General features: G+C 35.1%; 1 protein-coding gene and 1 pseudogene across 4 annotated transcripts; one reads left to right on the top strand and one right to left on the bottom strand.

The window, feature by feature from the left end:
• Positions 1-136,423: 136,423 nt before the first annotated feature.
• On the bottom strand, positions 136,424-560,090 carry LUZP2 (leucine zipper protein 2). Of its 4 annotated transcripts, none has more exons than XM_032488380.1 (12): positions 560,010-560,090; positions 330,413-330,530; positions 326,882-326,952; positions 321,178-321,259; positions 312,648-312,710; positions 224,789-224,851; positions 220,158-220,220; positions 185,425-185,499; positions 177,173-177,340; positions 157,750-157,842; positions 140,295-140,387; positions 136,424-139,532 (listed from the first exon to the last, which is right to left on the bottom strand). In XM_032488380.1, the coding sequence occupies exons 4-12, from the start codon at positions 321,250-321,252 to the stop codon at positions 139,428-139,430; spliced, it is 798 nt and encodes a 265-aa protein (XP_032344271.1). In that variant the 5' UTR covers positions 321,253-321,259; positions 326,882-326,952; positions 330,413-330,530; positions 560,010-560,090; the 3' UTR covers positions 136,424-139,427. The 4 variants fall into 4 exon arrangements, with proteins under 4 accessions (XP_032344271.1, XP_032344269.1, XP_014423600.2 ...); XM_032488378.1 differs by lacking the exon at positions 560,010-560,090 and adding an exon at positions 490,580-491,189; XM_014568114.2 differs by lacking the exon at positions 560,010-560,090 and adding an exon at positions 490,580-490,791 and having other exon boundaries at positions 330,413-330,526.
• LOC116666772 lies at positions 236,639-236,766 on the top strand (annotated as a pseudogene).
• Positions 560,091-576,716: the final 16,626 nt, after the last annotated feature.

Genomic DNA, 576,716 nt, shown 5'->3' with positions numbered 1-576,716 from the left:
CCTATCACTGTGAGCTCTTCTTTACCAGAATCTGCCTGGGGCATGAGAGACACGTTTTCAAAGGTATTTTCTGCCTCTCATCTCCTGGATGATATTCATGACCCAGTGCAGTCTTAGAACCACATGTTTACTCTGGGATTCATGAAATCCCTCTATGAATTGTCCAGGAGGATTTTGTGAGTCTAACTTTGTCAAGCCCCTGAATTTTAGAAGCGAAGTATTTTCAAAGTTGCTCAGTCTAAGATGTCAATTCTTTTGAACTTTCTCCTTCTCTCTCTCTCCGTCTCCAGAACTCTATTTCCAATATTTGGAGATTTATTACTTCTAAAGCATTTATTGCTGTCTTTACACATTAATTTTTTGAGCGCCTACTATATACCAAGCACTCTTGCAGGCACTGAGACTACACATTTGAGCAAACCAGATTATTTTCTTGCTCAAATGAAGCTAATATTATGTCAATGAAAAGTTTATCTAGATATCAAATGTGAATTTTTTCTAAGGAATAAATTATCACTTCTTATTTATGGTAAATTTTAAAAAGTTGACTTTCACATACATAAAAGTTAAGATGGGTACAAGCAGAGAACTAAATAAAAAACAAATAATGTGCAATGGGACAAACCTAATTTATATGTGATATTCTTATATTATCAAGAGCTTCAAAAACCTTTCTCCTTTATAGTACCAATGAGAAAGTGCAGAGGTAACATACTAAAAATAAAATCCTTGATGTTACCTCAAACCTTGTATTAAAATGCTGCATTAATAATTTAGATCATGTGTTTACCTTTACACCTAGATGTTATATTTATAGAATGTTTATATTAAGAAATCCTTATATTTCAGCATGAACATTGTGAAAACTATAGCCTTAAAATTTTATTTTTCTGCCTTCTCAATGTCCTTTATTCTACCTTTAGTATAAAAGGTAATTTTAGTAAATAATCCTTTGTTCATTGCTTTGTCAACTGCTCTAAAAGTATTGCTGTCAGGTACAAGGATATGATGCAATCATTATAACTTTTCATAATGTTATCTTATCCCTTTAAAAATAAAGAGCAGAAATCTATTTTCAACATTAAGCTGTAGTTAGGTCAGATCTATTGTTCAGGTAGATACCAGTTAAATTTGGCAATCTTCTCATGTTTCTTTCTGCTACCCAAAATAATCCTTTTGTTTATCTTTACACACTTCTGCTTCCAGCATTCTACTAGGGAAAAATCTTGAGGGCAGAAATGTCCATTTACCTCAGTTGTGTCTACTGGATTGTGTGTTTTATCTTGATGCTTAATCCTTGGATAATATGCTCAATGGAAAATTAGAATGGAAACTATTTGGGGACTCAAAAAAAGCATTGTGAATGACTAAGTGCCCAGTAAACCAATGCAGTTCTAATAGGATGACAATGATTCAATGGAGAATGAAGAAAAGATCCAGAATCTAGGGAAAACATCTTAAATTTCTGAAAAGGAATAAAAGTGATCCAACATTTACCAAGTCCCTGTTCCATATCTTTCATTGCCTTGTGCAATGAAAATATTTAATTGAATTGCACTTGTCTCCCCTAAAACAAACAAACAACAACAACAACAACAACAAAAAACCCAAAACACAACTCTGCAGAGTTTATTTGATTTTTATTTTTTAAAGTGCAGAAACTGAGATCAAGATAAAACATAATTCATCCAATGTCACCCAGCAAGGGATTACACACTGGGCTGGAATTTGAAACAAGGTGTTCTGACTCCAAAAGGAGCTTATTTGCTTTCCTCTTCTACTTCACTGAAAGCTGAGTGGCAGTGCCTCATCTCTGAAAGTTCAAACTGAGGAAGATTCTTCTAGAAAGCTGAGTTTAGAAAGGCTTGATTATACTTTGGTCATCATACATTTGAAAACATTAAGCTACAAACACAGTATTGTTTATTGAATAGTGTTATAATAGTTCCTAGAATATAAAAATGTAATGGTTCCTGATATATATAATGCTATATGTTCACTACATTCTTATAACAGTATAACAGTATAATATTGTTCCTAGGAAAAAATTACATATATAGGTCATTAATCCCAAAACATACCAGTACTACAAGACAGCATGTGAGGTGTTATCTCTGTTGGATCTATGAGAGACCAAAGCTCAGTGAGATGAAATGTTTTACCCAAAGCCACACAGCTGATGACTGGAAAAGACAGGTTCTGGAAGCAGCTCTTGGCAGGAAGGCACTCTCTGCAGGAGGCCTCTGTGGTCTTGTCACTTTGGCAGAGCTACACTGACCTTACACCAGGCACCCCCGTGCTCTACTCACCTCTGGCCCAAGCACACCTCTCAGATCTTTTGATCACAAAATAGCTTGCCTAACCTGTCGGTTCTTTCCATAGATCAAAGAAGTACAAAATAAAGATAAATAATTAACAGATGACCAGATCTCTTCCCCAGCCTTCCCTTCTGTAAGCTTGGGAACAAACTGTATAAACAAGAGTGTATCTAAGGAAAGATCACAGAAGCTGATAAGCCTGCATGCAGTAGGGGATGGCAATGACTCTGACCTCCTATCTCAACAGTTAACTCAGATTACTTCCCTTTTTCCCTTTAAAAATTTTCATGGCCAACCAGAATCTTTGGAGACGGTTTTTGAGGGACACTGAATCCGTCATCTCTCCAGATTGCCATTTAATTCTGATTAAAATCAACTTCCTTTCTACCAACATTTGCCTCTCTCTTGAGTATTGATTTTCAAGCAACAAGCAGCTATACCTGAGTTTGATGACATTTCTCTGCATTGTATCCTACTGACTTTTTCGAAGTGGTTTGCAGGTACAGTCAGCCCTCCATATTAGCAGGTTCCGCATTTGCAGATTCAACCAATAGTCAAAAATATTTAAAAATATTTTGAAAATATTAGAAAAAAATCCAGGAAGTTCCCAAGAGCAAAAAATTAAATTTACTGCACACTGGCAACTACTTACATAGCATCTGCATTATATGTACAGTTATTTGTATAACCTTTACATTGTGTTAGGTATTATAAGTAATCTAGAGATGATTTTAAATATATGGGAGGATGTGCCTAAGTTATATGCAAACACTATGCCATTTTATATAAGGGTCTTGAGCATCCACAGATTTTGATACTAATTCCCCTTGGATACCAGGGGATGACTGTTCCCCTAAGGATGCAGAAGAAGTAGCCTGGGCACAGACCTACTACAGTGCACAGGCATCTGCACTCCCTCCCACTGTATGATGCTCTGTCAGGGTGTTTTCACACAAGTGTTTTAACTTTAAAAAATCAGGGCCTTGCAGTTTACACGTGGAATGTGAAACATGTGAACAGCAACTTACATTTATTAGGGAAAAAATGAATTTCAGACATAATTAAAAGACACTGAACTTTGGAATCATAAAGATCTGTGTTTAAATACCAGTTCAACTAGCTACTCACTAGCTAAACAATCCTGAACAAGTTACTTGTCCTCTCTTAACTTTAGTTTCCACATGTATAACATAAAAGAGAATATTGCTCAGCAATAAAAATAGAACAAGTCACTGATACATGAAAAAACATCAGTGTGTCTCAAAAACATTATGCAGAGTGAACGATAACTTTAGAATATGCTAAATTAATCTATGATGAAAATCATAACAGTTGTTGCATCTGGCTGACATTAGAAGAAATAGAAACTGACTTGGAAAGGACACAAATGACTTTTTGGGGATGATGGTGATGTTCAGTATCTTGAAACTTACCAAAGTATATTTGCTTTTCAAAACTCATCAAATGGTATAATTAAGATTTGTATGTTTCACTAATTTTACTTCCACCAAAAAAATGTATAAATATATTGAACTCTGATTAATGATATTCAGGCTGAAGTGTCTGGGGGTAAAATATACTAAGTTTATAACTAGGGATCAAATAAATCCAAAATACAATGAATAAATAAAGTGCATCATCAAATAAGACAGATAGCAGAATGGAGAGAGAAATGCTTGGAAGGATATGTATGTTAAAGCAAACATACTGTCAGTGAAAAATTAATCAGTTGATCTAAGAAAGAAATTGAAAATGTTATTCAAGCCAAATTTGAGGGTTATAACCCAGGAAGAGCATCTCAGGAAGCCCAGAGAACTATTCTGCCTGTTAGAATTCAAGGCACAGTTACATAAATTTTTGAGGACAGCGGACTATACGTTAAATGACGTATTATTGACAGTTCACACCATCCAGATCTAAGCATGATCGTGGCCCCTTACAAGACCAAGAAGGAATGTTGTTATCTTTAAGGAGTTGTCCTGTTCACATCAGGAGAATGTTGCTCTTTATGGTCGAGCAGGTATTTCTGCCGATGGGGCAGTTTGGTTGATGCCTAGTGCAGATACACAATGTGGGGAGAGAGAAAGCCAAAGGGCAGAAAAGTTTTTATGTCTTAAGTTTTCTTGTCTTCCCATAAAATGTGGATTTTATTTCACAATAGCGAAATATATATTGTAGATTATATGTGGTGTTAGTTATGTTGGCTGGAAAAAGAATGCACAACCTAAAAGTTGAGAATTACATTTTATTTGGCAGACTTTCTGAGGACTTCAAGCCTGGAAGGCAGCTTCTAAGATAGCTCTGAGGCACTGCTCAGAAGAGGTAAGGGAGGAGCCAGGATATGTAGGAATTTTTGTAACAAAGGCCAGGTAGTTGGAATGTCAAAAGATTACTGTTAATTAAAGAAAACCAAACATCTCAAGTTAATGAATGTAGCAGTTTTCTATGTATGGGAAGGTACAAGAGTCTGCACTCATTGAAATCATTCTTTTTTGATATACACCTTAGCCATGTAGGGCCAGTATGCTGTGCCTTCCCACCTTGAGTCCTCTGGGTTGCACCGCTGGGGGTGGCTGCAGTGGCTGAGGGCTTGACAGCAGGCAGCCCTTTTTTCTCCATCCTGAGTTTCTTCTGTCAGGGGCGACTGTAGTGGCTTAAAGGCTGCGTCATTGTTTGTTTACTGATATGGCAGACAACAGTTTTCATTAACAGTTCTTTCAAATTTTCCGTAAGTTTAAAAGTTCTTGTAATAAATGTTGGCAGGTAAACAGAGTGGTAAAAACATTAGGATAAAAGATATATTTCAAGGCATCCAGTAACCCATATATTTGGTTGACATGAAGTCCTTCCAGAAGAACTCTATTTATAATGCTGTGAATATTTTGTCCTCCAGCATTAGTTTGAATTAGAATCTCAAAGACAAGTACACTTGACCCTTGACAACACGGGGACTGTAGAGCGGAAAAACCCATGCATAGCTTAATAGTCAGCTTTCCATATCTGTGACTCTACATTCATGGATTCAACCAACTGCAGAGCATAATTGAAAAAAATACTGCACAAATAAGTGGACCCTCAAAGTTCAAACCCATGCTGTTCAAGGGTCAAATGTGTAGCGTTAGTTTTCTGGGTTAATAAAGGAAACATCAGTGCCCTTTGGGTTCAAGGGTTTAAGATTGTATTGTAAAGCCTGACAGTTTTTTTTCCTTTTTGTAATGCAAATATTTGGCTTAAGTTTTGATTGCTAAAGCATCCATTTCAAAGAAGCATTCACCCCAAGGGGTCTATTTCCATAAACGCTTTGCCAAGTCACAGAACTAGCTAAACAGCCAGCTTCCTCCCCACCCTGAGGCTCCTTTGTTTTAGAGATCTTGGTTGATTTTGATAGCTGACCATTTAAGCCATTCATTTTCTTTTCTGCCCCCATACTTTAAATTTATGTTTTGAATTCACCAGTAAAGAGTGAGTGAGCCCAGGGGAAACCATAAGCACCTACCCTTGACCCCAATAAAAACAGAGCTCAAGGTTCTCCTTTAATCTCTGATCTCTGTCTCTCTGCCTCTCACTTTCTATGACCTCGCTGTGCAGACCCAAGTATGCTGTGTAATTTCTAGGTCTTATAAATAATAAACCTCTTTTCTCCCTCAAAGTTTCCTGACGGCTATCGCTAAAGGGTGCCTTGAAATCATAGTAAGAACCATAGGGCTGGTCCGACTACAACACCAGTTATTGATAGAATAAAAAGTTAATAAACAGAAACCTCAGTACAGCTGGGAGACCAGAAAGGGGGGCTCTCACTTCCTGTGAAAATAGTAGAGCCCAACAGGAAGAAGAAAAACCCTTCCTGGCAAGGACCCAGCCAGTGAAAAGCCATGGACTCTGTTTACTATAGCCTTCCTGTTGCCGAAGAAAGATGGGCCCCGTCCCTGAGGAGCCAAATAACATAGAAGCAGGGTCTTGGAGTTTAGAAGAAAAGAGGCAGCTTTATTGCTTTGCCAGGCAAAGGGGACTGACAGCAGGGCTAGTGCCTTCAACACTGTGAACCCGTCTTAGGACTGGGGCTTAGAGATTATGCAGTGAATAAATTGGGGCATAAAAGATGATATTAATCAACAGGAGTCTCTGGTGAAGCTTCCTCCTAAATCCCGGCATGTCTGTTCAGCATGATGGGACCGTCCAGTGGTCTGAAGGGTCATCAGCCCGCGACCTTCGTTATCTGATCAAACTCATCAGGCGCCAGGAGGGACTTCAGAGGGTCTGGTCATTCTCCTGAGAGCAATGTCCTGTGTGTGACTCCCTTCCTGGGGTAGTAACTCAGAATCCAAACGTGACTGTAAATTCCAATTGGCGTAGTAAGGTAAAACAAACAGGGAAATCAATAACTTTAACTTTAACAGTGGGCCTGGGGCTGGGAGCGGCCTCTGATCAGTCAGGTTTGCTAATCGTTCTAAAAGCAAGCAGTCAGCATAGAGCCAAGAATTGCTTAGCCTGAGCGTGGCCATTGCATTTTTTCTCCTTCACTCCCAACTACACATATCCCCCTATAAAAGTGTTCTCCTTCCCTTGCTGTGCAGGAACTTGCACATGGCCCCCATCGTGGGAGACCCCAAATTGCAATTCTCGGCTGATCCCAGATAAACTCATCTTTGCTGAAGAAGTATCTGGCGGTCTATTTCTTTTAGGTCAACAATAGACTGAGACTGGATGAATCTGGTCTTATGAAAACAGAAACCCTTGATATACTGCACAGGAGAACAAGGCTCTTCATTTTGCATATTTAAACAGATATGTCAAAAATATTCAAGGATACGTGGCACTTCCTATGCAGAAGAAAAGCTACACAAGGTAACACTTTAGAATATTTTAGGATTTTCTTTGTCTGGCAGGAACTCAGTATTTAAAACTAAGACTGGTATTGCTGTCTTTTAGTTTAAACATTACAGAACGTCCAGGACACAGTTTTCTCATTCAAGGGAAATTCAGTTCAGACATTTAGTCTGTGTTTCCAAGGGATTATTCATTCTGACCTACAAAGAGAAGACAAAACCAGCTCCATTCTCACTTTAGAATTATACACAGTGTAAGACTCAGAAAAATCTTTAGGATCAATCTAGTTCATTGCTTTTCAAATTGTTTTCCTTGGACCCCAAAACATGTATTAAGGGGCTCCAAGTCTGGCCTAGGGAATTGTGGTCCCATTTCAATCAGAGGAACTTCTCTTTTATCTGTTCTCTTTGAAAAGATTCTATTTGAAACACAGGTACTGCTGCAGGAAAAATGCATGCCTGGAAAACTATTCACATAACAACTTCATTCAACGGATTGGGAAACTGAGGGTTATTGAAGCTAGATTAAATGGCAAGAGCAAAACAGCTGGTTAGTATCAGAACTAAAATTGGATGTCCTTCTCCTGTCCTTTAATTCAATGCTCTACCACTGATACTTCCCATTGTAGCATTGCACTTTTGTTGTTGTGTTTTTACTGGAGAACATCATATCCTCTGATCACTGAAGATAATTAAGCTTCTCCATTAAACACACACACACACACACACACACACACACACACACAAGCAAAAACATTGAAGTTAATTGTTAATAATTCAGTGTCTATTTTAAGCAGTGCTGTAATTCTCAAAGTTGGAATGCATTAGAATCACCAGAAAAAAACTGTATTAAAATCTTGTAGTCCTGGGCTCCCATATCCTGAGGTTCTGATGGGGTTGTGCCAGGGAAGAGCTTAGGAATCTGTGTGTTGTGTATGCAGTTTAGTATATGGGATCCTCAGTTATATTTTGAGGCAATTGATTCTTAAGAAATGTACTTTCAATGGTTTTAAAAATTATGGATTATTCAGCTAAGACCTAAATACTCAGACTCTTTAAAATGAGACCCAAGACTTGTGTTTTAAAAATTCTAAGGAAGCAAAATAGACAAGCAAACAAACAAAACTAATCTCTGGAGTTCTGGTTTGGCAATCAATGTTAGTTGACAGCATTGTGTACCTGTTGCCGAAAAACCGGCCTCTTTACTCTGATAGCCAAATTGAGACCCAGAGGCATGGTTTGGGGGACATTAGAAAAGAACAGCTTTACTGCTTTGGGAGGCAAAGGGGAGTCACCAGGCTAATGCCTTAGAGACCGTAAATCCATCTTGGGGTTGGTGTCCTGAGGTTTTATAGAAAAACTAGACAGAACAGGAAGATGACAGCAACCAGGGCATTTTCTAGGGTGCCTGTAGGCTGTCAGGAGGATAGGCTATTCTGGGTAAAGAATGTATAGGGAGTGGAGAGTGTAATGCAAAGGTTGGGGGCTGTTTAGCAAGAAAGCAGTTGAGCAAGTGAAGCAGAGATGGAGGTTTGTTAGAGAAAAGAGAAAAACAAGTTGCAAAAATTTTAAGTCAGAATGAATCAGCAAACAGCTCTACCATCAAGGAAACCATTTTGCTAGTTTCCTACTTTTTAGACAAAGAATAAATTTGTGAGGTATTCACAGGACAGAGAAACTTAGGCTCTGGGTGCTTAATTGGAAAGGAATTTAAGCAAAATTCGGGCTTGGATAGTAAATTAGTAAAGAAGTAACCAATGTTTATATAAGGTTCTCTGCCCTGAATTCCCTGTCTCTGATGATGAGTGTTCTACTTCTTGGTACACAGAGGGCGCCATTCACATGAGAGATTTATTTCCTGCTTTCAGAGAGAGAGAGAGAGATATGAGGATCAAAGAATGCCTCTTGCATTGGCTGTTCCTTAAGTAATTTTAATACAATTTAGTTGATATGTCATTGAGGTGTATTTTGGGGTGGCCTGCCCAGGGCCCCAACAATATTAACCCTTGATTTTAGCACATTAATTAAGCAAATGGGTATGACATTCCCCACTTGTAAAATTAGACTTTTTAGCAATACTCATGTCGTAGGAGTCTTGGGAGAATTAATTGAAATAACCTATGTAAAGTGTTAGAACAGTGTCTGGCACTTGGTGAGTGTCTGCAAATACTAGCTGTTAACTGCTACTGTATGGCACTTGGTACCTTGAACTAAAGGCGTTGGTCTACATCTGTGTTGCTAACTGAATAGCAACTTTTTAAAGAAAGGAAGTGTGCTTGAGTGTAAGTGGAAAGAGCACCCAGAGCAGTAACTCATGTGTAGTTGTTAGTCAGTGTCAACTAGATTTGATGGAAAGACAAAACTTACTTTCTACATTCTAGGGCAGTGCTTTATAGTCCAGAATTAACCAGTGATATGAGGAGTGAAGCATAAGGAGAAGGTTTTTTCTACAGGAGTCTTTCTAGGACCTATGCCACATAGACTGCTTTTCTGTCCAAGACTAGAAGAGTTTGCAAATCCCATATTTTGTACATACTTTATTAATATAGTGTGTTAGTTTGCTAGGGTTGCTGTAACAATGCACCATAAACAGAAATCTCTTATCTCACAGTTCTGGAGGGAGAGGTCAAAAATCAAGCTGTCAGCAGAGCTGGTTTCTTCTGAGGCCTGTGAGGAGCCATCTGTTTCACACCTCTCCCCTAGCTCCTGATGGGTGTTGGCAATCTCTGGTACTCCTCAGCTGGTAGGGGCATTCCCTGCATCTGTCTGCATCTTCACGTGGCATTCTTCCTGTAATATCTGTGTGTCTGTGTCCAAATTTCCCCATTTCATAAGGGCACCAGTCACATTGGATTAGAGCCCACTCTAATGACCTTGTTTTAACTAATCATATCTGCAACAATGCAATTTCCAAAACAAGTTACATTTTGGAGTTTAGGACTCCACTTATGAATTCTGGGGGGAGGACACAACCTACAACACAGGATGGAAATTTTAACACAGGATGTCCTCTGTAAATAATTCTCTGTTCATATAGTGTTACATTTGAAAAACACATCAAATCCCAAGGCCATTTTACCCAAGGTTCATTGAAATTTCTCAGATTTAGAACAACACACCAATTTACCTGATACATTTTCTTCTGAATCTTTCATATTTTCATAATAGCTTGAGTCTGCTCTGTGCTTTTATAGGAAGACTTAATGGACACATTTGAGTCTCCAGGAATTCTGCACAAGTATAATGAGAATACATATTAAGGTGTAAGGAGAATATTTATTTTCACAAAGTGGCATGAGTTTAATATAAATTCTGCAGAATGATGAGGCCAAGGAAATTATTAAATTGCTATCACATAACACGTGAAGATAAAAGTTGACTCACAATATTTACTCAGGCAGCAGAAACATTTTCGTTAAAGTTGAATTAAATAAGAGAAAGTACATTGAAAGTACGTAAACCTTGATTTTGACATCTGGTGTCCCTTAGGGACACAATACAGAACTGAAGAGCATTAGATCAAAGTACATTGCAGAACTCTAAATAATTTCCAGTGAATACATATCTCAGTAGACATATACTCTGCAGCTTTGATATGACCTATCTGTATGCAGTCTTTTTTTTCCTTGTAAACACCAACCTTAATGAGTCTCTGAAAACAGTTCCACTGTGAAAGACAAAGGTGATTTGGTTGAAGATTTGAGCAATTATATTGTATTTGTCTCCTGCCCTTTTATAATACTCACAGGGATAGTCACAAAGATGAGAATTACTGTCATTCTATAAAATTTAAGGTGAGTATTAATCATCCCCATTTTACAAATAAAGACATGGAGGCAGAAAGAAATTATGTAAGTTCCTTAAACACATGTATTTAATGAGTGACAAGGCCAAAACTTGGACTTCTGAATACATTTACATAACTACTAAACTATACTGTTTTTACTTGTACCAGGAGTTAATTTATTTAATTCCATTTTTTAATCTTAAACTGATAATTCAACTGGTGCATAAACGCTAGCTTAAAAGGAAAAATAAAAGCTCATCCTGACATTTTAACCATGAACAATCAGGGGAGCTCAACAATAAGTCAACAAACGTTTACTGAACATTTGCTTTGTGCCAGGCCCTCTGCTACCCCTGGAGTTACAGCTGTGAATGAGACAGACAGTAGTTGGGCTCTCAGCTGCATCTGGCCTCAAGCAGGGAGAGGAGCATTAGAAAGAAAACAAAGCAAAAATATTAAAAATTAGCTTTATTGGTAAAAAAGAAAGTAAAAGAGATATGACACAAAGTGCCTTGGCAGAAAGATTGCTCTAAATGGAGTGGTTGAAGGCTCTCCTTGAAAAGGTGGTATCTGGAGTGAAACTTTAGTTGTAAACCTTTGGTCATGAGAGACACCTAGGGGAAGAGTGCAGTGAGGAAAACAAAGAGGTAACTTGCTTGGTGTTTGTAACAATTATTAGAGAACTCTGCATTACACCCGAGTCTCAGGATCAATTGCAGGAGACTTTTTGGTTGAGGACACAGGTTATTTGTGCCTGTTCCTCTGATACCATTACACAACTTGTAACAAGCATAATGGTAGGTCACTGGCTTGTGGTTCCGTATTAATTAAGTTTGGGGCTCTTAGGGCTCTAAGACAGTAGAGGCCAAACTCTTCTTGAAAACCAACTAAATGATTTCTAAGTAATCAGTAGAGGGTGACCTTTTTTATGTAAACATGTTTTGGATTATTTTTTTTCGCACCTATAGAGCAGTGTGTTATCACAGATAGCTACACAGTCTCTTTATGCATGTATGAACATATAAAATAGTTTTACATTAAGTAAATTGACATCTGTACTCTTAATCTTCCATTTCCTGTTCTACTTACTCTTTTTCTGATAACACTTATCGCTTTCTAACATACAATATAATTTGCATATTTGACCATTATTGTTTATGGATTGCCACCCTTTACAGAATATGAGTGCTACAGTGCAGAAATTATCTTGTTTTGTTCAGAAGAGTCCAGTAAAGTGCTTGATACATGACAGGTACTTTATAGATATTGAATAAGTGAACAAATTAAAGAATAAATGAATTAAAATGATGTTTAGAGACTGACTACAAATTAAAAATTTTGTATGCAGTATATATATATGTGTGTGTGTATATATATTTGGCAGGACAATGGAAGGGGTGAATATTTTAAAGAGTTTCCTAAGGTTGAACCAGGTCATCTCTTAGGCTCTCTTAAGCCTTAACAATCTATGATTCTGTGTCACAACTGTTTAGTTTAACATCCTGTGAACACACTAAATATATACATTCATATAAATATAAACATATATAATACTCCAAATATTTTGTTAAATAATTGTTTAGTTTTGCATTAAAATATTATTTTTTTCTCTTCATGAATCTCTAAAATGTGTACAGGCAAAACGAATGAGCTTTACATTGTTGGTAGCAATTTCTTCTTTGAGATTTTTAAAATCCTTTGCGAGTTTAGACTCCAAAAGAAACAGTTTAATTGAGTTGAATCCATTTGACTTGTGAATGTGCAAATACATACTAAGACACCAAACATGTAATTTTATGAAAGGCAGGTCCTGTAAAGGAAGCAGTCCATAGTATGTTTAAATTTGGAAAAGTTAGTTTACAAGGTTTATGTCCAATCCATGCAACTATCCATATAAAACAAGACACTTCTTGCCCTCCCATAAAAAAAAAAACACAGGATAAATTTTACTCATTTTAAAATTAAAACTATCCCTACTAGTATCTGAAATTCACAAACACTTTGTTTATACTTAACAGATTTTCTAAGATGAACCCATGTGCTAAAGTATTAACTATTTAGTGCAGCATAGAAATAGGGACTGAAATCTAAACTTCAGTTTATGTCTTGGGCATGTTATTTTTCCCTTTCTCAATTTTTGTATTTACAAAGATAACAAATGTATGTTAAATAACTTTTATACCATACTTTATCCCTCAGAATAAACTTTACCTCTAGAATCACACGTTACCATATATATATAGATAACTTTCAATGACTCATGATATTTCAAAAGGAAAAAATATTCATAATTGAGGACAGATTTGAGAAAACTCCTTTCTAAAATAAGAATTTAGTTAAGATTTATTTATCATGATTATGGCCAGCCTTATTTATAGAGAAATTTTGACAAAATAAAATATTTTTTTTAAATCCTGTTGATATGGCAAGTGAAAGTAAAAGATACAACTGTGACCTAATTTATGAAAGCATATACGAGTATCATTATTAACATAAAAACATGCATGTTTATCTCAAACTGTGGTCAGATCTTAATTATCCAAAATAACATAAGGAAGGACCTAACATATATTGAAGTGTACCCTAGTTCATTCTAATGTACAGATTTTATGGCAGGTAGAAATTTTACATAGGGCATTCCATTTAATCCTCAAGATATCTAGTAAAGTTAGTACAAATACTTGAATTTCTTTAGTGACAGGATTGAGATTCAGAGAAAATGAACAAATTGCCCATAGCTACAAAGTGAGGAACGTGGGATGCAGATCATTTTTTTGTTGTTTTGTTTTGGTTTTTTTCAAATCAAGTTTTGATTGACTCATAGTGATTAATCCTACAGGCATTCCCCATTTGGTGTTGTGAGGGGTGACAGGCTTGCCAGGAGAGAAGGAAGAGAGCGTTTTTGGTTAAATAAAAATTTTGATTGAGCATCTTTGACTAAAAATGTCTTTTTTCTACAAACTTATAAATCTTTTGAAAACATCTGTGTCCCTGTTTCTGACTCAATAGTGTTCACCAAGTAACTCAATGTGATAAAAATAATATTTATTTGATGGCTGAGGGAAGCCTGAAGTGACACTTTGAGACTATAAAATCGCATGTGTTAGCATGAGAAACGGCTATAGTATTTCTGTATAAAGTGATTTTATTTTGTTTATATGTTTAGACTACTTAGAGACAAACAAGCAAACTTATTCTGCCAGAAATGACCATGGGCAATCTTAATCATTTTAAGGCAAAATGATTTTTATACTAGTTTCTTGGTTTCAGTACCAAAAAACAAACAGGTAATGGATTTAAAAAATGGTATTACAACATAGTGGTTAAAAGCATGGATTCTGGAGCTAAATTCTCTGAATTTTAACACTCGATAATCCACTTAGTAGCTACATAATTTTAGGCAATTTAATATTCCTCTCAATTTCCCCATCTGTAAAATGGAGTTAACAATAGTACCCACTTCCTGGTATTTTGTTGAGGATTAAATAAATGAAAGAAGGCTTGATGTAGAAACATAACCTGGATTTTTGTTATCAGTATGCAGACCCGAAGGAAGGTGGATAATGTATTTCTGTAATTCCAGACAAGCCCCTCTGTTCTCTGCTTCTGAGGTCCTTCACCTGCGGGAAAAAAAAAAAAAAAAAAAAAAAAGAACAGTGGGCTGGAATCCTCTCTTGGAGAAATGAGCAGATTCTCTCTCAACCAAAGACTTTCAGGGCCCTGGTTCTTGTGCATTCAAAGAGCTCTCGGCCAATATTGGAATTGAATAAAATACACACACACACACACACACACATATATACATATATATAATACATAGAATGTTTAATAAAAATATAGACACTACTGCGGTATTTTAGAAACTTTGGGAAAACAACACATAAGAAAACGTGTCCTGATATCAAAGACAAGTATTCATATCTGAAAAAAACCCACTGAGGCTGTGAAAACTACTATAATTATCAAATTATCTTCTCTAATAGATAGAAAATGTGTTTTGCAGGATGTAGGGAGTGGTGAGGCATGTTCTTCAAGCTATTTTATTTCATTCCAGCCAGAGTATAAAGCATACCTAGGAATGTTTTGGCTTACTCAGAAAAGTCAGTTCTCAAATAAGAATAAGTCAGCATTATTTGAGACCTTGTTTTTCCCATTCTCTATAAAACTGAATGCTTATTACTCAAAAAGGCTGGCCACAATGACCCTTTTGTGAAATGTCTTTGCCAGAACAGAAAATTCCTTTTCCTAAAGATACCAGTGGAGCTATATGCTATTAGTGATGGATGTATGGCAGATGCTCTGCAGAAAGAAATAACATCCATGCCCAGATGATGGGGGAAGATGGCATCAGGCAAGATTAAACAGGTTTCCTTACTGAAAGTTATCAGTTAAAAAAAAAGGATACTATGAATTCATCTACAAAACAGAAAGACTCTCAGACTTAGTAAACTATCTTATGGTTATCGGGGAAAGGGGGTGGCAAGGGATAAATTTGGGAGTTTGAGATTTACAAATGCTAGCCAATATATATAAAAATAGGTGTAAAAAAAGTTTCTTCTGTATAGCACAAAGAACTATGTTCAATATCTTGTAATAACCTCTAACGGGAAAAAAATATGTAAATGAATATATGCATGTATAAGCATAACTCGGATAATTTGCTGTACACCAGAGATTCACACATTATAACTGACTGTGCTTCAATTTAAAAAATTAAAAATAAAGAAAGTTTATCAGTATCTTAGACACATGCACAACAACTATAATATACAGTGTGTTCCGTATTTATGAGATATGTCTCATAGATGTGATTACATTATGAAAAATGATTATAGTAAAAATCCATTTGGCTTTTCTGGAGACTGCCCAATGTGGATTGGAGTTCTGCTTCTGTCTCTTATAACCTTGGGCAAATTACTCAGCACTCTGAACCTCTATTTTCTCATCTATAAAGAAGAGATGTGGATATATACCTCACAGTCCTGTGTCATCATTTTCTTTTATGTCTCATATGCAAGTGACTCATAAAAATATTGTTAACATTCAGGACAGGCTAATAGAAGACACACTATGAACCTCACTAAATAACCACTGCTCCTGAATACATAGTCTAAAATGAACTTTAGGTCCACTTATTATGTGGATTTTTTTCAGTAGTGGAGACTGCAAGACCTGAAGTTGGTTGAATCGGTAGATGCTGTATTTCAGATATGGAGGACCTGCATATACAAAGGACTGGCTATAAGTTATAAGTGGATTTTCAACTGTGTGGAAGGTTGGCACCCCTAATGCCCCATGTTGTTCAAGGGTCAACTGTACTTTAGAAATTCACTTACTTAAATGTACTGGTTTACGCACACTGAAAATTTCACTGTCACATTAGAAATAGAATGAGTTTGTATCATTCACAATATAACATTTGTAAAATTGGATCAGCCTTGATCAAGTCAAGGATTAAGTAGTAACCTATAGATCATACTGAGTAACGAACAGAATCATCTTATCTCAGTGACACACAGTGGTATTAAAATGTAAATCTACTTTCTCTGAAATAAATCACCCTCATTACTATTGGTTGAATATCAGCCATGTTCCATATCCCTGTGAACAATCAGACCTGACAAATCAGTATTGTCCCTTCCACCTTAGGTTAAAGAAGCTGAAGAATTAGTACTATAAACTAAAAATAAAATAAAATAAAATAAAAATTTCCAAGAGCCACTGAGAATTTCATAGAAAATTGCAGATTTTGAAAAAGGGATACATTTGACCTTTATACACCACTTAAAATTAGCTACTGGTCTACCTGCGTATCTCAAGGCATCCTCTCTGATACTGTCTGATTGTGATTGTGGTGGTTTTCGTGAACAGAACCATGTTTCTGCTTTCTCTGATTAACTAGAAAGCCATTTACAGTAAAGTAGCACCCTGGATGAGACCCTATTAAAATAGAATGTACGTACCCCTGGGAGTTCTGTGATTGAGAAGTATGAGCACAATGGCTGCACTTACAGAGCATTTATTCCCTGGGGACTTTTCAAATGACTAGAAGTCTGAATGTCATTAAAGGGCAACGTCAGATAGGTTATAGGTGCCGTTTGTAAAGGTAATTACAAATAGGTAATTGCATTTGAAGGTAATGAACTCCTTAAATGGTCAGTTCAACTGATGAGGTCTTTTCACTTTGGACCCCAAAGAGGACTTTGGCTTAAATTCATCTATCTTGAGGAGCATTGCAAAGCTATTTTCTTGTCATAGACATTTCACACCTGACTTCAAAGTCAGCTTGTGACCTTGTCAGTACTATAACGACTACACTAGAAAGTAGGAAAGAATTGACTATGGACAATAAAACTGAAGTTATTCTTCTGTTAAAATAAAGCAGGAAGAGAGATCTGTGCACAAAATTAGATAATTTTGTGCTAATTGTTGAGGAGATACTGATATAGCTAATTTTATTAATACTTTTACAATTACTGCTACTAGCAGTGAACCACTTATGTGTGGCTAGTACTTCACAGTGTATTAAGCAAATTTTAATAAATCAATGAACTTAATGTTTACAACAACCTTCTGAAAACAAACTTATTCCTATTATACATTTAAAACTTTAACTTTAATTTATGGCTTATCAGTTTATTAATTTTATTAACTATATGCTTCAGTCTCTATAGAATACATCCAAACTGGATCATCATGAGAGTTAAATGAATTAGAACTATGGTTGGCATGAAGTAATTGCTTAGTAAATATTTGTTATCATTTAGTATTTTACTATTATTTGTAAGGCTAAGAAAAAATAAAAATAACTGGAAGGCTTTTTTTTTTAATTTAAGGTGCTAAGTAGAGATATATGGATTCAAACACCATTTTAACACTTAGTTTAGAATTTAAAATTAAGACATATTTCTAAATCATATATATTAAGCCATAAGTACAGAAGTGCCCATTTATTTTCCTAGAAACTTTCTTTATTTTTTTCAAAAATGGTAATTAAGAAGCTTTTAAAAATAACTAACAACTAAAGGTATGGAGAAAACCCTCAGCTCATTACTAGAGAATGATTTACTTCATAGCTCTTACTTCACTTTTAAAATCAAACCTTACGTAAGTTTGAACAGTCATGTAAAATGCTCCTTTTCTGTATGTTTTTTCAACTACTCAACTCCCAGCTGAAGATTTTATTCCATGTCATGCCAATTAATGCGAAAATCATGGTGTAACTATTTCTTAAAGGAGAGTAAATTATTTACTAACCTTGAGTTATATGGTTTTGATTGAGAATACTGTGATCAATTCGTCTGTCTACAGATTTCACAAATCTGTGAAGGAGTTTTTTATAGCAAAAGTATAAAACGTATGTTAATTTGTCAAAAACGATTTATGCTGATGACATTTATGCATTTCCATATCTTCACTTTAACATGGGACAGTTTTCCATGTTAACATGAAGTAGGATTCCCCTTGCCACCAAACAGAGGATTAATTTGAACTGATTGATGTAGCAAAACTAAAGTGCATAAAAGTGCTTACTTGGAATATAAAACAGGTTAGATATTAAGACATTATTTTGGGTTGATGTTGTAAGTACTAAAAAAAGTGATCCCAGTGATTCAGTTACTAACTTTTATCATCTGTATTGAAGGATTTTGATAATAATAGTACCTATTCATTAATTTATTATAAGGATTAAATAAGATGATATATATAAAGCAACTAAAAAAAAATTCACATAGTAGGTACTTGAAATTTTTGGTCATCATTGTGGTTAAAAGTGTCATCATCAAGTAGAACAAATTTTTTAGCATCATTCAATGCTAAAATATCATTCAATATATGTATTATATATATATATAATGAATTTATTTCAGTTTACCAGAGGATGTAGAATTCTAAACATATATGGATTTCATAATATAGCCTCAAAATATAGAAAGCAAATAGGGACAGAATTAAACAAAACAATTCAAAAATCCATCACAAAAGTAATTTTAATGTTTCTGACTTACTATAAAGAACAGAAAAAATAGAATAAGTAAGGTTATAGGATATTTGAGAAAAAACTTATTAATAAAACTAACTCAATGGTATAGAGATAATAAATCCAATATAATAGATTTCATATATTAAATTGAAACATTCATGGAACAGTTCATGGAACTGTTCATGGAACAGTTATATATGAGTTGACCATCTATTAAGGTAAAGAAATTCTGCATCCATTTTGAAGAAGTATAATTATACAAAGCTCATTTTCTTAAGTCAATAAAAATAACAATTTTTAAAATGATAAAAAAGATAATTAGATAAACAAACACATGATTAAATTTTAAAATTGTTCGAACAACTTACGATTCAAATAAATTGCAGTGAAAATAAAATAAAAACTAGGTGAAACTGAAAACGCTAAATGCTATATATTAGTCTATGCTAGTTTTCCTCTGAATTATAGGAAAGACTATTTCTGAATTCAGCTATTCATTTATTTCAGGAAAGTTCTCTATTTTATCTTGAAATTCTTTCATTTTATCCTTATTTGTTTTTTCTGTTTCAATCATTCTGTTCTCTGTTCAATGACTCACTTATGGTACTGTAATACAACTTTCTATCACCTATACTTCATATCTATCATTTAATAAATATTTAATGTAAACTATATTTTCATTCCATTTTGCAAGAATATTCCCTAGGGCTCCGACTAGCTGTTCATAATGATACGTTCCCCAATTTCTTCTGCCTCCAACGTGACTTTCATGCTCATTATGCCTTTGTTGTTCTCTTCCAGTTATTTTCTCATGTCTTCTACCTCACTTTTCTTCTGTCTCATGAATAAATGTACTTACTTTCCTCTATTATGACAGGAATATTTCTCCATACTCACTAAGAGCTACAAGGCCATAATTTTCAACAATTGTTGCACAATTACTCTCGTGTGATTATTGTATATTCCTCATTTGCCTTTTCATTCTCTATCAGATTCTATTTCTTCTTTATTTCCTCTTTAGTGTCGTCAGAGAACACATTATTGCTCCTACCTGGTTATTACTTATACTTAAGGAGCTTTATTTTTCTTGTTATTTGTTATTTTCTGTTATTTGTTAAAGGATGTTTTTAATGAGTCATCAAGGAAATAACCTGTCTCATCATTAGTCCTGGATTTTCATCATTATCTCTGAACCTATTTTAAGCAGCATTTTGCTTTATGGATATATGATCATTACAGACTAGCAGAAATTTGCTCTGTTCATCAAGGAAACCCTCCTGTTCACTTGGCTCTCTGCTTCTGGGCTGCTCCTCTTAACAAGGGACAGTGTTCCCACTCCTGGGGCAACTCCTCTTTCCAGATTGTGGTTTTGGATTTTGCCTGCTTTCCAATTTCATCTAAAATATTGTTTCAATTTTTGTTTTCAATTGATATTATAACAAAGTTCATGGCTGAATTCACTTACACATCAACTTAATGAGGTCCCATTCTCCTGCATTTGACTCTGCAATACAAAATGCTGGCATATTTTTCTCCATGAACTTTTCACTGTGGTTCAAAAAAAAATTGCGCACATTTTAAGAGACTGCTCATGTGAATGTACTGGAATTTTCCACAACATGTGGGTGTTGAAATAATACACTTTCAGCTGTTAGTATTTGCTGGAAACCTGTTTAAGAAACAGATATGTTACATTATAAAACTGTTTCCTAAGGTTGAGTTTTTGGCTCCATTATACAGTAAGGAGAGCCAGTATATGACCTTATTGACCTGGATCCAACCCTTGGGTAGAAACAGACCTTAAAAATTATAAAACCATCTCTAAAATTCATGATATCTCATCTGCTTTCTGTGTTTATATTAACATAATTAATACCTGTTATTTAAAATATTGTCATTTACTTTAAGAATATATGTCCTTCACTATAATAGTAAAAATAACATCTATGTTTGTTTCTGTCTTATATTCTGTTAACAGTATATTAAACTTTCCAAACTGTTCACTTTTAAAGATAAATAAAACAGAGGAAGTAAAATTATCTCCTGCAGATCATCAAGTTTTTGCATTCAAAATGTTGATTTTATCAAATAATACATTATTTTTCTTAAGAATAAATGGTCCAGCAAATGGTTACTGTTTTCTTATTGAAGTATAGTTGATGTACAATATTGTATTAGTTTCAGGTGTATAGTAAAGTGATTTGAAGGTAAATATATATATATATATCTATATATATGTTTTCAGATTCTTTTCCATTATAGGTTATTGAATATAGTTCCCTGCGCTATACAGTAAATTCTTATTTATCTATTTTATACATGGTAGTGTGTATCTGTTAATCCCATACTCTTAATTTATTCCTCTCTTTCTTCCCCTTTGATAACCATAGGTTTGTTTTCTGTCTGTGAATCTGTTTCTGTTTTGTGAATAAGTTCATTTATATTATTTTTTAGATTCCACATATAAGTAATATCATATAATATTTGTAATTCTCTATCTGACTTAATTCATTTAGTATAATAATCTTTATGTCCATCCACGTTGCTACAAATGGCAATATTACATTCTTTTTTATAGCTGAATAATATTCCATTGTGTGTGTGTGTGTGTGTGTGTGTGTGTAGTAGTGTGTATATATATATATACTGCATTTTCTTTATTCATTCATCTGTTGATGGACACTTAGGCTGCTTCCATGTCTTGGCTATTGTGAATAGTGCTCCTATAAACATTGGGATGCATGTGTCTTTTCAAATTAAGAGTTTTTGTCTTTTTTGGATATATACTCAGGAGTGGGATTGCTGCATTGTGGTGACCAAATATTCTTAAAGAAAAGAACGTTGAAGAATTACAAAAGGGCAGAGAATAAATAGCAATAAGCTCAGAACCCTAATGACACATGGCACAAGTGAGTCCAATCGTTACTGCTCCATTCATTCCTGAGTTTTATCTTATTCTTCCTGCTTACCCAGTTGCAAAGTATTTAATTCTTATGAACTTCATTTTGCCTAATAGCAAAGTATGCACAGTCATAGAATTGTGGTGAGGATTCAATATGAAAATGCCTGTAAAACATCCAGTGTAGTGGTTATTATACAGGAATGGCTCAAAAGATAATAAATAAGCATAACAACAGCAAACACAGTATCAATGACAAGAAACAGAAAGGAGGACAACAAGCAAGAGGAGGAGGAATATGATTTTACCTACTCTGCATTGCATAGTGAACTCCTATTTTAATTTTAATACTCTATCCTTTGTGACATACTCATCCAGTACATTGGACAGAGGCAATCTTCACTCTGAAAGAGCTGATCTCTTCTTCATATTTCCTACGCATTTTATTGTTTATTGATGTTTTTTAAAATTTACGTTATCCTATGATTTTTTTATACATCTTTGTTTTCTCCAATAGGTTGAATTACAGGAGGACTGAAAATCTGCATTAATGTTTGGTCTCTAATACTTAGCACTTGCCTATTGCATTTAATGCTCAGAAAGTTTAGGTATGTTCCCTTCTCCTGATGAGTTTTCATTTGATTAAAAAGAAATTTGCCACTAACCCAATAATTATCAAGGAAAGTGCCATTGAATCAGACCAGTGTATGACCTTAGATCTGGAATATATTAAATGTCATGTTAGAGTTTCACTCAATTCTACCTACATTTTGTCAAAGACTAAGAACAATTATGGAATAACTGGGAACGAAAGTATGACAAGGACTTGACTTAAGAAATGTGAAATATTCTTCACCTTCCAGGGCCCACCTCTACATTACACCCCTGCCTTTCAAGTTCAGTTATAGTTCCCTGTCTCCTTGCCTTTTACCAAGATCACATAATTTTGAAGTCAGGAGCAGCCTTCATTCTGGACACTCTCCTCATATTTCTCTCTCAACACCCTTTATCTTTGTGAAATGTGTTCTGGCACACCAGTTAAAATCACTAATAACTCACATTTGTATAGCACTTTCCAGTTTATATATATATATAATGTTTATAATCTTACATATGCTACTTTATTTGATTTTTAATCAGATTGAAATATATATCAGCTATTATCATCAGCCATCCATATCTAATGGAAAAAGAAAAAAACATCTCAGAGATATAAAAAAAAAAAGCCACACATCATAAAGAAGTAGATCTAGACCAAGAGCATCTGGTCTTCTAGCACCGGATTTTATTTTTGTTTATAAATACCAGTTACTCTAGCCTATATTTCCATGGCAACTTTTACATGTGGCATAGCAATTAGGTTGCTTTGTGTTGTTGTATTGTTCAGTCATTCTTATGTTAAATGAATGTGTATATCTTTAACTTATAAACAGCATGAGGAAAAACATATGTTGTTTCTATCACAGTTGGTTGACTTAAAACTGTTGACTTCTTTTCAACAGAGCATTTTCATGCTCAACATCAGTTAGTATGAGAGTCACACTGTAAGTCTTTTGAAATTGGAAGATTAAATGTCATGTACAAGACACTGACTGCCCTACAATCAACTGGGAAAAAAAAACTTTTAAAAAAACACTTATGTAACAACTATAGGCATTTATGGTTAACTGCATATAAATATTGTGATGGGAGTTTAGAAAAGAGGAACTACGGTGGGCTGAAATATCCGAAACTGTAGAGATTGAGCTGGATGCAAAGATGATTAGAAAAGAATGGGAAGGAAGTTTTGTTTTGATTCAGGAACAATGAAATGATTGATATGTGTTTTTGGACAGAAAAGACAGTTTCCCCTGGTGAGTAATATTCAAAGAAGATAATGTTAGGATTTCCGTGAAAAAAAAATTATAGAAGAACCTAATTGTGGCGATGTCTGAACACCTGTTCAGAAGTTTGAGATGTAACAGAGTTCTACTGGCACATTTTTCATTTCCACTATATCAGTGGAATTTCTTTCTGTCCATTTATTACATCTCTTCTGTTTCATAAAAAAATTTTCACCACAAAATTCATCTCCATCTGGAGTCTAAACATATTCGAGTCTTTTGTAGCTTAAAAAAACAAAGCGAAATAAATACAAATCCTTGATAGCACCACTTGGATATCATGAAGCATCTCAGATTCAGCTGACTCAACATATGAATGCAGTTTTCTATCCCATCTTGTCGAACCTCTTTTCCTACAGTGTTCATTTTTTAAAGTCAGTTTTACTAAAACAAACAGTTGGTCAAACTAGAAAGTTGAGCATCATCTTTGGAAGCTTTCTCTCCCTCAACAACTTCTACTCCATTCCACACGGAACCTTCTTTCATCTACCAAACATTTATCAAATCTGTCCACTTTTCCCCATGTTTGCTACTAGCACATTTGCACTAACTTCATCATTTCTTACCTGACTTCTTGGTATAATCTGTTGATACTTTGCATACATTTTTTTCTTTATCCAGTCTATTTGCCACATTGCTAGTAGAGTGATAGTTTAAAATACCAACCTTATTTTGATTTCGCCTTACTCTTGCGTCCGTGATTTACCTATTTATTCCTCCTTTGCTAAGAACACTAATTTATACTTACTTATCCCATTTGCCAAGCAAACTCCTATTTATAATTCAAGACTAATTTTATTTGTGATTTCTTCAGGCGAACAAATTCTACTCTCTTAACCCCATGACTAATACTCATCACTTGTTCAGGGCCTGTCCTGTTTGGCTGTGTAATGTGACAATAATATCATTGGATCCCAGTGTCTGTACAGCTAGGGTTTATTCCTCACTTCACACATCCATTGTGGCTTGAGGGAGTTGATAGTAAAGATCTTTTCCAGAAGACAAGTTAGAGACCCTGCAGTGGTGCAGACTCTACCATCTTAAGGCTGCAAAATCGGTAACAAAAAGTCCCTTAGGTCATCTTGGCAGGAAAAATAAGAATCTGTAGAATGCTTTAAGCTAATTCTTGCCTAGCAGTACATGGTAAACACTTCTCTTTTGACCTATATCCTTGGCCAGAACTAGTCAAATATTTGGCCTAACTTCAAAAATCAACTGGGCAGTGCAGTCTTCCTGGTTGCCAGGAAGGGGAAGACCTGGGTATTGTTGTGCAATATCCAACTTTCCTTTCTTCTCTATTAGACGGTAAACTACACAAGAGCAGTGACCAGGCTTATTTTTCTCACTATTCTACCTGGGACAGTGCAATGTATCATCATAGGTTAAATGGTGAACATATATTGGACAAATAAACAGTGTAATGCTTCAGTAAACAGAATTGACTCTTGGTTCCAAGCATCAAGTCTGTAAATTACAATCTGAGTGACCTTGACCGGATAGATTAAGCTCTCTTTGCTTCAGCTGTTATCTGTAAAATGGAGATCATATAGATGCATACCCATCAGAGTTCTTACAGTGATACTGTGTTTAAGTATCTGGGTTATTACAGGCCTGTGTGCGTTAACCATTGTCACTATTTTCATTTTTTTAAATTGAAACACAAATCATTAGCGTACAAATAAATATGTATTCAAAATATAAAATTATCCAAGTAACTAATACGCAGATTATTATGCTATTTACTACTTTGAAACGATAATTTACATAGAGTATTAGAACTGGTACAAGCCTATTGTGTTGCATATTAGGACACTAAAAACAAAGGAAGCGAATTGGTATTTCAGTGTTCACCCTACAAGTTAGTGGCAATGCCCAAACAAATATCTAAATCCCTTTTCTCTTATTTATCCTCAGTCTTCCTTTTTGGCAAGTCAGAAAGTCAAGGAATTCTTCATCTCTTGCTTTTTGTTCACTTGTGGCTTGAGATATTTTACCTACTTTTTGTTTGATCCACAAATCTAAACAATTTTAATGCAAATTATTAAAATGGTGAAGAAAAGCAGTATAATTCTGAGATACAATTATAAGTACAACAGTCTAGTTATTGATAACTATGATATTGAAATTTAAGTTTATGTTCACTTTTAACTTGTGGTCATCGTCTTTGTATCTTTACTCTGAGCATTAAGGCACATGCAATCATCTTGGAAATAGATTTTGTCTACTTTTCAGAGCCTGAAAATTCCAAGGCTCTGAAAAGTAGTTTTCATTAGTTTGTTTGTTTTCTTTGTGAAAGAGTTTTGTGATACTTGATTTAGCAAAATAGTAATCTAGTGTCTCATACTGAGCATGCCCTACCTCTAAACCAAACTTAAAACAAAAATGTTATCATCAAATATTGGTCTTCATTAATAGCTTTTTATATTGTACACAATAAGGTGACACTCATAACTTTCAAGTTTTAAAATAGACAAAGCATACTAATAGATAAACAGCTCAGTGAAAACTGTTTTGATTATTCTCTTGATAAGACAATTTATATTCTCCATCTTATGCACTAATCAGTGCCCTTCAAGAAACCCAGCACCCAAGCTGTTTTACTAAGAGTGATTATGTGAAAAGGAAGAACAGGCAGCACTTTTAAATCATCATTTTCATTTTACTTTTATATTACACCCCGTGGACAATTCAGAAACAAACCCAAGTTAGCTAATACAATTCGGAAGCTCCAATTGTGACTTTAGAAGTTTTTAAAATATTAGAGTCATAAGACCATAAAACCAGCAAAAAAACAATCAAAAAAACAGAAAGAAAAACTGGCCAAACCTTCTTTTCAGGTATGCCATAATATTTGCTTTGTTAATCTCTTAACCTCAGTCAGAAGTGGTATAAGATAAGTTTTCATGGTGATATTCAAGCTGAACACAGAAAGAAAAAAAAAGGAAAAATGTATTGAAGACAACTTCAATGTCTCTCAAAATATTTTCTTTCTTTTTTTCAAAAAAAAAAAAATACAAAGGAATCAAGATTAAAAGCAGATGACACAAATAGAAATCAACAGTTCACTTTTTGTCTTTGATCATGCTTCTTGGGTACATGGTTTGGTAAATTTGAACCAAAGCCACACTACCTTAATTTGTGACTATACAAAAACCTGACATAATTTTGCAGTTTTTATTAGTGTGTTTGAGATATTTTTTAAAACTGAAATAAGTGGCAAGATATGCTAATGGAACAAAATGCCTAAGGTAGTGCTTGCTTAGTGGTGCTCTACAGAAACCAGAAAAGTCCACTGAATAATCCCTGACAGATAAAAATCCATGCAAAGGTTTTGGGGAGGAGATTTGCATGCCAAGGAAGTAGTGAGTGCCAGAGCCTAAGGCAGAGCTCATTTTGATATGCATTAGAAGGGAAAAGAAGGCCAACGGGGCTGAACTCAGAAGCAAGTGGAGGAGGTGTCAGGAGATGAGAGTTGGCAGATGGGCAAGGGCCATATCACTGAGGATCTTGTAGGCCAAAGTAAGGAATGAGATTACATTTCAAGTGCAATTGGAAACCATTGTAAGATGTAAAAAATGCATGACACGAACAGTTTACATCACTCAGACAGTCATGAGGAAGAAAAGCAATTCTAAAACCTGAGTTGTGTCCTCATAAATAATACAAATAATAAGTAAATTAAATAACTGAATTTTGCCCTCAATAAACATAATTACACATGAGAAATGTTTAGGATAAAATGTTAAAAAGACTTCATTCTAGTCTGCTTAAATACATTCGTTGGTTCTATTATGGGCCAAGCAGACTGCCTATTTCAGAATGATGGCAGATATTAGCTACACACCTGTATATGGGACAAAGATAGGTTTATTGTTTACAGGGAGAACACTAGCTCAGCAGGTAGTGAATTGAGGTGGAAAGGAAAGATCTGAATTTATTGAAAATTTGAAATTTGGTTTAGAGCAGACCTTTCAAAATAGGGGTTTGTGGTATGATCTGGAGGGGTGAAATGTGAGGGGTTGAGGGTGGAGTAGAGCTGGATTAAGGTTGGCAGAGAATCATGATATTAAAAAAAAAAAATGTTACTCTAGGCAAAGAGCAGCAGTAAACAAACCTGTAATTGCACCAGTTGGTTTAAATACTTGTTGCAGAGAAGCAGAACTCATGCTATGGGGAGCCAGGGGGGCTCTCAGTGAAACAGGGTTAAGAATGATTTATTATATAATTTGGGTTTATGCCAGGTGATTTAGGGGTGTGTCCAAGGAAGAATGGCTTTGCACTAGATTGGATGTTTTCAGGAAGTGGACAGGGGTAATAGCATGATTGAGTATCTCAATAATCTTATCTAAGAAGAGAGAAGACTAGATTGAAGTTAAAATTGTCACTGATAAAAAAACAGCAGTTACTCATTTTCGATGAAAAAGGGAAATATATGGTTGTTTGATTTTTTTGTTTTTGTTTTTTTGTTTGTTTTTTTTTGGAAAATGTCTGTGTTTTGTCTCTTTACAGACTCATTGCAAATTGGTCCTATTGTGTCCTGACCCATCACGGTCACAGATGGCCTTGTCTGAAATAGATATTCTGTGAGGTTGCTTCTGTTCAGTAGAACAACACCAAGGTCAAGCTGGTAGTACCAGGACAGACCCTGGATCTGTTAGGGACGTCTTTTCTGTTTCTCAACAGATTAGGATTGGTGGAAACATCAAAGTGTTGGTTTTGAGGTGCTGGTTTCAGAAGAGCCTTAAGTCAAACTCTATCTTGTAAGGCTCTTAATTGAAAAATTGATGGATCTTTTTTAGGATCCATTTTAATTTGGGGGAAATTTCTATATTGAGCAATAAAGACAGTTACCTGGGCAAAAGTGTTCTGGAATTGTAAAGTTAGGGTAATAAAGACAATGGAAGAGTAAAATCACTCTGATTTATACACTATGCTGTATGAGGAAAGTTGGGAGGAAGAGGTACCTACTTTTTATCTTTACTGTTCAGTGACCAATACATCATAAATATGGAAACAAACATCTGTGCAACTACCTTGTAAATTTTTTTTATTATTTTACAAATGTGAAAACTAAATCTAGACTAAATTATATGTGGTTGGTAATGTGTTGGGAGGGTTGAGCGGAGTGGCACGTAATGGCCAGAGTGTTTCTCTAAAATACTCCATGCCTCTGAGACCCTGGAAATGCTATAGTGCCCAGAAACCTTTATTATTTAAGTTTATTTTTAAACAACGTTTGATGGTAATAAAAATCAAACTTTAACTATTTCTTTTGAGAAGAGAAGTAATAAATGGAAGACAAAGTGAAATAATTAGCCTTTATCTTTTGTCTCAAGTACATTTTCTCAGAAGCAAGCTGCCAGAATTGGTATCTGGGGTTTATAATCTAAGTTTCTTATTTAGCAGAAAGCAATACAAATATTCACAGGGTTTAAACAAAACAAAAATCTTTTTTTTTTTGAACAAAAATCTCCAGCCAAGTCAACTTTTGGGTAAAATTGCAGATATTGGAAATTATTAGGTCCTTTGCTTAACAGCCAGGCATATTTAATATGTTGGTAGAGCAATGATTCCTCTGAATTTTCTGAGGAATTTTCTGAAATAAGTATTCTTCTTTTGAGAGTGATTGAAGGGGAATAAATTATAAAGTGAATTGATTAAAAGGCATAATGGAAATTAAATTGTTTAAACCTCAATGTTCAAAGTAATAAAAATTTGGGACTCTGATCACTGGTATTTATTAGTGTAAGATAATAGAAAAACCCCTAAACAGTAAACTTGTGCTATAGACTAAATTGTGTTCCCCCAGATTAATTAATATGCTCAAGTTCTAACCTCTAATGTGACTATATTTGTAGATAGAGCTTTTAGGAGGTAATTAAAGTTAAATGAGATCATAAAGGTAGAATCCTCATCCAACATGACTGGGCGCCTTATTGGAAGAGGAAGAGAGAGCAAAATCTCTCTTTCTCTCCACCCCCCCCCCCCCAAGAAAGGCCATGTGAGCACACAGCAAGAAAAAACTACCTGCAAGCCAGGAAGAGAGGCTCCACCAGGAACCAGCCTACTGGATCTTGATCTGGGACTTAGCGTCTGGAGCTATAAGAAAGTAAATCTCTGTTGTTTATGCCGCCCAGCCTGTGATATTTTGTTGTGGCAGCCTGAGCTGACTAATACAGAAGTTTTAGGGATTAAATTCCTGGTACCACTATCTTTACCTTATGCTTGAATTTGGGCAAGTTACTTCATCTCTTTGGGTTTAGTTTCCAACAGTAAAATGCAAATAATAATGCTTTATTGTGTTTTTGTGAGAATCAAATAAGGTTGTATAGTTCCTGGGACATGGTGAATGTTTAACAGCTTTCATTAACAAGGTTAACCAGGTTACAAACAGTGAATAATGTCTTAGGTGCACAAGATATAGGTGTCAAACAAACAAAAAATGGCTCATGCTGTGATGAAGTTAATTGGATTCTGTATTTTTCAGTGAAAAGATCTAATCTTGCTAACATATCTTTTTTCAGTTTTCATACATAGTTTAGTGTACCCAGTGTTCAATCAATACCTGCTCAATTAAAGAAAAAAAATTTTCTTCTCCATTGTTAAGATGCTTCCTATATACTACTGATGCATTTTCATTAAGTGCAGTATAAGAAATAAATACCACAATGCTAAACAGATGTCCTCATTTTAAAGAGTAACATAAAATCCTTGTTAATAATTTAACCTGCTTTTGTATACTAGATTTTCCTCAGCATTATTAAAGGGTTCACATTTCCTGCCTTGCATTCTACTGAAGAATGTAATGCTATTTTTTTTTGAATAACCAACATTTATTTGGGATAATAAGGAACTACAGTTGACCCTTGAGCATCTTTGAACAACATGGGGGTTAGGGATGCTAACCCTTCTAGTCAGAAATCCAGAGTATAACTTCACAGTTGGACTCCCGTATCCTTGGTGCTCATTCTCAGTGGATTCAACCAACTACCGATCATGTATTACTTTAGTATGTATTTATTTTAAACATCTGCATATAAGTGGACTCAGGCAGTTCAAACCCACACTGTTCAAGGGCCAATTGCATAAAGTTAATCACTCTGAAAAAGTAATCTTTATCAAGCAGCTTCTTTAGAGAAATACTTTTCACAACCTACAATAGGAAATAGTCCATTGTGAATCTAAAGGAGATATTGATTGCATTTTTCAAATATTTTGGCCACTGAAATTATCTTTTAAAAACATATTTTCCTGAAAATAGTGCTTTGTGGTAAAAGACTGCAATAATAATGCAGGAAACCACCAATAGGGGATTTCAGGGAAAAAAAACTGACTAACTCCAGCTGATCATGAAAACTTTTGCCGTTACCGTTGGGTAACTACTCTGTAAAGTGTTTATCTATATTTTCCCTATGATGAATTAATATCTGCTCCATAGGATCACCAGAAATGTATCTGGATTTGACTCTTCATATAATTAAGATAGCTTTAATTAGCAACATGTTATTTAAAAATCTATTTGAAATATAAAAAGTAAATGTATATGAAATTCATAATATTTAATATGCAAACAACTATGACTAGACATGTGAGAAAATATAACAATAGCCAAGAGAAAAATAAATAAAAATATGTCCGATGACTGATGTGATGGAATTTGCTGCAAGGGTGTTAAAATATAAGTAACAATATCCTCAGAGATATCATGAAAAAGTAGAAAAAATAAGAGATAAATAAAATATATACACATACATATAGAACCCTAAAGCTGACAAATATAATTTCTCAAATAATCATTAACTGCATGAACTTAGCAGTGGAACAGTTATGACAGAAGACATAGTCAGTGATATCAAGATATAGTAATAAAAACTATCTAAATTTAATCATAAAAGACTATAAAAGTGAAAAAAAGAGAGAGAGAGAACCACATGACCTGTGGAAAAATATCAAACAACCTAACAACCTAATACACAAATTTTTGCAGTTTTAAAAGGGGAAGGAATATCACTATAGATAATAGAGACACTACAAAGACTGTAGGGAATGTTATGACAAATCTGACAAATTAAATAAAGTGGAAAAAATACTTTTTATTTTTTAAACTGAAGTATAGCTGATTTACAATGTTGTGTCAGTCTCTGGTGTGCTGCATAGAGATTCAGTTACACATACACATTTTTTAAAATATTCTTTCTCATTATAGGTTATTATAAGAGAGTGAATATAGTTCCCTATGCTATACAGTGGGAAAAAAATTCCTGAATTAGAGAAATTCCAAAACTATTAAAAAGAAGAAATAGAACATCTAAATTGACATATATCTACAATACACACTGAATTTATAATTTAAAACTTTCTCATAAAGCAAATTTCAGACTGAAATGACTTCAGTGGTAAATTTGTGAAATGTTTTACAAAGAAAGTATATAATTATTATATTCTTTCAGAAAATAGAGTGGGTTGAATAATTCCCACCTCATTTTATGTGGTTATCATTACATTAATACAAAAACTGAACAAAGGCATTAGAAGAAAAGAACACGAAAATTATAGGCTAAATAGTTCTTTAAAACCTTTGGCAAATTGAATCTAGAAATATTTAAAAAGGATAGTATAGCATGACCTGAAATGCAATGTTATTTTAACATTCAAAAAGCAATTAATGGAATTTATCGTATTAACAGATAAAAGGATAAAAACAATAAGACCCTCTTGATAGACACAGAAAGAGCATTTGATAAAATTTAATACTAATTCATGAAAAAGAATCAGCAAATTCTGGATGAATATAAACTCCTTCAACCTGAGAATAGACATCTAAAAATAAATAAATAAATAACCAAATTTCCAATGAGATGAGTAAATCTAGAAAGTTTCTCTCATAATGTATTTTAAAATAATTAAATTTGGCTTCCTACCCTGTTAAATATAGGGAGAAAAATAAATGAAATGCACTAGGATTGAAACAAAATAAAAGTCAAACTAAAGATTGTTTGGTTTAAGTTGCAGAGGACTTGCTCTTGTTTGAATAGTCTAAAGAATTCACAGAAAAGCTATTCATCCTTCTGTATATATATATATATATTTAGCCAAGTCACAGAATACAAAGTCAATATAAAAACAAAATAATAAATAAGTAAACTTTAGCTGTAATTTCAAATGCTAGCAATGATCAATCAATAAATTAAAATTATTATTTAAAATAGTATCAAATACTAAGTAAATGGAGAAATGCATCACATTCTTGGATTTGAGACACAAAGTTTTAATAATATCAGTTCACTCCAAAATAAACTGTAGGTGTAATGATTTTTCAACCAAAACCCACACATGGGACCAAGACTTATTTGCAGGGGTGTGTGGAGGGAGGGTAGTTGAGGAAGGGGACCAATTGGCAAACTGATTTAAAAAATTAAATGGAAATGCAAAGAAACTAGAATAGCTAAAACAATTTTGAATAAGAAGAATGATGTTGGAGGATTACAATATTTGATTTTAAGAACTGTTAAAAGGCAACAGTTTTCACAATAGTGGTATTTGAATAATGATAGAAATATAGACCAGTGGAACAGAACAAAAGCAAGTAAAAATCCTGAACATTTTGTTTGTTAAGTTCAATTGATTTTAAACAATAAACCATGATAATGAGAAAATAATTCATTCCCCCAAAGGATGTTGACACCATTAGATAGCCATATTGGAAAAATACCTTAATTGTGATTCTTAACTCGCACTACATGTAAATATGAATTTGAACTTAATAACAGACCTAAATTTCAAAATAAAACTATTAAACATTCAGAAGTAGGTCAAGATTTCTTAGATAGGACACAAGAAGCAATACCATAGAGAAAACACAACAAAAATATGACTTTAAAAATGCTTTCTGTTCTTTGATAGACACAATTATTAAATGAAGCGGTAAGTCAAAGATTTGGAGAAATTGTATGAAAATGTGTATCTGTAAGGACTTACCTCCAGAGTACATAAAGAACTAGCCCAGCTCAATAAAAGGACAAAGACAAACAAATATTAGGCAAAATATTTTCATAAAATATGTGAGTGTCTAATAAACACATAAAAATCACCAATAGTAGTCATCAGGAAAATACATACTAATCTCATGATACGGTATCTCTTAACACTCAAATCTCATTCATTTCTGGAAGAAATGTCAAATTGTACAATCACTTTATAGAACAGTTTTGCAGTTTCCTAGAAAGTTAAACACACACTTTCCACATAACCCTTTATTTCATTCTAGGTGTTTCTGCAAAATAAGTTAATATATGTGTCCACATAAAGACTTCAAAAAGTTACCACAGTTGTATTCATAATAGATAAAATCTGACAAAACCTGGTATTTATGCAAATGTCCATCAAAAGATACATGAAAAATAAATCAGGTTATGTCCATAAATTGGATGGTATTATTCTGCAATAAAATCAATGAATCTCAAAAATGCTGTGCTGATTGAATAAAGGCCAATTACAGTGGAGTACATTCATTATGAATTTATTTATATGAAAATTTAAAATAGGCAAACTTGAAAGTAGTTCACTTCTGGATGGAGGTAGGCAATGAAATGATTTGAGTTATGTGCAAGGGAATATTTTAAGGTGGTAGAATATTTTATATTCACATTGTTTTAATGTTTGTTGAGTATATATATTTGATCAAATTCATCCAGCTGTAAGGTTAGCAGACATTTCATCATGTCCAAAACATCTGTAATATACTTGCTCTGTAAGACATTGGGTCCATACCAACATATTCTTGAAATTTGGCCGTATCCAAAACATCCGGGTGCATATTTGGTCCATGTCAAATGGTTTTGGATGGCACCAAATATCAAGGACATTTTGGCATGGACCAGATGTCTCCATGGATATTTTGGTACCAAGTATAACCAAATATCAAGGACCTTTCAGTGTGGACAAATGTCTTATGGACAGAATGTGTTCTGGATGTTTCAGATAGGACCAAATGTACTGCCAGGATTTAGACTACCCTGATTGCTCTATGGCAGGCCAGGTAGGCTTTTTGTACCACATGTATTTTAGAAATACATGACATAATTTCCTGTGTTTTCCCGCTGGTGCCTCTTGTTGGTTTTTAACACTTACACACCAAGTAACCTGCAAGCGCAGGTACGTAAAATATCTGCAGGCTTGGTCCCTGCTTTGGAAGGAGTTATATAACCCTAGCTTTTTGATCAGAATATGCTTTGTTTCATCAGAGAGCAACCTCCTTGAAAGGGCTGTTTTAAGTTATTTTGGTCTAGAAATGTTTGGTAAAGATGTGTTGATGATTTTCTTTCAGTTTTAACCTTATGTTGAAGTGAGAGTTCTGTTGACTGCACATGGTCTAACACTGTTAGAAAAGAACTTGGTAAAAATTTTGCAAGCTGCAAAATGAAGGTCTGTCAAGCTCATTCCATTGTAGTACACCCATTAATGGTAAGAATTTGTTAAGAAATGAAAAAAAAATCAGAAGAAAATGCAAAACACTAGCCGTAAATTGAACAAATCCTGATAAACTAGGAAAATGGCCACTTGTAATATAAGCCTTAGATTTTGTTTCAAAGTGGATCTTTTCACATAACACCATGGTTTTTTTCTGAAACAGTTTTCACACTTTTCTTAAGCAACACTTTCAGGACAGACTCATAGTTAACCGTAAAAATTGATCTCTAGATCAGAAGTTACTGTGTCAAGTTTCAGTCTCAAATTTGAAAGCATCTTGTGTGACCCACAGCCTATCATTTGTCTACTCTGAACCTCATTTCCCTCCTTTGGAAAAGAAGCATAAAGTCACCATTGCTTTTGAGAAATGTGAAATTTACAAATTGTTTTGCTCTTTACATCCATTAACAAAAAATTGATTCACCTGTAATTTGAACATTATGAAATCTATTATCCATTTTTATTTTACTTAAAAATAGTTATTGTGGGTGGCACTCTGTTAAGGTAATTGGACATTTATAGAATACTCAAAGATACTAAAAACACCCATGCACACAGGGGATGCATAGTCCTGTAATTCAGGGTTTCTGCTTGCTGAGTTTCTCAAAATAGTTTTCAGAAATTAATTTGTGAAAAGCAATTCTACACACAGTGGGTGTTTATATTTCCAATAAAAACATTTAAGTTAGCCAGTTTATAACAAGTTTCAATCGAACATAAGGGAGAAGTTATTTATTTGGATGCACCAGTCCTGTAAAGCATTTACGTTAGGTTTCCAGTTCATCTCCCAGGAAAAATATAGTTTGTTTATCAATCTACATCTGCATTTCTTAAATTTCACAAATGTTTTCTTAAATCAAATGAGCTCATTCAATAAAGGAGAAAGGAAAATTTGTTGTTTCTAAAATTGAGTTTTAGTGACAAGTCGTCAGATATTGATAAGAATGTCATAGGACTGTGCCATGATTCTCTTTGAGAACAATTAAAAAGGTCCATGAAATATAATTATAAGGACCAAAGTGGAAGAAAACACTAGGTTTATACAAAGTAGGGCAAGATTCCCAGGTTCCAAGAGAGTAAATTAGAGCAAACTCTCAATTCCATCTTAGGAAGAGCCTTGGAGTATTGAATCAGACCCGAGGTTCATAAGGTTATAGAGAAATATGAAATTCTCAGACTCAAAATTTGCACATGAGTTTTTAGACGAAGTTTTCATATTGCACAGTTTGGTAGAGTTAATAATATAGATAAAAGCATATTATCAAAAACAAACAGTGCCTTGATTTGATTTTAATGGCATGAAGATGAGATCCTTGCAAAATTACAGAATGTGCTTAATGGAGATCTTTCACTGACCTGGGGTGTTATGGTAATGGCTTGCTGCAGAGATAAAAGCATAATTTGCCTAGCTCCCAATTCAAAAAGGTGAAATAAGGAGCACAGCAAGATGGAAATAGTGGGCACTCTGAAACCATTCAAATTTCTTTGGCTTAATATCCTGACTCACAGTGAGATGTGTGCCTCCAGGGAATGTGACCTTCTCAATTCAGGTTTTTAAGATGTAAAAATGGGAAGAACGTTACCTCCTTTCAGAAATGTTTTGAAGAGTAAATGAGATAGAATACTCGAAGCACATAGGATAGCATTCATTCATTCATTCAATACATGCAAATAGTCCACTATTTTCCAGGTGTATCTCTAGGTAGAGGTTAGACATTGGTTATTAAACCAAACGTCCTTGAGTGTGTATTCCAGTAAAGAAAATGATCATGAGAGAAATATAATTGACCATGAACACTGCAAAGCTTACAGCTTTTACAAGTTGAAAATCCATGTATCTTTATAGTTGACCCTCAGTATCCCTGGTTCTGCATCCATGAATTCAGCCCACCGTGAATCGTGTAGTACTGTGATACGGCTTACTGAAAAACATCCACCCATAACTGGACCCATGCAGTTCAAGCCTGTGGTGTTCAAGGGTCAACTGTATACAGTGAAACACCAGTAGTGACTAGCCCTTTAAAGAAGAACGAAACTGGATAAGCAGATAGTATATGAAAGGGAGTCAAAGGACTCTAAGGAGGCATTTTCTGAGGAGAGACTTTAAGGAAGTGAAGTGCCGAGCACCTAGGGGAAGAGGCCTCCCTCCCAGCAAAGCCTATGGAAAGACAGTGTGTTGGAAATGCGTGAGGGTCAGTGGGCCTGGAATGGACTGAGCAAGGAGAAGGTCACATGCAGCCATTGTACATGAATTTTTGATTTTTTGTACAAATTTGTTGGGAGAGGAATTAGTTTGAATTAGAGGAATGAAGTCACATAATCTGATTTCTGTATTAAACGACCGTTATGATTACCGTGTGGAAATCAGCCTTACCACTAAGAGTAGGAGCAGGGAGACTAGGTAGCAGGTTAATGCAGGTCAGTAGTGGAGGTGAAAAATAATGGTGGGTTAGACATAATGTTAGCAATGGTTGTGAGGAGATGGATTCAGTAAGGTGGTATATTCTGAGACTGTAGTTGACAAGATGTGCTAATGGAATCACTATAGAGTGTGAATAAAAACCAAAAAGCATCAAGAATGATTTCAGGTTTATAGCAGTTATCATTTTGGAGTGTTTACTATATGCTAGCACAGTAATTCAGAGAGATGAATGTAATTATGATTAGCATTATGGAGGGAAGTTTTCAGAGCCCATGCACTTACCCTCTATAATAGACTGCTTTTTAGCAAAACTAACATTACAATCGAGTAAGCAGCATGCTTTAAAGTATGATAAAAATAGTAATAATACATTCTGATACTTGCATATGGCAGCTTTGTACAATTTAAAGTTCATGAAAAGCACTGATATTCTTAAATGTTTAATCTGTTCTCTCCTAAAAAAAAAAAACATAATTTTTGCTGGGCTAAAAGAAATTATTGAGAAAGATATTATTGATGTATATTTTTCTAATGGGCATTTTTGAGCCAGGGCTAAAATAAAGACTATTTATTAACTATTTCTAATCATTTAAAAAGTAGATGTGCCTGCAATTTATTATTAACATTTCTTCAAATGACTGATACATTTTTTTTACCTATTCATTAGCACATATCTCAATAACTGCAAATAGACACATCCTAGCAGTTACTTTGGTCAAAGACAAAAATGCTAAGTGCATTTACTGAAGAGTGCTCACTTGGCAGGGAGGGTATAGCTTAAGTGGTTGAGTGCATGCTTAGTAGTGCATGAGGTCCTAGGTTCAATCCCTAGTACCTCTTCTAAAAAAAAAATAAACAAACCCAGTTACCTCTCCCCCAAAGTAAATTAAAGTTTTTTTTTATTTTTTAAAAATTACAAAAAATACTCACTCTTCCACTGTGTATTCTTCAATTTGCCTTTTATTAATTCAAATTAGTTCAAATCAGTTAATGTAATTCTATAGCTGTTTTACTTTTTCAAACATTTATGGATTTAATAAGTATACCTAAATATTTCCATTATTAGTAAAACATACTATTTACTGTGTACCCAGCATACAATGTACTAAATTAAATGATTGACATATGTTCAATCATTTATGGCACATATTGAATCAATTTATTTTCATACCAGTGCTATAAAACAGACATTGTTTATTCCCATTACCTAGTGGAAACTGTAAAGATTAGAAGATTAGGAAATTCACCTAAGATTATAGGGTTAATAAATGTCAGTGCTGTTGAATTCTAAAACCCATGCTCTTAACCCATAAACTTTACTGATCCCCAAAGAGTCCCCATAGAGTTTGCAAGAAATGTGTGAATAAATATAGAAACTGTTAAGTAATTTCTAGTACTTTGTATATAACTTGAACACTGATGATATTGCTTATTAATATACTTACAGATCTTATTTATATATGCATGCATGCTAATATATACACTTATTGAATTTTAATATACTAAAAACATTATTTCTGAAGCTCAGGCTGTTGATGCCTCAGTCAGGATGCTCCCGCAAAGTGTCAGTGTTCTGGATAATTTTGAATTGAATTATAGTTGATTTACAATGTTGTGTTAGTTTACAGGTGTACAGCAAAGTGATTCAGGGGTGTGTGTGTGTGTGTGTGTGTGTGTGTGTGTGTGTATACAGGATTCTTTTTTGTTATAGATTATTACAAGATACTGAATTCAGTTTCCTGTGCTATACAATAGGTCCTTGTTGTTTGTCTATTATAAAATTATATTCGGAGTGTGTATCTGTTAATCTCAGACTCCTAATTTACCCTGCCTTTCCCATTTGGTAACTGAAAGTTTGTTTTCTAAGGGTCAGTTTTCTGTGTTACCTTGAGCAAGTGCTGGACCCTCGTTCTTTCTCAAAATATTTATTCAAAACTAAAATAAAGATTTCTAAGTACAAAGGTAACTTGGAATATAAAAGAATGTACATTTTTCAGTTTTTTAATTTCTCAACAGCATGGCTAGTCCTCAACTTGGTTTCTAGTAAAGCCAAAGGCCGTCGGTGTCCCATAGTGATGTTCTATACCAAGCAGCCTTACCGTTCCAAGGTCTTTTCTCTGCACTGTGGACAATAAGAAATCAATTCTGTTTCTAATTCAAGAAATGAGCAGTTAAGTAGAACTGGTGATAGGCTAGAATGTGAGTCCCTCTGCAGAGCATTTACCTCCAAGCTCTCTCCCTCCACACTATATGGATAGAACACTGTCTCACAAGCCCACACACTGATCATCATCAGAATCATACACGTAGAGGCCCTTATACTCATTTAAGAGATATGAGAAATGAGCTCACAGGCCAACGTGAGAAACAGTGTGTCTGAATAGATGAAATCTGGGTTTCTGGAACAAGGTTAAAATTGGGACTGTACCATTCTTGGGTGTGACCTAGGAAGCCCATATGCTCTCTGCCTCTCAGTTTTCCCAATGGCAAAACGAGGATAACAGTACTACCAACCTCAAAGTTTTTCTTAATGAGGATTACATAATATGAGATATAAAAACCCATATTATAGAATTCTGCAAATGGCGGATTCTCAATGTTAGCTTTTTTTGTTTAAGCAAATTATCCTAAATTCAATAGGTGGTAAAACTACATCTTAAACTTAAGCCATCTTACTCTGTAAAGTTTTTTTTGGCTCTGTACCACAGGTGCCACACAAATCACATACAGTGTTTGTTTTCCAGCCTTAATCATTATTTTGTATGAGGAAAACTTTACTGTTACAGGGATTAAGAGACATTCTACGATGCCTCCACTTTGTAAATTGTACTGTACTGGCTGAGTGCTGGGACCTTGGCTGGAGTGAAGTTGTCAGGATTACAGTCTGGTTCTGTAATGGGCAAGTAACAACATTTTAACTTACGTGTGCCTAGGTTTTCTCATTCAGAAAATAGGGACAAATATCTAAAATATTTCTTTTGAAAGGTAAATGAATATGTGTGTAAAAAAATATATATATGAATTATATATGCCTAGATAAATTGATATGTATATATTATGCATATGGATATATATATGTATGTCTGTGAGCATATTCACATATGGAACACTCTCATGGTATGAATTTTATATTTGTGTAACATATTCAAATACAAGATTCATACTATGATTCACACATGGAATCCAACCTCACTTCCTGAATAATATAATCTAGTCAAAATTTTCGCATTTTTGATGTTCATTGTATCTGTTTAGACCTCAGGTCACTTTCTATTTTGGAATGTGCCTACCCTGTTCTTTTGTTCTGTTTTTGAATATGTTTGGGGTAGAGTATGGATATAAGTTTCTTTCAAGATCTTATTTAAGAACTGAGCTTTTCTAGTACACCAGTGAGCTATCTAAACAGACATCTCAATGATGAATCATAAAACTTCAAGAAGAATTTTAAAATTCAAGAGCACATATCTTTAGTATTATCTTTTTATAAAAGTCTTGACTGTCTAGAGTAATTAACTATTTAATTACTCTAAGTGTGGCTGGGATTTCATATTCTAATAAAATACAACTTCTGGTGATGTTTTTGAATTTTAGAATCAGAATTCACTGCTTGCTTTCCCATACATTTTCCTAAGTAATCCTGATGACAACAATGTGAAGTATTATCTCTATATTGCAGATGTAGAAACTAAGGTATGTGGTAAATCATGTAACTATGTCTTAAATGATTATGTGGAAAATCAATCTTACGTTTTTGTAAGTTGGTATAGCACTTTTTTTCCTAGGCTAGAATTGATTCCATATTCATATAATTGTCAATTTTGAAAACTCCTAATTCCTTTATTCTTTGCAAATCTACCATAAATTCCTCAACAATGACGTCACCTCATGTTGATTAAATCTCTTAATCAGTGTGAGACTCAAGTTTATATTTCATAATCAGGTATTATTGCTCCTGGGTAGTGTTTTCTGATTAGATCATAAACTCTTGACAAAAGGATTGAGATTATATTAGTGTTTTTACCCTCAGCGTACAGACTGATGTTGGTGATAGAATAGTTACTGTGCAAGTCTGTCACGAGTGAATTAAAATCTCCAGGATTGGAAAGACAGAGGTTTCAGAGTCTCGCTGACTTGTGTTTAGATCTGATTTTTGCTACTGCTTATCTGAGTGACTTCTCATTTTCTAGCTGTGTGACTCTGAGCAGTGTTACTGAGCCTCAATTTGTTCATCTATAAAATGTGACTAATAATCCTCTTCTACCACGGTCATTACAGGAATTAAATAAAATAACAAATTTAAGTCACCTGCCAGCAGCATTCCTGACTTACAGAAGACACGCAAAAGTTGTTAGTCCTTCCAATCCCATCATCTTTCTACCTTTTAGAAGAAATTTAACTCACTTTGCATGTTATCTCTTTCCATGGAAAAAAAATTATGTCTAAATCAGTATTTCATAAATTAAACCATTAATGCTCTGGGTTTTAGAATCAGGTTATTCAATATTTTAAAAATAAATATGCCTTTCACCCTTGTAAGTGAATTTTGCTCTTTTGCTCTATTTTATTTTCAATAACTTTTAGAGTTTTAACTCTGCCCTTCTCATTTAAATAATCTTTAAAAGATTTTGCCATAGCATTCATCCAATTATATAAAACACATAAGAAAAATATGAGTGAGTCTGTATAAATGTTGCCATCTAGTAATCATAGACCTATAGTATATAAGATGGATAGCCTCTGACAGCTTTCTAAGTGATAACATAAAACTCTTAAATCTAGGTCATTAGCAAACTGGATAGTGAATAACAGAGAGTCATGAGTTATTCAGAAACTTGGGGTGCATGATAAAAGAGAGAACTGAGGCTGTTTGGGCAGGAGATACAGTATATAGCTATTTGTTTTCTACCTATAAATTATGCCAGCAGTCTCCTTTTAAAAATCAAATTTAATCACACTAACACTATGCTTTCAAAAGATTTTAGTATTTCAGTGTTTACACGTATTGCCATAGGTTATGAATATGGAAGTCAGAAATACTTGATTTGAATAAAATCCCTGATTCTTATAGAGATGAGCATATGAAACGAGGTAGGATACCATAGCACTTTTCTCAGTTTTGTTGTTTATAAAATCAAGATAACATTAGTTTCTCATGTACCCATCACCCAGTTAAAAACAAAACAGAACAATAACAACAACAAAAACAACAGACCTCCACCTTTTGTACTTTATTTATAATATAACCTTTATAAGGAATCCAGTCACCTCATCCTACTTCAAAGTCTCATTTATTGACTTCCTTAGCTCATGATCCCTCATCTTCTGTCTTTTTCCTTAGCCTCTTAGACTGGATGCTTAAAAATGCTTTTGTGATATTGTTTTAGTTATTGCTGGAAATAGTGATTTGAACTTATTCCACCTGATTCCTTTTGATCTGGGTAAAAAACTAGCAGACTCTTGTTAACCAGTCTTGGATTATCAGATTTCCCTAGCTCCTAAGAAATGGACAAGTTAATAAGATATTGAAGTTGAGAGGCTGAGTCACAGCTGTTTTCAAATATTTGAAATTAATAAGGTAGAAGAGGATTTACATCCTATAAAGTTTCACAGGGCTCATCTCAGACAAGAAAGATATAAATTGTAATGCTCAAGGCTGAATAGACATGAGCCATGAGCATAACTCTATACTCCTTTGTTCTTTCCTTTCCGGCTCAATTAATACCAACAGCATCTTTAACATATACTTTAAAACAGTGGATTGATTTCTCTTAGCACTCAGTTTTCCTTTGCCAGCTTAAAAGTTTCTTTGTAAAAATTTAGAAAATAATTTGTAGTTATCATGTTTGACTCATTGGAGTTTTATATTTTTCTTATACTGACTGTAACAAACAAAAGACTGTAAATCTCAAGGCAAACATATCTCTGTTTTTATGAAGGGAAACCTGCAACTCACTGTGATAGAAAAGAGTCTTTTACAAAAAGCAGATTCTGCTCCTCCTCCTCTTCTTGCTCTTTGTATAAAATGGAAATGATCTGTTAAAGTAGGTTTTCTCAAGGTCTGCTGCCTTCATTCAAAATCTTACCACTACTTACTCAAATTATTATTTTTATATTTCTGTTTTTACCTTAATTAATGTATTATTATATGTCCAGTTTCATGATATGTTTTTTGCTTTTTGTTTTTAAGATTCAGGAATTTAAAAATATGTTTAAATGATTTAAAAGGCCCTAAAAATGTCTCATTATCCTAATTTCAGAATCAACTGTCAAACATTTTGATATATTTGCTTTCAACTTTGTTTATTTTTATCTTCATTTAAAAATATTATTAGAGTAATATATGAATGCAATAACTTTCTTTAAAAAAAAAATAGATCATGACAAAAAGCTGACTTTGACTTTTACTGGCCTAGTATCATTTCTTAACTTAGGACTTCTCAGAGGCAAAGTAGGTTATCCAAAACCTTTAGCTGGAATAAAGCTCTCATCAGCTTGCATCCTTTATTTCCCAGAAGATTCTCAGTTTTATGAATTGTACTATGATCGCATAGGCCTAAATCCCTCTAATATTCTAAAAACTTGCATTTCCATCACTTAACACACTTCCTTCTGGACAATTAAACTTTCTTTCTTTGTTCCCCAAATCCTGCTCAATTTATGTCCCTAAGCCTCTGAGATGTCCTGTTAGATTGTTTTAGGCAGAGATGATTCTTTCAGGATCACTTTGTAATTCTTTCTCTGTTATAGAAATTTTCCCAGTGTTCTGAAGCTATTATTTTTTGTGTTGTTTCCTCTGCTAGAATTTGAAAACCTCAAGAGCAGAGGCTTTTCCATGTTCATGTTTGTTGCTCCTAAATTCAATATGACATTGGACCTTAGTTGGATCTCAATACATTTAATTGTATAAGAAGTAGATAGAATGGGGGTAATGAATGCCCAAAGGATAAGGGATGAGGTCAGCAAGAATTTCAACTTGATGTTTATTAACTTATGAGATATTTTTAGATAAAATTGCAGGGAGTAGAGATTAAAAAGTGACAAATGTTTTTACAAGTTTCCTTCAGTGTTTGTCTAATGATTTCCTGATGTAAAATATTTTTTTAAGAGACCAGATTAAGTTTTTAGCACAAGGAAAATGTTCTATTAAAAAAAATTAGATTTTAGGATTTAGGAAGGTACCTGTTCAACTTTTGAAACTCAGTATTTGTCCTCACAGGAACAGAAATATCACAAGTGAATTGTTTATATCTGTCAATGATTTGGCAATTGATAGCTCTAAAATAATTCCTTGAAACCCTGATAAAATTATGCAAAAAGTATTTTTGTTTTTTGTTTTATGTAGTTGCAACTGAATCTTTTAATTTTCTTAAAGTGCACATAAGTGCAATGTATTGATAGGCAATCGCTGTTTAATATACACATAGAATTAATCTGGAAAACTTGCAAGAAATCATGTTTCTGGAATTATATTGATTTGGTATTGGGAAATGATTTCAGTGATTAATAATTGTACAGTAATTCAGTTATTTAAAGACGATTGATGTCAATCCAATAAAAGGAGATGGTCTTAGTTATTTTTTGTTCCTAGGTCTTTAGAATTAATTAACCTATGCTCAGAGATCAATTAGACAAAGATTAAAGGAAAGGAATCAGTTGATAAAAAAATAAACAAAGCTGAGTAACAGGAATTTGTTTTGGCATATACGTATATGGTTGTGTGGAAATACTGATTGATGACTTTTTTGATAGACAGAAACCATCTCATCAATAGCAAAGTTGCCCTATAGGACACCAGCTGACCAGCAGTCTGGGTCTTAATCTCAATCAAACCAGAAGTTTTTCTTGAAGAGTTATATGGTAGTTTTACTTCTCAGAGCTTCAGCACATTAAATGACAAAAGTAATTTTATTGAACTTGCCCATTTTGATTAAAAGATCTTCAGCATTTCAATGTGTGTTACAGCCTCGCCAGTTACAATCTCACTGGATTTAGACTGATCTAGAAGACAAAGCACATGCCAAAATGTCTAATCCAGATAAGAGAAATCTGATGAAATGAGTCCCAAAGATAGAATGGCTTGGTGTTTCTTAAATGGCAGTATTAATCAAGAAGAAAATCTATTAAATTGAATGAGATAAAGGTAACACTGTGTATCTGTCAGTTTTTCAGTGCAACAAACAAAAGCAAAAATCTCAGGACCTACATTATGCATTTATTTTCTGCTCATGAATCTCTGAGCTGAAATGTGATTGAGACTGTGGGTCTGTGTCAGGCTGCAGGTTGAATTTGGGTCTTTTTTCAGTATGTCTCACACCAGGGACCTGGCCAAAAGCAACGAAGGCACTTTTTTTTTTTTTTTTTTTTTCCTCCTGGCAGATTAGAACACAAATGCTAAGCACACTTTGGGTCCCTGTTTTTGGCAGTTCCACTAACATTTCCAGGCTGAAAGCAAGTCACATGACCAAGGCCAACATCAATGACCTGAGGAAGTAAATTCTGCCTGTAATGAGAGAAGAAAATGAATAAATATTTGTTGATCAGTAGTGAAATTATTGCATGTATTTAGTAAACAAACACAATATGGTAAACTAGCTTTTTCAATGCCAGTTTATAAAAAACTTAAACCCAAACACTAGCTCACCTGCCTTCCCTGAGACTGTCTTCATGGGAAAAATTTTAAGAGTAGAGTTAGTAAGGCGAGAGAGATTGCTAAAGAATCACTAAAGTGAAACTTCTTCTGATGTCACAAATGCATCTGGCCACTCTGAATCATTTGTACTATAAATTGTTTATTATTAATATTATTTCTATTCTATTATTAATATTATTACTGGTGCTTCTGTGTAGAAAACCTCTAGATGTATCCAAATATTCAATATTTACTTTCAGAATAATAGAAACTTAAATTATTTTACAGGGACACAACATATCAGAATAAAGACTGCATTTCCCAACTTCCCTTGCAGATAGGTTAAGTGCCAAGTTCTTGTCAATGAGATGTAAGCAGAAAAGATATGTGAAAGTTTCCAGAAATTTCAAAATTCAGCAGATATGTACAAGGCAGAACTATCACATGAAAAAGCGAGGGCCCCTGAGGACTTTGTAGAGGAAAGCCCTCAGCAACATAGCATGTGAATTTTACCTGAGAAGAAATCAAACTTACCATCGCTAACCTAGTTGCCAAATGTCAGGACCAGACCTGACTCCTAACGTTTTCATTCTCTCCTCTCTACTTTTCTTATCATGGACTAGGAAAAATGTGCAGTTATTCTAAAATTTGCAAAACTTTAAAAATTTTCCTGCCCACTTACGGCCTTCAGCACGTACAGACTGTGGCTACAACCGCACTACAAATTTTAACATGTGAATATTGATGTCTGTTGCTGGCCTCCCGTTAACAGTGACTTCATTAGAATACCAATTTCTAGCTACTAACTACAAAGTAATTTATGAGCAATAAAATCAGCTAAAATTCCATGTTCAGGAAGCATTCACTTTTTTCAAAGCAGTTTATCTTGTATTAAAACAATTGTGATATACATATCAAAAACATGTGTAATAGGATCATGTCAGCCTTTGAATGTGTTCTATGTAAATTTTTCTTAAAAGGGAAAAAAAGGCTCTTTTTTCAATATTCTATTTTCATGGAGTAAAATCATGGGAATGCATTGGATAATATTTGTTCTGACAAATGTTTAATTGCCACACTCCTCATGGTCTATATTTAATGGAAATAAGAAAAATATTTATATGCTGTGGCTCCATAAACTCAAATACCATAGTTTCCTACAAATATTATAACACTCTTTGCTGACTACCTTTTTCACTTGGTTAACTCTAACTCACCTTTCAGTCTCAGTCTTAATGTCCTTTCCTCTGAATTTCCCAAATTTAGATTATATGGTTCTGCTGTTGGCTCTTGTGGCCCACTGTATGGCTCTCAGTAAGGCATGCATTTTATTCTCCTATAATAGTCTGTTCCACCTTCTGAGTTTTGTAAGAGTAGAAACTGTTTATCTGTTTATAATGAATGACATATAATAGGTGTATAACAATATTACTTTGTAGAATAAATAAATAAATAAAACACTATACCAGAAAAAGCTAACTCTGAAAAAAAGAAAAACTTTACATACATGATTTAAAAAAAAAAACTATTGGGGAAGGTTTTATCTCCATTTCACACATAAGGTAATGGAAGTTTAGAGAGATTAAGTAACCTGCCCAAGTTATTGTAATATGTAGCTACAGACATAACCTCTATTTTATATCAATAAACATTGTTTTTCTCTGTCACCATGAATGACTCCCTCTAAATTCTATGTCTGCTTTTCTTTATCTGATGTATTTTTTAGATTTTAGACCTTTGTTGATCTTTTTTCTCCTTCTGACAAATCTATGTCCCAACTTCAACCATCATGTTTCTTTCATGCCCAGTTCTGCCCATCTTTTGATTGTTAGTCTTTCCTGTTCAACTTTATGGTGGAAATTTCAATTTAGGTGTCTCACATCATCTCAGGCATCATTTAAAATAAATAAAGTCTATAAAGTCTATTTTTATATGATGTAGAAATATGAACATGATAAAAGGCCAGGTTCTCTTTACTCATTCAACTTGGAGACTATCAGTCAAAAGTAAAAAACTTATCTTCAAGTCATGTGGAACCTCTTCCACTGCCAAATATGGTTGAGATCCTACTAGATCAACACATGATAATTATAAACTATAGAAAGAATACATAGAGCAGAGAGCAGAAAGCACTGAAGAACAATGAGAGGTAGGCAGGTTCTGGTGGTGACTAAGTAACACTAAGGAGAGTTACTGGAAATAAGTTTCCATTTTTGTAGCTTATAGCATCAGGATGGGGATACTGGAGAAAAAAAGTAATAATTCTTTTTGGCCAGTTAATGGGATTCTAAGTCACAATCCCAGTTGCTAGAAAGGGGAGGGGGGCAATCTCAGAAAGAGAAAATGAACTGGAGAGGGATCCCTCAGATTCTGTATGCCCATGTCTGTGACTTATGGCAGAAAAGTGTGTGCATGGAGGTGATATTTGAAGAGAAAGAAATACAATTATGGAATAAGCCATGTGATTCTCCAAAAGAACAGCATTCCACTTGAATAAAATTGACTTGAGAGAAGACTGGACTTTACTTGAGTTTCAGAAAGAGGAAAAGAGTAGCACAGAGAAGAGACAGTCAAGTCTTTAGTGTAAAAGGAAATCATTGGACGATTTTGAACAAGGCTAGAACATAATTTGATTTATATTTCACACATCTAGCTGAAGTTTAAAATGTTTAGCATAGAAGGTCAAACACTGAAACAGGAAGAATTTTAAGATTCTGTTCTAGTAATCCAGGCTGTAGGCTAAGAGACTCTTGAAAGCAGTGATAACTTATTGAATTCAGGATACACTCTTAAACCTCTAGAATATAAACATAATTTAAGAATGTGATGCAGTAAATAACTTCAATGGAGACATCACCTAATAGTGCTATGATAGTTCACCTATTTAAATTGCATTCAAATCTAAAATCAGCTTCCTCTCTGGCACTGATTAACTCTAAAGTGCCATCGTGGGAGGTATTCAATAAATATTAATTTCTGAATGTTGTTTTCTTTGTACAAGCAGCCAGCTTGCCTGATCAGACTAACAGAAATTCAAATCCCTGCTTGTGTTGCTAGCCCTGTAATTTTGGGCAAATTAAATAACACTCCTTTCCCAATCCTCTCATGTGTAAAAATGGGAAAATATTGTATACCTTAGTCATCGTCCTAAGCGTTAATTGGAGCATGTATTTGAAACTATGGACATAGTCTCTGGCACTTAGCAGAAATTCAGCAAATAGATGACTGATTATATTCAGTCATTCAATACTAACAGAATTGCCATTGAATGTTTATTACATGAAAAAAATCCAAGACTGTAATATAAAACCTTTTGTGAAAGAAATTGGTCTTGATGTACTCAGTGGTCAGATTATTTTCCGAGAAATTGACAGAATGACTAGAACAAGAAAATACCATGCCATGAAGATAAAACAAAAGAAAATCTTCATTTCTTTAATTTTGCATTATTTTTCTTAAAGAGAGACTCTAAAATAAGATCTAAACTACACAAAAACTAGGATTCCATAATAAACACTTTAAACAAATTCTCTCCTCTAAAAAGCGTTTATCCTTATTTTGATTCTTTCAAGAATATTATGTGAAATTTGACTCAGATGCATTTGAGGCAGTACTGAAAGAGATGTGATAAGTCTCAGGACATATTAGAGCCTCAAGCTAGAAGCTGGTGAAGTGAGGATGATTTGGTTCCAGGTGGCAAGGGAGACACTCAGAGCAGTAGCACACAGCGAGAGTTGGGAAAGCCGATGACCATACTGCATTAAGGATTAATTAATGAATTGAGCTAAAACATAGTAACAATTTCCCACATTCTTTTTATTTTATTTTACCCCCACCAGGCTGAAGGGTCAATAAAAATTATAACTCAGAAATTCATGAAATGTAAAAGCAGATATAGGTCATGATTATAATTGAAAAGAAATTTGAGAGGAAAAAAGAATCTTAGTGCTTCTAGCCAACTGATTATTACTTTTTTAAACAAGTGAGAAATGTAGGGAATCTTTATATTTGGATTACTATTAAACATAAAGAGTACTATTGGAGGTCAGCCAGCTGAGGCAAAAGTTGTCTTCAAAGAAATCCATAAATGTTCTTTTTGTTGTTGTCATGGTAGTCATCCTCAACTACAAAGTTTATCTAATTCTTAAAGAATATAACTAAATATATAATCTCGAGGTTAACACAGACCATAAAGCTTATGAAGCATATTGACTATAGAAAGTGTATCATTTTCCTAAATTATGTTTGCCTCAGAAAGTTAAATTTGTATTCTTAAGCTGAAATAATTTTTCTAGATTACCCAAACTTAATGTAAAATTTCATGTTTGAATAAGCAGCAGCAGCAGTGTAAATCATATAGAATATTATAAATGTTACAAGGCAAAACTTTAGGTGGACTAGGAGGAAGATATTGGTGGAAACATGTAGTCTTAAGGAGAACTGGATCCTGATTTACAGTCTCCCTTGAAATTATTTGCAAAATTCTAAATGCTTTTTATGAACAAAAATCCTAATGATTTTCATCAGACCTGTAATGGTGTCTCTCTAGTTCCTCAGATCAAGAACCATTGTTATGGAGGCCATTCCACTGTCTTAGAGTGGTGGCTGTGATAGCCCTGGTAGTGGTGGTGAAGGTGGTGAAGGTGCTATGAACTAGTGATTCTCAAACTTCTCTAAAGCAGAACCATCAGAAGTACCTGCTCAGCATGTAAATGAATAACCCTGCATCAAAACTTCTGATTCACTGTGTTTGAGTTGGGAACTAGTATTTCATGTGCTTTTATTTTAAGAAATGAGTGGTTTTCTAACAGCTAGTGTGTAAGAACAATAGGTATAGATAATTTTCAAGAACTCCAGCTTTGAGCCTTGTTTGATGTTAAGCATGTTTCAACAGATTTATTAGATATTCTCTTTGAGCATTGTGCAATTGCTTATAAAATATTCACGTGCAGTCTCACTAGGGACCATTTTCTTGGTAGTCCTAAATTTGAAAGAGAAATAATTAAACAATGAATTCATCATTGCCATTTTAAAAAAAATATTTCATCGTACTGTAACTTGTTTCAGTCAGTCCCTTTCAGGAGTAAATAATACAGTTGTAATATCTAAAAATTAATTTGACATAATCATGAAGAGCAAGAAAAGTTCATTCACTTTTTTTTTTTTTACAGATTCTGTAAGCTAAAATATTGCTAGCAAAGGAGATTTTTTTTAATTAAAAAAAATATTAGAACTCCTTTGTATTGTTATTCTATGCTATAATTTGGTATGTTGCATTGATAAATCTGGTGTTTTCCTAAGAGAATTAAAATAATTTTAATAGTACTTGTTTCTAAGATTTACAGTAGAAAAAAATCTTAAAGACATGGAAGGAATTTAAGCAAACTAATTCTTATTCCTTATTATTTTGATTTACTATTTACAAGCTATGTAACCATTCTAAGTTACAAATTGTTTCCAAATCTGTAAATGAATATAATAATATCAATAACAATATCATGAAGTTGTAATGAGGATCAGATATGAAAATAAATATGAAGCTTTCAAAACATTGCATGACACATAATATTTAATGAATGTTTTGATTAGTTTATATTTGTGTGAAATGGCTTTTGGCACTGGGACAAAAAGATACCATCAAATTTCAATTATTTCTACAAAAGGCAGAAGGATTGAATGGAAAGAATATTGACATGATGTAAAAGTCAAAACACCAGTGAGTCTGAGAAGTAGGACTTCTTTTTACCAGCTGTGTGATGTGCTCTTCCACATCAGAAAACAAACATAATAATACCTGAACTGCTACCCTGTCTCATTAAAGTACTCTGAGGTTTATATCAGTAAAGTACTGAGGCAAGCTTTCGTGTGTTTCCAGGGTTCCCACTTAGCTAATAGGCTTGTTAACTGGAATAAGCATCTGCCAGGACTGGAAATTCACCAGTCAGGACAGGAGAATCAGGGGGAGGCTGGTGGGAAGGGACAGACTGGGAGTTCAAAATTTGTAGATACTGACAGGCATATGTAGAATAGATAAACAAGATCATACTGTATGGCATAGGGAAATATATACAAGATCTTGTGGTAGCTCACAGTGAAAAAAAATGTGACAATGAATATATGTATGTTCATGTATAACTGAAAATTTGTGCTCTACACTGGAATTTGACACAACATTGTAAAATGAGTATAACTCAAAAAAAATGTTAAAAAAAAAAAAGACAGGGGAATCAAAGTGAGATGTTAGTAGGTTTCATTGAAAAAGCACCATATGGTCAAGCTGAAGTAGAATTTGGAAGTAAGGTCGATCTAAGACAGTATGTGTAGTTTGGGTGTGTTGAATTGCTGAGGGAGGATATAGTAGGAAGAGGCAAGAGGGAAATCTATGCCTGGTTTCTAGCTTCAAATTAATTCTGGAATTCATTTATGAATTTTAAAATTCCAGAAATCTAAAATGGATTTTTTAAAATTTATACTAAAATAAAATATTATGTCCTGATTATTCATAATGAATATCATTTTTAGCAATAGTGTATAATACAAATAAGCTGCTTATAAATTGCTCATATTATGGAACTCTTACATTCTCTTGTTTTTGCAACTTCTGTTAAAATCAATTCCAGTAGATAATACAGAGTAATTTATGGCAATTACTGTAAGCTAGATTCAAGAAAATGACAAATTTCTTTAGTGGCCTATCAAATTTATGTTCCTGGAAAAGGTTTCTAACATTCGTGCCCACTGTCATCTTGTGAAATTATATTTTCATGGCAAAGACTCTCTAGACCGTAAGTTCTAACAAATGATCACTTTGCACATCTCACAGCATCATAAGGCACAGGGGTGCTCAGAGCACTGGGTAACTGGCAAGATTTGCACAGTGTCTTTGTTTATAGCAAGCAAAATACAATGTGATTTCTCTGAGACTATTACTAAAGATCTAATTTCATACTATTTCCTTGTCATTTTACGTTTCATATTATTTTAAAACTTAGAACTCTATCAATAATGATTGCTGCTTACCTAAGTCACAGGAAATAGTATGTTTATATAAAATCAGGTACCTTGCAATTTGGAACAGATAGAGTGAGCCTAACAGTTGTTCTGTTAGATAGAATGCATTGACCCCTAAGTTGGGCCCATGAAACACTGCAGGATTTTCAATTAGCTGGTTTGGCTACTATGACAATTAAATAAAACACATTCATATGCACAATATTTTATGGCTTATAAAAATATAAGCATAAGCTATCTCTACTATCTTACAAATTTATTGTGGATGTATTTTCAGAGGAAAGCAGTTTATCGGATAATTTTTACCTGCCTTCAATGTAAACAGTAAATCCTAGAAGTGTAGTTGAGCCCTGAACTGAATGTCCTCCACCTGCTTCTTCATAAACCTTCTACCTTTTTCTGCTCTTCTTAGCACCTGGGGTGGACTAACATTCATCACTCCTAGGCTTCTGGCTTCTGTTTGTCTTGAACAACGGAGAGGAACAACAGTAGATGGGACAGAGAGAAGCTAACTAGGTCAGGGGATGCATTTCCACGGTTTCCTCCCCTGTAGAATTTTCTCAGGAAGCTGCATTTCTGTGATCAAAGACTGCCCACTAGTATCTGCATCCCCACCACCTTAACTTTCTATAAAAATAGAGGTTGGAAAAAATTTTCCAGTTAATATTCAGAATTTATTTTAGTAATGATGTTGGTCTTTAAAGCACAGTTATCTCTTCTGTTTTCCAGAAAGCCAACTAAAAAAATCTATCTATAGACTATCTTAGACCCATCACATGCAACACATATTAAAAATTACGAAGAAATATACTTTGCTTAGGTTTATGAGAAATCCTACAGATTAAAGACTAAAACAGGAGTAGAGGATATAAACTTATCCAGTATTTATTTCTCACAAATGAAATAATTGTGCATAATTATGGAGACTTATTCCAAAAAGATATGTGCCTGATGGATGTCAAAGTTGGAGCAACTGACATACTGGAATTATTTTTTTTCAAATTCAGCAGCCCCTTGATTTTAACATCAAGGTTACCATTTTTGCACCTATATTGGAAGGTATGTCAGATTAAATCCATAAAGGTTGTTCAGTATCACATTGTTAGGAACAAAACACCATTAGCAAATTCAAAACAGTGCTTTGTTGATGAGAATTTAATAACAGAATCAACAATTAAATCTTCCCAGGTTTTGGCCTTCATCATCAGTGTTCACAATATCCAGAAACTTATTTGCATAATATTCCTCAGGTTGAACATATACAAAAAACGATTATATTTAAAGGTCTTTGATTTTAGGTATAAAAAATTGCAGATGGTTAAAATAGAATGCTAATACTCTCCTTTGTTTATCTGTACGTTTGGTATTATAACTTTCCATCAAGGATGGAGTAGACAATATAAAAACAGTTTGGATCACGATGATGTCCTGATCATCAGCATAAAATGCACTCATTCTCACCTCCATGCTTTTGCCTCTGCTGAGTTTTTCCATCTGAAACATCCTTCCTACCTCATCCACCTATTCAGAACAAGTTTGTATAACATAATTTGGTACAAGATTGGTTGAGACATGTTGTTTATTGAACAACAAAAGGTTATATAACCCAATTTAGTGTTTGATTTGTCTTGTACTAATTTATCATCACTTTAGGAATCAATAGTATAATACTCAATTGAAATGTCAAACCTAAATTTATTGAGACCATCAATACTGTCCATTATTTCTTTCACGCTCATTACTCTCAGTACCACTCGGGCCCTTTCATTCAGTGCTATAAACAGCAACACTAATGGAAAAAAATCTGCTCTAAATCAGAAAACATGTGGAAGACACCTAGCAGGGTGGCTAGTATGTAGTAGCTATAGCCAGTCAATGCATGCATTTATGCTAAATGCTTTGTGATGCTTCAAATTGAATTATAAATCGGGTCTCCGGAAACTTTTTATGGTGTTGGGGCCCAAAATAGGCTGCCCCAAAATGTATGTTAATGGCATATTGATTTTAAATTAAAGTTACCTAAGAAATGGCTAATGCAAGAGGGAAACTCTGACCCTCCCTTCTGTCTTCCTAAAAGCAGGAAATAAATCTCTCATGTGAAGGGTGCACACTCCCTGTATCTGAGGGGTAGAAGGGCACACTTACTACCAGGGATTGGGACTTTGGCCCAAGAAGCATATATGAACAAGTCTTGTTACTTTAATTGACTGCCTCAAGCCCAAATTCTCTTTAGATTCTTCACTAACTCAGTTAGTGAGACTAAGTTTCTTTGTCCTGTCAATTCCTCACAAGTGTATTGTTTCTTTTTCTGAAAAAGTATACAAACTGCCTGCTTTGGCCACTTCTTAGGTCCCATTTCTATGAGACCTCCATGTGCAGGGATTAATCTTTCTGCTTTAAAAATAAATAAAATCTATTTCACTTAGCATAATATCCTCCAGGTTCATCATCCATATTGTCACAGATGACAGGACCTCCTTTTTAAATGCTAAATAGTATTCCATTGTATGTATGTCTAGGCCACATTTTCTTTAACTATTCCTAAATCAGTGGACATTTGGGTTGTTTCTGTATCTTAGCTATCATTCAGTGAAAATGGGAGTACAGATATCTTTCAAGATACTGATTTCATTTTTTTTGGATATATATCCAGAAGTGATATTGTAGAATAATATCACAGTTCTATTTTTAACTTTTTGAGGAATCTCCATACTGTTTTCCACAGTGCTGCCACCATTTTAAATTCACACTAACAGTGCAGGAGGTTTCTAATTTCTCTACATCCTCATGATTTGTTAATCATTCTGCTAGTGAAATAAGCCAGACACAGAAAAACAAATACTGCATGGTATCATTTCTATGCACAATCCAGAATAATCAAACTCATAGTCGAAGAGAGTAGAATAGTGGTTGTCAGGGTCTGAGGGCAATGGGAAATAGAAAGATGTTGGTAAAAGGGTATAAACTTTCAGTTATGCAAGATGAATAAGCCTGGAAATCAAATGTATGGTAGGGTGACTGTAATTTACAAAACTCTACTATATACTTGAAATTTGCCAAGTGGGCAGATCTTAGGTGTCCTCACAATCCACACAGATTTGTTTAAAAAGATAGAAAAATATACAGTAACTATGTGAGGTGATAGATATGTTGATTAGCTTGATTGTGGTGATCATTTCACAATGTGTATGTATAACAAGACGTCAACTTGTACAGTTTAAATATATACACCTTTTATTTGTCAGTTCTATAGATAATGCAGAACTACTTGTAGTTTTGAGAAATGGAGGGCGATCAAAATATCTATGTTAGGAAGATTAATTTGACAGCTCTATGTAGGGATAACTTCAGTGGAGGTGAGAGTAAAGTGAGAAAGTCATTCAGGTGATTAGCTCTGTAGTTCAGGACCGTGAATTGCATGCACCATAACTTTCACAGTGACTGTGGGAGACAGTGAGGAGGGAAAAGCTATAGGAGATGGTGTGAAGAGTGGAATGACAGCACTTGTTTGCCCACTGAGTGCAGCACTGTTGATTAATATTCTAGGTTTCTGGACACGGCTATAAGGTGTCTGGACTCTCTTGGCAAGAACCTTGGGGAAACACTAGAATGCCAGCCTGGCTGACTGACTCTGAGTTTAGGTCCCAAATGTTAGAGGTTGACTAGATGGGCTCACTCAGAGTCCCCCTGGGTAAAGAAAGAACAAAACAAACAAACAAAACACAAAGGTGAAAAAGACAAGGACAGGGTGAAAACCAGACAGGCCAAATCTGGCAAGAAGTCTGAAGAATAAATAAAAGTTTTTTTTAAAAAGAGAAACCAAAGCAAATTGGGATCTTGGTGGAGACTGTATGATAGATGAGCAGCTAAGGCAAGTACAAGGGCCACAGGCCCCCAATTTTTCTTCCTGTAGCAATCTGGGGTATCAAACAGAAGAATTTAATCCTCCTGGTTACATGCTTTGGCTGACATGCAATAAGGACACACAGCTCAAATAGAAAAGCAAGTGTAAGCCTTTAGATGGAGGAGGTGATAACTTAGTTGGTAGATTGTAAGATACCTACTAAGTCGTGTTTACCAGTGGCTTGGTTTCTATAGGTTAAAAATATCACACAGAAGTAGGGACTTTCTTTAGCTTCTTCCTCCTTCCATGTATTTGGATTGATGGATACAGGCAACTGATTGATTGATTTTCTGACACAGGCAATTCCCTCTACATGACAAGAAGGATAGTCATCTTGTCTGGCTTTATCTTTTCTTTGCCTGACATCTTTGAAGTAGGATCAGTGAATTTGCCCTTGGAAGATTCCAGTAGGAGAAGAAATGCTGCTATTTTTCTATCTTCCTAGCATTCTTGTTCCACTGACTGTGGAATGATTGAAATGGTAAATTGACCTCAGGACTACTCTCTGAGCAGGTCAGACTGGCTAAGGCATCTTCCCTCTCTCCTCTTATCACTGAGTTGAAAACTCTAACTTCTCAAGGCTCATAAAAAATGTGGCCAGCAAGATTTTAACGTCTGAATTTATTTTAGAGCTGTGAACTAGGCCCTTAGAACATTAGGAAACTCAAGGTTGTATTACCAAAGGATTCTATATTTTGAGTCTCAGATCCTGTCTAAGTAATATTAAAATGGAACAGTCCATACAGCTGGCCGGCAACCACACTACATTTTTCCAGTCATTGACTCTTTCCTTCTTCTACCTAAGTGTTTCAGATAATCTGCTTTCTCCTGAAATCTGTTGTCAAAACCAAGTTCGTATGCCCAGCGCACAGTGAGACCAAACAAACCTAACGTCGCCGTTTGGAACAGAGAAAGGTTTATCGCAGGGGTCAAGCACAGATGTCCAGTAGCTCGTGCTCAAAAGATTCAAACTCCCAGACAGGCTTCAGATAAGAAGTTTTTATCAGCAAAATTTGAGGGGAGGGCTTCATGGTGTGGAGCTCTCTTCTGATTGGTTGGTAGTGAAGTAACAAGGTGATGTTCCAGGAATCTCAGTCATCAGCCTTCTGGTTCCAACCGGTTTGGGGTCCAAGTGCTTGTGCTCAGCCTGAAGTTACCACCTGGGTGGGAGCCTTAGTTCCTGTAGAAGGACTCTGAGATGTGTATCACATTGTTATGCACATCGCCCCCAGCCCTAACCTGAGGAGGAACCAGGCCCAGACCCCATGCCACACTATTGTTTCTTTCTGTTTTCCCTCACCCTCCTAATTAGTAACTGTTTGAATCTGCCCTTCAGAACTCAGGGAAGGTCAAGGAGGCTGGAAACCTTATTCCTCCAACAAGAAACTGGAGACAAGGAGAGGCTTTTGTGCTTGGAAGGGTCCCACAGGGTCCTACTGGGTTTCAAGACTCTCTTTTCTCTGATACTCTTTAATCTTGAAGGGAACAGGTGTTGGACAAAAAAGGGAATAACATTTTGGATACTGAGGTCAATCATTAACTAGGCAGAGGAACTCAGTCTTAGGGGCACTCGGTTTCAAACCTACAACACACCCTTCTTTATCCTCATTCTAGGACTTGTTTTTTCACTAATAAGAAAAAGCAATCAGAAAAGAACTCCAAGTTCTTACCATGCATTTCCCCATTGACTTGCACTAGTTCTGCCTACTGTCCTGCTGTGACAGTGAATGATCAGTGCTGTTGGTGAGGTCAGTCCCTCCACTCATGCCCTAGACCCACTCCCTCATCCCCAAGCCCTACTAAAGGGCTTGTTTCCCCCTCTCCTCTCTCTCTCCTGCATCAAGTTTATGCTTTCTCTTTGGTCTGTCTCAATAGCATAAACAAAGCTGTTTAATTTCCATCCAAAACAAAACAAATCAAACCAACCCCACCCTCATCATTATTTCTTTCCTTTTTAATATGTCTGCCCCCAAAAGTTGTCTGTATCTGTTATAGATTGAACACTTTACTCTAATGAACACTTCTCATTCTCTTTTGCTGATTTGTCTTTATATTTTGGGTTTTCACAAATGACATTTCCTAGGACTTTTAAGAATTCTCTTTTTAACCAGTGCGTACTATGTTAGTATATTATACAATCTCATATTTTTTAAAGGCAGCTGTATTTAATATCTATTGATCTAGGTATCATCTATTGAGTAAACTCTAGACACATATATCCAGATGATTACTCATTACCTTAATTTACTGTCTGATAGTCCTCTCAAACTTCATATATTTGACACTGAACTCATCTTCCCTTTAAACCTGCTTCACATTCAGTCTCATCATTTCTGTAACAATCCCTTTCTTCCAATTAATACTTGGAATTATTTTTAACTTCTCACTTTCTCTTAATTGCCATATCCAATCCATCAAAAAATTTTGTTTTCTGTGTTACCAAAATACATCAAGAGTAAGACTAGTGAGCATTTCCCTTCCCTCCACTGAACTATCCCGTTCAAGGTGCTTTTGTCTTTCTCTGTATTACTACAGAGCAGCCGTCTAACTGTTCTCATTGCTCCTCCATTGTCCCATTTGGTTTATTCTTGACAGAGCAGCCTGTGGGTCCCTTAAATCATAAATCAGAATTACGTATTTCCATTTTATTCAAAATAAAGTCCAAAATCTTAAGTACCTACAGAATCTGTCTCCAGTTAACACCCAGAAGTTCTATTATTTTTCTTCAATGATCATGAGTGACACAGACTTCTTGCTGTTCCTCATGTCAAGTCCTTGCAATTTTCTCCACCAAGGGCTCTCTTCCCCCCAAATAGTGACTTGCATTGCTCAAGCCTTCAGGCTTTACTCAAATGTCACCTTATTATTTAAGCCATTCTTGAGTACTCTATTTAAAATCCATCTTCTCTCTTCAAAACTATTACAGTTTCCTGATTTATTATTATCCATAACACATATCTTTATTGAACACACTGCAGTTCATATGTAATTTGTTTCTTTTTCTTTTTATTGTTTTATTTCACTTCTCTAGAATCTTGTATTGTCATTATCTGAGACTCAGTAAGTAAAACAGAGTCACAAGCCACACCCAGACCTACAGAACCAATATCCACATTTAACAAGATCCCTCGTTGATTCATGTACATGTTAAAGTTCGAAGAGTACTGCTCTAGAGATCTCATGAGATATCAGATATTGATCTATTTCTTTGAGAGCCTGGCATATAGAAGGTGCTCAATAAATATTCACTAAGTGAAAGAGTAAATGAATTCCAGTTTTAATAGCATCTCACAATTACTGACTCTCACACTCACCCCTACCAGGAAGGATGGACAATGAGGATGGGAAATGATGAAACCGAGTGATCTAAGAGTATGAGGATGGGAAATGATGAAACCGAGTGATCTAAGAGTATCAGGAGAATTAGTAGATCTTGAGTGCCATTGATTTTGATGTAGGACATGTTCTTGGGCGGTGGATTGAAAACAAAAATCCCCAGTGCAGCTTTTCAAGTCAATGTCGTACCCCTTTACATTCACTCCCATTTATTTCTCTGTGAAATATTAAAAATTGCAGAACACAGAAGCACTTGAGCTGGGAAAGTTATTAAAATAAATAAGAGAAATAAAGAATTTTGTGTTGAAACCTCTAAACTCGAAAGCAGCTCACCTGCAGAAGGCAAATTTTGATCTGAGCCTTGGGAAGCGTTTATTACTTTACATGCTCAGAGCTGAACCTAATTATCTCATAAATAACCAAGCATGAACACACAAGCAATGATCCTCTCAGGCCAAAACTGAAGTAGTTAAAACTGATTAAACGGAAATGAAAAAATGTACCCATGGGCTTGTTTTTCAAAGGTGCAAACTCTCCTTTTTTGTTTCAATTAGTGATATTTTTATTTTTTATAAAATATATTGTATCCATGATTCCTGCTAACTTGGGCCTGTTGATAATTTGCACACATTTTTTTTTTCCTGAAGACTCTGTAAGGTCTAATGTGGATCAGAATAGATATTCCAATGATTATTGCCTCTTGTACTTTTAATGAATAAATAGCCCCATCTCCCAGTTTGGGTCATCATTTGTGCTGCAAAATAGATGGTTGTAATTGGCACCACTACACAGATACACTAAATTTTTTTCAAGATTTTGTTACCACTATTAAAAAATGATATCTCTTAAGATTTTGGGCTTATTCTCATTTATAAGAATTTAAGTAATGCTGGCAGAAAATAAATGAAGTATACATTACTATGTCCAAAGTTTTCAATATGTTAATTGAAACATTTGTAACTGTATTTTGGTTGGTGTTTGTGTCATCTAGAACACCAATATAGTTTGAAAAGGAATAAAACATAATAAAGAAAAATATAACTCTTGTATATTAGCAAAGAGAAATTCAAGAAAATAAAAAAAGGATTAACAAAGACAAAGTATTAATTTTTTAAAAATAATTGACAGAGAATCACTGAGGGAGAACCCAGTATTTTGAATAGTAAACAGAATTGTTAACCTGCCTGGACTAGCTTAAGATGTTATAAATTGAAAATGTAGTCTGCACTACATATTTTGTAATTTGGAGAAATTTCTAACCAACTGGGGCCTCCTCTGTTTCCTCTTATCTAAAATAAAATATATAAAATATACAGTCTGTGCCATAAAAACATCACTCATTTGATGTTATTGAAGAGAAGAGATGAAATATATAAAAATTCTGTGCAGAACTAGATAGGCTAGATTTCTATAAGGTTTCAACATAGGGCTGGGGGCAGAAGAAACATGGCAAAATAATTTTCTCAGCAATTTTTACTCATCTTCCTCAAATTACCCGAGATTACAGCTTATTGACAGCACAGAAAAATATAATTTGAAGGGAGATAGCATGGTGATAATTTATTTCATCTTTTTTATTACACAGATTAGAAAAATTAAGCACAGATATGTACAATGTTTGCTCAGAGTGGCATGGCTACAAAGTACCAAAATTGTGATGTTTAGTTTTATGCATCAACTTGACTGGGCCATGAGAGACCCAAATAGTTGGTCCGACATTATTCTGGGTCTATCTGTGAGGTATTTTTTCGTGAGACTATCATTTAAATTAGTAGCTTGAGTAAAGTAGATTATCTTTTATACTGTGAGGGGGCCTCATCCAATCCGCTGCAGTCCTGAGTAGAACACAAAGGCTGCCTCTCCCCCTAGTAAGAGAGAATTCCTCCTGCATGATTGCCTTTAACTTGGACATCAGCTTCTTTTCCTGCTTCTGACTCAGGCTGAAAGATTGGCTCTTCATAGATCTCAAGCCCGCTGGCCTTGAGGCTAGAACTGCATCATTGGCTCTCCTGGGTGTCCGGCTTGCTGGCTCACCCTGCAGGTCTTGCAACTCATCAGCCTCCTTAATCAAATGAGACAATTTTTATGATAAACCTGATATATCCATGCTATTGGTTCTGTTTCTCTGGAGAATCAGAATATTACAGAAACCAAGACAGAGCCCAGGACTTTCAATTTTTAGAGTTATTTTGTTTATTATCCCACCATCCCACTTCCTGCCAGCAGTTCATGCTGAGAAACTACCAGGCAGACAGCTCACTGTTTCACCATAAGAACCATATGACAGATTGACCTTAGAAAGAACCTGATGGACCTATTTGTTCCAGCAAATGTCCAGCTTCAGAAAACCCAGGGTCCCTAATGTTGAACAATCTTTCCTTTTTTGGAATTCTCAAACCACTCCCTTGTTTTCTTGTGGCCGACTGAGGGCTGCCTATGTTCCTGAACACAGTTGGAACATCTCCCCTGCTTTGAACACAATTTAATAGAACAATTTTATGTTCAAATCTGTGTTGAACCATCAATTTTCAAAATATTTTTTCTACCTTATATTGTTGCTATCTTCTGGGACTCAAATTACATATATGTTAAGAGTATTTGACATTGGAAATCAATCTTAGATGATGCTCTTTTAACTTATTTTTGTGCACAAATTTTTCTTTTTGTTTTGATTTGAAAGTTTTTCTTTGAACTTTCTTCAAAGATCCTTTTCTTTGTTATCACTGCTGAATACATTCTCTTTTACCCCATGCCTAGCAGAATACCAGGAGCATAAAAAGCATGAATGAGTGAATGGTGGGAAGGAAAAATGAATTTAAAACAACTTGAAAGAAGACAGTAAATTTTATTTCGTTATCATGGGAGGTTTTCAAACTCCTCTCCAGTCAGATCTCACAGATGATTCATGCTGATATTATATGTGTGTGTGTGTGTGTGTGTGTGTATGTATATGTATATGTGTGTGTGTGTGTGTCTGTGTGTGTGTGTGTGTGTATATGTGTGTGTGTGTGTGTGTATAATTTTTACTGTTAGGTATTTTGTATCTTTCTCTGGGTTTCTCTCACTAGGTGCTGCAGTCATGAACTATGGTTGCACTCACCACGCCCCGAGATATATTAGTCTTTCAATATAATCCAATTGAATGTAATTCAATTACATATTATACTTTTCTACCAAAGAGTGATATTTTTAAAAATCTCTATTTCTTATTATTAATAATGTAAATGCAATTTAATAAAAACACAATAGAGAAAATTCAAATTATCATGCTTGTGAAACCAGACATCATATTTTCTAAAAATATCTATAATGGATTCAAGTTCAGTAAATCTGAAAATGTGAAATTATGGATGCACATTCCACACCTCCCCTCCCCCTCCCCTTCCCAGCATGCCTTGGGCTGTCTTTTTGTGTTTTAGCTTATTAAAGGCTCTGAGAAATCTATAAGAAGCTTGTTTGATGCCATTTAAGCCACAATTTTCCAAATTTATTTAAACATTGAATGTCTTTCTGCTAGAATATCTATTATTCCCTCTTAGTAATGTATTTTTTAAAGCCACACTACTTGATGTGTGAGTTGGGACCTGTAGCATAGCCATCGCCTGGAAGCTAGTTAGAAATGCACATCACAGGTCCTACTCCAGGTCTCCTATATCAGGATCTTAGTTTTTAATAAGATCTCCAGTTGAGAAGCACTGCTGATTTACTACATGGCTTCCAAAATACCAATTACTACCAACCATTGCTTATGTTAACTTTGTGTTTTGATGCTCAGCCCAACCATTGAGCTAGATGACTTGTAAAACTTTTAATCTGTTCCCAAAGGCTGCAAGGCAGCAATTTATACTCTGACCTTAAACGGTTTTTTATTCATAGAGGAGAAAGGAAATGTAGTTTCTAAGCTTCTTAAATCTCCAAAATCTATGCACATCTAAATACTTCTCTACCTTAAGGCATATTCTGTAATTCTGATTTTTGAATTGACCTTAAAATTATTTCTGCATTTCTTATTTATCTTATCTTCTTGGAAAACAATATAAAGAAGCAAGAGTTTCAGTGAATCCATTTCTTCAGTGAGCATCGTAGGGAAGACATTCACCTTTGGGCATAGCATCAAAGAGATTTTCATGCCCAGTACCCCGTGTCAGCTGCCATACCTCCATCCTCAGTGGCTGAGGTGGGTCCTTGCTGCAACATTTCTGTGGTTCCGTTTAAGAGTTTTCCATGATTGCATAACTCATAGCCCTGAACCTTGACCTCTCAGAAATACAGTAAGCTACCTGACATCTTCTAAGAAAATCTTTTAATGATTAAACTAGTTTATGTGGCACCTGTTGTTTGCAAATTGAAAATCTGACTGATTCAAAAGTCAACATCTTTCCTCACTATTTAAAAAGTCAGCTAAATTTCCTCCATAAGTGAGGTACATAATAGCTTTGTGTATTAAAAGAACAGATTAGAACAGTGCTAGGCATGCAGTAGATGATGGATAAGTAAATAGGGATTGATTGAAATTTACATTGCTAGATTACTAACTCTTTATAAAGATTGTCTTCTGAGAATAATGTAAAATTTCCCTACCAAGTTATCAAGATCTATAATGGATTTAAGAATGTTTGGTAAGGTGTTTTATCCTCCAAACTCTTCTTTTTTTGTTTCATCAAGTTACCTTTATACCCTCAACAGCAATAAATAGTCTAGTCTAATAAGAGACTGTGCAGAGTGCTCTCTCTGACAGTTCATTTCTAATTTGCTACCTACGCAGGAGTTTATGTCACAGCCATGGCACGTCGGTGAACTGATGCAATTTTACTATTCAACTGTCCTATTTGTTTTTCAAGAAAGGAAAAACAAAGCATTGTCTCTTTCAAATGCCTATGAACAGCTCATAAAAAAATGCATGTGAAATTGCAGATCAGCTAAGCAGCATCCACGTGGAGATACCAAACTTTAAGTTTCAGAGTCTGAGAACAAATGAAGAGTAGTATGTTTGGTTCAATATATTTGAAGTTTCAGGACAAAAAATTCATAGATGTCACATTCTTTTGGTTGGTGGATAGCTATTGCCAGGTGGACAATTTGAGGCCAGCAGGGAAAGATGACAGTGCACCACATACACAGTATGACATTTTAGATCCTTTCTCCATCCTTCTCTACCTTCTCGTTTTATGGAGTGTGACTTTATGAAATGTATCACTTGGGGTTCCTTGAACTTACCTTCTGTTTAGGTTTTAGCTGGTAGGAGACTACAGCAAGCGATTAGAAGGCAGGAAAGAAGAGAGAGAGGCATTTATGTCCCTGGTGCTGTCCTTTCTGGGCCCTGGGTTTGCAGTGGTTGGTCTTTACCGAGGGCCACAGCTTCTGATGGCCATTCCTCATCTTCATTTAGATTCCTCACAAGGTTCTGCCAATGGCTCCTTCACATCCACCTTTTCCTTTTAGACCTAGTGGCGGCAGCTACCACTCTTCCCTGTTAGCTCCACAGTGCATCAGCATTGTTCTTAGATTATCTATGCCTGTTAGTAACTTTATAAATAGTCTCTTCATTACATTCTACTCATGTTTTTTGATTGTGCATCTGTTTTTCTGCTGGGATCCTATGCATCTTATTTTCTGCTGGAAACAACATAGTAATTGGTACCAGGAATTGACCTGGGAAAACAGATCCTAAAAATTAGATTCTGGGATTGTTTTGTTCATATATTTAATGAGCTCATGTGTATCTTTTTTAATAGATTAATTAAGTTTTTGGTAATGCATGGCTTGTAGTAGCGTTGTGATTACTCACATTTTCCCTGGGGATGGATGGGAAGTAAAGTGAGTAGAAAATAAGAAAAGTGAGCTGGAAATTCGAGTGTCTGTGGCACCTGGTCACTATATGACAATGGTGATAATGGAAAAATGTAGCTATAGGCAAAAATAGAAAATGCATACAAAAGAAAGGATAAAGTAGGAAGGAAATTACTGCCCAACTTAAGGCACAAGAGGAATATCAGAAAATCTCTACAGCAGTATTTTGTTTGTTTGTTTTTAATTATTTGCTTCATGAAGGTACAGAGAAGACATGACCTGTCAGTCCTCAGGCCTGAATGTAAGTGTTTTAGGATTGCAGAAGCAATCAAATTCTCAGAATTGCCAGATCCCATATTAAAAGTGCAGAGGTGGTGGGGAAGGAGCTGGATTCCGAGAAATAAAATGGGACATTTGGGCAAATACAGACAAAGCTGAACCTTCTTTGTGAAAAGAGACATATTTCTATTACCCCTAATTATCACCAAGCCCTTAATGAGAGCTGGATCTGACATAGCTCAGATCAGAAAGGGAAGGCCTTTTCTATCAGGAGCTAGGCTAATAATGAAAGAGTTACAGGACTTTAACCATTTGAATATTAAAGAGATTTGGGAACACATACAGGGATGAATTCTAAGGGTGCTGGAACAAAGAAGACAAAAAGTTTTAAAAAGCAGAAGGGAAAACAAATCAAAACAATTGGATGAGGCTGAAACTACCAGCATGACATACTTCCCTTAGATTTAGTTAGATGGTTCAGCCACTTGCAAATGCCTTCAAAGTCTTTATTTATACCTCATCACTGAGATAAAGGCGGCTTGATAGAATGGTAGAATGGCCTTCTAAAATCTCTGTTAAATACCTACTTGGAGAAAACACTATACAAGTTAGGGTCCCTGTCCAATGAAATGTGTGCTACATGCCTTAAATATGTAGGCAGTATATAGCCTAGACTTTCCTGTAGCTATTCTACACACGTCAAGAAGTTAAGAAGTGGAGAGAGTGGCCACCGTTCACCTAATAATTCACTTAAGGAATTTTGCTTCTTCTTCTTTAAGGTTTGAGCTTGGTGAGTTTGGACAACCTAGTACTCTAAGTAGGAATACTTCCACCAGATGAGATAATCATGGCCATGTGATATTTTACATACATGCTGCTAACCCAAGTTGCATAAAAAGAGTCAATCTGCTGTTCTGAATGATTGGTCCTGACTATAAAACAAAATAGAATGTTGTGAGACTGCAAGGACTGAATCTAGAAACCAGCAGATTCAGCAGGTGTATTTTTTGTGCATTTTTGCCTTGTACCTATGGCTTCCAACTTTCTATAACTGCAGTGAATGCAATATTTCGTATATTCCTGAACGAATTTAAACAAATGAGGACTTTGATTCTTAATCTCTGCATGCTAACATATTACAATTAATTAAATATGCATGTATAAAATTATGTCAAACCTATGAACTATGTAAGATAAAATTTCTAAAATAGAACTTGTAGCTCAACCAAAAGAATAATGAAAACATTGTTCTGTATCCTGGAAATATCATTCACTGAGTTAGTCAATCTAGAAATCTTGATTTCTTTCTTTCCCTCTCTCCCCACATCCATTTCATCAGTGGTACTCATTGCTTCTGTCTTGAAAACATATTCCAAATCCAGTCACTTCTTATCACCATTAGATTCACCAGCCTTTACTATCAACTGTCACTTAAGTCTATTTGTCACACTATATAAAGAGCAATGCTTTAATTACTGAAGTCATATTACGCCAACCTCCTGCTCTCTTCATTCAAAGTCCATGCAAGGCCCGGTGTGATCAGACTGCTGCCTCTTTCTCTGGCCTCATATTCTATCAATCTTTTTGCTCATTCTGGTCTGGCCACACTGGTCTTCTTGCAATTCCTAGAACATCTCAAAATCATTTCCAACACAGAGCCTTGGCCTAAAAGATTGGCTCTAGGCTTTTGCACAACTTTGTTCCTTAACATTATTCTAATAATGTTCAAATTTCACTTATGCCCTATGTAAAATACAAACACTTTCCTCATCGCACTCCAATCTGTTTTGCTACTTTATTTACTAGTGTATATCACTCTCTGAAGCATAACAGGTTTTTATATATTTTCTCCTTTCTTTTTCCACCTTCCTCATCAAAATATAAGCTTTGTGAATTCAAGAAGTTTGTCTTGTCCACTTCTGTATCTCCAGCAGTTAGGACAGTGGCTGGCAATTATAGATGCTCAATGTTGCTCTCAGAGATAATTTACTTTCTTTTTGGCTTGACAGGCATTAGAAACTTTAAGGCTTTTCTTTAGTCTCTGTTTCTTTGGTTAAGGCATTAAATCCTCTCTGAATCTATTTTCTCCTCTGTAAAAATGGGAATAATTAATCTTCCTTTGATATCTGTGTTGATACATGTGACAGTGAATGAATAATGAGAGTTCTACTTTGTATTTTTTAGCTTTCTCAATGTTATCTACAAATATGTTGTCCTATCATTAAACCGCAACATTCATAGTCTGAGAGCTTTTATCCAATTCACTTCCCTAAGTAACCAAAGTTACTTTCACCATGGGCACCAAGTAAATTTTAGGGCAAGTATGAATGTTATTAAAATTTTAAATCACCTGTTAATATTGGAAGTATTCAGTGTTACAAATAAAGCATGCTTTCCTCCACAGTGCATCTCAGTTTGGTACTTTCATTTTTGCCTAATCTGTATTAAAGCAATTTGTTAGGAAACAAGATTATATTTCTCACAGTGAATAGTTAATATTCTATTATTATTGGACTATTTGATGATACAAAGATTACCACTGAGTATCAAGAATAAAATAACTGGGGATTTAATCACCTTCTGAAACTAATTATATAACCTTGTCTTAGGTAACTATCATTGTGATTGCATTGTGTATGCAAATAACAGAATTGATTAAGAAATGCTATAAAGTTAACCCTGTTTTATAATATATGCAATTTGTAATCAGTAAAAATTAAATGATAATTTAGTATAGTTAAGAAAGGAGTTAGATATAATGTAAAGAACCAAGTTTTTTTTTTTTTTTTTTTTTAGTTTATAACTCTGCACTCAAATCCTGGCAGCCTCACTGACCATGATAATGGTTGGAGGGATACTGAAGAACATCTGAGATAATATTGCAAGAGAGCTTAATACAAGTTTTGGCACAATAAATGGCAGGCACTGTCTTTCATTATTGAGGCTGAATATAGTAAAGCAGATGACTTTTAAAAACTAAAAGGCCATTGCTAGATGATTTGGCATTTGCAATGACTGATTCTTCTAGAACCTGCATATAAATATGTTGCTTAAAATAACAGCATTAGAAATTTCTTCTTCATTCTACTTTTTTGCTAGAAATGCTTCTGGGGATTTTTATTATCCGGAAAATATAAACATGTGGAAAGAGAAAGATAAATATAGATAAATTTTCCTTGATGGTATAAATACTTGTCTTAAATTGTTTTAGGAAATATTTATTTTTCCTATGAGTTAAAACCTAATATTTTGGATATGGTCAAAAAGAAAACCAGGAAATTTCCTGTGTTGGCTAGTTTTAGATATTGCATTCTTGCCTGGGCCATAGGTGCCCAGGTCTTTGGTCAAACATTATTCTGAGTGTTTTTGTGAAGGTGTTTTTAGATGAGTTAACATTTAAATCTGTAGACTGAGTAAATGAGATCGCCCTCCCCGATGTGAGTGGACCTCATCCAATCTACTGAAGGCCTGAATAGAACGTAAAGGCTGACCCGAACCACTGTAAGAGAGGAGTCTGTCTGATAGTCTTCAAAATGAGACATTGGTTTTACTGCCTTTGGAGTCAAACTGGAACATTGGCTCTCCTGATTCTCAGGCCTTTGGACTCAGATTGGAACTAAACCACTGTTTGTCCTGGGTCATCTGCAGCTTGTGAACTCAACCCGGCAGACCTTGGGGCTTTCCAGCCTCTTTAATGGTGTTAGGCACTTCCTTTAATCAATCAATCTCTGTCGGTCTCTCTTTCTCTCTTTCTGTACACACATACATATACATCTATACATACATACAAATGTAGTGTATATTATATCTTGTATGTATATCTTATTGTGTATATTGTATCCTTCCTGCATATCCCAAAGACACACACATTCTGCCCTGCTGGTTCTGTTTCTTTGGAGAACCTTGTATATATTTATCTACTTAGAAAAATGAAATAATTGTTACTTTACTTTCTGAGAACTGAGACCACCATCATCAATATGCAGGTAATAATAATAGCTATAATAAACTGCTTAGAACACCTATTACTAATGTTCAATATACAGCCTGATATGAATGATCTCTTTCAGTCTCCATGAGAATCAGATTAGGAGGCCATAACAACCTGCATGATAAAGATGAGGAGCTGTACAATGATTATTTTAGGACACTCTGTCAGTAAGAAGGTTGATCTGTATTAACGTTGCCTTACTTCCACAAAAATGAAAACAAATGAACAAAAAAATCCCCTACTTTTTCTAATGTGAACCTTCTCTTCAAGGCCTCTAGATTCTTAACGGTAATTTAGATGTAAATAGTACTTATTAATCCATCTGTCATTAGATTAAAGGCCTTATCAGTTCTCCCTGGTCACATCATTCCCATGGGTTTCCAAGAACACAGGCATTTCTTTTTGACTACATGGATCTGAGTTTTGAAGAAGTTGGTCATCTCTAGAAATACAAATATAATTAATCTGGACTATGCTATCACCACTCTTTACCTGGAACTTCTGCCATATATTCCATGATACTCTTTGCTATGAAATGTCTTTCTTTGAAGCCTATATTCTATGCTATAGAGTATTTTATATCCTGTATTCTTATACTGAGTACATTGAAATTTAGTCTCAATTTATAGCATTCTTGATTTCAATAAAATAAAAGGGAATTAAGTTATGATTTTTCCATGACTCCTTTAGTTATTCCTTAGTAAATCAGGATCAGAAACCACTGTCGGGTCTTCCTGATGTAAAAGCTAGGAGTGTTATGCTTTTCTTTGATCATGCAGGAGTGATTTTCTTTTCATTCTGCCTTCTTAATTTATAAAATGCCACTACTTTATCACCTTTTCCAATGTGAAAACACACTGAAGTGGACATACATCAGTGCTTTTCTTTCTTTGAAACATTTTCTTTTTTTCTTTTTTTTTCATACACACACAAAACCCTTTTCTGAGGTGTCTTGTTGCCATAGGATGCACTTATTACAGTGAAGAGGAGTAATAACCTGTGATATTTACTGCTTACAGATTTCAGAGCAGTTTTACCAGATTATCTCATGCAATTCCTTCACATGTGGTAAGTCCTGTACTCGTGTGAAGGTTCAACAAATGTTTACTGGGGACATAATATGTCTGCCATTAAAGATCTCAAGTTAGTAAGGAAGATAGAGGGGGAAAGTCGTTAAAGTCTTGTGATGAATGCTGTTAGAACTGAGTTCCTTAGCAGCACATAGGAGTGGCTTCTTATCCAGCTATAAGTAGGAAAAGCAAAGGATTCTTTGAAGATGTTATATATGGATTGGAACTCAAATTGTGACTAGTTTTACTTAGAAGAAGTTGCAGGGAAAATATGTAAGGCATGGGCAGACCCATGGCAAAGGATGGATGTGGGGAGGCATGCATGATAGCAGGATAGCTAGGAAAAGAGGGCAGACTCTGGGGTCAGAAACGACAGGTGCATAAACACGATGGCTTCTTACTATTTGTGCAAACGTGCACCTCATCTGTAAAGTGGGGACTGCAGTAGAAGGTACTTTCTAGGACTGTTACAAGTATTTAATGAGTCAATATGTGGAAAACACTTAGAAATAACCTGGCGCATAGTAAGCATTCAGTAAAGGTCATTATCATGTCAGGAGTAAGAGCAGAAGTTTCAGTAGTGCAGAAACATGAAACTCCCAGCAGGGCAGATTTTTTCCACTCCGATCTACACATAAAGAAACTGGCAAAAAGTGATGTACAATGTTTAAGCAGTCCTTTCTCTTTTTGACATATATTATTGCTTTCAGTCCTTGTTTTATTAAAACATAACACAGTAAGTTTCTTTGCATCATAATTTCCTAAGAGGAAACCAGGGCTAAACAGTACTGAGTTGCAAATAGTCACTTGTAAATGCAATGCCTGTCTTCTCTCTAGAGCTGTTTGGCTGTGAGAAAAAGAGCAGTTCAGTTTTGGTTCAGATCTTCTGCTCCAGCACTTTCAGGCTTCTTTAGAGAGATTTGAGCATTATTAGAAATGCTATTAGAATTATTCTAAATTATTAGAAACACTAGTTGCACACTCCAGACATCCTACCACTTTACGGGAGGATTTCCAAATAAGGACCTTCAGAGATGGGGCTCAGCTTCATGAGTCCCACGTTCTCATTTACAAATGGGTGCTGCCTGACAAGTGGGATTTCAACATGACCTAGAAAGCTCCCCCTTGTTGCAGTTCTGTCATTGAGAGAATATCACCTTTAAATCAAAATAGGTGTTATTTTATGCTTTACCAATTTATCTAATCCTGTTCTGTTTCCATGCATAATATAATTTAATTTTGTGGTAAGTCCCACACTCCCAGAATAATTGGAATTGGATTGGATACATTTAAATATTGAACCCTCCAGTTTATTACATCAATGTAAGTGGGTGGAAAAAGCATTAATGCTAAATTTTTGAGAATATCGCAAAATAACCAGAACCGTGCTAACCATAGTGGAGACTGTGAACTAGGTATACCATTTAGCTTTAGTTTTTTGAGTATGATTTAGGGTGGTTTTTTTTGTTCATTTTTTCAAATGGCTCTCGCCTTTTTCCTTCCATTATTCAAAAGAGGTATGAAGAAAAATGAACGCTTAAGGTATAAATGCGTGGTAAGTTCTGTCAAGACAGTTGCACAGGAAAGATACAGAGCAACTATCCCAATTAATGTCCCCAACATCACTGTTGTGTCAGTGCCATCTGCAATGACTTGGTTTCAGAGTTTATGATAGTGTGCTGGAAATGCTTTGGTCTGAATCACTGTTATAGTCACATTTATGTTACTATTTCTGGAATTATTCATTTAATGTCTGTGTTTTCCAACTAAACTAAATACCATGAGGTTAGGAATTAAAGTAGTCGGATTTATCTACCTATCCTCAGCATTTCTTAGGTGCATGTCTCATAACTGGACAATAAGCATTTGTTGGCTGAATGAATGATTAAATAAGTGAATGAATTTATTCAGCCTCTCTTAAACAGCTCTCAGTCCCCCGGCTTTAGGAATGTGGGTATATAGCCATTGCTTAAGTTTGTTTCACTCAACTTCCTTTATTTTTTTTTCAAAGTGTCTTACAAAACCGTCTACCTACGAAATCCTGCCATTCACACCCACTTAACTCAATTTTCTTTTGTTGTTGTTGTTGTTTCCTATGCATTTTTTTTCTTCCTATTCTTTCTAAGTCTACTTAAATTGTGTGGAAGCAAGACAGATAAAATAATGAGCACAATCTATTCTGGAATGTATTACATAGATAAAGTACTCCAGAAGGGCTTACACAAGTGAGATACGTTATTATTTAGAAATTTTCCTGTGATAGTTGTAGTTCAGGGTTGCAGCTCAAGGGATGGACTATGAATTGTAATAACCCTTATCCTCCTCTTAAGATGTATTCATTTAAGTACTGTTGTGAGCACAAAGTATATCCACCTCCCCATCTTTGAATTGTAAACCAAGTGAGTCACTGGGCATTGTGGTGAACCCAAGTCGAATTCTTCATTGTTGACTGAAAACAAAGGGCACAGATGTTTTAACTGCACAGACAATAAGGTTTTGGGACATAAAAGCCAAGAGAACAGAGTCATTATTCAAAAACACAATGTGGTAGATAGTATCAAAGTTTAAAAACAGTTCTGCCAAGTAAGATTTGTTGGCTGGAGAAGGTAAGGGTCACAGTTTCTCTCCCAGATTTTCTCTTGTGCTGGAAGATGAGACATCTAGGACTGCCAAAGATATTTCCAAACCTTCTGTGAATAAATCTGCCTTCTTCAGAGGGAAAATGATGCAATTAACATTGTATCTATTCAGTGCCTAACATGTATTCCACATAGACAATTTCTATACTTGAGAGTGAGAATGATATAGTTATAACTAATCCAAACACAAGGCATAAAGTTGCTATTTGTTCCCACACTAAGATTAAAATCAGGTTTAACCATCCTGTGATTTATGCTAATTGCTTATGTTAGAGTACACCTCATCTCTTATCTTTCTTTGAAAAGAAACTCGTGCTGGGTTTGCTACAATATTGATTTCATGTTATTAATTCCCAATATCCAACCTGATTTCCCTCCCACCCTGAGATATAGATGAAAGTGATCCATCTCTAACTAAATAAACAGGTGAATTAGGACTTGATAGATGTTGCTTATCCTTCTGAGAGTTTCAACTGGGCAAAATCCACCATTTTGTTATTAATGGAAACGAATTACAGAAGCATCCTTATCATCTCTACTCCTTCTTATCACCGTAAATCTTCCACTGTAAATCTTCCACAAGCTTTTTCTTAGCTCATTTCTTAACATTAATTGCTTTACTATTTATGGACAAACCACTGTATCATTCATTATCCAGAGTTTTTCCTTGAATTTCTACAGGAACATTTCTGTTATTATTGGTATGTTCCTACTCTGGGTTTGGAGATGCAGCTGGCCTGACAGAATGATGAATCCTTCAGGCCCTGAAATGGGGCTCATGTACTTGCCTGGACAGCCTAATTTGTTTTCCTTTTATTTGCATACAAAGAGACAAAGAAAAAGGAATTTTTCTTCACATTTTTTGAATTCTCCTGAGGCTGTTTCTGATGAAATGATCGAGAGCAACTTGAAGGACCCGTTATCTTTTAATATTCATTCTCTTCTTATTCCATTCTCCGTGGTTAATAGCGTAAAGCAGAGATATTGTAGTCAAACCCCCAGACCAACCCTTGGCTAATACCTGAAGGTAATGGCCCTGTTAAGAGCAAAGCCCTCAGGGAAGTGAGGGAGTTCTCTGTGTGCATAGTCAAGCGAAGGCTTTACAGGCGGTGGAAGCCTGGAAGGGGTTTCTGCCTCCTATGCTCAAACCTCATTGTGGAACTTTAACCCTGTGCTCTAAAATGGTCAAAGCGCTGTCTTTAATGGAGGAGAAGAGAACTGAACAGATTATTAGAGATGGCTCTAGTTGTGTAAGGAATCCCTGATGATAATGTTCCCCCGCAAGGTTGCTCTAAGGCATCACCTTCACGTGGATTTGAGAGCTCTTCTTCTGTTTGGAAATATTGCCAGTGTTATTTCCTTCCTGTAATCATAATTACTTTATTATCCTGATGGCATATATCCCAAATCTATACATTACATTTTCAAAATTTAGGGCAGTGTGAGATGTTACTTCTCATATGAACCTAGTCTCCCATTTATTCCCTTATTAGCTCTGTAATTTATCGTATCTGGAAAACTGTAGCAGTTGGCCATGAGAATCTGGTGAGAATGGTTCACTGTTTGCACATGACAGCAGCTGTTAGGATGCTGTACACAGGGGCACTAGGCTATGAAGGTGGAGGCAATCAATGACGTAAAGATAGATGAACCAGACAAAGACCCACCTTCTTTGATTGTCAACTGATTTTTATCTCTGGAATCTTCCAAACCCAAAGACTCTTTATTCTTAGTGTTGTGAATATTTGTAATAAATTGGTTTAATATGAGTCTTTTTACCATTTTTCAAAGTGGAAAATTGGTGGAGAGCTTTGAACTTAAATGAACAAATTCAGTCCTGGAAAAGCCCTTTATTTATTCAACAAGTACTTTTAGTGGTTATTATATATCAGGCTTCCTTTCAGGTACTGGGAATAAAATAGCAAACAAAGAAAAGCTGTTAAAAAGGCATAAAAAGAATAGTTTCTTATATTATTTCCCTTATTTTCCCTGTAACTTATTTCCTCTCCATTTTCTTTTTTACCTGTCCAGATACACATGAGAATCAGAAGTTAGTGCTTGGATTAATTTCCTTTAAAAAAATCCAACTATTTTATTATTAAATTTCTGAGTGATGTCTTTAACATTACCTTCTAACTGCTGTTGATTTTATATTTATGTTTTCATTAATAACATCTAAATAATGCCTTACTTTGGATATTCCTCTTAATTGTGTTGATAATTTTTCATTAATTTACACAAGTATAATTTGTTATTTCCCTTTAATGATATGAATTACAGTGCTATGTTTTGTTTTGGTAAGAGAAAATCTTGCTAAATTTTTTTTCTCAAGTTTTTTTTTTTCCTCTCTTTTTTATTTTTGCTTTATGTAGCACATTAGTGTGAGAAGCTGTCCTAAAATACCTCATTAAATTTTATACATATATGAAAATTATTGAGGTTGTCAGGGAGATAGAAATTTTCTTCTGTCCTTCTAAGTTCTTCTTTTAGATAGGGAAACAACAAAGCTTCTTCCTGAGTCTTTAGGGCCTTAAAAAATAATCAGCCTCATGCCAGACACACAGTTTGGGGTGGCAAATTTTACTCCCCTGCAAGGTAGTAACATACATAAAATAAAATGCACAGATATTAAATACACTTCCCATTATGTTTTATATTTGTAGACACTCATAGAACTGCCATCCACATCAATATATGTAACATCTACAGGATCCTACATGCTTCCTCTCAAATATACCCTAAAAATATAGCCACTCTACTCTTTTCTGTTTTGTAATTTCATTTAAATGAAATCAAACAGCATTTATATTTTTGTCTCTGATTTATCTTGCTTATCACTATGTGAAATTAGTCTATATTTTTAAAGAGTATTTTTGTGAATTACATGGTTGTGTATGAATATATCACAAGCTTCTTTTTAACTGTTTGTGACCAATTGGTCTGTTTGCCAGTTATTACCATACACACACACACACACATAGATACATATGCATATATACACACACATACATATACAAACACACACACATATATATATATATATATAAGCTTAATCAGATATGCATTTTGGAGTGGAATTTGGGGTCTTAGTACAGACAGATAACTGTATTTGCAGATAAGACCAGCAATACATGAGTTTTTTTACCTTTAGCTGCATCAGTGGGTGAATAGTGGTATATCTTTGTGACTTTATCTTTGTCCATTTTAGTTTTATTTGGAGGGGGAAGGTAATTAGGTTTATTTATATACTTTTTTCATGGAGGTACTGGGGATTGAACCCAGGGCCTCCTATATGTGAAGCATGCCCTCTAAACTGAGCTTTGCCTTCCCCACCTATCCTTGTGGTCTTAGATTGTGTATTTCTGATGATTAAATGATGATGTTACTGCAGCTTTTCATGTGCTTATTGACAATCTGGATATTCTATTTAGTGATGTTTGATGAAGATCTTTGTCTTTTATTCCATGGGATTATCTCACTCTTTCTTACTGATTTATAGCAGGTGCCCTCTAAAGACTAAAATCCTTTCCGAGATACCATGTCAGGGCCTGGCTGCTAGCTCCAGATTTATTTCTTAGTATATGATCTTGGACAGGTTATATAAAATTTCTAATTCTCAGTTTTCTTATGTTTAAAACAAAGTCAGAAGACCAGTGATTCCTTTTGTATAATTTTTTTTTGTTAGAATTAGAACCAAATTAAGGTAATGCATATATAAGTGTTTAGAAAGATATAAAGTACTCTAAAATTATAAGTGGTTGCTCTCAATAAAGGGTATCACAAAATATTTTTACGTAAATTTTAAAATGTGTGACATTATTTCAAGGCTTGCAACTCTCACCCAAAGAAAATAAGAAAAAAGTCAATGAAAGGTGGACTAAAGAATATACTCTGAGCTTTACTGAAATTTCAGCATCCAGTGTTTACATACTGATGAAAGGACGTGTATTTTTTCACATAGCTTGTTTCTTGATACAGAGACGGGTGAAAGGCAGTCAGTCGAGGTGGTAAGTCATATGAATGTGTTGGGTTTCAAAAGATGATTATGCAGGATTTGCTTGCTCCACTGCTAAAATTATGCATTAAGTGTGAAACCCAAGCCTTTGCAGTGTGGCTTCTTATGATGCTGTTTGAGCACAAACTTTTATTAAATCACTTTAAGTTGGTGTACTGTAAACTCTGGCAGTGGGTTGTTTTTTTTGTTTTTTTTTTTTTTTTTTTGTAATGTAAGTGCCTGACTTAGCTTTGGTTGCAAAGGCATCCACTTCAAAGAGGCATGGACTTTACGGATGTCTTATGTTTTAAATTCACTAATGAGAAGTGAGCCCACAAATCCCTGGCCCCCACCCTTGACCCCAGTAAAAGCAGGCTCCTAGGCCCACTTGAAACTCTTTCTCTCTGCCTATGACTTCACCGAGGCTCCCGATGTGCCATGCAATTTCCAGGGTCTGTAAGTAATAAATTTTTTTTTTCCAAAGTATCCTGATGGTTATTGCTAAAGGGCACCTTGCAATCATAAAAGAACCACAAGGGCTGACCCAGCCATGACACTGGTTAATTAATAGGCTGAGATCTGCAGAAAACATTTGGGAAGTTGCATGTTCACATCCTGAATATTTTTAAAGCCTAAAAAATTAAAATAAGCAGGACCACACTATTCTTGTATAAAAGTACAATAGGATTGTTGACCTAAAACAAACAGACTGACAGATAGTTTTCCATCAAAGATGGGTTTATTGGGGATCAACAAAGAATTACAATTTGGGGTCTGCAACCGTGGGGAGCCACATGCAAGTTCCTGCTCAGCAAGGGAAGCAGAAAACTTTTATGAGGGGAAAAAGCAAGTGGGGAGGGCTGTAGTAAACAGAGTCCCTGCCTTTTTATTGGCTGGGTCCTTGCCAGGAAAGAACAGGAGTCTTTCTTTTATGATGGGCTCTACTATTGTTGCAGGATGTGAGGGCTCCTCCTGCTAGTCTCCCAACTCTTTTTAATTGAGGTTTCAGTTTATTAATTTTTCTAGGGTATTCAAGACCCAAAGTGTATAGTTTCTGACCACTGTGCAAGCCGTTAGCAGCCCAGTAACTAGTTGAAAGTGCTAGAAAAAATCAGTATTTTATATTTAGCATTAAATTAAATTTAACTCCTAACTTACATCTAAACCTCTTTTCATTAAATCCCTAACAAAACAGAAGTTATTTATTACATCATTACATTTTACACCTAAAACTAATATAACATTGTATCTTAATTATATCTCAATTTTTAAAAAAAAAGATTGTACATTTTATTCTGAGAGTAATGGAAATCCACTGAGGGATTTAAACTAGAAACTCCAAGATATTATTTACCCTTTATAAATATTTCTGTGGCTGCTGCATTTAAAATATAGTTTACTGTAAGGTAATTTGATAGTGTCTATCCTGATAATTTAACAAATTTCAATCCACAGAGATACCCATAGAGATAATTCTCCTTCCATATATTTAACCTAAAGAAACAACAGAAATGCAATTTATTAAAGATTACTGCAGATATCTTCCTCCAGTGATTAATTATGAAATCCAGAGGAAATCAAAACATGTTTTAATAAAGGATTATTAAAGCTATAACACATTCAAAGTGCTATATTCTGTACTAATTAAAAAGGGTTTTTAAGGAACACTTAAGCAGAATGGGAAATTTTTCATGAGTATTACCGAGTGGATTCAGATCATAGTACTATATATGTATGTGACAAGTTCATTTTCTGAGTACTTTTATGTGAGGGTATACACACACAAGTATATATATCAGTCTATCAGTCTGTCAGTCTCTACATATGTTTAGCCATGGTTTAACCTCCAAAAGACTATCTTATTGCTAATACTAATTTTTCCAAATTTTGTCAGTGTCATTAGCCAGCCTAGGTATACTTGCATCGTCAAAGTCAATTAAACATATATGCAACTATCCAGAAAACACAGACAAATGGTGAGAGCAAATAAGGTATCTTGGACACTGAACATATAACTGCTAAAGTACCACCATCAAAAATAGAAGTAAATAAATAAATAAATAGATAAATAGATAATAAATGAATAGAAAGTACAACATTGAAGAGCTACTTTCCTCTGTGGGGCCGAGTTTCGTTTCTTTTCTTTTCTTTTCTTTTCTTTTCTTTTCTTTTCTTTTCTTTTCTTTTCTTTTCTTTTCTTTTCTTTTCATCTGAGAGGACAACTGAATTCACATAATATCAGTCTCTCCATTTTACCTCAGAAATCATCACAAGCAAAAAAAAAAAAATTTCCAGGACAAACCCACTTACTCGTATTAAGAACTTTTTTTTTTTTTCAAACTATACAACATTGCATTAAGGTGCTGTTTTAACAGGCCTGGTGACAGAAGGAACACCCCTCTGTTAGATGGATGGCAAAAATAGCACAGGAGGAGATGGTCCTGAAGTCACAAGTAGCATGAGTCAGCCTCAGATGCAGGGTTCAAACTTTACAGAGGGTGTTTTATCTGCCAAAATAGGAGACATGATGGTGGGGAAATTCTGCACTCCTTCAGAACCTTTCTTTAGCATTTATCCATTGCTTTCTAGTATAAGCAAGAGCAAGAGGGTGTTTAATTATGGCCAAATAAAAATTCTACTGCAGTCTATTCCTAGGAACCTCTAACTCAGGCAAGCGATTTTCGAATTCCCATACTAGTGTTAATTACTTTAACTATCACTATCTAGAAAAACAGTTGAAAATAAAAATGAATGCTTATAATTTCCTAAACAACTCAGGATCTCTCATCAGCCTCTCATGCCATATTTCCATATTCTGTTTCTTTTTATACGTCCTACCCTTGTTTTGCTTGTTTCTTGATTTATGTTTCCTGTAAACAGTGCAATCAACTATACTTTAAGGCCAACTTCTGTGTTATTTACATTGTGTAGTTCAGAAGAATTATAGTCTGTCTTTTAAAAACATGGTTTCAAGGGGAAGGTTACCTGTTTATATCCTTGACTTTGCCTTCCAAATGCTCATTTATCATACTTTTTCCCTTTAATTCTATTTTGCCATGAGTCATTTCAAATTCAGTCGATAAGGCAGCTTTAGGCAAAGAGCATCTGGCATCTTTGAAGCTGTAAACATGATCTAAAGAGTTTTGTCCTCCAACTGTCCCAGTCATCTATCGAATATCATTCACTCTGACATATTGTGTCATTCATACTAATGGATGTAACAGCATTGCAAATGGAAATGCCAAATAAAACTTTTTTTTCTTCTAGCATTGCAAGCAATTTGGAACTACCAAAAGATGAAAATACCTGAATGTAAACTTCCATATTTGAGAGTGTAATTTTTTTAAGTTAAATGAATACAAAGAGACAATTGATACAAAGAGGAAGGCAAGAGTAAACATACACATGGAAAAGTGTTCACCCTTGGGAAGCATAAAAGTTCATGAAAGTAACCCTGAATTACTATTTTACACCAGCAAAGTTATTAGAAAAATCAATTAAAACACATTTCTAACAAAGTTTTAGAAAATTAAGGCATATCGTATCATTAGTATTCAAATTGGTACTTCTTTAAAATATCGAGATAAAAAGTCACAATAATTATAAAGGCATACATATGTAAATACCTGGTGATCTGACCCCATCAATTTATTCTGAAGTTATAGCTCAGCAAATACAATGTGCTATGCTACAAAAAGATGCTTATTAATGAAATATCTATCATTAAAGAAAACAAGCTGGATGTAATTAAAATGCAAAATCATATTGAAATAGAATGTTAGCACCACAGATGTTCACCTGGTCATTAAATGTATATTTATTACAAAGACTAAAGAGAACCATGAAGGGGATAGACTTTTGTAATGTTACATAAAATCATAAAATATATTTATATGATTATCATGTGTGTGTACATACATGTTTTCCCAAAGCAAATGCATAGTGAGAACCAAAAAAAAAAGTAAAGAGATATTTATAAAAGATTTTGGTTTAATATAGCGATGCTATACACAATGCGTGTTATGTTCTGGACTTTGGGAGGGGGTAGGAACATGACTGTCCCTCATCTATATTTTTAGCTCGTAAATATAAGATACAGGGCCTTATTTCATAAGACCACAAACTGAGCTTGATAATGTCCCAAGTCAAAACCATTTAGGACTTCAGCAAGTGTTTTAAATGAACCATTTACATGTTTAACGCTATCCATCTTTTTCTTCTAGGATAGGGTAATCAATAATCTTGATTTGCCTGAGAGAATTTTCTTTTTTTGGCAGTGAAATTCCCAAGTGTTAGGAAAAGCTTCAGTCCTGGGCAAACCAGGATGAGCTGGTCACCCTAAATTCTTTCCTCTTGCTGGAATTCCACTCCTGCCCTCTGTGTTGCAGATTCTCTAACCTGTCTTGAAGAGTAACCAGGTCTTAGTATCCATCTGCAAATGCTTTTAGCCTCCATCTTTGCCCGTATGTTGCTATTAAGTAGAGGTAGCGTTTGTCTCATTAGGTGTTTGGGAACCCTTGGATGGGAGTAGGATGCTAGTGGAGATGGTGGAGTTTGAGAGATAAGCGTCAAGTTGGGGGAAAAAAGAGTCCTTCACTCTGGCTGTGTCCAGTTTTTGTCTAAAACAAAGTAGCTCTTATATCTCAAGGATTTATTTCCTAAACCCCTCCCTGGTCCCACTTCAAGTATACAGGAGGAGCACATCAAGTGTATGGAAGAAAGTTGTACTCTATTCCAGTAAATTCATATACTGACCTTATTGTTCTAAGAGAGCATCTACCCTGTAGTAGCTGATTTTTTTCACACATTTTATCTTCACTTACAGCTAGAGACAGGCCAAACGATAGTGTAAGGTCAAAGGCTAGCTGGTCACTCTTTTAAACGTTTAAATCATAGAACCATATTATTTTACCTTTGTAGATAATAATCATTACTAGTTAAATTCACTTCATATTTTAGGGCACATGAGTACATTTCAAATATCATCATTATGAATTCCTTCTTTATCATGTAAACATGTATGGCATTTTTAAACTAATTTGATGATTAATTACTTCCCCTCTCCCACCCCACCCCTGCTTCCTTTCTTCCCCAGTCACATCTGAAACTTCACCTGACATCTCGTGCTACTTTTAAATCAGAGTAGGGGGCTAGGGGTAAAATATGGAGAAGACGGATCTATGGTTTTCATGAAGTCATGCCTTTCCCCCCAAAGCCAGTCTTGCAAATATCAGATACTTTCCATGCTGTTTTGAGCCTCTCGGGTTACATTTTATGAATACACTCTAGTTAATCAGGTTCCCTAATGCCCAGGAATGTAGCACGTTAAGAGAATGTGCATTCATTGTAATTCTCAGCCTATACACCAATTCTATCATGATACCATTTATCCATACACAATTAAATCAAATTGAATGTAGAAATGAGAAAAAAGTAAACCAAATCCCTTTTAGAAAACAGCCTCATTTTTTTTCTCTTCCTCCTTGAAGATGAACTTTAAAATTTTCTTCCCCAATAATCAGTTTGTATTGGCTTTCTTAAAATGTCCATCATCATCAAACTTAAAAGCATGGATATAAGTTTTTATGAATAAATGTTGAATCATTTCTAAGTATGTGATAAATGGATCATCTTCTAGGCAGTTCATACCTACAAACTGTATCTCTCTCTTTCTACTTCCTCTCCTCTCTTCTCCTCCTCCTCTCTCTCTCTTTCTATTGTCTGTCTGTGTGTCTGTCTCCCTCTCAAAGAGAAAATTCAATATCCAAGTGCAGTGCTCATATTAGCTCATACTTGGGGGAAAAATGCTCTCCCTCTGCATATTCTTTATGCCTCTGTATTTTTTATAGGGGTTCTAAGGGTTTGATTTGGCTTAAAAGTTACAGCAGGTGGATTCAAATCCCAGAAATTTATCATCAGCTGAATGACTCTATAGCTTCTTTTTTTTTTTTTTAGATTTCTAACTGGCTTAATCTGCAGGGTTAACAATATTACTTAGATGAATTTACGCATACTTTAGCCATCCAGCTCAATGCTGTGGAAGGCATCCTGAGTACATCTCCAAGGATGCAACAGCATCCTTTCTCTCAGTTTTCCCCCGGGGGAAGTACACTGGCAGCCATTACTGTGTCCTCTACTTCACTGGATGGCAGTTGAACAGATGGACAAACCTTTAAGAAATTTGAATCAGAGATTCAGAAATGTCCTTTGACTAGAACTGAGAAAATGTAACCTGAGTGTTTTAAATATAGAGAAACAGAAAAAAAAACTCCGTAATGAAGGACTGCATAAAAGGGGTCTCTCAATGAGAAATGCAGAGTAGGGGAAGGGAGATAGCCACGCCTGTTATCTGACTCCTTTCCAATTTGAGATGTTAGTACTCGGTAAATCCAACTCTGCTAAGACTCAGAAGTATCTTAGTATCCCTCTAAGAGATTTCTCTTTTTATTTAAGTAGTTCAAGTATTTTTCTAGAACCTGCGATCCAAACACTATGAAACGTGACAAATGTCCAGGTACAGGGAGTACACGATAAATGTCAGTAAAACTGCCATCTGGTCGCACAAATAATTGGCTTCTTTTTTTCAGAAAAATATTTTGAAAGAAAACATAGAACAGTTTTTCACTGTTATTCCAGAAGTTGAAAAGAACTATATATGGAGTGGAGAAGCTAAAACCCAATATTCGTAACTGAAATTATTACTGTATCTGACTGTGACGAACTTCCAATAGTGATGATGACTGTTTCCCTTCTGCCTTCCCAACATGGCATGAGCTCCTGTCTGCCAGCTGCCATGTGGAAATGTGCATGGAAAGTGGTCCAAGAAAATGTGGTTTTCAGCATAATAGGTTGATACAATGACTACACCGCACAACAGTCATTTGTTATAAATTAATAAAGGACAAAATCAACACTGTGAGAAGGTCAAGAAAGATCAGTCAGTTGTGATTAAAAACTTCCAGTCTATGTTCACACAGGAATTTCTTTACTCGCATATCAGTGAGAGAAACTGCGAAGGGAAGCAGTGTTTACTGAACACAGCAGTAGTAGGAAATTTACACATTGTCTCCTTTAAACATTCCCAAACACATGTAATCAGTTTTCATAATCCTCTTTTCAGATATGTGGAAACTGAGGCTCGCAGCAATGTATGCATTTTATTTCATATTCGCTTGCAGAAATAGGCACTGAATGTGCCATTGCAAGGTTAGATAGTCAAGGCAAGATTTAAATATTTGAAATTCACATCATTAGCTGTCTAAAATCCCTTTGCCCCAAAAGGCAATAATAGCTATAAAATTGTTGTAAACATAGCTCACTATGTAATTCAGTGACCTAATATAGAACCAGCATATAATTAACCACCAGGGGCCTCAGGCTCTTACCTTCTGACAAAATAGTACTCAGATTATAGACTCAGACACATTTGAATTTGTAACCTGTTTCTGACATAGACAAGCTGTGTGACTTTTGATAAATTACTTTAACCTCTATAAAGCTGTATTTGTTTGCCTATAAAATAGGGAAAATGAATATATATATATATATATATATATGTATATATATATATAAAACTCACAGATTTGTTGTGAGAATTAAAATGAGAGGCTAATAATCAGACTACTCACATCAAATATTAACATATAGCAACAAATAAATTCCAATTATTATTATTATAATGAGCAAGGTTGATATATATACACACATAACATACCCATGCATAACATGAAATATGTAACATGATAAAATTATATATATATATGTACACATATATATCCTTTATTTAACTTAGACTTGGAAAAAAGCTCAGAGGTAAGGTTAATGCTCAAATGCAGTAACCATATGAAGTTACTTTTCTGAGATAACAACTCCCTGTGCATTTTGTTTATTTTCTGTTTTATAAGTCCTACTGAATATGACTTTCTGTAAGTTTCCTCAACCCTTTTAGTGGGAAGATTCCACTCAAATTTTCAGTAGGGAAACATTGCCTAAACCATTACTATTTCTTAAGTACATTGTTACTTTTAGTATGTTGGAGAAACTATTTTGAAGTTAAAATATTTTCTGTCTCCATAATTCTCTAAACTACATAAAATCCAATTAATTATTTTTCATAAACACAAGAACAATTTTTTCACAAATTCCTCATTTAGCTGCTTTTAATATTATTTCACCTGGTTTCCTAGATGTCATCCAGGGAAACTGACCAAATCAAAATATATTCGGGACTGCCAAGACCCTCCCTTTGAACAAGTGTAACTAACTGTGGAATGATCCACAGCGATGTGAGGATTTCTTTTCATTAAAGTTAATATCAGACAGTATCTAGCAATCTGGCTTACTTTACTATAATCCAAAGAAATTTTTGTCTGAAGTTTTCTAGTAAATTGTGCAGAGACTCTTTGTCTTAATGATGCAAGAGGATGGAAAACCTAGTCATAAAATATCACGGCTGAAATACAAAATCATTGTGCCTAATAGAGTATTGATTGAAGTGAGTAGAAATATGGAAAAACAGTTGGAAGTATTCCTGGGACATCTGAAAATCTAAGTAACATTCCATCTGAGATTTTAGCAAAGCATGCAGGCAGTTCTCTTAAGAGTTGCCGTCACTTCATTTCAAGCTGTTCCTAGGAAATAAAAATGCTGCCATATGATATGCAAAAGAGAGCTCCTGGAAACAGAAGTTCGCCTCGGCTTAGCAGCACAAAGAGGGTACCAAATGGTACTTTGGGCAATGTCAGCCTTTTAGTTTTCCTTTGTTTTGTTTTGTTTATTTTCCCTGCAATTCATGAATTCAAGCTTTTGCTTCTGCTTCCAATCCTTTGACTACACATTAAACAGCTCTTCTCTTTGATCATAAGTTTCTACAGAGCTGTTTTTTTCATATGTCAAATTTGTTAACAGAGGCTGCTCTATGATATTATATTAAAGATTAATTGAGCAAGAATTTATTATGTAAGAGTCCTTAGTCATCAATCAATACATGATCACAATCGTTATTTAATTTGAATCACTTTAAAAATGTTTTAACCCCTAATTCTAGAGTTACTGCTTTTCTACTACTGGCTCCCTAGAAATTTAGATCAGGCCTGGAAACAAACTTAGAATTCAGTTAAAAAAAAAAAAGAAGAAGAAGAAGAGCTAATAATAATGTAGTTTTCTGGGGAGAGGGAAGCCTGGGGATCTGAGTGGCGAGAGAGGTGAGGAGGGCTGGTTTGTCTGGGATGTGCAGATGTGGGAGTCCCGGGGTAGGAAGAAGGGTTGGGGTAGGAGAATAAGCAAGGTGGAGCTCTGTGAGTTATCGATCAGTTATCGGCCCTCAGGACTGGCAGGATACACTCTCCCAGAACTCTCTACCTTCCCAGCTTCTAGTGCTCAGTGCCAAGAGGTGAGACTTGGATGCTGTGAAATATTTAGATTTCAGGAAGCGGTGAAAAATAAGTTTTTGTAAATAAAAAGTGGATCTTTCTTCCAAAAAGAATTATTTTTCTGTGCTCTCCTATACCATAGTTGGTAACAATTTTGTGGTGTCTGTAATTCTTACATTTTAGAGTAGGATGGAATGTTAGACATACTTCTTTATAGGTTAAAAGATTAAATAATTTCTCTAAAGCATGTAAAAGAAAGAAATCAATAGAAACAGAGACATAATTTATGATAGAATAAATAGAAAATGATATTAAAACAGTTAATATAATTATAATCAATATGTTCAAGAAGGTAGGAGAAAGCTTGAGTATGATTAAGAAAAACAGGGAAGGTATTTTTAAAAAACTCAATCCTCATTAAATTTTTAGAGAATGTATGAGTTTTTAAAAATATACATTGAATATAATGATAATACATTAGACACTGAAGAATAAAAGATTTTTAATGCATCTGAAGAAATAGCAACAAAATACTTAAAATTTTTAAACGGGACATTAGGGCTTTTATAACCACAAGCAAAACTGTCCTACTGCTGTAGGATACTTTTAAGCAGCCTGGTAAACATAAAATGAGAGTCTCCAAAATAGAAAAGAGAGAAAGGAGATAGAAGAAAATGTTTTAAGAAATATCGGTTGAAAAATTTTCCCCCAAAATTGATTAACACTTATAAATACTCAGATCATAGTTCACAGCAATATCAATTAAAATCTCAGCAGGTTTAGATTCAGAAATTCACCCGCTGATTATAAAATACATGGTGAAATGCAAAGGACCTATAATAAGACAACTTTTAAAAAATAAAATTTTAGAGGAATAACATTACTGTTTTTAAAACTTGTGATAAAATAGTAATAGCATTTATGAAATAAGAATGTTAAGATATAAGCCAGATGGAGAAACACAAATACCTCATGGTACCACTTAGATGGGGAAATCTAAAAACAAAAACATAAACTCCAACTAGTAGAAACAGAGCGTAGAAGAGTGAGTCCTAGGGACAGGGGGTAGGGAAATAGGGAAAGCTTGGTAAAGGGTACAAACTTTCAGTTATAAGATGACTAAGTTCTGAGGATCTACTGTATAGCATGGTGATTACAGTTCATCATACTGTGTGGTGTACTTGAAATTTGCTGTGTTCCCAATCATCCTCCCCAAAAAAAGGAGAGAGAAAGAAAAAGGAACTATGTGAGGTGATGGATGTGTTAATTAACTTGAAATTAACTTGATTATTGGAATCATTTAAATACATATATATTTAAAAGAGAGAGACATAAGAGAGAATTGAAATGCATATAATTGTTTTGATCATTTAACGTTTTTACTTTCATGATAAAAAAAAATTATCTCTGCACAGGTGGTGTAGAACAAGAATTGTGAGTAGCTTAAAAAAACCTCGGCATAATCTGAAAGAAGAATCCAGCCCAGATGCAAAACAGAGGCTGTTCTCTTTATAACCTTGCTGAAAGCAGATTTGGAACCCTACTGCACAGATTTCCATATAAGATAGATAAGTAGGAAATAGATGCCACTTAACAGTAACTTTTTGAGTCAGCTTGACTATTTCCCAGAAGGAGATCATAAATAATTATAAATTATGATTAAATTGAAATAAACTCCTAATTATAAGAGGCAAATTAACTATGATATGGTCCGTGTCCAAGTACTGGTTAAAACTGCCAATGAACTGGCTCTTTGTAACTAGGCTACTCCTGTGTGTTTTGGGGGAGAGAGGCATAGGTTGAACAGTATAATGTGATGCCTGGTACATAGTAGGCATTCAAGAAATGGTATCTATGGAAACCATATTCATTGCTCATTTTAAGAAGTTGGAAATACAAGTTTTCACATCTGCATCTTATTTCCTTCCTGTCACTCGTAATTCTCCAGCTCCTAGTTTTATATTTAAAAGTGTATTCACCTATTTTACTGAATATACTACTTTTAAACAATCTCACTTTTTTAGTATATGAAATAAAAGTATAGAAAATATATATACTAAAAAGTATTGTTAGAAGGGTGATAGCCTAAGATTAAATTATTTGAATATTTAAGAAAGGAAAACTATTTAAAAATCACATACTACCACATAAAAGCCCAAAAAGAACAGTAAGAACATGGGAAAAAAGTCTTAATGGAAAAGGATAGGGGTAAAAAATAAATGTATATCTTCTCCAAACTTTTAGACACATCGTCTCAAACAGAGCAAGTTTTTCAGTGGTTGCATCAGTAGAGCTCACTTAAGCTCAAACAAAAATCAGAGATCTACACAGATTCAAGATAAAAATGGTTTCTGAGGCCATGCAGTCCATTTTTTATGGTTTGAATATGATGTTCTACTTGCTTCACGATATATTTGCCCGTCTGTTTTTAAATGTCAAATACTACAAACAGGCAACTTATCATTCAACACAATCAGCAATCAACCAGGTCTCAATTTCACTAGGGCTTGCCCTTTGAAGAATCCATATAAATGTACTGCATAATAATGTACATTTCTGATCCCCAAAATGAGTGAAAGATGCTGCTCATGTAAATGTCCAGGTGCCTTCATTGAAAAAAGCAAAAATTTTATCCAGGTTTTTTAGAATGTTTGAATATTTACTGAGAAAAATAAGTTTACTTTTGAAACAAGTTTAAATTAGAAAAATTGAATTTAGAGAGAAAAACTATGCACATTTCTATCATTTCTAATATGTCCTTTCAAATCTTAATAAAGATGTCTCTAAATTCTGCTGGAAGGTGAAGACTGGGCCCTTAATAAATATCTTCTTATTCCAAAAACATTCTAAAAATGGACACAGTCATTCTGCTACAAGATGGTCCACACACCATATACACTCTGAGATTCCTTTCTCAATCCTCTGTACTAAACATATAATTTGTTCCTCTACTTTAGTTCAATACATATAATGAATAAGAAGGAATTTCTGAGTCACCTTGTCTCAGGTCTTTCTCTTAGGGTATCATATCCTCAGTAAAACTACATACTACCAATAAGATAAATTTTTGTTAGTTAGAAACCTGTTTAGCTGTAAGTAACAGAGTACTTAACTAACAACTATTTAAACAAATATAGGTTTATTTTTCTCACCAGGAATCTTTGCAATTGTTGATTCAGCTGCTCTGTGTTGCCAGCAGGCATACAACCTCTTTCATTGTTTCTTCTCCGTCATCTGAATTGAACTGGAGTTTGTCCTCATTTTTGTTCTTTCGTAGCCACAAGATGGCTGCTGGCAGCTACAGATTTCACATCAGTCTGCAAGACACTAGCTATGGCTCTGCCCTCTTACCAAAAACAAACAAACAAAACCCCAATAAACCAAACCAAACCAAAATAAAACAAAAAACTTTTGAAGACTCCAATTGACTCCTGTTGGCAGATTTTCAGTTAGACATCATTGTCCAGAATTTAGTTATATGGCCAACCCTAACTGCAGGAGAGCATGGTTGTTGAAAGTAGCTTAGGACATTATCTTTCCATCACATAGGAAGCTGACATGTAGGGGAGGTGAACAGTGTGTAGGTTTCCAACCGGATCTCAACACAATAGTATTTTATTCTGCAGGGTTATTGTGATAATTATATGAGAATGTGTATTTTTCTGTCACAAACTGTGTTTTCAGTGATTCTTAGTGCCATGATATTAGCTATAGTTGTTTACCTGCCTTAATCGATCATATTATGTTTCACTTAGTTCATTTATGCATATTTGGATACCTCACACTATTTGGAACAATGAAGATGAAAGACATATCTTGACAATCATAGCTTTTACATATAAACTTTTTTTTTCTCTCTTTTCTTTTCTGTTTTTTTAACTTGTAGTAATCATCACTTTGTATGAATCATTAACACTCGCTGTAAAATTTATAATTAGACTGTAAACTTTGTGGGACTTAGCACTATAGGTATCCCTGTCTCAGTTAATTCTAAATTATCAGTGTTCTTTCTGTTTAAAAAAAAAAAAAGGCAAAAGAATTGGCCAAGTATGTCTCAAGATCTTGCAAAAATTTACACTTCACATCACATAAGCAAAAGATTATTTGCTTAACTAGATTCCCCAACATTCTACCAGCTTTTTCTTTAGGAAGACAAAACCTCTAGTTTCTTCCTGGCTCATAGAAAATTCACTGATTTATTCCCTTTTTCAAAGAGGTTTTTTCGATATTCTCTCTCTGATCCTTAAAGAAAAGAACATTTTTGTGATGCAGAAGGGGAGGAATTAAATACAAGTAAAAATTGACATTTTTATTGGCTATATGCTAGATAACTAAAAGCTATAATTTTAACATTTATAACTAAGAATAAATCAAAGTAAAAGATATTTTCAAAGACATAATATTCTTGCAATCAGATTTGGAGAATGAAATGGACTTATGAATGAAAGAAACTGCAGAATAGGTCAAGTCATAATATAGCACACACCTAATAGTCAGAGCCCTTCCAAGAATTCTGAGTGCCATAAATGTTGCACCAATGGCCATGGAGACCTCTGTTTTTCATCAGAAAATTAGTAACAATTGTTAGAAGACTTCTAAACTCCCTTTTCTTTTTAATCTGGGATATTTATGGCTTTGTAAACTATAAGGATGTAGATCTTTATTTATTGCATGGCAGAACATAGGAACTCAATAAAAAAAAAACTATTGAATGTATTAATAAAATTCAAATGTGGAATAATCTAAAACTGAGAGGAAAAACTTCTAGAAGACTATACAACTTACTTTTTAGGTCTTGAATTATCTACACTCAAACAATATGCCAAAGTTCTTGGTATGCTGTTGCTTGTAAACTTGTCCATCTCTGGGAATTCTTTGAAACTTATTTAAAGATACAAATATATCAACATCCAGAGAACACAATTTACATATTTACTCTTCTCTAAGCTTAGGTAATCACCAGGAATCATGATAAATCTAGGTAAGACTCTGGTACACACAAAAGACAATTAATAAATGCAAACTAGTGAGCTGATAGCAAACAATATAAAGGTAGAAACTCAATGCAAAGAGGCTCAAATTTCCTGTCTTAAAAAAAAGTGACCTTCATGTGTATCAATTCAGAATAATTACATATTAAGAGAAGACATGAGATTTTGGATAATTACTAAGTAAGAGGTTCTCACCCTTGGTTCTGACCATTGAATTCACTTAGATTGAACCCAAACACCTGCTACTCCATGGAATGTTTAAAACTTGTGTCAAATCTCTGAAAAATAGACATCTAGCCTCTGTGCTTGAAATTTAATGATGGTCAAAACTTTTATTATTAAAAAGTCTAAATCTGTACATTTCAGGCAATACTTATTGCAGTCCAGGGCCTAAATGCCACAGAAAGCAAATCCAGTAAGTAACCCAATGACCTAATGCTCTCTGAGAATTTTACACATCTCATTCTACCTCCCTAGATATTTCTTTCTCATTGGAGAACTGAAGAATTTAATGAACCTGCTCTTAAATTCCCTTAGTTCCATGATGTGTGATCTATGAAAAATGAAAAATGAAAACTGAGAAACAACTTTTGACTCAGGAGACTGTGAGTCATATTGACCTATAAAGTTCACATTTTTAACAACATTTATTAGCAAAGATTTTAACACTGGCATTTGTAGACCTCTTAATCTCTGGAACAAAGCTTCAGATATGACTCACATAGTTATATTTGACTCCAAAGTAAGTACTTTCTATATTTGTTCAACTTAATTTTAATTAATCATTAATTATCACCAACAACCTGGGTAAGAGCTCAGTCAGTACAGAGACAATTCATAAATACCAATTAGCAAACTAGCAATATTTATCAGAGATGTTAGGAGTTTGCTATTGAAAAGAGATTCCAAATTCCCCATGAACTTTAAAATCCAGGGCCACTGGATTTTACAGATTAACTGAGTTACAGAATCCTATCATTGTAAGGAACTTTAGTTACTATCTAATCCACCACTTGCCATGACATGCCTAATACTGCTTCTAATCCCTCTGACCAAGGCTTTCCTCAGCCTTTAAGTAAGCACCCAACTTCTTTACTACAGTGATTAAATATTCACAAAAACACGGGTGGAAATAGGCTGTTTGGCAAAGTTCAGATAAAGGGGTAATCAAGAGTAGTGGTTCTGAGAGTGGTAGAACAAGGGAAGATTTTAATTAAATCTTCATAGAGGTGCGGATTTAAACTCATACCACACACTTAGTTTATCTCTATTTGAGAGAAAAGAAAACTTACAAATTCTTCATACTGTCAAAGAATTACTTTCAATTATCAATGTTCATTAAAATATATATATAATGCATAAAACATTTCTGATGATTCAGTGTGTGGAATGGGATGACAAAAGATCATTTCACCTACTGACAGTAGTTTGATGTCCATAGAAAAATAAATTTTTAAATTAAAATGAATCCTCAAAAGCACTGAAAAAGATGCTATTTAAAATTGCATTTTTATTAAGGAAATATTTTACAAATATTAAAGAAAAACCACTTATAGATACTTCGTGAACAGTAAGTGATCTAGTATCCCCCAAATACATTTATACAGACAGAAAGCCTTCATTATTTTGAGAATTACACAGAATCACACAGTTAAATGGGAACTTAAAATATTATATACCAAATCATCAATTAAAGCAGTTATTATAGCGACTAAAAATATTGAGTATAGTATTCATGGACTTTGTATTTAGCCTAAAATCTGAAGCAGACTTTTTCCCTACTGATTGGCTTCTGGGTCTTTATTAGAGTAATGGTTAGGAAAAAATTAAAAGAGGAGATAGAGAGAAAGGGAAAGTGATCATGGGGATAAGAAATAGTGCAAGACGTATTTGCTGAAAACTGTCAGAATGGTTGATATAATGCAGGAATCCACAGGATAAAGAAACCCAATGCTAATTATGAATAAAAACAAATCCAACATACAATCCATTAGAACATATCATTGTGATAATTCAGTAAACACATTACAAAGAAAAAATCCTTAAAATCAGTCAGAAAATAAATACAGACTATCAAATAAGCAACAAGTAGAGTTGTGCATGACTTTGGAACATAATCAGTAGAGTCCAAATATAGTCTAATTGTATTTTTACAATGCTGAAATAAAGTATCTACCAACCCAGAATTTTATTCTTATAGCAAATGTCCTTCAAGAACAAAATACAGTTTTAGAAAACCAAAAAATTCAGAGCTTTGCAATCAGCAAAACTGTATCAAGGGAGATACTAAATAATATTCTTCCAGTCAGGGAATATGATTTCAGTTGCAAGTTCAGAGATATAGAACAGAAAATGACAACAGTGAGAGCATAAACTTCAGGTAGTCACTAAACAAAATAGTAAATAAGGTATATAACATCCAAACAAATACAGAGAAAATACTTTTTAACATAGTCAATTACCAAGAATGCAAGTAAAGGTAGAAAGATAGGAAAAATAGAAAACACATAGTAAGATGGTAGATTTAAGCCCCAGTGTATCAGTGATTAAGTTTAGTTAAATCATCTAAATTCTCCAATTCTGAACAGATTAAAAAATACCATATGGATTTTAAAAAGATACAGCCATTTAAAATATAAAGAAAAAGGCTGAGAGAGAAATGATAAAAAATTGCATACCATACAAATGTTAAAAATATGTATGTATATATCATATGTAATATACATGTATGTATTATATATAACATGATATATATGATAAAGTAGATCGTCATACAGAAATCATTACTAGAGATAAAAAGAACATTTTATAATATTTAAAATATCAAATTCACAAGGAATATATAAAAATAAAACAATCCTAAATGAGTATCCATAAATTTGTAACTCTTTTGCCAGAGCTGCCCCAGGTCTTTGCTCAAAACCCGCCAACCCGCATCTGTAGCAGGAGTTAACATAAATCTTATAAGTTAAAATGTCCAGAGATAAAAAAGGAAGCTACAAACAAAAAACCAGATGAAATCAGCTGAGACCAAGATGGCAAGGAATCTGACCTCTTACAGACCCTGAGTTTCATTATATGTTGATTTTACTGCATTAGCATATTAAATGACACACCTACCAGTGGCCCTGACCAGACATTAAGAACCAAAATAAGATAAAAAGAAAAAGCTCCACTCCTTCCTTGGTAGACTAATGCATATACCTTCCCATCATTAACCTCACTCCTATCCTTGTCTTTCCTGAGAAGTTGATCTGTGAGCTAAGTTCTTGCTTCTCCATTCTTTAGCCACTGAATAAAGTTTGTATGGCATCTCACTTTGGTATCATTTTTCAGCTGCTTGAACTTAAATGGAAAAAGAACACTTCTCAGCTGAGTCAGAGAGCCTGGCCAGGTGATTTAATTTGGTAACAAATCCAAATGCAAATGTGCCAGATTTTTATATTTGAGAACAGAGAATGCTGAGTCATACCTGGCTATCATTCCCGTACTTCCTGCAATTACTATCTCCCTGACATTGATGGATCTCATTTTTGTTGGTTTGTTTCTTATCTGTGAAATGGGTCCTTATCTCATTAGAATATCATAATAATTAAATACAACATGTCAAAAATCTAATTTGTGCATTAGGAAGTAAACATTTCATAGCAGGAAACAGATTTTTTAAAACTGAAAATGTAAGCAGTGTTTTCAAGGTTGATATTGGAGCTAGATCAAGACTTAGAAGACCAGGAGCTAGACTGTTGTCTTGGCTTTGCCATTGACTTGACTGGCTGGAACATAAAAATACCACACTGGGTCAGTTTATCTGCTCAAGGAGCCTCAGGCTCCTCATTGTTAATTTGATGCTTAAATGTCTGAACCATTACCTTCTATCACTGCCTCCTTGCTGCTACCTCCCACTGAAACTGCAATAAAGATAAAATGAGGTCATCCCAGTACATAAAGTTATGCTTTGCTTTTACTTGCCTTAAAAGAAGGCATCCTGTTTCCTGCTGCAGCTAGTGATTCCCCAGGAAACCTATTCAGGATACATCATGTGAGGCAAGATACACCCATATTGTGGGGTTCCCATATCAGCCCTTCAAACTCATTGTTTCTCTAGCCAGAATAACTTCCTGCTGATTAATTACTTTATTACTACTAGGATTGACTTTTCTGAGTTATTTTCACTTGACTCTATGATAAAGGCAGAAAATAAACACCTGCCAAGACCTCTCTCTCTAGAGACTTTTTTCCCCCTATTTTTGGAGGTTCAAAATTTTCCTCAATCAATGTCAATTATACTTGAGTCATATTTAAGTATTTTATTATGTCAGTGCTCTTGACAAGTTATCTAGAAATTCCTTCCATTCAAGCATGGCTTTCCTCATTCAAATCTCAGTGAAACACACTTTTTTCTTATTTACAGGTTAATACTTCAGAGAAGTGAAAGAATAAAATCTGGTCAGAATAATTAGAAGATATTTCTCCCAATCTTTAAAGCTTTGTTTGCTTCTTAATGCATATCATCACAGTGCTGCATCACTGAAATGAATTTTGAATATGTTAACATTCTTTGCATGTTAATTAAAGCTTAATTCATGATAATAGAGAGTAACAATTATTTCCTTTAGGAAGATAGTGGACTGGACAAAGACACTTTTATCTTTGTATAAATTCTATATATACATATATACACTATTTTAAATTATCTTTAAATGAAGATTTTGAATACATTTAAGTCTTAAAAGCATTAATACAAAACAATGAATGCATCTGTGTGCATGTGGTCTTTTGTTGTGATCCTGCTTCAAAGTCAGTCATAGCTGCAGCAGTCAAAGCTGATTAATTACTGAGTCCAGGAGGCCACAGGGCTTTAAGGTGACTGTCAGACCCTGGGATATTTTGAGATAGCCTCAATAATATAATGAATAAAATTTGCATATTTTCTGTAACCTGTTAATAAAATTACAAAGAAATTAGCCTCTGGTATTCTCAAACACATGAAAGCAAATTCAGTTTTAATTTGAATTCCAGAATGCTTCATAGCCACACCAAAAAATAGAGCATTTTCTTGCTCTAATAAAAAAATACTAAGTATTTCCATGGATAAAAATAATATGAGTAATATTCATGTAGTAAACATCTGTGTTAGACATTCCTGAAGGAGGCTTACTCATTTTTCATTCTTACATTTGCCTCAGCCCATGGCCATATCACCGTCAAATCTAGATTTGTATTAGTATTAGTAAGCATATTATTCATTGATTTGAACATATATAAGACAATTGTTCAACTGTTTAAATTATTATGTTGTCAAATCTGAAGTAGTTAGATATTGAGGATCTTGAAAAAGTAACCTGTGCTTTCAGTATACATGGCAGTGAGTCAAACTTCTTAGTTGCATACGGCTTTGGCAACTGGATGAAAATTATGGATCCTCTCTTGTGAATATATGTGCATTCTCTCCCTGGAAGAAAAAGTAGTAGCAATATACACACATACTATCACATAAGCCGGTACATACACTATCTGCATGAAATATCTTGGTATTTCCTGATCCCCTAAGATCCAACCATGCCCCGAGTTTAACAACTTCTCATACAGGAAGAGATTTATGTCTCTATTTCTTTTAGCAGAAGGCTAGACATCCAGTTTATTTAAAAGAAATAGCAATCTGTTGTAATTTGTGTTCGCCAGAAGCTGACAATGAGCCGACGATGGTATGCTAAGGTGCTTACTAGTTGCTTATTCCACAAGAGTGTGGAAGCAAGATCAAACAGAAGTCCAACTGTGATGCATAATCAGTCAAGTCTTGGCCTATCCACAAAAGGACCTCTGCAGTGAATATTGCTTGTTAGGGTTGTCCTGAGACAGACGAAATAGCTGGGACTTTATGCCTCCGTCTCTTCCAATCACTGCGTGCAAGGTGCCCTGAGAAGTGCCTGATGTCTAGTGAAGTGCATGCCCCTGAGGAGCTGGTGCCTAGATACTGTCTGCTCACTATACTCCCCACTGTTGGACAACAGTCACTTTCTTGAAGAGGAATGTGGTCATTCTACTCCTCATGCCATTGGGATCCATTTTCCTCTGTACATCTGACAGCTGATTTTCCAGGATTCTAGTGGGCCTCTCTTCCTGAGGGAAAACAGAAAAGTTACAGAAAGTACTATTATACCTGTGACTAGAGTCGTTCTCAGTGCTTCGATCGACACTTACCTTTTCCTTCCTCTCCTCTCTACTCTAGGTCACTCTCACATTTACCACCTTTTCAGTTCCTTATCCTCAAGGGATCTAAATCCCTGTCCACCATCCTTCCCAGCCTACGATGGCTGCACCTCTTTATTTACAGTCAAAATGAGATGTAGAAGGTACTAAGAGGCAGCCAAGTGAATCAGCTGGGTCCCACATGTATTCCTGTTTTCTTCTGTTGTGAAATTACAACCCCATCCCATCCTGCTTATCAAGATCAATTACTCTTGCTAAGAAATGTTTCTTCTTCTTGCCTGCTAGTCCTTTGATACAGATGCCCAGGTAAGAGCCATAACTTATAATTTGAGATAACACATTGTAACCTCTAGAAAAAATTGTTCTCTCATTAGGAAATTGGAACTGCTTGCATTAGGAAAGCAGGGCTGCAGGGACGGGAAGCACAATGTTCCCAAAAGGTTCGTTGGGAATTATAGAACGTAGGGCACTGCTTCCTACACCTGTTGATTTCAGGATCCATATAGTCTGTCTATTGGACTAAATGTCTTTAATATACTGTATATATGCATCTTGTGAAATGTCAACCCATTCTTCTAAAGTACTGCCTCTGAGCTGGTGGCTTGACTATGACTTCAATAGTCTATTGCAATAGTCTGTCAGGTCAGCTGATTTGAATTTTCTCTGTCTGAAGAGAAATTTGAAGTTTCTCTTACTTCACTTGTATGATCATCTCTAGGTCCATCTGTGTTGCTGCAAATGGGACTATTTTATTCTTTTTTTATGGTTGAGAAATATTCCATTGTATATACATCCCATAGCTTCTTTATCCAGTCATCTGTCAATGGACATTTACGTAGCTTCCATGTCTTGGCTATTGTAAATGTGCTATTAGGAACATTGGGGTGCATGTATCTTTTTGAACTGGAGTTTTCTCTGGGTATATGGCCAGGATTGGGATTGCTGGATCATATGGTAGCTTTATTTTTAGTTTTTTAAAGAATATCTGTACTGATTTCCATGTTGGTTGCACCAAATTACATTCTCATTAACAGTGTAGGAGGGTTTCCTCTTCTCCACACCCTCTCCAGCATTTATCATTTGTAGACTTTTACATTTTGGCCATTCTGACCAGTGTGAGGTAATACCCCCATTGTAGTTTTGATTTGCATTTCTCTGATAATTAGCAATACTGAGCATCTTTTCACAAGCACCCTGTGAAGTAAAATGCTATTTTTCCTCAATCTGTAAATGAACAAACTGAAGTTCAGATAGGGTTAAGGGAGAGAAAATCAACTTTGCTTGATACACAGAAGATCCAATTTGGATACAAGATAGCTTAGAAAAGTTTGCTTTTTTTTTTTCCTTAGCTTTATTTCCTAGATCTAGGTTCACATATGGAGACAGCAGCTATTCCCGCCCCTGCCCCACCCCAGTACATGACAGGCAAAGTATCCAGAGGAAATCCCTAAATATACAGAATAAGCTAATGAACAGAAGAGCTATCAAAGCTGTTACACGCATGTCTGCAGACTCTTCCAAGGTCCATTACCCTCCAGGCAGACTTGGGCATTGCTTCTCATCACCTCCGTATCATTAATTTATAAGCCATGAGGAACAGTAAAAAGATGACTTCCAGCAAAAACAAGCAGAAGGAAGAAATTGAACAGAAATTATTTATATGTTAGAATAATTTTAAGAAATTGTATAACTACTGACAGTGATGTTAATTAAAAAGAAACAAGGAAAAAGAGATTTCAGATTCATCTGTTAATCTGCACAATTTTGTGTCCACAAAGTTATGGAATATAAGCTATCCAGCCCGCTGCCTGAAAGCTGTCTTTTAAAACAAAATATTAGCTCCAGTTAGAGTCTACTCTGGGCTAGGAATTCTATTGCTGCTTTAAATTTTCAAATGCCCTGTTAAGTAAATGCGGTTTTTCCCCAGTCTGTAAATGAACAAACTGAAGCTCAGATGAGGTTAAAGGAGAAAAACAGTTATGCATTTATTTATTCAGCATATAATTTTGAGCATTTACTGAGTGCCATGCACCAGAATAAGTTCTGAGAATAAACTTGTGGACAAAACACATAAGCAAGCATGCAAAGGCATGTGTGTGGTGATGGTGGTGGGGCATACAATGAATGAAGTAAGTAGGCAAAATTTAGTATTTTGGTGATGTTAAGAGCTATGAAAAAGAGATGTGTAAGAAAATAAAGGTGGGAGGTGTGAGGGTGGTTAGGGTAGTGGGTAGTAGGCATTATTTGAAGATGGCTTTTGAGTGAGAGAATGAAGGAAAATGTGAGAGAAAGAGTAATAGAAAAAAATTAAAACATAATAAAGTCAGTTCATGTAGTACCCTTTAGGCCATTATGCTATTATAGTGATTTTATTTCTCAAATAAAATTAGTTGATTGTTGAATGAAAATTATATATTTTTAAATAAAGCCATATTTATTCTGGCCAGAAAAAAAAAATAACATGGATGAGAGATAGATAGACAAGTAGACAGAGAGATAGATATAGAGATAGAGACAGTAGCATGAGAAAGTAAATCATATGTTAGATGTGCATGATAATAGCAGAACATGTCACCCTTTTTAAAAAGGCTTTAAATCAAAGAAATAGCAAACTTATAACTTGGAAAAATCATGTGTTAAAATTGAGATGATGTACTCAGTCTAACGTGGTAAATTCGTGGGAAAATTGCTTCAAATAAGATTGCAGAAAATTGTGTGTAGCAATGCATGATCACCCTTTTTAAGAGTTCCATGTTGGAGTCCAAAGAATTAATTTGATGATAAAAAAATGGAAGAAAATGGAGACATTCCCAGCACTGCTACAGACTCTCAGGGTAATGTAATGAGTCTATGGTTAATGTAATGTCCCCACTTTCCCAAGTAAAGGCAATATAATTTTTAGGTTGCATAAATAGAGAAAGAATGTACAGAATGTGGGACATGGCACTCTTGCCTAACTGTGCATTGATCACTGGAGTACTGCACTTCAAACTGAAAGATCACACTTTGATTCCAAATCATCAAGGTGGAGGTCATACAGAGCATCCAACATGGCTGGGGAAATAATTATGCTGTAATGTGAGGCCTGACTAAAGGAACTGGAGATGAGAAGAATAAGGAAATAGAGCAAGTGATATGCTTAATTATGCCTTTTAATTAAGGCTGTCCTGAAAGAGGAAAAAATCTTATCTTAACTGGACCTAGAAGAATTTGGGCTAATTGAACGTAAGTAACAAAGAAGCAGATTTTTGCCTTAATATAACCAAGATCTTTATAATCACCAGAGTTACCCAGTATTGAAGTAGGGTAGCAGAGGTATCGATTACCTAGTAACTGAAGATGTTAGATCTGGATAACCATTTGGAAGAAATAATGTTAAGCAGAGGTTCTCAAACTAATATGTGCATGCATCACCTGGGGATCTTGTTTAAAAGAATATTCTGAAAATGTATGTGAGGGTAGGAGTGTGGTTTTACATTCCTAACAAGCTTCTAGGTGACACCCGTGCTTCTGGTCCATTGCTCGCACTTTGAGTAGCAAGCTTGTAGAGCAATTAAATGCACTTCTTTGAGCTTGAAACAGGCAATCTAAAATTTTTTTTTAGTCCTGAAACTTTATTAGGCATTGTTGTGCTATAAACAAAGCTGCTGTTTGGCTAGGAATTACCTCCTTCATCCTGACAAAAGCAGAAAATCTTTTGAGGAGTCAGCCAGGGAAAGGGAATCACCTTGTCTAAAGAGAAGAAGATCCCAAATGCAGTCTGTTAACACACATGCTACCTAAGTTCTACTCCTATATTGATGTTTATGACAAAAAAAATGGGTTAATATAGGTCTTTTTTCTGTAGGCTTTTAGTGATACTCTTTCATTTTAGGTTAGTCCTCCACTGTCTTCTTTAATATTGTTGGAAGTAAAAACTTTCACTGAGATATTTCCATTAGAGACATGCTAAATGGCTATATAGATTTCAGCCAATTGCACATGGCAGCTAAAATGCTCAAATATTCTTAACATCCAAAGTCTTTAGTTGGGATTTTTTTTTTTTCCCTTTTATGGCTCAGCTATAATAAGGCTAATTAAAGCTTTGGTCACTTGGCTATGGATGGCACATGACTTATATAAATCTTCTAAACAAGAGTGTCTAAGCATAATTTCTTCCTTTAAACATGGAAGAGTCTGAACATTACTTAGTTTGACCATAATTAAACCTTTCAGTTTCCTCAAAGAAGTGAATGAGTGTTTTCTCTCTACATGATTGATTTTGGTTATTTATTTCAACTTCACATAAGGAACATCAAGGAATAAAGAGTAAACACTTTGAAATAGTTTTCAAAATCTGTCATAGAAGAGACATAACAACCAATTATTCTTCCTTTCTCTATTCTAAGGCTTCAAACAATAGTGAGGAAAACGTTTTTATTTCTATAGTACAGTTTTCAAACGTGAGTGCTATTACCCAAGCTAAGAATTCCAGTTATCTCCAAAGAAAAAAATCTGTACCATCTTTTCCAGAAAACTAAAAGGAGAAACTTTTTAAAAATCTAAGAAAGGTTCTAATTCTGACAGAGGTTTCCAGAATGTCTAGTAATCAATAGCAAAAAGATAAAGTACATTAATTGGCTTCCACTGAATTACATATGAATTATGATAAACTGGAGTCAGGAACTAAGCTTCAGGCTTTATGCTCAGGCTAGTGGAAACCATTCTACAGTTTTTGGAGTGATAAGGAGGATATTTGACTTGGGAGAACTCAGATGACAGTTAAACTTGATTCACTTTGTTGTGGAAAATAAAACCATATTTCCTCTGGGTTCAGATGTCAATCTAGGAACACACAATCCTTATAAATAAATAAGGTTGCATTATCGCATCTCTTCTTTGCTTCGGAAGGAGACTGTCATAAAACAATTGTAGAAGATCAGTTACGGAGCAGGCTTGTGAATCAGAAGCACACAATAGTCTCTCTCAAATGGATTCTGAATCAAAAGAGATTTAAGCATTTATAGCCAGGAAAATGTTTCTTACAGAAACAAATGGAAAAAAGGTATTTTGAAAAATAAGTAACATTATCTTTCTACCATAAATTACAAATATACTTATTTGTAGATTAAAATATATAATTATGTATTTATATATTATATAATGTATATATTTATACACATATACATGTGTGTACACGTGTGTATGTGTGTATCTACTACATATGTACATACACACCTACCTATAAGCACACATTCGATATGTTTATATGTATGTGTACATGTGTATGTGTATATACATATGTGTTTGCATATACATATCACTGTGTTCGCACATATTTATGTACATATGTGTATATGTGTCTATATATGATGATAGCAAAAATTTTAATTTGAAAATTTTAACTAAAAAATTCAAGAAACAGAATGTAACGATCAGGCAAATGCCAAGTACCAGATGACACCAGAATCACTTGGAGAAACACAACCCATGTTTTAGAATTATTTGTACTGAGAGCAAAGATAAGAATGACACACTGAAACATCAGTTTTATTCTAAAGTCTCCACTTTAAAAAAAATGTTATCTAGAAAATATTTCAGATTCAGCATTAACTTGTAAGTAATATGCTTTGCTGAAGACAATATCCATTGTACAGTGTCTCTTTCTACTGCGTAAGACCAACTAAAGAGGAAACTGTTATCAAAAGGGTGATACCCAGGAGGCAGAACTGTCCCTTGTGCTCAATGGTAATAGCAAATCCTTCTGTGACGCCGCCCTTGAGAACAGCTATACATTTCTTGACTTGGTATTAGTAACAAATACAGATCTATACTGAAGATCTTCAGAAATAGGAATTTTAGAATATTCTTTATTATAAAATATAGGCTGATTCCAATTTCATGTGACTTTTTTCTGCTACTTTTTTACTCTCCTCAAAGTATACAGAATTGTCACAAATGATACTAATGAGATGAGAGTACATGGTTTGTTAACTATATAGGCTTTTGCAATTTTTATGCTATCAGATCTATTTGTCTTTTATAAGGTTTGTGTCTCTTTTTGGAATACCCTCTTTGCCTCAAGACTACATTGTTGTATCCATTATTTTATAAGAACCTTTTAATTTTAGATATTTGATTAATGCACTATGTGTTTGCATTTTTGATGTAAAAAGTTAGTTTAATTCTAAATGCATTTAATATAACTATCATTGTATTACAGTTAATTCTCACTCATTATCCTCAGGCACAGAGATTAAGCTCTTTTTCTTGTTAACTCTCATTTTTAATTCTTACGATATTTTTATGCACTTGGACTTAGTATTTAGAATATCTTCATGTTTTTAAGAAATGTATATTTTGGAAACTCTAGCTTTGGGTGGTGTTTTGTTTTGCTTGTTTTCTGTTTGTTTTTTCCTGTGCAGCATCCATTTCATCTCTCTCCAGTGAGAGCATCTACAGCACATTGATTTTCTTCTAAGCATCTGCTTTCCCTGCCCTAGCCCACTGTTGTACCTGGTTGTGTTGTTTCTCTCAAAGACTCTAGCCTTCCCTTTACTTAAATATAGATATGTCATAATCCATGCATTCTTCAACCTAGGAATTTAAACTTTCAATGGTGAAATAAATTGAAACTGAGAGATCAGATACATTCCACCTGCCACACCCTGAAGATGTTTTCACTGGTTATGTCTTTCTAGATTTCTGAACCTGTTCTGAAATTGACTCTTTCTGATGCCAGAATCTTCAGTATTTCCTCTGATTGTTGAACTGCCCTCATCTCATTTCCTTCCAAGAAACCCCCTCTTCTCACAGGCGTGTAAGGTATGTAAGCTCTTTGTGAATTGGTGATCATGTTTTTAGTTCTGTTTTAGTCTTGATTTTTTTTCACAATAAGCGTGATTGAGATGCCTATTTATCCCCTAAAAAACTTTTTATGCTTTGTCTCAATAATGGAAATCTGAATGTTTAACTAGTCATATGGCCTCACATGTAGAGTCATATGACCTTAAGTTTTAGTCAGTAGAATTTAAGTATCACTAGTATGTGCTTAACAGGAAGGTATTAAAGGCTAAATTTCATTCCTCCAAAATTTATATTTCGAAGTCCTTACCCTTAGTATCTCAGAATGTAACCATATTTGAAGATAAGGTCTTTGAAGAGGTCATTAAGATAAAATTGAGGTCCTTAGAGTGGGCTGTAATTCAATATGATTAGTGCCCTTTTAAGAAGATATTAGCACACAGAAAAACTGTCTGAAGACAAAGGAAACTGATGGCCATCTACAGGCGGAGAAGAGAAACCTCTGAGTGAAACCAATCCTGCCAACACCTTGATCTTGGACTTCTAACCTTGCAACTGTAAGAAAATTAATTTCTATTGTTTAAGCCACTCAGTTTGTAATGCTTTGTTATGATAGCCCTAAAATGCTAATACAGAAGAAGTGTGTCCTTCTTTGTGACTTTTTTTTTGCTGAAACGTGGGAACAGTGGCTAGAACTTGCCTGGACCTCTTGAACCAAAAGATGGTAGCTGCACATTGTTATGGGTGATTAATTCAGTTGGTCTGCTTTTCTGCTCTCCTGCACCTTCAGTGCAATTCCCAAAGTTATGTCCTTGTTTTATGCACCCTTCTTTTGACACTTACTATGACATATTTTTTGAATGAAATGCTCTCTCTCTTTCTTTCTTTCTCCCTGGGGTTGCTGCTGATCCTTTAGTATTTTCATTCACTACTCTTTACTTGGTCAAAACAAAAGATGCTTGTATCAGATTAAGATGTGATAAGAAAACTAAAGAACATGATTTGCCCAATGAACAAATTGGAAAGTCACCATATTTATCTTCCGATTGTCAAAGATTTTTGTTTCAGCATAACTGGGACTCATGATCCAGCAGGGGACTTATGATCTTATCTATGCTGTGAGATTACTGGCAGCCATGTAAGGAATGTAAAAAAGTAGCTATTGTTCAGCTTGAGAACTTTCATCATCTCTCTGCAAAATAATGATCCTGAAACACCATGTGTATATAGGTTTCACAATTCTCTCGAAATGAGGGAAATACTTTAATATTGGGGGTATAGGCTTATGTGATTGATATTAATAACATTAATGTGTATCGATGTTTGACAGATGCTTTATGTGTTATGCGTATTACCTCAAGTAATTATCACAACAACCTTAAGGTGGGTGTATGATCATCCTCGTTTTACATATAAGAGAAATGAGGACAGAAGGTAAGTTGTCTAAGCTTTCATGGGCTCATAAGAGAAGGAATCAGGATTTGGACCAAAGCCATCTGGCTCTAGAATTACGACTCACTGACAGGAAGTATTTAATCCTACTTTTCTTTGTACACTAATTGAATTTCTCACCTAACTTCATGAAGCTGTAATACACAGGCAGTCTTGAAAAGCTGGCATTGCTGGACTGTCCAGTAGAGTGGAAGCAAGATGAGAAATGACTTCCTGATTACTGTCTATGTGATATTGTTATTTAGAGGAATTCTAATATGAGGGACATACTAGTTAGGACATTTTTTAATAGAAACCAGGGCAAGTTAGTTTACACATACCAGAGGAGTTCTTTGGGGGAAAAAAAAGTTTTACATGGAAGTTATGAAAGAAATGAAGCTAGAATGAAAATGGAGTTAATGACTAAATATTAAATTTTGGGAATATTTCTTTTTCTCTCTTTTCCACATCTCACAGCAAATCAGTTTTAGATCTATTTTGCTCACTCCAGGACTGATGGATTCATTTTGCTTATCTTGTCCACGGGGCAGACCAGGATGGCTCCCAGCTCCTGGGTTTGCAGTTCACCTTGAGAAGGACACAACTCTCTTTTGGTGCTAATTCTAGTCTCCCAGAAACTAGAGTGTGATTGGCTTTAACTAAGTGTATACACCTGGTCCAATCAGCTATAGTCAGAAGAGACTTTATGAAGTAACATTATGCCTATAGGAGGTGATTCTGATAAATCAGGAATTTATATATTTGCAGACTAGTGGGTATTACTGGATTAGCAGGCACCGTTACAGCCAGACCCGTCTTCAATGCAGAGACTATTTTGTAGTAAGGATCAGACAGCTATGTCATATCGATGTTATTAAAGAAAAATCTAGTCTGTCATTTTTAATATTATATACTAATTATCCCTCCTAAAATCTTGCCAGCAGTGATCAATTATTCATTAAAACTCTGAGACAGTTATTGTTCCAAATATCTCATTGGTAATCTAAGAAGAACATATTCACATTGGAGGTGTGCTGGATTTTACTAATGTCGACTTGGTTAGGATGGAAATTCCATTTCCCAGAATGACTACCCTATATCCATATATGTTCCCAGGTTGGAGTTGATCAAAAGAGAAACACTCATGAGATGCGAAGGATATAAACAAAGCAGTGATCGTTAATCTCAAGTTTTCACCTTCAGATATGATGATAGGCAGTTGCAGGGGATCCAGAAGGTCTTAGTTTGCCTTTTCTTTTTTCTACTCATGTCCTCCTCATCTTCCTGATTGTTTGCTTTGCTGATGAACAGTGGACCTCATTCTAGCACCAGACACTTTTGCAGACCCACAGAAATGATAGTTGACCAGTTAAAATCCTCCCATAGACCAATCTAAAGGATACCATTCATGGTCCCATTTCAGTGTCTGAATATGCTTAGCTCTTCAGATCTCCTGGCAGGCTCCAATGTGTCCATCCAAGCCAGTGCTTAAGGAAGTCAGGTTAATTACCCTTTTTCTGAATCCCCGTATCCCTTTTCCAGTGCTTTTAAAAATGATTTGTAAGGTCTAATTTCTATAAATAAATTCCTTACTACAAATTAGAGAGTCTGAGTTCAGTGCATTTGCTCAAGCATCTGGGAGTCAGCTTAGCTGGTTGCCTACAACGTAGACCCAAATGTGACTTGTGGCTGATGAAATTGGGATGCCAGAACTTGTTCGCTATGCTGTAAAGTTGTGCCTTTCAAAGTGATAGCATTAGACACGTTTTGTTATTAAAATTAATATTATACCACAGTATTATAAGTGATCAATGTATTAAAATAAATAATTAGAAGTGAATAAATATCATAAAAACTGAATAAATGATTAAGTTTGGATAAATATGGTAACAATTATTGCAAAAATAAAATTAAGGCATCAAAACAAACTGCACTTAGACTAGCACTTCATAGAGCTCTGTCACAAAAGGAAACTAGAGGGTTGCTTTTACTGAAAGAAACATTTAATAACATTGTTCTCAATATAAACACATAAATTGTATACTTATAGTAGTACATTTTATTACTATCTTAATTTTACATTAGGAAACAAAACAGTTTACTATTAATAATAAACTAAATGTTAAAAGAAAAAAGACAAAAATTAAAATTAAGGTTAATTAGAATTAAATAGAATTAAAGTTTGATTTTATGGTTGTTCTAACCATAGTATAAAAGTGCTCAATAGCCAGATGTAAGTAGCGGTTGCCATATTAGCTAACACAGATGTAGACTGTCCTCATGAGTGCAGGAATTTCTGTTGGGCAGTCCTGCTCTAGACGAAAGTATTCAAAGGCACATTGGAACTGGAATGATGGAGTGGATATATTATGTGACATCTGCTTATACAACCCCTAACTTTGTCTCTTAGTGGAGGATAATTCCTTAACCAAGCCTTTAAAGCACACATTGGGAAGTGGAAAACCAGCACCCTAAATGAGTTCTGCAATGGCTAGTTCTACAGGCCAGGAGTGATACTGCTGACATTGAAAGAATTAGCAGAATTCAATGGCAATGATAAATACTGGAGTTGTAGGCAGAATGGGGCTTGTACTTAACTGCCAGAGACACATTGTGTAGTGGGCAATAGAAACTTTTAAAAAGATCTTTGATTCTGGCTAATTTATCATGGTGTCCTTGGAACTGAAGTAGTTGGTGAGCCTATTAGATTTTTACTCAAAGTTTCGAAGACTGGTAAACACAAGTCCTATTTCAAATGATCAGACTAGAGACATTCGGCTCCCATATCATTTTATAGGCTTGAACCATTTGACATTCATAATCCTTAGAAAGAAAGGGAGGATGAGTACCCTTGAGGAAGAAGTGCTGTCCAGCCAAAAATGGTATTCTATAAATCTTCTTCCCCCAGTGAATCTTCATTGTCTATCAGGGCGGCTGTGCTTTGGGGAAGAGCAAATAACCAGTTTTCACAGATTACCAGGCATTGACTTTCAACTAACACTAATTCCTGAAATCAAAAATGCCACTGTGATCCACCAGCCAGTGCAGGGTGTTACAGGAGTCACATAATTAATGGAGCTGCCTTAGGATCATTGCATAGTGGATATAGTGGGACCTCAAGCCCATGTAATAGTTTGTTTTTTTTTTTTTTCAATTCCAATGTGCATAGTTGGAACAGATATACCTAGCAATTAGCAGAAACCCCACTTTGGTTACCTGACCTGTGCAATAAGGGCTACTATGGTGGAAAAGAATATATGAAAGCCCCTAGATTTGTCGCTAAGTACCAAAACAGCAAACCAAAAGCAATGCTGCCTTCCTAGAAAGAATGGAGTTTAATTTCACCATTAGTAACTTGAATTATGCAGTGTTGGTGATTCCAATCACATTCCAATTCCACTTGCTTATTTTCCCGTGCCAAAGACAAATGTATCTTGGAGAAAGACTGGATTATTATAAACTTAATCGGGTGGTAACTTCAATTTCAACTGCTGCTCCAGATGTAATTTCTTTGCTGGAGCAAATCAACACTTCCGAGCACAAAAAGTCAAGTATTGATGTAGTGAATGCTTTTTTTCTCTGCCTGTAAGGACACCAGAGACAGTTTGCATAGAACCAGACGATCCAATAACACAGCTTCATTCTCTTACCCGGATCTATATCAATTATATCATAAACTAAGCCACAGAGCCATTGATCCCTTTTCTATCCCATGTGTCATGTGTATTCATTATAGTTGATGATGTCATGCAGATTGCAATTGATGAGCGAAGAGGAATAACTATCCTAAATAACTTTATAAGGCATGTGAACTCAAGAGTAGGAAATAAATATAGAGAAGGTCAATGGCCTTTCACATCCATAAAGTTTATACATATAGATATAATTGTATCATTATATGTTTGTTATATTATAGGTATATCTCTTCTAAGGTGAAGGGCAGCATAATACTTCATGAGTCTCTTTATATTTTGGAGGACTGTATGCCCTTTTTGGGCACATTATTCCAGCCCATTTACCAAGAATCCCAAAAGTTGCCACTTCTAAGAGGGACTAAAAGCAAGAAAAGTCTTACTATTAATGAGTTTTGGCTGCTGTATAAGCTACTCTGCTACATGGGCCACATGGACTCCGGAGAGAATGATAATTTCTGAAGTCTGTAGATTGAATAGGAATGCTGTCTCGAGTCTTTGGTGGGCCCCTCTGTGGTGATCATAGCACAGGGCTCTAGGATTTTGGAGCAGTTGCATTCCATTCTCTCTATATAACTATTCTGTGGAAAAGCAGTTTCTGACTTATGTGGTCTTAGGAAAGGTGGAAAGTTTTCCACGGTCTATTAAATTATCATGTGACCTGACCTCCCTACCCAGGGACGTGTGATCTCTCAAGGTGTAGTGTCCATCTGGTGGACGGGGCTGTATTTCAGGTCAGGCTCAAGCAGATTCTATGTGCGTCAGCAGCTGGCTCCACTTCTGTGGTGGCTCCTCCTGCTATATTAGATCTTCTTTCATAATTGGTCCCTATAGCACCTATATTTCTTCCCCATTTTCAGTCATAGTTATTGGTAGTCTAACCTAATTATCAATCACGTATGAACGATAACTGTGAAGAGCACTTACACAAGGCTTGTGAGAGATTTCCAGAGGAAGCAAACGGCACCCACCTTGCATTTATAAAGAATGATACAATTTAAAAGCTAAGAATATACAAACACATACATGTCCCTTTACACAGAACGGGTGTTTCAAAATAGTCAGTGTATTTGTATTGTTCTGCTTCCAGCAAAACACTCACCCAAAGTCCTCCCTTCTTGTAGTGTCTGTCTTTCCCATCAGCTTCCAAAATTGTCTAGTCTACGTTATTCAGTAAAGACTAGTGTAATATGAATCAAGTCTTATATTGTAGAAATGAATACACACACACAAGAAACATCTGAAACATAATAGGGCTTGAGATACAAAATATGACAGATAACACATGACATACAATCTGTTTATAAAAACAAAAGCTGTTGTTCTATCCATTGTGTGAAAATATGGTATCTAACATTTTTGTTCAAGATGGGAAAATCTATAAACAAAGATAAGCAGTGTGCACCATCTTGTGGATGGATTTTCCATTGACCCACTAGGTTGCACCTCCAATGCCCACATTTTGAACAAATGGTCAGGCTGTCTCTACTGAGAAGTAAACTATATCCTGGACCTTACTTACCATCTATCTGTCACCCAAGTGTAAGCTCGCAGGCCCCAGGTTTTCAGAGTTCCCTTCTCTAGTTAGAGGTGTAGCCAATCTGACAAAGCTGTCTGGGATAGAGGATGTAGGCATTTTCTTCAGAGCAATCGTGGCTGGGTTACTGAGATCCTGGAGTGCATTTCAAGCAACAAGAACTTCAGACCCGTGATACAGAGTGAATCAATGCAGCTGTAAGTTTGATTACAGTTTGGGGTGAAAGATGCTGAGATGAGAGTCTGGAGTAATGATATGGTATCATAGAAGTATAAGGTCAAGTAAACAGGGGGGTCAGAATTTTGCAGCCACATAAGTCTCCCAAACACATGCATTGTTATTAAAGTGGGTACAAGAAGCTCAAGTAAATGATTTTGCTTAAAGACTCCAATAATACAGGCCTCCCTTGGTGTGAAGAGAATGCCTAGGAGTATTACCTAACTTCCTGTATTTAATAGCTTCTCATCATAAAACTAGCCCATTTCACCCAACCTTCGGTCCTTCAGTTTAGGTAATAGTCTCATTATTCCCACTCGACCAGCAAGGAAGTTAAGGCACAGAGAATCCACCTAACTTGCACAGATTGCAATCTGAATAAAGCCTTGGAATGTGGATTCAAATGCAAAAAAAAAGCCAACTCCAAAGCACGTGCACTTAACCACTCTACTAGTTCATGCTTCACTGTGTTTTTGTGATTTAAATTGTTTAAGATCAATAATACTTTTTCTTTTCCCATTAGATAGTACAAGGCTGACAAAGGTTCCTGGATGATGAAAAGAGTAATAAGTGATGAAAAATAGAGAACTTAGAGGCCATAGAAGAGATAGATGGAATGGAATTAATTGCTCCCCCAAATCAGATAGAGTTAAGAGTTTAAAGGATATGTGATTGACCCTGTTTCTTAATAGAGAAATATTATGATACAATAGAGGATTGTCCTCCACACAGATCTGGGTTGAAGTCATATGTATATTTAAATAGTTTGATAACTTGGACATCCAGTAATTATTTTAAAATTATGTATTTTTATTGAGATAAAATACACATAACATAAACCTAGTGACTCTTGGGAAACATTTTTCTCATTTGCAAGATGAAAACAAAACCACCTACCTTGCCTAATTAAAATCTAGATAAGATGTATGATAAATTCAATGATTTCAATAAGTGACAATTCCTTTTCAATTTTTTTCAAGAATGTGTTAATGGAAATAACTATATAAACAAATATCACAAGCTGTCTCAACATAAGCTCGTGGCTTTTTTTATACTCAAAGAAGATGCTAATAGAGACAAAAGAAACTATACAAAGCTGTCACATGTCTAAGTTCTACTGTTTTAAAGTACAGGGGCTGGTAGATGAGACAGTGTTGACCTGAACATCAATTACAAAGTAACAGAGGTAATAATCACTTTAACTCAGTCAGTCATTGGAAGATCATGAACTCAAACCTTTATTTATACAAATGAGGACACTGAAATCCAGCGAGGCTGGGGGATTGCCTGCTGTCTCACAGCTAGTTAGCAACAGAGGCAGGATTTGAATAGCAATATCTGGGAATGCATGCGGTGTGATTTTTTTTAAACTAAATACACAAAGTATACACCAGATGATAATGTATTTGAAATAAAAGCAATAGCAAAAAAAGTAAGAGGGCTAACAAATACTCTAACTGTATAAAACAGGAATAAAGCAAAAATCAAACTTTTTCATGTGTGGAAATATTTTGAATGGAAAATTAGCTACATAATCTCCGGGATATTATTTGCCTCATAATTGGGGTCATTTTTATTCATAAATGTGCTCTGCGTGGCTAACACTCTTTATACAGACACATCATTATCATCATCATCCTCATCCTTATCATAGTAATAAAGTTATTTCAACAAAATTAACCCAATACACTGATAAGCAAAGACAATCTGTGTCCATGTATTTACTCAGGGAAAAAAAAGAAAGAGAGGGATAGTTGTGAATTTTACTGAATTATTCACAACTCCAAAAATGTACCATGTGTTTCTTACCTGAGCCTTGGTACATAGTTTCCATTGCCACTTGCTCTTGTTTGAATGAGTGGTTCACAGCACAGGATTCCTACTTGATCTACCACAGATGCTTTAAAGTTACTTCCCCCCCATAGTTTTCCTCACTCCTAACTCACAATGAACACTTGAATTTCAGGAGCCTTATCAATTAGTCTTGTCTCCCTACAGCTACTTGCTAGCACAATGCCTAGAACTAGTAGATAAGGAAAATCTTTTCTAACTGAAAAGTGATTTTTGTATAAGCCCAGATACATATTGTCAATAAAATAATTTAGTTTTAGGGGAAAATTGAATGTGTTAGTGTTGGTTTCATCGAAAGTCAACTTCATGATTACTAAACTGATAACAAAAGTTTCTTGTCACTCTACAAAACTAACATGAACTGTAAACTATTATGAAAGAATTAAGTCTCAGAATAGGCAAGTGATTAGGTTCAGAATAGAAGTCCCAAAAGAACCGGTGAACAAATCTGTTTAAGTGTGCAAACTACAAACTCCTACACACACACATGTATATATAATATGTATGTGTATATATTTATAATTACATAAAGTGACAAAATTATCTATCAAATGCACATATATATTTCATTTACATTGCCTCACTTATCTAGAAAATATTTGTAGCTCCATAAATTACCTGAAATAGATATCAAATCCAGAAGGAAAAAAATATCTTCAGAAGAGTTATGAGAGCTCTGCATTAAAATTCATACTTTACTTATAGAAAAATGTATTAACACTCTTCAAGCAAAAGCTATGTAACCTGTTTTTAGAAGTAATTCTAAAACATATGGCCCAGGAAAGATTAAAGTGAAGGCAATTATACTATTAATGCCAAGAAGTGAAAACTGATTGTGGCAGATAAAACAGAACCTTAATGTGAGAGAAGTAAAGAGAAAGACAGAGACAGAGATAAAGTAATTGAAAAAAGGAAGGAAGAAAGGAAGGAAGGGTGGGATGGACGGAGCAAAGAAAAGAAGGAGAAAAGGAAGGGAAAAAGAAAAGGAATCAGCAGAATAAGACCTCAAATGAAAAGAAGTAAAGAATTTGGGCCATGTAGGGAACAGCAAATAATGCTGGTGTAGGGGAGGAGACACTTTCCCTGGACCCGCCTAGGGTTAGTATTTGGGGGCCTGTGAATTAAACTGACAAGGGACAAATTAATAGGAGAAAAGGCATGCAAATTTATTGATTTTTAATTTTACATGCACAGGGGCATCACAGAAAGAACTGAGTTCCAGAAGGAGCAGTGAGGTTTGAGAGCATATGTAACATCTTAAGAAGGGAAAGAAAGAGGGAGAAAGGCCACTTACAAAAGAGTAAATGGAATTTAGGAAAGATAAATGAATCCTCAGGAGAACAGGTGGGAAGGTGTGATGTTTGTGTCCATGTTTGTCTGGGTGTTTTGCCGCCTTCTCTCCTCTCCTGTGGTAAAAGACAGTCTTCCTTAGGGAATGAAACTCTAGGGGAGGGGATTTAGGACAACTGACGTCTTTTGGGGAAGGATCTGTTTTTACATAGATAAGGAAACTTCTGAGAAAGCTTATTCCTGCATTTTTTGATTATCAGATGTCTCCAGGTCAAAATAAGTTTATGCCATTGTGGCAAATTCTGGACCCCTTCATTTGGCAGCTCAGTGATTCCTGTGAGCGTTATTGTTTGTTGTAGAATATATTGAAGTTCATGAAGGGCCTATGTCAAGTAATCAAGAAAGAATTTTATTAATGTGTTTTGCTTGGAAAGATGAGGTATACAGTTTCAATTAAAGAGGAATTTTCAAAACCAAAGTGATCAAATGTTTTGGTGATTAAACATTTAAGATGAAATTACTATCTAATAATATCTGGATACTAACATAGTGGCAAGCAAAAGCACATTATGTGTTTTCACCGAATTTGTTATTTATTGCTCATTTGTCAGTGAAAGTATTTAATGTAAGTATAATCCTATTATATATTCTATAACACATAAAAGCCCTCAAATATTGTATATTTAATGATACACATACTCATCTAAAATAAAAGAAAAAAGGCTGTGTGTAATTTATATGAGTGTATCCATTCATTAAACCTGAATTTTTCTGGTTGACAAATAAACTAAGCATGACTACTAACCTATTGAAACTTTCCTGTAAGTGACATAAATGACAAACTCAAAATCCACCAATCTTCTCAGGCAGTGAAGTGGAAGCTAAAGCCAGATGAAATAGCTCCTTTGTCTTGTTTGTAAGTGTTTATGCCACACTTTCAAGCTTGTTAAAAACCAGAAACATCTTTGAGAACAAGCAGATGTTTTAACTTCTGCTAGAAATTGCTTGTTCTGATATATTGTCATTTTCTTCAGCTGCCTTCCTTTTATCTTTGAACAAATAATTAACCTGTATATTCTAAAGCTGTGCAGAGTAGCAAGTAAGAATTCAACAATGGAGTTCTGAATTGATGACCAGTAGGACTCTAATAGGAGTATTATTTAGAATATACTCATTTTACATTACAAGTTCACCCTTATCAAAGTCTAGTGTTGGCCCTGCATCCATCCGCAATTTTGTGTTTCCTGTTTAACTCCTAAGAGAGTCATAGATCTCTGAATGTTTCATATTTCAGTCTCAGGAAAAAGAAAATACTTCACAGTTTTCATGCTCCACAAATTCCTTTACTAAATACCCAGAGGATTTGCTGCTTTATTTGAACCTGGATGTTCACCTTGTATGATCACTATATTCATTAATTCATCATGAAAGTAGAATTGTACGGTATCACTTTTTAAGTCACAGCAGTGATCAATGAGGAGAGAATGGGAGATATTTCTATCTTAAATGTCTAGAAAGATACAGTAACTATAATTGTTCTTTCACCACCTGGAATCGAGCTGTTACATTCACTCAGTGAACCTTTTTGGGCATGTCCCCTGTGTTAATTTCTGTGTTGAGCCCTGGACAGGATAATAACAGAATGGACAGGATAATAATACCCTTGCCCTCCCAGAGCTTGCAGTACAAAGGGAACTGACAAAAATTTAGATGTTATACAAGTCACCAGCCAACTCAGCAGCTATGGTGTGGTCTCTAATGAAGAAAAGAGAGTCATAAGATTATACAATAAAGTTTCCATTTTGGGACAGTCTTACAGGAGAAAGTCAAATTTAAGGTAAGACATAGGATTAATTAGTTGGGGAAAATGTTGCCGACAGAGAAAAAAGTCTTATGTTTAAGCTCTGGGGTGAGAAAATCTTGAGAGGATTAGGGATCCAGAATTAAAATTGGATCACAGAGAGTGAAGCGAGGGAAGTCGGTAGCAGAAGAAATGGTAAAGATTTTGGCCTTTCGAAGGAAAGCGCTTGGAGAGCACCGAGAGGATTTAATCAGAGTCTTGGTGTTAAACGTGGACAGAAGGAAGACAGCAGTGGGGACAGTGAGATAAGCTAGTGGGCTCTCCCTTCATCTATAGTGAGAAGATGATTTCTTTGCCTTTAGGCCATAGCAGAGATAAATAAACACATTCAAGACATAAGTACAACTGTAACTACTAGGTTATGATCACTGACTGGATAGTGTGATGAGAATGTAAGAAGTAAAAACAGTATCAAAGACGATTCCCGGGTTTCTAGCTTGAGCAAATGAGTGGAGGATGATGATGTGAAAAACACATTTTTAAACCTATGAGAGATAGTGCAAATAATTAAATTGCCAACTCAGACTCAGAAGAATTAAAGCTCTTAGAGCAATATTTATTCTAACTTAAAAGATACAACTAATTGAGGGGACAGGTGAAGCAGAGAAGGTATGGAATATTAACACTGTTTATACCTTATTTCCTGGCAATTAATATTTGTTGGCTTATTTAACAAAAGAAGGCTCTGTGTGTGTGTCTCACATAAAAAGGAAAATGTTTTGGTTATGAAATAATAAAATATGCCCATCTTACTCTGATATTTAAATAGCATGCATGGCCCCGATTCCAGGACTTTGTTTTTGTTTTTATTTTTTGGTTTGTTTTTATAGCTATAACCAATCCTAGATGAACCATATATAGCCTGCTAAAAATGTTCCATATATGTGGAAGGACACCATTTGTGTCTTTGCCAAGAAATCTTCCATGTGCATATTTAAGAGGAATTGACCAGGTGATGTTTCCTTTCTTTATATCCCCCAAAATGAAGACAGTTAGTGGCAGGCCTGCTAATGCTTTTTCAGCTGCTGTGTATAACAACTTTCAAAAGAATCTCTGTTACTGCTTTCTTAAAGAGAATATACTGGAAAAATTGAACTTTGCTACAGCATTAAAATTTTTTATAATATGCTTTCAGGCACTATCATTAATTGCTGCAATAACCCTTTGCAAAATGTAATATCATCATTTTACAGAAGAGGACTCTGACACCCAGGGAGGTTAAGTAACTTATGCAAAGGGATTAAACTGTAGAGATGGTTCTTAAATCCGTTTCCCACTCCAAAGTCAATATTCTTTTCTCCATATTATATTTCCTCCATGCTAGTTTGTAAATTGTACATTTAAACCCTAACTAAGAACATGTAAATGTAATAGTATATTTATCCGGAGATTGATTTAGAGACATTTGAAAGAAAAACATCTTAATTGCCTAGTTTTATTTTAGTTGCCATTTCAAAAATTAAGAACCTGTGATTTATTTGTGCACTGAAGGGCTTATTCACAATTATTTTCAACTTGCATGAAACCAGTGATAAATTTAGAACTCATTATATGAATTAGTGAAAAAGATGAGAAAATACGTAAATGGAATCTCATGTGCTAAGGACTATATTATAATGCTTTTTGCTAATTGTGTCATTGCAAATTCTCATGCAAAATATCTCTTAATTTTTCCATATATCATCTGAAGTTCTTACAAAGAGGCTTTTGCCTATTTGTTTTTAAGAATAAATAATAAATGTATCAGGAAGTAAAAATTCAAATACAAAGAATTCCACAGTAAAGTTTCCAGTCACCAAATTTCCAACCTGTGTGTGTGTGTGTGTGTTGTGTGTGTGTGTGTGTGTGTGTCTGTGGTTGGGGGGGGATTTCTCACCATCAACAAACAATTTTCTGTCACAAGCTGAGTTCCTTACAATTCAATTCAATTATGACATTATCTACCCCGAGATAGAATCAGATCCTTCTATGTTAAGGACTTACCTTGCAAGAATGTCCGTCCCCAACACACACACTTCAGAATCCAGTCACAAGTCCAAGCTGTCATCTGGGCTTCTGATAACATTCTGCTTACAAGATTTACCAGTTTATTATGCAAGGATATCACTCAGGAACAACCAGATAGAAGAGATGCTTAGGGCAAGGCATGGGGTATTGATTGGGGAGGAAAAATTTTTCCTCTGCTCTTCTAGATTTTTTGGCTGGTCTAATAATCAAATCAATATAAGACAGATTAACAGGAGAAGAATACATTTAATTACGTACAAAAGGGAACACCACCACGAAGACGATGAGGCTCAAGGACAAGTCAGCCAACTGAGACTTACATCCCATTCTGAGCTAAGGAATGAGAGAGGAGCCTGGTTTCAAAGGGAAGAGGGTAATTCACAGGATGGTAAGAACAGATGTTTGGTAATTAGATGTTTGCCCTGATGTACAGATAAGTCATTCAGGTAAAAAAAAAAAAAAAAAAAATTCTGGTAATAGCTCTCTTCCTGGGTCAAGCTCCCTATCTATCTAAATTATTTTAGGTAGTTAAGAGAGAGGTAAAAGTTTTTCTTTCATTTGCTAGGTCTTGATTGCTTTCACCTCAAAATACTTCTCATGCCAAAGGGACATTTGGGGATGGTAAATTCTGCTTTCCTTCAGGGGAAAGGGCACAGAGCTTCCTTGCCCTCTCTGTGAACACCACTCTCCCAAATCTCCGTATGTCTACCAAGCTGGAAGGTCTCCAAACCCATCCTTTTGGGTTTTTAAGGAAGCTTCATTACATAGGTGTAACTGATTAATTTATCAGCCGTCGGCAATTGGTTCCAACCTTCTAATTATGTAATTCATTCTCCTGGCAACCAGCCCCATCCTTAACTGTGGTCCAAAAGTCATCTCCTTATTATAACCAAAAGCACCTTTAATGCTGTCAATACTTAGGAAACGCCAAGAGATTTAGGAGCTCTGTGCCTGAAACAAAGACAATGACCAAATCTATATATTCCTTATTGTAAATGGCAATATTACACACAGTTTTTTGTAATTCTTTTCTCTAAGCCAGCTTTTAGATTAATGTAATCATCAGTGACTTTATGGAAGAAAGAGGAATCACTGAGGAATCAACAAGTTTTCTGAAAGACAGATTTTGTGTAGTGTTTGAATTTGTACCAAGAGTCTGCGGGATTCAAATGATGCTTAAATCAGTTGTCCCAGGGCCTCCCAGGAACAGGTTAACAGCTCCATTTTTCTTAGTCAAGGCCTCTCACACAGATTTCAAACTAAAGAAGTCTTTTCAGGATAGATCCCCTTTATAGAAGAAGGCAAAGACTTTCTTCTACTCCCTGTACTGCACATACGGAATATCCCATGGCAGTCCTCCCTAGAAAACAGACACACACACACACACACACACTCCTCCCTCTCCAGCGGTGTTTGTGCGGGTGAGCACGTCTACTTTCACTATATGAACAAGGATCAGTTTGCAAGGTCAGTTCCCAGAGACGCATCTTTGTTTTGTGTTCCGTGGACTATACTCAGTTTATGCAGCAGTTAGACATTTCCTTCGGCTTTGTCCTCGCACCTCAAACTTCTGGCATTGACAATGGGAAGATGTTAGCACTTTTCCAGTTAATTATATTTTACCCCTCAAAAATATAATTAAGATAGCAAACTAAAGTGACCGTAAGTGGCACTAGTAATTATTAAGTAAGAAGCCAACAAATCAAGGAAAGAAAAGCAAGAACAAACTAACTAAACACCACTCTAGCCATAAACTACCAGTAAATGGCATGTGTACAGATTATTGTCTTATTTCCAGTTTGACAGGTGCTCCCTGTGATACCGTTCAGGACACACTACTTCAAAATACCGCTTTTTTGGCATATTGAAATTTCAAGCTAAAGAAATTTGAGAAATGGTATATGAAGGAAGGACCTTCTGACCTTCCCAAGAGGCAGGTCATAAGAGCTAGGAAGGATTGTCTGGTAGTCCCCTGAAGTAGTCATTAAAGCTTCACGTGAGAGGTGACCTTCCTATATCTGAAGGGAAGGAGCATTCCTATCTCTGAAGATGAAGTGATACAGAGAAGAGTCTGATAAATAAGCCCCTCTAGGTAAGTCTGCCCCAGTTCACTGCACTTCACTCACACCCTTTGTTCTATCACATTTTCCTATGACTTTCTACTCCTCATCAAACTCTCATAAAAACATTCAGGTTTAATTGGGTCTTTGGGTCTTCATCACCTTATGAAGATTCCTGTGGCACATAAAACTTACATTAAGTAAATTTGTGTGCTTTTCTCTTGTTACTCTTTCTTCTGTTCCAAGGATCCCAGTAAAGAATTTAAAAGCGTTGCAGGAAAAGATAGTTTTTCCTCCCTTACAGTTTCTGGTGCCCATGAAGAGATGGCCAGGACAGCCCATTCACTCTGGACCCTGCAGACAGGGTCCTGGAGAAACCAGCAGGAGGCTGAGAAGGGTACAGATTCTTACCAAGGTCAGCTCTCTTGGCTCTTTGCCTTTAGTGCTCAGAGAGGGAGAGGTAAGAATGCTGTCACTTCCTTTTAAGTTTAAATTAGAAGCAGAAAAATATTTGTAGAAGTAGAAAAATATTTGTAAAAATTAATTCTTTAGGTTGTGACTCTAGTTATGCTTCAGGGTACCCACTGGTTACTGATTTTTTTTCCCCCCTCCTAGGGACAACTATTACTTTCTTGTCTGTTTTGTATCCTGAAAGCTTGGCTTGGCTTTCTGCCTCTCAGGGCAGGCAGGTTGTCACTTCTGTTCAGGAGGTCAGCTGTCAGGTTGGGATCCCCAAGAATATGGTCAGACAAAAATTTGGGGTGTACCCCAATAGTAGCTGGCATCCTACCAATCGTTGCCAGCTCTCAAGGAAGATTTTCTAAGTCTGTCTGTCTTCACGTTACCTTTGGAAGTGATTTTGGATCTCAGGAGGATTGCTTTCTTTTGTACCCTCTTTGGGGAAGCCTCTTGCATCAGGTGTCAAAAATAAAAGGTTTATTGGTTTTGTTTTTGAGTCACTTGATAGGTATACCTTGGTTTAAAAACAAACAAAAAAAAAGTTCAGCGCTGCCAGGAATATTTACTGTTTGTCTTAAAACCGGATAACAAGATTTTTGAAAGGATATAGGTACGTATATATTTTTTGAAGAGTTCTAGGGTCAGAAATTGGCCTAATTGGAAGCTGATATTTAGAGACTAACAGGAGCTATTTTTTTTTTTTTAAAGAATCTCTGTTCTCTCTATTTAATTCTGCTCTTTCAATGGGAAATTCTCGTTTAACTAAAACCTCTTTCTCAAACCCTGTTGACTACATGTTCTGACAATTCTATCTACTTGTTGGCATGATTTCCCCGAGGGTGATTTTGAACTTCATCACCTTCTTTGGGAAACTGAAGGTTTCCCCAAACTGTCTGATCTAAGATCTCTTCCTTCTCACTGCTTCTCTTCCTTCTCTCTTTTGGCACCTTAGATCTTTTTAGTTCCCTTGAATCCTTTGATATGTCCTCCCTTGCAATTCCTCCCTCCTCCGTCCCTCGGTCTATCCCTGCCAGACCTTTTCCTTCCTCCTTCAGCCCCTTGGCTCCCAGTCACTTGAACTGCAGGCCCCTTACCCTCCATCAGGGGGTTTTAAGAAACCTCCAAACAAAACTGCCTGGAACTGAAAAGGAAAAAGGCTAATTCAAAATAGGCTAGACATTTTATTTACTTAAACAGCTTTGGAGACCTCCAGACAGCCGCTAGATGTCTCTTTGATTCCTTGCCTAAAAGATAGTCTACAGCCTCCATAGATGACATATCAAGGCAAAAGAGAATCTTAAAAGCCTCTCTGTCAATATCGGTAAAAAGCATTAGCCCTTATATTGAGGAAGTAATCTTAACTTGTCCCACTGGCCGTCCCACTGGCCGAGAACACAATTCAGATAACAGGGTAAAGTGGCTATAAGCCAGTGAGTTCACATTACTATGTCTTAGTGACTCAGTTTTTGTTCTTTAAGTGAGAACCCTAAGATCTCTGCATCTGGCTGTATGTTTGTGTGTGTGTGTCTCTCTCTGTATATGTTACAGATGTGGTATTTTTCTATCTGCAGATGGTATTACCAAGTTAATTTATAAAATCCATTAAAGGAGTTTTATTTAATTGGCTAAAAGATAAATAAACACTTACATAAGTTACTTCTAAAATGCTCAGATAATAGAAACTACTCCCATTTAAAAAAAAATTTCACATGATCCGGGATACTTTGTGATTAAAGCTAGGTTTTAAAATTGTCAGTAAAATAAAAACAAGTATGCCTTCAAATCAAGTATAATGAAGACAGAAATTTTTTTTTAATTTTTTCTACTCAGGTCTACTAATCAAGATGTTGAAGATTATCAAACTACAAATCCAATTTGAAAGCAAAGTGTACAATAAAAATAAATTGTGAAGAGCTACATGATTAATTTTTTAGGTTCTTTGCTTCTGTGATATTTTTGGATACTTGCCCAATTTGTCAACAAGAAAAGTAACTTAAGATGATGACTAGCTTTGTTTAATGTCACATTAAATTTTCATGAGTAATTCCAGCATAATTTTAAAGGACAAGTGAATTAATAGATGTAAGTGGGATAATAGTTTGAGCTTTTTGACAATAATTATGTTTTATAATATGTCTACTTAAAAGTCATATCAAAAATCTTTTGGATAACTTGAAACCTTAAAGCTATACTAAATTAATTTAAATGATGAATATTAATTGAATATCTAGATAATTTCCAAATATGATAAAATACTGAAACATTAATATTGGAATATGAATTTAAGTTTATTTTTTAGTACAGAGGAACCAAAGATATTTTGGCCTATTAATAATATGTTCTGCAGTTCAAAATTGCATGCTTCCTAGTTTTCACTGAAAATTTAGGTCACTGAGGATTTAAAAAGGTAATCAACATATGCAAATGAAAACAGTAGAAGCCATAAGGATGAAGGAAAAATCTCTGTATGTTAAGTATACAAGGAAAGTAGAGTGTGTTTTTGGTAAGAAAAGGTATAAAGTATGAAAATGCATTTTTGTTAAGGGAAATGGAGAGTAATTTTGTCCTAGTTTAGAGATTATTTACAGGTTGTTTCAGGGGGAAAGGGGAGAATAAAAGAAAAAAACTAAATGGAGAGAATTTTGTTTTGTTTGGTCAAGTGGCTAAGACTGAGTGGATTTATTTATAATTTTTAAAAATTATTTTCAGTATTAATACACTGATGCAAGACTACAATTTAGTTTTATTTCTCTGTTAAAATGACATGGTTCTCTTGGATTGATATCTTCTAAAAAAGAGGTAATAAAAGATTTTTCTTTACCTTTTGAGTAATCTGTCTAGAAAACAAATATTCTGCATTTTATCGAAGTAATTTTCTGGGTTCCCTGTTGTCATTATCAGGTTTTTAATTACTTAAGACCACTGGGTCCTTTCAATATTAAAAGACCTAAGGTTTGTTAACTTTACAGTTCAGAACCCTAGAACCAGCACCTTAGCCAAATGATCAAAGATAACGTGATCTGTAATCAGGTATACTAACATTATGTGTTTCTTACTGTGATCAACTAACAAGGCCACGTGGTATGATTCCTGTGGTATTTTTGCAAAATGTACATGAGGAAACAATATACAGACATAATTGAGGGATATTCTAAGAAATAACAGACTAGTACTTTCAAAAAATGTCATAGTCATGATAAACAAAGAAGATGGAAAATCTTTACTTGATAGAAAGAGACTAGAGACAGAATACTCTGTTCAAGATGTGGGACTCTGGATTGGATCCTGGACAGGAAAAATAATGTCAGGAGTCCAAAATGTGGTAAAATTTGATTAAGTCTGTAAAAGACTTAATAGTATTATATTAATGTTAATTTTCTGGTTTTGACATTTATTCCATGGTTAATTAAAATGTAATTTTAGGGAAGCTGAGTCAAGGGGAAACAAGTCTTTTGTAATATTTTTGCAACTTTTTGGTAAGTTTGAATTATTTTGAAAAGAAAAATTATTTGTCATTTTGAGGGACTTTCTAGTTTTTAGGGATTAATAATATCATACAAACACATTTATAATATATACTATTAATTCAAGCTATGAATTCAAACATTAATAGACATGCACATGTGCATATATTTACAGAAAGACACAGACAAAAAGCAAAGGACTGCAAGTGCTTCATTTTTGAACAAATTTTAAAAATTAACAAAAGGTATTTTTAAAGTGTTAGAATTTATTACACAATTCAGTATTTGTCTACTTAGTTATTATTTCCGTGTGTGTCTTTCAAAAAATCATTAGCACATATGCTGCTATAGTGAAATTATCTATCTCTCTTTTTCCATCTCTTTCCAGCTAAGGTCATTTCAAAAATCTTAAGTAAGTCGTCTAACTTACATCAAGTACTTCTTCCCGATTTCAAGAGAGTTTCCAGGGATTATGTTATTTACTCTCAGGGAAGAATTAGAAGAAATCTACTGAAAATTAAGAAAGCCTAATAAACCACCAATGTATCGCTTATAGTAAGGACTCTGATGTCTTCATTAGATAAGTATAGGTTATTTCAGATTATATAAGGAGTCATTTCCACAAATGTTTGGTAAGAAAATCATTCTATTTTGTTCGCAACGGCAGTACCTGTTAAACGTTACGTTTGCTAAATACAAATATTTTGTTGGTGACGTAATTATTAATGGTCTGCGGTGTGTGTAGATGACAGAGCCACTGGGCAAATCGATTCTTTACAAGATTTTCATATTCTTTAAGAACAATTGACATATGAAACTTATTTAAGATGAATTAGCTGGCACCCACAGTGGCCTCCTAAGGAGTAATAAAATTAAGCTTAAAAACTCTAGTTAGATCATTAAAATAGAAAATTCTTTTGTGCTCCAAAGAAAGCTGGATATGATGTTTACAAGGAGAAACTGCTTGGGCTAAGTGTAAGAAGCACAGTCTTAAAATCTTTTCTAATAAACAAGAGGGCTTTTAGCCAGAGGGCAAACTACTTGCTTCCAGCAATAAATTAGGTTGTCTTAATAGTCACAGCATTCCAGGGCCGGAAGCAAATGTGTATGTCATCTCGTCCAGTTGCTTGCTTTTGTAGGTAAGAAATTACCTTAGAGAGGTTAACTAATTTGCCCAGCTAGGCATCAGAAATTTTGGACTGTCATATCACACAAAATAATAACACTTCTAGTTATAGTGATGCTTTATAATAATGCTTTTCAAACATTTTCGGTGTACCCTTATCCACACTTCCTCAGTGGGTATTTAATCTGTGTGGCTTGGGTCAGATCTCATTCTACATGTTTTAAATAACTGGTATAAAAGTGAGGTTTGAAACTAGAGGTAGCAAATGTTAACTATGCTATTTTTGATTTACAAAAATGAAAAAAGGCCTAAAGCTGAGAGAGGTACAATCTTTTTATTCATAAAGAATAGCAGTGAGATTAACTTTCAGCATTGACCTTCTTAATACTCTTGTATTAAAGGGCTCTGTGCTATTAGAGGAGGTGCATTTATAAAATTCCAAATGCTAGTCTCTGCCTAAACTGGTTGAAACCTTTTAATCTGCACATTAATATCAAAACATATTTTTAAGCATCTGTTGTGCCCAGAATTGTGCTAATTGCCAAAGTTATAACAGAAAGCAATTTAAACAGGGTCCCTGCTCTCTTAGAGTATACAGCCTAGTAGATGATCATAAAATAACAGAAGGCTGCTGCACCATAGTTTTATTTATGATCTGGTATGTAAAGTACATTGTACTATGTAGTGTATAGGAAGGGTGCTGGATTAGTCAACTCTTTCTAAAATAATGATGTATATAGTAAGCCACCATAAAACTCTGTGGCTTGATTTCTATTTCTATTTATGATGAAATGGCTGATTTCGGAGTAGTCCTCCCATCATAGGTACTCACAAAGCTGTATTCAAAAGATTAGGCAATGTTTTCAAGAAACTGCACAATAAAACCAAACCCTGATAAGATCCAAGGGGAAACCAAATGTGGGAGTTGAATCCTTTGAAGATAGAGGGACTTTGGTACCATTCTGGATTTTCAGAAATGTTTCCTAATAGAAAAAAAATCAAGAATGCACAGTTGAAGGTGATCATCCAGCAAGGAAACTGCATATTATGATAAAAAAAAAACCAACCCTCTTCTGAGGAAGGAAATAGATTCCAATGTCTCTACAATATAAATCAACAATGCCCAGGGGGCAATTTTGTAAAAAGCCAATTATGAAGAAATAACAAATACAGAACATTGGCTTCCACCATAAACAACTGAAATAATTAGACAAAATATATGAAATGTCCATTTTTAAACAGGCCAATAGGCAGTATTGAACTAAACAAATGAGATCACCTCTATTATTGCTTGTTCTGTATGGAGACACTTTATGGTTCAAGGGGAGGTTGATGAAAGACGAGTTGAACACGGCAGTCCTGATGAAGTAAGGAGACCAGTATCAGAGTTCAAAGGAGATAGGATTTATACAGAACAATACCAGGGAGGAGAAAGCTACAGGCAGAAACAGCTGCAAACTTCTTCACAGATGTCCCCTTCAGTTTAGGCTGTGAAGACGGACTGAATGTGCCACTCCAGAACATGCCACTGTGGCTTGAGGATTGTTTTTATCTAAAGGCTTTTGAAAACAAGAATTTTTTCCCATCAAATTTGAAAAGTTTTATACCGTTATTTCTTCAAATGTTATTTCTTCCCCTTTACCACTCTCCTTTCCTTCTGGAGATGCCGTGGTATCTATTGGCACACTTGATGTTGTCCCACATATCCTTGAGACTGTAGGTTAGGGGATGTTTTAGTAAGAGGATCTGTAGGTGTCGAGGTCCCAGGTAGAAGCAGTGTGGAGTAATCAAGGAGCAGCCAGGAGCACAGCATATCTGGAGCTCAGTGAGTAAAGAAGGAGATGACAGGAGAGCAGGGCAAGAACCAGAGATGTGTTCTTTGCTGCCGAGGGCACTGACCTCTACTTGGTTTAATGCTTTCCTCTCACTGTCACCATCGATGATTTTTGAACAATGACTGCACATTTTCACTCTGCATTTGATCCTCCCTGCATATTATGAAGGAAAAGGCAGGAACTGGAACTCAAAGAACCCATACACTGAATTTTATTTTAAGTGAGATGGCCAGCCATTGAAGTGTATTAAGTGTATTAAGCAAGGGAGAATTGTGTTCTGGTTTGTAGAGAGGCAAAGTGGTTAAGAATATCAACTCTGAAGTCAAACTGCCTGGCTTCAAACCCAACTAGGTATGTGATTTTGGATGATTTACTGAAATTCTCTGTGATTCAGCATCCTTAGATATAAAATGAAAAAAAAAAAGTAACATTTCACTGGTTGTGGTGAGATTGTGTTCAATATGCATATGATGTGGTTAGAAGAATTATGGGTTCATTCTAAGAACTGTGTGTTTGCTATTGTGATTAGTGGCACTAGCAGGATTTTTGCAGTATGTGATGTAAGTGTGTTGCCAGCCGTTTTGCTGGAGAGCAATGAGAAAAGCAGTGAGTGTCAGGGGATGTGGTCAAATCTGAAATCGCCAGAGGCCGGATCTTGTAGGGCTTTGTGGTTCTTGGTGAGAAGTTTGGACTTTAAGTCATGAAAAAGTTGCAGAGTGAAATGTTCTCATTTGCATTTTATTCCCTTACTTCTATCTCTTTATTGAAGATTTAGACTCTTATCTTGACTCAAAGGCAACTCAAAATAAATAAATAAATAAATAAATTTTGGGATTCTTGCTGCTTCTTGAGGGAGACAAAATAGCAACTTAACTGAATTCTGGGCCAACCACATTCTCTAATCTTTTCTGAAGACATGGAAGGGTCTGAGGCCAACATTATAATATATTCGAGAAATGGTCCAAGTTCAGGTTCCTTAATGACCTACTTACCAGCAAACTTGTTGAAAATATTCACATTGTTGTAATAAGCCCTTTTACAATCATCAGTAATGACCAATGTATTACTTCACTGACAATGGCGGAGGCAAACTTCTAGCTCCTAAAATCTGTTTTTCTCTCTAACCTTGCTACAGTTTTTGCTTCTCCACCACAGGACATTGGAAGGTCCCTGAGATACCTAAAATCCATTGCCAAATACAAAAATCCTTTTCCTCCTAAACACGGACATAAAATCACAGTTAAAAAGAACTCACAATTATGTAAAATTAGTGAAACCAGTAGCTTCCAAAAGGGGCTATGGAGGAAGATCCCATTAAAGTCTTCCTACATGGCAGTCAATTAGATAATTGTGGTTAGAACAATTATTATTCTACTGATAATAATAACAGCCATCAGTAACCGCATTCCACATTTTAATACATCCAAACAAGAAGATCAGGCAAAGCCATTGCCCTGCCAACTTGGTCACATTGTCTGGCAGGATTATTTCTGCTTAAGAAGTAGACCAGAAATGGGGAGACAGGCAACTCTGCTTCACTACTGGCTGATAGCTGTAGTGTTTGGAAGATGGACAAATTTTCTGTCATGAAGAGCTTGTAAGTGCACTGCAAGGAAAACCTTAGAACTGCGGAAGTTTGTATAACTGGGTAGACATCATATAGCAGGAAACTGGGACAGCACTGGGGTGTAAAAAATAGTAATTATATAGGTAGCTTGTCATATACACTGCAGTGGTTTACATTTTAATTTGCATAGGTTCATCTTGAATACAACAACAGCGACAAAAAACAGAGTCATCAGCTCCAGAACAAGGAAATCTGTTTCAGTGGTTCTAGAGTATACCCAGGAATCTCTCGGTAATGCTGTCCTGAGGTTAGAAGCAGGAGATGTATCATGTGCTGGGTCGGCATGACAACACTGACTTCCCCTGCTCTGGGATTCTGCTTCCATGTGCTCCAGGCAAGTCAACTTAAGTTTTCAGTTGATCACATGCATAATCTGAGAAGCTGATCTACTAAGAAAATTTACTTTTCTGGATAAAAATTACCCATCTCTGTGTCAAATTATCTCATCATCCCATTTCGGAAAAGCTGTGATTATTCTTTTTAGAGTCAAACTTGTGATTTGTGTTCATTTTTCATTAAGTAACTCTATCAGGGATTTCAGGGAACTTCAGATGGGAGAGAATAGGCTCCAGTGCTCTCAGGTTTGTAGAACAACAGTGCCCAAACCACCCTCCTCTTGTTCTAAGAGACTTACCCAAGGCCAACAGGCTGGTTTTCCTCCAAGAGAAAGAGTCATGATCCGGACCAAAGATTGTTTTTTTCCAGCTTTCAGAGTGAGTCTCATCTCACCTCAATGAGAAGGAACCATTAAAGCCATCTGAGAAAGTGCATTTTACATTTATTTATTCAATCTGTGTCTATTGAGCACCTAATTGTGCCAGACTCAGGGGACAGGGCAGTGAAGAAAACAGACAAAGCCCCACTCTCCAGATCACATTTTAGAAGTAGGAGACTGAGGAAGGAAATATAGATGCAGATGTAATGTATTGTCATTTAGTGATGCATTTTATGCAGAGAAGACAGACAAGGTGAGGGAGTGGACGGTGACGACAGCAGAGTGGAAGGGATGGGGTACCAGCTTAGGTAGGAGCATCAAGGATAATCCTTCTCATATGGTGAGATTTAAATAGAGAGTGGGACTGAATGAGCTAAATAAATATTTAGAGAAAAAACATCCCAGTCAGAGGCACCTGCAGGTCCTAAGACACTGGACAGGAGTTTCTTAGCAAGTTCAAGGCACAGCAAAGAGGCCAGTATGAATAGAGTCAGGTGAGCCATGGGGAAGTGGTGGGAAACGAGGCCAAGACAGGGAGGCCCAGCAGTTGTGGCTCTAGTTGGGCATGATGGGGTAATGTTTGTTTTTTTTTTTTTAATATAATTCTCAGTGATCTTGGAAATGATTGGATGGTTTTAAAGAGAGGAATGTCATGATTAACTTTTTTTTAAAAAAACCAATATGGACACTATATCGTGAATAGATTGTAGGGGAAAGGATGACACAGGATGACAATTTAGAGAACTGTTAAAAATAAAAACTTGATATTTAATGAGTTGTTAGTTATAAGAATTCCAAACTTTTCAAGGAGCTTTTAGGTCCACAGAGACCTTATCTCATTTACTCCCTCAAAAGAAATTTCAGGGCCCATCAGGAAGGAGTCTGTTCACATACTTTCCTTTAATAAATGGAGAATGGGGGAGGAGGGAATAAAGACGTCCACTAGGCTTTGAAGCTTTGAAGTGGGGATGAGGAAAGACTGAAAAGGAAATTTGATGCTTCTATTTCCCAGAAGAGAATAAAAATCTAATTTCAAAAAAGTAATGAATGTGTGTAGAATCATTTCTACCATAAAATCTGAAATGAGACTTGGTTTTGATAAATGTTTTATTGGTATTTTAAAGGCCCCAGGAAAACTACAGCTGGGCCTATGCACGGTGAAAACTGGAAAAGCAAAAGACAACCTGGAGTGCATGTATTTTTCTTCTTTTCCTATAAAAATATCATTGATGCATGTAAACATTTTTATTCATATACCAACTCATTTAATTTTTGAAAAGAACTGTCCAACATCCCCTTAGATTATAGCCTACGGAACATCTTACTGAAATTTATTATGGTTGCAAGTCAGGATAAATAAACTTCTCATTTCCCCCCAAATGTTATGCATTACCAATTAAGATAAATAATAAAAAACAATCTGGAAAATAATGTATACAAGAAGGGTAAAGGACATAATTAGATTCTTATAAAATTCTTAGGAAACAAACAGAATCTTTTAATTAGTATTTTTGATTCTCAACAAGAGACAGAAATTAGATGTTTTTAGGAGAAAAAGTCTTTGATGATACTGTGCAAATAAATGGAAAGACATTTCATGACCCTGCCCAGGGATTTTAAAAGGATGGTCATATTTTGACTCATCCAATGTCTTAAGAAATACGAGTTCAACATGGCATCATCTGGACAAATCCACTCTTTTTCTTCAGATAACCAAATGAGGAGAGTTTCTTTTTAAGCAAGACAAATACTTTCTGTTTTACACACACACACACACACACACACACACACACACACACACACACACACACACACGGAAATATACTGTGCATATGTCCAATTCTAAATGCCTCACGATTTTCCTACTGGACATTTGTGAATATATTTATGTATATATGGATACCTTTGAGATAGAAGTAGTTAACTTAAATAGTCACTGTTTGTCCTATTTCTAGAACCTCATTTAGTATTTAAAGGAAGTAGCTATTATCATCATGAGGTATGCCGTCTTACTATTCCCAATTTACTGCTGAAGATATTGAAACACAGAGAGGTTAGCTAGTTGCCTGAGGTTACACAGTTAAGAAGCTGAACAAGGAATGTAATGCAGGCAGTCTGACTCCAAGTCTTTACTCACACTCACGCTGTAGCACTTCTAGTGTTGTTATGTGTACACTTCCAAAGGCTTAGCTATATGCAGGCAATGAGTAAGCTTTGGGAATCTGACCTGGAAGTAGTATACTTCAAGTCACAAAATTGAGACCCAAACTCGGGAAAGCTTCTGAGGATTTCGTAAAATAATCTACCACCACCACCGTGCCTGCCCTAACCCATGGCCTAAGCAAAGCACACAGGTCCTTCTTCACAGAAGAGAACGCTGAGTTTGCATTGTTTATTAATCTCTAAGAGAATAACCGGAGATATTAAAATCTATGATGTGTTAAAGGACAATAATTATCTGTCAGGTCACCTGGTGAAGCAAGGAGTTTCTAGAAACTGTGATGTATGAATCAATTAGACAAATCTACCTTCAAATTATCTGAGAAAAGAAAATTATTCAAAGCGTCCCAGATCTTGAGTAAAAGCCAGTTAACCTTGGCAGTTGTATCATGGAGTCCATTAGTATTTCATTCTGCAAGTAAGAGCCATACACTTAGTAATGTTTTAACACATAGAGAACAGACAAAGCACCAATGCATCACTTTATTTAGAGAGAGAGAGAAAGGAAAAAAAAGACAACCCTAAGCAAAGTATTTCCTCAATAAACAGACACTGGTTTTAAAAAGAGTAGTGATTTCAAAGCAACCCATAGCAGGGAACTTCTACACCAGGTTCCTGCCATAAGAACATTTTTTCCTGAAGATTTGAGATACATGAAACACCTCCCTTTCCTTGAGCCTATGATTTCATTCTTATTTCTCTAAGTGTAGTGTCTCTCTGCTCTAGTATAGTCAGAGCATGTAGTATAATTACTTACCTCACTTTCCCCAAGTAAAAAACAATTTGGTTACTATAAGGAGATTGGTAAGTTCCTCTGAGGCCCCATACATACAAAATCATGCTGAAAGAAATTCCCCTCTTTTGAACATCTGGTGAGTAACTCCAAATGTAATTCCCTACACTAGGTGTAACTGTAGACAAATGAAAAGACATAAACAGGTGCGTGGGGCAGGCCTCTCTCGGTATTTGATGGATGGAGATTGTCCACATCAAATGCCTGCTCTGAGATGCGAATTTGGTGTGTCCATTTGCACAGCCAAGATCAGCACAGTGTGTTCCCTGCAACTGCACTGGACATTCACTTAACTATACATACAGTTATCTACTGTGCTTTTAGAATTCTTGTGTTAAAAAAAAACAAACATGAAACATGTAAGTAAAAATAGAATCAGGATAGCAAAAAAGGTATTCAACCGATATATGCATATTTTGCTGAATTAATATCCATGAATACATGAGCCCGGCATGTACATGCACGCATACAAATGTAAACATGAGAGTATTCATATACTAAGTGTATGCACCCACAAATTAGAATGTTCATAAATGCCAGGAAGCACAGATGTAGGAGAGACACTACTACAGGGAATGCCTACAACAAGCAGATGCAGACAGGAGCACGTACAAGTGCATATAGTGCATGCACATGTGTATGAGGAGATGCAGGGGCAGTTATTAGGTTTCAGTTAATGATGATACATCCATGGATAAAACACATGCATCCTAGAAATATTTAAAATTGATTTGTGAACTCCAATACCAAAGAACATTAAGTGATAATACCCACAAATATGGTGATAATGAAAGGAGAAATAGAAAGTGAGATTGACATTGCAGAGGAAAAAGATCTGCCCTAAATTTCCATTTCTTTTAACTAGTTTATGTCTCCATTATGGGATGAAAGAGGGTATTTTTCCAGGGTTTATATTTTAACCCATGTTTTAATCTCTTTAATTATGACTCAGTGGATTAAAAAGTGAGAAGGTATTTACTTTTTCAAGGATCACAGAGTTCATTTCATCAATGTGATACTATCTAATTTACTTTTTCGCACATACCTACCCGGTCCGTGGTTCTGCTGATTCAGAGAAAGCTTATTCTCTATCTCACTCACACTTTCCCAAAGTTGCAAACATTAATTGGGCTAATATGCATTCAAGTATCTACATATTCACTGTGTAACAATTCAGTTAACATTTTTCTACCTCAGTTTCCTCATCTGTGCAAAAAGGATAACTGCAATGTGTATTAACTAATCCTGAGAATACTTAATAATTAAAGCATTTTAAACAGTGGCTGGTACCTATTAAGTACAATATTCATGTTCATAATTACTACTACTTTTGTTTACTGTTGGATCCTCAAAAAAAAAAAGTGGAATGGCAGGCACATTTGAGAATCTCAAAGAATATTTATCGAGTGACTGAATGGCTGACTGAATGAGCAGATGGAGAGAATGGACCACTGAGATTATGTTATTCAGATACGTTATTGTCAAATCACATTAGACTCAGACTCCCTTTCTCCACTAAAAGTGTATGCAGAGTGTGTAAGCCTGACAAATAAATTAGGTAAAAGAATAGATATGCTCGTAGTGAGGGTCTGTGGAGTCCAGAGCCCCATCCTCCAGATTTTAAGTTAGATACTCAGCAGCCCTTGGCTTATGTCTGCTAAGAAACGAGGGCTTAGCAGAATGGAGAGGAAAATCTTAGTCCAATTCCTTAAAATCCAAGAGGTTAGAAACTAATACTAAATCAAGTGACCTGTACAAGTTCAGGTGAATGTCCAAGCTGGGTTCCAGTTGCAGACACATACATGCCCTGCGGGTTATATCTATGACATTGAGCTGCATTCCAAAATTCCTCCAGGGGTGCCCTGTCTGCTCTGCTTAAAGCCAAAGCCATAGGCCCATAGATAAACCTTTCAGAGAAAAAGGCCAAGGAAATATAGCCTAAAATCAAAACAAACAAAAACCCAAACTAATATATGATATTTATTCTTTTTCCCTAAAAGACTTAAGTCTTACGATTTTCCTGTTATGATATCCTATTTTCATACTAGAATATGCCACCTTGTTGCTTCCTTTACTTCTTCCTTTGCTGCTTCAATATTTGAGCACCTTCTATGGGGCAGCTAGTTCTCAGCAGTTGAGACTCTTGTGAACAAAAAGGCAAAAATCTCTGCCAACATGGAACACTACTTTAAAAAAAATGAAATTAAAATAAAGGTTTTCTGGGACACTGGCAATGAAAGATTGAAGAAATTTCCAGGATGACATTTTAAATAAGTTCTTAAGTTATGAAACACAGAGGAAGCACTATTTTAAAAGTTAATACGTGTTTTTCAACTGGTTTATGGAGGATCATACACATTGTAGTCTTGGTAACAAACCTTTATTGAGCAAAAATAGGCCATCTTTCAGTCTCTTTTATCCTTCACCACTTGACCATCAATATTATGTCGTGTAATTCAGATGAACAGATAGTTTGGGGACATTTAAGACTGTACACAGGACTAAGAAAACGTCCTCCAAGTAAACAGTGTATGTTTTCATTACCCTCTAGGTTTGACCAGCTCACCCTACTCTCCAGTGTCAGTAATAATGTCCGCCTCTGCTGCAAGTGGTGCTAAGTACAGTGCCTGAGCTATAGAAAGAAAAGATTCCATTAGAGCAAAGTTCACAAATATTGTTTTAATCCAGCTATCCACACTGTCGATCTAAAACAGTAAATGTCTCCTTCACAAATGACTGTCTTAGACTTCTAATCCAGTATATTTTATGAAACAGAAATGCCTTTCAAATAGCACTTCAATGCTAAATATATGACTAAAGAATGAAAAAGGAAAAAAAAATGTTAGCCATCGCGTATATTCAGTATTCAGAGATTTGAGATCACACAGAAAACCAAACCCAGATGTGTCAAAACCCAGTTTTTCACTTTTCATCTGAGAATGTTGGCATGGGATAGACACAGTCAGCTTTCATTTAGTTCTTATACATTTTAGGCACTAGTTTAATTTACACAGTTAATGCATATAAAAGGAAACACGAAATCCAAAACCAATTCCCAACTGAGAATGTGTATGTAGCATTGATTAGTATTTCAAAATAACTAGAGAGAAATAAATTGTTAGTTCTAATAGTACCTATATTAAAATAAGGTATTCCAATGGAGAGTATGTTTGTTTCTCAGTAGTGATCAATTCACATTCTGCAAAGCATATGTAATTCTTCACTGCTTACCATTACAAGAACATGATAGAATCGTACCATTTATATTCAATATCTAGGTTAGTGTATTTTTCCACATGAGGACAATTAGGCTATGAATGTTAACTCCTCAAAAAACAACATCTATTTATTTATATAGATGCTAATTTAAAGAAATAATGAGAAATGGCCCCTCCCTCATGGACAAAAGCCACACATGTAAGTAAAGCATATAAACCTCTCTGATGCTATTTTAAAGCAATTAAAGGATTGGCAGAAATGAAAATGCATTTGTTAAAGTCAAGTCATAGTACGTACTAAAATAAAATTTGTGGTGAATAGTTAAAAGGAACACCCAAAATATTTCTTAAAAATATTTGTAAAGCTTTTCTACTACAAATTCTTTTTATTTTTAAACAAATAAATGCGACGACTATCTCATAGTAAACTCTGCAGGATGCATAATGCTATTGATCATTGAAGAAAAAAATTATGTATTATACTCATTCAAAGCCCATTTGATCATGCCAACAATTAAGAGAAGCAAATTGATCACACTGTCATGTAGTAGAATCGGAATTTAGAGCATAGAAGAAATAATTTACAGACGGAGCTGTTCAAATTTGATTAAGACAAATTCTCTTTTATCATGTTATACTCTTAAAAAATTTGGAAAATACCATCTTCTCATTTTATTATTTCCAAAGATTCCTCAAAACATATTTTGTAAGGTAAAATGGTGATTAACTTTCCATTGGATCCATACAGTCTAGGAAGGAAGTTGGAGCCACAGGTGGAGGTTGGAAAGTAAACCTAAATTTAAATTACCTGCTTCCCTTTCATAAACATTTAGGGATGCTTAGGGTTTCTGGGTTCAGTAGGGAAATAGGACTTGGGAAGCTAGCGGTATTTCATCTCATAGAATTAAATGAGTTTTAGAGCTGAGGAGGAGTCAGCAGGAACTTCAGACCTTGATGTTTTCTTCTGTCCTGGTCATTTCACCTGAAAACTCTATAAATCATCTATAAAACTGGTTCTCTTTCTTTCTCAGGTAGCCTGCAGTCTGAAAAATACTGATAAAATGACACTGAATTACTCAGCAAGTACAATCGCTGTGTGACCAAATCATGATATTACTTTAACTGTTAATGATATTTGGCATTTCTCCAGATCACTAAATTTCTTTGTCTGTCATCGTGATCAAAGTTGAGCCATTACATACCAGAATTTAAGTTCATCTATCGATTATAGATTTCATTTTATATAGATACATAACACAGCTTGTCAGGTAACTGTGCTTCAAATATATTGTGACTTGACAGATCCATTCCATAAAACCAGTGGTTTTATATGCTCCCTGAAAAATGGGTCTAACCAGCAGAAGTGAATATATTTGGTGTAGACAACCTAACAGGATCATTTAACTATTAATTTTAGTCTGTAAGTTTGATGCTATATCCATCCTATCAATCAGTGTCAGTTTCTCTTGCTTGTGAGCTATGTTCAGATTATTCAAGAGTGAATTTATTTGATCCTATGTAGAGTCCCAACTTCAAAGATTCTCACAGCCATTGATTTGTTTTAATAATTCATTTGTTTTCAAAATATACAAATTGGGGTTCATTGATACTACCTGGCTGTTATACTTTCATCAAGTCCTCATTTTTAAATGTGTATTATCTGCTTGCATATTTGTATTTTGGAGCCCTCTTCCCAACCCCCATTCCGTTACTCAATTTCATACCAAATATCACACTGAGCATTTCAAACAACCACAGGGGCTGTGTCTATAGAATGCCAAAACATATAAGCAACTGCGTCAGAAGTTTAGTCCTCCATCCTTGATGTGTTGTCTACATCATACAAAACACATTCAGTGAATCCTGTTAACTGACCAAATCCCTGACAGAATTGCCTTGACATTATTTAGACATGGGTCTAAATAATAATGAGACCAGCAATGAACACCCTCAAATAAACAATATGCTCGGGTCAGCACAGATTCCAATACTGAGGACAGTGGCTCCAGTTAATCAGCGTGGACCAAGATCTTCATGATGTGGTTTTAATTTGGATACTAAGAATGCTGAGGAGCCACCATCTTTTATCATCCTCAGTTGATTTCAAAAACTAGATCACAGAAGTACTAGATACCCAAATGAACCGGAAGAATTAAATGTTACACTGCATTTGAGTTCAGAAAAGACCAATTTATACTGGGCAATTTACTGATGACAATGACTATTTATGACTGTGGATATCCACTTTAATTAGGTTATTGCTTAAGGATCATAATCGGCCTGGAATCTTTTGGAAAATTTGTAGACTACTTTAAAAAGTTACATAAAATTGTGAAAAAGTTGCATGCTTTAAAAACTTAGTATTTCCATCAAGCTTGTGGTCTAAAAAGAGTATGAAGACGATAGCAAACGGATGTTTTTAACGCAGTTTCTTGGTATTTACAGTAATTTTTTTTCTCTAGTCGCCTTCCCCTCAGTGCTGCTCCGTTGTTTTTCCAGGTTATTTCCCTCTTCACATTCAGGACAAGGAGGCACTGCCATGTCCTGTCAAACAATACAGAAAAGATAATTCAGGGAGTCAAAATTGAAATGTTTAACGTAAAAATTAGATCCTAACAGAATAACTCATATATCTCAACAAGCATCTTACAGAAAACCAAGGCTAGACAAAATTACGTATAAATATGTTAATAATACTGCTGCTTCATGAAGTCACATAAAATATTCTCTACAAATGGCAAGATATTTAAAAAACTCTTTTGAGATAACTTTGGCCAAACCATTCAACTCTGATTAATCTAACCCCCAAATTGAAAAAAAAATGTTAAGTAAAACGATTCCTGATGATTGGTACGCTGCGATCTTTTTGGTCAAATATGGAACAGACCAAAGGGAAGTTCAGAATTAAGCTCCTGAGTTACACTTCCTTGCTGTTTGTTTTTGTGGGGGATACGTACTTCTTTCTACCTTTCCCAAGACATATTTTTTAAACTTTTTTTTTTTGGTCCTATAAAGAATACATGTGTATTTTTTTGTTCTCTGTTGATTTTTGTTTTGTTTCTTGGTTGCCAGGGAGGGGTGGGACACCTCCCTCGCCCTTGTTCTTCCAGGACCTTAGCTAATCAAATCAAAAGCTTAGCAGCAGACACAGTGGTCGTGGAAAGGTCCAGAGGAAAAAGGGGAGAGACATATCTTGTATTAGCCAATACAACATCCCTGCTTCAGCGAGAGCAAGAGAGAAACTCATGAAACTCAATGACGTCAAGAAGTTCTTTCTGACATAATCAAAACAAACAAGCAAAATACCTGTGGGACAGGTTCTGATTGTGCAGTGTCATTGCCTGGGGGTGGGGGATTTCCTTCCAGCTTCATTGAACAGGCTGTGTTCTCCTGTAAAAGCTGCAATTGAAAACAGGTCAATGATATTAAATGAAACGAAGGGAAGGAACAGAAAATCACCCTTGAATTCTTCCCATTGATAAAGTTCCTTCATTTTGAGACAAGCTGAAAGGTCAAGCTAGGGATGAGATCGTCACAACATGAGTGAGATCCGAGGGCGAGAAGACGCGTTCACATTTCATTTGGGGATCTCAGTGGCGCTTATGACAGTCGGCTACTACAACATGTTCAGTTCCAATGGAAAGTTCTTTCTTTGCAAAAAAAAATTTTTTTTAAAGTAAAGCATTACAAAACTACTCTATTCTACATCCATGATGTGTCTAGACTCTCAGATTTAAATATGTCCATGGTCTGTATGCCAGCAGGAACACCAATATTGCGACAGTAAACAATTTAAACAACATGGGTCATTGTGAACAATTACTAAACAGAACCACAATTAAATAGAGTCAGGAGACCCAAAGGGAGAGGTCTCACACTCTGCAACAGTAGCTGAGCCCAATGAGAAGAAGAAAGATTCCTCTTCTGTCCTGGCAACAGCTCAGCCCATGAAAAGCCATGGACTCTTTGTTTACTACAATCCTCCCAACGTCCTTTCCCCCTCTAGAAAAGAGTTCTCCCTCCTTTGTCCTGCGGGGATTTGCACCTTGCTCACCATGGTTGCAGATCCCAAATTGCAATTCTCTGCTGACCCCAAATAAACCCATCATTGCTGAAGAAATGTCCCTCAGCCTGTTTTGTTTTAGGTCAACATCATCAATCTGTCTAGCAAAAACTCTTCCAACAACTTAAAAGATTATTTTTCTGGGAATAAGATCCTATATTTTATTAACTAGGAAATCTCATCTTACTAATGAGCCTCAATAGTCTTGAAGAAGGTGAATTACTGGCAGCATATTCCAGTTGGCCTTCATTTTCATTTTAACCAAGGTTAAATATCGAATTCTCCCTCCCTCCCTTTCTTTCTTTTTCCTTTGTCTGCCTCTCTTCCCTTTTCCGTTCCTTACTGCCTCTCATTCTCCCTTCATCCCTTCCTTTTCTTCATCCTTTTTACTTTAAACACATTTTAAAGTAACTATAAAAATTGTTCAGTGTGAGAATATGTACCTTTTGTAGTGATTTTTTCCCTAGTAATTTCCCTGTATAAAACATACACAACTGGGAGTTTAATAGTTCAAGGCCACTGTGTAACTCTAACCTTGAATAAGTCAGTTTCTTTCCTTGGGGTCAAACAAGGAGGACCTTGAAGCTGGCTTTGAACTCTAGGAGTGGATGGTACCTCAAGAAGTTGTATAGGAGATTTAACCGACTACAACTCAGCTTTGAGAGCAAAGTTCTTTTACACGTTCCTCATTCTCACACTGTGTGGCACTTAACTGAACACTCACCATGTTACTTTGCCCTTCTGTGTCTGTGTGTGTGCTCCCCCCTACCACCTTCATAAAGGTCTCTCTTCACTGTGAGATCCTGAAAACCAGCTACGTGTTCCCTTCCTAGCATTAGATAGGCTGGTCACACTTTCCCACTCTAAAGGTATGATGCATTAAAAACATTAGCACTTAATGTTTTTAGATGTATGTGCATGTCTGGCTCCTCAATATACTGTAAGTTGCTTGAAGATAGAGGCTACATTTATCAGCCTAAGATTCCAGCTAGGTGCCTATTAGGTAGCAAGTGGTCAATATGTAAACAGTGCATAAATAATAAATGAGTAAAACGTTGGCTATGAAAATATTTCATTTTTTAGAATTTTCATAAATGCTTGCATTTTTCATATGATGACTTTTAGGTATATTTGATAGAAGCTCCAAAATGGTTGCATATAGCCCCTTCTTCTAAATAAGCCAACAGTATAGTGGAAAAGTAAGACTGTAGCTATGATAATGGAAATCAGGAGTCAAAACCTTGACTGCCTTATCCCAGAGAATTTTAGGTAGTTACACAGAGGAATCTTCAACACTACCTAAGAATTTTTTCCTTTTATGTTGTATGGGTATGAGTTAGACACAGACACTAAAATTTCCCTGGAATATTATAATTATTCTGTTTTTACTGTAACAATACAACAGACCTTTGTTTTTGTTATACTTGCATTCAGCCTTGGAAAAAAATAGCTAAAATAATTGTATGAAATCAAGCTCAAAATGCAGAAAGTAACCTGCAAAGTGTGAGTTTTTCTGAAAGTATATTTTAGACTAACAAAGTTCATATAAGTCATACAAGTTTAGGGAAAACTTTTACTTGAACATTAAACAGTGGTATTTAAAGTAGTTTTTCCCAGAGCCTTTAACACACAATGTCTTAAAGTTTTGGTCTTGAATGATCTGCCTACATAGGGTGATAAAAAATAATACCCCTGGGTGATAACTCTATCCTATGAATATAGGACTTACCTTTTTAATCAGCAATCCAGCAATTCAAGTGCACAGTGAAATTTGAAATCCAGTTTTTCATAATGCACAAATGCATTACAAATCTCTTAGGAGATATGATACAACCATTTTCCAAATCTATTTGACCTCAGAACCTTTTTTGTATGTCGAGTATTACTTGAGGTCACTGTCATGAGAAAAATACCATAAGATTTGCAGTGGACTATGATCTTTCCTTAATGCAAGCACAGCCAGCTATTTGAGAGAAGTCTTTGATCATCTGAACAATGAAAACTTATTAAATTTCAACATTAAAGAAAATATTACGTGTCTGGAAGACAGCTCCAACCTTTTTTTGATAGTTTGATCTTATAATGAACACTACCTTTAAGTTTATTTTTCTCTGCGCCTCACAGGCATTATGGAAACCTCATGAGATGGGATTCGTGAAATTCCTAGTGTTTCCCAGAAAGGCAACAGATACAAGGGCAGCGACTTGCCAGCATCACGCCTTAATCAACTTCATAGCCACTGATAAGCAGGCATTCGCTTGGCGAGAATATAAAGGAGAAGTTTCTTTGAGGAATTCTCTTCACTCCTGCAAACATCCCAGATTGCCAAAAATTCCAGAGAACTGTAGTTAAGGAAGGCAAAAAGACTCTGACCCATGGAGAATGTGAGAACTATTTTTTTAAGCCATTAAGTTCATGACAATTTATAATTGAAAACTAGGACAGATACGATTACAGAAGACCTGTAGGTCTTATGTGAGCCTAACACATCTTATTATTGTGTAGCTTTATCTTTGTTTTGATGATTTAACAACAAATAAGGTACTGGCTCCACACATTTTGAAAATAGAAAGTGATTAAGTTGTAAATAAAAATTTAAAAATAGTTGTGTGAACACAATGTATTCAGAAAGAGAGAGATGATTTTTTTAATGGAATAATAACAGATGGTCTCTTTTTCAATTCCTCTTTCGCCTTGACCTCTTTGTAGCTGTTAGTAGTGCTGGATCTTTCATTGTCCTAAAAGTCCCTCTATGTTTGATAGCTTCCTTCCCTTAATGTTTTATTACCTGATGGCTTCAGTGTTTGCTAGCTCTTCTCCCTCAATGTTTTTTTTTAATCTAATGTCTTTAGTTCTCATTCATCTCGGTCCCTAAACCAGTGTACTCTGATTTGGATCCACACAACTTGTTGGGTGTATAAACAATACTATTAGAATAACAAGGGAAAAATAATAAAACTTCTGTTAATACTTATACATTAATCTAAAGAAATAAACAGTTTAATCTGTATTTCTGGAATTAACATAAGGATCGACGCTGGTGCACTAATTCAACCAGATGGCCACGTGTCTAGAAATGTGCTTGACAAAACACAGGAGCTCACAGTCTAGAGGAATATGCAATATCCCTTGGTCACTCATTCACTGTGGGCATTTGAGACATTGCAATTTGCCTGTGCCCAAATTAGATTATGATTTATACAATCTCATTTTAACTAAATACATGTTTTAAGAAAAAGTTTCCTGCCCAGAAACTATGAATTGAGACAATATATATAATGCAACCAAACCGTAAAACTAACATTTTTTTCGTAACTCTTTTAACAGCTATACATCATAATGAATAACATGTAAGTGATAAAATAATGACTGAATTTAATAAGTCAACTAAATGGAATGAAACCCCCAAAATATTAAAATATAGACTTACACACCCTATCATTACCTAATTTTTTTTCTTTGCCCATTTCTTTCAAAATTTCTATTACTTTTAATTTATATGATATATTAGTTCAGGTGTGTGAACTAGGTACAATTAAGTACATTATATATTCTGGGATAATATGTGCAGATGTTTCAATGATAAGAATTCAACATAACAGTTTCTTCACGAGGTAACTTTCTGAAGCACGTACTGTACTGCATGCTAGGCGCTGTGCTCTGTGATTTACATGGGTAATCGCATTTATTTCTCAATATCACTCCATGAGGTAAATACTATTATTATATCCAGGGATGGCTTGTGGAATCTGAAATATGGAAAAGTGAAAACACTATTAGTTAATTAATTAAGGCACTACAATTTATGAGGTGTCTGTTATGTGACAGATGCTGAAATGGACTTGACTGTATCTTCATGTGTTTCAGTCCTTATTACAATACTCAGATATTTCCATCTTTACACATGAGCACAAGGAGATCAACAGTTATGTAATGTTCTCAAGGTCATCAAGTTATTGTCGCTGCAATTAAAATCCATGTCCATCTTGCTGCAAATCTGAGATCCCTCCAAGAGTCCATGTTACCTTTTTCTTACCTCATTATTTAACTATTTGCTATCTTATATTTCAACTGTCATCATATTTTTGCAGTTTTAGCTAACAGCACAATTTTAATAATGACATAATATAACATTTCTCATACTATGCTTTTGCAATATTCTATGAAGATAACTTAGAAAGTAGTAGGTACTTATTGGGGCCTGATGAATCAGTGATATGTTATCCAAAAAAGAAGTAAATAAACAAAGACTCTTTGTTTATTATGGTGACAAGGGATTTTTTCATGAAGCAGGTGAGAGAGGGCCCAATTCTTGAATAATGGATAGCTTTCTGAAGCAGAGTGATGAGGCAGAGAAGTAAAAGTGGACATCAAAGGTAATAGCGGTGAGGTCAGCTGAGAAAAGAACCACTGAGAAGTGACCAGAGTAGGGTCAGTTTATAAAAGAACTTACAGACCACGCAGTGATGTTCATACTCAGTTTAGCAGTTACAATTATATTGTAAATATCCTGCAGTAATGTGTCTACTTTTCTAAGAAAGCTTACAAGTTAATACTTCCTCTATGCTGGAATCTAAAGACATTCATGATTCTAAAATGATCATTCCATACAACACTTGCTCAAAAACATCATCAGTAGAACCACCTCCCTTCAGTGAAAGGTCTGGAACCCAAGCCAGCTTCACAAGCACTCCCCTCTCACTTGCACTTTCTGGAAATCACCACGACTTGTCAAGGCAACTCCCTTTCCTCTCACTAGGCTTACAGAAAATTGAAACTTTGCTAAATTTTTCAGATACTAGATTAAAGTACTCAAATATTTGGAGTTGGAATTTCAGAACTTATTTCATGAGTTCATTACTAAATTATGCAACGGAAGGAACAAGTTTTTTTTCAAATGATTCACCGTCTCTTCATGCTTGAAACTTACATGCTACATGTCATCAAAGCATGCTTAACTTCCATCACAAGCAAGAAACGCTAAAGTTTGATCACTTTAATGGTCTTATATCTCACCTCAAGTGGTAGTAAATCTTGACACTTTTTCCTTTCTGTACATTGACCAGAATCTATGAAAAACAGCAACAACTAAAACAATACCTTGAATTGCTATACATATTTTCAATTTATGTCTTTGTTTGAGGATCATGTTGGCTTGTGAAAACCAAATATGCAGTCAGTTCTTCCATAGGTAAGACTATGAACCACTTTTCAGGAAAACAATTCAGTATGTTAAGCTTTAATCCTTTCAGAGATCATAGGGTTTATCTGTTTATTTCCTTTCTAGATTACTGACTTAAACTAACCAACTCTCTGGCCTTTCTCAATCCATCTGCAGCTCAGCCTCCAGAAATGTCTTCCTAACATATATTCCAACATGTTAACTCACTACATAACAATTAATCAATCAAGACTCACCAGAAAACTATCACTCCCTCACAAATCTAATATTTCTCATTGCTTATAAAGTACACACTTACTCAAATAGCACATGAGGTCAATCATAATACAGCCACATGTATAGTCCCTTCTCCTAATACTCCCAACCCCTTACTGAATGTAATAGCCACAGCATTTTACTTTTTTCTTTTTCAGATTTTACAAGCATGTTCACATTTCCTAACTGTTGCTCACGCTTCTTTGATGATCATGATACATTACTCATGTTGCAAACTTCCAGCTATCATTTAATGAGCATTTCAAATTATAAATCCATGAGAATCACATGGATCTTGTGGTATTAAAAGCTCTACGCATCCTTTCTATCCCCCCATGTTCCATGTATCTCCTTCCCACAGAGAGCATCATTACACATTGCTAAACTGAGTCAAATTATGTCACTTTTCCAAATAGCCTTTTCCTTATACATGACTAACAGGAAGAGTAGGGAGATTTTCTAGGACTCAAAGGAAAGAAAGAAGATCCCTGAGAAGCAAAATGCCACCTAAATTGAAACACATTCTAAACCTGCTTCCTTGGTAGTCCCATTTGAACAAATGTTCACTTGAAACCTGGAAGCCTTTTATGGTTAGTACAGAAATGCAGGTTCTGCCAAATTTTCCATGCTGGCCCTTACCCTGTTTGTGCCAGGCATGATAAGTGAAGAGGAAGGGAAAGGAGACCGAGGAGATGTACGCGATGAGGGACTTGGAGACTCCCTCCGACAGGTGAGACGTGGTATCTGAGCATGGCTATTAGATTCACCTTGATGAACCACCGCAAAGGCTCATGTGACAAACCACTGGGCATTAAAAGGATGAATCTCTGGGGTCACTTACTTAGATTCATAGAGTTTCTTTTTACTCTGACTGTTAAAGGTACACACAATAACAGAACTTTCTGTCCCACTGACATTTTCTTTGCCTCATTCTCCAACACAACTTGCAATGATTATTGACTTTTCATTCTTTTAAGTCTTCCTGGTACAACCTGGAATTGGGTTATAAATCTTAAAGAAAGACAAAAAGTGCTATTTTACATAAAATATATTATAACTAAGAAGAATAAGGTAGTGCTTAAACCTGTGGGCTGAGAAGTCTGTCTTGAATCAATATTCAAATTCATAAATCTACAATTAACTAACTTTGTGGTCTTGGGTAAGTTTCTAGCAGGGAGCACAACCTGATCTATAAATTATGAAATGGGAGGAGCCACAAATGTATCTTTTTTAAAGTGATTACACGCAGTCTCTCACATACACACCTTCACCACCACCACCAGAATAACCAGTTTGTCTCCGGGCTTTGGGCAACAAACTGCCATCTGACAAAATGTTATCTTATGGCCATAAAAGTAGGCAAAGTAACAACAAACCTAGTTGAGACAAGCCCTTTTCATTATTTACTTCTGTTCATGGAAAGCAATACATAATCTCACCATGGTGAGACAGACGTTAATACTGGGCTACCCTTAATAATTATCAGGATTCCCATCTTAGTGTGAAGGTAACACACAAAGGAGTCTTGCACAAGTGAAGCTGAGTCCCAACTCCATCTCCCACTACCTGATAATGAACACTGAGGTTCCTGGACGTGGGTATTTGCAGAAAAATAAAGGTGAACACAAATAACAAATTTTGACATTAGAACAAATAAATCAATAAACCAGACATACTGCTATATGTCAACAATATTTCAGAAAAGAAATAACATTTTAATACTCAAAATATATAAAGGATCCAATGTCAAAAGAAATTATTCTTGAGAGGCAGAGAGAAATTGATTCATGGAAAATCCACTAATGTTTTGTTACTTGACTATTCAATGTCAATTTTCTACTGTTGAAAATTTCATGACAGGCCAGTATTCATTGGTGGAATGGTGTTTGGGAAATACCAATTTGACCTAACTTTCCCCTCAGTTGTAAAGTGGGGCTTACATTAACAATTTTGACATCATGTGAAAGGAAATAATGTAGGTAACTCGGTTAGATGAATGGAGTGAAGAGCCCATCCCAGGTTAGAATTCCTTTAGTTCTTACTTGCTGTATAAATTTGGGAAAGTTACTTCATCTTAATGGGGTTCTGATTCCTTATCTGTAAGGTAGGAATAATCCCTCTCTGACAGGTTTTTAGAAGAGTTAGTTTAAATAAAATATATATAATGGAGCATTATGGAGTAAAGCAAATAAAAGGAGAACTGTGCATATATTAAATGCTCAATTAAGTTTACTTTTTTATCCTTTCTTTGTCATCCTCAGCTTTTCTTCCTCAATCAGATGTAGCCATTTTGTCAACAAATATTTGGATCAGAATAGAAACACTGATATTCAGCTACTTTAATTTTACAACTCTGGCGTCAACATAATGACTCTGGTCATTGGAAAATTTTGACACTGCCAAGAAATGTGTTGCTATTGTTGCTCCTTTCTTGTTTACAATTTGAAAGGGCAGGAAAAGTCTCATTAACCAACCACTCATCCTTCTTGAGTAATGTCAACCTTGGAGAACACCTTTTATCCTTTCTGGTTTTTGGTTTGTTTTTGTTTTCATTTTTCTCCTCAAGGCAGAATCATCAGATCAGTCCAGCCAATTTAACTTAAGGACTCACATGCTGCAGAAGATTTTCATCATGATACATGTCCATCTTTGGCTTCAAAGCAAATATCCCATTTAGAAATGATAGAAATAAATTTGTTTATTTAGAATCACCTTTTTAAAAGGGCACTGTTAGCAAAATTACTCCATAATATTGCTGCCTCGGCATCCATTTTTTGTGGATAAGCGGCCTTCAAGGGCCTGGAACTGACACTTGCCCCTAGTCCCATCCTCCAGTGCATTCCCTAGGTGACAGCCCGCAGAGTCACAAGGAAGTGGAAGTTCCTGATATAACTTCTCCAATAGCCCTGGTGATAAAGTCTCACCTGCTTCCCAGCTCCTTCTCCTTGCAAGCCCCTCAGATAAGAACCCCCCTGGAGTTTACTAAAGCTCTGTATTGCTCTTTTTGGTTTGAACTGACCAATCCAGCTTAGCCTGGAATCCCAAGCACTCCCCAGCTGTTTGCTTTCTTCCTTGACCCCCCCCCCTCCCCGCAATGACCCAATGTTTGCCTCATATCTCCTCTAGGACCTGTGAGTAGTAAACTTCTCTATTTCACTTTCCCTTAGCTTGTGGTTTTCTTGAAACTTGGAGCACCACTGTCAGCTAGGGCCTTACTTAATAAATGTTAATTTAATAAAAATCACAACAGGCACTATGACAGAATGAAAAATCACTGGAAAGCCTACAAAAGAATGGTCTCTTTTGCATTTTGTTTATTTTAAACTACAACTCCATTCCTTCTCTTAGAAATAAAAAACAGTAATACTTTAAGAATTAAAGCTGATGGAATGATTTATGAGAGATTCATTTAAAGTCTTCCTTGAGTTTGTATTGCTCATTCTGCTGATTACTATAACTTTGTTAATGGTATTGAACACTTGGTTCTACTTCACAAGAGAGGTTAGTTTTATCTCTTATGACCTTTCTCTAAAACATTAAAAGAACTCAGAATAATTAATGCAAATCCATAACTGGGCAACCTGAAATTCTACCAACAAAAAATATCTTTGATAGGTAAAAAGTACAACTCATTCTTCACATTTAATTAATATCTGGGACAAGCTGGAGGCTAAAAACAAGCATGATCTGCAGAATGTTATAAAGGAGAAAAAAAATGGAGTTAGGTACTAAGTTACTTAGAAACATAAATGCATTTTGGCTAAATTTTTTCTGATGTCACTTTTGTGTATAAAATGTTTTTTTTTTAATATTTATTAAAAATGGTATTTCAGTACTGTTTTAATATTAAAAAGATCAGAAATTGGAAAGGAAGAAGTTCAACGATTGATAATGTAATGCTGAATACGGTGATCGCTCTGAATCAGTTAGTGCAGGAATGGTAGGCTGGGAGGGAAGCAGAGACTAACACCAATGTTCCCTAATCAGGCTCCTCTAGATAAGTCACCTTCCCTTCTTGAAGCTTAATTCTTCATCCTTCATATGAAATAGTTAAAATTTTGAAAAATGAAGCCCTGTCTAACTTCATAATTTTAGATATTTTGGAAAAATATTTATAAGGGTCTGTTGAGATGAGCATTCACTTTGTGCTGAAGGAAATACCATTATTTTTATAGTCTCTGTCTTCAAATTGCTTATTATCTAATGCAAAATGAGAACCTTATACAATTAATCAATATGCAAGATGGACTGTGATACAGGATGAAAAACATGTGTAAACCAAGCACTTCGGGGACCCAGAGGGGAAAGCCATTATGTCTCAGGGAAGGTAGGAGGGGTCAAAGAGTTATTAACTAGATTAGGTTTTGTATTTGCACATCACTCTTTGGCCAATTTACTTATAATAAATATTACCATGCTCACTGGGTTATCTTTATTTACCAGATTAAATAAGCTAACCATTATTCTTATGGTTTCTATATGATTTCTGGTAAGAAATCATAATTAAGTTCACAGGTTTGCATGCTTTAAATTAAGTTGTTATAGGAGGGTAAACATGGAAATTTATGTCTAACGTGAAAAGCAGAAAATTGTTCGAAAGACCATAGGAAACTATCTCCCCTTCCCACACAATCTGGAGGCGTGCCTATTCCTGCTTAAAAAATATCAGAGCAGCACCATGAAGAATGCCTTGTATGAAGTGCCAACCTCTTCAGATGGCGGGATGGATTGTAGCCCAGAGTGGCAATGGTATACGGTCTCTCAGCCCAATTACAGCAGGGCATGAGTTGCCTACAAAATTTTGTTAAACAAGTGTCTGCCAGCGACTCATCAGGGCATCAAATGTTGCACAATGAATATTGGATATGATTGCAAACCAGGATTTCTAAAAGCTCTGCCAAAATTGTTTTAACATGAAAACGCTAGCATAATTTTCTATTTGCAGATCTAGGATTTATTTCCTGCATATTTTCTCCTCTCACTTCCCTGGACAACGCTTTGCTATTGGATGAACTCCCTTGGATCAGGGACTTGCAAGCAGGGGTAATGGCAAGGACCGGGATGAGGAGTCCTAACAGGGCTAAACAAAAGCCTTTGCTGCCTTTCATTTTTCTCAGCACGTTAAGAAAAATTCAGTGTGTTCTACCGAGAGGAGTCAGAAAAATTGTAAAACAAACATTTACATTGAGTAGGAAGCCCTAATCCCTATGTGAAAATTAAAATAAGATGCTCAGTGTCTAATTCTTGATATGCTATTAAACAATATGAGGCACATTTGCAAACTGCAGGCAAATGGGATGAAGCAGCTACTTGCTTTGCCTTCTCCCTGTGATTCCAATATTATCATTTAAGCAAAGCTGCTTTCCAAGGAATTTAAACATCCCTAAAACTGATAGTCCAATATGATGTTAAGCTTTCAGTGATCCATTTCAAGTTTTCTAAATCTACTAAAAAAAGGGCCAAGAAATCCAGAGACCATTTTCCTAAGTGACCCTGGCTGGCTTGCATAAGGCAGAAAGTAGAACGAATCCACAAAGATACCTAAGACTATGCATCGTCTCTAATTCCAAGTTTGGGACCTTGTCCATAGAAGATATTGAGACCTTGAATATGAAAATTGCAGAGCACCTTTTTAGACTGAACTAATAATGACACCTATGATATAACTGAACACTGTGTGTTTAGTATCTATGACATATAATCATCATGATAAACCTGCAAGAAATCGACATTAAAGTTTCTCAAAACATTTAACAGGAAATACTGACAGAAGAAAACCTAGGTGAGTTTGTTCAAAGAGCACACATTCCTGGGCTGTGCCCCAGATCTACTTAGTAATCTGTGGGAGTGGAGCCTTACTACAAGCAGTTTTACAGGTTGATCTGATGATTACTAGGCATGTAAAAGTTTGAAAACCATTGATCTACATTGTATAGAAAAGAGATCTGAATAATAAAATCACTTGTCCAGGTGACCTGTACGGAAACAGCAAAGTGGTGATTTCTAGGTTTTCTCTACTATGTTATTTAGTCTCAGGTGTGACCAACAGGAATCAAAGTGCATCACCTTGGCTATTTATTTACTAAGAGATCGCATGTGCTCCCATCAGCAGTCAGTGAGGATGCTGATGATCTTAGAACCCTGGACCAGAAAGAGATACTCTTCTAGTTCTTTCCCTCTAATGCTTCATTTCCTAACTACATCCTAGAACGCATTTCAGTTTTTCATTATTCAATCATATAATATACTGTATCTTCCAGCAACTAATTCTATTTTCAGATACTTTTCATTAAGAGTTTACTTTTATATTTGACTGACACAGTCTCTCTCTAAAGCTGTTTCCACCAGTTGCTTCTGGTTGTGCCCTGGAGAGGAAGAGTGAATAAGACTACTCTCGATTTTAAATTACAGTTCTTAAGGTTGCTTTGGTCACCTTTTAAGTTTTCTCTTTTGAGAAACTAATTATCATGCTTAAAATATGTATTGAGGGTTTAAATGAGAGGCACAGTTTTTCATAAAGTGGTGGAAAGCAGTAATTATTGAGGGCCCGGTATATGCCAATATTATATTAGATTTTAGATTTTAAGCTAGGCTGTTTTATTGGATCTTTTTTATCAAGCCATATAAGGTAAGGGACACATATCCTTTTTAAGAGGTGGAAAATGGACCTCAAAGGGGTTAAATGTTCATTGTTATGCATTAGGTAACTGGTTGAAACAAATAAAACTAATCAACATTACATTCTGACTTTCCTCCTCAGTTTTTCACCTCAAGCTTTAGTAAACACACTCCTTGCCACTGTTGAACTTAGAAGTTTCATTTCTAGAATGAAACACACTTTATTAGTCTAGACTGATAAGCAATATTATATAAAAATGTATCTCCCTTATTCTGCATGTAGCATCATAATAACTTGATCAACATAGCAACTTCATGGATTTGTTTTGCAAATCTCATCACAGTTTGACTCACAGCTCACAGCTATTTAAAATTCTTTAATCTGATATGAGATAAAGATACAAAAATTAATTGAATTTCTATACACTAGCAATTAACAGCCTGGAAATAAAATTAAGAAAACAACTCCATTCACAATAACATCAAAAATAATAAAATACTAGAGTAAAGAAATAAAAAGAAGTATAAGGCTTGTACACTGAAAATCTATAAAACACTGGGAAATTTTATAAGATGTAAGTAAGTGGAGAGAGAATCCATGTCTGTGGACTGGAAGTGTCAGTATTATTAAGAGGACAATTTTCTGAAAGTTCATGTGTAGATAAAGTATCTGTCAAAATTCCAACAGGCTTTTTAATTGTAATTGATAACCTAACATTAGCAAGGAAATAGAAAGGATTCAGAATAGCCAAGGCAATCTTGAAAAGGAACAACAAAGTAAGAGGACTTTAACTTCCCGATTTCGAAACTTAGTATAAAGCTACATTAATGAAGATAGTGTGGCACAGTTATAAGGATAGACGCAGAGATCAGTGAAGCAACTGAAAGTTAAGAAATAAATTCATACTTGTAGTCAATTATTTTTGACAAAGGCGCCAGGGGAATTCATTAGGGAAAGTACATTCTTTGCAACAGGTTGTTGTAAAAGGCTGGGACAACTGAGTATCAGCATGCCAATAAGGAAAATAGAGCCTTACTTCACACCATGCACAAAAATTAACTCAAAATGGGTCACAGATTTACACGTAAGAAATAAAACTATAACCATTTTGTAAGAAAATGTAGGAGAAGTATCTTTATATTCTTGGATTGTGTAAAGATTTTTTTTAGATAAATCAAAAGCATGAGCAATAAAAGTAAAAAAAAAAAAGGTACATGCCCCAGCTCAAAGAGAGAGAATTTGTACTTCTTCCATCTTTTTGTTCTATTTGGGCCTTCAAGGGACTACATGATACCCGTCACATTGCTGAGGGCAGATCTTATCTTAGTCTACTGATTCAAATGCTAATCTCTTCTGGAAACACCTTGTCAGACATACCCAGAAATAATGTTTTACCAGCTCTCTAGGCATCCCTTAGCTCAGTCATTTTGATGCATAAAATTAATCATCACAAGTCCACCTCTTGTCAACTTGGCACATAAAGGCATCTCTTTTAACCATACTCAGTCTCCAAATACGAAGGCCATATGTCTGCTTAATGTGATATAATTATCCTTTCTATAAGAGAAACTGTACTAATCCCTTTTCCAGAAGAGGAGGTAAATCTATTTTTTTTCTTTATAAAATTATGTTTTGATATTTTTTTTGGACCTTCAGTTAAAACCATCCAAATTGGAACTTGAGTCTCCAGCTTGTTAGAATCAAATTGAAGGTATTTTCACATTGCTGTATTGAAATGGAAGCAATGCATTTCATAATATTTAACACAAATCAGAATATTCTGGATGAATTTAGACAAGCTGAGTAACAGTAAGTCCCATAGATCCAAAGATCCTCCCACTTTTTCCTGTAAAGTGGAAGAAGCCAGCAGAATTCATCTCCTACAAGTGGGGAATCTTGGAAAGAAACTATAGAGCCGTCCATGCTTAAGATCAATTATACTCTGGGCACTATAGCTTCGGGTGATGATGGTCCACAGCTCTTTTATGGAAAATTTAGCAGTGGATGAGATTACACATCAGCTTCCTGGTCAGTTTCAGACTTCTACATCAATCCTGGTCTTATATATGGTTATATAATCAACAAAGGGTTCTGGGATGGTTCCCTCCCACCTCCTACCCATTATCAAAAGTCATGTCACAGTCTTCCATCAGTATCATTATAGAGTCTTATTTAGGCACTGTCCTCTTTAAAATGCAAGTATGACAGAGTGTGAGAAGCAGAAATACTATTACTGAACAACATACTAAAGGGATTATGTCTTATCTAAATCAATGTTTTTCAAATTAAGGCTCACAGACATCTGCCTCAGAATCACTGGGGTTGGGAAGAGTGTTGCCAGGTCCACAACAAAAAAATACAGGTAACCCTTAGTCCGATTTATCTAGAATTTATTAAAGAATTTCTCAAAAATCTTAATTTTTAAAGGCCCCTCAGATGATTTTAATAATCATGTACATGTAAAATATATTGTTAGTAAAACTGGCCTGCATATTAGAATCACCTGGAGAAATTAGAGGGATAAATACAGCTAATGTCTAGCCTCCACGTCCCAAGACGCTGAGCCTATTTTTCTGATCTTGGTCCTGGTCATCAGTATTTTATGAAAACTCTCCACGTGATACTATAGTGAGGACAGGGCTAAGAGCTCCTCATCTGTAATTGGAAATCTGATGTTCACACCAGCCCCACTAGTTCCCGCTGCTCGCACTGGGCTTGTTTTACTCCTTTATATGACTCTCTTGGCCTTTAAACGGAACTGAGCCTGCAGCCACGAATACTGAACAGGCTCCGCACTAGAACGTGTATCTTCTTGGAAGCAGAGACTACAGGCTAACGTCCGCAGGACGGAGGTCAGGTCAGAGGGAGAGCATTCATGCCGGCACAAGTGGTGGCAGCTTTTTGCAGGGACCCAGACCGGGACCTCCCCCAGGGTGGTGGCTACTTATGGGACTTACTGGAGGGAGAGGAGCTACTAGTGACAAGGAGGGACATCAAAGGTAGAAAGAGAATGGAACAAACAACAAAAAAACTATGGTTTTGAGCAGGCCTTGCTCTTGACAAGAAAAACAGACCAGAATGTTGCTTTGGGGAATCTTAGGAAAACACACAGAACTTTTCACGTTTGCCTTCGATGGGAACATTTGTTTGTTTCTTAAGCTTGGTGAAGTCCCAGTTCTTTGTCCTTTCAGATGTCTTGGCCACCTCATATATGAATGATTTGCTCAAGGCACTGATACACCAGCACAAGGGCAGGAAAAAGACAACTGGATGAATAATCCTAATCCAAGGGCACAGAGCAGGACCTTTAAGGATCAAACCTGAGCATTACCCATAATGGTGCAGGCCAGAAGCTTCCAAGATTATTTATTTGTTATTTTTTCATTGAGAGGTAATTGACATGTAACATTGTATTAGTTTTATGTGTATAACCTAATGATTTATGGTTATACAGTTATACACTGTAAAACAATTTTTTCATAGTTTTAAGAAACTATATCAAGAAACAAGAGCACTTTTCTTAAAATTAACCCATGGTCTTATCACTTAATTGGACACAAACTTTTGAAAACCTTAAATATATCCCTAATTCACACCAAACTCCTTTGCGTGGGAATCCAGTGCCCCTCCTACTTAAACCCAAATTATCTCCTTAGGCATGGATCCCACCACTTTCTGTACTCTATTCTCCACTCCTGTTATTCTGATGTTTTCTTGTCTCTTTAAGATTTGCTCACACTGTCAGAGACCTATCTATTCTTCAAATTATAGCAAACAATGTTCCTTCTTGCCCCAAACCTTTTTGATTTCTTCCTCCCTTGGAAATAAATTGCAGGATATTTTATTTCTACTTCTCATTACCCTTACTATATTCTAAATTGTATGGTATTGGTACATGTTTCAATATACAAAGATGTGAAGGCAAATTGTTGAAAAAGTTATATTTCTAAGTTCACTTTGGCAGCCAAAAGAGGAAAAAGAGATCAACTTGGTTAACTTATGTTTCTGTTCTGCTCCATTTCCTTTGCTATCACCCAATTTCTTTCCAATCATGAGTAGTTTCACCAGACGCTTTCCATTTTGTCAGGTAGATTAAAGCCTAACTTTGAATCGAAATAACAACCTTTGTCAATTGCTGTTTCTCAAGTCCAGACATGATGAATCTGTAACTGTGCCAAAGTTCCAGAATCAAATTTGCATTACACTTATTACAACTGAAAAAAAGCAGCGAGCACTATCATCTGAAGGGTAAAAACCTCCATTTCTCTATAATGCTGGGTTTATTTGCTTTATGGGGAGAATACTATTGAATCACACTCTTTGTTTGGGGTTCTGTTTGTTTGTGTTTGTTTTTAATATTTTATCAGCTTTCTGTTATGTGATTGTGGGAACGACCCCCTTACCTCTCTGACAACTCAAGTTCATAGTCCTCCTAATCGTCTGATTACATCTCCTAATAGAGCAATTCTACCTGCCACATCCAAAGAACATCTGCTTTTTCAAATTTAAAAGTACAATGTTTAGATAGTAGGTATTACATATAAATAGAAAGCTTCGTGGTAGCATGAACTAGGGTTGTTAAAATGCTTATGTCCTTGTTTTCACGCTGAATGTTGATAAAAATATTTTAAATTAATCTTACAATTTGAGAATTGCACTCAAGGATCTTCGGATTCTCCTCCTTTGTTGTCTCAACTTGAGAGCCCTCGTGGCTTTCAGTAGTGATTTGTTGAGGCTTGAAAGAGAGAGAGAACATTTAAAAAGGGATAGAGAAATAGGTGTAACAATGAGATCCTAGGACTACTGTAAAATAAGATATGATGGCAGCATCATATTCAAAGAAAAAGAATAAAGTGAAAATTTGTATATATTAGCAACGTTAAAAATTGTAACTTAAATATTTTTAACTATGAAATTAAATAAAATAATTTCTATTCAGTTTTGTGTTAGTGATGTCCAGTGGGACTGTTTTCCCACTGGAAATATTTATTTCTTTTTTAAAAGTAAACAATTTTTAAATTTGCATTCTTTTTTATTGAAGTATAGTCAGTTAATATGGAAATATGTATTTTTTGCATAATAAGCTTTTATTTTGGGGCTCTTGGTTCCTCAAAAAGCAGGAATCCTATCTTTTCTCTTTATTTTAGCCCCCCCATATATATGGGAAATAATAAGTACACACCTGGTTTTGTTAATAAGAAGTAAGATGTTTTCTAACATCTCACTGTAATTTACAAAGAGAGCTATATTCACTCTACTACTTCACTAACTAAGTGGTTTTGTCTGGAAACACAAAATATTATTCTAAAATTCATCTTTTCAGGAATGCTAAATTTAAGAAAAGACACTTTTTAAGGTTCTGGCCAGGAAAGAGTATGCCATAGTAATATATGTAAGTATCCCTACAGGTTGTCTAAGACTATCCGCCCAACCGTGTGCTTCTCGGACAGAGCTGATTTGAATATGCCATTACATCAGTCTGTGGGGGCGCTATTGTAGGATGAACAAAAACTAAACTAGAGAACACTCGTGTGTTTGGATATGAAACTTGGATCTCAGTGGATCACAGGAGAGGAAGAAAAGATGATTCCAGCCACTAGGAACGGGGAAGCCTAGGATGTGGTCTCGTCAAAGTATTCAAACCCACTCCAGTTTTCTCTGTGCTACTTTCTACAAAGCACTGGCCTGGTTTTCTACAAGCCGTTACATTCCTTAGAAGGGGAACATTCTTACGAAAATAATACTTTTATAAAAATAAAGCCAATGATACTTAATGAAAATAATGGAATACTAAATTTAAGAAAAATTAAGAAAGCTTATAGCATTATCAGAGAAATAATAGAAAATAAAGCACCTTGGGTGACTAAAACAGCTCCTACATTGTCACCCAAATCCTGGGCTTTTGAATTATAGATTGAAAATAAACTGTGTTTCTTAAGAAAAATAAACCAAAACCAGATTGACTACTGTATTAGGCTATATGGTGCATGATGATGGCCCCTCTCAAATATATGGAATGTCCAGCAAAAAAAAGTGAATATTATATAGTAAAATATATGATAAGATTAAAGATCTTGGGAAGAGAAAATCACTTTGTGTGTTAGTCAGCTCAGGCTGCCATAACAAAATAACACGGACTGGGTGGCTTAAGCAGCAAAGAATTTATTTTTCACTAAATCCTGAGGCTAAAAATTCCTAGATTAAGGTCCAGCAGGGTTTGGTTTTTGGTGAGTGTCCTAAAAAGATAGAGGCAGAGGGAGATTTCACACAGATACACAGAAGAGAAGACAATGTGAAGACAGAGACAGAGACAGAGACAGGGATGATATGGCCACAAGCCCAGGAATGTTCATGTAGACACCAGAAGCTGAAAAAGGCAAGGAACAAATTTCCCTTAAAACCTCAGAGAGAGTGTGATCGGGCCAGGTTTCAGACATCTGAGAGACTTAAATTTTGTTATTTTAAGTCACCATGTTTTTTGTAATTTGTTTCAATAACCACAGGACACTAAACAACTACTCCGTCTAGTAATTTAGAAATGTACTAGAGACCAATTTTCCTAACACTTGAGTATATTCAATTATTCTCTCCAAGGAAAAACAATTTAACATTTCATCAATAGAACATCCAATTCTCTCTTTTGTCTTTTCTGACGAAAAGTCCCAAAGCATAAACCTTTAGAATAATACTGAGAATCCATCTTAAACATGAAAACCTCTATTAAAGAAACTGTTTTGTCAATGAATAAGTCTAGAATCCCAGTAGTATACTGTCAAATAAACCTTCAGAATAAATGACATCTTACTCATTTCCATGTTCTGTTGGAGAAGGTATAGGACACATATCACATATGTGTTTTTTCTCTAATTGTGATTTTTATATTTATATGGTTTGTGCATATTTTTAAAATACAACATGAGTAAATTGGAATAGGTGGTGTAGAAAGTTCTTTCCTTAGAAGTGGAAAGATCCAGAAGAATAATCAGGGATGGTGAAGGTGGCTAACATAGAAAAATAGCTTTGATTCTGGGCTTACAACTAGTATCCTCATGGTGAAGATAAATATAAATGAAAAGATATATATATGTATTATACACTTAATTTATATATATTATAATGCAACATTTATATATTTAAATATATATTTATATATTATTTAATATTTTTTATATAATAGATATTATTATATATAAGTAAATATAGTCACTTAATATATTTTAGCTGATTGGTAGGTACTGTTAAATGCAACATTTGATTTAATTATTTAAAGTAGAATGAGATGAATTTTATTTCTAACCAAGACTGAACAACAATGATCAGATTTACTCTCCCACCCAATACAATTTAAAAAATTAGAAGAAAAAAATAAACAATGGAATTAAGGAAACTGACAAAAGACAATGAGGGACAGTGGTTTATTAGAGACAGGACACAAATGAGGTGCACAAAGCCTGTGCCACTGGAAACTACAGACCAGGAGAAGGGTGGCAAAGAGCCAAAACAATGGGAAATTATAAGCAGCAAAGAGCCATTTTGGGAGGGATGATTTCTGCCAAAGCCCACACACGCAGCGCACTCTGTGGAGATCAAACCATGGGCCATATCTCCCTTGCAGTAAGGACCATGGAGATAAATGAAGTGACTGAAATTGCTATCTTCTTTTGTTGACTTAATTTAATTTCCAAGAGTCTTGACCAGTAAATGAGATCATGAACTTTTTAAAGGCACGAACAATGACTCTTGCATCCCTTTAACTTCTCACAACTAGCTTCTAGGCTAACTAAAAGAAGATGATTGACGTTATTTAAAAGAATAGAAAAAAATTTTTTTGTAACTTTCTAAAAGTAACCTTTAAAGCACGGTTACTTAAAATGATGTCCATTGATATTTAAATTAGAGTCCATTGCTTTTATAAAATTATTAAAGAGTCTGCAAAATCCCAAAAGATTAAGGACACCTGATTTAAAGCATATCCGTTCATAAAAAAGTATTTTTGCCACAATCATTGTACACACTCTCTCTCTTTTCAAGCTAATAAAAGGTATGTCATTCATTTATTCAAAAGCTACTTCTTGGGTGATCATGATGTGGCCAGAATATGGGAGATTACTAAACAGATGTGGTTCTTTTGCTAATACTCAGTGTGGTGGAAGAACTGCATGTCAAACAGGTACTTCGTGAAACTTTAATTAAATACAATTTAGATAATGACTGGTAAAGAAAATATTAGATTGCTTTGAGAGAACAGCACACAATAGGATGAGCTGACCCATCTGGAGGGTCAGGTCAGTTTTCCTAAAGACGTGGTTTTATAAATGAGACCTGAAGGGTGGGCGGTGTTTGCCCAGGTGAAGAGACCTGGGAGAGCCTTCCAGATGAGGGAGCAGAATGGGTACTGGACTGGGGAGGAAGGACATTTCTAACTTTAAGGGACCAAAAGAAAGCCATATGCCTGGGGAAAGGTGAAAAGTAGTGAAACATCCAGTTAGAGTGTAAGGCATGGCTGTTTCAGTGTCTGTCTATCTCCCAACTTTGATTTTTAGCTCTACCCTCAAGTCACCCACATTACGTACGGTTCCAGCTTCCCTCCCCACCTCCACCTCTCACAGATTCCCTCTATTCCCCTATATTGCATCCTCCAAAACACTAGCAGAGCAGTGTAAGAAAAGACAACACTGAAACAGATCGTGCTGATCTTCTGTTGGCTCCTTTCTATGTTCAGGTTAATATGAAAGTTTCTGGGTCTGGAAACAAGCTCCTTCAAAACCTGCTCTTTAACCCTTTAATTTCTTTCTATACCTGCCCAGTTTCCCCCTCCCCCTGCCCCGAGTGTGTGTCTCTCTCCCTCTCTTCTTTTTCTTCCTCACATGTGTATGTGCGCACACACAGACACATACACAGACAGTGTTCTCATGTCTTCCATTATTCACAACAGTTCCTCCCAACTCTGCCCCCCTGCCTTGGCTATTTCTTCTATTTTTCCCCAAATCTTTTTTTTTTTTTTTTTTGATAAATTTCCACTTATTTTTGAAAACATAGTTTGAATACAGCCTGCACTAAAGATTCTTCCCAAAATCTCTCATGAAAGATAAAAAATTTTCTTTACCCTCTGTCCTTCTATGAGTGTTTTTTTTTTAATGGATATATTTTAGTTTTGATTTTTGATGTGTTTAACTATCCTTCTCCTTTACTATACTGAAGACTCCGTATCAGTTAGAAATCAGTTAGTTGCAAGTTATATAATCCCCAACCAAAAATAGCTTAAACTATAAGGGTTTTTTTAAATCTCACATAAGAAATCCCAAAGTAGAGGAGTTCTAGAGTTGGGTAATTCTATAATTTAATAACGTCACCAGGATCCAGTAGTTTTTTTGCCTTTCTGCTCTGCTGTTTTCAGAATGCCTCCATATGATTATAAGAGCAGTTTTAATTTAATAACTTTCCAAGTTATTTTTTGGCTATACACTACCCCCTGCCTATTACATATTTTATCTATTGTAGACAATAGGAGTCCAATCAATAGAATAATTTTAAAGTACTAAATTAGACCCTGAGAGAAATTATTTGTTCCTAGGGCCCTAAAACATAGAGATACACAAGGCTTCAAAAACTCTTAAGTATTCATATTCCTAAGAGATAATGTTTGTGCTAGAATAGCAGAAAAGAAACAGTGTTTGCAGGTGATTAAATGTGGAATCGAAACTGAAGCATTCGATAATTGCTGAATCCATTCACTGATATATATACACCATGGCCAGGAAAATAACTCTACAGAGATGAGAGAAAGTAAGATGTGATTAGTGAAACATAAAAGGTGCATAGTGCTGCAACAAGGAGTGATTCTTCTCATCAGAAAGAATGGAGTTTTGTCCTAAAACCTCATACTCAGCTTGAGAAAATGGAGTGTTTGAAAATAGGTTGAGTGTAGCTGGTTTTACTGGAGGAAAATATAGTCAATTAAAAATGGGGAGATGAATGGTCATATTTTATTAGGAAATCACAATTGAAAAAAATGTTCTTCCTTGGACATTTCTTTTTAAAAATGAGTAGTCATACTAGAGTATATGGTATTAAACAAAGAAAATGTCCTCTTAATAAAGATCTTTTGTTGCTGTTGCCCCATTCTGTGCCCATCATTGCAAGGTTGCTGTTGAACAATTCCCATCTTTATACAGAAAGATGTTAGGTTTCAGAAACACACACTGGATTTTCAAAAGGGTCTGGAGCCTGGATCGCATGCTTGCTGTAGTTCACAGATGGTTGTTAACACAGGTGGAACCTGCAGATCCCCTCAAATATGATGAGAATTTAAATAATATTGTACAGCATTGCATTCCAGGATGTGAAGCTCTGAGGTCATTTTTAAAAAGGCAAAGTGTGTGACACCAAATTAAAAAAGTACCATTCTGCTCACATTTCTTCTTCTGACAGTGGCCTTAAGAGACCTCAGAAATCAGGCCACCATAATGACAGCTTCAAAAGTATGCCTGATACAAATTTAAGTTTAATAACTTATTAGATAACCAGTCATTCAGCAAACAATCATGTATCATCAACTCTATGGGTGAGGGGAAGGCGTGAATGAGGAAGGAAGCGGGACATAGAGATAAACAAATGGTATCTCTGTCTTTACAGAATCTTTCATTATGGTGGAGTATAAAACAGAGGTTTACCTAAATGTCGCTTGTATGTTGATTAGAATGGAAAAAATAGGGAAAAAATCAGAAATAAGAAGAAACATGAATCACAGTGTATATCTACAAAGAAAAGATATATTAAATAATTCAAATAAAATTTGCAATGGATTTTAAAGAAATGCATTATATCACTCATAAAATGTTAACCAACTGTGTAACCTTCTGTGAACAACTTAGTATCTCTGTTCTTCAGTTTACTCATGTGGAAAATGAGGCTAAATTCTATATGATGGTGGCTACATGTCATAATACTATTGTCAAAACACAGAATTTACAATTCCAAAATCAAACCCAAATGTAAACTACAGAGTTTGGGTCATTATGATGTGTCAATGCACGTCCATCAGCTGTAGCAGATGTACCACTCTGGTGAGGGATGTTAACAGTGGAGGAGGCTACGTGTGTTGGGGGAGGGGGTGATGTGTAGGAACTCTGTGTCCTTTCTACGTTTACTTTCTGGGAATCTAAAACTGCTCTGAAAAGCAAAGTCTATTTAAAACTTAAGAAATAAATAAATAATGACAATATTTAATTGTAACTTTAGACCTAAAATGAATATTCATGAGTCCATACTGGTATAAATAAATGATTGAATCTATAAATAGTTGGGGAAGAAGATTCAAATGTTTCTTACAGAAGAATTCTCAATAATATATTAGATATTCTCTTCTTCAGTAGGAGGACTCACTATACCAAGTGAAATGTCAGATAGACAAAGACAAATACCGTATGATCTCTTTTATATGTGGAATCTAAAAAAAGAAACCAAACCAAATCAAAACCAAACCAAGCAAGCTTACAGATACAGAGAACAGACTAGTTGTTGCCAGTAGAAGGGGGTGGGGTGGGGGGGAGAAATGGGTAAAGAGAGTTAATTGCATGGTAACTAGATTTATTTTGCTGATCATTTTGTAATCACTAGATTACTGTGAAATACACAAGTCAAATGATTATGTTGTATACCTGAAACTAATATAATGTTGCATACCAATTTTACCTCAATTAATTAAAAATAAACTAAAAAAAACTCAGTTGCCAATGACTTCGTTTTGAGACCTAGGATGGGTTCTAGTCTCCACGAGCCTTAGTTTTCTCACTTAGAACCTCAGGATACCGTTAGTACCACCTCACAACGTTCCTCTTGATTTTAGCTGAGAAGACTTGTGCAAAACCCTTAGCAATCACAGAGCGAGTGCTTTATAAAATTTTTGCTGTGATAACATAAGAAGCAGTGCATATTTAAATGTGCCATCCTTTTTGTTAGAGTATCTCTAAGGTTCTAAGCAATGTACTTTTGAGAGGGTGGTTTGGTGCACTGGACTTGACATAAGAACCCTGGGTTCAAGTTTTAAGTTCCCTTTTGAGTAAAACAGTTACAGGTACAATCTGCTTCATTTATTGTAATGATCTAATAAAACATCTTATAGCAAGCAATGTCCATAAAGAACTACGCACGTTAAATTCATCACCATCATCATTATTATTGAGCAGTTGGAACCATAAATTGTAAATGCAATTAGCAATAGCATGCAATAGCAATAGCCTACAAGAGGGAAAAGTTTGCTCTTAGGGTATAATTGATGGGAATAACTTCCTAGGTTAGGCAGCTGCGGACACCCAGGAAACATTCATAAAGAGGAGATCAAAGAGTACCACGCATACCACAGGGAAGCCCAACACCAGCACTCTAGGGGATTCAGAAACACTGTGTATGATTCCCCCAAACCCTGAGTATCAGTGTGCTCCATACAGCGATGAAGAGCAAGGCTGCTACCTCTCATTGTCTTTGAAACATTTAAATCTAACTCACAGGGCACACTGAAGGTGGGTCAAGGTGACGAATAATTCTCTGGGTCTTTCATCAGTTCTGGCACAAAGAATACAGTCACTTTCAGTAAATATAAAGCTATTTTTATAGTAACGTCCTATTGCTTTTGGAAGTTCTTTTGTGGAAATAGTTTTGATGAACACTCAAATTATTCTCTTACTGTTAAACTCCGTGTAGAATTTTATGATGAAAACTTCCCCAGAGATGGACACAACAGTATCTTAATTAGAACAAATAAGTCTGAAAATAATAATATTTAGTGTAGCCTTATAAAAACCTTTTGAAGAAAATGGTATTATTATCCCTATGTTTCGGTGAGGAGTTGGTTAAAGACGTTGCGTTTGTTATCCAGCTGATTAGTAATTAGCAGAGGACAAATTCATCCCGAGGCAGTTCGCCTTTAGAGTCTATGCTCTTAAACACTAGATATACCGCGTACCGTGTATCAGGCTATACATTTAGCATTTTAGTTTGTCAGGCATGTTGTTTTATATTGTTAATCTATTTCACAAAGGAATAATCACAATCTTTGGTTCAATTTCTCAACATTTCACACGAACATTAAATAACTGGCAGAAGCCAGGATTTACGATTGGTCTGTTGAATTCCAAAATCTATACTCTCACACCTCATTCTTAGCACTGGATCTCTGACATTCAGTGGCAGATTCCAACACGGGTTTCCAGGGCAGCGATGTTAAAGAGAGAAGCCAGAAAACTCAGGGGGCCCACCTACAGCAGCTTGTTAATGCCCCAAAAGGACCATGATGGGAAGAAGCATAAGCCTACGACTGAGAAGTAATTTTTAGCTTCTCCCCACATGGGCTATGATGCTATTTAGACAGAGCAGATTAGAACCTAGTCCTGTCTTTCAGAACTTAGTTTTGGTACAGTGGAGAGTAAATCATACGTAAGTTTAATCCTGTAGTATGTTTCTATTTACAAATTTAAATTGGCTTAAATATACTTAAATTTACTAACTTTCTTTTGAATTTATTTTTAATTTTACTCCATATATTTCCACATAAGGATTACTTTTATATCGTACACTCTGCTTGAAGCAGCGTTTTATTTCACTGGTTCTCTTGTTTCCTAACTTCATCTCTCTTAACAAAGTCCTGATCCAGCCACTGAGATTGGAAAACAAAGCAGGATACTTAACAGGAGTCCTCTGGAGGGAATTTAGAAATTGGTGTTAGCGTGCATGTGGCAGAAGGCAGATAAGGTTTTGCAAGGCATTTGTCTAGAGGGACGAGGGGCTTCTTCGGAGTCAGTAAGGACTTAATGTTCACTGATAAAATACAGGTCATGTGTGTATTGCCTTTCTGACCTCCCCTCCATCTGCAACCAAATTTATCCATGCCTTCATTCACCTTTATCAACTTGTCTCCCCTCTCGGAGGCTGGTATGTCCCTACTCCTCTCCACACCCAGCTCTTCACTTTGTGATCATATTCACATTCTTGGATACTTCTCTGGAATTTTGTCTTCATTACCGTTCTGCATTGTTCCCTTTCTCCCCCTTCATCCTAAGAACTCCTTCCATGCATTTTTCCACTCTCTCCCTCCTTACAGCTAATTTCCTTAAAAGAATCCTCTAGTCTTCTCACCTTCACTTCCTCACAAATTCCTGCCAATTTTATGTCCTCTGCATTTCTCAAATCCACCCCTCCTCTCCTTTCCTACTGCCACTGTCTCATTTTCTCTTACCAAGAATATACTATTGTTCTCTTAACAATTTTGTTTGCTTCTATTATCTTGTTGTCCTAGTCTTTCTCTCTATGTCACTATTGGAATTATCTTCTTAAAACTGTAATCTCATCAGGTTTCCCTTGTTAAAAAAAAAAAACAATTTGGTAGATCCCCAGTCACTGCAAGATATAAACATAAATGAAAATAAATAATTTTGGAGAAGAAAAAAAAAGTACTATCAACTTAAAATATTCATAGCAAGTTGATTTAATTCTGTTTAGATATCCTTTTCTTTTGCAAGTGTTATAAGAAAATATCTCTTGCAGATGGAGTATTTAGGATTAAGAATTTTTACTGCAGCTAAAGAGAGAAAAGAAAAGTTGAACGAGAATTTCTAGTGTCAAAGACTAAAATGTCTCTTGGATTTTGATATTCAACGTAGGGGTATCAGAGTCTGACTTGTTTATGAATAGCAAAGTGGTAATTAGAAGCTAATCTAACACATCTTTAAAATAACTTGTTCTTTGTTACATCAGAGGGACCACAAAAGTCATTACTATTTGATGAGAGCCCAAGAAATTCTAATGAAAATATAGGAAGAGCAAATGGAACTAGTCATCCGTTTTTTTTCACTATCCTGTCCCACCTCGGACTCTAGCACCTTGGGCAGTGGCAGCAGCGGAGCAGCCAGGCAGCCCAGCTCGCGGAGTCTCTGGGTGCACCCTGGCCTCAGGCACTGCAGGCACCCTCAACGCGCCAGTTTGCCCAAGACAAAAGTCAGCTCCTTCAAAGGGGGCGGTGATTGAGGAGTCCAAGAGGAGAGTGGCAAGCTTATCAAGTAAACCTGCTCCTGCAAAAGTGTACTAAAGAAGCCAAAAGAGACAGCAGGAAAGGATAAATCTTCAGAGGGAAAAAAAAAGCAAACAAAAGGGAAAAGAGACCAAAGTGGCTAACCAAGGCACTATAAGATTCACCTCGAGTAAACAGAGAAACTAAAAAGGAAGCGAGTCCAGTCCCTGAAGCAGCTGGCAAGAAAGAAGCCAAGTCTGATTAATACCATATATATCATGTCTCATCATTGGTCCCTGTCTCCCTTCTTGTATAATCCAGAGAAATATTTTCATCAACTGTTTTGTAAATGTAAGATTTTTAATAGTTTTAGAAACATGTTTAAGAAGGAGGGACTCCCAGCTCATCTCATTTTTTAGTGTAAATGCTTTTTTTCTTAAGAGATGAAATCATTTGCTGGTGGTTCATTTTCTCAGTACAACAAGAAAACAGTGGGATATTGAATATGGGAGGTTTTGATTGTCTTGGGTGTCAGTTTAGCATTCCACAGGATGGGGAGTTCTTTTTATATTCTAGAACACCCTTAATAGTCAAGGGCAATCTGGAGTCATAGTTGTACATTTAGTATATCTTGAACATTTTAAATTACTTCTCTTTTCATGTTGTTTTTTTAGTAGAACTGTTTCCTAAAGAAAACCACTCCTTGATCTTGGATCCTCCTGTCAGAATTTCATGTACTCTGTCATATCTTTGGTGACAGTAGTCCAGTTCCCTAGTAGCTTTGTCAATGTGCTGTGAAAGATTGAAAATTTGAGTATGTAGTGTATATGATATTAAATTGTGAGTTAGGGATACTTTATGATGTAACAGCTTCTCAACATTGAAGATATTGATACATGATTTACTCTTAAGAAAAATCTGTCTCCAAATTCCAGGCTGAAAAGTCAGTGGAATAACTGTTTCAAAAAGAATCACAACTACATGCCTTCTGAAATTTCGGTGCATACATTAGGAGTTGTGTACAAACTGAAATCTCGGTGTGTTGATCCTCAAAACAACCAGTAAAATCTCAGTTGTGAAAGAAAAAAAAAATGAAGATGGAAACTGGTGGTCATCTTTTACATAAAAGGAATTCACTAGTGTTTTCTCTGAATTTCAGTATGCCTTCCTAGACTCACGTAATTAACATTTCCACCAAAAATGTTTTGTTCCTATTTCACTTTAATTTCAGGAAGATTAAATTCATTATAGCCTCATTTTGCTAACAAATGTCTTTAAAAGAAGTTCCTAAGGATATTTAATCCATTTCTATAAGTAATATTCTTATTATCCATGTATCAAAGATGAAGAATAAATGAAAGTTTATGAGAATTTGGTTTCCAGGGTACAAATCTGCACACCAGTCAGAAAAGGGAAACATCAAAGGGTCCTCGTTGCTTCAGTTTTTATATTTACCAGGTTAATTATATATATTATACTTTGTAGTGTTAGTTTAAAATATTTATGTCCATATATAACATGTATATTCATAAAGTAACATGTAAAATATGATATAATTTTAACTTAACTTCCCTGCCACATATATGTCATATCTGCTGGGAAGTAATTAAATATTTAAGCCATTATGACCTCCTAGGACCCAAAATGAAACCCAAACAAAATTCCTTAGATATAATGTTTTATTTCATAAAAATGTTTTGGACTCATGTATTCATTTTTATCCTCACAATAACCCTGGATGTACAAAGATACAGAGTATATTTTGTAGCATAGAGAGAATGCCAGTAGTTGGTTGATGTTAAGGATAACTAAACGGTTAGTTAAAGACAGACAGCTGATACAACAACAGATCTGTCCAAAACTGGTCTAGTTGAGAAGTCTTTTCTAGAAGCAGGAAAGTTGGGAAAAGACCAGGCGTACATCTTAGATCCCTTTCCTATTCCTAGAGTAATGGCCTTAGTAGTTCCCAGCTTTGGCTGTAAATAGGAATAATCTGGGAGCTCTGAATAATCCCAAAGCTAGCCTGAACTTCTGCTGGACTGTATGAGAATTCTAAAGTGTTGACATCAGGTGTGAGAGAAGTTCCCAATGATTAAAAATAACGCAGTTTAGTTTGACACCTTTTGGTCTATGATGATTCCAGGTGCACTGTTTTGAGAGTTCTTGAAAATTACTTTGCAGTAGATTTTTTGGCAAGGAAAAAAAGAGAGAGAGAAATACAAATCCACCTTGCTTTAAACCTCAGGGCACCAAGCAGAATGCAATTTTCGCTTGGATGCCTTTCAGCTCCTGAATAGGACCACTGTTGCCTGCTGCCCTAAAATGACTTTGGCATTTCTACCAAACAGGAAAAAAAAATTAACAAATCATCCTTGTCCAATTAAGTAGATACCACAGTTGTGACCTTTACCAATGTCAACTTCACCTAAATCCAAGGCAGCGAGTTGCATGCAAAGAAAAACAAAGACAGGCAAGATGATAACTGTCTGGGGTGGGAATGAAATAATGGGTTTTCATAACACAATTTCTACATTTTTATCTACACTGCTCTTCTGAATTGCTTCTCGTTGCTGCTGTCTTTTGATTTTCTCCTTTCTTTATGGTGCTTACTGTTGTGATCACTGACATTAAATGTGTTGTGACGATTCATCCATACTTTAATGCTAAAAATAACTGTAGTTGTACTTATTTGAATAAATGTATTGTATTCTCACAACTGAACAATAAAACAAGATAGTTTTTGTTTTAAAGTAATATCCTACCAAAAAAACCTTTAAATCTTCTCAAAGTGTTATCCTCGTTTCCAGATACTTATAGTAATTATTTCATGCATTTATTGAATGATTCTCAGTATCAGATATGCTACATATGCTAAATGCTGTATGTTAATTTTCTTATTTAATCTTCACACCAACTCTGTGAGGTTGCCGGTGCTTACTGTCATCATTTTAAACATTAAGATTAGTCTAAAAGAAGCTGAGTAGTTGATCAAGATTTCAAAATTAGGAAGTTGTAGAAAAAATACTTTTACTTAATCTGACGAGTGAATCTTATCCCCCTCTTTAAAAAAAATTTTTTTCCTTGCATTTATGTCCTTTACACATGATTTCTTGGTTGTAAAAGAAAAACACAGCCTAATTACATATGCAGAAGTCCTCCTGGGACCTCAAGAGTCTTGGCAGGAACACTCGGGACAGACACACCAGCCTTTTCTGTTTTTATAGGACTCTGCTCTGATGTGGTGGACTGGTGAGTCTCAGACTAGGAAAGAGATGACTGTGATTGGGAGGGGACAACAACCCAGCTGTCTCCCTGAGGCACAAAACCTTGGCTCTTGTCCCGGCAGAGGGACCAAGGCTGGGAGGAGCAGAGACCCCGCCTGCTAAGCTCTGGTTCCTCTGCATCCTGTCTTGCAGAGAAATCAGCCCTGCAGGAAGAGGAGAGAGGAAGGGAGGAACCTGGGACCTGGCTTTGTCCAGCATTTTTCTCATTTTTTTGAATCCTCTCAGAAATGCTAAGCAATAGGAAAAATCACACTCATGTAGAATGAATCCTAGCTCTTAAATCCCTGTCATGCAGCTGTGAGTACCAAAAGCATTACTGTATTACTCATTCATATTTTTCACCTTAAAGTGTAAACCTCTCAGTAACGTTTCCTGTTCTTCCTCCTACGTTTGTATAATTTCTAAGTTATATAAAGCCACACTTAATATTTTATAATAAAATGGATATAATTAAATAAAACATTACAATAGATATTTACAAATTATTAGTTTTCCAGAATGTGCCATTCATTGAACAAGATTTTCTGATAATTATTTTGCCTTTTCTGGGCACTTACTATGCACCAGCTCTACCACACAAACAGTAGAAGATAGAAATAAGTTAGTATCGAGAACATATTATTTGTATATTACCTATGATGCCCAGTAGGCTTGTCTTAAAGGCTTAACACATACACACGGGCACACACACGCAAACAGGCCCTAATCAGGAGCATGCTATTCACTAACTCTGGGGTTAAGAGGACTCCAATTTGTAGTGCTTGCCAATTTCTATGGTATAAATACTGCCAATTTCAATCTACCAAGGTGATAGCACTGAACCTGAAGTTGGAAAGAGGTGTTGGCAGCACACCATTGTATCTTATTTCCACTATAGATCCAACAGACAGACCTTCAAGACCAGGGATAATCGCATAATATAGCAGTTTTGATATTTACCACACTTGCTTTTAGTATGATTTACTTAATTGTAAATGTATGTAATTAATATTTAATAATGACTATGTTTAAAAGCTGACTAGTACAAATTATGAAAATTTAACAGTCAGCTTTTATAGGCAGGTATGAGTGGTCTCCAGCAGACCACTGGAGTATCCACCATTCTAAATGCACACAATGAGACATGCATTTTTTTTTTTTTTTGGTACTGGTAAAATGGGCATGGAAAAATCATGGCTCTCAGCTCAAATGTATAATGAAGAGTACCTCACAAAAGATAAGGGGAAGGGGTGCTCTTTTACCCCCTAATAAACATCCCATCTATTAGGCTGTACATAAAACTATACTCAAGTTATTTCTCTTGTCTGGTGTCCTTTGTGACCCTCATATCATTTCATTTTACTTTGTCTCATCAGGTAACTTAATCTATTTCCAACATGTAATTGCTCTCCACGGTGATGATGCCAAATCCTTTATCTTCACTCAGATGTCTTCCCTCAGTTTCAGATTCAAATGTATAGACACCTGTTGGATATGGACACTTGACTGTATGAAAGACATCTAACATGGAAGAGTTCTAACACTGAGCATGTTGAAAAACAAACCAATTTGGTTTCTTCCTTAAAAGCTCTTCTTGTCTTTCGTATCACAGATAGTAAATGCAAGCACTGTGTGTTATTCTTGACTTTCTTTCCTCATGTATCCCAGTTAATTGCTAGGTCTTTGCAGTTCTATGTCTCAATTATATCTGGAACCTCATTTCCATTTATCCACCATAGATCAGGTCATTATCATCTGCCTGGATCAGTGAAATAGACTGTCACTGGTTTGTTTCTACCCTTGTTGAGTCATTTTATGCAAAATGAAAATCAGATCTCCTAGCTTATATCTTTGCTGTTTACCTCCCTGTTGGAACAATATTTTCTACATAATAAAATACATAATCTTATAACAAAAACATCATCTCATGTATTTGGTTCCAAATATCTCCTTAGTCTTTATCTTCAAATCAAAGCTGTTTGGAAAATGGAATTCTAAATACAAAAAAAAAAAAAAAAAAAAAAGTCCCGATCTACTACACACCCCTTGCATATTTTTCTTGTTTTCTCTTAATAGAAAATTAGGCTGAAATTTCTAAGAGGTCAAGGTTGTGTCAGTTCTAATTTGCATCTCTTGCTGAACATAGTCTTGACATATAGATGGAAAAAATTTAGTTAAATACTAGGCACTTAATAAGCACTCAATAATATATATTTTCTAACTTATAAGGAAAATGTCCAACAAGAAGCGAGGCACTGATATGGACTGAATGCGTGTGTCCTCCAAAATTCATATGTTGAAATCCTAACCTCCAATGTAATGATAGCAGAAGATGGGACCTTCTGGAGGCAATTAGATTTAGATTAAGTCATGAAGGTTGGGACCCTCATGGTGGGATTAGTGCCTTTATAAAGAAGACAAAGAACGACAGACACCAACCCCTTTCTCCATGAAAACACACCTAGAGAAGACCATATGAGCACACAGCTGGAAGGCAGCTATTTACAGTCCAGAAAGAGGGCCCTCAAGAACTGCAACAGGCAGCACCTTCATCTTGCGCTTCAAAGCCCCCAGAACTGTGAGAAATGAATGTCTGTGGCTTAAGTCACCTCATCCATCCACATTTGGGTAGAACAGGCCAAGCTGACTATAACAGAAATACAGCAAGTGTCATTTCAAATGCATTCTCTAGAAACATTGCTCTGGACACTTAATAATGTAGAGCAAATCAGTGAGCTAAGCGTAGCCACTCCCTTAAGGAAAAAGGAGTAACGCGGCCATCACTGTATTCAGGCTAGGACCAAGAGCCACGAGGAGTGAACTCTGTGCTATCAGAACACTCAGAAGAAAAACAAACAACTAACTGGGAGGACAGGAAAAAATTCACTCCAATCAGAGGGAAGCAGGCATAACATCTATGGAGACTGCAACGAAAGAAAGGAGGCTGAAAAACCTGACTGAGATTCCTCAGCAGAAACTTAGGCCGTAGGAGTAAAAGAGTGTAGCAGGCATCCTCCAGAATTTTTTTAAAAAAGGAAGGGTTATCAGTATGTAAATTAGTTTTTAAGTTGTCGCCAATGAATTCTTATAATATCAAATTCTCCATCTAATGAAATCTGTGGTTTTTACTAACTCCACAATGAATACATGTGTGTGCATGTTTGTATATACATATATATATGTATTCATGTATACACATATACAAAGACATGCATGGTGCAATAAAAAATTATCAGTATCATCCAATCTTCTGGAAGAAAAAAATAAAAATTAAATAACACTTTGGGGGCTGTTTTGCTTTTTTCTAGATGTGGGTTGAAAAATTGCTTACTTGGAAGTATTTCACAGATTTTAGGAAAAAACCATTCACATGCCCTTCAAAGAGTTGAAGGATTAAAAAAATAGGAGATAAGAATAGTTATATATCACTTATCATGGAAAATAAGAAAAATTATGATTTGTAACGCTTTGAGATATGCACCAAGGAAACTGAGGCACAGAGAGTTAAGTGACGCGAAGGTCTCACAGTTCCCAGTCGGGCACATCATATTACAGTGGCTATAATTAGCCAACTCTGAAGACTTAGCAGTTAAATATTCTCATTTAAAAGTTACTTTATTTGTATTTAGAGAAAAATTATTCCATGACTGAACAGTTTGCCTCTCCTACACACACATACTCCGTATCACATTATATTTTTCAGGATTTTTAAAATATTATCTGTAAGGTGCCTGCATAGAGATTCAAGCCCCAAATACACATACAATACAATTTCCACCGCTATTGAAAAGATAAAGAATATGGACAAAATTTAAATGCCAAACAAGCTTTTAATGCTAATCTGTAAAATAGAATGCTCTGTAGTACATAGACATAGATTTATTGAACTTTATCTTAAATAATTGGATTTTTCTGCTTTGAAAAATGAGCAACCTTCAAACCATGCACATCTAAATGCTATGTTTTTCTGTGATAAACCAAGAGAGATAATAAGTATTTATTATTTACTTCAATGACAGGACTTACATTTATTAACGGTAAATCAGTTAAAGTAACAATCAGTAAGTCCCTCTATACATTCAGGGTCATAAAGAGCCCAGTTTTAATAATTGGCTTAAATAAATGTATTCTGAGTTAGAGACAAGTGTTAACATGCGTATAAAATTACAAAGCTGCTTTGCCCAGAGTCACTGGACTTACTAAGGCTGAACTTTTGCTCCTCCCTTAGACTAACATGAAGTAGAGGCAGCATGTGGCTTCCTCGTAGGTGGGAGAGACTGTGTGGGTAGCTGTGCATTTAACCAATGGCCAGGTTCAATAAATTTACCCAGGATTTTTCCTAAATATAAAAAAATACATTTTTATGCAACTTTATTCCGTGAGTCTGATTACGTTAAAAAAAATATAGTAGACATAGAGTTTGCAGAAGAGGGACAGAAAAATATAAAGGAGAAAAATACTGGCCTAAAATTGTTGAGATCCTTCAGTGCATAATAAGAACAAAGAGAATAATATAAAATGGAAACATGTATTTTAAAATAATTTTTACAGAGAAACTTGAGATGATACAGATTTATCTGTGTTGTCCAGAAATCTGTGCCTAGTTACAGATCAGATCATTAGATTTATTTTGCTTTACTCAATTTTGACTCTATTCTTAAAATAGCATTTGCCTAATCTAAAATTTGTCCACAACCTCTTTCATCCCAATATAAGGAATCCCAGAAACAAGCAGTAAGAAAGCCCCAGATATTTGTAACAGCGGTTCTCAGGGGTTTTTTGCCCACTCCACCTTAACCCTATCAAAGATTTTTCTTTTTGAAGTTGGACTGGTATCTATAACACTTCCTTTAACTTTTGTTGTTGTGGGAAGGTAATTAGGTTTGTTTGTTTTTGTTTTAATGGAAGTAGTGGGGAGTGAACCCAGGACCTCATGTGTGCTAGGCACACACCCTACCACTTGAGGTATACCCTCCCTGCTGTAACACTTACCTTGAAAGCAGGTGAACCTAGGACAAGTGCTAAGAGAGCCTGTACTTTCAGATATACTGTCTCAAATTAAACTCCTTTCTTTAATAACTATTTCTGATTATTGATATTTACTTAAATGCAGAGCCTGCAAATTGAAGGTTTTTTTGTTTTTTTGTTTTTTTTTTGAGGTGGGTTGAGGGAAGGTTCTGATGACTGAAATGCCCCTTTGTCCTGTCTAGATTAGGGTGGTGGTAGGGATTTGGAGGAAGGTTTGCTTGTCAGTTGGTCTCAAAATCCCCTAAGGAGCTCTTAAAATTAATGATGACTGGAGCCCAACCAGAAAGGATTTGTTTTCACAGGTGTGAGGTGAGTCCCAAGTATCAAGATTTTTTTTTTTTTTTACAAGCATCTCAAGTGATTCCAATGTGCAGGCAGTGTTGAGAATTATGGACTTAATTTTCAAAAAATGTATCCATTTTTGTAAGGATTATGGTTACACCCTGGGAGAAAGTATTTTCCATATTAAACCTCTGGTATATATACTGGAATGTAATACAAGATATTTCTTTTAACTAATTGTTAAATGAAGATAATAACGATGATGATCCTGCCTAAGAAACAGCTGGGCCTCTACTAAAGAAAACTTGTTTTCCACCATTCTCCAAGTGACTATGGAGACTTGACAAACTGGGCGTCTATCTCCCATTGACTTCCTGATTTTTCAGTGAATGTGATATCTTACTTGGCACTTTGATGATCTCACAGAATGAACTACAAAGAGAGTATCTTACTTGATTTTAACTTTTCAAAGCACAAATAAAGTGTACCGTGCTTTCTGGCCTTCCATCTGCAATCCTAGTGTCAACTGGCCTGGGTGGAAGTGACGTCAGAGTTGGATTTGGCTTGAAGAGATTCAAATGGGGAGGAGGCTGATTATGGAAAACAGCTGACAGGCAGAGCTGCACGGTCTCCTTCATTGCTTTCAGCTGTGACTCCTAAAATGAAACAGAGAGATCACAATTTCTACATCCGGTTCCCATTGTCAATTACCTGGTTAGATTTCCCCTTCCCCCTAGGCTACACTCACTCCCCACACAGACACATATTAGTTTCCAAATGTAATTTCCTGACACAAATTCCATTATGATGTGCCGTTTAACGTACACTCAGTCTGTTTTTTGGGGAGCTAAAACAGTTCATGATATATTTTTGAACACTGAAATTCAGAGACATGACTTACATTTTCCCCTTGACTTGACATGATTTCAATAATGATAGTTTGCTGGCAGAGAAATATACTCTAAGGTCACTATACAGTAGAAAATGTCCTTCTCAGAAACCTGCCATCTTTCTACTGGCATCATCTCCTTAATTAAAAATCACTCCTATTGCCATACAGGCCCCTATGTTTCTCAGATTAGCCTATCCCTCCACTCTGTTTCCGATAAAATTCTTATTTCCTCTGGGTCTTGTTAAGTCGTTAACACATAGAGTTAATACGATGTGATTGTAAGTGATAATATTAACGTTTTGTTCTATTAGCATAGGATATTACAATATTCTAAGCACCTTCACGTGCAAGAAATATAACTTTATGCTTTCAAACATCTGTTATTATTATTACTATTTTACTATGAAGAAAAGAAAGCTTAAGGTCTTCAGACTGTTTTTTCTTTAGGTTTACATCACAAAGCAAGCTGAACTATTGTAGACAACTATCTCTAACTCCCATTTCACTCCCGGCTCCCAGTGCTAAAATATTGTTAATTGCTGATAAGGTTTAAAAAAATGATATAAAGTTGAGTACGAAGGACAGACATCCCCAGGTGACAAAATGAAGAGAGACATACAACTTTGGGGAAATTTCATGGCAACTTGAGTAATTTGGGGTGTGGATATAGGACCTAATAAAATAATGACACATAAACATCCACCTCGAGGTATGAAATGTGGCTTCTGGGGCGAGAGGGATGCAGAAAGATTGGCTGCTGGGGCCATATCCCCAGGCACATGTGGAGTTTACCCTTTCAGTGAACCCATGGGTCAATCAAGCAGCAGTCTGTTGTCTGCCTGTCAAAGTAGTACACTCCCAACAAAATTACTGCCTTTTATGTACTACGTCAGCAATATACCCACATACAGCATCCTCTCCTATTTCCTGGCTCCTATAAAGCCCTTGCGGTCAATTTCTTGAGGGTAATGACTGAGTTAGAGCCTTCTCAGTGCCTTCCTCTGTGTTTTCTCCTCCTATGTGAGTATAAGATTTATCTTTAAGATGAGAATGTCTGTTGCTGAAATAGCAGTTTAAGCGATCTCTCTCTTCGGTCATGTCAAGAAATTTTTAAAAAATGACAGCAGTAAGAGTGGCAACTGGAAGTATATAAGAATAGGACAGACACATGTTTTCTTCTCATTAATCTTGCCCTGTCAAGTTGTCTAAGATAAAATAAAAACCTGGTAAGAACTACAATGGAGAAGCTTTGTTAACTGGACAGGCAGGGGCTAACACTGAATGTTGACTTGTTACTCAAAACGGTCCCTCTTGTTTCCTTGCCTGAGTCCCTAGATTCTGGCCTTTTCCCCACCTCATTACTTTCTGTGATCCTGTTTGTTTCATTCACGTAATCTATCACACATTTTAATTTATATGTATATACACGTGTATAAGTTGCCTATTTTGTTCAGAACTGTGTATCCAGCACTCAACACAAACCCTGACACAAGAATAGAGACATGACAAAAAAGGTTTTTGAATAAATGAATTGAAAACTTAGGTGAAAATGTTGTTTCTGTTTTGTCAGGGAAGAAAACTGACAAAGCACATCAATAAAAAGAAATGGAGTTAACAGCTCAGATTTCTCTTGCTAGTGATTCTTTGTTACAATCTTGGAGGCTTTCCCTTCACCCGCTTTCACTCACTACAGAATAAAAGATCGTGGCGTTGGGTGCTGTGTCAGACGTGAACTAGTCCAAGTAATGCTGAACAATTTAAGTATGCTTTATGTTTCTCATATTACAGTTAGATCATGGAAATAGAGCTAATGTGGCAAGGTCATGCAGGCCTTGGCCAGGACTCAAAGCTACTGTGGCTTTGAAATGTAGATTCTCAATGCTCAGATAATGCAGAAAGTAATGAAGGTTATTTTATTCACTGTACCCATATCATGGCTCCTTTTAACAGAGTTTATATCTCAAACTTGGATCTATAACAGGCATAAAGTATATCTTGTAGTAATATACAAATTCCTGAGTAATGGTTGAACTCAGATGTTAAAAATAAATAACGAACAGCATCAAGTTGATCATTTCAAACATCAATTTTAAGTAAACACTGTTAGGCAAGACCAGTTTTCCAATGGAACAGTCAATGGGGATGTGAAGACATGCTACAGTTTCAATGATCTGAACTTGGATGCAATCATCTTATCTGCTCCCACAGGCCTCCTGACACTGCCAGGGTCACCTCGGCTAACAGAATCAATGTCTCATAGAGGTACCCTCCAACTCCTCACCTTTCGTAACCACTGTGGTAAGCCATCATCGCTCTTATGGTTCATCCTATTCTTAATCTCTTACTGTCTGATTTCACTTTTCTATTTTTAGATCACAAGCCTGTGCCTTCACCTCCTATACGAGATTCTGGTTCCACTCCTTCAGTATATTATAGATTTTTCCTGCCAGAGACCACAGATTTTTGTGAGCAATGCTGCCGTAATTTGGTTAGCTTTCTACTAAAAATAAAACCCTAACACCTTTCTAGTTAGTCCTAATTTAACAGAGCCGGTTACTGATACTATTCAGGTTTGGCTTGGCCCATTCCATGAGCAGGATCCGAACTATAGTTTTATACCACAGTGTTACTACATTTTCATTTGTACTGCTAGCTGGAGTCTGTTTTGAAATTGCAGGTAAGGCCACTGTTCACTTTGAAGTTCACTGCAACAACATGTCACCTAGTGAAATATAAAGTAAGCCATATAAAGTATACTTTGCCTGAGATCTTACAACCTACTCCCTCCTAAGATCAGTCTTAATTTTTATCCTTGTTCTCCTGCCCTCATCAAAGCACCTCTCCCACTTCCTTTGCCAGGGTAGTAAAATGTAGACTCTTTAAGAAGATCCTGCTTGTCACAATGTCCTTTATTTATACCCCATCAAACATTCCAAGTTCACTCTTATCTTAGAGCCTTTACACTTGCTATTTGCAGAACCCTCTTTCCAAATATCTATATAGGAAACTTCTACTTAACATTTATGTTTCAGCTCACATATTGGCTTCTTGGAAACACAGTCCCTGATTGCCCTTTTCAAGGAACACTCTTTCCTTAAAGTCTCTGTCACATTTCTTAAATTATGTCTCATGTAGCCCTTGTCATTGATGCAAATTATCTCATTGCTTATGTGTTTGTTATTTTATCTATTTCTATTACAATGTAATTTCTTTGAGGCCTAGTATCTTTTTTGCAGCATCAACAGTTTCTAACTCAATAAATATTTGTAAAAGGAACAAATAAAACAAACCCTCCAGAGAATATAGACTGGTGTCATTTTATATGAGAAAATAATAAAACATTTCTCATTTTATCTTATATACTACATAATATGAAAAAGTACTGTTTCTGACATTTAAATAATAATGTGCTGTAGAATATGTAAAGCATATATGAAATTATTGCTTGTATATATGATATTAAGATGGTGGGAGATTCAGAAGGCAATTTTTCGTGTGGCTGTATGTAAGTACTTATCTCAGAAAAAAAAAATACATTTTTGGGGAAGAAAAAGTAAGATATATCTTTCAAAGACAACAGTGCCCCTAATTCCTCATCTCCTTAGAAATACAAATTCACAAGGTCTTATTCATGTCTGTCTTCACTTATTTACATGAAGATGTGAAGTTTTCAGAGAGATGTGAATACAATATAGGCCGTTAGCTTTGGAAAGATGGCAAAGGGCTGGGAATCCAAGAGCTTCCCCCTTACCTTTATTTCTGCCATGAAATTGGCTCTATGCATCCTGTAAGTTCATTCAACATTTCTGGCTCTCTCTGCTCTAGGTGATCTCTATGTCCCTTGCGTGCAGGATGAATAGCATGTTTGTTAATTTATGGGGTTAGATCTTTGTCTGTCGATTCAATCAATAGCTGTTTGTTATGCTCCTGCTATGTGCCAGACACCCTGTAGCAAAAAGAGTTCTCATTCTTTTATTACTTTGTCCTGGGAGTCTGTGTACATCACTTAACTTGTGTCATCGGTAATATGACGCAATGATGCACACTTTCCTGGGCGGCGTTTTGTGAGAGTCAGGGGCAAGAGAAACTTTTCTTTTCATAGGAGAATATGAGAGAGATCTGCAAAACACAAACTTGGTTTTACATTCTAGTAGCTAAGGCTAACTATAATTCATAAGATATTGCCGAACACATAATTGATGGCTTGGAAAACCAAGGTGGATTCTCAGATCCTGAGATTATTATTATTTATATTGGGGCAGTAAACTGAGACTTTGTACATGAGAAATATGAAATGAGAACCAAGTTAGAGTGTGAAGATGTTGTTTTCATAATATTTATGGAGTATTTAAAGCTATCTGAAGCCGATATATAACAGTCTTTGGACCTCGACACCTGAAGAGAATAAAAGAGTCATATAAAGATGATGCAGAGAGATGAAGAGCAATTTCATTAAACTGCAGTTTTTACCCATTTTGAAGTGAGCGAGCATTCCTAGCTGACTTTATGACTGGAGTTTATGAGCCTCAAACATATCTTACATGAGATTTGTTGAAATCAACTTCCAGTAATATGCAATGCTTTTATAGTTCACTGTAACAAAAGGAGTGACAAGATCCTGAAGGTTAAGGAAGAAAATTATCACAGAGGAGAGGTCTCTCTATGATCTTATCACTAATAATAATTACTGAGTTTTTCCCATGTGCTAAGAATTTGACTCAGTACTTTACTTTTTTTGATGCATATAATTCCTCATCACCTTATAAAGTTAATTTTATTATTATCCCACTTTACAGTGAAACAGAAAGAGTTTGAGGGATTTGTACATGGTCATTCAGTGAAAGAGTTATGATTTGAACACAGACAGGCTGACTCTGGGGACCTTTTTTTTAAAATGCTATAACATACAGTCTGTCATCCTGAATCCAGCCTGGCGTGGTGTGGGATAGGCACATAGGGGCAGTGGTAGAAGTGGGAAAGGGGAAGGCATAGAATGGAAACAATGAAGGAGGGAAAACTCTCCATTATCTCCAAGTTCTGTGACTCAGGACAAATGACAACATGCCCATGAAATACGGGATTACACTGGTTTTTATAACCCACATGGACTTAAAATATACATATTCACTCTTTGTGCTTCTCTGAACTCGTGGCTCCACATACAATTCTTTCCTAATTTTTGGTGTCCAACAAAATGGTGAGAGATTTGGAACCCGAGACTGTATCATGAGTGTTTTCTGCTTCTCTTCACACCTAGCCCATCACGGTCGTACAAAAAGCATTTCGAACCTTCACTGACTAAAGGGATTATTCGAAGTCAAATCAGGGGGAAAGATTTAATGTAAGGAAGAAAATTCCAACAGTCATAGTAGCTCAAAATTCAGAGGATCTTGGGAATTCAACATCTTTCAACAACTTAAAACATATTTCAGAGATTGTGGCAGGGATGGCAGAAAAAGGGGGGGAAAAAAAAGGTGACCTAGTTGAATTTTAGGATTATATGTACTTTGGATTTTCTGATTCTACCAAGTATATAAAAAGTCATTTCTTTTTTAAAATGTAATATTATACAGTTTGAGTTGGGTATGGTCAGAGATTACCATAAATTGGTATAAACTTCTTTCATATATTAAAAAAAAAACTCATAAAGCTGGAATCTTGGTGAGATGGAGGCAGCTGCATCCACGAATTTGATATGTATCTTTCTACTTTATTTGTATAATATTATCAAAACAAAATGTCTTTTGTGTATTGGAACAATTGTGAAATACTGTACGTATTTTTTCACTCAACAGTGTATGTTATAAATGCATCAGTATTTATAGAGGTACCTTTATATTTATTAATATTAAATTTTGATTATTATTTGAAAATATAAGTATGGAAAATACATGGATTATATATATTAATTCTAACAGTAAGCAGTTAAATGATTTCCATTTACCATTAATACAAACATTGCTAATTTTGGTCCTGAAGCATGTTTTCAAGTACGTATGGATAAGTGAAAATTTTAAGGTACACACATTTAAAAACTGATTTTAATAATTACACTCCCATTACTAGTGTATCAGAATTTCATATCACCAGACTTTTAAATTTTTATCAATTTGATAGTGTTGAGATGATATCGCATTGTTTTTATTCACATTTCCATTTTTCTGCCAGGGCTAAGTACCTTTTATTTTAATAAGCTGTACTGAAATATAGCAGATAATGAAAAAGCACAGGAAACTTAAGTGTAGTTTTAAATATTTACATACATTTAAAATAAATATGGTGTGCACATTGGTTAGGATTGTGATATTTTTCTCTTTGATGATCTAGATGAGACTCTCTTCTTATCACTAAAAATTCTTCAAGTTTACTTTTAGTGATGTTCATATTGATACACTAGCTTTCTTTACATTTCTGTGTGCATAGTTTACCTCATTTTCCCTATTCTTTTACTTACAGATCTCCTGTTTATTTATATTTATAGGTATCTTTTGTATGAATCTTAGACATTTTGTTTAATGTGGTCTTATAATTTTAGTCTTGTACTCGGAATACTTTATCCATTTATTTATCCAAATATTTTAACCATTTAAAATTTACAATTACTGACTACTTACGTTGATATCTACCATTTCACTATTCATTTTCTATTTTAGCTCATCTTTTTTTAAATCCACCAATTTGACTATAAAGTGGTTGTCTTTTTATTTAACCTGGTTATGGATTATTTATATTTTTAAATCTGTGCTTGATATGTTTCAAAGCTATGGAGAATTTTTAGTCATTATCACTACAAATATTGCTTCTGCTTGTCATTTCTTCTGGAGCAAGAATTATACATATGTTTAGAAACTCTGAAACTGTCTCATACATTTCTTATTCTCTTTCTGTTTACGTCCCACTTATTTGTACATTCTACACACTAGGATGGGTATTTCATATCAATTTTCCTCTCATTTCACTAGTCTTCAGTTCTACTATGTCCAATCATTCAATCTGCTATTAAACACATCAGTTAAATTCTTGATTACATGAATTATGTCAGTCTAGTTTCGGAATATCTACTTGACTTTTTTATAGATTTCAAGTCTAATGAAAATTTTTATTCTTTAATCAGTTTTGGTTTTATTTTAATGTAATATATATGCATGCTTTTAGAACTATATAAATATGTATAATAGATGTTAACTTCTCGAGTACTGATTTTCTCACTCCAATATCTGAATCAGTTGCTCCAGGTATATTTTTCTTCTATATATATTGATCAGATTGCATTCTCTCTTCACATGTCTAGCAATATTTTTATTACACACCAAATACTGTGTATAAATTAATGAAAAATTCTCAAGATGATCTCTTCCACGAGAGAGTGTCTATTTTCCCACTGCCAGACAGAATGATGGCCAATAGCTCCAATCTAATCAATAATAGTTTTCAAGCAGAGGATGGGTCTCAGGTTTGGTAAAATGCAGGTTACTCCTGGATTGACTATATTACTTCATCATAGAATTTTCATATGTGTCTGAATGACAGCAATGTGGGTGTTTGTTTTCTAAGTCTGAAATACAGTGATTTGATTCTCTTACTGATTGCGTTAGAGAACAAGTGTGCCAGTAAGGTGAAAAATAAGGCCAGGCAATCACAGAGCCTCAACCTGGTGTCAGTTTCCTGTAGCAGCAAAAACAAGAAAAGAACTGGGTTCCAAAAAGAATATCAAATGCTCATGAATTCTACAATAATCTTACATGCACAGCGCCTGGAACGGCATCAATAAATCAAGGGAAGCAATGAGTGTACCCTAGCTTCATCTGCTAAAACCAAAGTGGTGACGGCTTATGGAGGTAAACTTACCCGGTCAAGAGCTGCTTTCTCCAGCTCATGTTTGGCCACAGTTAATTTCCGTTCCAGATCAGTGAGCTGTTGGGCCTGTAAAATGAAAGAAATGTAAATCTTTTTAGTAAATTCTATAATCTTCCTCCTCCACTTTAAGTATCTGTCATTCATTGCCACAGAATTGAAAAAAATAACTTTTTTTGAAATTCATTTAGAGTGCAGGTTAAAATACTCTATTACATGGTCATTTGGTTAAGCTGCAGAAAATGTTGTTCTGGATGAATATGCACTAAATGCTTCACTGGATCAAAACATCTAGTTGCAAAGTCCCAGCTCAAGTCCCTGAAAATACCTGTGATATAAATCCATCAGTAATGTTTCTAATTGTTATGCACTGAATTATGTCTGTCCCCTAAAATTCATATGTTGAAGCTTTAACCCACCCCTCTTCATGCTATTGTATTTGAGGATAAGGCCTTTAGGGAGGTAATTAAGGTTAAATGAGGTCATAAAGCTGAGGCCCTAATCCCACAGACCTGGTGTCCTTATAAGAAGAGAAAGGGACTCCAGAGATCTCTCTCCACCTTCACACAGGACGAAGATACAGTGAGAAGGCACCACATGCAAGCCACAAAGATCTCTCACTAGAAACTGAGTCCTCTAGCACCCTGATCACAGACTTCCGGCCCTGAGAACTGCGAGCAAATAGATTTTTGTCGTTTAAGCCACCCATGCTGTGGTGTTTTGTTAAGGCGCCCTAAGAAGCCTAACGTAATAGCATATTCACTGTTTTTATTTTTCAGTTTTAAACCAATACAACTCTCTGTCCCACCGTATCTCTGTAATTTTGCAACCGTACTGTTAAAAGAAAAGAGCCTCAAATTTGAAAGACATGTTTTAAAGTCCTGCCTCCACCAATTCCAAGCTACTGTGAAGTTATACACTGACTAGAGTTATATACTGACAAGGAGGTGCTCTGTGGGCTCACGAAGGACCTGCAGAAAGGCTGGCATCCCAGCCTCTCTATACATCTGGCTTTTGTCTGTTTCCTACATTTAGAAAATGAAAAGAATTTAAATCTGGAGCAAAGAGGAGTTCTTTCTAATGTTTTTGTGAGGCTAGGGGATTGAGTTCGCCTGAAAGAAGTCAGCAGCAGGGAGCTCATCACTTCTTCAGTGACCAGGACGTCCCCAGTCTGGATCTCCAAGCCCAGTGCTGTGGGCTTGTAGCAAGGCTGTAGCCAACCACCGAAGTGCCTGTTTGTCTGTTGCCCTTCCCTTCCCTCCCTCACAGTCTGGGAAACAGCACTCCTCAGCTCTGTCCTTGATTGACCTTTTTTGCCCTATCGTGAACACCTGGGCAAGAGGAGAGGGTGAGGATACTGTCTTTGATTATGAAAACCTATATCCACCCTTTATGTCCATGTATAGCTTTTATCTCCTAAGTTGATCAATTTCCCACACTTCACTCTTGTAGAAAATAACTGTCCAGTAGGCAGTTGTTGTCCTTAAAGTTACCTAATCCATGTATATAAAAAATATACATGCACTTGTAAATGTATAATAATGCTTAAAAAATCATTCTGAATAAAAGAGAGAGAGAGCTGATGAAGAGAGTGGCTTCCAACTTGAGGGCACCTACAAGTAAGTGGACACTCACAAGCTGTTGGGCCCTGGCTCCCCTGGGTCCCCCTTGGTTTTGTCTGTCTCTGTCTTTCCCGCCACCTGACTTCTGGTCAGGGGGTACTTCTGGATTATAAGCCTCAGTCTGGGCTCAGAACAACCAGCTGGCCCTGCATCGTGACTGCCCTGGGTCCAGCTACCTTCCTCAACCACAGAGCACTCAAGACTAACCCTGTGACAGTCCTTGCTACCCCAGGCCCTGCCAGAGCCAGCTTTTGTCCATGGGATTGAGCCCCAAGGGAAGGAAGGAGTGACCCTTCCATCTATCCCCAGCGTCTAGGCCTTGGTCAGGAGTTAGGGAAGAGAGGGAGGGGAATGAGTGGGTCTCGGTGGAGTAGTAGCCAACCCACACTCCTGCGGGCTGTGGGCAAGCTCCCTGGCACTCAGCACCAGCCTCACTGCCAGTCAACATTCCTGGTCACCATCTGGAAGGGAGTTAGTGCTGCCCAGCAAGTCCCCACGTCTTGGACTCCTTTCCACTTTCACAAATGTTCTCATGCTATTTTCTTTCTCCAGGTCCTCTTTGGTGGGCACCCTCTCTCCCCAAGACGCTGTCGTTAGTTGTCTGCGGTCCAGAAGGGTCTGCACAGACACAAGTCCTCCTGCCAGCACCCCTCTCCCTTCTTGTGTGGGTTTCGGCCCCGAAATCCCAACAGACAAAGATTAAATAAATAAATTCCAACAGAAATAGCAGCTATGTCTTTGAAAGCGTATAGCTTTAATTCCCAGGATTTTAAGTATTAACCCCTACTAAGAACTGACTGAACCTGGTAAAATCTAGCCAGTAGATCTTGGGAGACAAAAGCTTACAAAGACAGTAAGGAAAAGTAATCACAGGAATTACAGATACTGACCCATATTATCACAGGTTGGTCCTAGTTTTGAAAGGATCAGCAATTGGATTAATTCATACATAGTATTTATGAAATTATAGAAAACATTAATAGTTCTGTGGGCTTTAAATCATCAGAGGGCCTATGAAAGACAGGAGAGTTTACCACATAGTGAAACTTACCTGTTTTAAGTCATTTATTTGTTTTCTCAATTTAACTCCCATGAAACAAAGGGTAGGGTTACTTAAGAGGAGGTAGTCACCATTCTAGAGTAGCTTTCACCCACATTCAGTCATTGAGAGTATCTATGGGGGGATTCTTTTTTTTTGAGACTAAGAAGGAAATATCATCGGTGGACACAGGTTGAAAATGTACACAGGGTAGAAAGCATGTAAAGTGAAAAATCACAGTATGAGATCGGACTGATAAACCGAAATAGAGAAGAGAGGAGGGGTTCCTCAGAGAGGCCTGAGAAGTCAGTGTATTCTTCCTAATAAAAGTTACACCAAGAAACTGTAACATTTAATTTTTATATTTTTCTCATTTGAGCCCTATAACATAACGAGAAACTAGAGTCCATATAATAATTCTTAACTTACTTAAAAAATACGAGGCTCCACACCTCCAAATTTTTATGGACCACAAAACACCAGAGCCTGGTTTGGCTCTGCCATCCAGCCTATGACTTCTGCAGCTGTTCCTTGCTGTTTTCCTCAAGAATCCACCTTAAAATGCAAAACCTGTCTTTTTATATTTATTTTTATTTTTCTAAGAAACCTGACTGTATGGATGAATGGTGAATGGAGCAAACAGAAAGGACATAGTGTTAGGTAGTTAAATTGTATCTGAAATTTCAATAAATCATTTTACAAAATTTTGGCAAATGGATAAATCTGCAAGGTTCCAATTCATTATTCACTTGTTAAGTTTGTAATTTAATATTTCTGGAAACTCACTGGGACAAGGATTATCTTAATCCTGCCCCACTTCTTTCCTTCTGGATAAGAATACCCAGCTATCTTCTTTTTAATTTTCTAGTGAATTTCTCTGAGGTTTATAGACTATGAAAATATTTATAACTTACTGTCTTCTGAAAAGGACCCAAAACAATTTTAACACTAAATGTATTAGACTCTTAAACATAAATAAAACTTATGAGGTCAATGGAAAACATATATGTCCTGTGAATGTGGATGTGAAGGTAGATTATTGGTAGCAACAGCAGAGGAAAGCAGCACAGATAATGGGGCCATAAAGTCCCATCCATTTGCCTTGAGCGACCTGCAAACTTGTTCCTCGACTTCTGGCGTCCAGGTACTACAAAAAAGTTGTTGGCTCCAAAATTATCATTATCAAAGATAGGAAACATACCAGAGACACAGACAGGGCAGGGGTTTTCCAAGCAACAAGTTCTAAGGTAAACTTACAACAAACAGATTTTATAATTCAACTCAGAAAAACATTTTTTTTTCAGAAGCCAAGAAAATATAGTCTAAAATCAAGGTTCACCTTAAACCAAGTATAACAACTGGGTTGCACTGATGTGTGTATTTGTACGTGTGTATGTCTGTGTGTGCGTGTTTTCTCACCAAAACACAGAAAGCAGTAGGAGCAAGTCAAAAGATTGACTTTCCTCTTAGGGCATGCACAGTCATTCTTCTCTTTCTCACACACTCTGCAAGATTGATTGAAATGCAAGTGAATGATAAACAGCTTAGATGCAAAGATAGAAGAAATTAAAACATTTTTGGTCACCACTGAGTCTTAATAATTAGCAATGCCTTTCACAAAATGAGTAAACAACATTTACAAAAATTAAATCCCTGATATGAGGCTAAATGGAGATGATGGGAGGGACAGCCCAGACTTCTGAGTGCCAATTATCTCAGCTCTTTAATATTCTGATAAAACATAGAAAAAATAAGCACCACAGGGGTATCAGCATAATGAAGTCTAACCAGACGCTTCCCTGGCATGGCCTTCTGCTTGGAAAGACTAAACTGGACATGGTCCCAGCTAGGGCCAGGTCAAGAAAGTGGATATACAGACTCTGAATAGGGAATTCAGAACAGAGCCTTCTCCTGGTGTTTTGGTCACTACAAAGTTACAACAGACAATCTTACAAGACTACTGTGACTCATTTGTTGAGGACATAGGTCAGCAGAGAACTACAGTAGGGGAGTCTTTTAGGTGCCCGGCAATAACAGCCAACATTACAATAAGCTTTTAGGTGGCATCATAAAACAAGTTCTAAAAATATGTTCGTTAATTTGTTATTCATAAGATGATACTTGCTATACATTCTGGAACCAGTGAGAACCCACATTTTGCAGAAATGTGGTTAGGGAGTACAAGAGAAATTCCATTGGAGTGTGGGAAGAAAACATGATAAATTTTACATTTTAATTTAGATTTTAATAATGTAAAATAGGTGGCATTATAAAGTACTCTGTATTCTATATTTTTATTCTGAAATATCCAATGGTTGTTCTAATACAAAAATATTAGAACTTACAGTCATGTATTTTTTAAGTTTCACCACTGCTTTCCTTTCATTTTATGTTTATAATGTATGTAATGTGGAAATAAAATAATAAGATGATAATAAAAGATAGCAACAACAGCCTAAATTTGTGAGAGACACATGTATTCCTCACAACAACTCTGTTTGGTAAATAGTATTACTTCCATTCCCTTTTAAATGAGGAAAGTGAGGCATAGATATAGTAACTACCTCACTCAAGGTCACACAGCTGGGAAAGGACGGATCTGGAATTCAAACATAGGCAGTTTGGATCCAAAACTGGTTCTCCTTCTCCTAACCACTAAAAACATGAGTGCATATAACTTATAATTAATAAATATAGATATTTTGAATAATAAGTGCTCAAAATTTATTAGTATACTTTATGGTTAGAAAGGTTTGGAGGCCTCTTAGAAGACTGAACTAATTGTGTGTGTTTAAGATTATTCATCCAATGAGAATAATAAACTCATAAGAGAGATGTTTTCAAGTACTCAGCAGAGTGTAGTTGGTATTTGGTGAAAGGATAATAATTGGATTTTTTTTTAATGTATGATTCAAGGCATCTGTTGGTATATATGAAGCACATACCCCCTGCTCAGCTGTACTAGCCTAGAAGCTGTGGATAATACCCAAGAGATATAACACAGACCCAAACACCACTACCATCAACCCTACATTCCACTTTATCATTTTGGTAAAAAGGCAGAAAGCCAACATCTCCTCCCTGCTTCTACTCATTCTAATAAGCGTATAAGTTTGTAGTACCAGGGTTATCTTTGGCCATCAGATTCTCTGATGCAATTTCTGCTCATTTCAACATTTACTTGGGAGTAATTCTGAGCGACTTGGAATTGGATGACTAATATATGTAAAAGGACCAAATTTAGATTGTAAATTGCACAGGAATAGCTTAGCATAACATCTGGTTATAAGTGCTATTAAAAGTAAATGTTAATATGTAAAAAGTATAAAGTTCAGGAAGGCTTTCCACTGGGAAATAAGAACAGATGCATATAACTTTTCTCAAATTTAAATTTTTATGAGTGTCTTATTGCCATTATGTGTATATACATATGCATGTAGTAATTTTGGCCATTAAAGAAAAAACCTACCATAGGTAAATTTTTACTGTCTTCTTCTTAATACTGATTCCCTTTCTCCCCTCAAGAACACCTAGACTTTGGAGGAGACTTTCTCGGCCATACATTTTAGGAGACATTATCTCCACACCTGGTTCCAGAGATGAGGATGCAGTATCTTAGAGCAATTACTCTACCTCAACACTCCAGTCAAATGACTTTGACTGGGTTTAGGCATCTAATTAACGTCAGGCCAAAGGCAAGAATGTTACTGGTAGCTTCTGGGATAAAAGCTGTCTTTCATCATCTGAATGATAAAAAGTATGTACTTTTTCTCTTGGTAGTATAGTGTGAGGATGTTTAAGTCTAAACTCTAAAAGGCACTACTTCTAAAATAAAAGTGATCAACATGAGGTTAAAACTGTCATACAGAAGAAAGCAAAGCATATAAAATACCAAGTATATAACAGGATCTAATGACTGAGAAAACTTCTTAATTAAACCATACCTGAAGTCAAATGAACCTTGCATTTTCAGTTACTGTGAGTAAATTAAATTCATTTTTATTAATTAAATTGTTAGATATTTATATTTTTATTATTTAAAAATAAAAAAGATTCAAAACTTCCTCTAGATATGACACAGTGACAACTATGAGCTAATTATGCCAGGTTGTGAACCTTGAACTATGGGAAACTCACTAGGTACGACTTATGATTACACACTGTTTTGTGCATGAGGACAATTTCCTGGACGAGGTGCAAAGGGCTGTGGCCCAAGCATATCACTGTGACTGAACTGTGGAGGCAGAGATCAGATTTGGGGGCAGAATAAATGATGAGTATATGGAGTAGGGCAGCAGAGCAGGGCTTCCAAAAGTCAGGGGATGTTGGTGGTGGTGGTGGTGGTGTTCCTTAAGTCCTTGGCTGAGAGTTGGGCTCCATTTACACAGAGCAATACTTTACACTGGGCTAATCACAAAGTAACTGTTACATGGCTGACAGCAGAGCAGAAACACTGGAGGCTGAGCATTGCAGAAGGATGTTAGCATTCTAGAGACATTCATAAACCTTATTAACACCACAGGCATCAAAGCGACAGCCTTTAGATTAATGGCCACTAAAGCCGGAATTGGCAAACTACAGCCCAAAGTCCAAATCCTGGCTTACTGTCTGTTTTTGTAAATAAAATTTTATTGCAATGCAGCCACCTTTATTTTATGTGTTGTCTAACTTTTTGTGCTACCATAGTGGAACTGAGTAGTTGCAGTAGAGACCACATAAAATTGCAAAGACCACAATATTTACTATGTGATCATTTACAGAAAAAGTTTGCCAAGTCCTACCCTAGTATAAAGTCTACTTTAGGCCTGGGGTAAGAATGTCTAAATCAAAACCTAGACAAGATTCTGGAAAGTGGGGATGGGGAAAGATTTTTGGAGCTTTAGCTCAGTCAGGTAAAGGGAGCTGAAGTATTATCCTGGACTCTCACATATCTGCACTGACAAAACCTAAAGCCAACTCTACATCAAAGTGAATGCCAGTATGTAGCTGCACTGTTGGACAAAAATTAATTATCTTCAGAAAAAGATAAAATCCAGAATCTTTGTAACATATAAATGACAATGTCCAGCACAAAATAAAATCTTACCAGATATTCAAAGAAATAAAATACATGATCCAAAGTTAAACAAAAGAGTAGGCAATGATAGCCAATATCTAGATGGCTCATATATTGAATATGATAGGAAAGTACCATAAGGCAGCTATTAAAAATACCACAAAGAAATTAAAGGTAACATGTCCTTAATTAATGAAGAGATAGGTAATCTTAGCAGGAAAACAATATTATAAGAAAGAACCAAATGTAAATTCTAGAAAGGAAAGTATCACTGGGTAGACTTATCAAAAAAAATGAAGATAACAGAAGAAAGAGCTTCTAAATATGAAGTGACACCAATAGAAATCCATTCTGCAAAGCAGTGAGAGAAACAAAAAGTTTAAAAAACAATGAATGGGGAGGGGGCTCAAAGATCTTTAGAACAATACTAAAAGCACTAACATGTGCAGTAGAATAACAGAAGGAGGGTGAAAAAAGGGAAAACATTAAAATTATTAGAAAAAAATAATGAAATACATGAAAAACCTTTATGTGGAAAAGTACAAAACATTACTGGGAGAAATGGCAGAAATTCTAAATTAGTGGAAAGATATACCATGTCTATGAATTGAAACACTAAATGCCGTTGAATTGAAGTATTCAATATTACGGTATCTGTTCTTCCCATATTAATCTATAGATAAAATGCAAACCAAGTTAGAATTCCCCCAAGATTTTTTTTTTGTAAATTTGCTAATGAACTGTCTCTAAAACCTGTATCTAAAATAATCTTTTAAAAAACACAAGAGTGTACGACTTAAGCTGTCTGATTTCAAGACTAATTCTAAAGCTACAATAATACAGTGTGGTGCTGGTATAAGAATAAACATGTACAAAAATAGAAGAGAATCCAGAAATGTATTCAAATATATATAGTCAATTGAAAATGTACACAGCCATTTAATTTTTGACAAAGATAAAAATGTATTTCAATGTGTGAGAAATAATAATTTCAATAAATGGCGTTAAGGAATTAGAGACTGTGTGTCTGTGTGTGTGTAAAATCAAACCACCTTTTTACACAATTCACATAATTTGACATGAATTATACACCTAAATGTAAAATATAAAAATATAGAACTTCTGGAAAATGATTTTTATGATGTTGAGAGAAGCAAAAATTTCTTAGATAACATAAAAAAAACAAAATTTTGCTCTTCAATATGGACAGACTATTAAAAGAATAAAAACTCAAGACATAACCAAGAGAAAATGAATTAATAAATTATTATTCTGTGTGTCACACATTTTTTATCTGTCTCAATCTCAAAACTACTGTTCTGCCTATGCCCAGCAAGTCATAAATTCCATTTGTTCCCTCTCTACTGTTTTTATTATGATGACTGAAGGTATGTCCTCATTTCTGCTCTTCACGAGATTTCTGCAACTGTCACATTACGTCCTCTGTCTTTAGTCTCTGCTTTTCTCTGGAAAGTCATCCTACATACTCCACTGTATTTGTTTCTTATGAACCTTCCTTGTAGCCTGTTCTTCCTTGATCAAAAAAACTTTAGTTATTCTTACTGCCTTTACAATAAAATTCAAGCTTACTCATATTCAGTTTGAGGCTTTTCAGTTTGTGCCTGTACTGTCTTTAGAGGCTATTATTTTTGTTTGACTAGACAGTCCACCCCACCCAACTGAGGCCAATAATGCTACAACCCTACACCCCTGGTCCTGGGACTAGTCTAGAATGTGTCCATCTTCTCTATTAAAATTGCCCTCAACAAGCCAACAGTAGAAATTCTTCAGGGAGACCTGTGTGGAGTACATCAAAAATGTATGCTAGGAATTTGGAACTTATATTAATTGCCAGATAAATTTTTTCAGGTTGTAATTTATTCATTTTATTTTATTATGTATTTCAGTGTATGGAATTTCTTTATTATATCTTTCTCCTCCCCCAGTCAGTCTTTCAACAGATATTTACTGCAGGCCTAATATATCCCAGGCATTTTATAAATTTTATACCCTTCTAAATAGAGAACCTCCCACCCCTCTTCCTTTCCTCCCTGTCTTCCTTCCTTCCTGCCTGCCTTCCTTTCTTCCTTCCTTTTCTCACATTTTCATTTACCAAGTATTACTGCTAGCACTCTGGTATGAGATCAGTTATGAATACAACACAAGGCAACATCCTTGTCTTCCTGAAGCTCACAGTGTAAAGGGCTTCTTAAGCATCTCTATGTTCACCACTGAAGCTATCAACGTGTCTCCCGCATAGCGCGGCAACAAAATTACATTGTTCTATTTAATGTCTCAGGAACTCCTGCTTTACTAGTAGGATTACACGGATTTTACTAGGCTGTCAGCAGAGAAGCGATATCTCTATCCAATGGGCTGTATAATGTCTCGTTGGTTTTCTTCAAGTTCATTGAATGAAGTGTACTCTTACACACTTCAGTGTCTTAACATGTACCGTTCTTTTTGCCTGGAATCGTGGAAAATTCCCGCTATCATTTTGTTCCCCCAGGTCAATTCCTACTCATCCCTTAGATCTTAGTTGAAATGCTAATTCTCATAGAGATCCATTTCTAAACTGCAAACCTAATTTTAGTATCTTTTTTATATTCTCTTTTGAAATACTGTATTTTCCTTTCTATTACTTTCACTAGTTGTGATATTCAAAATATAAAATGACTGGTATGGTACAGACATGAACCAACAAATGTCACTCTATCCTCAGTGCTGGAGCTCATCCTCGGAGTTTCCTGCTTGACAGGTGTCAAGCAGTCAAGTTGTCCCTAAGCATCAGCACCGTGGCAGCTCTTAAGCAGCTTGCCACAGTCGCACAGACTCAGCCAGGAAAGAGACATGAGCCCAAATCAATATGGACAGTTTATTCCTCACACTCAAAACATAAGGAAGATCAGTATGGCATTGGCAACTCACGTTTTTAGTATTAGTGAATGGTATCAAACTGGGGTTTCACATGCCAGACAACACAAGTGGTGGGTCTTTCTACCACTGGGGATTCAATTCTAAACCACAGCAAAGCAGTTTTACAGCCTACAGCTTGATGCAGAGGAGGGGGAGAGGTGTGATACGGAAAACCCCAGTGCCTCACTGGCACTAGGAAGGTGGATAGGAAACTGCTTCATCCCAGCCTCCTGCAAGATACAGAGGTCAATGAGAAATAGTCCTTCAACAGCTTCTAACAAGACTACCTATACTTCCATGTTCCACAGAAGATCACAGGGCATTCCACCAAGATTTGGGTTAAACTACAGGTTAGCCTCAGCCTGTGTGACCTATGTGGAGATACACAAGATTATCAAGATGTTACAGCAGAGCCATTTTGCTATAGTGTTGGTGACGTATTGCTGAATGATAGTGAAGCGTCCAGGGCAGGTGCAGTGTTCCAGGAGAAGAAGGGCCCAGGTGAAAGAGACAATGGTTATTTTCTACTTGGTACACAGGTGGTTTAATATTTAAACAATTTGCATGACTACATTAATGTACACTAGTTAAATTAAATACCTACTTATTACAGTTGTCATTTATCTGAGTATTAAATGTCTCATTCCCTCACTGGACAATAGGCTTGTTCACAATACGAATTGCTTCCCATTTGGCTAACCCCTGAATAGATAATTGTTAGAGTAGTGCCCAGTACCTAGAGGATGTGTAATAAATATTGGATGAAAAAGTGAGAATGAGTAAATTTGATACTGGTATCACATAGCATGCTAAAAAAAAGAGGTTTCTTATCTTTCTCCAAGCACTTACTATTGTTATTTTGTCCCTGATTTGTGTCTGAGGAGTCTCAAAGTTTAAGAGAACTCATTAGCTAGTTGAACATTCTGAGGATTTCCAGTCCTCACTTTAACAGTCCAAAGAATGCTCCTCTAAGAGCACTTTCAGTCCATCATGTAAATCTCTTCTCTCTGGCAGTTAATTGACAGAACAGACAATGGCCGCACTTCCTTCCATCAGGCACAGGAACTGCTGGTTTATTAACATCACTGACAAGAGTCCTGAAGGGACAGTGGATAAAAGCCAGCACGAAATTTTGTTGTTGTCAGGATTAAGTCAGTGGTAAATATTTTGAATAGTTTTTTTTTTTTTCCTACATGAATCTGCATGAATATCATAGTCCCTTCTATTCGTGCAAGTCATCCTGCCGTTTGAAGGCTGGGTGATGCCAATTGTTTAATTTTGTCACTGCCAAAGTAAGCAGCTGCTCTGGATGTTTATTCCAAACATCCTTTCAAAATTTTTATTCCATTAAGTGAATTTTTGTTGAAAGTAGCAAGTATTGAAATGTCTAGACACCAGCTTGTCAAATTCCCTACTATTCTAAATGTGTACTTTTTTTCCCCTTTAAATTCATTTTAATGCATTTTAGTAGGGATTTTTAATATATTTCCAAGGCCAATTTCCCAACAGACTTATTTTGCTCTTTTCATTCGAATTTAAAAGTGGAAACAAAAGACACAGAATTTGGCAATTACAGGGCTAAGCTACACTCTCAGGAATACCTGAAGCCCTAGAAATGTGTGGTATTCACCCAGAAATGGAACAGAGAGCTTTGCAAACTATGTCAACACCTCACCTCTCATGCAATTATGTACAACATGATCCACGTTTTTAGCACATTCTATTTTTTTTAACATTAACCAGTGTTTAGTTTATGCAAGTCACGTTCTAAATAATTTACACATATATTTAATAGTTAAAAAGCTGGACAAAGTAAGTGTTCTTTTCTGTTTTTACTAGACGTGCAAACAGAAGTTTGTGGTGGTCCAGCAAACTCTATAGATAACTTGATGATTCCAAAGTTCACCCATATTTCTCTCAAATTACTCTCCTAATTCTTGGCTCAAGTGTCATCTGCTTAAAGAGCTGATTCTAAACTCTTCACGTTGCAAACTACCTTACTTCCTACCTGGAGTTCCCCTTCCTCTATTCCTCTCTCCTTTTTCTTTTTCTTATAGCACTTAACTTTCTAATATACTATGTAAACTTTTTTTTCTGTTTATTGAGTATTGCCTATCACATCTACTTGAACGTAATTTCTACCAAGTAGGGAAATTTTGTTCACTGGTGAATCATATAAGCACCTGGAAAAACGCCAGGTAATATTAGCCTCTCAAATTTTTTGTTAAATAAATTAGCTTACCTTACAATATGACTTAGAAGGTCTTTGTAAGGTTTGTAGATACTTTTAAATGTGATCAAGGCACATAGTTGGTGTCCAACAAAAAAAAAGATAACAATAATAATTTATATAATGAATAAAGGGAGATACTCTCATTTTTAACCAAGCTTCTACCACATTATTTAATACTTAGTCACCTTATTAGAGACCTTAAATTAGAGATCTTAAATTCTCCCCAAACTCAGTTGCTAATACATCTGCCAAATGGTTAGCAAAATGATGACTTATATTCAAATCTGTTAAATTTGATTTCACAAATATTTATCAGTTATTTACCCTGTGACAGTCAATATGCAAATTATGAGGATATAAAGATGCAGACTCTGCACTCCAAGAATGTACACTATAGAGAAGGATATTCATGCATAAACTAACAATTACTTCCCATTTTACACAGAGTATGTGCTACAATAGAGGATGGTATAAAGTCCTGGTGGGGATTTTCTATTTTGACTTTTACTACATTCCAAATGGCAATAAAGATGTAGGTTTTCTTTCTATGTTACAAAAAACTAGCTTCCAAATGTACTGGATGGAAAAAAAACTGGCTGAAAATTATCTGATATCTAATAACACAGATTTTATTTTCCTAATGTTTAAATATATTTGTACTGAGCTAATTAGGATAATGACTAAAACCACCAGTAAGGATAAAGTACAGTTGGCTCCTAAGCACACATCTACATGAACGGGCACATGAACTTTGTTGACTCCTTCACCCAATCTTTATTATTAAATGTTTATAATTAGGGGTGTTGGAAAGAGTCTTGAAATATACCTTCAAATACTTGTCTTTTGTCTTTCCTTTTTGAGTTATTAGCTTTAAGCTTATTGTCAAATACCCTTATTTTCCCAGATCTTCAGTTATTTTCAACTGTAAAATGGGCATAATAGTACCAATGAAAATTTATGGAATATTTACCGTGTACTAAGAACTGCACTGATACTTAAATGTCATTTTATTAAACCTTGCAAAACTCTTTAGGTACTATTGTTACAACAACTCAGAAGAGGAGGCAAGAAAATCTTAAAGGTGCCTTATTAGAATTTGGCAATTGATCCTCATATGCCTGATTCCAAAACCTTAGTCTAATTGAGACTATTGATTTGAGGATGTATAAGATAATACACAAGTTTTCTTTTCCAATTATTATTGGAAGTTGTGGTATATTTATACAATGGACTACTACTCAGTGATTAGAAAAAAAGAATAAAATAATGCCATTTGCAGCAACATGGATGGACCTGGCGAAATTCTAAGTGAAATAAGCCAGAAAGAGAAAGAAAAATACCGTATGATATCACTCATATGTAGAATCATAAAAAGGGAAAAAAAAAAAAAAGGACACTAATGAACTCATCTACAAAACAGAAACAGACTCAAAGATACTAAACAATCTTATGGTTGCCGGGGGAAAAGGAGTGGGAAGGGAAAAATTTGGGAGTTTGAGATTTGCAAATGTTAGCACTATATATAAAAATAGATTAAAAAAAAGTTTCTTCTGTATAGCACAGGAAACTATATTCAATATCTTGTAATAACATTTAAGGAAAAAGATTATGAAAATGAATATATGTATATATCTGAATGACTGGGACATTATGCTGAACACCAGAAACTGACACAATTATAACTGACTCTACTTGAATTAAAAAAAAAAAAAAAATCACAGACACAGAAAACAAAAAGAAAAGGAACACCTAAATAGAACCATATAAATAATAACATTAAATGTGAATGGATAAAACAATTCAATCAGAATGCAAAGATTGTCAGACTGGATAAAAAGCAAGAACAAAATCTATTTTGTCTCAGCATTTTTCATAGTATCCAAAAAGTGGAAGCAACTTAATGTCTATAATTTGATGAATAGTTTTGCTCTAACATGAATGAACCTTGGAAACATCGTGTTGAGTCAAAGAAGCCTGGCATAAAATGCGAAATATTATATGATTCTATGTATATGAAGAGTTCAAAATATGAAAAACTACAGAGACAAAAATTAGACTAGCAGTTGCCATGGGCTAGGGGGAGGGGAATATACAGTGACTGCTAATGGACATAAGTATCTTTTTGTAGTGTTGAAAATGTTTTAAAATTGGATTCTGGTGATAGTTGCAGAAATGCTTGAATATAATAAAATCACTGAATCTTAAAATTTAAATAGATTAATTTTATGCTGTATGAAGTGTATTTCAATAAAAATTTTAAAAATTGTTAAGGATTAATTAAGTGAAAAAAGGATGGAAAGAATATGTAGAGCAAAGAAATCAAAGGAAAGCAGAGATAAGAAATAATAGAAAACTACAAGAAATGCAAGACTTCTATGAGTCAGGGTTTGCTGTTGATGAGGCTGAAGAGATAGGTAGAGATGAGCCTTGCAAGCCTTTAAGGAGGTTGAATTTAATCCTATAATGCCTAACAGGAAACAATGGATTTAGAAGTGGAATAATGGGCAAAGTTAAAGTTTAAACAGACAATCCTTCTTTTGACAGTGTGGAAGATAGCTTGGAGGAGGAAAGTGTTGAAGTCAGGGAACCCTGCCAGTGATTCAGGAGAGGTGAGGAAAGCCTGAACTTCTACAAAGAATGTGAGAATGAAGAAAAGCATTTAAAAGGAAAATTTTACAATTACTTCTCTGTGTGGTTATAAATATAAATTGGAAACATCTCTCTGCTTATCATTATACGTTTCTGAGTTCCAGAGTTAGATAAGATCCCCTGCTTTACTCCTTTTAGGTTTTCCTTTTATGAAAACAGCGGGAAGAGTGGAGAAAGATGTGGAAAGGATGCATTTTGACACCCAATTATATTGCTAATCCCTGGAACTGGCAAATAGGAGTCTATTCAGGGAAATGTGCTTCTTGACAGTAGCATCTGGCAATTAATGCTGAAATGTGGCATCCGCCTGCAAAGGACTTAGGGTTTCACTGCAATGTGAAGAGAACTGGCGCTCACTGCCGTCTACAGCACTGTACTCAAAATCAAAACTCTGCATATGATGTGCATTAATGGTGAATCTATCTATAATAGTCATTGATTAAATTCAGCAAAACTAATAAATGGTAAACTTCAGAGTCCTTAACCTGGAATACAGGACATTCCAGTACCTGAATTAGGCACATCTTTCAGCTCTGACTCCACATCTTGGCTCTTCCCAGATCACCACCATCTCCTTTCACTATTTGCCGATTTCAAACTCTCGTGCTCTCTCATGCTTCAGGCCATTTGACCAAGCTGCTCCATCTGCCCTCAAAGAAACTTCCCCATTTTTTGTACTTACATAACTACTTCTCTTTCCAAACTCGGTTCAAACCTCAAATTCTCAAAATGTTTCTTAAATGCTCCAACCACAACACCACACCCCTGACCATCCCCAAATTACATTTTCCAATTTTCCTACTCTCTACTCTCTATCAACTCTTGCATGCTTCCAATGTCTTTATATATGCACGTATACATATTTTATAAGTATATTTATGTGAATATATAATCTTACATATGCATAAATCACATGTATATATTTAGAGTTTTTAAGTTAATTGCAATTTATATAATGTATTATTTGAGAACATGGGGCCCTGGAGTCAGAGTGCCTTAATCTCGGAGAGACACAGTTAACTCATTTGAAAGCTGTGGTTAATAATAGCAGGACTAGCTTAAAGCAGTGGTTCCCAAACTTGTCTGCTCATTGAAGGTAAGTTGGAAGCTTCTAATCAGGGAGTTGTATACGGACTTCTTATGCAGGAGCTCATGAATTAAGTGGTGTGAGTTTGTGCACGACTCCGGGTATGTTTCTTAGAACATCAGGTGGTCAATTCTCAGCTCAATCATTACTATGTTAAAAATAAATTATGGTGAAACTGAAACAACTGAATATCAATAAAGAAAAAAAAATCCTCCCAATCTATTAATTCATACTTTATACAAAACTTAATTTGAGGTGGATGGTAGACTTAATGATAAGAACCAAAAAATAGAAAACATGTAAAAGAAAACACAAAACTTCCTCAAAGAGGCAACCCTTTATGACCTTGGATTAGGCAAATATTTCTAAGATAGACACAAAAAGTTCTAAAACCAAAGAAACATTTATCTGTAACTTGAATTTAATTTAAAAAAAAAAACTTTTTTCTCTCTGTGAAAGTCACAGTTAAAAAAATGCAAAGCCAAGCCACCATTTGCAAAATATGTACCTGATAAAGAACTTATACCTAGAATATATAAATAACCATTACAATTCAATTATTAGAAAAACAATCCAATACAAAAATAAAACACTTAAAAAAGAGCTCAACATTTAAATAGACATTTCAACAAAGAAGATATATAAATGTAAATTAAGCATATGAAAAAAATTCAACATCAGTAACCTTAGGGAAATGCAATGTAACCACATGCTCAACCACGATACATGATTAGAAAGGGTAAAATTTAAAAGACTGACCAAACCAAGTATTGGCATGAAAGTAGATTGTATTGATGTCTTACACTGTGCTGGTAAGAATACAACTGTACATCCAATTTAAAAACAATCTGGCAGTTTCTTATAAAATTAAACATACCATACGACCTAACTATCCTACTCCAAAATTTACCCATGAAAAATCAAAATATTGTGCAGTCAAAAACTTTGTTTGAGTGTTCATAGCAGCATTGTTCACAATAGTCCCAAACTGGAAACAACCAAAGTAATAATTAGCTGGTAAATGGAGAAGAAAAATAGTGGTGGTGTATCCATCTAGGGAAATGAAATGAGGTGAAATAAAATTAAAGAGGAACAAATGATTGATAGATATATCAACACTAATAAATTCAAAAGCATTATACTATTTTTATTTCTATGACATGTTAGGAAAGAATATACTTGGAGTTGGGGAAGGAGTCTAACAGTAAAGGAGCCCAAGGTAACTTTTATTTTTGAGACTATGGCAAAGGTGTATGTCTTGATTATGTTGACAGTTACACTATATATAGTATATATGTCAAAAGCAAAGAATTGTCCAATTAAAATGATGAATTTTGTTGAATACAAATTATACTTTAATAGAACTAATTTTACATAAATAAATAAAGGAGAATTTTTCTTTTTTAGTAGGGACACAGGGCATGTGGGAGTTTAGATAACAAAATCATACAGTACAAAGGATGTTCTTTGGAGTGCCGGGCATTACCTAAAGTTTCCACTTATCTGAAATAAACATAAACTCCCTGCAGAAAGTATTGCATTTGGATTGTTTCCCGCTACATAAACTGCATCTAACACAGTGTCTGACTCTTAGAATTTATCTGAGAAACTTGCATTGAATTCATTAATTTCTGCTTGGCCCTAGTGGATTAACTCTAATTTAGAGACTTTTTTCTTTGTCATATCTGTACAATTAGAGATTGAAATTAATATACTTTTCTCTCAACAGAGAGACCAAAGAGGTAAAACTTCAAAGGAAGAAATATTATAATTTATTGTATAAAATTTTGAATGAAAATCTTACCAGTCTTTTGGAAAATCATCATGAGCAATAAAAAAGTAAAGCCCATGTATGATATGAGAAAATGCTTGGTGCAATTAGGGAATATAATGCATTGATTGCCAACACCTCAGGGTGCCACAGCATCATCAGATATAGATGTTGGAAAAAAAACCTGACTTTCCACATTTCCTTTGGTATAATGAGAGAATTCATGATGCTGGTCCCAGTATGGTACCCTGGGGATTCCATTTATGTCTCTCTCAACTAAACGTAACAGTACCTCTCAATCTTCTCTCAGGCTTGCCTATAAGCAACATGAAAGAGGGAAAAAAAAGTTTATATTTTTGTCTGCATATAGTGGAAAAAAAAAAAACTAGAAGCGAAGATGAGGGCAATCTGTATTGCTGATCCACATACACTATCTATACACCCAACATTTCTGTAATGTAGTAATGATTACCATTTTGCAGCTGGAAAAATAGCCCGAAGAAGATATGTGACTCACTTAAGAGTAGAAAGAGCCTGGATTCTAGCCAAGCTTCTGATAGAACCCATAACACTGGGTGATCAAAAGAATGATCCCTTTTTTTGAACAATAATAGATAATTACTGTGCACTTAATATGTGCCAGACACGATTGCATGTTGATAATTTACTTATATCAATCCATTAGATTCTCAATATAAATGTAATCATATAGAAGCTATCATTAATCTCATTTTACAGGCGAGAAAAAAAAAGAGACACATGCTTACTTATCTTGTTCAATTTCATACTGAAATTGACAGTCAGTATTAAACACAGAGGCCTAGATCCAGAATCTCTGCTTTTAATTGTTGCACAATCCTGCCTCTTATGTGGATTGGAGATGAAGATAGTAAGACCAGTTGTGAGTAAAATACAGGCTTAGTAAATGCCTAAAATAGGTAAGACCAATCTAAGTGCTCCCATTGTTTTCCGTATTACCCAGAATACTTGATTATACCTCTCTTTTCACAGCCTTGTAGATAATTTTAAATGAGAAAAATTTTATACCTCATTAAGTAGCAATACAGTTTCCATTTTCATTAAATTGCTTATTAAAAAGAAATATGAAAACATTAGATTGAAATGTGGTTTTATTTTTTTTGGTCTACATTCTGAGAAGAATGCTTCTATATCATCAGCCTCATTTCATCTCTTTTTTTGTTCTATATTCATTTTAAAGTCAAAAGACATTTAAATTAGTACCTGGTAAAAGAAAAACGAAAACAAAAACAGAACCAGAATCTGCTGGGCTTGCTGATCAGTCAGACACACCTACAGGGTGTCAGGTTGTTGCTGGCATATGCCTTGCTGGCAGGAAAGACAAGCCACGCCCAGGCCTGCGTGGGAGGAGAAGAACCAACCAGAGAGAAAAACTGATTTCCAAATTCAAGCCAGCACTAGCGTGAACCTTCATCCCGCCAACGAACACAAGCACTATTTGTAAAATTATTGACTTTTTTCTTTAAGAACTGTTGACTTCACCATCAAGGTCCCTCATGCTTTGGCACCATCTTGTCTTCCCAATCTCCTCTTGCCTCTTTCCACATGTACCATACATTTCAGCAAGTTTCGATGACAATTTATTAAATAGTAATGTCCAAATCACCTTACCTTTGGTTAGAATGCTTTCTCAATAAAGGCAGCATTCCTCACTTACTCCTTGACTCTTTCCCTCCTTCCCTTCTTCCTTCCTTCCTTCTTTCCTTCATTTCCACAAATATTCATTGAGTACCTATCAAGCATAGGCTTTGGTGCAATGCCTTCAAGATCTAACCTAATGTCACTCTTCCATGAAGCTGGTCCTAATGTAGTAATTTGTCTATTCATCTTAGACCCTTCCTCATTGAGCCCTCTGCCAAGAGTGGTAGTTAAAATACTTATACAATACTTATATATTATAATTAATTGTAAACTAGCCTGTCTCCCTTACTAAGTGCTAGGTAACTTGCCATCCAACTTTGCTTTCCCTTATGCCTGCTACAAAATGTCAACTGTGATGACTGCAAAAAGGGTTGGGGGGATGGGTAGACGTTAAATAACAAATGCAAATACTCTCTTTCAGAGGTCCATATACAAAAGAAACACTAGCAAGTTAAGTGAAAAGTCTGAGAGGGAACTCAGATCACCTGATTTCAAATGCCTGTTCTTTCTACAACATCAAGGTCTATAGAATTTTTAAATTAAGAAAAAGAAAAGCAAAACCCTTTCACATCAGCTTAATTAAATGCCCTAGGGCCTTAATTAAATGCCCTAAGGCCTTGTTATTTAAAGTGTGGCTTTTAGACCATTACAGTCAGCGCTGCCTAGGGTCTTGTTCGAAATGCAGAATCTCAAGTCCTATTCCAGACCTAGTGAATCAGAATATCCTTTTAACAGGATGTCCAAGTGATCCCTTTACATTCTAAAATTTATGAAACACCAACAGACAATCCACATTCAGTAAAGCTAGTTATTATTATTAAAATAGCTGTAACTGAATAGGCAGTCTATAAGACTGTGCTTGATGGCTACCTAACTCTTACAGACTAAGATAACATTAAAATTCAAGCAGCATGCAATTAAAAGGGTTCAAATGAGTGCAGATATTATATATGGGATCACTATTATCCACCATGCATCTAAAGTAAAAACAAATTTAACACATGAAGGAAGGGGGGATGTTGTAATACTGAGTTAGCATGGTTTCTGCTCAACTTAAGAAACTAAAAGAAAATCCGGAGGGCTAATTTCAATACTATTATTTTAGAAGACTTTATAGATTTTAATGGATAAATTATTAGTATATCAGCATATCAAATTTTTCCAAGATGACACAAAGCATGGAACCAAATTATTATAGCAAAGGCTTCTTACACAACTGACTAGATTAGATTGGAGATAACTTGCATTTATTCCTGCAAACAATACATTAAAGGCAATTGGAAAAGAGAATGTAATCTTTCATGTCTGACCCCAGACAATGGTCAGCTGCAATTATGTTAAGAAATTGCATCGAGTTCTTGGTCTCCATATCCATTTCTTTAATAAAGAGACTCATGTAAAAACTGTATTTGAAAAAAAAATAAGTAGATATGACAATAATTTCATTTCTGAGAAGCTATTACGCCTTTAGTCCTTGATTGCTATATAAATACTAAACAACATGAGCTGTTTTCTCTCTAGAATGTTCTGAAGATCATATTGCCTTTGTTTATAAATAAAAAGAATGCATTTGCCTAGAATGAAGGAAATGAACTTTTCCCCTGGTTTCCAAGGCAACTCTATTTTAAAGGAGAAAAAAAAGGGTCTGGAATACAGTTTTATACATCCTAGAGACTGAAAAGTATGAAGGTCTGAGTTGAAAAGATGTGACACCTTTCTTGAATGAGATTAAGAAGAACAGTTGTTTAGTCTGAAAAAGTGACCTAGTAATATCTTGAGAATACACTTCCCTCTGGAAAAACTAAAACAAACAAAAATTCACTGATAATGGAATGTATACAAAATATTTTGTAGAATTCATTTGAATATATAATCTCATTTGACCCTGTTAAATAACTTTGAAGTGTGTGTATTTATCTTATCCATAGTTTGCTAACAAGAAATTGATACCCAACAAAGCTAAGTGATTATTTAATCTGTTTCCAGGTAAGGGAAAGAGATAATTAAGAACCCAGATCCCCTGATTGCAAACACACATTCTTTTTGCCACATCAAGCTACACTTGCTAAGGAAAAAGAAATAGACAAAACATTCAGTAGATGAAGCTTAGGGTTGATATAAGTAAGACTTTTCATATACAGATCAGTGAAATTTGTAAAATAGTCTTTGTTAGAAGCGCTTTTCTCTATCTCTTGCAGCATGCAAAGTACCGTCAGCCCCCACAGTAAGTGCTTCTTAATTGTGCTCCATGTTCTATCTGACTTGCTCCAAGAAGTGCTGCTTAAGCAAAAAGATTTTACCCAAAGTGTGATCACAGAGTTTCTGCACATCATATAATATATTCCATACGGATTCTCTCAGAGTTGGGGAATTTTCATCCTTCTATTTTTAGAGGACAGGATGAGAGGATACGCTAGTTGTGACTTCGACAAAAGATTATTGGTGGTTGCCAGAGGCAGGGGGTGAAAGGTAGATGAAATAGGTAAAGGAGGACAAATGGTACAAACCCTCAATTATAAAATAAATAAGTCATGGGGATGTAATGCACAGCATGGTGATTATAGTTATACTGTATTGCATATTTGACAGTTGTTGAGAGTAGATCTTAAAAGATCTTATACACATACAAAATTGTAACTATGTATGGTGATGGATGTTAACTAGACTTGGTGATCATTGTTCAATATATACAAGTATCAAATCATTATGTTGTATACCTGAAACTAATATAATGTCATTTGGCAATTATACCTCAATTAAAAAAGAGATTATGTAATTGGGAAAAACAGTGAAAAATGTGTGCTGGTGACTGTAAATTTTGGTTTCTGGCTAAGTAGCATGAATTCACTGAAAACCACTGAAATGATTTTCATTGCCTACTCAAATAATACACCCCACTTTGCCTTCCCAGTGTATTTCAGCATTAGCAGTAAACCGAGTTCTACCCTTGGCTAAGATACCCCAAATATTCCCGGGACTGAAAAGCAATTACATCACGTGGTTCAATTCTCCTTTTGAAGGAGTCTAAGCGCTGTGTGGGCATATAGAATAGAAAAGGCAAATAGAGATGAAGAATAAAGAAGGAACCAAAAGAGCCTGTGGGGAAAAGCCCATTACTTTATAGAATGAGTTTGGCATCTCTGTGGGAATCAGATAGGTGTACATAAAAATAATCAACTATAACCAAGGATCAGAAGGGGTTCTTCAACAATCAGAATTTTTTAAGAAGGGAAAAAACCTACTTTGGAATGTTATGAACCTTAATCACTGAACATTTACACTCAGAGGCAATGCTGTCAGGGAGATTAGCCAATTTTGTGCAAGACACTAGCATCGAAGGTGTTCTAGGACCCTTTTAATGTGAAGCATCTGTGTTGTTGACAACTTATGTAACAAGTTGATCTGACTTGTTTCTCAAAGGGGGTTCGTTAAGTCCAAATGACAATGTTAGGCAAGAAGAAATCTTTCTGCAGAGATATATCAGGGACAATGATTGAAGTAGGCAGTGTTGCCCTGGGGAAAGATTCCTGGTGAGAAGTACTTAGGGGTTCTGCTCTTGCCTTCATAAGCTGGACATTGCTTTTCATAAACTATGAAATTAGTGGAGAACTCTCCTTTTTAAAGTTCCTCTATATTGGATCTGTTGCAGCAGCTTTCCATGCAATTACCTTCGGAAATAATTGGCTTCTGTTTTATTACATGGTTAACAAACATCCTAGTTACTGAGTTAACAGCAATGAAATGAAATAAGTCAAGTAGATTCACAAATATGCTTCTGAAACGTCTCCTGCCATGACAAAGGAGAACATCAAAATGTGTTACCAAAAGAAGCAGCACTCAAGCAAGGACAGTAACTTGCTGTTGTTTTCTGAAATCACAGTTGGCATCGCCATCAAGATAAAAGATAGAGGAAATAAGGCATTTAAAAAAAATTATAATGAGTGAATCTGCTGTGTTTTCTCTGTTGCTTTTTCTTTTATATTCAAGATAAAGAATTATGTTTAAAACAGAGATGCTACGTTAATTGTTTCATATTGTAATTAGAGATGAGAAGCTATCTGACGATGACACATGTCCCTGAGTGATACTTCTGGTGCCCAAATTTGACTCTACAGAAGGCCATAATTTCTACTCTATAATTTCAGAACCTAAGACAACTTCTGATCAACAACATGTGTCAAACTTTCAGTGTGCTCAGAAGAAACAGATGTCTCTCACTGGAAAAAAAAAAACCCAAAAAATGACTATTTTAATGCACTAAAAAAAAGAGTCATTTAGGATCAAAAGAAATCAGTGCATCAATCGGTGGCTGTTATGCCTAGAACAGAAATAGCAGTATTCCAGGCAAGTCCCACAAAAAGAGTGATTTTCCCCAAAGGTCTCACGATGGCCCCACTGCTCTAGATATGCTGCAAGCAAGGACCTGTGTGAAGTCAGTTGAACCTTATAAAGACTGTGGGCCCTTCTCAGAGGGAGGACAGCTTGCTAAGCCAAGACACACATGCAATATGATGGATAGGAAAAGAATAGGTAGGAAAGTTCGACAATTCAAGGCTCATCTCAGCCTCTCCGCCCCATGGAGAAATGTTCTAGGGCTGGTCTAAACTTAATTGGCTTCAATCTGATTTTCTGCACAAAGATTCTCACTTATGCATCCTTATTCCTTAACATTCCTTAGCCTTCAGGTCATTTCTCTACAAAATCTTTGCAAATATGTAACAGTTATCATTTGCTACAAAGGTAAAACAATGGTGAGCAATTACTGCAGAGTAGCTCTGTAGACAGAAGACTGTATAGGCAAAATATTTAGCACTCTTCAGGGATGGCAAATAGGTACTAACTTAGGAGCATTCAACTCTTAGAATGAGAATGACTTCAAGACTAGATTTCAAGCTCAGTGGAAAAGAGTACCACGACCCATTAGCAAGGTATAGAATGGGCAGTCACAGGGTGTGGGAATGGGAACACACAAAGGTACTCACTTTTTTAAATGTATTTACAATACCTGGCTTAAACTACTTAACATGTTTTATTTTCTTGTGTGATAGGTCACAACTTTCTTTTTCCCCCCAAATCTTGAATTAATGATAAAATTTGGTTAAGAAGATAAAATTTTTAAAAACATTATTTGAAGTTATGAAGATTTTCTGAAAATAATTTCTAACATAATCATCAGCCTGACAGTTTTCTAATATACCTCAGTTTTCTAGTAAGTGAAAAGAGTAAGAAAGAAAAAGACAGAAACTTGGAACAAGCATAGCATTCTCATAACAGCCAGAGAAAGCTCTGCTTACCATTGTCTGAAAGTACTTAGAATGATAGAAGGTGAGGGCCAATTTGTAGAGCAATGGTTCTCAAATTGTGAAAATTTTGGATATGTACAGAACATTCGAAAATCTGATAAATTATACAAGCTCCTCTCCAAGAAAAATGCCATATGCAAACCTATAAAAATTATGGAAAAATTATGAGGCATCAACATCTTTCTGAAATTCATCCATTGACTTCAAATCCCTTGCTAAAGTACGAAGGGTCAAATGGAAGGAAAACCACTTTGCTTAGTGCCTAATAGATAATGTGTGCTCAGTCAACAATTTTGAACAAAGGAATGAACATGAGATCAGGAAGCTTAGACTGAAGTTGTGTAGTCAGTCATAGATAAGTCCCTTTACAGCTCTGAGCTTGGTTGCTTAAAAAGTCCTGTACTGTTAGTGATTTCAGTATTTGGAATACAGTTCTGGAGAAGAATTAATGTTTAATAAGTTTAAATTTGCTATGACTTATGATAAGAGATACCTGTGTCTTTTAACAACCTGCAAATATACACCGATAATAAGAAAATGGGTGAGGCGAGTTGGTTTTTGAGCTTTGAAAAATGGGAGGAGGAAGCCTGAAAAGTTGGGTTAATTTGGACAAGGTCAATTAAATTTCTCCTATTTCTTACCACAGAAGGTACTTCTATGCTGTAGTTTTAAAAACTTGTAGGGTAGATAACAAGAGACTTCTGTTCCAAACAATTGCTAATTGTAAACTGAAAATATCTTAATTTTGTATAGAAAATGCTTATGTTTTTAAGCAAATGCATTGGATACTAGCTAACAACAGATATTATTTTTTATGTCACCAAGTTTTATTTATTTCCAGCTATGCATGTTTGCCTTTTTCAATCTTTGAGTACATTAGGTAATGTTTCTGATAAAGTATAATCTATAAATTCCCCTAAGATACAAAGTAGAAATATAACCGTGAAAAATGTGATGTAGTGAAGTCAAAAGACTTACATTAGAATAAAACTGCCACTTACTAGTTCTATGATTTCACACAAGTTTTTAACCTTCTCTAGGACTTGTTTTTCTGATACATGATAAGGTGACAACATTACCTGCCCTGACTGACTCACAGAATTATTTTGAGGCACAAATGAATGTGTTTTGAAAATTAAACTTTGTTAAATCACGTAAGAAAATGAAATCAGTAAACCCTCTAACCTCTTCTGCAAGGTGCCTACATTTTTAGGGCCAAAACTCATTTAACTGGCGATAAACTGACACATAACAAATGAGTGGCACTGAAAATGCTTTTGCTTATTAAAAATGGTTTAATATGTGGATGAGATAAATGTAAATTGATGAGAGACAGATGCACAAAAATTATGTTAAATTACACAAGGGTTTAAAAATTCAGGGGCAACTGCTTCACAGAATTCCCTTATAGAAGACTCAAATCATCAGAAAATAATCTGACACTTGTTGGTATCCATACTTGGGGGAATTCATGTGGCAGTGTCCCTGTTTTCAGAAGCAGACACCAGTTGAACGCATCTGGTTTCTAGAGAAAGTAGCAGTAAGAACACATGCCATTCTGATGTCTGAGTTTCAGAAGGAATGAGTGCATCTGTTCTGTCACCAAATATGCCAGAATAATTGTCAGAATCTTGATACCATGGTATACATGTACTATGGTAATTGTTATCAAAGGAATAACTATAAATTCCGTCAAAAATACTGAGCCAAGAAACTCTAATAAGTCACTTCAATTTAAAATAAATAAAATAGTTATGATCTCAATCTGCTAATAAATTAACTTTGAAAATAAATATTTTGGTGGCCTTGAGTAATTATCAAACTTCTCAAGGCCTCAATACCCTCATGGCAAAATGGATCCTACAACTTCTCCTTTCTGTCTCATAGAGATTGTAGTGAGGATCAAATGAAATAATGTACATCACGGCACTAGGTAAAGTATAAAAAGCTAAAAATAATTAAGGCATTATTTTTATCGCTAGACTATAAACTCCATGTAGGCAGTAATTTAGTTAATTCACTATTGTATTTCAAACACCGAATGACACAGGGTATTAAGTTGCTTTTATTCAATAAATAACAGAAATAGTCACAAAACCAGCATCTCTCCCTCAGTGGAGATCTAATATGTCATGGTCTTTTCATGAAACCCCTGGAATGCATCCAAAAAGAATGTCTCAGAAGACTGGAATGTGGGGAAAGAGACGGATACTAGGACCAAAAAAGTGTGACCATATGAAGGTCAAGACATTGCCAAAGAGGTTTGTAAGAACTAGAGGACAAAGAAAGATGGAATATTCTACCTGTGCTACAACTAGTAAGTACTAGGAAGATGGTCAGGAATTTAGAGAGTGAAGAAGCAGACAAATAATGAAGAGAGAGCTGGTCACCAGGGAGACCACAGGAAGTAAGAAAAAGAAAGATAAAGACAGGGTAAAAAAAGACAAGGAAGAAGATTAGACACTGACTGTGAGTATGAACATATATGACAGATCTAAGTCCTTTCTCAGTTATATACTATGTCTACTATATTGATGGCCTCAGACCACTAGCTTTTTAGGACTCATTTTATACACACACATTAACACACATGCACACATTACAGTATGTGTGTATATACTTACATATATATACACACACACAGATCCTATACCTCAATACATCATACATACCTAAGTTATTTTGAGGGATAAATGAGACAATGCATAATATCTTACAAGTTCATGATTAGTGCTCAATATATACCAGTTGTTAGTATTACTAGAGATTTTCTAATTCTACAGAGTCAAGAGCACACATTTAGGGGGAAGGGTATATAGCTCAGTGGTAAAGAGCATGTTTAGCATGCATGAGGTCCTGGGTTCAATCCCCAGTACCTCCATTAAAAATAAATAAATAAATAAATCAACATTAAAAAAAAAAGATTACACATCTCAATGGGAGCAATATAATTTTAAAGGAAACATATACTTTGAATATATTTACTATCAACACGTCATGTGTTATTTTCTATAAATGTATACATACTATAAATACTATTAAATGAAGATTGACATTATGCTTATGATTTAAAGAGACCAAATATTAGCAATATGACATGGTGAACAGAACCTTCAGCAAAGGCATAAATATGTAAGTCTTCATATAGGGAAAGTTAGTTTAGGAAACTTGTCATGGACAAAATATATGTTAAAAAGACGTCCCACCCAGACTGTATCTAATCCTTAGCCTATGGAACATAGAAGTGATTTCAGAGATAACTTCCAAATAATTACAGCAGTGTCTCCTTTTAAGAATCTGGTATCAAAACTCAAAACTGTCCCTTATTCCTACCTCAATAGGAAAGTTGATAAATTCAACTTTTGGTGACTGGAGACCATTTTAGAAATTGTTTTGAAATGACCAAGACAACAACAAAAAATGTTAAGTAAATGAAATTAAATGGCTCACATTTAAAAATAAATGTTCAAGCTACCCAGTAATCATTTTATGGCAAATCAAAACAGTAATTTTCATTTTACAATCTCTCAAACAACAAAGTTTGTGTGGCTTTATTGCACGTATTATTTAGTTAATTACTGCAATGGACTGAATTGTGTCTCCCCACCAGACTAGTACACTTGAAAAGCTAACCCACAATATGACTATACTTGAAGATGGGGCCTATAGGAAGGTAATTAAGGTTAAATGAAGTTTTAGGGGTGGAACCCTGATATTTGTAGGATTAAGGTCTTTGGAAGACGAGACATCAGAGAGCTCGCTAGGTCTCCTCCAAGTGAGGACACAGTGGAAAGGTGATTGCTGCAAACCAAGAAGAGGGCTCTCACCAGAAATTAAATTCTGCCAGACTTGATCTCAGACCTTCCAGCCTGCAGACTGTGAGAAAATAAATTTTTGTTGTTTAAGCCACCCAGTCCATTCATTCTATTTTGTTATGTTAGCCTGAACAGACTAATATTCTTACTTACCTACTCATTTATTCTTGTTTCTTTAATGAGAATACTCAGTACTAAAGAAGTCTTACTTAAACACAGCAATTTTTTTCTTAACTACACTGATGGGATAGTCAACTGGTATAATTTTATTAAGGGAGTTGACCTCAGCAAGATGAATGGCTAGGAGGTCCCAACATTTCTCTGCCTCCCACCAAAAAAATAAATAAATAAATAAACTATAAACTCATGAAAATATCTCAGGAAAAGCTGTGGACTATAATGAAGAAGGAGCAAAAACATGGCAGAACTCAAAAACTGATGATGGCCATATAGAAAAGTGTAGGAAGCATTTTACCCTCCTTACTCCATCGCCCAGTCTTCAGTAGCTCCGTGTCAGGCAGAGTCCCCATAGAGGAACTTCACCCCACAGGGAAAAGGACAGCAGAGAATCCCTGCAAGTCTCACCACTGTGGCTTCCGATGGTCTCCACCAGTACAGGTCCCAGCTAATGGAGCTTCCCAGAGTCCCTGCTGCTGAGTCTCTCCCCCAGGGCTGGAGCTATTGTTGCAGTGGGCCATGCCCTAAAAGGCTCCAGTCGCCATTCTTTGGGATTGAGATACATCAGTCTGTTGTGATATGTAAGACCAGAGCTGCCACTTCCCTGGGCTCTACCCCTCTTCCCGGTTCCCAGCTCTTACGTATCATTTCTGGGGACCACCTGGCTGATGCTCTGAGCCCCACCACTGGTCCCAGGTCATGGCTCTGATCTGTTAGTGCCAGGACTATTCTTCTGCTGGTCTGAGCCCCACCTTCTCAGTCCAACACACAGCTTTAATGGACCACCAGGGATAAGTTGCTGTTCTTCTGTGACTGCCAAAGTTGAGACTTTGTCCTATCAACCCCAGATTGTGCTGCTACTGCACTTTGCCCCCAGGGCCCAAGCCATTGCTGCACTCTGTCACCCCAGGGTCCATGCTGCTGCAGTCTGTGCTAACATTGAGCTCGGCTGATGGAGCCGCATGAGACTACACTGCTGTGCTCCCCTGGGAACATAAGACCACCTCACAGCCACATTCAGGGGGGAAGTCTTTCCCTACTGAAGCCAGGCCACTTGTGACAACATGGATGGGCTTGGAGGGCATTAGGCTAAGTGAGATAAGACAGAGAAAGAAAATACTGTGTGATGCCACTTATACGTGGAATTAAAAAAAAAAAAAAGCTGATTTTATAGAAACAAAAAATTGAATGGTGGTTGCCAGGTGCAGAGAAGAGGGAAAAGGGGAAATGGATGTCAAAGTATGCAAATTTGCACTTATAAGAAGAAAAAGTTCTGAAGATCAAATGTATAGTATGGTGACTATAGTTATAATGGGGTATTGTATCATTCTAAGTTGCTGAGAGTAGATCTAAATCATTCTCATTACACATACACAAATAAAGAGTTAACTATGTGAGATGATGGATGTGTTAATTATTCTGATCTTGGTAATCATTCTACAATATATATGCATATCAAATTATCTTATTGTATACTTTAAATATATATTATTGTATTTCTCAACTATTCATCATTTAAGTTAAAAAAATCCAAACTCCAAAACTAATGTGTATTAGATATCAATAATACTAAATTTTAAAAATAATTTTAGTGAATTACTTTATATTTAGTTACACGTTCAATAAAAACTATACCTCAGTTTAAAATAAGAACATATTTTTCATCAAAGTATAAATTAAAATCATAATACACACACATATAAGGAAAAAAGTCATTTTTGGCACACAAATCATAGAAATGTATTTAAATTTTTTATGAAGAAAGGATAATTAAAGGATACTTTTATATTTTGAAATTATGTAAAAAAGCAGAATATGTATAATATATAACCTATATTAACATATATGTTAATCACAAAGCAGATTATGGCTAGTATAAAAAGAACTAAACAGAAATATGAAATATTTCAAAATATTGGGTGTGTTCCAAGTGATGAGATTTTAAGTCTTTTTTTTTTTTTTGGCTTTATACTTTAAGACATGATTTGAAAATTTTCTATAATGAGAAAATAATACTTTTGAAATTAAAAAAATAAGTATATGTAAAAGTAAAATAGAGCAGCAAAATGGAGAGTAAGTATGCTAGAGAATATCAACTCCAAACTGAATCGAGGAGGATAAAAAGTAACTCAGGTCCTGGGCAAATAACAGTCCTCAGGGCCTCACTTCTTTCTTTAGTAGAGAATGTTTACTGCTGCTGGCAGCCTTCCCCAATCAAAAGCCAGCTCTCAAATATTAATTTGAACCCTGAATTTATCAGCATGTCTTGCAACTGTCAGCACATGCCATTATTTTTCAGATAAAATTCATGTGCTTCAGCAGCAGGCATTGCTCCTTCGAAGATTATCTTTACTAAAAACCATCAACCTCAAAATTGAACCAATTCTCAGGGAATTACTCTCAGGGAAATAAAATATTATATTACTTATTTAAGATTCAGCAAGTTATTACCAAAGAGATTTCACAGACTTATTGTAATAGGTGCATCGATAGATTCCTGTGATCACAAACCCTTTAGAGTTACAGGCATTGCTGGTTTCTACTACCTACTGCCCTAACGCATCTATTTATGTATGTGTGTATGTATTTATCCATTTATTTATTTAACGTATGTTTATATAAGACCTAAAATGTGCACTGTCGACATAAAAGTAAGCAAATAAAATGAGTTTGCTGCCATCAAGATGAGCAGATGAATATATTATAGCAGAAATTGTTGGTTGCCTCCCTACTAAAAATTAGTTTTCCTTTACTTTACTTCTAAAAGAAGCGATCTTTCATAGTAGAAGCTGAAAACACTAAAGTCTTGCTTTTGCATGGATACATGCCCAAGTTTGGAGAGATTTCTTAAAAAAATATTCTTCTATCATATCTTGGTGGAACCTCCAAAAAAGTTCTTCCTTTACAAAAATGATGATGCTCAAGGACAAGCATCTCTCCTTGAAACATTCTCTCTTCAACTTTATACACAGTCATATAGATCTTTAGACACTATACTGGTACAGTGAGGAATTAAAGCTTAGAACAAATCAGTAAACTGAGGGTCATGATATGAAAAAGTAAAAATACAAATAAAAAAAACTCTGGGTCCTTGCTGACATTATTTAGCTAATGAATAATTTAATTTAGCTACTAAAATTGTCATGCCTCTAGACCTGTTGTTATTTGAGTTAGTAAAAATCTAGCTGTTAAACAGTGTTTTGCGGAAAGCATATGCTTACAGCATCCTAATTTATGCAAATTCATAGCCTATTCATACACAACACACTTGATTTCATATATAAGTGCTCCTCTCAAAGTGAAATAAATAACAAGGCTTAGAAATAATGTCTCATTTTTTCAAGAAATACAGATTTTCAACAAATTATGATTTGATAATTTCTGAAAGTTGATAAATTAGTAATCTATATTTAACAACTGTCATATTACAAAGAAGTAAATCATTGAAAATTATTGGATCTCCTCGTTCTTTTCTCCCAATTTTTCTTTCTATAACTCTTCAATTTGAGAGATGAAATTCAAAAAATTTAGAAAGCCTCATATGATCATGTATTTTTGCATAAATCTCCCAGCCTAATACCTAAAACTTACCAGCTTTAGGAAGCTTGGCACTGGTTTATTATATTCCTGATCTTATTAAATTAAACTAATTCAGAGGAAGTATACGTTTCATTGCAAATGCAACCATATCACACAGAAACACTTTTTCCCCCCAATTTCAATTATTTGTTGTTGATGACTGCAAAAAGCTAAGGCTAAGTTGAATATAAAAGTTGACAGTCCAAGCTCAAGAGTCTCAGTATGAAAGATTAAAGGTAGACAGGCAAGTGCCTGGGACTGTATACTTTTATCATATTTATTTGTCACATATGATAAGCAGAGTACTGACAGTCAGTAAGCATTAATGAGAATTAATTCACAGTGTTCTTAGCGTCCTGGGGAAAATCTTGTTATAAGTGAGGTCAAAGGAATGGCAGGAAGCATATTTATGAAAAACTAAATGGCAAGATGTGCCCAGATTCACGACTTGTATGGAATGAGAATTTAATAAATACGGGTTTACATAATAGGAACAGCTTCCCACGACACTAAACCAAAAGTAAACATATCAAAGAAGAGTGAGAAGTCATTTCTCACTGTTTTCACTGGAAAAAAAAAAAAATGAAAGGATTTTCCAACCATTAAATAAAGTGAAGGATTATCTTTAATTTAAACCTGATATCCATAGATTGGGATGATAATTGTAATAAAAACACTTAAAAATAGATATTACACAGGAAGTAATCTGCACTTACTCATAAAACAAATTATTATTCCTACCACTAAGAGGCTAATACTCTATCACTCTGCTACTTTGGGAATGCAGATGTACCACAAGCACCATCAAAGCCACCTGCCTCTATCTCTGCCACTCAATGGAGACACCAAAGAGTATCTATTAGTTTCTTCTTGCTACAATAACAAACTACCACCTACTAAGTGGCTTAAAACTATAATTTATTCTCTTACAGTTCTGAAAGTCAGAAGTAAGAAATAAATTTTATGGCACAAAGTCAATGTAAGAAATCAATTTTATGATACAAAATCAAAGTATTGGCAGGGCTGTGTTTTTTCTGGAGACTACAGGGGGAAAACCCTTTACGTTGTCTTTTCTCCTCTACTTCTGTGGTCACACAGTCTTCTTCTTCTTTAGGACTTCTTGTCTCACTCTTACAAAAGACGTGTGTAATTACACTTAGGATCCACTCAGATAACTTGGGATAATCTTTCTATCGCAGGGTCCTTAACTTAATCACACCCACAAAGTCTCCTTTGCCATAAACTATAAACTTCACAGGTTCCACGGGTTAGCAAGCGTACATATTTGGGAGGCCCTTAGTCATTCAACCACAACCATAGTTTGTGATAGGTCTCTTACCTGTATATAGGACTTGACTTGTTAGTCTCATAAAGGAAAGTTCAATAACCAAAATCAATCAACCATGATTAAATATAAAGACTATCATAAAAAGATTTATGTAAGAACGTAGGTCTCCAGTGGACCTCATCTGTGGAAACTTGCTCAATATATGTTCTCCTTAACATAAATATTCTAAAGGACAATATTTCTCAATGTTGAATTAAACTAACTGAAGGTTACAAAGGGACTTTAAACACTTTGGAATGATGCCTGCCTTTGATTAAGAAGGTACCCAGGAAATCACATCTGTATTTATCTTCATTAATTAAGTAGGGAATAAAATGAAAGCACCTTCAGTCCAGTCAAATACAACTCTAATCCTTGTGAAAATCTGGAAATTAAATGTAAGCTAAATTATATTCTAGATAATTTAGGTATTGAGCTAGCCAGTTAGAACAGGAAGGGAGAAAGATGCTCACCTTAAATAATAAATCCTTCTTCCCATAACGAAGCTCCTTCAGCTGGGCTTGGATTTTCTTTGACTGTAAGAACAAAAACAGGGATTAGTGACTTAATTTCATTTATACTCTCAAACCTGAAAATTAAAATTCTTTTAAACTGCACAAGAATGAATTTTGCTGCCAAACAAAAAAGACCTCAATTATTTGGAAGTGAAACAGAAAAGCTTAATCTCTGCTTTGGGAGTCAGACTTCCAGCTATTCTAGGCAAGAAGAGACAACCAAAACCTGTTTAAAGGAGGCATATTGTTTAAAAGGTAGTATTTGAAGCCTCCTCTCGCCTCCCTCCCAACAAACACACAAAGAATCTGAGTCACCCAGGCATATCCAACAGTTCAATTTTAAATGCTAAGTATGTCTATGCATATGTATATACCTCAGTTTTCACTGCTTATATACAATTACATAACTTTTTGAGATGAAATATACATAAGTTTAAAATGACAACTATTTAGATTTGAGATACGTACAAAGGGAAGATAGCAAGCAAATGTGACAGAAGGTGAGAGAAGTAGCTAGAATGCTAAGATGTTGAGGTGAAGAGTGTTTGCCCTTCAAAGGAAAGCACTTTTTAAGAGGACTATTACAAACATGAAAGTGTTCATAGCAAAGGAATCTCTCCCAGCAGACATGTTTGTCTACCATTTGGAATATGTTCTGGTGAGCCCCAGATGCTGACCAAGCATTCCCATCTTTCCAGAGCACACCCAATTTCAAACACTCTAACATAAGGACCCCAGCTATTTGTCTTTCTACATCTGAGATGATACGTTCTGATTCTTCAACAGGATAAAAAGAACACATACAAATAGATTTATAGTCACATGAAAAATGATAGTTGAAAAAATAGTTGAGTGGGAATGCAAAATGGTATAGTCATTTTGGGAAACAGTTGGTACTTTCTTACAAAGATATATTATACATCAATTCTTTCTAGGTATTTACCTAGGAGAAATTATAACATATACATAAATGTTTATAGTATCATTATTCATAATAATCAGAAGCTGGAAATAATCCAGATGTCCATTAACTGGTGAATAGTAAGCAAATTGTGGTACATCCATGAAATGGAATACTAAAAAAACTGTTAGGCATTAAAAAAAAAAAAAAAGTAAGTCTGAAACAAAAGTATTATACTACTAATGCAAAAAAAAAGCATGCACCCCAATGTTCATACCAGCATTACTTCAATAGCAAAGATATGGAAGAACACTAAGTGTCCATCAACAGAATTGATAAAAAAAGATGTCATATATATATATATATATATATATATATATATATATATATATAGTAAAATATTACTCAGCCATAAGAAATAATGAAATTCTGCCATTTGCAAGAAGGTGGATGGACCTAGAGGGTATTATGCTTAATGAAATAAGTCAGACAGAGAAAGACAAATACTCTGTTATTACTTATATATGGAATCTAAAAAATAAAACAAATAAATCTAAATAAAAAAACTGAAACATAGACAAAAACTGAAACATTCAGACATAGAAAACAAACTAGTTGTTACTAACAGGGAGGGGAAAGAGGTGAGGGACAGTTAAGTGTATGGGATTAAGAGATACAAACAACTATGTGTAAAATAAGTAAGCAGCAAGGATATATTGTACAACACGGGGAAATATATAGCCATTGTTTTGCAGTAACTTTAAATGGAGTATAATCTCTAAAAATATTGCATCACTATGTTGTATACCTATGAAACTAATATAATCTTGTAAATCAACTATACTTCATTAAAAAGCAAAAGAAAAGAGTAACATAAATCAAGCACAGTTTCAGTTTAAATGTGGGATTTAATAGTCTTAATTTCTTACCTATTTCTTCAATATAGCTTTAAAAATTCTATCCTGTAATGCAATAGTTGCCAAACTTTAAGGTGCTCAAGAATCACCTGAAGGGCTTCTTAAGATGCAGATTAAGTCAGTGAAACTATTCTAGATGATACTGTAATGATGGATTCATGTCATATATTTGTCAAAACCCATAGCATGCACAACACCAAGAATGCACCCTAATCTAAACTAGAGACTTTGGGTGACAATGATGTGTCAATGCAGTTTCATCTATTACAACAAATTCACCACTCTAGCAGAAGATGTTGATAGTAGGAGAAGCTGTGTGTGGTGACAGGGGCTATATGGGAACCCTCTGAACTTTCTGCTCAATTTTGCTGTGAACCTAGAACTGCTCTAAACACATAGTATTTTTTAAAATGAACAAGCAAAAATAAAACAAAAGTAGCTGACTATAATACATAATAAGCTGCGAGATCCTTGTGGGATAATTATATCCTAGTAAATTGTGTTGATATGAAAATCCTCTTTAACAAATAAAACCTACTCATGTTTTTGAAATACGGTAATTTTTCAAGCATAAGTGAATGTCTTTGAGTCTTCCACTGAACCAACTGTAACTATGATTCAGTTTCCTATTGTGTTTCTAACCATGTAAGGTGGTAGAGTTTACAAAGTGGGGGACTGTGTTATGATGGCGTTAAAATTACTAAATCATCATCTAATGCTGGAAGCATCATCAGAGTAGAATCTTGAAAGTGTTGTAAATGATACAGCAATAAAAGTTTCAAATATTAGAAACACAGTTTTTCACAGACATCCTGGTCAAGAGCCCACTGCACTGACTTACTGAATCAAGAAGTTGAAATAAATAAATAAAGAGAAAGGGCAAATGAATGAATTGTAATGAACATATTTCAATTTATTTCAACATAATACAATACGAATATCTAAAACATTCAGGAATTCCTACACAAGAATGCAGAAATAATTTATCCTCTAAGGAATTGAGATGAAGAAAGAAATATGAATCTTTCTTGAACTAAGGGGCTAAAAAGTATAGGTAGACCCAGGTTGTTGTTTGTTTGTTTTTTCAGTCTTCTGTTTGTTTCTAAACACAACAGACACCTTTTCCTTGGGGCCACCTTTCTCTCATGTACATGGGTGTTGTGGGGACTCTGGGGACATGTCAACCATCTCAAAGTATAGCTTCAATCCAGATGGTTTTTATTCAAAACTTAGTTCCACTTGTCTACCCTCTTATGAATAATATTCAGGACCTGTACATTACATACGTGATTGTTCTAGAAACCTAGCAAATATGAACAATGTGAGAGTCCATTTATGACCAAATAGAAAGGCACAATAAAAAAAAAAAAAACACTACACAGGCTCTTATCTATAAGCTATTCAGTTTGATGATTCACCTTTAGTTTCCATGTATTGAAAAGTTCTATTTACTCCACATATAATATTATTGTAAGGACATTATAAGTGGATTATTATATTGCATCGTAGACTCTAACTTCAGTGTTGACTATAATGACTTTTGCATGTCCACCAAGGCATATTCTCACCTTCTTTAATAACAAACAAACAAAACAACAAGTTCTGGATGAGCACGTGACTACTAACCTAATAGCTTTTTCCAGCCTCCCTTCAACTTAGCTGGGCATGTGGCCTAGTTCTGGCAAATAGGATTCAATGACACATGTGCCATTACTTCCTAGATAGACTCCCAAAGCGCCCTGCTTGTGAGTCACCAGGTCCTCTTCCCTGTTCCTCCTGCTAGAACGTGATAATAACACGAAAAGGTTTTTGGAGTGAGAGGTGGCTCCGTATTTAGGAGATGATAGAGGTAGTTCGCCAGCTCTGTGCCTTACTTCTAGACTACTCTGGGAAAAGGAGTAGTAAGCTTTCAGTTTGTGTAAGCCACTGTTCTTTTTTTACCTAAACCTCTTTCCTTCCCTCTTCCTCACAAGCATCAGATCTTTATTGAGGTATGAAGACTATTATCACCTTGTTCCTTATCATTCATAGGCTTTTCCATTAATTTTTTTTTTGTATAACTAATCCTATCTTCGTGTATGCTTTTTTGAGAATTCAGTAACACACTGACTATTGTCTCCTTGAGGTACAAAGAATCACTTACTACGGCACTATTTCTACCATCTCACTGCTATCACTTAGAATTACTCACTGTGAGTTATATTTCTACAGCATTAAATAGGGGATCATAAAGTACCGGTGGATTTGGAAGATCAAGAGTACAAGAAATTGATTTTAATTAAACTTAGATTGAAAAGAATGACTTTTTTCCCCCTAAGAAATCCATGAGACAATATTCTCATTAAACCAATAAATGTATTTGTTCCTTAAGTTTTATGGTCGACCCTGGAATCCTCATTTTGACACTCAACTGCCATTGCAAAACTGTGCAGACATCACATAGGGCACCAAAAATGAAAATTTAATGGATCTTCAGGTGTTTGCTATTAAGGGCATTCTGATAATCCAGTTAAGGAAGGAATTCAGAATATTATTTAGAAAAGTAACACTTAACTGGCTAAAATTTTTTCTTTTTCCTTTTGGAGATGAAATGTTAAAACATCCAAAAACATCCAAAAGTTAGACAATGTGTTTTTATTTTGTTATTCCAACATTTGTATTTATGTTATAGAGGGAAAAAACAGCCACCAGATGTCTGGGTTTTCAAAGAAATCTGGCCCTAATATTGTTTCTATCCAGTTAAAGCTATAAGAAAGGGAAAATTTACTCACCTCTTCTGCATGCATGCCACATAGCTTGCTTCCTGACAAGAGTTTGTTTTTCAAGCTCTTATTCTGAGGAAAGAAACATAGTTTTATTGCTGAGGAGTTATAAAATATTAACAATTTCCTTAAAGATGTCAGCAGCATTTCTCTATGTTTTGTTCACAAATAAGTCCTTCGTATGGGATGTAATGGATTTACATACACTGAGTAGAATCTGTAATGTAAAAGAATGTTTCTTTGATTCAGTAAACTTTTTTATGTATTAGCATTAACACATTCATTAGAAAATACGGAACTTCATTTGGTCTTACATTTAACTCTGTTTCATTGTATTTATGTATGTTGTTTTATAAAACAATTTTAGTATCAAATTTGCAATTTATGCTATTTTCTGAAAACACCCTTCTAAACAGCCAGCACTTATAGCTACTATAAGCTGGATGCTGGTCATCTCGGACGCTAGTGCAATATGGTCACAGACACATCAGAGTCTGAATTTGCTTTAAACATAAATGGTTTTGGAGTCCTCTTATATTCTGGCATCTGTGCATTGCCCTCAAAGGTTTCTTTGTTTTTCTTTATTAAAGAATCATCTTGATGCTCAGAGCCTAATTCTGCTTCCAGGCCTCTAAGTGTACTCGCTCTGCTGGGCTTGAGTGCAGACAGACATGTTAACCCTATGAACCCATCATAACTGCCATAGATTCATGGACAAATGTTTGTTATTTCAGAAATGGAAGCCACCTATTAGCCATGTGAATTTAAACCCTTGCAGGTATTCAATTATATCTCTCTCATTACACTCAGGCTTTCCTGTCTGTCCCATTCTGAGTACTTAAGCTTCTTTTAGACAGGCAGCCTAAAGGAGAGCAGAAAACTTTGTAAAACCCACAGGATTTAGACTTTGCACCATCTCTGCAGGAGCAAACAGCATAACAATGTAAAGTACATCCCATACATAATGCCTCTAAAGAGAGTCAATTTGATGAGCATCATAAGCAAATTGAACTAAATTTATGCAGCGTGAATGAATAACTGAATGAATGAAAACGTCAAATTTAAGACTTCTTCTCTCACAATTCCCACCTGATTATGAACATCATTTCATATTTTATTTTCTTGTCATGCAGAGAAAGGGTACAGTTGCCTCAGTTTGAAAGAATTCTTTGTCTAACTTTTCCTCTTTACCTAAGTGTTGAAAGTCTAAAAGACTCATTTAGAATTTCAGTACCATGAAATGTTTTACACAAATGAGAAGTTATCTGGATTCATTCAAGTAATGTATTTTAGCAAATATTTGTACTCATCATATAACAAAACACAGATTAGGGTTTTTAAAGAGAATTTAATATATATTATTCCTGTATTTAAAAGCTCAAAAACGACAATAAAGGGATACATACTGATGTTCTAACTCTGCAGTGTTGCTCAGTTTGTAGGTTAAAAAAATACCCCAGTTTTCCTTCTGCTTATGTCTATTTATGATACCTTTGGTATGCAATCTTAAATTCTTTTTCTATGAAAATTATCTATTTTTCTTTTTGATTTCTTCTGTTGTTTTTGTACATAAGAGATGTCTTCACTATCTCTAGAGATTTGTTATTCACTTAGATATTCCTCATTTTGATGGCTATAGTCTTTTAGAGGAAAGACTGGTGAAATTCAAACAAGGTGTATAGTTTGTTTAGTAGCATTGTATTAATGTTAATTTTTTGGTTCCATAACTGTTTGTAATGTCTTTTCGGACCTGATAGTTAAAGCACTAGCAACAAAATAAAAAATAACAAGTGAGACTGCATCAAACTAAGTAACTTCTAAAGAGATCATTAACAAAGAAGAGAAAACAAAAGTCCAAAAAGGTGCAAACCATGTATCTGATAAGGGGTTGATATCTAAAACATACAAAGAACTCATACAACTCAATAGCAAAAAACAAATAATCTAATTTTTAAAAAATGGACAAAAGACCTGAATAGACATTTCTCCAAAGAAGATATAGAAAAGGCCAACAGGTACATGAAAAAATCCTCACCATCACTAGTAATTAGGGAAACACAAATTAAAACCATAATGAAATATCACCTCATGCCTGTTAGAATGGCCATCATTAAAAAGACAAGCGGTAACAAATGGTGGCATTAACGTCGAGAAAAGGAAACCTTTGTGCACTTGTTCATGGGACTGTAAATCAGTGCAACAACTATGAAAAACAGTATGGAAGATCCTCAAAAAAATTAAAACTAGAACTACCATATGATTCAGCAATTCCACTTCTGGGAATACAACCAAAAGAAAAGAAAACAATAACTTAAAAAGATATCTGTACACCCATGTTCATAGTAGCATTATTTATAATAGCCAAGATATGGAAACAACCTGTGTCTGCTGATGGATGAATGGATAATTACACATTACTTTAGCCATTAAAAAGAAGAAATCCTACCATTTGTGACATGGATGAAACTTGAAAGCATTATGCTAAGTGAGAAAAGCCAGAAAGAGAAACTAAAAAACAAACAAAGAACCAAACTCACACACACACACAAGAAGAGATCAGATTTATGGCTACCAGAGGCAGAGGGTGGAGGGAGGAGGAACTGGAGGAAGGCGGTCAAGAGGTACAAATTTCCAGTTACAGGATAAATACGTAGAGGGGTGTAATGTACAACATGGTAACTACAGCTAACACTGATGTATGGCATAGAGAAAAAATTATTGAGAGAAAATCCTGAGTTCTCGTCACAAGGAAAACATTTTTAAAATTTCTTCTTTCTTTCCTTTTTATTCTATCTATATGAGAAGATGGCTGTTTGATGAATCTAATGTAATCTTTTCACAATATATGTAAGTCAAATCATCATGATGTACTCCTTAAACTTATACAGCAATCTATGTCAACTATTTCTCAATAAAACTGGAAACATTTAGAAATAAAAAGTTTAAATATCTAAAGAATAAAATTAAGGTAAACAAATAAATACAGTTGAGACAAGATGAGTGAAGTACATCACTGACTCCTTGAGTGAAGTACATCACTGAGTCCTTATGTGTCAACACAAACTGTCCACGCATGAGTAAATGTATTAGAAATGATTATAAAGTTAATAATATATTTCAAAATTAGTGTATGTCATCTATGCTACTTAAAATTTCCATCTTCACTTAAAGCTTTTTCTCCCCTTTTTCCTTCCTTCTGCAATTTATTTTCTTTCCTTCTTTTCCTTTTGTTCATTTTGTTCAATTCTAAGGTGATAGATAAAGCAGTAAATACTTCTCTTGAAACGCGTAATAGACTTGGACGGTGCACCCAGCTCAGCAGAGGGAAGGCTGCCACTCCTCCACATGGATATCCTGTGGCCACCCCGAAAATGAGCAGTGATAATGGTGTGTATCCACAGTCTGCTCTGGCAGTTGGTAATTCTGGGCAACTATGTAAAACAATATGTTTCCATTAAGCCAGATGTCATTTCCAGAGCTTAAGAGTTAGAATATTTCACTATTTTGCAATAAATCCAGAACTGGGGATAATTAATTATAATCACCCGCAATGGGGCCAATCATGGGATATGAGGAAAACTTGTCAAGGCCCATATTGAGATTGTTCTTAAATGGCACTTTCTTCGGAAACACGGGTGGCCCAGAGCACTGGAGAGAGAACGGTCATTCGCAGACAATTCACTGATTGAATCTTTCCACTCAGTGCTACAGATCACACTTCCCAGAAGGAAATGACTTGATATCCTTTAGGCATTAAGACCACAGTCTTTACAGTTTTGTAATCAGACTTGTGTCATTTTATCTACTCCCTAAACAAGGGATCTCATCCCTATCAAATCTAATGAGGCTTTTACAAGACCTAAAGTAACAACTTACACGTGTCATTACGCCCAGAATGCTAGAATCCAATTATGATTATGCCTCACTTGAGGGTATATAATGAAGATTTAAAAAATCATCAAATGTTTTAATGTCTGTTTTTTTTTCTGCCTGTCATGCTTCTACTGTCTATCCCTTCTTCTAACAGCCATATCCTGGTTTTTCTCATGAGGAATATTTTTCCATGCTAATTCCATATGGCTTGGGTGACACTAACTTTACCCACTCTATCAAGGGGAACGGTAAGACTCAAGCTCAACCAAGAGTCTTGGTCCAGATTCGGTAACGTAACATAAATGTTGCTGATGAGAGTCAAATATAGATCTTTTATTTTCAAGAGTTTTTGAGGAACATGTGCTGAGGGTCATCGCTCACTCAGAACTTACCTGAGTCTGAGTATAATATAGATAAAGGACACATGAGTATGGAGAGAGAAATACTGAATCCCAGTGATGCTGTTTGGCCCCTCTCCCTCACTTCGTACTTGCCTGAAGCTAGTATATGACGCTTCTGGGTTTTTCAGCTACATGCTTCTAGCACTAGTCGCTCTGTTCTCTTGATACCATACTTAAATCTTTTTGTCCAGCCTACTTACCTAATCATTATTCTGTCACTGCCTTAGAATTCAGAATAGTACAAGAAACAAACCAATCAAAAAACCCACCCAAACATCCAGACTTATATCTAATGCTCATGCTTATCAGGATATGGGCAGAGAACATATCCATCTATCTTGGTTTCTTTAACTGAAAGGCAGATCTTGCTTACTGCCTACTAAATGAATGTCTCCCGAATGGATGCTGTGCAAATGTGGGATGGCTTAAAAATAACGTCCCTACAACCTTCTTAGGAAACTACCTTCTTGGGAATCTACCTAAAAATGTAATTCAGTATTTCCCCTTATCTATATGATAAATCTCAAACTCAAATCTGATAGTAACAAAATATTTTTAATAGTTTTGATTGTTGTCTGGGAACTTAAAATATCACATTTTTCAGTATAACTTAGATGGTAGCTCAAACCCAACATACATTCTGGGCCACAAAATAGAAAATGATATAAATCTAGCTTGTAATCTTGCTATATGTAAATGTTAAAAATTCCAAAATTACTATGAGTCTCCATTTTACACAGTCTTTTTAAATTAGATTAGTTATTAATTAGGATTTTTGTTTGCAAATAACTGAAACCAATAATGGCTAAATCAAGCAAAGTATGAATTTATTATGAAGATATCTTGTAGGATAAAGAGAAAACCTAGGGAATAAGATTCAGAAAATAGGCAGGAACCAAGCAGGAGGAGGTACCTATAATTATAAGACAGCAATAGAGTTACTATGACAATTGAATGAGATGCTGGAAATCAGCTGTACTTAATTAAAAAGTGAGTTGATGAGATCTCAATGAATTTTCATGGTGAAAGTAAAAATCTGGGAACACTTAAGATAGTCAAATATAATAAATTATGTAAATGTGTTTATCACAGTATTTTCTGGATTTAAATAAAATATACTACAGCTGCCAGGCAGCTGAAAACATGCGTTAATGTCTTCAAAGTGCAAGTAAGTGTAAACCAAAAGTAAAAACACCAGCAGTGCTATTCAAAATAAAACCAGAAATTGCTGTCTTACTGCAGAAAGCATCTCCTATTTCAGAACTTTCTAAAACTGTGCAGAAACCACTATATATGACTTCTTGAGATCCACATTTATTTCAATTGAATGTTTTTTTTTTAATCCTGAAAAATGGATATGCCCTTTCAAATGTCATTTCAGCAACTGGAAACTATATCCCATATGAAGGAAAGCAATAGAGTTTTGGGGTAATATGTAATGTAAATTCTTTGCTTTTAAAATACTGGCAGATATTATATTTTACAAATTCCTTAAGAGCCTTTACTGAGGACACTTTGGGAAAGGCATAGGGTACTGGACTGAGAGCTAACTATGAATGTGTATTTCATCAATACTTGGGACACACAGTTTTTTCTTTTTTTAATGTTTCTCTGAGATCAGGATGTGGTTTACAACATTACGCACTTTTCATTTAGTATTTACAATTCCTTCCACCCCAAGAAAGTTGTTAAATCAGACAATCCACTTTACAATTGATGATTCCTTAAAATTTCAGGATTGTTCTTGTTTTTAAATAAGAGGCAAAGAGATCAATAAAGGGGAGAAATTTTTCTCACATTTAGAAAAGCTCAGCTGCACAGAAACTGGGGAAAATTGGGAATGTATATATGGTCTTTTTATTTATTCTAAGCCATAAAGAAAGACAATATCAAATTTCAAAATGGATGAAGATAAAATTGTCTATAAAATAGTTTCAAATCGATAATGGACAAAAAGGCCTAAGGGAATCAGCTACCTATGTATTTCATAATGTAAATGTAGAACTTGAGACATCTGAAATATCTTCAGTCAATAAAAGACTTGGATATTCTCTTTAAAATATAGTAAAATAACACAGGCAGCAAGAAAGCTACTTAGTTAAAAACCAAATACTTTCTTTTCAAGTCATTCTGTTAAGTTTAATGCTATAATTTAATCTATATGTAGGCTAATTGATTTTTTAAATAAGATTTATATTTTTACAGAAAGATTTAGAATTGAGTAGACATGAGTTACAGGATCATTCGATAAACATTTAAATAAAATCACCATACAGTCATGCTATCATCCAAGTGATTGTAGACAATACCTCAGATGAGTTCTGGCCTCGCCAACTTGAATTCTAAATTGGTTGCAGGTGTAACAAAAGTTACACACGTGCTCAAAGGTTTCTTCATTGAGGTTATCTCAGGAAGAGGATGGGATACAGAACTTGGCTCTAATTCATTAGAAAATTTAAGAGTGCTTCAGGAGAGTTTTATTCTTAGCTAAGAACCAAACTAGCTCTAATGTCTAGTGTAAGTCATTTAATCCTTAGATACACAGTGTCTACATATGTAAAATATCTAGGTCATCTCTCAGATTTCTTGCAGCTTCAGGACAATTGAGAGGGGATATGGGGGACATGAGACGATGATTTTTGCTGATTTCAGGTAAGATACAATTGTAATACATTCCAATTTACTGAGTATATTAATTCTATATTCTCTGTACTGGCTAGCCTCATCCCCGACCTACAAGATAACTTTTCAAATAGTGTGGATATAATACAGCACAGTGGCTGGGTTCATAGGACAGAACAACTGTGCTTGATTCCTACATTTTTATAAGCTCTGTGATTTTGAATGCATCTTATAACCTCTGGTACCTCTGTTGTTTTTCCATTCATAAACTGAAGTAATTATCATGAACAATGGGGTGGTTGTATTAAATGAAATGATATAAGCAAGATACTTATAACAGTGACTGTCACATAGTAAGCACTCGATAAACATTAGCTCTTATTATTTCAGTAAGATTCAATTTGTCTTGCAAAAATAAAGAAGAGTAATCTTTTCTGATGATTACAACAACACTGCAAGAAGGTTGAGGGTTTTGGCATCACAATTTATGTATATATTATTATTTTAGAAGTTGACATGTAAGTCTCTACCTAATGAACCCTCTAATTCCTCTTACAAAGAAAGGTTTATTGTGAGAATCATTGCACTGAATAGTATTTCTCTTTATTTCTGATTTGTTCTTCTTTTAAAACAGACAATTCTCTTGGAAATTGAATGGGCTTCTGCTGTCATTAAAACTCCCTCCCCTTATCAGAGAGCTCTCATTCTAGTGGGTTAAAAAATGTTGCTAATTATAGGAGATGTCATTCATTCCAGAAATAGCTTCATGAAAAAAGCATTAATATTCCTGTCAACATTTATAAAAACCTTTTTTGTGTACTAGGAATGGAGCTAAAACAATCCCTCTCTTCAAGGAGTTCACAATCCATGAAGGAGTCTGACAGTAGCGTTCAAAGCCTCTGGAGAGGCACCTACTCAGGGAGTGATACTGAGCTGTCTTTAGATGTGTGAAGGAGTCAGTCAGGTAATAAGAAATGGCAAGAAAGCGAGAAGAGTTGTGCCCTAGAACACAGGACGCTCAAAAGAGTTGAGAGATTATGATGGGAGCAGGGCATTGGGGTTAGTCAAACAGGGGCCTGTATGCCATTGAAGGCATGACATTGAATGTTTCTCATGAAAGTCACATGATCAGATTTACTAGGAAGAATTTTGGGTTTCAAGTTCAGTAACATTTAAAGTTTGTACCCCACATAGGTTTACTTAGCAGCTAAGTTTAAGGCAATATTTGATAGGGAAAATTAAAAACTCATACAACTCAGTAACAACAACAACAAAAAATCTCATTAAAAATGGGTGAGGAACTGAATAGATGTTTTCCCAAAGAAAACATATAAATGGCCAACAGGTACATGAAAAGGTGCTCAACATCACTGATTATCAGGAAAATGCAAAGCAAAACCACAATGAGCTATCACTCCGTATCTGTTAGAATGGCTGTTAAGAAAAAGAAAAGAGATAGCAAGTGTTTTCCAGGAGAAAAGGGAACACTAGTGCACCGAGGCGGGGAATGCAAATTGATGCAGCCACTACGGAAAACAGTACGGAGTTTCCTCAAGACGTTAGAGATAGAAATACCCTAGGATTCAGCAATCCCACTTGTGGTATTTATCTAAAGGAAATGAAATCAGGATTTTGAAGAGACCTCTGCACTCCCAGGTTTATAACAGCATTATTTACAAAAGCCAAGATACGGAAACAACCTAAGTGTTTGTCAGTGGATGAATGGAAAATGATGTGGTATTGATTATATATTTATACATACACCTACAGTTCAGAATATTATTCATCCATGAGAAACAAGGAAGTCCTGTCTTTTGTAACAACATGGATGGACCTTGAAGGCATTATGCTAAGTGAGATAAGTCAGACAAAAATAAATATTGCATGATATCTCATACATGGAATCTAGAAAAGCTGAACTTGTAGAAAAAGAGAGTAGAACAGTGGTTACCACGAGCTGGATAGTTGGGAAAATGAGATGTTGGTCAAAAGGTACAAACTTCCAGTTAGAAGATGAATAAGTTCTGGGTATCTAATGCACAATATTGTGATTTATAGTTAATGAGACTGTATTATATAATTGAAAGTGTCTGAGAGAGTAGATCTTAAATGTTTTCACCACAAAGAGAGAAATGGTAATTATGTGAGGTGATGGAGATGTTAGCTAATGCTCTGGTGGTGATCATATTGCAATACATAGATATATCAGGTCAGTGTGTTGCACACGTTAACCTTAGACAATGTTATATGACAAATACAACACTAAAATTGGGGGAAAAAAGCACTGAGTGCTGAACATATGTGTGTGTTTAAACTAGTATTTGTTGAATGCTTATTTTGTGCTAGGTACCAAAGTACATTACATACATGATTTCACTGAAATTTCACAGCAGCCATACATGCAAAAAATCCTTAATTATCTGCATTTTAGAAATGACAAACCTGAGGAATAATTCTGTTACTTAACCTGCTCATGTTCAAGCAGCTACTAAGCGGCAGGGCTGGGACTGGTCCAGGTCTACGCACTGCCAGAACCCATGTCACTCTTTACCACACTGTATAGTTCTTACCAATTCTCTGCTTGTGGAAAACAAACAAACAAAACAAAATAAAAACAATAAAGACAAGGCCTGGATTTCTACTGAATAATACATGGGCAATAAACAAAATGTACATAAACATGAATTTGGTTTTAATTCCAGATACATACAATTTCACTGGCCAATAAAACCCCACTAAGGCAATACAATAAATTATGATTTATAAATAACTTTGCCCTGAAAGCAGTAACTAGGCAAGGGAAATTTGTAGTGAAATCACTAGGAAAGATCGGCTAATTCACTTGTAATTACTCCTGAGGATGTTTTCTTCCTGATTTGCCCAGTTAAGACTTGAACACCTGCCACCCTCTCTTTACAATTCTGCAGGGAATTCCCAGCCCAATAAAACCAGTTCATCCTAGGAACCCAGCTGAGAGATTTACAGCAATTGATGTGAGATCTCCTTCTTTCTTATTTATGTATTTATGTATTTAGTGGGAAGAGGTAATTAGGTTTTTTTTTTTTTTTAATGGAGGTACTGGGGATTGAACCCAGTACCTTGAGCATGATAACACATACTCTACCATTGAGCTATACCCTCCTCTCTTCCTTCTTTCTTTGACTTTAGGGGACAACTGTATTCTTTTATTGGAATTTTACTAAAATGTATTTTACCATTTCCTCAGGCCCAGGATAGAAACAGCGTTAGAACATATTTCCACATTCAAATACAAGTGGTACAACAGCATAAGACGTATCAATGCTATGCCATTGAGAGCCAGTGTCATTAACTTTAAAAACTACCTTGTTCAATCTTTGCTAACAAGTCGTCATTGCATTCATGATGACTAAAGCTCATCGATGCCTACTTATCCAAACAAATGTAGACCTAGTTTGTTATTTATGGTTTAATTGAAGCTCACTAAATATTGACCGTTGTGAACAATCCCTCTTAAGGTAAGTACTAGTGAGGATCTGATGTCATAATTCAAGCTAGACAATAAAGTTAAATGTTGTAAATTTCAAAGGCAGATCATTTAATTAACACCTGGGGTTTGTATTCCTCCCAGAATCACTGGAAAATGCCCACGAGGTGTGGCAGGAAGAATAGATTTACCGTTCGATTTTGTATTCTACCCTGACATGAATTAGTCCTGTTAATGGCTTTATGCATTGAAGAGATTGGGGCATGGATAGAATATTTTGTTTTAGCAGTACCATAAATGTGGTTCCAGTCATAAGAGATGTGTCTTATTAAAGTGAAAAACAGACCAAGTTTTTCTTTATGCCCCTAGCATGAATTTGCTATACAATTCCATATGTGTATGTATCTATAAGCAGTGTTTGCACTTTAAAAAATGTTTGCTAACCTTATGTAATGATCTCACTGCTGCTAAACACAAGGCCATTCTTGGTTCTTGTCTTTGTTTCATTAGCAGGATTTGACAGAGTTGATCATTCCCTCTTCTCCTTGCGATTTTTTTTTTTCTTCCAGCTTGAATTATGGAACACCTCACTCTTTGTTTCCTCTTTCTTTTTAATGTTCTCTGTCAGTGGCCTTTGTCAGTCTCCACTTGATTCTCACAGATCTCAACTCCAGAGTAACTCACGGCTCAGTTCTGGAATATTTTCTTTCTTTATCCTCATTACCTCATTGATCTCATCCATGATCATACTTTTAATACACTTTCTGCCAAGGATTACCAAGTTTATATCTTCTGGCTGGATCTCTCTCTTCAGCTGCAACTGCTACCTCATCCATCATAAGTAGTCATCTCAAATTTGAGGTATCCAAAATTAATGTCATCTTTTTTCCAAACCTCTTTCTCCTACAGTCTTCTCCCTCTCAGTTAAAGATAGCCCCATCTTTCTGACTGTTCATGCTAAAAATCTTGGAGCATTCTTGACTCTTCCCACTGTCACTATGTACATAAGTTACTCAACACATATAACTGGCTTAATGATAAAATATGTATTCAGAATTAAACGAGGCATCTGCATCATTCTCTCCAGTCTGTTTTTCAAACACTCTTGTTAAAGACGTATTACAAACTTTCAATCTTTCATCCATGTCCCTTACCTAAACACACACACACACAAACACACACACACACATGCACACACACACAAATCTTTTTATTTGTGTGAAATTCTAAGTTAATTCCTCAAATTATGCTGATCATCATTTCTCTTTTCAAACTTCTCAAGAGTGTTTCCTTCTAAAATAGTTTCATTTTTATTTTAAATTATTCCAACGGGTATTAAGGGTGTACTTTTTCTTCCCAAGGTTAATAATTGCTTTTATTTTATATCCACTTGATCCTTTATTTCCTCTTAACATTTTACAAAGAGTTGTTATTTTTCATACTCTTGTATTTACCTCTCAGGGTTACCTGGAACACTTATTTTAAACATTTCTATCTATGCAGCCAATTAAGCCAATTGTACACTTTTCCCCCATAAAGGCCTGGGTGTAAAGGCTACAAAGAGCAGCTTCCTCAGTAGTGTATGCAGCTTCTTGCTTATACAGCTTGGCCACCAGAAGAATGACGTCACCTACAGGCAGGGCTTTACTAAGTTTAATGTGAATGAATTTGAAGAGATGGTGGCTGAAAAGTGGCCCTTCCAAGCAGGTTCTGGGGTCACATATATACCTAATTGTGGCCCCGTGGACAAAATGGCAAGCCCTGCACTAGTAAGGGCTTCAGCACTGCCCCTTCCTTACTCATGGCCACCAATAAATTCCGTCCATTTAAATAAAATAAATTCTTTGTCATATTCTTCTATGTAGTTAGTATTATCTACACTGAGTTTTATTTGTTGACCTTATTTACTGTCTTTCTTAGCACAAGAGTTTTCATGTATTTTGGAATTTGGGTGTGCAGATTCATTTTTTGATGGAGGTGTTATCTTTGTATCTATCTACCTATTTATTTATTTATGCTTTAAATTTCTTTATTTGCACTTTAAATTTCTTTATTTGCCTAGTAGTCATGCAGTTGCCTCGACCTGCTCCTTCGGCTCTCTAATATTTATAATACTAAAAGAAAATATGCTTTGAACTCATGATCTTGTGGCTTAGATCAAACAGCATGTTAAGGGTATTCACAGAGGGATAGTTCTTATACAAAAGCTCCCCTGCCTATGATTAGCACAGCTATTTGGAATGCATGTGAATGAGCACTTCGCTCTTGAAGGATAAGCCTGTGCTCAGAGTGCATGCTGAATGCTGTGGATGAGGCAGCTGCCAATATGATGATGCTGAAGTGTCTCATGGCAAATTTACCTCTGTCCATCTCAGTTTTGGGGTCTGAGGGTGTCAGAAATTTCACAATTAAAAGTCAGAACCCTAGTTTTGATTTTATTCATTTTACCATTCATTTATTTCTTCTTTAAATATTAAAGAAGTGCTTCTGTAACCCGTGTATGGTGGGTAAAAAAAGGCATTAATACAAGTATCATCCATATCATATGTCACTAGGAAATTGCAAATTAAAACAGCAATGAGATACCATTACACATCTATTAGAATCGCAAAAATTCAAAACACTGACAACACCAAATGCTGTCAAGGATTTAGATAGAATGGGAATTCTCATTAACTGCTGGTGAGAAAATAAAATGGTAAAATCATTTTGGAAGACAGTTTTGTGGTTTCTTACAGAAATATGTATACATATGATCCAGAAATTGTGTTCTTTGGTATTTACCCAAAGAACTTAAAAACTTACGTTCACATAAAACCTTCACAAGGATCCTTACATCAGCTTTATTCATAATTGCCAAAACGTGGAAGCAGCTAAGATATCCTTCAATAGGTGAATGAGTGAATCAACTGTGTGGTACATTCAGATAATGGAATATTATTCAGCACTAAGATGAAATGGGCTATCAAGCCATGAAAAAACATGGAGTACACTTGAGCATTACTGAGCAGAGGAAGTCAGTCTGGAAAGTCTCTGTATTATCAGAGTCTAAAAGTATGACATTCTTAAAAAGGTAAAATGATGGAGACAGTGAAAGGATAATTGTTTGCTAAAGTTTGAGGGAGGGAGGGATAAACAGGCAGAACCCAGGATTTTTAGAAGAGTGAGACTATTCTCTATGAGACTACAGGGTAGATTATTTGATTATACATTTGTTAAAACCCATATAATGTAGAACACCATGAGTAAACCCTAATGTAAGCTTTGAACTTTGGGTGATAACGATGTATCAGTGTGAGTTCATTGACTATAACAAATGTACTGCTCTTTGTGGGATGTTGGTAGTAGAGAAGACCTTAGGTATATGGAGACATGGGGAATATGAATATCTGTACTTTGAACTCAGTTTTGCTGTGAACCTGCAACTACTCTAAAATATAAACTCTATTAAAACAAGCAAATTTGTTCAACTTTATTAAAAACAAAATAATATCTGACCTCATAATCTACAAAGCAATAGACTGAAATAAATGGTATATTAATTTAAACCAAGTATATTGGATCTTCTATGTAAAATATATATTCCTTGAGGAATAATATTACTATGTTTGCATAAAGAGATAACTTTACCTACAAGTCAGTGGGTCTGAAAGTGTGTTTTCTGGACTATCAGCATCAGTGTCACCTGGAGATTTACTGGACCTCAAATTGACTCAAACTTATAGAATCAGAAACTCTGAGAGTGGGGTCTGGCTATCTGCAGTTTAACAAGCCCCTCAGGTGATTCTGCTGCTCATTCAAGTTTGAGAAGCACTGCTGAAAGCAAAGGTAATAACTTGCCCCAGATTTATACAGAATCTAGGGCTTTGCATTTCTGGTTTTGTGCTCACAGCAAAATATCTCGAGTTCATACCACGTACAAATATTTTAAGTTAACTACTCCCATTCTCTCACCTCTGTCACCCGACCTTGAATGACTTTAAAGAACACAGAATATTTGACTAACACGTGGCTACCTTCAAATGCTGTTCTAGTATCACTACCAAGCAGCCCTCTCAAATATGGTCAAAGCACACCCATAAATCTTTCTGGCTGCAGCACTGTGACAGGGCTATTTTTCATGATGATGGGAATATGATTCAAAAAGCCTTTATCATAAACCTTGCACTGTACACTCTTCACGAATAGTAAATCAGCCATCCAAATAGCTTTTCTAATACCCGGTTTCACAAACAGTCCCTTTGCATTTTGTAAGGGCCCTGGAATCAACATTGCCCCTGCTTGACTTGCAGTTATGGTTTTCAGCAAGCTCATCAGGGTTCTGAAACCAAACATAGACTGGGCTAGTGTTTTCCATGCCAGGTGTTCTGGACTGGACTTCACTCAAGACTCACTTAAATCTTAGAGTCGGAGTCAGATTGTTTTTCCTATCTTAACTACTCTACTAACCACAGCAAAGGAAGTATCTTTATCATAGAGTCAATGACTTACAGTCATCAATAACGATTTGCCACTTAACAGTAATAAAAATCAATATAAGACTGTATATTTACAAACTCGCATGTTATTTTCATCATGCAATTTGCATGCACATTTCTATCTTGTGGTTCTCCTGACAGCCTTACGAGGTGAGTGCTAGAATACTCATTTGGCCAGTGGGTAACTAAGGCTGTGCGTTTCCCATTATAATACTGCATTGCCCTAATCCTGGGTGCCTATTTGATGCATTTATTAGTTAGAACAAACTGCATTTAGCTCTGTGTGATGAGATCCAGAATAGCAGAATCTTAAACAAGACAGAAGTTTCTTTTTCTCTGACTTTCTGACATAGAAGTCAAAACCGTGTGATTCTATTCCTTGAAGGTGTTAAGGGCCAGACTCCTCTCACCTGATGCATTGCCACCTCTCTGCTGTCGCCCTTGACTCATCCATGGTGTCCTCACATCTATATTTACAGTTCACCATCAAGGTAGAGGGGGGAGAAAGAGAAAAGGCTTTTCCTTTGTGGATACAACCTGGAAGGTACCAGTATCTCTTCCATTTTACACAACAGTGGCCAGAACATGGGGTTGGTATTGGCCCAGCCAACTGAACAAGAGGGTGGGAAATGTTTATTCTGGGTGTCAATTTGCTCAGATAAAAGTGGAGTATCTTTTCAGAACAGAGAGAAGAGCTTTAGGGGAGAACCATCAATCTCTGCCACATTTGACCACTCTTCTCTCACCTTAATTTAGAGCCTGAATCTTAACTCTTAAAATAGGAAGTGAAAACTGGTAAATAACAAATTTTAGCACTAAAGTTAATTACCAGAATGCATGGGAAGCACCTTTTTCAGCTAAAAGTATTAGTCCACTTTGTGCCTCTTACCTCCATGAGTCTGCAAAAATCAATTAATTATGAATCTTGCTCCCAAGACACTTATTATCTATCTGGTGAAAAAGCATCACAGATGAAGGGTTCAGCCAATTTTTTTTCTCACTTTAGGGTCCTCAAATCACCTTCAGAACCACACAGGGTATTTAATAGTAAGTCAGAATCCTGGTTCCCGCCTAGACTGGATAAATCAGAATCTCTGTTACTGTGGCCCAGGGACTTACATTTGAGCATTACTCCCAGAAGAATCTTATGTACATTTAAGCTTTAAAACCACTGCAGGGTGAAAGGAAGAAATGGATAAATTTTAATTCTTTCTGGATCCCTTTTATGTGCTCTTATTAATGTCCTTCTGCAGTATTTGCAGGTTGGTCTTTCTATGCTTATTAATTCCTGGCAGGTGTTAGAGCTCAAATGTTACAGAAGGAAATTATGTAGAATCACTAAAAACCATCAAACTTTCACAGTCATTATCCTATACAAGCTTCTTAACAACCCTGTGAGGTAGCTGGCAAAATGCAGTATTACTATTTAACAGACAAGTAAACTAAACTGACACTCAGAGAGGTCACAACACCACACAAGCTGGATGGAGAGCTTTACCTGACTGCAGGTCCTGTGCTTTCTGCACCTTCTTACAATTTTCTCCCAAGTAATAAGAAGGTTGAGAGCAAGACCCCAAGCCTAACTCCCCCGTTGGATTCTGCTTTGCCATTTTGGACCCATGAAGATGTTCATTTTGACACCTCCTTCCTCAGTGCCTATAATTTGTCCCAACCAGAAGGCCTACTTAGCAATTTTTAATGTTGAAAAAAATATTTAAGGTCAAATGGTCCTCCTGAGGAAAGAAGGAGGGAAGTGACACTGAATGCCTGCCCAAAGCACTAATCTAGGCTCTTCACAAAAATACAGGTATAACAGCTCACACTGAAGACCAAAGCTTCTGTCACTCTATTATTCTGACTTACTTCATGCTGGGCTTATAGTGTATAAATAATCAATGATCCTGCGTTTACCTTTATTTTTGTCTAATTATGTTCAACAAGGTAGAAATATTCACTATTGAAGGAAGTTATGAATAGATGTAGGATTTCAAAATCACTAAATGCCACTTCATTTTCAAAATTTGGAAAGACCTACAGCTTGTACCAATCTTGTGCCCACATTTGATTCTTCTTAGTGGCATGCCTGCTACGAGCTGTGCTTTTAGACTAGCACTGGGGTTTTAAAGCATTAGAGCCCGTGAATGAACTGCCATCACATCTGTCTTAATTGCATTTCCATCTGCTCGTGCGGTGTGCACCTGTACTTGGCTGATTAGACTAGAGCAAGGGAAGAAGTCTCCTAATGTGGTTCTTTTCACAGTCAAAACCAAGATTTTTTTCACTTTTTATTTGATAGGGAGATAGAGGGAAAAGAACACGAAATGGAGGGTATATGTTTTAGTCCTGGGTCTCCCATTTACAAGTTATCACCATGGACATATCCGTACCGTGACATTTCTAACCCTCTGTTTCTCTGTCTGTAATTATGTCTGCTTCTTCACTATGTTAGTGTGAGAATAAAAGAAAATAATAAATGCACGAGTGCTTTGTAAACACAAAAATGCAAGTTTGCATATGCCACATATTCATATGTCACTGAGACTGAGCATAACCGATTGAGTATGGGATTCTCCTCAAACATGGAGTTTACTGGTTAATGAAAAAAATCCGTATGTGCTTCTGCTGCTCCAGTGTGCTGAAATTACTCTCCATTTTGGTGGGTATAAAATGGGAGATCAGAGCAGGAAGAGAGGAATATTAAAGAATTGATAGGTAATTCACATTTTAAATATGCTTTCTAATCCTCCAAAATGTTTTAATCTCCTTAAATAGGTTAGTAGATGCACTGCTGAGCTGCTGCAGCCAGGGCAGGGAACGGAGCGCTGAGATGAGGGAGCACAGATGAGACTGAAGCAAACAGAGCAAGCAAATACAGTGTGAAATTCTTCCAGATGGATATAAGTGCCCATAATTAGTACCAAACATTGTGCAAAGCATATTAGATGGAGAAAACCTCCTTCAGAATGCTACTGAATTAGACTAGAACTGGTATAGAAGGTGAATTTTTCAGTGCTATTAAGTAAGGGCTGAGAACAGTCTGCAAACAATCGTGACTACTCAGATATGAGAGATCAATAGCCCAGTGCAGAGTGATGTGGGGGAAAACAGTGTCTGGACACATGAAAAGGAATGAGAACAACTTGGACATCTGTTATAACAAGGAGGAAGAAGGTGGCAAAGAGGGAAGAGGGATCTGGGTAAGAAGAGGGGGAGGAGAAGAAGGAAGAGGAGAAACATAGAAGACCAGAATTGGATTTAGCTAGCACAAGTCTAGGTTTCCATCACCTCCTTAAGAAAGTGGGATAAGGAACGAAGAGATAGTTGTATAAGGACCTCTGTATCATTATAGTTGGGGAAAATTATTTCCTAAGGTAACTCCATGGCACATTATACATAAAGCTCACCCAAAATGTGGGTCAGTCATTCTCAAAGAAATGTTCACATTGAATTCATAAAGTTCAGAATTTAAGAATTTTTCTAGATGCTATTAAGCAATTCTTAATGTGGGTTCTAAGGAATACTGGCCCTATGGAATAATAATTGTGATAATATCACAAACAATTCTGTGAGGAAGTAAAGTTGAGAAACATTTCTCTTTGCTGAAGGACAGCCCAGAACCTGATTTAAACAGAGTCTAGTGATGAGAGGTCATGATACTTCTAGTGGAACTCAGGCTCCCTTGGAAAGCCTTTCTGGCAAGTCAAATCAAGACTGAAGTATCCAGAGGGGATAAATTCAGGTTGACACTACAACTTACAGAAAGGGTGATCTCTGGAACCAAGTATACATGATGACTGGTTTGATGGTAGCCGACGGATGAGAGAGATGACCAAATTTCAAGAGATGAATTATAGCCAAGTAAAACAGAACATCATTTTAGTGGTTTAAGGTCATTAATTGACCATTTCCATAGAGGAAATGGTGGTGGTTGACAGTCTCACTAATAATCAACATAATTCAAATTCATAAGAGACAACAGTTTTATGTAACTAAATTATTTTAAAAATATTAAAGAGAATATGAAGCATTTGGTAAGAGACAGAAAGTAAAGTATAATGGAAAGGTATTTTAGAACATGACTAAAGAGATGATAAACTTGTATAACTCTTTTGGGAAATAATGTGGCAATATATTTAACTGTCTTAAGGTTCTTATTACACTGTAACTCTGTATTACTATTTTTAAAGGATGAGCCTAAAAATAGTATAGGGGAAAAAGAATCAAGAGGCAAAGAGTTGTTCATTATCCAATATGAAACACGGAAGTAACATAAATGTTTTTCAGAAGAGATGGTTAACTGAATAAACAGACATTCATCCCATGGCCAATTTATATTTTCATTGTTTCTCTTACAATGATTGGATTGCAATCTTCGATGCCAGTAGAGAATTGGATTTCTTACCAAGAAGATGATCAAGATAAAGATTCCAATCACATGAATCTTTGTTTTCAATAAAATATATTATCCAAGAGCGATCTCCTTAGGACTTTTGTATAAATGATAGTCTGTGACCGAGATTAAAATAGACTAAATGTCTTAGGTAATTTTTGAGCCATCGAAACACGGAGAATTCAGGACACTTTAGGGGAGGCTTTATCAGAAGTTTCTTCACTCAAGTCCTTAGTTAAAAACGAGGAAATTCTACCTTTAAGAGGCAGGTTTCCTGCTTGCAAGCAACAGAAACAGATGGTAGCTATCTTACAGGAAAAGTTTGTATGTGTATGCATATATACATATACATAGGAACTGATATACTCAAAGATTTTCATAGGTATAGGGTGGACGCAGAACGAGAGTTAGAAAACAGGCAGGACCCATGGAAATTCAGGAGACAGGGCAGAGAAACAGGCAAGATTACACTATAGTTACTATTAAAGGTAGCTTAGTGCTCCAAAATATTCTATAAGTACTCAAAATTCTGGCAGAACAGAATTCAGGGGAAAAGTGGAGGTGGGGCTCTACTTAGATCATACAACATTAAAACAGACAGGGTGGGAATGTTTTCGTAAAAACCAAACAAAATGAAACAACAACAACAACAACAATGATGAAATGAGTTTCACATAGCAGATCAATGAAATAAATGAATATCCTTCTGTTTAAAAGACTAATTTATTTGTTTCTATTCAACATTAATACCATTTTACCCTCTGCAATCTAAGCTGCCCTTTCATTTGTTTTGCCAGTATGTGTGGGGCTGAGTGTTTTTAATTCTACATCTGGCTCAAATTACTCGAACAGCTCTCAAAACTCCCAAAGGAAGACTTAAGAAGACTTTGTCATAGGGTGGAAGATCTCCCATTTCGGGGATAGATTCCCAAAGGTGATTTGGGAGAGGTACCAAAGATGCCTGGCAAATACGCAAAAAAATCACACGGCCAAATCAATGAGCAAATTCTTTCTCACTGCGAGCAAATTCTTAGATAGCTGGTTCTATCATTCACCCTATTTTGTTGCTCTTACATTCTCCTGATTAGATCCAGGAGAAATCTTCAATTAGGGAGTCGTGATTTTTAACACCTGCTAGACCCCTTTGACAAGGTTAGTGAGATGAGTCCACCGGAACAAGAGTTGAAGACAGAAAGGTTCCAAGGAGCTAGAAATAGCTACGGGGAACAAGTGGCAAGTACTAAAGCTTAAAAGCACTTTGGGGAGGTTTTTAATTCACTGTAAAATTTTTACACTTAGGTCCAAAGCAGGTGTCGTCATGGCAGAACATTTGCAGCATTCCGCCCTAGATTTTATTTGTGATGATGGTCCCAAAGGTGTCGGAGGAGTGCAAATAGAAACCCTTTGTTTTTGAGATGGCTGGACAAGGTGTAATGAGAACTATGGGGATCCTGGCCATGGCGTCATTAAAACAGAAAGATTCAGAGTATATGTACATATATTTCTCAAAGAGTATCATATTTGAAAAAAAATTGCTTGATGTTTTTGCTTACATTGATATTAAACTCAGTTTCCACATCAGAACTGGCCAAATTTACATTTTAAAAAGAACCCCCAGGTGATTCATTGTATCATAGCTTGAAAACCACTGATGCAGATAAATAGAGATTAGATGCCAGTCTTCCTCTCTTTGTGCATATGTGCGGAAGGAAATTCTGAGGTAAGAAGACAACAGATTTCCTGGAACCTTGCAGTCCTGAGAACTTCCCCCAAGTTTCTTGTCAAACAAGCATCACGAAAAGCAGAACAGTGAGACTGTATCTCACAGGACACCTCCAAATAACAGGAGGATTTCAAGTCTGCATGAAAGTAAAGCAGACTTGTCAAAGGAGATCCAAGGAGCTTGCAGTCCATAGCCACACCCAAAACAAGCTTAAACTTCAGTAGAAAGGGTAGGTAGGTCAACTGTTACAGTTTTTAGTCAAGAACACCAGGGGCAGAAGAGAGAACACCAAAACTTGAACAACGGCAGGGTTGATAAGAAGAGAGAGAGAAAGAGAGAAAGCAGCTTCAGAGCTTCATAAATGTATATTAAACCCAGTGCTTCTTTGAAATGTTGCCAAAAGCAAAAATATAGCAAAACCAAAGAATAGTCATTAACCAAGACTATCATAATGCAAGTGAAAATTAACCTCCTACACCCCTGGGAGATTGAAATCTAGGTTCTCCTACTCTTTAGAGTCTTCTTTTATCATAAGGTGAGAAGTGGTTTCTACTGGTTCATAGAAGGAATCCTTCCTCCTTCCTTTGGTGGGAATGTATTATTTTATTAATTTATGTTTTTAAGGAAAAAGAAAGATTATGGGCCATAATTTATGTTCTATCACTAAATTGGGTTGCTCACTAACTCTTCAAAAGAATTTTTGAAGCCAAGATATGTTCCTCAGATTCTGTTGCTGTCCTGTATCCTGGGAAACAGGTTTTAAGATTGGAATTGATACCACTAGCAGCAACTGTCCATCTCAGCTCTTACATATATGTCTATGATCCATTTTGACAAAATGTGTGTATGTGATACTTAACCACAAGGAATGGGGTAGTTCTTTGCTGTGTAGGATGAATGCCAAATTTGAGAGTACTAAATAATGAATCATGATGAGCTACCATACTAAGTTGGAAGACGAGCTTCCCACGTGCCCAGGTTTCATTTAGATCCAGTGCAAACATGATGCATGTAACAACTGTCTTCCTGTGATGACACAGATCTTACAACATGAAAAACCACTAATACTTGTACTAAGCTTGTTTTCTTCACAATCATTTAGTTGTAGAATATAATTAATGCCTTTTGAAAATCATATTATATTTAACCTTGAGGGACCTTCTCTCCCAATTTTTCCATCTACTTATTATTTACCTTTAAAAATGTCTTAAACACCTAGTTTGTGCCAAGAGGTGAGAGGTAGGGTCCTGAATGGGGTAAGCTGGGGAGACAAGAGGTTCAGGAAAAGTAATAGTGCAGTTAAATGTGGCAACCTCTATAGTAAAGGTGCATACACATAGAGAGAAAGTGATTTGGGACAAAGAGTAACTTCCTTCTGTATAACTCAATTTCCTTCTCCTCCAGTATTAACTTAGGCCTTTATGAATTTTGTTTCATTTGAATTATAATAGCATGGATAGATATTGATCAACTTTGTACTACGTACTAATGAAGATTATTAGCTGGAAATAAGGAAGCAGTGAGATAACAGTAAGAGTCAAGTAAGTGGTGGTGGATGTGGGATGAGAGGGAGCAGGAACAGGTGTCTGAATGGACCAAGACCAGGACAACTGGAGCTCACTTGTACCCTGTTCCTGGCTAATTAGTGGGTTGAGTAGAAGCAGATACAAAATATCCCAATAGACTATAATGAACCACAGAAATATGATTGAGTTCAGCTATTATGATTGATGAGTGTTAAATGTGTTTTATCTCCCAAGAACGTTGCATTTCAAAATGGAAGTGAGATAAGCCAAAGAGTGAAGCCCTGAATCTGGACATGCAAACACGGACCTGAGGCTGTCTTAGATTTTTCTTCTTTTTTGTATTTCTTGTTGCCGTCGTTTTCTTTTCTCCTCCCCTCAAATAATGCAGCTCAGCACCACTCAAACTATACCTTACCCTGCTTTGCACAGGAACATCCTCAAGGATTATATTATTCACAGACTTATCATTCAAAAGGAAAGGATGTAGCAATATTTTCTAACTTTATATGGATCATTAAAGTTCTTTGCATTTGGCAACAGCTCTTTAGTTCTTCCAAGTTCTCCTGGTGAGATAGTCGAGACAGGTAAACATAAAGAGCAACTGTGACATTATTTTATATTCCATTTTCTCTAGGCGTGATAACAACTTCTTAGAAACTTTCTCCCCCAGTGAGAAATGAGAACAATTTTGTCCTAGTAAGTTACTTGAGTTGCCTTGGAAACCATTGTGCTGTCTGAAAAGAATAATTTTATCTTTAAAGAGAGCATCCCTCAACATAGTGGTTATAATTTTTCAGGAAAAAACAAAGTAAGGCAGAAAAATAATTATATTTTCCATTCTGGGGAGGCAACAAAGTTTAGATGTCAAAATTCAGCTTCAGAAAGACAAGAAAAGAATGCTTCTCTAAGGATAAGCTCCTAAAAGTGTACTTAACAATTGTCACCGGAAAGGGGGTCTTTAGAGGATTCACCGAGGCCAATTTAGATACAGGAATGTTGTGTTTCCTTCTGGGAACAATTATCGACATTCTTTGTCAGAATAAATGTAATGAAAACTATGGCTCCTCTCTCCAGAAAAAAACAAGTTTATGCATACTTATGGACAGACTACCTGAATCCCACGTGTGAATCCTGGATTCAAAATGCTTGAACTAGGATATACCCCAGTTAAAAGACATAAGATTGTTGGGTCTAAACAAAGCTATATGAAGAAGATAAAGGTATTAACAGTTTTAGCTTAAAAACACAAGATTTATAGTGAAGGAGTAAGAATGAGAGGATGGTGGCTAGGAGCATGCTAAATGACTGTAAACTATAAAAGAACTATTTCATGGAATTTACATGAGTTCACTCTCGAATGCAGGTCAAGATGGTAAAATAATCATAGTTTATCAAGTGCTTATAACTGTGCCAGATACCATCCTAAGTGCTTTGCATATATTAACATCGTCTTACATTTGTAACAGTCCTAACAGAAAAATAACTTTTTCAGACGTTGGCATCTATAGAGGGACATGTCAGAATTCCAACCAAGAAAACTGGGCTTAGAAAGACCAAGATATCACCCTCTTCTGCTATACAGCCTCACTATATGGGAAATAAGATTTTAACTCAATACAGAGAAAAGTTTGATTATAATTAAGCTGTCTCACTGTAATTTTCTTCTCAAACACTGTCATGTTTTTCATATTAATACTATGTTATTGTTGGGAAGAATTACTCATTAAGTATCTTCAGAATAATTGTACAAGATTAAGGAAATTTGTTCTAATAAGTTTTGGTAACACTGACTTCTACAATCAAGTGGGCCTTTTTTTTTTCCTGCTTTGGGAAGAATTCTCACAACTCAGCTTTTTTAATGGTTATGTCAATTCCTTGTGTTTTTTGAGTCTGTTTTGGGAATCATATAGTCTACATATTTGTTAAAATATAGTGTCATACAATTTTTTTCAGAGCATTCTCTGTTGTATATTTTTAATATCTTTTGGCATTTGCAGTTACAAATTTCTTTTCATTTATAAGACTGTTTAGTCATCTTCTTGGCCAAAGCTGCAGAATTTATTTCATTAGATTTTTGAATTTATCATTGTTTATTTTCCTTATTTTCTTTCATCAATGCCTTCTTTTTTGTCAATTATTTATTTGCCTGGGATTTAATTTATTTTTTCTTTTCCAACTTTTTAAGTTGTATGCTTGGCCCATTATTATTTTAGCTAATATATTTAGTATAAAAATTTATTTTTTCTTTTTTTAACTGGAGTATAGTTGGCTTACAATACTATATTAGTTTCAGGTGTATTGAATATACTCCATTCAAAGTTATTATAAAATATTGACTATATTCCCTGTGCTGTATATTACATCCTTATAACTTATTTATTTTATATCTAGTAGTTTGTAGCTTTTAATCTCCTTCATATGTTTTGCACCACCCCCACCTGTTTTATACTCTGTATCTATGAGTCTGTTCTGATGTATTTGTTCATTTGTTTGATTTTTTTAGATTCCACTTATAAGTGAAAACATACAGTATTTGCCTTTCTGTGTTTGACTTATTTCATTTAGCATAACATCCTCTGGGTGCATCCATGTTTTTGGAAATGGCAAAAGTTTCATTCTTTTTTTTTTTATAACTGAGTAATATTCCATCACACACACACACACACACACACACACACACACATATACAAAGCAAAACCACAGTGATATATCACCTCATACTTGTCAGATGGCTATCATCAAAAAGACAAGAAATAACACGTTGATGAGGGTGTGGAGAAAAGGGAACCCTCATGCACTGCTGGTGGGGATGTAAATTAATACAAAAATTTAAATGTAACTTTCCCTTGGACTATTATTACAGCTACATTTTACCAATATTAATGCATTTTCATTATACTTCAGTTTAAATATTTTTAAACACGTTATTGTTTCTTCTATGACAAATGAGTTAAAGTACTTATAAACAAAAATATATATTTTTGTTATTAATTTATAGCATAAGGGTAGAGACTTTAGTTGGCAGGTTACCATTTTTACAGTTGAAAATAGAGTATATTCTCTAATTGTTGGGTGAAGAGGTCAACATTTGCTTATTCAATTATTAATCTTGTTAATTGTATTTTTAAAATAGTATACATCTTTATTAACTTTTTTCTCTGATGGACCTGTCAGGTACTCAATTCATGAGTTGCATCTTAAACTCAGTTGTTCTGTTTTATAATTTATAAAGGTATTATTAGATTCATATATGTTTGGAATTATTACATCATTCTAGGCATGCATATTTTCATATTAAATAAGGATTCTATTAATGATTTCTATCATAAATATAATTTTGTCTGATATTAATACTTCAACTTTAGTTAATGTTTTCCTGGCGTATCTATATTTTTCCTATCTTTTTACTTTCAATGTTTTGAGTTCTTACAACATATGTTTGTATTTTTAAATATAATCGATAATATTCTAGATGTTTTAAATGGATGTTTTAGTCTGTTTACATTCATTGTGGTGATGTATTTGGGTGTACGTAAACTATGTCGATATTTGCCTTAAATGCTGCAAAGTCTTAATATTATTATTACCATCATTGTCGTAAGATTTTTTGTAATACAGAGACACTCTAGAGGGAGAAAGTTTTCCTTAGATGTCCCCTTTAATAACCCTCGGCCTACACTTTGACTGTGGGTATAGCCCCTTTTGGTAGCCCAGCTTTATTTAAAGGATTACATTTGGAAGCTGGACCCAAGGCCTAGAACATCTATGTGCCAGTTAATCTTGTATGTGGCATTTGCCCATAGGGTGCTCTTGACTTCAAGTTCACTTAAAAGTTTTGTTTCAATTATTTATCTGCACTTGGGGATTGATTTTCTCTCTTGAAAGACAGTTTGAAAAGAGAATATGTGTTATAATTTATGAAAAATTTAAATGTATTGGGCAAAAGGGTTTTACTGAATATATAGTTTGTAACATGGTCAGAAGTACAATTCCATCTGTTACTGCTTCACTTTTCTTTGAATTCTTCTCCCCCATCATATCTGCCTCATGCAAAGACCCTTCCCAACTCATTACACTACTGCACGCTGCATTGTTCTTGTAGGAATTAAGGACACACCATGGCATATTAAATCTAATGACAAATTTTGCAATGAATAACTAGTATAATTGTATTTATTATCAACCTACAGAAGTGTTAAGTCTTTTGGTTACTATTGCACTAACATTTTGGTTAGCAAACGTATGGCTCTTGGGAGATAGAATGATGCTTTTAACTCAATTTATTAAAAGGACATGGAATAAAACAACCCAAATATCAGGCCTTTAGAGGTATGTTTTCTCTCTTGTCATTTACTTAATAAATTTGTAGACTTGGCAAAATTACTTAATGCTATGGTCTTAACCTTGACTGCACATATAAATCACTTGTGGATCTCTTTAAAAAGTACAATTGTTAAATCCCATCTCCAAATATTCTGAGTAAATTTTTCAGGAGTTGAGCCCAGAAACATAACATTTAAGGGAAAAGCCTAATGTAGGTAACTTTTAAAAGCTTCACAGATAATGCTATCCTCAGGCAGGACCAAAAACTATTACTACTACTATTTAAGCAACCTACCTAGGACTTTCCAGTCTGCAAGAGAGGACTGCGGATTTAGATCATTGTTCAAATCCCTTCCTATTCTTGTAATTACGATTTTTTTCCCCGATTCTTACAGAGCTTTATAATTTGAACATAGATCAGAATAAGAGATAACGTAGTATCAGAGAACCTGTGGGTCTCTTTTAAACTTTTCCTAGATGAGACTATGGCCCTTTCTAGTGTGCTCCTGTTACAGAGCATGCCGACATTTGTCCTAGGCTGGGATAAGACTTGTTCTGTTTTAAGCCTTTATAGACATAAGAAGGAAGAGTTTAGAATAAGAAGGAATTCTTAATTCTTTGGGTATCAATGGAATTAAAAAAAAAACTTTATTAAAGCAACAGTGTACAGATCTGGGGCTCAGATTTTGCTTCTTAAAAAAAGAAGACTGCTATTTAAATACAAGAAGAGAAAAAAGAATCACTCCTTTTTCCTCACATATATTCAAAGTGCTGTTACATGAAATTATGAAATATTTGTCAAGTTTATCAATTTATCAGCATCACTAAAGAGGAAAAGCGAACCACTACTCTTCTCTATGGCAAAATATGACAGGGGCTAGTTGCCACGATCTTTCGGCCAACAATCAATACAGAGATTTATGGCAAGGATTGTGTCCAGAAACATTCTAATTATATTCCTAGGCTGTGTCGTCAGTATCAAGAATAAGAATTAAGACTCATCCCTATTATTTTCTCCCTAACTCCCAATCGTCTTGATTCCTTCCTCTGGACTATGAAAGATCACACAACAAACTGAGACAGCCATTTGACTGTCATTAAAAAGTAGCCCTAGAGTGTACAATGTCTTCAATTCTTTTAGTTTCACAGGAATTCGTATTCCTTGAAAGGAATTGCGTTTTAACAGTAAGGTGCCTGTGAGCAGATAAGCCATCCGGCTGTCTTCAGAACATTTGCAATGATCATTTAGCAGTGATAAAGGATTCCATAAAGATAAAAGCCTCAGGATTTTCCTCATCAATATTGTATTGTATTATAGTACTAAATTCAGCAGCACATGCAATTTGGGATATTAATGATTCATGACTTGATTATATTTAGCACCGTTTTTCATAGTACGTCTTTGCAGCCTAGAAGGTTTAGTTTCTCTAAAAGTAGATGATTTCTTAACAAAAATGATAAAAAAAAGAACAAAGATATTTAATCCATGGGCCTTATTCTGGTGAATAGTATATCATCAATGAAACCAGCGTAGTGACCAAAAACCAGGTATGCAATAAAGGACATTTCTTCCCCCAAAGATGTAGATGTGCACAAAATAGATTTCCTAGAGGATCATTTCTAGCAGAGTTGGAGTCAACCTTTTAATAAACTATTTGGAAGAATATATACACAAGAAATGAAAGACAATTACAGGTGGAGCTCAAATATGATAATTTTGGAACAATAATACACATGAGAATGCAATCTACAACTTGATTTCCTCATATATAAAATTGGAATGATAATTGTGACTATAACATATGGCTGTTATTAGGATAAAATGAGATATCAAGTATAAAGCATTTGGAACAATGCCTGGAACATAAATGCTAACAGTTAGTAGCAGCCATGGTGATAGGAATGTGAAAGGAAAGTAATTCTTAATGGCAAATCCAAGTATGGGCTTGATGGAAGCTTCAAAATTCCAAAACTCTAGTAAAACTTTCTGAATGTATACATTTTTTCAAGGAGAGAATCCAAATCTTTTCTCATTCTTTAAGTGTTAGTGGTCCCAAATATTAAAACAAAACAAAACAAAACAAAGCAAACAAATCCCAGATGCAATGAATTTCTCATGATGCTGTATGAGTCAATTTAAAATGAAAAATAAACATACATTTAAGCTGCCTAACTTAATAACTTGGGAAGAAAACTGCTTAAAAAACAAACAAACAAACAAACAACAACTCTGTTATCAGCCACAAAAGTGAACTGAAATGCTCTTAGCTTGTTTCCTAGGGACAATAGCCCAATGCTCTTCTACTACTTTCACAACCTACAGTTTGGCGAAGAGCCCTACGTTCAGAGTCAGAAGACCTGAACTGTGTCTCAGCTAATTTGCAATCTTGGACAAGTGATTTAACTTATCTGAGTCTCAATTCATCTCTAAAAAACAAAAATGGGATAAACTGAGCCACATCCCCTTTTCAAGGTTGTAAGGATACAGTAATTTTGACTATATATAAACATTTTATAAAAATATTAAACATTGCAAATTAAATATTATTTCTATGAATAGTAATGACAACACATACCCATTTTTTACAAAAAGGCAGTAGAGTATAGTAATTCCTTGAACTGTGGTTATCAGATAGGTGTAGTTTTATCTTGCTCTACTACATATCAGCAATGTGATCTGGGGAAAAAATCCTTAAGTTTTCTTCCAAGCCTTAGATCACATGTTAAATGATGAGAATAATAACATATAATAGATAGGGTTGTGATATATAAGGGCATTACCGCAGTGCCTGATACATACACGCTCACTATGTATCACCTGTTATTATCTTTATTGCCCTTATGCAGAATTATCATGTAACTGTATCTACAGTCTACTTTATTCATCTGGAAGAGATGAGATTGCTCCTCACAGGGGTATTATGAAGCTCAAACTCACACACTCTGATAACAAGAAAGCACAATACTGAGATGAGGAGCAGTGGGAGAAATTGCTACATGTTGAGCACATGTGAGTCAAAATTCCAAGCAGTTCGTTCCAATCTCCAATACATTCAGCTCAAAACAACCCACAAGTTGTATCCGTTTTATAGATAAAGACATTGAAATAATAACAGAAATAATCTGGCAAATCTGAAGTTTAAAATGGTTTCTGTCTGTCTTCCAGGCCTGAATGTACTCACTGTGAAATAAACCACTTTGTGTTTCCAGGTACCTGGACTCCCCTGTTTGAGCCATTATTTTCCCACAAGTCATGTTAAAAATGTGTAACAGTTGTCATCCTGATACATTTTATCCACAGCCCTGATCATCATCTCATAACGTCCTACCTTTGTTTTCCACACAAAAGACATCATTCCACATGTCTTTGGTTAGTAATAGTCATCTTTCAACAGCTTCTCAGATCTCAGGCAATTCATAAATACTAATTTGAAGTGTACGTTCTATCCCGTGTGTTTAGAAGCCTCAGCCAAGAAACACTCTATATTCATCCTGAGTAACCGCCTCTTGTCCGTGTAAACCTAAAAACCTCCTATCTTGTGTATTCATACACAAATCTCTTATTTAATATAGTCTAATAAGTCAGTTAACTAGTATTTTATATACTTATGCCTGTAATGAAAAGCACAAAAGTGAAAAATATGGTTCATAATTAAAAGAGATCTAACATATGTCAGAAATGGCAGGGGACAGGGATAGAGGGGTAGGACACAGAGGTAGAGTAGAGAGGATGGACATTGAAGGATTTAAATTCTACCCATCATTCTTGGTCAGCTCAAAGGCTGCCAATAGTTGGTGTTTTTGTTAATGTTGATGCTGTTATTATTTTTATTATTATTAATTTTATATTGTTAGAAAGTAGCAAAAATTCCAAGTAGATTTAAAGAAAATTTGATTTCTCTTGAACCATTTAAGAGTTAGTTGTCAATGTAATGCTCACAGATATTTTAGTGTGCATTATGTATTAACCAGTATATCCTCAAGTAACCTGAACACAAGCATTAAAAAAAAAAAATCCACATTGATACATTGTTACCATCTAACCTTTGACTCCATTTAACTTTTCCCATTTGTCCCAATAATATCCTTTATTATAAAAACTTTCAGTCCAGAAGTACATTTTGCATTTGGTTGTCAGGTTTCTTTAGTGTCCTTCAATCGTCCTAAGCCCTTTTTGTAGATTTCACGACCTCCATATTTTGGAAGATCGTGAATCAGTTATTTTGTAGAATACCCCTTATCTTGGTCTTGTTTGATATTTCCTCTTGATAAGATTAGAGCTCTGCAACTTTGGGAAAATATCACAGAGATAATGGTGTTTTTTTCATTTCATCCTATCAAATGGCACATACATCTGACATGCCCTTTTACTGGTGATATTAGTTTTGATTTAAGTGGTATCTGCCAGACTTCACTGCTATAAAATTATTATTTTTTCCCTTTGTAATTAATAGGCATTTTGGGGAGAAGTATTTCAGGACTATGTAAGCATCCTAATTCTCAAAATTCTTTTTTTTTCTTTTTTTCCACTTCCTTCCTTTGTTCCACACCAGTATGGTTTCATAGTTTCCTATTATTTTAATGGATTATAATCCACTACTACCATTATTTATCTATTTCTAGATTTATCCCAATTTGACCAGTTGACCTATTCACACTGGCTTCCGTGTCCTCTTCTACGTCCCAATCATTATTTAAGCAATTTCTTATTTTCTGGTACAGTGAGATTTTCTAGGTTCATCTTGTACTTTCTCTAACTCCAACACTGGAATTAGTTCTCCAAACTCTTAGTTCTTTATAGTAGAAAACACAATTTGGAAACTGAGATCTGGGTTCTAGTTCCGATCATAGCTATTGGGGTGATCCAAGGCCCTTTTGGTGGCAGAGCTAGGGGATTTCTAGATGCATACACTTACTTATATACATTATATGTGACATCTTTGCAAACACACATTTTATACATATGCATTTACACATGGCCATACTCCAGTAATAATCTTACGTCACAGGTTTTCTCCTTTTCCATCTTTCTAACCTCCTTCTCAGATAGTAAGAAACCTGCCTCCCTCTAACTTATGTATGTAACTACTTGAGCAGTGTCCTGTATAGAAGAACTCTCTTGTCATTGCCATTGCCTGTCTACAGGGAAACCCTCCTCACTCCATGCAAGCCCCAACTCTCTGCACTTTCTCCCCTCTTATATGGCTATCCTTTCTTGGCCCAGGCTCCAGTCCCCCATGTTCCCTACTTTGGGATAACCCGCTTCAACGTCCTTGGTCTCTACCAACTTTGCTATAATTTTAATGTCAACAGTTGGGAAATCAGTGTTTTTAACTACTACGTTTTCATTCTATTTAATGCTCCTTTAAATACCATTTGGTATAAAAAGCTTTAAGGTCCTGATAACTATTGATGATACTAGCAACAGTGACCACTTAATGAGTACTTACTCTCTGCTTGGCAATGGGCTAAACCCTTGGTACACATTTTCTCACCTAACCCTCATTAGTGCTCAAGTCACATACTGTCATTTTTGTTGGCATTACCATTGTCCATATATTTCTTTAAAATTTCAAAGTGATTTTTTAAATGAAAAGTTTCTTGATAGGTCATGAAAGTGTTTGACAAACATAAAATGGTAAGATTCATAATGGTTAACATTCACTTAGGTGATTAATAAATGTTAATAAAATACACACTGCTTTGGTAGCAAATATGCAGAAATACATTCTATATTAAGGGATTTAGAGTACTGAGGTTGCTAATGCCAAACTTCCTAACAGATACAACATTTCTGAGTCCTTTCTGTGGTAGGAATATGAAATGTCAGGGGGCAGCAGGGTTTAACGTGTACTGTAACATGCATCAGGAAACTTGGATCCTGATCTAGCTCTGCAAATTTTTGGTCCTGTTGCTGTGAGCAAGGCATTTTCACTCTCTAAGCCTTAAGTTTGTTATCTGCAAACTGAAAGATTTGAATTAGATTATAAATGTATACTGTAGCTTTAAAAATCCAACATTTAATAAAATGTAAAACTTTACGAAGTATAAAAGTGGTGGCACTTTTAAGAACCATAAATCCATGTTATTAATGCAAACAATTTGCTTTCCTTTCTTATGGGATAGTAACCCAGACCTTTTCCCATGTGTCTCTTCAGAAGGAAAATGCTAAGGTAGACCACAATAGATGTCTCCACACTATTAGGATTAGTAAGAGATGTTAGCAAGGTCAGTCTAAGCCTACATTTAATCTCCTCTGAATGAATTAAATGCCCATATTGGGGGGGGGGGACATTGAGCTTTCAGTGTTTCTTCTAATTGCACAATGAAATCAAGTAGGGAAAGCTTTTTAAAATATTGGTGTCTGAGTCCTGTCACCCACAAATTCTGATTTGGGTGGTCCCGAGTAGAGCCCAGAAATAAAATTTTCATTTGTTTTTGTTTTGTTTGCTTGTTTGTAAGAGTCCCAAGTGTTTCTGATTGACTGTCAAGTTTGAGAACCTCTGGGATAGAAGGAAAGGATCTCTGCTTCAGATTATCTAACTAGGAAACCAGATTATGAGTCTCAACCTTTATAGAAACCTTAAGATTAAATAACCTTAAGAGTGAAATCCAAAATATTTTTCTCAACAATCCAAATAGCACTTACTGGAAACCAATTTTGCTCAGCAAAATTAGTAACAGTGATGTTTTGATTTTAGCAATTTTCATTGGTTTGGTGAATATTATCTTTCAGAATACTCTCTTTTTCTACCGTTACTGAGTTTTTCCCCAGCAAACTTTACAATGCATAATAAAATTTGCAAATTTGACACAGAAGAGAGATCAGTTTACAACAAAGTGTCCAGTTACTATCATTCAAACACGCCTGTAAATCTCTTTTTCCCCTTTTCTAGATCTACCTATGCCGTTGTAGTCTTTCCTTTATTGCTACTTATGGCTGTCCCAGATCACAGAATATTGCTACAGGATATCACACAGGGATCCCCTAGCTCAACTGCTTCCTTTTACAGTTAAGATCATTGAAGCCCAAGGAAGTGAAGTTATTAGTCCAAAAATCACCCAAGGAGTTTGTCAGGACTAAATATTGATCTGGAATCCAGATCTCTGGCCTCCAAGTTGAGTGTTCTTTCCATTAAACCATGGTTATTACACAAGGTACTAAAGTACAATGCACTTATTCTATCTTATTTACTTGTATTTAATTTAAATATATGATAATGCATATATTTCAATTAAATATTATCTTCTTTCAATTCTGACAATGCTTATGAAAATTCGTTTAGAACTTACTGTAAGGCACTTTATAAAGTACAAATATATTCTGATTTTACTGCTTTCTACTTATATATAGAATTTTGTTTAAATCAAAGTATTTCTCAATCCTCAGTTGCCATGAAAACTAATGACACTGCATAATTTGCCATTTTTGCATATTTTCTAAGTTGTGTTCCTCTGTTTCTGAATGAAAAGAAAATGGACCATTTAGCAACACATTATACAAAACTAAGTTGTGGCATATCATATTCTATTTTGTTATCTGCAAAGCAACATTTTTGAAATGGAACACACACTTGGAAAAATACGAGCTATTATATCTATTATGGCGTCAGACTTTATAATAATTAAGTCCCTGTGAGTAGCAAGATAACATGTTATTTATTGTTTAATTTTACCTTTGGTTGAGAGTCTGGGCTATTGTAGAGGATAATATGATCATTTAATAAATCTAAACCAGTCAAATGATAACATCAGAATTTTCTAGTGTAAAATCTCCTCTCATATTTTGTTCTATTCATTTCTGAAGGTTCATTTCCTCAATAATGGTTTTCATTACTTCACAGATTTGATTTCTCTTTTCTTCTATTGCATGTAGCAAACACTCTGATATATTACATCTAGTTCTACTGAAGCAAGCTCTTAGGAGATGGATACATTCACATTTTACTCATACATTATTATTATTTCTACACAATTATTTTGCATCTAATATATACCTTCTAATATTCTAGGCACTAGAGATGTATCAATATATACAGTGACATGGTCCTCATTGAGGCTACCTTCTATTGGACATTTATCTTGATCTTTTCCCCCAGAATCCTAAATGCCAGCATGCACACAGTACACACACTATTACACACTAGAGATTCATGCATTGCAAACACTTAAAAAAAAAAAAAAAAGAGGAAAATAAACTGCTTAACTTTGGCCTTTCCAGTATTTTTAAAGGCTTTCTCTTGGCACTACAACTGATTATTTTCTTGGTTTAAAAGATAATAGGTGTAAACAGCAGAAAACATTCATATATTCATTAAATGACATGCTACAATGTTCATAGTAATCAAGTTTATACTTGACTCTTATTCCTGAACTCTTCATCATGTCTAACCTTAACAGATAGTTGATTGCTAATTTTACAACTTTCTGGAATATTTAAGATCATTCATAATATATTTCCTAAATTTTCTTTATTTTTTTTCAAGGATGTCCACTGTACTGCCCATTCTTCCTTTCAAAGCTCTCTGAAAAGCATTTTGTTCTGATTTTTCTAAAATGAGCTTCTGACATTTTCCCAAAATTCCTTCTTCAGAGATGTTAGTCTCATTTAAGATCTTTATTATTCTCAAAAAGAACTCCTACAGAAGTGAATTCATACTGATCATGTGAATTCACTGTACTTTTCTACATCAAACCTCTTCAAAGTTTACAGAATTGCTCTACCTTTTGAGTTGGAGAGCCAGACATTGTGCCACAATGGCACAAGAGACATGAAGCAGACATTGTTTTGTTCCTGACGAGTTTCTAGCACTAGAGATGATACATAAAGAAATGATGTCAACATGACCTGTTAAGTGCTGGATAGTCACCTCTTCATTTCCTCTATTTGAGAAGAGGTACAACATAATGGCTAAGAGCCTAGGTCTGGAAACAGACCTCTTGAGTTTGCTTCTTACAGGACTCTGAACAAGTGATAAAATTTCAGTTTATTTATTATTAACAGGGGGAGAAAGATAGTACTTAAATTTTAGAGTTGTGCACATTAAATAACGTATTTAAACCTCTTATAATATCTGACACATAAAAAGTTCTACTAATATTAGCTATTGCCATTCATTAAGTATTTTCTGTGTCTTTTATTTGCACTCACTGTGCCAAATCCTACAGCCAGAGCAGTGAGGTAAACTTGACTTTGGCCTCCAGTCAAGTTGGTATTATAGCAAATAAATTGTCAATTACAATCCAGTGTGGTAAGTTTTAAGTTAGGAGAATTATAGGGATAATGAAGGTATAAAAGATGGAGACTTTAAAATGAGGGAGGAAAGAGTATCAGGAAATTGATGAGGAAGAAGTGACACTTGAGCTAAAACCTGAAGGATAATTAGTGTTTTAGATGAGAAATGTAACATCAAAATTTGTGTCATAGGAATAGTTTTGTAATAAAAGCAAATATGAAGGATTTACTCTCTTTTTTCATTTTTTCTCATAAAATTTGTATTTCAATTATTTGAATAGTTTCAATAGTTCTTGACCAAGTCAGATGTTTTTTCTACTAGGCTTGTTAACTATTTACTGAGTCTTTAAATCTATTTCTTAGCACATCACTGCTGCTCTATCTCCATGAGACTTACTCCGAGCAGGACCTTCTGGATCACAACCCCTCAACCCCTACCTCTTGTTTATAGAAAAGCTGAAGTCTCCCAGGCCTCCCTGAGTCCTAGAAAAGCAGGCTCAAGCAGTTGATTAGGACAAGCCTGCAGGCACTGGGGGGTGGCAATGACTCTAACCACCTATATCAGCGATTAACTGAGATTATTCCCCCATTTTCCTTTAAAACTTTAATGGCTGAACAGAATATTCAGAGATTTTTTTGGAGGGGATGCTGGTTCCACCAGACTGTAGACATTCTGATTAAAAGCAACTTTCCTTTTTATTACCAAGGTTGTTGCCCTCAGGATCATACCCCTGCCCTGCCCTCAACTGACTATTCTTATCTCAGTCTCAAGAGGTAGCTGCTAAGTGAAGGAACCAGAACTGATTAGAACCAACAAAGTGTAAGATGGTGGAGGATCTGAATTCCAGTGGACCTTGAGCCTCAGTATATGCTCATTGTAATGTATTTGCATTCTAAATGACACACCCACCAGTGCCATGACAGTTGACAACTGCCATGACAACAATTGGAAAAGCCTACAAAAGGACTGAAAAGCTGGTACAAGAACTGATTGGCTCCATTATACCTGGAAGGAGGACATGATGGCAGAAGCCTCTCATAAAAGTCCACGTGGCCCCACCTGGGCCAGAGCTGTCTCCACAGGCTATCTTAACTGACGGCTCCCTGCTCAAGTGCCTTTTCCTCTCCTGAGCGCCTTTCTTTCCTTTTCCTCTTCTGAGCAATAGAGCAGCCATTGATGGGAAAGCAGCCATTTACTTTGTCCCTCTGCCTCTGTTGCCAATTCTTTCACAGCCAGTGACAAGGACCCACACTTTAGTGGGCCTCCTAATTTAGGTGTCTCTCTACCTGCTAACAAGGTGACTAATTTCCCCTTCTACCAGGGCAAAGGTTACAATGCAAACCATGGTAAGATACAACATTCATCCATCCACAAATGTGTCTTACAGGAATTATGTCAGCTGTTAACCCTGGGCTGATCAAATCACACTCACTTAGAAGATCAGGAATTTATCTTTTCAAAGTCAGCTGTCCAATCAAATAACATACCTACTATGTAAAATCCAAGATAATCACGTTCCTCTCTGGAAAGTTTAATAAGACAGTAGTGTAATAAGTTTCTTCCATTTTTTTTGTAGAATTTATCAACATTTCTCTTGATAGATGTACATTCACTGAAGTGTCTACCGACCCCAGGAGTGACCTTGTCACAACAATGATGACCACCAGTTAATTCTGATTCCAGCTTCACTTCCTTTTGTATAATTGCCAAATTAAGTACTTTCAAAATACTGACTTTCAAATTTAAAGTCCCTTTTTTTAATAATAAGAGAGCTGTGTTTTCTCCTTCCTGCTATTTTTATAATTTCATTTTCTTTCTTTCTTTTTCTGTGTGTATGTGTGTGTGTGCGTGCGTGCGTGCGCGCACTCGGGAGTTTTCCATTTATTTTATTTCCAGTTTTTGTGTCATTTCTTCATTATGTGGTGATCCCTATCCACTCTCAAACCTCTTTATTTTTACTAAGGTCTTGCTAAGCATTCTCCCCGCTCCCCCCCCCCCCCCCGCCTTGATCTTTCTTATTTGAATCCCTTCTCTTCTTTGCTATTCCTTCATTTCATTTTTGTACACTCTCTGAAGCAGGTTACTCAGGCTTGTCTGCCTCCCTCTGCTTTTCTTTTCACAGGGAATAAAATAGTTGGCAGCGGAGCTTTTCTCCCTCAGCAGTCAGCGAGTTCTTCCTGAAGGAAATTAGCAGGGTTTCATCATGCCAGGGCCTCCCTTTCAAAAGATACAGGAAGATATATCAACATCCTTATTCTCTCCCTTTGATTTGAAGTTGAAAGCCAGGGCCACTCACTGTCTGTTCTCCCGCCTACAGTGATCTCAGAGTTCCACCTCCTTCCTACTTGTTCCTTTTGTAAATTCTAAGTAAAAACATGGTACATGGTAAACTAAAAAGATGTTAAAAGTGCACTGACTTTTCTTTATGACCCTCCTGACCTTATGCCCACCCACAATTTTTCCATCCCAGCTAGAAAACCTCTGGGCAGCTGCCTCTCCTTTACATCTGTCTTATGGAAAATAAATGCTGGGCTGACACTGAGACTTCAGTTTTGACTTTTGCTTTTTCATTCATCAGATTATGACACCTCATTCAGAAGCTGATAAAAATAGACCAATCCACTGAGCAAGACAGGTAATATTAGGAGATAACATTTTTCTACCACATGGATGGTAGTTGTGAAAAGCTCCTGCAGAGCAGGAGATCAATAAGGGATATCAATAATTCTTCCCCAAATACTCATTTAGAATTGTGTATTTTTTCCATTCTAAGACTGAGTGGTGAATTTGTATATGTTCAATGGGATAGTAGACTCAGTAAATTTTTATAAAGGCAGTTAAAAAAACTTTCAGCTACCTGAAGCAGATTCCTATCTGTTAATAGCCTTGAACACTGAAAACAAATCAGTCATTCCATAATATATATGTATTTTGATCCAAATCCTTATCATTGTGAGAGTCTGAAATCAAATATGACCTGGTAGTAAAGCAGAAGTTTAAAAAAAAATGTCATTTAGATTCTGGCCTCGTGATCAAGTGTCATATTTTTGCATTCTTCAGAATAGGTTATTAGGACATCACTCACTTATCTATCATCCTCTTTTTTCCTTCTTTAATTCTTTTCAGGTTTCTTTCTTTTCTTCCTTCTTTTTTTTTTTTTAATTTACCCTCCCAAAATTCATGCAACTGAGATACCAAAACCTATACATTTCAGACCTACAAAACACATTAAATGTTGCTCAATTTGGTCCAGTCTAAAGTGTGTTTCTCTATGGAAATTCTCTGTAGTCTAAGGTGCGGGCATATGTTTTGATCCTTCTCTGATTGTACCTCACATTGATGAGTTATCTACAAAGCCTGGGTGTCTGAAGACAGCTACCAAGGACTGTCCATAAGTTGGCACTTTCAAACATAAATATAGATAAGAACTACTGGACTATTTGTTATAAATGCAGTGCCCCAGATCCTAGTCTCAGAGACAGAGCTGATACCATCACAAGTCCTTGCATGGTCTGGTTCCCATCTGTTGCTTTAGCCTTAATTTGCACCATGTCCCCCCACTCTCTTCTTGTTCCAGCTATATTGTCCTGCTAGAGTCCCTTCTGTCTGCTATGCTCCTTCCTTTCTAAAGACCTTGGAATACACTGTTCTAGAGAAGCAACATATTAAAATATTATTTAATTAAGTTCTGATCCCACTGCCGGAATGAAAGGGCCTTGAAGGCAAGAATTATGCCCTTATTACTGTTGTTGATAAATAATCATTAAAGTAACATTTATTAAAGCTTGCCCCATGACTTTTTAGTTTGTCTACAAATAAAATTTTAGAAGAATATTCAAGTTATCTTAGACCTCAAGAAAGCAGAAATCTACCTTATTCCTCTAAGTATAACCTCTGAGGTTTTACTCACTCTGCGTTGAGAAGTTACTCTAGTTTTTAGCTAATTTATACTCAAATGATGTTTAAATAGGACAAGTCTAAGGTTCTTCATTTGAATATGCTATGCCACATGGATTTATAAATTAATCATCCAATAATCTACATCATTTGTTTCAGATAACAGACAAACACATCTTACATCTTTCTTTTGCACAATTATATTCTTATTGGAGACTTTTATCAGTCTTCTAATTCTCATTGAAAAACCAATGTCACTATGATTTTTATTAGGAGGATTCCGTATGATTTTGACAATCTCTTATATCAAGTTATTTTTAATTTGCTGAGTTGTGTCTTACGGACATCTCACTTAAGCATTAGTGTCAGGGATCTGGGTGGCCCAGGTATTGGGATATTACCATTTTCTGCAGTTCTACCTTAAGTAATATTATATTCCTTTGCCTTCAGTCTTAAACTAAACAAGGTTACCTGCTAGGGACACATATTCTTTTAATGTATTAAATACTGTTTACTATTCAATTATTTAATAATTGTGTCTATTCACTGCAGAAACATCTTCAGTGAAATTCCAGACCCTTCGGTATATGGTCAGGTAACCATTTAGAATAAGATGGTGACTATTGCAGTGGAAATTGATGTGTCGTCCTACTACTGACGTTTCTGCCCAACACCAGCCATATGTTGAAGGTGGTATTAACACTGTTTGGAAGAGGATTAGAAGTGGGAAAAAATAAAAATAAAGTTTAGTTCTCTCCTAGGAGATGAGTTTTCTAGTGTGCTGTGAATTTACAACTGTGAAGAAGGCTCTATATATATCACAGCGTGTCTTCTGTATGACTTTTTAACAGTGTAGGAATAGCATAATCTCCCAACTCACTGACAGTCAGTTTGGTTTTCCTCTTCCTTTAAGACATCCCCAAGTTTCAAAGTTACATTAATACTATAACCACATTCAATACTTACATGACTACAGCTATAGAGCACCAGTCTTAGAAGTCTAGTAACACAAGCCAAGATGAGGTAAAACAGATCAAAAATTCCTAAATTATCCCCTAATCCAATTGTTACTATAGTTTTAAAGATTGCATTTCAGTTGAAGTGGAGCTGTAAACTATTTTTGTAACAAATAATAAAAGTTTAATCTTCTCTAAAATGTTTAAAAACTTCTACAACATGATCTCATTCAAAAGGGAGAGAAATTGGGTGCCAATCTGAGGAGTTACTATGGAATAAGTAGACAAAGAAACATTATTACTTTATATATTCATGATCATGGAAACAAGCCTCACCCAAAATAAATATATAGTTTTTATTAAATATTCTCTTAATTCTTTGAGAAAACAAAAGATTCTATTCTCTTTGTCTCCAGATCCTACTTATGGTCTACTGAAACCATTTTGATGTCTAGAATCTCGTTCCAAGGACAGTGTCAAGTCTAGTACTTTTTAAAGTGCACAGAGATACAGAAGACCAGGCTGGACACAGTTCCCACAAAGTGAGAAACAAGGGCAGGGAGGATAAGGATACGGAAGGATGGGGAAGGGAGGAAAATGTACCACAGAGTGATTAGGCTTTCAGCTTGGGGGACTGATGTAGGTACCAGAGTGATCGTAAGGAAATTACACGGATACAAATGGCCCCACTAAATTGTTTGCCCTTGATGATGTGAGAATGCAGCGGGAATATGAACTTCTCTCATGTCTTGACTTATTTCATAGATACATTTCATAGTAACATTTCATTATGAAAATTTTAAAGTGAGACTCCACATTAGAATTAAATAAATGAAAAATTATATGATATCTTAGACTACATATTCTAGATAAAATATTGTGCCTTAAACTCTGTATGTGTGTAGCTTTACACCTGAATCCACATGTACGTGCATGTGTCTCCCAAGCATCAAATTTAGCATTGTTTCTCTAGATAAAAATAATGTGAAGTATAGAGCCTATATTTTCATTAAACTTTGACATGAAAATACAAAACATTGTGTGATTTATTTTGTTAATATTACAATTAATCATTGAAAATGATTTATTGTTCAATATTACAGTACTTGGCACGAACAGAAAATGAGATTTTCAAAAGAACATAACTCATATATTGTAATATCATAAAAAGCACCTTCTAAAGTCTCTAAGAATCAGATAATTACATAAAATAAATATATTTAGAGCTTTTGAAGGGGAAAGCTGCCGGAGTTTGTAATTTATTCAGTTTCATTATGTTCTAAAATTTTAGAGTTGGAAGTAAACTTTACAACCACCTAAATGAATTCACATGATTAAACTAAGATCAGTGTGATTTTATGACTTATTTCCTAGCACACTATTTATTAAGAAAAAGAAGCAATCATAACTCAGGTCTTCTAAGTTGTTTTCTAGGACTCCTTCTCAAATATTGCATGTCTTTCCTAAGAAAAGTACCTCCAAGTCTTCCCTATCACAGTAAATGTTACCAGTCATTTGCTCAGTCCCCAAACTTAGGAGAAATTGTTGATATACATCTGTATGTAAACATATCTCTCGTGCTTTCAGTGGATACTGTAGATTCATTGTAAAGAATGTGGTCAATTGTCTTCACTTTGCCTGTTGCTAGCATAGCCTAGGTTACTGTCCTCCTCACCTGGAATATTACAGAGGTCACCAAGCTGGAACTACTGCTTCTGCTACTATCCCACTGCAAACTATACTTCACAAATAGGCATCATAATTTTGTTAATGCACATCGGTTATACTAAATGACTACTTAAAATTCTCTAATATTTCATAATATACTCAATATAAGTCAAAATGTTTATTTTTCTATAGTCTAAGGTCCTGCACGATGCAAATCTTTCCCTTCTCTTTGAACTCATCTCCTTCTGATTACCTTCTTGTTAGTTAGGCTTCCATTATAAAGGTATTCCTAAAACACATTAAGACTTGGCTATCTCAGCGCCTTTGAATCTGCTTTCTGTCCTTCCTGAAACACTCATGCTCTATCCAACTTGTCATATGGCTGTCTCCTGATCATTGTTTAGGATTCAGTGAAAATCATGTTGCATGTTAGAGAAACCTGCTATGACAAGGACTCCCACTGATTATTCTGTATCCTATAACCTGGCTGTATTAACTTCGTAACATTTATCTCTACCGGACATTCTTGTTCCACCATAAGCCCTAAGAGAACAGAAATATTATCTGACTAGTTCTTCCTTCTATTCTCAACTCCGGAAGAGTTCCTGACATGAATTGAAAATATATCAAAAATATTTGCTGACTAAAGAATGACTGTGACCACACCTGTGCAAACAATGAAGAATATTTAATTTCAAGTTTTATTCAATTAAAGGAAATAGAGGGAAATGAAAGAATTTTATAATATAAATTTTAAAAGCTAACACACAAGCAAATAATAGTGTAGGACATAGCAACAATCATTAAAACTACTGAAAACCTCATTGACCTAAATATAGAGATTTATTTTTTCAATCATGCTTACAGAGTTGTTTCTCAAAATGGATAAGAAGCAATATGGAGAAGTACTGCCCTAGATTTAAATCAATTATTGGGTAATAATGAGCCAGGAAGGTGGACATGTTGAGATCCTTAACAAAAAATGCCATCCGTAGAATAAGTCATTAGTGAAAGAGAAGGCAACACTGTAGTATTAAGACATTTTGGGGGACTTAGGAACCTAGAGAACAATGACCAACACAAACAATAGAGAATGTATAAAACTCTGGCAATAATACTTAAAGCTAACAGTCTTGAGTAAAATGAGAACCATTAAAAAAAAAAAAATCTTTCAGTTTGATGTAGTCCTACTTGTCTGCTTTTGCTTTTGTTACTTGTGCTTTTGATGTAATTTCCAAGAAATCATTTTCAAGACCAATGTCAAGAGGCTTTTCCCCTACGTATGCTAGGAATGTTATAGTTTCATACCTTAAATCAATTTTGAGTTTGCGTATTGTGTAGGGATCCACTTTCATTCTTCTGCATGTGGTTATCTAGTTTTTCCAACATCATTTGTTATCTTTTTCCCATTGTGTATTCTTGTCTCCTCTGTCAAACATCAATTGATTGTAAGCACGCAGCCTTAATTCTGGCTCTCAATTCTATTTCCTCGTTCTACATGTCTATCTTTATGGTAATACCATAAGTTTTAATTACTGTAGCTTCTACACAGCAAAGGAAATAATCAATAGAATGAGAAAGTAATGTAAGGAACAGAAAAAAAAATGCAAACCATATCTGACAAGGGGTTAATATGCAAAATACATAAAGAATTCATGCAACTCGACATCAAAAAAACAAATAATCCAATTTAAAAATTGGCAGAAAACCTTAATAGACTTTTTTTTCCCCAAATAAGACATTCAAATGGCCAATGGCTATTAAGAAATGGTGCTCAGCATCACTAATCATTAGGGAAATGCAAATCAAAACCTCAATGATATACCAACTCACACCAGTAAGGAGGGCTATTATAGTCAAAAAAAAAAAAAAAAGATAATAAATGTTGGCAAGAATGTGGAGAATTCTGACCTCTTCTACATTGTTGGTGGGGATGCAAAATAGTGTGGCTATTATGAAAAAGTTTGGATGTTCCTCCAAAAAATAGAACTACCATGTGATCCAGCAATTTCACCTCTGGATATACATCCAAAAACACAAAAAACAGAAGACAGATAACTGCATTCTCATGTACATCCCAGCATTATTCACAATAGCCAAGGTGTGGAAGCAACACAAATGTCCATGAATAGATTCATGGTCAAAGAAAAAGTGGTATATTCATGCAATGGAATATTATTCAGATTTTTTAAAAAAGAATGTAATCCTGCCATTTGCAACAACATGGATGAATACTGAAAACATATGCTAAGTGAAATAAGCCAGTCACAGAAGGAAAAAATACCGAATGATCTCACTTAAATGAGGAGTCTAAAATAGTCAAACTCATCAAAGCAGAGACAAGAAGAGTGGTACCAGGCGCTGAGGGGAGGGAAGGAGAAATAAAAAGTTGCTGTTCAATGGGTGGGTATAAAGTGTCAGTTATGCAAGAATTGGTCCTAGGGATCTGCTATATCGTCAAAAATGTTTTATAATGTACTTAAAATTTAAGAAGGTAGATCTCATGTTAAATGTTCTTACCATAAAAAAGGGGAGGGAGACACATGGATACTTTGGAACGTGGTGAATTTGTCTATAACTTTGATTGTGGAGATGGTTTGATGAGTGTATGTATATGTTCAAACTCATCAAAATTGTATTTATTATATATATGCAGTTCTTTGTACGTCAATTATATCTGAATAGAGCTCTTTAAAAAACAGAAAAAAGAAAACCTTTTACTGAATATGCACACACTTACACACAAACACCCACACACACACCTGTGATGAGACTATGCCGTAAAAGGATAAGTACAAAAATATCCAAGAAGGGAAACCTAAGTAAGAGTGATATACAAGTCATTAATACAAGTAGTTATTGAAAATTCACTGTGTTGCAGGCACTTCTTAGTGTGGGAATTGTGTACATTTGTGGGTGCTGCTTTTCACAAAAATGCTAATTAATGCAACAAAACAATGGACTAACCAAACAATTGGTAAATAATCCCCTGCACCAACAAGAGAGGAAAACAATTACATAAAATAATCTACGTGCTGTGATACATTCACTCTTTGAAATTTCGCTGATTTTTAAAACAGTATCTTCCCAAAATATGAGACAGTGACTTTTACTAATCATTATTCCTACAATACTGTCTGAAAGGCATTCTAGTGTCTTCTACACTTTGATTTGTTGTTTTGCAAATCCATTTATCAGCTGCAAAGTAGAATGTGACTCTGGTTGTCCGTATTTTTTGCCCAAGCTCAGAACTTTCACTAAAGTTAATACTAACTGTTGAACTTCAAAAAGTCTCTCTGTCATGGAAGAGATTATGGTATTTGAAAAGGAGGCTTAGGTGACCTCTAAGATTTTATTATCTTATGCCTTTCACAACATCAGATTCGCTTATCTTAGTATTTGTCCTCTGGTCTTGGATTTGAGGACTATTTGAGCTGTCTCTAAAAATCACTCTTTCCTCCATTTTCTGCCTATATTACCTTATCTGATCTGTCACCAAAGTTATCTTGGAAATGATTTTCAAATCTTTCACTTTTTCACTAATCTTACTGCCAATTACCTAACTTTCATTTTTAGTTAAGTCTGACCCTAGTTTCCTTTCTGCCTAATCCACTCCTCACTGAAGTATGATATTAGCCTTCTGAGAACAACTCTAAATGGTGTACCTCCTCATGTTAAACCCTCTGGTGGCTTTACATCATTTCTAGCTCTGAAGCACCTCTTCATTCTCATCTCTCATTCTTTTTCTGGGACTCCTCAAACCTTTCCCCTTCTGCCAACACATACACACAAAGACACATTATGCTTCCCTGAAGCTAACACATAGTCCCACTTATCTGTAATGTCAGACACGCTGTTCTGTCCTTTCCTTTGCCTGACGAACTCAGGTTTCAAAGGTTTCTCCTTTGTCTCACTTGTTCAGCAGAAAGCCCTTTGAGGGCACAAACTGTCATTTCTCTTGTGTATATAAAATACTCATTAAACGCCAAATGAATGAATTTGTTCCATTCCTATCTTAGCTGCCATGGCTCCTTCATGCAGCCTTCCTGTCCACTCAATAAAATGTGTGAATAATTTCAATTTAATATTTAAATTAAGGTAGAATCATCTCTCTCATTTTTATACTTAATGTCTTTTGCTTATATTAGATTCTGTTTCAGAGGGAAAAAAGAGCCATTTTTGTGGGGAAAACTATTACTGTGGAAACATCTAAATGTTAAGCAACTGTATTACTTAACTTTCTGATGTATACTGTCACATACTAAAAAGTAACCATTTTTTCATAAGTCTTTGTGATTAAAAAAAAAAAATCTCTCATGACTGTGTGAAGGGAAAAGCTAGCTTCAAGGCAGGTGATATGAATTTGATTAACAGAGAGAATCACACTATATACCATACATATTTTACAATCTGTAAAATGTGAAAAGTAATTCAAAATGGTGAATTGACAAAGCACTCTAGATGAAAAACAAAAAAAAATCAGAAAAGTTTTAAACATCAGTCAGTATTACAAATGCATATTCCTGTAAGAGTTTCTGGGCATAGATGTCTACAAAGATATCTAAGTGACTAAACTGTCCATGTATTCTAGGCATATAATGTTTGGATATTTGAAGCTAAAAGTAGCTGTTTACTCAACAATCCACTATAGCAGTGTTTTTCTTCATACAAAAATTGAATCCTATCATTCTCCCACTTACTTTCTCAAGGTCTTCCCATAAAATATATATATTCCACTTGTCTGGAATCTGAAATCATTTCCTGGTACTCTATACCTCACTCTTTCTACTCCAGTTTGTAGTTTTCCAAACATGCTCTGCTGGCAGATTTTCTTTTCTTTCACTTCCTGTTACATCTCCCCTACCTTTTTTTTCCCCCAGAAACAAACAAATCTTATTTCAGCGTTCCCTCCCCCATGATTTTGACATTCCCAGACACCCAGGTTTTGCCTGTCTTGTACCCCCATTGTACTTCCTAACAAAATGGCATTAAATTTAATATTATTTCATGTTTTCATTCTTTGCTTGTATGCCTTTTTAACATATTAAAAAAAAAAAAACTGAGCTCCTGCTTTGAGAACTGGAGTTAAAATAATTAACAGAACAGATATGGCTCCTGATCTCCGCAAGCTTATAGACAGCTGGGAAAGATGAACATTATGAACCAATAACAGTAAAATATATGCTTGAGTATTAGGGGCTTTACCAGGATATACTGCAATTGTCATGCCAAGTACAGGGGTCAAAGAAGGCCTTCTATGAAAGTGATGTTTAACTTGAAACAATAAGGATAAGTAGAAGGAATGTCTGTAACACATATGCCTAACATACAGCATGATACATAGCCAGCTCACAGTAAATAATTGTTGAATGAACAAATAAATGATAAAGTAAAATTTTTCCTAATTTTCTATATAATTTTTGCATACTTCTCAACCTTTTAAAAAAAATAAATTGAATGTTTGAAGGCTCAAGTTTTATCTAAGGATAAAATACTTTAAATACAAACAGTTAAGAGTCAAATCCTGTAACGACTGTGTCCCCTCTTGCCTTCAACCTCCCACTTCTAAGATACTGTTATTAAAGCCAGAAGAATATCTGATACGTTGCCTTCCCAGAACTATTCTAAATTCTAAAAACGCAATTTTAAGCTATGTTATAGAAACAAAAGGTCCTGAGTGTTTTTTAACTTGGCTAATAAATTTAATTAATCATGCTCATAAAGGCAAAGACAATTTTTCTATCTGAATTTTCCTAAAATGCAATCACTTTTGTTGTCTGTTTTCTTGACACAAAAAACTTGATCATCATCCTCCTGCAAGACACATCATCCTTCTTGTCATGTGTCTGCAAAGATTTTTGAAAATTTTTTCCACCGACAGCTAACTCTATTTTGACAATCTATTTAAAGGAATGGAGCTAAAGTTGCATAAAGGAACTAAGTTGCTGCCACTCAAAGAGCTTGGGGGTTTTCTAACCTAGTGCCTTAGTATCTTTATTTGAGTACAATGTAGCCCATGCCTGACATTTTTCTAAAGCATTAATTCAGTAAGCATTTGTAATCTGCCAGTAGGGACTGAAAAAACACACTAATAAATCTTATTATCTAAACATTAGCAAAAATGACTTGGGAGATGTGTCCATACTAGATAAAAATATTACACAGTGTATGACAGGCCTCTACTTGGAAAAAGACAAACAAGTAGTACAAGAAACTGTTATGCACTCGCTAATTCCATTTCCGAAACAGGAATTTTTTTTTTTAATGCATTGAACTCTGGAATAGGACAAAACTGTCATGTATTGTTTTTGCTGAGGACAGAGATCTGGACACTGTGCTGCAGACTTGAAAAAGTATCAGTCCCTCACTTTATGGCTTTCTTCAGCAAGATAAGTTCTGACAAAAATTCTCGGTAAATTTGGAGAATTGTCTTTGCTCTTCAAAATCTTGTATTCCCTATCTTTGTAGTTTAATTGGAAAATATGGGGACTTTGAAGACAAAAAGATCCTCTGAAATTTGGACTTCAGATTCCAACTCTGTATTTATACGCCTACAATTTATACTGCCCTATTTAACCTCTCTGTTTCTCATTTGTAAATTAGGGATATTATATGCCTTCATATTCTTTCCCTAGTTATATGGTATAAATGGCTGAGTTAGAATCTGAAATCCAATTTTTTAAGATCTTTCTGTCTTCATAGTTATTACATTTTGATGAATCTCTAAATAAAGTTTATTATTATTAATGAATACATTAATTTATTGCTTACAACAAAATATATGAAATTAAAATATAAATCAGAATATGAAAATCATCATCAGGGAACTATTATTATTTACCAGATTACCAAATGATCAAATCTGAATCCAGAGGTCTGACTTTTATAGAACATAGCCGCGGTGCTGTATTGTTCTCAAGTGATTTGTTAAGAATTTGTCTTTTTAAGTGTAATCCCTGAGGCCAGACTTTTATAGCACATAGCCACTGTGCTGTATTGTTCTCAAGTGACTTGTTAAGAATTTATCTTTTTAAGTGTAATCCCTTTATGTCTTAAAGTTTATGATAGGATATTCTCTCTTAGTTTCAGATGAAATATTAATACAATTGTTATAAAATACTAAAAAAAAGTTTTAAACATACCACTCTGGAAGGAAAGCTCACTTTACTATAGAAACACTATCATTTACATGTCCTGTATGTTACTTATCACCTTGAAAAGTTAAAGTAATAATAGTACTTACCTCTGTGGTTGTCATGAGAATTAAAGGAGATAAAGTTTGTAAAACACTTAACACAATGCTTACCAAATTACCAAATTAAGGAGCAAACTCTGAGATGTTTGATTTCATAGCATTGTTTTTTTTTTAATCAACCTTTGATTGGAGCAAGATATTTACTATATCATCGTATTTTGTGAGAATATGTTAACTGCGTATATGTATGTGTGTATATGTATATATGTAAACATATTAGTATCAGTAAATGAAATTAAGATATTTTTCCAGTATGAAAAAGAAAAGTACTTTAAGTGTCACTAAATTTCACAAGTTCTTGTCCTGGTTTAGCATGACTAGATTTTTTTTTTTTTCAAATCTTTTTAATCATGCTCTAAGGAGCTTAAAAGCACTTACTTCCACTTAATCCCACAGTTCACTGCTGGAATCTAAATTTTTGCCTTACTGATGTCACTAACAGAGGGATACAGAATGTTAAAGTTGAAAAAAATAAAAGATTTTAGAGCTAATGTGGTCCAATCATCATATTTATAAACGGAAGCATCGGGTTCATAACAGTCATAGTTCACTTATTAGAAAGGAAAGAGAAGAGAGATGTAACAATAGAAACCAACCTCACTCCTTGGTAGAGGCCTCAGCGTTCCCACCTGGCATCCAGTCCATTACACCGCTTTTAGCTATTAAAATTTTAAATATATCTGGACTGTCTCCTGTGGCTCTAATTATAACTCAATCTGGGATGGAAACTGAGCATCACTACCATGTTTTCATAAGGACATTTTGACAAGCTATTTTAATAATACACGGCATTATGCACTTGGAAATTCATGATGAAGAGCTATGTCAGCCCTCCGGGAAGACAGTTCGCTGAGCTAAGTGGAGGCTGAGAGGTCTGGAGGATGAAAACAAACTCTCTGTCCTTACTTTAAGAGAAATTGTGCTGTTTTAAGCTGCTACAGTCTGGTCAGAAGGAAGCAAGAATCTTCTAGATAAAAGCTACCCTCAACTCTTATTTATATGTCTTCAATGCTTGGAGAGTTACATTATGGAATCAAATAAAACTTATTACTGATGGCCTTTTAAAAGTCCTAATGAAAGGCAAGCATTAGTATCTTAGGTAATTTAATTCATTATTCTTTAAAATGCCTAAAGCTGAACTCCTCATTAAGCCTTTTGGTTATCATCTGAGATATGTTTTTGCAATTTCTTTCAGCATGCACCAAAGTCAATATAGAAAATATCTGTAGAAACAGTAAAAACAATACTGAATGTAAGATTTAAAAATAGGCGAGCAAATGATTTGCAGTTCTTTTACTTAAATTGGCAATAACTTAGCATTTTGTAAATTACAGAAATAATGTTATAGATCTATTGATATATCATTTATAGAGAAATCTGTGCAAGGGGGTCTAATTATAGAAAACTGAATACATACCCACTTTAAATTTAAAACTGCATGTTTAAATAAAGATTTTCCTACTCTCAAGCTAAGAAATCAACATGGTTCAGGAAATGCAGCTTGAAAATAATTACTGATTTCCTTCTCATATTCATTCCTGAATAATATAGAGAAATTCCCTACGTACTAGAATCTAAATCTTTCGTCTTGAGCCTGCTAAGCTGCAACTACCACAAGCTCTGTGGGAGAGGGGCTGAACAAACCATTTTAGTTCCGTGGATTAATGAAGAAATAAACTGGAAGAAGGGGAGGAGTTCCTCCAGGAATAAACTGAAAAGAAAAGAGCTGCTCTCCATAGACAATTAAAATCAGAACACAAGAGAACATCCACAGTGTAACCGTGAAGCCTTTGAGACCACATACATATTCTCCAGGAATAAAGAGGAGGGCTCCTGTCTTATTACCTCTCTGGACTTCTCATTGATCTCACTTGTCATTCATCCCTTCAGTACATATTTATGAATCACCTCTTATGTGTGAGGATCTAGACCAAGAAACAAGGCCAGATAAATGTTTTCACAGTCCAATGAACTAGACAGATGCATAAATAAATCATTGCAATCATTAGTATTAAATACAATGTAGATGATTATGGCAAAAAAGAGAGTGATTAATTCCTGAAGTTAAGGGAATACAGATGGTTGAAATATTTCACAGAAAAGAAAGAAATTCTGACTCACAAAGCAAATCTTGATTCGCACAGTGTATAAGTTGGAACTGGCCAAAACACAATAACAATAGTTAGCGTTACCAATTGCTTGCCAGGTGCTGAGCACTGTGTTAAGTGCTTTACAAAAATTAATTATCTCACTTAATCCTCATGACAACCACTGAGATAGGTGCCATTATTATCTCAACTTCACAGGTAACAATCTGAGCCATAGAGAAGTTCAGAACTTTGCCGAAGGTCATGTAGTGGGAAGTTGGATTCAAACACAAGCCAAAATCTCTTTCTTTTATACTCTGCTGCCCCACATGTAGAAAGAAGGAGAGATGTCTCAGATAATAAATATTCAAAAGCCAGACATGCAAAATAGCACTGAGTAATTCAGCACATGTGCAGCAAAAGTTCTATTTCAGGAGTGACACGTATAGGACTGGGATTAAGAAGACAGGGACCAGGCAAGATAAAAAAATAAGACTGTAGGCCAGGAGATCAGACGGTAGATGAACACATTAGCCAAAATGAAAGACTAGTCGGTCTGAAATAAAACAGCATTAATGTGGCAGTTGGTGATTAGCAAGAAGCCGAGGAGAAAGAGTAGGTAAGATTTGGAGAGGGACGGAATGTGGTGAATGCAGAAGGAAAGGACTAGAATGACTTGTAGGCGTATTACCTGGGTAGTGTGGTATGTGTGCCACAAACCACAACAAAAGGAAGAAAGTTGTTTCCAAAGATACAGATCCTGATATTTAATGCAATTTAGGATTCCATGTGCATTTTTAAGATATGTATATGCCTAGTGAAAGCATCATCTATTCATTAAATACACCCCATACACCCCCTATTCCTTAATCTTTGGTTTGGGCAAAAATTTATCATTTGGTTCCCTTTTGCAGTCCAAAAAAAAATGAAAAATTACCTTCATCCCTAATCCATGCAAACCTACAGGAAGAATCTACTTTCATCTTTTCTTATGTGATATTCAAATTGCTTTGCAGATGTTCTCTCACCAATATTTACATTAGCTCCATGAGCTGTGCCAAGAAAATATGTATTCCTATCTTTAAAGGGTAAAGAGAGGTTAAGTGACTCATCTGGGGAGCTGGAAATAATAGCTCACGCTCCGGAATCAGCTCATTATGTGTAAGAGCAATTGGCAGATGGTTATTGATATTTCATGTGGCTAGAGTTGTTGGGGTCTGTCTTTACCAGTAAACAATGAGCTCAGGGACAGAAGAGAAACTGAAGATGGCTTTTTCAAGACAGACACTTTTTTTTTCTTAATCCTTTGCAAGCTTTTCCACTGACTTGTGAACTCAGTAAATTAAGAATTTCAAGGTGATATTCAACATCAATGAAATATCCATAGAAATGTGGAAAGAAATGTTCACCACATAACTTCTGATTTTTACATCAAACATCAGATTGCAATCCAACCCAATAAAATAACATGAAAATACATTTTATAAATTTCTACCACTGAATAATCAAACTATAAGTTTGGACCTGCCATACATTCTTTATTATACGCTGGTAAGCAACTCTAATGAAACACTGTGGCCCATTTTCCCAATGAAGTAATTCATCAGTCCTGGGGAGAAAAGGCAAATGATTCCTTTCTCTTCCTTAAATCACCTTTTTCTTTGTGTGCTGGCTGGTTTCACATGGTTTTTCGGGTTTCCATACTCACATGAATTTCTCTGTACCCTGGGATACCTTCTCTCTTTTATCTACACTCACTCCCTACGGATGATCTTAATTAATCCAAGAAGAAGATGATGGTGGCCTGGGCCACAGTAGAGTGCCATACAAGGGAAGAACAAAAGGGTGCATACTGAATATATTTTAAAGGTAGAGCCAACAGGATTTTCAGAATGACAGACTATGGCATACACAGAAAAGAGAAACATAAAAGATGGCTCCATGATTTTTGGTTAAACAACAGAAAGGATTAAGTTGACAATAACTGTATTGGCTAAGAATGTGAGGACAGCAAGTCTGTCCTAGAAGGAATCAGAAAGTAACTTGTGGATATGCTATAGTCGAGAGGGCTGTTAGATATAAAAGTTTGAATAGTCTTTTTTTTTAATTTTTTTTAATTGAAATATACTCAGTTTACGATGGTGTGTCAATTTCTGGTGTACAGCATAACAGTTCAGTCATACATATGCATACATATATTCCTTTTCATACTCTTTTTCATTATATAGTGTCTTTACTAGATTCAATCAAAGAAGCAAAACCAGTACTAGTGATAGGGAATATGGACTTTATTTCAGGCATTAAACCTTTCCCAGTTATGGGAGCTGGTGAAGTAGTCTATGGAAGGCTATTACTTCTGAATCTGATGGTGAGCCTACAATCCCCCTAGGACACCAGGGCTGGCAGTCAGGAAGAATACTAGAAGGGAAACAAGGTGAGCAAGGAAAAGTAGAGTCTTTGAGAACAAACCCAAACTACAAAACCAAACTGGAACACATATGAACAAACCGAAACTGAGTCTATTTCTCACTGTCTCTGACTTCAACGACAAGTGTGACCTTCAGAAAAAGCCGGTACTGTTCTCAATGGAGGTCCTGGTTTAGGACTCAGAGAAGTTGAAAGAGGAAACTCAGTGGGAGCTGAGGGAGCTATAGCAACAATTTGAGTGGCAAATCAGTGCCTCTGAGCATGTGCTGCAGCCTCACTTGACATCCTACACTGACCTGCAGAGCTTAAGGGCTGCTGTTTCTCTACAGATATTCACATGGCATGACCTTCACTTCCCTTAAGACTTCATTTTTTCTTGACGCCTTCCCAGGCCACCCCCTTTAACTGCAATCTCACTCTCTCACTCAGAATCCTCATCCCAGATTTATTTTTGCCCTTAACACATTTTATTTTATTTTATGTTTTTTACTTATATATCTTAAATTTTCTCTTATCTGCTAGAATGTAAAATTTATGAGAGCAAGTATGTTGGCTGTTCTGTTACATACTGTTTCCTGATTCTGGCACACGATAGGCATTAAATATTTGTTGAACTAAATGAAGAAGTACTAGTTTTATAATTAAATGAAATGGCCCCTAATTTTACAAATTATATTAATTAGATTTCATGGAGTTCTGTCCAGAAAGAATGGCTCATTGGGATTAACAGATTCACACTGCTATATATAACATAGATAAATAAAAAGGACCTACTGTATAACACAGGGAATTATACTCAATTTCTTGTCATGAGCTGTAATGGAAAAGAATCTGAAAAAAAAAAAAAGTATGTATATGTATAACTGAATGGCTTTGCTATGCACCTGAAACTAGCACTGTAAATCAACTATACTTCAATAAAAAATAAGAATTAAAAAGAAGTAATACATCAGAAAAAAATGGCTTATATCTTGAGGTACATCCTTAAAACAGCTGTGTCTACTTTATCTTTTTGAGTGAATCACATAAAATTTCTAATTTTTTATTACTTTTAACCTACCAAATGACAATTTTATATGGCTTCACTAATTTGTCAACTACAACTCAAGAAAACTGCACAGAAATTTGGATAAATCTATAAATAAACTTGAGTTATGTGTATGTATGTGTGCTGATTATTTTCTTTGCCTTCTTGAGGTTTACAAATATACTTCCCAATTCTGAAATCTACAAACTAAATGGATACCAGTAACTTCATAAAATGGAGAAAACAAATTAACAAAAAATAGGACTGTCAACCACCCAGAACACAACTACTCGTAAACTTTCTCTGCAGCTATGTGCAGTTTAAATGCTGGGACTCAGTACTTGAGTGGGGAAAACCATTTCTGTGGACTTCACTGCACTTTCACAGCATTTAATAGCTACTTTCTCCCGTTGCAAAAATATAAAAAGAAAAATTCAATGTTTAAAACCTTTGTATTTGACTATCATTACTGTGAAATTGAAAAGATAGAAAATTTGAGAGAGTTATGAACTCATAAAAAAAAATTTAAAAAGTGAGTCAAGTTCTCATTTATACTCTTGTTTACATGATTATAATTCATTTTTATATAGTGGTCGCCTGTCAAAAATCTAACTATTTCACAGTCACAAACACACACACAAGCAATACACCCATAAACAAAGACACACATAAGCAAAATTTAAAACTCTCTATTTTGTCCCCTTTCACAAAGGAAAATAAAGAAAAAAATGTTATTTAAGTCCCGCATTTTGAGAAAGCTAATTCTCACATGTTTCTCCTCCATTATTCATTACCTATCTATCTTAAGAACCGACTGTGCTGTTCTTATGCAATCTATTTCTTCCAAACACTTAAGTATTCACAAGTTAAGGGAAAATGATAAAGGAAGAAAACATGTCCTTGGAATCTGAGGTGGCAGTTTCAGGTGAGACGCTGAAATGGGAACAGGAATGGGACGCTGATAGAGTGAACCAGCCAACTCATGGACCACCTGTGACGTGTCGACACAGTGCTGGTTTGCTTCCTCAGTAATTCTGTAATATCCTTCTGACTACATTTGAATGACTTGATGTTTATACAATTTTCCAAGCCAATATGCATTTTTAAATTTATTCACTTATTTGCTTGGTTTTACTTTGCATTTTGGCAAAAATTATTTTAAACAGTTTTAGAATCATACATTTAATAAGTGATAGAGCTCACATGGAAACACAGATCTCTTTGATATCAAGCTTTTGTTTTGCCAGCTAAACCATGCCATCCTTTCATATTACAAAAACTTACTAATGGCCAGGTGATATATTAAAGGTTTGTTATTTTCTCTTTCCAAAAGGAATGATTTCACTCATTTGCCAAAATAAAATGAAATGACTGTAAATCACTAAAACAATTTCTCATCTCTAATTTAAGCCACGGTAATTCTAAATTAAATAGTATCTCTAGGAAAACTTCATAAAGAAAGTACTGCTTTAGTAAAAGGATCTTTTAGTTCTCTAGCCCCCTCGCCATTTGTTCAGTGATCATTTCTATAAGTCAATATGTCAGAGTTTATTTTGTGTCTTTAATTTTATTGATGGAAATTTCTACTAGGTCTAGTTCTGTCCTCTCATATTTTTCAACGTATATGTATGTTTTTCAAACCTACTAGGGGGGAAATCTCATGATTTTTAATAGAAAGGAAGATCCAATATAAAAACTTTTTTTGTGTGTAGATCTTTCTCAGTATATTTTTTACATAGAAAGTTATTTGTTCAAATAGAGACTCCTTACATGTAGAACATGACATCGAATGCTAATTGAACAAGCATGTGCTCTTATGTGTAGTTGGCTATATTGCAGTTATTGTCATTTTATATAATTGATTACTCTATACTGAAATACACACACATAGTATTTAAATTGAAAAATCTTTTTCTGGTTTTATAATTGATACCCAAGATTTGTTACAATTGACTCTTAAGTACATCACAGGTGAAGTATTGTAGATACCTAACTTCCTATTGAGTGGTGGAGGCCAACTTATAAACACAATTAAATTTTACATTAGTGCATGAATCAGACAGTTTTATTCCTTCAATGTGCACTATACAGTAATTCTATATAAGATCTTTAATTAAATCAAGGCATTAGATTTTTTGCTTTGCATCCTAAAGCTTATCTACACTGGAGAATGTGACATTGGGCTTTTGGAATCAGAAGCTGAGTTTGAAACCTGCTTCTTCCATTCTACAAATTGGCAGAAAAATAATTAAATTTTCTAAGCTTTATTTTATGAGATAATATCTACAGGAAAGGTTATGTGAGTATTGGAATTTGCCAACCTTCAGAACTGAGTACACAGGAAATCTAGGCAGAAGCTTAAATAAATACAAGATACATGTTAGTGACCTTCACAGAGGCATAAGTTTAAACATTATTAGAATTTATACTGTCACAACATTGTAAATCAACTGCACTTCAATTGAAAAAAAAGAAAAAAATCCCCCCAAAATTACTTGAACTAGTTGGGCTTAAGGACATTACAGGAATGCCTATATTATTTGTTTCCATGATTAACTTTTAAATTTACAATTGGTGGTGATCATAAAAGTGAAAAGGCAGTATAAATGCTAAAAGATTTCAAGATATCCACAAATGTTTTTACTTCTATTTCTAGTATCTTAAGTTCTGTTTCACAATTGATCTACCAAGTTGGCAATGCAAACTGTAAGCTTCCTAAAAAACTCACACTTCAGAATAATTAAAGAGTGAAGCAGATCCTATCTGATAACAGTGCTTTTATTTCACTTCTGACCTCAGCTCCATTTTCCAGGGATCCTGTCAGTGTCAGTAGCCTGGACATCATAATGGGATATAACCAAGGAGTGACTGGGTGTGGAGTATGTAGATCACGTCTCTCTTCATTTTGGCTTATGCCCTTTGAGGGATAGTCTGTTTACACTCCAATATGTTTAATAAAATTATTAATGAAATGCCTCTTTCTGTTTAATCTTCATTGTTTTGTTGTTAAGCCAACCTCTAGCCTTCAAGGAACTCCTATGTGTTTCAAGATTCCATAGAGGACTGTATAAGGGGCTTATCTTACCAAAGAGATCCTTCTGAGGAGAGGACTGAGACTTTTTAATAGTCTGTCTGGGGTAACTTCTATATTCCAAAGTCTTGTTTCAGGAAACAAAGCTAAAGGAATAAAAGCTATTAGGTAAATTGTCAGAAAAAAAAATGAAGACATTAACAGAGTTATAAATAACTGCAAACCACATAATTTGGGTCCACTTTGCTTTACCCCTTTCTACATACAATGGAAATGTTTTTAATGAACAAATTACTATCAATATGAACTTAATTCTCCTCATTTGTAAAAAGAAGCAGTTGGATTTGGTCAGTGATGTCCGCACAGCACCCTGATTCCATACAATGTTCCAGTAATTTAAGATTTTGGTGGTCTAAATAGTTTGAGAAAATCTGCATGATTTTGGTGATGTGCTGATAAACAAGCTCTGGGAGTGGTGAAGACTGATTTATGACAGCTCCCAATTTCTGTGGTGTAAATATTCCCACAGTGCCCAATTTCAAGCTACCAACAGCTTAATAACTGATTCGTAAAATTTCTGAATATTTGGCAATCAACTCTCACCAACTGGTAAGAACCACCTCCAGCCAATCATTATGTGTTTCTGTGCTGAAGCTACACAATCACAAATGATAGAAAAAGAAAAGTCTTGGAATTTAACCTAGCTTTTTCCAAAATATTTTTGACTAGTAAATACTTTTTATAAATTAATATTTACTTAACACATGTTTACAGATTATCATGTTGGCCTATCTATATCTTCTCACCCTAGTCTTCCCATGCAAGTCAATCCAACACCTGAATCCCATTGCCCATATTTCTTTGCTGGGGGGAGCTTTCTTCCAAGGCACACTTTTCTTGCTTATATTACAAGATATGACTATTATTGAATGTAACTCCCTGGAATCAGCCTCAGCCAATTTCCAAGAAAAGTTTTTCAGTGTCATCTGCAAGTTTCCCTAGGAGGATTAACTCCATCACTCTTAATTGTCCACCTTCCCTTCTTTGTCTTGTTTCTCCACCTCCTGTCACTGTTTATACTACTTCTCAAATAAAATGCTTATACTTCGTTTTGGATTTTTGTCTCAGGGTCTGTTTCAGGAAAAATGCAAACTAAGACACACGGTTTGGAAAATGATTGGCTAGAAAATCTCAAAGAGTCAAGGATTGGATGGTAAGGGAGGAGGAGGTGCCACATATTTCCCTTACAAAAACTTCCCAATGAAGACTTGTCAAGAACTCTTCAGCAGGAGTTAAGCTTTCAGTTACATTACTTTAGGGCTTCACTTGTGTGTTCGTAGAGTAAGTGAGAGGAGGGAAGTGAAATGTCCTCTCCTTCCTAACATTCATTCAACTGTGAAAAGAGAAGGTCGGGTGTGGGTGGAGAACAATGTATGGGAAGTAAGATCCAGGAAAGAGAAGACTGTTGGAGTGCTACAATGGAATTAAGCATATCAAATCTGGACTCCTGCCTTGTTTTTTTTTTTTTTTTTTTTCTCATTGATGTCAAGTGTTGTTCAGTTTGCTACCTAAATTGATGAAGCTCTTCTGTGAAAATTCTCATTTACTATAGCAATCAATCAGTAAGATATGCTCAAAGCTTAAACTTAAGAGAACATTACATTTATTTAATTCTTTCTATTAAAAGTAATAATAAACTATTATTTTGTATCCTAATAGCAATTCCTATTGCAAAGAACAAAAATGATTTTCTCCATATTTTGTTTAATATCTACAATATTTGTAGGAGATAGCTATTACCATCCCATTTTATGGACGAGGAAACTGAGGCTCAAGATGCTAGTGAGTTTACCGTAGTCACGAAGTTGGTATTTGGCTGAGCTTATACTTGAACCCATTTCTTCCACACTCGAGACCCAAGAGCTAAATCATCTCCAGGGAAACAATGTGAAGTCACATGGCCTCGTTTGAATATAATAGCTTGTATGAGTTTCTCCCCGCTATGCATCCCTCAGTTTCCTCTCTATATGAAGGTAAAAGGAGTTTCTAATTCATAGGATTCTTGGAATATTGAAAAGATGACTTATTTTCAGAATGATAAAAACCATAAGAAGATGATGACAATGATGGAGGAGGAGAAGCAGAAAGAGATGACAGTGAAACACGGCCCTCGCGATGATGAAATAGCTTTTTCGCTAGTGGGCGAAACTTCTACTGTGTAAAGAAATGTAGCTTGTAAATTGTTAGCCCCTCAGAAACTCCTTTTCTCTTAGAAGCAGTGTTAAACGTATGGTGAGGAAGCTCACACAGGCAAAATAAGCCTAGTAATTCTGTGCACTTCTTACACTAGTGGAACTGCTTTGCCACTGCTACCAAATATTTACAGCAATATTTTTACAGGAAACACAACTTAGGTCCACTCCAGAAGGCAGACAGCTGACTCTCTCCCTCACATTCTCCTGGAGCTCTAGGGATTCCTTCCCCCCCACTCTTCAATGAAAAGCAGCAGGGAGGCGGATGCTCCGCAGGCAGGATCAATATTCCCCAGGCTCCTGCAGTTATAAACCCTGCCTGCAGAAGGAAGTCTGCACTTTCCATCTGACGTTTTCAGGCTGAGTGTCCCTTGTGCATTGTGATTTGGTGTTGCCCACAAGGCAGATGAGAACTTAAGACACTCCTCCTCTGTTGTGGTAAAAATTGATTTCAAGTTCCTCAAATTAAAGAAACATAAAATAAAAGATGCCTGTGACTACAAAGAAAGAAGGTAATATATATTCCGATTTTCCAAATAGGAAAATAAACATACAAAAAACAAAGCAACTGTATATTTCACAGAACTTCAAAGCCAAAAAAAAAAAAAAAAAAGACTTTTTAATAACACAAAACAAAATATAATCAAAGCAAAATTTCTTCCATTATTATGGGTTACCATATTTGGAAAACTGGTCCTGCTCTCAGATGTCATCTTTACTTTGTATTTTCTTCAATGTTGTATCAGATATAGCCCCTCATTGCTTCCTTTCACTAATAATGAAGACTTAAAAATGTCTTGAAAACAGTAAGTGAGGAAAAAAGTGTAATTTGGTAAATAGTACTCAACTTTTAAACATTTCGACTCTTTTTAATTCTCAGTGTCTTGTCAGCAGATTACTAAGCAACCTTTAATAATTTCTAATAAACAGGACTCCTAAGCTAAGTGAATTATTGTGGAGATAAGTAGAGATGAATCCTAAACATCGTTCTCTTAGCAATATAAAATTAAGATGCTTATCACAAAATGTTTTCCCTTAAATTATCACCTTTTAATAAATGGGGAGCCTGTTTATTATAGGCTGGCAGGTTTGCCAGTAAGAGTAAGAGATTTCAGCTTTGAATCCTGTCATTTGCTTTTTGACCCTTGATAATTCTGAAACTCCCTGAGCTTCCATTTCTTCATGTGTAAAATGGGAACAAAGAAATACTTGTAAAATTATTTTTAGCATTAAATGAGATTATTCAATCTAAGCAAAACTTTATACAGTATTTGCCAAACTTCAGGTATCCAAGAAAATATTATCATCAACATCATTTTCATTGACATTATCATCAACAGTGGTTTTCAAAATTTCTACCTTTATTGTATTAACAAATCTAATTGTAAATTATGAGTCAATCAGACTTTAATTGTGGGATGCCAATTTTTTTTAATAAAAAAGGGCAATTTTAAAAATGAGTATTTTAATTAACATGTAAAACATCTCTACCTGGAAAAGGAATTTGCATTAGTTAAGTCCCGTCAATGTTTCAGACACCAGTGGCAGTGCCATGATGCATTAAGGGGGTTGTCTCCCTTCAAAGTATCTCCATGTCTACAACGTCCCCTGCACAATGAATACACAATCTAAGCGTAAAACAGCATGCTTGCTTCACAAACAAGTATGTAGAAAATACACAGTTTCATTTTCAAATTTGATGATGATCTGTAGGTCTCACATACTTAGACATTTTAGTGTCACATTTACCAGGTAGTAGGCACTCACTCACCATATTTAGTTTAACACTCACAGCATCCCACTGAGACACTATTTTATGGAAACTAAAAAATACTTTCAAATGACAACAAACTTGCCAAGAGCTATTAAAATACTAGTCAGAGGGACAAGAGAATGTTTATGGACAAATCCAAAGAAAAGAGATATGTATGTTATTTTATTATAAAGTTATGGGCATGGTGTAGCTGCAGAGTAATGACACTGTCTTTTGTTTGTTTTTGTTTTATTTGTTTTTTTGTTTGTTTTTCTGGCAAGTAGGAAGCATGCAAAAATGACTATTAGGATATAAATCACAAAATTCATTTCAAACAATGACAAAAATTCAGAATCTTTCATTATTTTATATCATAATGTGCTAATGATAAGGAACTACCAGTTACTCAATTCTTACTTCTTAAGTGCTTTATACACATGAATTTATTTAATTCTTGCAACTGCCCTATGAGTGGTACTATTGCTTTTTCCAAGTTATTCAAGAGGGATTGAGGCTAAATGTGTCTGAATTACCTGTCCAAGTTCACACAACTAGTGAATGATAAACTGGAATTTCAATACAAATGCTCTGACTTGAAGCCCTATCCACAACGTCTGTTTTCTCCACAAGGATGTACAGGATAAAACATGAGTATGTAGATAGTTTGCACTATACTTTAAGAAGGATTTATTTTATTTATCTTTGTATCTTCATAGTCCATCCAACTAAGCTTTGCTAGATATGTACTTCAAAGCAAACAAAATCTGTGTACTATCTATGTCAAGTGTGAAGCAATACTTAAACAATTATTATAGAAATTTGCATTTTTACCGTCTGAAGAAAGTGCAGTCCAATTTGGTCATAACTAAATTGAACCCAACCAGAGTTCAACAGTAGCCTGACCACAAGCCAGTCCTGTGATTTTCAGGCATTCCAATCAGGACCAATGTGTGTTGTATATATTCTCAATCTCTTCTCTTTTACTATCACTTTTGCTCTTGATTCTCTCTCCCTTGCTCTTACACACACACACAGAGACACACAATGGTTATTATTTCAAAACCAAATAATAGTTGTAGTTCATGTTACCTTTTACAAACAACCTGTTTCAACTGGAGTAGTGAATTACATGTTTGTGGTTAATGGTAAAATAATGTCATACTTTTTGGCAAAAATGATATAACTGGAAGAGTGGCAGAGAACATAAAAAGGTAGAACAAGATAACCAGAGAAAATTCTAATCAAGTTACTATAAAAGATAAACTCAGGTGACTTTAGAAGAATGTGGCTTGCTTTGATGTCCCATTTGCGTAAGGTCTTGAAAATAGACAAGCAATTTTTAGCTCTAAAAAATATGCTCCTCCTTGTTCAACAAGTTTTTTCACCACACTGTTGCCTCAAATGAATTCTACCTGGCCCAAAATTCAAAGCTCTGCTCAAAAGACAAAGCTTTGCCATTTGAGAAATTTGAGAAAACTCAAGATCACTTTATGCAGTGTCTAAAGGAAAGGCTGTGGTCTATGGAGAGAAAGGAATCTGTGGAGAACTTCCTGGATAGCACAGTATGGAGTTTCGTTCATAACCATTCACAGACAACGAAACAAGGTCACAGTCACTACAGAGTTGGTTCTCTGTAGCCAACCAGGATCACGTAGGCATGTGTACAACACAGTGGGATGATGTATAACTCTGGGGTGCTTAGAGATGAGAGATTGGCAGTGAGTCATATAATCTCAATGTAGTATTATGTCTGCAGTTTCTCATAGCTTTCTAACTAGTCTGAGGGCACTAGGTCTAAATTACATAAGAACACTGTAAAAACAGAGGAGAGGAACTCTAGAACACTGAGTGACATATCTACAGCTCAGAACCCTGTAAAAAGCTCAGGTTTCAGTCCAAAGATCTGGTTTAGTTGTCAGATTTGCAGTAATTCCTGTAAATTATCGGTGAAATGAAGTTAATACATTCACTTTCATATGGATATTAGGAAAATTATATGTAATAAAACTCATAAAATGCTCTGTAAGATATATTCTTTTCATAGTTATTAATTGTTATCGCTCTTTTCCTTTTATTCATATTTCTTATATTCTTTTAATGCTATAGATATCAAATACTGTTAGTGAATAATTGTGGACTTTCTGAACATAAAAAAAATTATCACTGATCTACCAATTATTCTTGAGAATACAGAGTAAAAAACAAACAAGCAAAAAGAGAAAAAGACAGAATTTCTGAAGAACTGAAATCACATTTTTTAATATAACAAAAGTGATGACAGAGAGTACAAAACAACTTAACTCAGGCATAATGCTATGTTTTCAAATGATCACTATAAGTGATGATTATTTTAATGATCAAGAAACAAACAGAAATAATGAGCTGTCTCAGTAAAACAGAAACACTTTGGAGAGTGAAACGAGCTAGGAGGTTAAGAAACTAAATTTTAATCCTACTTTGTGGGTGACTTTCAAAAATATAAAAGTCTGCTCACTACATTCAACACAAATAATCAAATAAACAATCAAAGATATTATTCATGATGAAATGATCCCTAAATTCATTTAAATCCTAAAATCCTGTAATCTTAAAATTAACCTCTTGGTGTAGGTCATAAAACCCTTGTGTGAGAGATGCCCTCCTTGTACCCAGAGGAAAACGGTATCCTTACCTTCAAAGACAAAGAGAAACCAAAAAGAATCCCAACAAACGGGGCTTGGTAAGTTTTCCCATTTACTATAATTACCTCATACTCTGTATCCTATCATATTTCTGTAAGACTGTCCACTCTTCATCAAACACAGCACAAAAATGTACAGGTTATAATTGCCTCACACTCCTGTGGACAGGGAATGTTGGCTGCCATCCGGGATCGAGCCTTTAGACACTGCAACTGCCCTGAGGGGAATTCAGGATGGGGAAAAACAGGGAGCACTCTGTGCTTTGGACACTGGCCCTAGGTAGTTAAGATGCATATCTTTCAATGCTTTCAATGAACCCAGATCCTCGTATCTTTCCATTCATAGGAAAGTGCTAGAATGGTTAACTTGCGATGTCTGTTCTTTGTGATCAGCAGTAGTCTTCTGTGTTCAACTATATGCTTTTTTCCTGTTTGTTTGTTTGCTTTCCCTACAAAAAAAACTCTATATATCCTGTCTTCTCCCTTAGCTCTTTGGAGCAGTTCCTCAGAGCTATCTGAGAGGCTGTCTCCTGAGTTGTAGTTCTCAGTAAGATCCCCAAATAAAACTTAACCGACAACTTGTAAGTTGTGCATTTTCCTTCAGTGGACATTCTTTAACCTGTCATATTTATATATGACTGCCACTTTTCATTAAATCTAGCATAAAAATACACAGGTCTAACTGTTTCCTTGGATTTTCATTTCCTTATAAGGCTCCCATGTCATGTAAAATTTAAATTAAACAAATTTCTGTTTTTCTCTTATTAATCTGTCCTCGTCTGTTTAACTTTCAGACAGGGACCCTAAAAGGGTTAAGGAAAGCTTTTCCCTTCCTTACGAGCCCTTAGATTTTTCTCTTCTGCTGGGTCTGAGTTTAATGGCACTTTCTTCTCAAACTCTATATAAGTCACTAAGGGCCTCTGACAAGGCTAACATGGCCATCCTCTGGTTGGATTCTTAACTTTCTGCTTAGAATTAGATGGAGAATTTGGATTTGAATTTATCTTTACTTACCTACTGCTAGAAATGACAAACACAAGGTCAGATCTAGTTTTTTCTCAAACTCAGTATGAGAATGAGTACTTTTCTGACTTTTTATTAATACATGATTAATGGTAACCAAAACACAAAAGAGAAAGAAGAAATGTATATAAGTATAACCCCTTTGTGGCTAGGTTTGAAAAAGAAAAATCTCTCAGTGCAGATAGTAAAAAAGCATGTAAAGAACAGTTGCTATTGCCCAGGTGTTTACTGTGTAGGCTGAGGGTAAAATAAAAGGAAACGACTTATGATTAGAAGTAATGAGTACAGGAAATGAGATTGACCAAAACAGCCTTAACTTTTCCTTCAGCTTGACTAAATTTTATGCAGGTTTCTTCATGACTCTAATCTCTGACCTCCCTTTCCTCAGAGCATTTGCTTTACCAAGCTTGTAGTTATGAATTCTTTCTCTGCCTTTTAGAGATATAAAATTTTGAAGAAACTGTTTTACCAGTTTTACAAACCAGGAATATCTTCCTGAAGGATGTGGAAGAAGCCATCTCTTCAGAATGCAATTCACAAAGAAGACAGCCCTATCTTCCAGTCTCTGCAGGAAGGTGGGAGCTTAACGTCTATGGGCAGGGATTAGCAAACACAGGTGGCCTAATCACAGAGAGAAACATTTGCAAACTCAGGAATAATTCCATGTGCACTCCACAACCCATTGATCAACCTCTCCCCTAACTTCTCCAGTACTTTTGCACTAGCTCACCCCAGAGATTAATGACCCTCCTACTATTTGTTTCAACAGAGCTGAACTCAGACCTTGTTCTGGCCTCTCTCCCCTACTGTAGTATCCTTGAATAAAGTTTTCCATGAATGTTTTACTTTGTCTAGTGTAATTTTTCTTTGGAAAGATTTGGTCAGGATTCTCTTTATTCTTTTATAGCTGAGAATAAGCAAATTCAGCCTCACAGGACTGCCCAGAATTGGTTAGAAATAAATCAGAAAATCCTAAATCAAATAAAGGTACAACTGATGACTCATCTACAATGCTGCATGGTCCTTTATTTTAAAGCCAACCTTTGAAACTAGGAAAAGTTGAAATATCAGTAATTATCAAATCAGCAATGACACAGAGAAAAAAATAAAATAATCTGATTTTGTCCAGTGTGGAACTTAGATCAACATGGGATACTTAATTCTATAGTGAGCATCAAAGTAAAGTACTATGAAGAGACTAACCCACAGTTAAGTTGCTCAGCTAAAATTCAAACTCAGAACTAATAGGAATTCAACCATCAGGACAGTATAAGAAACACAGGTTACAAAAGCTAAAAGAACTTTTTCTATACACAGAAGAAATAATTGGGTAAGTTTTAAATGAAGGATTCCATTTCAAAATCTCAAAGGTTAAAAGAAAAAGAAAAAGAATAAGAAAGAGAGAAGCTGCTTTCTATTTGGATTGAACAAAGAGAAACTCACTCAGAAAGGAACCAGAGCATTAGGAGGAAATCCTTGACATTTACCATACCAAAGATTTCGCTCACTTTAACTTTACTGCCTTCACTGCTTGAAATGTGGATCATAGAAAGGATGTTTCTGATCATTTCAATGCTCTAAACAACAGGACTAAAGTGTGGAAAGACTAAAATGTTGATTCATAAAACATCCCCCCTTTCTTACAAAAAGAAAATAACTAGTAACTTATTTACTTTAAATAAACAAGGCGCTAATATAACCCTTTCTGATGGCCAATAAAGAAGTTTGCTAGTAGTTATATTAATTCTACCACATTGTGAGAACCTGGAAGACATGGTTATTTATCAGTTTTCTTTGGTTTTCTTATAGCACAGAGCCAAAGCTCTCGACACTTAGCAAGCACATATGTATTATATGAACTATTGAGTTTATCATGACAGAGAGATAATAAAAATAAAACATAAGAACTGCTTAACATGTTAGTAATTTTCAGAAAAAAAAGCTTTTAAAACTATTACATACCTTAAATAAAAGTTGTACAGATCGAAAAACAAGTAAAAAACTAATGTAAAGAATTTAAGTAGCTATTTATACTTAGAATAATAAATACAATAAATGAGTGATCAGTAGGTAGGTTATAATGAAGATTTTGACAATGGTCTCTGAATTTTAAGTAGTTTTTCACATATCATGACACAATACTGCTAAAATATATTTACCAGCTATTTCTGTAAATTTTTGTATATATCATACAGAAACTACTCTGGAGGTCCACTGAAAGCACCACTGTGCCCAATTGAAAGGTGTAACTTTGAAGCTAAATGTAAGTTTATAATGAGAAAGATTCTTGAAAATATGGCAGTCAAAAACATAGGACAGACTTATCTGACTTTGAATAAGATTTGCTTATTTAACCAATATTGGTTAATGCTGTTTAATAAACTAATATTGACAATAATGCAAAATAGTAGGTTTAGTATAAGATCACTATGGCAGCTTGTACCTGTAAGATTCCATTATTCTTTTGAAATATTAACAAGAATTTCATATGTGAGAAAAATAGAGGCATCAAAGATGACTGTAAATTGTTTTACCTCAATAATGTCCACATTTGAGGAAGCTAGGAGGAAGCATTGTTTTTAGAACTCCTATGTTTGAAATGTGATTTAAACATACAAATACATATATTGAGTATTTGTATATACATATATGGAGTTCAAAGGAGTAAACTGAGCAGAAAGTATGATGAAAAGTGTGCATTGGTTGGTCTACTCACAAACTTGAGTCTATTCACTTAGATGTGAGTGTAGATGGAAAAGAGAAAAGGTTTGAAGACTGAGGTCTGATGAACTGCAACAATGAAATAGCTGGAAACTTAATAAATAGCTGTCAAAGGAATGATCAGGGAAAAATGAAAAGATCCCAGAGACATGGAAGCATAAAAAACAAGTGAAGTGAATGTGTGAAGAATGTGAGTGAGCATTTTAAATATTTCTGATTATTTAATTAATGTGAGAATTAGGAACTAACATTTGGATTTAGGAGTATGGAGTTCATTTTTGACCTTGAAAACAAAGAACTGTCTTTATGAAGTGGGGTCAAGTGTGAATTTGGAAGACAAAAATATATGTAAGAACAAAAGCAGTTTTTCAAAGAGTTTTGCTATAAAAAGGAACAGGGTAACAAGGCAGTAACTGTAAGGCAATGTGGGGTTGAGCCGTGATATTTTAAAGACGGGTGATACAACAGCATTTTACATAAAAAATGGAGAGAGCACTTGATGACACATAGGAGAGAAGAGAATTATTAGATATCCTTGAGTACGAGCAGACATGGATCCGATGCACAAATGTAAGGACTGACTTCAGATGAGCGTAGAGAGTCCACCCAGCATAAGGAGTGAAGGTAGAGTAAACAGTAACAAGGCAGACAGGTTTCTAGGTGTACTGAGAGCATGTGAAAGAATACTTCTTAATATGTATTAATAAGCATTCCATCAGGAAACAGATGATACTATCAAAATAAGATAATTCTGAACAGGGTTAATTGAGGAGCTATTTTCTAAGATGTAGGGAGTGTGAAGGAGGTAGTGAAGTAGGTTGAAGCTGTAACCATTTCAGGCATGAAAGGACAAAAGAAGTAGTAATGAATCCAAGAAAAGAAAATTAATTAGAGAGCTACACCTTGAGAGGAGCTGCAAACTTTGGTCAAAAATCTATGTATACAGGGCCCTCAAATATCCTGACCTCACTATCCAGCTCCCTTCCATTAGCTGCCAGGGACTCACATTGGCTGAATCCAACCAGAAGCCAAAGACCAATGAATAGATTGATGTTGTCCATAGAGTACAGATTTATAGGGTACACAGCAGTGTTACAATGGGTGGAGAGTGGACTGAGAAGGGTAAATGAACAATATCCAGCATGGATGGCTTCTAGATTTTTGATGAACTATGAAGCAGGGTGTGATGGTTAATTTTATATGTCAGCCTAGCTGGTTTTTGGCACCCAGATATTTGGTCTCACATTTTTATGGATATTTCTGTAAGGGTGTTTTTGGATGAGGTTTACATTTAAATTGGTGGATTTTGAGTAGAGCAGATTGTTCTCCCTAATCTGGGACTGCCTCATCCAATCAGGTGAAGGAAGACTAGAACAAAAGATTGACCTTCCCCCAAGAAAAACGTAATTCTACAGCAGACAGCCTTGAGACGTTAGCTATAACACTGGCTCTTCTCTGGGTCTTCAGCCTGCTAGCTTACCCTGCAGATTTCAGACTTACCAGCCTCAGTAATCAAGTGAGCCATTTCCTTAAAATAAAACTCTCTGTAGACAGATAGATAGATAGATAGATAGATAGATAGATAGATAGATAGAGATAGATTGGTAGAATTTCATCTATAAATCACATACACACACTTCCTCTTGGTTCCCTTTCTCTGGAAAACCCTGACTAATACATCAGAATATTAACTGACAGTGGGGTTTGAAGAGGAGGCATGTGAAGTCTGAGGAGAGAGAAGGACATATAAAACAGGCATCTATCACAGGGGGAGTGAGTTAAGACTGTGAACAGTATAAGACTGCAGGCCTGCTTAACAGCAGTAAGGATACACTTAAGATTATTATTCATATATTCAAAATAAGATCAGTCATCTACCTTATTTGATTTTCACCAGCCACAGTCTCCTGCACTGGGACAGGTGTAGGGAGACGTAACTAAATTTGGGATTTAGTCGTGAGTGTACGGTAAAGGAAGGGGGGTATTAGTGAGATAAGCGTATTCAAGGAAGCAATTATTGGGGTGAGTAATACAACTTAGGATGGAAGAAGGGACACATGAACACAAAGTGATTTAGGAACAGTGACAAGGTTGTGACATCAATGAGTCTATGTCTGGCAATCAAGGCTAAACTACATATAAACCAAAAACCCAAATAAGTGCCATATCTTTCATTAACCAAAAAGTAAGAACACATTGCCAATATTTAAGGAAATACTGCGTCCTGGTACTTGTTAAAAGATGCCTATTTAGTTATTTGTAGAAGGAGTTCAAATATTGAAATAGACAATATATTCTGCAAATAATTCAATAGATATGTCATGAAGAAAATATGTAAATGGTAAATCTCATTAAAACTGAAATCTTAACAATATACAGTTTTACATTTGATAACAGAATTTTTAAAAAAATATTTAGAAGAATCAAAGAGACAAAGTTTGAAATCTTAGTTTCACACCATACATATACAAGCATGTATGGGTTTATTATATATTTATTTGGATAAATACATATATATGACACAGTATGTAGGTACAGACAAATTACTGAAGATGTAGAATAGAATGGAGCTAAAAAACAGAACTGGAGATGTAGCTAGAGATATTCCATACATAAATTTAATTCCTTTTTTTCATCTCATTTTTACTTACACATTGTGCATGCTGTGGTGTTTTAAGTGGTTGTGAAAACACTATCAAATTTTCAGAACTCTCCGTCCAGCCCTAATTATCCTAGCTTGTTTTTGAGATCCCTATGTAATTGGTGTAAATAGCATTTAATAAGGAGAATTAGTGAATAAATCCAGGTCGTTCCACGCAGGTGGTGTCTCAGCTACCAGCTCTCGCAGTGATCAAGCTCTGCACACAGGCAGGACTCAGCAGTAACAGGCTTTTGATAACAATGATTATGTTGATGCCACAGGCACACTGTAATCAAGTATGTTGTACTGAGAAGCTAGTTTTATTAGCTAGAAGGACAATGATTGCATATGAATCCGACTTTCTCATTTGTTTCTAACATACTGCAAAGAAAGTAAGTGCAAGGGAAGGATCTTACAGAGAAAATAAACAGGGATGGGTGTTAGAGGAAGAATCATGAAAACTGTGACCAACTAGAAACAAATCAGACAGAGAGCTTCCCTCCACAGTCCTATCACTGCTTATGCTGACACTTTTAATAAATGCAAATGAACAGTCACTTGACAACAATATGTAATTTTGTCTATTTTAGTGTTAATTCACAATGAAAATAATTGTGGTGTTTATGGCTAATTTTAATGAGATGCTAACTATAAGCTAGTGACAGTTCTCATCATTTTCCATACATTTAAGCTTACACAGTACATCTGTAAGGTGGATATTACAATTATCTCTATTTAATAGTTGAAGGAAGTAAGAATGCACCTCCCCAAAGGATGGCCCATTACAGCTGTTGAAATAATAAGTTCTTTTTAAAATCTTCTCAGGCAATCAAGGAGCACAGGTCAGAGCTTGTACAACTTAACAGAAATATTTAATTAACTCACTCATTCCTCATTTGGGTTGGTTAACTAGGCCTGACTTGAATAAGAAAAGCTGTCAGTCCTTCTGTGTTTTAGTGGCAGTCATTATTTTCCAAGTGTACGAGTTCTACTGAAGAATCTACAAATAGCATCATTCTATTTATTTATACAGCAGTTTCTTATTGGATATTTGATTTATCACAAAAAATACCTAGAAGAAAACGTAGTGAATAGTAAATTCATTCCAGGAAAGAGTTGGTCCTTCTAATCATTAAATCAATAATTACATAGATAGATGACAGATAGATAGAAAGAAATTTCTTTAGACAAGTGGTAGGTGTTATAAGCAAGCAGCCATTAATATGATGCTTACCTAAAAATTTTGGTACCGTGAGACAATTTGTATATATGCTAATTAGAAAGTAAAACATAATATATATCCATCTACAGAGGGGTCAGGACTGTATTTGTTAGATATGCTTGTGTATTCTATTTTCCCATGGTAAGATAGTAGATCACATTTCTATTATTTTCTTTGTTCCTGTTTCTCTGTATCTATATTAAACATGCATACATACAACTATAATTGGGAAGTGAATTTACCTTTTAAAAAGTCTTATTAAATATATGCATGTATATTTTTTAATATGTATTACTTATTCATGAAATCACCAAATATAAATCATGAAAAACATAATATGCCTCTTGTATTTAGGTTTCTCCGACACACGTTACAGTATCTTCACAACCTTGAGAGATTTGTGAGAGCCTCCATAAAAGAACGTAATTAAGGTACCAAGTGACAGTGGGGGACAAATGCTCCCACCAAGCAAACATAAGTTACTACAATGGTGTGCTCAGTGCCACAGCCCCTGATTCCACCTGAAGGGCTAAAATTTAAAGCTTATAAAGTACAAACTCAAATAATTGCACTTGAGGAGTATTTGCAGGATGTTATATCTGTAGTTTCTGTGTGTTGTAACTGGTGCCAACTTGAAACAGTGCAACCACACAAAGAATGTGCTTAGATTTTTTCAGCCTCCAACTTTTCATCGGTGAAAGGAGGATGGTGGGCTAGATGCTGTCTGAAATCTCCTCTGGCTTTAACGGTGTACATATATTACTTAGGTAGAATCCTAGGCATAGTTTTATTATCGGATATAATGATTTCTTTATCTTAAGTTTTTCATCTTCATTCTAATCATATTATAATGACATGTTAGGACTGAATTGACCACCAGGATCATCTTGTCAAGCTCATTAAACTTCCTAATGAAACGTCAGACTCTTCTGCCAATGTATCATTGATACTCCCAAGAAAACAACAATGTCTCCTCAGGTCACAGGCTATTTAAGTCATTCAGTTATACATTTTCCAACAAGGTCCACACTCTAATAATTCACATATTGACACTTACAATCAAGGTTGGGACACCTTTCTAATAGGTCACCAATCATAAATCCACTACCTGTTCACTTATTCAAGCCTTGGATTGTTAATTCTCTCTTTGCTCCTTCCTCCCTTTTCCGCCCTGAGGAATTTAGAGTGCAGCAGCTCCTTAGAATGTAGCCGATACTGCTACTCAGCCATTAAAAAGAATAAAATAATGCCATTTGCAGCTTGGATGGACCTGGAGATCCTCATACTAAGTGAAGTAAGTCAGACAAAGAAAGCAAATATTCTAAGATATCACTTATAAGTGAAATCTTAAAAACAAACAGACATTATTTACAAAACAGAGACAGACTCATTTTTTAAAAAATGTCCAAATAATCTAAAATACATCCCAGCGAAGTCACTTTGATATGAAACCTCATTCCTCCAACTTGGAAAATATTAGAATCTTATAGAATCTTATTTGGAATACAATGTCGATTGATAATTAAGATTTTCTTAATACTTTTTATCTTTAAAAATCAAAAAAATGTTTTATCTAGCAACATTTGCCAGGTAACTTTGAACTGTGAGAAAAGTTATAAAAATTCTATTAGTTTTGTTTAGGAAAAAAAGGTTAAGTGGAATTTTGTTGAAAGCTCAGAGTAGCAGTTTTCCATCATGTTAACAGAGGTATGATTATATCTAGAAAGAAGAAATCCACGGAAATATGAGCAGTGTAACATCCAACATGACAGAAACAGCTCTATGAAGAGCACAGAGAGAGGTTTATTTTCTCACGGCTGTGGCAAGAATAGGGAGCCTACCTGCATGTGATACTTAGACAGATTAAAAGAGACGGTTATTTAGGTGGTTACTTTCACACTTATTTCCAAGTCAATAGTCACAGGGCTGGGAGGACAATAGGTAGAGTGAGAAAATTACCTTAAAAGGAGAGGGGAAATTGAGTGCCTGGTTCCTTCTCCACTTTTCTAGCTCTGTGAAATCAACCAACTTGGAAAGTTTCTAAGATTTAGTTTTCCTTATCTCTTCCTTCCACTTCAGAACATGTTCTGCTTGACTGCTGGACTGTGCAAAGATTGGGCGAAATCATGCATACAAAAGGACTTGCCACTAAGAGATGTAATTACATATTTAACATGCTAGCCACAAGAGTGGCAATGACAGTGGCCGTTTTTATTCCTTCTTTGGTGAGAAATTTTTATTGTAAAAACATATAAAGCTGTCAATAAAATAGTTAATAATTAGTTTCTGAGTATCTACCACGTGATAGTCATGGGGTCCCTAAATGATAGTGAGAGTGGTGATACCAAAGGAGGAAAAGAGGAGAAGGAAGAAGAGAAGGAGAAAGAAAGAAAACATTAAAGCCAGGCAGTTATATAGCCAGGGACTGGGAGAATATATGCTTCAGAACAGAGATTCCCAAATCTGGATCCTGCTTCTTAAGATTTCAGATGCTTGATTTTCCTGTGACTATAAACTTACTTAAGTCCCCATTGTAATATCACTATGTCCATTGATTGCTTTAACTACCTAGCATTTGGTCTTAACAGCACCTCCAAATTTAGTAAGGGCCAATTATCTCTGGTCACAGTACATGCAGACCATTTAATTAGTTGTCCTTTCTCAGTCCTTCAAAGTTACCGAGTTCACACTTCTAGGAGAGAATCTGTTCCTCGTCCCGCCCAGTCACTCATGGCTGTAGGCGTTCACTGACTTGTGGCTGCCTATTTCCCATCTTCAAGGCCAGCATATTCAAGGATCTCTTTGCTCTGTTTTCGCATTGTCTTCCCCTCTATGTGTGTGTCAAATAAGGACACCTGTGATGTCATTTAGGGTCCACCTGCATAATTAGGATATTCTCACCATCTCAATGTTCTTAATCATATATGAAAAGACACTTTTTTCCTTATAAGGTAAAATATGTACAGATTCCACGAATTGTGACCTGCTACCTTTGGGCCACTTTTCATCCTACCATGTGTACTTTCCATGTAACGGCTGATTTAAAAATATATCGTGAGTAGAGTAATGTTTAGTTTGTGAAAGCCAAATATTAATAGACAACATTTATTAGGAAGAACAAGGAGGGACACAATGATAGTTGTTTTCATAACTATTATCTCATTGGACTTTCATAACAACTGTGCGAGTGGATGTGAGAGTTTCTACTTAAATAGTGATAACATCTATATATCACAAATAGTGTCAGAGATACGATTTAAAGCTGGTATTTTTTCTTTTTTTGTGTGTGTATGTTTTAACTCTGTTGACTATCTTACTACCATGACACTACTTTTGTCCTTCTTTGGTCTTTTCTACATCTTTGAGGGGGAAAAATAGTTTATAACTGCCTAAATAATTGTCTCAAAATATTTCCAACATTCTGTGAACTTGCACATTCACTAAAAATTAATAAAAAAATAAGAATTTTCTAAACCAATTTTCTTTAAAGTTAACATTTTACTACCATAAAAATAGGTTAAATGATGAAACTGAAAAAAAAAAATTCTTGATTGATGGCCAGATAGCTATGCATATTACGTTTATTTATGACATGTACTAGAGATCAGCCTACTTTAATGTTCAATATTTTTAAACACTCCTAGAATAAAAAAACTCCAAATACAATTTACAGTCATTCAGGGATTTGTTTGAAATACTAATGACCATCTTCTTGGAATTTATCCTGAGTTTAACCCCAGATATTAACTCACAACTTATGTGTTACTGTTTCTGTAGACTAAGAATTTGTAAACTTTGAATCTTGAAATCGGAATTTAAGGAATCCTGGGGATCACTTCATGCAAACCCCTTATTCTACCAATGACACTCATAAAAGTTGTGACTTCCCCGGCATGACCAAGTCACCAGATGCTAGTTAAAACTCCACTCTCTCAATCATCAGCCCAAGTCAAGTTTCTTTTCTCATGCTTCTTTCTTCTCTCCCTCACTCCCTTCCTTCTTTCCTCTTTTTTTAAGTTTTTTTTTTCTTTCATGCTTTTGTTCTTTCAATTCAGCATGTTAGAAACTGAAAATACAATACCCTGACTTCCAGCCCCATATAAAAAAGACTTAGGAGGGCAACTTTTAGCAGATTCTAGCCAATTTGAGGTTTTCTGACTCTCTATGACGTTCAAAGTCATTTCAAGTTAATTTAAGGACTATTTCTCATAATTTGGGGGGTTCTTATTACTAGTAATTACACATAGTGGTCCATCCCATTCCACTTATATAAATATAATGTATTGAAGCAATCAGTATTTATTGTTCACTCAACAAATATCTATCAAATTATTACTATGTTCCAGAAAAGACACAGAGGCTATAATACTGAAAATATAATATTCCTATAATTATATCTAAAAACTAATGTGTATTTGGTTATTAATATTCTAGACACTTAAAATTTTGTTAATAGGGTAGATTACATGTGCTGTGTGTGTGTGTGTTGTTTTAATAGACTTTATTTTTTAGAGCAGTTTCTCAGAAAAATTGAGAGGAAGGGACAGAGATGCCCCATATACCCCCTGCTCTAATAACTCATCATAGCTTCCCCTGCTATCTAGGTCCCCCACCAGAGTGGAACATTTTTTACAGCTGGTGAACCTACATTAACACATCATTATTACCCAAACTCCATAGTTTACATTAAGGTTCTCTCTTAGTCTTGTACATTCTATGAGTTTGGACAAATGAATGATGACATGTATCCACAATTATAGTATAGCACAGAGTAGTTTCGTTGCCTAAACTTTCTATGTTCCACCTACTCATCTCTCCTGCCCCTCTATCCTCTTACTACAACTAATTTTTTTATTGTCTCCATAGGTTTGCCTTTTCCAGAATGTCATATAGTTGGAGTCATATAGCATGTAGACTTTTCAAATTGGTTCCTTTAATCTAGTAATATGCACTTAAGGTTTCTCTATATCTTTTCATGGCTTGATAGCTCATTTCCTTTTACTGTTGAATAACATTCCATTGTCTAGATTAGCACACTTTATTTATCTAGTAACTTACTGAAGGAAGATTGTTTCAAGGTTTTGGCAATTAATGAACAAAGCTGCTATAACATTCGAGTGCAGGTTTTTATGTGGGCATAAATTTTCAGTTTCTTTGGGTAAATAGCAGGGAACATGATTGCTGGATCAAATGGTAAGAATATGTTTAATTTTGTAAGAATCTGCCAAATTGTCTTCCAAAGTGACTACATCATTTTTCGTTCCCTTCAGACATTTTTTTTTTTACCAATACAGTGACAACAACAAAAACAGTGAAGTGTAAAAATGGACAATTAAATAATTATGTAATATAATTTCAAGAAATATAATGCATAAAAAATAGCAACATGGTGTGTCAGACATGTTTCTATTACTCATGGATTTTAGAATAAGACTATAAAATGTCTTAAGTTGGGGCTTTATATTTTTGTACATGGGTATACTACAAGAAACGTTTGCTGTTTTGCCATTGGACCTATTTCAGGCACCGGATGACTTTCTGAAATAAAGCTAAATACAGATGAACTCAGAAAATAGTCATTTAACATGTTAATTTTACCCAAGAAATAAACACCATAAAATTAATATTTATGTATTAAATCTATCAATGATCTCATTGTGTTAAAAAATACAAATAAACTTTTCCTGATTTTTAAAGTTTTCACAAAGAGCTACCCCACTGAGTAATTTGAAAAATGAAACCAAAAAAAAAAAAAAAAAATCCACGAACTTGTGTCTTATGGATTGCCTAGACTATTATGTGCGTGCTTATAGTTTTACAAGTTATTAATATACAATTTGGACTTGTTTCTTCTCCTTGTCTATCATGAAAGCAGCACTTATTCCAACCTCTCAAACATGCGTAAGTGGATTCCCCCATGAATTTCCTTTTCTTACACCTCTAACTAGTTGTAGCATCTTCAAAACACTCCCTGCCCTGGATCCATATCTAGTCTATGTCTTTGAGTAAAGACTACTCGAGGTGTAAAGGTATCAGCAGAGAAAGGATGAAACCCATTTCAAGTTAAGACATTAAAGATGATTAGGCACTAGGTTCCAGTAATAATGCTGGATCCATCATGCACAAAGGAGAGAGAATGGAATGAAGGAAGACTTGAGAAGCAAATACAACAAAATGATAAATCTCTGAGGACTGAAAACAAAGCAGTTCTCCCACTGTCTTCCAGATACAGAGATGAAGAAGATCATCTACCTAATGTTATATGACTAAAGCTTCCCTAGTGCCATTTTTAGTAAGAACTTGAAATGTAGCAAGTAAATATAAAATGAGAAAAGTAAAGATCTTTAATACATTTGAGGTGAATGAGGGTGAAATTATATACAAGGGAGTATTACTAACAAAAATATGGTGATGCAAATCCATCATGCACGACTTGGGACTTGAAATGATTAAAATATTACTTACATGCTCTGATCTGAGGGTGAGCTAGAAAATGAGTGAGGATAACAGGGAGCAATAGAAGTGTTGGATGGTTTTCTTTATACACTTTATTTTATCAGTCCAATATCTAGTCACTCTTTTGCAGGGAATCTTTCTTTCCTGTGGGAAATCCATCTATGTTTTGAGTAGGGTTGATTCCAACTAACGAAAGGACAGAAATGTGACTCAGACTTGGCCAAAGTGTCCCCACCCCATCCTCCCCCCTCACCGCCCCCCCAAACCATTCCCCTGGCCGTGGTGATTAGCTCAGGCATGCAAACAATGTAGGCTCTTCACTAGAATTTTTCTGCTGGTGCAATTTGAAAAGACTGCATCACTTGGCTAGTGTTTCTAAGCTGGTAAAATGTTAATCAAATGGGTTCTTGGACTTCTCTGCTATGTGAAGAGAGACAATATGAGAGATGGAATGAGACTGCAAGTTAGATTTTTTATTTAAATGAACTATGGAGTTTTAGTGTATTTGTTTGTTTAGAACTATTTCCTAAGCAAATATGTATTTGTACATAATATTGTTTACTTTTTAAAATATTTTATTTATTTGTTATTGTTATTACTTATTGTATTTTGGTGGTGGGGGAGGTACATAGATTTCTTTATTTTTACAGGTGGTACTGAGGATCGAACCTAGGACCTTGTGCATGTTAAGCATGTACTCTAACACTTGAGCTATATCCCCCCACCACAGTATTGCTTATTGATGAACAAATTTTACCTCAGAATCCAATGACATTAATAACTATGAAGACGATAACAGTTTCCATTTGTTACAAGCTAAATGTCTAAACACTTCAAGCATTGTTTTCTCATTTACTAAATTAACAATATTCTGAGGCACTTAAAACTTACGTTTCCTGAAGATATGAAATTAAGAAATCAAACCTTCCCCTTTGCCTGAAGCATGACAGAGAACACTAGATTCTACCACAGAACAGAAACAGAGACCCAGATGCTGCAGGGGCACAAGATACAATTTCAACTGAGAATTATTCCTAAAATTGCATACGGTGTTGGCATCCAGCCAGCACTCAGAAGCAGGAAACTAGAATTTGGCGGAATTAATTAATTGCAACAGTAAATAAACTGACATTTTAGGTAGACTGTGATCTGCTAAAAGATAGCAGTCCTGGTTTACTTCAGAAATGTTGAATAAAAATTCTTGCAAAGTAGAAAGTTTACTGATGTAATTGTACGTGACAGTGGAACTTTTCAGATTTATTTTTCTGTTTATTGCTCTTTGGCTGTGTCCATCAGTTTGGCTGCCCCAATCCCTTTTTATAACACATACTAACAGCATTGGCTTGAGGACTAGAAACATATCTTTGCAAGTCAATTGGCCTGAAATTGGATTCACCTACAACCATCAAAATTAACTACTTTCTTCACATCAATAAACATCTAAGAATCTTTCTACCTACAAGGAAACTTTTGAAGTATTAACTTTATTTATGTTTGCCCTCTTGATTATGAATAGCCATAAGTTCTAAGCCCTTAATTCTTTTCAAAACCCACCCCTTAAATGATGCATTCAGTGGCCACCACACCTGAGTAAGTTATTGCCCTCACCTGCCCCTTTGTAATATTTTATTGTAAAATGCTATTTCAATCTGGTTTTACTGTAATATTTTGTGCAATTTGTGTAATTATGACTGTATCACAATATATGGCAAAATATGTTGTTATACAATATTAAATTGTTTTTTACATTCTTCATGATCAGAGATTGTTTTGTATAGAAGGACTTCTTTAATAATGTCTATATCCTCAGGAACTAGCAAAAGATTGAAACAATGTTGGGAATCAAGTTATTTGTTTATTCCACAAATTAGTATCTAGGTAAACAAATCTTATATATGCATCTAAATAAGCAGTATGAGAGTATTTCCATAGATAGATTTACATCTAATAAAATCATTCTTTCTCCTTTAAAACATTGGCTAAGATTTATGCCTAATAAAATGTTCCCTCTTTGCCTATTCAAAAAAATATGCCTAAGCTGTTTACCTGGAATATACAAAATGGCACAGATGGTAGGGCTGTTAGACTAGTATCACCCAAAAATGCATGCCCACTTGGAACCCCAAACTGTGCCCTTATTTAGAAAAGTTTTTTTGCATGTGTAATTAAGCTAAAATCAGGTTACACTGCATTAGGCTGAGTCCTAAATCCAGTAACAGGTGTCTAAAGAAGAGGAGGAACCACACAAAGAGATACATAGAAAAGGCCATAGGAAGATGGAAGCAGAGATTCTTGACAAGCCAAAGAATGCTGAGGATTACCAGGAGGCACCAGAAACTGGGAGGAGGTCAAGCAGGATTAGTCTCTAGAACCTTTAGAGAGTCTTGATTTTAGACTTCTAGGCTTCAGAACTGTGGGAGAGTACACTATTACTGCTTTAAGCCACTCACTTTGGGTTACTTTATTACAGTAGCCCTAGGACCTAGTGCAAATGAGTTATAATAAACTTTAAACATGGGATACATAATTAACCAAAATGACCAACTGACCAGAATTGCTCAGAAATAATCACTTAAGAAAGGCAAACCAGCAGGAACAAAGTGAAAAGGTTGTAATGGAATTATCTGAAAACATCTCAGGCATGTCCTGGACTCAGCATGTGTTTGACTCAAACTCTCACAACTGTTCATCTGCAGGCAGGCATGAGAATCCATTTCAGAATGATGACCCTGAAGCACTCTGTCACATTATGAAATAGCCCATCATCTTCACCTGAATGTGTTTATTGAGGCAAGAAGATGAAATAATTTATTTTACAGAGACTTACAGCCACAAGAATTGAATCAAAATGTATTTTCTTCTTAAAATTTACTAGAGTTTTCTCTAGATCAGAGGTTGTTGACCTTTATTATTATTATTATTATTTTTGTTTTAGTCATGGACTCTCCTGCATCTGTACTTTATTTTCTGTTACCTCATAAGAATGATCAGGGAGTCCCTGATATCTTGCAGGGTCTATAATCATCCCTACTGTAGAGAATAGCAAATTAGGGAAACCAGCTCCAAACTCCAAATGAATCCAATAAATTGAGTGAACATTGGACACTCTGTCCAAATTTGGAGACAGATTTAAGTATGGTCTTTATTTATTTTTACCGTACACAGAGTCCTGGCCCTGTGTTTTTTCATATGTGAAAAAATCTGAATTATAGTATTTTAAGGAAGGTAGGATTCTAACTTTGAAAAACCAGCATCTTAGCTGAAGAAATAATTCATACTAAAGCAAAGTTAAAATCACATGGTAAGGACAGGCAAGAGGCCACATATTGCAACACGCACACATGCATAACTGAATATTCTATCAGTGGTACTTACAATACGTTTCTCAACTATTCAAAACCCTTCAGTGATGGCTTAACATTTACTAAGGCTGGTTACCATGGACTGTAACCCATTTTTAAAGGAAAATTGTTAATACACAGGCTACCAAACTTTGGAAACTGTGGAAACACTGTTTCCACAATGCGAAACTTTTTCATACTGTTAAACCTGTATCCCCAAGGAAAATTTAAGGCAAACTAATTGGAAATAAAACAAACAAACCCTCTCTGTTTCTAAAGTTCATTGCAGCTCCAGGGCAGACATGACTTACACTTTGCTAATCAGACACAATCCCTGCAAAATGTAGACACTACAGTCAGATACATAGGAAAGAGGGCTAGATGTTATCCGTTGTCTAATGCACAAGGGACATGCCGATGTGAAACTAGAGTCTGTAGGGATGGGAACATAAAACTGACTGGCAGCTTCCCGATCTTGGCAGAGGTAGCTCTGCCTTGCGACAGCCACTGCTGGGGTTTGTTTGTGGAGTTGTTCTTATACCTCGGCCCACAAACTGTATATATACCTCCCCTAACATTTTGTTGAGGTCTCTATATGGCTTAATAAAGTCATTTTCTTCTTATCAGAGTTTTTTTTTTTTTTTTTTTAGTCACAACTGAGAACAGTGACTGGCACGTTGCCCCTTAAATTCCACGTTCTATTCCTCATGTACCTGGATGCGTGTCAGTGGTTACTTGGAACCCTTTGGAAAGCCACAGCTTGGTCAGTGACTTCACCTGTAGCAAGATTTGCCCCACCCCCAGGCACTTATAACAACAGTGATAAAACAAAGCATTAAAAATTAAATTGGTTATTAGTAGGAAATAGAGAAGGCTAATTAGTATTTCAAAGTTGGGTTAAACTATATGAGCCATGCGAAAATTTGATGAGCAAAATAATTGAGGGACTAGAAAGAAAGGAAAGTGGAGCCATGAAATTGTGAGAGGAAAAGCCTGCTAAGGAAGCAGCTTTAACAAATTTCTGATTTCTATCACTGGGTGGAGTAAGGCCCACTTTTACGGTTCTTGACTTTATTATTATCACTTTTTCAATGAGATTCCATATTTTTTCTTTACCTTGAACTATCTTGAATGAGTCTCAGAAAAATAATCAATTATAAGAACCTATACTAAAACAAACCACTGTAGAAAACAGTTGGGATAGGGGGCTATCTCCCAACTTTCCTTTCTTTTCCTTTGCTTCCCTTCCTTCCTTCCTTCCTCCTTCTCTCTCTCCCCTTCCCTTTTCTTCCTTCCCCTTTTAACTCTATCTACTCACTAATTTAATATAGACTATGTTTTAATTTTAATCTAATTCAAGTATTTCCAACTATGTACTCCTTTAAAAAGTCCTGAACATTATCAGACCCACACATTTCATTGAGGACCTTCAAACTAATCAGAGAAGCCTGTCCCAATGCTTAATTTACCCAATATTCCAATACCTATTATCAGCGTTTGAACCTTTCTAATATCTAGGGCCACTGTAGACACACTTATTTTATCCTAGGGGAAACAATGGACAAAATTAAAGAAAATTAGGAATGATAATGGAGAGAGGGTGTTTTAAAAGTGCAAAGTCAAAGAGAATTCTAAGCTTTGGAGTCCATAAGAATTTCTATATCACATGATGATGCAGTTATGGAAGTCAGAGAAGGAAAGCTAAGCTTTTTGTTTGTCTCTTTGTTTTATTTTCTAATGCAACTTTTTATATTTGTTGTAACCATACAATATTCAAATACAAAAATGCAAAATAAGTAATTGAATGCAGAAAATGGATTCCATAAGAGACATCAGAATTAGAGACAGATTAGGAAAGTACTAGAAAAATGGTGTTAGAGCTACTGTAAATCAATTTCTGCACTGTGAGAAATCTTGTATTCTGCAAATGTGTACATTAAAATATAGAATGTATGAGAAAAATGTGATTGGGGAAGACCACTTACTGTGTAATGTAGTAATCATAGTATTAACAAACTAATGACAATAGTAATAAAAATACAACCACAATTTAATATTTTCTAGCATTTATCCCCCAAAAATCATAGTTAATCCTTTTCAGTCCTACACTTAGGATTTACAGTTTCCTCTTTTGAGATACAAATCCTAAAGGAAACTGACTTCTAATATAGTACATTATTACCAGAATTAAATTCTGATGCATATTTTTCACTAATCTCTTATTTTAATACAGGGGGGAATGCCTTAGAGTCTTCTACATTCATGGTTTAGTCAGATATCCTGTTGCAATAAAAGCATTTAAAAAAATGTTTTAAAGGAACTAAACCATCACTACATGCACTAAAGAGAGGCCCTTTTGTATATTTTCTTATGACAAAAACTTCTCTAAAATTTGACAAGGCTTTCCCCTGATTACTTCCCCTTTAATGTGTTGAGAAAAAATACATTTAAACCAATGCAATTATTGAAAACTTACTGATATCATTCTACTATTTATGAATTGCTAATAAGGTGATTTGATACAGAGAAATATACACTGTGGCAGAACAGATTTGACTTGAATGTTCCATGAGAGTATAAGCAGAAAGCAGTACCAAGATCTGAAACTTGGAGACCGCCTACATCTCAATAAAGCTTCTGTGAGTAAAAGCAATCCAAGACACATGTTAAATGTGATGTCCATGTGTAGAGATACTTGTAAAGACAGATAAAATAAAGGCGCTGGAAATACTGATTAACTCATAGCTACTCTCTTTCCAGTCTCACTCTTCATTTTCTCTGTAAAAAAAAGCCCCACTATTTCTTGTTCTCTCGCATTCTCACTTTGCCCTCTGTATTCTCCAAATGTTATTCCCCAGTGTTTTTCCCAGTTATGAACACAGTCCTTGAATCATGGGCTGCTATGTATTCCAATTCCAACTGTCTGGATGGAAAAATCAAAATGGTTTCTGCCCTACACAGCATTTGCCTAAAAATAAAGTCTAAATATTTTGCCCCTCCAAGAGATGTCTTAAATCTTAAAAACTAAATCTCTCAAGTGTTAATATAAAAGTGCCTTTTAAGATACCTGCCTTCATACATGAAAAAAAAAATGCTGATCATTGTTTAATAACTTTTCAAAAGTCCCTTCTTCTACTGGGACTTCCCAAATATCCTCACTCGGAAGAAATCATTCAGGAGACTCCAAGCTTCTCCCAGAAATCTCTTTATATCTGTATGGTCTCTTTCACCTCTTTGTATTTTGTTTAATCAACTTACATATATTTTTTTCTTACTCTTAAAAAAAAAAAACCTTTCAGGAAGTGTCCATATACTTTTACTGTGCTGAGTATGGGCCAGTTATTTTGTACACTTTCCACATAATGATCATCTGTCAAAATAATGAACCTGAAACTTCAAGGAATTAATACAAAGGAGTCAAATTAAAAACATTTACTTGATAATATACGTTCAGCATTAGGTTTTGTTAGAGAAGCCAAAAACTTTCCTGGTCACCAATGGTCGTCTTGCAGATTTTCAATATGATGAAAGCGAATCGCAGCAGATTTAATTACAAAACTTGCATTTGGCAGATATCACTTCTGAAGAGTTGTGCTGCTTTTAAAATTATTCTAGCCTATATACTTAGGAAATTAGTATTAAACTTTAAAGGTATCCCCTGGGAGCAAATAAAACATTTTGTTAGTTCTCATATGTATCTATTATGAATAATTAATAGCTTGATTTTAAAAGGGCTTCCTTCTTAGTTGAAAACTAGTTTTTTTAAAAAATTATCACAGATTAAAAGTTAACTGATAATACATAAAGAGATATAGATTAGTCCATAATCTTCTCATTATTGTACAACCAGGTTTATGTTGTCGTGTATGTGTCTGCATGCACGTGTATATGTGTTTGTGTATGGGTGTGTGTGTGCACATCCAAATATACTGTCTTTCCTATTTTAATACTAGCTTTAACATTTTATTTATTTATTTATTTATTTGTTTGTTTGTTTGTTGTTTGTTTGTTTATAATTTTAATTTTTTAATTTATTGGGGGAGGTAATTAGGTTTATTCATTCATTCATTTATTTTTAGGGGAGGTACTGGGGATTGAACCCAGGACCTCGTGCATGCTAAGCATGTGCTCTACCACTTAAGCTATATCCTCCCCCTTTAACATTTTCTTTAAACATTTCTTTTGTCTTAAATTGTTCATGGAAAGTTGCTGAATTGAGTAATTTGGTGCTCTCACTGAGCCTCAGTGAACAAGAAATTATTTAGTAGTACACTCAGTATTTTGGTAACTCTGGTTTGCTGACATTTTCTACCACAAACAGTAAATCTAAGATTTAGGCTTCAGGGAAAACATTAAGTCCACCTCATTAGACTTTCTTTTCTTTTTTTTTTTTTTCCATTAGACTTTCTTAAGAAGACTTAGAACAAAAATCATTAGCTGTAAATGAAAATACAATAGAATCAAATAAAAGCCATTTAAAACTTTTCATGTTTTTCTTTCTTCTATATATTTTTTGCACACCTGATAAACCATTTTAATGTCATACCCAGAGTACAAATGCTGACTCTATACCAAGGAATTTGCAAAGTCTATTTTTTAATCTGGAAATCAAGGTGGAAACAATTTAGGAATAATGTAGCTCATCTGTTTCTGTAATGTCTCAAAAAATTGAAGGGAGGAAGGAAAAAAGGAAGGAAGGAAGGAAAGAAGGAAGCAGAGGAGAGAGACAAGTAAGGCTAAAGTAACTGATTTGAGATTCAAACTCAACCTATTGGGACTGATCAAGGAAGATGTGTCATTAATAGTCCTAAGTAAGTAACTGCATTCAAGAAAAAAAAAAAGGTCAAAACATAAATGTGATGGAGGAATTTTTGGAAAATAAAGTATAATAAGACAAAATATCAAAAAAGGAAAAAGCATAAAGCATTTTATAGGGTCCTTAAATTTTAAAGGCTGTAAGGAAAGTGGTTACAGCTTATTTATTTATGTTAAATCTACATTACTCTAAGATTATTTCACATAAGGTTTTCATTCTAGATTGGCATTTCCTAGCATGAAGTCCATTTCTAACTAGCTTTCTTCTTCAGTGCCTGTGATGTCATTTTGTAGACAAATGTATTCATGAAATAAAAATACAATTTTAATATTGCCCAAGCAAAATATAATTAGAAGGGAAAATTAACTGAAGATGTATGAACTAATAACATTATCAAATATATGTTAAAGTAGGGGTTATCTATTTTGAAATTTTTAGCCCTACAGTTCCTTTCCATTAGTACATAGCTAAAGGCCAAATTTGCATGCAATCAATACTCCAAAGATTACGGTAAATCAGTATGTGTGTTTGTGTATATTCTTTGACTTATTTAAGATTTTCCTGAAATAAGTCTTACCTCATTCTGAAGATCTCGGATCATTTTGGTCTTTCTTTCCATTTCAGTCTTTAAAAAAGCAATCTGAAAATAAAGAGAATACTATGTAGACACATTTCAAATTCATTTCTATAGGTTTTGTAAATTTATTTTCATGATTTTTGATTTTCCACAATTATATCATTTTCAACAAATACTAAAAACCAAAGGATTACAATTTTCACTCACCAAATTTTTATTGCCCAATTCATACATATATCCCCTAATTATATAAAAATTCCCTTTTCTCATGTAATAAAAGATAATTTTTTTAAATTGAGAAATGCACATTATGACCATGATTCTCTTACCTATCTAAATCTCAATATTAAAAAATGTAGCTCTTAAGCAAACAAACAAATAAAAACCCCTAGATTCTAGGGTTGGGCCTAGGAATCTCTTTTCTTAATACATTCTCCAGGTAATTTTGATGCACCACAGGCTTGAGAGTAATTGCAATGAGAAGCTCCTGACCTCAAAATCATGGAGTGTTATAAATACTGTACCAAAGACACCATGATGTTTCCTCCTATATATGATATTGTTGGAATCTGTAAATTTAGGCCAGTTATTCAAACTGCATTTGTATATACATAGCATTTTTATCTGCCTGACCACATTGAAAAAAGTCAGTTACAGCATAGTAGCTAAAATTTGAGAATTTATGGTCACTGAAGGTTCACTATGATGTGAATGTATGATTGTGGATGAAACATTTAATTTCTCCAATTTTCAATCTTCTGCTAGTCAGTTTAAAAAAATAAAAGGACCAGACAAAATTAATTTTACTAATATATTTCATTTAACTCAATATATGCAAATAATCATTTGACCTGTAATCGATTATTGATTATATAAACAACATAACTTTAAAATGCACTGTGTGTTTTATACTTACAGCACATCTCAATTTGGACTAGTCATTTTATAATGCTCAACAGCCTCATGTATCTAGTGTTATATATTGGACAACATAGTCTTAGAAGATTCCTGGAATGATACAAAAGGGACTGGTATTTTGGATTATCTCTAGAGATAAAAGAGTCAGTGGAAGTCAAGTTTAGGAGTAAAGTTAATTTTTACCATATATACAGATTAAAAAAAAATAGTTCTGAAACTTTTCAAACATAAACAAAAGAACAAGAGTAATACTATGTAAAATGCTTCTGGGTCCATCCTATGAATAAATATATGTAAATGACTTGTCCAATTTTCTTCAGACCTTGTAAAAAAATGTTATACATTCTATTAAAGCCCCATCTAATTTTCCTTCCTTCCCTCTCCCCAGAGGAAACCACTATCTTGGATTTGATGTGTGTTTGTCTTGTGTATTTTTTGTACATTTTATTTGTTGTGCATTCTGTAAAACGTTACAACACATGTTAATACCTCATCTTGTCCGGCTTGTATTACCATTTTCTCAGATGGCAATGAAACCTAAACCAAACAATTAAAAAGATTTTTTTTTTTTAATTTTGGGGGGAGGTTAGGTTTTATTTACTTATTTAATTTTACCTATTTATTTATTTTTTTGTTGTTGAGGGGAAGTAATTACATTTGTTTGTTTGTTTACTCATTTAATGGAGGTACTAGGGATTAAATCCAGAATCTTGTGCATGATAGGCATGCACTCCACTGCTGAGCTATACCCTCCCTGCTCCAATTTTTAATGGTCAAACTACATATAAAAAGAAGCAGAAGCCTGAGAATGACCATGTCCATCTTTTTGGCCATAACAATTTTCAAGTTTGAACTATGAAGATACTGACAGCAACCTGAAAATGTGAGTCACCTCATTGTTCCATTAGGGAAATAGTTCAATTTGATTGATAAAACAAAGGTATCACTAGAATGGCCTGATCCCATTCAAAATTAGATATGTATGCAGAGCAGTAATATATGTCCCAAGAAATAGCCTTTACACCCATTTCTACTGCTTTGTGCTGGTGTCAGCCTACTGTCAACCAGTGTTGTGGCTGGACAAGCCTCTGTGGTTCCAAGATGCCCTCAGCAATACCATCAGGAAAGTTTGAAAAAATAAATAAAGGTTTATGACTTATAGGTCCAGGAAACTACATGGTATGCCTGGGGCCATACAGGGAGGTGGTAGGGGTTGGGAGGTAGACGGAGAGAAAGAGAATGGGCACAGCAGTGGTTCTGCTTTTACTGGGGTCGAGCCTGGGGGTCTAGGGTTTCAGGGCTCATTCTTTATTGGTGGGTTTAAAACATAAGACTGAATATTTAAAGTGAAAATGAGAGAGGAAAAAAAAAACTAAACAAAACAAAAAAAAAAGGTCAGTAATCAAAATTAAATTAACCAAGATCTCTAAAACAAAAGAGACCAGGTTGAGGGCAGAGTGGGGAGGTGGCACTGGTTCTAGGTTGGGTCAGTGGTTGGCTGCGTGTTAACAGGAGATAGCCCTCTTTGAAATGGATGCCTCTTTGAAGGGGCTACCCTGCAATCAAATCCTAAATTAGGCACTTGCATTACAAAAAGAAAAGTAAACAGTGAGGCGTTACACTATGTCTTACCCAGTACTTAATGAGCACCAGAAAATTTTAATGTTACAGCTTTGTCTTTAGTTTAGATCAGGAACTATTTGAAGCTATCTTGGTTATATTAATAATCTGTCTTTTGCTGATACCATTATTTTCCCCCAATCCTCACCTTTTATAGTATTTATTACGTGTTCTCCATAATTAACACCTAACTCTAATTAACAGTGCAATGAAAACATATTGCAATGTCAACAATATACTTATTTAAATGTTAAACAAGGACAGAAAAAAACTTGAGAATGCAATATTCAAGTATTTAGAACCTAAAATGCATACAGAATATTCAACAGAGCATTTTGAAAACACTGGTTCTAGAAACCTAGCAGATTTTAACAGCCCTGGGAAAATAAGAATTCCTAGAAGATATTTAAATAGTTCTCAGAGACAGAAAATACCATTTATTTACTTTGAACAAAAAAATGGACTAACACAATTCTTTATCTTTAATGAGAGTCAAAGCTTGAAGTTAATTCTTGCCTTCAGACTAATTATGTCTCACTTAGGGCAAGTTAAGCCATAAAAATTAACTAGTGTAGTGAAATGCATCCAAGGAGTATTAATATCTTGAGTTATTCTCGTTACACCTGAGAGCTCATTTTTCCTTGCTGTCTGTTAGACTGTTCATGAGGAACATAAGTTTGAAAGGTTTGTCACTCCATTATTTGCATTGAGATATAAACAAATGCTCACAAAAAGTATTTTCAAACAGAACTAGATCAAGACAGCTTGCCTGCTTTTTCAGTTTAATGTTCAAAAGTTTACCTTCTTTTATAGTTTTGTGATTTAGAAGCACTATCACCTTTAAGTTTTATAGCATTTTACTATGGACTTACCAAATAATATGGGTATTTGCAACTTACTTTCATAAAATATACAATCCTTTTTATGGAAAAAGTCACAATAATTAGATATGTTATCAACACAGCACATCAGATTACCTGTTGTTAAATCTAAAAGAGCACAACAATATTTACAGAATCAAATCCAAATGTGTTGCTTCTATTTGACAGTGAGCAATTATAATGATCTTACTCTCCCCTTTTTATCCAACTTTCAACCACACCAACTATAGTCTTCCTAGCAGAAAGAATAATTACTGAATTATTTGCAACAATTAAAATATATATTAATTTAATCCTTAGAATCTTCAAATAGGGAGAAAAAGCACAAACTGAGTCTTTATTAAAGTTGGAAAGTGATGAGTTCCATAAAATGAAATCTGTCTTCTAAATTCCACCAGATGCAGATTTAAGAAAATAATACTCATAGTTTTAATAAATATATATTATTTCCATATTTGTTAACCTTTCTGTCATCTCTTTCTGGTTTGACTTAGAACATCAGTCATTCAATTCAAACCATAAAACAAATTTCCTCCAAAAGATAAGTATTATTTAATTCTGCAGATGTTTGCATTCACTGATCATGATGATATATTTTATTAACGTAGTTTTGAATTTGTTTTTATAGAATTTTAACATCTATATTCATTACTAGAAAAATAGCTATTAGTTTACACATACAGTCATTAATTGATTTTGGAATAAGAAGCGATGATGATCATAAAATAAGATGAAAGTGTTCAATCTTTTTCTATTTTCCAGAAAATATTTGCCTATATTAGAAATTAATTGATCTTTGAAAATTAATAGAAGTCACCATTAAAACCTTCTGGCTTTGGAATACTTGGGAAAGAAGGTCTTCTAAGCATAATAAAATTCTAACAGTATTCTTTATTCAAGTACTAAGTTTCTTTTTGTAGAAATTTTGGCATTCTGTATTTATCTAGGAATTTACAGGCACATTTTCAAATATCTCTGTGAACAGTTGCTCATAATACCTTATTTGTTTGAATTCCTGGTATGATTATGGTTATTTGCTCTTTTTTAATTAACATTTTAAAATTTGAATCTGTGTTTTTATTCTTAATCTTTCTCAAAGTCTATTTTCTAGCAAATCAATTAAACCCAAGGCGGGGGTCATTGGAACTCCAATCTACAGCTGGTCAGTCAGAAGCACAGGTGACAACCTGGACTTGAGACTGTTGTCTGAAGTGGGGACAGGGGTGTCTTGTAGGACTTTGATACAATTTTGTGATGGCTTAAAATTGATTACACACTCTGCTCAGTACTTTGCATGTATCAGCTCACATGCAAAGTCATCAAAATGTTAGCTAAGTAGCACTGACATACTTTTTATAATAAAATATCCTCAGAAATATAAAATAACTTTCTTTTCTTTCCTCAGCTAAGAAGTGACGGAGATGAAGTTGGAAAGGGAAGGGAAGTAGAATGACATTACTTAGTGTCTACTATCTATTGTATGCCAGATATAATTTAATGTTATTTTAACTTGAATCGTACTCAAAATGTGCAGGTAAGAAAACCTGTAGAAGTTAAAGAGCTTGCTCAAATTTGCAGAGCTAGTAGGAGGCCCACTAGGAAATTAAACCTAGAATGTTCTTACTCTGAAGCACATGTTATGCTATGAACCCATTTAGGGAGTTTCTGGTTTAGGAGAGCATTTTGGGGTAAGAGAGGAAAATCTCTCCTCAAGATTCAATGTTGAACCTTAAGAAAAGCACCGCAAGGATTCTGCAATGAGGGTAAGGCTGACTTGGTCAGTCCTGCCTCCTTCTTCCCAACTATGTGTTGTCTCCACTTTTCCCATACTTGCTATTCTAACTTTTGCTGAGCTCTTTCAAATATTCTAGCTTTCTTCTTTTGGGATGTTTGCATAACATATTGGAATAATCACAGGTTCATGCCTTGGCTCCTCCAAATATTAGATGTACCGACACAAGCAAGAGTTATTCATTTTCAGGAAAAAAACCCCACAATACTGGATAGTTTTATTGTGAGGATCTGAGAAAATAGCACACATGAACACTTTTGCTCTAACTGCCATCATTTGGGACTGGGCCATAAAGAAACTGAGATTAAATGTGATAGATCAAGACAGAAATGAGATTGCAATTAGGGTCACTGAGTAGGCTGAGTCAGGTTTTAAGGGGAGAAATCAACAAGTTGGTGCTAAACAGTATGTCTATTTTTTAATGTAACATCTGATATCCAAAGAGCCAGACATTAGGACATATTGTAGGTGAGCAGTGAGAGTTGCCATGGCATGGAAGAGAAGAACAAAGATGCTCATCCTTACAGGTGGGCCGAAAAGATAACGGTGAATTCATTAACAAGAAGCAATCCTGCATCCAGGAAAGTCAACAGTCATTATTACAAAGACTCTTTAGGAAGCAGGTATCCCAGATGACAGATAGGGCTGTTTCAGAAGCAGAACTACACCCTAATCCAGATTGTCCAAGGAAGCCTCGCAAAAAGGAAGGCAGGCTGACAGTTTTTAAGGGGGCTGGGATCCCAAGTAATCAACCAGGGCCAGGTACCAGACAAACAGTCTCTATGTCCCAGAGCCTGCTGAAATCATTCAAACTGGCCAATCCAAGGTCCACTTACCCTGCCTAACCCCTTCCTTCCCCGCAGAAACCACAATAGAAGCATTTGCCTACAGTTTCCCCACCTTCCTTTGACTCGTGACTGACCTGGTGCTTCCCTGGGTGGCCCTCTGTCACGTGGCAGGCCACTTCTCTTGAGAACTGTGGGGAATAAACTATCTTTCCAAAGGTTGTTGTTTCCTAATCTATTGGTCTTACTCTACCTCAACTTTTCTATTAATATACTACATTTTAAAATAGATTCAGGTCCTCCAACAAGATAAAAGGTCTAATCTCCATAAATAGTACATGAAGTGGGTCTGGGGAACCAGGCAGAAATCTAGTTTTCAGGTACTACTATCCAAAGTACCATCTCTCCTGCCGATGGTGAATATTAGTTATAAGAACTGAAATGTGAGAACCCAGAGAACATGAATTTGAGAGAGAAAATCTGCAGAGAAGTTTGATTCTTCAACTTTTGGTATCAGAATCACCTGTGGAGTTGATTAAACAGGCAGATGGTGTGGCCCCACCCTTGAGAGATTTCTATGCAGTGGATGTGAGGTGTGGTTTAGGAATCTGCAGAGCTTAACTTAGTTCAAGGTCAGCTCCACTCCAAAATTCAAGAGCCATTGATATGGGGCCTGACACCAGCACTCTTGCCCTCAGTGTTTCAGCCATAAATAAGGGTTGGGAATTAGGAGACCTTTAAGAGTCAAACGCAACAACTGGGACACAAGGATGGTTCAACATATGCAAATCAATCAGTGTGATCCACCACATCAACGAAAGAAAGGACAAAAATCACACGATCATCTCAATTGATGCAGAAAAAGCATTTTATAAAATCTAACACCCATTTATGATAAAAAAAAAAAAAAAACTCTTACCAAAGTGGTTATAGAGGGAACATATCTCAACAAAATAAAAGCTGTTTATGATGAACCCACAGCAGCACAATACTCAATGGTGAAAAAATGAAAGCCTCCCCAGTAAGATGTGGAACAAGGCAGGGGTGCTCACTCTCACCACTTCTAGTCAACACAGTTTTAGGCTTAAAGACTTAAATATAAGACAAGACACGATAAACCTTCTAGGAGAAAACATAAGCAAAACATTCTCTGACATAAATCTTAGCAATGTTCTCCTAGGGCAGTCTACCCAGGCAATAGAAATAAAAGCCAAAATAAACAAATGGGACCTAATTAAACTTTTGCACAGCAAAGGAAACCATAAGTAAAACAAAATGACAACCTAGAGAATGGGAGAAAATATTTGCAAATGATGCAGCTGACAAAGGTTTAATTTCCAGAATACATAAACAACTCATACAATATAACAACCACAACAACAGCAAAACAACCCAATCCACAAATGGAAAGAAGACCTAAACAAGCAATTCTCCAGTGAAGACATACAAATGGCTAACAGGCACATGAACAAAATGCTCAATATTGCTAGTTATTAGAGAAACGCAAACCAAAATAGCAATGAGGTATCACCTCACACCAGTCAGAATGGCCATCATTCAAAAGTCCACAAACAATAAATGCTGGAAAGGGTGTGGAGAAAAGGGAACCCTCCTACTCTGCTGGTGGGAACGTAGTTTGGTGCAGTCATTATGGAAAACAGTATGGAGATTCCTCTAAAAACTAAAAATAGACTTACCATATGACACAGCAATCCCACTTCTGGGTATATATCCAGAGGGAACTCTAATTCGCAAAGATACATGCATCCCAATGTTCATAGCAGCACTATATACAATAGCCAAGACATGGAAGCAACCTAAATGTCCATCAACAGATGACTGGATAAAGAAGAGGTGGTATATTTATACAATGCAATACTACTCCACTGTAAAAAGAAGAGTGCCATTTGCAGCAACATAGATGAACCTGGAGATTGTCCTTCTAAGTGAAGTAAGCCAGAAAGAGAAAGAAAAATACCATATGCTATCACTCATGTGGAATATAAAAAAAAAAAAGGGGGGAGGCGGGACACTAATGAACTCATCTACAAAACAGAAGCACACTCACAGACATAGTAAACAATCTTGTGGTTACTGAGGGAAAGGGAGTGGGAAGGGATAAATTTGGGAGTTTGAGATTGGCAAATATTAGCCATTATATATAAAAACAGATTAAAAAATGTCTTCTGTATAGCCAGGGAACTATATTCAGTATCTTTTAATAACCTTTAATCAAAAAGAATATGAAAATAAATACATGCATCTATATGCATGACTGAGACATTGGGCTATATACCAGAAATTGATACACTGTAACTGGCTATACTTCAATAATAAAAATAAAGAATCAAACACAACAAAAATATATTTTTTGAGTGAATGCTGACCAAGTATTTTTATAATCTTGGTTACTGTGTTTTATTTGTTTCATCTTTATTTGTCACAGGTGTGTTTGTTCCATAGTGATTTTGAAGGAAAAAAGTTAACAATTCTCCTGCCCCAAAGCAAAGGACACAAAAAAGAAACACACTTACAGTAGCCTGTTGTTTTTCTGCTTTCTCAGATGTCTCTTTAAGTTGATTTTCCAGGGCCTCCTGGAGAGACTTCATTTGTTCTCTTGTTTAATAGAAAATAAAGAGCAAAAGAAAGACATAATATAATTCTGTTATTTCCTATGTATACCATGAAAGGAAGTTTTGCTATTTATATACATTTAGGAAACAGATAACTAGAATGCATAGAGACACAGTTAAGCATGCAAGATGTAGCTCTCAGGATTCTGGTAATAAAAAGTTTTCTCTCCCATGCAAGCTCTAAAAGCAAGTTGTGTTTAAAGGAAATTGCCTTGCTATTGTGTCTTATAAGAATCTCACTGTGAGAATCATCTGTGAGCTGCATAATGCATTAAATCAAATCAATATAATAATTAGAGTTGGAAAGCTAATGTTAGTGACAGCGTGCCAGGGTGTGAACATGCTGTTTTAAAAAGAAATTTACCATAGACTTGCTGATAGGAGAAAATTATCATTCCCTTGGATGTTCCTAATTGACTAGTTCCAAAGCATTGTGTTTTAGACATCCTGTATAAGGCCTGAGACTTTTTGTAAAAAACAAAGAGAAAAAAGACTTATTTATTGGGGTTAATAAAAGAAATCATGTCTGCGTGTATATACACATGTGTCTCAAGCTCACTGGGACATATGGGCCCTGTCTCACTTATTAAAAATATAACTCTTTTCATAAATATGCATTCCTCTGAAAGGTTTAGGATTTGCTCAACTATGGCAAATTTCATTATCTTCCTGTGCCTTCATTTTATCACCTAAGCTATCACTTCAAAAAGTTCAGACATCAGATAACAGGGTATGAGTGAGTGTGTATGTTAAGTATGACTAGAGAAATGAACTCCTTCAAAACAACAGCAAAAATCAAACAGAAACCTTTTCTAGTTTTACCGGCACACAAACTAATTTAAAATTTCCATCTAGTGCCAAAAGACAATTTCCAGGACAAAAATATTTTCTTGGTGTGTAACCACAATAGAGAGACTAGGGGATAGGAGAGTGTGCTCTTAGACTCATTTTCTTTATCTATAAAATGGGCACAATGATAGAACTTTCCTCATATGTTTGTATGAGGTTTAGAAGATACAATGTAGGCAAAATGCTTAGCAGATGCCTGGAAAATAATCATTTAATACAGATGAGACCATTATCACAACTCTTAGGCACCACTCAGGGTCCTTATGTTCATTGTTTGGCCACCACATCCTGCACAACCACGAGCTGCTCTTTCATCCAAAAGGACTCAATGATGCTCCCAGATGTCTTACCACAGAAACCTTTAGGTCCCAGTTTCAATTTCAGGAACACCCATGAGAGTCTATATGATTTCTGGAGTCAATTTGGATTTTGTTTTCAAAGCAAAGTATATAAAAGGAACAAGTTATAAAATAATTACAGTCACTTTGCTTCTTAGATGTTTTATACTTGTTTGGGGAAAACATTAACCTGCTTTTGTTTAAAGTGAATTTTAAGTCTCAGCTTCCATTACTGCCTCAAACAGGTTTCACTTATCAGAACTGTTTGATATATGATACTTAAAATCTGGACTTCCATTATTGCTTTTGATATTTTCCACAAAGGACATTTATAGCACGATATAGTGTAATATAATATAATATAATATAATATAATATAATATAATATAAGTCTGTGTATATTGTAGACTTGCAGTTTACCAAGCACTCTATACACTTCAAATGAACTACAATATTGATTTGCAGACAGGAAACTGATGCACAGAGAGGTGGTGAAATTGTGTTCTGGAGCCTACGTGCTCAAATTCTACAGCCATTACACTAGCTCTATTCAAAGAGAGAGACAGAAAGGAAGGATCTGCATACTATCCCTAACACTCAAATCTTCAACAAGTACTGAATAAAAATGCAGTCAGATTATTATATTTCCCAACTAAAAAAAAATTATGATAAAATCTTATAACATTTACTATTTCTGGATTTAAAATTTTTATTTTTAAAGTGATACAGATATTTTTAAATTAAATTATAAAATGTATTTTATAAACATTTAAATGAGTATGTGTGTGCATATATATATATTCTATATATATATATATATATAATATATATTCAAAAATGCCCACATACTGACATCTATAGGCAATAAGGAGTAAGACAAAAAATAAACTGCAAAGGCTGTTCAAAACTGGAGAAGGCAGAGGATTCTGCATATTTTCATGGCAGGGAAAGCTATCAGACATAATGGTAAAGTGGGCCTTTTGAAACTTCTGAATCTCTCCATCTCCTCTTCCGCCTTTCAGGCTTATTTCTGCACACGCTCACTGATCTCATGCTTTAGGTGGCCCCAGACTCCTGTAGACTTGTTAAGTTCCACTCCATTGAGAAAGGACCACTGACTTGCTTATGGACCGGCTCCCTCCACCAACTGTGATTTGCACAAACTATTGAGAGCTGCTCTGGGGCCCTATTTGGCACTGAACTGAAGCTTGAATTCTGAAGAACTGTTGGCCCCAGTGACAGGTAGGTTGTGATAGGTTCTCAGATGCTGAGTCCATTTCAGCACAGAAGTTCAGGGTTACAGGGGATTTTAAAAGGCAGCTGTTTCACACATCTTCCATCCCAAATTATATACATAAAAATACCTCACCCAAATCCCCCTACAGGGAGTTATCTTTCTGAGTGGTTACCAGCTTGTATTGTCATAACATCACAGGTAAAGAACTTGCTGTCATCCCAGGCATTCTGTTCATTTTCAGAGAACTCGATATGGTAAAATCCATTAGTACCCGGAGTCCAAAACAGCATCTCCACCCACCAACCACTGTTGAGAATAAAATGTCTCATTCCTTTTTATTATCAACACAGCTTTTCGAAACGTCAAGGTACTCTATCCCAAGAGTCTCCACTTGTGGTTACATACTCTCACTCTTCACATAATATGGCTTGGAGGACTCTTTTACGAATATTATCTCGGCTGTCTAAATATTTCTGAAAATCTAGCAATCAAGAGTCAACACAGATTTCTCTCTCATGCAAAAGCATGTGTGCACATGTACACACACACACTCACACACACTCCCTTCTCTGTATCCCTTGGTGAAACTCTCTGCTCTCTCTACCTGGTTATTTATGGCCACCCCATATGCTCTGAGTTACTTATTCACAGTCTGGTTCCAGCTAGACAGAGAGATTTATTAGTTGCCTCTTGGTTACAGTTCCAAAAGGGACATTCTAATTGATTCAGTTTTATTTTGGTGGCCAACTCTGAGCTAATTAACTGTGGCCAGTGGTTTCAGAGTCACATAAAAGAAGCATGATTTCTAGGGACCACTTCTCCAGGTAAATGCCAGGTGGCAAGGATCCCAGGGGACAAGGGGTTACTGAGAACTAGGTGTATAGCTAAGTGACATCTGCAATACATTATACTCTTTCAGACTCTGATGATACTTCTAAATTTGCAATCAGTTAATAATTTTTTTATATTCTAAGGTGATTTTTTTTCTCTTTTACTGTTTATTAATCTCTCTTATTTTGGAAATGAGATACACAGCCTCCTTCACATTCAGATAACCAAGATTTTCATATATCTGTAAGTAAATGGCAAAAACTAATATATCAAATGTCATATCCTTTTGAGAATTCACCTATTGTTCAGATTTATTAAATTTTCCATTCTGACTGTAGGTGTGTACATTATACAAGTCATGCGTTTTAAACACATTTTATAATTTTGGATAGAATTTTGAAATCTCAATACTAAAATATCTGCCCCATCTAACTCATGCATTGAAAGACTCGGTTCATCATCTAGTCATTTGTACACCTTACCAAATGGATAGATGATGACCTGAAATTCTTAGTAACTCTAACCACATTTTTCCTGGTTTGCCTGGATAATTCATGTGTCATGTAGAAACAGCCATAGATAATTTAAGAAAACATCAGCAAACAAAAGAATTAGGCTTTTCCTTAACCACATCGTGCCTAAGTCTGTCTCTTCATCTGGGTTTCTCCTGCAATGAAGAAAGGCTGACTTCATTGCTCTTTCCTCATTGATGAGATCTCTCTGTCCTCTAGGTCATCTTTCCTCAACCTGGTCTATATCTCCTTCCTACCTTGAACAATGTTGTCAGAACAACTGCTCTAAAATACTTCTTTAAATATATTATTCCTTTATAGAGCTACCTAAAATGGGTTCTCTGTTGCTTATGCTGAAGTCCACTCTGGGCCAGCCTTTAAGAGTGGTCGCAGTCTACGCACACAACTTTATTTTCTGATCTACCCTGACTCACCCTGTCTTCTTAAGTCACTGCAACCCTCTCACTGGTGTTACACATGTCATTTCCCTTTTTATGTTTTTGTTTCTACCCTTTCCCAACATGGAAGAATCAACAAAAGCAATGATTTTCGACGACTCTTGGTCTGTTTAGACTAGCTATTTCTATTGAAAATGTTTATAATTCTCCAACACTAACTCAGTGAACCACAGATACTTGTGTGATATTGAACATAGGTGTTTTTAAGAGGTGGCTTATTTCAAACCAATAAAATAATTTAAAATGATGCACTTTGGGAAACATGCTTAGACGTATATTTTATATGAGCTCCTTTGAATATCGGACTTTGGAGAGAATTTCATGTTCTAGAAATAGTAATTTTATTTAAATAATAGAAAGAGTCAATAGAAGATACTTGAGTTGATATTTTTAACATGTCATTGACTCAATGACATACGATTTCTGGGTCAAGGTGCAAGGACAGTGGAGAAGATACAAGATGGTGAGAAGGGACTACATAGTGTAGCACCTGTCAACCTTTGTAACAGCTTCTTGCATGGATCGGTATACTAACTTGAAGGGGAATAGCTATAGGTAAGACACAGCAGAGCAAATTCCAATTAACACAACTCTCAGAAATTCACGTAAGCATTTTGAGCAACAATTTCCTCTTTACTAAATGGGGATAAAAATCTCTCTCAGGTAATTGTGGTGTTGAAACAAGAAATTCACATATATATATATACACATATATATAAATATATAGCATCTAGCAGAGCCTCTAGTAAATGTATAAAAAAATAACAAATGTTGGCTTGTTTCTACCTTAAAAATGCCTTGGCATTTTTTTTCTTTGAGAAACAATTTCAAGTCATATAGCTTTTTAATATTGCATAGAAATCTAGCCCCTAATTCAGTTCCTTCAAAAACAAGCCAACACTAATAACACTGCTCTAATTCTACTATATTGTTAATAAGATTACCCCATCCCTTGCCATCCCCACCATTATCACGTTTTGATAACTATTAAAGTTATCAAGTTTTGATAACTATTAAAAATAGAACCCTGAGGTCGATGTTATTGGATCTGCCTATTGATGGACAGACTTATGTTGGTCCATCTTACCAAGATAATAGAGAAAAGAACCCCAGTTCCTTAACAGTTAAATCGAGATCTACAGACAAGTATCAGCATCATTCATCACCAGGAAACTTGTTAGAAATGCAGTATGTCAAGTGCTACCCTACATTTATTGTATAAGAATCTGCATTTGAACAAGATTCTCATACATTCAAGTTTAATAAGAATATAAATAAATAAATGCATTTAGAAGAAACCTAGTCTTGTGAAGTCTCTGAATAGAGTAACTATGAGGGGAAAAAAAGAGCTGAGAAAATAAAAGGAAAACACATACTTACCTTTGTTTCTGACTTATTTCCAGAAGCCTCTGAACTTCAGTTTTGGCAGATTTCTCATCATTTTTCAAAGTCTGATAAGAAAAGTGGGAAAAGGAGGCCTTATTTGGGTCATAAATTGAGGTTCACTCTACTTTTGTGTCTTTGGCATAAGGTGTGGCTGCACTTATCCCTGAAATAAGAATGTGCAAATGAGGCCAGAGTGGTCCCCATGGCTCTCAGGATGCACAATTTATGACACTAACTAGTCCCAGTGCTGCACAGTGAGTGAAAGGGAATCACCTGAGTTTCAGCCGTTAGAGGTTTAGTGGAGGAGAAAGTATTCTCCCAGTATCTAGGTCTCTATAAATGAGTATAAAATATATCTTCTGCTCTTCATCTGAAGTCCTACTGGGTTCTCTGCAGGCATGTTAAACTGTTCTGGCATAGTTTCTACAGACCCAAGGGGACATAAGAGAACTCCCTAAATAAGCTAAGTAATAATACATTCAAGATCAAGGCAGTCAAACGGCAGGCACCTGTTTAGTCTTGTCTGTTATGTATGAGCAATGCATTAGAACACACAGAAAAACTAGGGTCATTTAAAATTGTAACTGTTCTGTACAGATAGTGTATTAAGGGGAAAAAAATCACCTAGTCATTAGTGCTTATTTACTCTGGCAAATTCAGCATTAATAGAACATGAATTGAAACAGAAAAGGCCACTGAGCTTTTCTCATTAGAGCCTATTCCATTAAGGCTTTTCTAGGAACTTTATTATTTATACCCAGTAAACTGTTTAATAGGGTAACCTACCCTTCTTGATATCAAAATTTGAAACAGGCAATCATATTGTTTGTAGAAGGAGCAGCTATGATGGGTAAGGGATTGACAGTAAGAAGAATGACAAACACTTAACATCATTTAACAACAAAGGCATGGTGTCTACCTTCAGCAATTTTTCAACCTAATGCTGGAAACAATATTCATACAGTAAGTTAAGTGTTCTGATACAGATGTCATAGGGTGAACTTCGTAATTGATGCCGCTTCCCTAAAATGACTAACTGATGTCATTATTAGAAAGCAGCCGATAAAAAGTGCTCTGTTTTCTTTGGGGGGAAAAGTAACTTGACATAAAAGACAAAAATAGCAGAATTGGGGGGAAATCGCCAGTCATGGACTTATAGTTCAAAGTGCATCATGGCCCTATGACTGGGGGCATAATCTCCCCTTTGACTTCCTTACCTGATAAACAGGCATGAGAATTTTGAAGAGTCCACATTAGCTGTTGACTGGAAAACTCAAAGGGGATAATAGATATGGGAAAGCATGTGGTGAAAAGTACAATAAAAATATGCTTATTCATTGACCATCTGCTATAATCTGGACATTCTGAACAAAACCAAGATTAAAAGGGCACAGCCTGTCCTCAAGAAGTTAAAAACACACACACATATGAGATGAAGAAATGAAAAGGTGAAAAGGGTAGGAATGCAGATGGGGGTCTGCAAAGTGTACCCAATTAAAAGAGTAGGAGAGTTCTTCATTATTTTTTCCCCAGTAATGTCCAGAGAAGGGAGGTGTACATCTTGGAAAATAATTTTGATGGCTTTAAGAATTCCAAAGATTGATATATCTACTAAATGATCATTTGCTGTTTATTGATTGAGCTATATTACCATGCCATGTGCTATGTTTACAGAGATGAACAAGACTTTCAAATCTCATGTCTTCAGGAAGCCCCATTGGAAAAAAAAAGTATCATGGGCAATACAGTTATTTACTATAAGTTTGAAACCTGGAATCACCATTTATTAGATGTATGACTTTGGGAGATTCCGGTGGCTTATCTGAGTCTTATTTCCTCATTTTACAATGAGTAAAATATTACCTTAATTTTGTGAAGAGATTGTTAAGGGGATTTAATAAGATAAAACAATTTTAAAAATCCACCTTGCACAATGGCTGGCACAAAATAAATTAAAGGTATTTTTAAAATTGCAATTACATTTAGTGATAGTATTGTTACCCTTTCAAAAAGGTGACTCTACAAAATTTTATATTTCTTCCAAGTAATTTCCTAGAATGAAATTAGATGTCTTAACTTAGGCTACTAGTATAGAGAGACTGAGTGGCCTGGAAACACCATAAATACTGACCACTCATGAGCATTTATTTCACCATATGCTTGAAAAATTCTCAATGTGCCAGGGGTTCCATGCCTCCGAAAAGGTGCAAGTGTCTTAAATATTCTTTGCAGTCTCATAAAACTTGTGAATTTCTACTTAATGATAAGGTGCAGTTCTAGCATCAGATTCCAATGGAAATCAAGATGTCTCCATTTTCATCCTAGTCAGTGCTTCCCGAAAGCTTTGTGCATATTTCCGTCGGAGAACTGTTATTCCTGCACTGTTACAGCCTGTTACTTGTCACTGCATCCTACTGGAGTGTGAGTGATTTTTTTTTCCCCACTATTTTTATGCTCTCAAGATGTAACACAACTTCTGGAACAAGAACTTGGGCGTTGGGCTCAAACTAACAGATCTGCCTCCTAACTATCTGTGTTCTTAGTTTCCTAACCTTTTTCTAACTCTGTTTTCTCACTTATAAAATAAGACTAATAATAATTGTAGCATAATTATAACTTGAATATTAAATAATCATTGGAGAAAGAGTACCTAACACAGGGGACCATGTTCAATAAACTGTAGTGGTTACCGACATCATCATCTTCATCATAGGAATAAAAAGCCAAGGAAAATGGTGACTACACGTGGTTCAGAAACATGGTTCAGTGCAATAACTATCACTCTGGAGTCAGACTGCCTGCATTTAGACTCCGGCTTCCTTTGTGACATTCAAGCATGACTCCTCACGTGTAACAAGAAAAGTCACGTTTATAGTACCCACCCTCATTGATGTACTATGAGAGTTAAATCCTATAATACATGCAAAGCTTTTAGTATACAGTAAGTAGTCAATAAATACAATGTTAAAGGCAAATATTAAAATATATTCTCAGATATTTCAAAAACTTTTTTATCAGATATAGATCTTGTCTTTGGTTTTCGACTGAGACTTCGCTGAGTGCTAATACATTTTCACAGATGACATTCTCCCTTCTAAGGCATTTACTCATTTTAGTAATGAGGTTTATTAAAGAGTTTTCAGAACTATCTTTTGTGGAAATTAAAGTTCTCTTCTAGAGATCATGTCTATATTCATTTAACTCTTGGTCATAATTACTTTTCACCATTTTGTAATATAAAAAACACTGGGGTCAAATTTACCTTAGAAACTATGAGAAATTGATGGCTTTGCCAAGCACAATTTTCTCATTCCTGAATTTGCAAACCACAGATTCCCAGACTGCATTTCAAATGACATTTCTCTTCAAAGCTCATATAATAATAAATAATAACTCCCATGTTCAAGCCCCAAAATATGTTCAAAACTGGTTAAGAAAATGCTGAAGTCTTTACATGTTAATCTGCCAAGACAAACCAGGTGACTCCTTATCCCTTGTTGCTGAGAAATTTAGCGTTCATCTCACCTGAAGGTTGAATTTAATTCCGTCAAGTTCTCTTGATGTCTTTGTCAGCCGACGGAGGATGGTGCTTCGCTCCTTAAAGACTTCTTTCAGCTGCTTCTCTAGCTCTTCATAGTCCTGTCTAACACAGAAAGAAAAGGCATGAGAGCCCCCCAAACGCTTCCACTTGGCTCCAACCACTTCGGCCATAATCACAAACCCTTGCATCTTCAGCAAAATCTAGATGACTTGAGACCTTAATTACTAGGATGCTTTGTTTTTATTATTTTGTCTAAAAAAGGAACGTTGAAAAGCTAGTTTTATAAAAAAGATTTCATTTTGCATTGACGACTACTCAGGCTATCGAGAGTTTCTAGAGCAGTTTATCAGACACCTCTTGGAAACTAGATATTTTCTGTGGTGTTCCACACTGTTTTCTAAGCTCCTTGAAGTTTTCCATCAAGAGATATGACTTGAACCAATGTATCTTAGAGATGGAGACAGGGTCTGACAGTAGGGGGACAAATTTGGAGGCTGAACCAAAACAGAATGGAGGGGCCTTGCTTCACCCTGGTTATAGGCAAGGAAATACATTGAAAAATCACCTCTTTCCAAATGTATCTAAGAATCATTATTGCCATTAAAAAGTATTGGAAGAAGCAAAATAACTCTTAAAAATCAGTCCATAAATAGAGTAATTAAAGTGAAATTTGAACAAATTTGTTAACTATTACCATGGAAGTTTTATTTATCTCAGTATCATATATATACACACACACACAATATATATACATATATATATGTATATATATATACATACATACATACATACACACATATTTTTTCATTTTTCTTGTATGGTCTTTGCAAGACTATAAGGTACTGTAATTTTAATTTTTCCAACATAAAAGAATTTGGCTCAGAAAATGTAAGTTACTACCTTAAGATCCTTTTAAGGAATAAATGAACAAGTAGTCTGTGTGTATGTGTGTGTGAATATGTTTGTGTATGTTAAGGCAAATATGTACGTGCAAGGGAAGAATGTAGACATGGAAACATATATTTCCAGTACAGCCTAGAACTATACCTGAATAGGGGAAGCTTAAAAATGATTAATTGGGACATACAGGCAATTAGACATTAGAGTTGCTAATCCAGGGAAGACTTCCTGGTAAAAGTAATATAAAATATATAATATGCACTTTGAAAAGATAAGTAGAAATTAGGTATATGAGAGAGGAAAGCAGGTGTAAATACTAATGAAAATAAGTCTACTGAATTTAAAAAGTGCATAAATGTCAAAAGGTTTGGAATAGTAAATGGGGGTTGAGAAATTTGCTGCTGAAATTAGGATGTGGAAAGCATGAGCGAAAGTGCCAGACTCTTAAATGATGGTTAGGAATGTGGGCATTGTTTTGAAAACAAGGGGGAGTAACTGAAGGGTTTTAAGCAGGGACTGGCATGGTCAGCTTTATGTTTCGGGGGAGATTTCCCTGGCTAAGGACTGGGGAATGCATTGGAAGGCACTCCCTGGAGTAAAGGAGTCTGTTAAGGAAGTTACCACTGCAATATTCCAGGGAAAAGACTGTGGTGTCCTAAATTAGATTAGAAGCAGTGGAGACAGGGAAGCTTGGACTGATTTTAGCAAAACATACAAAATCAAATCAGTAACATATAATTTTAAACAATTACTTTGTATGTGTGTGTTACAGGGAAAAGAGTTAGTTATTAATGTTGCCATGTCTCTGGTTTAGAAAACAGCCCTCCTTTGAGAGACAATTCATAGTATGAACAGTTTTTTAATGAAAGCTGGTGGACAAGTTCAATTTTAAACTTGTGAGAAAAAGGCTCAAACTTTCTCATCCTTAGTTTCTTTATCTGTAAGATGCAATGCTACTACATTCACCTCACCCAGATCATTATGTGTTACAGAGTGAGCAATCTGTGTAAATCTTTGAACCCATAGTAGGTAATTAATTTTTAAAACATATAAAAGTTTTAATGAGAAATTTGATGAATTCACAGCCTTTCTGCAAATTATAAAGGAACTGGGTCCATCCTATTACAGATGCAGGCCATCTTTAATAGGTTTCTATTACAATTCTTTGCCTTTTCTCATTTTTTAAATGCAGGTTTCTAGTACTCTTCACATTCTTCTTGTTAGAAGGAAATTGGAATGTTCCACTTTGCAAGAACCTCAATATTTCTCTCTGGCCTTGAGATTTTCACTGATGAAGAGTAACCAGTCAGTAACCAGACACGTATTAATGCCCTAGGTTTCCTTGCAGTCTCACTAATGTCAAGTCAGTTAATGAAAAGCAAAGCACATTGTCGTTTACTTCTAATTATACAACTTTACTTCATGACCTACTTTTTTCTCCTGAACGTTTGACAATAAACACATCTCCAAAATTACCTTAGGTGACCATAATAAATCACAGTGTTAGATAATACACATTGACAATGTATTACATGTGTGAACGAAAATACCGCAATGTGAGTGAAAATACTGCAAACATATCAGTAAACAAAGAATGCTGAAACCAAGTCATCAGCGGCTGCCGCCACCCGCTAGTGGGGATGGGCCTGCAGCCCAGCCTCGGGAGCCACTCACAATGGTGCCCTCTGAGCGGACTCAGAATCAGGACAGGATACCGGCCCTAGATAGCTAGTTGCTTGTCAAAGGAATGAATTCAGTGAGCCCAAATGTTTGCTTCCTCCCATACATAGAAAAGCACTAAATTCTTTAACTTGAGATGCCTGGTTTTCTTTAGATAACAAGCAATCTTTTATTGTTCCAACTACCTGGTCTTTGTTGTAAAGCTCCTATCTATCCTAGCTCCTCCCCTACCTCTTCGGAGCAGTCCCTCAGAGCCATGTGATGGGCTGTCATCCCAGCTCAAGTCCTCCCGCCAAATAAAAGGTAACTTTTAACTTTTAGGCTGATGTAAGATGGTCATACATATATTCACTTATCTAATCTTCAAAACAACACTGAGATAAGCACTAAGATTAAACAGCACTAGTATTAAGCTCATTTTACAGTTGAAAAAATTAAGTCATAGGAATAGTAACTTTCAAGAAAATGTTAAGGAAGTGGTATCTTCAGTGTCCAACGTCTTTGCCATTATACTGTAAGAACATACTGATTGGCTAGGAGTTTGTTATAGCTAAATGTTCACTGTGACTGTCACAGAACTTGTTGTATGCTACTTCTTCCATCACTGCTGCATATCAAAGTTTTCAGTACTAGATGTATTTTCCATTTATTATTTGCCATTAAATAAAATTATGAATAGCATTTCCTTTATCATTATTTATAATCAATCTTTAATTCCATTATCATATTTGGCCTTCAAATAACTTTGGGAGGAAAGGAGAACCAATTTAAATTCCTTTATTTCTGGCACATACATTGAGAACCATGAGGATACAATTTTTTAGAAAAAAAATAGCACCATTATACTTTTTTTAAACATTTTTTATTGTGTTATAGTCATTTTACAATGTTGTGTCAAATTTCAGTGTAGAGCACAATTTTTCAGTTATACGTGAACATATATATATTCATTGTCACATTTTTTTCACCGTGAGCTACCACAAGATCTTGTATATATTTCCCTGTGCTATACAGTATAATCTGTTTATCTATTCTACATTTTGAAATCCTAGTCTGTCCCTTCCCATCCCCCGCCCCCTTGGCAACCACAAGTTTGTATTCTATGTCTATGAGTCTGTTTCTGTTTTGTATTTATGTTTTTTTTGTTTTTTGTTTTTAGAGCGATCTCCTATGGTATTTTTCTTTGTCTTTCTGGCTTACTTCACTTAGAATGATATTCTCCAGTAACATCCATGTTGCTGCAAATGGCGTTATGTTGTCAGTTGTTATGGCTGAATAGTATTCCATTATATAAATATACCACATCTTCTTTACCCAGTCATCTGTTGCTGGACATTTAGGCTGTTTCCATGTCTTGGCTATTGTAAATAGTGCTGCTATGAACATTGGGGTGCAGGTGTCATCCTGATGCATGCCCAGGAGCGGGATTCCTGAGTCATATGGTAAATCTATTCCTAGTCTTTTGAGGAATCTCCATACTGTTTTCCACAGTAGCTGCACCAAACTGCATTCCCACCAGCAGTGTAGGAGGGTTCCCTTTCTCCACAGCCTCTCCAGCATTTGTCATTTGTGGACTTCTGAATGATGGCCATTCTGACTGGTATGAGGTGATACCTCATTGCAGTTTTGATTTGCATTTCTCTGATAATTAGTGATACTGAGCATTTTTTCATCTATAGAACCACTCTAGATTCAATCATTCAAGGCTCGAAAGGGGAAAACAGGTTACTCTGTAGAAGTAACCTACCTTAACAGAAGCATAGGTTAGCATCTTATCAGATTTTCTTACATTTACAAATGCATGCATATTTATTTTCCAATACATGCCTTTTTTTCCTATAACATAAAACAAAAAAAAAATGACATGCAGTCATGTTTTACAACTGGCTTGTTTGCCTTAGAGTTCTATCCACATACACACATACTACAATCCATTATGCCTGTGCTGCCATATATTTTACCACTGGACATTTAAGGTGTTTTCTCATGTTGGCAGTTCTCTTCATGGCTGAACTTGTTTACTTGTGTTTCTGTGATTATTTCCTGGTCAACCAAACAGCTCTGCACTGTGATTGATGTGATGCCAACATGCCACTGAAGGCAAGAGGCCCATATGTCTCTCTTCATCCAGAAAGCTAGCCTGGGCTTGCTCTTATTTTAGCTGGTCAGGGTTCTAAGAGAATTAGCAGAGGTAAAGGAGTATTTTTTTCCAGGTTTAATCATGAAATTGCAAGATATCACATCTGCCATACTGTATTGCTCACAAAGCAAGTCACAAGTCCAGTCCAGATTCAAGAGGCAGAAAAATACATTTCACTTCTTGATGGGAAAAGCTTGAAAGTCATTTTGTAAATGACATGTATGTAGGGGAGAAGAATGGTTATGATCATATTTGCAAATGATATATTACATAATGCCAGTTGCTGGGTTAACCTCCTGCACTTCATTTCTTAGGGACTGGCTAACTTGAGCATTAGTGGTTCTCCAATGCCTTTAAAGGGATTTTTTTGGACATTTTTTCCAGTTTTTCCATTGGCTTCAAAATTATTTAACAACAAATGTGTCCAACTTTACTAAAGATGGAAGTTTGGGGGTTATTATTTAACTAATTATTTTCTTTAGCTCTCAAAGGCAATCAGTTGCTCAACTGAATTCCAACTCTTCTCCAACTCTGAATATTTGAACACTTTTAGTTGCAACTACCCAATCCTACTGTCCTAGTTCAGGTCCTCATTATCTAAAATTTATTAGCACTATATTAACTGATTTTTTTTTTTTTTTTTTTTTTTTTTTTGCCTCTCCAACCCATTTAATGCACTGCTTTCAAATCAGACTTTGTAAACTTAAAGTTCTATTTGGATCAACTTATAGTTCAAAATACCAGAGGCCCCTCTGGCTATGTCAAGGTCAAGACCATCTGCCTTCTGGCTTGAAACTATCTTTATTTTCCTTTGGTTTCCTTTGCTCGGATTTTGTCTCTTTCATCTTTTATGTCTTGTGTTTGATTAATAAGCAACTAAGGAGAATTTCTTGAAAATACTTAACTATGTTTTTATCTGTTTTCATTTGCATAAATTAAATGAAACTGAAATTAAAATAAGTCTCCCAAGTAATCATATATTCAATTCTTCCTTTTGGGAGCCAAGACTCTCAGAAACCATCATACTCAACAGAGTCTCACCATTTTTTATTTTAAAATACAAAACCTCCATATCAAGCTACTTTCTTCTCTATTCTCAACCTGTCTTCAAAGTTTCAACTTATATTAACTGTATATTATTTATGTATGTCTCACCATAAGATTGAAATCTTTGCATAAATGTTGTCTAGCACTACTACTGTAGCAGTAGTGAAGCATTTTCTACTGATAATGTTGAACTGAGCTCTGAGCGCTGTGCTTCTGAAAATTATCAATGATTAAGAAATTGCCTCCAAACACTTATGTTCTAGGAAATTCCTTACTGCCGAGAACCATCCTCCCCATATGACTTAGATAAGACTCAGAGATGACATCCTTTTTCACCTGTGACAAAGTCAAACATATATTATCCAAATTCACATTTTTTTGTCTCATTAATGATTAATAAGCTGGACTGTTTGTCTCTATTGACCAATCTGGAAAAAACATGACTGCTACTTCAAATGAACAAATTATCACCAGGCTTCTTTTCTGCTCCAAAGCCCCTTGAAGTTTGTCCCATCTTGAGCTTAAGTAAGCACTGAAACATGGAACACCATACCACCTCTCCCCAACTTAACAATTCCTTCTGAGAATCAGCTGATGATGAAGAAGTATCTCCCGTTCACTTGTCTGATCACATCACTTATTCACCCCACTTCCCCACACCCACTTATTACTATAAAATAAAGCCCCTTCTGCCTTCACTTTTAAGGTACCTGAAGATTTAATGGCTAAAGCATTCTTACTGCAGTAGATTTTTTTCCAGCTCATGATTTTTATTATAATTATTTGATATATATTTTTTTCATTTTCATATTGTTTTTCATTAAAGGTTATTACAAGATATTGAATATAGTTGAGTGTAGTTCCCTGTGCTATACAGAAGAAAATGTTTTTAAATCTATTTTTATATATAGTGGCTACTATTCACAAATCTCAAATTCATCCCTTCCCACCCTCTTTCCCCCAGTAACCATAAGATTACTATGTCTGTGAGTCTGTTTCTGTTTTGTAAATGAGTTAGTGTTCTCTTTTTTTTTTTTTTCTTTTTTTAGATTCCATGTATGAGGGATATCATGTGGTAATTTTTTTCTCTTTCTGGCTTACTTCATTTAGAATGACAATCTCCAGTTCCATCCATGTTGCTGCAAATGGCAATATTTTATTCTTTTTTAATCACTGAGTAGTATTCCATTGTATAAATATACCACCTCTTCTTTATCCAGTCATCTGTTGATGGACATTTAGGTTGCTTCCACGTCTAGTATTTAGTGCTGCTATCAACGTTGGGGTGCATGTATCTTTTCAAATTAGAGTTCCCTCTGGATATGTCCAGGAGTGGGATTGCTGGATTATACAGTAAGTTAATTTTTAGTCTTTTGAGGAATCGCCATACTGTTTTCCATAATGACTGCACCAAACTACATTTCCATCAGCAGTGTAGGAGGGTTCCCTTTTCTCTACACCCTCTCTAGCATTCATCATTTGTGGACTTTTGAATTATGGTCATTCTGACATACCTCATTGTAGTTTTGATTTGCATTTCTCTGATAATTAGCAATACTGATCACTTTTTCATTTGCCTATTGGCCAGTTGTATGTCTTCATTGTAGAATTGCTTTTTAGGTCTTTTGCCCATTTTTGGATAGAGTTGCTTTTTGTTGTTGTTGTTATTAAATTGTATGAGCTGTTTATACATTCTGGAAGTTAAACCTTTGTCAGTCGCATCATTTGCAAATATTTTCTTCCATTTCGAAGGTTGATATCGATTTCTGAATTAACAATTTTCTTAATTCCAGACTGCTTTCACTTGATAGCACACTGTGAAATGCTTAATAAATGTAGGTTTGCTGAATGCATTCTCACTTCTAGCATTCTCTTGAACTCTTATGTCGGCCTTTAAAGGAGGGCTTTTACTCTCTGTCAATCTAGACAGAAACATTACCATATCTCACTTCCTCCATTAAGTCTTCTTCTAGAGCAATATAATTCCTTCCTTTTCTGAATTTGCATGTTATGTTATCTTCCCACTCTTCATTTTACAGATTATCATTAGAGTTACTATTTTTTTAAAATGAATTGCTGTGCAAAAGCTTTTATAGATTAATTTATACAATAAATTCAGTGATGCTTATCATGGAGTTGTCTTTTAATGTTTCAATCTCATTTTAATTGTTTTTTAGATTTTTTTAAATGAAAAAATGCTACGAGTGTTTTAAGTGCCTTCAGATTTAAACCTCATAAAACTCAAAACACTAGTTATTAGATATCAAGGTTTGCTTTCCCCTCAAAAAAGAACAAAAACAATGACTGCAGAAAAAACAACCTCATTCAACCTGTTTGCAGCATTTCTGCCTGTGTATAAAGAATCATTTTGTTAATTATATTTAAAAAGTAATATCTAATATTTATTATGCACAAGTGTATGTCAGACATGTGGCAGACATTTTACACATATTAATTCTTGTGGGAGCCCATGATTGGGTTAACAAATTGTAACAATCCCAGCCACTTATATCTCCTTAAAGATGTGCTTAGTAACTGCCTTGAGGTTTTAGCAATGAACCAGGCCCCTGGCTATAAACTCTGGGCGTGCCTGCTGTTAGTCTTCTATCTCCAAAACAGCCTTGGGCTGGAATGGTAAAAAGCTGCAGACTCAGAAGTGAGAAGGCTGGTTAGCCAATGACGGTAAGATCCCCTAAGGGGGCAACCTAAGACAGGGACAGCCGCCTGAGCTCAGGAAAATCTTGTCAAGCAGCTGATTCTCATAAGTTCCGCCCTGATAAGCTGAAAGGCTTAACACGATTATGATTCACCAAAAAGGGTCTTCTAACCTTGAGCCAAACACCAACAATAAACAAAGCCTTTGAACTCACTGTGATCCCACCCTGTCCTTCCCTAAATTCCTGCTTCGACTGTACTCAATAAGAATGAGAGATTTGAGAGGCTCATGGAGTTGGCTCCCAACTCCCTCTCGCTCTCTTGACTTTTTCCCAGAGTCTTGAGTAATTCATTCTGTCTCGGTGGGACTTCTGGCCAGAACCCACAAATGGTGACGAACCCACAAATTCTCATAATTATCCTAAAGTGTAAATGACATTATGTCCATTTCACAAGCAAGAAAGAAGAGATTCAGATTAATTTCGCCAAGGTCACAAAGATAGAATACTATGTAAGTAGTTTTCAGCCCTAGATACTGTTGATGACAAAATATTGCATTATGTGGTCTCTTTATAATAAATGAACCGAGGAAATATTTTCTTGGTTCCTTCTACATGTAGGGAACTTTGAAAAAAATTACAAACATTAGCAATACATTATCCCTAACCCAGTAGCTTGCAATATACAGGCAAAATAGAACACACATGGAAATGAGGATAACATGGCAAAATGTGATGGACTAAGTCATTAGGAGAGAGCAACTTCAGGTTATAAAGTCACGGAAAATTCCATGGAAGAAAAGATATTTGTGTTGGGGCTTGAATGATGCATAGGGTTATTAAATGCAATAAAGGGAAAAGATATTCTAAGCAAAGGGAACAATATAAATAATGTCAATGCAAATGGGGAAGTGCTGAGTGCATATAAATTATAAATCAGTGAGTAATAAAATCTAAATTGCATATAAGGTACTTACTGGGCTATGGGGTAAAACCTGAAGAAGCTGGTAAGATTCAAATTGTCAAACTCTTGAATGCCACGCTCAGGAGTTTTGAATACTTTCTATAGGAAATTTACTGCTCTGTGAATCACCGAGGAAGATAAATTTAGGAATATACATAGTCATATTTCCAACTCAAAAATATATCAAAAATAAGAAGGATTTTTAATTATCCCCCACCCCTGTTTTCAAAGCTATTCCAAAGTGTAGATTCTTATTTATTCATAGGCAAGAATAAGACTGAATAAGATTGAATAAGAGTGAGTGACGTGTATTTGGCTTGGCTGGGAGATTAAATTGGGGACTACAGGGAATTATATCCTGGGAATCATTTGCACTGCTTTCCCTCAGAAAATTCAAGAGAGCTATAAAATTCCTCTGAATTTTGGCTCAAAGTCCACAGAAAATTCTATGAAGAGGCATCTGTGTTATCTGAAGCCACTCTTTTCCTTTTCTTTGTGTGAGACCCAACATTCAATGTGACCACCAGGATATTTACATAGTCTTTTTCTTTCAAGATCTGCCAAGGCAATCTAAGAGAATAACCCAAAGGCCAATGAGGATGTGTGACAGAATCCATTCCGTGCCCCTATGTGCAGAAGTCTAGAAAAGTATCTTTTAGGAAAGGAGGGTCTCTCATACAAATAGAGTCAAAGATTGAAGTATTGCAAGTCTTTTGACACGATTAATTTAAACTAAAAATATTCAACTCTTCTACCACCAACCCTACACCTGGGAATCTATTTATCCAGCCCTGAAGAGCATAAATTTAAAGCAGCATTAATCACAGATAAATATCTGGAAATAAATTAGGAGAATGGCTAAGACTTTCTCCTTAATCAAACATTAGTCAGATTCCTCTAAGCCCATTTCGCAGCAAGGTTTCAAGGTTGACGCTCATTCCTGTCAGACTTGTATCACCCACCTGTTGGAAGAATCTTGCTGAATCAGATTAGCCAGAACACCCCCCACACCAATATCTCATTATTTTTGGTATCAGATAAAGTTCCTTATCCTCCACCATTGCTCAGGTGATTGCTGACAAGTGTGGCCTGCTTTCACCAAGAATCCCGTCCAGTTGAGTTAGCCAGATCCCCCCTTATCCCCAGTGTTCTCTCTCAGTGCTTTCCCATCTGCTCCTGAGCTACTTGTCTAGGCTATATTCACGACGGAGCGCTGTCCTATACTGAGACCTCTTTTTCCCCAGACTGCAATAGCCCCTGAATAAAATCTGTTTTTATCTCTTTAACTACTGTCCAGCCTGGGTTTTCTCTGACAACATTATATTATTTCAGGTTTAAACTGCATATCAATTAGAGAAATGCCAGATGACTTAGAAGGACATCCATGAAATAGTTCTGAGCAATAAAAGAATGAAGAGTGTGATGTGTTTACCTAACACTAGCCATAGTGAATAGTGCCCTGTAAATATACAAATGTGTGTTTGTGTCTGTGTGTGCCTACACAGAATTATACATAGCGAGGTCAAAAATGTGAAATGGAGTGGGTTAACAGAGGCAGATGAGGGCTGCAGAGAGAGGGGATTTAGGAGATGAAAGGCGAGCAAACAGGAAAAGGAAAAAAATGCCTGTGCTACCTTTGTATAAAATTATGTGTCCATGCGTCTGTGTATAACAAACTCAAGTTAAAGACTTCAAATAAGAAATTAAAAATCACTAGATTTTTTTTTTTATAAATAAACACATCCAAGAAGACACATGTTGACTTAGACACCTCCATCCCCACAACTGTCCCTCACAGCTATGCAGGCACTGCATGAATCTTTTGATACTTGGTCTTACAGAATAAAATTCTTACTAGAGCAATACTTTCCAGATTAAAAAGATGGAAAGCACAAAAAAAAAAGGTTAAAAAAAAAAAGTAGAAAGTATTACTGTCATGATGCAGGTTTTAGCATTTTCATTAGATATGAAATTTGAAAATCAAAATTTGGGTTCCAGATATAGTCACTAACTAGCTAGTTAGACATCAAAAAAAAAAAAAAAAAAAACCACTGTAACTTTCTAGGCTTCAATTTTCACATCTATGACATAAATTAAATTTCATAAATTGATAAAATGAATAAAAATAGCATTAACTATGTAGTATAAGGGCAAATAGAAGTTAAAAATATGGCCTTAACTCTCCTTGTTGAAAATAAGGGAAAAGAACCTCTCCCTCTTTCTCAGAGCATTTACTTTAGAAAAGTCTTACATTCTTTCTCTGACTTTTTGAAATATATGTAAATCTTCATAAAAGGTAAATAAGCCACTTTCCAACTTTAAGACCCAAAAATATCTTTCTCAACTGACCTGGGAACCATTCCTTTGAAATGCAATCATCAAGAAAAATAGCACCCCTATCTCCCAGTTTCTATGAAAGGGTAGGAGCCAAACTTCAGCAAGCAACTCCCTCCAAGGTACAAAACCACATCCTGTCATAGACATATGTTAAATTTTTATTTCCTTTGGATGAAGCCAATTAGCTAATGCAGATGGATATCCCAAAAACTGAATAAATTTAGGATGAGCTATGTGTGACAAATGGTACTGCTGAGTCCTCTTACCTGAGAACTAATAACTGTAATGGGTGGTATCTGCTTGGCTGTATAAAAGAATGAGATTTCTTTCTGCCTCTGAAAAATTTTTAGCAGATTGTGTGGTGCATATCATATTCCGGTTTAATGCTTATTCAGTAATAAAATTGTTTTCTTTCTCTCCTTTTTTGGTGGAGTTGTTTTCTGAGTTGGGAGGAGATTTTAATTATATTTTCTCCAAAGTAATCACTTAACTTCTTCAAAACAGGGGAGAGAAAGTAGAAGTCCTTTGTGATTAAGGAAATCTGGAAATAGGATAGCTAGGCTATTTTCAGAAAGTAGCAGAAATTTTCAGAAGGGCTTTCTATAGTATTGGCATGGAATGTGAGACTATTAATCACAGAGAAAAATAGCCCTGCCAATACACGATCAATGTGTTAGGTTTTTATTAACTTCATGTATCTATACAGATATTTCACTAGGAGTAGAGGAATCCGTGGCTCTGCCTTCTGTTTGATCCATGAAATGAATCTTCTGCTTGGTGTCTCTGACTGATAGGAGTTACATTGATTTTGTAAGCCTCATATGCTAAGTGCTTTCAGATCCTGCTATTCTGCAAGCTGTATCTAGTCAGAGACTCTAAACCAAGAGGGGAAAAAAAAAGCTGTAAGGCCTGCATGATATCTCTGTGCAGAAGGCAAACTCCAAATACATCTCTAGAATAATAAAATCACTACCTTTCATTTATATTAGTTTTTTTCTTTTTCCTTTCAAGATTTCACAATGGTTCAGAAATCCCATCCCACTGATTTTCACTTTTACTCTAGAAGACAGTGTCAGGGAACTATTAAAATGTTAAATGGGTCAAACTCAGTAAATGATAATCATAGTTAACTTGGGAGCAAAAGAAATCCCTCTCACCAGGGAAGTGAATTACTATGACTCTCCAAGTAGGAACATATAGCAAGGGGACTGAAATCTGGCTCATGTTTACTTAACTTCTCATGTTCTAAGGATCTGATAAGCCAGCAGCTGAGAGAGGCAATCAGTATAGCAGGTGTTTAATCCCTGAGTTTCTCTCCATATAATCGCTGCTTGTGCATGGAAAGAGCCACCCAAATAAATTCTCTCCACAATTCCTAGTTCCTCCCTTCTGACTGCTTTTGAGGACCAATGGCTACACTTGCAGAAAGAATGACTGTACAATGGAAAGCTGTGTGCATGCTTATTGATCAGTAATCAGCTGTATCAAGTATTTACTACGTAGTGAGACCCCATCATCAAAGGAGGCTCCTACCTTGAAGGAGTTTTCTTAGTGATTACTGGAAAATTTGAAATAGAATCCCTTAGCCATAACTTAAGATAAAGTATAATTTTTTCTAAGTGTGAATAGACACATGATAACTAAAAATGTAGATATAGTCACACAAAAAATTTATGTTTACCTCTCTCTTCAGCTTCATCTCCCTGACATTTTCCTTCTATACACTCTGTATCCCAGTCAAAATACATTCTGTTTCATTTCCTGGATACTCTGTACTCTTTTATAACACTGTGTCCCTGTATATACTATTCTCTTCTACTGGAATGATACTTAGATTCATTCTAACCAGGTAAACTCCTCTTTTTATCCTTCTGGAATGCGTTAGACAAAGTTAGTTGCCTAGCCATTAGCCAGCTCCTTCTCCCTTCTTTTACTTGCAGAACCTGCCCACATTAGCGGTAGTGAATGCCACCCTGTAATTTCTCAGCCTTCACTGCACCAGAAATAGCCATGTCACATGACAGTCCAGACACTGAGAGATAGGAAGAAGTCTCCTGTGTTCAGGATTTTTTTTTCTTTCTCTAGATATATGCCTTGAATAACTACTTGGATGTATGAAGATGCACCCTAAAACAGTGTTAAAGAAAAAAAATGGCTTATTTTTATTGACAAAAAAAAATTAGAAAGAGAATCTAGAGATACCTTTGAAGGAGTTACTACAGTGGAGAGCAGAGAAGAGAAGAGGAAATGGTAAGTGAGGAGATTTAAGAGAGGGAGAACTTATTTAGCAAATGGTGGCCCAGGAACCAGAAATGGGAAATACCTAGTAGCAGGCTGCAACAGAGGTTTTCAAAAATAAGACTGGCTTATAAAGAGTTAAATGTTGCATTGGTTTCTGAATTGTGCCTGGTGCCTCACCCTATCATTGTCCACAATTTCCTGGCTCCATCTCATGTTAGCTGTACTTTGGGAGGCATTCTGTGAAAGTGGGGCTGCCCTCTACTCTAGGGTCACTACACACGGGAGATTGGAGAACTCGGAGAAAACAACACAAGGAGAGAAGAGAGAGAAGGGCAGGGCGCAGTGTTTACGAATCTCAGCAGTCCTTAGAAAAGAGGAAGACCTCAGAGAGTCCTGGTGTTAACTAAAGGGAGAGACACACTGGATTTCCCTCTCCCTATGGATGGAAGGGAGACTCAAAAAGAATTTTTTAAATACACATGAAAGTGAAGATCAGAAGTCTTGGCAACTCCCACATGGCTGACATTCATTACAATAAATTAAATAATATGATCCCAACAGTCAATAAATATTATATTTGAATTTTATTCCCCTCCAGCCAAAATATTAGGAAAAGGGATAATTATCATCATTTTCATCAACATCATCATCTTTTTCATGAGAGCAGATTATAAAATAGGACAGACACTTCCAGGCAATCTTCTGTGCCTTAGAATATGACTATTCCTTCCTTCATCTGGGGAAAAAGTGTCAAGTATCAATCACAGAACAGCTCATAGTGAAAAAATTTCCATTGCCCTAGGAGGCAGTCTCACCCTGGGGGTTACAAACCTTAGCTTAAGCTTTCACTCAGCACTTTCTAAAAAGGCAATCAGCAGCTTTAGGACCCTTTTCTTTTTTCAGCATTAGGAGCACATATTTCACATTTTACATTGCTGGAATCTTGACTGGTCAGTTTGTCATATTTCCACAGTTTGTATATGTCATTTTCATTTGAAATTATGGGCATAGTTCATCATGGATTAGGAATCTATGTTTACACAGATGGAATTAACAGCCAAGCTTGAAAGTGTAAAATGTCACTTTTTGACAGTCCAGCAGCTGTTGGAGATGCTTATTAATCGAGGTGAGCAGCAGTGTCGGTGGGCAACATTCCAACTGAAGGAGGTCATCTGCAACATCATCACTGCAATTGTTCAGCTTCTTTCCCCAACTTTCTGTTCTAAACACTAGGCAAGTCACATGTCATCTTGTCATCAAGTTACTGCTTCAAATAGTTTTCAACTGGAGAAGCTGTTTTTTTTTTTATTATTATTATTGTCAATTTGTCTCAACAAATATATAGAGGAAATTCCAATTTCAGTAGATATTGAAACCAAATCTTTAAATCCCCTAGTCTAAGATCTTAGAATACAATACTAGTTCTGTGATTTCATAAATTTTATAACTTGTCTGTTACTCTTCACATCAAGATAAGTTTTATTTTCCATCAAATGATGAACAAACTTGGAAAAAAAATAAGGAAAAATGAAATGAGATTTTGAAATGCCCTACCACATGCCCTTTCATATTTCCTTCTCTTGTTTATGTTCACATCTCCTCCTTCTTCGTGGTTTTTTGAAAGGAAAACAACTTACTCTAAATACAAAAATCTAAAATAGAGTAAAACTAGTTGTCAAAAGGTTTTAAAATCTTCACTTTTCCTGATATTAGAAATCAGCTGAATCATTTTATTATATTTTATATTTTTATTTTAATTTCAAGGAGGAAAAAAGAATGAAGAAGATAGAAATGTCCTATATTACAGTGAGAGCTTTCAAGTTTTATAGATCAAGTAAATATAAGTACACATATATTTGTGTCTATGCATGTCTATGTGTAGACGGACATGACTGCCCATTCTAAAAATATGTGAGCTCAAAATTTGATAATCAAATTATGTGTACAAAAAATCTGCTTGAAGGTTTCTTTTTAGGTTAAAATATCTGTAGAGATTCTGATTACAGACAAATTACATCCATACTGTGTGTATTCCCTTCATTGTCACCTTTAATAGGATTTTTTTTTTCAGGAAGTTTAAAGACTGCCATAATCTTTTTCGTTCTTCATTCATTTCAATATGGAACTAAATAAACTAAAATTTTGCATAATTGTGTTCTTTAGAAATGTGATTGCTTGAAATATTAGTTCGTGTATGAATTTAAATATACTGTTGTGAAACAATAATTGTAATAATACCACAGAGCACTTACTTTAAACTCCCTCATATATACTCATTCAACTCACTGACAGATATTCCTGATTCTAACAAGGTAATATAAGTTCAAAATACTTAACGCCATGACAAGATAAAAAGTTGAAACACGATATTCATTCACAATCTTGTTTTTTTTCTTTTATATAATGTAAGAAATTTTTCAAAATACATGTGGAAATAATAATTTAGATTTTTGTAACATATGAGGAATAAAACCCTAGAATCTAGGATAGAAATATTGTTAATTTGCAAAAAAGAGAACATTGATCAAATTGCATTGACCTTGCTCAGTTTTCATGGTAAGCAATGGATGGTAATGATACTTTGACGGACATTTGTGACAAGCTCCGAAGTGCTACAAGATGTAAGGATTTTCCCTCCATTCATGAAAAGCAAAGCACTCACAGGAGGCAGCAGAGATCTATGTTGAGTAAACCACACTGAGCAGTATCTTTAAGGATAAGAAAGAAAAGAATCTCTCTTCAAATGAAGTCACACTGAAAGCTGTTTGGTGGACTGAATTAGTAGCTAGGCTCCAGCTCTCCTCCACCTATCCCACGGAAGAGAAAGGCTGTTCCACTCTGGTTAATTTACTTTACACACAACTTAGTATGGAGCCTAAACTTTGGGACCATGGAACATGCCATGATTTGGCAGCGACCAGCACCCAGCGCAGCAATTTCGGGTTCTAAGAGGCAAACTGCCACAGGACCATTTTGATTCTGTAGAGGCAAATACTGCTTACCATCATGAGAAGACTTGATTAAAAAACAAACTCCCCAAATCATTAGGTCAGCGTGGATCTTATTAAGGATAATAACAACTTTAATGGAAAAATAAGGATCAATGATTATTATTATGTTTTCCTTAGCAAAGCATAAATATTAGTTCAACTCTTTGTAGCTTTTCCTGAAATGATCCTTTCCCTCTGAAGACTCTAAAGCATTTAGATATTCTGACAATCTAATGCCCACGTGCTTCTGTACCGGAACAGGTGTGAGCATATACGCAGAAGTGTATGTGTTGCAGGTGGGTTAGAAAAATATTTACCTAAGATCAACGTTTATTTTTATTATAATTACATTTTACATTTAATATTGGTTCTAAAATGTCGATTAGCTTAGAAAATCATGTCATTCTTTTCTTTTGAATAACTCAAATTATTAAAGTATACCTTACATCCAAATAACTGAGCCCAAGGGAATTAGCTTTAAAGACAGAAACATTAAATATTTAGTGAATGAGTCTTTACTCAGGCATGATGAAGCCTGAAAACTCTCCTTCTGTGTTTCTTTTAGTAGCATTTTTAAAATTATTGTCCTGTATAAAGCCTTGTAAAATCAGGCTATTCAGACTTGAAGTCCTCCCCCACCCCCCAAAAGTCACTTTCTTTCTGATTTCTTTATTAAACTGCTACATCTCTGAGTATAACCTTTAGGAATGAGCCCACCAGACCACCTATAACATATACATGGATTTTGATGATGCACTTAGTAGCCTTGGTGGCCTTGCCTGGGTACTCCCAGGTACACGGTGTTAACTGCAAGCCTATGAACTGATATAGAAGCCAATGGGATGCAGCTTCCCAGGAATCTGATAAAGAGAACTGACAGTTAGATCAGGGCCTAAAGGATTTGTTAAAAAAAAAAAAACAAACCTCCAGCACGTTTACCAGAAAATCATGTATTCCATCACTCCCACTGCTACAATTATTTGAACTTTAGATAGTGATGTATAATTCTTGACCTTCACTACTTGTTCAGTATCTTCCAGTCTTGGGTATGGTCGATTTTAAATTAGGTGATCCTGTTTTCTTTAGCTTGTCCAGCACAGATTAAATGTTTTGTCATTATAACTTATGCTATGTATTATTAATTCATAATATAAGTATTATGTACTAAATATATATATATATATATATATATATATATATTTAATCCCTTTCTATTTGTTCCAATTAATTAGCAAAACCTGTCTGACTGAACACAGACGTTACCTCCTCTTTGCACCTAAGCAGAATCAATGTATTTGATGATGTTGACATAACAGTTTGGATCTTCTCACTTGAAATTGGAAATGACAAAATTTCACAGAAAATTCACACCCCTTGGCCATTCTACCACTTATTCTTATTAAATCTCATCTTCTGAAATGACCTGTACACACCATTTCTTTCTTCCCTTTCCCACAAATCTAACTCTTGCTTCACTCTCACCAGATTGAAAAGTTCACTGACAAAACTAAAGACATTGAGAAACTGCTTCATCTTCCTCAAGTCAAATCTGTATCCCAGAATTCATCTACATGTATCTTCTTTTCTTTCACAGTGGAGACAGTTCCTTAGTCCCATTAATGCTTATCCCTCCACTGAATTTAATAGCAAAATGACCCCAAACAGCTGGTTATAAGCAGTCTCCATTTCCTCAACTCCCATTCATTCTTAAAACCATTTCAACCTTGCATCAATATCCATCAGTTCAGTAGAATTTTTTCCATTCAATTCCACAAATTATTAACCAGCTGTCATTATTATTTCTATTCAATTCTAGAGTTAATTCCATCTAATTTCTCAAATTATTCAACATCACCAACATGTCCAGCACTGTTTTAGTTCTAAAGTTATGGCAGTTTTTAAAATAAACAAAACAAAAATCTGTGCTTTTTTTGGGTCATACATTCTAATGAGGAGAAACATTTTATAGGCAAGTGAGTAAATTACATTAATATGTTAGATTTTGGTAAGTGCTAGAAAGAAAATTAAAGCAGTAAAGAAAGGTATAGGAGTGTCAGTATTGGGTATGGTCGATTTTAAATCAGGTGATCTGGGAAAACATCACTAAGATGGCAATTCTTGAGGAAAGACTTGAAAGGGTGAAGAAATGGTCAAACAACAACATGGAGAAGAGCTTTTAGGGAAAAGGAAGTGACAAGGTGACAAGTACACATTGGAAGTAGCATTATGCCTGATATTTCTTCTCCCCTGATTAGAGTTCCTGCCATCTTTTTTGTTGTTTGTGGCTTCTACCCCAACAATACTCTATGCTGTAGTTTCTCAGTGCTCAAATTATGACTCTCTCTTCTTTTCACCTATACTCTTTCCCTTGGAATATCATCCATTCCACAATTTTATGTATCATCCCTATTCTGGAAACTCCCAAATATAGATCTTTGGCCAAGGCCACTCTTCTAAGCACTATATTTATATATCCTTCTGCCCTCACAATTCACCTGCATCTTTGACTTTTTATGTTCTAGATAAAACTTCTGTATTTTTCCATTTTACCCACAACAGTTAATAGTATAACAACTCTCCCAGTTCTCAATGATTACACAGCTAGTCATATTCAATATCTCCATTTTTCTACCTTTAGTATTTAATTCATCAGTAATCTCTGTAGGTTTTGATTCCAAGATGTATTTCAAATGTGCAAACATCTCTTAACTTGTCTGCTCACACTCTAATTCACCCAAGATATGGCCATAACCTCTAACCGAGTTCCTCCGCTTCCACAGATGGCCACTCCTTCACTCCTTTCACAAATATTTTTCACAGGATGATTTTTTTCAAAATGTAAATCTGGTAATTTGGTCCCTTGATGAATAGTCTCAATCATGTTCTTAATACATGATTGAAGAAATGAATGAATGTGTTATTATGAAGTAAAGAGACAGGTCAAAATAAAATCAAATTTGTCAAGAATGAGAGATACAATATTTTGCAGCATCAGTGTTTGCTTACACACGTAATTGCAGTCACCCCTAATATTATGCTTGGTAAAGTCTATTCTAAAAATAAAACATGTTAACATTGTGTGATAAGATATAAAGGGGGAAACACAAATGAATGAAATTAAAATCAAAGATCATATCTGTCTGTGCTGTGACTCATCCTCAGAAGCCCTCATCCCTGTCAGGAGATCTATTAACATATTCTAACCATATCCATTTGGGAAAAGGAAAAATGAATTCCTCATACTCCACTGTTGTGCCCAACAGGGTCAATCTAATTTTCTTTAAACACCATTTTAAACAACATATTTTCCTATTCAAATACAGCCACCACCACCTCCCCACATGCAGCCATGGCTTCCCATTCACACACACTGAAGTACCCAATCTTTAGCCTGATGTGAAGTCTTTTATAACTGAGCCTCATTCTTTCCCAGATCTGAGCAATTTGTGGTCATACAAGAAGCTTTTACTCATGTTGAATTTGTATATTTGCCAATCTATTAGTAACCTCTACCACTGAAAGTATATGCCAATGTAAACTTCTATCTCAAAAGCCCTATTTTTCCTTTTTTTCTCCATCTCACAGACTTTGCTTTCTGAAGTGCATGCATATTTTAAGTTTCCACTTAAATGCTACTTCATCCCAAAGAGATCTGGCCTTCCTCTGAACTCATCAAATCATTCATTTTATTTTTATTTTAGCAACAAAACACACACACACACACACCCCATTATATTCTTGTTGAAAATAAATCAGCAATGCATAAATTCTCCTTCACGTGTACTTTCATTTCCCGCCACACTTCCCTTCCCAAAGGTAATGACTGTTATCAGCTTGAAGCACAACTTTAGAAAACTTTTCTTAGGTATCACACAGAATTTAAAGGTAGATGCTTCTCTTCCACCATATAATCATGTTATGTCTTACTGACTGTAAAACTAGTTTTAGTCACTTTATGCAATTTTGATATCATTCTATGTGTGAATGTATGAATTGTACATATTAATTTCAATTGTGTATAGTATTTCTTAGAATGGATATAACCATGGCTTATATTGATGGACATTTAGGGTATCTCTAGATTTTTATTATTACTAAGCAATGTTATATTAAAAATACTTTTTGTGTATACTTTTTGCTTTTATTAAAGAGGAAAAAGTTAGGAGAGGACATGTAGTGTTGACTGGGATAGTTAAGGTAAGCCTCTTTGAGACTGTAAAATATGAGCAAAGGCCAAAGCAGGCTGAGAAGTTAGTTGAACAGATACATGGAGGAAGAACATTCCAGGCAGAAAAGTCAGAACACATCCTTAAGCTGGGATCACACCTAACATGTTGGAGGAACATAAAAAAGACTCAGGGGCTGGACCAGTGAGCAATAGGCAGAGAGGAGGAGAAAAGGTCCCAGAGCCCAAAGAGCATAGGGCTTCTAGAACCTTATAAAGTATTTGCCTTTAAAGTGAAATCTGAAACTATTACAAGGTTTTGAGCCAAAACAAAAATAAGTGAATTAAGTTTTTCATCACTGTACGTATCCACCAATAATGTATGTGAAAATGTCTCTTCTACCTCACCAAAAATATACTCTGGCTATTATCGACTCATTCATTCATTCATTCATTCATTTATCTAATCTGGTTGCTTTACGCTGCATTTTCCTCATAACTAGAGAGAGCAGACATGATTTCACATATTTATTAACCATTGTTATGTCTTCTGTATCTGAATCACTTATTTTGTATTGATAATATTCAGCTTTTAAAATACATTCATATATAATCCCCAAACACATTTTCAAAGGCATAAAGTACAGTGAATTTGTCCTTTGTCTTTGCTTTTCTCTGATAAATTCTAGACTCTGCTCAAGTCCAACTAGCTTATACACAATACCAAAAATAAAAGAAAAAGTATTTTTTCAAAGGAATAGTTAATGAATTATGTTCTTTTTTCCGTGAAAAGCAAAGACAGCTTCCATTGAAAAAAATGCTCTTTTAAGCATAAAAATAAGATGCTCTGTCTGTTTCATTTTAATCAACATATAATTTAATTTCCGTCCATGCCCATCAATAATTATCTATTTAAGATAAAATATATGTGGAGGAGTACCTCAAGTTCATGTATTATATATATTGGTTCTCCTCAAGTTTCCATCTTTAAAACACTCTGTCTTATCAGTTTTGAAGATTTATTGCTTAGACACTCCTGGATGGTGGGGGACTGTCTTTATGATTTATTATGCTAAAATTCACAAAAAATATTGTCATTCTAGTAGTGTAATGGTGCAATAAATCACCCAGTGCTGTAGAAGACCGTGTTGCTAGAAGGAAGGAAGAAAGAAAGAAAGAAAGAAAGAAAGAAAGAAAGAAAGAAAGAAAGAAAGAAAGAAAGAAAGAAAGAAAGAAAGAAATTGATCATGCATAAAGAGTGCAGGGATACAGAAGAATGAATGAAATTAGAGAGTAAAATAAAACTCTAAAAATCAAGCAACATACTAAATAGAAGAAAGCCAGTTATTAATCAGTTATTTCAATGGTACCCAGTATACTAAAAATAATAGATTTTTATTCACTTTTAGCAAAGAACGTACAGTTTAGCCTCTTTTTGTAAAATCCAGAAGAAACATAAAAAGGAACTGCCACTCTTAAAAGTGAGTTAATGTCAATGAGAAAAATTAAATAGCAGTTGTGAAAATCAAATAGACTCCCATATGAAAATCAAATTCTCCTCCCTATTTGCAGGAGAAATGCCAAATGATTTTAGCCCAAATGTATTTTTCTTGTTCTATGGATTAGAATGTAATGGATTTTAATGTTCTCCTAAATGAGACATTAAGGGTAATACTTAGCATAATTTGTGTTGACTTTGTGTGTATACTTTAGTGGGGTAAGAAAAAAATTCATACAGCTTAAAAATTTTTTGGCAATATGCAGCCAAATGTCATGATGTGTACTTGGTAAAAATTGTTGATTTTTCAGCTAAGTACTTTTACAATGTTCTTGTGCTGAATCTGAAATAATGGCATTAACTGTGTTCCAATTTTTTGGTGTGTATATATATATATATATAAATATTTACAATAAAAATAAAATCCTATTTTGGCTATATGTTTTGCTCACTTACATAGATACTGAAAATTTGGTTTTGAAAATGTTAATTCAGTGCTAGAAGGAATCTCATATTTCTGGCATGGCCTTTACTACTTTTCTTGTTTGTAGTTTTATTGTCTGCTGGCAATGTTTTTTTTTGTTTTTTTTTTTTGTTTTTGTTTTTTGCCAGTATTTAGTTTCTTGGTGTAGTTGGGATAGCAGAATCCTATGGGGCCTCCTTTCAGGACTTTATGCTTCTGTTTGATCCCAAGTCACAAGAAATTTTGATTTAAAACGTTCTATTTGGCTGCTCACAGGGTGCCACTCATGCTGCTAGCACTAAGCCACATTCCAGGCCAGTCATAATACAGAGAGACAATTTTCTAAAAATGGACACATTCCCAAATAATAATTTATTAAGTTCCCTACCACCAGTTTCATCTTTTAATACAATGGTAATCTTTGCTTTTTTCTTCTTATCCTTTTCACAATATTCTTTTAATAATAAGACTTCCTGTTCCCTGTCAATCCTGAAATATCACATACTCTACATTTTATACACCAGAAGGCAAAACCTACTTTGGCTTCCTACTCAGAGCTTTTAGAGACAAGTCTGTGAGTCCTGAAACACAGGGCTTCCATTAAAAAAATAGAAAGTAAGGGATAATGTGGATATTTATTTGAACAAGAAAAAATTATTCATAAGCTTTAAAAATACTGATAAAAGTCACAAGCATTTCTAAATTTAGAAAAGTAGATGATATTTTATTAATAAATTACCTAATACACTTTCTTTGCAATTAGTATTGACTTATATATGAATACTCATATATAATATATAATATATACTCATATAATATTTTTAAGGGGATACTTGTTTTTTTAGGTCATTTCCCTCCACTGTTGCTACGTTCCCCATTATTTTGTCTGAGAGCACCAGATTTCTCCAGGATAAAATGTGCCAGATGCTGTACAACATTCTCTGAAACACTGGAAACACAGAAATCTGATAAATTCTATTTCCTGAGAGTCCCAACCAAAAAGAAAAAAAAAATATATACGATAGGCTTGTAATTGTGAGTGCTGCATCTGCACCTTGCTTTTTTTCAGACAGAAGAGAACCAGGCGGACCTCTGTGTTGACTAGGTACCAATGAGAACTGAAACCTCTTCCTACAATTTCACTTTTAGTAAACTAAAGGAGTTTTCATAATACCAGTTTCTGGTTCTTTATACTTCAAACTTTGTTTTTCTCCCACTATTCAGATGTCTCTGCTGCAGTGCCTTTAGAACATGCTCACTTCTTGACTAGACCACTGGTTTTGAACTCCTATCAAGACACCGGGGTGGCTGGGCACAGTTGGTGACAGGAGTATTATCATTCTACACCTCATGCGGTGTGGAGTAACAAAACTGCCTTCAAATCATGTGCATTTATCCCATTATACCTATGTTAAACATAACCTCAACTAAACTTCCCCTCTTAGGTGGATCACCAAAATTCTGCTACAATAGCACTAGGCACAAGAGAAAGCAACTCTGAAGGGTATCACAGGAAAAAGAAATTGCAGCCTTAACCAAATAAAATTTTAAAAACTTTACTTTTACAAACACTGCAATATCCAAGACCATGTTAACAAATAAGTGGGAATGTTCCCAGGATGTTGGAAAGAGTTTTTGCATTAGAAGAGTAGAGCGTAAGCTTCATCAGGTACATGGAGAATCAGCCTCAAAGAGTCTTGTTTAAAGTGGGAGTTAAACAAAATCCAAAATCTAGAAGCAAAACTTTTAAAAAAACAAATAAATATCATTATGCAAAGTCTGTTCATTCAAAGCCTTCTTATCTTGAAGACATAGAACAAGTCTTGCAGAAATGCAGTATTTTTGATACAAAGTTGAGTTACCAGAAATTAAAACTACTATCAATTAGTAATTAATGTGGTTATTAATTTATTTCAAGGTAACAATCTAAGTACTGCAGAATTGAAATCTTAGCAAACAAACATAGCTATTATAGTGACAAAAATCCATTATGTCTTATTCTATCTTTATTTCTTACTTCAGGCCAATGTTTTAGCATTCCTACTAAGAGTAGGGAAATATATATGTAATAAAAAATATTTACAGCTTTTCTAGACCTTCTCAGATGTTCTCTAAGAATCCTCACTGCATTTATTTTTTACAGTTTCTAAAACCTGAGAAGTAAATTATTAAAGGAGGTTGAGAAGGAAGATTTTGGCTAAATGAGGCCCAGAGGGAGAGATAGAAAGAACAAAAATCAAGTAAGAATGGAAGGCATTATGAAAGGAAATTAATACACTAGAAAGAACAATTTGGGGTCAGAAGTGAATCCCATTCTGAAGAGTTGAAGAGGAAACAATGTCTATAGATGTAACCAAAAAAAAGGGAAAATATAAATAAAACACATATCTGTAGATATATCTAAATTATCCATGGATGGGGAAAAAATTATGTTAAGTGTGCTGTTGACTACAGCTAGACATGACAGGGAAGCAAGGGCTGGAATCTCTAACTAGATCTTCCAGCTGTTGTACAGAATTGGCAGAGTCAATGTAAGGTCATGAATGGCCAACAAATAGAGCTTGGTACACAGGAGGTATGATGACACACGAGAGAAGAAAGCTCAGTAACACAACTGGCACTATGACTCCCTTATGTGGCTATGGATTTCTCAATAAATAAGTGTAACAGGAAACCAGATGCCACTTGTGATCTACATTGGCACTGGACTCAAGAGTGGAAAAGCCTGACATCAAGAGGTAGTCCTCAGTTGCTGAACTGGGAACAAGATTCTAAGAGATTAAGTGAAAAGTAAGTAAAGGACAAAAGAGGGCCTCAGTCATAGTCTGGAAATTGGGCAATAACTGATTATTAAGACGCATAAATGATAGGAAGCCAGTTATCAAAAGGATATATAATGTGGAGACAAAAATTTTGAATGTCCAGTTTAAGTCCAGTCATCAGACCTGTGGAACAGGCACAGACTAACAGCTCAGTCTTGACAATCTCACAGTAGCACCCAATACTTTCAAAATAGACGTCCTGAAGCTAAATCTTGGCTATGCAACTCACTAGTAGCATGGCACTGGGCAACTGCTTAACTTCCCTAAATTTGTTTCCCTCATTAGTAAAATGACGATCATAATGGTATCTGACTTGTTGTGGGGATTACATGGCATTATGTACACAAATCATTAGAACAGGATTTGATCGTTTGTAAACAATCAGTGTTTGCTTTTATTGTTGCCATTATTGTCATCATTATATACTTCCATTTTGGCAAAAAGGTAGGGTCTGTACTTGTCAAGTGGATAGCCTCAGAGAAAATTAACATTGTCAAAGGGAAAAAAGATTTAGATTTCAGTGGAACCAGGCTCTAAGAGGAAACCAGTATCCAGGCAGCAAGCTAAGTGAGTGCTGCGTGCAGAACGAGAGCTTATACAGGAAAGTGAACACATTCATATGAATGCCTCAAAGGACCAACTGTTGGAGAAGGAGAGCAGGAATTAGAGGGCTCATGTATGCTGGTGGGAGCATAAATGTGTTCAATCACTTGGAGTGTAGTTTATCCAAATATGTAACTGTCTAATACATCTGTAATTCTTCTCTCAAGAGAATGCCCAGAAGAAAGGACTCTATATGTCCACAAGATTACCTTAAGCAGCTTCATTTATAACAGAAAAACAAAAACACTAGAAACAACCAAAGTGTCCATCAATAGGAGAATGAATAAATAAATTGTAGCATATTCATACAGTGGAAACCTATACAGCAATAAAAAGAATAAACTACTGCTACATCCAGCAACATGGAGGAATCGCACAGATATTACACTGAGCTGAAAACAGATCAGATGCAAAAAGAGTCTATCCTTAATGATTCTACTTATATGAATTTCATGACTGACAAAACTAACCTCTGGTGATAAAATCAGAGTAGTGGTCATCCCTTGAAAAAGATGAATGAGTGTTAACTGGGAAAGGACAATGGAGAGCTTTCTAGGGTGCTAGAAGTGTTCCATATCTTGATATTGGTTGTAGTTACTTAAGTATAAAACTAATCTTTTCTCACATAGAAAAAACTTGAAAAAGTAGAGCAAACACATACACATACATACACAAAGAAATATAATTCACTAAATATATTACATACTATGACAAAGGAATGCAAAAAAGTTTAAAAGTGAGTAATGCACCTCTTGCTTATCAGGAAACTTAACAATATCAGGAAAGACAAAATGAAACCCTACATGTAAAACAAAAGAAGTGATGACTATGATGACTCTTTAAGAGAGTCACATAGGGTTTCAAAATGGTAGAAAGCATTCCCAAGCTGCAGGAATCAAGGAATTCTGCGTGGAGATGACTTTTAAGAATGACTATTGACTTCGGTTGACCCTGAAACAAGAATCTGTGTGCAAACAGTTTGAGTTATCTTACAAAGTCTGTGTTAGGAGTTGGGAAGTGAGATGGGTAGGGGAAAGAAACTAATAGAGCTGCTGTAAGGAACAGACTGATACTATGAGCAACTGGAGATCAAAACACCTAAAGATCCCAGAGACAAAGAACACACCTCATAATTGTCTTCCCATAAGGGAAGGAAACCAGTTAATTTTATGTGTCAGATTAACTGGGTCATAGAGTGTCTGGATACTTGGTTAAACACTATTCTGGAGAAGCTCCTTGACATTGGTCTTGTCAATGATTTTTTGGTTATGACATGAAAAGCACAGGAAACAAAGGCAAAAATAGACAAATGTGAGTGGTTACATAAAACCAAAATGTTTCTGTACAGCAAAAGGAACTATCAGCAAAATAAAAAGGCAGTCTAAAGAATGGGAGAAAATATTCACAAACAATATATCTGATGAGGTTTAATATTCAAAAAATATAAGGAGCTCCTACAACTGAATAGCAAAACAAAACACAAATGTAATTAAAAAAAGAACAAAGTTAACTGAGCAGGACTCTATTGTCATCGTGACAATCTGATACCTGCAATGGTGTTTGTAACTGCCTAGCTGTATAATGGTTTGAAGGGCTTTTTCTCACGCACTTGTTGACCAGGGTTAGGCTGGACAGGAGGGACGTGTGGGAGGTCCTCCCAACCCCCTCGTGCTGTCTGAGGGGATCACGCTAAGTGTCCTGCTCTTGCCCCCAGTGCCCTCCTCTTGACCCTGACACCTCAAAAACAGCAGTTGCGTGTTTTGTGCATCTTGTTCATAACTCGCCCCAAATGCACATGTCTGCAGTTGTTTTTAACCCTTTGTGGCTTCCCTGTAACATGTTGTTCCAGCTTCAGCCTATAGTAGGAGGTCCCAGGCTTCAGCCTGCTTAAGAGGTTAAAACCATTTATCAACCTGAGTTTAAACTGCATACATTTTTCTCTAGAGCTCTTTTCCATGGAGCCCCTTCCTATGCATCCATTGTTCTAGGAACAGGAATATTAAGAGAGGAAGCCAGAAGTGAGCATCATAACCAAGTAGAGGAAAGGGGACCATTGCATCTGCAAAAACAAGAACAACTTTACAACAATCTGTTACCCTGTATGTGATCTCTAAAGAAACTAGCTCCGCCCCTTGAACTCAAACTTTTACTATAAAACCCCCAGCCTTCTCTTCCCAGCAGGCTTACCATCTTAGAGGCATTAGCTCACTGTGACCTCCTTTGCCTGGTAAAGAAATAAAGCTGCCTTTTTTTTTTACTTCATGCAAAACTCTGTCCTTGGGTCTCAATTCAATAGGAAGGGTACAGAGGCTGTGTTTTTGGCAACAAAAGGACCTGAAAAGATATTTCTCTAAAGAAGACATAACAAGTGGTCAATCGGTATATGAAAAGGTACTCGACATCACTAATCATCAGGGAAATGCAGACTGAAACCACAATGAGATATCACCTCACACATGTTAAAATGGCTACCATAAAAAAACAAGAGATAACAAGCGTTAGTGAGGATTTGGAGAAAAGGGAACCTTTGAATATTGTTGGTAGGATAGTAAATTGGTTCAGCCATTATGAAAAAAGTATGGGGCTTCCTCGATAAATGAAAAATAGAATTACTATGAAGTCCAGCAATTCCACATCTGGGTATCTATTAAAAAGAAATGAAATCAGTATCCTGAACAGACATCTGTGTGCTCATTGCAGCATTATTCACAATAGCCAAGATATGGAAATAATCTAAGGACCCACCAACAGATGAATGCATAAAAAATGTTATATAGATATACAATGGAACATTATTCAGCCATAAAAAAAGAAAAATTTTGCATTTGTGATAACTTGAATCAATCTGGGAGCCATTATGCTAGGTGAAATAAAGCAGATACAGAAAAGACAAATACTGTATAATATCACTTCTTGTGGAATCTAAAAAAGCCAAACTCATAGAACGAGAGATTAGAAGGGTGGCTACCAGAAAACGGAGAGTTGTTGGTTAAAGGGTACAAACTTTCTAAGATGAGTAAGTTCGGGAGATCTAATGTACAGCATGGTGATTATAGTTAATAATTCTCTAATGTACACTTTCAGTTTACTAAGAGAGTAAATCTTAAGTGTTCTCACCATATACACACACAAAAAAATGGTAACTATGGGATATGATGTACACGTTAATTGACTTGATTTTGGCAATCATTTCACAGTGTATACATATATTAAATTATGTTGCACAACCTAAATATATACAATTTTTATTTGTCAATCATACTTCAGTGAAAATGGAAAATACATTTTAAATAAAAAAATTAAAATAAAACAAAATATTTTCCTAGGTGAGTATGTGTGGTTGGTTTTAGATGAGATTAACATTTGAGTCCTTGGACTATATGAAAGCAAATTGCCATTCCCAGTGGATGGGCTTTAACCAACACATTGAAGGCCTAAATAGAATGAAAAGGAGGCGTAAGAGAGAATTCTCTCTCTCCCTCTCTCTCTGTGCCTGTCTTTGAGCTGGGACATTAGTCTTCTTTCACTTTTGAACTTGGATTCAGACTGAAATTTACAGCATCAGATATCCTAGTTCTCAGGCCTTTGGACTCGGATTGGAACTGTACCACTGGCTTTCCTGGGTCTCCATCTGTCAATTATAAATCTTGGTATTTCTCAGCCTCTATACTCATGTGAGCCAAATCATTACAATAAATCTCTTTACATATATATTATAATGTATACACATACTATTGGTTCTGCTTCTCTGGAGAACCCAGACTAATATACCAGGGTACTTTTTCTTACAGCTGCTATCGGTCATTGCCTGGGACTGCTACTCCTGTGTTTTGTGGTCTCAACTTCCGTAGGATTCAGACATGCCATCAGTGTGATTCAGAATCACAAAGTGTCCACAGCACAGACACATCATTTACAACAACCATGAAGAATGGACTAGGCCTCAAGACAAGCTGGATGGGAAAAAAAAAAGGACAGAGGGAACAGTAGATTCAAATGCACATAGATGTGAAAGTTCAGAAGAAATCAGGAACAATGTGCAGAGCAGTTCTGAAGTCTAACGGGAGTGAGTCCTGATGAAATAGGACCAGGAAAGGATGATCTAGGGGTCTAGTTTAAGAAGTTTATTATTTTCCCCTGTAGACAATTAGGAGCAAATAACAGTGTTGAGCAGTAAGGTCATGTAAACAAAACCAACCTTCAGAAAGGTCAGGTGTGTAATCAGATGGAGAATGTAATAAAAGGGAAAAGAACGTTGACTGGGAAGCAGTAAGAAGGCTATTGAAAACATCCTGGAGAGAAGCTTTGAGGATTTCATTTGGGAAGCAAGGAGAAAAATTGAGACATGGTAGAGAACGGAGAGATATTACAGAGACAGACTTTCTGAGAATCAGCTAGTGTTCTGATGTAGACAATAAGAAAAAAAAAATTGCTAAGTGGGGCCTTCTCCTGAGATCAAGAACTCAGGATGGGATCTTATGTCCTGAATGAAGGTAACAATAAAGGGAGAGTGAGTCCTATCTTGGATCTTCTGTTATTGTAATGATGGTTAGATGCCCAGACAGTGAAAAGACATGAACTGATGTTAATCACGTTAGACCTATTAAAGGAAGTGAGCGGAGTTAGCCTAGGGACAGTGGTAAGTAAGACGTACTGTTGGCAGGTAGGGAATGTGTGGATGCCACTGAGGAGAAATAAATAAGATGTCTATGAGGACAGATAAACCAAATGTCCCTAGTTAAAGGCAAGGGGCCACATTAGGCAGTGCTGAGAGATGAGACAATATTCCTTGGAAATACAATGCCCTTCTACAAGGAGATGCTAACAGGACTGTGACACAGGCAGTTAACATTTCCATTCTTTGTATACCCTGGCACCACTGGGACTTATAAACAGCAGATGACCCATTTATACCACTTGACTGGTAGTTGGAGGGAGCAAGAAGAAAAGAAAAAAGCTAAAAGATGGAGAGAGAGAGAGAGAGAGAGAGAGAGAAGACAAGAGAGACAAAGGAAAAGAAATGGAGAAGAATAGTATCCACAGTAAATTCTCCCCTTGAGGCAGGCAAAATGGAAGGCATAGCTAACGCCCTTCCGGCAAAAAAGAAAGCTCATTATTTTCCCACTTTCTAAAGCTGCTCCCAGCTTCCCTGTGCTGCTTCTGTAGCTGCACTAGACTTGCTTAGATGGCAAACATATCAGAAGGTTTTTAAATCTTTTTAAAAGATCACCCCAGGGCTGCTTCTTCACAGAGCAGGATTAACCGTGCCCTGAATGTGGTTCCTTATTGGAAATGCAGCTTTGGTCTAACCTAGACTTTTCAGCATCTAGGTTCTTCTTTAACCATTTCATTTCCTACCGGGATAAAGAAACGGTCAGTGGACTGAAAGAAAATAAATGTCCCAAGGTCAGTCAAGGAGTAAGATCGTAGGGAGAAGGGTCTTATCTGTTTTCTATCTCTCACATCTCTGGACTATTATTTCTTTACTGTGCCGTGAGATCATCAGCTGGAAAAGTTCTGTTGTGGGGCCAGTGATCATAGACCTGTCTACTCAGCACAGTCAAAATGACTGGCCAGGAATTTTACACACCTGGTCTCAAACAATATTCACAAAATCCCTGTAAAAGACATGTTAATGCCTTTATTTTTCAGATAAGGGAATTCAGGCTTAAACTCTAAATGCAGTTCTTTTGCCCAAGGTCACAAGACTAATAATAGTGTAAGGTGGGTTTGGACCTACGTTTTCTGACACCAAAGTCTACAACTCTTTTCAACAGTCAGAACTGCCTCTCAAACTTTGCGCTACTGTAACACCAAATGTCATGCAAAAATAAAGGAGTTTAACTTGACTAATACTCTGCGGTTTTCTTAATTGCTCTAAAAGACTATATTTCTTAAAATATAATCTTGGGACTCTTCTCAAACATTTCTTCATAGAGACAGTCTAAGGCATTTACCTTTCTTAGAAAGTAACAAGACTTAGGAGGTTAATAATTATGGGAGTTAAGAACTGAGAGAAGAGGCATTTCTTATGAGCTTCTCAAATCTTAAGAGAAATCTCACTTTCTTATGCCTCTACCTTTACTGTGTCATATATAATAGGTGGTAGCAGGAATACAACAGATATTAGATTCTCAGTATATCTAGTTGATGAATTATTGAGCCTATTTTGTCTAATTATAGTCTTGAATATGTTTTGGATTCATCCGTAACTTTTCTTCATCAGATGGGGTGAGCTACATAGATGAATTAGCTTCATTTTCAACACATTGTGAATTAACAGACTAAATATGTGCAATGTTTAAATTAATATAAAATGTTTTAATCTTCACTTTACTCACCCCAAAATTCAGTCTATTTCAATTTATTTGTACTGCACACTATTTGCATTAGCTCACCAAGTATTACAAAGCTGATTTGATGGTATTTTTCCAAGAATAAATTGCATTCTTGAAACAACAAAAACATAACTCTAAGCTAGGAGTTACTTTGAATAAAATACAAAACATCTAAATGCATGTAGAAACATCTGTAATTTTTATTTAGCCAGAAGGAAAAATTTCTGTCCCACCTTAAATTATTTCCATTGATTTTCCCTTATCTACACGACATTTTAAGAAATCCATCTCAGAATAAGCAGAGACAATAGAGTTAATGACAATAGGACATTTTCTAAGATATTCCATATTCATCAGCTTTTACTGTGAATGTAGTGAAGACTATATGAATAATACATTATATGTTATATTTGAGCAAAAAATGCAAATTCAATAAGGTTCACTCTATATTTATATCTTTGTATCCACATTAAGGAAGGTACGTTATGACTTGAATAGCAGCAATTATGGGAAAGCCAAGCATATGCTCTCATTTAACATCATACCAGCTCTTAACTATTCAAGAGATAATATATTGAAGGAGATTTACCTAAGTTTTTAGTTTTCTTCTTTCGGTTCTGGAAACAACATTCACATAATTGTTTTTATTTATTAGAAGGCAGGCCAGCAGGCTCAACAAAGAAAAGCATTGAAACTCATGCTACTTCCTTTCCCTGCAATTTCTCCTCAGATTTCTAAACTTCTTGAGCAAAGACTCAATTAAACATGGTGAGTACTTAAAGGATTATTTCAGAGCTGAATTCATCACTTTATCCCCGTTGCAAATCAGTAGGTAATACAGAGGGTCAGCTTTATTGATTTAGGGGGCTTGCTTATTTGAGAATCTTGATTTTCTAAATGTTCCTTGATAATCTGACAATTTACTGAAAATGTGTTTGACTAATTGCACTTTACTTTCCAACATTTGTCACTTTTCACTTTTAGTGGAAGTAATTTTAAAATGTCATGAATGTAGACACTTGAATTTGCATAATTTCTTTTTCTTTTCTTTCTTTTACATCATGGTTTCAAATGAGGTGATAATTTCCAGCATGTGTAATCACACATACCTCACACAGCATGCATAATCATGGGAAATACTCATCTGTCCATCAGTTTATTCATTCAGTATTATCCAGTGAATGCATATTATATGTACATAATAGCAAATAAGGTAGACACAATTTCAAAAGCTAAGAGTTTATATTCTGGTAAAGGAGACAATTAAACTAGTCACTGTAATCTTAGTCACGTTATAGTAATTACAAGTTACTATGCAAACACACTGGAGAAACACCCGTGTGTTACCACCATATCCCATGACTCTCTTAAAAGTCAAGGGCAAATTCCAAAAGCTGTACCACTTTCAGAAAAACAAGAATAACACAACTGGGAAAATGCAACATTAATCTCACCGAACATTTTAAAAAAATAAAATCTTTTTCTGAAGTAGCTATTAAAAAAAAAAAAACTGAAAATTGAAACCATAAAAAATAAAGTCTAACTCCATGGAAAAGATACTACTGTGGTTTTATTCAATAATTCATACCTCGCTCAGTGACTGTCACCTAGTAAGGGCTGGTTAATATTTTTGAAATAAACAACAAATGGATAAAATAGCTGGTGATATATACTGAAATATCTCTATTTCCACGTCTCGGCTCTACAGTGTTTTATGAAATGTAACTTGCCTACATTATTATTATCACTTCCTCAAGTTACCACGTGTCAAATACCTAATATGTCATTAAAAATGTAGTTCCTTTATGAGGAAGTTATAACATATGAGTAAACAAGGTTAACTTCTAGAAGTTAAATAACTTGCCAAAGGTCACCTATACTATAAAGGTCGGAGCTGAGATAAAGACTCTCATCTGTCTGACCCATCTCATCTGATGTGACCCACTGTCTTTCCATGACATAAAGTTCTTTCAACCAAAGTCATAATTGGGTTCTTTCCACCCATATGTTATTTTATGACCCAGTGAAAGTAAATCTGCTTAGCAGCTGCTGTCCCCATATAAGCTTACTGAAAATGTTACTATGATCAAAAGTTAGAAATAAAAAATGCTTCTCACAACTCATTTCCTAGCTAGAGGACATAACAGTCTAAATGCCAAAGATTGTTCTCTTGCAGAGCAGACTGGATGCCTGGATGCAGCACTGTATCTTATTTTGCAGGAAATGACCTTTCAGGGAAGAATAAATGCTTCTCAGTGATGATATGAAGTCTCTTACAAATAAATTCACCCTTCATTTGTCAAGCTTAAATTAACATTGGAAGATACACTGTGCTTTCCAGAGGGACTGAAAGTCCTGCCTTTGAGACAACCTTGATCTCTTTTGATACATTTCAAAGTTAATAAGCATATATTAAAATAAGAATCTACCTAAGAACTTGCACTATGGATGTTTTGATACTTTGGATGATATTTTTCTTAAAAGAAAATAACGTCTAAGGACTTGGAGTTTCCATATTGAGTAACTTAGAAGTAATTGGGGACATAAAACATAACACATAATTAGAGTGTTTAATAAATATTTGATTTTAGGACAATTACAACAAACACTTTTGGAATACAATGAAAAGGAGAAACTAGGGAAAAGCTGCACATTAGGGGTGGACATTCTGCTGTGGCTTGGGATCCAGTGTTGCATAGTAGAAAAGTTTTGGACTGAAATTCCTAAGACTTGGTTAATAATCATCTAGCTGTTTGAACTTAGGTACTAATTCTTTCATTCATTATTATGATTCAATAATCCATGAATAATTTTAAAATTTATTGAATGCTTATTATGGGCCATGCATTACCCTAGGCACTGAATATATTTCAGTGAGTAAAAGATGTGTGGTCCTGAAAGGGAGCAGGACACTCTGGGCCCCCACCCCCGACCCCCGTCTCTTATTTATGGAAAAGCTGAAGTCTCCCAGGCCTCCCTGAGTCACAGAAGAGCAGACTCAAGCAGTTGATTAGGACAAGCCTGCAGGCACTGGGAGATGACAATGACTCTGACCACCTATCTCAGCAATTAACTGAGAATGTTACTTCATTTCCCTTTAAAACTTCTATGGCTGAACAGAATCTTTGGAGATGGCTTTTTTGGAGGATGCTGTGTCCACCAGATTGCAGCCATTCTGGTTAAAAGCAACTTTCCTTCTAGTTACCAAGGCTGTTGCCCCTGGGCTCATAACCCTGCCCCTCCTTTAGCTAGAAACCAATTACTCTTAAGTCTCAAGAGGCAGCTGCAGAGAAGAAACAGGAACTGGTTAGAACCCACTGAGTCCTATATGGTAGCATATGGTGGAGGATTTAATTTCCAGTGGACCTTGAGCCTCATTATATGCTTATTGTAATGTGTTAATAAGCATTCTAAATGACACATCCACCAGTACCGTAACAGTTGACGATTGCCATGACAACAACCGGAAGAAAAACCATAAAATGACTTTAAAGCTCTGACAAGGACTGACTGGCTCCATTACACCTGTGAAGAGGACATGATGGCAGAAGTTTCCCATCAAAGTTGACATGGCCTGGCCCAGGCCAGAGCTGTGTCTACCACCCATCTTGGCTGATGGTTCCTCGCTCAAGCGCCTCTTCCTTGCTTGAGAGCTTTCCTTCCCTTCTCCCTGCTTAAGCACTTTCCTTTCTTTTTCCCTTCTGAGCTGCTGTATGTGTCTCTCTGCTTCTGCTGTATGAACTCGTTCACAGCCAGCTACAAGAACCCAAACTTTGGTGGGCTTCCTAATTTAGGGGTTCCTCCATCTACTAACAGTCCTTGCCTTTATGGAGTTAGCAATGGTCAAATAAACAACTCAAAAACAACAATCTACCTATTGACCTCACTAATCCCCTCAATCTCTTCCTCCCTCCTTCCCCTCGTCTCTAGATAGATCAACGGATAGATGCAGATACACACATACGTGTATGAATGTGTATAAAATGTAGATGCGTAGAGGAATAAAATTTGCCACCCCAAAACATCTCTTTGGCACGCAGATTATTTCCAGCTGAAAAGAATCAAGGCCCAAAAGACTCAGGAAGACACTTTGACCTTCCCCCTAACTGCCTGAAAATTTTAGGTAGAAGGCCTATTACAGGGATAGAGCTGCAATGAATATGTGCTAAGGGTGGTGGGGGAAACTCTTAGAGATCAGAGTCCACTCCATGTCTTATTGTCTCTGCATGGCCCAGCAAATATTTGTTTACCAAACACTTGCTTTTTCATCTCCATGTGAACTGCCTCCCTCCTTTTTGAAGTCCCAAACCATTGCCCCAACCTCCCCTTTTGTATTTAGCTGAAGATGGTATTTAAGGTGAGGGTTTCAGTTATTTTAATGAGTCACTCAGTTTCCCTGGATCTCTCCCATATACACGTGTTACTAAGCTTTGATTTTCTCCTGTTAATCAGTCTCTTGTAATTCTTAGAACAGCCAGAAGAACCCAGAAGGGCAGAAGAATATTTCTTCCTTCCTAATATGTTTTATATTCATATTTATAAATTGTGATAAATAACTTACAGGAAATAGAAAAGGGACAATAAGAAAAAGAATAATAGCTATCTAGTTAGAGTGGTCAGGGAAGATGTTGCTGAAAAGTGACATGAGGAGTCTAGAAAAATGTGAGAATGTTTGCTGTGCAAAGAGCAAGGGCTTTAGAATTCCAGATAGAAGGAAGGGCAAGTAAGAAGGCTAACTTAGGACATTAAAGGGTTGACTGTGGCTGGAAAAGGGGAGACAGTAGCATAAGATGAGGTAAATGCAATGCCAGACAAGGACAGGATCAGACATGGATTTAGGAGAACTGGAACAGTATTGGCATATTATTCTAGGAGCAAAAATAAGTGATTCTAGAGAGTAATTTATGATTTGAAGATTTTAATGGTTTGTAAGTGGAGAATAGATTGGAGGGAGTTTACAGTGGAAGCAATAGAAAATCTCTTACTCAGTGCCAGGCAGCTAAGGATGGAGGCTTACATTAAAATAGGGACAGTGGAAATAGATAAAAATGAATACAGTTAATACACATTGGGAGGAAGAAAAATAGAATTAGACACTTGATCAGTTTGTTGCTTATATTCTCCATTAAAAGTTTCAATTATGTTATTTATAATAATCTCTTTGAGTTATGTTTTTATGAAAGCTATGAGAGATTTGACTAAGGGATATTAGAAAATCAGATATCCCTAAGAAAGTTGTGGTGCTACTTCTGCACTAAATAAAATTTGTCTAATCTTAACTAGGTCAACCAGTTTTATTCATTGTTTTTACCTGTCAACTAGAGTTAATAAGTGTCATTTTGAATTAGTTTTATTCCAATCTCTGTATTGCTATTTTAATGATACTGTAAACAGTTTTTATTAAAAGTGTTTGGGTTATGCTCTAACTAGTGCTTTGGGATTTGGGAAAAAATTATAAAATACCAACTTAAGGAAGCCATCTTCAACAGACCATCCATAAATTATTTATGTGTTTCTTTTAGAAGCTACATCATGGAGTCATTTGAGCTTCATAGGAAAAATTTCAGCCTCTAAAAACTACTTCTCTCTAAAGCTTTCTCATAATCCAATATTATTTCACTGATTTCTAATCTTCTCTCCTAATTCTGCCAGGTAAGATAAAGAATAAAATTTGCCATTAGCATTTTGTTGGTTTTTGTATGTCTTCAGAAATATGAAAAATGGGAATTTTATAGAATAGAGATAGTAATAATAATAATTTTTAAATGGTCATCAAGTATCAGGTATTTCCTGAAAGTATCTTTTAAAGAATTTAAGCAGGTTTTTTTTTTTTTCTTATTTCAGCCATTGACAGTCACCACATGTTAAAAAAATACAGTAATTTTCATTAAAAAGTTTATGTAGCAGGTGTTGGCTAAAGGAATAATATTCCATTTTCAATAGAAGGCCCTATTTTAAAAATCCTCTATGGTGAACTAATTTTCTGTTGAACAAATCATCACTTATAACACTCTATACGTAAGTTAAAATTCTATAACGAATGAGCAAAACTTTGACCTTGTGGAGATTACTGTATAATTTATAACAATATTCCAAAATCATTTACAGGCCCCAAAATTGCTATAAAAATTATCAGAAAAATTGAGGTATTTTCTATTTCTTTAGTTGAAAGCATTTTTAGAAAGCTTCACAGTACAGACTCCAGAGATGCCAAACATGTTTCTTTTCACAAGTCTGTTAGAGAAAACAGGGTCTATTTTTCACTTAAGCATTGGCCCATGGTATAAAATTATTGTTCAGATAACCCAATCCCACTTTGAAGAGTATATTGATTTACCTTGTACATGAACTTCAGCCTAATTTTCTTAAGGTGATTACAGGAAAAAAACAAACATCAAGGTCATGTCTACAGTAAAGATGGGACTGTATCATAGTTTCTACCCTTAAGGAGGCAAGTTTCAAAGGCTTGGCTCACTTCCTAAAAACTGGCTAAAAATTCAGGCGAGACCATAATGCACATAATACATGAACAATTGTTTCTAGGTAAAAAATTGAATTTACATTTTGAAGTTAAAATTGTAACACTGTACATTTCTTGCTATGTGGGGAAGTGGGAAGACTCTAGCTGAAACATCTGAAATGCCTATTAACCAATTCCATCTGTGGGGCAAAGGCACAGGGGAAACTCCATTGGATCTTGCATATGGAAGTGTTAAATTGTACAGGGAGGACGCAGAAAGGAACAAAAAGTGAGGACGGAGAAACAGAGATGGACACAGGAAATCCGACACTGATCATTAATTTTTTTTTTTCCAACATGTCCAAGGGCAGTAGCATTTGTTTCAGGAATACAGGGAAATAAAGTTTGCTACAGGGATTCCACATGAACATGTGAACTCATTTAAATATGTACTAAATAAAACAATAACAGAATGTAAATGTCACTGTGCACATGTTAAATTAGAGAAAAAAAGTCGTGGTAATTACTTCTTATTTACTTTGCATTTTATAACTGAAATGAGGAACAGAAACACAAAAATAGTGAACACTAATAGGAACATCATTTGCAGAAAAGAATGCTGTTCAGATTGTTTTCCTTGTAAAAGGGAGAGACTCAAGGAAACCAAATCTTTTGAGAAACAGTTTGTGAGACCACATGGCAGCTGCCACCTGCAATCCACAATCCACACAGCCAGAGAGAAGTAAAATAGACTTGTTTTTATTGCATTTGGGGAATTATAAATTGCAGAGCACATCCCACAATGCTTAGAACTCTCAAAGCTGAGTCCCTTCGCTACACTTTGTTTGTTTTGTCTTTGTGTTGTTGTTGTTGTTATCCTCCTGATGATTCTTACTGAAACCGACAAAATGAAAAGGTTGAGGGCACCTGTCTGTGGGAGCATCAAAGGAGCAGGTAAAGTAAACTGTGTTTCAGCTTGCAACCAAAGCATAGGGATGGAAGTATTCAAGAAAGGAAGGAGAAGTCTGAGGCTAGCAAGAGAAAAAGGTCAACAGCTGACTCTCTGAGGCACATGGCAAAAGGAAATAAAAGAAGAATCAGAGTCTTGGTCCCAGGATACGTCGTTGGGATTGAGAGAAAACCAAGTAGGTTTCAAGAGGAACGTGCTCAACAGTACCAAATCTGCCTGATAATCCCCACTCTACAGTTAGTGCAATAATTTAAAAACATGTGGAACAAATGTCCAGCACACCGACTAATACATACTAAGTTAATAATAAATGATAACTCTGATCCCTTAACATTAGTTTTGAAATTGTGGCTGTATACAAAGCAGTTTCATTAAATGGAAATGAACTGGCAATGTCAAATATTTCAGAATTCAAAAGAAAGACAAAATATTCAAAGGATTTAGCAACTGGAAGTTTAAAGTTCATGTAATGGTCATGTTAATGAGGAATTTCAGTACCCAGATAGTGGTAGAAACCAAACTGTGGTAGATGGCGTAAATGTACAGAAAGGAAACTAGAGCAGTAAAGGAATCCTGAAACTGTAAAATTCCTAGGAGAAAACAAGAGAAAATGCATCCAGACATTGGCCTTGGCAAAAATTTTCTTGGGTATGACACCAGAAGGACAGGCAACAAAAAAAAAAGTAGACAAATGGGACTATATCAAACTAAAAAGCTTCTGCACAACATGGGAAACAATCAGCAAAGTGAAGAGGCAATGGAAGAAACTATTTTCGAATCATACATCTCATAAAAGGTTAATTATATAAGAAACTCCTACAACTCAATACCAAAAAAACCCCCAACAATCTCATTTAAAAATGGGTAAAAGATCTGAATAGTTCTTCAAAGAAGACATACAAATGTCCAACAGGTATATTAAAAGGTATTCAACATCATGGAAATCAACTTGAAAGCACAATGAGATATCACCTTATACCTGTTAAGATGGCTAGTATCAAAAAGATAAGAGATAACAGATGTTGGCAAAAGTGTGGAGAAAATGGAACTCTTGCACATTGTTGGTGGGAATGTAAACTGGTACAGCCATCATTGAAAGCAGTATGGAGCTTCCTCAAAAAAATTAAAAGTGGAACTACTATACAATCCAGCAATTCCACTTAGACATGAAATAATCTAAATGTCCATAGATAGATAAATGGAAAAAGAAAATATGATATATGCATAAAATGGAGTATTTTTAAAAAAGGAAATCATGCCACTTACTACTACATGGAGGAACTTGGAGGACATTATGCAAAATGAAATAAACCAGACTCAGAAGAACAAATACTAAAGGATCCCACTTATTATACAAGGAAACTAAAATCGTCAAATTCACAGAAGCAGAGAGTAGAATGATGGCTACCGAGGGGCTAGAGGAAGGGTAAACTGGGGAGATGTTGGTCAAGGGATGTGAAGTTTCAGTTATGCAAGATGAATAAGTCCTAGAGATTTACTCTCAAGCATTGTGCATATAGTTTAAATACTGTATTATATACTTCAATTTTTTTTAAGATGGTAGATCTAATGTTAAATGTTCTTACTCACTACACCCTTCAAAAAAAAACAAAAAGAGAAAAGGGGAAACATTTACAAATGATGGCTATGTTGATGGCATTGTTTACGGTGGCAGTTTCACAGGCATTCAAGCTCATCAAGACATATACATAAAATATGTACTTATTTTTGCATGTCAGTCACATTTTAATTAAAGGAAAAAGGGAAAATGAATCCTAGAATCCCAGCACTTTTACTCTGAAAAGAAGAAACTAATGCAGTGCTGCTCAAATGGGGTTAATTCTGCCCTTCATGAGACATCTGGCAATGTCTAGAGACATTTTAGTTGATACAACTCAGGTTTATGTTTCACATCTGCTAAATGCTGGACAGGAGCTCAGAACAAAGAATGATCTGGCTGCAAAGTTCAATATTGCTGAGTTTGGTAACAGGCTTGTTAATTTTAGGATGGGGAAAACAAAAAAACAAAACACGAGGTACTCACCTAAATGAAATAGGAGAGATAAAGAGATGAAGAAGAAACAAGATATATGAGGATGCAACATTTGTCAATCGAAATAGAAATTGTTCCCACCCATCCCTGCCCCTACTCTCAGAAGGACACTGAGGGCCACTCCGAAAGTGGGTGGAAATACTATAGCAAGTGCAGAGGTTGAACATGGGATATCTTCTCAAGCCACATTGGTATTCTCAGAGAAAAAAACAGGAAATATTCCCATGGACACAGGGAACAAAGATAGTAGATTTTTAAAATGGCAACTGGTATGGGTTTTAACATGATCATAACAACCTTTTCTTCAGGAAGAAAGATTCAGACATGCAATCTTCAAATAAGACTGCTGCTGAAGGGACATAATGAAAGAGATATTTGACAGATTTTAAAATTGAGAGGGGTCATTTACATTGGATTTGTCATCTATAATATGGGCCTTCAGTGTATTGTTTTGAAAGGATTTTTTCCCTCCTTGTATTTCCTTATTAAATGATAACTGAGGTGGTAGATCAAGAATTTTGAAGAGAAAGAAGTCTGAAATTTAATTATAAATGCTTTAATTACTAGCTATGTAATCCTGGACAACTCATGTAATCTTAAAGGACCTTAACCCAAACAGCTCTTTTGAGCTATTGAATTAATTCAATTATATATAATAAATTAAATACAATATGATATGCTAATGTATATAGTAATTATATAACAAATATAGATTATTGCCATAAGATAAAAAATAATGAATTCATCGTGGCTTTCCAAAAATAATAAGCAAATATGTTGGACAAACAAAAAATATAATTCTAACTCCATTTTCACAGTTAGTACTTTACTGTGCTCAGGGAGACTAATTTCACCCTACTGGTAAACTTGCAACTACTTCTAAAGGGACTAGAAGCTCAAGCAGAATACTTGCCTCAGTTAGCAGGAAAAAGTTGGGCTCACTGCACAGTTTAAAATATACATGTAAGTGGGTTCAGTATTTGTACAGAAATAGATTGTACAACATTTAATAAATCACACTATGAGAGACAACTCTAAATTAAAAATGCAACTGTTCCAGAATTCATTTTGCAGAAAACCCCATTCCCTCACAACATGTGCTGCGAGCCTGTTAATATGCTGTAGGCGTGCCAAATAGAGTGTGCCTTTTCATCAGCTGAGAGCCAGTGAAAAGGAAAAGAGAAATAGATAAATAAATGCCCTTTAACATTGCTTTGAGAGCTAAATTAAAACACTCCTCCCTCACTTACTTAACCTATTGATCACATCAGTTACCTTCGTGTCTTACAATCACTAGTAAGGCCTAATGTTCTGGAAGATTTAGCACACGTATTTCAGCTGGTTTAGTGTGGTATTCAGGGAATGGGAGTCCGCTTCTTAGATGCTCCTGCATAAAAAAATACCATCTGTCCAGTGTGTCCATTAAAGTTACCCCACATTGAACATGACATTCAGGAAGGAATATTAGAGTCTCTGTGTAGGCAGTACTAAATGTCTTAAATTTGCTTGAAAGTTCGTGTGTGTGTGTGTGTGTGTGTGTGTGTGTGTGTGTGTGTGTGTGTGTGTGATGAAAGATTCCTTTGATCAAGAAAGAAAGACAAATCTATAGGACTGTTCTATCTAGTGTGGGGAGGACCATAAAAATCCTCACATAAGAAAAGATAATAAAATAATGACTTTTTTTTTTTAATGTACTTAAGGTTAATAGCAGTGAAGCGCTTCAGACTTCTAGGGTCACAGAGGTATTAGTACTGTGAGAGTTGTGACCTCAGTTCAGTATTTTTGACTCTAAGCCTAGTGCTGCTTGTATGAACACTGTGTTTTTAACTACAAAAATGAAAATGCAAGATTATATCAAGAAGCTTCTCTAAGGAGCATTAACTAGACACATTTTAACCTTTCAATTTAAATTTATAGCATTATTTTTAACAACAATTATACATTGGAAATAAATTGCTATAATGAAATATGTTTTTTAAAATTGTCATTATTTCAAAAGACAGTCAGATAAACATAAAATTGATTGCTGTCTCTATATGCTTTGTACCTTACCATTATATATTTAAAGTAAAAAATTCATAGCCAAGGATAGTTAAAGGAGACCTGATCAGTAACTAAGGTCTTCAACTGAAATTCTTCTTCTTCTCTCTTTTCTTTAAGACAAAGTTTTTCAAGATTCAAAACCTAAGCGAAAAAGAATCTGCCTTTTTAAAGTCTAGAAAGAGTCCAGGTATCTATTCGGTATAGCACTAGCAAAACTCAGTTCCTCAAAGACTGAACGTGAACATTGTACCAATAAAACCAATGAGGTGTGGCTCTTGGCAGTTACTGCAAAATGTGCTGCCTTAAAATAAACCGAAACACCCTATCCTCCCACTCACAAACCCGAAAACATTTATATACCCGAGGATGGCCACTTCACAACACAGAACTGTGGGACGGGAAAAGGAAAATAAAAAAAGATTCATTGGCAGTTTCCTTTAATGGTTTACAGCAGTTGTAGCATTAATTGTAATATCCAAAGGTTAGCTCTATGAAAATGTGCAGGTCATTTAAAAGAAAATCATTAATACTAATCAGGAAAGCATTTAGAGAGTCTAGATAGAATTATTTTTTTTTTTCCCTAGGGATAGGACTGAAAAGTACTGGGAGATAAAGTATGCTCGAGTAAAATGGAAAACAACTCGGCACAAAAATAATAACTAAAGAGGAATAACTGATGTATGGGGGAAATAAACTATTTATTTTGCTTCTGGATAAGCCAGAGCACAAATATTGCTCGCCTTAATGCCCTCATTCTACTGACAAGAGCGCTGAAGTCAAAAAAAGAACTTTTTTTTTCCCATAATCACAAGGCAGCTACTTTCAGACCCAGGTCTTGAACTCAGTTCTGATTTTCCATTCTAGTGTTGCACTATGCTGCCTGTCAGCAGTAGGTTAATGAGATTCTATTTCACTGGGTACTTAACCCAGCCTTTCTGCCTAAAGGAAAATAATTTAATGAAAAACTCAAGATTGACTACGTTTTCTGAACATCATTGAAGGAAGGATGTATTCGTCCCCTACAGTACTCAATACTGTCCTTGCTGTCCTGACACTGATTTTAGTTGTCAGTTTTGCTGCTTTATAGCTCTCATTTCTGTAAAGTTTAGCTTATAAACTTTTAGAAAAAAAAATCTATCCCATGAAATCTCTTCATTCTTTGTGTTTTTGCATTGGAGAATTTACTATCCTGAAAGAAGTCAGAAGACTTGAGTTTTAGGGTCCATGGATTGCTAAGAAGACAATTCTGTTCAGCCAACGCAAGTAAGAGCCTTCTCAAGGTCACTGTTGAATTCCAAGAGTGCATCTGTCTGCTTAGATGGTAAATTTTATATTTTTGACTAAGCCTATTTATCACCTGCTCTATTTGCTCAGGTCCTTAGGTTGCTGAGAGTTAAATATGCTTAGAAACCTGAACTGTTAGCTTGAAATCTTAGGAATGGAAACCAGCTCTTTGAATATACAAACTCTGTGTCCTCCCTACCTTGACATAGTTTTCTTTTTCAGCTGAAATAATCCTTCATCACCTATATAGCAGTCGTAACACTAAAACAGTCTTGACTTCCAAACTTTTGAGGGCAAGATTTGTTTTTTAATGAGTCATTCTGTAGGTACTGTCCTTTCCACGATTCAAATCTGAATCTATCTGAGGGGAAACCTCTCTTCCCAGTCAGGGGAAAAGAAAGATTCAATTATATAATTTCCTCTTAATTTCACAGCTTTTATATATAGTGGAAGAAAATCAAGTCATCTCAGAACTGCATTTGCATTCATTTTAATTTCATGTTTGATGTTAACATAGGGACTGTTTTCAATGGAGGTCTCATCTATTGATCTTTTTCCTTCTTTTTCCAGTGCTCGAGAAAAGAATTTTTTGGGAAACTTTCATCTCTCTGAAATAAAGACTTTGATATTACATTTTTCTGCAGAATTATCCCACATTTTCAGGTATTTTTCATGACATTCTTCCTTGTAAAATAAATGACAAGAAGCCCGGGGGTGGTGAAGGGGTACTTACAGGTACCTAGGCGTTGCCTCTGTGTGCTACCATTACTTAGACGGATTCTCTTCCCCTGCAGTTTTCCATCTTCATCTGTAGGTCCCAGCTTTTAATCGGCCCATTGATTTGTTCTCACCCTCTTAAATCGCACTCCCCTGAATCCACTTTCAACCTCATCTTTTAAACAGATCCCTCCCTCTTCACCCCAGACCCTACCATCCCCCAGATCTTCCTGTTTAGAAGACGTGGAGTGTTCACATTGCCTATGAATGTAATTAGTCAAATTCTTCTAGGGAATAAGTTTTTGAGTTTCCCAAGTATTTGGTAAATGATCAGACTGACTACGTTAGGAAAAGTATACTCAGAAATCTAAAAAAATAACCTGAAACATAAAAAAAAAAAAAAAAGCAACTTAGAGCTACTCAATAAGACTCAGACATTAAAAAGATGTTTTCAAAGCACTCTTATTGTAGGAAAAATCATAATATTAAGGAAAAGATGATACTACAAATTGTCTATAAAATGTGTTCATCAATCTTCTAAATACGTGCATAGGCAGAGGAGTATATGTAATATATCAAAAGGTTAAAAGTGATTGCCTTGGGAATGCAAGATTAAATGTCTATTATTTTTGTTTATTTTAGAAGAGTTTTTAAAAATTTTACACAATAAACATGTAAAAAGTCAGCAAAAGTTACTTAAAGTATTAACACTTTAGCTCTTTTACTATCAAGTGGCTTGACATCTGGTATGTGTCTGAGATGGTAACATTTGCAGGCATACAAAGTGTCAACATTTAAACATCATAAATATTTGTTATACAGAAACAAATTTGAAGATTTTTTAATATGTGAATCATTGTCTTGAAAGATCAACTTCTTTAATTTCTCCTTATGAAATCATTACGAATCTGTAAGTTTATGCTTCAATATCCATTAACTTAGAATACTAAATATGATTCTAGCCTTACCTCCTACTAATACAAACTCTTTTCATTTATCTGTCGCTTTGTCATGAGGACATATGCACAGTTTTTTAAGTATTATCTATAGATATTTATATTTGATCTTTTCCATTTTCCTACAAACAGAATATTATTTTCCTTCCTTCTGCATGTATATAAACACTAAATATTCTTCACAGTCTACCTAAGATGATAGCTCCTCTGTTAATTTTCTCATTTTCAGTTACCTATCTTCTGAGTATCCACTTGTTAACTTGTGAGTCTTTTAACATATTCCTCCTTGAATTATTCACATCTTCTTAACTTAAGGAATCTCTGTGGCAAAAGATATAATGCACTGGACTTGGATATTGGTTTCATACCAATCAAAGGGTACAAAGCTTCAGTTATGAATAATGGGTAAGCCCTAGAGATCTACTGTTTAATATAGTGCCTAAAATTAACTGTATGGCAGACTGTATTGCAGACTTAAAGATTTGCTAAGAGGGTAAAACTTACGCTAATTTTTATTATCACAATAAATAAATAAATAAATAAATAAATAAATAAATAGTCTGGGAGGAAACTTTTGGTGGTGATGGATATGTTTAGAGCATAGACTGCAATGATGCTTTCACTGATGTATACTTATCTACAGACTCAACAAGGTGCATACGTTAAATATGTACTGCTTTTTATATGTCAATCATCTTTCAATAACATGCTTTAAAAGATTTCAGTTAAAATTCTTCTTTGCAGATATAATACTGTAGTAGAACCAACAAGATGTGTGTGTGTTAATGTGTGTGTATATATATATATGTATGTATGTGTGTGAGATATATAGATATATAGATATATAGAAAGAGAGAGGGAAAGAGATAAGAAAAAATGGCTCAGGTTATTGCAGAGGCTTAGCAAGTCCAAAATCTACAGGGTAGACCAGCAGGCCAGTAACCTAGAGAAGCACTGTAATTCAAGTCCAAACACAGTCTGTTGGCAGAGTTTCTTCTTGCTTGGGGAAGTCTTTTCTAGTAAGGTCTTCAACTGATTGAATGAAGCCCACTCATGGTATGGAAGGTAAATCGCTTTTTCTCAAAACCTACTTATTTAAATATTAATCTCATTTTAAAATTACCTTCACAGAAACCAAGAATAATGCTTTACCAAACATCTAGTTACCATGGCCTAGCCAATCTGACACATAAAATTAACTATTATAAATTCTAAGTGATTTTAGGTAAATTAATTGGAAAAACTTTTAATTTAAATTCTCCATTTTTACTATGAAGACAATAAAACTTACTTTACCTGGTTATTGTTAAGACTTAAATATATAGCATATGCAAATTGTCTGGACCAGTAACAAAGCAGATATTTTGCAAAAATCACCCCTCCACCGCAGCCTTTGGTAAAAGCCCATTAAACTGAATACAACTAGCAAGTGTTGTTTTGGTGTCTGTGTGTGTGTTTAGCATGTGTGTGTTTGTCTATGTTTATGTCCACATGTTTATGTACTTGCCGGCTAATTCACCTCATCAGCCCTAATCTTGGCACCTTAGCAAGTGGAACAGAAAACATAATTCCTACTATCAATGCGTTAACGAGCTCCTGCAGAGTGAACAATCATGCTGCTAACAGAAAACAGGGAAAAACAACCTATCAAAAATGCCACATCGAAAATAACTGCCTGTTATTTCAGAGTATAATTCATGATCCAGTTGGTTAGTGTGAGCTGAGTAATGCTATTGAAGTATAGTTTACAAGATGAATGAAGCAAAACAGGCCAGTAGTCATAAACACTGAACTGCTGGAAAGCATAAAGCGACATGATGCTGTTAAGGGGAAGGAGAAAAGACAGGAACAAAAACAGAAGAAAATGGCCTTGGTGTTTGAGAACAAGAAGGGAGAAAAGGAACTAAGGGTTTTTAAGTACCCACAGAATCTGTACTGGGCACTTTGCAAGTATTATTCATCTATACGAAATGAGAAATCGAGACCTATAGGAGTTAAGAAATTTGCCCAAGGTAACAAAGTTAAGACAGCTTATGATGCACATTAATCCAAAAGTATTCAGACTTCCAGCTTAAAAGGATACAAGCTCTCATCTTAACATTTAAACACAAATTTTGCTTGATCTAAATCCTACATGCTTATGCAGGCATTCCAGTGCTTTGCAAAGCACCTCAAGTCTTAAGTCCCTAAAGGATAACTTGGTGAGTGCTCATTTATCACTTTGGGCTGCACTGCTGCTGGCCTCAGGTACCTGGCTTCTGTCACTACTGGCTTCTGCCTCTTCAATTTTATACCACAGCCCCCTGCTAATTCTATGGTGGCTCATCAGAATATTTTAAAATGTGGTGAATGAATCAGTTACAGTTGGCCTCTTTACCTTGTTCATTTGTGTGTGTGTCTGTGTGTGTGTTGGGTGGTACTCCTGCTCCCCAAATCTGAGAAACATGTTTTGATACTTTGAAAAATAACAGCAATTTTGCTAGTTTTTAGGTTTTTTTTTTTTTAAATGGAAGGTACTAAATCCCTGGATGATGGATTTAAGGTGATTTAAACAAAATAAAAGTATCGACATTTTAGTTCACTTGACATTTTTGACTCACACTTCTCTTTCATGAGGAGGCTGATATGACTAAGCCTCTAAGATGACTAAAATAAGTTTACAACACATATCTTGTGGAGGCATTGCCACATCTAGCCAATTCATTTTGAGAAAAAGGACATGACACTGATGAAAAGTTTGTTGCAGAAGTGAAATCAGTACAATCTGAGATAGAACAAAGGATTATGAATGGATGGAATTTGACTTTGTTTTCCAGAAAGCCTTAATAGCCCTGAACAGATACAGGCTGGTCAGCAGAAGTAAGACAGCAGAAAAATGCAAACTCGGAATTTGCTGCAAAGATTAATTTATCTCTGGTCCCCAAGAAAATATAAACACAGGAAGGGCAGAGAGGTGATTTTTAAGAATCAGTTTAACTCTATAAATTCCTGAAAATTAAGTGAGCTTAATTCTAAAGAAGGAGGATACATGGTGGCCCTAGTTTCTGGCAACCTAGGAAATAATAATAATATTCTTATTCCCAGGCTGGAAATATAACCTGTGACTTGAGATTATATGTCAAAACAGACTGAGAGACTTTCTGCCTCTGATAGAAATAACCTTTTATCAGCATTGTTGCCCCACCACCCAGACCTCAGAAATGAAACTCCTGACTTAGGAAATGACACCCATGACCATTACTGATGGCTCAGTAGCAAAATAGAACAGAGATGCAAATTACCCAAAGACAAAATATGACAGTGACTCTGAACACTTGAAAAGCCCAGACTTCAAGGTCATTAACCCTTATAAATAGTGCTCAAGTGACAAGAAATTTATGAAAAAGAGGACATGCCTGAAGATTCAGATTGAGGGTCCTTCACATACGACCATTTGAAATTGGAATGTAATACTCATGTAGATTCCATTAAGCCAAAATCTCCCTCACTCCCCAGCCATTTAGTAGGGTTCAGCAGACCCAGGAGATGCTCCAAGTGAGGCTGGATTGAGCGAACACTTACAGAAACTATCTTGTTCAAGAGAAGGTGTCTTTTAAAAAGAATAAGTAAGAAAGATGGCCAAAATCCAAACTACCCCTAATGGGCTCTATGGGATCCCTGGGAAAATATCACCTAGTTAGCTAGACACTTTAAAGTCTGTGGGACAGATTATACTGGGAAGACTCAGCCGGGCCACCTACCAGTCACTATTTCTTGGTGGGGAGGGGAAAGGCCAAGGAATGGAAATTAATTTTCTTTGTTATGAAAAGATTTATAATGGAGAAGAATATGTCAAAGTACAGGTATCCCCTGCCTTTTGAAAGTTTGCTTTGTGACACTTTGCTTTTACAAAAGAACTAGATTAGGACCTGTTTTCATTAACTGAAATAAATTTGAAGAGGATTTTTGCTTTTACTAGAAAACGCAAAAAGCGGAAATAGCATTCATTGTTTGCTTTGCGGGGAGCCCTTACAGAGGCAGGGCACACCCCCAGCAGTGAGAGTGACACCGCTGAGCTCCTTCCCAGAATCCACACCCTGCTTCTCAGCATCAAGCCACAGTAGCTTTGATCTGTATCTCTGAGCCTCTGTGCTTTATCTCAGTTTATTCTGTGCATCTGTTAGCAAGATGTGTCCTAAAGAAACCGCTTCTGCTCCTTAAACTATTTCAGCTTACACAGGGTTTCACAGAAATGCTCTACCTTTGGATACTGGGGGGGGCAACCTGTATTAAGTTATGCATGTTCTTCCCATATTTTGCCTTTCCTCAATTTAAGTAGATGTTCAGGCTTCATGCTTGGTTATATTACGAGATTAGTAACAGGAAGGTAAGCACATTATCTAGAGCCCCCTTATTGGAAGAGAAAACCCAAATAATGACAGTTATTCCTCACTGAAAATTAATTACTCATTGGTTTGTTGGAAAATATTTGGAGGGACCCATTAACAAATAAAAACATAGTGCAAGATATTTCTTGCTCACCTGACTTTGTAGAGTAAGATAATTTAATAACAGCCATTTTAATTTGATCACAGATCCCTTAGAGTTTCAACGTCTAGTATCTCCATTGTTCTCAGGATCATTACCTAGTTCTGGTTCATAGTGTGAACAGAAAAATACTGCAAACCACATCACTAAACAAAGAATGCTGAAGCCATCAAGTCATCAGCGGCTGCCGCCACCCCCAGTGAAGACAAGCCTGCGGCCCGGCCTCTGCAGACACTCACAATGGTGCACTCTGAGGGGACTTAAAATAAGACAGGACAAGATACTGGCCCTAGACAGCTAGGTGCTTGTCAAAGGAATGAATTCAGTGAGCCCAAATGTTTGCTCCCTCTCATGCATAGAAAAGCGCTAAATTCTTTAACTTGAGATGTGTGGTCTTCAGTTAACAAGTAACCTTTTAATGTTCCCACTACCTGGTCTTTGTTGTAAAACCCCTATATATCCTAGCTCCTCCCCTGCCTCTTCGGAGCAGTCCCTCAGAGCCATTTGAGAGGCTGTCATCCCGGGATGAGTCCTCAAAATTGTCCACCGAATAAAACATAACTCTCAACTTTTAGGCTGTGCATTTATTTCAGTCCATAATAGCCTCCACTGGGGACTGTCACTCTTGTATCTGACTCCTTCACTGTGTTGCATTCACTCCCAGAGGCTTGCAGTTCTGCTTGCACCTTAGCTTCTGGAAGTAACCTCCCATCTCAGAGTGACCATATATGCCCCCCCAAATTATAGTTTATGTGTAATCTAGCTCATGCATTAGTTTCACAGGGCAGTAAAGATTATTCATGCAAAGTATTGGATGGGTAGTAGGGAAGGAGACCACTGGCTACACACACCAGATCAGCTGAATTGTTGTACAACTAACCCTCTGAATGTATAGTATGTAGAAGAGAGAGAAGGAGAAGAAGAGGATGAAGAAGGGGGATGACAGGGAGGGTAAGGAGACAGATCAAGAGCTGGGAGGCTGAAAAATTAGATTTTTAATATAGGGGGAAAAATCTGTCTTTAGTAGCGCTAACTAGGTTAGCCACACATGAATGATTTTGAAAGATAATATTAATGTTAATAAGACACAATTTGCAAACATGGTGAATTAAAAGGATGAAGTAGTCACCACTACCAGGCTGCACATGAAAAAGCACATGAATATATGTGCAGTCCACAGGAGTTTGAAAGGTGGGGAAGTGTCTAGGCTTATAAAGACAAGGTGAGGCCAGCTTTGGGAATGTTGAATTGAAGATGATACATGCAAAATTAAACAGCAAATTATTTTTGTGTCAGTGGTGGACATTAATCTGGCACTCAAATCAGAGTTAGTTTACAGAATTAAAAGCCATGCTAGAGAATATAAGTAAATCCATGGGATTTGTGCAGAGGGAGGCTGGCATAGCCAAGAATGGATTTTTGGACGTTAAAAGGGACTGGCATAGCAGGTGGAGAAAGTAAGCTTAAATGGTAAGACTTTAGTGAACAATGGTGGAAATGAAGACAGATGGTTTGGTGATATTAATAGTTTCTTCCAACCACCTTGCCTCATTAAAAAAATATAGGTAGGTGGGGATGGGGGTACTTTATAGCTCTTGAATACTAGGTTACTCAAGGGGGAAAACATGATATCAAAAAGATACATATATAGTTGTCTGATATTTTGGCTAAAATAAAAAGGGGAAAACAATTGAAGAGTTAAAATACAAAAATAACAAAAGTATCTCAGAAATAATGTTATACAATCGCGTGGAGAGTTATCATCCTTGAGATAAAATAAAGTAAAAAAAGGTGATCGCTAATTTAGAGAAACTTAATTGCAGAAACCACATACTTAAAGTGGTGTTGATTTTTGTTATTCCCTGTGTGAGTGATTTGCAATTAGTAAAATGTTTATTATATAATTACATTTCACTTTATTTCATTTAGTTGGTAACAATCTACTTTTTCATCAGAGAAAATAATTCCCTGAACTTCCCTGGCATTGTCATGTATTGATTAGGCTCGTATTATTTGGGAAAACAATGCTATTAGTTTTCCATGAGTTTTTATTCTGTAGGAATTTTAGTTTCTTGTTTGTTCTTTTAACTACTGGCTATACTCCAAGTCCGCATAATTTTATTTCTCTATGAATTTGATTAATTTATTTTACTAATTTAAAAAAAGACCCTCAGTGACTGAAGGCAGAAAAATGAAGCGATGTCCTTGAATTAAGTTCCAAGTGTTAAATTAATTTAATGATGTAGGAGGATGCAGGAGAACTTCTCAGACTGAAGGAACAACTGCACATGCCATTGAGCGAGGATGAGCTTAGCATATTTGCGAGATAGAGAAACCCACAGTGAGCATGGGGAAGAGTGGAGTGAAATGAGATGGGAAACAGTTCCTCAAGTGGCGTTTGGCTCTTCTACCTTTTTTTTTTTTTTTTTTTTGAGGCAAAAGAGAAGCATACACACACACACACACACACACACACACACACACCCCCTCATAAAAATCCCAGCTGCAAGAATAAATAACCCCTTCTACTAGAACTGAATTAAAACTTCAAAGTTCCTAAGTAATAAAAAGTCAATGGCACTTCTTCCTCACATGTAATTTAGTTTAAAACAATAAACACTAAACTATAAAGTAAGTGTGTGGAAATCTAACCAAATACTGTTGTTTCCTGTGATGACTACAGCATCTAACAAAGCAGTTCATCTGATGATGCACATTCCTTCACTTCTTTCCTGCTAACATCGCCGTAGCAACATTGTGGGGAGCATGGTCCCCTATTAAATACTTGCTTTCCCAGATACCCTGCACCTTGGAGGAATCATCAGACACAAACCCTCTCAAGAAATAACTATAACAGCATGACAAAGTGTCAAATATTAGCATCACTGACATTTGAGATACCCTAGTAAAATATAAGTTTTAATTTTTGTGAAAGCTATTTTAAGGAATAAAAGTACTGACAGATTGTTAATAGACCAAACTAGCAGGTATTCTGCTAATTAGATAAATTGGACACAGTATGCTTCTCTTTGCTTTGGAAACTGAAATTTGTGGAAATGTTTGAACATAAGGACTGAAAGCAGTTATTTTGCCCCTTTCCTGTTTGCTCATTTCTGTCCCCCTCTAACCTTAAAAAGAACTTAATTATAAGAATGAGATTACTAAGCAATTAAAACAAATTCCTGACTCATACCTAGAGGTGCACCATGCCTTGCCTAACCTGTTCTTTTCCTAGCCCTCTACCCCACCTGCTTTCTTAGCAGTCCTGAAAGCAAATCATGTGGGCAAGATAACACCTAAAGAGAGAGTCAGCCAGTCTACACACAATGGAGAAGGATGCAGAACCCAACATCCTGCCTTGATGATTCACTGTGACTCTTCCACTCATTTTTCCCTTTGAAAACTGTCATGGCTGAGCAGAATCTTCAGAGTTGGACTCTGGACACAAATCTACCTTCTCCCCAGATTGCCAACTTTTCTGATTAAAGCACCTTTCCTTTCTCCTGACACTTGCCTTTCAGTTATTGGCTTCTGAGCAGTGAGCAGCCAGTCCTGAGTTCAGTAACAGGATGGCAGCTCTCAAATGCTCTTCTTGAGTTACAGGTCCCCCAATTGCTATGGTATAATTCCAGCACCCTGTGTATCCAGCAAACCCCTAACAATCTACATTTTAAAGGAACATGAATGGCTACAGTCCTGCATGTTCAACATCTTACAATTATGCAAAGAACTAATTTGATAAGGGGACATTTAACCAAATGTGATTACTGTACTACAATACATTCAAAAAATGTATCGTATAATTTTTTTTTCCACCAATGGAAAGGAGGGGGAGATGGCTGAATATCCGACTATACCATTGTCTTTGGCCTCTCTTTGAAAGCATATTTTCTTTCTGTCTCAAATTTGCAACAAGCATAGTCTCATAGTAAGCTGAGAATGCAAATTATTATTGGCCACAATGCTAGCAGGCTGCACAGTAACTACACATAAACAGGTTTGGAATTTAGAAGAAAAAATTAAATTAGAGTTGGACAAATACAAAGACACAAGGAAAGAACAAACAGGCATTAAAACCAGGGGTATAAAATGTGATTTCCATTAAGTAGTCACTATCCCTGAATCTTTAGCTCAATAAAAATAAATGTAATATATGCTGTATTTTTTTCAATTGTTTTTTGTCTTAAATGCTTTGCTAGCTACTAGGTATTTCACTTTTGTTATTTCACTTGTACTTGGTTCTACAAAGATTTCACCGGTGGCAGAAAAGAAATAAAAGACCCAAACCAAACTATTTAAAAAAAAATCAAGAAATTTATATACTGACACAGTCAAGAAATCTAACTGTCTTTCTTCCTGATTTAGTTTTCTAAGATCTAATACTTGATTTGGCTGACTCGAACACTAGTGTCAATGTCCATGCAGGTCTATCTCTTGTTTGAGTTCTCCGTTTGATTGACCTTTCATTTGCTTTGTGATCTGCGTGTAGGGTAAAAAAATGTACATAAAACAAATTATTCACTGAAAATCAACTTGTTATCATTTTATCCATCCATTCTAGCTGCATCCATATGGTCTGAGTAGCTGAGCAAAAACAACAACAACAGCAACAAACTAAATTGAAAAGGAGAGAGTATGTGTAGCATTCTACTTGATGCAGCATGAACCGGAGGATAGCAGATGAGGATTCACCCTTCACTGCACAACTGTAAACAGCATCTGAGTGGGTGGTACTCAAGTTCCTAGGAAAAGCAGACTGTGAAGGGCTCACACTCATGCTGTTCTTACAGCACTTATCTGAGAGTTGCACTTGTTAGTGTGCAAACAGGCTCAACTGCCAGCAATTGACACTGTAGAAACACAAGAAAGAGCCCAAAATTTCTTTCATCCAAACAAGACAATGGGAGTGTAGGATGAAAAGTATATGGCTAGGGTTTTGCATACTTCAAACGGAAAGCAGCAGGGGGTGGGGTTATTTTGCCTGAATACTCAATGTTGGGATGGGAGTTACTGAATCTACACAAATGATTACTGGTTATGGAGGGTTTTAAAGATTTCCTATTTTTCCTTCTGTTAATTGGTCTGGTTAAATTTTTAAAACCCTGTGTTTTTTTGTTTGTTTATTTTCTTAAAATGTGTTTTTTGGTTTTTTTTCCCTGGGAAAATCAATTCTGCATAAAATTAAATAATTCTTTTTAATTTGTAAACATTTATTTAATCGGGTATTAGTGATTGGTCATTTTATTCCTTACTCTTGTATTGAGATTTTTTTCCTTATTAGGTTACTTAATGCTGGACGTATTAATTGAATTTTTAAAACAAATAGCTCCTATATTCTTTAATATTTCTAATTGTTTCAACTTTATAACTCATTAATTTCCATTTTTATTATCATAAATATTTTCTGTTCACTTGCATTAAGTTACTTCTCTTGTCCTAATTTCGGACAAAATGCTCAATTCATTTAACTGAATTGAATTCATTATTATTGTATATTCTAAATAGACAAATCACAGTCAAAGCCAGTAAAAACAAATTAGGCTGTGAAATATTTACCATCCGAGGGATTTTCAGTCTTTGGCACTAGTTGAGATGGTGACAGTTCATCCATGTAGAAGAAATTATAAAGTAAATTATACTCTGAAATAAGCAGGGATGGTTGGCACACTCTTTATATTTGCATGCTTTTGAATTTTGGAGCAAAGATGATTCTTGTAAAATTACCAAGCACGCGCGCACACACACACACACACACACACACACACACACACACACACACACACCTGGGAGACATGCCGTGTAGCTTATGTTTATCCTTAAAAAACATGAAGGTATTTGGTCATTTATGCTTTTCTGTCTTGTACAAAGTACTGCAGGAACGTTTTCAATAATGTACATGGATTTCCATGGAGATGAGAATGAGAATTAGTTTCTTCCCTGTTATTTCCTGAAGACCCATTAACACATTTAAGACTATGACTAGAATAATGGTCCTTAAGGTGCTTCTTTTCTCAAATTAAATGAATACTGATTTATTTATTATAAATGATAATATCTGTTGCAAAGTTATAATGTTATATAATCTAATTTGTTAATTATATAGTTATATAAATTATATTTAATATAATTATAACATAACTTTATATAATATTTACTGTAAAAGCATTTATAAGTAATTATATCATGCTGGTTTGGTCTTGCATATAGAAAATAACTACAAGGGAATATGTGTATGACTGTACATACATCACTTGTGTACTATACATACATACACATATACACATACAAAACAGTATGCTAAGTAAAGGAGTTAACACAACAGACTATATACACTGATTAATATATAATACATATAAACAGAGCAATTCTGTTACATTCTTTAAGGAATGCAGAGCTTTCTGTGACAAATTTATCTCCTCAGCTGAGAATACAAGTTAGCATAGGAAAGAAGACATGTGAATATAACGTATCAATCTCTAAAGCTGACCCTCCTGGCAGAGACCCTGCTTCTCCTGCCTGTTTCTGGCATTGGAAGTGATGTGAGATGGGAACGTGATACAGCTAGGTTGGTGGTGGTGGTTTTGGGTTATTGGTTGTTATGGAAGTGAGGCACTTATATGTACTGGTGTACTATAATAGTTTTCAGAATTGGTGACATTTGAGGATATGTCAATACTTATTAACTAAAAGCCTGTAAGATATTTCACTACTGAAATGTCAGACAAATTTAGAAGATCTCATATAGGTATCAGGAGGCTATCATGTAAAACTGAAAGAAAATAATTAGCCACATATTCAGGCTTGTGATGGACGTACGAAATAGTAGGTATTTGGTAGTGTTGTGAAAAAGCTTGCGATTTTCTGATCCAATAAGTATTTCTTACACAAATGATTTAAAATAAATCTGGACAAAGTGTCTTCTAGAAAAAAAAATAATGTCACGGAATTTGTGTATAAGAAAAGTTAATATTCAACTAGCCTCTCCCACAGCATTACAGCTGGTGTTCTAGTATCAGTATAGGTAGGACAAATATGCCTTTTTGATATATGTCTGTAGGAATCCCATGTAGGAGTCATGGAATTGTCCTTATGTGAATCCCTGTTCTCTGCCAGTCAGACCTTGAAAATCCCCGTCTGCTCATCAGGGAGATACCATCTCCAACAAACAAGTCCATACATCAAAAAAAGGTATAGTCCAATATATCACAAATCCTACCTAACGTATGTAGAGCAAGTACACAATTACAGTGCATTAATCTTAATCGAAAAAGGAGACAGGCTTTTCAATATATAATGAAGTGCAAAATGTCACACAGAATAGAAACCAAGCTGATGAAATACTCAGATACGTTTACCTTTTCAGGCATTGTGGGTGTATTAGGACCCATCTAATCTGGCTTAAGAGAAAATAGTTTTAAATTTCTTCAACAAAGCAGTATATTTTAAAATGATGTAGACTACAACCAGTGGCTATTAAAGGGGCAAAAGATTGCTGAGATGTTTTTTGGAAAGAAAAGCTGGAACCTTGAAGAGTGCTAGGGTCCAGAAAGGAAATCTGAGCAAACAGGAGTAAAACATTGTGGTGTTTGATATGAGTTGTCTTTCTCAGCTCTGTTGATGATCTTGTCTCCTTGGCATTAGCCACATGTAAAGTTATCCTTATGTGCATGTGGCATTTTTGCAAATTTATTTATACTTACCTTGTGCTCACGTTCAAAGTCATTCAGGAATAGAGGACACATAAAAACATTCCATCCAAATATAATAAAATAGAGCTTCTACAATGCTTTCAAACACTTAAAAATAAAATTAGTTATATAGGTCACCTCAAACCAAACCCAAATATATTAAGGTTGGCTTTAGATGTCACTTTATTTTTAGCAAAGAATACACAAATTATTCCATTCAAAACTCTAAAAGTAATTTTCTGAAAGGTCAAGTTTCAGTTTCACTTACATAGTCACCCCATTAAAAACATCAGTCAATCAAAATGTAAAAAGTTTAAGATAATTGAGAGGAAAAATAGTGGGAAAACTATGTATTTATACATTCTAAGTTGTTTTAATATATCCTATTACAAAGAAGTCTTTTTTGATATAAATCAAAATATTCATGTAAGAGATACAATTCAGATCAAAATATACTTTAAAAGCCTTATTTACCTTTGTTAGAAGTTTTATGTAGAAACATCTAAATTGTAAAATTTGACCTATTTCACATACTTAATCATCACTTTTTCTATCTCAAAATGAATTATAGTAAGTTAATAAGGCTTATAACAAAGCCTAAGAAAATAAAGCCAAAAACTGGATAAAATAAAACATAGTAATAAAAACAAGATAATTTTCAAAATATGGTGCAGAGATTCTGTTCATTCATTTGCATTGCCTGCCTGACTGGCCCCTGTAGGCAATTGAGTTTGCAAGTGAGAAGTAGTAGGGGACTATGTTTACAAAATTAAAGATGTCGTTGACCTTTTTTTCCATTTCTTTAATTTTTTTTAAACAAAACATCAAATGGAAAAATTGCTTTGTTTTTTATTTGTTGTTGAACCTCCAAGCACTTCTTAGTTTGAGTTTAGCAAAGATGAATGATAAGTAGTAGAGATTAGATGTAACTCAGTCTCTCAATAAATCGATCTTTTGTTTGACGTCTGTTAGTCACTGTAGTATCTTTCAACATAACATAAAGTTACCCTTGCTACTTCAAAAAATATTATTAATAACATGAGAGGGAAATAATAATTCTACCAATTTGACTTTTTATTTCTGTGAGTACAGAGAATGACACTCTGTATACTTTTTGGTTTTGTTTTTGTTGTTTTTGTTGTTGTTGTTATTTTGGGTTTTTTGTTTTGTTTAGCTTGGTATTTTTGGAGAACATTATCTATACTTTGTTAAAAAGTACTACCAAAAACCAAATGCAAACATTTGCTTTCGTCCTGCTGTGGCATAGCATGATACAAAAACTTGTTTTGCATATATATTTCATATACAATATATAAGATGTCAAACATCAGATCAGAAAATGGTGTATATTTATTTACAAGCCATAACATATAAATAAATTTCAATCTACAGTAAAATGTATTTTGTCATCAAACTAGACAGAGTCAAGTATGTCATATTTAATATATGTTTTACAGAGTATGCTTTTTTCCGTATTTTATCAGTTAAATGCACACACACACACACACACACATTGGGGGAATGGGCTGCAGTCTTCTGCATCACCTTTAGAGAAGAACAAGCCATACAGTACGCTCCGTATATTGACAAGAAACCCCTACTGTCTGTCATCCAAGAGGCATATGTGGCAGTACACTGGAAGGTCTCAGCCCAGGCTCTGGTTCTCACCTCTGCAGGCTCAAACACCTGAATCTCTAGTACTTCAAAGACGTTCTGTTTTTTTTTTCAGGGAAGATTCAAGTTAAGATAATTCCCAGAGGTGGGTGTCTGAACCAGAACCCTAGTCATCTCTCTACTACAAGAGATACATTTGCCACGCTGAGGAGACAGGCTAGTACCTGTCTTCCTATGAGGACAGAGAAAGAGCCCTGTCCTCCATGACACTGCCAGAATGAGTACTGTCGAATCTGGATGTCTAGAAATTTTCTTTTCAAGAGCTAGAAAACCTCCTTCCTATGGTCCTGTTTTTTCTGATAGTCACCTGACAATGGTCAAATCTTTCTGGGTTAGTAGCTAGGAAACATTAAATATTGATTTAAAATTTTAATTCTCAGAGAATAACATCTTGCATATTTTCCTGTACAATAAGAGTATCTCTCTGTACTATGTGTGTGCTCATATCTTTATTAAAAGAGTTTTAGAAAGGCTAATTTACTTTTATCTTTCCAGTGAGCCAAAAGTGTTAATTTATTAACTTTCTCCCTTTATGTTTTAGTTAAACAACAGAAAGACCAAAACCATCTCAAGATCTACTTAATTCAGGCTTGTGTGATTCAAGCATGCTTTGGGAAATTCCTTTTCCCCCATAAGTAATTATAATGATGAGAGACTGTATCTAACCTAAAAAGTAGAAGTTTTGTTTTCTTACAAAGCGAAATTTTAGTGTTGAGGTAAAATAAAACTCACTGGTACGTTTAAGATGTAGAACATAGAAAATTGTTATTCTAATATCCCTGCAATAGAGAATAATGTATCACTTATGTGAATAAGCAACCAAATTCTTGCCTTAATAAAGTAGTAAAAATTAGGATACCTTAGTAACTCTCAAAGCTTCCTTATATAGAGCAGAAATTGAAAATACTTGTCTACAAGGACCAGACAGTAAATATTTTGAGTTTTGAGAGGTAATGATCTCTCACACAACTACTCATCTCAGCACATTAGCCAGAGATAATATGAAAACATGAATGTGGCTGTATCTCAGTACAACTTTATGTCCAGAAATAAGCAGCAGGTCAGATTTGGCCTGTAGGCTGGCGTTTCAGACCCCTAATATAAATCATCCCAGAAGATGTCATTCCATACAACACATGAAAGAACATGGTACTTCCTGTGGTCTGTTGTCAAACACTATCTTAGACTTTGAATAAAAGCTTGATTTTTTTAGCCATGATAAAGTGAAGAAGATACTCAACTTTATGGTATCAATTAATTCATTTAATTCTGATCAGAATTCAGGAGCAAGACGCCATTTTCTCTCCATTGATTAACAGTCATGTTGATATTGACCAGCCTTTGTCATTATATTAGTCTGTAGAGCTGATTCACAATAGCCTTTTCTTTAAAAACAATTGGTTAAAGTTCAGTAAAGGTTAGACAGAGATTATCAAACCGGCTGTGTCATTTACAAAATTCTTTTATTCACTGATCGCGGTCTTCCACCTCACCAGTATAAACTGGCTGAAAGGTTACTTTCTCTTGATGACCGTCTACCAGGGAGAGAAGGCAAGAGGAACTATTGATGGAATGTCTAAAGGGAAAAAATGCAATTGTAAGTCAGTCTGCAATTTCACCTGGGAATGTATTTTAAGACTTCACAGTTGAGCAGCAGTTTAATTTGTTTTCTCCCGCTTGCATGTCAGTGTTTCAGAGCCATCTAAATCACTGGAACATGCTGCAATAATAATTTATGAATTTCTTTGTAGATGATAGTATGGCACGATTTAGAAAGCTCTTTCTCTAACATTCCTTATCTTAGCTGAAACCAGATTCTCCTCCAGGACCACTCTCATGCTCAGCTTTTCTCAGTGGAGCAGGATAACGAAGATAGTTACCATTTATTGAGGAATCACCAGTAGCCACTCCTTTATTCAGCATTTCATAGACACAACTTCATTTATAAAGAAAATAACCATATGAGGGTGGCACTTTATAATAGAAGCTGACACTCTAAAGACCTTAAGTTAATTACAGTTAAAAAGCTAGAACATAGCAACCTTTGAATCTCCAAGCTCTGGCTCTTAACTACCCATGTTCTGACTTCCCATATACCCTGAGGCCAGTGGAATAGAAATACTGGCGTTCTCCAAGATATTTTTGCTACTTGCTGCTCACTCACTACATTTCCATTCACATATACAAATGTATTCTTCAATCCTCATGCTGCCCAGCCAGTTTCTCTTAACACCTCTTGATTAGTAGTATCATTTGTGGGTTTGGTTATTCCCCTTCTTCAGCTGAGGGCTCCGGTTCTGAATTATATATGTGTTTATATATATATGTATGTATGTGTGTGTGTGTATATATATATTTCTGTACGTAAAATATATGTATATATTTACATAAATATATAGACACACATTCTTTTCTCCAAGGACTTTCCCCTTCATTTCAGCAAACAGAGGGTGAATTTGGACTTTACTTCTCTCAAATGTTTTACCTACGAAATCTTAATCTCCAACATCTCATGTTCACCATTAGTATTCATTGCTCCTTCTCTCTCACTCCCTACCCTCATTAATCTTACTTTTCTACTATTCCTTGATATTTTCATTTTACTCCACTGTTAACCAATTTACCTATTTCAATCCTTAAATACAGAATATGATAATAATAATAAAAATAATATTTTTAAATAAACTATGTACCAGGTGCTGTATAAAGCACTTTTTATTATTATATCTGGGGCTCAGAGAAGTGATGCAAACCATTCCTGACTACACAGCTTATCATAACATAACTAGGAAGGCAGAGCAGGTCTGCCTTTTTTATTTCAAGGTCCACACTTGTTTTTGTAACTATGCATTGTCATCTCTATGATTCTGACTCATGTGATCCATACTTTTAATAAAATAGTATCATTACCATGAGCTCTTTTGTCTCCTATCATTCAGGGAAACCATTCCTGGAAAGCTCAAGCTGTGAAATTATGACTTTAGACATGTTTCATTCCCTTACCTTCTAATTTAACAGAATCTTGAAAAAAAGAACATGAAAAATATCTTTAACTTGCTATCTTTGATTAGGAGTTTTACTCCAGTATATTGTCATTGTTGGTTTATTTCTCTTGTCTATGCCCTGAGATATGAGTTTTTAAGGTAAGGAAAACTATTATTATTACTTTTATCCCCAGCAACAGGAACATACTAGGTACTCAATTGAATATTACTCACTATTAGTTAATAAACAGATGAATACATCAATGAATGAACACTGACCAGACAATAAAATCTGTGATTCTGGCACTGAGGTTAGTACTGGCTTTCTACTACTTGAGCAAGACTAGGAAATTGATTTTAGTTATCTGGTTCTCAGTTTTCTTCTCTTTAAAGTAGAAATAATATTCAGCCTGTCATTCTTAAAATTAAATATATCTGAAAGGTGTTTATAAGATTAAATCAAACCTTGAATATGAACACACTATATAAACTATACTTATGTCAGTAGTTAATATTAGACAAATTTGTTTCTTCCTAAGTGTTACAGACAGGCAACAACACACTGATGAATGTAAGACAGCAAATATTTAACAGCTAGTTATTGAGTAAGCCTTGGGCAGTGTTCTGTGTGATAGAAACACAGCCATGACCAAACAGATACATTTCTAGCTCACATGGGATATAATCCCATAAGAAGATCATAGAAAGTAGGTCTTTTGTGCTCCTTTTATTAAAGACTATTAAATTCTCTTCTGTGTTTCTATGTTAATCTCTCACAGCAAAACACATGGCAAAAAGAAAATCTAGAAAAGAAAGAATTCGTTTTTCTGTTAGTAGTTAAAATAATGACAAGATTCTTCCTCGCATAACCCAGATTTTACTATTTTAAGGCACTATTGCTTAGTCAGATTTTTGTAACCCTTTAAGTCTTTTATACATTTTTCCCTTGAGTGTTTGTGTTTATGGCCTACACTGAGAACAAGGTAGGATTTTGAAGTAAGAAAACAATAGTTTCAGTTTTGTTTTTTGATTCTGCAAACACCTGGTTGTCTCACTCTTAGCAAAACCAGGGTGGAGTCAGGGGACTCTTTCCTCCACGCTTTTGGAAAGAATGGAAAATGATGAATTGCTTACTTGCATCACTGACATTCTTTGCAAAAATAGTTTTCCTTCTCATGTGCAATGCTGATTTTAGAATAATTTCACATATATAGTATAGGAAATAAAAAAATGAAGTTTACATAAGAATTCTTTAGGACAGAGATAAGCAATTCTGCAAAGTGAAAGGGGAAAGTACAGAGGATAATAATTACTGATTTCTCACAAACTTTCTAAAGTAAATTATATATATATATAAAATTATATATTAGTCCTCATATCAATCCTAGGAAGTGGTTTTATAATTATTCCTAGCTTTTTATTACAAGATTAGTAAACTGAGGCTCAGCAAGATACAATAAATTTCCAAAGGTTGCCCTATAAGCACTTTAGTCAGGATTTAAACTGAAAACTGCATGGTCCTTTAAGATAAGCTGCTGTTTACCAACCTGCAAGTCTACCTTCCTAAAGTATGGGAGGATTTTCTGCAGTGTTAACAAAGAAATATACAAAGCAAGAACAAGAGAAATAGCAAAATAAAAAAGATTACAAGATATGCCACTTGTTTTACTTTTTTCAGATTTAAGGACAATTAAGTCAAGCTAAGGAATAGAATTGTGTAGACAACGTTCTACTAATGCAAAGAGAAAGCAGACACCATGGAACTTTATTTGTAACCCTTTTGTGAGAATAATGGAAGTCATAAAATGTTTGAGACATCAAAATATTTAAGGAAAAATATGACATGGACTCAGGAAAAAGCAAAAGAGAGAGAAAATAGAATCATAAAACTTTCACTAGTAAAAATCCTGGGCTTTTAACTCATGACACAAGAGAATTCAAAACTTCAGTAACATTTGAATTTGATTGGTGGGTCCACTATGGACCATCTGTTGCTAGGATTTACATGGGATGAACCTGTTCAATGGAAAAAAATCAAGTCAGAGATCAATGGTACCTTCTCATTGAGCCATGAATCTCCAGTGCCTATAGAGTCTTAATGGGAAAAACAGATTGACCCGTCTATGCAAATGCAATATGATATCACTATGAGGATAGAGCTTTCGAGTCAGACTCTAGTTCAACTCCAGGCAACGTTGCTATTTACTAACCTTGAGCAGGTTGGTGTCTTTCTCTGAATCTCAACTCTCTTGTCTTTCAAAAGGAGTAATTCACCAAGATAGTTTAAAAAATTCTTTTTACAGAGCCCAGCACAAGACCTGTTATAAATTAAATTTCAATACAGTAAGTTTACTTATGCATTCATTCTTGACCCCAGGTAATGAACTCTTGAGAGCATAGTTCCTTCCCTACAGGAAATGAATTTAGAGGGAGAGGTGATAGTAACTCAGTCATTACATGTAGGGAGATGCATTCTATAAAGGGATGAGTGAATGATGCTATGAGATCACACAGCAGTGCCACCGAGGTCTGTCTGAGGTGTCAGTAAGACTTCCAGGCAGAGGCACTGTGCTTATGGATAAAAGATGAACACAAATTATCTAGTGAGAAGCCAGGAAAGTATTGCAGACCAGAGAACAGACCTTGTGTCAAGGCATACTGTGGTAGTCCAGTACAGTTCATCTCTGGATAGAGATGCTGAAGCTGAAAAGTGGAAGCCAGAAGTAAAACAAGTCAAATTTGGAAGTTCAGCCCATTTTTATCCCTTCCCTCAATAAGACCAAGCAAGTTGAATGCTAACCAAAATTGAATCCAACTTCTGATCCTTTGTCTTCAGAAAAAGGTAAGAAAGAGTGGGCATCAAAGTAGTTAAAGCAGAATGGTACTAAGAGATACAAACTACTATGTATAAAATAAAATAAGCCACCAGGATATATTGTACAGCATAGAGAAATATAGTCATTATTTTGTAATAACTTTAAATGGAGTATAATCTACAAAAATACTAAATCACATATTGTATAACTGAAACTAATAAAATATTATATATCAACTATATTTCAATAAAATGAACCATTTAATTTATTCAACAAACATATATTGAGTGCTTATTATCTAAAATAACTTGCTAAGTATTGAGAATGTTTTAAAAAAAAAAAACAAGTTAAAGCACTGACAAACCAGATAGGCAGTTCCTCTACCACTGAAGCGGATCATGGAAACTACTGCTGATACATGTGATGACTCATGGCGAGTCCTAAGGGGAGGAGTTCCAGGTAAGAGTTCAAAGTAGACAGTGGAAGTGGACATTTAGAAAGTTATTTCCAACTGGAATGGACAGTTTTCAGTATTTAACAGCAAGCATGATCACCTTGTGTTTACTCACTGAAAATCAGACATGGACTTAATTTAAATTTCTGGTAAATCATATCAAGACTTAATTGATTTTTGCCTTGATTTATTCTCTAGTTATTTAATATCCTCACTCCCATTGTCAATTTGTGTATGTGTGATTCTGTGTCTGTGTTTTATGTGTGTTTGTGTCCCCCATAAAACTTATTTATAACTACCCACAAATGGGTCAAGTGTTCACACAATGTACGTTATATGATGGAATTAACTGAACAAGAGTTTGGTGATTCTGGAACCATATTCTGGCATTATATCTGCCACCATACCTTCCACCATGTCATTAACCTAAAATGGACCACCCTTCAGAGACAATAACATACTGTTATTTTGACATTTTCCAAGTACTTTCACAATATTCAGTTCACACATCTGTATGGAGAGGTAAGCAGTGTAGAATTCAATAATTTATAAGTGATTTTCACGTGAGTTTCTTCAGTTGTAATATTGCCATTGTACAAAAAGGAGTAGGTATTATCATTACCTCCACTTTAAATAGGAGAAAATTGAGATCTAGGGAGATACAATATCTTGAACTCAAATGAGATTCAATACTTCTGTCCTAAAAAATGCATATCAACTTATTTGAACATAGAATTTTAAAACTGAAGATGTTTCACACATTGAATTTAAAAAGGGGTGAGAATTCTCATTTCAGTTTTTATGGTAAAGGTCTGAAAATTACTCTTTCCTTATGTTGGTAAAACACACTAGTAACAGAATCAAATTCTCTGACATAAAAGCTTTTATTCTATTCCTTAAAATAACTTTCACAAAATTAAAACATATATATTACTTGGCTATCTCAAATTTCAATGATGCTAATAAGCTTTTATTATTTATTTATTATCTTAAAAGCTTTTATTTCAGCTGACTATTTTCTATGGAATTGCAGATAATTAGATTTTGACTTTAGACTCTCTAAGTAAAATGTGTCTAATTAAGCCTGAAACTAGAATCTACAAAGTGCTTTTGGCATTAGAGAAAAGAAAGTCAAGCCTTATTTAAGGATAGAAATAAAAACAATGCTCATTTTAGCAAATATAGTTCCAAAATGCTTATACAATGTGCAAGAATGTCTAATGATTTTGAAAATACCTAACCACAATTTTTAAACTGTTCTCTTTCATAAACATAATATAAAAATTCTAAAATTTTACACATTCTGATGAAATATCAGTAAATACAAATAACTCATTTTTTCAGAAAAAAACATGCAAGTGCCTTTAATGCGTAAGACACTGGACCAGGTGCTCTCAGGATAAGCAAAACATTGTTTTGTTCTCCAAGGAGCTGTCAGTCTAGTACAGATGGTGCTGCACATACATAGAAAATAAACTGTATGCAAAATGCCAAGTGATGACATTTACAAAACAAAAATCCTATGAAAGGCAATGACAAGAAATTTTCAAGAATGTAATGGTACCTTCTAGCTAAAGCAAGATATCAAGTTTCATGGAGAAATTTTCACTTTGTAAAATTAAATGTTTCATGAATTATCCACGGTTATTCAGTAACCAGTAGTATACAATTACAAGTAGTTCTACTTCCAAAAAGGTGCAGTAGATGTACTTTTCCCTATTTCTCCCAGTAAAGACAACTTAAAGTTTCCAGTGGTTACATTTAAAACTAACATATGAAGACTCTGAAAAAAATGGAGAGAAGAAAGTACATAGGTTAGTGAACCTGGGACTCAAGGAAGTAAATGCTGGTGAGGTCTTTGGTTTTCTTTTTATCTCATCTATCTCAGACTTGGAACTGTAAAAGCCACAACTCAGAAACTCAGAAGGAACAAAGGAAATTAAAGTTTCAACAAAAGCTTACTGTCTCTAGTCAAAGGATGTGAAAAGGGACAGCTTACCAACACACAAAAAACATAGGCAATAACTTTCCAACTGCAGTAAAGTATAGCAGAAGAAAGAAAACTGTGTCCCACCTTAACTCATACCAGGAAAAGTCTTATGAGTAGCTTTAACCTCCATCCTCACCAGGCTGTACTGAAATAGTCCAAACCCTGCAAAATGGTAGTGTCAGAGAAGGACTTTCATCCCAAGTGAGTCTTGGAAATCTTCCCCCAATGTGTCAGTGGAAACTTGTGGGGAGCCTGGACTTAAACTCCACTGAAGAGTAATGAACTGCTTCTCCCAGTTCCACCTGTGGAGCTGTCACATGTGGCCTTGAAGAGAGTCAAGGGTTTCACTGCTGCCCAGAGGTAAAAATGCACACATATCTCACCCTTTAAGCGATGTCAGTGAAGGCTGACTAGATAGTGAAAACTCCCACACCTGTCCAGCAGTTATGAAAAGTCCCCTCTTCCCTACGTTGTCAAAGGAGGTTTAGTGAGGAACTGGTACTTCTTCCACTACATCGCCCTCTCACATTAGCAGAGTGGTGTCAGAGGAAGCCAGCTAAAACTCATGGTTTAAGTAAGACTCATGACACAATACCCCAGATGTCCAAGTTTAACAAAAACAAAACAAACAAAAAAATCACTTATCATAGCAAAACTCATGAAAATCTCAACTTATTTACATAAAAAAGACAATAAAAACCAGCATTGAGATAACACGGATGTTAAAATTACCTGACAATCATTTTCAAGATGCCTTCAATGGGTAATTATAAACATACTTGAAGTAAATGAAAAGATAGAAAGTCTCAGCAAATAAATAAAAAAGATGTTATACCAAAGAACCAAATAAAGTTTTGTAACTAAAAACTACAGTAACCAAAATAAAAGACACAATGGATGAGCTCAAATGCAGAATAAAAAGGACAGAGGAAACAAATCAACAAACATGAAGATAGAGTGGTAGCAATTGCCCTATCTAAATAACAGAGAGAAGATATACTGAAAAAATATCAGAGCTTCAAGAACCTTTGAAACTATGATGAAACATCTAGCATTCCTGTTTCAACAATTGGTAGAATTACTACAGAGAAAATCTGCAGGAGTATGGAACTCAGCGCCATCAATCAGTAGATCTAATCAACATTTATGCAGCACTTTACCCAACAATAGCAGAATAAGCATTCTTTTCAAGTACCCACAGGACCTATACCAAGATATACCATAGTGTTTTCCATATAAACCAAATAAACCTCAACCATTTTTAAAGAACAGAATTCATACACTGTGTTCTTTTATTACAAGGTGATCAAACTAGAGATGAGTAAGAGAAAAGGTAACAGGTAAATCTCTACACACTTAGAAACTAAACAACATACTTGTAAATAACAAAAGGAAAGCACAAGCAATGTTATAAAATGCACTGATTTGAATGAAAATTAAATCACTCTATATTAAAATTACTACATATCACAGCTAAGGTAGTGCTGAGAGGAAACTTCATAGCAGTAAATGCTTACATGAGGAAACAGGAAAAAATATCAGATTAAATTAGATTTAAGCATCCACCAAAATGATCTAAAAAAAGTACAAAATAAACATAAATCAAGCAGAAGGAATGACATAATAAAGTAAAAGTGGACATCAAATAAAAACAAAAGATAATACAGATTATCAATGAAATAAAAAACTGGTTCTCTGAAATGATCTATAAAACTGACAAGCTTCCAGCAAGACTGCAAAAAAGAAGAGGGGACAATTTACTGATATGAGAAATGAAGCAAAGGATATCAGTACAAATCATACACAGATATCACAATAGAATATTACAAAAAACTCTACAAACATAATTTGACAACTTGGATGAACTGTACCTACTGCTTGAAAAGTGCAGACTACCACAACTCATCCTGCATGAAACAAATCATTTGAAGAGATTTATAACTATTAAAGGCAAAAGATATTTACAATTTGTAACTTAAAAACTCTAAAAATAAATTGCCAGTCTTTTTAAAAGTGTCACTGAAGAATTCTACTAAATGTTTAAAGAAGTAATTGACATCAATTCTGTACAATATCTTGTAGAAGAAAAGGAGATACTTCTCAATTTATTTTATGAAACTAGTATTACCTTGATTATCAAAACCACACAAATATAATAATTAAAAAGCACCAAAAAACAAACAAAAATACTGCTGATCAATATCCCTCATGAATATAGTCCAAACATCTTTAACAAAATATTAATAAATTGAATTTAGCAACCTATACAAGGAATCATATACTATGATCAAATGGTGTTTAGTCCTTGAATGCAAGACTGGTTAAGTACTGAAGAATTAATCAATGCAATCTAACATATTAACAGACTAAAGAAGACACATCACATAATCATATCAATTTATACAAAAAAAAAATTCCGTGGTAAAATTCAATCACTATTCATTTGAAAACTCTTAGAGAATTAGGAATTAGAATTTCCTCAATCTAATAATGAATATCTGTAAAAAAAAAATGTACAATTGTCTTTACAATTAATGGTAAAAGACCTTATCCTTTCCCCCTAAGACAGAAAACAGATACCTGCACTCACCACTCTTACTTAACATACTGCTGGATGTTCTAACCAGTGCAATAAGGCAAGAAAAGAAAAAAATTAAAAACCATATAAATAAGAAAGAAAGAAATAAAATTTTCCCCATTTGTTGATAACATGATTATCTACATAGAAAATCTCAAGAAATCAAAAAAAAGTCTTAGAATTAATACATAAACTCAAAAGGTTATAGTATACAAGATAAGAATACAAAAATTAATTTTATTTCTATGTGCTAGCAGTGAAATGCTGGCACTAAAATTAAAAATACACTATCATTTACAAACGGGAAGAAAATAAATACTTAGGCACAAATCGAGCAAAGCATGTACAGGATTTTTATTATCAAAAATTTTAAATGCTTAAATGTGAAAAATAACACTATTTAAATAGGTGAAAATATCTTTTTCATGGATTGAAATATGACATAATAAAGATAGCAATTCTCTCCAAATTGATATACTGGTTTAACACACTTCTTATCAAAACTCTGTTTATAAAGCCAGGCTCATCAGTTGGTTCTGACTCTTAAGAAAGCCATTCCCTCTCAATGAAGACAATATTTCCCTCTAAGAGTCAAGAGATCAAAATAATTAATATATATGAAAGTACCAAAAGAAAAAACTTACATATAAAATAGATAAACAAGTTTATACTGTATAGTGCAAAGAACTATATTGGATACCTTATAGTTAACCTATAATGAAAAAGAACATGAAAATGAATATATGTATGTATATGTATGACTAAAACATTAGGCTGTACACCAGAAATTGATGCAACTTTGTAAATTATGTGTCAGTTTTTTACAGATATAAATGTTCATATGGAAAGGCAAAATACGTAGAATAGACAACACACTTTTGAAAAGAATAAAGTGAGAGGAAGCAGTCTACCCAGTCTCAGTGCATTAAATATCTACTGTAATCAAGAATGTGTGGTGTTGATGGAGGAGGGGTAGACACACAGATCAGTGGAACAGTACAGAGAACTCAGAAATACATCCAAACAGATATGCCCACCTGGATTTTGACAGACGTGCAGTGATTTCAATGGTGGAAATACAGCCTTTCCAATAAATGGTGCTGGAGCAACTGGACATCCACGGACAAAAGAAAAAGAAAACTGGAACTTAAATCCAAAACTTTATTCAAAATTTTATTCATAATGAATCATGGACTTAAGTGTAAAATGTATCAAAATTTTGAGAAGAACAAAAAGCACAGAGGAAAAACATAGCGGAAAATCTCTTGGATCTAGGACTAGACAAAAACTTGATGCCAAAACTATGATTCATACAAGGAAAAAGTGATATTTTATTTCATAAATATTCAAAATTTATCTTTGGGTAAGAAACTATTAAGAGAGAAATAGACAAGCTATAGACTGGGAGAAAATATTTGAAAACCATGTGTACAACAAAGGACTAGAACATAGAATATATAAAGAACTCATAACAAATTTCACCTTAAAAAAATCTATCTAGAATATTTGCAGAGGATGTAAAGAGACATTTTATCAATGAGGATATACAGATCGCAAATAAACACATGAAAAAATGTTCAACATAATTAGCCATAAAGAAATGCAAATTAAAAGCATAGTAAGATATAACCACACACTTTATCAGAATGGCCAAAATAAAATTTTAAAAAGTTGTTACAACAAAAGGAAAGGATGTGGAGAAACTGAATCACTAATACCCTGTTGGTTGGAAGATAAAATGATTTAGCTGCTCTGTAAAACTGTTTGGCGGTTCCATGGAAAATGAAACATACTATTACCATACGACCCAGCAGTTGCACTTCTGGGCATTTATCCCAAAGAAATAAAAACTATGTTCACATAAAAGCCTGTTCACGTATGTTCATAGCATCTGTACTGGCAATAGCCTGAAAACTGGAAAAAACACAGATACCCTTCAATAAATGAATGGTTAAGCAAACTGTGGCACATCCAAATTCCTAGCAACAAAAAGAATAAACTATGAATTCAAACAATATTTTGGATGAATCTCCAGAGAATTATGTTGTGTGGGACAAAAAAACAAAAACCCAAACTCAAAAGTTTATGTCCTGTGTCATTTTATTTATACATCAGTGTTCAAACAGCGATTTATAAATGGAGAAGAGATTAGAAGAAGGCTGCCAGGAACTAAGGACCTGTGTGTGGGGGCAATGTAAATGAGTGTGACTATAAAAGGCAATTTAAGAGATTATTGTGATGTTAGAAATGTTCTGTCCTTTAATGTTCCCTATGTCAATATTCTGGTCATGGTATCAGAGAAACTGGATAAACCTAAGTGAGATTTCTTTTTATTACTTCTGCATATAGGTATATAATTATCTCAAAGTAAAATTTTTTTTAAAATTTTAAATAAATAAATAAATCCATAAAATATAATTTGAAAGCAGTAACAAAATTCACTGTGATTTCAAAATTAAAATTTCATGGTATCTTAGTGACAAGTTTTAAACTTTAACTATTAAACCTGGAAGAGGATTTGAAAATACATCCATCAGTTTAGTTATACATTCAACATGTAATCCTTGAGTGTTATTATTTTACGCTATGTACTGTTCTGTATTCTTGGAATAGAACCAAGCACAAGGTAGATAAAGTCTGTGGTGCAAAGAAATTACACCAGAATTGGGGATATAAATTATAAAGATGTAATCTGATCAACAAGATGGTTTTAAACAATAATGAGAGCACAAGAATAAAGAAAGGAAAACGGGATGACGGAGTGATAGTGATGGGTAGGCACAGTCCAGAAAGACTACTTTGAGGTGTCATCAGGTAATGTCTCTCTGAAAACACAAAGGACTGAGTCACATGAGGTTCTGGGGGACGTTTTTCCGGGAAAGAGAAAATGCAGCACAAAGACCTTAATCGGGACCAATTTTCGTGTATTTGAGGAACACGTCACTGTGGCTAGAGTAGAGTGAGTAAAGAAGCAATGAGAAGATGGCATCTGAGAGACTGGTCAGCAGTAACTCACATAGGGCTCTACTTTCCAGAAAGGAAGTAAGATCAGTTAAAATACATTGTAGAAATCCAAGAAAAAGATAATGATGGTTTGAATTATGGTGGAAGAGACAGTGGAGATGAAAAGAAGCTGATTAAAGATATGTTTTCTAGAATAGAGGGGACTTACAGAAAATTGAAGCGACTGGATGGGGTAGGAGAAAGAGGAATCAAGTATAGTTTCTTGGTTTTTGCTTAGACAGAGATGTAATATAGTTATTTTTAAAGAAATTAGATTTCAGAGATAGAATTGATTTATATATTTATTAAACAAACATTTATTATGATCAGTATGATCTATTAGGCCCATCATATGACAAGTACTATGTTTCTGGGCAATGAATGAGTTTAATGTAGCAAGGGAAGCAGGCTGACAGCAATATGTACCATAGAGGTAAACAGAACATACACAGAGGAGACAATCATCTGTGAGATAAGCCAGACAGAGAAACAAATATTGTATATCATATATATGTGGAATCTAAAAAAGTCAAACTCATAGAAACAGAGACCAGAACGGTAGTTACCAGAAGCCAGGGGGCAGAGAAACTGGGGAGATGTTAAAGGGTACAAGCTTGCAAGTAGTAGATGGATAAATTCTGGAAATCTAATGCATAGCATGGTGATTATGTCAACAGTACTATATTACCCTCCAAAAATTACTGAGAGACTAGATTTTACATGTACTCACCACAAAAGAGAAATGATAATTATGTGACGTGATAGAAGTTATAACTAAAACTATGGTGGTAATCGTATTGCCAAATATAAATGTATCAAATCCCAGTCACTAGCTATTTAGCAAATCTTTGCCTTTGCCTTTGCTTTCTGTTTCGAGAAAATTCCAAAAATCCATCCTTTCTATGTGCGAAACCACTATGCACCTTAAGCACCAAATAAAAACATTTTAGTAAATTTAGAAGTCATTCCTAATCTCGCAGGCACTTAAATTGAGACCCCCAGATCAAATACTAGTTAAATAATGAAGTCTGAACCAGAGAGATGAGCCCCAAATGGAGAAGAAGACAGAGACTGAGGAAGATCAGTGTGGCTGGAAGTGAGTACAGAGAAGGTGAAAAGCTAGAGCCCAGAAGGAGTTAATGACCAGATCAACTTTCAAGCTATTCTTTATGTAAACATTCACAACATTGGTCTGAATTCTATACATAGTAATATAGAAGCTACAGCATTTTTATGAAAGCGGGACCTTGGTAGCATTTACATCCAAAAAAAAAGATATTTTTTTAAAAAAGAAAGCACAAATGAGAATGTGTCTATATCACACGGACTTCTCTCCAATACACAATTATTTACATGCCTCTATCTGCCCTTTATCACATTTTACTTGCTTCCTTGTTTCATAAATCATTCTAACTCTATTTATCAAAGTTCAGAATCTTCACTAGAAAGCCATATAGTCAGCCCTCTAAAATGATCTAAAGTTCCTGTAAATGGATTGTTAAGCACTTCCTTAAGTTGCTACTGGTATAGCAAATTCTTGATGATCTTTCACTGGCCTTAGAGAAATAGAACAGGACAAAAAATGCACTCTGAGCTCTCCGAGCACTGGGAGCTAATCAATACCTCTAGGCAACATGTCGCTTTGTGGAGAGATGGAACATTCAATCAGCTCAAGTCACTCTGCTGTCTTGAAATGGCTCAATCTAAATTTCCCATGTGTCAGCTTCCCAGGAGTGGATGGCAATGCTGCAGAGAGAGGCTTTTTTTGCACCTACTGTTGGCCCCTACCCGGTGAAAAGCCCCATCACTCATGTTGGCCAAGCTGAGTTCTCATTGCTAAGAAAGATAGTATGTCCCTCTCAAGAATGCAAAGACTCTATGCTGGCTATGTGACAGCCAGCTGCAGCATCTTAAATAATCTCAGTGGTTCTGTCTGTCTTTAATGCAGTACGCAGAGAACTCTGCGGTTACTGTCTTCATGGGAAGGAGGTAAGACGTGCACTTGTTGCTTACCAGAGCTGACCATAGCACAAAACCCAGCCCAGAGTGCAGAAAATGAAACGACTACCACCCCCTGTCATCTGAGGGTCTCTCCACAATCCCAGCTTCCTGAATGTGTGTTTCCATCCTCATCACACTATTAAAATTTCCTCTCATTTGGATTTACAGAAAGTGACGGCTAGAGTGCTATGACACAGAATTATCTGTCACATTTATGAGAACAGATTTTGCTGAGGTCCTAAAACAGTACTATGGCTGACAAGTAATAAACAAAGCTGCCTATTTTGTGGTTGTCATGGGGTAAACTGTCTTAACTTCTTGTGTTGCTTTTACACTTGCTCTTAAATCCTGCACATTTTAAGCATCTGATGTCCTCCAACCCTTTTGCTTGATTCCTGTTTCCAGCCCTCGCAGACTTCTTGATTTAAGAACACTGTGTACCATTGTGTATTTAACCCCCTATGGTATGAGTTATATTTACTCTGGTTCATCTCACTCTAGATAGTCACTGTCAGACCCAGCTTGAACTTGCAGCCTGGTGCTCTCTGTTTGCATTGCTCTCTGGACTTCCCTCCAAGAGTGGGTGATGAACCAGGCAAAGTGAGAGAGAAAGGGATAGTGAGTTCTGGGACATCCACTCTGCCAACCAGTGAATAACGTTAAGATAGAAAGCCAAATATTTTTACCTCAGAAAGTTGTCATATATGTGGTTCTACAGAATCCTCCCAATAACTCCAAGATTTTTGTATAGGCTCCTTTTACAGAGGAGGAAACTACTTTTAAGGAGCTTATATAACTGTCCATATTTTACAAAACAATAAACAATGATATTTTATTCAAACTTGGGCCTTATTTTATATGCTTATGTTAATCTGGATTACTGATGTACAATGCATCATATATTAATCTTCATCACAATAAATGTATATTTTACCAGAATTCCAAAGGACATCTCTCATAATTAAACAAACTTGTTTAAATAAAATTTTATATTTTCTATTTAAGCATGTACATGTAAGTAACGTGTGTGTGTGTGTGATTATATACTTCACTTTGTGTCAAAACTGGAGCAATTCTTGAAGATTTAGTTCAATCTCTCTTTTCATAGAAAGGAGGGAAATGAGCCTCGGAGAAGTTCTGTAATTTTCTGAGTTTGTTCAACTAATTAAGAGTCATAACTGTGACTTTAAGCCAGGAATTAGTAGCTCAATTTATCTTTCAAATATAGCAGGAACATCATTACTTGATTTGAGTCTCAGGATAATCTTATAAATGGTTCCAGCAAGGTAACAACAACATTTTGTACACAGGAAAATAGGCCAAGGATGGGAATATAGAGTCTCATCTTTGCCACTGACTATAGGATCACAAGGTTCGGCAGAGTCAAGGGTAGGACCAAAACTTGGGTCTCTTTATCCAGAATTTTTCTGCCCTGGTACGTGGCACTGTCCTTATGAGGGTAAAATACTGCTTTACATTTTTAGAACAGAAAAATAATTTTAAAAAGCAGTATGTAGCACCTTATAAAAACTAAATTCAACTCATCAGATTAAAAAACAAACAAACAAAAAAAGAGCCCTGATACTGGGCACCCAGATTTAAAAGATAACATTAGTTATATGACTTAAATTATTTGGGTTTTGCTTTCATGTTTTCTTTTTAAATCAAAGTTTCTAGAAAGTACGTAATTAAATTGCTGATTCACCACACAGTGGCCACTTTACTTAAATAAGACAACTGTGGGTCTACATACTTTTTTGATGTGTGACCTTCCAAGTGTTTTTGTTACAATATATTTTTGTTACATAACTTATTTCCACTGACATATAAAGCAAGATGTCATGAAGAGAGAGAGTGGGAATTATCACTAATGATTGAAGTAGCAATCTCTCTAAAGCATGGTGTCTACTCCCAAGGCCCTGACACATCAGCAAAGATAACTGAGAGACTGATCAACCTTCACTGACGTCACGGTGCAGTTACTGTGAATCTTAGCGGAAGGCATGATTCTGACCGTGTAACTGAAGAATGCAGGGAGGAAATTTGCTCTGAGGAGCAATGGGGTTTCATGAAAAGGGAAAATGTCACTTTTTAGTGCTTAATTTTAGGGCTACAGCAAAGTGTACACAAAATATGACTCCAGTCAAGGTTGTCAATGGTGTGGAAAGGGAAGGTAAATAGGTTCAATAGCACACCTACCAGATTTCATGCTTTCTGCTGGGCACCAAGTGGATTATTTTATTTAAACTCCCTATATTAGTGGGAGGAGAGTATCATTATTTACATTTTGCAGAGGCAGTGAAGAAAGGTTAAGTTAATTACCCAAGCATCTATAGGCAGTTTGAACTGGAGGTGGAATTTAATTTAAATTCTACTTGACTCCAGATCCCATAAATTACATCTTCTAAAAATCAATTGTGTGGGTCCCCAAATCTGAAAATGTAAGCGCATGTCTAAAAATTGCTATAGTATTTTCTCTTTGATGTAATCTTCAGTATTTTCTTTTTTTTTGCTTCTTTTTTTCTGAAGAATATTTCTTTTGTTTATTGAAAAAAATGAAGGGATGGAAGTATAGCATTTTTTTTTCCTTTTTATGTTCTTTTCCACTGTAGGGTACTACAAGATACTAAATATAGTTGCCTGTGCTCTACAGTATAAACTTGTTTTTTTTATATAGTGGTGTGTGTCTGCAAAGACTGGATCAGAGACAGAACTTAGGAGCCTTTTGCACCGTAAGGCAAGTGACCAATACAGAACTCAGGGTATGTATAGTTATAAGGCTGGTTAGGTAAATGGAATTGCAAGAAACACTGTATGGTATCACTTATATGTAGAATCTAAAAAAAAAGACAAAAAAGACAAACTTTTTAAAAAACAGGAACAGGCTCACAGACATAGAAAACAAACTTAGGGTTACCGATGGGGAAGAGGGTGGAAAGGGATAAACTGGGAGTTCAAGATTTGCACTACTAACTACTAAATATAAAATAAACAACAAGTTTCTACTGTATAGCACAGGGAACTATACTCAATATCTTGTAGTAACCTGTAATGAAAAAAATGTGAAAAGGAATATATATATATATGTATAACTGAACCATTATGCTGTACACCAGAAACTGACACAACATTGTAAACTGACTACAATTTAAAAAAAGGAGAGAGACTAGATAACTATCCCCACCTCCTAAAACCAGACAGACACACAGACACACACACACACACACACACAAAAGCACAAAGCAAATATCCAAAACCATGCCTGAATTTCTACTAAAAGCTAGTCTTTCCATTAGATTAAGACATTGCTAGTTATTGTATATTTGCAAAAACCTCTATAAATAGATTACATGATACCTGTTCAAGCATTAGCTTTTTCACATAAATAGCTACACATTTGCTTCCATTTTCCAAGATGATCAACATCCAGGAGACAAAAAGAACAGTTTGCCAGAAACACAGAATTGACCAAATGAATAGTTTTTTTTTCTAACACCTCAGCATGGTACCTATATGAATCCAGAGAAGAGACAGGTTTTTAATAAAACTTATATCACCTTGATATCTTATAAAGATTTGTACTTTGTCCATTTAGAAACCAAGATGCTAATACACCTTGTCAGTGAAGAAATAAGTGACCCCATAAGATCTTAGACTTTTAACCATTTATAGACAATTTTGTTGCTGAACTCTGGCCCTTGCTTATAGTCAACTGAAGGTAAAAGGCACATTAATAAACCAGAGGGCAGATGAGAGAACTATGGGTTTTAGAGTGGAAAAGAAAATGGAAAGGGGACAGCATCTTATTTCTCCTGTTAACTGAGTAAACGTGGGACAGTTCATTAGCCTCTTTTGAGCCTGTTTCCTTTCCTGTAAAATCCAGCACATGGGTGTCTCTTTCACTCTCTTTTATTGACTTCTCTGTTAAGCTGTCTGCCTCAGTTGTTTTTACAGCCAATTGTTAGCCTTGATTAATTGCCAGCTGACTGCTCTGTCGTTTTAAATTATCCCCTCTGGCATAAATTGCTCTATTCGATTAAATGTGGGTTCCTTTGGAGGGTAATCTTTGAGTCGTTTTTTGAGGTTTGTTGTGACCTCAGGAGGGTTCTTTTTAGTTTGTCTTTCTCTAGTTTTCTCCTTTGATTTAGCTGGTTGACAAATTAAGCTTGTTACACTCATGGTGCTCCATCCTCCTCTTAATTACTACAATCTAAATTGTTTTCCAGTGCACTCTTAGTCTTGAACTTCCCATACACATTGATTCCACAGGTCACTTGTGGAGAGCTTCAGAGTTCTCTGTTGTAATAGCTTGCAAATTTGCCAAACTCTGCTCAGCCACTACAGAGCTAGTATTAATGGCCCACTTCTCTGAGTGATGCTTTCTTCACAAGCAGGCAAGGGGCTGGGACAATAGGCACCACCCCCTTTTTTTTAAGCTTGCTTATCATGGAAATTCTGCCCTATTAGGTAGGTAGGGCAAGAGTGACTGGTGTCCAGTCACCTAAGGCTGCCACATCTAGAGTAAATCTTCTACCCTGCAGCCCGGGTGGAGGGAGAGAGCCCAAGGCCTCTCGCATGCTGCTGCCTGGGTTAGAGCCTCTGTGATGTGAAGCTAGCAGCACCCCCTCCCGGTTAGACACTGTAGCCCTTGACTGTCATCTGGCAGGACAGGAGGTCCATGTTCTCGTCTGCACCCATCCAAAGCAGTGTTTCTACCACACTGAGCTGGGAGGGGTAAGATGAAGCACAACATAGCTCAAATACCGCAGACTCTGCCTGTTCACAATGAGCTATTAGTAGATAACCCTAAATAAATGTTTCTTCATTTTCTGTATGCTATTATAACTATTTCCTGAAGTTCACAAACACACACAAGTTATCATTTTCACCAGTTATATTTGCTTCATTGGGGAGTGAGTCGATAGATTTACTCACATGACCATTCAGAAGTCATCTCTGTCTTGTGTTTCTAAAATAATCTGCTCCATCCCCTAGGGAAGGCTTCCCACTATGACAGCAAATACTCTACAAGCACGTGGTTGGAAGACTGCTGTATATATACGTAGGGCAATATATAACTCTGAAGAAGATTTTACCACTTTCTTAAAAAAATTTACTATTTCAAACCTAATTACTTATAAAATAACTATCTTACTGAAAGGCTTCTTTGGATTGAAGTCTACAGTGTTTAATTAGTTTTATCATTGTATGATGATAATGGTTAAATTTCACTAAAGTATACAAAAAAATCCCCAACTGGTGTGTGTACGTATGTATCAGCATTCTCATTTTAGGCCCTTTTCCTGTATTTAAATATTTGATCCTTACTCTCTAAACTGCTCCTTAGAAAATCTATTCATGTCATAAGACAGAAAAATCTTAATCACTTTTCTTACTTTTCTTATGTCTTTCTGAATGTATTCACAAAATTTCACTAAATATAATGATATTTTGTTGTCGTTTTTGTTGTTTTTCACTTTATCAGGAGAAATGATAAAGTCAACCCAAAATAGTTCACTAAACAACTTCTTTTGAGTTTTATTAAAAACTCCTCAGTTTCCACACCATATAATTTCATAGTGCCTAATGATACTCTGTTTTCACATTGTGGAACTGTACTTATATTATGCTAAGTTGGCCATTAATGCTGTAAATTCAGCAATGGGGGTTGAGGAGATAGAGGCTGTCAATCTTTTGATTTGTTATTTTGCACCCTAACAACTTGATGACTCTAGAAACTAAAGACATAAATGAAAGATGGATAGATAGATATAAATGGATAGATAGATGAATATATAGATATATCTCAAAGAAACAGACAAATATATGTTCTTTAAACCTCTATGAGAAATATTTCCAATATCCTTGTAATAGAATAATTATATCTATTTTATACTCTAATTCTTAAAATATATTTCAAAACAGAATGAGAGAGGTTATCAGGATACTATCTTCTTTGCCTTATACCCATTCAATTAAAAAAAAAAAAGAAGTGAATCTTTTTTTAAAGCTCAAATTCAAGGCTTTAAATATCACCAACAATACTCCAAATAATAAATCCTCAAAAGTTCAGTCTAATAAAGTATATACTCTCAGAAATAATTACAATTCTTCTTTAATCTAATCTCTTGAGCTAAATTAGAAACGGTATTTGTTTGTAGGAAGAGATTTTCTACTATAAAGTGGTTCAGATTAATATGTACATCATAACCTGCTAACTTAGCATGGTCCCTTCACATTGATGTCACTCTATATGAGACATAATTTCAAAGTCCATTATTAGTCAGAACTAGGTGGAGAGCCTTTAGAAGGGAGATGCCTCATTTCTCCTTTGTATTAATGCTAGAGCTACAGGCTGGTCTTTGGGATGATAAATAATACATACCTCCGGCCCTCTTTTGGCAGATCTCACTAGCTTGATTAGGATGAAATTTCAATTAACATATCCCAAAAGATAAAACCCAAAGATTACTCTGCATTTAAAAAAAAACTATTTAATAAAATAGCTCCCTTAAATATTAGACATATTACAATCAAGCTGGGGATTGTCTCCACCAATCACAGTGGGCATTTGGAGAAGACATATCTCAAGTTTGAAACACGGGCTTCTTAAAGAAAAAAGTCAAATAAGTCAAGATTATCAAGATTGATAATCTGAGAAGTATGTAAAGTTATTGTAACTTCATTACTTTGGGAAAGCCGAAAGACTGCAAATATAATATGTGGCCAAGGTCAGCCAGTATATGGCTGAGCTAAAATCGGAACTCAGTTGGTCAGTGTCACAGACCATGTTGTTACCCTCTGCGTTGGCTCTCTGTGCCATCACTTTATTTCCATGTCTTCACTTTCCCCACAGAATATCATTTAATTTCTATTTCTATATTTTTATAGGAGACCAAAAAATGCATACTAGAAGATGAGAAAGCCAAAAGGTATTTTAATGTTACTGTTAGTTCAATTTATTTTTGTTTATAGTTTGAAACTCCCCATTTAGGAATAATAGGTGCCAATTCTACATTACTTAACATTGTATTTTTAGCACACATCACAACCTGGATAATGTTGTATCTTCAATAATTAGCTTTTGAATGAATGAATTTATCCATCAGATAGTAAGAAAAATAGTACATGTAAGATACATATGCAGTGGGAAATGAAGAATAAAAGATGAATAAACTAAATTATGCCTTCAAGAACCTCACACTTTAATAGAAAAAGTAAGGACTAAACCATTAAGACATGGTAGAAATGCTAAGCATCATGGGATATAGCACTTTGGTGAAGGGCAGAGAGTAGAGTGGCACTCCTGACTTAACTTAATACTGAGCTGGAAGGAAAGTTGAAGTAATATTTTGTTTACTGCATTGTAATTTATACAGAAAAATCTCAAGTCAATTAAACATGTTGTAGATACCGTCCTTTAAATCTCACCTTACAAATGGTAAAACTCAGGCCTAGAGGGGTTATGTAGTATAGCATTATGCCTAGAATCACAGGCTTAAAAGAAGTGGTAAGAATACAATGTGAAACTAGGTCCTTTGATTAAAAATCCTGCATTCCTGTATTCTTCTCCTCTTACTGCCTCATGGAAAGGTTCTATAGAAAACATGTTAGCTGGACCTGAACGTAAGTTCATCACTTGGATAACTGAAGTAATAAATATCCTCAACTACTTGTAAAATAGTATTTTGTAAATAAGATCACATCTTCATTTATTAGGCTAACAGAGTCAGAAAAATTTCACATTTACATGCAGGGTTATATGCTTATAAATGTGTGTGTGTGTGTGTGTATATATATATATATACACACACACACATTTATAAGCATATAACCCTATACACATACTCTAGATATTTAAATGTTTCCATTTTCCCTCACAACACATTTTACAAAATATTTCTTTGTAAGAATAGCATGGTCATGGGAAGAACCACATCCTATATTTCCAGATACGTATAATTTCTTCTGAATTCACAATGTTTTAGTTTCTGTGACTTATTTCTGGCTCTCACATGGAGGATATTCAAATATTCCAAAGGAACATGAACATCTGGAAGGCTCAGATAAAGATTCCTCTGACACATAAGCTAATGAACCAAATCTTCTAGAAAATTGTCTTCCCTTCAAAAAACGAGAATCAAGCTGAGACTTTTTGGGTTACTCAGAAATAATCTTTTGGAATTGTATATTGGGGGCTGGATACAAAGACTGGATGGGAAGACTGCTCCTCCTGAAAGCTTGCCAGCCTTTCTCCTCTATCTTGGGATTTGAAATTAGAAAGCTCACACAAAGACCTACTATATAGCACAGGGAAATATATTTAATTTCTTGTAATGAGCTGTAATGGAAAAGAATCTGAAAAAATATATATATGTATAACTGAACTGCTTTGCTGTATATATGAAACTAACATTGTAAGTTGACTACACTTCAATAAAATATTAGAAATTAAAAATATTAAAAATAATAAGAAATCAAATTGGAAAGCTCAGACCCTGCATTTTCTTAAAAAAAAAACTACTTCTCACACCACTGGAGTCAAATATACAGCTTATTATTGAGTATTTGGAAGGAAATGTGCCATATCCATGTAGAAGTGGAACAAAAAAAAAAAGTAAATTTTAGACATTTGGACATAACCATATACATAATTATTATGACACCTAGATACTTTGTCCATGCTGTGAACTTTAACATAATTATTTTCATATTATTCTACCCTTGATAGTTGTTCTACCATAAAATTGTGATTTTTTATTCTTTGTGAAATAATAAGAAGAAACTTCTACCTTCCCCTCCTCACTCCACTTCTCCTCCCAAGGAAAGAAGGACGACTTCTCTGAAGGGGAGTTTTCACACTGGCAGGCAAGTTTGGCATTCAAGGAAATGTAAGAGATCCTGGTTGTGGCTGTCCATCCAAGGTACATTTTCAGTTCAGCATTTTCAATAACAAAGGTAATAATCTCATTTCCTACTAGTATTTTTAAATTGATTCTAGGTTAGGTGGAATTTAAGGGCTGTGATTATCACCCTCAAATTTCAACATGCAATCTGAAGTGAAGTATTTGAGAGGCAAAATATCATTTTCGAACTCCAAATATGAATTCTCTAATGGGAAAATGCCCACATAGCATTTCAATATACTCAGATTTAGGTCTACTTTTAACTTATAAAAATAATCACATGTGTCAACAGCATCTGTATCTCTTTTTCCTGTTTATGTAGAGACACACATTTAGCTATATTTATTTGTGAGCATCTATATCTGAACAATCTTGCATTGCTCTCATGATCAAAATTGACATACCTTGCTAAGTCAGAGGGATTTCAAGAAATTTCAAGGTGCTGTTTCTTTATTACTGGTAACTGCTAGCAATAATGGAGCTCATTTAATTCTTGCTCTCAGTATGGAGTGAAAAACAATTTATACTTTTTTATGATAACATAAAATTTATTGGGTAGAGAAACTTCAGAAGAATTTGGATAGACTACCTGACAAAATAATACATGACTTCTCATATTCAGCCTTCTTAGAAATATGTTTGTTCAAATCAAAACAAAAATGGATTTAATCTATTAAGGAAGCTGGTAAAAAGAAACCAATACAGTTGTTAAATTATTAAACAAGGAGGCTGTTAGACTGAGGTGTCTCTAACGCCCTGGCAGCCTATGGAAGCAAAATGACATCTAAGACTGTAAATGCCTCAAAGTTATGAAATCAATGCTCTAAGGGCAAACAATCACAAACAGCCAACTAGGCGAAAATTACAAATAGCCAATCAGGTATTTTCCTTCATTTGCTTCCATACTTTTTCTATGTAAGTCTTTCTCCTTGTTCCTGTTGGTCCAGTTTTTCTAACCACTTTCAGTTTGGTACTGCCCAACTGGAATCACTTTTTGCTCAAATAAACTCTTAAAACTTTTAAGATTCCTCAGTTTATCTTTTAACACAGGGGATCAGAGTTATTATTTTCATTTTAATTTGACAGAGCTATGAATTTGTTTGCTTATTGTTGCTTAGCAAATCATAACAATTTACTGGCTCAAAACAACACCCATTTATTATCTCGTAATTTTATAGATCAGAAATTCGGCACCACATAGCTGAAATTTCTGTCTAGGGTATCAAGTGACAATAATAAAGGTATTAGTAAGGTTTTTTCCCTTTCTGGAGTAGCTGAGGAAGTTATCTGTTTCCAAACTATTTCTGGTTTTCCCCAGAATTCAGTTTATAAAGTCTGTAGGATTAAGGCCTCCATTTCTTTGATGTATGTACCTCTGCATCTTCAACTTAGGAATGGCATGTTGAATTCTCCCCATATTTCAAATCTCTCTGATTTTCATTCTGCCTTCAGCTGGGGAGAATCTCTGCTTTTAAAAGCTCAGGTAAGTACACTGAGCCCAGCCTAAATAATCCAAAATAATAATCTGTATTTTCAGGTCAGTTTATTAGTAAATTTAACTGCATTTATGAAGTCCCTTTTGCCATATGAGATAACATATTCATAGGAGTAACACCAGGTATTGAAGGTCACAGGGGTGAGAATCCTGCCAACAACATTATATAACCTTAGGCAAGGTATTTCACATCTCTGGGCCTTAATTTTCTCATTGAGCCTAAAAAGTCAACCATCTTTTTAAATACGTATTGTGAATGCACAGTTGGTACATATCACCTACCCTTTGTCTTCATGCCTATTTTTACAGAATATTTCTTCAACACCAGACTTTTACACACATGATTTAACCTAAATTAAAAAAAAGCATGCCATTAACTGGCCGTTATCTTCATGTAACAGATTTGAGCACTGTTATTAAGAGAGGTTGATAACTTTCTGAAAAGTACACATCTTCCCAGTGAAACAACAGTGCCTAGAATAGAGATCTCTCTGAGCCCCAAGCTTCAGGGGATTTTCTTAGCCACTAAAGTTCCAATACCTCATATTACTTTCCTAGTGCTTTCATAACAATGTACCACAGTTCTGGAAGCTAGAAATCGGAAATCAAGGTGTTAGCAGGGCCATGGTCTCTCTCTGTACTTCTGGTGGTTCTTAGTTTGCAGCAGAGTAACTCTAATCTCTGCTCTATTGTCATATGACTGTCTTCCCTCCATGTCTCTGTGTCTTCATGTGACATATTCCCATCTGTGTGTGTCTTTACCTGTGTCTCCTATTCTCTTTTTATATGCACACCAGTCACTGGATTAAGGGCCCACCTAACTCCAGCATGACCTCAATTTACATTAAGATGCTGTTTTCAAATGAAGTCACATTCACAAATACCAGGAGTTAGAAGTGCAATATACCTCCGGGGTGGTACCAAATACCTGGTATCTTTATAAATTTACTTGAAAACAAGGAATAGTATTGAAATTTGGATTTCTCCCCACCAACAATACAGTTCATACTTAAATGCAAAAATGAATGAAGGATTTTGACTTATGGAAAATTGAAACTTCACACAAGCACTACAAATGAAAAGAAGTTTTTGTTTCTTCATATGCTTCTAAAATTTAGTAATGTCACTGAAGTACTAAGAATATTATTGATAAATATCTTAGCATATCACACCTATGATGACTCTCAGATGATTCAACCTTTTAAGAGGAACACAGAAAAACTGTAGAACTTGGTAACTAAGAAGGAAGACAAGACAATAGATGGGAATGATATCGAAGGATCAGTAGTTGTTCAGCCAGTAGAGATGAAGGTCAATGGCTCATGCTCCCTATATTTGAATTTGAGTATCAGAAGAGTCTGGGGCCAAACAATCATTAGACAGCGGGTGGAAATGTGGAGGGTAGGCTCAACAGATGATAACTGCAGGCAAAGTAAGGAAAAATATAACAACAATGAAAGTGGCTCAGAGATGACAGAATTCTACACAAATAGGGGGAAGCTCTCAAGAGAGGTGAGGTGACCTCTAGGAAGTAATAGCATGGTGGGAATTCACTCCTAAACCGAGAAGTGGGGTGAGGATACACCCCATACCTGAAAATCTATAGCATGGCAGGTCATCTTCCTGGATTTAATCTAGAAATGCAGTTTTCCTTTGGAAACTTTGTGTTAGCAAATTTTTCCTAAATTTAAATGTCTCAGGACCCAAAAGGTGACTATCTTTATGTCCTCATTGCTTTGTTGATGGAGAAAACATTTCTAGATAAAGAGGAAGCTCAGCATTTGACAACTAAGCACATAGTGGATAATCCAATTAGTATAACACCAAACAAATTTTGCAATCATTATCTGCCTAGATTACCAATTTAGAAAAAGATTGCAAAGTGTACTGAATAGTTTGGAGAATGAAAAACCGTCATTTGGCCATTTGAACAGACTCAAAGATTACACTGTAATTACAACACCAACCCCTCATTGTCCCTGACTTTCTGGTGTCAGCAGGCTTTCAGTGCTGGCAACAAGCCCATCTTTGGAATTACTTCTCTGGAGGCAAAGACATGCCACGGTGCTGTCAGCAGCTGCAGCCTTCCATTCACCATAAAGATATACTTTAGATAGACACAAAACCAGACTGATTTCAAACTATTCCAAGACTCCATCTTTGAAAATGGCATGATAATCTGCCTTGACATCATATTTCTCAATTTTGTTCTTTTTCTCGGGAAATGATTAACTTGTTTTCAGGGACAATATGAAAGCATAACTTTTGTCTAGACTTTTTGAATATAGTGAGATACAGGTATTTGCATGTTATTTTCTCCCCATACTTATTTCCATCCAACATGCCAATGTAGTTACATTTTTCATCCATCTGATGCCAAATTTTGCTTAAACAGTTAAATCACACAGCCACTTCTATAAGAAGCCATTTATTATGCCTTCCCTTGTTCCAACCTAGTTTTAGGAAAGTCTATTTCAGTTTAAACAGATGAAAGTTTTAGGCAAAATTAGGCTGTTATTTTTTATTTATTTTCTTAGTGTATAAAACCTTCAAAAATGTTTCTATGGCTTATGTTGTCCTATGGCACTCATTTGTTCACATGTCTCTCACAAGATGCCTTTTGGAAGGAACAAACTCGGATTTTCTTTTTTGCATTGTCAGGGCCTGGTCTAACAGTTCTCTATCTGCAAGGCACAAAGCAAGTGCTAGATAAGTGTTACATGACTAAAGAATGAATTAATATCAATCCGTTTAGCTCCAAACTTATCTATAATGTGATTGTATATAAGGCAGGCAGGGTGAAAGATGTCAGGAGTTTAAACAAAAGGACATTAAAAGAAAAACACAATTTTATTGCTTTACTTACTATTAAACTTCCAGCTACAGGGGGGAAAATAAGGGCAGTCTTAGCATACTTCTAGAGTCTAGTGCTTTGCTAATTTTTGTCAGAAAAGGTAATTATTTTCTTATGGAAGCTTATCATGTCCCATTTTCCCTCTTAATCTGATTACATTTGTGCTTAAATTTAACTTTCAAAGATCTTTAAAACTAATGGCACCCAACATACTATGGGAAGCACTGATCACAGGGTCAGAAAGTCTGATACTTCTGAGTATATAAAGCTACTGGGTGACCAAGAATTTGGATTAAAGAAAATTAAAGTACAATTTATCCTATATGGAGCTATTTTCAAGGAAAATGTACTGTGCAGCAAACATGTGTATTACTAGGCAAAAGATTTCCCTATGACTTGAGTAACAACTCAAGTCAAATGCATAATATGAAAGTATGTGTGGATATATAAATTAGGAAAATGCTGATAATTAAAACATCTAAAATATAGGTATTTGAATACCTATTTATACAGCATGCACACATATACAGCATGCATATTTAATATTTAAACTTTGTTTCATGTCTGCATGTATATTGTTTCTGACCTCACACATTTCCTCCTCTGCTAGCACGCCTAATGGTAATCCTTTATTGCAATTACCACTTCACCATTGAAACAGAGTAAATATATTGGTCCCATTCCCCTCTAAACACAAAATAGCATGATAACATTGACCAACTGAATATATCCTCTTCATATTTTGACATTTTAGCTAAAAATAGAGATTAAAAATTGTTGGATTTCTATTTTTTCTGAAAAGGGATATCTTGAAAGTTGATAACAGATCATAACAATGTCAGATCATTCCTGATTTTATTGCTCCTGAAGTTTGAGTCCTGAGATTCTAATCTCTGGAGATCACTTGGTTCTTACTGACTTCTGAGCCAAGATTTTTTAGTTTTTTATAGAATCTCTGAGGACCAGAGATCATTTAATTTTTTTTTCTTTTTTGATTAATACAGGCAGAATTGGAGTCTATTGCTAACTGCCGCTGATTATGTATTTCTGACCAAATATTTGTGATGTCATTTTAGGCGCTCCTCCAGCCAATACCCAACTAACTTGCTAATAAACTCCTTGCTCCCAATAATAAATATTATATATGCCTAAATATATTTACTATATCCTGTCATCATTGATGATGGTGCTACTGCTCCCCAAGCTGGAAACACCTTCTCTAGATCCTACCACTGGTATAAACATACTGCCAGTCTCTCACAGGTCAGCTCAAATGCAACATGCTCCACGACTCTTATCTAGTCTCCCAGCAAACTGATCTTTTCTTCCCTTAAGATACCCACATGATTTGAAATTTGACTTTGTAACTTATTCTGATTTATATATAGTTATTTATAGGAACATATGAAATAGTTACAGAATATACTACAATACATTGTTAGATATATAGAGGAAAAGTAAAGTTCAGGCTATATGTGAGGTTACTGAATTGTTGCCTCAAGAAATATAAAGCTGGTGCTTGGATTACATTCCTGTCTGTCATGCCTTATGGAGCTGAAGTGGACAGACATGGAGATGTTTTCAGGTATCTTGTAAGGCACTATTACCGTAGCATGCAAACCCTCCAGGACACAGATAAAGCTAAACTACTTTGGTGTGTAGAAGGGATGGTATGAGTAACACACGAACGTGCACATGGAGTCTCCTACTGTAGGAAAATTAAGATCAAGTTTTTGCTAAAAAATATTTCTCAAAGTTGTAACAAAATAATTAACTGTACTCCATGTCTCTGTAGCCAAAAGTATCCAAGAAGCAGGGCACTGACATGAGGCTTGTCCTATGCTGACTATAAACTCCCTGAAAACAAAGGCAATAAATATTAGCTATTTTATATTCCATTGTCAGAATAATTTGCCATCTCTTCACTAAAATAAATAAAGTGATTGTCTGTTTTACAGCCTCACATTCTCTCTGCAGAGGTCTCTGGAATGTTTTGATGCTTCCCTCAACTATCTAAAATTGCCACAGTCTTGCCTTCCTGTGGCTTTTGTGAAGTGTGGACTCATTTCCTAAAATGCAATATTTGAATACAGAAGTCAAATACCTCAAAGATGATAAACCTCTAATAACAACAATGTTGACAGTTGTACTTTGGTTTTGAGGAGCACACACCATCCAGCAGACCCTGGACTACATCCAGGCCTGATTTCCCATAAAGCACTTTGTCGCTGAGGAGAATGAGTTTGAGTTACTACTGACCTGAGCCTAATGTAAATCAATGACCTAGAAAAGCTTCATGTCCCAATACCAACTGGTTCTCCTCTGCCTGTGCTTCTTTGCTCCTGCTTGGAGCACCTGACATTTTGAAGCAATTAGAGGACATCTGGATCTGTAAAATGCATTTTATGTCGGTACTCATCAGAGCTGAACTTCTGCACTTCAGCCCATCGAATAAAAGCCGTCAGAGCTGCCCACAAACTGTGACTGTCCCTTTTTTGAGAATCTAATAGAACTGACCCTATACAGTGACAAAGATTAAACTGCTTCTTTGCTAGAACTTGAGAAGCACAACATTCCCCAACCCTAGAAATATTTTTTAAAGGCTCTATAACAGTGTTCAAAACCTCTAAAAATCAGTATGCCAAATTTCTGTGTTAACTTACCAAGGCTAATGTAATAGGTGCAAATCTATTACTTAGGAGAGGTTAACACATGATATAATTGTTAATCATTGACAAGTATATAATGCTGTTTACATGATTGGGCCTGAGATTAATTTGAGAATCATAGAACTTATTGAGAAAGCAGATGAGAGGCAGGCACATTTTACGTAGACTAATCTTACCGTGCTGTCTAGTATGGATGGGTTCCATAGAAGAAGCTGAGAATCCTGCTGGGAGAGCATCACCACCGGCCCCCTTGAGATTTACTGAATGTGAACTATCATTGAAAACTCTGCACAGGCCAAGCTTTCTCAGCAGGATTTCCCATTTATCCCATTACCTTTTCCATTACATTTTGAAACTAAGAAAAATAGTCTTTAAAGGCAAAGTTTCATATTCAAAATTGTTTGAATCTTATAGGAAAAAAGTAAAAGTCCATTTGAGACAGCAGGAAACTAAAGAAAAGATATTGTTTGACTTGTGTGCATCACTGATAGATGTCTGTAATGGATTCTATTCTTGAAGGTACAAAGCATTCTGTTGAAAGACTGGCCTCTTTCTGTGTAATTTTAGTCCTCTTTTCCTATCCTTATTATTATATACCTCTGACTTTTAAAAAGAATATTTTACTACCACTTCTCATACTAGGTAAAACCTTCACTGGCAGCACATTTAGAAGGTCAGTATCTTTTGTGCTCTTTGTCAAGCCAGAGATGCCACCCAGACAAGGGTTTTCTCCCAGCACACTCACAGTGCTTCGAGGGGATTACACAGTCTCTTCTGCAAATGTCTCTCCTATTAAGGTTTAGCATTCAGAAGACCATGTCGGGGCACTAAGTAAGGCTGGGGAAAGTCTTCCAGACGTATACCAGGTCACTTATTATGTCGACAGCTATGATAGTCAGTGAGAACTGAGAAAAATATAAAACTAGAGAAATATCACAAAATGTACAATTTCCCTTAATCAGTATGTCACATGCTTTTGCTTATATCATTTTGGTTCTCTTAAATAAGAAATTGGGTTTAAAAAATACTATATTGCTGGTAGTACTCCTGCTAGAAAGTTGTTGGAAAATCAAAATCCCAAATCAAATGTGAAATGTCCCACAAATTCTAATTACCAAGATTCATGGAAAGAGTAGATCTGATTGAATAAAACACCAAGAGACTTATGACATAGCATATTAGAAACACCTGTCGTCAGGTAGCGAGAATCTAAAGATCCTGGCAGATCCCGATTAAAGGTGGTTAATTTTTGCTTAGGGTAAAACCAATGAAATTTGCCGGAAAAAGTGCTGACAGCTGATAGGTAACCAGCACAGAATGCCCTTGTGGGTTCTTCCATTGTGGTCAGTATTCTCACTTACACAGTTCATTTTCCCCAATGATTCTCTGTTAATCTACGTGATATTTAATTGGTATATTACAGAACAACCATCATTGGCTGAAAAGGACTCTAATGAAAACTGGTAGGCATTTGTTTTTAATTAAAAAACAATGTGTTCTGGGCAATGATTGTTCAAATACTCTTAGTGAATATCCTAGAAATGAATATTTTTAAAATTCATTGTTTTTTATTTTACTGAAAGCCACAATTGTCTTCCCCAAAGTGCAGCCTGCTTTGTAAATATGACTGTACTCAGTTTCACAATAAGGTGTTCATGGTGCTGTCTGTTATCATCACAATTTTTCAGATGACTAAAGAAAACTGCTGGGAAGTTACATGACTTGCTCAAGGTCATACAACTGATGTGAAGCTGCAACCCATGCTGTGGGTTTTAGAGATTCATATCTTATCTGGCTTCATGAAGTCAGTTAAAAGGCAAATCAGAATTTGGACGAAATCAGCTCTGAAGTCCATTCTTACTGCAATTTCTCACTACCACATTTTATTCCTTTACCTGTTCAAAGGAACGCTGAAGAACAGCAGTTATGACTAAGATATCTGGACTCCAGAAATTGAGTTGTAGAAGGTAACTGAACCAACTAATATCCAAAATGATCACTGTATTAAAGCCAATAGGGCAACAGTAATGGATCTGCAAAGATTTGAGCTCTGTAGTTGGAATGACCTGGGTCTAAAGCATGATTCTGCCCTTTACTTGGTGTGTGATTATGAACAAGTACTTATCTTTTCTCTGTTTTGGTTTCCCCACATGAAAATGGGTCAATGATACCTACTTTAAAGAATTAAAGATATTGTAAATTCATGTACTAGCAGGCATAAATATTCAAAAATAGTGACAAATAATATTTATTACATTTCAAATCCATACATAAGCCACAGAAGGAATGTGACTAGAAATCTCTCCATGTGTAACCTATGCTGAACACAGGGCAAGGTAATACTTAAGTCATTCATGGAGAAAAGACAAACAAACAAAATCTCATATTTTGGGAATAATTTTAGAAAGCATGGATATGGTTAATGTATTTCCTATTTTGAATTCTCTACCTTTTTGAAATGCTATCCAAGTATCACCTATGTTTAGCAATAAGGTGACACACATAATTTTTAATGACACTGAATATTTTTTAAATGACACTTTATAAGCAGAAAGAGGATCAATCTTTATAAATTATTAATCAGTATATTTTCTCTCGATCATAAAGTAAATGTGATGACAGAATCATTAATATAAATTTAATTAAAATCATTGATAAAAATTAACTATGCCTTTAATAATTGATGGTATGCAATAAAACACTACCACCTGGTGAGGAAATACCTATGTCCGCATACACAGTAGCTCTATCACCATGTTAAGAATGATGAGGCACTGTTTACAAAGAGTCCCATATTCTGCTACAGTTATACACCTTTAGTTATTTACTTTGAGAAGTGAGTAGATGATGCTACTGTAATAGTATTCTATAAAACATTCACACTTCTTGATGGAAAGTTGAGTGCCAAGTACACATATAAGAATGTAAGTTTTAATTTTTGTGAATCAAAGAAGGAAACAGAAAATTTCTAAATGCACACAAATCAAACTAAAATATTTCAAGCATTGAAACTCTGACTAGAATATCAACGTTTAAGAGAGAGCATTCAACTTTTTTCCCCAAGTCCCAAAAACTTCAGTTGTGAAAGTAATTGCTGTCATATCATGCCTAAGATTCAGTGTTTGAATTGAGAATGTTCAGTTTGGGATCAGATGAGCTGAAGAGGCCCTTGTTCAACATTCGATTATAAGTCAAATTGAAAATAGATGAAGTAACAGATCAAGGTCAGGCTGTCATATATAATTTCAAGCAGTGGTCTCACTTTCTTAATGCTAACTGACAATTATGTATGTACTTCACATGATTTGAAGAAAATGGGAAGGCCTCTGTATAAAAGTCATAATCTAAGCACCAGTTTGAGAATAAGTTAATGTAAAGAGTCTTCTGAATTCTTTTGAGTCTTTTCAATTCTCCATTCAATTTATACAATGCATACTAGAGCCTGCTTCAGCAATAAACTAAGATATCTGGAGTCTGATGTCAGAATACCTTGCACTTGAATAGCAAGTTAATAAATCACAGATAATGGAATCAGTGAGCCGCAGGAGCTTTAGCTCAATCCTCTTCATTTTAGTGAGGAGGAAATTAAGGGTGTTAAATTTTTTTAAAGCACTTTCACATACATTGTCTCACTTATTCTTACAGTAGCTTTGTGAAGTAGAGACAAGGTAACTAAGGAAACAACACAGAGGAAGTATTTGGCAGGACACTGGAGGCAACACAAGACTGTAAGACATCAGGATCTTAAAGAGAGGCAGAAAAAATTAAGAGATGTCCATGGTGATGAATTAGAGGTCTAGGAATAACTAGAAATCTACAGAATATTTGGAGAAGACAATCAAATGGCATGTCCAGTGGCTACAGCATTATAAGCTCTGGAATTTATTTATATGAACTGGAGAGAAGAATGAGATGGGCAAATAGCCAAATTAATACCTGAAATCTGAGTTGGTCTAGGTATATAATCCATCAGCCATAAAGTAAGTAAGGATATTTACTATTTCAACTGCAGCTGAGACACAAGGTGGCTAGAAAACACAGTTGTTATTTTCAAATATAATCTTTTTTTTTTTTTTTTACAAATATGTAATTTATTCGTTGTTTGTTTTTGAGTGATCCTGAACCTGGAATTTGGAGATGGATAACAGGCTGGGCTATTTCCCTTATGACTTGAGTATCTTATCCAAGGTCGTTAGGGATAGACTAGAAAGCCAGGTTCCTTCCTCCAGAGCTGTATTATTTTTTTCCTTTTGTGGATAACATTTCCTTCAACCACTCGTTTAATTAAAAAAATCCAATTCTTTTGACATCCTCAAAGGACCAGTTAAATGAAGTCACAAGTTACCACTCAGATCATGAATTACTGTCAATTTCAGTTTCAAGGAAACTCTGCCATTGCTCACAGTGAGATTTCTGATTCACTGACAAGCAGGAAGCTCTGGCACTTACCCCTTTAATGCCTCACCTTCTGGTGTCTGTAAACTGCATGATCTGTGAGTCAACAATGGCTCAGCAAATTAAGGGATAGATGCTGATTCATTTAAGAGGGGGATTGTTTTCTCTTCAGTATAAAGTAAATATTTGATACAAAGCACACATTGTAATTGAAGACAAGAAAGATCAAAGTTGTAAACAGATTTATGAAAAGCAAACAAAAAGGGAAAAAAAGGTTAAAAAATTATCCTACCATAGTAAAATTTTCTGTATTTCTCTACCTGTTAGAACTTGGACTCATCTGGCTGGACATCTGTACTGGATGACCTCTCCTCCCTTCCAAAAAGGAAAATTCAAGTGAACATATAATGTCCACCATCTACGGAACCACTTGGAAATCCTTCTCTGAGACTTCTATATGATATACACTGTTAACTCTCCTCTACTCCCATAGCTTTTCTGCATCGGTCACATATATTTCATTTACTCAAACAACAGCAACAACAACAGTAACAAAGCTGTACAGGCTGGGAATCTCCTGAAGGCAGAGACTGTGTCTTATTTATTTCTGTCTCCACCATTGTGTTCAGCATCTACTAGGTACTTGAGAAATAGTTATGTATATTTCGTTATCACAAGTGCTTCCGGTTTTAAAAAAGCATTCTAAATATTTTCTTACAACCTTCATACTGTTGTATTTCACAACTGGTTGCATGAAACTGAGAGAGAATCTCACTATCAGGTTCAGTAACTATAGATGGGAACACCCTAGGAATACCAGACCACAAAGTGTTTTAAGGATCAGAAGTCTATGAAGAAATCCCTCACTCAGGTACCTCTGTTTCTCTCTCTCTCTTCCTCTCTCTCTTTTTCTCTTACTCTCTCCCAAGCAGGAAAGTCTGAGATGAGATATTTGGGTAAAATCATCACCTGATTCTCCCTTGAAAAACCCCAAACTAACATCCTTCCCCCACCCACGTCCTGCTCCCAAGCTCTCTGGTTCTCTCTCAGGGAAAACATTTTATGTACACTATCATGGAGAGGATCTTGAAGAAATACATTTGACCGTAAGTAGAGAACACAGATAGGCTTATATTTACACTAATTGAATTATAACATAAAAATTTTAAAGACAAGAACGTATATATCTGTGCCCATTTAATCAACCCTCTGCAAGGAAAACAGTCATAATATGAATTGCTTTGATTTATGGCATAGGGAAATTCCCCAGATTTATTTTTTAAAGGATGATTTGAGATAGTCAATAAAGCTATATGCTTATTTAAAAGCTTTGACAGCTCAAATTCAACAAATCTAATTGGGCTTTAAGTTAATACAGTGAATTAAAACTAGTTAGAAAGAATTTGCTACAGTGTTAATAACACTCCAGAAGAGAAATACAAAACCCATAGGTCTAAAGAACACTTGTAATTTAATCCTCCTATAAAAGCAATACAGGATTGGGTTCCCTAGTGAGGATTAATCATTCCCTATGACTTTCACACATTTGAATTTTAACACTAATGTCATCATCCTAAATCCATTCATAGTTTTCTAATTTAAAATGGAGTACTGAGTCACAATAATCACAAACAAGGTCATCTATCTTTTATTAAGCATGAAAATAGATCAAGATTTATTTCATGAAAATTTATGACTTTTTAATGGTTATTGCCTCTTTGAAATTCAGGTCACTAAAACTAAGATAATAGGCTCATGAGGGAGGGTCTGAATCCGTCTAGATTTTGTTGCCATGTCTGAGGAGAAGACGTATTTTTCATAGAATTTATTTACAAAATGAAACTCCTTAGATGCCTTAGGAGTAAAGTATCTCCCTTTGTGAATTTCATAAATAAGAGCCACTCTAATAAAAAAAAATTAAACCGAAAAGAAGCAAGAGGATAATGTGGTATGAAATTATGGAGTTTGAGACTGAAGAGACAAAGCTTAGATTCATTGCTTCTATAGACTATGACTGAACACATAAGCTTCTTCTGACTTACCTTTATATTTCCATAAAAACTATACAGAATCACTGTTGAACACATTGCCTCCTTTCTGATAGTAATTCTGTGCTTTTTAGTCACTTCTTTGCAGCTCCACAAAAAAGGTATTTGAGAAAGCAAAAGAGGGATGACAACAGCTGATTTTATTGGACTGGTAGGCACAGTCAAAAGTTTGGAAAATCAAGTTTAGAATGAATGGTAAATGCTATAGGTCAGTGAAAAGAAAATGTATTTTGATGTTTCCTGTGATTCATTTCTCTCTCACTGAAGATGGTTAACTATACATTGGCTAATTTTCATCTACATTTACCATCTAATATTTAATGTTAGAAATGGCATTCTGAAATCATATTACAATGCTTCAGTTTCTTGTGAGAGTAAAACAAAACCTTGAACAAAACAGGTCTGTCTGAGAGCAGCTCTTTAAGAGAATTCCAATAAAATATAGAGGATAGGGGAGTCAACTTTACCATTTTGTTACCCTGACCTACATGTCACTGCTATGTCCAAAAGCCTAGAAAGTATTCCCAGGGACTCACCAAAAAAAAAAAAAAAAAAAAAAAAAAGACTTTTTGCAGCAAAAGATAAGGAACACAAACAACAGAAGTATGTGAATATTTTCAATTTAAAAAGATGCTATGCCATTTATTTAAAAAGGAGTGTGATAAATAAAACAGCTTATGGAGTACAGAGATGAGTAAAAAAAAATGCTAAGTTGGAAAAATCTTTTCTGTTGGTTCAAGCAATGTAGTGAGACATAAAATGATGACTCAAGAAACTAACAGCAATAAAATTCAATTTGGATATCACAATAAAGGTGTTAAAAAAATTCAATTTGGATCTGACACTGGCTACAGATTCACAAGCAAGCCTCAGCACTGAATCCTGGCTGATGCTGGCAGGACAAGACCAGTCGAATACAGTTTTACCAAATGTATGTATGGAGCAGAACTTTTATCTGTCGAAACAGAAATACTGAGGTTTTCTTACTGTGTTTTAAGGTTTGCAAGTCAGTTAAACACCAGATACAATCTAAGAGAGTGAAAGACACTATTTACATGTTTTCTCTCTTTTTCACTAAATTTACTCATGTTTATACTGTTCTTGTAATTTGTTCATGTAATTTTTTTCACACCACCCAGAGAGAGCATCTAAGTGTTCCACATAGATGTTGACCAAAGAGGGCAGGAATCATCAACCTTCACATCCAGGCTCTGCCACTTTTTGTATATGACATTTAGAAAATAAGCCCTTATTGATAAAATAGGAATAACAGCGCCTAATTCAGAGTCGTCAGGAGAATGAAATTAGATCTTATACGTGACAGGCATGTAAGTACTTAGCTCCTTTTTCCTTTAAACGATAGCTATCCTTCAGCTACAAACTCTAAATGTGGTCTTGAGGTTACTGGCCAGCTAGAAGCAGTTGTATGTCTTTTCTTTGTCTTCTCAATTGTAGTTTCAAGTCTTCTAAGCTTTATTCAGAGGTTTTATTTATTTATTTTAAGCCATCTCCACTTTTAATGTTTTCCTTCTTAGAATAAGCTATAACCATATACCATTATGAAATTTAGAAGGAGAAAGGTCTCTTAACAGTTTAATTGGTGTCAAATACAAGAGCAAGACACAGACTTTTCAAAAGCCTAAATGCCCAGTCTAAAAAAAGTATGGCGGATAGAAATATAAAAATAAAATGTAGAATCATTTGCATTTATCAAAATGAAAACCTAACAGGGATTATATGTAACTTAAATGGGAAATTATCATTTTTTCCTGAAATACAAACAATGAAAGTTCAAGGAGCCAAAATCCTCTTGATTATTCACCACTACACTCTTAAAAAGATAATAACTAGCAAGTTAAAAAGCTGATATAGAACATTTAGCTAAACTAACAAATTAATAACATAAATTGCCAAAACTATGCTACTATCTGTACAGATTCAGCCTAAGACAACTTAAGATGATCTTGAGAACCTGTGTTGTTCAAGCTATAAACAGAATAGAGGATACTTACATTGTTAAGTAAGTTTAAAAAATATTTGGTTAATTGAAGTTAAGTTTGATTTTGTTACTTCATACAGTATGCTCCCATTCAATCTGATATTTCAAGATGGGAACATAAAATAAAGTATTTCCAAAAGTTATTTGACCATAGAATCCCTTTTTAAAGGATGCATAATAGAAATAGATTTTGGTTCCGAATAATACATCTTAGAAATAAGTACAGCCTAATTTCAATAATCCTCTGTAATTTCAACTCTGCTGATGACCACAAAGGCAATAGAAACCCACTGTAGAACTCTTGAGTTCCCCCTTTTCCAAGAAGAAAGCAGCATCTTTCCAAAAGAAAACGTTTTGTTTCATTCTCATTCTGTGAAAATTTAGCTGGGAAAAATACTTTTGCTTAATAGAAAAACTTGATAATTATGGAGAGAAGTACATTTAGTAGAGCATCCATAAGAACCCGGCCTTGACTCTTAGCTAAGCATCAGAGGTAGTCAGTTACTCAGTGGAGGCGTTTTATTCATACGTTCCTTAAATAAACACCCTGCAAACTCACAGGTGGCATGCTCCATACTCGTACCATGCAGTTTTACGGCATATGGCTGTTGTGTTTGATTTCGCTGTTGGGGTAGAGTGTGTGGGTGTTGGGCATGTGTATGTTTTCATGTCCTTTGACTATAATAAATTGTGGATTTCACAGGAGAAAAGACCACCTGTCATCACCTGTGAATTTCCAGACCTACAACTGTAGCTTTAACAAAAACAGACGCTTAAACAACTGATTACTGAATGGATTCTTCTGGCCTGTTTTCACATCAGTACCTAATTTCCACTTTCGCAGTTTGCCTATGATATACCATACAAATTGGCAAAAATATTTTAAGCAACAACATTTGCCGGCAGTAGGGTAGGTGCTACAGATATTACTATCACTACAGACCCTGTCACCAAGGAGCTCATACACACAGACATACACACCCACACACAGGCACGCACACACACACCAGAGCACATGTAAATGACTAATATAAAGATAATATGAATTTAGTAAGATCTCTCAGGAGACCAAAATAACTGTGAAAAAGCCTTTACTGCAATAAAACAGTACGGACAACTCTGATAGTGAGATATTAAATTATTTATACTTAACGACTCGGGAAGCAATAGATCAGATGCATAATTACAGAATGGAACATATCCAGTTCTGGTGAATAGGAATGAACAGTTGTCAATTTTCAGCACAAGAGTTAGTAGTTAAATATAAAGAACAACTTTCTAATATCTCAAATACTAAAGGATTATTGGCTATCGTGACAGAATTTAGGCCTCTAAGTGACTGAAGTAGACAGGAAGTGAGCTTGAAGATAGGGATGATGAGGTTTATAGGTGATGTGGGACAGATTTTAAAAAGTTGGCAAGTTTCATTTGATCTCTTCAGAGACAAGTCCAGAGTTTGGTATACAGATGATGAATAGATTTTATTTTACTCACTGACAGTCTTTAGAGAGTCTAATTCATAGTAGTCACTCCACATATATGCATGTGTGTGAACGAATGAAAGAAGAGAATAATACAATTAGAAGTAATTTAAAAGTAGGGCAATCTTGACCTTTCCTGATCCCTTTACCTAAAATTACTACCTGCTTTATTTTCATCCTAAACAAGTCTGAACATGAGAAAAATAAAGAAAGCTTGCCTTTTCCCTATTAGGGAAATAAAAACGTAGGATTTAGAGTTTGGATGTGCTGGGCATAGGATGCCAAATAATGCCAAGTAAACTTTTCCTTTGTTATTTTGAGTATTCAAAGTCAAAATAAGATATTTCACAGCAACACATGGTAGTTTTGTATCCCCAGATAGGTTCCTCATACAACCCAGTCACAGCTCTGTCTTCCTGCTCTTAACTAATGTGCTATACTGCCTCTCTTGGAACAGACCTTCTATGTGGAGTCCAGACCGCTGTATAAAAAGAATAGGGCATGGTGGCAGAGCAGAGAATGAGAATGCGTGTATTCCAGTTCTTGGTAAATGGCTAAGAGATCATGTTATTGTAGGCTATTGTATGCATCTAGAGATTGCAGTGAGCCAAAATTTCTTCTAAAAAATGTGAAAAATATATATTCTAGATTATACATAATATATATTATCTGATTACTATACACAATATAATAATGATCATATATGTATATTCTAGAATTGTGTGTGTACATACATATTCTGGAATGATTATACATAAATGACTAGGAAGACAGGATACAAGGCCAGAGGATAACTAAGAACTGGCTGCAGAAACATCCACGAGACACCTTACTGACATTCTCCTTCATGCTTTTACTACCCATTGTCAGCCTTAGTCAAGTCTAAGAAATGGCTTCACGTGGTCATTTTATCAGTTGTCTTCTCTTCTAGATCCTATTTCAAATGTAAATATGCTTGGAGTATTAAATATACCTGGCCTACTTTTATATATTCCTTTTTATTCTCTTACAATTGAAGAAAAAATTAGCCTCCTTTATGACTCCTCATACAATGTAAAACAAATATATGAGAAGATAAAAAAAACCACAAATCTAGACAAAAACAAACAAACAAAACTGCTGGAATCAAGCACACATTTTTCCAGACCTATGTGGTGAATAATATTTGCAAATTTAATAGAAAAGCACAGTACTAATTGTAGTCACTGCCACTGGACATCGTTTATGAAGTTTCAAGTGAGGGTTATAAGAAACCTGTATTTATCGAGCTCCTATCATGTACAAGGACTTGAGCTCTATTCTTAAGAATTAATTAATTCATTTTTATTTTATATAAAAATCAAATTAATAAAAGTAAAAGGAGAGATTTGGATTAGTATAACTTATTTTAAAAAATACTAAATCTAAATTTTAAAGTGAAATGTGAGACACACATCTCCCTAAGTCCTGTGGTTTTAATAAATTTCTATTCCCATCCATTTGTAAAATCTGTCCTTTGGCAGAAAAACATCTAGGAATTGCAGCGAGGCAAAACAATTCTTTGAGAATTGTCGGCCTAATACACACTTAAAAAAGATTCATGAAAAAGAAAAGATTTTTATTACACACAAACACGCTACAATTAGGCGATCTGCTAGATGGCCAGCATCATTCCAGTTAGGGGAAATCAGAATTCGCTTACTTCTTTTATGAATCGTATTATGAATACTGTGTGGTACAAGAGCATAATGCTTATACTCCCCAAAATAAAGTCATTTGAAATAGAATGTGACTCAGTAGGAAGCATGTCTAGTGTGGTTTAGGGAGGGCAGTTGTGCTCAGGGGTTACTGGCATGGGCTTTGGAGTCAGCCTGGACAGGCTCTGAACACCTGCTCTGCCAGTGACCTGCTGATTTTCAGGGAAAGTGACTCAACAGTGAGCTTTAACTCATCATAATGAAACAGAACAATAACGTCTATCTCCTAACCTTGTTTGTTTTGAGGATCACATGAGAAATGTGTGAACACACTTTAGATAGAGCCAGGTACACAGCAAATGCTCAATACAGATTAGCAGATATTTGTAGGCTCTTGTTCTTTTTAGATTATTGGTGCATGTGCTGCATTTTAAATGCAGTATAGTTTTAAAAAGAGACAAACTAGTATCATACACAGTTTTTGTTTGTCACTTGTTGTTTTTTTTCCTAATGATAGCACTTTTATTCATCATTAAACTGTTACTTTGCCAGTGAAAGAGTGTACACTCAAGAATTGAGAAATGCTTTTTTCCTTTTGAAGGAATATTATGATGCTAGGCTTTGTATATACAAGGTCCTAGCTTGCTAGAACTTTGAACCATGCCACTCAAGACTGAGGTGAGCTAAAACAGCCTCAGGGCTTTGAGAAATAATTTATAACTGACTTCTTTGTGATTGTTCAACATATGACATTATGCAAAACAAAATCATTATAAAAATGAGTAGATTTCCACTTGTATTTTGTTCATAGTATATAAGGCAGCAAAATGAATAATAGTGATAAAACTATTTTTATCAGTGGAAGGAATTCTGCTTGGAATACTATAATGAAATTTCCAGCCAAATTAAAAAAAAAATCTTTCCTTATTAACAATATATAGTACATTGATGAATGCATTTTGCTAATGAACACTTTTCAATTCATAAACATGGAATATAATTTATAATTTGGTATGGAAGTCAAATTAGAGAGACTCATTAAGTCTGCAGAACCAACACCAAGTGTTGAATAATTCATCAGCTGTTTAACACATTTGCTAAAAATGCAAATTACTTTTCTTACTGAGCTCATTCTAAATTTTTTGTTGTTTTGTGAAAGGATTATACTTTTTTAATGTGAGACTCAAAAAACGTAATTGTAAAAGTGATTAACAGGAGCTTTTGTTAATTAAAACAGCAAAAGAGATTACGCTGACTCTCTGCTAGGTGTTCAAATTAAGGGACATCCCATTGCATTAAAGAGAGTGCATTTATCACAGATAAACTCTCAGCCTCTTTATTTGATACAACAGGCAACAGAGAAAGAAAACGAAACTTCCTAGTATTGTAGGCAACAGATACACAGCTGTTTCACTCCTAATTGCCTGATCTACATCTTTTGAAACAATTAGAAAGGGTTTAAACAACGCTGTCCTTAGGTGGCACCAGAATGTAATAAAATATAAAGTTTGCTCCTTCTCAGTAAGTTAACTGGTGTCCCAGAACTAAATAAAGAAGGATTTGCAGATGTGTGTATAAACACCTGTGGGTTATATTCAAACATCATTAAACATCAGGGAACTCGGGGAATCTTAACTCTTACTAAATAGAAAATAACAACTCAGCTATCCAGTACTTAAGAATCACAACAACAACAACAACAACAACAACAACAACAACAACAACAAACTGGGTATTTAAGTAGTCTTTAACAAATTAATTTTAATAAATCTCATTTGCTAATTTATCTATAGATATTGCATACCTATTTCGTGCTAGCTGCTAAGCTGATTCTATGAACATAAGTATAATGAACAGGAAAAGTTCCTTCCTACAAATCCCTTGCCACTCACTTGGTAGGCTATTTCTGGGATAAAGACAGTCTTTATCAGGTTAAAAGACTATTGCTTAGTGTAAAATATGTACTTAAAAGTATTTGTGATACGGATGAGTTAACAAAATACATGGCAATTTCTAATATATGATTTCTTATTGTTTATATAAATAAAGCAATTTCGGGATTTACTATGACTATATACTTTCTTAATTTTTTTCTAAAGGGATAAAACTATTTATATTGATTTTTCCACACTGTAATGTTCCTGACAAGTGATTTTCTTTTTCATGTAATTACCTCTGTATTTTGTGGAATTTAACTTACTTTCAAGTGACCTCTAACTGCTACTGAGTCTACTAATAATGTCATCTCAACTACGTGACTTCTAAACAAGGGCTAAGGACAAATTCGTAAGATCACACAATTATTTCATTTATATTATCATTTTGCAGTTGAGTAATTGGATTTGTAGGATATGAGTTTGGAGAGCAAAGAATTAAAAGTTAAAACACAAAGCATTTTGAGCAGTTGCAATAACTTTGCCCCATGCAATTCTGCAGAGATAGGTTTCTATGCTCTACAAAAATAGGAGAATGGAGATAGCCAATCAAAATTATTATGCTAATTTCTTACATTATTCAACACCTGAAGGCAGTGTATTTCTACAGAGTGTATTTCTTCCATTTTTGAAGTTTCAGAATGGTCACTGAATATTTCAATTGTAATATACTCAAGAGAGTTTAACCTGTCAAATTGCAAAAAAAAATCTTAGAAATTCTAGTTATAAAATAATATAAAAAGTTAAAACAGTCACATACGTAGTGTGTGCCAACACATTTATATAGCTTCCCAAGATCCCTCCAATTCCTATTAATTTAATGATTATGCCATACTTTTCAAGTTCACATTATGAAACTTTCAATATAGCATTAATATAACACTCTACTATCCTTTGTGTCTAAGTTTTAAAATATTGTTGTACGCCAGAGAAATGAAAGAATATTCTATAAAATAAGGATTAGTAGCCTTGGGTTTGGGAATTAGACAAATCTAGCTTCAAATCCTAGCTCTGCTTCTTAATAACTAGGAATGAAATTTTTGATTACTCAAAAAACATAGTCTCACATTTTTCTTCATTATATGTATCTTGATTTGTTGATGATAGCAAAGTATGAATACAAAAAATTATATTATGATCCATATCACATATTTCTGAACAATGAGATGTAAGTTGAAGTTACTGCTTAGGGTTTCTGAGAAAGCTTCTTAAAATGAACAGGTAAAATAACAGCATTTATGTTTTGACTCTTTCCCTTTTTTTTCTTCCAATAAAGAAGGAACTCAATTTGATAAGAGTCCACCTGGAGGAAAAATAGCACATGCTGAGGATGGTTGCCCTATTAGAAAAAAGAAGTCCAGAATCCTGATGGCTTCACGGAGCCATCATCCCAGGCCTGCAATGACTTCCTCCAGATTTTTCATGATAGGGACAAAATAAAACATCACTCTCATTAAAGCCACCATTTTATAAGTTTCATTCTTGGAACTGAATGTGATTTCTACCTTATATACTAACTGCATCATTACAGGTGCTATCATGAATCATGATCTCTCTGAATATCAAGTTTTTTTATTCATAAAGAAGGTTTCAGAACATTAATTAGTTCTTAGATTTTGAGGGGAGTAAATTAAATTAAAAATCACCTTTAAGTAGACTGCTTATTATAATGCCTGTCATGAAATTTGCATTTAAATTTACTATTTACTTTTATGTCATACTAAAATCAAGTCTTTCTTTTTTTAATTTCTTACATTTAAATATTTTTCATTTTACAGCAGATGGATCAGTAGAGACTTTCAGATTTGACTACTTAATTATAGGACAGGATTAATCTTAATCTCTTTTTATTTTTAATTCTAACAATATATCTAATCATGAAATACAGAATGTATAAGACAAGCCTCTAGTATATTGGAAGAAATGTATAATGTATTTTCTTTAAAGAGTTGTTTTTTCCCCCCAAATTTGTTCTAATTCTACAACCTTGCACAGTCCTCTGAGTGAAAATTTCAGTTCACTTGAAAACACAGAAAATAGTATTTGTCAAAACCAAATGCATAAAAGTTTTCATGAAGACATAACTTAAAAAATATTTAAGTTCAATATAAGAATTTATATATTGTAAATGAGTATCATAATATTTTGATTTTTAAAAGGTAATTAAAAGAGAGAAGTGGTGTCATTTTTGGCAAAAGCTAATTGTTTTCAAATAAAGAATCGATTAAGATATTCACTATAGCAAAGTTGTTAATAAATTTAATTGGCAATTTTAAATAAAATCTATCAAATTGAACAAATAAATGTCAAAAGCATGAACTCCTAAGTGTTCTATGAAGGGACACATAATTTATTATTGCTTGTATGATGTTTTTCTTTGAACAGTCATCAAGTGTCCATTGATGGATGAATGGATAAAGAACTTGTGTATATTTTCAATGGACTACTACTCCACCGTAAAAAATGATGACTTGTTGCCATTTGCAACATCATGGATGGACCTTGAGGGTATTAATCTAAATGAAGTAAGTCAGATGGAGAAGACAAATACAATAAATTTCACTCATATTTGGAATGTTAAAAAATAAAAATAAATGAAAAAAAAAAACCCCACAAAGCAATACATATTGATACAGAGGACATAGTACTGGTTACCAAAGGGAAAAGGGGTAGGGAGAGGGCAAACTGGTTAAAGAGGATCAACAGTATGGTGATGGATGGAGTGTGTGAGAAAGGAATTTGGCACTTAGGTGGATAATCCATTTAATTCCCAAAGTTCCCAGTGAAGTGCATTCTATTATCCACTATACAGAGGAGAAAATGAGGTACTGAGAGTAAAAGATTACATTGTTTGTTAGTATAAGACCCCACAGTCCCGATCAGGTTCATCTTTAGCCATGTACTAAATTTCCAGTCACCACAGAACACAGCCTCATTGCCTTCTGTCCTTTTCACCTTTCTGTATTTCTTGTAGAGGTGCCTCCCTCTTTTTATATATTCCCTTCCCTTTTCTTTCATTCTTTTCTCTCTCATCTTTCCCTCTTTCCCTATAATATGCTAGGAACAGGAGATTCAAAATTCTAGTTGGGCAGGGTCTCTACACTCAAGACATTACAATCTCCATCTTTATCACAATACCATGTGTGGATTTTCATATCCATGTAATAATTCTAAATGAATCAATGAATAAAAATAAATGAAACTCTAATTAACCTAAAGAGAGTTCAATTCCTCTATCACATTTTTCTAGATAATCATATACTAAAAATAGTGTCTAGCCAATCTCTCAAGTCAGTTTTAACTTAGGGGTATTTTTCTGTAATCTGTTATATTTACTTTATATTACAAATGTTTTAATTATGTATTAAGGGACATAGGGAATGAGTAATCATCAAGATTTGAGACTTTCATAAAGACTTATTAAATAGAAAACTTACATGGATAGACTATGCCTAAGTGCCAATGTCAAAAATTGCTGCTTTAAAAGTAATTTATAAAAGGAAAACCAAAAGTACCTAAACTGAAAATGAAAAACAGTCACCCAAATAAACCAAGAATACTAATTTTCTTTTCCAATGAATCACAGAGAATTGGCTTTGAGAGTATACCTGTAGAAAGACAGATAGATGGTGGCACCGTTGATGAAAATGAAAAGAGCACCTATGTAGAGTAGATAATAAATACATGTTTAACAAATCAATTTTTTCAGTGTCATAAAACATGTGTCCATTTTGTCCTATTCCATGACAAGAAACCCGTTCTACATTAATATGAAATATATTTTATGAATTGTGCTTTGATATTTCTTTTGCCTTCTTCACTTGCTACTTCGACTATGCAACGATTCTCTCCAATTTCAAATAGGAAGAGGAAATTGTCAGACCCATCCTTTTTCCCAGCTTCCACATGCCTTGTCCTCTGCATGGGTGAAGATTTTTTAGCTTACATAAGTAGTTTCACCCCACTTCACTTTTCCAAAGACAAGTGTTTTATGAAAAGATGATTAATCAACTCTAATCCATGTATAGGGTTTATGTTCAAGCCATCTTGGCATTAGTCTACAAGAATGCAGTACCTTAGGTTTAATTACTTGATTCTTATATTCTTATATTCTTCATAAGCCCTATAATCACACCTTTGCATTATTCCTTATCTCATGACCCAGTTACCAACTGTAGACTTTCTTTATTGGTTACTGTTGATAGATACTCGCTCTGGTAGACTTACTGCTGTTTCAAAGCCCTCCAATACTTGTGTTTCTTATTATCTCTTGCCAGGATTTATTTTTGAGATCAAAGCTCTACCTTTGAAATAAAAGCTAAACTGGCCCCATGTCTTAATAGGCAGATAATACTCCTTTTAGAAACTATCACTGAGTTACAACCAGGACTTCTTATCCATCAGACAAGAGTTATAATTTCAGTTCTGAGCTCTTTCCCATCTTCCATGTTATTCTATAAAGCATGCCCTACCACAAACTTAAAGACACAACAATGCCTCTCAGTGTTTCAAGGCCTTCCTACAAAGCACTGATTTTCCATATTTTTAATTCTTTATATAACTCACTCTGTCACTCTTTGTGTTTTAAAATCTATTCTATCACATTTTCAATGCAAAGAACCAAATCTACACACTCCACATAAGGTCTTCCTTCCCTAAACGACACCCACACCTTCACTCTTTTTACTAAGCATTTTCCCTCTCATATTACTTTACAGCCACACATAATTTTAATTGTCAGGAAAATAACAAAATGTTTCATAGGTTCTTCCCTCTTTCAGGAGTGCTCTTTCTATCTTCCTCCCTTGGCAAACTTCACACACCCTTCAACACCCATTTAAGATATCATAATGTTTTAGGATCTCATCTATGCCAAGTGGTTCACTTAGCATAATTCTTACGAACTGTCAAGAGGAGCAAGATTGGAATTCTAGTTCTTGTACAAAGACAATGGGCCTCAATTATACTACATGTGAAATGGGATGGGGTTAAGGCATTTGTATTTTTAAAAACTACATAGGTGATTCTTAAGTGCATCCAGAGTTGAGTCTGACTTGGTGCCCTGCCTCTGTCAATTTTGTCTCTGATTTTTCTTTACACATTCATAGTGAGGTTTCTACAGTGGAAATCTGACTTTGTCATTGTTTCTGTTCATTTCAGTCAGGTCCCTTTGCCCTCAGAATGAATCAGGATATGTAACATATTTAGTCACGTGGCCTCTGCTTAACTCTCCACATCAAGTGCATTTTAATTTGCTTCATAAAATTATTTGTATTATATCTATAAATGTATCTTTTATTATATACATCTATATGTTTATATTTAAATGATACTGTTTTCAAAGAAGGTCTGATTATCCTAAGTTATTTTAATATAGTGTAGTTCCATACATTCTGATTTGCATTGTGGTCAATTACAGCCTGCAGGAATTTGCCTGGTAACACTGATTCTCAGCCACTGATTCTCTGAAGCCTTCTATTTATTAAGCCCATGTTCCTTCAAAAAATATTATCCAGATATGTGACTGATTTTCTCATTTGTAAGACTGCCGTTTTGCTCGTGATTCAGGATATTAATAAACATGTCTAATTTAGTACCACCTACAAATGTAATGAGTAGAACTGCTTTCACAAATGTTTAAAAACTATTTAAATATTCAATAAGAAAAGTCTTAGTTAAGAACAGCATATTTATTTATAATTTTGCTTATCAATATTGGGCATCATTCATTATACAATTTGATATATACACCTTAATGAAAGAAAATAGTTACAATTTTGATTTTTTTTCATAGGCTTTTATCTTGATATTTCTTTATTTGGTCAAGATTTGGATTTTGTATGTCTTTGTTTGATATTTAGTACAAAATAACTTTTTTTCTTTCAATTTACATTACTTAATTTTTCACACACACTATGCTTTCTATTTGCTTCAATTTGACTGAAATCCAAGAGGGATTTCTGTCATTATATTCTAATGACAGTCACAAGCAAGAAAGTGTTTCAGATACACATCACTTTGCTCAGAACCATAACCATATAGCTCTTACAGAATTAGGCTTGAACAGGATGTACTGACATTCTGCTAACTCACAATTTGGCAAGATGCTGACATCTCTACTGTATATTAATTCATCCATTTACTGATTCAATAATATTGTTTATATATTACCAGTCAACCACAGGGTTGAGTTCTGGAAGCAATGACACACCTACATTATGATGGACAATAAAGATAAGTAAATGATTACAACACAGTGGGATAAATCCTCCAGTGGGGAAATTTAGAATACTATAGGAGCACAGAGAAGGTTCACTAGATGCAACACCAGGGAAGAGTTTTGAGTGAAATGGTAGCTAAGATAAGACATGAACAGACGAGAGAAAATTAACCAAGGAAAGGCAGAGTGCAGGGGCCGGATGACAACATACATTCTAGGTAGAAACCACTAACACATGAAAAGGTAGGAGGAGTCTGGAAGATTTGGGGAAATGAAATTAGTACCAAATGGCCAGAGAGTGTATAAATGCAAGCATGGAAGGTAGTGACAAAAAATAGGGCTGGAACAAAATTCTTTAAGGTCCTGTAAATCACATGTAGGATAGGGATGAACACGACCTAAATCAATATTGAAATATGATAACGTGACATTAAAGCATCAAGTAATAAAAAAAAATATTGAAATATGATAATTGCCACTATGCTATTCCATTATTTTCCATGAAAATATCCCATACTATGGTCAAGATACTTAAAAAAATTTTTTTCTTCACTTACAATTCTGAAAATATGAAAAAATATTGCTTATTTATAGCTGTGACTATATCCTCCAAAATTATGTTAAACAGTGATTATAATTGTAGGCATATGTGTTTGCTTATATAATGTTTGCTACAGTGTTTTGACAAAACTCTATCAGGTTAGAGAAGTGTTCCTTTCTTCCTACTTTGCTAAGAATTTGTATCATTAAAAGGTGTTGAAATGTATCAATTATTTTTCTGCATGTGAGAGTCATACTTAGAAGCTGAAACAGCTTATACTTTGTGTTAAACACTACTTGATTATAATGCACTAATTACACATTTTTGTATAAATTTAGCTGTTTTTTTTAAGATACTGCATCAACATTAGAAGAAAAATGGGCCTTCTAGTTTTCTTCCTTCAGTTCTCCTTATGTTTTATCCACCATATTAAAATAGACTCATAATGTATTCTGATTAGTTTTTATGCTTTTTCTCTTTTCTTCAGGGGCTTATATAAGAATTAACTAGCCTTGGAGAATATGGTAGAATTCATGTAAGGTGTGTAAATAAAGAGTTATTTGTATGTAAAGACATCTGGGACTGTGCTATGTTTGTGTTATTGTTTGGTGTTTGTTTCTTTGTTTTTAATGGAGGTGGGAAGAATGATATATTTAATTCCCATCTTCAGTTTCTTTAGACTTATTGAGTTATTTAAAACTTTTATTTTCTCTTGAGCTAATTCTAGCGCTATATATTTTTCCCTAAGAATTAACATTTTTAAACAATTTTGTTGTTCTCTCTTTTATTTACTTCTTCCTTTACCTTTTTCCTTTTTAATATTTTATGTGTTTGCTTCTATTATGGTCCTCCGAATCCAACTTCTTGAATCAAATGTTTAAATGCTGAAATATATTTATAGATCTGAAACCGACAAGTTTCTGCACAGCAAAATGAACCATGAAAGTGCAAGTGAAAAGGCAATCTACAGAATGGGAAAAATATTTGCAAACCATATATCAGATAAGGGATTAATATCCAAAACATGTAAAGAACTCACACAACTCAACAGCAATAAAATAACTCAATTGAAAAAATGGGTAAAGCACCTGAATAGACATTTTTCCAAAGAAGATATACAAAAGACCAAGAGGTATATATATACAGATGCTCAACATCACTAGTCATTAGGGAAGTGCAAATTAAAACCACAATGAGATATCGCTGCATACCTAGAATGGTCATCAAGAAAAAGACAAGAGATATCAGATGTTAGTGTGAATGCGGAGAATAAAGAACCCTTGTGCATTTGTGGTGGGATCTTAATCGGGTACAGCAACTATGGAAAACTTTGTGAAATGTAAACACCAAAACAAAAATAACCAAAAAATTCATCAAAAAAAAAAGAGATCAGACTAGTGGTTATGAGAGGTGGAGGGTGGGGGATGGAGGAATAGCAAGAATATGGTCAAAGGAACAAACTTACAGTTGTAGGATAAATGAGTACTAGGGATGTAATGTATAGCATAATAACTATAGCTAACACTGATGTATGATATATAGAAAAATTGTTAAGAGGGTAAATCCTAAGAGTTCTCATCACAAAGAGAAAATATTTTCTTTCTTTTCATTGTATCTAAGTGAGAAGCTGAACCTACTGTGGTAATAATTTCACAATGCATATAAATCAAACCATCATACTCTATGCCTTAATTTATAGAGTGATGTATGTCAATTATTTCTCAATAAAACTGGGAAAAAACCTAGAAACTGTGTGATAAGCTATATTGAAAATGGACTAATTCTAAAGTTATCCCTAAAGTTCTTCCTGTTCAGAGCTTACTAGATCTGAAAGTAATTAAAGTTATGTGTTTCCTATTATGTAATACTGTGACTGAATCAAATTTTGACATATAGTGTGCTTTTGTTGTTCAGGTTTTTAAAAATATATTTATTGATACATATCACATACCATAATATTTACTGATTTAAAGGATATTTTTTACTTTTTTTTTTTTAGTATATAAACAGAACTATGCAATTATCACTACAGTCTAAATATAGAACATCTTCAACACCCCAAAAAGAAACATCAAACCCATTAGAAGTCTTTCTCCATTCTCCTTTTCCAACTTGAGATATAATCCCTAGAAGCCAATAATATTATTTGTATTTTATGAACTTGGCTATTGTATACACTTTTGATAAATGGAATCATACAATAAATATATGGTCTTTTATGACTGGCTAATTTCACTTAGCACAATGTTTTCAATGTCCATCCATGTAACATGTGCCAGTACTTCATTATTTAAGTTGCCAAGTAATATTCCATACTACAGATATATCATAAGTTGTTATTTAGTTTTAAAATTGTATGTATTTATGATTTCTCTTTTAACCAAAGGATTATTTAACATTATATTTTGCAGCATCCAAATGTATGATTTAAAAATTCTATCCTCTTTTCTATAAACCTAATTATACTATTTCACTATATGTATGAATATGATGAATTGTTATTATTCTCCTAAATTATGCAAATTAGGATTCTAAGACAACTTTTCTAATTCTAATAACAGCAAAACTGATTTTGAAATTTCAAATAATGTCATGAAAAATTGTAGCCAAAATCTCAAAAACAGTGATAGCCATCCTCAATGTCTTTATTGTTTCATTTAAATGCACATAAAATAGTTTTATTTAGGTTTAAAGCACTAAAAATCATGATATTTATTTTGTGCCTCAGTACAGAAGTAGATCCAGTGAGGGAAGACATCTAAAGGGGGAACGTGTTTCAGTATACAAAAAGTACTCAATTTCCAACATTTAGAGATTTTTCAGTAGTGGAATATATTCCTCATTTCTATGAGTGGTCAGCCTGCATTGGTATCTGATAAGCATTGAAAGCTTCAAGTCTAGGTTGATGTCTCAAGTCTGTACTGTAAGATATCCAAATACTCTTTCAACGTTAGAATGTATTTCCAACAACCTATCAGCTAATAAAATCAGTCCCTACCTTATACTTACTAGACAAACTTGAAATAATATGAACATTGATATCTTCTAAATCAGGGTACAGTTTGGTTTTTTTTTTTTTGCTATTTCTAGATCTTTTTTTTTCCTTCTAGTTTTATTGAGACATAACTGACATATAGCACTGTATAAGTTTAAGGTGTACAGCATAATGATTTGACTTACATACCTCATGAAACAATTACCACAATAAATTTAGTTGACATCCATCATTTCATATAAATACAAAAAAAAAAAAAGAAAAAAAATTTTTCCTTGCGATGAGAACACTTAGGATTGACTCTCTTAACTGTAGAATTCCTATATAATATGCAGCAGTGTTAATTATATTAATCATATTGTACATTACATTCCAGCATACATTTTAAAAAATAAGACAAAATGAAAACTCAAACTTATTTTTTAAATGGTGCTTTAGATTCATGTTTTAAATACATACATGTAGGCAGGTTCTATTTTAAAATATTTATATTACACTGTCATCTCTAACAAGTAGTATCAGAAGAGTTAGCACATCTGAGTCATTGTAATGAGACTGACACATCACTCTACAACAACAGGGAATTAGATTCATAAATGTTCTCAAATGCTCAGCAATTTAAAGATTTTATATAATAGTATGAATTTTTAAAAAATTATGTCACAGGATAAACTTTTAGAAGTCAGACATTTTAAGAGATGGTGGATTTTCTCCTTTCTATATTTATTCATAGTTTTTTTTCTAGCTCAGAGCATGGGGACCTCTTCTTATTTCTTCATTCTAAACAGAGTAATTTTATTCACTTGTATTATACAGAATCTTCCAAATGATATACCCAAAACTACCATAAATAGAGGCATAAACATTTAGGTGTCTTTAGCTAAAATTGTGATCATTTAGAGTTACATAATTTGTCTCATTCAAAATTATCTACTTCAACAATATTTGAATTTGGCTACCCAGAAATCATGCAGTACACACTGGCTGTACCGTGCTCATGGCCATGTTCAAATGAAATGTTAAGAAGCCCTTCATTTCCTTTGGAAGCTTCCAGATAGCTCTGGGATAGTGCACAAAGCCTGAGACATATTCTCCCAGAGACAGGGTCACATAGACACAATCACGCTTATTTGAGAATAAAACAAAGGTGCATTTAGGTTTTTAAGATTTATGATCTGTAGTGGTTCTCCCATATAAACACCTGTTGGCTTGCTAAAGTAGCTAGGCTAAGTCAGTGTATCCTGTTCATAAATTCATTCCTCATATTTTAAACAAATCAAATTTCCTGATGCGTCCTAAAGTATCCATTTCCTTACATAGAAATTTAAATGATCTACATGTTTGTCATTAAAAATATGTACATTCAAAAATAAATAAATAAGCCAACTCTTCCCTTAATACTTTTTGGACACAGTTTTGTCAAAGTCATGACTCTCTATTTCTATAATATTTACTATAATGTCCTATCTTCCCAAAACAGGGACACTTAGATCATAAAGATTTCACCTTTTGAGTCAAAACAAAGAAACCCCATTACATTGGGCAACCCTAACTGAGGAAACACTTCCTCAGGTTTCACTGCTAAGTAAATACAGTCTTTTACATTGATCTTTACCACAAATCTGTGAGTGACAGCTAAATAGTTAAGTGACACAGCCATTCAAAAGAATAAGGGACTATCTATTTTTATGACAGAAAGTGGTCATCATTCAAACTAGCAAACTAGCATATTGCCAAAAACTGTTTTGTATGATCATATTGTTTTGTGTGATCCTAAGTAACACCTAAACAAAGGTTTTGTCCCAGTGTTTATGCATATCATTTTTTTTTCATTGACTATGGATATTGAAGGAATATCCTGACTGCCTCTCCCCATACATATTCTTCATAGTTACAACTACCATTTTTTTTCACACGAAGAAATATTCTCCAAACTGATACTTAACATTAGTAATAACCATGAGTTTGGTAACTATATGAAAAGCAAATATTAATTCCTCTGAGCATGCTCTTCCACTTTCTTATGTCTAAAGTATTGGTGGTGGTCATCACCTCATGATTTTTAAAATACAATAGAGACTGTCTTATATGTTCTGTTCTCTCATATATGCTGGAATCTCACCCAATTTTGACATTAACTTGCATCCATTCTCTTCTGACAAGGAGAACATACAATGGGTATTGTGGTAAGGAAGAGTGAGGAGGTAGAAATGATAATACTATAGTTCTTTGGGTATATATCATCTTTAATTTTCTCTGTCATCACCCTTTCCTATCATTTTTAATTCCTGATCACATTATCTTTGGCTTCCTGGGGACCTCTCTCTTTTTTCAATATGCATCATTAGGAAGGGCACACTGTTGACATGTTTATTTGGCACATTTTGTTATTAAACTTAATTAATCTTTGATACACCATCTATTTGCTGAAATACAGACCTACTCTATTTCTCAGGAATGTGTTTGATTAAAAATAACAGAAACTCCTATTATGATAGGTTAAATAAGCATTTTCTTTCTATACAAATAGAAATCTAAAAGTAGTAATGCCATAGATGGTGATGCTGCTTAATGATGATTTTAGAATTTTAGGCTAAATTTATCTTTATGCTCTCCTTACTCAACATACAGGTTTTCATTTCATGCTTGTCACTTGAGAATCAGAGGTCACAGATATGTATAAGATCATACGACACAGGTAACATTTGTTTTGCTCTTAATCTTATGGTCTTGTAAGTGTGTTATACACATGTTCATATGTTTCATTTCAGTTTTATATCTTTCTATATATTGCCTATTCATGTTTTTGGGGTTTGTGTGTGTGTGTCTGTGTAGTTTTTGGATGCATGAAGGAAATGTACCAGTCCTTCTGCTCTTAGAGAAGTGGCTGTAAAACAAACTAATTGAGAAAAACCACCACACAAGTAGCTCAACACTGTATTTCTTCTAGCTAACACAGCTAGGCTTACTTAAAATTTTTAAGTTAAACAAAAGTAGCAAATATAGTATTCATAATTAAAGGGTAGATTTTATTTGTTTAAGGGTAAAGCTCCATTTTTTGGTAGGTATTGTCATAAGAAATATTGACTCTTTTGCATTAAACTGTCGTGATAAGTGGTATTTGCAAAAAGTGTTTGTAATCATTTCTAATAAAAGCAGGCTTTTTTCATTTTAATATGACAGAGTGAAACTAACTTCTAGAATATATCTTGATGAAATCTAACACATTTTGCTTCAGAAGTGTTGCCAAGATATATTTTTTAATGGTCTCTTTATTAGTAGTACCCACTCTGTACTACTAAAAAGGAATCTGTGAATTGAATACATATGCATTGTATTTAAATAGCACACATGTATTTTAATACAAAAGACTTGGGTTCAGTTCATTATACAATTTCAGGATTGCCTTAGAAACACACTTCAAGAAATAAACTTAGAATATCAGAAATAAATAACTATGATTAAAAATGTTTACATATGTAGGCAAAGTGTCTCTTAATGACCACTGACTGAATTTTAGAATGTAGACCTCTGCTTAATTACTCAACAGTATGTATTTATTCAGTACATCATTATGTCACTCAAGTGTTTGGATTCAGATTGGTAGTATTGTATAAGTCAACATACTAACTTGTTTTAAGAATCTTTGTACAAACAAATTTTAAAGAGGCAAGTTTCACCCTCATATATTTTTGTGGTGATAAATCTCTAAAGAGGGTTTTAGAAGTTCAATTTGTAAGGCTTTCAATAATTTGCATTGCCAACGGCCATCAGGAGAAATCATAACATCTTCATTGTAAATATTTTCTAGATGACATTGTCCATTGCATTGTCCAAATTATTAAAGAAGGTCTTAAAGGAGAATTTTTTTATAATTCAGTGCCATAAAAATTATCTTCTTTTTGGAAGACTGATCTGTCCCTTCTTGTGATAATTATACTGAGAGATTTATAGATAGCTTCCCTCTCTTTCCTAGATGTAGGACGTTCAAAAACATTTAGTATCCAATTATTTTCTCTGTCAGGACTATTTATCTCTTCCTTTTTAAATCCTCATGTTCTATTGCTAGATCAACATATATGTATATGTATATATATATTTTAAATATATATAATATTACTATAGTAATTATGAAAATATATATTTTAAACTTGTATTTCACCTCAAAGGTGTTTAAGAAAAAGGTGTCATATAAGGAAAAATACTTATTCTAAAAATCAACTTGATGAAAACACCTTAAAACTCCAACACTAGCCTGTTCTTAAGATATTGTAAAGATTGAGAGACATATATTCAACAGACAGACAGAAAATGATAGGTGAAGCTATTTCCTTTTCATTGCCACAGAGTTGATTTGGGTTTAGAGAATCTCTATTCCTTGTACTTTAACTAAATAGATGCACATTTTTTAAAACGAGCTTAAGGAGCTGTATCTGTCCTTGTGGATTTTTTTTAAATTCCTGTGTTTTAAAAATAATGCTTTAAAATATGTTTAATATTTTTTTAAAATATTGTTTAAAATAATGCAGCAAAAAGATACAGAATACAAGCTGGAGAGATAGAGAGGAGAATGCAAATATACTGAATGCCTATGTGATACACTGTGATTATTTCATATAATTCTAATTCTTGGCAAGATGAATATCATTAGGTTGAATACTATATATGTGCACACTAAGAATGAAACAGGTAATTTAAATAAATTGCTCCAAAGAGCTAGGAAAAGGAAGCTCCAAAACTCTTACAAAAATAAATGATTATTTTTTAAAAAATGTTAAAAGAGGTTCCTGCCAAAGGCCCTGGGAGAATAAAGGGAAGAGAAATATGAAACAGAAGTCAGCAAGAACAAATTTTATGTTCATATTTTTTACATCAGGAGACAAACATATTTTAAATTCTAGGCATATACTTTTGAAACTACATCAGAGAAACAGAGAAGACAGCTTGAAAGACAAATAAAATGTTTTAGGACCTGGGAGGTTTTAAGTGAAACTAAAAATAAAACAACTAAGCAAGCATCATTTTGGGAAAAAAGTAAACAAATGGATATGAAAATACCAATTTCAAAGCAATATAAAGAGAATTGAATGATTAGGAGATAACTATTTCTTATGAAGATAGGAAAGATGAAACACTTTGGATGCTTAACCAATGCTGGAGAAGATAAGTAAAAAATAGATGAGGTCTTCCACATGCAGAATTGAATAGAACTTCTTAGAACACAATTAGCAATCTGGCAAAGACACAGAGGAAGATCCTGCCTTTAATGTGTGTGAGGAAGGGAGCAGCGAATGGAGTCCCATATGCAAGAGAAAAATCACTGAGTACATATTTTCTTTAATACACACATGTAATATGAATTTGGAACTTCATATTATATGGACTTTCATATGTATGGAATTTTAAACTGAAAAGGCTTACATACACACTATCTTTCCAGAATGTTATGATTTATGTTTTTCAGATAAAATATATAGAATAAATTGACTGTAGAAGAGCTTGCCCTCAGGGAATCTAATTGTATTAAACAAGTCGAATTTTAACATGACTAAGATTATCTCATTATTTATGTTTATCCAATTTTGGCTTACTGTTATTTCTAAACAGGTTTCATTATATAATTCTATTTGAGAAATTAATATAATCAGTAAAATGCAAAGGAATTTCTAGATGATCTTACATATTTATATAATTAGGACACCTTAATATTTTAATTTCAGAATAGAATCATACGTTACAGTTTTTATATCTAAACTGTAGGAAATCTGTTATTACACTTGTGCTTATTATGCTAACATCCTCCCTCCCACCATTCGCCTTCCAAGCAGCTCACAGTATGTTACGGAAGAATCACCAGGTATGCAAATAAACCATATACATATAAACATAGCAACAGGAGGATATACCAGTTATGGTGATTTTCTTTTTTTTCTACCTGGGTGAGGGATGAAAGTGGAAGAAAGGGTTCATGGTGCATGTGATATTGGGTAAGATTCTTACGGGATGAACAACAACTCACTTGCAGGAGAGTGGAGAGGTGAGTTTGGAAAAGTAAAATTTCTAGAGTAGCTTAAATAGTAAGGGTCATTATTAAAGAAGAGCAGAAACATTTAGATAAAAAAGTGTATTTGTCCTCTAAGTATAAATTATATATAGGAATTACAATATATTTCTGTATAATAAGGTTGCCTTTTTGGCTAATAATATTTTTCATGATCTCTCCAGTTTATTTTGATGATTATAAGTTTATTTAAATGATGGACATAATATATATCTTATTTTTTAATTTTTTATTTTTAATTTTAGTGTATCATCCTATTTTATTTATTTTTGTTAGACTCCAGTCTTTTTTCTCAATGGGTGTTCAAACGTCAGTTGTGGTTGTAGTTGCAAGGAGAGGCGAGTTCATGGTCCTACTACTCCACCATCTTGATTCAATCCCTATTTTATTTATTTTTGTTAAGTTATAATTAACATAAAATATTATGTTTGTTTCAAATATATAACATAGTGATTCTGTATTTTTATATATTATAAAATGATCACCTCATTAAGACCAGTTACCATCCATCACCATACAAAATTCTTAACAATATCATTGACTATATTCCCTATGTACGTGACATCACTGTGACTTATGTGACTTATTTTTATAGCTGGAAGTCTGTACTTCTTAATCTCCTTCACCTGTTTCAGATAAATATCTTATTGACAGATAATTAGAGTAAGCATATTTAAAGACAGGTTTACTTGTGAGTTTCCTATCTATCCAAAACCTGTTACAATATTAAATATTTTATATAGAGGACCTATTTGCCAACCAATTCAATCAATACTTATCAAATATTTAGTATATACCTAGAAGAGTTCTATGAACTAAGCAGCAGCGAACAGACAAAACTTAAAAGGGGATTACACTTTAGGTAAAAGAAAAAGAAAATCAAACAAATCAACAAATCATCTAATCTCAGAAAGAAGCACAAATACAGTAACAAAAGGCATCATACTACAGAATAAAGGAAGGGAAAAGAGGAAACCTTTGATAAAGAGTCAGGGACATTCCCGCTGGGGAAGGGTTATGTCTGTTGAGTCTTAAACAATGAGAAGAAGCTGACATTTTGAAAAACTGAATTAAAATTATTCAAGCAGAAGGGACATATCCAAAGGCCTAAAACTGGAAAAATACTTGGTGTGGCCAGTATCAGTATAGTCAGTAAATTTAAGCAACAGAGTGACATAAGCTGATCGGTATTTTAGAAATTTAATTCATTCGATTTGTTAGGAGATAAACGAAATTTAGAAATGAAGTGGAAGAAACTTAGGAGAAAAAAGGAAACCATTTTTAGATGAAAAAAATGATAACTCAGAAAAAGATATTTGAATTATATGACCAACAAGGGGTTAATATCTATCTATCATCCATCTATATCTATGTATCTATGAACTTAGTTTTTATATTTCAAGAAAACAAGGATGAGCAATCCCATAGAAAAGTGAGCAGTTTTGAACTGATAGTTTATATAAAAAGAAATGCAAATATACCATAAGTATATTGAAAAAGTGACTACTAACTCTTATCTGTTTAATATTGGCTAAAATCCCAAAATTTGATCCTAAATTGTATCCCTAAAATGTGTCCCAAAGTTATGTTGGTAAAAATATGAACTGATGTGTACACAAGGATATTCAGCAAAGCAAAAGAGAATAAACAACTAAAATGTCCATCAGGACCAGTTGACAAGGTTATGGTACTTGGGACACTATTAAAACAAACAAAAAAAATTGAATAGAGATCTTTCTTTTTAGAATTATTTTCTAGAGTTATACAATAGAGGCAATAAATAAGAATGTGAAATCAAAAGAAGGTATTTATTTTTACTATAGAAGATACTATATATTTATCTTGTATTTCATATATGTGTATATGTTGGTGTGTATACATGCATATGATGAGTAGACTGGTGCTTAACACATGACTGATAGTTTAATCAAAAATCAAATTTCAGGCCTAACAACTATTACAGATGTCAAGCAGAAAACCTGGCAGTTCAAATATGCTAATACTGAAGTCATGCATTTAACTTGCCCCAAATCCCCAAAATGATGCTAATGATGTAAATCTTCTCAGTGAATTCATATTTGTGTGCCAGTGCATCTGAATTTTTACATGTCTTAGTATTAGAATTAGAATACTCTTGATTAAACTAAAGAAAGAAAAGTTCTAGCATTAAAATTTGCAGCCAAGATATGGAGGGCAGGAAAAGAATAATTACAGTACGTTAATGGTCAAGATTTGCAGGCATTTCAGTCAAAACTTCCACAAGAGAAAAAGTCTAAAGTAAAAAGAAAATTTTGATGTATTTTTATTTTCAGGAAGAAGAAAACCTACAAATGGTTTCTCTTCCTGGTTTGGAGATCCATGAATATTTTAAAGATAAAGTGGAGATATTTATTAGTAGTCTGTAAGAACCTATTAAAGATATGCAAGCAAGTTTTGTTACTTTTCAAAAAGAAAATAAGGCTCTGAAAATTTTATAGATGGACTTATATAAGACTATCTATATTTAACTACTGAAACTTAATTTTGTATTTATAGGTTAACTTTATCAATCATACTCATTTGCCCTATTAAATGAGATAAATGTCACCACTTGTGGAGAACTGCCAAAGCACTATCAGTGATCTCAAGCAAAACAATATTTGTAATTTATTTATAATTCAGAATTCAGCAGTTAAAAGTCTTCAACCTACTGATTTCTGACCTTGAACAAGCATATATTAACCTTTTTTTGAAGAGTAAAATTTACTGGCAGAAATAGTGTCTCTTCCTAATGATAAATATGAATTATGTCTTAATGTTCTAATGTATTTCTCAAAAACCACTACTTAAAGATTTTTTTCAGTTGTCAGAACATATAGTACACACTTGCAGAAGGGCTATGATTAGCATTCATGTATTAGTACTTATGTTTTTCCCCTTTGGAAAGCTAATACATAAAGAGTTTTTTTGCTACACGATTGAATCAGTAATTTTGTGCTCATGAACTGAGCACATAAAGACAAAGCATGCATAATTCATACATTTATTCATTCAAATTACTGAATAGCTACAATATACCTGTTTCTAGTCTAGATCTTGTGTATAAAGACATAATGATAAAAACAGATGTAGCCTCTGTTTTAGGGAACTTACTGGACTATAGAGGGGAAAAAAAACCTCACAAAATTATATTAATAGTTAGATGATTAGAAACTGAAATGAGTTCTATGATGTGGGAAGACAGATACAGTGTGATGGAAGAAAATGATAGTTTTTACTAATTAGGACTGGAGTGGGAGGTAACATATCATTAAAGAAGTAAGAAGCCGTTAGACAGAGCCAAGGTATGTACAAAATCTAAGAAGAATATTTAGAATGTTTTGAAGTTTAATTTGGATTTAACCCAGCATGCTATCAACTGATGACCTACTATGTCTAAAACACTATAATCTATTTAGGGAATACAATGTGACATCAGATAACACCTCTGTCTTTCAGGACCTTATATTGATGGCAATTAGGAATTAATAAATGTTTTTTAGCAGCCAGAGAAGTAGGGCCAGAAAACCCACATAAGGTAATTCATTTGGTAGTATTTGGGAGTTTGAATGGGTAGGTATTGTTTTCAATACATTTTAGCTCATCTTTATAGAAGGTAGACTCTCCAAGCTGTTTTGTTAAGGTCATTCCATAGAAAAGGATCAGGTAGTGGGAGCAAGTGAAATGACTAGTTTCTTGAGCATTAATAAAGAACTTGACTTCAGACAGGGCACTACCTCTCTCCAGGAAAAAAAAAAAAAACCAGAATGCTTCTTCAGGTTAGAATTATCCTTAAAAAATTATTTATACCATCAGCATTTATAACAGCATCTCCTAAAACATGTTACAAAGAACTCTGCTTTCCTGAGATGTTCTTTGGTGGCTAAATTAATTTGGTAATTTCTGCATATGTATCCACTCCTTAGAGGTTCATTTGCATTAGTATATCAAAGATTATAAAAACTCCTGCAATAAAGAAACTTGTTTAACTTCCCTAAACACAGCATTTTCCCCAAGAGGATTATTTCGCTCATTTAATGCCTATTAATGTCTAGTGAAACTAGTGTCCCTTGAAACATGCTGAGAAAGATGATTTTGACGCTAAAGAATCACTTACTTCCTTTTGCATTTTCAATTAGCCATCAGATTTTCATGAAAGAAAACTTTTATGCTTCTTCCACCAAAGCAAAATGCCCCCACCTACTATGAATAGACGATTGACCTATATTTTCAATAACAGTCACTTTGAGAGACCTCTGCAAAGACATCTAACAAGGGACGGAAGTCCAGACCTGTGAATTTGCAATTTCCTGCTTCTTAGAATGCTGATCTCTATGGTCACAAACCCAAATCCTCCAGCACTACCAATTATAAATTGCACTCCATTCAGCTCTATTTGTATTCTAACCTTTGCGTTTGAAAGATTTTTAAGACTCTTCTCTGAGAAATTTTTAAAGCTCTAAAGAAGAGTGAAGCATTTGCAAAGAAAATGAGGCAATGACCCAGAAGCCGACTGTTGAGTGACCCAATTTGTAAGAAAAAAAGAGCATGCTCAGTGGAAAGACTGATTTTCTCAGGGCTGGATTAAGTGGGGTTTGTGTGTGTGTGTGTGTGTGTGTGTGTGAGGCAAGGGTGGGAACTAAAGAATAAAGGCACTGAAAGAACAGAAAGAAATTTCCAGAAGATGCCAACAAATTACAAACTATGTGTGTATGTGAGAGAGAGAGAGAGAGAGACAGAAGACACACACATACACGCATATATATAGAGAGAGAGAGAGAGAGAGAGATTTTTATTAAATCAAAGTAAAGGGAGACTCATTCTGCAGTCAGCATTAAACTCACATAGCTCAAAATTTTCAAAAACATATCCAGATACACAGATACTTGTCAGAGAGAGAGTGTGATTCTACTTCTTTACTCTTGACATTTGGGAAAACTATAGTATTTTAATAAATAAAATGCTTTTGAACTAATAATTAATTAATTAAAATCACTTAAAAAAAACTTACATGTAGCAATCATTACCATCTATATTTGCAGGGAGACATTCATAGAAGCCCTATTTATTATCCACTCTTTTCAGCAAAGTATACCAAGACATGTTTGTCTCTTTTTCCAGAAGATAAATTATACTGAAGAAGGACAAAAGTAATACCTTCAGATTATATTGCTCAGATCCTCTTTGATTAGCAATAATGCTAATTCGTTGTTTTGTTTTGTTTTTTGATGTTTCCATTAAAGAAAAGAAACTTGGCTCCCAGAGTCCCATATGTGATAAGAGTTATGATTAGGGGTCACCACTGACTCATTGCTTTTATTCCAATAAAGATAGTAAAAAGCATCAGAATCCCATTCCCCATAGAGCTTAGCTATGGGCAAAAATGTCTGATATTACTATCCTCATGTTCAGGTGAACTAGGTCAGTCCACGTCTAAGACCATCTAGAGCAGTGTAGACTCCCACCTCCAAGACCCACAGTAGGCTCTCTTGAATCCTGTCTGGATATTGCTGCACTGTAAGGGGGAGCAAAGGAACAAGTGAACACTTTGATGGACTGGTCTGTTTCCACTGAAGAACTTAAACTTCTGCCCCAGGGTGACTTAAAAGATCAAAGAAAGGCCTGGCACCAAAAGATAAGTCCTGAAATAGAAATAAAACCCTGGCTAATCACTAGCTTCTAATACATCATAGGAACTGTCAAGCACTAGCAAGTATTAAAATAATCTGGCTGAATGTTCTTTAAGCATTAGACACTAATTTAACCAAATCATGTGGAACACAGTCAAGTGAAAGAAATATATACATAGTTTTATAATCAAAGATCATGATGACCAAAATAAGCAGTGAAAGATTATAACTGATAATTTTTATATTGCCTTTTGACATTATAATTTATCAAAAAAAAAAAAAAGGCACAGAAGATGATTAAAATTGCATCCTCAAACCAAAGTTACATCTCCTACTTTGATCATTAACTATACCAAAACCATAGCTTTTGAGTCAATAAATCACACCCGAAGGAAACTTGAATAAATCGTTTCAATTAGAAATGCTTTGTCAGTAACAGAAGTGGTAATATGCACTTGTGAGTTTTTTTTTTTTTCCAGTGTCATGAATTATATAACTGATTAATTTGGTACTAATTGATTTATTAGATTTGGAGCCCTGCAGAAAGTTGAGCACTTCATAGTAGAATGATTGCTTTAGGAAGCACAAAGAAATACAAATCAACCCATGAAGAGTGATGGGTATCTCCCTTAAAACAATGTTCATCCTTTAAAGAGAAAAAAAGGTGTCAGAAAGAAAGGGAGGAAGAGAGGAAGGAAGAATGGGAAGGAAATATACTTTAAAGTGAAAAATATTAAACTGGACTTTGGTATTTGGAAATATATATGCTATTTTGGTTTATGGGCTTCATTAAAATGATGAATAAAAAGAACAAGAGTCAGCCTCTGTAGATACATTCTAATATAAAATCTAAAGAACAAATATGGTCAGCATGGTTAGTTTCAAAGCATCTCCATGTACATGCCTGTCAACATAACACTGACAAAATGTTAGGAGAAAACAATACTAAAATATATTCTTCAATTAGGCTGGACTGAGAAAATCTAGTGTACAACACCCATGGTGCAATGTTCTCTCACCAAAGTTTTTTTTTTTTTAAACTAAGAATTGTATTTATTTATTTTTAATAGGAGGATTACTATTTATTTACACATTCATTCATTCATATTACCATAAACTAAATAAGCATTTTTAAATGAAGTTTAGTTGAGTTACAGTATTGTGTTAGTTTCAGGTATACAGCAAAGTGATTTGGTTGTATATGTATATGTATATTATTTTTCAGATTATTTTCCACTATAGGTTATTATAAGATTGAATATAGTTCCCCATGCTATGTAGTAGGTCTTTGTTGTTTATCTATTTTATATATGGTAGTATATATCTGTTATTCCCAAATTCCTAATTTATTCCTCTCCCCTTCCCCTTTGGTAGTCACGAGTTTGTTTTTTATGTCTGTGAATCTGTTTCTGTTTTGTAAATAAGTTCATTTGTATTATTTTTTAGATTCCACATATAAGTGATATAATGACATTTGTTTTTCTGTATCTGACTTATTTCACTAAGTATGATAATCTCGAGTCCACTCATGTTGCTGCAAATGGCAATATTTCATTCTTTTTTATGGCTTAGTATTATTCCTTTATGTATACATATTTCTATAGCACATCTCCTTTATCCATTCATCTATTGATGGGCACTTGAAAAAAAATAGGTTCACAGGCAGCTTTTAGAAAAAATAGAGATCTCGTGTTCTTTTTTCCTCCTGTTTCTTCCAATGGTAATACTTTATAAAATTATAGTACAATATCAAAATCAGAATATTGACACTGATATATCCCAGATACAGAACATTTCCATGACCACAAAAATTCCTTGTTACTGTCAATCCACCTACCTAACCACTCCTACTACGTCATACCTGACACCCAGAAACTGTTAATCTGTTTCCCATGTCTATAATATTTATATTTCCCTGTCAAAATATGTATATTTTGTCATTTCAAGAATGTTATATGAATGCTGTCATATAGTATGTAAACTTTTAGAATTGACTTTTTCAATCAGTTTAATTTTCTGGAGAGTCATCCAAGTCATTATGTATGTCTATAGTTCATTCCTTTATATTCCTATATTCTATGATATGGACATACTACATTTGTTCAACTATTCACTTACTGAGATTTGTTTCGGTTTCAGATTTTTACAAATAATGCTGCTATAAACAAACATGCACAGGCAGTTGTGTGGGCAGGAGTTTTTGCTGCTCTTCAACGTGTCCCAGAGTGTGCAATTACTGGGTTACATGATAGCAGACTGTTGCATGTTTTTGTTTGTTTGTTTGTTTTCTAAAGAATTGCCAAACTGTTTTCCAGAGTGGTTTTAGACTACATTTATACTAGCAAAGTGAAACAGTTTCTCCTCAGCCTTCCCAGCATTTGATGTTGACTCTCTTTTGTTTTATTCGTAAATAAGTAATAAGTGTACTTGATACCATATTGTGGTTTTAGCTTGCATTCACTTGATGAATAATGACATTGAACATCTTTCATGTGCTTATTCGACTGTATATTCCCATTGGTAAACTGTCTGTTTACATCATTATATATTTTCTTATTAGATTATGTGTTTTATTACTGTTGAGTTTTAAGAGTTATTTACGTATTCTAGATACCAGTCCTTATTGGGTATGTGATTTGCAAATATTTTCTCCCTATCCGTAGCTTGTGTTTTACTGGTTTTAACAAGGTCTTTTGCAGACCAAAAGTTTCAAACTTTGTTCAAATTTATCAATTCTTCCTTTTATGGATTATGTTATTAACATCAGGTTTAAGTTGCTGGTTTTCCCTAATGTCACTGCTGAATCGTACCCCAAATTTATGCAGTTAATTTTGAGGATCATAAAAAATAGTCTTATACAACTCATTTTTCTATTCGTTTTTAGGATATTCAAGAAAATCCTGTTTACTCTTTTATATTCTATCTCAGGGAAGTCATGAAACCAAGTTTTCTTGGTCTCAGTGACAGGCAAAATTGTGCCTTCCAAAAAATATATATACTTTAATTATGTAGTAACTGTAAATTATATAATTTCAACAATTTCTCTGTGTGTGTGTGTGTATTCATCCCACTTACCAAACATTTAAGCAGAAATTTTATAGCTAAATTCTGGCAAGACTTGTATTTCTTTCATATTTTTGTTATCTTTTTAGCCATATTTTTTCTGCTGTCCTCATTAGGTAATCAATTTAATTTTTAAATTTTTAAAATTCATTTTTTTGTTGTTTGTCTTGTTAAGTTTCACTCCTACATACATACTGTTTTCTGCACACACCACACAAACAATCTGCATTTATATCTATTTGAGCCACCTTAAACCATAAATAAAAGTAAAGCAAAAATAGAAGGAGTTGTTAAGTTATTGAAAAGAGAGTGAGAATGTGACTGAGGACTAAAGAAGCTCACTTACCATTACAGTTTCTTCAAATTCTATATTTACATAATTCTGAAAATGAGATCACTACCACAGCATGTCAAATCGAAGGGAATTTGAATTGACAAGACTTGTGTCAATTTCTCTACAGCAGAGGTTATTATTCAGTGAAGGCTCCACACAAAAATATTGAACATTAACAGAAAGGAAGTTTAGCAAAGACAAAGAGGGAGGTCTGAAGTCTTTTCAAGGACACCTTCAGTGTAACTGTTTCATGACCCTGAGCTTATTCATAAGCCCTATAAACTGAAGACTATTCAGTCAAATGTTTATGATTCAATGTTTTTGAGATCATGATATGAAAGCATCAGAAAAGGATGAAATATAACTTGGACTTATCCTCTAAATTGATAGAAAATTGACATGATATTGAAGGCCAGAACTTTCATATTCTCCTCTCTGACCTAGCAATACTGTCCCCATTCATTTTCATGTTTAAAACAACTGCTACACAATATTTCATAATTAAATGAATACATTTACTTTGCAGTAAATGTATTATTAGTTTCTTCCTACGCAGATGCTGTGCCAAGAAATCTGAAAGAGCTTACTGGCTAAAGTATAAAAACATTGTCCTTGCTCAGTAAAAACAGCATTCCTGTGATGTACAGTGGTTTCAGGGAAAGAGTGGATTTTCATTACCTAAACTCTATCTAAAGAATCTGAATTAATTAGAAAGAAAAAAAGTAATGTTTTCAATAGATGCCTCAGAAGCCAATAGAATGGAATCTTTCTAAGGAATAACTCTTATCTACAAAGCTCTTGTTGCCAGCATGTTTCTTCAAAGCTTAAATTCTCATGCAGGTACACCATCCTTATAATCGGGACATACATTTTTAACATAAATCATGTTATATCACCTTGGGTGACCAGCAAAAGAGATCAAGGGTTATGATTTGAATTGCGGTGCACAAGCTATAAAACTATGTTTTAATTTTAAAATATTTAATGTACTACTTTTTGGTAATGAAATGGAGCATTTAACATCTTTATCACTTGGCAGAAGATGATGGAACTGGCCAGCTCAATTGCTGAAACCCTTCCAGTAACCAAGATAATTAATTTGAAAACTAGACTCTTATCCCAGGTCAGCAGTCTGCCCAACATCTTTGCTTAGGGTAAATTAAATTCTGACTCATTCATGAGACAAATGAGTGAAGATATCAGTTCAACTTTTCACTGCCCTTATGCCTCCCTGGATCTCTGTTTTTTAAGAAGGCCTGCCACAAAAAGAATACATTAAGAAATTTTTATTTTGCATTGTATAATAAATATGAGTAACATTTTCACTTTTTTCTAATTCTTTATTCCTCATTGCCTTTAAGGCCTATGATTAAAGATACTTCATTGGGGTCAGAGTTTGTATCTTAAAAAGTAACAATACAGGCTTCTAATAAACGCCAAGTCCACTGAATCTTTACCTACCCAGAGAGATTAGGTAGTACCTCAATTAAAGCAATATTGTTATCTCTTATGCTTCATTTGCCTGTGAATAGTGATTACCAGGATCTTGATTTAGAGTTAAGCAGACAATCTAAATACTCTAACGTGATAAAATGAAAACCATTACCAACATTTGCAGTGTAATAGATTCTTATTAGTGAATTAACATATTTCAAATTGTTTATTTTTTAAATAAATCAGAGCTTGGTGGTTTAAGTGAATTACCATGTATTAATTTATTCACTAACCACCATTAAACTAATTATATATGATCCCTGGAATATGAAGAATGTATACAGAATGCTAAAGGTATTACTGACTAGAAGTTTTTCCTTCTGTCCTTTTCTATATATTCTACATTGTCTACAATGCTATAAAAATAAAATATTTTCATTTTGAATATTAAATGTTACTTTAAACAAAAAGGAGTTATTTTTTTAGACCCCAAATTCAATGAGTGTCATATTAAGCATAATCTATAGGGACCTCAGTCATAGAGAACACTTAGATATCTTAAACTAAATAGCACCTATAAGGAAAAAAACCAAAATAAAAGTCCATGCCAGAGAGATTCTGTCTAGACAGATGCTGATTGAAAGCAAGTCAGGGAATGTTTATTACAAGAATAACTTGTAAGGACTATTTTTTAGATACAATGAGATGAGATGATTGCTGAAACACGAAGGGGAGACTTTCAGTCTGAAATTATTATGTGGATGTGAGAAACAAGGTTGGACACAGTGGTGTGTTGTGCAGGTATATGTGTTTTTGTGTGTGTGTGGGTGTGTGTGTATGTGAGAAAAGTGTCTGAGTATAGAAACTGGGAATAGAAAGATAATATATTTAAAAGTGTCTTTACTGATGCCTCCAGATCATACATATAGAATAGCTTTACTATGTAAATCTTGTTTTAAATTGTCATAGTCATTCTGAATTCCAGCAAAGCTAAAAATCCAACTAAGAAGCCCAAAGAACTTCTTGTCAAAAGGCTGATCATGCAGCCCTATTTACTCTCATGTCTTTCCGTACTTGATTACATAAAAGCCAACATAAAATTCTTAAGGAATGGGAAAAAATTTAAATGTCACCTCAAACACAGACAACCTGACAATTTATCAAACTATTTATTTATTCAGCACATGGGCCAAGCTTTGGCAGTGAGTTATGCAGGACGTAAAAAAGTCGAAGTCTGAGATCTCACTCTCAAAGGTCTCTCAGACTAACTGAAGAGCCTCCACCTTGCTCACACATCCAGGACTTGATTACAGATGCACTTAACTGGTTCTATGGCTATGTTCATACCTTTGTATTGTATAACTAGATGAATGAAAGATATAATAGCTTCTTTCAGAAAAAAAAAAGAAAACACACAGCAATATGAGAGAAAGACTTGATAAAGAATCAATTTTTAGAATTAGGCTAATAAAAGCATGCGAATATTTATGCCAATTACTATTTACTGTCTTCTGAAACAAAGTGTTTTAAGTTCTGAATTTAAAGGCATGTTTATTAAAGGGTATGTGCTCAACTGTGAAAGTCTCATAAACAGCTGGTTCCATAGATTTCTTACACAGCTCTCTCTTTAATGTTCTCCTCATAGGTTACATACCCTCCTAATAAAATCAGCTATTTGTACTTAGTAGAAAAATTCTGGGCCAGTTATTGCCAAATATTAAACGATTCATAAAAGGTTCTTCTGCACTGTCCAATTTCTTCCATTTTTGAAAAAACTCATTTTAATATTTCATTCAGTGATGTTTACAAATCACTGGTTCAAAGGAAACACACATGCAAACTATAAGACACTGCTAAAATCACTCCTCCAGGAAGTGTTTCATGACACAGACGTCTTGGAATCATAGCTTTACTGATATTCAATGGATGCATCATTTCCAAAAGGGAAATCTGAATAGAAAAAGAAAGGCACCATCTGTTTTGAATTGCAAAGCAGCTGCTCCCTCATTGTGATCTGCTTCACTGGAACTAGAGTTATTAAACTTGTAATTCCAAATACATTTCCTTTTAATTAAACTAAATGTGGAGATTTCGATGAAAGTTTTCTCATTACTTTTTGAAAATTAAGTTGGCAATGACAAATTGATTCATAAAGCAGGTATGCTATAAGTTTACAAAGTACATTATCAAGTTTGCCTTCTTTAACTTTGAAATGCTGTGATTCCGTCCTCCTCCCCCCCAAAATATTGCCAATCAGACTGTTAGGCTAGTTTTGTTTTTTAATTCTTTTACTGTCCTCAAGTATAAGAATATTGCTGTCTGACAGTCTCTTAACAAGTTACAGCAGTTTCTTAACAGTTTCTTAAAAGTTTACAGCAAATGGCAGTGCCCATTCACAGAGATATTTAAGTACAGAAACACATATCTAGGGAATTTAAAAAACTTACTGTCTACTTCTAATACTGTCCTTCTTCATTTTAGAGCTGACCATGGTGGCTGGCTGTGGCATATACTCAGCCAAAATCTCCACCCTCTTGACTTGACTGCTATCCTGGAAAACCTTGAGTACAGTGTTTGCCATAAAGTCCAACTTACAGATCAGTTTAAGAATCAAAAACTTCACCAGCCTTTGGGGAGAATATACTCAACAATCTAATGCAACTTTAGAAACAAAAATTTAGACATGCAGCTCAAAAGATGATTCTTGATTAGAACTTTTTTTGATTCATCTCTTCTCCTTACCCCAGCAGAACATAAGCTCTGCCTTCTTGCTGCTATTATTAACACCCTAAATGCATATTTTTATAGGCTGTCATATCTTTTACTATTTATTAGGGATCTTTACAAGAAAAAAAAATCTCCTTTGGACTGTATGTTCTTAAAATGCAGGGTATCTAGCCAATTCACCTGTGAGCCTACAGTGCTAACCAGCAAATCAATTCCCTTCCCTTTAACCAAAAAATATTTTTGAGTTACTTCTGTGTGCCAAAGGCTTTTCTAGTAGTTGAAAACTAGTGTGTCCCCTAAGTTCTCAAGAGTAAACTGGGGGTTGAAAAATGGCAACTTATAAAACACTACTTATTAAATCACTGCTTTTGTTGTGAAGCTTTAAAATCCACAGCAGCAATAAAGAAGCTTCTTTCATATTGTTATTTGTGAAATACAAATTTGTTTCACAACAGATACCATTTTTTCATACTTTTTAGGCACATATGGAGTACTTCAATTTAAACTTTCTATAAATCCTTATCTTAATATGTTTCTCTTTTTCACATTTATCTCTAATACTCAAAAGATTCTTGTTGTGGTCTAAAGGAGAGTCTTGTGTTTCGGAGGTGGTCTTGGTATATGTGATCTGCTACTATGTCTAAGATTTACAATAATGCCATTGTGAAAAATGTTGATCCCTTTAGAGGACTGCTACCGAAATGTAACTCTATCACTTGGTAAAGGTTAGCAAATTAATCCATTGTTCCTAATTGATGCTCAAGAAAAAGTAGATGTATTGCTGACATATTAACAAGTTTTGCTTGTTGACATTTGAAAGAAGAGGTCACTATTTTGAGCTACAGCCCAAAGTATTCACAACAAGGCTTGGTAAGTTGAGGAGTATTATTTTGATGGGGTTCAGGTTGACAAAACATATTCTGAGAGAGAGAGAAAAAGACAAATTTTCCATTTCTCAAATTAGATCAGGTCAAACTCTAAGTACCACTACTTAAACATATGCAGTCTAGATTATAGCCATTTTAAACAAGACCTCCAAGGTTACCTGGGCAAATCCTTCTTATTTAAGTTCTGAGTCCAACATTGATACTATGGTTCTGATGAGGAGAGCCACCCTGAATCAACTACGAAGGAGATGACAGTGCTTTGTGCTGAAGAGGTAAATAAGATTATGTCAGAGATAGCCTTGTGAAGCTCAAGTGCGATAAAATTAAGTACATATTATAGGTGATTATGGGAATGTATGGATAAGAGGGTGAGATATACAGAAGTATCCTTCAAAGTGATCTAAATATAGTCTCATGAAGGCTAGATATACCTATGACTACAAGTTTAAAAAATGGACTTGTTCAGTATCAAGGCTAGAAAAAAGAACAGAAAAGCATATTTCTCATTGGCCAAAAGGAGAAATGGAGTGTGACTAACCAGCCACTGTTTAGATAACCTTTTCATAAACAGAGGATGAGCTGGTAAGTCACAGTGTGTCTTGGATGACTCATTTCTCAGGACTGCCTATCCTCTAGTTCCAGTTAAAACTCACACGGATTGTGGTAAAAAGCCCTGTTCCCAACCTGTCTGCTGGAAGACAGGCATGTGTCTAAATCCTATCGATGGCACTGACCATCTATGAGGTTTGTGCAAATTCTTAATTTCCCCAAGTTTTACTTTCCTCATCTGTAGAATGACAGGCATAAAATAACCTATGCTGTGAAACTGTAAGAGAATAAAATATGTGGGGAGTTACAGCACTTTTAGCACAGGGCTAAGACTCAAGACAATTTCTAACAACAGCTGCTACTATTGTCATTATCATTATGACCTGATCATAAATTCACTACCTATGAATACTTCCCTGTAAAGGGCTAAGGCAGCGATTGGAAAACATTAGCATCTATCACCATTGCATTTTTATTTTTCCTCAGTGGTAATACTGGAACTTTGTATTTCAACTTCTTATAGGTTTAATTAACATGAGTTATCTTCTCTGTAGACTTGATTTATTTTGGGTTATGCTCACAAAAATTAAGTATCTGGTCCTTCAATTAAGTATCTGCCTAACTGAAGCATTCACATTTCCTAAATCTAGTTTGGCCCAGGTTTCACTTCTTGTATAAGTGGAATTTATGTTGGCCCATGCTTCAGTGTACCCCTTCTAACCCCCAAAAAGGATAACTAAACACAGAAAAATGTGTCTGAGAAACAAGACCACATTTTCCAATTTCTTTTCCATTGGTAAAAGTTCCATTAACTATTATTCAGCAACTTACTGATTTTTAAATTTATACACAAACATTCTTCTGTGCAATCTCAATAATCTCACAAACTTTTTTAAAGTTATATATACAGTTTCCCTGGACAGGAAAATATAAAAATCATACCTGATTTCTATGGCAGTGAGTGCTTCAAAGAGATGTTCAAATGCAATCACACACACAAATATTCATTTCAATCATTTTTCGAGTCTGTCTTCCCTTCCTGTTGATAACAGTTCCATTTTCAAACATTCCCTTTGGTCATACACTAGTGAGTTTTGGAAGAGATAGCAACTTTTTGTAAAGTGTGATTCACTTAATTCTGTTGGTAGTAATTCCATGGCATCTTGACAGCTGTCTTTCCAACAGATTTTCCCTTCTGAAAATAAAATCCTCAAAACCCTACCATTCAAATTCTTCAAAATTAAAGATCTTAGATATTAGGGATTTTATGCATTGTAATGCAACTTTATAGTCACACAACTATGAAGCCTCTGAAATTAGGTAATAAACTAAGAAAACTAGTGAAACTAAAGAAATCAGATACTAAAGGTAAAACATTGATGGCTTCTTGAACACCAACAGGTGCTCTTTCTACTGTAGTTGTTGTTTTGTTGTTGTCACACTGAGTTAGCGGAGAGGGGCAAAGACGTACTCCAGGCCTGTGCTGGCAATGTCTAAAGCTCGGCTGAAATGAAAAACTCCCTCACAGTTAGGTTCACTCACAAATTTTAAAAGGACCAAAATATTTTCTTGAAAAAAATGCAGCTGTTCTGTTGTTATTCTTTTTCAGAAAGCACATATTGTTCCTATAAATTAACTATACTGAGATAGTAATATTTTACTAGAATCTGAAGTACAACTCCTCCTATAACAAAAATAAATAAATGAAATCCAAAGAAAACCAAGACATGAGAAAACAACACTTTCTGGTACATGTGCAGACCTGCCTCACTGAGACCATATCCTCCATAGATGCAGGATCTCTTTGCCAAGACCTCTCTGCAGAGATAGTTTTCAAGGGACAAGTAATAGGTTTGTTCTTCCAGTATGTTCATAATCCAGTCATGATTCTGGAAATCTCATGCTTCCTGTCTTCAATTTTGTTCTCAATAGACTTTGTTGTAAATATATAAAAATCAATAAAACCTTGAAGGAAAGAATCTTTAATTCAAACCTTCGTCTTTTTCCCTAACCCTACTTCCAATTTCCTAGATTCTCCCAGATGGCAGATTGCATTTTTCAGTGACGTGCAGGACTTTCCAAAACTCAAGAGTCATTCAGAATAGTGTTAAGAGTGTCTGAGCACTATGTTAACAGTTCTTAAAAACAATTTTCTGAAGAACAATTGCAGTCAAAATACAAAGCAGTATCTCAGAAAAGAATATGATATGACTGTCAGAGCAAACTAGTTTATGAAGCCATTCTCCATTTGTTGACTAGCTTTGAATTAGGAACAAATAAACAGTGGAAAAGCCAAGAAGACAACAACTCAATAGTTTGCATTGAGAGCCACTATCATCTTCTGATATTTCCATAGTCAACTTAATATTCTCACAACTCTATTAGGGACACTCATGTCTTGTAATAATTTTCAGCAGTTTCCCTTAGATTTGTTTCAGGGAGAAGGAGGCTGCAGATGTCTCCTTCCCAAGATATGGTACTTCCTTATGCTTTCTGGTGGTGAAATATTTCTTGCTTCTAAAATGATAATCTTCTCCCTCCAGAATACACTTTGATTTATCTCAAACACTAAATCTAAGAACCTATTTACCTACTCAAATTTTGCTCAATTAAATTAGTGGTGGTGGGGCAGCTTTTGCCAGAACTGAAAGCCAGGATAGAGATAGGGAGAGAGAAAGAAAATTGGAAAGAGACATAAAGACAGAGATAGAGAGACTTAGGTAGAGACAGGTGTTTAAAGCCAACACTAAAATTATATGAATTCAGATTTCTCCCTGAAGATTTATAGAAAGGATAATATGCCTTCAGATAGCTATTTATTTTGTACTAGGTCAACCTGTAAGCATAGAATGTTATAATGAAAAAATAGCTATATCAGATTTTTCTTCAAAATATTCAAGAGACTTTAACAGTTATGGCTCAAGTGACAAAGAACCTAGGGTTTAGCTTCAGACATCCTTGGGCTCCACCTTTCTGGCTCCACTATTGACTACCTGACCAGCTGAAATGTCTCTTACCTTAGCTAAGCCGTAGGATACTCAATTATATGTTGTATATAATAAATTAATTTAATTAGGCAAAATAGATTAAATGAGGTAGTATCTAACATGTAAGTGCTATCTAATTACTCTCTATTATTATTTGTTTTTATTTCATTCATTAATAAAGTATAATAAATTGAAGGCCTTTTAGTCCCTTGATCTCAAAAAAATCATCTCCCCTTCATCATTTCCATTTTATTTCCCAAGTCAGTAGGACACTATGGAGAGAAAATTAAGTAGTCCACATTTCAAAAACAATTTCTGGAATATGCCATTTTAAGAACCAAATGATAAAGGAAATTGTTTTTTTATGGGAAGGAAATTACTTTCTCAAAGATAAAAAGGCAGGACTTTGACATAATTAAAAAGAGCCTCTCGTACACCGTAAGTGTTACACACATAAAGGATTTTTTTCTTTTTTTAGATGCAACAGGAAAATAACTTGAGCAGCAACGTAAAGTCATTGTTCAATAAATTAAGATTGAATTTTCTTTTAACTACCGTATACTATCTGATAAATTCAACTTTCTTATTGGGATTTTTTTAAGGGAAAAATATAGAATAGGATCAAATAATTAAATTAAAGCAATGTAAGTGATGTGATTGATGCCCTCATTGAGATAGTTGATATTTTTGGAGTCAACAGGTATTTGAGAAAAAATGAAAAATAGTATACATGGTAACAAAAAATTATCGAACTCTGGAAAATAAGAAGTCACAAAAAGAGCTTTGGGGACTGCATCACAGAGGTTATTGAGTGGTCACAGAATTTCATATTCACATAAAACCTACTGACATCTCATAAAAATAGCTTTAGGTTTTGCATTAATTCCCCTAACTGAATGGTAAAGAAAAGTAGCCTATATGAAGTATGTATAAGTGCCAGGTGTTTTAAATCTGTTATCTGTTAATCTTCACAATAGGACTTCAAGATTGGTTATTTTCCCAATTCAAAGGAAACAAATTATCATAAAGAATTTTCAATAACTCATTCAAGGTCATATACCTAGTAATGTGAGAGACTGGGATTCAAACTCAGGTGGATCAGCCTCTATCTTAGGTCAGTTTCCCCCAAAGTAAAGCCTAAGAGGGGCCTCCTTTGGAAATGAATTTATCTCAATAAGTGAGTACTTTCAAATGAAGGTGAGAAGAAAATGTGATAGGACAAAAATGTTCAGCAAAGAAGTGAGAAGTGGTCCCAGCAGAAGACTAGCTTCGCTGGGTCCCTAGGGAAGCGCTGGAGCACGCACTGCAGCACAGAGGCAGAGCCACGTGGCTGTATGGCTACGACTGCAGAGACTGGGGAAAGGGCACCGAAGGCTGGGGGACCGTGGAGGGAGAGGGTATGTAATGCCCAGAGTGGGGGAGGAAGCATAATCAGGGACTCGGGGTGGTGGTGCGGGAGATGGGGGGAGAAAATGCATAATACTCAGGAATAGAGAGAGGGACCCTCTTAGGAAAGGTTAGGGATGGGAGAAGGTGTTGCTGAAAGAGAGGATGAGTAAAACCCAGGAGTAGGCAAAAATCTCATTAAGGTTATTTTTCTGTTAATTTTTTTAAGGTTATTTATTAGCTATTGGTACCACAAAAAGCAGCTGGTACCACAGAAAGCAGCTGGCAAATGGGGCACTCCTAGTAAAGAGAATCTGGACCAGGTACCGAGAAGATCCACTGCAGCCTCTGAAACCTTTTACAGTATGTTATCTTTTCATGTAAATATTCCACCTGCTGGGATGTTGGATAATGGACTAAACTGATATTCTGTCAACTCTCTGGCACATGGACTCCCTGTGTCACTTCCCTTGCTTGCTGCATTCAAATTCTCTCCTTCTCTTATGGAGGTTGAAACTTAACCGTGAACATTTCCTGGCCTGATTCCCCATCCTGATACAGGCAAGACTATACAGTTATTATAAAAATTTATACAATGCTGAAGCTGAAGCACACACACATGTGTGTATGAGTGTGTGTCTATATGTGTGTGTATGTGAGTAGTGCCTGCTCAAAGACAGATCCATCTAACTAATTTGTGAACCCAAAAAAGTACCCTACTCATATTTGAACATTATAAAAATGTATTTGTAAATAGTGATAATATATTAGTTACGATACATTAGCTATAGATGAAGTCTTAATGTAGAATTTGCTTGAGGTCCTCAACACAAAAAATTCATTTATGTGACAATTTTCATTCAAATTTGTATAACCATAAAGGCTTTGTTGCTGTTGTTGTTTTCTTTGTTAGTATGGAAGATGGGCAAATGGCCCACCTATTTTACACTAAATTTTCATTCTGCTTAGGAGCTATAACTCTGAATTTTATTATTATTATTACTACTATTATTAATCTTAGTGACTAGCTTCTTCCTGAGATTTATTTTCTTTAACAAAAATTGTTTCTGAATACTTATAAGTGTTGAAACCCATAAAAAAGTCATTTAGTTCTGTGACACATTCTACAACTCTCTCATCCTTATTCCCAGAGATGGGGAACTTCACTCTTCTGTTTGGATATTTGATCTCCCTCACATCCCATAAAAAGTCAATTTCTTATATCAGGTTCTTGGTTGTTAGTTGATTTAATTTACATATCCTAGTTTGCTACTAAACCAACCAATTACCAAGTTATTACTCTTGCTGGTTACCAAAAATGTCATGTATAGCTCAGGGTCCTTAGCTTCAGAAGAATAAACCTCCCCTGTGGAGAGAGAGTAATTTACAGAACATGTGGCCTTCCCAGCATAACTATTTACTTCCCACCTTTTACCTCACATGTCCTGGGCTGCTAGGTACAGTATTTGATTCCATAATCTATTCCAGGGGGGGAAGAAAAAAGTTCTGGATGAATGTATAACCCCTGCAACCAAGGTTGAGTTAACGTCTAAGAATTTATGACAGGCTTCCTGGCTCTAGTCGCTACCCAAGAATCTGGGAAACAGTGAATGACTGACCGCCCAGCATCCTTCAGGTACAAGCAGTCAGAGCTCACGTCAGCAGAAAAGTCTTACTGACAGTGATTGCTCACTACAACTTCCAGTCTTACTGTTAATAGTTCATTCACTATCCTCTTCGGTATTCCTGACCCAAAGTCATACAAAAACTCAATGTTTATGTTCAGCCCTAAATAGCTTGAGCCTGTCCCATCCATTCCTCGGTTTCTGTGAATTTGACTTTCCTGGAGCTGTGCACCCCAGCTGAACTGTTCCCATCTGAGGGGCTTATTCCAGTAGTGCTCTTCCCAACACCAGTGAGGGAGAATCCTTTACAAAATGTTCTGGTAATTAGTTTCATGTAACAATGCTGTGTTATCACAACCTCATCTCCTCGTCCTTGAGACTATCTCCCCCCCCTACCCGCTGCAAAAGGACTCCAAATCTATATCATATAACAGCATAAATTCAGCTGGTTTCACCATACCCTACCAGCCTCCGAAAAATGAAATTCATAATCATGCAGTTGAAAATAGGGCTAGAGGGAAGCAGGGACTTGATCTTAGTTAGAATGAGCCTTCCTCATTCTACCACCCTCTTCTCAGTTCTCCTGACATGTGGAGACTCTTTGACTTGTTCAAGATCACTCAGCTATAAAAGCAAACTCACTCATTCTGAATCCATCCTCCTCATGTTACTATACTCTCAGTTTCACTATGAATGAGGAGCAAAGGGACGCATCACCACCAGATATTTTATCTCCCTCTTTCTGCCAGTTTGTCTTGTATGCCCTTTTTATTGCCAGAACAAAGCAAAAAAGAACACAACAGAAAACAGTCACTGCCTGAATTCAGTGGAGAATTTCTCTCCCACCAATCCAGATTCTTCTTCCACAAACTCTACTTCAATGCCAGCGATGCACCGTGGGCTTCTGTTTATGGTCACTGTGCTCACCACTCATCTTTAAAACATTCTATTTTCCAAAGGTCTGGGTTTTTTGCTTGTCTTTTGTTTGTTTTCCCCAGATGCACTTCTTATTACAAGACGCCGCCAGGGACTACACGCGGAATGGACTATACTTGCACACATCAAAACGCTAAATCAGTTCCATTCTCACTTTGTCCTCCATTTAGCATTCTGTCTGGCAACTCTTATTTTCCCAGCCTAACACCCTTTCATCACTTCTTTGGAATAAACACTTTTTATATTCAGTGTCTGAAAGGTTACGGGTAGACAAAAGCTGGTGATTTCCTGGACAATTTATGCACTTCTACCAGAATTTAGCCTTTGCTTAGGACTAATGGGATTCATCGACTGATCTTTCATGGTACAATCTAGGCTTCAGAATCAGTTTAGGGTCCAAATCTTGGCCCTGCAACTTACTGTAGCTATAAGATATGATGGATAAAGAGGAGCCACACATAAAACACCATTTGTTTTGTGTTATACAGGTCCTGTGAGTATTTAAAAAAAAAATCCTTATACTCTCAATGTTTTAAACAGTCTCAACAGAAACATAATTTAAATTAATAAATTTATGTTTTCCAAATATCTGAAAGTGCTTTAAAACATAGTTGTTCACCCAGGACAAATCTCATCCATTTCTTTCTCTTACTTGCCAATGTTGACTATAAAAGTAAAATAAAGCAAAACATTACCAATGATCACTACAGGATCATAACTAATCATCCTATGACTCTGTGTAGATTTTCTTTCATGTGTGGGTGTTTCCAGTGCAGACAACATCCAATCTTTTGTGAATTCAAAAACAGGCAAAAGTGATTTCATTTTTGGATAACTAGCATGTCAGCAAATAAAACTTTCATTCATTTACCTCTAAGAGAAATTTGTGATGTTTGCTGGTCTCCACCAACTGAAAGAAAAATCATGTTTATATCTCAGGTGGCAAAAAAATAATCACCATTTATTTTGTTAAAATAATGATAAGAAAAATAAGAAAAGGCAAGGAAAAACTAAAAGCAAAACTATGCCAGATGGGAGAAAATATTAGAACCAGAAAGTAAAAGACTCATTTTGACAAGCCAAGTTATATTTATTATATATAAATCAATGTTGAATTTTGTGGTAAGTGTTAAAAACCAAGTAAGAACTCAATAATTGTGCTTTCTTTAACATTCACATTTGTGTTAAAAAATAATTTTGACTTTTGAAAGTTAAAAATACATAATTATTTGTTTAAATTTTTTGCAGAAATCTTTGTATTATATAAACTCATGATTATATCACATTCTCTCAAATTGTATGAGACCGAGGCAATAAAACATATGAGTATTTTTATTTGTTTTTTCCTCTTTGTCTTGTTTGCACTATTAAATAGTTGTATCGCTTTTGAATACTTTAGTCACTTGACATCTCAATTTATACATTAATAAAATTAAGGACTACAGTAGAAAGTAAAGATCCATTGAGATCTAAAATGTCATGATTCTAAGAAGGTTCCAAAGGTTTACACTACCAATATTTGCCCACCATCACTATTTGGCTTTTTGGCCTGTGCCCAGCATCACATCCTTCAGTAACCCTGTGGCAACATCTAGCCCCATGACCTCCCCCTTTGTTTCCAACACCATCTTGGCTTCACCTCTTTCCCTGGTCAGCCTAGCATCCATGACCCATTATTTCAATCACTCTGTCTCCATAACCATGGCATACCTCTGCTCAATTTTATGAAGAAATTTTTTCAGTCTCCTTCCTCCCTCTCTTCCCCAGCCCAAGGAAAGATTCCATGCAAAGGGGAGACTTTGAGAAAATGGCACCCCTTGTAATACAAGATCCAAAATAAATAAATGTGGATGCTGGTGGACCATCACAGCACAATTTGGAGGTTAAGAGTAGGCATACTTTCCTAAAAAAAAAAACATCATTTACTTTAAAATTCAAAAATAATTTGTATCATCTTCTCTTTCCAAGAACAGAAAAAAAGCACAAGGGAAAACAATGAGGCAAAGAGTCTGATTTTAATTATTCAGTAAGCCTTTAAGCATATACTAAAGTACTTGCTGTATGTAAATCACAGTCTGAGGTCATAAAATACATGTGAAACTTGCTTTTAAAATGGTCATCTTCAGAACTCATCAGCTAAATTCAGGGTTAGGCCATGTACTAATTTTATCATTGGTAAATATCTAGGAGTCACATAAGATAATCATTAATTATAATTTATAATTATATATAAATTATATATAATTTTCCATCCACTTATTTTTTTAAGCTTAAACTATTTCCTTGTTAGGTTCCCATCCCTCGGCCCAAACACCAAAGATGTAAGCTTTTCCAGTACCTATAAACCAAAACAGTTAAATTCCATCAAGAAAATTTGCCATTATTTGTTTTTCTATTTGTTTTGTTTTTGTTTTAATCCCTAGTGAGAGATAATCTGCTCCTACTTCATTGTACTGGAAAAAAAAAAAAAGCTAAATTTATTCTGGAGTAATGGGAACATTTATCTAGCAGAGAATTTGAGCAGAAGTCAGAAGGGCAAGACAAGGTAAACATGGCAGAGTTTCCAATATCTATTTTCCCTTTGTCTCTTTGTGACAAAACCCTGATTTTTACCTAAATACAACGCCCAGGTAAAGGGACTGCAAGTCCCAGCCTCCTTTTAGCTGGGCAGAGCTATTTACTATGTCTAGCAAACGAGAAATATTTGTAAAAGGAAGATGGTGGGTCCCTCTTCCATGCTGCTGTTCAAAATGATGACCTGAACTCCAGCAGCCCTCTTGGACCATGCAGTCCAGGGCCTAGCAAGCAGAAAGCTGGAAGAATCTTGGGTCCCTGCTGACAGGACCAACTGGTCCATTAGGCTAGGTGGAAGTGAGACAGGAAGAGGGCAGGGCATAGCCATTCAAGGAACACTACAGCAATTAACATCAAAATGGTGAAAGATTCAACCTCCAGTAAGCCTTGAGGCTCAAGATAGTAGGAGATTTGACTTCTAGCAGATCTGGAGCTTCATTGTATGCTCATTGTAATATATTAACATGGTGAATAAAATGCCCACAGGCACTATGGCAATCCCAAGGCTAGCCACAAAAGGTCAAAGAGTGGGAAATGGCCCACTTCCTGGGAATCCCAGCCCCTTCCCCAGACTAGTATGACTGGTCCTTCCACTTATTAGCATATGAAGCCACTGAGCCCATAAAAAATGGCAACACAGCGCCTCCTGGCCATTGTCTTCTCTCCCTCCCTCTTTGGAGACAGCCCACACTGTGTCTACTGAGTGTGTACCTACTTTTAATCTTAGCACCCTACCCCCACACCTTTCTCTTGCCTTTCAGTGTACCTCTCTGAATAAATCTACCTTTAATCAACTGTGGCTCGCCCTTGAATTCTTTTCTGTGCGAAGCCAAGGACCCACACTTGGCGGGGAACGTCCCAGGGACTCAATGAAAGCCTGAGACATGGCCCTCCTCACATCCCACATCCGTTCTTCCTGCATCAGACCCAGGGCTCTAGATCCATAGTAGTATTAGAGATCCATACACATTTCAAAATTTCTTTTAAAATTAAAATTAGAAAGGTAAACTTTTATGTTTAAATATATACAGTATTAACATATTCATCTTTATATCAACACAGTCACAAAGCATTATATATATCCTCGATAGAGGAAGGAGCTGATGAAGGTAAAGGTCCTCAGGCCCAGGAAAGTTACAACACAGGCCTGCTTGCTGACCAGGAGCATCAATCAACCCTGCATGTCCTCCTCTATATATACGTTAGGTGAGAGAGCGTGAACGTCTATCTTGTTTAAGGCACTATTATTTGGAGTTTTCTGATACATATCAAGAAACTGAATCTTAGCTGATTCAAGAGGTAAGGGCTATAGGCAGGTACTCACATTGACTTATGGAAAGTACACAAACAAATACAGGACCCAAATCATGTAAGACCGAACATGTCAAATACCGCACATACACCACCTCCTTTAATCCTGTCAGGCTGATAGCCTTTGCTTCAATTTTCAACAAGTATGTTAAGGATGCATATTTGTGTTCCCCCAAAATTCATATGTTAAAACCAATCCTCACTGGGATGGAATTAGAAGGTGGGCCCTTTGAGAGGTAATCAGGTCATGAGGGTAGCAGAGCTGTCATGATGAGATTAATACCCTTATAAGAAGAGACAAGAGTCAGCTTCCTCTCTATCTGCTCCATCATGTAAGGATACAAGGAGAAGCCAACAGTCTGCAGACCCGAAATTAGACACTGGATCTTCTAGCACCTTTATCTGGGGCTCCACAGCCTCCAGAACTGTGAGGAGTAAATGTCTGTGGCTTAAGTCACCCAATCTATGCTATTTTGTTACAGCAGCCAAAGCCAACTAAGAGAAAGTGACTCTGACTCCTTTATACTCCAACTTTCTAGGTCCCACGGTAACTTTGATGTTGTGAAAGTCAAACTCAGCCTTGGCTCTGGGCCACCTACCTGTCATTACTAACAGCTTTCTCATCTATGAAAAGGAGTTATTACTAATTGCTACATAGGATAATGTGAAAAGATACGAGCATTTAAATACTATAAAATACTAACATTTAAATACTATAAAAATGTCAGATACGACTGTCTCCCTCACATATCATCTACTTCCCTTCAAGTCTGCCCTTGAAAAATTTTTTAAGTAAGAGTACATAGGGGAAATGGGTACATTATTAAAATTTCAGGTCTAATTCCACTGAGGAGGAAACTAGACCTGTAGGAATCACTGTAGTGATAAATGGGATCAAGCTAGCAGTACCTTGTTTCCAAACAAAGCTTATTGTCAAAGACTCATCCCAAAAAAACCTGTAAAATAATTATGTGTAATATATAGATGGTTTATTAAAATTGAATATATTATAATACATAATAGGTGTATTATACAGTATATATTATAGACATGCATATACATACATATATCTATATGGAAATTGCTTTGATGTGGAATAAAGCCAAAGTCTATAAATGGGTTAAAACTAAAACAGATATGACTATACTGTACTTCATACTTCACAGTGCCATCTTCTGACTACCAATGGAAGTGCAGTTCCAGTAAAACAGCAATTTAACTTTCTAAGGAAAATTTGGCTACCATCATTATTTATTATTATTATTATGTGAGGTTTCAAGACAGTCTGAGTTCAAATAATTAGTCTGTTGCTTTTCACTCTGTTAAACAAAAGGAGGCACTATTTGTGACACGGGGGATATTATCAGGGTTTGCAGACAAACAGGGCATACAGCCACAGTGCACCAGAACCCTTGGTTCACGCATCCATGTGCGTGTAATGGCACAAGTCTAGTTTTTACACCAGTCTGCCTATGGTTCTCAGTAGCCACTTTGTTTCTGAGTTGCCTCCCAGATGCCTGACACCACAAATTTTAGTGTCAAATTTCACTGTATGAGGATCCTGACCTTGAGGCTATGTCTATTAAATTGTGGGCTCAAATGCCACCTCTAACTTTAGTAATGTTGTAATTTTAGATATATTAACTTCTCTAATCCTCAAATGTCCTAATCTATAAAGTATCTTTATGAGGTACAGAAAAGCATTAAATAAAGTAACCGTAAAGGACTGTGCAGTACGATTCTTACACATAAAAAACAAACAGCAACCTTTAACTCCTGATATAGGTATCTGAGCAGTAAACACAGCTACCTGGGATCACACAACTTCTGAGCTGCAGTTAGAACGCAGGTCAGTCTGATTCCTACCACATGTATCTAAGCCCCAGAGTGGAAACTTGGAAACCTGCTGGTGCCAGAAGGTAGGACACTGTAGGTCCCTGCTGTGACTTTGAAAAACAACATCCAGAAATGAAGATACTATTATACAAATATATCATTACTTTTCTTTCACAATAAGAACAAAATATTACTTTAGTTAAACCTTTAAAGAAAATATCTTATGTCATATTTTGTTGTGAGCTTAGAGAAAAGTGGAGAGGAAGTTAACATTTGTCTGTCCTCACTGGGTAAGTCAGAACCTATAAATGAGGCATACTTAGGGCCATTCCAGTGTTTCCCATCACACACTAGGAGGCGCTGCAGTACAGTGATTAAGAACACGGCTAGCTCGCTCCACTACCTACCGCTTTGCAACCACGGGGAAGTAATCTAACCCCTGTGTGCCTTAGTTCCCGCAGATTTAAAATGGAGGCAACATTAGCAACCACCTCACAAGAAGTCTATTGTGAGGATTAACCTGGTTTAAGGTATTATACAATTGGTAGCTCTTATTTATTATCACATCATTTTTTGATTCCTTTCTTTATTGCTCCAGGAGAACTGATACTGCACAGAGGAAGAGAACTATGACAGTGTGACTGGCATAGTTGCGCATTCTGTTTAATACAGAAAATTAATCAAACAAAATTTGTTTTTTCCACATCAGTCAAAACCAACCACTATTAATAAAGAGGGGAGGAGGGGAATCAAAAATTTCATTTTTACCAGGCTAAATATTACTCCTACTTGGCCTAAAAGCTCAGATTTCCTGCCCCAAGTAGAAAACAGCAAGCATTTGTATGGCCTCACATGCAGATCTTAGTTTTTCTTATTCTTTATCATGTAACTTGAAGTGATGAACGTGAAGGAGGAGATGGAGTTAAGTCATCATTCTTTTCTTGTTATCTACAAGATTTCGCTTCACGGTCAAGCACTTTCTAAACAGACTATGCCCCCTGAGAAATCCATGTCATATAGTTTTATATCATTTAGTTTATTTGAGAATTTTCTCAGCCCTCTGCAGAAAAGCACAGGAGGCGAAGAATTATTTTCACGTAACTTGACTGAGAAATGCATCCTGGTATGCGGCAAGATACTCACTTATTAAACTTCTTTATATATGTGTGAAAAATAGGTGTGATTTTTGCCAAAATATCACTATCTTTCCATCCTCCTACCTTCAGCTCCAAGGTCCATATTAAGCTACTACCCAAGAGGTCAAAGTGTTCTAGACTCTACCATTTCAGATATTGGAATGATGGTTGCCAAACTTTCATACACAGACAGAAAGCATCTGAATTCCACATTAAAATGAAAGTCCCTTGGCCCATTCCTCAGAGACTCTAATCTGATAAGCATATGATAGGGACCAGAAAGTTGCCTTTTTGACAAGCATCTCAGGAGATTCTGATTTAGGTAGACTGAGGAATATATTTTGAGAAATATTGATCTAACGAAATATGTGTTTTCTACATAGAAATATTGAGATTAGCTGGCAAATTTTGTAATTATAATAAAGGCTTCAATTTGGCTGGTCTTAAAACTAATGAATGTCTTTGGTTGCTTTATTTTAAGAATTTTTCTAATGTAGCTTGTCCCACTTTACGCAAACATACCGTTATTTGCCAACACTGTTCAGTTTCAGGATTCTTATTTGTATTATTGTATAAGTAAATTTTTTTTCTTCAGTGTGTATTTATACAGGGTTTAAATTTTGTAGGTGGTGATACAGTTTCATTCATAAAGTGACTCTCAGAAATGATGAGCTACTTTCCAGCTGGTAAAATATGAGCCAATCATTTAATGTGTCCAGAACTCCTTCTTCCCAGAGATAGAACATGTATAAGTATAATGTGTTGCAAGGAAGTTGAATGACAGAGAGTAAGCACGTACGTAGCTCACCACCAGGGCAACAATTAGTCTTCAACATAACTGAATCTGTAATTTTCATGTCGTATAAAATACCAATTGAAATAAAGACATACATAACAACATGCAAAAGAGATTCAATATCTTTCAATATTTTTTCTAAATTGTAGTGTCAGAAAAAAAAAACAGTTTGCCCCCATTTTTATATGAACTTCTTTTCTGTAGAATGAGCTCACATTTCACTTTGCGGCATCTGAAGGAAAAAGCTACATTCTCAACAATATAAAGCTTACTCAACCGTATCTGCTTCTTGCCAACACGTCACTTCAATTTTTCATGCATTTTCTTGTTTCTTTTATAATTCAAAGGGTTTCCTGCTCCCCCTTTCCTGCCCAATGCTAAGAACTTAGTTTATTGCAAAGACCAACGATAAATGGCTGCCAGCATTAGAAAAGAGAAAATTAAAAACAAAATAACAACAACCAAAAAACCCAAAAAGAGGAAGGCTAGTGATTGGGAACTTTCCTGTCTACTCCTACCACCTCTGTCCATGCACACAGCAAAGTGCCCTAGTGTGCTAGGTTTCTTATTTCCCTCTGCCATCCCAGCCCCTTCTTCTTCACTATTCTATGGAGATCATGACCAAACTCACCCCATTGTGAGACCACTTAATTATAAAATTCAGAACCCTCAACCTGTCCAAAGGCTCGCTGATGTTTATGCTATCCTACTTTAAAATACATCTCTTTGGTCCTGCAATCTTTATGCAAACTTGAAAAATGAACCTTCTTTAACAGCATTAAAGTGATACGGTAATAGAATTTCAGTAACTATATTTAATGTTTAACCAGATTAACAACATAATTTGGAGCTTTCAGATTCATAAGCTAGGTCATGTCATACTGGTTTTCCATTCTGTTTTCTTGAGGATGTTGCAGGTGTTTAAATCAGCATTTCTAACTGGAATTGGTTAGGATGATACAGAATTGGCTTTCACACTGGCCTCAAGTCATCCACATAAGCTTGGAGGAAAAATACACTCTCTATTCAGTCTTTTTTTTTCCTCTGAAATAAGGGAGGATAAGGCTGAGCTCCAAAATCTCGTCACCAACACTTTTGTCTTGCCTAAACTGAGTAAAAGTTTTTTATTAACGACTGCTCTATCTGAAATGCAAGCACACTTTGGTAGGGTAAAAGCTCTCTAATCCTTTCAATCCAATAATGTAAGATCGGCAATATACTGAGTTGTATTTCTCTGTGCTAGACACTATTCTTTATGTATATTAGCTTATTCAATCCTCTTGACAAATTTATAGAGAGGCAATGTTACCACCTTTTCCTTGGTGAGAAAAACGTGGCTGAGAGATATTAACAGACATTTCAAAAATCACATAGCTAGTAAGGCTGATCCCAAATTTGTTTGAATCCATAATCTTTGGATTTAACACCTATGACAGTGCAACCTTTATCCCATTAATCTCAAGCCACTCACTGAGTAAGTGCTTCTAGATGCTCAGAGTTGTGTTTTGAACAAAGGCTAAAGGGTGGGGAATTAGAAACCTTCATAACCCTTTTCAGGATAAACAGGAAGAAGTTACATCCTCTATAAGGACATGAGATGAAGGCTAGCCCAGAATCTGCATTAGCCCTTGCCAATACCTTAGCTCAGCTGAAAGGACTACTTTGGAAGCAGCAAGTCATTGCATGGTTTTTGTTCCATTTTTCCTAAGAATCATTCACTGAGCTCAATTCCCTCCTCATACAACTCCCAATAGAATCACATCAGAAATAAACTATGATTTTATTACTTTGGCTGTGTCAGTCAAGAACTTCAAAATTCACTTAAGTAATTCATTTACTTTGATTTTTAATAAAATAATTAAATTAAATGTTAATTGCTTGAGATATCCAATATAAAATCAACACACTAAATTGTAATTTCTCTATATAGTAATAGCTAATATGTTAGGATTTCCTTAAGGACTACAAAATACATGTGCATGCACTGAGATAGAACTTAAATATACTTTCTTCAATCTTAATGGCCCTTAATATTGGACATTATTATTTTCCATTTTATAGATGAGAAATTTAAGCCTCAGAATGCTTAAGAAACCTACCCAAAGACAAAGTTTATGTTATGTATTTGTAGGCTGCAATCTATGACCACCTGACCCTTAAAAATGTTATATAACTATAAATTGCCCATAGGCTATGCTGAAAGTGTAGAGACATGTAAACCAAATGAAATACAATGTCACCATGCATTAAAGCTAGATATGACCACATTTAGAAATTTAATCTTGTAAGATTGTTCAGTATGCTACCCATTGAACAATACTCCACAGTTGCAATACAGATTTAATAGGTGAGGGATATGTACGCAAATGTCTCCTAGGATTGACATTTATAGGAAAGAGCTTCAATGGAAAGAACCCAAAGGCAGCAAGGACATCTCCTGACAACAGGGCTGAAATATCAAAAGGAATCATTATAGGCATATCTCTTGCAAGGTAAACTGTGCAAAGGTGAAAACTCATTAATGACTCTGCTTTGGGTTTTGAAAATGACCTGGAATCTTTTCTTAGGCCAACTCTCTCTTTAAAAAACAACTGAATACAGGTGAACAAATAGTGTTCAACTACTCACTACTGGAATTCCCTTTGACTACAGCCTGTTGTTCTGTCATGATTATATGTGGTCAGAGAATTTTTTTTAAGTTACTTTATACTCCACAATAACTGGAATAGTTAAGGTTGGCACCAACCATACAAATGTGGCTTGATTGTAAAAGAAATGTCATGGGGAGCAGCCACATGACAGAACAGAAGGAGCAGCGGGGAAAGTTCTGGGTTCTTGTTGTTGGTTTCCCTCTGTGGTCTTGGACTAAGTCTCAGTCACTCTGGACCTCAGTTTTCTCACCTCTAAAATGAAAGGCTTTGGACGAGAACACAACCTTGTATTCACAGCATGTTTCCCAATAACAAAGTCTTTAAAGTACACTCAAAGAGATTAAAACACTCCAAAGCAGCACCAAACAAGTCAGACATAATTGCAATGCAATCACTACCTATGGTATAATGATGTCTCCTAGTGTTTATGAAAGCATTCTCAGAGCACAGTGTTTATTTTGTTGAACTTTAGCTTGTGTCTGAATGGAATGGTTTACTTTCAATATTTTTTTTCTTGCATCCTATAATCATGAAGCAACGTTTCTGAATGTCCCATTACACGTGCCCTACTCTGATGCGGACTTAACATGTTCTATACCTTTCATTTCCCCTTAGCAGCAAATCATATGCTGTTCTATGATCCTCTCAATTGACATATATCACACTACACATGCACACACACAGTAATCTATGGGAAAAATACATACATTTTTCATTTAATGGTCAGAGTTTCATGACACAGATATAAAGACTTTACAATAAAATATGTGCAAACAAGTTGAGACTATATGATCTCTAAAGCTGTTTTCAAAACTGGTTTGGTATAAAGTCCCTTTTATGTGATGATTCTTAAGACATAATGGTTGTCCTTCTTCTATATCAGCAGTTCTCAAATTGTTATCAACAGGAGGAAACAAATCTCAATGTTACATTTTCTTCCCTTAATTTTTCTAAATGTTTTTACCTTTTCTAGGATTGCTAATGGATGATGAAATTGATTAATGAGTAGAAAATAAAGTTATAGAAACTTTTATATCAATTTTGCCTATATAGTTTGAAAGCATTTTTTATTCATTGATGCTTATGCTTACACTTTGATTTGATATTACAATTTATGCAGTATTAATGCAATTTAATTTAATTAACTTGTAGCTATACAAGTAGCTTATTATATACTTCTGTGTGAAATCATCTTCTGTATGATAAAATTAAATACCACAATTTTTTATGGTGTTTGCCAAAGTGCATAGCACCATCCAGGCATTTTGCCACCAAAACACTTTGGACAAAACCAGCCTAGTTACCAGGTAACCTCATTATTTCTTCTGCTCCCCTTTTGTTTGGCAATCTTTTCTTTCTTTTGGATGATCATTTTTCTCATCGTCTTTGGAAAGAAGTTATTTTTGAATAGTCCTTAATTGACATTATTCACTCTTCTCCTCTATTCACACTTCAAACTTTGTTCAAAGCCTCTGTTGTTAATATTTATCCAACTCTATCTTATATATAATTATTTCTGAACATGACTGGGTTATAGGGACATGCATTTGTAACCAATATATTACTTTATTGCCTTAATGCTTTATGCAACAACTGACTTACTGCAGGTACCCTTCTGATGTGTGATAATGAAAATATCAAAAACATTTCTAAGTGTTATGAAGACAAGAAGGAATGGATTTTTTTTATTTTCCAGAGAAGAAAATTTAATATTAAATATTATCCATTTAATCAGGTTACTTAAATGATTTAGTCCTATTTATTAAAAGATTTTCCTCTAGAAGTCAGCCAAAAACAGGTGCACACACACCCCCACTACACATAAGTGCTCTCATAACACACATAAGAAAATATAATTTTATTAGACCCATATTCCTGTAAGTGGTTTCAGTGATTTTTTGCTTCCTGGTGGGTAGGTCAAGTTCTCCTTTTTAACTACACAGAGTTTGGTCTGGGACAACTGAACAGTCAATTCATAAATGTTTGAAGTGTCTCTTCCATTAGTCATAAGGAAAATTTAATGCACATACTCCTCACAGAAGTCATTTTAAAAATTGCTACTGGAAATCAGCAGCTAAGGCCCAGAAATAGAATTTAAAAAGTCAAAACTTTTTTGGTGATATGTTCTTAGCCTAGAAGATATTTATCCAATTCTATTACACAGAATGGTACAATTCTTACAAAGAAATGTATGTAGGGTCACGTGAAGGTGTGTGAGGGTTAAGAATCCTTGTGTGCAAGGCTTGGGACAAAAAAAAAAATTTACCTTAGATCAGTTTGGAAGAGTTAAAGCAAGACTTCTTCCAGTATCAAATTTATTTGCTGAAAAATTAAATTTCTGTGGTGTTTATTGTGACTCTTGCCTTTCTTTTATCCTATACATCAATTTGATTCTGAAGTTAGATTAAGGCACAGAGCTAACAGGAGCCTAGGGCATCTTTAATATATAGTACCATCTAAAAATAGATTCCAAAGTAAACATGTGGTGTGACTGCTGCTCAGAGGGCCCAGGACAGACCTCTGAGGTGACTCCCTATTGGGAGGACTGTAACTGACCATCTGCTTAAAGTTCTTGCTTGATGGAAAACCACCAGAAGTCAGAAGACCTTCACTCCTCCCCTGCCATGTTCTCTCCCCATTAAGTCATTTAAAACTCAATAAACCAAAGGCATCAAGAGCTGAATCACAGCATAAAGGAACAGAGGTTCAGCAGACTAAAGCTCAAGCCTTCTCCAGCACTCCATGGGTCCCTTTTCACCAAGAATTTCTGAAGGTTTTTCACCCTACTATTCCTTTCACTCCCTATACTACTTCTTATTGAAGTGAATTGCTGGCTGCTTTGGAATACCAATTTAATACTTCCACAGAATGAGGCTATTTAAAAAGTAGAGTCATTCTATTCTGAAGATATTAAACCAACACATATGTTTGCTTTCTTTGACCACATTTGTTTGTGCACAAGTTAAGTGGGTTTCTGTATTAGCTACATTATTCATAACATTAACTCAATTTTTTGGAATTCATATGTACTTTCTAAACAGGAGAGACAATACGCCAGGAAATTAAATAGCTCTTTTGAACTGTATAGGACTTACCAGCAAAACAGAAAACAGTTCTCGGCTATCGCTGAAGGTGAAAATTTAGCTTTCTTTGAGGACAAATTAAGTAATTCTGATTGGGGGACATAGATGTTGTTCACTATGGTGAATATTATGGAATTTTTTTCTTCAGCATCTAAAGTTGCTACAGAAAAGGTGAGGACAAGGAACAAACAAAAACAGAAAAGAACTCAGAAATTCATATTTAAAAAGCAAAATTGTTTTAGAGTTTTCATCCCTGTGGGTAGAATACTCTCCTTCTCTTATTGCAGCATTTGTTTTAGTGACATTCCTTTACTTTAAAATAAAATTGAACTTAGACCTATTGGAAAGATAATAGCAAGGTAATAAAGAGTGATACCCATAGAAAGAGATGTTGAAGTCAATACTTTTTTTTTTTTTGCACCAAGAGTCTCAGATCTGTATTCTTCACACTGTGAAAAGAACTTAACAATAAAAGACAAGTGACAACACCCAAAGCCTATAGGAAAATCTAGCAACTGTCACTCTCTGCTAATGCATTCAACACAATTTAAGCATGTGAACTGCCTTTTGCTTCACATACACGACCACTGACTACTGACAACTAAGAAATTAAGTTAAAAGAAGTTTAGGGTTAGAAAATGCACTGTCACAGGTGGCCATGGCTCAGCTACACAGTTTTTCTCAGCAAACTCACTTCTACTACTGCAACTGTTCTTGTAAACCTGTTCAGTTTAGGCTACAACCTCCACATGAATCAAATGCCTACAAGAACTCTTAAATACTACAAAGAGAATGGCCTTCCACTAAGGTCCACTGAAACGTTAAGTTCTTCTTTGCAAAATGACACATTGGTAGTACCAAATTCATTGTCAAGTTCTATCACTGTCACCAGGTAATCCGGGTATCCGGTAAAATAAATTGTTACTGAGTAATCACTATAGTAAGACATGCGGCCGATTAGGAAAAGTTTCACTTTTTTAAGCCCAGCATGCTCTTTTTGTTGAGTTGGCAAGAGGAAAAATTTAAAAAAGACCTGTCACAGTCTTCACCTGCAACCAACATTGCAGAAGTTTCATATCTAAAGTAAACTATGAATGACTAATTCAATTTTTTTTGTAAGTGTTTTGGATATTTAAAAAAAATTATCCTTATAAAAATTCACACTTTTCTAAAAGGGAAGATGATGGCTCTTTGCTTTTGTATTACATAACCAACACTAAAACTTTGGAAGCCAGAGACTATAGAGCATTCTGAGTCACTTAAATTACAGCATCCTTAAAAAGCAAATGGACTTTTGGAACACTAGAGATTCACTGTATTTAAAAATTATTGTAGGCAGGGCTTCCATTGTTTAAATATTTAATATTTTCTGCATATGCTGACAGGCCTCTACTTAAGTGCCCCAAACTTTGAGAATTTCCTTTCTCTAGAAGAATCCACAAGTAATTATTAAACCACAACACAAGAGTTCAGAATAAATGTCAAGACACTTCAAAAAATAACTGTTATGTATGATTTGCATTGCACTGTTTATAGCTAAACACAAATATTAAAATGGGCTCTGTAATTCAAACAAGTTATAATACCAAGAAGCAAGGTGATTTTAAAACATTTTATGAACTCAAGAGACAAGCAACCCTTAAAGAAAATAAAGAATACAACTCACATTCCATTTTAGTCTGGGAAAGTCACCTAGGTTTTGTTTGCAAGGAAAGACTAAGTTCATCAACTATTGGGGCTAAATCAAACAGTACTCACACTAAAAAGAAATTTTGGTTACAAGAGCCTAAAAGAGGGTGTGTCAATTAGGAGTAGAATCAAGAATTTTGATGCCCTGATTTTTCATAGATAATGAGTTTCCTTCATACTTCTCAATTTCAGAATTAGATATACTCCTATTTCCCCTCTTCATTTACCATCAGATACATAATCAGATAATGTTTCCATTCACATAGATTCAAAAAGATCTTCATCCTGTGTGGGTCATTTTATTTTATAGTAGCCAAGGGAAAGAGGTTGCTGCCAATATGATGTTCAGGCCATGCAGAATAAAGGCTCAGTCCTGGGCAATGAAACAGTCCACCTTTGTGCAGCTCTTGTGGAAGAAGAATTCAAGCCCATCACCAACTTTGGGACTTGATCAACAGTAGGGAGTCACAAAACTCTTTTCAACCACTGCATTTTAAACCTCCACTAAAAATAGCTCCTCTGTGCTGGAGCTTAAAGTCCCATCTATGGCTAGTGATGGAGTACAGTACTTAATTGTTTCTGACTAGGGTCCTGCATCAGCACTCTGAGAGTGTCTTCTAACTTTTAATCGCCTTGTATGCTCTTTCATTTGACCTGTTCACAAGACAGCCAAAGGAAACTGCCTACCAGTAAGCCTACTCTAGACGTTAAAACAGGCCATTTCACAAGTCCGGCAACTTTTCTGCAATGCTAACCATCTTCCTGTATTCTAAAATCAGACACACTTGGCGAAGGAGGTAGGCTCTGTGGCTGCTAAGACAGCTCCAGTGTAAAGACACTGCCTGGTGACAATACTCTCCCTGTCTGTCTAATTTCCTTTCTTTATTTTGGTCTATTACCGCATGTTATCTGTTTGCTACTTCTGGGGCTGAAGGGAAACACGTCTTTGGAAGGAAAAGCACTTGGTCCACTCACTGGAAGGAATACTTAAGGGCTAGGATAATTAGAAAAGATCTCTATTCTCCCAGAAGGATTTCAGAGCACAAATTATAGAAAGACCCCTTAACTTAGGGGGGAGATGCAAACAGCTAAAGTGTCTGTCCTTGGCCCCCACAGGTGACCTGAGGTAGGACCAACCTACTGGCAGCGCCCCTCAGCTCAGGTCACTCACGCTCCTGGACTCACCTGGTGCTGAGGACCAGCGCTGGCAGGAGAGGCAGCAAGTAGTGCGCTGGGATGAATTTCATGCTTGTCGCCTGCCGGGGTCCTCCTTTCCCCGCTGCCTTCGCTCTCCCTCCTTCTCCGGGTCCTGTCGCTCCTCTGTTCCCGGCCGGCAATGACCCCTCTCCAGCAGTGGACGGAAGGAAACCGACAAACGGACGGACGCCTCGCGAAGGCAGGCGCTTAGAGTGGGGAGTATCTTCGGGAGTGATGTCACCAGCGAGGCGAACCCGGCCTGGGATTGTTCGGCGCCGCCGCTCCCGAGCCTGGAGGGCGCGTTGTCACTCGCGCTGGAGGCGGCGCGGGAGAGAGGGAGGGGTGCCCAGCGATGGCCCCGCGCGCTCCGGTCAACGGGCTGCGCTCACCTGGCTGCACGCCCGCCTGGGTCTGATCTTTTATTCCCACTTCTCCAGAGGATGCGGAGGGGCGGGTCGGGGGCCAGGAGAGAAATCTAATCTGCCAGTAACTGAACCCGGCGTGCGCGGCAGGAGGCGAGACAGAATTCACAGGGAAAGACTTTCAGAGGCTTGAGAGTCACAGACAGGTGTCCTCAACTGACTAAACAGTGTTTGGAAAAACGCTGCTCTGGAGACAGTGTTTAAAATATTGTTCTAATTAGAAATGCGTACGGATTCCTCTGATGCGGACGGAAGGACAGCAGGAGTGAGCAGCGTCCAGAAATGCACCCCGGGCTCCTACTGCCACTGCAAGATTCCTTCTTAGTCCGCAAACATGTACTATAAAGAGATTTACGGACAGTTAAGTCGTCAGCTGTTTCTGTATTTTGAGGATTTCTGATCTTCCTCTAATTTCAATTTGTCTGCTTGTAGTGGCAACTGGCCGTGGGGTTGGAGCTGGTGGCCGGCCCAGTTTCAACTCACCTAAAGGGTTGCTTTTCTTCAGGTGAGGAAATGTAACTGAAAAAGTCATCAAAATGTTAACAGTAATTAGCTCGGAGTGATGGTTTTGGAAAACAGAAGATTTTATCTTTAATTTTGTTTTCTATATTTTCCAAATTTTCTATAATTAACAGCTGATATTTAGTAAGCTTTATTCTGAAAAAAAATAATTACGAAAATGAAATAGCAGAACTCTAATACAAAATGACATTTTGCAAAAGTAATTTTAGGAAACAGCCAAGTTCATCTACTGAGATACTCAGTTCTAGAATTTTCACAACATGGTATATGTAATTTTTTAAAATATTTCAGCTGGATATCCTGGATAAATAGTTTATAAAACAGTATTCTATACATTATTTCATTTGATTGTTATAAGTCAACCTAGAGAAATATGAATTATCTGTATTACAGAGATGAGGAAACCAAAGACCATAAAGATCTGAGCTGAATTTTTTTTTTTCTTTTTCAACAAAGAACTGGGTTCTTCTAAATCTTAAGCAAATCCTACTGTTGCCTGGAACATCCAAAGCTAGCATAACTAGCCCAATGATTAACACAAAGTTGATGTTCAATAGAGGCTGACATGCATCAAAGACTCTAGAGGGCAAAGGTCAGGTGGTCTCTGGGAATTCATATCCAGATGGTTCCACTCATTCTCCAGTTTTTTCAGGGGCTAGTGATTTATAATAAAACTTAGATGAAGCATCCCCTTTAGTTTAGTTTTTGAAGACAGTTGTAGGAAGAACCCATGTGTTATAAAGCTTTATTTTAAAGAGGGTACAAGTTTAACGAATTAACTGTCTAATTTACTGATCTGTTTTTGTTATTGCTTCTAATGGGTTTAAAGTTAAAACACTCACAGAACAGATATCGCTTTAAAATCAAAATAGATGAGTAATAACTTTGGCAAACTGGATACCATCCTCTTGGGCCGTAGTAACACACACTACAGATACAACTAGGCATATACAAATCAACTCACTTGTGAATTGCATGCCATTTTACAAAGAAAAATTGCACTAAAATTTCCCCAAAGAGAACTCTGATTCCAAAGGAAAATATTTATTTCCGTTTGCTCCTGCCAGAATTACCTTACAATAGATTTCCTGCTCAGTTTGGAAAGTGATCTTTTGAGTTGTATACTCAACAAAGACATATGACTACTTGGTTATAAAAATATATATATATAAATGTATGCTGAGGAATGACACTCATACTTATAGAACACATTTTTGTTTACCTAACAAGTTTGAATTATATTGTGTCTTAATCATAGGAATCAAGTATGGTAGTCATTTCTATTATTTCCTCTTTTGCAGTTGAGGTGACAGATTGAGTGGTTAAGTAATTTGCTGAAGGTCACTCAGTAACTTACACAGTGCAGATGGCATTCAAATCAGTCTACATCATTTCAAAGCATTTGCTTTCTTGAGGACAAGTTTTTTTTCAAATGTATTTATGTGAAAGAAGATTTTTCTCAACCTAAATTATATTGCTTTAAATTAAATGTGAGATATACATCAGTCAGGCTGTAGATTGTCAACCAGGAAAGGGAAGTACCTGAATGACCTGTTTAGATGGTTTATGCTGCTGTATTTGACACCAATAACAAACCACAAGGCTTGTTGACCTTTGTGCACTTTATGTAAGCAGGAAAAAAACCATCTAACTTAGGAGGGCATAGGAGCATCAGGCAAGCACATCTTGGATAGAGAACCTAAGTGAGATTGTGGAAAGTCCTACAGATTTAGAGGACTGAAGTACTATATTCTGAATTCCAGAATAGATCTGCCTCCCAGCAGAAGACTTTTCTTCTTAATGAATTACAAGACCGTAAGTCTCCATCATCCTGTCCATACTGTCACAGGAAAACTCAAATCCAGAATTGATTTTATGGCTTCAGAGACTTGATATAGGAATATAAAAATGTAGCAGTGCAGTCAAGAGATTCACTTAGCTGAAACCACTTTTCCTGTGCTGAGTCACAACACTGAACTCAGCAAAAGTATTTTTGCAGTAACTATACCCAAGTCTGGATAAAGGGCATCAAGAAAGCCCATGCAGTTACACTGAAAGGCTAGTTTCCATAAAATCCTGGAATTGGGAGACATAAGGTTATATTTTAAACAGCTTTACTGAGACATATTCAGGTACCCAAAACACCATTTTAAAGTGTATAATTCAATGGTTTTTTTTTTTAACATTTTCATAAAGTTTTGAAATCATCACTATTATCTAATTCCAGAACATTTTCATCACCACCAGAATAAACCCTGCACTCACTCGCAGTCACCACCACTCCCTCCTTTCTCTCTTCTCCCCCATCCTTGGCAACCACCAATCTAATTACTGTTTCTATGGATGTGCCTAATTCTTGACATTTCATATAAATTGAATTACATGTGGTCTATGTGACTGATGTCTTTAATATTGTTTCAAGGGTTATCTATGTTGTAGCATGTATCAGTATTTCATTTATTTTTATTGCTGAATAATGCTCTGTTTCAGAGGTATACTACACTGTGTTTATCCCTTCATCAATTGATGGACATTAGGGTTGTTTCCCACGTTTTGCCTATTATGCATGATACTGCTATGGATATTCATATAGTTTCCTTTGGGAACATCTGTTTCCAATTCTTTTGGGTATATACCTAGGAGAGGAATTCCTGGATCATATGGTAATACTATGTTTAATTTTCTTGAGAAACTGCCTAACTGCTTTCCAAAATGGCTGCACCATTGTACATTCCTACCAGTAATATGGAAAGATGTCAATTTCTCTATGTGGAATTCCAGTACTTGGAATTTTTAGTTTATTTTTATTACTATTGTAGATATTCCTATGGATATAAAGTGGTATCTAATTGTGGTTTTGATTTGTGTTTACCTGACGTTACTGAGCATCTTTTCATGTGTTTATTGGCCATTCATATACAATTTTTGGAGATATGTTTATTCAAATTCTTTGCCCATTTTAATTGTCATTTATGATTTATTTCTAAATTATAAGAGTTCTTTATACATTCTGGATACAATTTCTTTGTTAAATATATGACTTGAAAATATTTTCTCCCAACCCATGGGTTATCTTTTCATTTTCTTGATGGTATCATTTTCAGCAAAAAAGCTTTTAATTTTCTTGAAGCCCAATTAGTGTAATTTTTTTTTCCTTTGTTACTTGTGCTCTTGGTATCTAAGAAGGTTTTGCTTCACCCGAGATCATGACTATTCATGTCTATATTTTCTTGTAAGAGTTTTATTGTTTTACATTTGATCCATTTGGAGTCAGTTTTTGTACATGGTGAGAGATAGGGATCCAACTTAATTCTTTGTATGTGGATATCTAGTTGTCCTAGCATCATTTGTTGAAAAGGTTATCATTTCCCTCATTCAACTGTCCTGCCACTTCTTCTCTCTCATTATTTCTGCATTTACTTTTCTACTTTTATATTCTAAACTACAACATCCCCTACAGTTTCATCCTTTATCTTCTCCTTTTAAAATTCCATATATTTCTTTCCATGGTGAACTTATAGTTTTTTGGGGGGTTTACTATTTTCAATATGATTAATGTTCAGCTAGATTTCTTCACTGAGCCCTTACCTAGATTTCTCTTGGTACCTCAAGGTCAGACTCAATCACAATGAACTTTCTTTCTCTTCTCTCTGTCTGATCATCCTTCTGTTTATTCCCTCGTATCTCCATCAATTCAGTCACTCAGCTTACAAACCTGGGAATCATCATTACTTTCAGCTCTCACTTCTCTCACATTTGGTCAATCAACAAGTCCTACGAATTTTATTTCCTAAGTATTCATTTATAGCAATCACCCACCCCTAGGTTAGACCTGTCACCAGGGCTCTATTTAGGGTTCATCATCTTTTGATTCTGAAGTATGATCTTTAGTCTCGGATGTGTTTTCCTCTAATCCATTCCCCTAGTATAACATACTGAAGCTGCAAATATTTTTATTGCCTTAAAGATTCTAGGAAATTACTCAATGTTTTCAATACATGTCTTTTCTCTCTTCTTTAACTTTCAGGTTGCACTCCAAACAGAGCAACAGAAGTTTTTCTAGACACGACTTCATACTTTTTTGTTATTCCTTCTTCAAGAAGTATTCACTCATTCACAATACCCAAATGGTCAGCTCTCCATATCTGTGGGTTCTGAATTTGAAGATTCAACCAACCGTGGATGGAAAAGATTTGAAAAAGAAAATTCCAGAAAGTTCCAAAAAGCAAAATTTAATTTGTTGTGCACTGGCAACAATTTACATAGCATTTACATTTTAGTTACAACTATTTATATATCATTTAATCTACAGATGATTTAAAGTATACTAGGAGATATGCATAGGTTATATGCAAATACTATGTCATTTTATATAAGGGACCTGAGCATTGTAGGGTTTTGGTGTATATGGGGGTTTTGGAACCAATCCCCCCAGAGTTACTGAGGGACAACTATAACTTACTTGAATTATTTAAGACTCACCAAGGCCATCATCTCTTTCTAGAATATTTTCCTTAACTCATCTGCCACCATAAACTTAGTAAAGTCTCTCTTTTTAATGTTATGTCATGAGGTAGATTGCCTTGATATTGTACTTATAATACTATTTAGTAATTATATATTTCTGTTCCTCATTACACTATGAATCTATTGAGATTAGGAGTATTTCTCACTTTTCTCAGTGCCAAAGAAGGTGAAAATACTGTAAAAAAATTATATTTTAATTTATGTAATTTCTAAATCAATCACTAACTTTATTCAAATATTTGTGGACCCAGGGGTTAAAGACCTTTAAAAAAAAAAAAGAGGTTTTAAATGGTCCATTCGAAATATGTTTACTGCTTTCATACTCACTGTTTTATTGTTGCTAAAGAAAACTGTCCAAAGGAAATTTACTTTACTAAGGCCAATTATCCTTTTTTTTTAAACCAAATACGCCATAAAGAAGAAAACAGAAATATAAGGTTAATACTAGTCTGTATTCCATACAAAAATAAAACAAAACAAAAACAACAATCAAAAAACAAAAACCAACAAAGACTGAACCCTATATCCTTTAGTTCTTTTTAGCCAAGTTATATCATTAAATGGCTTTGACCCACTGAATTCCCTACCTTCTTTATAAGTTATCCTGCTGGTTCACATGAATGGTGAGATGTTTGTATAAGAGCCCTGGAGTGGGACTTCCCCAGTAAGGAAGAGGGACTTGGGGATCTTATCTACCTTATACTTGTTGCCCTGGAAACAATCCTGTGTCCTCTTCTTTGCTAATATCACCATGTATGTGAGTTACTCTGGGACTAAGTCTATTCACTTGCAGAAATAGATAACACAATAATACAGAAAACAGTTGGTCTGCTTTCTTTTATCCAAATGTAGGAGATAAATTATAATTCTGCTTTCGGCAATTATATTGGGAATTCACCAGAGTACTGAGACCTCAATAAATCCTTTTGTAAAGAAGTCTTTTGTAATGAGCACAGCAATGCTTTAATGTATGAATTTTAAACTCTTTTAAAAAAAAAAGTATTTTCATATTTTGCAGTATATTTACAAAAGAATCTGGTCTGCTTAACGGATCCATTCACTGGATCACTTAACTTAAAAAAAAAAATCAATGGCATCTCTTATTCCATTTTTTTTTTTTTTTGCTGCCCACATTTGTCTGTCTCAATGAATTTCTTAACACAGAAAAATTTAAGATCTAATTTAGTCCCTCTTCTATGACTAACTCTCATTACAGAACCACGATTAAATCAAGATTTCTAAGGCATAGTTTTTCTATGTTCACTCTACGTTACACTGGACATATGGTTTTCAAAACATCCTCGCATCCAATATTATATTTAACTCAAAATGTAATTAATGATGAGAATTCAGTTTCCAGGCATGAAGGAATAATTGGTATAAGACTTGTCCTCCTACTTGAAATAAATATAAAGTTTGGGGAAAAAAAAGGAATTATTTCAAGCACTGGGATATAGGAAGAACAGGATCATGGAAAGCAAGCCCATGCTCACACCAGCTTTCTCAAGGGGACTGTTTTAACTACTATGGCACAAGAAGGTGGAGGACAAGGGAAACAATAGTCCTACCGAGACGAGGAGGCAGAATTTTGATCTGCTAAAGTGCTTAGGATTTGTGAGAAACAGTACCAGAGAAGAAGCTTTGCAAAAATCTCCAAAATACTTCAGGGTGATCTACCATGGATCCTTGGCCAAGGACTTGGCTTCATAAATGCAGACCAGACTCTGTAAGGCTTATACAGACTGAAAAAATGCACAACCTAAAAGTTGAGAGTTATGTTTTATTGGGTGGACATTCTGAGGACTTCAAGCCAGGGAACAGCCTCTCAGATCTTGTTAAGGGACTGCACTGAAGAGGTAAGGGAAGAGCCAGGATATACAGGAGTTTTTGCAACACAGACTAGGTAATCAGAACATCAAAAGATTACTGTTAATTAAAGAAAACTAGATACCTCAAGTTAAGGAGTTTAGCACTTTTCTATGTATGGGAAAATGCAAGAGTCAGGCTCATTGAAATCATTCCTTTGATAAGCACCTTAGCTATCTAAGGCCAGTATCCTGTGATTTCCATCCTGAGTCTCCTCAGGTGGCACTGTTGAGGGTGGCTGCAGTGGGCTGAGGGCTTGGCAGCAGGGCCCTTTGGTTCCATCCTGAGGGCTACCATCAGGGTGGCTGCAATGTGATATCTTGAGCATGCAACATCCTTTGTTTACTAACATGGCAGGCGATATTTTTTACTCACACCTAGTTCTGCTATTCTGCAGCTGCAATGAGTCTGGAATAGAAATACCAGAGTTTTTGAACTACTGTGATATATTGGAATTCTCATCCAGTCAGAATGGAGAAACCCTGATAGCACTTTACAAACACCTCAAGCATTTAGTTAAAATTCCATAAAATCCAGGCTTTTGGAGTAGGAGTCATACACTGGTAAAACAGGTGTGTCTTAGAACAATGACAAAACTCATAGAGATTTATCATAAGAACTCTTTATAGGCAGAACACTCATGGACATAAATCACAGCAACATATTTTTTAACCAGCTACTGGAGTAATGGAAATAAAAGCAACAATAAACAAATGGGATCTAATTAAACTTAAAAGCAGAGCTAAGGATACCATCAACAAAATGAAAAGACAACCTACAGAATGGGAGAAAATATTTGCAAATGATGTGACTGATAAAGGACTAATTTCCAAAATATACAAACACCTCATACACTTCAAAATCAAGAAAACAAGCAGTCCAATCCAAAAATGGGCAGAAGACCTAAACAAGCAATTCTCCAATGAAAACATAAAAATGGCCAACAAGCACACGAAAAAGTGCTCAGCATTGCTAACTGTTAGAGAAACAAACATCAAAACTAAAATGAGATATCACCTCACACCAGCCAGAATGGTCATCATTGAAAAGTCTACAAATACAGATGCTGGATAGGGTGTAGAGAAAAGGGGACCCTCCTACACTGTTGGTAGGAGTATAGATTGGCAAAGCCACAATGGAGGACAGTAAGGAGGCTTCTTAAAAAGCTAAAAATAGATTTACCATATGATCAATCAATCCAAATCCTGGGCATATACCTGGAGAAAAAAAAATTCAAAAAGACACGAGCACTATTTCCAATAGCCAACACATGGAAACAACTCAAATGTCCATCAACAGATGACTAGATAAAGATGTGGTACATATATACAATGGAACACTAACTACTCAGCGATAAAAAAGGATAAAACAGTGCCATTTGCAGCAACATAGATGGAGCTAAAGATCGTCATTCTAAGTGAAGTGGGTCAGAAAGAGAAAGAAAAATGCCATATGATATCACTTATTTGTGGAATCTAAAATAAAATAATATAAAGGACAAAAAAAGAACTCTTTAAAACCTGATGGTTTTGTAAAGAATGAGCAGTAATTTAACTGTTTAAAGAGGAAAATTCAACATCCATTAAAGAAAGATCACAAAATCTAGAACCTCTACAATGTATTCAGCACATGGCAAGCATACAACTGAATTACTGGACACATGAAGAAACATGAAAATGTATTCATAATCAAAAATAAAAGCAATCAGTGGAAATAGAACCCAAGCAACATTTCTTTTGAAATTAGTAGACAAAGACCACAGAGAAATTTAAACCATAAAGATAATCAAAATGAAAATTCTAGAACTGAAAATACAATATATGAAATAAAAACACACAGTTTGAATACTGAAAAGTGAAGGGTTAGTAAACTTGAAGACACATAAATAGAAATAATCCTATCTGAAGGAGAGAAAAAAATTATCAAATAAATGTATGAACAAAGATTTAGTGAACTGTGGTATCGTATCAAATTGTCTAATAAATACATATTTGGAGTTCCAGAGGGATAAGAGAAAAAGAGTAGGACATATAAATTATTTTTAAAATGACAAAAATGTCAAATATGTTTAAAAAACATACATTTGCATTTTCAAACTTAAGCAGAATAAATCCAAAAGGAACCACACTTAGATATATCATACTCAACTTGCTGAAAAGTAAAAGATAATCTTAAACAAGAGCGTAACATACATAGGAGTCTCAACATTCATGAGATTCTCAACAGAAACAATAGGGTAGCGAACACAGTGGGGCAGTATTTATAAACTGCTTTAAAACTCTCAATCCAGAATTTCATACTCAGCAAAAATACCCTTTAAAAATGAAGGCAAAATAAAGATATTTTCAAATAAATAAACCTTGAAAGATCTCTTAACAGAAAATCTGCTCTATCACAGATGATAAAAGACATCATTCAGGTGGAAGAAGGATACAATATGAAAATGCAAGTGTATAGGAAAGAATGAGGAGGTCTAGAAATTGTACATATTTAGATGAATACAAAAGGCTATGATTTCTCTTATTTTTTTAAAGAAGAAATAAAAACCAGTAGTATTACATTCTGTGGCTTGAATATGTAGAACTAATATATGGCAACAATAACACAAAGGATAGAGATGGTAAAGGAATTATACTAATGGAAGGATTTTTTTTTCTGTTATAGGAAGTTGTAAACATTAACTTTAGGTAGAATATGAAAAACATGAATGCATAATATTTACTAAAGTAATTATCAAAAAGTGCAAATACATACAGCAAATATTCCAAAGTACAAAAAAAGAACAATGATAAAAAAAAAAGATTAATCCAAAAGGAGGCAATCAAGGAAGTACAGAAGAACAATAGCTTAGATGTGAGAAATAGAAAGCAAATAGGAAAACAGTAGGCATAAACTTTATTAATAAATTGAAAATTAAATTAAAATTAAATGAAAAGAGCATCAGTTAAAAAGAAGAGATCGTTAGACTGGATAAATATGCAACTAAAAATTGTCTACAAGTAACATATTTTAATTTAAAGACCAAAAATAAATTTTAAAAATCTGTATGAAAAACTCGAGTGGTTAAATTAATAATAGAAAAAATGTTTCAGGACATAGACTATTACCACAAATAAAGAGGTATATTTCATACTGATAAAAATGTTAAATCATTAGAAAGATACAATAATTTTAACTGTGCATGTACGTAAAAAGTTTTTATATAAAATTGAAAAGGAAATGCGAAGGGACTCAAGGGAGAGAAAAGCAACTACAGTTAGATGGATACTTCAACAAACCAGTCCAATAATCTATAAACAATTATATAAAATATCAGATAGGATGTAGAAAATTTGATGAATATTATTAACTAAACTAATTAACACTTACAGAATGCCTCACCAAAAACACAGAAAGCACAGTTTTCAGGTGTACGTGGAACATTAACCATAGCAGACAATATGCCAAGCTATAATACAATTCTCTATGCATTTCAAAAAATTGAAACCTCTAGAACATATAATCTTATCAAATAGACTTAAATTAAAAATTTAATGCCAGAATTTCCAGATATTTTAAGTAACCAATGAATGAAAGAAGAAATCACAGAAAAATTGGAAAAAGACTGAATCAGATGAAAATGAAAATACAATCTATCAATAGCTGTGTAATACAATGAAAGCAATGTTTAAAAGGCAAATGCTTATATTACAGAGATAAAATATTAAAAAAAGAATGATTCAGTTTTCACCATAAGAAGGTAGAAAAAAGAGCAAATTAAACTAAATTAATTGCATGTGGGAAATAATAAAAATAAGCAGAAATTAATGATACAGAAAATAGTTACAATACATACTACTAACATTACAAAAAAAAGAGGTAATTATAAGCATTATAGATATTAAATAAACAAGATTATATTACTTGAATACATTTCAGAAATTAGATGAAATGAACAAATGTATGAAAAACTTACAAAAATGACCCAAGAACTAGAAAATGTAAGTAGCCCTACTAAATTAATTTAATTACTTTATTTAAAGTTATCCTGAAGGGGTATTTCAGACTCTTTCAGTGATTTATTTTCTATCAGATGTTGAAAGGTGAAGTAATACTAATGTTAAATTATTTGAGAAGTTAGAGGAGGATAGATCTGCTCTCTATATACTCCATGATAATTTTATGATTACTATCTCTCTGGTGACGAAGTTCGACGAAAGTAAAAGATGTAAATAGAATTATAGGCAATTTTTCCTATGAATGCAAAATCCCTTGGAAAATATTACAAAGCCTAATCCAGCAATATATAAAAAGAATAAAACATCATCATCAAGTAGATGTTTTGTAGAAATTCAATGCTAGTTTTTCATTCAAATTAAAAATAAATGCTTTATTGTTTTAATGAAGATAGAAAAAGTATGTATTATCTCAATCAGTGTAGGAAAATTATTAAACAATTTTTAGCACCATTCATGAAAACAAATTTCACCAAACTGGAAATAGGTGGGAAACCACCAAACTGACAAAAAGTATTTATAAAAGACTTCATTATTTTCAGCAGTGAAAGACTGAATGTTTCCCTGTAAGAGTGAGAATAAAGCAAGGATGTACTCATACTACGTTTAAACTTAAAGGAAGAAAATATAACAGAATCACTTTACAACTTAAGTTAGTCAAATATTCCCTAGATAGGTACAAAAATACCATAAGAGAAAATACACTGATAAATTGTACTTCAAAAAATAAAATACTTTTGATTTTTGAGAAACCAGTAAGAAAATAAAAGGCAGGGCAGAGACTGGAGAAGAAAAATATGCAACATAGTTTTGACAAAGACATTATAACAAGAGTGTGTAATAACACTTAAAAATCAATAATCAAAAGACAAACAAGAAAGAGCTTGGCAAAAAAGAAAAAACCTGAATAGGTACTTTATAAAAGAAGACATTATGGTATAAATGTAAGCATACACACAGAAAATAAGTCCTCAACATCATTAGACATCAGAGAAATAAAAAATAAATCAACAATGAGAAACTACCACTGGAAATGAGATATCCACTTCTGGAATGGCTAAAACAAAATCTAGCAAAATGAAATATTGGCAAGGATATGGTACAACTTAAACTCATATATCCTATTTAGATTATAGTGACACAATCACTTCATATTGGCCACTTCTTAAAAACGTATGCCTAAAACTGAACGGAAACTCATGAGACATCATAAGCAGAACTTAGCAGAACCAGTCATCTAAGTTGCTCTTAGATTCCTTACTAAAAGAAACTGAGATCATAAAAGTTTTTTGTTTCATGGTGCTACACTTTATTGTAATTTCTTATGCTCCAAGAGATTATCCAATAAATAATATCAATTTATAATATGACCATATGTGTGTTTAAAACTTTTATATTGTAATTTATTTGGGGTACTTGCTAAATCCTTAATTTTTAGCATTTCAGAATACAAAACACTTTGAAGATCCATTTGTTGTTTTTAGGATAAATTATACTTTAGCAGGAGGTTTAAACTTCCATATAATGTATTAATATCTACAAAGTGCTTTTTAAGAATGGGAATACACTTAATCCTCACTACAATTCTGTGGAGTAGAAATTCTTATCTCCAGTGTATAAATATAAAAGCTGACTCAGGAAGTTACATATAACTTGTCCATAACCATACAGTTAATAACAGTCAGGGCCTGGATTTGAATTCAATTTAACTGTTTTAGAGATAGGAAAATTGAGAACATGTAAGTAGCCCTAAGTCAATATAGTTCACTAATGGCCATGGAGAATCTGATCTCAGGTTTTCTCATTTCCAATCTGGTTCTTTCCTGTTTTTACTTAAAAATAATTTTTCTCTATATCACACTTCCTCCATAAGCTAATTAGTTTTTTTTTTTAAACTTGATCTGCACAATTGATTAAAAATATAGCATTGTGTAAACCAAGTAAACATTTTGGGATCTATACTCATTTTTTGATGCTTATTAATTAGATTAATGCTACCCAAACACATTAAGTGCCAAATAAGAGCTACAGTACCTGTTACAACAACCAATATACAAGTTTTCTAACTTACTTAAGCTCTCTCATATTAAAATTTTTACAGTTAAACATGTTCATATAGTATTTCCCCCACTCTCCCTGTGGTTAAATCTCCCTACTTCTCAGTTTTATAAGAATACATCATTTTGGCTTTATTTAAATACAGCCTCTTTAGGGAAAAACAGTAATTAAAAATCTGCAACATTAGAATAGTTCTGAAGGAACTATTTATACATGTTACTTTATTTTTCCATTTCTAAAAAAGGTGTACACTTGCATTAGTCATTCCTGTTTCTTTTCTACGAAACCCAAAAATTAAACCATGCACTTTGCTAGTGATTATGGAATTTATTCCAAAGAGCCACAACAAGAAATATAATCATTCTCAGTCATATTGGTAAAGTCTTGCATTTTATGAAATCATGTATCAAATGCGCCTCTGTACATGCTACTGAAGTCAACATTGAAAATCCATGTTAAAATCCAGCTGAAGGTGAACTTGTATAAAGATCTTGAACACCAGATATCTGCTCGTCCACTACTTTTTGTTTATGTTATACTTATACACATAGTATATAGTATACATATATACATATATATATATACTGTGCATAGTATATATATGTTTATACATATATATGTAATTTATATAGAAATATAAATTTATGTGAAAAGGTTGGGATCATGTTCAGTCTTAGTGGATATCTGCTATCTTCCCTGCTTGCTCTGTTGCTCATCATCCTGCTTCTGTAAGTAAACATTAATTTTCCTTTGAGAAAACACTTCTGTTTTCTCTCAGAGGTGATTTGAATGGGGCTGATACAACATCCTGGTTTAAGAAGTAGGTGTCCACCTCAAGATATTACCTAACCAGCATATTCTATACTCTGGTCACAATACTGGCTTAAGGATGGGCTATTGTCAATATAAAGCAACCATGCATATAAATCCACAACGCACCAATTCACCTCAAACATCACATCAGTCTGTTAAGCCCTTCCAGACCACATTTGAACTTTCACTTTACTTGACTTTTGTGGCTTCTATGATATTCAAAAGTGATATCTACTGCCAGTCCCCTTCTGTTTTCCCTCCACTTTTAACACCGCTTTTATGGCAGACATTGGTTACATTCACTTCAAACAGCTCCCCAAATTTATTTCCCATTCTATTGCTTCAAACCCTTAGTTGTGTTTTCTCGCTTTTTGTTTCGTGGCTAGAAATATTAAGATTTCTGTTATTTTCCTGCATTGCTTCATTGGAATTATCTCAGGCACATTTTCCCTCAATGTAGTTTAGTACTTCAGCATCTGAATGTGAAAGTAGCTGTAAAACCCATGTGATATTTAAGTCTACATTTTGTTCAGGTCTCTCTTTTTCATTTGGTAACTTGTCTTGAGTTTACATTCAGTGTACTACATTCTCATGATGTCTATGGAAATCCAGCTGTCCACTTAACAGCTACATGAATTTATGCTGGGACCTTAGCCATTCACTGCAAAATCAATCAGATTCAAATAGAAAATGTACCTGTTTGAAAGAAACCGATTGCACAAATTTTTGGTTGCAATTGCATAAAAATGTAATTGGATAATAAAAGTTAGTCTTTACAGCACTCTGAAACTCAAAGTATGTAGGAAATAAAAACAAGCAGTACTATTATAGTGGATAGAAAAATGAAGCACAAAGATGTCACTGACATCTAAGGTCACACTGGATGCTGATAAGGTATCTGGGATTTTGATACAGAAAAAATATCAATTTAATGTTCTAATTATCATTATTATTCTACTACAAGCATTTTTAATTAAGTACCAGCTATGCTAGGCATTCTGTTAGTTAATGTGAAGAATGTGATATCTCACATCAGAGAAGGAACTTAAAACTTCTTGTTCATTTTTTTCCTTTCTTGATTTTAATGTGTACTGAGTACCATAAAAAAAACTTGAAAACAAATTTGCCTAATTAGTTTATAGGTGTCAGGTCACCTTCTATTTCTATTAAGGAAATTCTGTATTTCTTTTAGCAATGGATTTCAGAATCTTCTGATCATGACATAGAACTTTCTTTTTTCAGGGTGGCAATGAAAGCTCTTGGTGCTAAAGTCAGGTTAAGGATCCCTGCACAGACAGACTGCAATAACCTCAGTGTTGTACTGTGTGAGGAGGGTTGTGTTGGGGAGGTGGCCTTCTGCTCTTAGATCCTCTTCAATTATTCAGGTATGAGAGGTGATCTGAAAGTTCCAGGTAACAAGAGTAACAAAGTTATTCATTTGGTAGAGGATAATTTTCTTTATTTAAATTGATTTGAAGATCTTTGTTTTCTATCATTGAGAGGGGAAGTCTGTGTTATAAGTAGGATTATTAAAACCAATCTCTCTGACATAGATGAATATAAAAATGAACTACCATTTGTTGAATACATTCTATGTGCTAGACAGTATGTAACATTCTCTATATTTGTTGTCTCAATTTCATTTAACCTGACCCCAAAAGAATTCTAAATGGAATATGTATCTATGAAATTTAAGAGAAATTAAGACACTTGTAAAACTTTACTCATCTTGGGAATAGGAATTTGAATATAGGTAGGCAGTACACAATGGTGGTTAAACACAAAAGGTGACCCTTTATATAATCTTTGGCAGATATTTTTAACTTTATCAACTGTAAAATGAGAGCAATAATATTAGTCACTTCAAAGTTGTAAAGACTGAATGAGATCAGGCATTTAAGATCTTAGCACAGTACCTGGCACAGGTACTGGACATGGTACCTGCCTAGGGAATATTACTGACTGCAGTGGGCACTGTGGTGCTTTGCTCAGAACCCTTCTTTAAGGCCCACATGTCCACCCTCTCTGCTAGAATACTGTAAAGGCTCACAACTGTTTCTTTCAGAGTGTACTTGTTCTTTACTGCCAAGAACTGCCTTGCTCAGAGTTTCCCCATTCCAGAGGTTGTTTTTAGCCATTGATAGGTTCAGGTGTAGATACCAGAGCTCAACTTGGGAAAACTCTGAAGGGCTATCTCTCAACAACAAAGCTCCTCAAGATCCACTGAATTTAGTTGTATTTCAGGTCATCTTCTTCTCTTGTCCAATCTGCCTTTTCCACTCCCTTTCAGTTATACCTCCTGAGAGTTCTTTCCAGTAAATATGCATGTAACACCTTGTCTCTGTCTGTTTCCAGGGAACCACATCTACAAGACACTGATAATGATGATAAAAAATGAAATAGCGAAGGGTATGTGGCTGTGTGTGTGCGTGCGTGCGTGCGTGTGTGCGTGTGTGTGTGTGTGATGTATAGATGATACCTACCTCAAATGTTAACTCTACTGTTAACTCTACTGGGACCTCAGGTCTGGGAGCATGGGAATTAAATAAAGAGTATTGGGAAATGTAGCTATCACAGCAAACTATTTAACTTATTTGAGTCACACCCAATCTACCTTCCAGGACATCTGGAAAATCAAATGATGCAGTATAAGCGATCAAACTGTTAGCAATTACCACACAAACATAAAATATTGTCCCTATTGTTACTATATCAAAAAGAGAGATGCCAACATAAAATCTAACTTTTTATCTTAGGACCTACCAAGTAATGGTGCAACTCTGCTTCAAGACTGTAATTGAGGGAAGATCCTGGCTGGCATGCAGTGATGCAGCAAAGTACTGAATATAAATTAACCTACACATTTTTATTTCATGTTTATGATGGGTTGGGTCTGCGACCTTGGTTAAGTAATACATCTGAGTTTCAATTATTTGCCACTTACTTCAGAGACAGATTGTATGATAAAGCAATGATGAGATCATTATTGAGATAACATTTGTAGAGCCCTTTGAGAGTTTTAGATGAAAGATGCCACATGAAGAAAATACACAATCTTCTGTTATTAAGTTGGGGAAAAATAATAACATAAATGGCTTTTCAGCCAAAACACTTAATGATGGCAAATAAAATCAAGGTGTTGTGCTGATCGCCCAAACTTTTCTTTATAGCCAGAGAACACGTTCCTGAACTTTTCTAGAAGTTTCAAAGGACAATCTTGACTAAGCCCCAATGTAAGCTACAAGTATGTAAACACAAACTATAAGGATAATAAAGAGCTTGTAGACTGTTTCATAGTTTAAACATAAAGTTGGGGTTAAAATCCCAGAATCTGATGTCAACTATGAAACCCTAGCTTTAAAATGTATTAGCTCTGTAACTTTTAATCAATTACTCACCCTCTTCTCTTTGCCTTGGTTATTTCCTATGTTAAATGGGAATAATAATAGTATATACTTTTTGGAGTTTTGAGGATTAGATAAATGATTAAAACAGTATCTCACATATAAGTATCTCTCATGATAGGTTAGATTGTTATTATATGTAGTCTAATGGGATCTCTAATTTGACAAAGGCCAAGCAGCACCTTGGGATAAATAGCACAATATTTTCAAGAGAGACGAGGTGTGAACAATATTGCAATAGAGTCAAAATACAGTATTGTGAAACCCGATATTTGTTTCTCTCAGGAAGAGCCTGCCTAAGTGAGTTCTGAAAGCTGTAGTGAAAGGAAGGACCCATGATTTGAATTAAAATAATGCAGTTAGGAAGTTGGAGCAGGGTCATGGCTTAGAACAGGGGCTGTCCTATCACCTGGAGCTGTCATTTTTCCTGACATCTGGAGCTGTATTTAATAGCCTTCCTGTATTTATGGGGATTTCTGCCTGAAGGAAACCTAAAAATACCACTTAGGCTCCTACAGAACTAGATCTTCTCATTCTAGGCAAGAACAGGGCTCTTTCTGATATATGTTAGCTATCCCTTTCTAAGGAAATACCTAAATTCCACACAGGAAATTGTATTAGAAAATTGTGATGATGCCAGAAGCAAACGGGAACTATTCTCTAACTCCTTCAGCAAATTATTTCTAGAGAAAGCAATACCAATGAGCCATTACCATAAGCCTTAGTACTATCCCAATTTATCTTAAATCACTCAGTCATATATATTAAAATTATACACACTAACAAAAAGAAAGAAATTAAGAAAACAAGAGCTAAGTAAAATGACGCTAAATTAATTCAGTTCTCCTTAGTATAAGAGAACACGGGACTACAATATATAGGCATCCATTAGATGCCCTTGATGATGGAAATATTTAAGATAACAAATGGATCTTCACTGGAGGTGGGGGGTAGGATGTTTAGATAGACTCTGATCTCATTTTAGATCCTTAGTGACAGTTTTCAATCAACTTCTTATTTCTGTCCTTCCTTTAGCAGTTGCTTGAATAATGATTCATTATTTTCTGGGATTTAAATTTCTGAAGCTCAAAGACTGTTATTCATATGAGATACATGCTCAGTTGCTATAATAAAATGACCACCAAATATAGTAGATTAATATAATAATGGTTTATTTTTCTCTCACATAACTTACAGAAGTGAGTAATCTAGGGCTGGTGGGCATCTGTTCTCAACACATGAATTTCAAGGTTGCTCCAGTCATTATGACTTCCAAAACAGCAGGGAAGAGGAAGGAAATATATAAGAACTTGACTTTGAAATAAAAACTCATCACTTATATTAAATCCCATGGGCTGTATATAGTCACATAGTAAGGGAAGTTAGAAAATGTAGTCTCTAGCTGAGTAATCATGTAATTATTTAAAATTTGACTTTATGATCCATTTGCATTGCTACAAGGAAAAACTGCATCTAATTGATTGTTACTTAGATACAAGGAAAGTACAAATTGTAGCTAAAGAGAAGAATAATGTGAGTAGCAAAAGGTTATTAATCCAGTGGTCAATTTTTATCCTTTCCTTACTTCCTTATGTCACATTTGACCAAAATGATCACTTTGCCTTAATATCTTGTTTGACTTGGCTTCCATAATATCAGTGTTTCTTGTTTCTCATCTGACCTCACTGGCCATCCTGTCTCAAAATTTTTGTTGGGTTCTCCTCATATTCCCAATCTGTAAATATTAACATGTCCCAACCTTACTCTCCAATCTTTTATTTTCTTTATTTGCACTTGACCCCTAGGAGATATTAACCTTATCAACTACATAATGTATCTACATCTATCATCCAATGACTTATATAAGACTCTAGCTTGGACCACACTTCTGCACACAGTGTATCTAAGGGCTTATCTGACATCTGCATTTGGATGTCCAACAGGCATAACACAACTAAACTATCTAAAACTGAATTCCTGATTTTTCCATACTCTAAAACTGCAATTCTTACTTGAATCCCCATCACAGTTCCATGGCCTCTCCATCCTTTTGGCAAGTCAAGAAAAAAAACATAGTCATCACACTTTATTTCTCTCTTCCTCTCACATATTTCCCCTACAATTCATCAGTGAACTGTTAACTTTTCCTTCCATTCTCTATTCAAAAACATTTTATTACCTCCACTACAACTACTTCAATCTAAGATAATTCATTTATCACACTTGGTTATTTTATCTTCTAATTTTCTTCATGACCACCCACAGTCATTTCTCAACCTAGAAGCCAAAGTGATCCTTTTAAAGCAAATTATGATAACATCATTCTACTGATCAGAACCCTGTGGTGGTCAGTTCTCTTCTCACTCAAAGCAAAAGTCTGTCTTGTCCACCATCTGTTTCCTCGCTATATCGCTAAACTCATCTCCTAAGCCCTTTTGGCAATGCTGACTTCCTTGCTCTTCATCAAACCTACCAAATGTGATGCTGCTTCTGGTTCTTTGTGATGGTTCTTTCCTCTGCCTGAGATCTTTTTTCTCTGGTGAAATCTATAGCTGGATTCCTTATTCCATATAGACCTTTGATGAGGTCCCATATTATCAGGGATTTATGCTAGTTATTAATCTATTGCCTCTTAACCCCACACCCATCCATTTATGATCTACTTTTTGCTATGGGAGTTGGTTGCTAAGAACGATATTTCTCTTTTGCCAGCTGGATCTCTATCAAGTTCCGACAATAGGAGGTAATGGAATGAGAAGGCAAAAACGGAGGAGGAAAAGACTACTTTTTCTGTCTTCATGTTTTTGTTTTTCCTGCAATGGCAAGTTCAAGGTGGTCTTTTTAGCATTTCCCATAGCGATGGGCTATTCTTCTAGTGCCTGGATGACCTTCAGAAAGTTTCCTTTTTACTGTGACCACAGGCAATGTATTTGAGCAGGAGGTAGAACATCTCTTTAATGGTCTTAATATCAATCTTGTGGGGGCTTTCCTTAAAGTTTCTGGTTTCCTCAGTCCAGGGGTAGCAGGTGCTTTTTTGTAGCTACTCTTGCTACACTTTAGTTCTCTTTATCTCATTCAGTAGTTAATGATATTTACCTAATTATTAACTTTTTATATTAAATTGCCTTTTTTACATAACCAATATGATTTGTTTCACTTGACTAGGTCTTGTCTGATACATCTGCTCTAATCTATTTTCCTCCTTTATTCATCTGCATCTGAGCTACTATGTATGTAGTTTTTGAATTTCTTGATTATACACCTAAATTCCTATATTAACTTTTTAATAGCAGGATCTTTGTTTCTTTTTATCATGATTTTATCTCCACTATCTAGAATAATATCTGGTACATCAATATTTGTTGCTCAATGAAAATTTGTTGAAATAGTAAATTTTTGGAAGAATCAGCAAAGTATCTTCTACTGTGTACAGATTGTATAGAATGGTAGAAGTTCCATGAAGACAGTTTAAATGTATAGTACTTACGTTATTCAGAGGAGTGTTTGTGTTTTCCTAATATGTGAAAATTGTTTTAGTTATTAGTGTTTAGATCTCAATATCTGGAAATAAGTTCAAGAACTTGATACTTCTGTGTAACATTTACTGTAAGTGAAGTCAATTTTTCTCATTAAATGCCATCTATATTTTATGATTTTAATTAATTTCTTGGAAGTAAAATATATTTTAATATGGTTCTAAAATAATATAAATTCCTCTCGAGGAAGACATGATTTATTCCACAAATATTTATTAACTAAAAAAAATAAAAGATATTTACCAGATACTGTGCTAATATCTGGGAAATAGGATTAGGAAGTGGGGAGAAAAAGAGACAGAGGAGGTGAGAGAGACCATGAAACTTAAAATCTCTTAGAAAATATAATTACATAGACAATAGCAAGTTTATTATCTGGAAGATGTGATTGGATGGAGACAAGAGTGAGACTTGTTCCAGGAAGGACAACCACATGCAGAAGAACTAAGAAAAAAACATGCTTTGTTAAAAATCAAGTAAGTTCAGCTTGGCTAAATAACAGAGAATCAGAGAAGATAATGGAGAATGATGACATATGTGGCTTAAGAAAAATCAAAAGCCAGATTGCAGAGGACTTTACTATCTTATTGTAATGGAAGCCACTGAAAGATGTTAAATGGAAAATATCACAAACTGAAGTTTGGAAAATTACTAGGATTGCAGTGTGGAGTACAGATTGGTGCAGAGTTAAACTATTTGCAGAAGTCAAATACAGAGTCTGTCAATAGGCCAGGGAAAACATCATGGTGGTATGAAATAGGGCAGTGACAGGGAGGATTTAGAGAAGTTAAACAGGTGAAAGATCTATCTAAAATAACAAATGCATGCCCAGGAGCGGGATTCCTGAGTCATAGGGTAAGTCTATTCCTAGTCTTTTGAGGAATCTCCATACTGTTTTCCACAGTGGCAGCACCAAACTGCATTCCCACCAGCAGTGTAGGAGGGTTCCCTTTTCTCCACAGCCTCTCCAGCATTTGTCATTTGTGGACTTTTGAATGATGGCCATTCTGACTGGTGTGAGGTGATACCTCATCATAGTTTTGATTTGCATTTCTCTGATAATTAGTGATATTGAGCATTTTTTCATGTGCCTTTTGATCATTTGTATTTCTTCCTTGGAGAATTGTTTGTTTAGGTCTTCTGCCCATTTTTGGATTGGGTTGTTTGTTTTTTTTTTTCCTTATTAAGTCGTATGAGCTGCTTATATATTCTGGAGATCAAGCCTTTGTTCGTTTCATTTGCAAAAGTTTTCTCCCATTCCGTAGGTTGTCTTTTTGTTTTACTTATGGTTTCCTTTGCTGTGCAGAAGCTTGTAAGTTTCATTCAGTCCCATTTGTTTATTCTTGCTTTTATTTCTATTTCTTGGGTAGACTGCCCTAGGAGAGCATTTTTGAGATGTATGCGAGATAATGTTTTGCCTATATTTTCCTCTAGGAGGTTTATTGTATCTTGTCTTATGTTTAAGTCTTTGATCCGTTTTGAGTTTATTTTTGAGTATGGTGTAAGGGAGTGTTCTATCTTCATTGATTTACATGCTGCTGTCCAGTTTTCCGAACACCATTTGCTGAAGAGACTGTCTTTATTCCATTGTATATTCTTGCCTCCTTTGTCAAAGATTAGTTGACCAAAAGTTTGTGGGTTCATTTCTGGGCTCTCTATTCTGTTCCATTGGTCTATATGTCTGTTTTTGTACCATTACCATGCTGTCTTGATTACTGCAGCTCTGTAGTATTGTCTGAAGTCTGGGAGAGTTATTCCTTCAGCCCCTTTCTTTTTCTTCAGTAATGCTTTGGCAATTCTAGGTCTTTTGTGGTTCCATATAAATTTTATTATGATTTGTTCTGGTTCTGTGAAATATGTCCTGGGTAATTTGATAGGGATTGCATTAAATCTGTAGATTGCCTTGGGTAGTATCACCATTTTAACAATATTGATTCTTCCAGTCCAGGAGCATGGGATATCTTTCCATTATTTTAAATCTTCTTTAATTTCCTTCATCAGTGTTTTATATTTTTCCCTGTATAAGTCTTTCATCTCCTTGGTTAGATTTACTCCTAGGTATTTTATTACTTTGGGTGCTATTTTAAAGGGGGATTGTTTCTTTACTTTCTTCTTCTGTTGATTCATCATTAGTGTAAAGAAATGCAACTGATTTTTGAACGTTAATCTTGTAACCTGCTACCTTGCTGAATTCTTCAATTATTTCTAGTAGTTTTTGTGTGGACCTTTTAGGGTTTTCTATATATAGTATGTCATCTGCATATAGTGACACTTTTACCTCTTCTTTTCCAATTTAGATCCCTTTTATTTCTCTATCTTGCCTGATTGCTGTGGCTAGGACTTCCAAGACTATGTTGAATAGGAATGGTGATAGTGGGCAGCCTTGTCTTGTCCCAGATTTCAGTGGGAAGCTTTTGAGTTTTTCACCATTGAGTACTATGCTAGCTGTAGGTTTGTCATATATAGCTTTAATTATGTTGATATGTGTTCCCTCTGTACCCACTTTGGTGAGAGTTTTTATCATAAATGAGTGTTGAATTTTTTCAAAAAGCTTTTTCTGCATCTATTGAGATGATAATGTGGTTTTTGTCCTTTTTCTTGTTGATGTGATGTATTACACTGATTGATACGCGTATGTTGAACCATCCTTGTGTCCCTGGGATGAACCCCACTTGATCATGATGTATAATCTTTTTTATGTGTTGTTGGATTCTATTTGCTAGTATTTTGGTAAGGATTTTTGCATCTATGTTCATCAGTGATATTGGTCCTGTAATTCTCTTTTTTGGTAGTGGCTTTGCCTGGTTTTGGTATCAGGGTGATGGTGGCTTCATAGAATGAGTTTGGGAGTATTCCCTCTTTTTCAATCTTCTGGAAGAGTTTGAGAAGGACTGGTACGAGTTCTTCTTTGTATGTTTGGTAGAATTCCCTGGTGAAGCTGTCCAGTCCTGGACTTCTATTTGTAGGGAGGTTTTTTATTACTAATTTGATTTCATTTTTAGTGATCGGTTTGTTCAAGTGGTCAGTTTCTTCTTGATTCAGTCTTGGTGGACTGTATGTTTCCAGAAACTTGTCCATCTCCTCCATGTTATCCATTTTGGTTCCATACAGTTTTTCATAATATTCTTGTATGATATTCTGTATTTCTATTTTATTTGTTGTAATTTTTCCATTTTCCTTTTTTATTTTGCTTATTTGTGCTCTCTCTTTTTTCTTCTCTGTGAGTTTGGCCAGAGGTTTGTCCAGAAGATACCCTACTTCAAAATGACACCTGCACCCCAATGTTCACAGCAGCACTATTTACAATAGCCAAGACATGGAAACAGCCTAAATGTCCAAGACATGGAAACAGCCTAAATTTCCATCAACAGATAACTGGATAAAGAAGATGTGGTATATTTAGACAATGGAATACTATTCAGCCATAAAAACAGACAACATAACGCCATTTGCAGTAACATGGATGTTCCTGGAGAATGTCATTCTAAGTGAGGTAAACCAGAAAGAGAAAGAAAAATACCATATGAGATCATTCATATGTGGAATCTAGAAGAAAAACAAAAACATAAATACAAAACAGAAACAGACTCATAGACATAGAATACAAACTTGTGGTTGCCAGGGGGATGGGGGTGGGAAGGGACAGACTGGGATTTCAAAAAGTAGAATAGATAAACAAGATTGTACTGTGTAGCACAGGGAAATATATACAGGATCTTGTGGTGGCTCACAGCAAAGAGAATGTGACAATGAATGTATGTATGTTCATGTATAACTGAAAATTGTGCTCTACACTGGAATTTGACACAACATTGTAAAATGACTATAACTCAATAAAAAAAAAGTTCAAAAAAAGAATATCTTAAACAACAAGGACCTACTGTGTAGCACAGGGAACTATATTCAATTTCTTGTAATAACCTATAATGGAGAGAATCTAAAAATATATGTATATATATGTATGTATATGTGTAACTGAATCACTTTGCTGTACACATGAAATTAACACTAAGTCAAAAACACTTCAATTTAAAAAATTTGTAAAAGATTATCTTTTTACTAAGATAACTCAGTTGCAAGGTATCAGTGTTCTTCATCATTTGGGGTCTGTTTATCCAATGGAATATATGGACCATTTGCCAGAAAAATACACATCAATAAAAATTGGGCTTGATGCTCTATAAATATATATTCTTTGTAAATATGTCCTTATTGAATTATACACTTCAAATGGGTATTTTACGGCATACAAATTATACCTCAATAAAGCTGTTTAAAATAGTACACAAAAAATAAAATGAAATGAAATGAAATAAAATAAAATAACAAATGCAAGACATAGCAATTGAATGGAAATGTGAGATCACTCCTGGATGGGAGATACAGAGATCTCAAACAGTGTCCATTTATAGTTGAATGTTATAACTAGAAGATATGTAAACCAAAACCAAGTCCATATACTAAGTGCAGAGTCATAATAAGAAATGGAGCCTGGAGCTATGGTAAAGAAAAATAGAATTATTTATTCATTAATTTAATCATCCATCAAATATTGATTAGGTCCTTCATTATAATACTGAGAGGTCACTGTCTTAAGGAAGTATTAAAAAACACTAGGTAAAAACACCATCTTTTTCATAATCACTACAGATATACTTCTCCAAAAAAATCCATTACTTGTGGCAACTTTAACCTTTTTGTGACTTGTCCTTGATATTTCCTATTTTCCCCTTAAAGCCATGCTCCATCCTTTTCATCATGCTCTGTTCAACAGAAGGTTGATATTGTATCAACAGTTTCCTTGCCCCTTTGCTTCTGGTTGGATTCAACTGGAGGAATCAGTAAGATATCCCAAGTGACAAGATGAATGTCTGAAATTTTTATTCCCCTGAGTTCCACCTGTGGTGTCCTCCAAGTATTGACTGTGTTCCTGTCCCTCCACCAAAGGCTATAGCTCCTGTTAGGACTCCAGTCATTCATTATTCTCTCTGGATATTTGTAACTGTTTTCTAGCCTGTCCTGTCAGGCTTGAAATTTTTTAAAAAGAATGACGCTTGTGAAATTAAATATATGGGATTACCACTATTTCTATGTGGTGTAAGATATAGCTTTTTCATTCTGTGAGCTGATTAAACAGCAATTTGATTGCAACAACATTTTAAATTTTGTTGCAAAATAATTGATATGAGTATCTATTATATAGTGAATGAAGTTATAATGAGTAATAGAAATAAATACTCAGCTCTGGAAAATTGAATTTAGTGAAAGAACAAAAAAACACTTCACAAAAGATAAAAATGGAAAATAAAATTTAACATTTCTTGTTTGGAACTGGCAAGCAGACTCTGAGATGGAAGTCAGTATAGGAGACTGATTAAAGAAATGTTACATTTGTGAAAGGAAAGAGGAGTAAGCAGTGTCTAGCAGAGGGAAAATTGGAGCTGTGATGTGGGTCAGTGAGACGCTATAGGAAATTCTGAAGCTGGTGTGACCCTTCAAAGCTTTTCAGAGCTTTTTCAATATTGGGTTAAGATGATTCAACTTTTACACTTCAAATTCAATCAGTCTTTCGAACTATAGGACCTAGGGTAGCAAGCTTGATTGGCAAGGAAACTCACTTCAAACCTAGAGCAAACCCCGGGGAGGCTGACAACTGAGATCTATCAGCCAGAGCATTCCCACCAGCTGAGATACCACTTATTCACTCTGGAAGCTGGATCTTGGCAATGTATCCTACCCTCTGCCATGTTTCATATCCTACTTTCAAGATAGTCTTTACAATTTGTATATTTAATTCCAAATGCTGTCTTGTCTGTGGTTTTAGTGTTTGAATAGTCTGTTTGTTCTTTTGGAAGTCTAGCTCAATCACATACCTTCCTTTTCTCCATTCCATCCTCCATATTGCTTCATCATATGACCACACTACCTGTCCTCAGAGCCTGAAATATAAGATAAAGCTGAAATTCCACCGGACACATGAATGAAAAATATTGCTGGCCATATCAGTAAACAAAGAATGCTGTGGCCATCAAGTCATCAGCCACTATCGCCACCCCTCTGACAGTGAGCTGAGGGAACTCAGAATGCGGACAATAAGGCTACCCACCTCAGCAGCCACCCCCAACTGTGCCCCTTGAAGGAACTCAGGATGTGAAAGAACAGGATACTGGCCCTACATAGCTAGGTGTGTATCAAAGGAATGATTTCACTGAGCCCAGAACTATGTACCTTCCTATACATAAAAAAGCACTAAATTCCTTAACTTAAGATTTCTGTTTTTCTTTAATTAATCTTTTGATGCTCTAACTACCTGGTCTTTGCTGCAAAAACTCACATATCCAAGCTTCTACTTTGCCACTTTGAAACAGCGTCTTAGAGCAATCTGAGATGCTGTGTCCCAACTAGAGTCCTAAGAAATCTGCCAAATAAAAACATAACTCTCAATTTTTAGGCTGTGCATTTTTTTCAGTCAACACACACTAGGTGCTTCAGCTATTAATCCTGTCCACTTCTCCAGCCTCATGACCTGTGACTTCTGAGAATTCCCTAGCTTTTATGCACATAAAACCACTCCTGTTTTGGGTGACCAAACACATGCTGAGTCTCACCTTTCTGTCTTTATACATTCAAGATTTCCTGACTGACCACCCTTTGCCCCATCTGTATTTAATTAAATCTTACATGCATTTTAAGTTTATACCCATGTATTACAAAATCCACTATGCTGTTGCTATTCACTACACTCTGTTCTCCTGCCTCTCTATCATTATGTACTTGTCATTGTTTATATTAGACTATGTAACAGTTGTTAGTTTATTTGTTTGACCCCCTTCTCCAAACTGTGAACTTTTTGTATATAGGGACCATTTGTCTTAAACCCATAGCAAGATGTCTGGCTCCAAACAGATTTATAGACACACAATAAATGAATGTTGAACGAATGGTTGAACTTATCCATAACAATAGTGCAAACTTTAACAGGACAGAAAGGAAGTGAAAGGCTTTCTCAGACTAGCTTTTTTTCACTAGACGTAAGTGCTCAATCAGTATGTGAATGGTTAAGAGTATTAACAAAAACGGTAATGGCTTGAGGATTTCATAGTCCCTGCCAGCTCTAAAATTCAATAATTCTATACTTTCATATACCAGTAGGGTACAGAGAAAAAACAATGGAAAACTAAAAAACATTGCCTCTTCCTTTTTATGTAGCTCGATTCTTCTCCACATAGACACTCTGAAACTGGACTAAAATTATGCCCGTTAGTATGAAATATGGAGAACATAAGAACTGACAGTGCCTTTTTTGCTCCTCATTATTTTTTATTATATGTGTAAGTTGGCATAAACTCTAACTTTTTAATACTTTTTATAATAATCTTGATAATAACTGTAACCATAATACAACTGTAGGTCATCTCTTTATTTAATAAATATACATTTAAAACCTACTTTGTTATATACACTGTCACAGATGCAGGAACAATATCAATAAACAAGACACATCCACATTCTTGGAAACTTAGTGGAAGAAACAGACAATACGCAAGTCAATAAATATGTACTTGAAACATATTTAGCTTTTTGCTTCACAGGTGATAATGATAAAAAGTGTAACATTGCAAGGGGATTGAGAATGCTGAGGGATGGGCAGCAACTTTATACCTACTGATCACCTAGAACAGACCAAGTGATCTGCTAGGTATTTACTACTTTTTTGAATATCCCAAAAAACAAAAGGGTTAGATTTAAATTTTTTCTAATAAGATCTTTGAGACTCAGAAGAGCTAAGAAATTGTCTAAGCACACAATAATCTAGTTGTGGAGGTTGCAGCAGAAAACAAATATTCTTAGCACAGAACTCAAGGACAATTCAAAAGACATTTCAATAGCTGCAATTCAACTTTCAGGTGAAATTTTAGCCTACTTCATTATTCCCTACATGTTCAGCTCGGAACCTCCAATAGCACGAATCAACCGACACCAAGAGTATAAGTGTAAAGGGAGAAAGATGCAAACTTTTTCAGGAGCAAGAGGTAAAGTCAGCCTCTGGACAGTAAAGAAGTCACCTGCAATAAAGCAAAAAAGGATGTCTTATTTCACCCCAAGACTTCAGGAAGGCAGCAGGAAAAGGAAGAGATAAAATACTAGAAATGAGTAAAAAAAAAAAACCTTAGCAGTAGGTTTTAATTTCCCTTTTTCAATCTTTTTTTCCCAGGAAAAATAAACAAATGCTCTGGACCAGTTCTAGGAAATACCATTTATAAACCAGGTTCTTTTTCATTTGTTTCTAGTATATAAATACAGAGCAAGAAATATAACAGATGCACAAATGTTGTAGTGGCTTTATGAAAGCTAACAGCAAGATATTAAACATATCTAAACCCGCCCACAACTGCTTTGCATTTATATAGCACTCAATATATTTGAAAAACATATTTTTACCATCACTGAAGTAAGCCACCCCTGCAAAACTTCTCATTTTGCAAATGAGTAATAAAATGTTACACAAAGGAACCAGTATCACTTCATTTAAGATGAAGAGACTTAGGGGTTTTATCCAGCTCAACATTCTTATTTTATGGATGAGTCAAGTGGGTCCCTGAGTGGCCAGCTGATTTGCTCAAGGTCACAGTGCTATTCAAAGGCAGGATTTAACCTAAAAGCAGTGCTTTTTTATTGCTATCCAGAGCTTTTGTAGCTACCACTACTCTTATAAACATGTAGTGCTGACATTACTCATCTATTGAATTGCAGATGCTCAAAAGCCTGGTAAATAGGATGCATTTTAAAAAATTGTTGAATGAATGAATTTCAACCTTTTCTTTCATGTCTGTAGTTATCCTTCCTAAGTTTTCCTAGGGCTTCAGGAGAGGCAGGCTTATGCTCTCCGTCTTTAAATCCTTTCCCTCATAGTTGATTGCAATGGAGTGGACACCACTCAAATAGAGTCTTCATACTGGTGTTCAGAGTTTTAACACATAGAGACATTTTTTGTGTTGGTCATGGCTAAGTGAGAATGAATGAAAAGTCAGGTCAGGTCAGCCCCATTTGGTCCTTAGCAGGTAGAATAAAGGAGGTAACTTTAAGGAAGGTTAACAATGAAATAGAGATAATATTTAATTAGAGGCTTCAAGCTCCGGTGAAATTATCTCATGTCACACAACCTAGAGGGAAACAGTTGATAAATCTAATAAATCATCGGGGACACAGAGGATAGTTGAGTTCTTTTGAATGGTGAGTGGAAGATGGCCAGAGACCTCAGATAAGGGAAAGGCTAGAGGACATCTTTCTTGTTATGTCTTTTTCTTTACCTATGTTGCCTAGGGAAAAAACTGCCTAAATTCTAGAAAATGGATTATAAACAAAAGCTTATGTACTATTTTTTGTTGTTGTTGGGGAGTGTGGGAGTGGTGAGGGAAAGGCAGTTGAGGCAGCAACCATGGCTTCTTCAGCCTGTGGAGCTGTATTAAGAGTAGTCCCATAAACTACAGACTTACCGCACCTAACAGCATTTTTCCATAAGGGCTTTTGGAAACTTATACCAGTTTTCAGGTGATTCTTTATTTTAAATGTAATAAAATCTTTACCGTCAAAGCACAATAAATAGATATAGTATATATAAGAAGTGATATTTGAGATAAGTTTCAAGAAATAACTCACTCATCTGTCTACCTGACATAGCATCTCCTAGTCACAGAATACTATATGGAAAAAATCTGATTTACAACATTTTTGGATAAACCCAAACTTATTTTCTTTCTGCTACAAGGATAAATAGTATCTAAAAATTAAAAATTAATAAAAATGTAAAAAACCCTAAAAACAATATCCACCATAACAAAAAAATGAACTTGTACTAGACACTATTTACAATATGTAGTTAAAAGTGCCTGCTATAGAATGAGTAGGAACAACATAAGTTATTCTAACATTACGGTAAGAGAGATGACAATACCAAAATGAAATAACTGTAGCAGCAGGTCAAATTCAACAAGATGGAAAAGTCAAGTTTTGAACATAAGAGATTGGATGGAATTTGTGTTAACTGACAATGTGAATAAGGATATGTGTGTGTGTGCCTGTGTGTGTTTGTGTGTGAAACATAAAAATAGTGTAAAATGCAGAGCCTAAAAGAGAGGCTCCAAACAAAAATCCTCAAAGTAAATCTTCTAAGAGATCCCTAAAGTTTCTTACAAGTGCTCCTGTGTCTTTCTGGGTGCAGCCTCCTATGTAACTCACTGGTTGGGGATAACATTTCCAAATTTTAACATGGGAGGGGCTGGCACATCCCCACTTCAGGCAGTCTTGACTATCTGGCTTCTATAAGAGCCCTTCGATAGGAAAAAAAAAGAAAAAAGAAAGAAAAAAAAAATTGCCTCTGGACTCAGAAAACTGTCCTTTTTAGCTCATCCGAGAGCATAGATGAGCCATGGTCCTGACCCCTGTCATATTATTTGTGAAGTAGAAATGTGAAAGCTTCACAGAAAATACTATTTACCATTTGTAAGTAAATGTAGAGTTCTTATTAAGCATGATTTCAGAGGTGAAAGTGCAGGAAAAGCCTATGGCCAGAATGAAAGTGAGAGCAATTCTACATCTACACGTACTGTAAGAGGCCACCTGTCCCCTTTGGGAAACAGACTATGATTGCAAAGACTCCAAGGTACTATTATCATATTTATTATAGCCTAGTTTGCAGTAATTTTATTTGGCCTGCAGAAACGGAGTTATGGGCAGTTGTGCCCCACCATCAGTAAAGACTTCAAGGGGACAAAACTGACCTCATCTATTTCCCTGTTACTACCAAGCTTAATGTAGCCCAAACATGCTCTTTATCCAACTTCCTTGTCCTAGCAGGCCAATTGCAATGCCGTTTTTGCTCATGGTCTTTGTCTGAGGAAAACTGCATGGTCCTTAGTGAGAGAGCAGCATAGGCAGATCTCTAGCTGGTTTAACTCTAGTTTGATTCAACCACAGCTGCTTAAACCAGTGATAGGAATTTAACCGATCAGCCAATCCATTATGAAATTAATCCAGAGACTACTGTTTACTCCTCAGTATCAATCATCTGTCTCCCTTCTTAGATGAACAAACAAGCGATGCATGAAATTCCTTCTAGTTATGAAAGCTCCCCTTTCCTTCTCCCTCACGAAGCAAAGAACGTAAACATAATCACCAAAGTGTCACAGCCTTGATGATTCTCCAGAAATAGAAGCCACATTAAGTAGGATACTGCTTCCTTGACACATCTTCCAGGCTGTTTAACCTCCAAACTTCTTTAACATGAAGGAAATAAAACTTCCGCTTTGTTAATCATTATTTTTCAAGGCTTTACTATTCTCAGTCAACAATGATTCTGACAGGTATCACTGGCTGGTGGCCAGTGAGACAGAAGTGACAGTAAGGATGAAGGAGTACAAATTGGGCCAACTATAGTTCCTTCCTTTAGAATTCAAAATACAGGTTTGGAGAGACAATCGTTAGTTTGCAGTGGGAACTGCAAAAAAATAAATAAGCTGCAACAAGACACATAGTATCAAAGTGCCTGTGTGATGATAATGCAGAGTGCTAAATTAAATATCAATAACTCCTCATGTAGAAGGGACCAGAACATCTTGACCTCAAGCACAGCTTTGGATCATGAATCATCCCGTCTTTACGAAACCTGTTGTGTAACAATTTCTAGAGTCTTATTAGATTCCAAACTCCATTACTATCATGCATTTATTATAATAAATCCTGAACTATAGGAGCAATTCTAAGAATAAAGACAGCCTCACACATACGTTTTCTTTTCATTGTTTTTTTAGAGCGCTCATGAATGCACATGTTTTCTCTGTCCCTTCCCAAGGCTCTCACTTTGTAGTATATCCAAAAAGATCATTCCCTTTCCATTTTGGTTAAACTTTTAGGTAGATACTTATTTTCTGCTGCCTGGACAACTGGCATTGACTCTTCCCACTGATTTTCTATTCCCCTAAATCAATATCAAATGATATGTTTTGTGATTGGACTAGGGAATGCATCATTATCCCAGTCTGGTCTAACTATCCTATACAAGTAACCATTCACTCCTGTATGTCGCACTACCCCATCTCCAAACAAAATAAAAAGAAATAATGCCCAAAATCTCAAGACTTTCCACAAAATGATACACCAAAGCTCCAGCTGACATTCAACATGACTTGACTTTACATTATTCACCTTGGTAATCTGCTCTAGACTTACTGCAGTTGACGCCTCATTCCTTAACCCCTCCTATATCTGTATCTTTCCTCACAGTTATCCCACTTATTTTCTCTTATGAACCTTCTCACAATGGCTGAAATTACAACCATCCTTTAAGTCTTATCTCAAGTATCTCCTCTATGGAGACTTCCTGCTTTGTTTCTCTATCTTTCTATCAGATGTGGTCTTATTCACATCTGAAATCTGATAATTTTTTTTTGCTTTTGTTTGTTTTTATGTTTGAATTGAAAACTTTATTTTATCTCTTTAATTATTTAATTTTAATTTATTTTTTAATTGAAATACAATTTCAATGTGTCAATTTCTGGTGTACAGCACAATGTCCCAGTCATGCATATACACACATATATTCATTTTCATATTCTTTTTCCTTAAAGGTTATTACAAGATATCGCATATAATTCCCTGTGCTATACAGAAGAAAAAATTTTCATCTATCTTTATACATAATGGCTAACATTTGCAAATCTCAAACTCCCAAATTTATCCCCTCCTGCTCCCTTTTCCCTGGTAACCATAAGATAGTTTACATGTCTGTAAGTATGTTTCTGTTTTGTAGATGAATTCATTAGTGTCCTCTTTATTTCTTTTTTTTTAAGATTCCTCTAATTCGAAAAGATACATGCACCCCAATGTTCACAGCAGCACTATATACAATCTCCAAGACATGGAAACAACCTAAATGCCTATTGACAGACGAATGGATAAAGAAGCTGTGGTATATTTGTACAATGGAATATCACTCAGCCATGAAAATGAATAAAATAATGCCATTTGCAGCAATATAGGTGGACCTACAGATCATCATTCTAAGTGAAGTAAGCCAGAAAGGGAAAGAAAAATAGCATATGATATCACTCATATGTGGAATCTAAAAAAAAGAGGAAAAAAAGAGGACACTAATGATAGATTTTGAAATAATATTGTGTCACACCAATAGACTAATGGGATTTTTTTTTTCTTTAGAGGGAGAAGACCTATATAGTGCTCTTTACTGGGCTACATCTATCTTGTTTGCAAATATAATAGGTATTCAACTGAATTGAGTGTGTTGCTGTCTTTATTAAATTTTTCCCCTAAAACAAAGTGGTGAAATCTATTGCTGTGAAGATTCCAAGCAACACAACTAATGTTATTACTACAGATTATGTAGCCATGCAAAATACAAGGTTTGTAAATAATGCATCTTTTGAAGCTTATTATGTATTAAGGAAAAGTATAGAATGGGTGAGGGAGGGATATATAGAGTCAGTTATTTAAATTGTATGGCAGCTTAAGTGTTTGAGGAAATTCAATTCCTTATCCTTGATCAATGCTTGAGATAAACCAGTCATATTCTTATTTGTAAATACTTTAATTTTTTCTGAAAGGAAATTAGAGAATTCCAGAAGGATACTGTGAATTAAAGACAAACACTAGAAATATGAACCACTAATTAACTCCTGCTAAAACTTTCTTTGTTGAGAATGGAAGTAGTCTAACAATCAGGTGAAGAAAAACATTGTGGCACTCACAAAGAGACAATGTAGCAATTTGTTTACCACAACAAATTTTGTAGTTGGATCTGAGTTCAGAACCTGGATCTGCTGTTTCCTATATAAGTGACTGTGGACAAGTGGCTTATCCTCTTTGAAACACTTGGATTCCTTATACATGACATGGCCAGTACTCCTTTCTTCTCTGGTGTTCTTGAGAATTAGGAGACACAACAAATATAAGGAATTAACTTTACCATGCTGGACTCAGCTGCTGCTCCATGAATTACTATTGTTTGGTTAGTTGTATGCATGTATCCCTTGTTTTGTGAACTAAACTAAAGTAAAGGAGGGAAAGGGTATAGCTCAGTGGTAGAGCACATGCTCAGCATGCAGGAGGTCCTGGGTTCACTCCCCAGTACCTCCATTAAAAACTAAATAATAAAACTAACCTTATTACCCACCCACCCCAAACAGATAAATAAAAATTATACAAAAAAAATTAAAAATAAATAAATAAAGTAAAGGGGATTCATGCCCTGTTATCACGATTAGAATTAAAATTACAAGTGACCCTCAGTTTCACTTCTACATAAGGACATTTTTCTAACCCTTTTCCAACCATTCTGTGAATCTCAATATACCCTAAAATGTAAGTAATTTCCAGAAGGAAACTAAATCACAGTAACCAATACATTAAAGATCCAATAAGGTTATGTTGCTGACATGTGATTCTCTTAAATGGTAAAAAAGACAGAATTTTCTAAACAGGCTTTAAAATCACTTCTGTTCAATGAATTCTCCTTTTTAAGAAAACATCTTAAATTCACCTTAATGAAGATCCTAGATCTTACCTAGGACTCTCACGAGCGTTACTGATAACCCCACCAAATCTTGTGTCAGAAAAAAAGCAATTCTCCACCAATTCATAAACCATCATGCTTACAGGAATAGGAACCCTTTCTTGTAACTTTTGATAAATACCTTTAACATCCCTCCTCTAAATGAAGTAAATAATGATCAACTCCAAATGTCATAAGGTCCTCAAAACATACTTGGTGCATCTATTTAAAATTATGAGTCAGGCTTCTCTATATAAATATTTCATAGCTCTAAAGTGTCTGTAATGTTACTGCACTCATAATAAGTGGGCTGTTAGATACATATTGTCAAACTAAATGGACATCAATCTTCCAGTGCTTCCAAGTAATGGATGCATTTTAAAGTACTGTTATCTGCTAGTCACTACAGATTTGGACAGGATTTTATAAGTATTATGTACTTTGTGAGGGTGGAAGGTGTGGGAAAAAAGAACTGAAATATCCTCCTACCAGTCCTCTACCTGTAATGCTGCTGCTCTTCTATGGTCAACATAAATAAGAGAGAGTCAGGAAAAAAAGCAAAGGAAAGGACATCAAAGTGGAACTAGAAGATATGAAATATATATGCACAGAGTTAAAAATGTACATTTACTGTGTAAATGTTATTGGATTATTTATTATTATTTGATCACAAATAGAAGAAATCAAATGTAGTTATAGTAGGGGAAAAAAATGGAACAAGGGACATGAAAATTGAGGTAGAAACAGTGCCTGCTGTGGGAAAGATTTGGAACAAGGATCTGAACAGAACATGCAACCTAGGCCGTGAGCTCTCTGTGTGTCTCTCACTCTGATTTTCCTTTGCATTGGCTTCATCTTTCTTTCCAGAGACCACCCTCTTCAGCCCACATGGAAGAATACAGCTACCCTCAATTCCAAAGTTCTCTTTCCATGAAGATATTGAAACAATCTCATTACCTTTCTTAAGCTTTCTATTTCAGTCTCTGCATTCATCCTCTCTCCCACATACCTCCTCCTTTTATTTAAATCTCGCAGGTATTGGACTTCAAATGGGCCAGAATGAGTCAAATGCTCAGGGCCAGAAGAACAATGTCTGGTAGCAAAGACTATAGAGGACCACCTTTTTGACAGTTGCCAAGTGGCAAGGCTAGATGGTCAAACCAATAGCATCTTCATCACAACCATAAACTCAGGTGCTATGATATAACCACGAAGCCATAAAACAATGTATCAGCTCTTGAAGATCTAAGAACTACCTGGGAGGTAGAATACAACACACACACACACACACACACACACGATATGATTTAAAACACCATGGGAAGACCCAGGAAAAATTGGAAAGATTTATATTTTTCTATTCCTCCCACCAAGTACAACTAAAACTCTTGGGCATTATATGTAAGAAGACTATTAAAAAGTGGAGAAGAAGACAGGCTGGGATATTGTGACTTAAGGAAAAATAGATTAGAGAGTGCACTGAGTATTCTTTCTGTCTCAAATATCCTGCACTTGGAGCTGAAGAAGCTGGCAACCCAGAAATGCCAATAGTCACACACACACACAAAAAGCCCAACAAAAGCATTCTGTCTCTAGCCAAGACCAGGAAAGAATCAGCCTAGCAGGAAAGAAAATTTTTCAGACAACAACTGCTCTAATCTAGTCAAATACCACAGAAAAAAAGGCTCCCCTCTACCCCTACCATCCAAGTCTGAGTGGGCAGTCTAGATTTTTGTGATTAACCAGCATATTAGAAGGTAATTAATACACTTGCCAGTGTGGTGTCAGAGAAGATCAAATAAGGAGACAGGACATTTATCCCCACTGTATCAATGTTAATATTTTGGTTTTGATATTACGCTGTATTTTTTCAGGATGTAACCTTTGGGAAAAACTAGGTACATGGTCATAGGATCTCTCTGTATTATTATAGTTGCATGTGAAGCTAAAATTTCTCAAAATAAAAACCTTAATTTAAAAAAATCCATAAGAACTAAGAAATTTGTCAAATAAATGAAGTAGAAATGCAAAGAATGAATTTGTGACTTTTGTAGACACTCTCTGTCCTTTGGCGACCCACAGAAAGTGGAAAATATGCATAAAGTCTTGAAGTATAAATTACTTTAAAAAAAAGAGAAGCAAAGAGGGGAGGGTATAGCTCAGTGGGAGAGCATGCTTAGCATGTACGGGGTCCTTGTTTCAATCCCCAGGACCTCCATTAAAACAAATGATAGTAAATAAATAAAGTTAATTGCCCTACCCCCCCCCAAAAAAGAAAAAAAAAGTGTTAGAAAATTAATATAAAAACAGAAGCAGAGATGAAATGCATTCTAGGTCGAGTAACACAACTAACAAAACCATGGAAAGAGGGATGCACAGGGGAAGTGGGGTTTGGGTAGTAGATCAGTGAGCATGGGTGACTGGCAGAATAGATCCCCAAATCAAACCACTCAGAATACTCAGAATAAACAGCTTAGTTTTCTGCCAGGATTCACCAAGTTAGGCCGTAAAATTCTAGTATCACATACCACTTTCTTTCCAAAATCTCATCGCTCATCAAATGAGTCCTTCAATAGCTCATTCACCTTCCCGAAAATTCTCAAAATCCCAGATCTTCTTTGACAGTCCCACTTAACAATATTTCATCATGACATATCCTCTTGATCATTTTACCTTAAGAATTTCATAGACCTTGAAAGTATTAGCTCCTGTGGGTATAATTGGAAGCTTCCTTCTGATAAAAAATTTTGCTTTCTAACCTACTTCTAGTACTGTTTGATTAATTCTAGAGACTCTGCATTGTGGCAGCTAGGTTCTTTTTATGCCACAAGAGATTACTTTTCAGCGTGACGAGTAAAGAATAGTTCTTCAAAGATGCATATGTGAGATTTTAAAAAGAAAGATGTTAAGAATCTATCATGTAAATAGATTTTGAAGTGGATGAAGGGCTTAGCTAGATTTGAAAGCCCCCTAACATACCTCATTTTCAAGAGATTTCCCTGAGTCCAGTAGAAGCTCCATCTGTAGACTTTCTCTAACGTATACTTATTTCTAGTCACTTTTGCTTCTCACCAAATAGCTTTAATCATGAACAACCATTCACTTATGCAACATCAATAATTTATATAATAATACTGGAATCTGTTGTCTATCACAGTTATAACTAGATAGTACCTATTATGTGACATTACAGTGTGTCTTTTATTGTTTCCAGTCAGTGTATGAATTATTGTTAGCTTTTCTAAAGTGAAATGGCAAAATTTTTTTGTCCAAATATTAAATGTAACTTCTCAAAGTGTTATTATTTATACTGTTTCATTTCACCTTCAAACACTAATTTTACCTGGAAGAAATTAGCCATCAAGTTTGACAGGTGAACAATGGCTACGGATACTGAGACAGAGAGGTTTAGTGAGTTTCTGGTGAGGCCTCTCAGATAATGTCAGACTTGGGATGAAACCCACAATCTGACAGGGAGAACAGAGCAGTGAACTGACATTGTGGACAACCTACCATGAGCCAGGCACTGTGGTAGGCACTAGACCAAATTTTATCTTATTTTATCAAGGAAAAAGATGAATGAACTAGTGTGTCATCTATGCTATATTTCAAGAATGTGATGATCAGAGGAACACATCAATTTACCAGAAGTCACCTTTCTAACATGAGAACTGGGATTAAAATTGATATTTTTTGACTGCCAATTCCAAACCCATTGCTCCTACTCTTAATTGTAAACACTAATATCTAACATGTATTAAACATTCAATATGTGTAAAGCCTTGTTTTAAGTGATTTTTAATGGCTATTATTTTGTTTTCTGCAAAGAACATTTGTCCTCCCTAAGATAACAGGAATGCACCTCCCCATCCCAATTAGAACACTTCCCCAGCATTTTTCAACAATTGGAGCTGGGAAAGAAGAAGAAAAAAACAAAACAAAACAAAACAAAACAAGCAGCTGTAAGCATATGAGCCTGGGATTAGGCAGCCAACTATCTTACATTACAGATAATTTTGTCTGATAGAACAAAGACAACATTCAGGGAAAACGTATTTAGAAGAAACCTATTTGTTTTAAAAGCCTTGTTGTTTCTAAAGATCCCTACGGTTCTCTGGCCAGACTTACTACTATCTAGGTTATAGTTTTGCTATGTTAACCAATTACAATGCTTCTCATTTTTTTTTGTTTTGTTTTGTTTTGTGTTTGCAATTTGTTGTTTTGTTCTTTGACTTGACTTTACTGATAGAAGATAACTTTACACACACTGCTTCATTCAAACCTAAAACCAAACCTAAGATAGTTCATTTATTCATTCAATGTTATTGAGGTCTTATGCATCAAACAGTGTTCTAGGCGTAGCAGTGAAAAAATTAAGCCAAGTGTCCTGCCCTTGTTCTTATTATAAGGTGAAGAAATTGAGGCACAGAGAATTTATTTGTCTTACTCAAAGTTTCAGTATTAGTAAGTGGCAAAGAAATAAACTGAAACCAGGTAGATCTGAGGTTCAGAGTTCAAGTTCTCATTGTTTGAGAATGACCTTAACGAGATATTGTTTCTCCCTTCCCTTTGGTCTCTAAAGCAACCCATAACTTTAGTGTAAGTATTTTATTTGACTCATATTGCTTAAAATATGAGTATTACATGGCATTGGGAAAAATATGGAGTCATAAAACTACTTCTTATCAACTGAATGTTTTCTTTTTTGCTTAGTCAATTTAGACTTTGCTGAGTCTAAGATGGATAGAGTTAGGAGGGAAATCGATCCTCAGAGAAGTTACTCTGAGGACATTCTCCATATTCAACTTTACATCTTATAGGAATTCACTATCTCACAGAGTGATATATGCCTAAGGCATCATATTTAGACACTTTGTCATAAGTTTAGAAAACTCATAAGGCTTTGTAAGTAAGTGGTTCATAATCTTGCTGAGAGAGAGCTAGGTGTGCTCAGTTTTGCAGTCAAATTTCCAGGTTTTAAATGAATTAATTTGATAGAAAATAAAATTTCTATGAATTGAATTTCAAGAAATTCAAATAAATATTTAGCAACTGGAACTCAGGGTGATGGGAAACAAAACAAATTTGAAGGCATTAGTTATCAGCTTTCCATTAAATTTATAGATCTTTTTAGAGAGATTTTTTGTGTCTCAACTTACAATTCCCTTTCTCAATATCTTTTAGTTTATATTCTCAAAAGAGAAAGTCTTTCTAACCAAGCTCAGGCCAGAGTCATTGCTTGATATAATGAACACATGCTGGAGAAACAAGCTTACAAAACATAAACATGACTGCAATACAAACCCATAAATCATGTTTGGCTGAAGTTCCTGCAGGTGTTTACTAAAATCATCTAGATTTATGTGACTCAGTGTCAATTTTATTTGATAGAACCATTTCATCTCTGAAATATGTGGATCCAGCCTAAAATAACTTCTACAATGAGCCATGTTCTTACAAACTATCTTAAGCATGGCAGGGGTGGTAGCAACCAGAGAGACCCATGGTACTGGGAAAAAAAAAAGGATTTATTTTTGAGACAAAATCATGAGAGTTTAAGCAAACCATTCATCAAATGTTTACTTTGTAATAAGGGTTGGTTTAAAATTATGCAGTAACAACTTTGTTCTTTCACATTATATTGTCTTAGATTCACAAAAGCCATATCAAGTTGGTGTAATTGCTATCTATCCCTCCTCTCTGCAGTTTTTTTTTCCTTAATAACATATAAGAAAGAGGCTCAAAGAAGTTAAATATCAACACTTTGTGTACCAAAAAAGCAGTCCAGGTGTATCAACAACAACAGTCGTCAACAACAAGCCACAAAAATACATAAAAGAAGGAACATTTGTTCTGAAGCAAATCTAATTGGTTAAAGTGTGACTTGAGTCTGGGAAGGGCAATCCGTAGTATGCATTAATTTAACAAAGGTCCTGAATATTTTAGCATTTTAAAACTTCACCAAGTGAATTCTGAAATCTCTTACCAACTTGTTTATATTCCATTCCCCGTGGGATAAAGTGTTAAATCTACATTGCACTGTTCAAAGCCCTATAAAATTTGAACCTTCTCTAAACAGTCTGTGTCGTTCCCCAGTTCCACCATTGTACACTCTACATTTCAGACATTTCAACATGTGTTGTTCCCTGAATATTTCTTGAGCTCTCATGTCTCCATGCCCTTGTTCTTATTTATCTTCCTAAGAATCTCCCTGTCTTTCTCATTGTCTTTTTCTTTGCACCACTTCTCACACTACCCTCCTCCCACCACCAGCATACAGTTTCAACTAAAGAATTTATTTTCATCCTTCAAGGCCTAACTCAAAGTCTCTACAAAGCATCCTCTATTTATTCTCCCTCTCCTACTCCAACTTATATAAAAATGATCCCTCTTCTCATAATTATTCCCTATAGCATTCAATTCACGTATTTATTATAGTGCATTGTGTCACCAAAGATGTTTCCATCATTTGTGAGTTTTAAAAATCCAGTAAAATTATTTTGCTAAAAGGTGACAAAATAGTTAATATTTTGCCAGAAAGATAACTCAAAAAATAGACTGATAGATAAAATTCATAGACTTACATAAAGATAAATATTATATTAATAGCTTTCATCAGAATTTCTCTTAGGAGGGAAGAAGTTTGATAAATAGGATAACTTGAAGTGTTTTGTGAATACAAAGTGGGATAACAAGGGCTTGATTCTCAGCCACCTTCAGAAAGTGTGAAACTAGCCAAAGAGTTTAGATGCATCATCAAAGTTAGAAGAATTAACAGAAGAAGAAAAAGATAATCTTGGAAAGATGGATAGATGGAATTGGTCAGTGAAAATTACTGCCAAAGAGGTAGCCAAAAGTTTATTATGCACTATAAATCTCTTTTCAGAAACTTCCATTTCTAGAAGTGAAGTAGAGAGATTATCCTGTAACATCTCTTTACAACAAAAATCTAAAACATTCAGGATAGTATGTAGTAAACATATTTCTAAGCTTATGGCTCTGTTTTCAAGAAGGCAGGGGAAATCAGTGGCACAGAGTAAGAGTGAATTGGGTGGCCTAAAACCATGGGGCAACCTTAGTGACCAAATAGCTTCAGTTGTAATGGCTGTGCGGAGTTAACAAGTTATTGCCTTGAACTTACATAAAGGAGACTTGAAACTAACATCTTCTCATATAGCCTTATCCTTGAAAGTCTCAATGAAAGGGTGAATTAACAAAATACAACTCTAAAAAGGGAGAAAAAGGTATACTGTCTGAGCCTTGAAGCCAAGTAGGAAAAAAATGTTTTCCCTAAGATGTATTAAACAATACTTTCCCTAATTAGTCATCAGTGTTGAATTTACATTCCATACAAATTCTATAAAAATTGTTGTGGTGGTTTTAAAATACATGCACAAATTATTCAATACTTCTTCCTTTAGACGGTGGAATTAATTTCCCTCCCTTGCATGTGAGCTGGATTTTATAACTCATTTTGAGACTATGTCATGAAATGAACTGCAGCTTCCTCCTTGTTCTCTCTTTTGAGTCACTCACTCTGAGGGGATCACCTGTCATGTTGTGTGGAGACATCAGTCTTACTTAGGGGTTCATGTGGAAACAAATTAAACATCTGTCAATATAAAGCAAGGATTTGAGGCCAATAGTCATATGAGTGAGCCTTCTTGAGAGTGGATCCCTCAGCCCCACTAAAGTCTTCAGACAACTAAAATTCGACCAATGCTTTGATTGTAACCTCATGAGAGATCCTGAACCAGAACCATCTAGCTAAGCTGCTCCTGAATTCCTGACCCACAACAAGACCAGGTATCTCAGAATTTGTAAGTGTCATGGCAGTAAAATATAATAAGTATTTGCTGTTTAAAGCTTCTAAGATTGAAGACAATTTGTTACAGGGAAAAAGAAATGGAATTTCATGCAAAAAATTTACATGAAAATCTGAGATCAGGCTGGTGCTCTTTGGGTTCTTGCAAAAACTAATCCAAAGCCTGTGTGGAGAGATTCTCAGGACAGACTTTACATTTACAAAGTCCCACAGATAAAGAACATAAACTCACAAGCCAAAATTTAAAAAGAAAATATCTGAGAGGGGAAAGTCAATCAATAGTCAGGAATAACAAACAGAAGGATATAGAAGATGTAAATAACAATTACTTGCAAAGTTGATCTGAATATATATGGAAATTTGTATTACAAATTTAAAGTATTCATTCTTTCAAGTACACACAGAATATTTTTAACTATGAACAAATATTGGATCAAAAGCAAAATTCAAGAGTTCAAGGAGTTTGTATTCTTTTTCATGTTTTTTAACCATTATTTAATTATGTTAGAATTGAATACTAATATTACACTTAAAATGCCCATTTTTTTAAAATGATAGACATGCTTTGAAGTATTTCATGAGTCAAAAAGATTTATTCAAAATAGATATTAGAATATGTATTAAAAATACTTAACACTGCAGACAGTTAAAATACTCTATTTTAATACTTTGAGATGTGCCTAAAATGATGATTATAATTCAGTTTATAAGTATGAATACTTATATTTGAAACTAAGAATGACAAACTTCTGATTAAAATAAGTAAAACAACTAACCAGTAAATGTAAAAAAAATATATAAATTTTAATAAAAATTAATCAAAATGGGTTTATAAAGATAATAAAATATATTTTAATACTAGAAACTCTAGTTTAAGAAAGAAAAATTATATACTATTTTCAATATTTACATAATAATTTGATAAAATCCAACGTGCAATATCCCTCAAAGGTCAAAAGGAGATCAGACTGGGGGTGGAAAAAAACAACAGATAAGTCAGATAAGATACAAGACTCTTCTGTTCAAAAGCATCAGAGAGGTGCTGAAATACTAAGTGGAAATACTAAGAGCTAAGATTCTAGAAAGGGACATACAACAGAGAGGTCAGCTGGCCTTCTGCTGGCCAATTTTCCCCTGGGAGTGTTTGCTGATTCTGGACTTGGACAGGAGGCTGAGAATACAAGCTTCACCTGGCAGAGGGAAGCTGGTGAGAGACAGACTATTCAGCAGAACTTTTAGTGAAAATATTAATGAATCGATTGTCTTCTCAGGTGTCCAGTTATAACATCTGTTTAATTCTCATGCATCCTGGGCTACAAAGTTAAGCTAAAAACTCCTTAAAAGCAGAGCAGGGGGCTTGGCTATCCATAGAAAACTTATTCAAAGTAACAAATGAATATAATCATATCACTGAATAAAAGGTCAAATAGATAAATCTGTTGTATTCCATGTATCAGCAACAAACAGAAAACAAAATTTGAAAAACAAAGATACAACTTAAAATAGCATCCTAAAGAATCAAATAGACATGAATAAATCTCACAAAACATGTCTCCGCACTGAATAATACAAAATTTTACTGAAGGAATGTAAGGAAGATCCAAATATATAAATAAATATTACAAAGATGTCAGTTTCCTCCAAATTTAATGTAATGCAAATAAAAATTCTAGAAAATTTTGGAAATTGGCAATGTCATTCTAAAATATTTCTAATCATTGAAAAAACCAAGATAAGCAAAGGCAATCTTAAGTAAAGCAATTTAGCTGCAGAACTACCAGATAACTTAGTTATTAAAAACAGAAGTAAATAAGAGGATATGACACCAAGACAAGCATAGACAGATGGAACAGAAAAGAAGGTTAAGAGAAAGAACTAAACATCTAATTGTTCATACTGCCGTGCAGTGCATCTTTAACAAGTGATATTGCATCAGTTCAATACCAACATGGGAAAAAAACATGGAACTTAAACTCTATTTTGTACCTATGAGATGCAGAAAATGCCCCCCTCAAAGATGTCCATGTACTGATTCCTGGAAAATGTGAACATGTTACCTTATTTAGCAAAGGGGGATTAAGGTTGTAGACGAAATAAAGTTTGCCAATCAGCTAACCTTAAAATAGAGAGATTGCCCTGACATATCTAAATGGAAATAACGTAATCATAAAGGTCTTAAAAAGTGGAGGGAGAGAAACATGAGGTCAAAGTGTAATATGGAGAGGACTCAACTTGCTTTTGTTGACTCTGAAGATGGAAAGCGGTCATGAGCAAATAAATGAGGTTAGGGTTTAGAAGCTGGAAAAGGAAAGGAAACAGATTCTCCCCTGCAGGCTCCAGAAAGGAAGGCAGCTCTGCTGGCACCTTGTTTGCAGTCTAGTGAGACCAGAATTATACTTCTGACCTATGAAACTATAAGATAATAAGCTTGTATATTTAAGCCATTAAATTTGTGTCAATTTGTTACATCAGTCACAGAAAACTAATATGTCATAGGTAAAAATCAATAGTAGAATAATTGTAAATCTAACCCTAAATGTCAAAGGTAGATTAATACAAAACAAAACTTTTAAAATACAAAATAGAATGTCTTCAAATCTGAATGTATAGGATATATAATGATATACATTAACATAAGATGTATAATGATCTTCTACATCAATTAAAAAGTCATTATTGTTTATAATAACAATAGAAAACATAAGATCCTTGGAAATAAATCTAATATATAGATGAGATTTGGGGAGAAATACTTGAAGTATCAATTAGAGACATTACAGAAGACTCAATTTTTAATTTTCTGAGTTCTTGGGAAGAAAAACTTGGTGATTTAATATGTCAATTTTTCTCTAATAACTGTTTAAATTCAATGAGATTTCAATTATAATCACAGGAGGTTTTTTTTTTTCCTTAATTGATTTGACAAGGAGAAACTAAATATTGTATACAGGAGTAATGGTCTATTAATATTTAAAATAGTCTGAAGAAAAACAAGGAGAGTGGTTTATATTTCCATATATCAATAATTACTCTAAAATTGTATGAACTGAGAACATAAAATTGTTTCTGAGATAGAGAAATAAACACAAAGGGAGTCTAAAAAAACACCCACATATATGTGGGCATAATATATTGAATGAGGAGGTTACATATCTTAGGGAAATACTATACATCATTGAAAAGCAAGTGTTTATTAAAACTCATTTGATAATAGTTCCGAGAAATCAGTTATTCATATTCTAAAAATAGTTACTTTTATAGGTACCATCCACAAAAAACTATTCCAGAGGCATTAACAACATACTGATACATTTAACTGTTATGAACATGATTAAACTGAGAAAATATTTGAGAAAATAAATCAGACTGCAAAAATACATGTCATATAATACTCCGTTTATACAAATCTTGCTACAGGCAAACTGATTGTATATATTCAGATGCATACATATATAACAAAAATATAAAGAGGGGGCATGGGAAAGAAAGGTTTGTGGTGTTGGGGAGAGTAGCTGAGTTAGTCCCAATTGCTTAGTCTGCTATCATCAGACATAGAAATTAAATTATTAATGGATATGAATTTGGAAAGACTAATAAATTTAGGAAGATGAAACATTATTTACATAACTCATTCTTTATATTATCTCAATCCAATTATTTAATGGTTCTAAAACATGATTATCACAATAAAGAAATCATAGATCTTAACAAATTTCTTTAGTGTCTTCTCTTAACATTGCTGGTTGTTTACCTAATAATCATTTCTACATTCTTTCTTGTAAAATACAATTTTTTTTTTAATCCACACTTCTTCAAAGAAATCAGGACTAAATCTTGATAATGATAAAATAATCAAGAGATTATTATTCATCCTTCTAGTTTCAGATTAGGAAGGAAAATGTGATCAAATTCTAGTCAATGGAATCTAAGAAGATCTTTCCTAGAAGCTGATTAAGAGACCCTTTTTATCTTGAATGTATTGATGAAAATTTATTTCTAATTCTGTGACCATGAGAAGGACTTAGCCAGCATGGAGGTCATACCAGAATAGGATATCAGAAATAAGCAGAGCCTTTAGTGACATCGTTTAGTTGCTCTCTCAACCAATCCTGGACCCACAATGCTTTGGAACTTCTGATTATGTGAAGGAATAATATGGCTTTATTACCTAAGCCATTTTGACATTTTTTTTATTACTTGATCAAAAATGATTACAGTATCACAGTTAATATATATTACATTTGATGGTGACAAACAGTCTTAACCTTCTCTTCAGCTTAACTAACCTTTAAGCAGGTTTCTTTCTGACTGCAGGCCACAGACCTCCCATTTTTTAGAGCATTTACTTTAGAAAACTTGCAATTGTAAATTCTTTTTCTTCTCCTTGGCAATGTAAATTTTCTCCTAGACTCTTGCCAGTTTTAAAACACAGGAAAGTCTTTCTCAAGGATCTAGGCACCATCCTTTGAAACATAACTATCCAAAAAAACCCAAAATATATATCTGTTTCACCCCTATCTCCTAGCTTCTGTAGGAGTGTGGAAACCCAAGTTAGATAAGAGCTACTTAGCAAATAGGAAACCTAAACACATTATCTTCACTAATATCCTACATTTCCACTAGGTCTTCCCAGAGGTTAAAAACTATCCTGCCCTTTGTTTTAAGGGAGGAATTCAGTTTAGTTTCTCTTCTCTATCTCTCTTGCAGTAGTCATGAATAAATCCTTCCTGTTTGACTTGTCGGGTAGTGTTTCCTACTATGCAGTATAGAAGTGAAAAAGCTACATTGCTTTGAGAGACAGAAATCAGAGTCCTGATTTAAAATATAGCAGCATATTTGAAAAAAAAGAGATGTATTTATTTTGAGATGTTATATATAATAGAGAACATCAAAGATAAATAAAAATTGTCTGTCTTCCGAGGAACTTAGACTAAAGAGGGTAGAAAAAAATAATTAAGGTAAGTAAACAAATAACAATACTAAAAGTTAAATAACAAAGAGTCATGAGGATGTAAAGTAAGGAGAAATCATATTCTAACAGAATTAGAAGGAGGATAGAAAAAAAATAAGCTTTTTTTAAAAGGATATTTGAACTGCCCTACATTATAAAGTGATGAGGGAAGAGGCAGGTTGGACTCCAGGTACATGCAACTGCACAGCAGAACTATGGGGAGAATTGAAACATATATATGGTATGCAAATAGGATGTAGCAGTACATATTTAGCAGAATTGTAGGTCCCAGCTGTTTGAATTTGGGCAAGTCACTTTTTATTGCCAATCCTCAGTTTGTTTCTGTAAAGCAAAGGATTTTGGCTGGGTAATTATGAAGATATCTTTCAGTTTGAAAAAAAAACTCACTATTATATGATACATGTGTGGTTCAATTTGGTAAGAAATCATGCATCATTGTTAATACTTGCTTTAACTTATTTAAACTATTAAATAATTTGAAAACATTACTCATTATACTCATTAAATAGGAAAGAAGGACAACTTAAAAAAAAAAACGAAAAAAAGGGAGAGATATTTTTGTCATCTAATAGCAAAGTGGCACCACATTTGGGTTCATGGCTCATTGGGTCTGAATAGCCTAAGATATTTTCACTTATTCTAGTCTAGCCAGTCCTTCTTTGTTAAAAGTCACTGAAGTGGTATCCCTTGGTACTAGAGCCAAGCAGTTCCTCTTTGTCATGAATTTTGCAAAAGAAAAAAAAAATTCTGCTGCTGAAAATGAGGAAGAAGAAAAGATTAATTTCCACTTATTAAAATAGCAATAATATCATTTCCAGTGTAGGAAGCCCTAGGAGAAAGTGATGAAGACACATTTTCAGCTTTCTTGTGTGTGTATTATAATATAATTAGATTTGCTGATTATTAATGGGTGCAATTAACCAATTTGGGCATTAAGTACTTGGTCTCTAAATGGAGACTGCAAACAGCCCTTCAAATTTGGCATCTCAAAATAACTGTGGGCAGAAAAATGTCCCTATAAAGGCAACATTTGGTTGCCAAACTTTTTTGACATTCAGCTCTAAAAATTTAACCAAGTAAGTGGATCTGCCATTGGTGTAACACTTCTTAAAAAAAAAAAAAATTCTGTTCTGGAAATGCATTCATTAATGATCTCTGGCATCCTTACATAATTAACTCACTGTTTAACCACACATTAGCCCATTGAAATTCCAAAGGAAGGAGAGTGTTTGCTTTTTATATCTTACTGAATTCTTACTGTCTAGGGAAAATAATTTCAGCATCAAAAAATAAACTGTGACACGTCACATTAAATATGAATTTGTATTTATTAACTTTCCACAAATATAGTGTCATACTCTAGAATGAGACTTGAGAAGTGAAGGTATTCAAATATAGAGCTTAATCATATCTGATGTATCCTCACTATTCTTCCAGCTTCTCTTTTGTACAGAGGTAATATTTATGATGGAACTGTCAGAAAGAGGAAAAGTTTTCTCAGCTGATGTTTGATTATAAATGCAGCTAAGCACCCTGCTTTCTTACGCTTGGGAAAAGCTCAGTAATAACAATGCAAGTATGGTGAACTCAAAGGAATGCTCAGCTAGAGGGTCGGATAAATGCAATCTTTCACTAAATGGTACATTGGTAAAACTCTAGGAGTCCCACTTCTTTATCTGTAAAAAATAAAACAAAAAACCAAAATCATAATAATTTACATCATTATAACACCATACATTTCTAATGGATATCAATGTATTAAGGAAGAACAAATACGACTTCATATTAGATCTGTTCCTTTACCTCTAGCCCTGTGCTCTGTCTCCTATGATTAGTCATCCTGATTTCGCACTTTTTGTAAAAGAATGTTGCCCATAGGCTAAAATATACAGGATAGCCCATTCTCAAGTCTCTGACCTTTAAGGATATAACACTTTTCCATTCATATGGAGATAAAATGTTGCAGAGCAGAGAATAACATTTGTCTTGTTGTTGGTTTAAAGGAACATCAAGACCTGACCTAGGTGAACAGCAGCAAGAACAAAGGATTCCAACACCAAGAAGTTTGCAACAACCAACCACATCACCTTCACTTTTTAGTATAAAAGGAGTTTGAATTCTGATTTAACTAAGATGGTTCTCCAGGACATTAAATTCTGACTTAGGTAAGATGGTTCTTTAGGACATTAGTCCCCCATCTTCTCTGTCTATGGGCTTTCTGAATGAAATCATTATTCCTTGCCCCAGCACCCCATCTCCTGATTTATTGGCCTGTCATGTGGTAAGCAGAATAAGTTTGAACTCATAATATCAAGAGTACAAATGCTGGTAATGTATTATTATTATTTTTTAAGTTCGTCCCAGAGTCCCCTAACATTATTCAAACTAGCCAATCCTAAATCCATTTCTTCCTGTTGAAATCACACTAAAGGCTTTTGTCCATCTTTAACCCTCACTCCCTTTGCCTCTAGGCTGCCCTGGTGCTTCTCCATGTGGCCATGTGTGGAGTGGCATGGCATCCCCTCTGAGATCTGTGAGTGACAATTATCTTAATGTCAGTATTCTACTGATCTGTTGCCTCACCATACTTGAATAATAAATAAAATCTACATTGTAAAACAACATAGGAGAGAAGGATTTTATTGTACATCTTTAATTTTTTTGTATTTTTAGTTATTTTACCATTTGTAGATATTATTTATTTAAAATACTTTATTAAAAATGTTAAATATCATGATTTAATCTCAGTAATTTTTGACATATATTAGTATTAGTCAAAATCTCAAAATAAATGTTATTGTTGCTGAAAAGTAAAAAAATATAATGTAAAAAGTGAAAAATAGAATTTTTGGCAAAATCCAGAATAAAATGTTGAATTATGTGTTGCTATTTATTGTCCAAAGAAAAAAAAAGTATCCTTGTCAATAAAAATTTTAAAAGGACTTTACTGGGTAGAAGTACAAAACAGGAATAGAGGACATAAAGGAAGAAATGAACAAATAGATATACAATGCCATATGTACATTGATTCAAGGTGGCAAAAAACCAATTTTCCTCAAACTAATCCAGAATTCAATGCAATTCTAATTGAAATTCCTACCCAGCTGCTCATAGCATTCATAGGAGTATAGAAGCCCAAGAATAAACAAGCCAATTTTAAAGAAGATGATAACAAAAGGGTTTATCTGTTGATGTTAGGGATAAAGCTGGCATAGTTAAAGTGGTATGATTAGGCACAAGAATAGACAAATTAAATGATGAAACTGAAGAGGGAGCCCAGAAAAAAAAAGACCTATCTGTGTAAGGAAACTACATGAAAGCTGTATTACAAATAAGCAGGAAAGGATGCATTCTAGTAAAATAGTGCTCGTAAATTTACTTACCAACATGGAACAAAAAGTAAAAATAGATCTCTAACTCAAATCTTTCATAGATATGTTCCAAGATTTATATGAGCCAAATATCGTGAACAAAACTTTTAAACTTTTGGAAGAAATTATTGGTGAAAATTTTGATGACATTGGGATGGGACCAACCATAAACAAAAAGGAAAAAAAAAATCTGGCTTACCAGGCCACTCCACCTACTCATCAGGATAACCTTTCTAGAGCCAATAGGGCTCAAAAGAGCACTGAACTAGAAAACCTTAATTTGACATTAGGTCAATACAAAGACTCATCTGATTTTTACAAAATTTTCATGAGGGAAACAGGTAATTTTCCCCACTATACAGGTAAGCTATTGAGGCAAAGAAAGAAGATTGATATTCAAGGGAAGTAATGATTCAATAATCATAAACTTTATAAATGAACCTCATGTTAAAATGCAGAAAAATGTCAACACTTATACATTCCAATATCGTATAGCACTACAGTTATCATCTAGTTTTTCCAGAGTTACGTGATTTCACTTTAAAATATGTACTCATTCCTCCTTGGTACCCATAAGTTTGTTCTTTATATCTGTGAGTCTCTTTCTGCTTTGTAAATAAGTCCATTTGTATCATTTTTTTAAGATTCCACATATAAGTGATATCATGCGATATTTATCTTTTTCTGTCTGACTTATTTCACTTAGTATGATAATCTCTAGGTCTATTCACCTTGCTGCAAATGGCAATATTTCATTCTTTTTATGACCAAGTAATATTCTATTATGTATATATACTGCAACTTCTTTATCCAGTCATCTGTCAATGGATATTTAGGCTGCTTCTGTCTTGGCTATTGTAAACAGTGTTGCTATGAGCACTAGGGTACATGTATCTTTCCAAATTGGGAGTTTGGGATTAGCAGATACAAACTACTACATATAGAATAGATAAGCAACAAGGTCCTATTGTATAGCACAGGGAACTATATTCAATAGCTTATAATAACCTATAATGAAAAAGAATATGAAAAAGAATATATATGTATAACTGAATCACTATGCTGTATACCAGAAATTAACACATTGTAAATCAACTATACTTCAATAAAAAATTGAATTGCATAGATATAAAAGTCAGTAATTCTATATTATTTAATAAAGACTGAATATGTCAAGTCATTCTGGCTGACCTACTGCAAATGATCATGATTCAATAACTTAATAACATACGAATTTCAATACTAACTCTGCTTTGTCTTTTAAATAATATGAATTAGTTTGTTGAAAGAAAAATTGCACAGTATTAGAATCAAGGATATATATAATAGAATAAAATAGTAGAATTGATAAACTAAAAAAATAAAATAAAATATGCACTCATTTTAAAATAATATTTGGCTTCTGAAAAACTAACTTCTTATAGGTCTGGAATAAAATAGGAACATTGCAAATTCACTGAACACCATACAACAACTTCAAATGTGGGTTCGCACCAGCATAAGATGCCTCATAACAACATCAATAAGAGCTGAATCTCCACATGAGAAATCGTCAGAGCATAATGAGCTCTAATAATTTACTGTAATAGAAATGACACTTGGACTGCACCAAGATTCACCAGAGTTACAAACTGTCCTCTGTGTTTAAGCATCCTTTCCCCCTCTGAATATGCAATGCAGTAAAAGATACCACAAATGACCCTCATTAAAGAATAAGATGAATAAAGCTTTTTAAATTGTTTAGAAGAACATACTGGATGTCTTAACATTGATTATGCTGTCAATAAAACAAACAGTCTTCAGTACAGAAGTGGTTTAACTGCAAATAGCTTCAAATATCTCAGATATCATCATAAGCCAAGGGGAAAAAATCCCTTCCACCATTCTTTGGTTAATCAGCTCTCTAAGTGTCCCAAGAACTACCTGTTCTCATCAAGTTTATTCTTAAAGTTACTGGTAATCAGTGTTGCTGTAAAATTAAAGATGAAAATTGAATTATGATAAATTGAAGTGAGCATACTTTTAATTATTCATACTTAATGTATTTGATTGTTAGTCTCTATCTGTAAAAATCTACCTGAATAAGCAAGCTAGAATAAGACTGTTCTAAAATATGATTCATATGCAGTACAACTTTATTCCTATTTTTTGAAATTAATTCTAAAAGGGAAGATGAATTAAAATGCATAATTCTTAAAAGGTAAGATTAAAGGATTATTCACTTGCTAAGGGTCAGACTGATGATTTAACTCTATATACGTATATGAAGATGTATACACACACATGCAGTGTATGTGGAGATAAATCGCATCTATTTTTGCTGATATGATTCATCAGTTAAGGATTACTTAAACTGGTTTTAAAAAAGGCCAATTATGATAATGGTTTGCCTATTCTCTGAGATAAATTTTTCATTTTAGGAGTTGGTTTTATTTTATTTTATTGTTTTATTGTTGCTGTTTATTTTGTGTTTTTTTGGCTTATTTGCATTTTCCAATTTTTAGTCTAGATCTGGAAATTAGATTAAAGAAAAGTTAGTTCCCCCCTCCAAAAAAAGCAAAATAAATAAATAAACAAATAAACAATGGAATGCTTAAAAAAATTGTTCTCATTTCACAAGTTTATATTAATATATTTTTAAAGCAATTCTCTATTTGATCATCCTTCACAATTATTTATTTCTAGCAAAAAGAAAAGTGCAGTGCTTGCCACAAATATATACTGTACTGAATTTTTGATGTACTTTGTACTTAAGGGGAAAATTTCTTCTCCAAACTAATTTGGCTATTTTTTTTTCTATTTTTATTGCACTGGCTTTCAAATTTTCATGTTTCAAAGTTCTATCATTAAAAAAATAAACTTTTTATACTGGGGAATATTTCAATTTTCACAAAATTTGAAGCCTTGCTATATTGCAAATGATTTAACAAAATAATGTCTGGATACTTCTAAAAATTATTTAAAAGACAGCGTATTTTGTTTGGTGAAGGACTTTTACATACATTATCTTTTTCAGTTCTCATAACAACTCTATAAGGAAGTTACTAAGTTCATTTCTAAAATGAGGACATGGATGTTGAATAGCGATGAATTTCGCAAAATTACAAAAGTACAATGGTCACTAATTTAATAATTTAATTTATTAAACCAATAAAAAGTTTTGTCCACCACTTACTGTATGTCTTTTTTGGATGTGGTGAGCAATTTGCTAACTCAGTTACCCTTCTTCATTTTATATAGCAAATGTAATGATTGATGGGACTAAACCTACCCCCAGCTACAGGGTTTGGAACTCTATGGGCCTTACCAATCAATAAAGTCCCATCTCCCTTGCTATTGCTAGTGTTTCAGGTCAGGGCTTTATAACCCTGGTTCATGTCCATCAATAGCCACAATAACTATCTCAGGAGTAACTACCTAGACTTCTCCATCATGATTGAAACCATGGATTTTCAACTGATAATTGAGAATGAGATTCTTGCAATCTTTCTGAAACAAAACAGAGGAGCATGTTTCTAAAGCTGATGTAAGCCATCAACAGAAACAAAAGAGAGCAAGTTGACACTTGAAAAAGGTAGAGCAGAGCAAAGCAATAAACCTAGGTCCTTGGATGTCACCATATGAGAGTGCTGGATTAAACTGATGCTGATGGTTACTGTACTGTTAAATTGGCAGGTCACTCGGGCTAGTTAATTCCCTCCATTGTTTAAGCCATTTTCTGTTGATTTCCCTTTTGCATACAACTTAAAGCTAAGACAAATTTGAACATTATGTTACTGCCTCAGCTTTCAAAAATGTTGCTTTTTCTTACACACAAAAGCAGGTAAAAACATTGTCTAATTTATAGTATAAGTTATAGTCAGAAAAATTTTAATTTATAACAAAACGTTTAAAGTTGTTTTATTGACTTTAACAGTGTATCTTGTTATTGATTTTTTCCTTCTGACTCTTTGCAGTCCAAGACATGCTAAGCAGCAGTTTTTCTCAAATGAGATGGCTGAAGATGGTAATGAAATTTCCAAATGCCCTTTTCGTTGTGATTAAGGAGCAGGGAAGTGCAGGACCTCAATATCTGTAGATCACTTTGACTGATCACAGATGAAAACACCCTTTTCTTAAGACTGAAAATTACCACCCAAAGTTGAGGACACTTGTTTAGATTAATGACAAAACGACTAATAGAGACTGGTCAAATATATACATGTTCATATTTAGAAGAAAATCCATAAAGGAGATTTGCTGGGTTGGATAAAACCAGTAAGTGAAGTGTTCAGCGGAGACCATAACCTACCTCACCAGGAAGCTAAAAGCAGCCAAATAAAGGCAGAAGTGGCTTGTGCTTGGAATGGAGCCCCTAAGCCCTACCAACATAAACATGGAACCTGGAAATTTCAGAATGTCAGATTACAGGGTAGAAATTTGAATCTTTAAAATAAAATGTAATAGGTTTTCAATAATCTAGTAAACAGATGTCAATTTTAAGTGGTGATGCATAAATGACTCAGCATGCAATCTGAATATAAAGGAGGCATGATAAGCTGAAACGGTAAGGTTTGAAATACCTTGGAAGACATACGTATAAGCCCAGACAACAGTGTAATTTAAGGACTTCAGTCCCACCCTTTCTACTAGATTTCTCGTGGCCAATTTTCATATACAATATGTATTTTGTGAATCTGATACCCACGTCCTTTCTTTCTCCTCCTTCATCATTCTTTAACAAGCATCTGTTATCTGAAGCACGTCATTCCTCTTGACCCTTTAAGTTTTAGGCTGTGGTTGTATTGGATCAGATGAGGGTAGAAGTTATGGAGTAAATGTGGGTGGAGGGTTCTGTGTTACCAATATTTCCAGAGGTGCTTATATAGTATTTTCTCAGTTTAAATTTTTTTCATACAGCACAATTCATTTGTTTAAATGTACAGTTCTTTGAATTTAGACAATTGTATGCAGTTGTGTAACCACAGCAAACAAGGTACAGAATATTCCATCAGCCTCAAAAATTCCCTAATGCTGCCCCATTTCAGTCAACTCCTCATCTTCACATCTAAGCAGGAAGCCACTGATCTGTTTTCTGTTCTTACAGTTTTACCTCTCCAAAAATTCACATACATGGACACATATAGTATGAAGGCTTTTGATTCTGGCCTTTTTTTTTTTTTTAACTTAATTTGCAGTCCATCTATGTCATTGCATGTATCAGTAGTTTATTTCTTTTGAATGCTAAGTTATAGTTCAAATAGTTCAAACATATTTCATTATATTGATGTACCACATTTTGTTTATCCATTCAGTAGTGAAACAGCATTTGGCTTGTTTCCATGGTTTGGTGATCATGAATAGAATTGCTAAACACACTGAATTACATGTTTTTGTATGAATATACATTTTCTTTTCAATTAGGTAAATACCTCAGAATGAGATTTCTTGCAAGCAGAGTAAGCATATGTTTAATTGCATAAAAAAAAATACTGTTTTCTAGAAGAGCTGTACCATTTTTCATTCCCATTGTCAACAGATACAAGAGTTTAAGGTGTTATGTATTCTTGTCAACACTCATTTTCTCAGTTTTTCTTTTCTTTTGAGTTTTAAAATATTCTAATAAATATGTAGTAATATATTTTCATGTGCTTATTTCCCATTTGTATAGCTTCTTTGAAATATGTAGTCAAATATTTTGCTTTTTTGTTATTGGTCAGTTTGTTTCCTTCTTTTAAGAGTTTTAAGAGTTCTTTTCATAGTCATTATACAAATATTTTGTCAGGTGTTTGATTTGCAAATATTTTTCCCAATCTGGTATATGTACTTTATTTTTCTTAACATTGTCTTTCAAAAATTAGAAATTTTAGTTTTTATAAATTCAATTTATAAACGTGCTTATTTATTGAGTGTGATTTTTATGTTTTATCAAAGAACATTTGCCTAACCCAAGTCCACAAAGATTTTTCCCATATTTTCTTTAAAAAGTTTAAAGAAAGTTTAAATAGTTATAGATTTTTCATTTATGTCTATGATCCACTTTGAGTTAATATTTTATAAGGTACAGAATAAGGTTGAGGTCCATTTTTTAAGGCATATTCAAATTTTCCAACATCATTTGTTGAAAAGACTGTTCTTTTTCATTGAATTGCCTTTGCACCTCTGTCAAAAATCAATTAAATCTATATCTGTGGTTCTATTTGTAAACTCTTTATTCTGTTCCATTAATGTATTTATTATTTTGCCAACATTACACTGTATTGGTAACTTTAGCGTTAGTAAAAGCCTTGAAAACAGATAGTGTGATCTTCAAATTTTTTTCTTCATTTTAAAACTTTTTTTGTCTATTATAATTCAATTTCTGTCCATATAAAGTTTGAGTTAGGTTGCTGATATCTACTAAAATGTATGATGGGAATTTGATTAGTACTAGATTGAATCTATAGATTATTTGGGGGATAAATTACATCTTTTCAATACTGGATCTTCTGATTAATAAAGACAGTGTATCTATTCATTAGTTTAGCTCTCCTTTGATGTGTTTCATCCATGTCTCTGGTTTTCAGCAGAAAGATCTTATACATATTTTATTACCATATATGTCAGTATTACATTCATTGCCATCTTATTATAAATGGTAGAGTTTTCCTTCTTGATTTTATTTCCAACTGTTCATTGCCAGTAAATTAAAAGGAAATTGACTTTTATATACTGACTTATGTCCTGTGAATTTTATAACCTCAATTATTATTTGTTTATTTCAAATCTTTATAGTTAATATTTATTTTCCGGCCTGGAAGTATTCTGTACTGGAAGTTGTACAATGCTGAACAAGAGTTCTGGAAACAAACACCCTTATCCTGTTCCTGACCTTAGAGGAAAGTATTCACTTATATTTTTTTCACTATTAAATTGTGGCATCTGTAAATTTTTTTAGATAACTTCTATCAGTTTATAGAAGAATCCCTATATTCCTCATATGTTGACAGTATTTTTCATGAATAGATGTTTTCAGTCAAATACTTCTTTTTCTGTCTATTGAGGTAACAATGTGATTTTTTCTTCTATATTTTATAGATATGGTGAATTACAGTAATAATTTTCAAATACTGAACCAGCCTTACATTCTTATCATGTACATTCTTGGTTATAACAGTTAAATATAGCTAGATTCAATTTTTGAAATTTACATTCAGAAGAAATATTTGTCTATGGTATCCATTAGTTGAAAATGTTTTGTCTGGTTTTTTTTTGTTTTGTTTCTTGGTATCAGAATTTATAGCCCTCAAAATATAAGTTAGTAAATATATCCTTCTTTTGTATATTCTGGAGAAGTTTCTGTAGACTTAGTACTATTTCCCCTGAAATTTTTGGTAGAATTCATTAGTGAAGTCATCTGGAGGTTTTTTGGGGGGCAACGTGCTTTCTAACAAAAAAGGTAACACCTATTCAGGCTGTCCTCTTTATTCTAAGTGAGTGTTGCTAGTTTGAGTCTTCAAGGATTTGGTTCATTTCAACTAAATTGTTGAATTCATAGCCATAAAACTGCTCTTTATACTCCCTTATTACCTTTTAAAATGTGTAGTATCTATAGTGATCCCCATCTTTCATTTCTTATGTAAATAATTTGTCTTCTCTTCGTTTTTATGGTCAGTTTATCTAGAGTTTTATTTATGGTGTTTATTGTTTTAAAGAATTTTTAATTTTCCTTTTTTATTGCTTTCTGTTCTTAATATATTATTTTCATATTTTTATTGTTTTCTTTCTTCTGCTTGCTATGTGTTTCTCCTCTTTTGTGCAAGACTTAAAGTAGAAACTTATTATTGATATGAGACTGCACTTCTTCTCTAACATGAGTGTTTGATGTCATTGATTTCTCTCTAAGCACTAGTTCAGTTGTAACCCATATATTATGATATGCTGTATTTTAATTTTTACCCACTTCAAAATGTTTTCTAAATTCCCTTGTAGCTACCTCTTTGATCCATGAGTTACCTAGAAGTATATTATTTAATTTCCAAGTGTGTTACATTCTTGTTATTGATTTCTTGTTTAACTCTGTCATGGTTAGAGAACTGTAAGATTTCAGTTCATTTAAGTTTGATACAGTTTATTTTAGTATCCATATTATGGTCTAATTTGTGAAATTATTCATGTGCACTTGAAAAAAATGTACATGTACTCTGATGTTGGTAAGAGTGAAGTGTTTTCTCATTATCAATTAAGTCAGATTGATTGATTATGTTTTTCAGGTCTTCCACAGGCTTGCTTATGTCTTTCTACTTTTTTATTTACCATTGAAATATGGATGCTGAAATCTCCAAGTAAAATTGTGAATTTGTCTGTTTCTTCACTCATTCTATCCATGTCGCAGGACAATGATGAAATTAAAGGTGTAGCTATACAATAGATGTTAGATAGTCAAAGTATTCCCTAAGACAGAGAAAAGGAGATAATTACAAAATAAAAAAGCAAAGAAATAAATTTAAAAAGAAAAGTTTTCAGTGTCAAACTGTTTCAAGTGCTGAAGAAACTATTAGGCTAAAAACTCTAGAGATTCAAGTAGACTTAACACACTTGAGTTGTCATTTTTTATAAAAGCAATAAGGACTGAGGACACTGAACAACCTCCCAAGGAGGATATATTCCTCAGTATCTACTACAGATATGACAAGGCAGAGAAAGGAGATGGAAAAAACGCTCATAGATTGTAGTCAACTGTCATAGAGGGAAATGAGCAAGGGACTCATTATAAAAAGCACAATCTGAGTCTAGTAATGGACCACTTCTCACCTCCAGGATAGGAGGAATTCATATACATTTTTATAAAAATATAAATTCCAGTATATGCTAAGGTCCAGGTATTAAATCAAGGACTTATAATTATATGCCCTTGTTTTTAGGGCATGTAAAACACAAGCAGCCTTGCTCAATTTACTGCAGTTTCAAAATTGCCTTAGAAATTGAATGTAAAAATATTGGTATTTCAATTAATTTAACCACTGACTGATTTGCATTTCTGAAAGACTTGCAAAATATGTGTTTTTATAAAACTAAATATGTTTAAAATTTGAAGTTTATTAAATATGTTCAAGTCATAGCAAATCAGGATATATTTCTTTCACGGGTATGGTTAGTCCATAATAATTCATATTTGGATGGAAGGGTTATCTTAATTAAGGCAACATTCTTAATATTGTGAAAGTAGAAGTAGGAAAAATGATTGTCAAATAAAAAATTCACAGTTTCTAGCTTCCTTATTGTTGTTCCCTTAAGACATACATTTTTATTTTATATATTCAAAACACTGTCCCCAGTTACACATTTCCTCCAAAGAGAAAGGTCAAAGATGAGGTTTCCTTGGGCTGCTTTTTCTCCATCTGGAAATCTTAAAGCTGATTTTTATGGATATTTTAAAAATACTGTCCTCCAAATGTTCTGTAATGCTCAAATGGATCTTTCTTTGGAGTCTGGAACTAAATTTATTGTATATTTGATGTATAAAAATCATTTTTTTAAATGTGCCTATTCACAGATCATTCTTCTCATTTAATTCAAAGACTTCCACAGAGACCATACCTAATATTTGCAGGTGATCTCATTTTTTTTAACCATAATTTGTTGTAAAAGGTAAGAGCTGTTAATTCTATAAACACCAACAAATGACATGACTTCTTCATATTATGTCATATGTAATTCCCTCTGTAATTCAAGGGGACTTAGATATTATATTAACCATTCTACAGAGGAGAAAATTAGGTCCAGACTGAGTAAATGATTTGCCCAAGATTACATGAAAATTTTACTTCCACTGCTTAGACTCAAAATCTTTGATCTACTGCCTGTATCATGCTGCTCCCCGTAACACAAAGCTTGACACAAAGACAATTAATCCATCATATGTTTGGACTCCCAAAACTGGTTACTTTCTGTGAACTGCACCAAATATGGAGTAGTATTCCAATAATCACTGTGTATGGTACACAACTCTAGCACACAATTGACATGTGCACTGAATGCACTGCTACTTTCAAAATCTGCAGATATTCACAATAGCAACTTCCTTCTAGATTTTCTCAAAGCACCTCTCCTTTCCTGTATTGTCCAAAGCAACTGTGCTTTGGTCCTTTTCCAGATAATCTGTAGTGTGGTTTCCTACACAGGCTATGACAGTTTACAGGCAAAGTTTATGTTAGAGACATATTAGTTCTTTTTTTCCCTGAAGGTCCTTTTAGGGAAAATGTGCCATATTTAAGGGGAAAAAAATGAGTCATAAATAAAAACCAACAGTAGAATGTTTAATTTGGAAAAATAAAAGGCTATTTTTTTCTCTGGACTAATTCATTTTAGATTGATAAAATGTGGCTTATGGAGTGAGTGAGTAAATTTCAAGTTTGCATCAGGTGGAACAGATCTATGCCTTCAGCAAAGAAACAAACAGCAATGAGTAGTGTAACACATCACAGAAGGCAACACAGCAAAGGCCACTGCTGAGCAAAGTGAAGTACAAGTATCTAACAATTGCATAAATTGTTTGTTTATACCATTTCAAGAAGTGTTTTGGTATATACTGTGAAAATTTTTCATGCAGAGTGACATATCTTCCAGCTCATTTTGTGAATGTGTGGATATTTCAAATTATCAGTATGTTTTTTGCCTCCACTGACAGATTATAAACTCATCCTGCATTAGTGCTCTAAAAGAATGGAATACATGGGACAAATTGTGATGATGCTAAAATATTTGATCCACTCTTCAATGGCTACAACTTAGCTGTTTAAAACCATGTTGGGTTCATTTTGCCTCAAGTAAATTGACAAAATAGACTTATCAGTCACAGAAAACATTAACAAAAATGTTCTACCAAGCTGAGAACTGAAAGGATAATCTGTCTTTCAAGTAGGTAATGTTCAAGGTCTTGGTGTCAAGAAGGCAAATATCACAAGCGGTTGCCCCTTATGTAGGCTGGAATGAGCTTCTTTTTCTTGCATTAGTGACAAAGCAGAGAAGTATCATTAAGTGTTTGTTTGCATAATGAGCACAATTTTGACCCAAATGAAGAATGTCCTGAAGTCTCCTATATTCATCTGGAATTACTAACCACTGTCCTAGAGGGAAGATGGTGGTACAAAATGTGTCTTAGGCCACTCAGGCTGCTGTAACAACATATCACACGCTGAGTAGCTTATAAACAACAGACATTTGCTTCTCACAGTTCTGGAGGCCAGAAGTCTGAGATCAGGTTGCCTGCATGGTCAAGTTGTGTGTCTGGTGAGGAAGGATTTGCTTCCTGATTCATGAACAGCTGTCTTGTTGCTGGGTCCTCACATGGTGGAAGGGGTGAGGGAGTTATGTGAGGGCTCTTTTGTAAGGGCACTGATCGCATGCATGGGGGCTCCTCCCACTCAACTGCAAGCATCCAGACATCAGAGATGGTAAGGTAAGTATTTCTGTTCATCACTCTATCTCTTGTTTCTCATGTAGTAGGAAGCACGTGGTAAGGGCTTATTTTTAAAAAAAAAAAAAAGTAATAGTCAAATAATGATGAAAAAAGTAATGACCATTTGTATAATGGAAATTTTCAATAAATGCAATGGCATAGGTTCCATTAGGGAGGGGACTCCAATACGAGATTTGATTTGCTGAGTAGACAAGTGAGGCCAGGCAGGTATAGCAGCACATAAACAAACGGAGGTCTGCAATCACAGCAAACTGCAGCTCTACCAGCAGTGTAGGACGGCTGAAGCATGACATTGAGGTGTACAGTGCCAGGACATGATTTGAGACAGGTAATAGCAACTGGCTTTTGAACAGCCTCCTATACCGTCTACAAAGTTCCCATTTATGTCTTAGGAAGCATTGAACAATTGCTATCAGAAGAGTGACAGGATTAATTTCATGTGAGGAAAAGCAGATTTGTGGTGGTTTTAGGGGTAAGCAACTGCTAGCTAGCCTCATATCCAAACATTATCTGCCTAAATACGTGGACTCTGAAGTCAAATCAGTTATATCTCTCTGGTGAGTTATATGCACATAAACAAAAGAGCATACATTCATAATATTCCTGGAGCTCAGAACTGTTCCTAGTTTCCTTAGTATTTCATCTAGAGTGCTCTCTTAATTTATAATTTTATAATATGTTGCACATTGGAAGTATAAATATAAGCCCATAAAATTCTTATGGCATATAGTGTGACTCTATCCATTGATCTGATTCACATCACCTGCCTGGAACTAAATTTTCTCTTCACATATTTATCACAGAGATTTTTAAACAGTATCTTGTACCCGGGTGTAAGCACTCTTTAAGCACTTCACTTCTAAGTAAGCAACAAGGTAATGAGAAAGTTAAGATTCATCATTGTTTAAAATATTGATATTTCTGTACTAAAACACTCCCTAAAATATAGATGTACATTTTCACCCTGGCATGCTAATAAAAAATAAGAAAACACTCTGGGTAGAAAATTAGAGTATGTGTTTATTGCTTTTTTATGACAGTGGCTAAATTAAAATTAATCTCACACTTGATTACCTGAAGAGAATGTCTAGTTGAAGGAATCATGGCATCCTGTTGCTAGAATCTAATTAAATGATGAGATATCTATCAGATACATGCAAGTCCTTCTTTTAAGTATTATAGTGTTAAAATGAAAAAAAGCACATTGTTGGTGTCATAAAAGAGGCCAAGGGAAAAGAAAATTACTACAGTAAATGTGGTTGCTCATGTAACAGACAAATACAGATTGCCACAGAGTTATTTAGTTTAGAAAAACTCCCATGAGAAGTGGTGTCTGTGCCAGGGTGCCAGGCTAAAGGCATGAATAGGAATCCATTAGATGGAGCCCAAGTGAAAAAATATAACAGTGGAGTTATGGGGATGGGGGAATGAATGCAAGGATAAAAGAAGCACAAAGAGAGAGAGAGTGTGTTTGTGTGTGTGAGAGAGAGAGAGACAGAGACAGAGAGAGTGAGTGAGCAGAATGAAAAGTTAGGTTAGAGCCAAGCATGAAGGATCTTGGATGCCTTGCTTCAGGACATTTTTAGAAAGACTGAGCATTTAGGAGGCAGATAAAGGACAGGACTTAAGACAAATTTTTATGGTAGATTTTTTAAAATATGAAGATTATTGGAGGGGGTAGAAGCAAAAATGATGTTGTGATCAAGCCCAAATAATAAGATTGATGATGATGTTATAACTCAAGACCTCAGAAAATACACTTATAAGAGCAGATGAGATGGGATAATAAGAAGAAAGACCTTAGAGATCACCAAGGCTTACCAATTTTTATCCATATTCCTTTAGATCTGTTCTAGAAACAAAAGAACTTGCTGAAGTTATGCAAACAGTGATGACTTAAATGCATAGCCTGAGGCTAGAAAATGGGCAGTCAGATTTAAATCCTACTTTGTAAATAAATGTGCAAGCAAGCAAATCAGAGTTGGAGGAATTTTGGTAAGTCTTGCACATATTGTTAAAGGACAAATGGCTGCACAAAATTTGTGTGTCAGACACAAATGATACCTTCTCTTAAGGATTACCAAAATCCTCTAAACAAGGACAACATTAACATACAGTTATCCCTCAGTATCCACAGGGGATTGGTTCCAGGCCCCCTGTGAATACCAAAATTCAAATGAAAACGACATAGCACAGTTGGCCTTCTGTATCCATGGTTCCACATGCACAGATTCAACAAACAGAATATAGAATCTGCAGATATGGAGCACTGACTGTAGACTATTTGGTGATCATTGTATTTTCAGACTGGACATTAAATTAAATAATATTTCTTTGGACAGTTTGATTAATCTATGAATTAATGAGCATTCCCTCTGACATGTGGCATTTGCAACTGCATTGTTCTCAGTGTTGTAAAAAGTACATTGTAGGTGCTCAATAAATATGAGAGGAATGAATGCATGACTGAATGACTTTATCTGCCCAGATGTTTTCTGCAAATTATTACAAATTCAAAACATTCCAAAGTATAGAAACAGAGATTTTTTTTTAATGTGACCTACACTTACCTATTTTTATAATTACTTCACCATTTCAGTTGATATTAATGGTATAATTCACTAAAGTTCCATGTTATGCTTGCCAGTATCTGAACTCATCTCCAACCCTGAGTTTTCAAGAATTACTGTGGTTGATGTGCTGATGGGAAGACTAATATACCCTCTGTGAGTCTAGCTTGGTTACAATCTAGTGGGTCTCAAGAAGGACATACATTTTCTTTCAAGAATCAAACCCACCCATACATGTGACTCTGTGATACACACAAAAGTTTGTGGCAATTCTCTCACACCTGGAGGGCTGGATTTGTTGTAACCGGACAAAACTCTTCAGTTCTTGGGGAATTTGATGTCATCATATGCATACCCTGGTAACCCTGAGCTAGAGGCTGTAAAATGTGAACTGTAGTAGAAAGAAAACATAAGCTTTGGCCCCTCAAGGTAATCTAAGTTTGCTTGTATCTTGGCTTTGCCACTTACTAGATTATTATTCAAGACATTGTTTTGTCCATTCATTCAACAAATACTTCCTGAGTGCCAACTATGTGCCAAGCACTACTCTTGTCTCTGCCCATGTAATAACAAATCAAACATATTCTCTAGCCTCAAGGAGATTACATTCTTGTGGAAGAAAGAGATAGCAGTTTAAAATAATTTCATAGGTATTGCCATGAAAAAAAATCATATGATAGACATTGGTGCATATGGTGGAGAAAAACAGTATACAGAAAATTAGGCACGCAGTATATGAGGCAATATATTGTGTCTGCATAAGAACATATTTTCTTCAAGCAGTTACCAGTTAAAATAAAGTCAGAATAATGTGAAGAATGAAGTAAACAATTAATTAAGTAAACACGTTTCTTTGCGCATAAAGTTGGGATTATAATCTACTCTGTGAACTTTCTGCAGATTAGAAAAAATTAGAATGTTGCATGTGAGTCTTGTGGTTTGGCATATATTAGGACCTTAAAGAAGTAACATCATATTAAGATGATATTTGCGATAGCAGTTGATGATGGCATTACAACTAGTAGTCAGTATTTTAAAATAGTAGGTCTTAAAAGGGGGGTATTATTATTTGGAGAAGTGGTTTGGAGCAGAAGCTTATTTGGAATCTGTTTCCAGAACTATGGTCCTCTTTTTCAGAGTTTCTCCACCTGTCTGGAATCTTACAAAACTTACTGGTCTCAGCATGGAACCCACCCTCTTTATCATGTTTTCATACCCTGAGCTGACCTGATTGGCTATAGATGTGATGATTTTGTCCTGTGAAACCCTGGATTGACCTGGCTCTGTTAAATGAGAGTTATGTTATAGAACTACCTTATTATTGAAGCCCAGATCCTTCGTACCTCCAACAATTTACTGGCCTTTTAGTGGCAAACTTTCAATACTGAGTGTCTCCTTTTTATCTGCAGTTCATTTATTTTGTTGTCTGGAACACATCTTTAAGTGCAAAGGGCAGCCTAGGGTGGTAGAGAGAGCACATGTTTGAGATTACTTGAATGTTCAATAAAATGGAACAAGATAAGAAAATTATATGAACTCTGGATGAGAAAGTGCAAGGTAAAGTGCAGCTGAGTGATTCAAAGCTGCATATGCCTGCCCCACACAGTACACAATCATAATGAAATTATATTTAAGCCAGACGTATAGAGAGCTTTAACAGAACTAGGAAAATCAAAGGTGGGTCATCCTGATTAAGCGTAACATTTTTCTTTTTTAATAAGTTGTTGGTATTCAGTTTTGGAGTCTGAGCTGAATTATTCAAGACAAGAGTGGCTAAGTTCAGCCAGAAGCAGTCTTCAGTTATAGAACATGTCCTTTTGTCCCCAACAGGGTGCACTCTTTGCTTATAAACCAGGGACATAGTTTCAAGAATTTAATTTTAAAGAATGCCAGATTAGTAGTTTACCTGCCACGCTGATATTCAGGGCTGAAGACCTAACTCTAGAGTATTCTCTTTTAATTTTTAGGTAAACTAAGCATAAAAATGTCGAGTCCCAATGAAACTCATATGAGGCAATATCTGCTTAGTTTTTGACAATAGCAGTCAGTGATTCCCTCTCTCTTCTTTATTATTGCTTATTTCCTGCTCCAAGAACTGTGCCTGGCATCCAAAAGGTAATCAGAATATTTAGTGTATTCTTGCAGAGTAGTTAGAACATAAACAGGAATGGAACTTAGTTAACGTGGTGTCATGCAAACAAAAAGAGAGAGGATTATAGTGACTATTAATGCACGACAGATTTTTTTCTATTATTTTATCTATTCTTTTAGAAAAAAACTCTTTTGAATCAATTCATTTAGAAATTGTTCCCAATTATTGTCTGTCTTCTATGTATACACAATGTGTATGTAATAAAATAAAATTATTCTAAAATTTGGAAGAAATTTTAAAACTGACCTAAATTACATTAAACTAAATATAACATTTTCAGGTTTGCATAGCATCTTTAAAATTCTCTTTCCCACAGATATTCATGCTGTGGGAAAGAGAATTTTAAAGATGCTATGCAAACCCCTAGTATTGTTTTTCTTGCTGATAAATCACGACCAGAATTATTCTTCAAAATATCTGGGAAGTAAATAATGATGTTATTTTACAGCTGGGCCTGAGAAAGAAGAGATGCCATCTGTAGAATCAAAATTAACATTTACTATTGTGAATTTCACACTATAAAATAGAGCGTGAACAGAAAAAGTGGCAATAAAAAACTAAATGCTTTGATATACCTTATTTGGCTTAGGTAGAAAAATATATTTGCTCATAAATACTTTTCTCTGGCTGGCAACTATAGTATGAAAGGGGTTGTGGCCAACTAGAAGTTGCGTGTCACACAATGTATACATGAGGAGGAATCTTACAGATTGCTGGATAATGTTGAATAAAGAAAGCAAGACGCAGATAAATATACACTCCATTTCTATGGAGATTTCAAAACATGCAAAATTCAATGATACTCTTTTAATGGACACGTGTGATAAATCTGTTTTAAACAGGCAAAGGAATAATAAAAAAATTAAAAAAGCAAATTCAAGATAACGGCTGTTTCTTGATAGTGCAGACAAGAGGATGAGATGAGACTGAGGATTACACTAGAAGAATATTACTTCTTAAAGTTAGATGAGTTCAGGTTCAAGATGGTGATATACGAAGGTCCTAAACTTATTTCTTCCCAAGAACACTCCAAATTTACGGTTACATAGGGAACAACTTTCTCGGGAGGAAAAAAAAACAAAACTAAAATCTGGCTGAGCAACACCTATGCATTGGGCAAAGGAGAGCAGGCCCACGGGGAAGCAGGTGGGAGAGGCGGGGCCACAGTCCTGCCTAAACCCCCACCCCTCGTGCAGCGACCCACCCACAGTCCCAAAGACGTGAGGAAACTCAAAACGCAGAGCTTCTTCCTGAGGCGCAAAGGGCTTAACAGGCGTTCAAAGCATTTAGCTTTGAAAAGCACCAGAACTTGTGACCCAGAGACCCACACATCTGTGGCAACCTGAGGAGGCTCCGAGGGCTCCGGCGCAGGGACTCACCTGCGGGGCCCAGCGAGGAAGCGGCAGATCCAGGTGCGTGTGGAAAAGGCTCCTTTGCGTGTCTCGGAGTGTCAGCCGGAGGGCAGACGTCTGATTTGACACCCACTCGGCGCCGCTGGGATACTCTCAGAGCGCAGAGACTGGCCGGCACCATCTTGCTGCGCTCCAGGGCGCCAGAATCCTCCCCGGGGAAGCTGTTACGCATGTGCGGTGCCTCGGTTTTACGTCTGGTGCCTGGATTTTACGTCGGGCCCCCGCTCTTTTGCGGCAGCCCTCAGGGCCCACCTCTCCATCGCCTGGCACAGTGGCGGTCCTGCAGGTCTGTGTATATTGGCTGCCTGAGGGTCTGGTTTCCAATCCGCCTAAATCTAGATGCTGACCGAGAGCCTCCCCTTTGGGGCACTGGCAGGTCTTCGCAGGCGCTCCACTATTGGGAGCCACTAAAAATAAAACAGGTTGTGAGAGACAATCATGAGCTAAGACAAGATTGAAGGATAGATTACTCTTCTACACGAGGCCACTCCTTCGAGACTGGGACAGGTGGCTCTTTTATCGAATGCATAGAAACCAAGACAGAGGGTCAAGAAAAATGAAGAAACAAACATGTTTCACACGAAAGAACAAGGTAAAACCTGAGGGAAAAAAATTAGTGCACAGAAAAAAATTAGTGTTTATGTTATTATTAGACTTACCAATAATGTGCAACTTTATATGTTTAAATTACTTTACATATCTAAGTGATATATATGTAATCTACTTTATGTATTTACTATATTACTTTATATATTTACTATGTGACTTTGTATAATTAAATGTAATAAGCCAATACATTAAATTAAAACATGATTTTAAAAATATCAATGCATTTATGGACATTATAATAATTAGAAGATGATTTAATGGTATAAAATTTTCCTAAGAAGTTTCCAGTCCTGGGACTTAAAAAAAATAAATCTAATTTAACTTCTTCTCTATCAACATTACCAATATATCTGTGTCATGAGATTAAAGAGAACTTTAATTCCTAAATATGAGAGATTTTTGTATGTGTAATGACAAAAGACTACTTGGGGAAGCCCAATAATGTACCTCATTTAAGAAAACATGTGCTTCATTTTTACACTTTTCTAACACTTTCATCTCCCCAAAACAATTATTTTCACAATTTTTCTAAATGTGAATCTATGATTTTACAATTAAGAATTAATGGAAATAAAAGAAAGTAAGGCCCCTCTCTGATAACAATTTAACCTCGAGTTTTCTGATTTCAGTCACTACATCTCTAAAAAGAGAAACTTGGTCTGATAGATGTCATTAATCTCCAAAGTTTTGTGATCTAAACTGAGAAGCCTTGAGTTTAATATTTAGTCTTTCACCTTCTCTTCATTCTCATATGGTGTTCTAAGAAACATTTATCAAAATTTGTTTTGCTTTCCAGAATGAAGCAAAAGGTGTGGAAAGCATATTTGTCACTGGATAGCTTCAGAGGACACAGTGTTCTCCAATCACATCTCACATCAATGCACATGTCTTCTTAAGTCCATTAGCTGGAGAAATGGAATAGAGAACAACAAGAACAAAGGTCAGGCTCACAATTCGTGTCTGTGTTTGCTCTCTTCACCTTGTTAGTCTGGTGTGTTCAACAGTTTCTAAGCCTTTTAGTTACTACTCAAGTGTACTTTGCTTTTTGGATAATGTGAGACAAGAAATCATTGAAGTGAGAGCAAGAAATCATTGTCAGCATCTCTGACAATGATAATTTCTTAATGTAGAATTGTATGTTCTATTTCTGTGTCTGTGTATCTGTGTGTATCAGCAGCAATGATGTGGGTGGGGAATAGAAACATTTTTATTTCACATCACATTAGCAATTTATATACCAAAATAAATGCTATAAAGAATGCAAAATATAATGGGCCATCTCATAAACTATTCTCCTGTGAGCTATTCTCCTGTGTTTTCCTAAGTTTCAAATCTAATACGAATTAGGAAATAGTCCTTACTAAGAGCATTCTACTCACAGGTGCTGCTTGGCATTTTAACACATGTGATCACATTTAATCTTTACAACAACTCTAACAAGTTGATATTATTACCAGAAAAAATAGATTAGGATTCTGCAGCTTAAATAACTTTCTCAAAGTCACAACTGGTAGTGACAAGCAGACTGTTGAATTCATGTCCAAGTCAAAAGTGTCTGCTTTCCCACTGATTCTGGGAACAACCAGTAACTTTAATCCTCTGAGCAAGGTCCCTTCAACATTTTTGTTTCTGTAACCATGTGGCATTTGGATATTTAAAACTTTAATATAAATTCATAATTAGGAGAATAACTTCCATTGAACCTGCAGAATCATTACAGTTCATATTTCTTTGATCCTTAATGTGCACGCATTGCATTTCCAACAAGTTGTTTTTACTGATTTGAAAACGTGTTACTATTCCTGTTTGTGCTGCGAAATTATCCATGACAAGAAGACATTCTTGGAGCTATAGAGCTCACCTCCATCAACCTATCAGACAAGGGTGACTTAATCCAGCTTTAATAAATATAATAATCCTAGCCTTGACACTGAAACTAGTAGTGAAAGGAAGATCTAATTGTTTTTTAATACAGACATTCTGCTTCCCTGTTCCCCTCATCAGACTGTTAGCCTCTTGAGGAAAGAAACTGTCTTTTTTTTCTTTTTTGTCCCCAGTGCTTGCCACACTGCATGGCTTATAGTAGATGTTTAATGTTTAAATTACTCAATTAATACTGCTTGAGATGTTTCTGTGCATAAACTTGATTGAGGGAAAGTGATATTACTATATACAGTGATAAAGATTGGTGGTGTGAAATATTAGTAATATATTTAATTAATATATTAAGATTTAGTAGCAAAAGGAAGTATTGGGTGATCATTTAATTTGTCTCAGTTTATGTTTTCTCAATGTTCTGTGTAGCATTTTTCAACTGTTACTACTCTGATTTGATGAGTAATTTTATGTGTCAACTTGGATAGGCTATGGTACCCAGGGTAACCAATTTTTGGTGAAACACCAATCTAGGTGTTGTGGTGAAGATATCTGTTTAGATATGATTAACATTTAAATCAGCCGACTTTGAGTAAAGTAGATTGTTCTCCATAATGTGGGCCTCATCCAATCAGTTGAAAGTTTTTAAGAAAAAAAGATCAAGGTCCCTGAGGAATAAGAAACACTGCCTCCATGTTGCCTTTAGACTCAAGTTCCAACATCACCTCTTCCCTGGGTCTCTAGCCTGCCACCCTGCCCTGCAGATTTCAGGTTTACCAGCCCCTACAATCCTGTGAAGACAATTTCTTAAAAATATCTATATCTACATCTATATATTTAGACAAACATACACACACACACATCCTCTTTGTTTTTTTTTTTCCTCTGGAGAATCCTGACTTGTATACCTGCTATAGAGGTAATGTTTTGTCAGCCATATTCTTAGTCCTTTCTCAAACTTCATCTAGGACAAAAGCAGTAACTCTGCAGCCCTCTCCCTTTCTTCTTTCTTACGCCAGGCATCTTGAGAAGAAAACGTCTATCTGATATTTTCCCAAAGTAGAACAGGTATTATGGGACATATTGGTTTCTCTAAAACAAACTATTAGAAAGAAGACAGGCCTAGGATTTGAAGACCAGCTCCATCTCTCCTTGGCTACATAGCCCTGAGTAAAGTAAGCAGGGTTAATTATTTTTGAGACAGGGTTTATAAAGACATTAAAAAGATAATACATGAGAGGTAAGTTCCTTAATATGAGGTTAAAAATAAATGATCAATATTATTATTAGTTATTTCATCCAGTCAGTAAAATGAAATGTCAGTGAAAGATTTCCTCATACTTTACTACTGCTGCTACAGTTGTACTCCCTAAAATTCATTGCTCCTGACTTTGCTGGGTCATTTTACATGGATGTTTTTTAAACTCCCTTAGTAAAGGTAAAATAAGGTTGATGACTCAAGTTCAGGATTGTTTTCTGGAGCAGATAGTACACAGAAGAGTAAAAGATCACAAAGAAGATTCCAGTGTGTAGGAATTGTTTTGGTCCCACCTATTCCATTAACATGAGTAATTGATTACTAACTGTGTTACACAGCTATGGATATTGACCGAGGACTTTCTGCGCTATGTCACATTCTGTTGTAAATGTCTATTCTAAAGCCTTCTAGTTTAGCAGCTATCCCAGCAAGTCAGCAATGGTTTCTGTGCAGTCAGAATAGTTTGCAGCTGAATCCTTCTTTCTTGTTTGTAGTTTTCAGCTGAATCCCTCTTTCTTGTTTAAAGTTTATCGCCGTGGGCCACGCCTCCAGTCTCTTCAGGGCAGAGTGGCTCTTACAAAGCAAGGTTTACATCTGCCTCTGGCTCATCTGTCTCCGCATGCAGCTTTCACTCCTTCACCTGCTGTGATCCAAACTCTTGCAGAAAAATGCACTGGTATGATTCTTCTTCATGTGGATGTCTCAGCTCCACTGCTACTGCTATCATCCCTGCCTTATATCCTGCCTCAAATATGATGAAAGCAAACAGATGCAAAGACATTTACGACAAACAGAAAAGGTTTCCACCTTCATGACTGAATGGTATAACTTATGCATTAGCACAGTAAATATAACCTGTTTACTGAAATCTGAATTATGATCCTAAACTTCTGGCTTTAAAGCTGAGGCTTTTATGAGAAGTTGCTTCTCTAAACCTTGCTGGAAGCCATGGTATCACATCCATTGTTGGCTACGTATCCAGAAGATAATTAACACTTCGTTTCTTGCTAAATAGAACAAATTCTGTCTGGCAACGGAAGTGTTTGTCTCAGGGCATTTTTCCGTTCATTTTTACGAAGGGGATGAGCACACTGCGACAAAGTGGGATCTTCTTAGGATATTCTGAGAAAAATGCTCCTTCTTGGTAAAAATGGAAAGTCATACAAAAAGAAACCCACTTAATTCCTGCTCCCTTCCTTTCTATCTGGGGTGCTGCCCTGTGAGAATATAATGCCTGGAGGTATAGCTGAAATATTGGGACCATGAAGAAAGATACTAAAAATCTTCTTTCCACATTATGGAAAGATGTGATGTCTCTGAGTCATTCATCCTATTGCATCAATAGCATATTACTCAAATTTTGGGGTGAATGCATGTGATTGGAAGATCATGGATTATGCCAATTAGCCTTATTGCTGGAGAGGTCAGGAGAATAAATATCTAACTTTTTTTTTTTTAAAGAGGACTTTGTTCCTACAGAGGAGAATTCCTAAATGTAGCAAAGGAATTCAGATTCTGAGTTGCCAAAAGAATGGCAAATATCCACATAGCAGCAGCCAGTTAGTTATCTTTTTCCCTTTATTACTGATTGTTTGCTTTAGTTACAATTTTCTATCTTTTGTGAGAAAAATATCATATGAATACGATACAACTGTCTCATTACAATAAAGAAATTATTTAGAGAGTGATTAACTTGTCGATTAAGTGGTACAGTCTTGATCCCAACCCATGAAAGACTTCAAAACTCATGCTATTTCCCTCATTGCCTTCTGTGGCCAAGGATACACACTTGAGATTTTTGGTTGTGATTACAAATAAAGTTTATGTAGAGTATATAGCAAATGGGCAATGAAGCTATGTCCTGATGTGTTGACAAATGGGCTGATTTGTTGACCTCGGTCCGAAGCTGGATGAGATAAGTGGGTATGATCACTATCCTCTGGGTGATTTCACAGCACCTTTCCAGCAGAACTCAAGCCAGAACTTCACATGAAACTGATAGTAATGGTTCCATTCAAATGAATAGCCTATTATTTTAGGAGAACCTGTGTCTCTCCAGACCTGGGACCAAAGCAGCAATGACTTTCATAAAGGATACCCCTGCAGTTAGATATGGAAATCTGTGAGGCTATTTAATGTCAGTAAGAGGTAGAGAAGGTTATGTGGCAGGCAGGAGGACCGTATGTGAGAGCCCACGTCTAAGAGCATCCAAAGATTTCCTAAACCAGATGAGTAATAAGAGAGGCTTTCTTATAAGTATTTCTGGTTACGAACATAGTGCTGCTCTCTTCTGATGTAAGAGAACTACCCTCTCCTCTTCTCTTTAGATTTTATATGCTGAAAATGCTTGGTACACAAGTTGTTGAGCCCAGTGCAAAATGAAAATGTTAAGGCTCCTTGTTCACAAAGCAGCAGAAATATGCTGTTGATGGTACTAAAATATGATATGTTTTCCTTTCTTCAATGCATGCTTTCTTTGTCTACCTGTCATGGTGGTTTTTAATTACTATTTAATAATATTCTAAGTAAAGAAAAGCCAGAACTTTAAATTAGCATGAATTTTACCATTAACCCTTATATTGTGCAGTGTTAGTTTTAAATGCTTTATATTTGTTTAAATTTTTAAATGCTCTAGATACAATTTTAAATGTTTTCATGTTAAAAGAAATTAGGGGTTTTAAATAAGAATCCTTATTTTTTTAATGTTTTAAAATTTATTTTTAAAAGTGTTAAATAATACTTAACTCATGTGCAGAATCCCTGAAATCACACAATTCGTATTTCACAGTTCCTGCATGCATATGTGTTTTGGTCTTACCAGAAGGGCAGAAATGCACAACATTTACTCAGCTCTTATTTCATCTCTTGATGCATGCATGTGCTACTGATACTCTCCACCTTCAGCTTACTGATGAGTAAAGGACTGAAGGAAAAATGAGCTATGAGTTGCCCTTATTTTTCCCTTTTCATTCTTCCTGTGATTTCCAAATCACTAATTGGCTAGTACAGGGAAAAAATGAGTAAGAAAGAATACAACGAGGTTACTTGGTTATTCATGTCTCTTAGAACACCACTGCTCTCTTTCTGAATTTGAAGCAGGTCCCTCCAACCCTGGCTTATGTAATAGACATAACATGCTGACCTTGTAATGACTTTGAGTATCACTAAACTCATGCATCTCCCATAATTCTGTGCTCACATAGCATCATGAATGATGTGGATAAAGGTGGCAGTAAGGAAGCAAAGCCAGGGGTCACATATACTGTGCAGATCTTCTTTGTCCTCATTCATGTCCCATTGTTCCATCAGACTTAGGCAGAAAAGCACAAACTCAAAGATAAATGTATTAAGAATTTAAAGGTGGCTCATGAAGCTACCCTGATTTCTCAGTAGGAGATTCCCAAGGCAGCATTTTTTTGTGTTATTTTGTTGCACTGAAATGTTAGTCATTTCTCTTCCTCTCCCTCTCCCCCCTTCATTCTCTCTTTCTTTACTCTTTCTCTCTGGTACATCACCATACTGGTCTGAGTTCTTAGATGGATAAAGTGGGAGAAGTGAGAGCAGAAAGGACTAAAAGCTAATTAAAACATCACATACTCTTTGAGTACTCTGAAATCACACTCTTCCCTCACATCAACTCCTGTTTTGTCCAAAGCTTGTATGGAATATATAACTAAAATCATTTCTTACTTGTGAATATTTCTGTAGTGTTCCTTGGTAAGAACTCAACCAGCTGGAATTCGGTATATGCTCTGACATGCTGCAAATCTGTAAAAGACAAAGAATTCTATTCATTCAGTGTGCCTCCTTTGTTCCCCATCCCAGACTCACAGCCACAATAACAGTCCTATGTGTGCCACATGTGTATAGTTTACATGGCTGAATGTTGTCTGTCTGTAAATCTCTAAGGCCAAATTTCACTCATCTCATAAATACTATAAAATTTCCATTCCTATAAATGAGAAGTTCTTCTGAAACATAGAAATACTCAGACTAGAAGGTAACTTTTAATTTACACATCTATAAAGAATATGAACTTTGGCATTTTGAGAAGACATGTAGACATACCAGTCTTCATATGATGTGTGCTCCTGCAAAGTTCTACATAAATCAAAATGTTATAAATCAGCTTTTAAGTGAATTCTAGGAATGTGATATTTTAATCTATCTCCTAGTTAATTCACTTGTAAAAGGATAATTATTTTCTAATATGTTTTCTTTGGGCATTTATAATTTCTATTTATGGATATTTTCCTATACATATATTTAGGTAAACAAACCATTTAATTTATACCATGTGTATCTTTTACTCTACTTTGAGTATCTATAATGAAGCTATGAAGGTGCAATTTGTTGAGCTCTTAATTAGTGCCAAACAAAGCATTTTGCACAGATTATTTATTAAATACTTGTAACAACTCATGTGGTGAATGTTGTTATCCCATTTTAAATATGAAAAAACCAAGGCTTATGGTTTAAGTGATTTGCCCAAAGTCACGCAAATTTTAATGCCAAGCCTAGTCTCATGCTGTGTTATATAGGTTTATTATTATAGTTCTGTAAATAGGCCTAATGCATTTTTGCATCTGCTTATGTATATTGAATGAGTTATCCTGATAGAGAACTGAGCACCATTCATAAGTATTTTCAACATCACACAGTGTTATTGTGATATCATTAAATGAGACAGAAATAAAAGGTACATTGTACAGGAAAATGCTTCTACTTACAAACTTTTATTTTCTCATGGTAGATATCACAGATTTTTTATATGTGCAGATAAATTCTATTTCAGAGAATCATCATGCATTTCTAAAACTGTGTATCCATTTGGAAGTGGATGTTTAAACCCACACAGAAGGCTTCAGTTTGACTGCAGGGCTTAGAGCTGCCTGATTATAAGCAGGTCCAGATGCCAACCTTTGCTCATGAATGACATTGTTTGTCAGACAGCATCATTCATTTTTTTGCTAACATTTCCTAGGCAAATATAAGCTTCTTTGTAACCTGTGTTTTTCTTTTTCCCTTTCCAATCCAACTAAATATACAGATTTTTTTTTCATCCTCAATCCTGCAATTAAAATTTCAAAAATCAATTTTGAAACTTCAAGCATCACATTTATTTGTGTCAAGGAGATATTCTTTTAAAATAATACAGAAGCAGGTTTTGTATTTTATTGACATGTTTTACTATTTTAGGTTGGAATTTATGGCTGTTTTGCTGAGATTTATATTACCATTTGTAAATACGTGAGGATTATTCTGTGCTAATTAATATTTCTTTGAGGTTGATTGATTCTCAGAGATGAGAAGCAGACACTTTTCGTATCAAACACTAGGATTTATAATTATGAATCATGATGGTGATGGTGGTGGTATTAGTGCACATAGTCAGAGTGTGTGTGTGTGTGTTTAGAAGTCAGTGTTTACACTTTCCATTCTCAAGATGTCTATTATTCAAAATTGTCTCCCAGTAAATGTATAACTTAAAAATATCCAGCCAGACATTTACACAAGCCCTTGTATTACATTGTAGTTAGTTTCTAACTTTCCTGGTTTTGATTCTAAAATGCCACAGATTATAAATACAGCACTGATTTATTAACAGGTTCTACTTTCAGAGAAAGATGGACATTACTACATTTAGAATGTCATCTAGATCTTAGAAATATTTAAATGTGAGAAAATTTTCTTTAGATAAAAGAAATTCAATGTGTGTTTATTTCCTCAATTATACAGTGAGCTCCTTCAGGTCAGGGACTGATCATTTTAATTTATTTTCATTATTTTCAGATAGTAAGAAAATAGTCAAATCATTTCTAATGGAAGAGATGTGCTCTAATTTTTTTTTTTTTTTTAGAAAAAAAGCAAGTAGCTTTTTTTTATGGCTTTTAGTTTGGTTTTTAAAGGATGAATATTTTTAGTTTATGTGATTGTGATGCATGAAAACTATTGAGTGCATCTAAAGAGCTAACTATGATGTATAAAATGAGCTACAAGGATACACTGTAAAACACAGAGAATATAGCCAGTATTTTATAATAACTATAAATGGAGTATAACCTTTAAATTTTTTGAATCACTATATTGTACACTTGTAACCTATATAATATTGTATATCAACTGTACTTCAATAAAAGAAAAAAAAAAAAGCTGTGCACTGGAGACTCAGGCCCATCTCACTGTTCTATATCTGTGACTGAGCACAGTACTGAGAGGAAAGTTGTTCTAATTGAGCACTTCAGATAACTACAGGAGCCTGGAGTGGATTCCTGCATTGGTGGCACTGGCAGGTCCCGGAACATGAGACTCAGTTCTAACCACATACATGAGACATGTCTGCAGCAGTAAGATGATCCCGTGGGATGTCTGGACATCAACTGTGTCAGTCAGCCTTTGACATCAGCCAGGATTTGAGTAGCACAATCACTTATTCTAAAGCAACAAACTCCAGGTGGCTAGAGAAGTTTCAGAATCCTGCAGAGACAAGGGGTATATTGGAGTTCTGAATTCACACTGGTTCTTTGGCATAAGTAGCTCTTATTTCTGGGTATATCTAGGGAGAGATGCATTAGGTGGAAGGCTTAACAATGGGGTTGTGAGCATGAGTGGGCTCAAGTGTTGCGTTTCAGGATGCTAAATAGAGGACAGTTACTCACAACCTAAACCGTAAATCAGGATGCTCCAGTCTTTCTATATTAAAGCACTTAATTCTCACAATAATTTTACGAGGTGTAAAGTGCTATCATCATGCCACTTTATAGATGAGAAACCTTTGAATTAGAAAAGTCAAGTAGTTTGCCCAACATTATCTACTAAAGTGGTAGCTTTGAACCCAGGTTCATCTGACTCTAAATTCTGGCTTTCTGAGCACTGCGTTTTACTGCTTACCACAGTCATTGTTCTCCTCCCTGAGGGAGTTGGAGGGGATTTTTTAATGTGATTATTATTTCTATTGCTTTCTCCACTGTACTTTGGAAGCACTGTCTTCCAAACATTTACCTTGACTTGACACAAGGGGGCATCATTAGAACTCTGAGGGTGAATCTAATACACTTAACAATCAGTGAGAGGAAACCCTTGATTTCCCCCTAGACCCGTGGTTCTCAAAATATATCCACCAAACCAGCAGCAATAACATGGGAACTTGTCTAAAATGAAAATTATTGGATTGCTTAGCAATCTACTGTATCAAATTTCCAGGGATGGAGCCCCTTAATCTGTGAACGTATAAATAAGCCTTCCAAGTGATTCTGATGCATGGCAAAATTTTAGAACCAGTGCACTCTTTGTTTTCTTATAATAAATATGTATTTTTATTCATGAATATTAGATGACTCTTCTTTTATTTCTCAACACTATGAGAACCACTACTTTAGAATAGATTCTCCTTTTCAAACTGAGGTTTATGACCTATCAGTGAATCACATAATCAATTTAGTGGACCTGTAGGGAGACTATATAAAAGAATATCAAAGTGTGTTACACTTTGTAGGAGAAAAGATCTTTTGTGAAATTCTGTTTTTGCGTGGGTCATGATATAAAATGTATGTCTTCCTATGGGCCATGGTGAGAAATTCACTGAATGGTTTGAAAGCAAAATGAGATATACTTTTGATCATGTATCACCATGGCATTGCTTGAACAGAGAAGGATGGGCTGAGGTAGGAGGAGTGTTCATCTTGAAAGTGTAGAGTACAGAGAAGGAACTTTGCCTTGGGATCCAGGACTGTAGTGAGGAGTACACTGATGACAAAACAAAGCAAAACAAATAAACGTACAAACAAACAGAAATCCCTGAGAATTCTGGAGCCTAGAGAAAAATGCACTATGCAGTCTAGTGGGAGATCACTAATTCACTTTGAACTTAAGGGAAATATTATTCCCAAACTATTATAATCCAGGATTACTAAATGTACCCCTGATGAAAAATCTACCTACCTAAATATCTTCCTGCTGGAAAAATGTTTCCTGCATCAGGACTTCAGATATCCCCATCATTAAGAAGGAATAGTTTCCATTACATGTAGCAACAGGTAGAATCCTGGCTGCTTTGTCACTCTAAGCTGGGTTTAGCTTGGGGAAGTCAGCTACTAGAAGATAATTGCATCTAGAGAGCAAGAAAATTACAATCTGTGGAGAGCGGAAGCACATTCAGATTTTATTTCACAGAGATCAGAAGTGATACTGCTTTTGAAACTAGTTTTTCTCTTCCTCAGCTTGGGCTGCTGATCATTAGGCTGTAAGATCCTTGAGCTAAGTGCAACAAGACAAGCTACCTGGCACAAGTTTAGACTTGCTTTTCATGAAAAGGCTAATAGGATCAGGAGAAACATGTTTTCATACAGACATAATTTTAATAAAAAGCACAGAAAAAAGTCAAAGTCATAAAAACATCATGGAAACCAAATTTCAGTCATCTAATATTTAGCAACCCCCTATCAGGGTGGGAAAAAAATCCGATCCTGACATATGTTCTGAGATCAATATGCACAGATGATGTTGTCATCAAACAAACAAACAAACAAGATCTGCAACAAAGCCCTCCCCAGAAATGCTTTGTTTCTTGTATGAGAAGTCTCTAACAGCCAGATAAGTATTATATTACTGAATACTGACTCCAATATTTGCTAGTGGTGTAACTTCAGGGAAAAATTAATTCTTTTGTCCTTTTGGCCCTCAATTTCTATTTCATCAAAATACAAATGAGCAGGAGATGAGAATGATAATTGATGAATGTAAAAACTGGTATAAGAGTAAATGAAATGTATGAAGAGCACTTAGGACCGTGTCTGAAATAGAGTAAGCCCTCTATAAAAGATGCCTCGGATTATTATTTCAATCAATAGTCATTTCAGTGAGAACTTAACCACAGCCCAAAACTCCACTGTCTCTGAGCTATTTCATTTATTTTCTTTTAACATCTACTATGTAGCAACCCTAGGTACTGGGATACTGGGATGAATAAAACATGCTTTCTAATTTTCAGAAGTCCACTTTCTACCGAAAGACAAAGACATGCAAATTAATAGCTATAAGCAATATGATGGAAACTCTCATATGCCATGTAAAAATGCTATGGAAACATAGATGGAAAGCTCAAAGTAAAGCCCCAGAAAGGAGTATCTCAATTCCAGTCCAGGTGCACACATGGGATAGAAGACACATGATTGAAGCCCTGAACAAACACCATGGAACAACAGAACATAAGGTCCAACCCAGGGTTTCTGAGAAAGACAGAAGCAGTTTAAAGACCTTAATTCAGTGTTTACAACAGCAGTTATAAAGACATGGGGCCCTAGGAGTCCCTGAAAATATTTTAAGTTGTCTGTTGGTAAAAACTATTTTCTTAGTAATACTAAGATATTATTTGTCTTTCTCTCTGTGCTGATGTTTACACTGATGATGCAAAAGCAATAACAGATAAATGGTTGGTTTTACAGCCTGAATCAAGATACTGGCACCAGATTCTATTAATAGCCGTGTTATTCTTCACTTACATTGCTCTGAAGAAGAAGCAGAATTATTAATTGCATTAAATCTTAGCTCCTTTTAATATTTTGGGCAATTAGACAGAAAGTAGGAATAAACACTTCTACTGCAAACAAGATTATGATGGTTGTCTCAGGAAAAAACACACTCTTGCTTGTTTGAGTTACAAGCTGAATCAACCACTTTTTTAAAAAACAAAATACTATTGGCATTTGGAAAGAACTAATAACAGATAATTGTGGTTATTTAGATTTTGATGTTCAGACATTTTTTTTTTCAAACCAGTATGAAGTGAATCTATCACTTCTAACTTGGGTAGAGCAAATTCCTAAAGGAATATAAGCTAGTGTTAAAGGAAGTTTGAGGTCAAATTGCAAAAAGCCTTGCTTGCTATATTAAGGAGATTAAGAAGTATTCAGTAGGCAAATGTGAAAAAAAAATACTAAAACTTTTAAGCAGGGAAGATCAAACTGACATTTTAGAATAGCAATAGTCGCTGAATGGATTGGTGTAGACATACTGGAGACTGGGTCATGAACTAGAAAGCTACTAGTGTTCTCCAGGTGCAGGAGGGTAAGGGTCTGGCGGGGACACCATGGCAAGCACACAGTCAGGCTAAGGCACAGTCTGACCTGACAGTACCAGGTTTGCCACTAGGGGATGTTCATAGTTTGTGTTTGACTTTAGTTTCTAAATTAAGAACTATTGTCAATTCTTATAGATTAATAGAGCAAAGATAACTGAGACTTACGTTTCACAAATTGTAGAACTGATTTCATCCACCATTATCTTTCATGTTCTGTTGTATTTGAACTGTTTGTATTTCTTTTGTTTTTGTTTTTTTTTTTCTCCTTGGTGCTACTACTTCTGTGATATGTTAGAACAAGTAGGTGCACATGACATATAGGGGCATCTATGTGCCAGATAAACAAACACAAAAGATACTCAAAATCAGAATTAGGTCTGTAGCAGAAAACAGGTAATACATTCAAATTAATATAATTCAAGACTTGATATTAACACAAGAATTGTAACAGAAGTTTGGAGGCAGGGTAGGAAAATATATGTAATAAATCATTGACCCTGAGGTTGTAACAGTAGGCATGTTCACACATCTAACTCTAAAATGAGAGATGAATGAGGGGTTATAAGACCCAGGAAGGAGAAAATCATATGGAGAAGATTAGTGACTTTTGGAAGAAGGGCAGTTTACTTGACAGAGAGTTAAGAGAAGAAATATATGACCTTTGTTCCTAAAACCCTCTACTTCTTCCTGTTTACATTTCCTTGATAGATCAGGCCTTCTGTGGTCAAATGATTCCTTCCCTGTCTCTGATCAGATGTGGTGCTGTTGGTTTTAACAAGGAGTGTCATATTCTCCTGGGACTGAGGTCAGGAGAGATGTCCATACTATCCAAGAGCTGGGAGTCTGGGCTGGGAAACAGAGATGAAAGTCCTTTACGCCTGGATACCATCTCCTCCCTAGAGCTTTCTAAAACATGGTTTCAGGGATGCTGATACCCTATGCTACAGCCATCTCAGACAAGCTGCCAAGTTGTCACTGGTGCTCAAATACAGGTGCAGTACCAGATATTTCACTTTTTTCATAATTCACTTGACAAGGTCAAAAACTTAAGTGATAGTGAAATGGAATTGATTGTTAATGGTATGAACAAATACTGCTTAATCTCTCTCCTGGCTCCCATGAGCAGCTTAGCAACTTTATATCCTCTTTGCTGAATGTGTTCTGTGGCTTCTTAGGCCATTTCCTTCAATTCCACGTCTGTGATGCCTTTCTACAAACCCTGCTATGGACCTGAATAATCTGTTCTTTCTGAGTTGGTGATGGCTTGGGTGCCTCTGTATTTTCACCTGGGTAGCTCACAGAGAGGATCTAGAAGGATCTGATCTAATGTTTCCCAGATTTCAACCCTTCTATGCTGTCTTTATAGTTTTCACTTTATCAAACTGTCATCAGAATTATTATTTACTTAGTATTTGTCTTTAAATTGATGATACTGTATAGCTTTGGCCTAAGCATTTATATCCGTTAAAATCATTCTTTTGATGTATAAACTGTTTTTTTCCTAGAAGATACTAAAAATATGTTACTATTAAAAATATCCACCTAGGTACCATTTAAAACCATCTTTTACTCCAAGTTATACTTAAATCACAACTTATGTCTTCAGTCTATGTCCTCGTGTATCAACTGTCTGCCTTGGTTAACAGCTTTAAGGTAAGCTGTTACTACAGTAAAGGAAGGAGGACACTTCCCTGTGACACCACCTTAATGATATAAAGAGGTGGGAATTAGTTGTCAGAATCACCTGGCCTCCTTTTTTAATAAAAGATCATTATCATTTACTACTCACAAATTAATATTTTGTACTGGCATCATGAATCAGTTTTTTTTGTTTGTTTTCTTTTGTTTTTTATTTTTTCCCTGGAAGTAGTGTGAAAGTAAACTACCTTCTTGGTTTCAATTGTGATCATTTGCTTTGGAGTTAGGGCAAACAGAATAGAAGAGAGAATTTTCCTTGTAGAAATAAACGGATATTTTAATTAATCAATTTGTGAATAGTGTGCAGTTCTACAATGTAAAACTTACTCCATCTCTCTCAGCTCATCAGTGAAGTCTTTACTCACTTCAAGTGCTGTGTGTCTGTGCTTCTGTGTGAGAGGTGTATGTGTCAATGTGTGTCTGGATTGACATCTGCATCAGAGAGACATAAACTCTGGATTTGATACTCCTCCCCCTTCACAGCTCTCTTTTTCATCTATTACAGAGGCTGGAAAAGACAGTACTGATCCTCCAACCCCATCTAGAGATGATAATGCACTTATCTCTAAACAAGGAGATGTGATTGAAAGTTGCTGTGTGAGGCTTACAAGAATGCTTTTTTAAAAGGATTAAATGAGCTCTATTATCTTTTGCAGTCTTCTTTCTCCTGTCTGGGTAATCTGTGTCTCTGGAAGTAGAGCAGCCATTTTGTGATCATAAAGTAAAAATCTTGAGAACAAATACCTGCATGAGAAAGCAAAAGCCAGATTTACTTTCTTGGGTTTCCTGTGCTTCTTTACCAGACGGGAATCACTAACCTTCGGCTTATGAGTTGATTACATTAAACTTTTTTTTCTTATGTTAATACATAATTTGTTGGTTTTATGTTATTTGCATGGGGACAAATTCTCAGTTGATACAGAGAATAAGACAATCCTTAATTTAATTGAAAAGTAACTTAATGTTCAGACCAGTGATAGATAATTCAGAAAATTTAAGCTCAGGAAAATTTACAGAAATTCTTCAGAGGTCACTGGACTTCACATGAATCAAGAAGTGGAAGATAATGTAATTTTAACAATGCCTTAAGGTGTAGAGTAAGTCCACATCTTTTTTGGACTGGGCACATATTCTGTCTGTTCCATATTCATTGTAT

This window comes from Camelus ferus, chromosome 10, assembly GCF_009834535.1.
Source record: "Camelus ferus isolate YT-003-E chromosome 10, BCGSAC_Cfer_1.0, whole genome shotgun sequence".
Taxonomy (NCBI): Eukaryota; Metazoa; Chordata; class Mammalia; order Artiodactyla; family Camelidae; genus Camelus; species Camelus ferus.
The sequence above is the reverse complement of the archived record's forward strand: the minus strand, read 5'-3'. Positions and strand labels throughout refer to the sequence as shown.

Bases quoted from the DNA above. Each gene is read 5' to 3' on its own strand.
- LUZP2 (XM_032488378.1), bottom strand. From the start codon at position 490,641: ATGAAATTCATCCCAGCGCACTACTTGCTGCCTCTCCTGCCAGCGCTG. The intron at 312,711-321,177 runs GTAAGTGTGTTT...CTTTATTTTCAG, and splicing joins CAGAAAAACAACAGGCTACT to ATTGCTTTTTTAAAGACTGA. The intron at 157,843-177,172 runs GTACACTTTATT...CTCTCTTTCAAG, and splicing joins ATGGAAGGCCAGAAAGCACG to CCTCAACAAATCACTACTGA.